Genomic DNA, 576,716 nt, shown 5'->3' with positions numbered 1-576,716 from the left:
CTTGATTAACGGGTTTGGATGGTTACTTGTCTTGGTAAAGAACTTCTCAGCTAGATTTATGAGAAAGGAAGGGAGATAAGGGATATTAACTTCTCTATGGATCTGGGTGTTTCTTATGAACCAGGGGGCATCCAGAATCATCCTCAGGCACTTATTCTGTAATCTCTGAAGTTTTAGAATGTTAGAATTTGCGGTGTGGCTCCAAGCTGGGGATGCGTAAGTGATAACCGGTCTAATTACCATCTTGTAAATTGTTAATTTTGTTTGCATGTCCAGTTTACTTTGTCTGTTGATCATAGGGTAGAGCTGTGCTAAGACGTTGGATGTCTTTGAGGAAATGTAACTGATATGTTTGCTGAATAGGAGTTTACTATCAAGAAGCACTCCAAGATATTTATCTTCAGTCTGCCATGGAATCTTTACTCCCAATAAATAAATATCCTCCATGGTATGGATTTTCTTTCTAGTAAACAGTATGGCTGAGCTCTTCTGGTCTGGCGGTTAACTTGGATCCTCCAGTCTGCCATCCACTTTTCGAAAGTGTGTATGCTATTTTGTAGTCTTTTAGTTGCCAGTTTTGGGCTCAGTGAACTGGACATCAGTGCAGTATCATCAGCATATAATGCAGTGAATGTTGTTCTTGGGTTCAGAAGGATGTCTGCTACATAGATTGACAACAGTAGAGGTGCCAGAAGAGATCCTTGAGGTACGCCTGCCGAGATCCTGCGTCTGGTCGAAACCGTTTCACCTACCCTGACCTGCATGTATCTGTCTTTCAGATAAGAATGTATTACCTTTATTAGTCTGACTGGGAAATTAAATTTTATCAGTTTGTAGAGAAGACCTTGATGCCATACTTTATCAAACGCCTTCTCTGCGTCGATGAAGATGGCAACTGTATTGAGTTTCCAGTTGAAACCTTTAGTAATGATTTCTACCAGCCGGTGCACTTGTTGGGCTGTACTGTGGGCCCTACGGAAGCCGAACTGTTCGTTAGGCAAAATTCCTAACTTAACTGTTTCTGCTTGGAATCTTGAGAGGATCACTTTCTCTGTTACCTTTCCGAGGCTGGATAATAGGCTTATGGGTCTGTAGCTTTCAGGAAGGTGAGCATTTTTTCCTGGCTTCTTCAGTGGTATGATTGTGGCTGTTTTCCATGTAGAAGGGAAATGCTGGAATCTAAAGATAGCATTTGTAATGTTGACGAGATGGACTATGGCCTTTCTTGGAAGTAGTTTTACTATTCTGTTAGTTATGCCATCCGGTCCTGAAGCTTTTCTATTGTTTAGATGGGAGATGATATTTATCATTTCTGTTGGATTTGTAGGAGTGATATGTTCTGAGTTGACAATGTTCTGTCTTAAGGTTGACCTAACATGACGATGAATCTTGTACATAAGGTTGATATTTAAAAAGAATGTCTGACAATTGACAATTGACATTTATGTCTTTAGGGGTGAAGCAAGATGCTTTTCATATTCCCCGCTATCTGTTGTGGTTGCAGTGAAGGTAAAATTTATGAGCAGAATGCTCGCCCTGATTGGGCATGGAGATTATGCATCACTAAAGGAGGCCAATATAGCTTTTGGTCTTCTGTATTTGAATATGTCCGTTGGGTCGTATGCTGTAGCTTGTTGAACCAAATCGTTGGGATGTGTGGACGTCTTTAGGAAAAACTTGGTGGCTAAGGATCGTAGAAAAGAGAAGATATAGGGAATATTTGTGTCTCTGTGGAGTTGAGTGTTTCTAACATACCACGGGGCATCCAAAATCATTCTCAGGCACTTGTTCTGCACTCGCTGTATTTTGATGATGTTAGCATTAGAGGTGTGGCTCCAGGCCGGAGAGGCATAGGTGATTATAGGACGAATCGTCAACTGGTATAGCTGCAATTTGATTCTGTTGCTGAGCTTGCTATTTCTATTAATTAGCGGATAGATCTGTGCTATGGCTTTAGATGCCTTTGTGCATGCAGACTTGGTGTGTTGATTGAAAGATAGCTTTTTGTCGAGAATTACACCCAGGTAATTTGTTTCTGACTGCCAGGGAATTTTAATATTGAATAGTAACAAATCTCCTACAGGAGACATTGGCCTTTTTGAGAAAAGAACGGCTGAGCTTTTCTGGGGGTTGACTTCCAATCTCCATTTAGAGAACCAACCCTCCAGCTTTAGAATGTTTTCTTGAAGCTTTCTGGTAATGAAAAGGGGTCTGAGAGATCTGGTTAGTATTGCCGTATCGTCTGCATATAGGGCCAAAATGGAAGTCATCGGATTGTGTGGGATGTCTGACATGTATACAGAGAACAGCAATGGAGCCAGCAGAGATCCCTGCGGCACTCCAGCAAAGATGTGGCGCTGGGAGGATGTAGAACCGTTGATTTTTACTTGCATTGATCTATTTTGAAGATATGAGTGGATTAAATGAACCATTTTAGGTGAGATGCCGGCTGAGATAAGCTTGTGCAGGAGTCCAAAATGCCAGATTTTGTCAAATGCTTTGGATAAGTCTAGGAAAACAGCGCCTGTGCACTGGCGCCAGTTGTAGCTGGTTGTGATGTATTCAACAATTCTGTGGATTTGCTGGGTAGTACTATGGTGTTGCCTAAAACCAAACTGTTCTTTTGGAAGGATGTTTAGGTCATTTATTGAGGTTTGAAGTCGTGAGAGGATGACCTTCTCTGCAACCTTACCCAGATTTGAGATGAGACTGATTGGACGATAATTTTGGGGTAGGTGTGAGTCTTTGCCTGGCTTATGTATGGGAATTACGTCAGCCAGTTTCCAGGTGGAAGGAAAATAGTGAAATCTTAAAATTGCATTTATTATACTGGTCAGGTACACTACTGCCCTCCGGGGCAGAAGTTTAATCACACGATTAGTAATGCCGTCTGGTCCAGGAGCTTTTTTGTTCTTTAAATTTTTAATAATGTCATATATCTCAGCAGGTGATGTTGATGCAATATGGTCAGTGCTGGTGATAGGAAGTTTGAGTGAGTGTCTGACCTTGCTGTGAATCTTATGTATGTGGTCAAAGTCAAGGTTTCCATACGAAGGCCTGCATTGCTCTTCCAAGCTGTGCGCTATAACCTCTGCTTTGTCCACATCTGTGTGAGCAAGGCCCTGATCAGTTAATATTGGGGGAAGGGATCTGCCTTTGTTTTTGGTATTTTTCAGTAGTCCCCAGATGGAGTGATCACTAGGTGAAATGGAGGATAACTTTTCATCCCATACATAGTCTCTGTGAGCTTTCAGTGCATCTCTTACTGCCCCATTTAGTCTGTTTAAATTTGTTTTGTCTTGTGGTGCACACGTGTTACGGAATCTCTTTCGAGCTCTGTTTTTATCTCTGATTAAGTTCATGATGTCTTCAGGCAAACGATCTGGTTTGCGGGCAGATTTGTAGGAGGAAGCTACCTTTATAGCAGAATTAATTTGTTGTGTGAGATTTGTAACTGCAGTTTCTACTTCTTCTTTTGTGCGTATGTGAGGAACAGGTCCAATATGATCCTTGAGTGCGGCTGACAGTCTTTCCCATACAATGTAGGAGTGAGAAGGAGGACACAGGAATTCCTGATTTCCCAGCTGCAGCAGTATTGGATTGTGATCGGATGATAGTTCATCCATAGAAATGATACTGTACTGAAGTTTAATATCCTGCAGGATAGCTATATCCAGGATATCAGCAGTGCCGAACGTACTGAGATGAGTTGGTTCGGTGGGGCCTGCCACAACAGCGTTGCTTGATCCTGAGTAATTGAAAAGGATGCAACCATTCTTGTTTGTGGTTGAACAATTCCAGGCAGGGTGCTTGGAATTCAGATCCCCGGCAATAATGGTGGGCCCTCTGATGCCTAAGATGGCATTTAGATCAGAGTGAAGTAGAGATTTTTGGGGAGGGTTGTAAGCTGAGTAGATTTTCAGTTTGCCAGTGGAGCTGGTGACTATTTCCACTCCTGTGATCTCAAGGTTAGTGGTTGAAGGAATGCTCACAGAGTGGTGCTTAATGTAGTTTTTAATGAAGATGGCAGTGCCACCACCTCTGTAGAGTAGTCTGTCATTTCTGTATAGGTGATAGCCCCTTATTGTAGGGTTGTCTGAGGGTCTTAGATGAGTTTCGCTGATTAGAATAACATCTGGCTGATACCTAGATGTGAAGGCACGGAGTTCCAGGATTTTGTTTTTGAGGCCATTTGCGTTCCAAGCAACTATTTGAAGAGATGCTGGAATGAGTTTGTTACTATTCATTTATGAGAGCTGTGAGGATGACCTGTGTTTCACGAAGAAATCTTTTAGTGGAGGTTTCAGTAGGGTTTGATAGGCTAAAATTTTGTAGCATGTTTGCTAGTGAGGCCGTGATAATAGCTGTTAGGTTTTTAGGTGCTCTTGGTTGATTTTGTTCTGGAATTGTCCTAGTTGTACGGGTCACATCGGCATAACTTCTTGTTTGCTTTTGGTTGGAGGTCTCCGACTGTGGTCGATGAGTCTCCGGTTTTGATGTCTGGGCCGCTGGTGTTCTTGTACTGTAGGAGGAGGGCTGATTGATTGCCTCCATCCGTCTGTTCTTTGGGTGTTGAGTACATCCTTTGTAGTTCGCCGGATGAGGGCCACTGCAGTTGGCACATTTGGCCGAGGTGGTCCTTGGCTTAGTGCAGGTATTGGTTGGGTGGCTGTCTCCACATTTTAAACATCTATATTCTGCTCGGCATAGATTCTGGGCATGGCCAAACTTTTGGCACCTGTGGCACTGCCCAGAAGATGATCTTTTACGGAGTGGTACCGGTGTGACGATGAGACCACAGACTGTTTTTAAGTTGTAGATATCCTTATATATTTTGTGAATCTCAACAAGGACTAATGGCATGGGAGTTTTGTCTGCTTTGTACATTCTGCTCACTTTGACTGGTGGCAGATCCTGAGAATTTAGGTCAGCAGCGATTTCTGCTGTGTCAATGTCTTCACAGACACCACGAAGGACTACTTTTAAATTTTTTCTGAACTGAGCGCAAAGGTATGATACTGGATGCCTCTGTTGTCCAGTTCCTTGGTCAACCTTCTGTAGTCTGTCACTGTTGCTGGCTGAATCTTTATGCCTTCATCCATGTTTTTGGCCTTAATGAAGCCAATATGCAGATTGGACATTGTGGATCGTAAAGCTGCCCACTTTTGTTTTTCTCTAAGGATGACCGGAGGCACCTTTTCTTTGGGAGAGGTGGCGGCGTCCGAACCCTGAGAATCCTGTTCCATTACAGTATTGTCATTGTGCGGTTCTTCTGTTGTTCTTCGCTTTTTGCGAGCACGCACTTCTACAAAGTCTGAAGGTGTAGAAGGCATCGACTCTAAATGATCTTCAGCGACGACTTTGTGAGCACGCACTTCTGCAAAGTCTGAAGGAGTAGAAGGCATCGACTCTAAATGATCTTCTGCGACAGCGTCTGAGACACATTCGGGGGGAAACGTGTCATACAGTTTAACCTTTCCCGGCCAGTTATCACTCAGTAGCTTTCCCAGTCTGAGGAATTCCCTGTAGACTTCTTCGAATTGGGTTTCATTTAGAAGTTTTGTCATTTCAAGAAATAAAAATGTGTTGAGACACAGATGGAGAAAGAGTAGAGGTCCCTCAGGTGCCCCGACAGGCAAAGACAATCCTGTGAACTTTTGAGGGTCCACTAGCAGATCCCGTAGACACTCTTAGGTGTCTACCAGCAATAAAATGTTACTCTATTATATATATCCCGTAGATCAAATCGATCTACCAGCAACGGTAGCAAATATTTCACCTTAAAAAAACCTTAGAAAATGAAGAACACTTACCTCTGTATATATCATTTATCATTCAAAACTATCGCCACTAATTAACAACACAATGACTCAGCTGACTCTTTAATTTCATCATCAATAATACACTACACAAAACACTAACACACGGGCCGCCATTTTTTCCCCATCCATTACCGAACACTTTCGAAAAGTTCTCAAAGAATGTCTTATATAGTCCTTATAAGGACTGGCTTAAAGGGGCGAAGCAAGAATGCTTTTCATATTCCCCGTTATCTGTAGAGGACAGTGTAGGGATAAGGTGTTATTGAGCTATTAATTAAAGCTCTGATCATGGCAGGAGGGTAACAGCAATAGCCGAGCCTCAGTTACTTCATTGGCTACAGCATTGCTATCTATTACCCTCCAAGGGTATTGGATTCTAAATCCAATTAGTCATATCATCATCTAAAGAATGTCTTGAAAAATGTTACTTTATATATATAATAAGCTTTTAGAATTTTAATAGGTGTATACGTTAAGTATCAAGTAATTAAAGAACTACGGTGATATATTAAATTTTAAAACTTTTATAGGCTTATATATATACATATATTATTTAATATATAATTTTCTAATTTATATATAATAATTGTGATTTAAGTGCAAAATATTGCACTAGAAGAATTCCTATTTGTCTTATGTACGTTGTGATTTAAGCACGCTTCGACAATTCCCTTTAGGAATTTTATCAGCATTTTTTCAACATATTGTGCGAACATATTTCCTGTAAAAATCCTTCTTAAGCGTAGATAATCAATAGCGATATTTATTCATAAAATGTTTACAATGTAAAAAAACTCCTCTTCAGTATTTATTATACAACGTAATTAATCCCTATCAAGTAATCAATTCCGCTATTTTCATCAAAATGCGATTTTTTTATTGGAAGTGTTCGAGTGGAAAATATAGTTCCATTATGAACGTGATTAATGAAACTTTTCAGGCTGAATAAATACCGTTTTTCATTCAAAAGTTGATGCTCTGGCTAACCACACAAGAACACTTAATTTTGAGTAATTGTCGTTCATGCATTAAACAAAACACAACTGAAAAATCGTCTGCTATTTAATTTTCGTCTGCTAGATAGATAAGGCAGACGAAAAGTCTAATTTAATCTGAGCAATAGTTAATCAAGGTTCTTTAGGAAATTATAGAGCAATTAAATGAAGCAAAGTCTTAGAATGTTTAAAACTAGAACTCTGATAGAATGTATCATTTAAGGAAAGAGCTGCCATTAATAATATAAATCGGAAAACGTGGATGACAGGTTTAAAATGAGAAAAGTAGAAGAAGTGTCAAGAGAGCAGTAAATTCAAAAGAAAGTATCTTTTGGTAAAAACAGATTCGTATGTTTCGTATTCCAGTGTTGTATTTAAAGTTATTCCAGCATCTAATATGTTTCTTAGTAGTAGTCAAAGGTGAAATTTATCTAGCAGAGGTAAAGCAAACGCAATTTATTTTTAAGATGCAGTTCGGAAGTTTCCAAAACATGCGCCTGAATGGATAAAAATGAAGGCAAGTGCTGTTTATAGTTGCATGTTGTTGAATATTTTAAGAAATTCGAAATAAGTAGTACGGTTTGGCTAAAATGAGCACATTTTCTTGCACGGATTATTATAGATTTATGTCTGCTTACAAATGATATGTCAGTATTTTTTTTTTTTTTTAGTAATCAGCAACCTGAACTTGATGTAATAAATTTCGGATAATTCACAGTCATAGTTAATGAGCTTTTTTTTTAATATTAAGTCATAAAAATCACGTTTTAAAACCACAGAGTAGTCAACATGTTCATATAAAATCGGGATTAACTTTTAGCGACTATATTAAGAACATCTTAATTACTACAAATGCGAGAAACGTCTAAGGTAAATGAGGCAATTAAAGTCCACTTAAGAAAATCCCTGTTGCAGAGTTAAACATTAAAAATAAATAAAGCACTTTTTTGGTATGAGAAAAATAGCTTCTAGATGGAAGCTATCTTAAATATCGGACGTAAATAACTAAACAAATTAAACTAAAATGTTATCGTTCAATGAAACATCAGCGATGTATATACTATCCTGCCAAAAGTCAAGGGACATTCCTCCGATTGCAAGAAAATGGAATCAAGACTATGCAATATGTAAATTGTATGCCCTACAAAGGAGATTAGTATTTTGAGCTTAGTGGTTTACTTAGCGAAGAGGCCTTGAACCATCCGAAGAAAGTTTTAGAATGAAATAATAGTAAACAGTAGAAGAAATAATAATAGTAAAGGTCCGCTAATTGTTGTGCATGGAATCAGACTGCTAGTCCTATATTGACGTTTCAAACCATTATAGATGCCTTCTCTCTGTAGGAGAGTGTGTTTTAAACTGTTAACGCAGCGCCATCTATCAAGCGTAGTTCATTTAGGGATCTATTTTAAAATTTCTTCTATATGACAAATGCGTCACGAGGAAGTTCCGCTGGGTAATAGACAAGAAACACCTGACGAATGACTACATTCGGTTATATAGAGAAAGGCAAATAGAAAAGCATTTTTTGTCTTCTTTTTAGAGAAGACAAAATGGCGTAAGAATCTGTTAGATTCTTTTTGTTCATTCATATGTACGGACATTGTTGCTGGACTCTGGTTTTATTGAAATATACTGTTTGTGATTCTCACGCAAATTTCTCGAGCCATCTCAATTTTGGTTTTCAATCGGGCCGTTAACAAGGATAGAAAAGAATAAAAACGTGTCGAAATTGCAGATTGTATCAATCAGAGAACGGGGGTTTACTTTAATAATGAAATTCAATTTTATTGGCAAAATTTTACAAACCGATTCGGAATTATATTAATATAATTATATTATATTAATATCTTGGTGAAATTTAATGAACTTTATTATTATTATTATTATTTTATTATTATTATTTTTTTTTTTTAATTTAAAGTCAGTTTTGGTTAAAAGTGGACCTTTTATAGTGGCAAAAAAGAAAATTCTAAAAATTATACTCAGTCTTCAGAAAAATCAAGATATAAATAATATTTTTATAAAGGTTTAATCAAAAGAAAATTCTCTCTCTGACACACACACACACACACACACACACACAGAGAGAGAGAGAGAGAGAGAGAGAGAGGCGATCAATGATTTATAATTTTGTAATAGATTTATAATTTTTATTCTCATAACGGTGAACATTTTATGTTCCCCGCTATGATAATAAAAAATAACACCATCCATCATTGTTATTAAGCTTAAACTTTGTATAATGGCTAATAGGAAAGAAATAAAAAAACCCAAATCACGAAATCCTTCATCTAGCATGGAAAAAAGAAGTACGTAGGTGATAACAAATAATGCGAAACGATCTTAAATCACAAATATTATATAATTATACAGAATATCACAATCACAATTATACAGAATAAGCAATGTGTTTAATCTACTGTTTTTTTTGGGGGGGGGGGGGGTTCTCTCAATTATAACACCAGGAGGTAATTTATTCCTGCATGCTCCATTGCATACAATGCATATATACCTCGATGAGTCTTTGGACTCCCTGGAGGTGTCACATAATAATACTGTATTACAATGGAGCATGTAGGAAATAAATGACCTCCTGGTAGGGTTACTATTACAGGATATTCTAAGTACTGATTAACATTTATATACTGTATTTTTTTATCAGTATTCATATTTACATTTATATTTTTACATCGATATAAACATATATCGACCTGTACATCCATATTTATATTTTTTATCATATATTTATATTATATAATTCACACAATATCAGCAATTTATGTTATATTACAACCACTGGAAGTTGATCTTATTGGCAAATTTAATTAATTCCTAGTAATACTTTTCGATAATGTCTCCAGAAGTGATGACGTGTTGTATTAGGGGAATCCGGATGAAGTCCAGTAGCTGACAGTCGTAAAGTATGTGATCGACGGTCTGTTGAAGGTGCGGACCGCAAACGCAGTCCGCACCTGTGATTCCAAGATATGCAATCTGAGTAGATATTCTTAATTTTCCATGTCCCGTTGTATAGTTTTTTCCGGTTGAAAAAACACGATCTCCTGGAGAGATCGTGTTTTTTCAACCGGAGTCTGCTTCTGATACTTGACAAGAATTCTTTTGTTGTTGTTGATCCGTTTTTTGATGTTTTCCATTCTTCTTCCCACAAGTCTCGAAATCTGCAAGTTTTTATAGCAGATTTCGAGAACTTTTGATAACTTGTTTCTAGCCGTTCGTTTCTAGCTGCTTCTTTAGCCAGCTGATCCGCTCTCTCGTTTCCTGCTACCCCAGCATGCGCGTTCACTCAACAGAACTTGATTTCTCATCCCTCTACAGTGAGATTCCAAACCAGATTTCTTGTCTGTTCTTTTAACGCGATATGGTTGTTCTGGTTTTTACCCCATCCATAGTGCTTCTACTATCACTGAAAATTGTTGCTGTTTTTGATGAGAGGTGTTGAGTTCTAATTCCTGGAGATATGTAAGTGAATGAACTATAGCAAGTTGTTCTGCTTGGTCGTTGGAACAGAGGGGGGGGGATGCAATCTAGAGTAGCGTTCTTGTATAATGGACTGTCTGTTATATGCAATGAAAGAACAACCGACGTTCCCTTCGATTTGCTTCCGTCAGTGTATATTTGGAAATCGTCGCTTTTAGAGCTTTCCTTCTCCTTAATATATGTTCTCTTTGCTGGGTGAGGCCACTTACTGCAGCGAAGCGGACGTTCGTAGCAATTTGGATCAATGTTGGAATTTCCGTTGTATCTTCCGGAAGTGACTTCATACACAAGAGATAATTCTTGCGTTTTCAGGCAGATCGGTGTTGGGCCAGCAATAACGCAAACTGCCTCGAAATATATTGTCCTGTGTCATTTAATTATGCGTATGGCTATAAGGCGTTGAACTCTGTTTGGTTTTTGTCGGTTTTTCTTTGATTTTAGTGTATGTTTAAGAGCATAAGATATCAGTGGCGATATAGCTCCGGTATATATTGTTTTCAGGCGCTCGTTGGCCTAATCCCCACTTAATCTTTGCCGACTTAACTAGAAAGTTTAGTATTTGTAAGCTTTTTTTCAGCAACATATGAGATGTGCTTGTTGAAGGTAAATTTTTCATCTGTTATTATCCCTAGGTATTTTAGATCACTGGATACCTCGAGAACTTTCCCGTTTAGAAAGATTGTTACCCCTCATACTAAATGTCGATCCATCAAATAATTTATTCATACTTTGTTGCAATGTCCTCTACGTAATACATTCCTTTTGGGAGTCTGCCAAACATCTCATAATGAAATTTTAATTTCTTCTTACTATCATTAAAAAAAATATGAACAAAAGTAAACCACCCGGTTGAACTTATTTGCAAATTAACGAAAAAGCCTGAGTATGGAAAAATGCATCTAATGAACTAAATACAAACAAAATAATAATAAAAATAATAATTCGTCATTCCATAAAAACTTAAGCAAAAGAAAAGTTACAATAAAAAAATAACAAAAATGCAAATAAATCCCACTTTGTTATTACTTCTTAATAAACCCGTGTAAGGAATAAATTCATAATACAATAATTCGCTAAATTTCCCGAGAGGGCATTCGACTAGGGCAACCTTAATTTATCAAATTCCGAAACACACTTGTTCACGTGCTGAAACGAGGATCATCTAATTTAGTCGGTGACGTCATCAATCACTTTGATGACAGGTAAAAATCCCTATGGAAACACTGTCTGAAGACAACGCGCGCACACATTCTATGTACATATACTTAAAGTTCTACGAGTTCTATCAGCATCCAAAGGCGATTATCCATCTTGAATATTTACATGCTGGACAGTCGATCATATGCCATCAATCACTTTTTGAATTCATATTTAGAAAAGTCTTCTGATTAAAGGCATGCAGAAATTGTGAAGTCATGAATAACTTCACAATGCGAAAGAAGAGAATAAAAAATATAACGGGAATTGTGACAAGATAATTATGTCACCGATGAGACAGTAAAAGAGTGTGGAAGTATGGATGAAGAAATTGGATATAGGAATGGGGATAAATGCAGTCGAATAAGAGGAGAATAAATATGTAAATTTATTATGAAAAGAGAAACAAAATTCAGCAAAGTAACCAAGCAAGCAAATGCTACAGAAGAAAAAAGGAAAATAGGATACAAATATGAAAGACTAGAGTTATACAGTGTTCGGTGTTCATTGTAAAACACATTATAACCTTTGAGTATAACTGTTCACCTGAAAATATCTTAATAACAACTTTTCTGATTCTTACATTTTTGGATTGTCATCCATCAGTATTAGGCTAATACTCCAAGCCTGTCTGGGTAAAGCCAGGATAAGCTACACAAATCTATATATAATACATCAGAATGCTTTTTTTGTGCGTGTTTTGTTTTATCACGAAGCGCACACACACCATCAACATTAAAAATCGGAACCTACTTATATCTGTTTTTAGCGCAAGTATAGTGAAAAAATCTAAATTTTCTCCTAAACTTTCATGTGTTCATTAGCAGTTTGTAAATATTGCAGACATATAGGCGATGCAGAATGAATATAACTAATTCCTTTTTATTTTTATTTTATTGTTTTATTTTAAGATCAGCTTTCAAAAATCACGCCCTGACCACTAATGTCTGTTAAGACTTTTATTGCATATATATGCATTATTAAATAATAATAAAAACTGTAATATGCTAAAACGGTTAAGCAAATGAATTTATCTCTTTTAATATCCGAAAGATACCAGAGATCGGGCAACTAGGGCAAGAGCTAGTTCCTCTAGTCGGCGAAAAGAATCGAACGTACGATCTTTCTTTTGGCGGTCTAGAGCTATGGATGCAAACGTCATTTCTACAAGGTTACACCTTAATTTCTAGCTCCAGCTATAAAAATTTTAATCAGTTTATTAATTAGTTTATCTTTTAGTTAAAAATGTATGAAAAAAGCCTTATATTCTAGTTAATATTAGTGAGATAAAAAGGAAACAGAAATAAGTAGGAGAAAGTTGTTTTGTCGTTTGAATTACTGCGAAATGGATAATGACTGAGACTCGCTGTAGGTAGAATAGAAGAAGAACAGGGAAGGAGCCATAATGAGATAAATATGAAGATATTATTGATGGCTTTGGAAAGAAACAAAAGAAACATCTTCTATGTAAAAAAAAAAAAAAACGTTTAAGTTGAAAGGGGAAAACATGAACGAGGAAGTCGACTTTGTATCTATAAATTGCGTAATTGTATGTAGCTAATCCATCCTTAACGTCTGTTAGAATTTGTTGTTTTGACGTACATTTTAAGCTGATCAATATGATGATGATTCTTCAGTTCTTGTAACTTACTCAGCTTTTGGGTATTGATCACTCGCGGTTCGCCCCACCTGTCAAGAACAGTAATAAAGACAGTTTTTACTCGTTCCAGACGACATGAAAGATGCCCAATGTTAAGTCAAGTTTCAGTTTGAAATTAAAAAAGAAAAATCAGTAGGATTTTGCGCTTATAAAGTGAACTGTAATTAGAAGTGAACTCTTTTCTCCCTTTAATGGCCCACTGTAATTAATCTGTTAATTAAGTTGCCTTCATTATTTCTTTATAATCGTCTTTGGTAGTTGTACTGATTTTTTTTTTTTTTTTTTTTTTTTTTTGCGGTAATTCTGACGTTTGGAACGAACATCTTTTCCATCTAACTTAAAGATGTTTGTAAGGCCTTGATTTCTGAACTTCTTTTCTTCACAACTCTTTTTTAATTTCTTCAGTTCGCTGGTTACAAATGAACGTATTCTTGAATGAGTTTAAATTGTTCCTACACTTAAAGAAAAAGAAAAAAAAACCCTGAAAATATAACCGAAAGTAAAAAAAAAGTTTTAAAGATAAAGGAAGATCTCAATTCTATTATCTGTCTAATCTGAATGCTGTTTGTACGTCACTTGACAATGTGAATAATTGGTTGGTATAATTCATTACTCCCTTGAGCTTAATTAACATAGTCGTCAAACATATGTATCCCCGGTAACAAAGAAAAATGGGCGCATTCCTTTACTGATCAACCCATAACACAACTCGGTGCAACCTATCAAACTGTAGTTAGTCTCTTGCTAGTGCATCTGGAAGAGCCAAGGTGCAGTCTTCGATAAATGTCTCACTACAACGCATACTCAGTAATTGAAGGAATACACGCGTTTGCATGCATGGAAGTTATAAAGGGTTAGTTGTAGCTGATTGGATTAGAAAGCAACTAAGTACAGTAGACATCAGTGTTTTATGTTTGTCATTCGAGTTAATATTTATAAATTGTTAAAAAAGCTGCATTTTTTTTTTATAATTAATAACAAATTTGTTTCGAATACACATTACTAGAGTATTTCTTTTGTCCGTATCAAAGCAATGTATTCCGTTTGATCTGAACCATTGTTGTACTGTTATTACTATGATACTGATACGCCCCCTCTCGAGCAAATCTTCAATTTCATATGTACTTTACGTAAAAACAGGTTTAAGCAAGTAAATTAATGGTTTTACATATACATGTAAGTATGTATATAAGTGTATGTGTCAAGAAAAACGCCAAAGTAATATTTATATGCAAATTTTTGTTTTAGATCTATCTATCTATATACAGTATGTATATATATATATATATATATATATATATATATATATATATATATATATATATATATATATATATATATATATATATATATATATATATATATATATATACTCACCGTGTGGTGGCCAGGATAAGAATAGCTCCACTGTAGCCCATGCATATCGTACGAAGCTACTAAAATGGGTACCCAGGGAGGGTAATGGATGGCAATGCTGTAGCCAATGAAGTTTTAACTGAGGCTCGGCTTGATCTCCCGCTATGATCAGAGCTCATAGCTCAATAACACCCTATCCTTACATTGTCCTCTACAGATAACGGGGAATATGAAAAGCATTCTTGCTTCGCCCATCTAGCCAAAAAAAAAAAAAAAAAATTGGAATACGATTAAAAAAGAAAAACAATTCCTTTTTGAAGAAATTATTCTATGGCGCAGACAGGTTTATAGTATTCTTATATATTTGAACTGTAAAAGTTATAAATGTAAACAAATGCAGAACTATATAATAATATATAAGCTCAAATATTAAATCCCAGTTATAATTGATGTGCGTTGTGTTAAATAAATCAATTGCAAAGTTTAGTAACTGAGAGTTGAATGTCAACAGCATCCATTATGAATTCCTTTGAAATACATTAATATATAATCATGTTATTTAAGTTTAGTTAATGAGATATCACTCTGTAAGTTTAGCCTTGTTTTGTTAAAGGTTATTTTCTATCAGAAAATTACCATTAACAAAACATGACCATACAAGGTTTACTGATAATAAAAATCAAATATTTGTTTTTTTTATTATCAGTAAACATTGTTTATTTTCTCAGTGTTTCGTTTTTTCGCAATATTGTGTTCATTGTTTGTGCGAATCAACATTCACATTTGACTTGAAAAGCTTGGAATTATATTCCTTGGGAGGCACGTGGTGGAAGACTGTTCCAGAGGTCAGCAGTGGAAGGGATAAACGAAGAAGGAAGAGAAATTTGTTCTGTTGGTTTGGAGATGAACTATGGAAGGATGTTGTTTAGCTGCTAGGCGTTTGGAAGGATTTGCAAGAGGGGAGGAATTATTGATGTCAATTCTGATGAACAGCGACCACAGAAGTATTTATAAAAAATGCAGGCTGCGGAGACCGAACGCCTGTGCGAAAATGAGTGGAGTGTATTAATATTAATGCCTCGAGCGAAAGAGAAAGCCTAATTTTTTGGATGCAAAGGAGGCAATATTTGGGATATGTTTTGTGCCAAGAGGCATTTATGTGAAATAATTCAGAGCTGTGTTTTGCTGGCATTGAAGTTGATAATGTTATCCAAACTCTATTGATGAATGCTTTGGAGATCAGAATTTAAGGTAGTAGAGGTTACATTTCTAGAGAATGTGGTGTGGTGTGATTAGTGCTTTGCAGAGTTTATCAAACGAAAAGGAGGAGCGTTATGCGCTGTTATCAGCGCATAACACAGACTTCCAATCCAGTACTGTGTACTGGATTGGCAGTCAACTGGAGTAGATCGTTTATATATAGAAAGAAGAAAGTGGAAGAGACAACAGAGCCTTGTGGCACTCCGGCATTAGTCGTATAGATAGAAGATGAGGGGCCATCCACCATCACTCGAAGTGAATGTCCGGTCAGAAAGCTGGCTATCCATTTGCAGAAGTCAGGGGTCAGACCGAATGATGGGAGTTTTCCTAATAGGCCTTTGTGCCAAACTCGGTAAAAAAACTTTGGAGATATCAAGAGCAACCACTTGAGATTCGTCAAACGTTTCCAAGGTGTTTTTGTCCAGAGATGGGTGATGTAGGTTAGTAGATCCCCCTGTTGATTAACAGTCACGGAATCCATACTCTTGCTCATTTATTAGATGAGTCTTCAAGGTAGTGCAGAAGTTGGCCATTTATGGTTCTTTCCATTACGTGAGAAAGAATTGAGGTGAGAGAAATTGGACAGCCATCTGAAGGTAAAGATTTGTCAGTTTTCTTAGGAATAGGTTGTATATGAGCTATTTCCAGACTGTAGGATAGACACCAGTGGAATAAGAAAGTGTAAATAGGCAGCAGAAAGCTCTGGGGTACAGACCTTTAGAACAATTGGAGGGATGCCATCTTGCATAGCTGAAGAAATAGGAAGTCAGGAGGTTGGGTTTTTCTATGGGTGATGATGTAGTAATACCGTCTGGATGTGATAACGATGGGAATAATGTTGGGCAAGAAAACGCTGAAAAAATTCTAATACGTTTTTTCATCAAACCAAAAAAAAAATTAAAAAAATCAAGGGTGCAAACAGTTCAAACAAAAACTATGCCAAAATTTCCAAGTAAATAGCTAAACGGATTACATATTTTTAAAATCAGTAAAGATTGAACTGGTTTGACGAGCATCACCAGAGGACGGAATTCACTCGATCTCCGGATTTGAATCAGTTTCGAATTTCCCATTTTTGTGCCTTTTTAAGGCATGTAAAAAAACTGAAATCCAGATGCTCTCTTAAGGCGATATTTCGTCTGAATTACTCATGACCGACAAGGGGACGTTTCGATTTCGTTATAATGAATTGTGAAGATGACATCTGTGGCAAAAAGACCTTCGAATCTGAGTAATGATTAACTTCGTTCTTCGTCACTTCCGAAACTATACGAATATCCTTATATAATAGTCGTTCGCATCTGTTTGGTGTAAATATCAATGTGAATACTATTTGATTTCTACTTACCCTTACGTACACCATCCAAAAGGCAAACTTCAACATTTTCTAAGTAGCTTTGCAAACGACTGGGATTTCGATTCAGAACATTCCTCCCCTCCCCACATTAAGCTTTTTGTCGTTTTGAGTACATTTTTTGTCTTTAATATTTCATGATAAGACTTTAGAAAGTTCTTTTTTTCTTTAAGCTTGTCCAATAAACAAGAAAATACTGAAAAAGTTTCCTTTTTCTGTGATAACCGAAGTGTTATTTGTTTACTGCAGAAAATAAAATACTTCCACTAAAGCAGTGCATTCAGGTCACACGGAGACACCATAATACGACCCTTTTATAAGATTTCCCAGAAGCTTCCAACAGAAAAGAAAATAAGCTGATTATAGATAGCAATTACGCTTGAAGTGGGAAACGAAAGATTCCAACCATGTGGCTAAGCTAATAACTCGGCTGTTTGGAGTAGGAACAATTTCTTTGTAAGTCTGCGGACCTTCTTTGAAATGGAATTTCATATGAAGGAATTTCAACCCCCCCCTCCTTAAGATCAATGAAGTGAAACTGAAAGCAGAAGATGGAACTTGAATATTTCCATCGGTACATCATAATGTTACTTTTAAGTTCTTTAACATGCTAAAATTATATAATTATCCATATTCAGTGCATTGAATATACATAGCCTTTGAAATAATCTTTGTTTAAATCTTTCCCACTTTAAATATGTACAGTTCTCGTGAAATGAACAGATTTAAATCAAATGTTTGATTCAAACCAAATGCTAATTAGCAACCAATGCGTACATTGTTAGGCAACTCCATCACCATGGGAACACGTGTACGTTTCTCTGACACATTAGCCATGTGATACGCTACAAGTGCGTAAACTTCTAGAAACTTCCAAATGAATTTGTCGTGAACTTTTAGCATCTCAAACATGCATTTGTATGAAATAATTAACTGCTTTAGAAAACTAGAAAAGTGACAAACATTGCCATTGGATGATATTATGCAACTTGAAAACATGGAAACGCTTCTTACTTAATTTAAAAAAAAAAATTATATTTTTAATATGGAATAAAGGTAACAATGACTTTAATGATAAAAGTTATTTATATTTCAAATAATATTGAGAAAAAGAGATGATAAACTGTATTTTATAAATACACCTTTTATTTTATAAAATGAAGAGAATATAATTAAAATGGTATAGATTATGGGTAGAGTGGTAATTGCAAATTGCGTCATTGAAATCTGGGATAAATAAATAAATACAAATATATCACTAGTTGAAGCAATCTTTCCATCATAATTTGTGTTTACTTTGTTAGTCAGTAATAGCTGACGAGTCCCATTAAAAGCGTTAATCAGCCGGTTATAACAGCACCAACAACAACTCTGAAGACAGTTCTACGTAAGCTCTGATCATTATTTACACTGGACAGTTGGCAGTCTGAAACCAGCTACATATGGTGGTGATATAATGGATACGATAATACATGAGTATCATCACAAAGGTAGCAAGTTAATTGGATTCAGGTCTTCCTGCAGTCAGACCTGAGTATCAATGTAAATGTCATGAAAAGAGAAGGCCAATGGCAGACCTATTTGTTTGAGGAAATTACTGTAGTGGGATACCGCATTGCAAACATGGCAATCATTTCTTTAGGTTTCTGTTATTCCCGTATCTTTTTTCCATTTCTTAATTTATATAAAAGGCAAAAAAAAGTATTTTAAATATATTTAAAATCCTTTCATAACTTATGGGCCTCCTGTATATATAACTTTGCGTGCTAGCTATTTTCACAAATCTAAAATGCATTTTCGTTTCCATAATCAGTAAGGAAAGCACTGAAAAACTGAATTCCTTTTCGTACACTTTAGCACTCAGAGAGAGAGAGAGAGAAAGAGAAAGAAGAAGCACTTTCTTGTCGACTTCTGAACTGTAAACAAACTTTACCGTTTTTCTTCCACTCTCCGGCATTGCTATATAATCTTTAATGAAGAACGCATTTTCGAAGAAATTGAGATCTTTGATAGTTAAGAAAGATTGGAAGGCCGGAAACGATGCATTTTATGAGATCAAATTTCGACATCGTCGAAAACGATGCTATCCTTCTCCTCTCGCTTATTCTATCGTCTCATGTGATCCACCTGTCCTCAGATCTCCCAAGCCAGAGCGCTGATAAATGTCTATCCTTATGTAAGCCTTTCACATCTGCTGACGACATTCCTTCGCATCTCTTCTGACGTGCGTATTCGTTTCCGTCTTCTCTCGCACCCGATCATTATCAGAATCCGCTAAACGAAATGCGACTGTCCGTTAGATATATTAACGGCTGAGTGAAACTTTGAATTTAAAGTATATTTTTCGTATCATAATGTCCTTTCTGTTAACGATATATTTGGAGATGCTCCCCCTTCAGCGAACGACTTGAATCAGTAAATAAAGATGCTATCCTAGTGTTTAGTAGAGTCCTGTGAAATAAGGAATGCATTGAAAACAGCCCACTATCACAGAGCTGAATATTTGTGTGGCAGATTACTTTATCACCTCCGATATTTCTGAAACTCGATGGAAACTGCCGAATTTATTATAATAATAAATTTAGTTTAATCCTTTACCCAAGTGTGAGCAAACAAAGTTTGCGCCTGAAAATATCTTCAGGACTGAATATGGTGTTGTACTACCCCACTGGGATAAGGTAGGTACTACTGACCCCAGTAAGGTAGTACAACACCGGGCAACTCGTAGCAAAGGTGGACCAAGCTAACCTATCAATAAATGCCGAATTTATTTTTTTATTATTTATTTATTTGTGTGTGCGCACGCTCCTATGGTTCTTGTTAGTGTTGTAATAATAATTATTATTATATATACATACTAACTGCTTTTCAGGGTTATAACATTACTATAATAAAAACACGGTGAAAGAATAAAACTGAGGTTTATTTAAAAAATATTAAATATTATATTTCGCTCTCATAGTGGTCACTTTTCGGTTTCAGATTCGATTATTTCATTGATACAGTTTGTACTTTGTTTACTCTGTAGTCACGTTTTTGCTTTGATAACCACTTCTATATTCCTCTGTTTGCAATAAAGAAGTATAAATGTTCAGTTATTATATAAAAGAATATTATATATCCACTCCATATATTATCCTTTTTATGCATAAGTTTCTAGGACAGAATGAAGCCTTTTAGGCTCTTTTTTATAGTAATGAGTTGTTCAGTTATGTTTTTATACATTAAATTTATGAATGAATGAATATTAAAAGATCAATTTTTATAAAGAATTTTTATAAAGAATTTAATTTAATTCATTCTTTAATAAATCATTTTTTATAAAAGATAAACTAATAATATCAATTTAATAATTAGTTAATAAGAGCAGATGAGGAGCGACAGAAGCTGGGAATCGACCGTGAGATGCGGTGAGTAATACCCCTGGCGGGCAATGCAGTAGCCAATGAAGTTCTAACTGAGGCTCGGCTATTGCTGTTACCCTCCTGCCATGATCAGAGCCTTAATAGCCCAATAACACCTTATCCCCACACCGTCCTCTACAGATAACGGGGAATATGAAAAGCATTCTTGCTTCGTCGCTTTAAGCCAGTCCTTTTAAGGATAAGAGCAGATTATGTCAAAAGTGAATTCATGATCTGTGTTTTTGTGCACTTATGACGTCATTGTTTTTGGATGTATTAGGGCTAGAAGAGCTTCATCAATGCGATTAGAGAAGGTCGGTTTGGAGTAACTTCAAAAACTGTGATTGATATTTCTGCAATAGATTCTCAACACAAATAAAAATGACGTTTTCAATGATCTCCATCTTTTGGATGAAACTGTTGAAGTATTGTAACTATGGACATTACAAAAAAAAAAAAGATTGTAAAACGGCTAGGTGAGCCGTCTGTCTGTAGGATTCTTATATTTATAGAACCTCCATAAAACATGGTTTTCCCAGTCTCAAACAGGCAAATGAACAGGCGAATACATGCAATTATGAGACATAAATTAGGCTTAAATAGCCTTGGGCCTAATTCCTACTATGACTGTTCCACTCTAAAAGATATCAAGAGTAACTATTTCAGTCTCTCCAAACTTTTCCATCGAATTTTTCCAAAGGGGTGAAATAAGCAACAAGAGTCATTGTTGATCGACTGTGGTGGAAACCATACTGATTTCTCCTACTGGTATAATATCAGTAATATAAAAAGGCAATACCAACTTTCGGAACAATAGAAGAAATGCAATGAGGGCCACACACCAAAGAATTTTATTTTTTCTTCTAGAGCAGAGTTAACAAGCCGATAAAAAAAGTGGACTTTTTGTATAGGTAATAGTGCAAGAGAACGTGTCCTTGCTGAAAAGACTTAAAATCAGGATTGGACAAAAGAAACGTCAATACCTGTAACTATAGAGTCTAACTTACATTTGGATTGATGTGTTGTCCTGCTTTTGGTCCTTTTAAAATTAATGTTGAATGTGCTGATGGTGTATTCATCGCAAATTTTTGAGCCCGTGGAATAAAAAATATAATTCTGCTAAGCTGTATTGTAGAAAATAATGTCAAGCAACGCAAAGGCGAGAGTAACCTATTGGGTGTTGTTTCATACTGGAAGAAATCAATCACTCATAATTGTAAGCTGGAAGGAAAGAGTGAACAGAAACTTTTGTTTGAAGTACAGATATTATTTTTAGTAAACGTTTTGCCAAAAATATTGTTTTACGGTTATATTTCTCCATTTTAAGCCTCCGATGAGCAAAGTTCTGGTATAGAAGATAAAATTGTTGGGGTGCTTCGTAGGAAGCGCCACAGCGGTTAACAGTAAAATAAAGTGTTATAACATACCAGGATTTCTGCAGATGTAGCTTAAAAATATCAAAGCGCTTTACATCGAATTTTTACATAGGTCAAGTCCCATGAGAACTGTAAATAACCTTGTTTGTTTCTATGTATATTTTGCAAAATATTAATGTAGTTAACCCTGTGGGAAGTGAATGTATTTACTGTTTTAACGTCGAAAACAAAGGCAATGCTTTGCGATCGGGGAAATTTGTACTGTATATAGTTATGTGTAAGAGCGCAGGAAAGTTGTTTACTAGTTTTGCATATAAGAGTTGCTTCCAAGCTCTGCGCTAACATCTTTGAAGATAGTATCTAAGAGTGCCGCTAGGTTTAGAGAAGTTTCCTCGGCCCAAAAGGAGAAGCAAAGTATCAAAGAGGTCCGCTAGTTAGAGACAAGTTTCCGCGCCTGGCAAAATACAATCAAAAGATTGCACGGAGGAGAACAAAGAGCAGGTTAAACTAAAAAGATGAAAGAGTCATGCCGAATTCTTCGGGGTGACTACCCTTAGTGCAAGGCCCGAAGATCGCAAAATAAAAGGAGACTGAGCGGAACATAAGGAGCTTCCAGACGTCAAGAGAGAGTCATCAGAAATCGGAACTAGAGGCAGTTGGAACCAGAGCGAAAGCGAGCTGAGACTATATGCGGAGTCCGAATCAGAGCAGTGTCGGCAAAGAACGAGGAAAGGCAAGGCCCAGTTACAAAGAGGAGAGCGAGATCCAAGTGCCTAAAAAGCAAAGGTGAAGCGCTGTTACCAAGAAGAGCCAAAGCCAGTCGGCAGAAGTTGCAGCCATCGGCGATTAGTAGCAGTTAGAAAGAGAAATTCCCGAAGTAGGATCCACAGGAGAATCCCGTATGCTGAAACATTTTATATGTGCTATTCGAATACCGCAGATTGCAGTCCATAAGCCCGTTAATATCCCGACGTGATTACCGCTGAAGGAAGCCTATGACTCTAGATGAAAGAAAAGCCATGAAGACTTTAGTAAAAGACTCTTGACTAAATATGTGATACAGAGCCTCTGTAATTTGTATCGTTTTGTATATTTTCTTTTATAATCTAGGAGATATATTGTATGTGGACTGTAAAGAGTTACTTTATTACTAATTAGAAGTGTCCATAAGAGAGTCCATTGGCATGTTAGAAATTGATACAAGATCTGTAAAAATAACTTAACAGAGAGTTGCAAGTAAACTAGAAGTTTAATAAGTTGAATTTGTAAGCAGAGAGTAAATAAGTATTTGAGTTAAAGAGTTTATTTAGTACTAGGGGACTCTGCCCCCCCCCTAGCACCTATGGCGACCCCCCGTGTTACGGACTGATAGGCCAGTTCTCCTTGAATTCTGATGACTCGAAAGGGGGGTTCCGCACCTCCGGCACCTAACCCCCGAGTTCCGGACTGGTAGGGCGGTTCTCCTTGAATTCTGATGACTCGAATTTCGAAGACTCTAAAGAGGGTTCCGCCTCCCTCGGCACCTAACCCTCGAGTTCCGGACTGGTAGGCCGGTTCTCCTTGAATTTTGATTACTCGAATTTCGAAGCCTCGAAAGGGAGTCCGCCTCCCCCCCCGGCACCTTCGGTGCCCAACCCCCCCAAGTTCCGGACTGGTAGGCTGGTTCTCTCCTGAGTTTCAAAACGTTTCAAATAACTTGAAAAAAACATGACACAAAAATGTGACAGAAAAACGTTACACAAAAAGGCTTATCATTTTATATATATAGGGTAGTGAAAAGGTTCTAATTTTATGCTAAAGATTTTAGATGGGTAGAGAAAGCAATCTCCCTGTCGTTTGATTCATGTATATTTCATATTAATGTAAATAAATGTGTTTTGATTATTTGTTAAAAGAGTGCTGCCTGATCCTTTATCTTACAATGAACCGTTCCTAAATAAAACGGACTTGTGAGCGGGAAACAATTAAGGCATTGAAAGCGCAGTTTAATTATTTACGAACCACGACTGTTTATGTAAACTTTGTTGAATGAAATTACGCTAGTAGGAGAGAGAGAGAGATCTACCGGAAGTTTTATTGAGTCTTATGCCGAAATTTTGATAAACTGATGGCGCAGTCTTACAAATAAATTTTCAGTGTTCATTGGCATACGGCTAGTAAATACGGAAGGTGGAAAAACATAGTAGAGCAAGTGAGAGAGGTTAAGAGAGAAAAAGCGCATTAGAAGTGAAGCTATAAAGAATTAGGAATAGAATTAAGACAGAAGAGTAAAGATAAAGATATTACATATATAGACAAAAAAAATAACATATGCTTACACATCATACCTAGCATGCATTTTTTAGTTTGCCAATAAAAATAATACCAATAATTGATAATTTCCAGAAAAATATTAAGTTCTGGTTTAATAAAATTCGAAGCTTTTTTTTTTCGTTTCCTTGTTTTATTTTTTCGTTTCAGTTGAAGAGTTTGTTATGATCAGACCTTATTTTTAGAGTGAATGAACTAGATTTGCATTGGTATGCTATGGGTTCGATATTTAATCTTGTAAGTACTTTGCGTAATGGAAAAAGACTGCTTTTTTGAACAACGTAGAGTTAAGCTTTTTTTTTACGTATAGCTGTGAATAAACTAGTTTTTTTTCCCGTAATAATAGCAAAAGAAAAGTATTCATTTAGTAAATGTTCAGATACTTATAAACAGGAAGTCATTTAAGTCATTTTATTCTGAGCTTGATAAATAATTGGTATATGAAAAACCAGTGACTTATATTGAATGTCCCCCCACCGAGAATGTTGGCTATCTGCTGTGATACCCATTGCATAGTTGATTTCTGCGACACGCAGAAGCTAGCGACTTTAAAAAAAAGAAAACGGGAAAAATATTTTTGTAAATTAGAATTATCTTGAATATCTATGAATTGCGCAGTACAAGATACTTTATTTGCCAACAACAAAAATGAAAAGCAAAAGATAATTTGCTAGAGTAAGATGGTCTGAGTCAACACTTCATTAATATGCATAGAACGAAAGGAGCTCTGCTGCAGACAATGCTCCTATTTTAGCATGTAGTGACGTCAATGCGCACAGAGCCCATCTTGGGCCTACTTTATCTCCCAAATCTTAAAGTTAAAAAAAAAAAAAAAAAAAGATATTTTAATTAGAGTTAATGACAATGGATTTTGAGTTTGTAAATAAAAGATTTTCTCAACGAAAAAAAAAGGAAGAGATAACATGTCAGCTATTAGAACAGATATCGGGACTACCTCGTCAGTAAACAGAGTTTAATTATATCTAATTCTGTTGTAAATAGAAGATGCGTATCGCGAAGTAGAAAATTCAGTGGTTTTAGCTGTGATAGTCTTATGACAATAAATAAATAATTTTCAGTTGTTAGATTGGCGATGACGCTATAATGGCATCATATCAAGCAGCAATGGTTGATATGATGCTTTATACGTCTTGTGATTGAATTGAGAGACCAACTTCTGTGACGATCTTAGTCTTATTTACACTGAAGTTAAAAGTGGGAAAAAAAGCGTTTACTGTTATGTGAGTTTATGTGAGTCTTATGGCGATATTTACTTCTACAAACAATCTGTTTTAGTTCAAGATACACATCAAGATCGGAAACTTCGCTTCAGAGTTTCACATCTTCGTAAAGTTAATCAAGTTATCCTTTATCGTATAAAATTAAGAAATAATATGGAATAGGAAAAAAATTAAGAAAATGCCTTTTTTATATATACGTCTACAGGTTCCACGGTTGCTCAGTAGAGGGCGCATACATATTTGCTGAACAGAAATGGTGCATGCAGTTCGGAAATATTATTAGATATTCCAGATAATCGCATTTGCATAAATGAAATACGTCTGATGTAGAAAAGGCAAAAATTGCTGCTGCTGTGTTCCTTTAAGTTTAATTACTGAGCCAGCAATGTCAATAATGTCCAGGATGTTCTGTACCATTTTTATTTACTGCAGAAATAATTACCGGCGGTTAATAGTGATCTACTTCACAACTCGGGTTCAAAATAGAAGCAAATAGATCTTTGTTGCTTTGTGGGTTAACACAAGCAACTGCGTCCGGATGGAGTCAGAAGTCACATAATTTATTCCTTTTGTTTTTTGCCTGCAAGACCTCTGATTATTTACGGGTATCCATTATTGCGAAGCATGATTCTGTTACCCGGGGTTATAAAACCGACATCCCCATCTGGGATACACAGAAAAAATTGGCAATGGTAATGAACAAGGAATAAATGAAGAAAAATGTTTCTCCATAATAATAACAAAGAAAAGAAAAAACAAGAATGCTCGTTCTTCTTGCTTAATCGCCCTGGCTAGAGCAATTAAGCAAGAAAATATCATTACGTAGAGACATAAATGGTACGATGTCCATTCTTCCTTAGTAGTTGAAACTATTTTTCTTTTCCCGTAAAAAGACATTTGTTGTTTATCGCATTTTTTTTATCTTGCTTTCAACTTCATTCCAGAGTATGCAGTTAAATGCTTTTGTTGGAAACACTTTCATTATAATTTTATTTTAAATACATCCTAGTTTTCAAATGTATCTCCGATAAATTTTCGTTAGTAAACGATAATCATAATCATAATAATAATAAAATATAACTTTTCCTTGCTTGCCGATTCAAACAATTGCTTTCTGTGAATTTGGAATAATGTAGTTTAGATAATTATTATTGAGAAAGCGAAATAAGAAATTATGTGCGCAAATCATGATAAAACTTAGCATTCTGCGTGCCTGTTTACTTCAATGCAGTTTTAATGTAGGCTTTAGACGAGAGAATATTTATGTAGAGGTTATAACAGTTAAATGTAACTACGCAAATCAATATCCAATACGATTTAATTTAGAGAGACGAAAACTTTTAGCCAATAGCTATGAACTAAACTCTTCAACGCTTCAAGTGTTGACATGGTAACGAATGACGTTGCACAGTCTCTTATCAGCTATATTGCTATCAGTAAGCTACAATATAACGTTGCTTAGCTACAATAAATATAATATTATTGGAATGTGCGAATATACCTTCAAGCAAATTAGTAGTCGCAACTGCCTAATATGACCCAAATTCACATACTGCATCATATTTTAGTGAAAGTGCTCTATATTAAGCTCCATATATAGAGCACTTTCACTAAAATATGACGCAGTATGTGAATTTCCAATAATATTTATATTTCCTATAATATTGTTGGAATTTCAACCAATTCATCCTTCATTTGTTTGATGCCAGCTGTGTGGTATATAACAGTTTGCCTATAGTAATTCATACAAAGACACCGTGATCTATTTGGAATAAAAGCTCTCATTTTGGTTGAAACTGAAATGAGATTAATCTCATCAGGAATGTGATGGAGATTTTCTAGGCCTTTTTGAAGTTGGAGAAGCTTAGAATATTACTGTTTTAGATCTTTTCAACTAAAAACCAGAAAAGTCTTAACATCGCTAAACTTTATGTTTAATACAGTATGAGGAGGGAAAAAAAACAGTACTGAATAACTACAACGATATATAGTATGGAATAAACTGGTTTATTAACAAAGAAATATGTTTACACATGATATGTACATCCACAACTGTCGGTGGAATCTTGGTCGAATAAAGCCTTAACGGCGGTAGATTGCATACTCGAAATGGTTCATTAAGATTTGAAGGTGGGGCGTGATGGATTAATAAAATCGAGGCTTCCTTAGTGGCAGCTATATACTCCGCCTTCTAGGAAAGTAACTATGAGCAAGGTGATTTCCAGTTGCCTTACTTGCCGTACTGTATCATATGACTGTAGCCTGTGTGTGTGTGTGTGGAGTGGGCCGGTTTGCCTGCTTGCGGGATGAAAAACCCCCAGATAAACTGGTGGAGGGAGAACCCTGCTGACCAAGATCGGCTAACTTGGCTATGGCTGAGAAAAATTCTTAAGCTCCTCACGTTGTCGACAAAAATCGAACTTAGGCCTCTTCTTGCCTAGGCATATCGTTGCGAAGAGCATAGCCACCGCGCGGTTAGCTATAGCCACTAAGCTAACCGCGTGGATATCTAATTAGCAGCTTATAAATTGCAACCAATCATGAGCTCACATCACTTGGCTTTCTTTTCTTTTTTTTTTTTTCATATAAGCTTTTAAGAATGCCTATTACTTATATTTTTAACTGGTAGGACGTTGAACTGTGTGATGAATTTCAAACTAAATTTGTACATAATTTGAATAAAATAGACCAACACAATCATGTTCCACTCCACTGTAGATACTAAATATATATATATATATATATATATATATATATATATATATATATATATATATTTATATATATATATATATTTATATATATATATATATATATATATATATATATATATATATATATATATATATATATATATATATATATATATATATGTATATATATATATATATATATGTATATATATATATATATGTATATATATATATATTTATATATATATATATATATATATATATATATATATATATATATATATATATATATATATATATAGGTGGTTAATAGAAGAGCACGTGTAGAGTCAACGCCATTACATTTAGCTGTAGCAAGGGTGTTGACGTTGAAGAAAAGACGTTTATTGTTGAGCATTATTTTCGTTCATGCGGTGTTGGTAGAACAATTGGTCTAAACCCACGACATGTTTAGGCCCACAATTGGGCCCTACTTCACTGAAGAGGGTGGTGACTTTGAATAGCAAACGCTACATCGAGAATGTGTTGGTTCTGTTCACCCAGGATTTGCATAGGATGTGCCATGAAAAAAACATCCCATTTCACGCACAGGTATTCCAACGACGAAGCAACCTGTCACACATCATGTGGTACTAGAGCCTGTCAGAACACTTCACCGGGAGGCTCATTTCGAGGTTCACAGAATTCACGTACCCTTCACATTCTTCTGATCTCACATCACTTGATGCCTTCATTTGGGGTATGTTGGAAGGGATGGATATTCCACCACGCCCCACCTTCAAATCTTAATGATCAAATCAAATCTTAATCTCTCTCTCTCTCTAAGCGAAATAGCGTTAAGCGAATAAACAATAGGCATAATTATAATTCATCCATCAGTTGGCGTAAATTTGGGGAAAAAATTAAAAGTATAAGCTATATTAAAGAGTAAATTCATCAGTTAATAAAAACCAATTGCTTAAATTTTTATTTAATTTCTAAACAATTGATAGAGCTACTTTTTTGCAAAAAAAAAAAGTAAAAGTCTTTGAATCGTGCTCAACTTTTTCATCTTGTCATGCAATTTGCGATAGCTAGCGATCGCTTTATTAAGAATTCGGCGGACTTCGAAGCTTCGTTCCATATCAGGATCACCATCTAATAAAATTTCCTTAGCATACTCAATGTGATTGAAAACTAGCTCAAGTTCTTTTGCAGTTAGCTTCTTAGTCGTGACATTCTCTTCTTGTTCGCACTCCTTATCTTCTTCATATGTATGCAGTTCTAGTTGAAGCAGATCATGCTAGCTTCCAGTTCATTAAATCCAAGTTCTTTTCCATAATGTTAGATCTTGGATTTCGCGCACGATAAACTAACATAGGATTGAGTTTAAAGTCGCCTTCTGCATTGCCTCCTAATAATAGATACGTTGTATCCTGATTGAAATGCTTCAGTTTTAGCTCGAAAAGCTTTTGTTACCATACGCTTGCAAAAGAGACCAATTTCTTCGACGTTGAATATTTGCCAATCGTCATAATCACCCTTCTGAATTATCCTTTGCAATTCTTCAGGAAACTTGTCCGCAGAATCTTTATCAGCACTAGCAGATTCCCCAAGTTATTCTTATGTTATGCAGTCTAGTTTGATTTTTAAAACGGTCAAACCATCCTAAACTCTTAGTGAAGCTTTCACATTCCTCTTAAAATTTATTCTCTTTCAATGAGGTAAAAATATTGAGAGCGTTTGCCTGAATATTCCTTGTATTAAGAGGTATTATTTTTTTTATTATAATCCTATAATCCTCAATCCAGAGTGATTGAAGACGCTCCATCTCAATCATTAGATGGCTTGTATTTCGAATGAGCTGCATGCCTTAAAGAAGTAATAGCAACTTTTCCTTGTTGTTTGTATTCTTTGCTCTTATTTAATATAGTCCGAACTGTAGACTTGCTGTATCCCAGGTCTCCCACAATCATTGTATTACAAGTGCCACGTTCATGTCTCTTAATGACTTCCAGCTTTTCCGCTCACTGCAGATTGGTGACAAAAAATTTCGCATAACGTAAAAAATCACGTTAACTGATTAATTACTCGCTTGAAGTGGGAAATAGTATCATTTCAGTCAATCGCGTTAACTGATTATAGTGCATATCGAATTCGTGTTAAGCGAGGTTTTTCTGTATTTTGTAATGAAAATTCCCGTCTGATTCAAGCAACACAGCTACATTTCGTTATTTGGGGCTTAATTTTTACATATGAGCGATGAAGTGCTTTTAAGATATTGAGACCTGCAATGCCATTAAATTCTCTCTCTCTCTCTCTCTCTCTCTCTCTCTCTCTCTCTCTCTCTCTCCCTGATGATCCAGCTGTACCAATGGACTATACATTTTTGCAATGTCATGTGTGAAACAGATTCAAAGTAAAATGAACTTTTAACCTTCTGTTAATTTGAAACAAAATTATGTTTCATTAAGTTACTCCTTAAGGAAAATAGATTACGCTGGAGTGAATCAGAACACGGTTTGGATTTTCAAAATATTTTGTTTTCTTTATTCGCTCTGACATTTCTTAATCCTTTCGTGATATGAAAACAAACAAAACACATCATATAATAAAATATAAACGAAATAAGTTAATAAACAAACTAACAATAAAATATCTTGAAAAATACAAGCGTATCGTTTATTTTTCTCCACACTATATCAGCAATTAAAATAAAAGAAAGCAATTGGCTTGGTTTGGTCCGTTTCAGGAATTTAGACTAATTGATCATTCATAATATAAATAAAATTTCTAAAGGTCATATCAGAAATGTAGTCGTTGACAAGTTCCCTTGAAATGAAATGTAACGTAGCATTGACAAATATAAATACTTTCATGAATTACAACCGAAGCAAGTAAGGCTGTGAAGTCAGTGTATTTATGTCTGTTAATTGCGTGTGTTCTGGTGGGGTTGTCTGTTTTCCGGAAGGACAAACCTTGCCATCACCGTATGAGACCGGTAACTTACCGTCAGTTCTTTTCGTTCTACACGGGATTCAAAGGAAGGTCATTTCAACCAAGAAACACCATCGGCACCAAGTGAGCTACAATATATTTGTCATTACATGAAAAACACTAGACTATACGTTAGATCCCGATCATATACTTTGAGACTATATTTGTAACAAAAATCCACTACAAGTTGTCGAAGTATGTAAAGAGAGAGAGAAAGAAAAACACAGAGACAGAGAGAGAGAGAGAGAAATAAAAATACAGGTAACCCTCGTATAACGCGGTGTTAAGTTCCGTAGAAATGCCTCGTTACATAAATCGTGTTATACGAGACATAGATCACATAGAAAAACTAGGGTTATGTTCCGAAATTGTTTTTTTTTAAATTATATAAACAACAATGACATATCCAACAAAAACAATATTTTTATTTATTTCAGGTAATTCATGTAAGTTAAGAAAATAAAAACTATGACAAATATAGTATAAAATTATAAAAATTACAAATTGTACATAAATTTCATTGCACATAAGGCATAAATGTTTTAGACAGAATAAAATAAAGCGCATATTTTAATCGTCATCAGTCTTCAGAAATAACATTTCGTAGATGTTCTTTAAGTGGCCGGAGGTCGTCACCACTTGAAATCTCTTGGACATCATTTGCATAATTCTCGTTACATACTTCGGCTGGTTTAGTCATCAAGAAGTCAGTAATAAGACTTTACTTTCCACTATGTTGCAATTTTTTATTAAGTTCATAATATGGCTCTAAACAAATATCCAATTGTCTCGTGAATTTTCACGAGCGCTCCATTGAGGGATCATTATCCGTAAAATAACTTCCTAACTTTCTTGCTAAGTCCAATCCTTCTGCTAATTTCTTTAAACTGAATTCTTTAACGGATTCATCACAATCAGAATCTTCGGCAGAACTTTCCCTGCCATTTGGTTCGACGCCATCTATTAATTGTACCAGTTCCTCCTCTTTTAAACCTGTTTCTCCATCAATTAATTCACTAATTTCGTTTTCAACCATATCGCAAAAGCCCTCTCCACCAAAAATATGTGCGACGTTTATTATACGACGTAGCTCGGCATCCACTGGAGGTACGAAATTTTGTTCCATTACGGCTTCAGGCCATATATTTTTCCAGCAAGCATTCAGCGTAGAGGGTTGCAATTCCTTAATGGACAGAGAAATAATTTTTACACAATTCAATATTGAAAACTCTTTCCACGCTTGAGGCAGTGTCATGCTTGGATTAGATTCCATTTATTCCAAAATTAATTGAAATGTTCGCGAATATAATATGACTTAAATGTTGATATTATTCCTTGGTCGAGTGGTTGAATAAGTGAAGTAGTGTTAGGCGGCAAAAAAGTTATTTTAATATTCGGATGGCTTAAATTTGTTGGGTGGCCTGGTGCGTTATCTAAAATTAGTAGAATTTTGAAGTCATATTCTTTTTCTTTGTGTAACTTTCTACATCGGGTACAAAACACTTGAAAAACAAATTTTCAAACATGCTAGCTGTAACCCATGCCTTTTTGTTGGCCCGCCAATAAACAGGTAGGATGGACTTGTCGAGCCCTTTCATCGCACGAGGATTTGCAGATCGATTAATAAACATTGGTTTTGTCATGTAATCACCTGATCCATTACTACAAAACAGTAGAGTAATTCTATCTTTGGAAACTTTGAATCCAGGAGCTGATCTTTCAGTTTTCGAAATATTGGTGCGTTTTGGCATTTTTTTCCAATGTAACCCAGATTCATCCGCATTGAACACCTGGTCTGCACTGTAACCACCTTCTTTAATGATTTTTAAAAGTTCTGCTGGGTATTTTCGGGCAGCTTCAACATCTGCTGATGCTAATTCTCCCTGGATTTTAAGATTATACAAAGAAAACCGCTTTTTAAAGTTTTCGAACTAGCCCTTACTGACAGAAAATCCATGTTGAGAGATTTCTTCTGAAGAATCTTGATCAAGTTCTTTTAAATGTTTATAAACTTTGAGAGCTTTTTGTTTCATAAGGTGTCCATCCAAAGGAATTTTCTTTTGAGTGCAATCTTCTATCCAAATCATTAGAGATTTCTCCATTTTTTTCTATTAGAATATCACGTACACGAGCAACGCGCTTTGCACCGGCCGTTGACCCAGCAATAACGCTTTCTCTGATTTTATGTTCATTTTGTTTGATTGTTCGAATTGTTGATTCATTTAAATTCAGAGTCCTTGCAAGAACTCCTGGTTTTTCTCCAATTTTCGACCGATCCAAGATTTTAATTTTTTCTTCGAGAGAAATGAATTTCCTCTTCAATGTTGTTTTTTTCCTTTTCGTTGCAGTTTTAGTGGCCATTACAATAAAAATAAACTTTTACATTAAAAAAAAAACATTACATATGTATGTAACTCACCAGAAAATAAACTGCTCTGCTTGAGAATAACACGCTTATGATTTTAAATGCGCTTTCCTGGCAGAAAACGAAGGCAATTTTCAACAATAAACATTTTATACAGTAAACCCTAGATGGCGAACCTATGCCACTCGTGCCAGAGGTGGCACGCCTGAAACTTTTGCTGGCACGTCAACGATTTACAGGTGATATCCTTTTATACGCTTATAAATTATTCAATTTTTTTTTTATTGTTACAATACGTACAAGCTGAATTTTATTTTACACAAGACAGCAGCTATATAGACGTGCATATGATTGGTGCGGTATTAACAAAAGATCGCGCGACCCAAAGACAAAAGCAACCGACAAGTGTTGAGTTGAAATGCTAATTCTCTTCAATCGAATTCCATAACATCTGAAACTGTCATAACAACATTCACTATTAGTTTTAACGCACTATTTGTTGAGAACGACACAGACTGCAAAAGCCCTCTGTACAATACTTTATTCAGTGATACAATAAAACTAAATTCGATACTTATAACTACTTGCGCGATACGGGCAGACACAAATTTAACGAAGATAAAATTTGATTTTTAAGTCCCACGGTGAAAAATATGAAAAAAATAAAAATAAAATAAAATAAATAAAGGGTTACTAGAAATTGTAGACCGCATTATATCGAAACCGCGTTGAACAAGGGATACTACAATTTGTAGCCCGCGTTGTATAAGTACCGCGTTATACGAGGTTTATTACCTGTACAGATATATAAGAAAAGAACTTACTGCACCCTCCACTGACACCGGCTTACTGCGATGCTCTTGAAAATATCCTAAAAATTTTCCTTTGTACATGAAATTTAACTCCCCCCCCCCCAGCTCTCTTTCCTAGTCAATAGCGAAAGCACTTCATTCATAGAGGTGTCATTTACCAATATAACTTTTAAGTCTCCAAGCTATCTATAAAACTTTATCAGCACCTACGTAATGCATTCTGAATGTCATGTGTACTGCGGTGAAAAGACTTGAATTCAAATCCCATCCAATAGCGATGTTTTAATATTTTTTTTTTTTTTTTTTTTTTTTTTAGTTCTATCGATATTATTCTGTTTTGCGTGTGTGACATTATTCAGGTTTCTGTGTGCATTCTTGCTTTTACGACATTGGACGTCATCCGAATAAAAACTGAGATTTCCTTTTAAATTGATTTTTTTTTTAATCAATAGAAAGAACGTAGAAAAAAGTCCATTTCTTAAAGAAAAATGAACGCATCATATCAATATTTTCTTGCACAAAACGTACTGCAAATAATGCATTTTATAAGAGAGAGAAAGATGTTTGCACAAGCCGTCATATTATCTTCATTTATCAAAAAGTTGAAATATCACCTGGCTAGACCGAAGACATAAAAGTTTAAAAAAATTGACAAATGGGAAAGATAAGCACATTTTTCTTATTGAGAATAAGATACGATAGTTTATGGGTGACGCTTTCTTTTTTATGTATAATAAAATCGAAAGTTGAATCGAATAAACAACGAATTGTCATTTACCAGCTTTAATCTTGATGGATCAGGCGAAATACAACGACGCCTTGTTGCTAGGCAACGGTAATGATTCGAATTGCGTATTATAAAAAGTGGAAATATTTTACTGCGTGAGGCATATTCTATAATGAGCAACAAAACGAAACAAGATATTTCGTTTACGTTGTGTGAAGCTAGCCAATAAGTGACCGTGTCTGTTTGAGGCTCATGAATTGTTTATAAGGCGAAATTTTCTGTCAACGGTTTCAAAAGTAACTAAGCAAGGGTGATGTCGCGGGAAAAAAAAAAAAACTTTCTTTTAAGTCTAGCATGTAATGATAAAATTTAAATTAACGTGTTTTTTTTTATTTTTTTTTTTATATAAATAATCTGTAAAGGTTTGACAGAACAATAGATATGGTCAAAGTCGGACTTTGATTAATGATAAATGTATTAGGACAGTGGCAAGTTACCACGTGAATTAATTTGATTGTTAAAGAGAATGTTTTGTCAATACTAACATTGATCTATTTGCTCTGTAGACTCATTAACAATCTTCTATCATTCATCATGTAACGCAATAAACGTAGAACAGTTAACAATTCAAAATGGGTGACGCTTTAACCTACGCTAATCTAACAAACGTATATTGCATTAAACCGGCTATTTCGTCAAGTTATTCAGATTTTGTACCAAATCGTGCAACACAAATAAAGTGACTTTGATTGAAATCGATCTTTCAGTAAGAATTGTCGAGATAATAATGAGAATTTCTTTCGTTTTGAATTAAGGTTTATTTTTTAATTTTATTATTCAGTCATTTTTATAAAAGAAGAAACGCAATGGAAAGTAATTAGTTCTTATCCGAATCGATGATTTTAATCAAATTTTATCTGTCCACAGAGAAAGGAGCATTCTTTTAGCTTTCTTTCACACATTCAGACTTTATTCAAATAAAAATAAGATCGCTCTTTCAATATCTTTCTTACTCATTGTTTGCATTCTTTCAGTTTACGAAATTTTTATATCCATTCTAAGGTTTCTTAATTTCGGTAGTTAATCCTTCCGCGTCTCCTTAGGGAAAAGAAAAATTCGTTTTCATGCCGTTTTTAAATTTCAGATCACCTCGAATTCCTCCATTCGTTTACTTTCTGTAATTATTGTATTAATATTCTTAATAATGACAGATTTATCATAATTTTAAGGTATATACGAAACAAGAGATGTGTCAGATATCATAACATCGTGTTAATACAATAAAAATTTCACGACTAGTTTCCGATCGGTAAATTTTACAAATTGGTTCTGTTATTTGTCAAGTTTCTATGATTAGCTCTTCTAAAGCATCCCTAAGTCGCACCTACCTATATACTAAGAAAAAGGGGAGAAAATGTTTGATTTACATATAACAGGTTTATTGAACTACAGTAGTGATGCTCGCCTACCTTTGCTATCTCACCAGTAAGTTAGCCGGTGTTGGGGTTACATCTTACAGTTTGTTATCCTCCCTTTTTCGCTCAAAACATAAAAAACAAACCTTGAACATATTTTCATATGTGAATACACTGTATCTTCAAGTCAATCAACTGTGTTTTTTTTTCACTACCTGGAAGTCCAGCATTCGCTTGACAGCTACCAAATAATCAATAGAGATCGCCTTACCTTTGTCGTTCACCTCTGGACACATGCCATGAAAACGTTTGGAGGAACTCGGCGCATTGCTCTTGAAATGTTTTGGTCATTTGATTAGGAGAGTATATGCGCTTTTTGAAAAAGCTCCAGTAAGGTTTTCTGGGTTTTCGGGCTTATTTTTCAAATCGTTGGTTAGTTTTCCTTTCCATTTGCTTGCTTATGGCTACGATGAACGATTTCTGTCTTCAACTTCCCTGCTAATGTAAAAATCTCCCGTGCCTCTTTTTGTTCATTTTTATTATTTTCATACATCAGTTACCTCTGATCGGCTGAAAATGTTATTCCTAGTTACAGTAATAATAAAATACGCCGTGATAAACCTTACGGTATTGAAACGATCAGCTTCTAGAACATCTACGACTGTACCTTAAATGTTGATCTCATATGCTTCATATGACGTTGGGTGGCTGAAGTGCCCAGTTAAGTTTCTAGCAAAAAAAAAAAAAAAAAAAAAAAAAAAAAAACCACTCATCTTGTTACCTCTTTCCTAAGTCCGAAGTAGGAGGTGTTTCTCTTTTGAAATGTACAGTACTTGTGTTTTTTAGTACTTATTTCTAACACTTGAGCATCACATTCATAGCTGTCGCAGACCCAGACATTTCGATTTCTTATTCCACTTGAAATCTCGCCTAGTCAACTATTCAATCTCTATAAATTTCAAATCCAATTCGTTCTTACCCCAGAATAATATTTCTCGTATATCTAAAACTCCGTAAAAATCTCGACTTCTATTTGGAAAATCCAGAAAATTCAATAACAATATATTTGTGACTCTCTCTCTCTCTCTCTCTCTCTCTCTCTCTCTCTCTCTCTCTCTCTCTCTCTCTCACACACACACACACACACACACACACACACACACACATACACACACATTGTGTTTTGCTGTCTTTTTGAGAATTATTTATTCCATAGGTACCGCTGAACTGAAGCATCCATAATTCCTTCCCTTTTTCCTCAGTTTTCATCCCCCCGCCTCAAATCACCAGGGCCAACTCAGCTCGTCTTTTCCCTCTTTTCATTTCCTTGTTCCATTTCTGTTCTAGAAAATACTGGAATGTTTTTTCTCAGTACTTATTAAAGATTATACGAAAGAATAAAAGGGAAAAATAGAGAGAGAGAGAGAGGTCAAAATTTTTTCAGCTTCCGTAGTTCAGTCGATATATGTCCTTTCGTTAAAAGAAGGACCCTAGATTTCAGTCTATTAGGCGAAAGATCTTTATGAGAGCTTTTCAAACGAAGCTGAGTTTCTAGTTCCTTAAGGAGATGATAGAATTTTTTTTTCTTGACATAAAATCGAATTTTTCATCCGCATACCGACTTGACAACACAACGACATTAACAGACAATACACTTCACTGGCGTCATAGCTTCAGCTGTTTTGGTCGTAATTAATTCCACACACAGCATTCAAAAGTCTTTTTTTTTTTTTTTTTTTTTTTTTTTTTGAGGCATTCTTGCTTTAGATCTTTAAAGTTTCATAAAATGCATCTAACTACACATTACCAAAATGTATACTAGCAATTCTTAAGACTTTTGTTTTGGTATAAATCATCAAATCTATTGCATAATAACACTTACTGTATGTTTGTTAAGTGGTAGTCTTATCTAAACTAAAAATATGACGCAATTTTTCCCAAAGATACAAACTGACAAAAGGAAAAAAACAACAAAATCCAAAGCGCTACCTTTTCTCTCTGCCATTCCCTGCGGATATGCTGCAAGTGTTTTGCTACATCTTCCGCTATTGTAGTTCCAGATATTTGCTACAAATAATAAACATTACTGAATATAAATGGCCTGTTTGACGTCATCCGAAGAAATGTTTTATGATATACTGACAAATAAAGTTTATTCTCTCTTTCAGTAAAGCAAACAAGAGTAAAAAATAAATAAATTATGTATATTATCACTCCTTAATCTTATTTTTTATTATACAAGAAAATAATGAGCAACATTTCTAAACATCTTTTTTTTTTCTAGTTGTACATTATCAAGAGAATGACTGAACTAATCATTTTACTTTAATCGCCTTTCTTAATTAATTAATTTTCTCTTAAATAAAAAAACAAAGAACACTTTAATGCTTCTGAAATCTCGGCCTGATATCTAGTTAATCCTTCCCTCAAGACAAGCAAAGCTCTAATTATATATTTATTGAGGTGAAGTATGACTTCCTACAAAGCCTTTAATCCAAGAAATGCAGTGTGCTCTATATTGAACAGTAATTAGTAACTGTCACTAGATGTCGCTTTTTATGATAATACCTGTCGCATGATTTATTTTAATATTTCATGTTACTTTAATCGGCTAGTACGAAGCATCTGCTTGTTTCGTTAAGTTTTTTTTTTTTTTACATAAATAGCATTAGGTATTGCATATTCAAAAGCAATTACTATCAAAATTAATTGGTTTTGGCATTATCGAGAAAATAAATATGACAAAAAAAAACTCTCGTGTGGTATCAAGCGTGTCACCCACGTTTCACTTTTTATTATGGAATGAAATCACCTTAACTGCACTGTAATATCATGTATTGTTGATTTCGTTGTCACGGTAGCGATTCGCAATAGTTTAAAGCAATACAATGAGTTGGTTAGTAATTCTGGAATCTCACTAGTGAAAAGTTCAATCAACAAACGTATTCATACGGTGCATTATTGTGTGACATTTTTGCTATTTACACAGTATGAAATGGTTGAGCATGAAGAGGAAAGATGGCGCCACTAATAATTATTCCTAAAAGTATATGAAAAAACAAAAATTCAGTGACAGAAAATAATATCAGAAAGTATGTTCCCAAGAAACAATGGAAACTTTTAGTGTCTTTTGCAAATACATTTCTTAAAAATCATATTTCTTGTATAACTAAAGTAGAGTGCCTTTCAGTCTATGCAGGTGTTTCGGTGAACTAACGTAAAGCTTAAAATTGCACCACCGACTCCATCAACTTAGATTCTTACTTATTTTTCTCAAGCATTTATTACTTCTGACACCTGGGAAAGCCATCGGTTGAGAAGAAAGTAAGTTGCTCGAGGTCCCAAGCCAACCCTTACGACAGCTAAAATAAATGATTGTGTTGACTCGTAATACTATTACTTCGACCCGCCATCAATGGCTTCGATCCAGTCTTCGGTGCCGCAATAAATCACCACAAAGAGAAAGCATTAACCTCTCTCTTTTGGTACTTGTGTGCGGAAATTTGATTTTGTGGGGAGATCTTCTGGCTGATATTACTTCCGTGAGTTACAGTGGACGCCGAAGGACAGGTGAATGCAACTCACAACAAGCTGCGATCGCATCCATGGTAATTTTATCTCAGAATATAGATTTTTTTTTAAAATTAAAAATTACCAAATAGTATCAAACCGAACGAAATGCAGACAGTAAATAGTAATATAAATAATACATCTTGTTTGCTCAAACACTTTTTTGGGCGAGAAATTATGAAGTCCAGTTCACTTTGAAGCTTCAACTTACATTATTATTATTTAGTTTTAGTAATTTATTATCTCCGAAATTTAAATCATTGAGTTTAAATCAACATTAGTTTCTGAACTACCGAAATAGTATTGAAGGTTGCGTTACGAAATTCATCTCCGTAGAACAGTCAGAAGCGGCAATATCCTTTAGCTGGAAAGATATAGGTTCAGATCACGTCTAGGAAGCGAGGCCTTTCAGTTCTGGTCATGATTTTTTTATTATTTTTTAATGATTTTATTCCCCCCCTCCCACGTGGTTGGAGACTTATAGTAACATCAATACCATCAGTAACATCATAAGCGATTTCTTGCATTTTTATATTTTACGTATTTATTAATTTTGTTATATTTTAATTTGTTTTTTACATTGTCCAGAACCCCTAAAGACCAAACATGGAACTTTTCGAAGCCACTTCAAGGTCCATTTCCAAGAAGAAGGGCGATGAAATTCACATATAACCTAAAGACATTTACAATATCGATGCCCACAACGAGATTCGAACCAGCAGCTTGTTGGTTGGAGAGTGAATACGCTAATCACTCTGTCAACCAGGCTAGCATTTGGAAGGTACAATTTTTTCTTCGAGAAAGTCGGATTTCCCTTCCCCCGTGCGACAAACCTGTCCAAGAACACATGGAAATATCAGACGTAATACGCTCACTTCGCAGCCAGCATAGAATTTCTGATTACCAATGATGACACAATCTCATCATTTCATGGCATCTTCGGTTTGAATGATACGATAAAGGTCGACTTGGCTTTTTCTACAATCTGTTATCTACTTAGTGCGTAACCTTTGTCTATTGGGGAATTAAGTTTGCAGGACGATAAAGCCTGTCACTTCAGTATGAAACTAGCTAACTGACCTTTACTTGAAAGGACTTATGAAGATGCTGCTTGCGATGTACAGAATTCGATTTCAGGCCTTTACAGCTAAATATCACCACAATTCAGGCCTTTACAACCACTGTCACCACTATGAATAGAATGTAATTTGATAAGTTACACTAATTCATTTTTCTAGAAGTCTATGATAGAAGAATGTGCATCATTAACATGCCTTGTGCTTATCTCAGTCCTTGTGTAAATTCATTGTAATGCGTGCATTTTCTGGAGAAAAAAAAATCTGCAAACGTGGTTTTGGATAAATCTCCAGACTCATGTAAACGTTTATTGCCAATTTACCTCTAAACTTTCTTTATTTCTGTTTTTTTTTTTTTTTTTCGTTTTGAAGAGAAGAAAGTTACGTATCCGAAGTTTGTTGTAAGATACATTTTTCTGTGGTTCAAGTCTTCCTCAACTTCCGTTTTTAAAGTAATAGAAAAGCCAATTAGGATTCGCCTTACCAATCCTTCTTTGCAGTTGCTGTCGTTGTTGTCATTTTTCTTCTTCCTCGTATCTTTTCCTCTATGAACTTTAATTGACAGCTCCAAGCTTGCTTCAGATCTTCTTTTATTTTTTTTATTATTTTTTTATTTTTTACAGCGAGTTAAATTTGTTTCTGCAAAGTAACATTTATGAATCTTTCTATTGCTCAGATCTTTATTATAAAGAAATGATTTTTTGAAAATTTAACTTGAAATCCTTTCAATAATTACGAAATTAAGTCGAGCTGTTTTAAGAACGGAAGTAAATTCTTACTTTAGTCACAGAGTAGCGTATTTCGGCCTTCACACAACTTCCCTTCCATTTCTATCGTCTACCGTCGCACTTATAACGCTAACCTGGGGAAAAGTTACATGCCATGTTTTCTTCACGGAATTTCCACAAACGATACCCTGGAGAGGCGACGAGGTGAAAGGGAATATATTAGATAGAGTCTTCTTTCGCGCGCGAGGCGGTCTGCTCTCTTTTGCACGAGCAATGAGAGTTCACTCGAGTGATATTTTCTGCTACACTTAGCTACCTTCAAGGATAGAACTTGTGTGATGTGGTTTAGCTTGGAGCCTCCGAATGTAAGGAGAGCTTTCCGTTAACACAACTTTCGGATAGGATGGAAATTTGCGACCAGTTTACAATTCTATAGATTCGCCTTCTCAAAGCGAGAATCTCTTTATGATAAATTCTTAAGACGTGTAAACATTTTTTCTTCTTTATAATTCTTGAGGAGGTATTCTTATTACTGTTCATGTGTCTGTTTTCACTCATTCATGTATTCATTCATTCTTTCTTTCTTTCTTTTCAGTCTCTGTCTCTCTCTTTCTCTGTTCATTCTTTCTTTCTTTTCAGTCTCTCTCTCTCTCTCTCTCTCTCTCTCTCTATTTCTCTGTTCATTCATTCTTTCTTTTATGAATTGTAATTTTTCTCTTCTTTCCTCAGTTTTCAGTTTTATCTTTTTATATCTTCTGTCTATTTCTCTCCTTGTTTTTTTTCATCTATTTCCATATTCTTCATTATTTCTTCTTTATTCTATTCTTATTTCTACTTATATTTTCTTCTTTCTTCATTCTTCTTTACATTATTTTCTCTTTTTCATCCCCTCTCTCTCTCTCTGGTTAGTTCGTTCCAGTTTAGATATTTTATTCTTCTAGAAGTCTCAGGCTCACTACGTTGCCTTATCTATTCTCTTTCTTACACTCTAGTTGCAATTCCTGTTGATTAATAACTTAAATGATAGACATGTGTCCGAAATCTACCAAAAACAAAAAGAGTTACTTTTCAGTTACACTTAGTATTGAGTTTTCTGTCCAAATGCTCCTGCGTATTGCGATGGTGACATTTTATTGTCTTCGTCAACTAATAAACCCTACTGCAGCTGCTGTTTTATTGATCTTGAACATCTCTGGCGAGTCTTATGGAATTTGCTTTGGATAAACTATTTACTTCAGTGTCTACCATTACAAACAATAGAAGGCATTCTAATATCCCCTTGGAGATTAAAGCCACACAGTCGAGTTGAGTTTATTGTTAACTATTCCGCAGAAAAAGAATAGTAAAAGCATCTAGTCAACAGTGAGAGAAACGCAGTAAAACAAGAAGACATGCTGAATACTTTAACTGGAAAGTTTAAAATCTTGTTGAACAAAGAAAGATCCAGTTAAAGACGTATCCTTTGAAATGACAAAAATAAAATGGCATCTTTAGCAAAAATGAAGGATGTATTCCATACATTGAAGTTGACAATGCCAACAATGATATGTGTACATTCATCGAGTGTTTCAATGAGATCATGTGACTTGTGGAGAAATATGCAATTGCCTTTCTTCATGGAAAATGAAAAGCAAAGCAAAACTAAATCACCCCTAGGGCTGATATAATAAACTTCCTAAAGTCTCAACATTTACTGTTCGCAAACAATTTCGCTCAGTCATCGTTTTTTAATTTTTTCCCCTTGATGTAACATGTCTTCTAGATAGAGTGCAACGTATCAAAGATTCACATTTCGTTGTCTCTTCGAACCAATAATCAATATGATGGGGTACTAGGTATCAGCGGCAATGCTGTACTACTACGAAAGAACCTTTCTTCTTCTTTATTTATTATTACATGTTATTTCTCTATTATTTTTTATTTCTTTAGGGTGTTATTCCTTAAAACACTTTTTTGTCTTTTATTTTAAATATTTTCTTTTAAAGTTTTATTAACTTATTTTTTATTTTATTTTCTGCTCTTTTTTTTCTTAATAATGGCCTTAGTATGAATGTCATGAGACGACGGTGCTGCCCTCTTATCTCATTTCGGTGTCGCTAGGGTAAACAACCAGGCTATTTGAAATATGCATGGACCTCAATAAACTCTGCTGGCATTTATTATATTTTCGCAAGAATACCTCAGATAATAATTGTAGCTCCCATAACACATTTTCAGACAAGTTTGATATGCATCTGTAGCTTTGGGATAAATTAAAAATCTGCCATATGAATAAACGGTGTCCAAAAATAGTGCAGAATCATTCAGTGGGTTCTTTTATTATTCCAATATGTATCGTACATCTCATCTATCGCACCGGATACCTGACTTCGGCTTTTCAATTATGCATCATACCATCTTGACTCCGTGCCACAACAGGCTACAAGAAACGACTTTTATTTAGGGCATGATGCCATCACGAGGTCGTACCATGAATATAAGACAGTTGCTCGCTTGCAATAGGTGAAGAATTTGTTAACATAAATAGAAATTGGAAAGAATATTTTTAGTTTATTTTTGAGTGTGTGTGGGGGGTGGTTGGAAAAGGAAGGTATAAAAATACAGTGCTCAAATCAGAAGAACAAACGCAATTTTTATTAATTATAATAAGGATAAGAACGTAAAGTACTTAAATTTTGTTTCAAAATTCCAATAAGGAATGCTGAAATTCCTTTTAGCCTAATATTAAAATACTTAGATGTTCATTTAAATAAAATAAAAAAACTTGAAATTTCGGGAGATACGTCTTCAGAAAATAAAAGAAAATAAAAAATATATAAAAAAATGCATCTTCAGAACTATAATTATACTATAGTTCAAGTAATTAATTCCTATTAGTATTGTGGACGTTTTACACCACTAGGAAGTCCATTCTATTATGCTACTTACAGATAACTGTCTCAGTAACATGCAGTCAGGAAAATGGTGCATTATTTCCCTTCATTTGCGAAAACATGGGTTCGAATCTCGTCTGGGATATGGCGAAACTTTAACTAAAAGCGAGTTAGTTGGTCTTATACGGAAGTAGAGTGTTTTTTTTTTTCCTTCTCTTAAACACGAGATTTTCATCCAGCAAAATCGGACTGCATTATTGTTAAGAACAAACAGCTTATAGCCTATCCACAAACATGCATCTTTATTGTATATTGTTATGATGCCTTACTTGGTTGTCATGTCATACTTATACTGAAGCAAATCGTGTGGAATGCAATTTTTATTCTAGAAGCGAGTTTATTGCAACCTGGTCTGAATCTAAAGGAGACCTTAGAACAGTTTTCTGATAGGAATCATCTCTCATTACTTTTATTGTGAGTAGGTTTTGAAACATGTCTCCTTAAAAGTCCATAATTGATTATAAGGATCCAGTCTTCCATAACCAAAGCGAAAGCATTTTGAATTAAGTGCCCTATGCTGTTGTGTCTGACATCACTCCATGCAATAAGGGCTTTTCAATGCATACAGCGAAGAAACCGTGTTGTAAAGTTTTCCATTCAATTAAGCTGCCACTTTGCAAATACTATGATAATATTTGTGCTTTATAATTGCTCCGTATAAGGAAGCAATTATAATTGCTCCGTTGTATGGAGCATTATAACGGAGCTCCATATAGTTGATACCAAATGAATTGGTAGTCAACCACTCAGTTAGAATGTGAAAATTACCAATCAAAATTAATAATACATATTAATAATATAGATAATACCCATTCAGCGCTAAATTCAGGCTCTATATTTAAAGAAAACTATGGAGTCGGAGAGGAACTGTTTGTGGTTTCATAAAATATTGAGAAATTCACTCAATTATAGAGTGAAAATGTGCAAAGAATACTTACAAATGTAACTTGTAAGGGGAACGGTATTGGTTGAAATTAAGGCTGAAGCAGCTAAGACTCCGAGGCCAATCTACTACCTGTACGCCAATAATGGGTAATAGATTGGCCTTCGGAGTCTTAGCTGCTTCAGCCTTAATTTCAACCAATATCGAATTTCCGGGACAAAACCCTAATTTCCCAATGAGCTGGTTAACCAACTCATCATAGCTGATAAAGTCATTATTAGGGATTCGAACTCACTTTGTCATGAAAGATATTTTTAAACTGATTCTTACTTAAATGATCATTAAAGTGGAAGGTTTTGTATCGAACTCAAGATGAATTTGCTGCGAAAAATAGATCATGTGAGCGCATCTTATAACAAATGAAATAATTAATCAAATGTTAATCGTAATATGCAAAGCGCCTATTTAAATAATGAAATAGATAACATAGGAATTTAAATGGAAAGCGGTGTTTCGAGAAATATTAGCAAAGGTAACATAAACTACATACACTATGTTGCAAACATTTTGTAGACCACTTGCGAGTTTCATTTTCCCAAACCTCGACATGTTGTCGGTAGCAATTACAGATGCCGCTGAATTTCCACTAGCTGATAATATTTCGTTGGCAATACTTTAACTCTAAACTTGCTCCTGCTACAGACGTTTAGAGTACAACCTACCCAGTAATATCTTATGTTCTGCGTGATTTGTCACGTTTAGTAAGATTTAGTTTTGAGTAAACTTCATCGGATTAAGATTGCTTCAAGAACGAAGGGCATTACAAGCAATGTTTGTACGAATTACAAATATCTAAATCCTCTTTCGATTATCAAACCTCTCGTGGAAATTCTACACCAGCAGCTGCTTCGATGTGTTCGGGAGTAGTAGACTTTAAAGTGGAGTGAGTGTTCCATCGATTTTGTTTCCTTCCTATTTCGTAGGCACCCTTTCTCACTACTGCAAGAGAGCTCAGAATCAAGGATCACGTGACCAGGCACACACACTTGCAGGTCCTTCTAAATCGACAAAAATCGATTACACTAAGGCCACCAAGGTGCTGGCTCAATTTGACAAATGTGCGCTGTCCTCAGCATCTTCGATCACTCCCAATTGTCTGTTTGTATGTGTGTGTGTGTGTGTGTGTGTAGCGCGTGTTGGTGTTTTCTTTTATCTCTCTATTACAGACGATAAAAATGCAGGTGTTGGACACATGAATAAACATACTTTTATTTCTCTTTCTTTCTGTTTTTTTCTTGTTTGCCTTCTTTCACTTTTTTTTCGTTCTTCACTCTTTCTGTACTTATCTTCATTTATTTATGTCGTTTATATGTGAGTATTTTGTCTCGGATGAATAAGTCGAAGAGTATTGTTAGGAAATCCCATTTAATGTGTGAAAATGTAGATAATTTCATATGAACGAATATAACAATAATAAAGTCATCTATTATTGTTATATTCGGTAGGAAGGACGTTGTAATATTCCTCTAAATAGGTCATTTATAGATTTCTTTTATCGGTTGAATAAATGGGACGTATTTTATGAAGTGTACATCACTCTACTGTTAATTGTTCTCTTTTTTATGAATAAATGAATACAATTTTTTTTCTATAAAATCCGTTAACAGTGCTAATTATTAAAAATAATATCAGCAAGTTAGCCACTTCTAAATTTTAGCCGACATCCAAGAACCCACTGCTTTAAAATATTTTCGTGTGTGGTGAAGTCGAATAAATAGTCACATTTTGTCGAGCAATGGAAAACGAATATTTTCCTAAGGAGCAAGAGTTAGCTACATAGCCAGTACAACTGGTGGAAAAATTGGTTCATGAATTTCAGTGTTTAACTACAAACATTAATTTGCTTATCTTTATATTAAAATATATTTTATTTTCATATATAATAATTAAATAAGTTATATATTGCATTAAATTTATAAAATATAATTTATTAATATAATAAATATAAATTATTAAATAAAAATTTCTTATATACTTATTATTTATTAAAATAGTTTTATTATATAAATTTGATCATAATTTACACGTTAGGTGTGAGGAGATGAGTATCATAGTTCGTTTTAGGACTTCCAGGGTAACAAATGGCAATGCTGTAGCCAATGAAGTTTTAACTGAGGCTCGGCTATTGCCGTTACCCAGCCATGACTAGAGCTTTTTAGCTCAATAACACCCCATCCACACAGATTTTCTTCATTCAGATGACGGGATAAAGAGTCAAGGACTCAGTCTATCTCCCAGTTCTTTTAAGAACTATTTAAGAACACGTTAGGTGTTAGGTGGTGAATGAATCGACCGTGAGATGGGTGATTGATTCATTCAATCCAATACCCTTGGAGGGCAAACGATGGCAATGCTGTAGCCAATGAAGTTCTAACTGAGGTTCGGCTATTGCTCTTACCCTCTTGCCATGATCAGAGCTTTAATAGCTCAATAACACTTTATCCCTACACTGTCCTCTACAGATAATGGGGAAGATGAAAAGCATTTTTGCTTCGCCCCTTTAAGCCAGTCCTTATAAGGACTATAAGGATAAGGACACGTTAGGTGGGTAGGTTGACCTAGGGAAGATAACACTTTATCTTCCCTAGGTCAACCCTCTTTAATCAGATCAGAGCTTTAATAGCTCAATAACACCTTATTCCTACACTGTCCTTTACAGATAACGGGGAAGATGAAAAGCATTCTTGCTTCGTTCCTTTAAGCCAGTCCTTATAAGACTTAAGGTTATTATTCTAATAAATAATAAGTATATAAGAAATTTTTATTTAATAATTTGATCATAATTTACACGTTAGGTACTCCCGTGTGGTGGCCGGGATAAGAATAGTTCCAATGTAGCTCATGCATGTCGTAGGAGGCGACTAAAATGGGTATCCATGGAGGGTAATGGATGGCAATGCTGTAGCCAATGAAGTTCTAACTGAGGCTCGGCTATTGCTGTTACCCTCCTGCCATGATCAGAGCTCATAGCTCAATAACACCTTATCCTTACACTGTCCTCTACAGATAACGGGGAATATGAAAAGCATTCTTGCTTCGCCCCTTTAAGCCAGTCCTTATATGGACTATAAGGACACGTTAGGTAACAATGTAATAATTTTCTGTTGCTTTGGTTCTAATCTTAATGTTTCACATCAGATTGTGAATCTCGAAAAGTTTTAAGCTCACATTTTATTAGTAATCAGAAACTTTCCTCTAAATAGTAACTATGAACTTTTCAAAGCCAATTAGGCCTTCAAACAGAGTAGTGGTAGCAAGGCTGCTGCTTGTTGAGCAAAGACGCCTACAGTGTGTGTGGTGGGGGGAAACAAAATGACATATTTTTAATCCGATGCGTATTAAACAATGTGTTGATTTTTATCCTTCGGTTTATGAGCGTACACTAGTAATGAAGACCTATATACTTGTCCGAATACTTTGAGATTATTTAATAAGCCGAAAGGCTATTTTACAGGGGAACATGTTAATAGAAAGGGGGATGGAAAATCCCTTTATGTTTTTAATAGCCGGGTACGAAACTCGGATCGAAATCCATCGTAATCCATAGAGTTTCATGCCGAAAAAAACTACTATCCAAGTGATCATTTATACTTGGGCCTGCCGATAGTTTTTTTCGGCATGAGACTCTATGGATTACGATGGATTTCGATCCGAGTTTCGTACCCGGCTATTAAAAACATAAAGGGATTTTCCATCCCCCTTTCTATTAACTTTGAGATTATTTTGACTAAGCAATTGTTAACATAACGCGAGCTTCTTCAAAACATGTCAACCTACATTGGTCTACGAGAAGTTGAGATTTTTCACAAGTTTGCAATATAATTTTGCTACCAACACGCTTTCACAGCGATGGTCAGCTATCTAACCGAAAAAAAAAATCACCTTTGGCCATATCCTGACGCAGTATTCTAAGTCGCGTAAAAGTCAAGAGACCATTATGGACTTACGTTCCTATATACTGCTACTCCATGCATATCTTATCGCAATTTTAAGGTGGTCTGACCAACTTCACTGCTTGTGACGTATTCCTAAAATTCTGAGTACATAGTATATTTACGAAGTTCAACATAGTTATTGAAATAAATAAAGGAATCTACTTTTTTACCGACATATTTTTCAATTTCCACACTACTGGTTGAATAAAACTTTTTCAAATGACCACAATTTTATCCTCCCCGTTTTAAATATGACTCAGCTTCAAAAGAAAATAGAAATGTATTGTTCAGTCAAAACATTCCTGAACCTGGTGAACCACAGAAGGATTCGTGGTTGCCCAGCCAACCAGTCAGTAGAAACAAACCTGTATAGGTTAAGACCATTCTGATCCAAGTTTCTCAATAACACAATCCTTTTGGACGGAAATCTGGTTTCCTAGGCAACGCTAATATTGTAAACAGAAAGATATTAAATTGTTCATTTCAGATTTTTGTTTTCTCTTCTGTTTTGCATTTCTTTACACAGTATGTCAAGCAAGGCAATGGTATATCGTCATAGATGGACGCATTTCTCTGGGAATAAACTTTTAGATAAGTTCTTCAAAAGTAGTAAGTTTTATGAAAACTTGTCACATTTTTTTCAATGTGTCATTTATTTCTTATGACGACACGAAATGGTTTACGTGATGCTGTAACAGTCAGTATTTATTCTGGTACACAGAAAGTAATCAGCCATGTTCGTAATGCACGTATCATAGCTATGTTTGTTTTTAGTAGCTTCTCTCGCCACAAAAAATAAAAAATAAATTATGACCGAACTAATTCCTTTAGAAATCTTTCATTTTCTCATTTTCAGTGTAAACCGTGGTTCTCTTATTTACCCGGAAAAATATTAAATATTATTACTGCGCTATCGTGTGACAACTTAATAAGTAGCAGGGCCTTGTTACCATTATCGAATAACCAGTAATGATGTTTATTGGGGAGCGAATAGCGTGCTGGCAGCATGTAACCAGTCCTCTCTTGACAGTCTTAAAGGAGCCTGCTGTCAAGTAAAGCCTGTCGATGTTGCGTTTTCTGTCACCTTTGACGGCTATCGTGGACTCTGGTATGGATAGTGTGGAAAAACGATGAAGTCATGTTACTGTGTGTGAAAGAAAATGTCTGACGAAATAGTTGGGTAAAGTAATAAACCAAGGCACGAACTTTACTTTCCTACACCTACTTTGTATCGTACTTATTGTCATCACTAGTCTTTCAGCCCTCATTAGGACGTGAATACTCAGCTATGTGTTTCTGTTTGTTTGTCTCTGATGGCATATTATGCATAAATAAATAATATGAAATTCACTTAGTACGTCAGAAACATTAAATCACCGAAACATCCAAGGAGGGGAAGTAAAAACTGTCACAGTCACACAACGTATGTGAAAACGTATGTTAAAAATCTTAACCCAACTACAAAAAGGTCCCCTTTTAAAGTTACTCAGCATTTAAGTTATTTTAATATTAATTTCTTCAGTACCCTTGCAATATACATCCTTTCCCACCAAATATAACCAAGCACATAAAGAAATATATTTATTCTGTCTTTCTATCCCTAGTTTACTCGCAACAGAACTATACTATAAGTCCTCAACCTTTCTTGGGCGAGACTGCTAAAGAAGCGTTTTGAAATACCGACGTTTTGTCACAATGCGACAAAACGAAATGAATTTTGAAACCAATTGATGTGGCTAATTAATGACTTTCGCTCCACTTTAGAGCTCGTTAAAATTGTCTTTCTATCATCAGTGGAAAATAGGGTAGGACAGATTCCACTGATTGTAATTTTCTTGTATTAAATTCATACGATGAAGAAAGTCGTTATATTTTTTTATTTAATTCTGGTAAACTATTAACGTAAAAAGAAAAGTTTAAGATGGGTGATTCCAGCTGCGCACATTCCAAGTGTTTGCTATTGATTTTCCATTACATCTTTCCAGAGACAAATGAACACAAGTAAAAGAACAAACTCCGAAGAACAATTTCACTCCTTAGTTTCCAAGAAAGCGTTATTTCCATTGCTCATGCATTTTTTATTTGATGGTGAAAATTTTCAAACGAATCCGAAATGAAATGCATATGAAAAATGGTAAAAAAGCTCTGTTATCACAAATATGGCATTTTTAGTAACTGAAGACAGAACTTGCTTTCGTTTCACTTGGTGTCATATCATAAAACAGACCAACAAGTCGCCTGCAGTGCTTTCCTGTCTCATTCGTCCAAGCGACATACTTATAAGGTCTTTCTACAATCTGCCGTGTAGAATACTTCATGAATTCAAATGTGTTATGATTTAACGGGCGAACTACCAGAAAAATCGGTATTTGCATAGCCACCCAAATTCCATTTAGATATAATAATTTTTTTCATTTTTATAATGTAATTAAATGAATAAAAATCTTGCACAAACCTGCAAGATATTGTAAGGTTTATTAGCTCATTTGAATTCTTCAAATGAGCTAATAAACCTTTCAAAATAAAGATAAGATAAATCCTCTAACGCTTTTTATTCAAAAAAGTAGTAGTCGGAGTTCCTCCCTTAGCTCTAACTAACTTCCTAAGTACTGGTGAGTAGCAAGTATTCCTTTCAGCCATCATTATAGAGAGCTTTAGGCTATCACTGAATCTAGGCTTTCAGGGGGTAAGATTAAAGCTCATAAGTGCTGCCATCTTGTAACTCTAAACTCTAACAATTATATGTTGAAAATAGCTGGTCTTCGAGTTGGTCGAATTTAGGAGAGGGAAAAACCGTAGATCGACTAACTCAGGAATCGGCTGAATAAAGGTCTAAATGGCAGGAAACAGTAGAGCCATCTGAGAAGAGAAATCTGGTCATGACACAGTTAAGCTGATTAAGAAAAGATTCAGAATGGTAGGTGAGTGGAGAGGATTTTCATATATTCTGGTCGGTAAGTTGGTTAGTGTGATTAGAAGATGGGAGTCAGTTGGAGTTGTGAACGTTAAGTCAAGAAATATGATTTCATTCTCGTGGTGGATAAACTGCGGGAAATCAAGCTTCACAACAAAGAGTGAGAACGATTTTCATGTCTGGGGAGTGGTGAAAGACATTAGGAGCCTCCATAAATGAGTTATGTGGTTGGAAAGACCAGAGTCGAATTCAGTCTGTGATGTGAGGAGCCTTGATCAGGCGTTTTCAATCAAAAGGGAGATATTTGGCTTCATATGGAAGATTTTTCTCCGAAACTTGGGATTAATTGACCACTTGATCCCTAATCGGAAGGACCAAGAGAAGAGATTGGAAAGGATTATCAGTACTTTCACCACCCATGTGGTGGAAGGAATCGTACAAAGTACAGTTTGGACAGTTATGGCAGTAATTTCGGATTCAGTCCAAAACAGGAGGTTTGAATGTCTGTAAGTGATAGTGAACATGATCGCAGTTCATATTTTATGTCAAAAAGTTGGTGACCTGAATGTTGAAGAAAGTTTTGTAAGTTTTTAAATTTTTATGGAAATTTTCAAAGGAAGTTTCTTTTTATTTTAACTGCAGCGACACTACATCTATTTCAGTTCACTGTCATGTCACGTACATAACAATAATAATCTCAAAGTTCAAGAGAAAAAGAACAGCAGGAACATGTAGTAGGAGGAGATAGATTCTTAGACATGTCACTTATACAGAGAGCATCCAGCCTCCATGCTATAACGTGGCCTTGACAGTATCCCCTCCCCTGCGTACTACTAAGCCTCCCTCCAAGCTCAATGTGGCTGTGTAGATGACATTGTGATTATGCTCCCAAATTGTCGGGAAAGTTTTTAAACACATTACCACATTACCATCAAGTAGTTCCGCACTATTCAGCGGCCAGCACGGAACTGCTGCTGTATTTGAAGATAGAGGAGGCTTTTAATCTCTATAATATGTTTGGTCTACCTATTTGGAGATTGATTAAAGCAGGAACGGCTGCTGCCGGGGAGAGCAAATGTTATCAGCTACTTCAGGCCTCCAATATGCAACATGGAGACCTTTTACCGAGTGGTTCAAGTCATGTACAAAATTTGATATTAGTATAAGTATTTAATATGACAGCTTAATTTCATTCTGACTGAAGACAGAAAAGTATTGAATGTTTGTGCTAATTGCTAATTCAGTGCCACCTGATGAGGTTTTCCATCATACGGGTCTTAATCGAATAACTGCTGAGTTTGTATACGCAGTTAAACTTTAGTAGTAGGATGTTGTAGAGATACGCCTTCTTCGAGTACATAAGAATTTTATCACCATCTTAAACGTTCCTTAACGCAATATTGCCAACCGTTTTAATTAAAAGCGACGTCTAATTTTATTTGAACCTGAAGTTTCTCTGCAAGCATGCTGTGAGAAGTGCCCAGAATCCAATAAACGTGCAAGTAGAAAGCCGACACTTTGGACATGTTAATAAACAGGCTGCTTCGTGACCGTATTAGTTGTTTCACACTGCAAGGACAAATTCGGGTTAACGCTTATAACTGTATTTTTGCAACAGAAAGAAAACTGCTAAGGAATTAAATAGGAGAAGTCCATGTGTGGTTTCTCTCCCCATACAACGCAAGGCCAGTTCTCACACACAAAAATCAATAAGAGGGAAAAGTGAACGAAGTATAACATTAGAAAATTAGCCTTAGGTGATTCTGATAGCGCACAGGAGGTGTCGGTTAAGCTACAAGCGCATCGGAAAATGTAAGAAACCGTTCGGGGAAAACCAAATTCATTTTCCGTTGAGAAGTAAACACCGACATCAATAATTAATTTTGGACTCACATTGGTAAACTCAACGGTGAAGAAATAACGACTGCGGATCAATTTATAGATGCTGACGATGCAACTAATAATATTTTTAATAGGATTTCAATCTTATTTCCTGACATTCTGACACTGGGATATCGTGACGCACTATCGTGTGGGAAAATGAAATCCCTCGATTAGACCAGCTTTAAATTACGAACGGTATCGTGTTTATATGCGGCACGAATGATTTGTCTGCCTCTTGTGAAAGTTGAAAGTTAATATGACACAAGATCATATTCGATCCAGCTTAATGTCCTCATTACATGCGTGTTGGTTTGCAGACCCCTCCCACGAAATAACTGCGTTATAGATGGGGTGCGTCAGGAGGAATATACGTAAATTCGGGAACTTACAGTAGAAGTGAAATTTTTCATATTAACATGGATCCGATAAGGGTCAGTTAGAGTATTACTATTTGAATTTTAAAAACATCTTAAAAATTGTAGATCATGCATTATCTTCATCATCTAAGATACTTCAATACATACACGGCAACTCAGTGTGACTTTTAATGCAACTGCTATCTGCGAAAGTTTGTAAACCTATAATATATTAGTATTATGCAACTCGTCGGTAGACTGCTAATTCATTTTTATTTTTATTTATTAATTTTATATATTTCTGTATTTTAATCTACTTTTTACATAATCCCCAAACTATCAATTTAAAAACTAAATAAAATCTTTTTTAAGTCAATTTAGTCCTCCAATAAGTGAAGAGATGTTCGTACACCTGATAATTAAATGTATCTTCGTCTAATTTAATTTAGTTATCGCAAATCAAATCCATTTTGGACAATGCTGTAGCCAATGAAGTTCTAACTGAAGCTCGGCTATTGCTGTTACCCTCCTGCCATGATCAGAGCTTTAATAGCTTAATAACACCTTATCGCTGCACTGTCCTCTACAGATAACGGGGAAGATGAAAAGCATTCTTGCTTCGCCCCTTTAAGGACTTAAGTCAAATCCATTTTGCTGTAAAAAGATTTTTATAGCAAACTCAATCTATATTATCTGCACTCTCTGATGCATAGGAAAAAAATCACTCCAGACTCGCTTAGGATTATCGCCTGGAACGCCAACGGTTTCTAAAACAGTCTTAGAAATTCAGGAATTCAATAATAGACATAACCCAGATATATTACTAATCAACGAAACTCACCTGAGGCCTGCTGACAACCTCAATATCAGAGGGTATCAGTTTTATAGAAACGACAGACTTAAGTACAGAGGTGGAGGCACAGCCATCCTTATCAAAAACTATATAAACCATCATACAGTAGCCAACCCTGCAACCACCAACATCGAAATCACAGGCATTAATGTCGTCACAAACTCAGTTCGAAACCTAAAGATTTTTGCAGCTTACAACCCTCCATTAAAGACATTATTGACCTCAGATCTAGACGCCATCCTCGGAGTAAAAGGACCGGTTATCATCGCTGGCGACTTCAATGCAAAACATCCTGCCTGGAGCAGTAAAACTACCAATAAAAATGGCCGAATATTTAACTATTCAAGTTCCAATTGCATATCTGTGACTGGTCCTTCAGTACCATCTCACCTCCGTCCAAGTGGCTCCTCCGACGTCCTAGATATAGTTGTCCTCCAAAATGTCAAACTGCAGTACCACTTGGATTCACTAGACGAATTAACCTCTGACCACAACCCTATTCTGCTCCAGTTGGGCAATCAGAAGGGAGTCTTCTTATTCCCCTCGCTTCACACCTTCATACCTTGGGAAAAATTATCCAATTTGCTCTCGAACTACTTTGGCCCTGTTCCTCATATTAACTGCAAGGAAGAAATTGATTCTGCAGTCAACAAATTTACATAGCAAATTAATATAGCCTTATCATTCATCACCTCAAATACGCCTGTTTCTAAGCCTAAACGACTACCAGAAGAAATTATGAACTTGATCAGGGAAAAAAATAAGGCAAAGGGCTCCCCAAGATAAATCGTTACTCAACAAGTTGAATGGTGCAGTGAGAGATGCACTGAAGGCTCACGGAAACAAGCTATGGGAAGATAAATTAGCTTCCATTTCACCTGGTGATCAAACCGTTTGGAAACTGTTAAGAAACATCAAAAATAAAAATAAAACTCTTCCCCCTCTTAAATCGGATTTAGAAATTGTTCACCGAGATGTTGAAAAAGCCGAAACTATAGTCAAAAACTTAGAAAAGCAGTGCAGCCCTTCATATGATAACTTGAACTTCAGTCATATTTATAAAATCCACCTTCACGTCAGATACGTGCTGGGACGGTCTGATACCTGTACCAGCCAACTCACACCTACTTCTCCTGCCGAAATCTATGACATCATACAGAATTTGAAGAATAAAAAAGCTCCTGGACCTGACGGCATTCCTAATAAAGTTATTAAACTGCTAACCCGAAAGGCCATCGTACATCTTACAGCAATAATAAATGCCATGCTTAGATTTAAATAGTTTTCCTATGCTTGGAAGTTGGCGGATGTGGTCCCTATTTATAAGCCTGGTAAGGACCTACAGTTGCCACAAAGTTATCGTCCCATCAGTCTGATATCCAGTTTGGTCAAAATCGCTGAAAAAGTCATCCTCTCCAAAATTCAAGTCTCTGTAAACAAGCTAAATATCCTTCCTACAGAACAGTTCTATTTTCACAAACTCCACAGCACCACTCAACAGATCCATAGACTAGTTCAATACATTACCACCAGCTTCAACTGGCATCAATACACCGGAGCAGTCTTTCTTGACTTAGAAAAGGCCTTTGACAAACTATAGTACTTTAGACTCCTATGCAAGCTGATCTTAGGCGGCATTCCACTGGATCTGATCTACCTCATAAAGTCTTTTCTTTCTGGAACACGCATGCAAGTTAAACTAAATCGGACAGTATCTACCCAGTGGTGGATCTTGGCTGGATGCCTCAAGGATCCCTCCTGACGCCGATACTTTTCTCGATTTACATGGCGGACATCCAGCATAATCCGATGTCATCTATCATTGCCCTCTATGCCGACGATACAGCAATACTGGCCAGATCTCTTAAACCGCATCTTGTTATTAAGAAACTACAAGATAGCCTGCTGAAATTGGAACACTGGTTCTCCATTTGGAGGTTACAAGTAAACCCTCAAAAAATCAGACCTCTGCTGTTCACAAAAAGTTCAACATCTCGCATAGAAGACATCTTCCTATTTAACATGAAAATTCCCTGGAAAACAGAAGCCAAATATCTCGGCGTACTGCTAGACAGAAAACGTACCTTCAGCCCGCATACAAAATCCTCATGTGCAAAGGCATCAAAAGTCTCTCTCAGCTCTATCCTCTTATCAATAGGAGCAGCAAACTGGATATTAAAATTAAATTGCTCCTCTACCAGTTGATAATTCGTCCCATTATCAGTTATGCGTCCCCCGCCTGGAGCCATACTTCAAGCTCAAATATCCTTAGACTGCAGAACAAATGCTTACGCATGACCTTAAATGTACCATAGTACATCAGAAATGTTCAACTTCATCGAGAAATGTTCAACTCAAATGTTCAGAAATGTTCAACTCAAATGTCCCTTATATCTACTCTTTCCTGCAATCTCTAGCAGTAAAGTACTTCTCGAAATCGCCCTCACACCCAAATGAATTAGTTCAACAAGCAGCAAATTATGATGAATTGAAATTATGCAAATATAAACGACCAAAGGCCATCCTAGTTCCCTTTCAGGACCTATAACTTGCCCAACTCGGGCTGAGCACGTAGCTCATAAATTTCTCCCTACACAGTAACCTTATCAAATAGCAGGGATTAAAAGCATTATGCTTCACCCTTAAAGACAGTAAAATTCTAGTTCTCTTAGAGAAAGTACAGTATTCAAATTTCACTTGATTTTTTAGTATGAATTGAATAATTAATCAACTGTCAACGGCAGCTGTGAGCCAACTAAAACGTGAATTGCAAATGTTTGAATAAACAAAACGATTTAAGTCACTACAGTTGAACGTAATACATAGCCTTAGTTAGTTTAACAACGAAATTTATTTCAATCGGACCATTCGTGAAGGTAAAATTACACAAAATAAAATTATACACTGAGTTAGCTTTGCATTTGGAACACCGTCTCCCCTCGATTTACATATTCTGCGAGATAACGAAGTACCGCATGATATCAATCACGTGCGGCTACTATAAATGGCCACACCTATCCTCTGTACGTAATTAGTAGACTTTTACCAGTAATAGCGAAACAGCAACGTAAGCCAAGTTGGCCGGGGGCAGATAGTTGGGGCTCGGAGGACAGGTGCAGGTATTTCGGAAATAGCCGTTATTGGTTGTTCCCCATACTGCTGTATCAAGGGTGTACCAGGACTGGATTAACCATGAACAGACATCCCGCAGAAGGGTCAGCCACACGTGATTAATCCTAGAGGTGAGCGTCGGGTGTCGCAATTGGTATCTCAGCAACGACGTGCCAAAGCTACACAGCTCACTCAAAAGTACAACAGTGGGGCATTTCCACCCACTTCCACATACACTGTACCTTGCTTCGCCTGGGATTCCACATCCGGAGACCAGCAAGGGTACCCATGATGACGGAAATGCATCGAAAATGACGTCTCGCATGGCCAAGAAAGTGCAGGAAGATGAAAGAAGGTCGGCTGGAGGAGTCCCGTTTCCTGCTGCACCATGCTGATGGCCGAGTTCACATTTGACATAAACAGCATGAATCCCTATCGCTTGGTTGCACAGTTGGGGTTCAACAAGCTGGTGGAGACTGTGCTATGGTCTGGTGAGTTTTTTCCTGGCATACCCTAAATCCGTTAGTCATCCCCAAACAATGAATGGTGAACGCTATAGGGAGCAGTTAACCGACCATTTCCATCCATATCTGCAGGAGTACCCCGACTATCTTTCAACAGGACGCTCCTTGTGATCAGACTCGTACAACTACTGAGTGGTTGGAGAAACACGACAACGAATTCGTCATATTGCCTTGTCCCCAAACTTCCCTGACTCTAACCCAATTAAACATGTGGGATATGCTAGAACGGGGTATGAGACCTGCTGATCCTCCTCCATGGAATGAGCATGAACTGAGTTGCTGCAGCGGACATGGGTCGAGTTATGCATGGAGAGTTCAACACTTTGTGAAATCTGTTCCAAGGAGTCTGCGAGCCGTGGTTGCACAGAGAGGTGGACCAACGCGATATTAGGTGGGTGTTCCTAATGCAAAGCTAACTGAATGTATATATTGTACAGTACAAAGTTACAGACATGGAAATATGGACATTCTAAACTTCAATTTTACCATTAATAGACTGATAGCGCAATGTGTATTTAGTCACGTGCAGCGTGATGCATTCTGTTAAAATCTGTCGAATCGTCATTTGGTTTTAGTTAGACTGTAGCAACAAATCTGCCTGCAGTACAATATTTGTGACGATAAGTGGTGTCAGTTTGTAATAATTGCAATAATCCAGATGTTGTATGGATTCATTGAAATGAGTGTTATTCAGTTGATTCTTCCTTTTGTAATTCATACGCGAGTTGAGAATAACTTAATGGTATACGGCTAGTCACATGCTCATACGATTTTAAAAATACCATCCTGTTTGATTTTAGAGTATTGACTTGTTTATCCGAATTCGCGCGCGCATGTGAGAAAGTTGATGCTAAAGTGACCGCCATACGAGTGGATCAACTCCTTCAGACACCTTATAGTTGATGATTTTAAAAATTATAAAATACAAATTTTAATTATTTAAGCAATTGTATAAAAAGTCTTATACTCTAAATAAAATAAATATTAATTGCATTGATAATGAGTTTTTTTCAGTATTTTATTTTAGATTGGTTACTTGGTTAAAATTACGGTCTAAGGCTATGAGTGTATAATATCTGTAGACTTCGTGTGTTCTTCTGGTTGATTTGCCTGTTTTTGAGGGATGAAAAACCCAAATTTTGTAAGCTATTTGTTTACTCCCAAATAGCACACAGTTTTTCTCTTCCATTTTTCCAACTACCAAGAAATAAGTACGAGAGTAGATTTAAGTTCCAGACAACATCATATTATATGAGGCGAAGAGAGTTTCTTTCTTTCTCTCTCTCTCTCTCTCTCTCTCTCTCTCTCTCTCTCTCTGGGATGGTACAAATGACCACAAGCGCTAACTAATCTATTTACTGTAAAATCTTCCAAAGTAGAGAATCAATAAAACCAATTTATTACCAGGTTACGTGACAATATCATTCCTGTGGAAGAAATGTAGAAGAAGAAGTCTTTATCTGTTATTAACTTACTGAAAATTGCACCTGGTCCACTATTTTTGATATTTCAATGGACTATCCAACTTCTTTATGATTTCGGTCCTTGTTCAAATATCACTTTCTTCTTATAGAACGTTCTCTTTTTTTTTTTTTTTTTTTTTTGTTGTCCGATGGTCATGATAGTAATCGAATGCCGTCCATAAGTGAATCAGGTGACGTGGGAGGAAGGAGTGGGAGAGATCAAACTTTTATAATCAACTACCAAATTATCTAACTTTGGCTTTTGTTTCAAATAATATAAACGGAAGCTAATAAAAACTTCTAATGTTTTTTTCTTCTCCAGAATCAAAGAGAAAGTTCAAAAAAGGTAATATAATGGCAATGACCCATATCCATTTTTTTCTTATTTCAAGATTATTAATAATTGGTCTAACGTCTCTTTTTTTACCATGAGGCCGCATAGCGTAATGTATATTTTTTAATTATGACTGGAGCAATTAAGGTTATAAATGCAGTGTATGTCAGTTAATTACATATATGGTGCTTTTATTTATTTGCCTATTTTGGGGGGATGAACCCCCTTCCACCTAGCGAGATTGTCTAACTCACCTTCAGTTGAAAAGACTTCATAAAGATTCTTCATATCCTGGATGGGATTCGAGTCCAGGCCTTTCCAAGCAGAGAACATTGTTGATACCTTCTGACAGTAAATCGATAGACAGCCGCCAATTATCAACCCTGCATAACCTGATATTCTGGATGGAAGATGTTCCTAATCCTTCTTCTTCTTCTTCTTCACGCATCAGATGTAGTACTGTTGGGACCAAGACTTCATCTTCTTTAACGGTATCTTTTAATATTTTTTTAGATCTTCCTGTTCTTCTCTTATTCTTTGGTTTCCAACTATAGACTTGTTTTATTATTCCATCTTTACTTCTTCTCTCCATGTTCAATTCACATGTCCAATCTATTTTATGCTTCGGGTTGATACTCAATTGTTTATTGCTTGTATTTCACACTGTTTTCTTATATCTGTATTTTTTATATTATCTAGTCAAGTTTTATTTACTATTTTTCTTAATATATTAATTTCATCTGTGTTTAACATTTGTCTTGTTTTTCTAGTGTCTGGTCTTGTTTCTGCATTATATGTCACAATATGCCTGATTACTGCTTTATAAATTCTGGTTTTCGTCTCTACTCTAAGATGTTTATTTTCCATATTGTTTCGTTCAAGCATCCTGATATTCTTGCAGCTTTTGCAACTTGTTCTCTGACTTCTGGATGTGTCCTTCCTCCCCAGTTCAGTTGTATACCTAAATAGTTGTAATTCGTTATTTGTTCAATAATAGTACCTTCCAATTCTAATTTGCATCTTTGTGGTTCTTGTGATATTGTCATACAATTTGTTTTAGTTTTTGATATTTTCATATTATACAATTTTGCTGCTTTATTAAATGTATTTAGTAATATATTTGTAGCTGAGTTTCATTTTCCGCAATTAATATTGCATCATCTGCATAACATGTAGTTCTTATTATTCTATTGTTTATTTTCACTCCTGTATTTTGTATTTTATCAACTTATTGTATTATTTCATTCATTATTATATTGAATATTGTTGGACTTAAAGAGTCTCCTTGTCTAATGCCATTACTAATTTGTATCTCTTTACTTACTTTTCCTTGTGTTTTTATTATACAGCTATTATTATCATATATTTCTTTAATTACTTGTATTATGTTTTCTGATACTTTTCTTCTCCGCAATATTTCTATTACATCTTGAATTATCATTCTGTCAAAGGCTTTTTCCAGATCTATAAAGCATATGAATAGTTTCTTATTGTATTCTATTGTTTTCTCTATCAATTGCCTGATTACGAATATTGCATCTGTACATGATCTATCTTCTCTGAAACCTTGTTGTTCATCTAATAGATTAGTTTCCTTTGTTATTATTTTATTATTTAGAATTCTTGTTTAGTACTTTTAATGAGGTGTTTAATAAATTTATCCCTCTATAATTTTCTGGGTTTTTTTATCTCCTTTTTTAAATATTGGTATTGCTATAGTTTTTTTCCATTCTATCTGAATCTTTTTTGTATTTATTATTTGGTTGTATAGTATATTTAAACTCGGAATTATACTTTCTTTACCATTTTTCAATGATTCATTATTGATATTATCTAAACCTGGTGATTTCCTATTTTTCAATTTTTTAATTGTATTTTCAATTTCTGTTATTTCAATTTTCGTTTCTGTTGTATTTATTTCTTCTTCTTGATTTGTTTGTTTACCTAGTTCTACTTTTATTTCAACCGTTTGGTTATAAAAGTTTTTAAAATTATTTTCTAATTCCTCTATTTCTACTTTTAATATTGGGATACATTCTGCTTCTTCCTTCATTTGTGTATTAATAAATCTCCACATTTGTTTCTGTATACCAAAGAAATCATGTTCAAGTTCTTTTGTATATGATTCCCAAAACTGATTTTTGCTTTCTATTTTCTTTTGATTAATTTTATTTCTTATTTCTTTGTATTCGTTCCAATTATCTGTTGTTTTTATTTGTGGATATTTTTGATATTTTTCTTTCTATTCATTTGTTAATATTTTTATTTCTTCGTTAAACCATGGAGTCCATCTTCTTGATTTTTTTTAACCCCTAATACTTCTGTTGGTATTTCAGTTAAATTTGTTTTAAAAATCTTCCAATTATCTCCTACATGTTATACATCTCAATAGACTATCTTGAAACTTTTTTTTAATCTATTGTAGTATAATGTTTTTATACTTTCTTCTTTTAATAATTCCACTTTAAATTTTATTTCGGCATTGTGTTGGTTTTCTTTAGATTTTATCCTAACCTAATCCTAATTTTACCCTAGCCTATCCTAACTAGTATATATTTGTGACGTATTTTAATTCTCTGGTTGATTTTTCTGAGTCATGGAGTTTAAAATAAGTATTTATTTCTTTCATATACTATTTGTAAAGATTGACTAACCCGATCGACTACAGCGTAATACTTTCTTCTTCGGACAAAGAGTCGTGGAAATTCTCGTGAAGCAAGCAAGCACTATTATTTCACAATTAGTACTAACATATTAATCATAAGTGCAAACTTCAAAAAGAAATAATAAACAACACAAGTGACCAATTTATCTCATGGATAATTGTTGTTCATGCTGAAAAACAGAAGTAGAGAAGCGATATGACAATAAAATCGTGCGGATGGATCCACGTAATAGATAGCAACAAGTCAAGTTTATTGTGACTCAGTTTAGTTTAAAGGGGGAAAAATGTTTATTTTAACTATATGAAGCAAATATGACCTAAGAAGAGCTTTTCCAGTTGCAAAGCTAATGAGAAATATAACTCAGTTTTATGGTATAGGAAAAACAATCCACAGGGCTAAGTATATAGCTTAGAACAGGAACACGTTTCATCTAAGATATCGATCCTTCGCAATAAACAAATTACTTCACTAAACATTGCGAACAGGCCTTATTAAATTTATTTGGTTTCCGGTGAAACAAATTGTTGTGATACAATATTTTGGTATAAATACACTGCAGGGCTATTATCACGTTTGAAATGTAGTAAATCATTGAGTGTTATTATTTCTGAAAAATAATCTCGCCATGTTCAGTTTCCGCAGCTCAGAAGAAGAAGTCCTTTCGTTGGAGGTTGGAAACATCTGGGATGGGAACTCATCCCAGATGTTTCCAACTCATCCCAGTTAACTCATCATTCAACCTTTCAGTTGAATGATGAGTTAACTGGTCTCATTCCGAAGCGAAGGGAGTTTCTTCCTGTAACCAGGGGAAAAAACAGTCAGGAGAGCACACGCAATTTGAGCACAATAATATATATTCAGGCATAAGACTAATCCCTCTGCCCCCATCCTAAAAGTATGGTCACGAATGCCAACAATACTCGGCAAGACGTGGACCTGAGCATGTAAGCCTGAGGATTATTATTATTAATATGTATCTTTGTGGTTAATTTTGCGTGCGTTTCCACGTCACTGTGATTGACAAACGCTGATCAATATCGCATGACTCAGAACATTCTGAAAGCACTTAAAACAAAACTAAACATAATTATCTATCGATTAAACCATTTACGAAGCATTTTATCTGTGGAGTAACATTGCTTATTAATATAGCTAATTAAAGTTGCAGTGAACCATCTGTTTACTCGGCTTCTGCACTCATATTTAAATAAATAAACTAAAAAAGAAACCTTCTAGTGCCTTTTACTCCCAAGGGAGTAGGCGAAACTCTTTAAGCCCTTACTAAATTTTCGATAAGCAGTAGGTCTCCACCTGTGCGTAACTGATAGCTGAATCCAAGGCTATCAATAATTTCATAAGCATCAGGGAAGAGAGAGAGCTCTCTTCCCTTCTCTCTCTCTCTCTCTCTCTCTCTCTCTCTCTCTTCAGTTTAGCGAACTCCTACCGACTTATGGAGAAATACCATTAAAAAAGAGGGGGGTTCCTTTAGGTGAGCACGTGGTTATTAGGATGCTGCCAAATTTGTCGAGTTCTGGTTATGTATGTTATACCTGTTAGAGTTTAGGATAGTGTGATTGTTCTACTGATTTTTAAGTTGAAAGATTAAAAACCCTAAGTTTTGGGCGAAAATTGTATTACTCTGTGCGAATGATAGAATAAATTGGGAACAGACTGAAAAAAGGCCTAGAAAAAGTTTCTCTATTTAGCGACTAGAATGTCACTTGTAATGACCTTTCTTCTTGCATTTAGTGATACAGAAGTGGACGCCATTTCCACAGGACTTCATAGCGCCTTCTTGTACTTTTATTTGTAAATGAAATTACTAAATGTATACAGCGAACAAATTGCTATTTACAAAAAACATTAGCAGAGACCGCACACAAATTTGGAACTCATTTATCTACATCTTATATTTTTTTCTTTGTCAGCATTGCTTCCGTGAACACTGACTCTTTTTTTAAATGATCGCTGTAGCTTGTTACTGCACGTAACAGGTTACACCACTTACCTACGTCCACGTGCTTCTATTTCTGACAGGCATGTTTGAAACACTATACATTCAATGGACCACATCCTCGTTCATCTGCAGTCGCGGATCGAAGGAGACTGTCAATTCGTGTAATAGAGAGAGAGTGAAAGAAAAAAATACTGCCTATTTTTGTAAGGTTGGATGCCGAACTGAAGGTGCAACTACAGTAGCAAACTCCCTGGTGACCAGCTGAATACGACACATACTGCGTCTATAAATAACTTCAAAATGGTTGACTTGCGTGACACCTTCACTACTGTCATGAACAGAGAGCTGCAATCGATGGCTCATACAGCGAAGGATATTTTTCGTGAATCATGTCCTCCTAACTGCTTAGTAACTCAAGATGTTGTAACCGGCGTGTCTTTTACCTCACACACACACACACACACACACACACACACACACACACACACACACACACACACACACACACACACACACACACACACACACACACACACACACACACACACACACACACACACACACACACACACACACACACACACACACACACACACACACAAAGAAGGAAGTCTGTGCCTTTTTCCGACATGCATTCCATTGTGAATCTGTGATCTGTGAAAAAAAAAGCTAAACAAAAATGCTGACATAATTGCATCACGCAAGATGTTTTTTTAATCAAAGCAGTCCAGGAGTATTTCCTGTTCTTTTAAAAAGAACTGCTTAAGCATAAATTGATTTTCCACAGTTTAAATCGATTTTTGTTAATCATGTTTTTAGCTCCGAATTATACCGGGTGTCCACACATGTTTACCCTGATTATAATATATTATAACGCTTCAGTGGATACTTGAAATGGAACACAATCCCAATCCCATTATTGATAATAATGTCTAAGTACACATTTCCATTAATTTCTTTTTCAAGAAAGAAGAAAGGACCAATCACTCGATCATGCATTAGTCCACACCACACATTGAGTTTTGGACTAGCTCGAATGTGTTCTCTTATGGCATGTGGGTTTCAGATCTCCAGATCCTTAATTGTGTCTGTTGACTACTCCACTCACGTGAAATGTTGCCTCATCAGAGAAACAAACAAACAAACACGCTGCAAAAAATCATTATCCTCATCGATGCGGTTCGAAATGAGGTTAGCAAATTCTTCACGCCTTGGACGATCATCTGGCTTTATCTCCTGGACAATTTGGACTTTGTACGCAAACAATTTCAAACGTTTGCGTACCACTTTGTGGACTGTACTCCTTGGCATTGGAAGTTCTAGTGAAGCTTTTCTGATTGACTTCTGTGGTGACCGGGTGAAGTCACCGCAGAAGTCAACTGTCTCAGCTGTCTCCTCGGAAACCGATGGTCTATCACTGCTTATACTCTTATGAACTGAATCTGTTTCTAAAACTTTGTCTTCCATGACTTAATGAACTTGACATCAGGTGGGTTCTTTCCATACTGTGCCCTAAACATTCGCAGCACTGTAACTGGAGATGTTGTTTCTGATAGCCACAGAATACATTGGGCTTTTTCCTGTACTGAAGCCATTTTTAAAGAAAATCAGCAGCAGCGCTCCTGGTGGAAAAAGCAGTATACTGAAGATACCAGTCTGGAAACTTTATGAGCGCCCAAGTTTACCTGCAACAAAATTTATTCAGTTAGTTTCAGTGTTAAAATATAACCAGTTGAAATCAGGGTAATCATTTGTATAACTCATTTACCTTTTATATATATATATTTTTTTTTAAATAACGCATCCTTCGTTTTCTAGTTGAAATTTGTTCTCCATGTTTATTCAATTGTTTATCCATAAATAACAAGTTAAATAACCTCTAGTGTATAAGTGTAGTAACGATAATCTCCCGCGAAAAGCTAAATTATCAACTAGAAAACGATGGAATACTTTTTTTTTCAGCTTTCACGAACTGTTTCCCATGAGTTTGCTTTTAATATCACTTCCACGCACGAGAGGCTGCCTAATAAATTGATGCAGTGCATGAGTGGAGGGTTAAAGAAGGCATCTACGAGTGTGTTCTTTTTGAGGAGATGAAGGTCGGAGTCTTTGGGGAATACATCGTGGAGAACGCTCTTCCTGAAAACAGACGTAGATGTAATGAAATATGGATGGGAGAATCAATTTAGCTAGGTTAGCGGTTGATCCGTAAATAGATGTTGGGCAACTGCTGCTCATGTGTTATTGTAGGTGTAGAAGAAATGTGAGAATTAGCGGATGCCAGTTCTGCTATACAGAACTCGGGAAAATTCTGTAAAAGTGACACACTGCAGAAACAGATCATCTGTAAGATGTTTGCGAGAATCTTGGAGATAGGGATCGATGTGATCCCTGTTTCATAGATAGGGATCCTTTATTACGCGCAGAGAACGGCTAGAGGAAACTAATAACTACCCAATTACGAAGGGTGGGGGTAAAACCTTAAAATGGCAATTTGTTGAGTAGTCCTCTCCATTAAATTCTATCAAATGCCTAGGAGATGTCAAATGCAGTGGCACAAGTTTCTCCAAACTTTTCCATACTCACGTGTATAGAGGTGCGTTACATAGACGAGAAGTGCTATTGGCGATCGTTAGTAGTGGAATCCGTACAGGTAGCTGCTGACTGGCCGCCTTCTCTAGATTATGAGGGGTTGGCCGTTGATGATTTTCGTCACTTTAGAAACCACTGAGGCGAGATAAATTTGATGGGGAAAAATTATCTCTTTTCTTGGATGCCAGTTGAGGTGTAATGGAGTGAGGAGAGGATAGAGTTCAAGTATTATTTCAGGAGAATCTCTCTTTAAGTAAAGTGGGAGAGACCATTAGGAACAGAATCCTTTTTTGATGGCTAGGTTGTTCAAGATTCTTCGAATTTTTTTGGTGATGGAAGTGTGCGGCTGGTATACACTGCGGCAGTTTTGTCTTTAGGTGATGTTGCAATAATGCTACCAGAGATAGAGAGAGAGAGAGAGATGAGTGCGCTAACTGACAGATATTGTAGAAAACGGCTTTGGTGCAATATGTCAAAAAAAAACAAAAAAAACTTGTCTCTTACACAAATAGCAGTCAGCAAACTTGACTGTCTTTGTTTAAGAGACAAGTTTGTTTTTTTTTCATTGAGTTCTGTCAAACGATATTCTGCAGATATATTGTTTTATTTATTATTTTTTATTATTTTGTTATTTATTTTAGGCTACATTGTCATACTTCCTGCAAAACTATGGTTTAGATATCGAGCAAACATTTTTAATTGAGTGGGGAATAAAATCTCTCTAATCCCAACATCGATGATTTCTGTAATGTGATTGGCAGAGAGTGTAAAGAGTAGTATACTTTATTGTAGGTGTAAATAACACCTACAATAACTGTCATAACAAAATTCTCTTTTAGTGCTTCAAATGATTCTCATCTTTAAACATATAAACGTAATCAAAAAAAGAAAAGAAACGGCACTTCGTAACAGAATTATAATGAAATAATAATATCTGATTGCTTAGTATATCCGATAAGCATTGCACCGTTCAAAACTATAAAGACCGCTAGCCTAACTTTATTGTGGACTTGCGAGTACGATGCTAATATCTGTAAGTTTGAATCACATTTCTAGGAATGGATACTGTGGAAGTATTTACTTATCAGATGAAAGCTCATCGTCCGGTGTGAGCAGTCAACCTTTTATTAGTGGCCCGAAGTGGCTTGAAAAAGTTCATTATTAATACTTCACAATTGAAAACTCAATACATTTTTGTCTCCTGATTTTGGATATTCCTGTTTTAACATGCATTACTTCCTAATAAATGTGATTAAAGGATACGGAAACTCTAGTCATTTATACCCGGAAACTGGCAATCATTTTCAAAGATGCTCCGGTAGGATCTGCGTTTTGACTCAGTGCTGTTTACAAACCTTTGCTCCCAGTCATTTCCTCAAGTCATGTATATACAGTATATTCAGTTCTTTTGGGTCATTTGCACAGCGTAGACAACACATAATTGTCAAAAATATACGTGATTGTTTTTTAGTTTTATGATGACTATGATAATGAATCTTTGACAAACCAACAGATTCAACTTTACATCAAAAAACTATTGTTAACCACGTTCATATCGCGTTTTCATAACAATCGCTTGTCTAATAACCGAGAGTTCTGTACTTTACATTGTAGCAAAATACCACGTTTCAGGTGGTATTTTGCTACAATGTAATTTAGCTAGTTTTTAGTCCTAATTGTGGCAATTTTACATATTATTTCAGGAGGTATTTTGGCTTGTGAGTTCTTCGATGAAACTGCGTTTTATGTAATCATGTCTGATTTTTTAATATCATTCGAGAAAAATTGAAGTGTTTCCGTACTTTTTTGTAAGATAGTGTATATTATTAATAGATAAAGAGATGACTTGCTGGGATTTTTTTCTTTTGTTAATTAATGTGGTTATTTAAAATTATGAAAATAATAATAATAATAATTAATAATTAATTAATTCAGATATTATAGAATAGAGCCATTAAACATTCACACGTCTTGCAGAAATATTAAAGGTAAAATTCGACCTGCTTTAGTTTCTGCTGTGGTTTGTATATGGTTGATCGCCTACTTTTAGGTATTCAGTTGGTCCTCTAACTGGAATAAACACTACAAAAAATTGTAGTGCCCAATCATGTCTGTTTGGCATGAAAAACTCAAAAAAAAAAAGAAAGAAAGAAAGTAAAAGAAAGAAGCAGATTAAGCCAATTCCGATGAAGTTTAATACTTGAGACTGAACTAATATAGAAATATTGTAATTAAAATTGTTACATTAATTTTAACGTAATCATCACTTATTTTAGCTGCTGACCTAAACTCCCTTGTGAAATCTCAATTTTTAAAAAAAACTTAAAGTAATATCAGTCAAATAGTCGCATCTAAATTGAAACCAATATCTTGCTTTTTTTTAGTTTTGCATACCTTTATTTTACGTGCATGTGAAATGTTTAAAGAAAATTAGTTTGCAACAAAACGAAAAGAAAATTGGTAGTTGCCCTTACTGCATGCACTTACTGTTATACAGGAGAAGGTTCGCAACCATAAACAAAACAAAGTGATTCATGTCTTCTGCTGTTTGAAACAATGGAAAGTAAAGAATAGGAACAATCGGCTCAAAACGCAACTCTGAAAAACCAACTGTAAATCTCATTGCTGCAGGCTCACTGCACAAAATAAAGTTGCTCGATATTATTTAGATAAAATCTTGTTGCCTAAAGATTTCCTAAGATTTACCAGCCTTGAGAAAGTAATTTAAATACAAATTGCTTATATTATAATCTGGCATCTTTTCAGTGGGTCTCTAGATGGATATTAAATCCACGGGAGTTGAGATAATCATCAGAGGATGGTCGTTGCCTTTCCTTTTCTGTTTTTAACGTCATTATTCAGTCGCGATCTTTCTACTTTCGTAGAGCTCTTAATGTCCCGTCTGGTGAATATTTGATGCCCATAGCTTCATCAGCGACCGACGGTTTACCTTAACTCTGCTTCGCTCCTTCAACCTCTTCTCGTAGAATTGCATTAACTTGGGCCATTTCGGAAGAACTCTTTCAAAAGATTGAAGCGAGTAGAAGCGTCCTGAGGCGAAACTGTATTCTTGTATGTGCACGTACAAGGATATTCGCCTTGCACGCGCTACAGTGTAGCGAGATTTTTTTTAAGTCAAACCGAAGCTCGGTTACTGATTTCAACCATGTGAGCCACGTTTATCTTTTCTTATTTTATTTGCTAACAAATTTAATTTTCACTCCTAAGAATTGATTCGTTTACTTAGTATGAACTTACTATGAAGCTAGTTAAGGTCGACGTCCATTCACAAAGAGCAGAAAAAGGACCGGAACTTTATAAAAGTCATAATAGCTATTGTATTAAGCATTACAAGCAATTCGCCTTTTTTTTTTTTTTTTCATCTGCTTGTATTGAATTTCGGTTATTTGCTACCTTCTACGATATCGAGAAAACAAACAAAAAAAATCTAATCGAAGTTATCTTGAAACAGGCTTTGCTTCATAGTATAAAACGTGATAACATCTGAAAATGCAGTTCTTTTGCGAAATTGTTAAAAAAAAAAAAAAAATCGCAATCTAAGCTTGAATCAACGGTTTCTCGTGGCGTTGCCTAGCAACGTTAAAGATTGCATTTTACGAAGCACATTGGTGGCTTAACAATGCCTGGGTAATTTTTCTCAGGTGAGCTCGCTTGTGCAGTATTCTTTAAAATACTTAACTGAGATACACCGTTTTGAACAATCTCTCTCTCTCTACTTGAGCGTGTGCCACGTGTGTGTGTGGGGGGGTGGATGAACGAAGTTTATCCTTTCAAAAGTATGCTCTTTTAATTTTTGAAGTTCCGGAATAAAAAAATAATTGAAAGATGGTTTTCTGTAGAGATTAAATTGACCTTTTTTTTTATGTTGTATTGCAGTGCAGTAATGGAGGGTCGTAGCTAACATGTATGTGGGTGGGGGGGGGATAAGAATTCCTTCAAATAGTCATACACTATTTTTTATTTTATTTTTTTCAATGCGTAAATGCTAATTTCTATAGACGGAGCAACAACGTAACTATAACATCAAACTTTCGCAATCTCTCACCCCCCCCCCAAAAAAAAATAATGCTGTTCGTTACTAGAACTGCACGCAAACAGAGAATATCGATCCAGAGGATTGCAACAGTTGTGAAAAGAATATTCGATAAAAATAAACATCACGGTCTGTATTATATGAATTTTTAATAATAATCTGTAATCTAACTTGCATTAGCAGATACGTAGAAGCGCTTACGATAAAATACATGGCGGCGTTGTAATGGAAAGAGAGCTGGAGCGACAACCGCAAGCACGTGCAGATAGACAATTCTTTTTTAAGACAGCAAACAGAGAGAGATGTAGTTAAAATAGGAGAGTTACCTAATGCACATTTCCTTTGTTTAATTGGTGAAAGTATTTCCGAAAATAGGAAGGCAACAAAGAAGAGTCTGTTGCAGTACAATCTGTTGCAGAAAGCATTTGTAGAGCTGCAACGTCTAGACATAAAAACGCATCTTAATTCCTTGAACAATCGGAAAGACGGGGGCAATACTCTTAACATTACTGAAGTATAGTTTGACCTGAAATTGACCTTTGAGCTGCTAAATACCGAAAACTACCATTATTTGAGAAGACAAACGCAAGCCATTGTGTGTGTGTGTGTGTGGTGTGTGTGTGGGGGGGGGGGGGAATTGTCGTTCCGGCTGGCGGAACGACACTGCCTTGCACCAGTCAAAAGTAAGATTTGTCCTCTCTCAAAGCAGTACGACACCGAGTCGCCTGTTCTGTTTTGAGGGAGAAAAAACCCGCAGCAAACATTCATCTCGAGAAACTGTCTCGAGAATCCTAAGAATACTGTTTTTGGTTCTGGTGATATCACGAAAGCTCTTTTAACTGACATCAGATTACGGAAAAGAAAGAAAGATAAATAAACAAAGAAAGTAAGAAAGAAAATGAAATGCAGCAGTATGAATGTAGAATCGTTTTTATTCTTCTAAGAAATCTAATCACGTTCGTATCTCAAGTTTTTTTTTTCCTGTGTTGTTCAATGCGACTTCCTTTGGAATGTATTTGAACTCATAAATTAATCTTTGATAAATGGCTTTGTGGTCACAATGATGGAAATAAAAATTTTCCAGCACTAGCCCCAGTGTCGTACACATCTACGCCAGCAAATACTGTAGTGCTGCAATGTAAGCGTAAATATTCAAAAGTTTGTGAGATCCTTTCATACGATACTAATATATTTTTACGCACTAAGTTTATGCATAACTATTTGCATTGTTGTATGATTTCGCCAAAAGTGCAACATTATTAAAAAAAAAAAAACAGGACGATTTGCCGTTATTTATAATAATTAATCACTGTTTAGGCTCAAAATCACTGTATCCTTTCCCCAAATATAGAGGACATGTCGTTCAAAAAGTGTTATGTAATTTGTTGAGCAACGTGTATATAAAAGAAGCGTCAAAAATAAATTAAACAAATTAATTTGGTTTCCACAATTTACGTTTGTTGACAGGCAACAAATATAAATTGACATTGTTGTCGCTAACAATTATTCACGGCAACAATTGGCAACAAATGCATTCTGGAAACATTTTCAATGAATTGTTTGTGAATGCTTTTTGTGAATAATGATAAGTTGCCGCCCAACAGGGCAGAACTTTCTTGTTGATGTCATTCCAAATCATCCATAAGTAAAGTAATGGTGACATGAAACAGGATAGTGTCGCTTAACTTGATCTCCGACTGCATTCGGTGGATCTTTATAATAATATTTTAAGAAAATAAAATAGATGCTGTTTTAAGGAGAATTTTGTTCGCAAGCAGCATCTTTATCATGCCCGAAAGCATTTTGAATGAGAGCAACCATAATTACGGTTGCTACTAAGTGATTTTGCTCATCTGTGAATATCTCAATGCTTACGTTTAAATTCTTTTGAATGTCTTAAGATGCTCCCGTCTTTCATCGTGCCTTTGTTAAATTTGCTAACTCTGTCTTTAATAGTTTCTTGAGGTCAGATAAAGTACGGCATGCTTCAGGGAACTGTCCTTGTGGGATGCAAATCGCGCTTCGAGGACTTTTCCTTTGTTAACGCAGCAATTTCGACACCACCGTAAGAAATTAAATTATCGCTAGGCAGGTAAAGAAGAGAGGACAAGCGCAAGACAGAAGGAGAAACAAAAGCAGGAGAGGGCAGAAAAGAAAATGAGAAAGAAAAAAAAAAACACAATCTTTGCAGTAATGGCGAAAATGCGTGACCCAGCCTAAGAAACGCAACGTTCACAATTACGGAGGGATTATCAAGAACTGGCTTCCCGTGTCGCATTATACGGAGGGAATTGTGATCACTCCGACATTGCAATAAACGAGAAGAATAACTGTGGAAGGGAATACCTAATTAACGCACTGCGCAGGAAGCAACACACGCACAATGCATTGACGCACGCGCTAACAACAACAACAACAAAAAAGGCCACCACGGTAAAAATCATCACTGTCATTAGTTCCACAGTATTCAAGAAGCCTTTCTTGACTGGTCTCTTCTGTTTCTACTTTGAGAATTTCCATTTTTGGTTCTTCAACATTTTGTTGTGTATTTCCTACATGAATATTCTTTCCCTATCCGCCGGTTCAGGCATCCAGTCTTTCAAGTATTCTTTCTGTGCTTAATTTATCCATATTTCCATTTTAAAAACGAGTGTATTCTCCTACATGCTGTCTTATTTATCAAAATTTGCATCCATCTTTTTTTTTTCTATTTTATATTTTATTGAATTGTTTCTAATTCTGTTCTTGTTCGTATAAGAACTGTGACCCCCGCCTAACACTATCTAGCTGTTTTGATTGTTTTTTTTTAATTGTTATTATTTATAGGAAGCATTTTTATGATAACAATAAAAATGTTCCAAAACTTCTTTACAAACGAACATTGAGAGTTACTATTCTTTAGTTTCCATAGCAACATGATAATAATAATGCGTACATAGTGTAACAGCATGCATCATTTTCATGTTGTTGTCGTACACTGCTAATTTATATTATTGGGTGATTGCTGAAACATTTTTATTGTATTTAGTGTTTCGTAATCCCACTGGTTATTAAAATAAGAATTGTCCGTTTAATCAATATCAAAAACTAACATATTAATCACACATCGATTCGAAGCAATTTATATTAATGATGAAACCTTCAAATTTCAAAATCGGGTGTCGGGGATGATTTTTACTCGGTACTATAGTGCATTGGTTGGAAGTATGACAGCACTCGATTAATTTTCCTGTCACTACTGTCCCATTATTATGATTAACGAGTATTCCGTACGCCTTTCTGAATACATGCCACCCGAAAGAACTCCTACACGTGAATGAAGTGATAGAAAGGCAACCCGTCCATGAAACAACATCAGTCGTCTACTCCAGTCACGACATTATCGAACTCCTTTAAGCGATTTAAGAAATTATTCAACCTTCAAGTTTCTAAGAAAACGTAAGCCATCGTTCATTCTTTAGTCGATTTACTAATGGATTGGATTTTGAAGATTTTTTTTTTCCTAAATAGGGAGGACCACTGGAGAGTGTGGACGTCCACTTATGACTTGACGGTGATTAGCTGAGTGAATCCACTGCATGAAACTAACAGAGCCGTCTGGATGGAAACGTAGATTATACGAAATCCTTTTTTCTTTCTTTCTTTCTTTCTTTCTTTCACGGACTCTGTAAAACAACGTCGTTGCCACGTGAATGGCGAGAAAAGCACGTGAACATCAAGGACGCCAGGTACTTTACCCTGGAAGAACACAAAAGATTTCGCAGTGCTCATTAATTGCACGAGGTTTCCACGTTCATGACACACTAGAGGGAAACACGAATTCATTCGCCGTGAACCAGCTTAATACCATTTTTAGTAAATTCAGTTGTCATTTTTCAGTTCACTTCCATACCGATCATTGTTACATCAATATATCTTGTTGCTATGGTAACTGCGTAATAATATTGCAATTGTTACATTGCATAGGTATTGTAAGGTCTTGGCAGTTATTGGAAGAACAATGGTGTATTCATTCGGTGGTTGGAAAGGACCCGGGTTCGAATTTCGTCGGTGATTACCATGAAATAAAATGATTTTTCAATTGAAGGGAAGTTAAGCCAGTTTCATAATGAGATGCAGGGGGTGTTTTGAGATGTTTTTTCCCCTCTACGAAACTTTGACTTTTCGTTCTGCAAACAGTAGTTATTGTTATTACTATTAAGAGAAATCTCCAGGAAGTCAGGGACTCATTGAGAGAGAGGCCATATGTCACCCTTATCAGCTGTCATACCTTTTCTTTAACTCATTCACACCATTTGCATTCACAACGTCCAATGACAATCCATTCCATTCAGGCACCACTCTGTTAGAGAAAAATCTAGCCCTCACTCCCTTCTTAGAAGCATTCATTCTCAGCTTCCAAGGATGCCCTCTTGTCCTATCCCCACCCTCCATAAATTGAAATCCTATGTGACCCTTTCAGAATTTTGTAAAACCTCGATCACATTAACTCTTTTTCTCCTGTTTGTGTGTCTGCAATCTACAAATTCTCACTCTATCTTTTATAATCAATGTTCTACATCTTTAACACTCTCCTTTACACTCCCTCTACTGTATTAGCATCGTAACAAACACCAGGAGAGCAGACCTCTGCACGGCATTCCAAATGAAGTCATATCAAGACCTTGTAAAGAGGCAAAATGAATTTTTCATCCTTACATGTGATCCGTGCATTGGATGAAACAGGTATTGCAATTATCCCCTAAGTTATTATAGAGCTTGTGTAGCTCAGTGTAATTGCCACGTGCATTCATGGCCTTAGACCTCCCGAAGAAAGAGCGTCTTAAGCTCGATTCTAGTCATTGACTAAAGAAGTTTTTTTCGACCGGTTCCCGAGTTAGTCAAATTCTGGCACTGACAAGCGAGTTTCTTCCTTCGGAAACTCAGGATATTCGTCCTGTGAAATGAAGAAAATCGACCGTAGAACCCACATCATTTCAGATAGTAAACATAGCGTTAGAATTAGAGTCTACGAGATGGCGGCTTTTCATAGGATGCCATGTATAATTAGTATATTCTTAGCCCAGCGATCTCTGATTGGCTACTGGTGGAGATTGAACTACCACCTTAGTATCCAAAAGTTAGATAAGGCTAAAACGGCTTCCCCTACCGACTGAATATTGATAAGATAAGTTTAGATGGCCTTCGTAATTTCAAACTTAACCGATGAACTTCTAGTTCTTTTGTTGCAATCGAAGTATTGTTGTATTAGTATTGTTGCCTATATTATTTCTGTAACCATCGAAGGAAACGTTGATTGGATTTTTATGCAAGGGAAATTATTCCATCGATTTCAAACCTTTTTTCTTGTATTTCTATTTCTTAGTTGAAAACCTTAACGGTAGAAAACCCTTCAGAATATTTAGTTTCAAGTTCGTGCTAACAAAACTCGGTTTTGTCTTATTTCTCCCTCGTTTTGTTTTGATATACCTAAATTCATTTCAGATCTCAAGCGAAGATCGTATTGCTTACCACGAGGTAACTTCAGTGTTCGGAAGGACAATTGAATGGGATTAACTTGATTGTTCATACATTAGAAATGAATTCTCTGAGTCAATAAACAGAGACAAAGACAGGTTGCTCTCTCTCTCTCTCTCTCTCTCAAGCAATCAATATACGCCATCTTGAAATAGGCATTCAGTATCGCTTACTTTAGAATGAAACCAACCGATGTGTATATTTTTATCTTCACACGTCATTTATATTGCTATACAAAGCAAACAGATATAATTATAAATAGCAGATCTGTGTGCTGTCAACAACACATGAAGACAGCGACACCTGGAAGACTCAGCAGACTTTAAAATAGATGACATCGCAGGATGTCATATCGGCGGGTTATTCGTTGGTTCTAAATTACATCACCTAGTATGAAGTGTAGGCACCAATGTGAAGGTGCCAAATATCACAAAGCTTCTTTCCAATAAGATCCATTTTTTAAGAATATTACTAGATTGTACTAATAAGGAGAATGAAAAGTAATCTTATAGATATTATGTACAATCGAGTAATATTCTTAAAAAATGGATCTTATTGGAAAGAAGCGCTGTAGCTGGGTGTTAGGAAATCCAAAGATACCTCAAATAGTTATGGGTGCTTAAGGATCCGTTAAGAATCATAGAAGAAGAAAAATCTTATTGGAAATTCCCAAATAAAATCAGATCGTAACAACAACAACAATCATTATTACTCGTATTATCAACACTTCACTATAAGACTAAATTCATCTGATGTTAATAACGTGAGCTTTTTGAATTACTCAGTTAATCAACTAACAGAAGCTACACCACTACCGAAGCATGTTCAAAGTCCGTTCCAAATTCCGAGGAGAAAATCTGAACATCTAAAAGAAACCCATCGCGTGAGATCAACTAACTCAGTGCTGACAAAAGATCGATTAACAAGTTAGCCGTGTTCTGAGTAATTGCCACTGTAATTACCCTCTGTGATAGATTAAACATTAATTATATGGCTACTGTACCAATTAAAACGATATCTGAAACATGATTTTTCCCACATACAGTTTGGTGAATATCATTTGGGGCACTGGTTTGTGTATTCTTCACAGCAGCATAACTCTCCCTCGTATTCTCATTTACTTTACTATATTTCATTATAAATGCAGTATTGATTTACCATTTCATGTGTAAAATATCTTAATGCAGTCGCGAGGATTACGCGATACATGCAACATTTGGAAAGACCTGGGTTTGACTCTTCTCTATGACCCGAGGAACTGCTGAGGACTTTTCAAATGAAGGTGAGTCAGCTGGTCTCGTAAAGTAGTAGCAGATTTTTTTCCATGGAAAATCGAGGTTTTCATTATAAAATCGGTAACAAAGCCAGAATAACACGCACAGTTAACAAATTTAATATGCTAATATAGCCATAATTCCAATCAAACTAAATATATACTAATAAGGTTATTTTTATAATAATTAATGTCTCTTGTAAGATACATAGACAGTTAAACGGATAATCGCTATAATATTTCGCTTTATTTTGAATACTTGATCAATGTGATTATATGATGGTCTTAGTAGCGCCTCTGGTGGCAACTTTAAATATATATAAAAAAAAAAACCTAAAAGATACTATTTAGAAAGATATTTTTAGAAGTGTACTGCCGATGTTAAAATTGTTGAGTAAATTATCTACAAAATTACTTTGGCTTATCTTTTAACTAATTATGATTGCAAACTGCATATTTAAACTGCACAACTTATAGTACGAGATCGTCACAATTTCTTCGCTTGAAAATTTTTTCGAAAAGCAAGGTAAAACTTACAAAAAAAAAAGTTAGAAACCATTTAAATTTTTCCTAATTTTGCTATTCATCTGTGATTTGTGACTAACCACATTTTCGACTACACTAAGCCGTCTTAAAGTGCTTTTGATGAGAATAAAGCGTTTACTTTACATAGTTTCGTAATTTATCCGAGCAGACGATAACTTAGTAGCATTTATGCACGCGCTCCACTTAATGGAACAGTCCGCTTGATAAATGGCTTCGAAAGCGGGAAAAAAAACACATTCTTTCGCCTTATACAGTAAAAAAGTGTTCAATGAATACTTAAACAGACAGGCAAGATGGTTTCAGTGGTAATTTGTTACGGAGAGATACGCAGTAGACTTAACAGTGCAAATTAAGTGCGAATAATAAATGGAATTATTAATAGTAACTTTAAAGATTAAACTTATTAAAACAAATTCACTAAAATATGTTTTATTATTATTATTACTCTATTCAAGGTGATGGGGGAGTCCGTAACTGAGTGGAACCAACGCCGAGTTGGACAGTCTTTCGGCCACTATGGAGTGGTCTAGGGATCGTCCGAATTTTTAGAGGTTGGCTTTACTTAAACATCGCCAATGAAGTTCTAACTGAAGCACGGCTGTTGCTGTTATCCCCTGGGACGCAGAGATTCGAGAGTTTGAGTTCGCTCTCTTAAGGTTTTTGCCTTAAGGGAGCAATTCGAGTCTCCGGGGAAAGTGTTTTCCAGCACTGCCCGGTGAGGGGCTTTGTCGGTGAATGCTTTTCTTCGGAATATGAGCGGTTCTGCTCGGTGGTGGAGGAGCCTGTCACTTAGTGGAGCCAAAGCGGAGTTGGATGGTCTTTCGGCCACTATGGAGTGGTCTAGGGATCGTCCGACTTTTTAGAGTTGGCTTTACTTAAACATCGCCAATGAAGCTCTAACTGAGGCTCGGATATTGCTGTTATGAGTTTCGCTCTCTTAGGTTTCTTCCGAAGTTTTGCTCCCGCTGAAGGGGGCTTGATTTCGGGGGGTTTGCCCTGAGAGAGCATTTTGAGTCTCCGGGGAAGGTGTTCTCCGGCATGACCCGGTGAAGGGCTGTATCGGTGGATTCTTTTCCCTGGAATATGAGCGGTTGTGCTCTGTGGTGTGGGAGCCCGTTAATGAGTGGAGCCAACTCTGAGCTGGGCGGTCTTTCGGCCACTATGGAGTAGTCTAGGGATCGTTCGAATTTTTTAGAGACGGCTTTACTTAGATATAAGGCTGTTATTAGAGGTGGCTTTACTTATTCAGTAGCTGACTTATTCGCAGGCTTTCTATTACGTCAAAACAGCAAGCAATTACACATGTTGAATAACAGAGGAAATGCGTAACAGCAATTATGACAAACAATGTATAATCATATTAGTGTCTTAGGACTGTTTTTGTGAGTCTTCAGAACTTTCTCATTTCTGTTTTCTCTCGTTAAACTTTCCTGGAGATGCTGACAGATATTAGAAAGCGAAATATGTAGTGTCCTTGACTCATCAAAAATATACGAATGTATTCTTTATCAGCCTTCGTTGCTTTCTCTTTTTAGAAGCATTTCATGAATCATTACATCGGATTGATTGGATCAAAAAGTATGTAAGAACAATCACGTAGACTCTGATCAGTCATTATAAACATTAGTGTTTTATATTAAACATGAATATTAACAAAATATCTATTTAGTGTTCAGTTCTTTACATTTAATTTTTAAGCTTCAAGCATTCATCAGTTAACATTTTAAAATGGACACAGCAATGTTGTAGACAGAACCTTTAAATGCTCAAATATTTTCAGCAGGAAAGATTTGCATTAGGTAATAGCGACCTCTGCTTAACCATGAAAATGTCAACTTGTTTGAAGGACTTCACTGTCATTCCCTAACTGGAAATCAGCATTTGTACATGTCTCCGTGAGCTTTAACAGGTCACTTAGTTTTACTCACGAGGTTAGCAGGCTTTGCTAACACCTTTCTACGTCAGCTGAAACCTCTCGAGTGTAGCAGATCGCTTCAACTACGCAGTTGAGCGACAACAGAACTTTGCATAATTCAGTACTCACATCCATTTAATGTCAGTAAACCTGTCTAATCCCTTTAGAGGAAACAAATTAAAAAAAAAAGAGTGTTAGGCAAAAAAAAAAAAGTTAAAGTAGCTGAAAAGAAGATTATGAAGAGAGAGATGAAACAAAAGAACACACACTGTTATTGTAATATACTATAAAGATGAGTCCAGTACGCATGCGCAGTAAATTTTCCCCGTCAATAAATAGAGAGTTAAGCCTCCCTGCCGCAATACTTTCCTCGCGCGTTTCTTAGTCACGAATAATCTGTTTACAGTCCTATATACATACGACAAACGTATTTTAGACTTTTTCCAATCAAGGCTAAGTTAACTCATCTTAGGCAGTGGCATTGAACTTTTTCTCTGAAACTTGGATTTACTTCTTTCCGATATACCGACAAACTAAACCTGAAAATACATTTGAAGTGATAATTAGGTCACAATTGCCATGGAAATTGCCACTTGTTGGAACCTTCTAATGTAACGACGCACGTTCGTACAGCAAACTATAGGTCATAAATCATCCTACAGTTTAAAAAAAAACGACGAAAGAAGCATTCGTCCTTTTTATTATTGTTATTCTCGAATGCACCTTAACTTTTTCATTACTCTATATGTACATATACATACAATTTCGTGCAATCTCCGTTTTTGCATTTTCACCTCTCAACCAGCGCGATACCATCTGACGCCACTCATCTGAAGAACTCTGGCGACGTCGTGACTCCTTTTCTCCCACTCCTGGGCACAAAATGACAGCCGTAAGACATTCTCCCCCCCCCCCCCCCCTCTGCCGTCTCTTCAGCTTCACTAAGCCTCATCTTCACTGTTGGCAAGGGCGTCTAACTGACTGTTGTGTTGGTCCGAAACACAACAGTCGGGTCATTGGCCTTGTTCACTAACCTCGAAATGTTAAATGGAACGGACACTGCCATATCGTGGAAGTAGATGACCTGACCTGATAAATGGAGGAGAAAGAATTACCTCATTGTGCCCATTAATATTTTAAAAGTAACTTTTAGTTTGTTAGTTATCCGTGTATGGGCGAAATTACTCTAGCACCCAGCATGTTGGAGTGGATTCGGCATTTAATAAAGAAGGGGAAAAATCAATAACTCTGTTTTGTTTCTCAAATAAAAGGCTTTTATTTCTGTTTCACTTTATGCGGCCTCCAATAATTTCCATTTCGAATTACATCCGCTATCCTAGTACATTCTCTTGCGTAACTAACATCAATGCAAGAGAAACAATTACCCGAATGTTTCCAGTCGGTTGGTTTCGCATCTTTCTTCTTTTCCAATTCAAACGAGAGAAATTCTCACATACAATACCGAAAAGCATTTGCGAACCAATTTGAATAGCCAGAAAGTTTAAAGATAATGTTTAAAAAAAAACCACTTCATTCGACCAACATATTCAAATACTTCTCGCAAACTTAAATGCGCTTTTAATTAAAAAATCAACAATTAATGTTTTTTTTTTTCGTACGAAGATTTATTTTGACGAAAGAGGGCGTTGCATCCGTTCCATTCTGTTTGTGGAAATATCAGATAAAAAGCTTTCTAAATATATGCTTTATAACAGTACTGTATTTTTTTTTCCTTCACAATCGTACTTTTTAAGTAAAGATAATTTTTAACAGACGCTGGAAACAACGTATGTTATTTTCATCTCTTGGTAATTAAATAATAAAAAAAAAAAACACGGTGAAAAGCACTTAAACTATATTTAGTTCGTCCAAAGGCAAATAGGGTGAATTGAATTTGAATCTTTTGAAATAGTTACTTTATTATTGGTTTCGAACTCGGGAAATTAAACAGAGTTCTGAATAGTTTGGCGTATTCAATAATGTAGTTGAATAGCGCAAGAAACTTTTAATTATTTGGAATTTTGGGATATATTTTTAGGTCCGTTACTGTTCATTAATGTATATAGAGCAAAATATGCAAAGTAGATATTCTAACAATGAATTTAGATTAAAAAAAAAAAAAGATGGCGCTAGGGAATCCGAGGCTCTCATTGATCTGTTGCTTCGAGGGACAGATCAATGAAAATATCATTAAGTAGGGTATGCTGCGATCCCAATGTTCTGCGAGGCTTTAGATTCGTTACAGTACTTCGAAACCATTGCCGATGACGTTTGAATCAACCTTGCAAGGTATTTTCAGAAAAGCAACGTTAATTACTTTATCGTTCTAAGTGTGATGCACTTTGTCAGAGCAGGTAATTAAAATCCGTAAGTGCCTTAGGGAAATCTTAAGACTATTGGATACTTGTTAAGAAAGATTGCGGCATATCTTGTGGCTGGCTGCTAATTGGCATTTGCACAGGACGAATTCTTGCCGTTCTAAAATTAAGCGTCCTCACTAACGGCTAGGGTGCTTTAAATGCTCGCTCTACAAAGCATTACGCAATAATCTGAATGAATTATAATGTTCAGTTACTTAGGAAAAGGATTCGAATTGCTAGCACGTTCTTTCGTATTGAAATTCTTTTAAAATGTAATTTATAATAGGGAATATTCAGAGACAGATTGAAAGAGGAATTGTAACTCGATTTCAAGGCCTTCTTTATTAAAACTGTTCATTTATTGATTTCTCTCTCTGGATCTCGTAAACACTAAGAATTAAAAACAAAAGAAAAAAGAAAGAAAAGAATAAGCAAGCTAACCCTTCTTATTTTTAAGCGACTACTTCTCATATATTTGTTGTTATTCGTGTGGTTCCGAAAGCGTCTAATACGAGCACCCGCGTTAATCTTCTTTCTCTCTGTTTATATCCGCCTGTCAGTTGCGTTGTGAAAAATTATGGCCTTGCTTTATTGGAAATTATTCTGTGCATCTCCGTAATAAAAAAAAGTAGAGCAAAGGAGAAAATAGTCCAGGAATGTTCTGGAATTTCGGTTCCTTCGTGGATTAATTTCTTTTGGACGAAACCTATTAACTCTTTATCTTCAAATTACCAATCTTTATATCCATTTGCTAGCGATGACTTTGCATCCAACAAGAAAACTCTAAAGCGAGTATGGAAATAATTCTAGCCAATTATACAAATTGTACGTTCTGCAACAGTATTATTGCTATCGTGTAACACGTTTGGCATAGCACACAGTTGAATCTAAAACGTGGCTCAATATGACGTAACACAACAATTGATTCTAAAACAGTTTTTTTTTACTTATTGTAGTGCACGAAATTTATTTATTACATTCATAATAACATAATATGCTGCATCGTTTCGAGTTGTTTTGTATAAATTTTCTACAACAACAGTCCGATCGAAATCAAAATCAAGATGAGTGCAGAAATTTTATTTCACATACTCTATAACAGGGTTGTTCAACCCCTGTTATAGAGTATGTGTCGCGGAGCGATTTTTGGTCGATCTCTTGTGTATTCCTCCTTACTTACAAATTTAATTAAAACTGAAAACATAATATTTTATTTATCATTATTTTGTATTATTTTTAATGCGCTTTAAGTGTATTGCTATTGTTTATTTATTTTTCGTTAAAATTCTCAAATCAGTAATTTTCTTATAAGTCCGGGTAAATGAATTAATTTGGATCAGTGGAAGTCAAACAGCGAGCCGAGTGAATACGATTATAAGCAAAGAGTAAAAACTCGATTGTAGCTTAAATATTAAATATTCCAAAGCACATTATGTCCATTTTTTACTTACGTTAAGTCCCATGTAAATATTGTAAAAAAATAAACTTTGTTTGTCTCGGTATAGTTTGTATTAGATGTTTTTGTAAATAACTCTTTTGAAGCTAACTGTATATACTGCTTTAATAAGAATATGTTAGAGTGTTAAAAACAAAGGCAATGTTTTTGTCGCCGAAGTGTACATGGCAGCATTAGAAAGTTGCCATGTACAGCATTTCAAAATTATTGAAACTTGTATATATGAGAAAGGCTTGCAGGCTCTAAGTGTAAACATCTACGAAGTCAGTCAGAAAGAGTTCAAACAACTTTCCGATGGCCAACTTACAATCAAAAGAAAGCGGAGGAGAACCAAAGGCGTGCGGAACTTGAAACTTAAGATGAAAAACTCATACCGATTCTTTGGGGGTTGCCAAATTTCATGCGAGGTCTCAGAGGAGGCTTAATAAAAAGGGTCTAAAGCAAGCAGAAGGGGTCCCGGTTCCAGAATTGCTGTCAGAGAGACTGCTCGGATCCACGTTGCTTGAGAGAAGAGTTTCCCGCTTCCAGAAAGGAGCTTCTCGGTTTGAGATGTCGCTAGAGAGAGAGAGAGAGAGACAGACAGACAGACAGAGAGAGAGAGAGAGAGAGAGAGAGAGAGAGAGAGAGAGAGAGAGAGAGACAGACAGACAGAGAGAGAGAGAGAGAGAGACTACTTCTAGGCCGCAGACAAGGTTTCAAATTGCCGAAAGGAAGAGTTCCAATTGCCGGAGAAAAGTTTCCAGGCCAGGTTAATGTCAGATATTCAGCAGTGTGTTGCATTTTCATTACAATTTGATGAATCAAACGACTTCACTGATATTGCTCAGTTAATGGGATTTATTCGCATGGTATTTCAAGATTATTCAAGTAAAGAAGAACTTTTGAAAATTATACCATTATTGGGAAGGACTAGGGGAGAAGACATTTTTTCGGCATTTGATGAATTTGTGAAACAACACAAACTTCCGCTTTTTAAACTTGTGCCTATTACTACTGATGGTGCTCTGCAATGATAGGTAATAAATCAGGCTTCATTTCATTATGTAAAAACGATGACAAATATCCAAATTTTTTAACGTACCACTGTATTATTCACCAACAAATTAATTAATTACAGGCTCTATTAGATCGACCCCAACATATTGTTTACCTCTTTTAGCAGGCATTATTCCTACAGAACTACGTAGATTGAATTCTTTAGTCCGTGAATTCCAAAAAAAATTGCTGGTAATCCGAACCTAGCTATTCATCAGGATCTCCCAACTCTTAACGTCAATAGATTGAAATCTCGCCATCCATCACTACGAGCAGCAGAAGAACTAGTGCTAAATAATTTTAATCCTTTATCAAAATGGTAAGAAACATGGAAGGAAAATACGAAAGAACATTTGCATAACATCTTTAAATGTGATCAAATCATCAGGATCAGATCTACCTCGCAAAACATTGACGGTACTAAATAGAATTCGGACAGATCATGGCCTATGTGGAGATACTCTCTATAAATGGAACAGACAAACATCTCCAGAATGTGACTGTGGTGCTTTACGACAGACTATGCAACATATTGTAACAGAATACATCTTCCGTGCTTATCAGAATGACTGGAATGACTTTTTACAAGGGACTACTGAAGCTGTGACCTGGATTACGAACATAGATCTGAATTTATAATGATATATATGTTTCTTTTCCTTATTATAACATATTAAGACTTTTACTTTTAACTCTTATTTTAATTTTCCAACTTCTTGGATTAGATCTGTGTTTTCCTTCAAAATTTTTAACTTAAAATATTTTGAATTCTTCAATTCTGTTAATATATAATGACATCATGATTTTCTTTTTTAACATCATGTTTTTGCTATGAGCTATGCATGTATGTATTCACCAACAAGCACTGTGTAGTAAAAGATTAAACACAAAAGATGTTTTGGATATTACATTTAAAATTGTAAATTCTGTTCGAGGAAAAGCCCTGCAACGGCGGTTATTTAAATTACAGGCAGATGATGATAGGGAAACTTCTGTTGTACAATAATGTTCGCTGGCTCGGCAAAAGTCACTTTTTAGAAAGATTTCTTGTATTAATTAACGACATAAAAATTTTTCTTGATGAAAAAGGAGATATTAATCCACAATTGAGTGATAAAAGATTATTGTCACACTTATCATTTTAGTAGATTTTTTTGTACGAAATTAAGCAATTTAAATTTAGAGTTACAAGGTAGGGATAAAAATTTATTTGACATGTTAAGTTCAATAAAAACTTCCCAACAATACTTACTTTTATTAAAGAAAAATATAAATGACCGCGAATTTAGACATCTCCCATATTTATTAAAATTTTTTGAACAAAATCAAGAAATGCTTCGCTATGATTTAAAAGAATTTATTCGTGAAATAGAATTAATTGAGGAAGAAATAAATTCAAGATTTAAAGATTTTAATCAAACTGAAATGATTGTATCTTTTATCAATAATCCATTTCAAGAAAACTTGAACATCACAGAAATTTCAAATAAAATTAGTGGGCTGTTTGATATAAACCGAGCTGAAGTGGAACTTGAGATAATAAACATTCAGAATAGTTTGCATTTAAAATCAATAAACAATGAAGTAATTTGGAAGTATGCACATGAAAAATTCCTAATATTAACTGATATTGCGCGAAAAATTCTGTCTTGTTTCGGATCGCCATACTTGTCCGAATCCGCTTTTTCAAAAAGGAGCGTCATAAAAAATCAATTAAGAAACCAAATTACAAATGATCATTTGGATGATTGTCTGCGATTGGCCACTTCTTCATATCAACTTGACTATGAAAATATTGCGGGGTCCAAACAATGCCAAATTTCACATCAACTTTTTTTTTTTTTTAATCAATCAGCATTTCCTGTAACTTGTGAGTTTGTAATCAATCTGTTGTTTTTCTAACTTTGGTTTTCCAAAATAGAGAAATAAATATTTTATTCCAATATATTTTTTTTTGTTGTATTAAAATATTTGTTGCATTAAAATAATTAAAAGTGATAAATAAATTTTTAAATACACAAAGTTTTTAGTTGTGTATATTTTTAGTTGTTTATTTGTGCGTAATCAGATATGAAGTTGGGGGAACGTATTCTATATAAGAGAGTAGATCGCTGAATAAATTTTTATAGAAAAGTAACTCGCGTAGTAAAAAAGGTTGAACATCACTGCTCTATAACAAATTGCTGAGAAGTTATTATATGCATACGTACCTACGGACAGACATAAGAAGTTTAATATGTACTTACGAATACATGCTACCTTCTAAGAAACGCATTTAAAAAAAATAAGAAAATTGAAAAAAAAAACCTGGTCCTACTTGATTTTTTTAAAGTTATTCCTAGCATTACGATTATTCCACATAATTTTTGCAACAAAGTATAGATTAGATCTAGAAAGAATTCACTCACTGGAAGTGAAGTAAATTCACCAAATGTGCTGATCCTAGATAATTAATCTGACTTGTTATTCTCGCCGTTGAAACTATCCATTCTCCTCCTCTAGAAGACGTCTAAGAAATTGTGGGCTTCTTTGATTGCTTGTTAACTTTCAAGTGCAATTCTCATTTTCACAACTGTCATTTTCATTTTCACAAAACTTTGTTTTCGTGAAAATGAAAATGACACCAGAAATAGTTATAAAGATATTTCAGGTAGATGTATATTTACAAGGGAAAAACACCCTTATACTTCCCTGTATAAGTTTTTTTTTTCTTCACGAAAACAGTATCCTGCTTTCACCAGACAAACAAACCGATCAGCATTGACAGACGGCAGCCTATGGAATTTGAAATAGTCTCTCAATCTAACAAAAATATGTTTGTGAAAGTACAGTATTTGTAATTGACTATAACAGACTGATATACAAGTAAAAGGGGGGTATTTTACTCGCTTTTGATATAAACCGCTCTTGCGTAACTCGCGTATACTTCTCTGTAGACCACATTTGCATTGCAGAGGATTTCTCTTTGGGTTTGAATTTCGTCCAGGACGCATAGAACCTTTTATCATTTTCTTTTAAAAGTTTCTTTTTAACTGAAATTGAGTTAGCCCGTCTAGTTCGGTGGCACAGAAGGATGATTCCTCTCGGAAACTCAACTTTTTCATTTAGCAAAACATACCAAATAACCAAAATACACACAGTCGATTATTTTGAATTATCTTCCAAGCAACTAAGGCTACTGCGTAGCCTTAGTTGCTTGGGAGATAATTCAAAATAATCACACTCGTTGTATCCAATTAATCAGAGTTTGTTGAATAATATATTCATTTCATCTTTTTCGGAATTTGGGTTAGCTTGGCGGTTAACAACCGTCGGAATGGCTTGGACTCCCACTTGCTCAAAACCAATTCCGTGGGAAATCATTCGTATTCTCATGAAATACCATTTAAAGGTTGCCCAAACCTTTACAGACGCTGCCAAAAATGGGTATGATTTAAAAATACAACAATTTTGCAAATATTCCCAAATAAACTACATGCTGATAAAAAAACAATTGAAAGAAATAGACACGAGCAAATTATAATATGTTTTTAGCATGTCGTTTTTTCTGTATATTAAATGTAAATTTAAAATAATAAAAACGTTTCTTACTAACAAAATGTTCATAGTAACTCAAATGATTGAAATTGCAAACTTACTATAAATACATCCATTTATTATTTGTGCTTGCTGGGGGAAAAAAAACTCCTCAATTCTACCGTACATTAAAAATCATTTGTCCATTTTATTCTCTCGCATCGTGATGTTATCTGAACAACAATCAAGCTAATAAACACTGCAGTTCAAATTTATTTCATTGCTAACTGTTTCTTACAGTCTTTTTCGTTTCATCTGGCAGACGACAAGCTCAATTGCCACTGCTGTAACAACACTAAGCACTTGAAGTTATTTCAGACAATTCGGCTGCTACCGCAATTATTAGTTCCAACGATAGCTTGATTGCTTTTTCAGATGACCGTGACAAGATGACGCCATTGGGAAAAAAAAAGAAACATCAAAAGTCGCAACAGACAGGAAATCACGATGGAAGGTGAAGGATATTAAACCTTCTTTTTTCTTTGCTTGTCTTGTGTTTTATTCTTGTAAAACAGAAAATTCTTTTTTGCCTTGCCTGACTTTGTTCGGCTACACAATATATATATATATATATATATATATATATATATATATATATATATATATATATATATATATATATATATATATATATATATATATATATATATATATATATATATATATATATATATATATATATATATATATATATATATTATAAGGTTATAATATATTATATATATATATATTATAAGGTTTTAATAGTATAACACACTACTAGTTTCAGCTTTTGACAGCCTTCTTCAGGTGTCTTTTAAAAATGGGAAATAGCAATAAAAACACTGAAGTTTAAAAAAACTGAGAAACACGGGAAAAAATTGCAGTACATAATTAACATGAAAAAAACGTTGTAGTTACATTTAAGTTGTTCTTTCAATCATGGCATTGTTTGATGAGTGCGTGCTTGCAGTCTCTCGTGAACGCCAGTACTGTACAACAGCAGAATGGCTATCTGGGAGGTTGTAGCTCAAATTGTTATTTAAATGTTCATGATTAAGGATGATTTCTCTGGACTCCACAATTTTTCTTTCAAACTCATCATGGCAACGAAAAATGTTTTCAAATCTATCCCAGCAGACTGAATGACCCTGGTGTTCATCATCAGGATTGTTCGAGAAAAGAACATGACTAGACAAGGCACTGGCGCGTCTTCCTTGGTGAGAGATGTCTCTCTTATGCTCCTCTATACGTAATTCAATAGATTTATCTGTTTGACCAAAATAAGGGATATTACAATCACACCATATCTAGTTCACGCCAGGATATTTCAGATTATGATGATGAGGCTTCGGATGGCTTACTAGAGAGCGGATTTCTGGAAGTGTAGCAAATAAAGTCCTGATGTTGTATTTCTTAAGAACTCTAGCTAATTTTCGAGAAACTGAACTGATGTATGGGATAGAGATATTACCTTTAATATTGGTTATTTCTTCAGTACGGTGGCTAGGAGGATCTAGAAGGAATTTTTAATGGCTCTATCAGAATATCCATTTTGTCTAAAGACATATGAGAGGTAATTAATTTCTTTTTGTAGTTCATCCGGATCATTTAGAAGAGAGCGTGCTCTATGTCCTAAGGTAGAAATAGTTCCAAGTTTTTGTGTAGGTAAATGATTGGACTGACTATGAAGATATCTATTTGTGTGTGTGCGTGCGTGTGCGTGCGTGTGTGCGCGCGCGCGCGCGCGTGTGTGTGTGTGTGTGTGTGTGTGTGTGTGTGTGTGTGTGTGTGTGTGTGTGTGTGTGTGTGTGTGTGTGTGTGTGTGTGTGTGTGTGTGTGTGTGTGTAGGTTTTCTATACATTGAAATTCTAAATTTTCCAGAGCAGCGGGACAGTTTTATATCCAGGAAAGGTAGGGAATTCTCATATTCAAGTTCAGCTGTGAATTTTATATTAGGATGTTGATTATTGAGATGATCAAGAAAATCCATGAGAGAATTGTGGCCGTGGCTCCAAATAATAAAAATGTCATCCACATAACGTTTCCAAAGTTTAGGTTTAAACGAGAAGGATTATATAGCTTTTGTTTCAAAATCCTCTAAGTATATATATATATATATATATATATATATATATATTTTTTTTTTTTTTTAAATAAAATAAAATTGCTAAAATAAAACAGGGAAAAATACTTATTATTGCATTATGGGTAATAAAATTAAAGATAGTTTGTTATTCAAATGTAAAAAATTTATAAAATCATATCGGAAAATATAAATAATAGCTCTCCACCCAGAGATACATCGACCTCTTTATTCTTCACATACAGAATATATTTTATTATATAAAGAACTAACACTCAGTAGGATTAGTCAGTTTTGATGTCAAAGAAGACTGATGAAATGGCGAATCAAAATAAGGGGGTAAGATAATTCAAACATGTGTTTAAAAGATAACACTCTAGTAGTTTACGCTGTTAATTTATGATATATTTGATTCTTTCGCTAATTTGGCATTCTTAACAAGCTCAAGACTGGTATTACTTTATCGTATATAATGACTAATATATAGAGTCAGGTTATTCTTCATCATCAAATCGACTCAAAATACTTGCTAAAATAAAACAGGGAAAAATACTTATTATTGCATTATGGGTAATAAAAATAAAGATAGTTTGTTATTCAAATGTAAAGAAATTGTTGAAATGTATATATTTGATTGTTTTTGTAATTCAAAATGTGAATAGGTTTAAACAAAGTAACATCTTTTCATTTTTATATTAAACACTTCACATTTAGAGTTTGAAGTCTATTCTAAACGTTGATTTTTTTTTTACTAAATTCAGCGCCAAAAACTTGGGAATCTACAAGCTTTATTTGCGTGTCTTAATATCAACCATACTATATGTATTGAAACTGATTTATAATATGCCGATTGTTATATTTTAGCTTAGTGTAAACTGCCGTTTACACTAAGCTAAAATATAATAATAATAAAAACTGCCGTTTACACTAAGCTAAAGTGTAAAGGGCACTTTAGCTTAGTGTAAACAGTGATATACGGTTTACACTGTATACCGCTGTTTTTAATTGAAAAGGCATTAGCTAACCAGAAGAGAAAATATATAGAATATAAGAGTAGGCATTTTTAAGGCTTCCATTTTTAGAAAAACGTGATGAAAGCTATACTGTGAAACAATTATTCATTTATTTGATATTTTGAAAGTATAAATTTATTAAATATACTTGAGCATTGATATTTTCTACTTATACTTTACTCTGTCAAAAAAAAGAAAATAATGCTTATTAAAAATCCTTTGTTTATTTAAATTCCTGCACCATTTTAGAGATGACATAACAGAATAATAAGAGCACCATGACAAACGTTCTTATTAATGTATATAATGTATATGTGGTGATTAATTAACACCCTTGGAAGGTAATGGATGGCAATGCTGTAGCCAGTGAAGTTCTAACTGAGGTTCGGCTATTGCTGTTATCCTCCTGCCATGATCAGAGCTTTAATAGCTCAATAACACCTTATCCCTACACTGTCCTCTACAGATAACGGGGAAGATGAAAAGCATTCTTGCTTCTCCCCTTTAAGCCAGCCTTATAAGGACTTATTAATGTGGGATTGGATGATTATGGTTTGTTGGAATGTGGTTAATCGACCGTGAGATGCGGTGATTAATACCTTTGAAGGGTAATGGATGGCAATGCTGTAGCCAATGAAGTTCTAACTGAGGTTTGGCTATTGCTGTTACCCTCCTGCCATGATGAGAGATTTAATAGCTCAATAACACCTTATCCCTACACTGTCCTCTACAGATAACGAGGAAGATGAAAAGCATTCTTGCTTCGCCCCTTTAAGCCAGTCCTTATATAAGGATATAATAGCTCTTATTAATGTGGTAGGTGGTGGATTAATACCCTTGGGGGGTAATGGATGGCAATGCTGTAGCCAATGAAGTTCTAACTGAGGCTCGGCTATTGCTGTTACCCTCCTGTCATGATCAGAGCTTTAATAACTCAATAACACCCTATCCCTACACTGTCCTCCTCTTATTGAGCTATTAAAGCTCTGATCATGGCAGGAGGGTAACAGAAATAGCCGAGCCTCAGTTAGAGTTATCCTCCAAGGGTAATGGATGGCAATGCTGGAGCCAATGAAGTTCTAATCGAGGCTCGGCTATTGTTGTTACCCTCCTGCCATGATAAGAGCTTTAATAGCTGAATAACACCTTATCCCTACACTGTCCTCTACAGATAACGGGGAAGATGAAATGCATTGCTTGCTTCGCCCCTTTAAGCCAGTCCTTATAAAGACTTATTAATGTGAAGGGAGTAGGATCGAATATAATCTTATTAATGTAGAAATTGAATCCAGAATCGACCGTGAGATGCGGTGATTAATACCCTTGGAGGGTAATGGATGGCATTTCTGTAGCCAATGAAGTTCTAACTGATGCTCGGCTATTGCTGTTACCCCTCCTGCCATGATCAGAGCTTTAATAGCTCAATAACACCTTATCCCTACACTGTCCTCTACAGATAACGGGGAAGAAGAAAAGCATTCTTGCTTCGCCCCTTTAAGCTAGTCTTTATAAGGATAAGGTCTTATTAATGTAGAATGTAGCTGCACATTTTCACTTTATTTTATGTGTTGTAATATGTAATATATCTTGTCGACTTTGATTGAGAATTTTTGGTTATGGAGGATTTAAACCTAAACCCTTTTGATTATAACAATCAAGAAGGGTTTAAATGAACACTTTAAGATGACCATGGATGCTAACATTAGTGAACTTTAGGAAATCAGTTTGAAATTATGGCTTTGAACTGTGTCATAAAGAAAGTCCGAAATAATCCTGGCACTATATATCGTTCGTCATTTTACATATTCATTGTCACCGCCTTCTCAGTTCATATTCTGATAACTTTGTATGTTCCCTGTTTCTTTACAGGATACATGATGAATGGACCATGACAGGAGAGCGCATACACACGCCCTGTGTTATCACCATGAAGTGGTACTCGCAGTCCTGAATTAAACCTCTGGGATTATTTGTTATAGATGTTCCTCAAGAATCAAGTATTCGCTTGCCACAAGGTCACAAGGCACATTACAACTCAAGAACAGAATTGGAAATAGGCTACCCTATTAACGAGAAGTTCGTTGCAGAGTTGCTACCAATATGGTGTGCCTTTTGCAAGCAGTGCAGGAACAAGTCCCAACCAAGTAATGATACATCCTTTGATAACAGAGGTAAGAAACAAAGACGTAATACCACTATAAATGTAGCAGTTTTTCTAATAATTCATCAACAGTATGAGAGAGGAATGACATTTTTACTTATTTGTCCGAGCCCTATACACTTAAGCAGATGTTACCAGACTCGGACAACTTGCATGACATTTTTAAAATTTATTCAAACACATTTGATTAGAAATTTGTTCATATGTAGATACCGCATTGTAGATACTAAATGTTATGATACTAAATGTTTATTAATACCTTGTATGCATAACTAATTTTCAGTACCTTGTATAAATAACTATTTATTAATACCTTTAATATATAGATTCTCTCATTTTTGTACATATATTTTATTTATCACTCCTTATAACTATTTTTATACTTTTAATATGCAGATGCTTAACACTTTGTGCATGCATTTTATCTTATTTACTAATTTATCTACTTATAACTATTTATTAATTTATTAATACCCTGTGTACTGGTGTAACCTGTGTCATGGAGCAGTATAACCTTTGCTCTCCTTGCCCTATAAAACCACAAATCAATCAAACAATCGACCCTTCTTTTTCTCGTGATAATACCTTTCTTGCTATTTATGCCCCTGAAGAAAGACAAAGATTCTTCGATTTAGTTGCCGACTAGAGGAATTCCTATGCCTTTGTTTGCTGGTTAGTCGGTCTTTGGATCAAGTAAATGTGCTTTTATATTTAATTTATTATCGAAATAACTTCGAAATTTTAATCTCAACTCAGAAAAATCGACCGCGGAACATACACACACAGACATAAATAATAAATACTAGTTCGATTAGAAGCACGAGAAAAAGTAGTCATCTGCTGTAGTTTTGTCGTCGCACTCATTTAGCACGTGAAAAAAAAAAATGCACTCAGCAACGATAGAGACGATGATGCAAATTGATTTCCAAAAAAGAGTTAAGACGACTAAAGGAGGGCTGTTTACTTCATTTTAAAAGGTGTTAGAAGATTTATAATAATTTATGTAAAATAACGCTTTTAATGATAAACAGATATCCAAAATTTCAAAGGTCAAAAAAAAAAAAAAATTCCTAAACGGTTTATATATTTCCAATAAAAATATTCAAAGATCTAAAATTTCATAAACAAATGCAAAATTACATGTAATATAACAAAATTACTATAAGGGTATTAATCTTAATCACCGCATCTCACGGTAGCTTATCACTCCCGAATATCATCTATCATCTAGTCCTTATAGTCCTTATAAGGACTGGCTTAAAGGGGCGAAGCAAGAATGCTTTTCATCTTCCCCGTTATCTGTAGAGGACAGTGTAGGGATAAGGTGTTATTGAGCTATTAAATTAAAGCTCTGATCATGGCAAGAGGGTAACAGCAATAGCCGAGCCTCAGTTAGAACTTCATTGGCTACAGCATTGCCATCCATTACCCTCCGTGGGTACCAATTTCAGTCGCCTCGTACGACATGCATTAGCTTCATTGGTGCTAGTGCAGGCTTTGCCATGCGGTTACATCAGTGTAAACAAAAGTTACTATAAAATATAGTACCACAATATAATATAATACAATATAGTATTATATTACTATAGGAATATAATTAGTATTATATACTAATTATAGAAATATTCAAACTAGACAATATTATATATATATAATATTGTATAGTATAAAATATAATACAATATAGTAATATAATTCCCATATAATAATAGATTTTGAATAAGATTTTAATAAAATGCTGCTGAGAAAAACGGGAGAGGGGGTATTAATATTTTAATTCTGTTTCAACTCTGGTGAAATGTTTTAGTTGAAAAATTTTTGGTGTATAAGAAATTCTTTCCAAAATAATTTTCCTTTTATTATTGTAGCATTAAAAAAATAAAAAACTAAATTTAGTTTTTTCTTGTCCACACTTAGAAAAATAGCGCTTTCAAGTCAATGCTCAAGTTTAAAATCAAAATATCTTCTTCTTTCTCTTCGACTTTTAAATAACTTGTCTTAACAATACTTTGCAGGTAATTGATATGTTTATATATTCTGCCTAGTATTTAATTGAAAACACCGGTATATGTATAAATGTTAATCGATAATAAGAATATAAATTTTCTAATGAAAGAAGATGATATAGACATTGAATTCAATCTAAAAAAAATAGTGGAAATGAAAATTTCTTCAGCATTCAACAAATAAAATCTTTTATTATTTAACGACGAATATATAAAATACAATAAAAATATACACCATAAGAAAATTATCATGTTATTTCTATTAAACATGGACGAAATGATTTCTCTGTAAAATGAATCAGTTTTCACTTCACTTATAGGTACGTTTATAAAGTGAAACAGTTTTCACTTCACTTATTGGCACATTTAGTAATGTTAGTAATTTAGGATGCTATGAAAGGAAATGCACTAGATTTCAGGGAAGTGAATGGCAATGAAATTAGTTGTGTAGGTTTTCTTTACTAACATAATTTACACTTTTGACTCACTCAGTTTTATACCTCGTTCGTGTTGATAACTTTGCGTAATTCGACCACTGCTATCACATAACTGACGTGACACATTTTCCAATATGAGAGCTTTTGTAATGACGGTGCCCTTTGGATAGAAATGTCTGGTTTTAGATTTCTCTCTAGGATACCAAGGAACCTTGATAAAGGTTCTCTGCTAAAAGTGAGTTAGTCGGTTTCTTATGAAAGTCCTAGTATTTTTCTTTTCAGAAACTTGGAAGAACCTACGCAATTAACAGAAATAATACACCTGCCTCGAAACTTTAGTGGATTCAAAATAGTAGAAGCTTCACATATGGAAGATAAAATTAAAATGTATATATATATATATATATATATATATATATATATATATATATATATATATATATATATATATATATATATATATATATATATATATATATATATATACATTTTAATTTTATCTTATATATATATATATATATATATAAACTTTGCATGTTCTATGGCAAAGGAAAAAATGGTCGACAGATGCATTTCTATAGCAACTGTGATGAGTTAATGCAAACTGCATAAATAAGTCCCATATAGCGCCGTAAATACAAATCAATTAACCAATCTTTGAAAGGTAAATATCTTTTAAGAACATGTTCAACGGTTTCTTACGAGGTTCTTGGACGTTCTGTACACTTATTTTCGAGATTGTCCCTTCTTTAAGTTGATTATATCATTACTTGATACTTTAATCATCCATCCGGTGGATTAGATTAGATAGAATGGCCTTAATTTTTTACGCAGGACTGGCTCAAAGTTTGCGTAACGTAAAACATATTGAACTTTTTTTGGTAGAGATTGCAACACTTTGCACCTGAAAATGGTCGACAGACGAAAACAAAAATCGACTTTGAAAACAAAAATCAACTTTAAAATATGGTCATTATTTGATTGAAGTCCTGTATTATTACGCCTTTAATAATAGTAAGTGTAAGAGAATTCTCTAAGAAAGCAAGCAAAAACTAAATATAACATTTTTCCCGTCTCTCATGACAACTTATCATCTTCTATCATTGATATTATTTGACAGAAGCTCTTTCAGCATAATAATGCTAAAAAAAAAGAGGTTTCTGTCAATATTGTGCTTGTTTTTCTTGTCTAATTGAAACTAGCATATGTCTTTCGAACTGTTTTAAACTAATGATTTATTTCTGCGGATATAACCTGAGACGTTGATTTAAGACCGGCGGCATCGCCTTATAAATAAGGGACACTGACAAGAGAATCTTATAGATTTACGAACAAGCTTCTGATCATTAATCATCTCTTGTTAGCCACATTTAATATGGCGTTATTCGTTTCTACCTAAATCAAACTAGTTTCTCCGTAAAATCACTGAAAGTATGTCAGTCCATCAGATTTCATCACAAACTTTTTTTTAGGACCAAGTAACTCATTGAACATCATAAATAATAATCAGTGCGTCCCTGTGGTTTTTCATTCGATCTCGGGTTAGTTTTCATATAACAGTTGAAAGAGATTTTTCCTGATAGATGCCTCATTAACTGTGGTTTCGTAGTTTGAGAAATGAAATTTATTACAATTATGAGAATTTGAATCTTGGCTTTTCTGGTAAATACGCTTCCGGTTTTTTTTTTTTTTTTTTTTTTTTTTTTTGTAGTGCTTATTCAAGAAAGCCACCATTTTTCTTCTCATCCTGTTTTAACAAGGTAGCAAAAAACAAGTAACGTTCTAATAGTTCTTAAAATGTACGCTATAAAATTATTATTTAATTTCATTCGCGAAATTGCTTACGTTAACAACATACATGTATGTTTCTCTAAGTTAGATACTTTTTTTCTTTATTCTGGATGTACGCAGAAGTAAAGCAGGTATTATCAACAAGGACATAGCGATCCAATGGCAGCAATTAAACCTAGTTTACCAGAAGTAATTTCTAACTAACAGCAAACATGTAGCTGTGGCAGAGTTTCAAAAAGATCTCACAGCTTGTAATTCTAAAACTGAGTAACATGGATATTTAAATAAAAGATTATTAGCTAAACGGTCTCGCACAATACGATTGCTTATCTGTTGAATATCCTGTGGGATAGAAAACTCTTAGCTTTCTGATCAACATAAGTTCAAATGACGTTTGAAAAATAATCCTTATTATAATACGCAAATTAGGATTTTGCAGCAACTATTTTTAGTATATTGAAAATAGGTCTTATTTCAATAGAATGAGTCCCGTTTTCTATTCCCAACAGAAAACGGGACTCATTCTATTGCAATAATATAATTTTATAATTCTATTGCAATAAGATATAATTCTTATTGCAATAATATAATTCTATTGCAAAAAGACTTACGGAAGAGAAAAAAAAGCAGCATCTTAAAAGAAGCTGCTTTTTTTTCTCTTCCGTAAGTCTGCTTTACTCATCGTTTAAGATTTTATCTTCCAGCACTTTATCATATATTGCACTTGAAATTTCTCCTTAATTTTAAATAATAAGTATAGAATTGTATCATTCTCTGACCGTCTTTTTCCTATTTTTCCGTCTGAAAAATAAACGACTGACATCATTGACTGAGTGATTAGTCAATGATCACTTTTAATATAAGCAACAATAATAATTATATAATTATTTATAATTATAATTATATAATAATAAATAGTGTTTATGATAAATACTAAACTATAAAGCTAAAATGCTTCAATTAAAGAATATATTTTAAATCCATCTATATTTTATTACCAAATATTAAAAAAAAAAATTTTTTTTTTCGAAATTTTGTTATGAAAACTGTAATTTAAACTTTGGTTCTCTGATAAAAACCAAGACTGTGAAACCTAATAAATGCGGTAAAAAAAGTCGATTATACTATCTTCTCTAGGGTAAAGACCGTGTCTTTTAAGTACTGCAAATCCAAACCAACGGTGATGCCGAAGATCTTATTGTCAAGCTTTCAAGTTTCTTTATATTTGGCTATAAAAGATGAATGGATCCAGATCATCCTCTGTGTTTTGATATAAAGTATTATGACTTTTTCTAAAGTTGAAAAAACGTTTGGCAGATATTTACTTTAGTGGTGGTTTATAACGATGGTTTTTGCAATGAAGTGCGCCTACTATATCAAAGGATTTTCCTAGCAGATATTTTCTTATTAATTAAGAAATATATAGTGAGATGAAAGCATGTATCGGAAAAATCCATCTCTTGTCCCTCACCCTTCCCCGTTCTCCGTGAGGACAAGGGAATTACTTCAAACACAACAAAAGTATTATTCGCCATATGAAAATGTAAATTCCAATGTTTGCCTATCGAGAGTCATCTGTACGAAGTAATTTTTGTTATCACATTACAATTCCAAGCAGCCATTCAATATCTAAGACATAGATTTTCCTGTTAGCTTTTGTGTTGCTTCACATACATGGCTCATTAATGTCTGCGGCATAACGAAAGATCAGATTGTCAGTTGGCCTTTTGTTAATCTTCTTCTCCTTTCAAAGCTCCTTTTAACAGAAACTCAATAATATCTGCCACTGAGTTGAAATTAGCTGAAACTACCTCACGCAGTGAGGCGATGAAAGATGACACTTTTCCAAGACACGAAATCTCTACCCACCATTCTCACAGCACGAGAGAAAACACAATTACAATTACTTGCAAATTCTGAGGTGATTACTGTTGAACGATCGTTAATAATTTTAGACAGATTATAATTACGGAATACATGAATGACTGGACATTTTAATATAGTTTAATATTTTGCATTTACAAGCCAAGAATTAGGATACAACATTAAAATGAAACTAGGTTCTATAATTAATTATTCATTCAAATATATTCGTGCTGGGTGGAAAATTATTCACTTTCCTGTTGTGTTGTGAAAATTATTAGTGTTGGACACAAAACGAATTCACCACACAAGTTACTTAAAGGATCGCATTAAAATTATGAATTTTATAATGCATTAACTTTCAGGTCCTGTATACATAGTTTGAAAACAAAATAATAAGTAGAATATAAATAGTTATTAATTTCAGAGCTGACATTTGTTTGAAAATTATGAATAAATGCATAGAATGAAAGATCTCGTGCTATTCTGCACGAGATCTTTCATCAAGGCATTGCCTGTTTCGAAATTTCATGCAATACTTTCAACAAAAAAACTATTACGATACTTGGCCATGTTAATGTAGTAGTGATGTACTGTATAAAAATATTTTAAGAATGATATATACTCCTAAGATATATACTCCTAAAAACGTTTCATTCGTATTGATATCTAAAAATTAATAGTATTCATTAAACTAAAAGGTGTACTTTTATTATAAAAATATTTTAATTTAATAATTTCATATAATTCATTTTTCAACGGAAGAAAATCAGCTCATTTTTCATTACGTAAAACAGCATAGAACTCAATTTAATCTATAATGGCCAAGTACCCAGTCTACTCCCACGTGAACAATATAATGGTAATTGTCAAACAATTGATTACGTTTTCCTGCAACTCTCCCTCATGACACTTTCCTAAGAATTATAAACCACATGAAAGGATGGGGAATCTTTCTGAATTATTTTATAGGGATTTTCTATTTCTATTAATTGCATATAGAAAAGTTTATATAAAGGTTTTAATTTTTTCAAACTAACTATACAAAGTTTTTAATTTATTATTTCACTAAAAATATTTTTTAAAAAATAAATTCCTCTTTTAGTTTTTATTAAAATATTAAATTGTTAAAACACCTCAAAACTGCTTATGTACGTTATAGTTCCTTCGGACACAGAAATGTTTGGTAAGGGTCTTGATCGACCGTGAGATGCGGTTATTAATACCCTTGGAAGGTAATGGATGACAATGAAGTTCTGACTGAGGCTCGGCTATTGCTGTTACCCTCCTGCCATGATCAGAGCTTTAATAGCTCAATAACACCTTATCCTTACACTGTCTGCTACAGATAACGGGAAATATTAAAAGCATTCTTGCTTCGCCCCTTTAAGCAAGTCCTTTTAAGGACAGAAGTGTTTTTCACTCAGATGCTGAAAAAGCCGAAACCATAGTTAAAAATTTAGAAAAGCAGTGCAGCTCTTCATATCATAACTTGAACTTCAATCATATTTATAAAATCAACCTTTACGTCAGATACATGCTGGGACGGTCTGATACCTGCACCAGCCAACTCACACCTTCTCCAGCCGAAATCTATGACATCATACAGAATTTGAAGAATAAAAAAGCTCCTGGACCTGACGGCATTCCAAATAAAGTTATTAAACTGCTACCTCGAAAGGCCATCGTACATCTTACAACAATATTAAATGCCATGCTTAGATTTAAATAGTTTCCCTATACTTGGAAATTGGCGGATGTGGTCCCTATTTATAAGCTTGGTAAGGACCCACAGTTGCCACAAAGTTATCGTCCCATCAGTCAGATATCCAATTTGGCCAAAATCGATGAAAACGTCATCCACTCCAAAATTCAAGTCTCTGTAAACAAGCTAAATATCCTTCCTACAGAACAGTTCTGTTTTCACAAACTCCACAGCACCACTCAACAGATCCATAGACTAGTTCAATACATTACCACCAGCTTCAACTGGCATCAACAATACACCGGAGCAGTCTTTCTTGACTTAGAAAAGGCCTTTGACAAACTATGGCACTTTGGACTCCTATACAAGCTGATTTTAGCCGGAATTTCATTGGATCTCATCCACCTCATTACGTCCTTTTTTTCTGGAAGACACATGCAAGTTAAACTAAATGGGATAGTATCTACCCAGCGGAGGATCTTGGCTTGAGTGCCTCAAGGATCTCTCCTGGTGCCGATACTTTTCTCGATTTACATGGCGGACATCCAGCATAATCCGATGTCATCTATCATTGCCATCTGTCGACGGTACAGCAATATTGGCCAGATCTCTTAAACCGCATCTTGTTACTAAGAAACTAAATGATAACCTGCTGAAATTAGAACACTGGTTCTCCATTTGGAGATTACAAGTAAACCTCAAAAAAGCAGAGCTCTGCTGTTCACAAAAAGTTCAATATCTTCCATAGAAGACATCTTCCTATTTAACATCAAAATTCCCTGGAAAACCGAAGCCAAATATCTCGGTATACTGCTAGATAGAAAACATACCTTCAGCTCGTATACAAAATCTTCATGTGCAAAGGCATCAAAAGTCATCGCTCAGCTCTATCCTCTTATTAATAGGAACAGCAAAGTGGACATTAAAATCAAATTGCTCCTCTACCAGTTGATAATTCGTCCCATTATCAGTTCTGCGTCCCCCTCCTGGAGCCATACTTCAAGCTCAAATATCCTTAAACTGAAGACTGCAAAACAAATGCTTACGCATGATCTTAAATGCACCATGGTAAATCAGAAATGTTCAACTTCATCGATACACAAATGTCCCTTATATCTACTCTTTCCTGCAATCTCTAGCAGTAAAGTACTTCTCGAAATCGCCCTCACACCCAAATGAATTAGTTCAACAAGCAGCAAATTATGATGAATTGGATTTATGCAAATATAGACGACCTAAGGCCATCCTAGTTCCTTTTTAGGACCTACTGTATAATTTGTCCAACTGGGGCTGAGCACGTAGCTCATAAATTTTTCCCTGCACAGTACCCTTATCAGATAGCAGGGATTAAAAGCATTATGCTTCACCCTTAAAGACAGTAAAGTTCTAAGTTCTAAACAGAAGTGTTTACTGATATGTAGGAAAATCGTTTCACCATTCATTAGGGTCGCATTGCCTATCATAAAAGAAGGTGGCTTCAATAAATCTTGTTATTGGCTTAACAGCGTATTAATGAACATTTTAAGCGCTGTGTTGTCTTTGACCGTTGCATTATATGGTAACGTTTTCTGTTTTGGAGGATATTTCGTTGTGAAACCGAATAATACATCCTTAGCTGAAAAGACCTACTATAAAAGTTATCTGCTTTCTGGAGAGGATTCAAACCCACGTGTTTCTTACTAAAAGGATCTTCGATACATATTTCAGTTATGAAAGCTCTTACATGTTTTATAATGTTCTTAGCATTGATGTTACAGTGTTGCCATATACACATACGCCACTGAACTACAGTAGAAACCTTCATGCAGATATACGCAAACGTCACTTACGTAGCGTATGCAAAATACTCGATCACGTGCATCAACACGTGTTGTAGTCAACTATTTAAGAATGCTTATGGTCCGTAATTGTCAACAGTGTTGGTCACAATGGAAAAACAAAGGATCGTTTGGAATTCGATAAAGAGCTTATTGTGGAAGCCCGTCTGGCTGAAGCCACGAATTGGAAAAGTAGCAGAGCTGACTGGTTTCTCAGAAGGTGAGATCTCCTGGCTGTTTACTCAGTGGAAAAATAACCCACAGCGACTTCCACAATATTCCCTGGCCACCAAAAACCTCGTATCTGCATAGTATTGAGAATGCCGGCCTGGCTAGTCGAGTGGTTAGCCAAAAGGCTGCGGGTTCGAATCCCGCCGTGGGCATGGATGTTTGTGACTGAGGAAATACTAGTGGTGGTGGGCGATAGATGGCGTTAGTGTTGTTGCGGTTAGTTGTAGTTGGTAGAATGAGTGGTGGAAATGGAGTTATAGAGTATGTGTCCTCCCTCGATGAGTCTTTGGACTCCCTGGAGGTGTCAAATAATAATAATTATAATAATAATATTAGAAACAGATCCTGGAGCGAAGACCTCTCCGTCAAATCCGATGTTGCAGACATAGATGCAATCCAACACCTTTCGGAATCTTTGCCAAACCGCATATGTGCTGTAATTCGGGCTAAAAGATGTTCAACACGGTATTAAATAAATGTTTCTAATTCACTGGTCGGTATGTGTAGTACCAAATGAACAAGAGAAGTTACGCCGATGAAAATATTATAGGTGAGAACGGACTTGGACGTTTTATAAGCTTATTCTTAAGTACGGTAGCTATTTCTCATTAATAATAAGAGGAGTGATATCAGAAGAGAGACGGTAATGAATGCACCATGGGATTTTCATAAACATTATGTTTAGCAATGCACACGATGTGTTTCTTCTTAATAATAAATGCAAACCTATGCAAAATACTGAATGTGTAATGTGAGAATATTTCAGTGAGGTTACACATATTTTCCAGTAAGATGTCAAATTTCTGCAGTAAATTAGAAATTAGTATTCTAGAGTACATTTGTGAGTGCATATTTTTAAAAATACACACTCACAAATGTACTGATTAAATTTTACCCCTTTTTATATATTTTTAAAAATATTTTAAGGTTAATCCTAAGATTTCTAGCTAGTTATAATTCTAATTTTGATATCTGGGGTATCTGCAGCCTAATGCTGAACTACCAAAAGAAAGACCTAGTTGCCGGGTGTCAATGAACTTTCTCTATACCTTTTGTAGCAGATTTTCGAGTTAGTCGATCATTGACATAGGCAAGTAGGTGTTTCTCTTGGAAATTGGGATTTTAATCCGTTATCTCGGAAAAATCGACCTTAGAACTCAACGTATAGGATCAAGAGATGGCGAGTTGTTGTTGTTGTGCTCTCTCGGTTGAAAATCATCAAATAGTAGCCGTGAAAAACAACTATTGCTGACAGCTCCGGACAAATACCGGCTTCCCACCGATTTCCAAAAATTAGTTATCGCTAAAGAAGCTCTGACTGTTTAGGAAAATAAAAAGGCGTTCAATTAACAATTTATTTTATTTAATCTTTAACTAACCATTTAGTTATGGATAAAGAATCTGATATGGCGAAAGATAATCTAAAGGCACGGAACGCCAACAACGCCGTTTCTTTTCCTAAATGATGCATTTCCGAAAAGAATAATAAATAATAACTGTGTAACCCTCTTCCTTTGGAGAACGTGACAAATGTGTTTTCTTAGACAAACCATGTAACCTTAGCTGCAGTCGACTTCTGTTCAACAAGCCATTTAAATACCTCATTTGACGATACAAACTTTCTTTCAAATCTCATGAATTTTTAAGAAACAGCATGAATTCGTGTGCAGTCAGTAAGTTCTTTTTTCTATTTCATAAAAATTTATTTAGTAAGAAAGCATAATTCTGTCAGTGCTTGTTAACTTGTCTTAATAAACTGTCACGCACTGCTAAAGAATCCTGTGCAGACAGCTATACGTGACAAGGGACGGTTGGCGTGAAATTCCCTCGCCGTGAATGCCTATTCATCATGAGACCAATTACGAATTTTTCCTTATTAAGGTTCAGAGTTACCTTCCCTTTGAGAATAGCACGTGTAACTTGTTTCTCTGTATTATTTCATATTTTAAGTTTTCGTTGTTTTCGGCATTTTTTCCAGTAGACTCTTCATCTAATGCTGGTAACCTTGCATAACTACTACATTCACTTCATTCTGCTTTATTAGAATGAGTTATGCGCAATTAATTCTCTCGAGTGTGATGTCATAGCAATGGAGAAGCGAGGATCTTAAGAGTCGAAGGGCAAGACACATTCCATCTGTTATGATTTTGTCCTAGATGGAGGTAACCTTTATACTTTGTATTCGCATAGTTTTTGATCTCTTTTCAATGCCTCGCTAACTCATAGTATACGTTCCAATAGTGAAGCATTTATATTAAAAATTACGCTTGTTCATGCATCCATAGCATTTCGGTGCATGTACAACTGGAACAGCTTAGTTAAATCTTACATCTAACTGAACGGTAATTTCCGGCTAACTTCAGGAGTAAAGAATCCATCTATATTATATTATAAACTTCTAATATTACGGTGATGATGACGGATGCTGGACACATTGTAAGAACCCTAACAGCCCATATTCGAGAGTACAGCAATAGAATGGTTCCGCTAGACTTGACACGGGACCGAACCCAACAACTGGATTTAGACTTAATATCTGGACAGCAGAAATTAGGACGAAGATTCTAAAGCTAAAAGAAACATAATCTCAAAACTAAATATCTGGTTCGAAATTATACAGAACTTGAACCCTTCACCAAATAGTCCGTCATAATGTTTACAGATTTACGATAAGTTATTGTTTGCAGTCTGAAAGCCGGCGTGGACCAAGTTAGCTGAATGCTTAGCTCCCCCAACCAACACGCTCTGGGTCTGAATACCACTTTGGACCTGAACGTTTGGGTATGTTTTTCGCTGGTGAATGAATTCATCATTTACCTTTCACCGAGACCACTGTCCTGCTTATTGGAAGCCTGAAGTGACTTGATCTAACTTTAGATCTCAATACACAGTTGTTTAAAAAAAGTTCGCCACTTGGCGGAAATATTCGCCAATCCACCTTCCCGCAGCGTGGCCTGTTTATCACAAACGGGGTTATGGAGAACCTGGCAAGTATTGCTGGCGCATATGCATACCATGCCAGGTGGCGAAAATGCCAACTGCACCCTATGTTGTAGATGAATTTCATCGATCTATGAAACGTCAATACTGTGCTTCTTGGGGCTAAAGGTAAATGTTGTTATGATTGGTTTCCCAGAGAAAGGTTCTCGATTCTTGCCCGATTTCTTGAAGCCAAATGTTAACACATCAGGAAGCTTTTCGGTCAGCTATCGAATAATCCCCCCCCCCCCCCTGCTACTTACTCTGCTAAGATGGTTGGCGGAAGTCCAATTATAGTGGTGTGCAGGAGAACTGCCAAGATATGCAATGGACAGGAAACCGGGTGATCTCTCTGTGTGAGAGGCGCGCCTGTGAATTCACACTTAATATATATATATCCACTCTTTAACTTCTTCGTAACGTTAGATAACCATGAAATGGAACATAAGAAATCTCGCTCCTGATCAAAAAATTTCGGTCAAAAACAATAACAAAAATCTCTGTAAAAATGAACTGCTCACTGCATGCTTACTCTACTCTTTCGTCAAAAAAGACATCAGAAGGGGAAAAAACTATGAATAGCGATACCAACGATTCCTCTGGTTCTAATTGTATTCCCCAATCGTGCTTAAACATATGTGCTCCTGAATTAATTCCTATATTGACTTTTTACAGTTTTTCATACTCATTCGGCATCTATTCTGCAGCCTGGAAATAAGCCTATATTCAGCCATTAGATAAAAGTCGGCCATCCAACTATTGTCCGATTGCTCTCACCTCATTTGTATGTAAAATAATGGAGCGAGTCATTTGCAGTCAACTCCTTCATCACTTAGAGACCCACCAGGTAATCATTGAACACGAGCATGAATTCTGTAGTAGGATGAGGATAACCAAGTCAACGTCCACACCACTTTACGTAAACAAAACCGCACCTCACCTTCCTTCACCTTTTATATTACCCATTCTCCACACAAGGTCAGATGTCTCTTCTATATAAGACTAATCACCTAAGCCACGAAAGATATGGATACTTGACAGGTCGTGGCCCTTAAAGTCCTGCTGTAAGTACTGCCACTGATTATTATTATAATTACAACTCCTTACACTGAATAAATCCCAAATATGCCTTACTTTAGAGCTTATTCTCAGATATAGGATGTCGCATCGAAAACCATTCTAAAATGCTTCATCCTAAATGGACAATATCCAATTAATTGTTGAATCCTTACTCACAGATTGAATCCAGTTACAATCTTATAGAGGCGTTTCCCTTTGTGCCTCTTCTACAGGTGTTTTCATTGGCGCTGTTCTTCCCCCCCCTCACTAATCTGGCTGATATTCACTTGTTCTCAAATCTACAAACACACAAGCAGCTGATGGTCAACATCCCTTCATTGTCTTATTCCAAACATACCAAAACAATTTCTTGTCCGCATCTTTTATACTTTCCACCTCTGTGTTCTGGAGCAGTCTGTCCCGCGCACACAAATTTCTCTAACGACTACAACCACCAGTTCAAAAATCATATCAGCAGGTTCCTTCTTTCTTCTTGACTACATTATTATTCGCGATGAGTATTTTAGTAAGTCCTAGAGACAAACATGTAATTGCATTGTCCCTTTATATTAATCAAGTGAAACGATATGCAGAAAATTCACCGAAGACACCTCAATAGAAATGCTGAGACTTTTTTTTTTTATGTCGACCCTCTGGTTTTGTTTTAGAAAGCTGAAAAGAGGATACTTGTGGCTTCAAACCGGCTACAAAAATACGCTATATTAACAGGCATAGTACATTGACCTCATAGCCTGAGTTACTTCACTCGTAAATTAGTCAACCGACCAACCAATTAGTTTTATTGTTGCCTTCGCTGATAGGGTCGCATAAAAATTACCTCCTCTTGCTAGATTATTCTGCTTAGGAACTAAAATTGCACATAATAACACAATCATATCTTAAACTCCAAAATCATAACAGAAACAAAACAATAATGACAATAAAGTTTTTCAGCTTGTTTAAACGCAGAACGTTACTGGTTTGATGGGTGAAGCACATATGCTTTTCATATTCCCTTTTGTCTGTGAGGGAAATTCTTTGAGTGGAGTGTTATTGAGCTTAAACAAAACTCCCTGTGTGGGCAGCGAGATTAGCTGTGTTCAGCTGGGCATAAGATTGTCATGGGTCTTTTGCATTTGTAGCATTCTGCTTCATTGTAGTCTGAAGCTTGTTTGATCAGCCGGTTTGGATAATTGCTTGTCTTGATGAAGAACTTTTCTGCTGGATCATGGAGAAAGGAGGAGATCTAAAGAATGTTGACGTCTTTGTGAATCTGGAAGTTTCTAATAAACCAGAATCATCTTCAGGCATTTGTTCTGTATTCTCTGCAGTTTTTGAATGTTTGTATCCGAGGTATGGCTCCATGTAGGAGATGCGTAAGTGATGACTGGGTTATGATGGGGTATTACCATCTTGTATATGAGTAGTTTGTTTCGTATATCCAGTTTGCTTCTGCTGTTGATCATGGGATAGAGTTGCGCGATTACTTTGGATGTCTTCGAGCTTATGTGTTTTATATGATTGCTGAATTGGATTTCATGTCAAGAGCCACGCCCAGATATTTGACTTCAGTCTGCCATGGAATCTTGACTCCTAGCAGGTGTATATCCTTCTTGTTCTGGGCCTTCTTTTTGGTAAACAGTATGGCTAAACTTTTTGGGGGGTTTACTTGGATCCTTCAGGCCATCAGCCACTTCTCCAGTGTATGTGCTTTGGAGTCTTCTGATTTCCAGTTGGGGGCTGAGAGACCTTGTTAGTAGAGAAGTATCATCTGCATATAGTGCAGTGATGGTTGTACTTGGGTTATGAGGGATATCAGCTATGTAGATTAAAAATAGAAGAGGGATCAAAAGTAAGCCCTGAGGCACACCTGCCAGGATTTTTCGTCTGGTTGATACAATTTAATTTATTTTAATTTGCATGTATAGTCTTTGAGCTATACATCCATTATTATTTTTATTAGCTTTACTGGTACAATAAATTCTATGAGTTTATTAAGAAGGCCCTGATGACATACCTTATCAAATGCCTTCGCAGCATCTATGAAAACTGCAGCTGTATGGAGATTCCAGTTGAAGCCTTTTGTGATATGCTCAACCAGTCGATGTATTTGTTGTGCAGTGCTATGACTTTTCCAGAATCCGAATTGCTCGTTTGGAATAATTCCTAGCTTATCCGTTTCAGATTGAACCCTTGTGAGGATAACTTTTTCAGCAACCTTTCCAAGGCTGGATAAAAGACTGATAGGTCTGTAGCTTTCAGGAGTTGAAGGTTCTTTCCAATCTTTTTCATAGGTATGATGTCGGCAGTCTTCCAGGTTATGGGAAAGTGCTGGAATCTAACGATGACGTTGATTATGTTGACTAAATGAATTAGCTTTTCTAGGGAGTAATTTTATTATCCTGTTGGTGATTCCATCTGGACCCGGAGTCTTTTTGTTGTTCAGGTGGGTTATGATGTTTGTTATTTCTGCTGGAGAAGTAGATGTGATAGGTTCTGTATTACCCTTTTGTTGTCTTAAGGCGTGCTTGACACGGCGGTGAATCTTGTAGATGAGGTTGATGTTTATATTTTCATGAGAGGGGGTTACATTGTGTTTCCAGGTTGTCTATTAGAGCTTCTGCTTTTTCTTTGTCTGTGTGAGCAATTCCATTCTTGGTCAGTATTGGGGTGGGAGGGTATGGGTTGGCTTTTAGTGCAGAGGGTTCTCAAGAATTTCCAGATGGAGTTGTCCTCTGGGTTTAAACTAGTCAATGAATTTGGTTTCCCAATCATGATTTCGGTGTTTTTGAAGAGCTTCACGGACTTGTCTATTTTAATTGTTCAATATTGTTTTGTCTTCTGGGGCTCTTGTGTTATGGTATCTCTTTCTAGCTTTGTTTTTGCTCTGATTAGTTCCATGATTTCCTCAGGGATCCGACTGATCGAGTGAAAGACAGTGGTTTGCATAACCTATGCTATTATTTTTTTTTGATTTCACATAGTTTTGGTCATGGTTGCAGGTTGTTTTCCTTCCTGAGTTGTTGAATTGGAGGTTATTTGGACTGGAGGGCGACCTGCACGGTTGCCTAGACAGTCACTGCGGGGCGGTGGAAGGGTGGCTTTTGCTGACCCGCGGTTCTTTGGGTGTACAATGCACCATCTTCTAGTTGGCGGGGTGAGGTCCTCCACAGTTGGTGCATTTAGCTGGCTAAATGCACCAACTGTGTTGGACAGGTGCCTAAAATGCGGCCTTCGCCGTATTTTAGGCACCTGAAGTCGGCCCGACATAATTTTTGGGCATGGCCAAACCTCTGACATCTATGGCACTGCCCTGCTGACGCCTTCTTTCTTAGAGGCTCAGTGGTAATTCTGAGGCCGCAGATAGCAGTCAGTTCGTATATCTTCTTCTGGGTGTTGTCGATCTCTACAAGTACCAGTGCATTGGCCTTTTATCTGACCTGAGCATCCTGCTCACTTTCTGTGATCAGGCTCTGGTTGATTAGATCTGCAGTGATTTCTTCAGGGGTGATTCCTTCAGTGACACCGCGAAGCACCACCTTCAGGTTCTTTTCAAGGTAGAGCAAAGGTTATGGTAGGGAAGATTTTTGTTGTCCATTAGCCTTGTCATCTGCCTATAGTCAGTGATAGCAGCAGGCTGGAGTTTGACTCCTTTATCTGAGTTTTTAGCCCAGGAACATAAGATGTTATGCTCCCTAAGGGCTGATGGGACAGAGGTCCATTTTTCCTTATCCCGTAATATGACATGGGGAACCTTTTCCCTGTTCGTCGGGACGTCTTGTGTTGGTGAGTCCTCTTCCATTTGATCTTCTGTTGATCTCCTTTCATTTGGGTGCTCCCCCTGTGATTTATTTTGGCGGAGAGTTTTTTGGTGGCGGAACAGTAGTGAATTCCCCTTCAGTGTCCTCATCCTGGCAGTCTGCATCATTGGTTTGAGCATACATGTTTAAATAACCCGGCCTCAGTCTCGACCTTCTCCATTAACATCTTCAGCAAGTCAAGCGCCTGCTCCTTATTTAAGTTCAGGACCTGCTCCTTAATGCTCTCCATGCCGAATCAACGTCTCCTGCTGGTTGGAGCTACAAACGGCTGTAAACAGTGAGGAAGATCCCTCAGTAATGTAGGCCTGAGAGTCTTCCAGTAAGATCCCGCAGGTCCAGTGGCATGCCAGCACAATCCTGTAGACTGTGGGAGTCTGCTAGCAAAAGGAAGTGTTGTTTTTGTGTGGAATGGTGATGTCGTGTTCTTACTTGGCTCAGCACGAATTTCCTACCTCCCTGGGAAAGGAAACCATACAGCCACCACTGGTCCCTATTACGGGTGGGGCCTACGCGGCCATTGACCTTGTACACATTTCGTGCAGAGGGGGAGACAGTAGGAATTGAGGTCAGTTCAATGCAAGAATCATGAAACACCTCCGATAGTGGAATAGTAAAACCTAAAGAAACGCAGCTATCCAGTGAATACGTCCATCGTCGTCAATCCCCAAAACCATACCTTTAATAATCAATCTTCAATCCAATCATGATGCTTGTTTAAGCGAATATACAACTTATAATTTGAAAATACGGTTATTAAAAAATTAATGATATATTTGAAATTTTACTGAAGTTAACAAAAATTAAAACTTTCCTAATGAAAAACTTCCTACACTTTCTTTTTATTTAATATCATATGGTAACTTAAAGAAATTAACTTGTTTTTCCTTAAACCCGTTTGTGTTAACTAAAATAAAGAGCCAAAAGACTTGTTTTGTGTTAAGATAAAAGCTCCCTGATAATCCAAGTAGCAGTAGAAACTGGAATATTACATATAAAATTGAATAAACTATATGGTGAGCAAAGCTGAAGAAAAGTAAAATCAGCTTTCAGCTCTTAAAATAAATAAATGCATACATAAAAAAAATAAAATAAAATAAAGTGATTGAAGCTGGGAAAATATACGAACTACAATATGGCTAGATAAAATGCCTTTTCCTTCAAAACAAACAATCTTTTTGTCTTCTGAAACAAATTTCGCTTCGGGCCGAATCGTCTGCCTTTTCAGGTTCGCAGCAGCAACTTTTATTGGTACTAGAATAGGATGATCGGTCTTTCGTAAACTTTCGTCATAAGCGTTTTCTTATTTTGCAAACATTTCTACTAAATTTAAGGTCATATGCACAGCATTTCCTGGGGATGTAGAAGAAGAGAAAGATAGTGCACGTGTTTGAGTTCTGATCTGTAAATAAAATATGTCAAAAGAAACATTTCGGTGCATTCATTAATGGACGTAGAACATATTTCAATCAACAACCATTCTAATCTAGAATTCCTTAAATAACACAAATACGACATCTAGTGTTTTATGAAGATTTCTCTCAAGATTAATAAATTTTCTATTATTGTCCGGTATGGAAACCATGTTAAAAATGCACGTTCTGTTTTCAGAAATTCATAGCGTTCAGACATTTACATTTTCAATTAATGTATGAGTAGTTTTCGACTTCATAATACGACGGTTGCTATGGAAACATTAATATACACCATGACATCAAACTGACGTCAGAGATGAGTCGGGAAATATTTTACGGCAGCAGTCAAGGAGAGAATACCGAAGAAAATGAATTGTATTATGAACTTGTTTTTCATAAAACACGGACTCAATATTGAGATGAAGTCGAAACAGCGTAATCTTCACTATGATAGTCCAATAAAATTAAGTACGCATTTTTACTAGCTTCCTATGAATAATTTTTATTCTTCAAATTAATCAATAATAACAGATTAATTTGAAGAAAAATATTTGCAGTCTTGCATATAGTAAGCTATAATATTTCGGTAAGCCACGATTACTGCCTTAGTTTTATACATTTCCAGCCGGCTCCCTACCATATGAGCTTTACTTATTCTATTATTGTTTCCATATTTAATTTGCCTTCTGCACTAAAATTGTGTCTAAATTGCTGAAATGTTTTTCTTGTTCTATAGGTTCTCCATTGGGAATGTAGTTGATATTTTACATGTTCCTGTCTATGTTCATATTTTTTTAAATATTTTTATTGTTTATTAGAATTTAGTACAGTAGTTATTCAGTTTACTTAATGAGCCTCGCAGAACTGTATTGAATTTAGTTGGAGGGGATATCATAGACATGGAATTAAGAGTTGAGCTAATTTTCTTGATTCTAACCTTGCCTTTGACTTGGTTATTCAATATGTCAGTTTTGCAACAGGGAAGGGTTTCTGAACAGCGGGAGAGGAAGATACTGCACCACTACATTTAAAAAAAAAAAAAAGGGTCGAACTATCGGCCAATTTTAGGTGTGCTTGAGAAGTTGGTTTAGGATTACAATATAAATTCAGATGATGAATGCGGAAATTTTTAGAGAAAGCAGCATGGACGGTCTTGTTTTACTAATTTGATTATTTTTTAATAAATTATTAACAACGCAGTTGTCAATCTATTATATAGTAACCCTTGTTGAACAAGGGTTACTATATAATAAATTCATTGAAAAGGCAATTCATCGAATGAACAATTCATCGAACGACAATTCGTTGAAAATGCAATTCACCGAAAATTTTAAATTTTCTCATAATATTTTCGAAAATTTAAAATTTTCGGTGAATTGTTTTTTCGATGAATTGCATTTTCAACGAACTGTCGTTCGATGAATTGCCTTTTCGATGAATTGCCTTTTCGATGAACTCTCCGGATATCAACTGCGTTAGGTTCATATAGTGATTAGTTCGAATTCAGTTGTTTGTACACGATGCAGAAATTCTTATTTGATTGTCACTTCAATAAGATTCGAATTGGCTCATTCTGTGAGGGTTCGTGAGCAGAACTATCGGTTGATGTTGCTAAATGAAAAATTTTGCACTTTGGCTAAAAAAAAATAGAAAGCGATGTACCATATCGGTAGAACTGCTCTCTCTAGGAAATGGAGGAAGCGAAAGACCTGATTGTAAAGATGGCTGACAGTTTAAGGAATGTATTACAACAGGTTGGGAAATTCACTCAGAGAACTGTCGGCTATTCAGAAGGATGTTTAAAAGTTCAGTTAAGAATGTCATTGTACAATCTATAAGACATTGATTACTGCCAAAGGATTTGGCTTCATGAATTAGCTGGAGATAACGGAACACTGGACAGAATCTAGAGGCGAATGATCTCTTGACTCAAATACAATTTTAGTTTCGGGAATGCTTGGTATAAGTATAAATGAAATGTTTGCAAAGCTTGGAAAATACGATGAGAAGGGATATGACCGAAGTACAATCTGCAAGAAAAGCTTTTCAGATAAATGTATGTGTGATATTGCATATGTTGGGGGATAACAGAATAATAAAAGATTATTACCATACAGGTGATTAGTACCGAAAATGAGATGAGGTATGAAAAAAAAATGTATTGCTTGTATGTGCGTGCGTGCGTGCGTGCGTGTGTGTGTGTGTGTGTGTGTGTGTGTGTGCGTGCGTGTGCGTGCTAACTCTCGACTGACTCCGCATTTTTAGATATTTTTAAGCACAGTGCTGTTACCAGTTATCGTATTAAATGCCTTTTCAAAGTTTTTACTTCAGGACATTAAAAATACCTTTTATCTTCAGTTTTATGCTGCTTTTATCTGCAAATACTTTTTTGAGGGATTCTTTTCTCATTCGAAAAACGTTCTTCAGTAATTTCACAACACGTAGAAGATATAAGTAATCTTGTATGTTTTTTTAATCCAAGTCTCACCGTTACTTTAAATATGTTTTTATTCTTTGAAGTGCACACATGATCACTTGCTTGTCTGGAACTTTTGTCTTTTCCGGGACTACTTTTTTTTAACTTCATTCACCGTGAAGTTTTTCTATCCTTGCAGGTAACTTCATCAGGCGCTTCTCAGCAGACTCGATTAACGGTTCCTTGAGAGTTTTTAGTTCTCTGCGGATTAGTTCTTGTTTTCGAACTATTTAATATTTGCTCAGTATTATTTTTGTACAGTATTTTAGTTGTTTCCATCTTTAAGTCATTCAGATTTAATTATTATTATTATATTTTAATATGTGTACATTTTTCTTTTTAATGTGAAGTTCATTTTTATCTTTTCCTAAACTACCTCTTGTTCGCTTTCTATTTCAGATTTTTTTCAGAATATATTCTTATTCTGATCCTGGGTTAGTATAAAAATATCCCTTCAGCTATAACTTTATCAAACATGGGGCAGGGGGGGGGGTATACATTTGAAACGCTTTCACTGTCTTTATCAAAAGTCGTAAGAGTGATTCTTGAGCCAAGTGCTATAATTGACACCCTTTATTACAAGAATCATGGGGATCCGAATTCGAAAGGCTGTAACCCCATTTCAGGTTGAATATTATTCATGTGTCCGCGCGGTTAGCCTAGTGGCTATGCGATTAGCAACCATATGCTTGGGGAAGGAGTGTCCTAGGTTTGATTCCCGTCGACGACGTGAGGAGCTTAAGGATCTTCCTCAGCCATAGCCAAGTTAGCCAGTCTTGGACGTGGACAGCAGGATTTTTCCCCCAGTTTATCTGGGGGTTTTTCATCCCGCAAGCAGGCAAACTGGCCCCGTGAACACACAGGCTACAGTCACAGGATATAGTACGACAAGGAAGGCAACGGGAAGCCACTTTGCTCATAGTTATTTCCCTATGGTGGTGTATATAGCTGTCCCTAAACAGCCAAAAGGCTATAGCCTCTACAACATTATTCATGTGCCATTATCATTTGAAGACATTCAACAGGACGCAGGTTGCCAAATTTCATGCATAATTTTTTTTTTTTTTAATTTTTTTTCTCCTCTTCCTCCTCTACTATTATCCCCCCCCATCCCCCTTGGTCTCATCCTATCATTAATTTCGACCAAGTTCGGAATATTTTTGGAGTCCTCAAGCGATGGAAAAAAAATGTTCGGAGAGAATAGTGAAAGAATCTTGAGAAACAAAAAAACTTGAGTTGTCCCCATTGTGAGACGTCATTTGGTCTGAATCCGGCTCTGATCTGTAACGATATATTTTAAACTTTTTTTCTAAAGTCGCATCAAGTAATGGATTTAAATTATTTCTCACTCAATAATAATAATAATTAATACAATTCTTTATGTTGTTAAACTGAAGAGAACAAGCTGAAGCTTGTTCAGAAGCAGGGAAAAAAAAGATATGCGGACAAAAATTTCTTGTAGTTCTGTTAATATGTATGATAAAGTATAATATTTCTTCTTAATTTGTGCTGTTATTCTTGGGAACATTGATAAATGGTACGTTCTGCGTAACAAAGATTCGCTGTCTGCACTTCTATAATAGCCATTTCTGTTTATCAGAAAAGGGAAGCTTGGGAGTCACATTTCACACCAACTTAACGCAAATCACTGGTTTGTTTCCAAGTTTCTAACCTTCGTAGATAAAGACAAACCACTCTCGTTTCAAACACAAGGAACACCGTAGAATTGCTGATTTACTCTGCACACTCAGGAACAATGTCGCCTATTAGCAATTTGCAGTAATTTGCTGCTCTGCTGACAGTGAGTTAGGGACTTCAGGCTACAATTTCGATACGTTTTCCCTGTTGGACTTGAAGGTGTCATTCAATGAAATGGAGAACGGAAAGGCAATTTTATAGAGAGAGCGTGTAGCTTCGGATATAATGCGACCAGACGGTCCAATCGATCATTGTCATGTTGCATTCGTACTGGCGCCCGTATGACGTTACACTAAAAGTTACTGTTGGGATTAATTGCCAAGATCTTTGACCAGCAGCAAACTCAAGAAAATTTAGCATTGCCAAGCAAGCACATAAGCAGATCGATACATTAGAAATTAAGAAGCTAAGGATCGGAAAGGATGCATTGAGGTGTAATAAAGGAAAACGAAAGATTGCTAAGAGCAAACCAAGTAAAAGGAAACATTACACCGAAAGAAATAAAATCCAACAGTGAGTAGATTACTCTGAAGGATGCGGCTCTAGTCTGTTTGTCGTCTAAAGCAAATATAAAATGTTGGGATAAAACATTATTTTAGGATTTTTTTTCTATGAGAAAATAAATATTTTTTTTTTATGATGAGCTTTGAACGTCATCCCGCTGATGCATTAATTTTTATTTCTTTTATTTTGCATATATCATTACTTGATATAGAAACTTGATTCATCAATTACTGTGCTCAAGCAGAACCTATTGTTACCATGGAAACAGAAGCATGACATCACAGACATCTTACTCGACAACAAACAAACGAAAGCGCTTGCGTAAGTGGTTTAGCAGTTCTGCATATAGCTTTCGGTTCTCAAGAATTTAGGAAGATATGTAATAATTCCTAAATTCTTAAATTTAACAATTATTACATATCTCTGTATGTAATAATGAAAAACCTTGTTCGTAGTAACAGATACCAAGTAATGTTTCCATGACAACAATATTCACTTTTAGCAGCGATGTCCTCTACTACTCCCAAACATTCTGAGTTTAATTCCAACTCACACTAAAAACATTTATGTGAATTTTGAAGGAAAAGGAAATTATTTCAGAATGTTGCGTGTATCCAAGGGCTATTATAAATAAAAGAAAGAAAAAAGAAACGAAAATACACTTGATATACCTTCATACACATAATACTAATTAGGATTGGAAATAAGAAATAATAATGTCATCTGTCATCATCTCTCATCTAATACGCTGGTGGAAATGCACTCAACTGCAGCGATGGTGAAAGATGGAGCCTAGGAGAGTCGAGTTCTAGTTTCCAAATTTGAGAATAAGAAGTGTTTCCTATTCTCCTTGGGGAATAGAAACATATTAGAAGATTTATTTCTTCATTTATAATTATTACGAATCATTTGACAACACAGAAATAAAATAGAAAATGATCTTTACTTTAATCATAGATTGGCAAGTGATTACCGATTGTGTTTCTGATGTGGTCGATATGAAAAATGTTTCATATTAACATTGACATGGAAAATGTATTATTGATGATATATGTATAATATAAAAAAGATAAAGATATACTGTTTAGAAAATATACATATTCTTTATTGTACACCTTACGATATATATAATATACTACAATACATAGTAAGACGACTAGGTGTTTTAAGTGTTTCGGGACAGAGTTTGTAATTCAGACTGTCATTAAAAATCTTCGTTCGGATGCTACAGTTCACAAAATTTTAAAACAAAATTTCATCAGAGCGTGTATATGACTCAACTCCACCAAATATTGTTGGAAGTATTCAACCATGCAAGAATGGCTTTCTGAATCATTTTAATTATGCAGGTTGAAAATAATGCCTAATATTTTGGCAAGTTATTGTTTAGTAATGAAGCAACATTTTACATCAGCACAAAATTATTTGCTATAATTTCCGTATTTGAGAGACAGAGTAGTCCTTATCCTTATAAGGACTGGCTTAAAGGGGCGAAGCAAAAATGCTTTTCATCTTCCCCGTCATCCTCCTGCCATGACCGGAGCTAACGGTCATGGCAGGAGGGTAACAGCAATAGCCGAGCCTCAGTTAGAACTTCATTGGCTACAGCACTGCCATCCATTACCCTCCTAGGGTATTAATCCATCAACCTTCGCCCAGTCAGACAGTAGTCCGAAGACGTTTGGGAACATGTAAGGATTCTTTTTAGGTGAATATCTGGTGTGCTCTAGGAAAATCACACGCAATTGATCCATTCATTTTTGAAAGAACTGTTGCGAATGGTGTTGCTTATTTAAATATGGTATAGAATTAATAATATTCTAATTTTTGAATAAATCCCGTTCTTATTGCATTTTTCAAATTTTTTAGGTCTTACATGGATACGAAGTAATTAAAAATTCAAACTGCACAAGAGCTATAAGATATCATTTATAATAATAATAATAATAATAATAATAATAATAATAATAATAATAATAATAATAATAATGAACGTAAGCTAATGAGTAAACAATGTTATATGCATTAGTAGTATTTTTTTTCTAAAAATAATTGTGTAACTTATATGTTACTTTAAATTTTTTTAAATATTTTCAATATTTTAAAAATAATTTAAAAATTTTAATTAATACATGATATACATTTTTAAAAAATCTTTACATTTTAATTAAAATTGAAGCCTTTGTTGTAATGTCGATTTTTCGAAGGAGAAATTTATGCACGTCCACTACTGATGGTTGTTTTTGGTGAACGTGAACGTTACATAAACTTAGTGTCATACCGTTGTTTATAGTAATGATCCGATTTGGTCTTTACTTTTGTGTTTATTGAACATCAGTCGCCGATTAATAGGTTGGAGTTTAATTTAATTTCCTATGGAATATGGAATATTCTTAAATTCGGACGACTTGATTCAAAATTTAGACCGAAATCAAGCGCTTGATCTTTTTAAAAAGCTGCTGAAGAAGTTTCAGGTCGAGTAACCTGGATATCTAAAACTATATTCATTAACAAGTGACGTTGAACCTCACGGTACCGGCACCGAAGATGAAAATATAAACTTAAAAGTCTCCCTACGTAAGGAGTTCCATCAGTTAGACTCACAGGAACAACATGTTACGGAATGGACTGAAAAAGATCACATGGATGATGACTGCAAATAATAGAGAGAAGGTTCCTCCGGTCAGTGAGGAGTACCCATTAAGGCAATGAGGCACGTGCCTATGGGCCCAAGCTTTGGGGGGGGGGGGCAAGCCCCCCCAAAGTATTTTGCTAAAGTAAATAGATTAATGTTTTCAGTAAACATCATAAAAATTTTGATTATTTTAAGCGAAAATTTTTTCAAAACAATTATTACGTTTTAATACGTATTTTGAACAGCGCTTACTATCTACGCTTAAAATTAAACCGCATTACCAATGGCGGCGCACGGCGCTGTTGACAGCTTCGTTGTCACGAAAACTGATTGCATTGTCGAAATAGGAAGTTTTGCTCCTAAACTTCATTTGTTATTGAATCGTGTAAGGGTGAGGTGTCTGATTCAAAAATAACTTTTTAGTGTGACTTTTCGTGTTTTCATTATTTGAGTGTAGTGCAACTCGCAAGTAAAAAAAAAAACTTTGTAAAATTGTAATTTCAATTTTCAGATATTCAGATTTTAATTTACAACAGAAACAACAGGCAGCTAAACAACTTGTCGCAAAATATTCAAACGATCTCGAAGAACTTTTAGAAAATGAAATAATTCAATTTCATCAACATGTCGCGCTTCACATCGAGGAAAAGGGCGAAAATGAAGGAAATATCATAGCACGTTTAAGAAAATTTTGTCCATGAAATGCTGTCCAAACGTGAGTGTCGCATTTCGACTATATTTGACATTGGCGTGCAGAGTGTGTGAAGGTGAGCGATCTTTTTCTAAGATGGCATTAATAAAAAATCAAAAGAGGGCTGTAATGAGCCAAGAGCGATTAAATGCCTTATCCCTAATTTCCATTGAACACGAGTTTGCCAAAAAAATAAACTTTGAAGACATAATCAATAAATTCGCGAATTCTAAAATTCGCAAAGGAAATTTGTAAAAACGACATAAAAATTATTCATTAAACTAAAAAGTTTTATTATTTATCATCCTTTAACCCTTTAACAGGCAGAAAAATCCAGAAGTTCACAAAATTCAAAAGTACAAAATTTCATTTATTTGCCACCTAACTTTTATTTTTTTTAAATTCTTTTATTATTAATTTTTTTTTTGTGGGGGGACCCCCAAATATAATTTTCCTAGGGACACCAACTATCCTTAATTCGCCACTGCCTCCGGTCATTCTGCGTGACAAAGAAAAGTGGACCTCAGTCACACCAATCATTAAAGATCAAAATATCGCCTACTCCTAGACATTCAAAATATAGATGAATGCATAAAATTCACCCTACCACAGTTAGCGATTATTGTAAGTTAACTAAACTTATGAACAATTCAAACTTATAATACCATACGTTTGACCTAAGTAGCAAAGAACGATGAAGGTTATATTCACAGGAGTCACTGAGGGTTTTACCTCAGGAGAAATCGCGACAGATTTTATCAATCATGGTTTGACTCCAATAAAGGTGAGTCGGATGTATAAAGCTGACAAAAAGCCAATGTCAGTTGTGTTAGTGTAAGAATCGACACGCCGTGAACAAATAAATTCCGACCAAACTGCAGTTATAACCGCGTCACTAGCTACCATGTTACAAGATTTTAGCAAATCCAGCCAATCACTGATTTCTACAAAAAGATTTCTGAAAGTGACCCACTCCATTCTAATTGCACTTAGTAACGAATAGAAACAAAATTCTACCAATCTCTCTCTCTCTCTCTCTCTCTCTCTCTCTCTCTCTCTCTCTCTCTCTCTCGATCGTTGTTTGGAATGTCAGCGGCCTCATCAACAAAATCTTTGAACTGCAAGAATTCGCACTTAGATACAACTCAGATTTAATCAGGTAGACGCATATTCGGCCAGCAAACAATCCGAAACTAAAAGGATACTCTATGTATATAAATGATAGACTTGACTCCAGAGATGGTGGTACTGCCATCTATATTAAAAACTACCTTAACCATAATGTCGCAACCAACCCCAAAACAAAAACCTAGAGATAACAGGCATTGTTACACTGGTGCTAGGCTTTTGACAAAATCTGCCACGAAGGTCTTCTATACAGATTTATCAGAGCAAATATACCAATAACTTTAATACCTCTAACTAAATCATACCTCAGCGGCAGAACAATTCAGGTGAAGATCAGTGGCATAAACTCTGCCAAACGAAAAATCTTGGCTGCAGTTCCACAAGGCTCCTTACTGACTCTGCTTTCATTCTCAATCTACACGGCAGATATCCCACGAAATCCTATGACGACCATCACAGCTCTATACGCAGAAGATTCTGCAATATTAACACGATCTCTCTGTCCTTACCTGGTAACCAGAAGACTCCATGATAGTATCTCCATGCTGGAAAAATAGTTCTCTGATTGGAGGCATCCAGTTAATCCTCAAAAAAGCACAGTCCTACTCTCCACCAACAGACTAGCATCCCGCAAAGGAGATATCCAACTTTTTAAAGTTAAATTCCTATGGCAAACAGAAACTAAATATCTTGGGAAACAATAATTAAAGGACTACGATTCAACAGGCACATCAAACTCATCTGTACGAAAGGGTCCAAAGCTGTCGCTTAACTTTACCCCATGATTAACCGTCGTAGCAAACTAAATACAAGAAACAAACTATTACCTTATCAGGTGGTGATACGCCCCATAATCACCTATGCATCGGCAGTGTGGTGCCATACTTCCAAATCTAACATATTGAGACTACAACGAACACAAAACAAATGCTTACGGATGATACTAGATGCCTCATGATTCATCAGAAATGACCAGATTCACCGTGATACCAGTATGCCATATATTTCTTCTTTTCTTCACTCTCTAGCAGTAAAGTTCTTTTCAAATGCGACCACGCACCCAAATCAACTGATCAAACAAGTTTCCGACTACAATGAATTTGATCACTACAAGCACTAAAGACCTAAAGCCATTGCCCTTAATCCTACAGCACCCAAAGGGCGAGCTTAAAGCTCACAAACTATTCTTATCATCATGACTTTCTACACAGTTAAAGGGGAATGTGAAAAGCATAATAATAATAAATTTAGTTTAATCCTTTATCCAAGTGTAAGCAAACAAAGTTTGCTCCTGAAGTATCTTCAGGACTGAGGCAACTTAGTAAAGGTGGAGTAAGTTCTGATCACTTGCCTTAGTATTCCCATAATGCAAAGCGCATATCCTTGCGGACATGTATAATACTATGCATTAAGGGAAGGGCCACTACCCAGACCGGTTTCGACCTTTATTGAGGTCTCGTCAGCGGGAGCCAGACCCAGAGGTGGTGATACTAAGGTGGAAGCAATGGAGAAGTCATAATTACCTATAGGGTCTGGCTCCCACTGATGAGACCTCAATAAATGGTCGAAACCGGTCTGGGTAGTGGCCTTTCCCTTAATGCATAGCATTATACATGTCCGCAAGGAGATGTGCTTTGCATTATGGGAGATATACTAAGGAGTGATAGGAGCTTGGTCCACCTTTACCACGAGTTGCCTCAGTCTTGAAGATACTTCAGGCGCAAACTTTGTTTGCTTACACTTGGATAAAGGATTAAACTAAATTTATTATAGTCTAACCAAGTAGGAAAAAAACTTCCAAAATGTGAAAAGCGGTTCGCTTCAACCATCATATCAGTAGCGTTGTGTAATATTGAGAACAGATGTTGTAAAATATGTTCTCGTGTCCACGTCCTAAAATCTTGCTATGATGATCTATTTTGGTTCGAATGCAGTCTAGGTCTTGAGGAGCTTTTAGAAGGGCATTTAATTTCCATTGAACGTTAGTCTCATACAAGGATGATATTTATTTTTTATCCAAAGTAAAGTTAAAAAGGTTAATGAGCCCTAAAAATGAGCCCCAACACAACAATATTGTATGATTAATGTTGAATAAAAAAACATCACTTATTATCCTGATGTTATTAAATCAAAATTAAGCATTTTAACATCCAAATTAGTCCAGTACACAATACAGTTGCATTACACTTGATATTGTAAGGAAGAGTTGTCTTGTATGGATCACAGCTTCTAGATATTTTTGGTGCTTTTTTTTATGATTTAATTCGAAACGTGCCATTTACAGCAATGAGTATCCCCTAGCGAGATTCTACGATCGATGTTTTTCCGGTGTTTGTATTTTCCTTATCTTGAATATTTTGATTTTCATGTGACAAACACATAATCCTTACATGCATGAGACAAAACAACATAACATAACATTAACATAACTTCGTTTTATTCTATATACATCGTAAATGCCTTCTTTCAGTAGTCTGAACCTCCAGTTACTTTACATTCTAGTTGCCCACTAAAGGAACTTATTGTGGTCTTTTTCCAACTAGTTTATTCTGGAAAGTTCGGTTTTCCTCCAAGAAACTAGTAGTTTTTACTTCTACAACCCAGCAAAATCGACAGTAGAATTCATACTATTTTAGACAATAATGCAAGTTCGAGTTTTCTTCTCTGGTCACCAATAATTCTACAAATCATCGGTAGATATGAGCTTCATTACTAGCGACAGCTAAGGTTGCGAAGCTCATAGCTACCAACCACTGCGCAGTAAAGACAAGCTGCCTATCGAATTCCATAAAATTGGGGCTAAAATAGTTCTACCTGCTCAGTTTTGGCAAGAAAAAGGTGTGTGTGTGTGTGTGTGTGTGTGTGTGTGTGTGTGTGTGTGTGTGTGTGTGTGTGTGTGTGTCATAATGACAGACAGAATTTATATTACTTAAATATACTTAATAATAAATTAAATATATATGCTTAAATATATCTTGATATATTTAAGCATATATACTTTTCCCACGTCTGTCATGAGTTACGTCGATATTGCTATATTATTATTATTATTAATTAATTAATTAAAGAGATTTAATGACTAGAAGCCGAGAGATACCAAAACAGAAAAACTTTTCTTCGTTTAACGAAAAAAACACAAGGGATAAGAAATAGTATTTATTTAAAGCCATATATTTCAGCCTGAATATTACAGGCCATCATCAGTGGCAACCAGGGCCGACCCTCTCTAAAAAGCGACCAGGGTGCAAGAAACCCTTTGGGGGCCCTAAAATATTTTTAAAAGGTAAAAATTAAAGGGTTCGAAATAAACGTATTGTAAAACCTCTTACCTCCAAATGATTTTGGCACAGGAAAACAAAAAAAAAAAAAAAAAAAAAAAAAAAACACATTAGAAATATATCAGGTTAACATAACGTTTACTGAACACAAAAGAAAAGTATTAAATAATTAAAATAAATAAATATTTAACACAAACAAAAGTAACCTGGCTCACCAACTAGCGCACAAAAACTATTTATAATTAATTATTGTTTAAATTAATAAAAAAGATAATTTAATTGCCTTAATATGTATTTATGTAAACATGCGATTTTTTTTTTTTTTTTTTTTTGCTATGTCATTAATCATTTCCGAAAAATTACAATTTTTGGCAATTTCCTTTTCGATGCTTAATATAGCAAGTGCATTTAAGCGTTCTTCGCACATACTCGACCTAAGATAATTCTTTATCAATTTTAATTTGCTAAAAGAACGCTCTGCACTTGCTATAGTAACTGGTAACGTAAAGAAAAAGTTCAATACAGTTAGCACATTTGAAAAGAGTTCATTATACCTATTATTTAATATATATTGCAATATGTCTTGCGCGTTATTTACATTTTTTTTTTGGTCCAAGATCAATTCTCGTAACAAATCAATTTCCTGGATTAAGTCTTCATTTACATCTTTACTATAATATTTTACAAAATCCCTTAAGCGGTTTTCTAGTTCATTTTTTTCTAATGTTTTTATATCAGTGATTAATTTAAAATAAGAAATAACATTGGGTATATTTTTAAATCTCTCATCTATTTGTACAATAACAGTATCGATCACAACGTTGAAAAAGTGACATCTGAATTCCTCTACTGGGTTCAGTAAAACTTCATCTTCTGCTAGTTCGGAAAATAATCTTTTTCTTTTTCGAATTCTTTTTTCAGGGAAGTCTTCGGAAATATTCAAGTTTCGTGCTATCAGTTTTGAGTCGTCTAAATATGTGTTACATTTTGATCTTAAATTTTGGATTTCATTTTTAATTTTATTCACTAAATTAAAAGCAGAGTCAAGAATGATTGTTTTTGCTTTAAATAGTTTGTTGATACTATTAATTTTTGACAAAATATTGTAAACCACACCGATAAGCTTAAAATAGATGTCATTTCTTGTAATGAATCTAGTAGACTTTTAGCTTCGAATACTGCTGTGTTATCGTTAATTGCACCAATAAATTCTTCTAAGGCATTATAAGTTTGTTCAAACTGTGTATACACTGCTTTGACTGCGTCTATTTTGGCTTCCCATCGAGTATCACATAATGGTTTAAGCGTAATATTTAAATGCTTTTGTATAATTTCCCACCTTTTTGTAGATGCAGAAAATACGCAGTATAAACGTTGCAATATTCCGAAAAATGTTTTACAATATACACCACTGGAAGCAGGATCACAAATTATCAAATTAAAAGAATGTGATAAGCAAGGTACATAAATTGCATGAGGGTTTAAACTAATTATTCTAGATTGTACGCCTTTATATGTTCCCTTCGTATTGCTACCGTTGTCGTATGCTTGCCCTCTACAATTCATAATATCTAAATCAAGCTCACCTATTCTTTTTAAAAGCGAATTTGCTAGTCCTTCACCAGTTACATCAGTTACTTCAATAAATCCTATAAATGACTCATTTATAATTAATTTTTTGTCTACAAAATTTACATAGCTAATAATTATTGAAGTTTGTTCCTTGTGAGAAATATCAGGAGTACAATCCATTTGGATAATGTAATGTATGGCTGCTTTTATAACGTCTTTAACTTTATTAAGGACTTCGTTACCTAATGCAGCAATAATTTCCTCTTGAAATCTATGCGCCAAATGATGCACAATTCTTTTTTTCGTATTTTTAATTCTGTTTACATGATTCATTAGCAGAGGATCATATTTACTTAATAATTCTATTAAACTTAAAAAATTTCCATTATTCGGCCTTTCTATTGTTTCATGGGATCCTCGAAATGACAGATTATTACTTGCTAAAAATAGAATTACATCTATAATTCTTTGGAATAGTAATTTTAGACGTTCCGTTTCTTTATTTATATTAATTTGATTTGTTCTGTCAACAGTCGAACATAAATTAAACCTTTTTAATAATTCTTGCCAAGCAATAAAAGAATTAAAGTGACCAACAGAAAGCTCATGATCTCGAATTACAGATGACAGTTTTCTCCATTTATTAAAACCATATTATTATTATTATTATTATTATTATTACATCACACCTCCAGGCAGTCCAAAGACTCATCGAGGAAGAGTATCTACTCTACAACTCTTTGTCTCACTACTCCACCAACCTTCATCATCTACCACCAACGCCATTTATCGCCGACTACCACCACTAGTACTTTCACAGACATCCATGTCCAAGGCGGGATTCGAACCCGAAGCCTTTTGGCTGGAGAACGGATACGCTAACCAGTCGGCCAACCAGGCCGGCAAAACCATCATGCCGGTATTCGTCTTCGCACTCAAAACTCTATCTCACCATCTCAGATATATAAACCGTGTTGATTGATCTTTTCCTCTTCTTTTGGAAAATAATACAACAAAAGCAAAACACTGAGTCTTGAGATTTTGAGTAAACTAACCAGCTGCGAAGCTGCATTTCACCATTTGGCATTTTTTTTTAAATAGTACGATGTAGAAAATGATCTACCTTCAACATTCTTAACGAATTGCTCTTGATGATGTTGTTTAGGTCCGGTTTTAACACAAAATAATCTAAATTTATCAGTTATAATATTTGGCCACAAATCTGGATCATTTATATTCACTTGATCACCATCGTTATTATTGTTTTCATTTTTCATCGTTATTTGCTGTATCCAAAACGTTTGTATAATCAGAGGCGTATTTTTCGACGAATCCCACAGTTTCTACATTTTCGTCGAAAAATTGTGTAGCTTGTTTGGAGTTTTCTTCTTCAGTTGAAGTTTGAATCGCAACTGCAGAAGTCGTAGCAATTTCGTTGTCAGCTTTATTTTGTAGCCATGAAAACAAATCTACTTGTGACTTTTTGCTTTTCTTCTTTTTTCTTTTCTGCTGATTTCCTTTTTTGACACCCAGAGGGATACTTTCTTGGCATGGACATTATGGGTTAGGCTTTGCCTGTCGAATAAGTAAATAATATTAAATATTTTTATCCCATGAATTAACAAAAAGTTAAATATGTACATACTTTTTACAATATTGCAAAATTTTAGAAACACTCGAGGAATGTGTTTATGTTTTTCGTTTGTTTACTTTAGTACATCAGTTTCACCCTTATCTATCACTATTAACTGAAAATCGAAATTAACGTAGTTGAGATCTAATCACGTGCAGACAACACTTCATAATCCTGAATATTGATAATACATTTCACATAGCTTTAAAAATAACTTACTGTATTTATTGGAATATAACTAATCCTCGCGTATAACTCGTACCCCTGATTTTACTTTGCAAAAAAAAAAAAAAAAGAAATTGAAAAGTTTTGCGTAACCGTGCATAGAAAAAAAAAAGTTTAATCACGTTTACCTCACGGCAATAGTGACTTACTTCCCGTGGCAAACCACGCGCCCTTCATACTAGCCAATACGTCTGCAGAAACGCCAGTAAAAGCAGGTCGTTTTATTGTATCACTGAATAAGATAGAAACATTTGCAGTCTGTGTAATATATTTCTCAACATATAGTGCAATTAGAGACAGCTGGGATAAAAACGGCATTAACTAATGAATCGCATATCCCTTCCCCCAAAAACTATGCTATTTAGCCGCAAGCAAAACCATATGCTGCACTGGCAAACACTAAAAACTAGATGTGTGGGATCTATTCCCCCCAGCTCAAATGCAGAGCAACAATAAAAATCAACAGAAAGTTAAAATTCGTAAATATGTTAAAGCTAGGAAATATATAGTGAATATTGTTATGGCACTTTCAGATATTGAATTTGGTTGAAGAGAATTAGCATTTCAATTCAAAAATTGTCTGCTGACTTTTATCTTTGACTCGCGCGATCTTTTGTTAATACCGAACCAATCATATGCACATATCTTTACTGGCCTAGTACCATGGTTGTCTGTTCATTAGTCATTCGTGAAGGATTGTTCATTAAGTATCTCAAGTCTTGTAAGTTACTGCTAATTTTTGCTTGAAATAATGGGAAAGCAGATGGTGCTATTTGGGTAGGATGCACACAAGGAAACTGCTCTCTAGGCAGGAAATAGCAATTGCAATATATGCGGGGATTTTTACGAAAAAAACTGGAAACTTTAGTTTCCGAAAATCGATCTAAAGGAAATTTGCTTTTGTATCTAATAAGTTAAGCATATTATTTGACAATAAATACTTCCAATCCATATTTTAATGACTTACGATTTAATAAAACTCAAATACACTTTAGAAAACGGATACGTTCTTTATGAAACATGAAAAGATATGTCAAATGATGGTAAAGGAGTCACGCCACGTCTGGATGCCTGACGAATAATGCAACAACTGAACTGGACAAAACTTGTACATCAGTATGTCGCGAGATATATTGATGGCTTGGAAATAGGATGTTTGTTTCTAATTTTCTTATTACTTATTATTATGAAACAGTTGGTAGAGTTTAATTAATTATTGCATTTTTATTTGGTATAGTTGTACTTAATAAAATTGTATTATATTAAGTTAAAATATGTGTCAGCGAAGATGTTTGAAATGTATTTTTTTATTTAATTATTTTTTAAGATGAGCCCTTTGGGTTGCGTGCCGGAAAAAAGTTATTGACGTACCACGTTTGGCAGGCATGTTAAGGGTTGTCCACCCCTGCTCTAGACTAACCATATATAAAGAATATAATAAATATTTTTTCAACGGTTTCGATAACGAGCCAAATGATATAAATGTGTAACAGATTAGAAAAAAACTAATGATGAATCAGGCATTTTAGCATTTTAGGGTAAAAACGAAATCATGTTTGTTAATTTTTAAACACTGCATAAACGCATCAAAAGGGTTAAACAAAAACCCTAATATAATAGAGAAACACAGAGATATTATTATTGCCAGGGGCCCTAAAATCCTGTCGATGAAATCCCATTAGTTATAAGCAAAATTAGAAGAAGAAAAAAAAAATAATAAAATAAAAAAATACGTTTCCGCAAATGTGTACCGACTGTGCCCACTCGATCGTGGGACTCGGGTGCATTGCCCCTATCGACCCCCGAGATGGCCGACCCTAGTTGCGACAATAGTTAATTACAAAGTAGAATGTAAACAATGGTCATCTATTTCAGGCTGAAATAGATGGCCTTAAATAAATAGTACTGCTTATCCTTTGTGTTTTTTTCGTGTTATCTTAGAAGGCTTCGTCAGGTGCATAACATGAAAAGAGAAATACAAAAATATACAATACAAGAAGCAGCTATAAATTAATTTGCGAACGTATTGCTAACATTTGAAGGCGTTCTGGATGCCATAGTATTGTTAGGCAAGTTCATGCGGGCATGATCTCGTGTACACAAAACTGGATAGCTGAAGAGTTACAATCGTTTGTGCGCATGTGTGTGATTTTAAAATGCAGTTATGAATATTGGTCTTGTTTTTGTTAACCGTTTTTTTTTTCAACTCTTTCTCCACTTCTTATCTGTGGAATTTGGATTCAGGCATATGAATAATTTACTGTGAAAAAAACAAGAAAGGGGCTGATGAACATATATAAGAACCCAGCGAATTAAGGATAAAATTAAGTGATTTTAGACTGGATATGACATAATTCATTGCCAACCACCAGGCACAAGTATGCCATTAAAATGGACACGTAATGTCTTGCGATTTTGACGAGATTAACATAAGGGTTAAATTAAATAAATAAATTAAATAATAACTTTATTATTAAACAGAAGTAATTATTATACCCATTATTACTTATGTATTATAATTATATTTTTAATAAATATATAATAAATACATTTTTGGATGAGGAGGTGCCAGTGATAGATAGATAGATGATGCATGGTGATTTAAATATTTTGCTCGTTTTACAACTTCGCCAATGGATGGCGCCATAGTATCAGATTTCTAAGAATACGTTGAAAGAGAATAAACTTTGGTGTTATATAAATTCGGAATTTTTCTCTCTAATCTAAGATTTCTTTCTACATCTTTGCGCAGGTTTATTCAAGTATTATATTAATCTAGGAAAATCTTTGAAAAGGTATACCCCCAAAATTTAAATTTAATTTTTCTGTTCAAGAAATATGTTAAAAATTATATATGCATACGAATATGTTATTATTATTATTATTACCGCTGCATTAACAACAAAAATACCTGCCAATGTTCCGAAATTAAACCTGTAACACGTGCAAAATACCTCGGTCTCTATATAGATTCCCACCTTAAATGGACAAAACATATAGAATACCTACATACCAAACTCCGGATCATTGCAGCAAAACTCTTCCAAGTTAAAGACATTATTCCATCCAACATAAAAAAACTCCTATATCACGGTATCTGCGAATCCCTACTCAGATAGAATAACAGTCTATGCAAAAACACATCAAACAGCCACCTAACAAAATTAGAAACATTACACAGGAAAATCGTGTCAACGGTGATCCGGACACCTTACACGCAACAACCAATGTCGGACAAGTACATGGCGACACACAGAATTCTGAGCATTAAAAACCTGAAACACCACACGACATTAACAAGGAATTACTTCAACATCACCTATCGAAACAGCAGAGACACATATCGTATAACACGACCTACAACAACTCTCTACATCCCTACACCCTTCAACAATTCATACGGTTCTTTTGTGAGATCACATCAGATACCCACGCAACTCAACAACCTACCAAGAAATTTAAAACAGATAGATAACTACAGAACATTAAAACACGAACTCTGGAAAATATACCATTAACACCAATATACACATCACAAATCACCAGCATTCAATGCCAACATCCCATACATAAACAGTAGCAACAACATAAATAGTGATGCCTAAATCCCACTCTCTTCACAAAGGCTTCGAAGTAAGTGGGATTAACTCGCCTCACTCAACCACACGTAATCCTTATAACCAAAGAAGCAGATTATGTAATAAAACAGTAAAGTATACAACAATAAATAAGATACTGAAGGTACTGATTATTATGTGATAATATCATTAATATAATACTCTTATGTAACCTGAAAAAATAATGTAATAAATTATTCTTATAATTTAAAAAATTATATAAACAAAAAAATTATACAAAAAATTCTGAATATTCTTCATTGTTAATATTAGAAGAACATGTGTTGTAAATACATAATATAGAGTCAAAAAAATACTATAAAAATTTTAGTTGAAATCAATGTAGAAAATGCAGCACTTAGAGCTGAATTCCGTAAAATTATGAGTTGCAATGTCACTCAAGATGTCTATTGTATGTGTAAATATTTTAGCAATCAATAAATTACTATTACTATTTAAAAAAAATTATTATTATTATTATTATTGACCTTCGATCAACTCTTAAGTTCATTTTGTGTAGCCATAGCATGAACGGGAAATGCATCATCATCATCATCATCATCAAATTCCTGCCATGTACCCTCAAGGGGTGTACAGGATATGACAGTACTACATGAAAAAATTACATCATTACTAACTTCCTATCTACAATTTTCCTCCAAATCAGTCTGTTACTTGTCAAGACTCCAACATTATCAGATCTTATATTTCTATCGTCTAAGGCACTTTGTACCGTATCAATCCACCTATATCTTGGTCTTCCTCTGGGTCGTTTTCCTGCCAACCTGGCAGAGAACACTTGTTTTGCTAATCTTTCCTCTCCCATTCTATTTAAGTGACCATACCATCTGAGATTAGCTCTGCTAACGCATTCCTGGATGCTGACAATGTCAAGTTCTTTCCTAATATCCTCATTTTTAATATGATATTGCCATTGATGCCATCTGTTCACGCCTCTAATCTTTCTCAGGACTCTCATATCTGCGGTCTCTAGTCTTTGGTCAAGTGTTTTACTTCTGACCCAGTTCTCAGATCCATAAGTTAAAATTGGTTTGAACACAGTCTTGTATACAGCTAATTTAGTGTTCCGACTAATTTCTTTCTTATTCCATATGAATTTATTCAATTGACTTCCCACGATACCAGCTTTGCTGATTCTGTTGTCTATTTCTATATTTAGTTTACCATCTTCAGTAAAAATTGTGCCTAAGTAGCTGAAATGTTTTACTTATTCCACAGGTTCTCCATTCACAACACAGTTGACATTTTCAATGATTCTGCCTATTTTCATTGTCTTTGTCTTTTTATTGCTGACCTTCATACCATATCTATTACAACAGCTATTCAATTTAGTCAGAGAATCTTGCAGACTTGTAGCGGATTTATTTAGAAGTATAACATCATCCGCATAAAGCAAAGAGCTGACATTAACATCTCCAGTTTTGATATCAGGTTTAATACCACATTCCTTCATAATGTGATCCATATAGATAATGAATAACAGAGGGGATAATGTACATCCTTGTCTCACACCAGATTTAACATTAAACCATCTTCCTGTACTTCCTTCAATTCTAACTGCTGACTCATAACTCAAATAAAGACTAAGTATTGCTTGATATAATGCCCCATTGACACCATATAACTTCAGCGTATTGAATAGCTTCTCTCTTGGCACCTTGTCATATGCCTTTTCCAAATCGACAAAACTTAAATACAGATCTTTGTTATATTCCCATGCTTTCTCGACTATTTGTCGTAAAGTGAAGATCTGATCCTGACAGCCTCTATTTGGCCTGAATCCAGCTTGTTCTTCACCAAGCTTTTCTTCCACAATTCTTCTCAACCGTTTCTCAAGTATACTTGCATAGATCTTGCCAGGAACACTCAGTAGGGAAATACCTCTGTAATTCTCACATTCAGTTTTATTTCCCTTTTTATATATGGGTACTATGAGAGCTCTACTCCAATCATCGGGAATTCGTCCCTCTGTCCAGGCTTTCTGAACTATGCAGTGCAGCCACTGTAAGACTCTTATACCACCATACTTCAGCATTTCTGGTCGAATATCATCTACTCCTGCTGCCTTTCCACATTTCAAGCCTTTGATGGCTTTTTCTACTTCAAGTATGGATATGTATTCCTGACTGCATGCCTGGTCAGTGTTTTTTATCACTGTGCTGTCATCACTGCTTGTTTCATTTAGCAGTTTTTCAAAGTAATTACTCCATACTTCAAGGATATCTTTTTCTCCTGTTTTCATTTCACCTTTATCATCTCTAATTCCTTTTACAGCACTCTTTCCTCCATTCCTAAGCTTCTTCAACAACCTCCAGAATATTTTGCCACCTTCTTGATATTTATTTTCTATATTCTTGCCAAAGTCCTCCCATGACTTTTGTTTAGCTAGTTTTACACACTGTTTAGCTTTCTTACATTTGTCTCTGTATTCTGTAAGAGTAAAAGCTGACTTATTTGCCAGGAACTTTTGATATGCTTTCTTCTTTTCCTTCACTGCCTCTTTAACTTCCTGTGTCCACCAGGGAGTTCTGATTTTTTTATCTTTGCACACAACCTCACCACATGCCTCTCTGGCAGAATCAATCAATGTTTCCTTCAGAGTTTGCCACTTAATCTCCAAGGTTTGATTCCTGTTCTCAAACTCTTTCATTTTCTTTTCAATAATATTTCTGTATTTTAGTCTACAGTTTACATCTGAGAGCTGCTCAACTTTTATTCTCTTTAAAACTTTCTTACATGTTATTCTTTTCAATATGAAATTCAATTTTATCCTGCTCAAGACTAAATAGTGATCACTTCCAATTTCAAATCCTCTGTACACTCTGGTGTCCTGCACCAGGGAGAAAACATCACTATCAACAATAACATAGTCAATGAGACTTTTCTTATTCCTAGCCTCTTCTCTCCATGTGAATTTGTGCACATTTTTATGTTGGAACATGGTGTTAGTAATAACCAGTCCATGTCCTGAGCAGAAATCCGACAGATATTTGCCATTATTATTAGCTTTGCTCTTTTCTCCAAATTTTCCCAAAATATTTTTGTATGTCTCACAATCATTTCCTACTCTACTATTTAGATCCCCAACAAGGACCAACTTTTCCTTTTTCATTGTGTCAGTTGCTTTTTCTAAAGCCTCAAAAAATTCCTCCACTTCTACCTTAGTAGAACCTTCTGTGGGACATAGGCACAAATAAGTCTCATTGTCCAGTTCCCCATTCTCATATTTGCCCACATTACTCTACTTGAGACTGACTGCCATTCAAGAAGATTAGCCTCGTATTTTGTGTTGAATACTATGGCTACTCCTTCTTTTCCTTGATTGTCATTGCCTGAATATAACATTTTGTATTTATTGCTCAGAAAGATCTCACCAGTTTTGGTCTTTTTTGTTTCAGTCACCCCTATTATGTCGATCTGGTACTTATCTAATTCCTCAGCTAGCTCCATTTCTTTGCCATTCAGGCTTCTTACGTTGATAGTACCGATCTTTAACTCTGGTGATGTTGAGTTGGGGTTTGTTTTCAGATTTGTTCCAGTAGCTGACTTTTCGCTGTTCGCCCTGGTTCCCTGGCGAAAACAACGGGGGCCTTGTTTAACCGGGCGACGCCCCAGCCGGCATGAAATTTTGTCATGTTGTACCATCATTTTTTATTTTGGTTTAACCAATAAGAATACAATTTGGTCGGCTAAATACGGGAAATGCATGGTGATTTAAATATTTTACAACATCGCCAATGGATGGCAAAATAAATAAATTCACTGATTCTATAATAAAACGATCAACTTATAGATTAGTTTGCTCATATTCAGTCATAGCTTAACTACTTCCTCTTCTGACAACTCCTATATTTCTCCTAATTCATCATTCTCTCACATCCGTTCTCATTTTTATTGTTTTATATTTTAATTAGATTATTTTGACTTTAAACTTAATTCTATATATAAAGTATAATAATCCGCAACATTAAAATCACTAAATTAGAAAATCTTTAAATATAAATTTAATTTAGTCTATTATTTAGCCACACCTGTTCGATTCTTTCTTAAAGTTTCTATAAATAAACCCTCCTAAGCTGGCTAAGCTTGGAGGGTAATGGATGGCAATGCTGTAGCCAATGAAGTTCTAACTGAGGCTCGGCTATTGCTGTTACCCTCTTGCCATGATCAGAGCTTTAATAGCTCAATAACACCTTATCCCTACACTGTCCTCTACAGATAACGGGGAAAATGAAAAGCATTCTTGCCTCGCCCCTTTAAGCCAGTCCTGGCTTAAAGGGGCGAGGCAAGAATGCTTTTAGTAAGTCTCCCGTAAGTCTTATAGTCCTTAAGGACTATAAGACTAACGAAAAGACATTTCGCATGTTATGTTTTTCTACCAGAGCTTTTGCCGCCCGGGGCGGCCCATGAGTTTGTCTCCCCTCTCAATACACACCACAAATACTACAAAAAGTCAAAACGACATATATGAAATAAATTAAAACACAATGTTAATTTTTTAATTAAAACTTTAATTTCAACATTCTAAAATGGTATTTTTCTTGCTTTCTTGCTAGAAAAATCGTCGATGACATTGGCAAAGTCTATTTCATAGTAATGTAGGTAATTCTTAATCAATTTTATTTAGAAAAACTCCTCTCACAACTAGCAACACTTAAAGCAATTGTGAAGAAAATTCACATAGTGTTACAATATTTGGAACTGAGTACTCTAGACTGTATTTTAAAATTAACTGCAAAAGTTCAAAAAGGTTCAAAGTGCCGCCAGGCTATACCCCCCCCCCCCCGGATTGCTACGCCTTTGCAAGTGCTATTCATCTTACGTACACTCCGAAATAACTTTTAAACTCCTTTCCGGCTGCTATTAGATATATTCTTGAGGGCGGAACAATCCAACTAATAAACCACAGTAAGATCTCTCTGCATGTGAATCTGCTCTAAGTATTTTCGATTTATTCGCATTCATTAAAAACCTTGGTCTGTGTAAAGTTGTGATCCGTAATCCAATATTGGCCTAACCAGAGACTTGTATAATGTTATCATATCCCTTCTGTTACACGTAATGGTTTTTAGACAATCTGATGAGCTTTCACCATATTGTTAACAATATGATTCTGTAACTTAAATTCCCTTTTATCAAAATATCCAAATCATTAACTTTTTCTAACGCCCATAGTTGCATTTATTTACATTACGAACCTTCATCAGGGTTCGTAATGAAGGTGAGTTTAGTCCGTCTCATGTGGTGGCATGGTTTGTTGTTCCAGAAATTCGGGTTTTTCATCCCCCAAAACAGCCAACTGGCTAGAAGAATATACAGAAATAAGGGACTGCAGGGAAAGTATTTACCACTCTATTCCGTCGTATCTGGTTTCGAACTTGCATGGAAGGTGGGTCAATAAGAATACACCAAAACATAGAATTATCCGCAAAAGAGAAGCAGTAATAGTTCAGTAACGGATAAAACTCCAAGTTACTAATTACTAATACTAATAATTGACAATTGACATTTATGTCTTTAGGGGTAAAGCAAGATGCTTTCCATATTCCCTGCTATCTGTTGCGGTTACAGTGAGGGTAAAATTTATGAGCAGTTTGCTCACCCTGATTGGACATGGATGTTATGCATCGTTATAGGAGGCTAATATAGCTTTTGGTCTTCTATGTTTGAATATGTCCGTTGGCTCGTATGCTACAGCTTGCTGAACTAGATCGTTGGGATGTATGGACGTCTTTGGGAAGAACTTAGATGCTAAGGATTGTAGGAAAGAGAAGATGAATATTTGTGTCTTGATGAAGTTGATTGTTTCTAACATACCACGGGGCATTCAGAATCATTCTCAAGCACTTGTTCTGCACTCGCTGTATTTTGATAATGTTAGTATTAGAGTTGTGGCTCCAGGCCGGAGAGGCATAGGTGATTATAGGACGAATCGTCATCTGGTATAGCTGCAATTTCATTCTGTTGCTGAGCTTGCAATTTCTATTAATTAGCGAATAAATCTGCGCGATGGCTTTAGATGTCTGTGCGCACGTAGGCTTGATGTGTTGGTTGAGAGTTAGCTTTTTGTCGAGCTAACTTTCAACTAACTTTTTGTCGACAGAAACAAAGCACCCAGGTATTTTGTTTCTGTCTGCCCAGGAATTTTAGTATTGAACAGCAGTACGTCTCCTGCAGGAGGCATTGGCCTTTTCGTGAAGAGAATAGCTAAGCTTTTTTGGGGGTTGACTTCCAATCTCCATTTGGAGAACCAGCCCTCCAACTTTAGAAGGTTTTCTTGAAGCTTTCTGGTAATGAGGTGTGGTCTGAGAGATCTGGCTAACAATGCTGTGGCATCCACATATAGAGCCATGATGGATGACATTGGGTTGTGCGGGATATGTGACATGTATATAGTCAACAGAAATGGAGCCATTAGGAATCCCTGTGGTGTTCCGGCCAAGATATGGCGCTGGGATGAGGTAGTACTTGATTCTAACTTGCATGGTCATGTTTTGAAGATATGATATGATTAAATGTACCATTTTCAGAGAGTACCGGCTGAAATGAGTTTGTGTAACAGTCCGAAATGCCATATTTTGTCAAAAACTTTGGATAGATCTAGAAAAACAGCTTCTGTGCACTGGCGCCAGTTGTAGCTGGTGGAGATGTATTCCACAATTCGATGGATTTGTAAAGTGGTACTATGGTGTTGCCGAAAGCTCTACTGCTCTTTAGGAATGATGTCTAATTCGTTTACAGAGGCTTGAAGTCGAGAGAGGATGACCTTCTCCGCAACCTTACCCAGATTGGAGATGAGACTGATTGGACGATAAGTGTGGGGAAGATGCGGTTCCTTGCCTGGTTTATGGATTGGGATTACGTCAGCCTGTTTCCAAATGGAAGGAAATTGTGAAACCTTAAGATGGCATTAATGATTATACTCAAGTGCACTACAACTTTACGGAGCAGTAGTATGATCATCCTGTTTGAGATACTGTCTGGTCCAGGAGCTTTATTGTTCTTTAGTTTTTTAATAATATTAAATATTATATATTTCAGCAGGTGATGTGGGTGCAATATGGTCCGCACTAGTATCTGGGAGTTTTAATACGTCTGACTTGTCTGTGGATTTTATATAAGTGATTGAAATCTAAGTTGTCCTGTGAAGGTTTGCACTGCTCCTCTAGATTCTTTACTATGGCTTCTGCCTTGTCTGCATCTGCGTGAACTAGGTTCTGGTTAGAGATTATGGACGGCAGGGATCTGATTTTATTTCTGATGCTTCTCAGTAATCCCCAGATACAGTGATCAATGGGTGAGATAGAGGCTAACTTTTCATCCCAAACTTGGTTTCTATGAGTTTTAAGTGCATCTCTCACTGCCTCGTTCAATCTATTAACGACTCTTTTGTCCTGAGGTGCGCGAGTGTTACGAAATCTCTTCCTAGCTCTGTTCTTCTCTCTGATGCTTTTTGATGTTGCCAGGAGAGGAGTGATCCCAAGCCGGTGATCCATAAGTTAATGTGGGTCTAATGATTGTTCTGTAGATCCGTAGTTTGTTTTCGGTGCTGACACGGCTTCTTCGGTTGAGAAGAGAGTAAAGTTGCATAATTGCGGAGTTTGCCTTGCTACAGGCATAGTCGATGTGAGAGTTAAAGTTGAGGCGGTTATCCAGTTCAATACCTAAATATTTGGTGCTGGATTTCCATGGAATAGTTGTGCTGAAAAGTTGGACTTCTCCGTAGCGGGATGCCTTCCGTCTTGTGAAGAGAATGGCAGTACTTTTGTCGCACTCTCCATTTCCTGAGCCATTTTTCTAGGTTTGTTGCTGCGGTTTGTAAACGCTGTGTAGCTAAGTTCAGCCTGAAAGATCTACTCAAAATTGCCATGTCGTCCGCATAGCAAGCTGTGGTGGTTGATGTCGTGTTAGGGACGTCAGCAACGAAGATGTTAAAAAGCAACGGAGAGAGCAACGAGCCTTGAGGAACACCTTCAGTGATTCTTTTCAAAGAGGATTTGAGTCCTCTCAACTTGACCTGAAATTTCCAGGTTTTTTAGAAAGGAGTCGATAAGTTTGATAAGGTAGAGCGGAACGTTGGCCATAAATAATTTATAGATGAGGCCTTTGTGCCAAACCTTATCGAAGGCCTTTGCTACATCCAGAAAAACTGCTCCTGTATGTTGTCGCCAATTGAATCCAGTAATGATGAATTCGACCAGTCTGTGAACTTGTTAGTACTGTGCCCGGTTCGAAACCCAAACTGCTCTTTCGGTATTGTGTTGTTTTTGTTCGCCACATCTTGAAGGCGATTGAGGATGATTGTTTTTGCAATTTTTCCCAAGCATGAAAGGAGACTGATGGATCTGTACCTTTGCGGTAACTGAGGCGCTTTTCCCAGCTTATGAATGAGGATTTTATTTGCTTGTTTCCATCGGGTTGGAAAATAGTTTAGTCTGAGTATTGCATTTATGATTGCTATCAAATGCATGACAGCTTTGTGCGGAAGGGCCTTGATTGTTTTGTTGTTAATTTCATCTGGGCCAGGGGCTTTTTTGTTGTTAAGCTTCCTAATGATTGAGTAGACCTCTTTAGGCGAGGTGGGACAGATATTTTCACGGTTGTTAGGCTGCTGGAGCGCAGTACGGACTCGACGGTGAATTTTCTCTATGAAGACCAAATCCGCATGCGCATAATTAGGACTGCACTGAAGTTGAAGAATTTCAGCGAGAGTTTCTGCCTTTTCATCGTCCCTATAAACTATACCTCTTTCTCCGTGAATGGAGTGGATATTGGAACGGTCCGTACGAATAGCCTTTGCCAACTTCCACGAGGAGTTATCTTCAGTTTTCAGGGAAAAAAGTTTTCCTTCCCATTGTTGATTTCTGTGATCTTTTAGTGCATAGCGAAGTAGTTTGATGCTCTGTTCAGCTCTTGGCGATCTTGAGGAGATAGCGTGTTATGAAAGCGACGTCTGATTTTATTTTTGTTTCTGATTAGAGCAAGGATTTCTTCTGGAAGTAGGATTACTTGAGCTGGAGTGGAAATAGAAGAGGCTGCAGTTAAGCTGGTTTGAATTTTGTTTTCCAGGTTGTTGACTGCTGCATCAATTTCTTCACAGGTGGGGATATTCGGCACTGAATCCATGATAGTGTTGATTGTAGCCTTGAATTTTGTGAAATTAGTAAATGACTGACTGGGAATAAGTTCCGGATCCTCTCCCAGTTTTAGAAGTACTGGGTTGTGGTCCGAACTGAGATCGTTAACTACTTGCAGCTGGAATTGATGAGATGTGTTTTTGAATATGGCTATATCTAATACATCGGGCCTGCCATGTGTTCCATAGTGTGTTGGTTCAATCGGGCCTGCGATGATAACATTTCTCAGCTTAGCAAAATTGTGAAGGATTTTTCCGTTGTAATTGGCATATCTGCTATTCCATCAGGGATGTTTTGAGTTTAGATCACCTGCTACTATTGTTGCTTCCGTAGTGTCAAGCAGCTGAGAATGATCAGAGGATAGCAGAGTTCTGCCTGGACGGTTATAAACGGAATATATTTTTAAGATGCCTGCATTAATGGTGTAAATTTCTATGCCAGTTTTTTCCAGATTAGTTGTAGGAATCTTTTTTTATCTTATTGTAACGGATGTTTTTCTTGATAAAGATTGCAGTACCTCCGCCTCTGGCATTAGGTCTATCATTTCTAACTAAAGAGTAATTTCTTAGCTTGGGATTATCACAGGGGCGCAGTGGGTCTCATTAACTAACAGGATATCAATTTTGTAGTAGGCAACAAATTCTTGGATTTCTAGAATGTTGTTGCTGAGTCCATTTGCATTCCAGTATGCGACCTGTATGGAATTTATTGTGATAGCCGGATTATCCATTAATCAACGAGAATATGACTTGGGTATTTTTAAGAAATCTGTTTGTGTCAGCCTGGTTTGGATTTGATTTGCTAAAAGCTGATAGCATTTCTCCCAAAGTGGCAGCAAGCATTGCAGCAGAGGTTTGGCTGCTTGGTATGGTTTCTGCCGATTTGTTGCGTGAGGAAACTACAGAGGCATACGATTTATCAGGTGTAATAGCCTGCACTTTAATTTCTGATTCAAGTTGTGTGACTCGCTTCTGAGTGGACGGGGCCATGCCTCCTTAGTCCTTGTCAGGTTAGATGGGTGGAGTGAACAGCCCTTGTAGTTAGCTGGATGTGGGCCGTCACAGTTGGCACACTTAGCAGGAGTGGTTCTTGGCTTGGTACATGTATGCGAGGGATGATTCCGCACTTTACGCATTTGTATTCCGCCCTACAAAACTTCTGCGCATGACCATACTTTTGACAGCGATGGCATTGTCTGGTGGATGTCTTCCTTCTGAGGGATTTAGTCTTGATAACCAAATTACAGACAGTCTTAAGGTCATAAATCTCTCGTTGGTCTTTACTGATCTCCACCAAGACCAGAGGCATGGGCCGCTTATCCGCACTGTACATGAGTGATATTTTTATTGGTATTAATCCTTGCGATTTGAGATCAGTGGCTATTTCTTCAGATGGTATTGTTTCTATCAAACCTCTGATGACCACCTTGAGATATTTTTCGCTTTTAAGCTGACAAGTGTGATATGGGACTTTCAATTCATCTAAATGTCTGGTGAGCAGACGGTAGTCCGATGCACCTTCAGGCTAAAAATCCGGACTCCTTCATCGGTGTTCTTTGCTTAATTGAATTTGATATTGTTGTTTTTCATCAACTCAGTGATTGATGACCATTTTTCTTTGGATCGTAAGATCACTGGTGGAATTCTCTCTTTAGGCTGTGTTACTGTATCCGTCTCTATTACTCTTTCAGTTTGCGCTGTAGTGTCCATTGGTATTGCTCTCTCTGAGGTCTGAGGCAGCATTTCAGTTTCTTCAGCTAGAGACCTTCTTTCGCTTCTTCCTACTGACTACTTGAAAGTCGTCATTATCCTCTAGTGTGTGAATATCAGCTGATGTGGTATTTTCTTTGCTGGAATCTTGAAGAGGGTCAGGGGATTGGCAGTTCTCTGATTTAACCTCTTCTATTTGGTGGATTGCTACTTTTCCTGGCCATTTCCTTTGCAGCAGGCCTCCTACATGTTTGAAGATTACCAATAGCTGCTTGAAGTCGAGCTCATCATATGGAGAGTCCATAATTTGGCCTAAGAAAAAATAGCGGTTTCTCGGTTTTCCCGAGTGGTTGAAGAGTGATCCTATAGACTTTGAGAGTCCACTAACTAATCCCATAGACAGCTTAGAGTAAGCGTCTACCAGCAAAAAGTTAGTGTATTATCGGTGACTATCCTAAAAACAAGGAAAAAGGAGTTTCGGGAACTTACTTGGACACAGGCAGAGACCTACGTCCCTAAAATACCATTCAACCACCACTGGTCCTCATTGCGGGTGGGGCCTGCCCTGCCATTAGACCTCTGCATATTTCATACAGAGGGGGAGATAGTAGGTCTCGAACTGTGTTAGTTCCATTGCAATGCGAGCTTCCCGAAACACCTTGTATAAAATTCAACTAGGCAGAGTCTAAAGGAATACATCCGATCACGACTAGAAAAACTCGAGATCCATCGCTAATACTAATAACCATTAACATTAACATTACTGACAGGATGGGTGAAGCACTAGTGCTTTTCATATTCCCCTTTATCTGTAATGAGAGTTGTTTGGGAATGGAAGGTTTGTGAGCAGTTAAGCTCGCCCTCTGAGGGCAGTTGTGTTAGCCATATTTAAAGGTAAAGCCGTCTCTAAAAATTCGGACGATCCCTAGGCCACTCAATCGTGGGCGAAAGATTGTCCATCTCAGCGTTGGCTCCACTCAGTGATTGCCTTCCACCCACCACCACCGAGCAGAACCGCTCATATTCCGAAGAAAAGCATTCATTCACCGACAAAGCCCCTCACTGGGCCGTGTCGGAGAACGCTTTTCCCGGAGACTCAAATTGCTCCCTTAAGGCAAAAACCTTAAGAGAGCAAACTCAAACTCTCGAATCTCTGCGCCCCAGGGGGTAACAGCAACAGCCGAGCCTCAGTTAAACTTCATTGGTACAGCATTGCCATCCATTACCTTCCAAGGATATTTAGCTATGATCAGTTGAGAGAAGAATAGCCTTCGGTCAATACTAATAAGCATGCTAATAATGAATTTATAAATAAACATTCATATTAAAAAAAGGTGTACTTTGAAAACCTCCTATATCTTCAAAATTTTGAATATTACTGATTTTTTTTTAAATATGCATTTAAATTATATTTTTTGTTTGTATTCTAGAATAAGCGCTGCTAATTCTATAGCATTTACCCTCCAAGGATATTTAGCTATGATCAATTGAGAGAAGAATAGCCTTCAGTCAATACTAATAAGCATGCTAATAATAAATTTATAAATAAACATTCATATTAAAAAAAGGTGTACTTTGAAAACTTCCTATATCTTCAAAATTTTGAATGTTACTGATTTTTTTTTTAAATATGCATTTAAATTATATTTTTTTGTTTTGTATTCTAGAATAAGCGCTGCTAATTCTATAGCAGTTATATGCTGTTTGGCTGAGTGGTTATCGTATTCGCTCTTCAACCAACAACAGCTGGTATCGAATACCATGTGGATGTTTTGTGAAGGATTGTCTAACCGTCAGCCCACTACTAATGCACTATAGGTTTCTAAATTCTCTTGCGTAAGATTCAAATTTAAAATATACTACGTTTTTAACAATATTTTTCTAGTATTAGTTTTTCGACCTATTTTGTGTAGAGTTAGCATAAAAAAATTTAAAAAGTCGTCGGCTTCTTTGTTTACCTATTATTTATTTGAAAAACATAAACATGCGCTTCTTTAATCTACTTTTTCACTCAATTTTGTTTATTCTGTTTCATACTTCAAATAAATAGGAACCATTCCCAAGTTGATAATTAAAGTTCTTTATCAAATTATATTGAAAGACATGTACTTAAAATTGTTTAAATATCAGAACGGAACGCTTGATCACCTGACCTCGCTTTAAATGTTAGATCAAGTTGAAAATAATGTATTTTATTATTATTATTTTTTTTTTTTTTTTTTTTTTTGTGGCGAAAGTCATTTTTCATTTTACAAACATTCATCCCGCCGTTATTCATTGTGAATATATTTGTTCTGTTGCAAGTCCATCACTTGCAATCAAAGCAGCGTAAAGGGAAAAAGAAAAGTAGTTCCAAAAATAACGTAGAAGCTTCTTTATGCTAGAACATGTTCTATTGAGAACGGTGAGGCTTATTTCCAGATTCACAAACAGAAATTGTGCAAAGTTAATAGAAATAATGAAGTATCATTTGCGTTTTTTTGGGGAAGGACGGTAAGCAAAAAAATGCAATAAATCACGCGTGCATTTCGTCAGTGGCATAACATTCCCTGTGTTGCTTATACTCGGAAATAATAAATGAATATAACGATTCTTTTGATGTTGCAATATATTATATCAAACAAATTCTTACAAAATCTAGTTTGTATTTGTCTGTTTAGAAGAAATTTAACATGGTTACGGGTAACCATGTTAAAAACATGGTAACATTTTCTTGCGTCGATTCATCGGTAAACTGAGTTACACACGATAATTCAGTCTGTTTTGTTCATCTTGTATAATCAGTTCTTTATATGCTTTGTTTTACAGAGAGCATTAAAACAGTACGCAGAGAACAGTTTTATGCTGTGTTTTAATTAAGGCTACTTAAAAAGTCCAGCAGGCTAATGGAATATAGATAAGTTTAGATTTTCTAAAATTAATAGATATAAAAATATATTACTTATTACAAAAGAGAGGGAGAAAATAAAGCTAGTCTCGAAATCGTTTGTTAGTTATTGCAATAAAAACTTGTCAACCTAGGCAAGTACCTAATTTGCTAATTCCTAGAATCCTCTAACCAAGATAAAAATAAATAAATTTTATTAAAGTATCGTGGAAGATTTTATTTCTCTCATAGTGGAGTCATTGACTTATAATAAAATTTATTGCTTTAGTTTGTACTCAATTAAGTTACATAATACACACAAACAGAAAAATCCAACTGGATTATTCGCTGAAAAAAAAGCAGGTAATATGAAAACGTCTCCGAATAGCTACTTAACAAACTATGAAGTGTTTTTTTTTCATTCACTTGTTTAAATAGAAGAGAAAAACTCTTAAAATATCTCAGTACTCCAGTAATGCAACACTTCTAGTGCACATGCTTACCCAAAGATTAAATTCAATCCTTATAAGGACTGGCTTAAAGGGGCGAAGCAAGAATGCTTTTCATCTTCCCCGTTATCTGTAGAGGACAGTGTAGGGATAAGGTGTTATTGAGCTATTAAAGTTCTGATCATGGCAGGAGGGTAACAGCAATAGCCGAGCCTCGGTTAGAACTTCATTAGCTACAGCATTGCCATCCATTACCCTCCAACGGTATTAATCTTAATCACCGCATCTCACGGTCGATTAACTTCTCGCCCTCATTCTCCTGAACCTGCATCAACTTTCAACTTTCAGCTTTACTGACATAGGGGTAAAGCAAAAGCTTTTCATATTCCCAGCTATCTTGAGAGAAACTGTGAGTGGAGAAAGTTTATGAGCTAATTGCTCGCCCTGAGTGGGCTAGGAGATTAGTCCTCAGTGTTGAAGTTTAGGATGGCTTGAGGTCTTTTATGTTTGAAATAATCCATTGCGTCATAATCTGCAGCCAGTTGGATCAGTTTGTTAGGGTGCACAGATGCTTTTGAGAAGAATTTGATTCCTATAGTCTGCATGAAAGTATAAATATAGGGGACCTCCGTGTCCCGGTGCAGCTGGACAGTTCGGATGAACCATGGGGCGCCCAGGATCATTCTGAGACATTTATTCTGGATGCGTTGCAATTTGAGAATATTAGAATTTGAAGTATGACTCCAGGCCGGTGAAGCATAGGTAAGTATTGGACGAATCATCAGTTTGTACATGAGAAGTTTGATTCTGGTGCTCAGCTTACTGTTTCTGTTAATTAGCGGATAGAGCTGGGCTATGGATTTTGATGTGTTTGCACAGAGAGTCTTGATATGGGAGCTGAAAGTCAATTTTCTGTCCAGTGTTACACCAAGATATTTGATCTCGGTTTACCACGGAATTTTAGTGTTGAAAAGGAGAATATCTTCTTTAGGAAGCACTGATCTTCTAGAGAATAGGACGGCTACGCTCTTCAGCGGATTCAATTGGAGTCGCCATTTGGAGAAATACTGTTCGATTAGCAGTTGGTTTTCTTGTAGTTTCTTGATGGCTAGATGAGGCTTTAAAGATCTGGCTAATATCGCTGTATCGTCAGCCTATAGGGCTTTAATTGAAGATAATGGGTTGTGTGGTATATCATACAAGTATAAGGAGAATAGGATTGGTGCTAGTAGGGATCCTTGTGGAACTCCAGCTAAGATGCGTTTTTGTGTCGAGACTACCCTACACATCCTGACTTGCATGCGCCTATCGTAGAGGTATGTCTTTACGTGAATGATTCCGATTGGTACACCAGATGATATCAGTTTGTATAGCAAACCATAATGCCAAACCTTGTCAAATACACTGGCTATGTCAAGGAAAACAGCCCCAGTGCATTGACGCCAGTTAAAACCCGTGATGATGTTTTCCACCAATCTGTATATATGCGATTGTCGGAAGCCAAACTGTTCCTGAGGCAGGATATTTAATCGGAGTACTGAATCTTGAAGTCTGGTAAGAATTACCTTCTCAGCAAATTTGGCGAGATTTGAGATGAGGCTGATTGGTCTGTAATTTTGAAGCAATCTGGGATCTTTACCAGGTTTATGTATCGGTATTATGTCCGCCAGTTTCCAGTATGAAGGGAAATATTTGTAGTGAAGGATGGAGTTAATTATATTTGTGAGATGGACAATAGCTCTACGTGGGAGAAGCTTTATGACTTTGTTAGAGATACCATCAGGTCCAGGAGCCTTTTTGTTCTTAAACTTCTTAATAATAGCATATATTTAAGCAGGTGAGGTGAGTGCAATTTTAGTGGAATATGTGAGAGCAGAATTGAGTGAATATCTGACATTACGGTGGATCTTGTATATATGGTTAAAATCGAGGTGATCGTATGTAGGTTTAGATTGTTTTTCAAGATGATTTACTATTGCTTCTGCTTCATCAGCATCAGTGTGGATGAGACCTGAATCTGTTTGGAGGACATAGGGGTTTATTTCTGTTTTTATTTTAGAACCTGGAGCCTTATCCTTATAAGGACTGGCTTAAAGGGGCGAAGCAAGAATGCTTTTCATCTTCCCCGTTATCTGTAGAGGACAGTGTAGGGATAAGGTGTTATTGAGCTATTAAAGCTCTGATCATGGCAGGAGGGTAACAGCAATAGCCGAGCCTCAGTTAGAACTTCATTAGCTACAGCATTGCCATCCATTACCCTCCAAGGGTATTGGATTGAATGAATCAATCACCGACTATGTAAGTAAAGGTGAAATCTCAAAAATACGGACGATCTCTAGGCCACTCCATAGTGGGCGAAAGACCGTCCTAATCTCAGCGTTGGTTCCACTCAGTGACGGGCTCCCCGACCACTGAGCAGAACCGCTCAAATTCCGAGGAAAATAATTCACCGACAAAGCCCCTCAGCGGGCCGTGCCGGAGAACACCTTCCCCGGAGACTCAAAGTGCTCCCTTAAGGCAAAAACCCCAAGAGAGCGAACTCAAAAACTCATCGCCCAAGTGGGTAAGAGCAACAGCCGAACCTCAGTTAAACTTCATTGGTACAGCTTTGCGTTGCTATCCATCACCCCCAAGGGCATTAATGAATCAATCACCGCATCTCACGGTCGATTGATTCTCGATCTAGAACCTGGAGCACTGCCAAAACAGTATATTTAACAATACGTTATGTAAAAAAGAAAAAAGTGTTTTATTATATTTCACAAAAATTTTCTTTATTCCATTTAAACATTTATAAATCTTCTCAAATGTTATAAATAATTTCATATACAGATATATTTTAAATTAATATTTTAAAATTAATTAAAGAAACTTGCGTCATTAAATGAATCGTATTTTATTGTTCGTTTGATTACAGTTTGATTTCACTTCTGGAAACACTGACTGCAATTTAATTTACCACGAATTTTTACGTCGAGTTTTTCAGATCCGTAACCTACTGATCGTTTTAAGATTGAGTTTCAGCTAGTACGTTTTAGTCTAAAACAGTGTATGCTTACCTCAAACAAAAAATATGCAAATATAAAGTTTGACAAAGAAACAAAAGACATACATTTACAATAACCAACCAAAAGAAATTAAATCTTGCATTCGGTTAACATTCTTTGAAATTCAGTAAACAATAGGAAATATCGTCACTTTCTTCTAAAAGGTCACATGCATTTTTCTGAAATTCTAAATTCTGTTTCGGAAATTAAAAATATATGTATCGCTGCCAAAAATAAAAATAATATAATATAATAAAAATTTCAAAAACTGAAGGTAATTCAATGTCTTATAAATTTCTTATGTCATAAAAGGTGACTTAAGAAATACAAACAACTGCACCATCTCGTGTTCCTAATCCTAACTAGTATTACTGTGTGATCTTCAGTCGATTTTATGAAAGAAGCGGAATAAAAAACTATTTTTCTTCTTGAAGTAAAAATTCTAATTATCTGCATCAAAGATTGATTAAACTGAAAACCGCAGGCCAAAATAAATAATAAAATAAAATATATATAAAAAAAACACAAGAAAAAGGTTCTCTAGTTGGTGACTAGAATCGAACGGACTTGTAATGTAACAAAAGTTAAGATATTGAATAGAATGTTATTTACTATAAGAATTTTAGTAAGTTATTTGGTGATTTAATTTTCAAATAAGCTACATACTGATATATTAATAGTATAGAATATTAACAAAGTATCATACCTCAGTAAATTATTTGCACCGCTTGCGTAGCTCTGCAAACCAAAAAAAAAAAAAAAAAAATCTTCATAGGTTAGTGTTCAGTCGTCAATTGGACGACTGAACACGAACCATTTTTAGGGTTTTTAAGGCCAGCGCTAAAGAATGGAAATATCAACAATTTGAGATCAATCTCTGAACAAAAATGTTGTAAGTAAATAATTCCGAGCGAGTGCTGGGCATTAATTACCAATATTAGTTTTTGCGAATGTTTGGTTATAATGACAAACTACAAACATTTTGCTTTATTCTGGACTCGAGTACTTGGTGAAAGAATCTTTTTTTCGTTATAATTCTTTTTTTTTTATTAGCGAAATGATTTCCAGTTAAAATAAATTGTTTTTTCGCTATAATCATCATCATCATCATAATAATAATAATAAGTAAAAATAATAATAATTACTCCGAGGTTTGATTTGAATTTAATGAAATTGGGATGTTTATTACCGCTATGAAAAATTCTCCAAATGTGTGAATACTGACTATTTTAAGATAAAAATTAAGAAGGAAAAAAAAAAACGTTTAAGCTGCAATATCAAAAATCTTTCTAAATTCAAATACTATGATAATGAGGTTTTTGCTATACAAAATGAATATTAAAAAGACATTTTTTTTTTATTATTAGCGATGAAAATTTCCTTATATATTGATATTATTTGTAGAAATAATTTTCCCCTAATTTTGTCATTAAGAGGGTGTGCTGAAAAGTTGTGATAATCACCATGAAGGAATGGAGGTAGAACCCTGTAACCTACACATTATTCTACATCAGTAATCAGCAAACCTTTTAGACCATTGACCCCTTCATGGAATCCTTGATCCCTCATCGACCCCCATCATGTTAAATAAATGAATAAATGTTATCAATAATATATTTCTCAATTTAAAAATAATAATTCCTGCACCCTTTTATTTCATTACTGCTTCTCGATAAAAAATAATTAAAGAAATTTAAAGAAAATACTTAAATAAATGTATAAAGAACATTAAAAATGTACTTACATTTTACTGATTTCCTTGGAATGGTTAATGAGAAGGATGTGTTGGATGAAAAGTTGCATGTTTATTAGGTGTTACTCAAAATCGTTTTAGGTGTTTATTGACCCCTAGACCTTTATCGACCCCTTGGATAGTCACATCGACCACTTTGCCGACACCTGTTCTACATATTCCCCACGAAGTGTTATACATTTGTTATAACGCTGCTTAATCATTTGCAATCCTCTGAGGAAAAAAAAAAGTCTTTCCCTTGTTGCACAAACCATTCCTCACTGTAGAAATAGGACTTCATCATTGGTAAATTTGTTCCTTTCAAGCGTTTATTTAGATTTTGGAATACATAATTGTTCAGATGAGGCCAGGTGCGACGAATACGGTAGGTGAGGCAGACATTGAAAGCCCAAGTAGTGTATCGTTTGTTGGGTTTCATGAGCAGTGTGAGCAGGTGCTGATGTCTTGCAAAAGAAAAACAACACTCCTCTGCTCAATTTCCCCTGGCATTTTTCCTTCAGTACCTCCTTCAATTTCTTCAGAGCTGTTGAATAAACTGCTGCTGTAACAGTTTCACCTTTTTCAGGTATCGGTAAGGATTATCCCATCCATATTTCAAAAAAACAATGGCAAGAACCCTCCTTGCTGACTTTTGCGTTCGGAAATTCTTTAGCCGTGAAGAACCACTTCATTGACTGATTTCTCAAAATTAAACAAATCCCTTGAGATGACAGCACACGCTCTCCCTTTTGGTCAGCATTCAAACATTTGGGGGACCCACTTCGCTGAGAGCTTCTGCATGTCCAGATGTTGGTGGATAATGACCGCAACTCATTCCCTGTATATCCCTAGAGTCTTTGCAATGTTTTTGGCTGGTATTCGTCTATCATCAACGATCATCGATGTGACTGTTGTGGAAGGTCTTCCTGACCTGGTGGCATCTGTTTTCTCAGGATGCCGTTTTAAACTAGGCCACTCATCTAGCAACTGTTATATATGATGGGGCAGTACCCCTAAATCACACAAAGTTTGGTGAATTTCAGTTGCTGACTTTTCTTGTAGAATGAAAAAACTTGATGGCCTGCGCCTCTTGTGTCTTCGAATTTCTTCAAAACCTTAGACATGTCTTCTTATATATCCTAAAAGAAGAAGAACAAATTATCACAATTTGATGAAACATGGGAGGTTAAATGGTTTAAGATATGTTCTTTCTTGTGGTAATATCAGTTACTTTAATATCATTTTTGTTCTAGATGTTTATATTAGAACTTTTTATCCCCTCGTAAATTCATCCAGTTGAACAGCAAATTTTAAACAGCTATCCTGAATATCCTGAAAATGTTATTCTCACTTCAAATAGTTTTTCACCAATGAAACAAAATTCTAATGGGAGAAAGACTTGTTAAGCACTCTTCAACCTAAGGTTAAAATAAATAATTTATTGCCTTAAAACATATAAATTAGCTCCTTTCTTGTGGCTCTAGAGTCCCAACTGAGCCTTGGCCTCCTGGATTTGTTGCCTTCATTCCTGCTTTTCCAAAATCTTAATTATCTAGTTTGGAACATTGTAATACAACGTCGCTATTTATCCATCTTGTTTTTAGTTTCCCTTTTGGTCTTTTAACAAAACATTTACTATTTATAGTCTTCTCAGATATACTTTTTCTTGCTAAAAACATGCCCTGCCCACTGTAACTTTTTTGAACTTGATTAAATTAGATATTGTAAATTATTTAAAGAGTTGGCATAGCTCATGTCTCTATCCTATCATCCAGAGACCAGTATCATCCCCCGACCAAATATTTTTCTAATGATTATTCTTTCCGGTACTAAAATCAAATCTTCCTTTCTCGCCAACATCCAGGTTTCACATCCGTAGGTAACAATGGTAGAATTATCAATTAATTTTTATATTTGTATTTTAGTTTTCCAATGAATATCTTTTCGCCTGAATGCACATGAGAGATAATAAAAGACCCCACTGTTCTTTATTCAGTTCTGCGTTTCAACTACCTCATTTAGTTAGCTTGTAATTATTACTCTAAATAAATAAACGGTTCCATGTTCTCTATTTCAAGATTCCCAATTGTATCAGCTAACTGATTCTGTATTAATCATGATTTTGGTTTTTGTGTGGATTAATTTTAACTCTATCTCGTGTGCTAATTTATCTAATTCCAAATATGTTTCTTCTGTTTTCCGTTTGGCTCTTGGCATGATGTTATTGTCATCTGCATTTGTCACAATTCGCACTGATTTATTTATTAGAATTCCTTTTAGTATCTACTAACTATCAAATAATATATTCCAGAGCTAAGTGGAAAAAAGCATTGAATCTAGACTCTCTCCTTGTTTTAATCCTTCATTTTTTGGAAATGGAGCTGTTAAATAATTTTGTATTTTAATATTCATAGTTAATATTATAAATCTTTCTAGCTATTCCAAAGGGTATCATAATCTTATATAATTCTTTAATACTATTATATGATTTGAGAATAAGCTCTGATGAATTTTATATCAAATATCGAAAATTTCTCTAATAATTGTTTAACCATATTTATCTGATCGGGTGTAGTTTACCCTTTCTGAAATCTGATTGGTAGACAGCAATTATCTTCTCCATAAATTCAGAGGATTGTCGATATTTCTTTTGTTTCCATGAGAACTGTGTGATATCTATGACAAATGTGAGTTGTTTAAAGTGTAGAACAATGATACTCGCTTAAATATCCCAAGTATGCCAAATGTTAATTCAATCTACGAAATATCAATATCAGATTTAGCCAAGTTCTTCCAATAAAAATTATTCAATTGAAGTAAAAATTGAATAATAATAAAAAAAAACGTAGATATCTTTTTGTATGTATGCATGTATCTTAAATCCCAAATTGTATTACATTTCACTTAACTGGAGAAGAGTTATTGCAATATATAACTTCGATCTTTTGCCCCTATAAATTGGAAAAGGAACCACTTTTTTTGGACAAGATTCTAAATCTAGAATCTTAAATAAAATGCAGCTGGAGTGACAGATGTGTTCGTTTTTTCACAAATATAAAACGAATGCAATGAATCTAATAAGTCGGTAAGAATTTGACGTGTGAGTGTAAGAAGAAGAAAAAGGAGAGAGAGGGAGAGAGAGAGAGAGAGAGACTAAAAAAAACGTAAAATAACTTTGTGTCATTTATGAACGAATAGAATAATATAATTTAGTGACGAGAAATAAAATGATTTCAAGCTAAAGCTCGCAGCCATTGCAAAAGTTGGCGGAGTGAAGGCACAAAGCTTCAAACCTTTAAAGTTCGATGATCCGCTGGAAAAATCATGGCTACTGTTTTGGGAGATAGAGAGTTTTATTCCGGTGGAGTTTATGGCTCATAAAAACCACAGCCTCGAGTAATGGATGAATTTCCATAATAACATCGCTGCGTCTAGCCATCAAGATAAAACTTCGTGGAAAATTGACAGGGTGGGCGCGTTTTCTTCACAGAAATATTTAGGTTTACTTCTGAATAACAACGGAACTATCTTTCGTGTAATGCTGATCTTGTTCGTAGTGATGTCTACTTATTGGAACATTAGAAGAATGCTATTCAAATAACAGCAGAGGTGCTATAAATGAATTAATTTCGTTCAGCTGAAGAGAAACTACAACACTTAAAAATATATTTAAAAAAGAATCAAAGATGAGCAAGTAAAATATAATTCATAATCCGCAGATTTTTTGTGTTTGAGCATTCTATTTTCAAATAAATTTTAAAACTGTGGAGCACGTGCAACAATAAACTTTGCAAGGTAGAAAAAGAAATGCAGCCGATAAAAGTCAAAAAGTGAACGTTGGAGGCTCCATTACATTATGATAATATGAAATGCATTCAACCTCCGAAATTCTTAAAATAAAATTACGTCCTATGTTTTAGTTTAAAGGTTTAAATAACTTTTCTGTAGTATGTAGTTATAACGTACACCATATTCCAACATCTAAGAGTTTTCAACCGTTTTACGATATATTAATATTCAGCAACTACAGAACCTAAAAACCACTTTTATTTTTTCTACTAGTTTAATATTTTTTTTAAAAAAAGCTAAAGCTTTCGTAAAATTACAATTATGGATTATTCGAAAACATATCGACAGCAATATTGCATTAATATTTAGCATCATAATCCAGTAGATCTATGTACATTGCATACATATTAATTACTATTATGCACTAGATTATTCTGTTTAGAGCTATTGACTATTGACGTTAATGGCTTTAGGGGTGAAGCAAGATGGTTTTCATATTCCTCGCTATCTGTTCCGGCTACAGTGAGGGTAAAATTTTATGAGATGTTTGCTCGTCTTGGATGGGCAAGGACATTATGCATCGCTACAGGAAGTTAAAATGGCTTGTGGTCTTTTATGTTTGAATATATCCGTTGTCTCGCAGGCTACAGCTTGCTGAACCAGATCGTTGGGGTGTATGGACGTTTTTAGGAAAAACTTTGTTGCTAAAGATTGTAGGAAAGAGAAGAGATAAGGAATATTTGTATCTCGATGAAGTTGATTGTTTCTGATGAACCATCGGGCGTTTAGAATCATTCGCAAGCACTTGTTTTGTACACGTTGCAGCTTGAGAATGATGGTGTTGGAGGTATGGCTCCAGGCTGGAGAAGCATAGGTGACTATGGGACGAATCGTCAGCTGATATAAAAGCAATTTGATTCTGATGTTTAGCTTGCTGTTCCTGTTAATTAGTGGGTAAGTCTGGGCGATTTCTTTAGATGCCTTTGCACACGTAGTCTTGATCTGATGGTTAAAAGTTAATTATTTGTCGAGCACGACACCAAGGTATTTTGTTTCTGTCTGCCAGGAAAATTTAGTATTGAATAGTAAGACGTCTCCTGCTGGAGATATCGATCTTTTCGCGAAGAGAATGACTGAGCTTTTTTGGGGGATTCACTTGTAGTCTCCATTTGGAGAACCATTTCTCTAACTTTAGAAGTTTTCTTGAAGCTTTCTAGTAATGAGGTGTGGCCGGAGAGATCTGGCTAATAATGCTGTATCATCTGCATATAGTTCCATGATGGATGACATTGGTTGTGCGGAATGTCTGACATGTATATAGAGAACAGCAATGGAGCCAGTAAGGATCCCTGCGGTACACCAGCCACGATATGGAGCTGAGATGAGGTAGTACCATTGATCTTGACTTGCATGGTTCTGTTCTGTATATAGGATCTAACTGAGATACCGGCTGAGATAAGTTTATGTAGCAATCCGAAGTGCCATATTTTGTCAAATGCTTTGGACAGATCAAGAAAAACAGCTCCAATGTATTGACGCCAGTTGTAGATGGTGGTAATATATTCCACTATTTTGAGGATTTGCTGGGTAGTACTATGGTGTTGCCGAAAACCGAATTGCTCTTTAGTAAGGATGTTTAGTTCATTTACTGAGACTTGAAGTCGTGAGAGGATGACCTTCTCTGCAATCTTACCCAAGTTGGAGATGAGGATGATACGACGATAATTGTGAGGCAGGTGCGGATCCTTGCTGGCTTATGAATTAGGATTAGTTGTTTTAAGGATACTTGCGACATAAGACTGAATGATATAATCACGTAATCACAAGAAAGATATTTATTTAACCAAATATTTCGGTCTATTTCCAGACCGAAATATTTGGTTAAATAAATATCTTTCTTGTGATTACGTGATTATATCATTCAGAATTAGGATTATATCGGCCTGTTTCCAGGTGGGAGGAAAATAGTGAAACCTTAAGATTGCATTTATTATTATGGTCAGGTGCACTACAGTTTTTCGAGGGAGCAGCTTGATCACCCTATTTGTGATACCATCTGTACCAGGAGCTTTTTTTTTCTTTAAATTTTTAATAATATCACGTATTTCAGCAGGTGATGTGGGTGCAATATGGTCAGCACCGGTATCAGGAAGTTTTAATGATTGTCTGACCTGTCTGTGAATTTTATACAAGTGATCGAAGTCTAAGTTTTCATATGAAGGTTTGCACCGCTCTTCTAAATTTTTTGCTATGGCTTCTGCTTTTCCAACATCTGTGTGAACAGGGCCTTAGTCAGAAAGTATGGGGGGGGGGGGGGATCTGCCTTTGTTTCTGATATTTCTCATTAGTCCCCAGATAGAGTGATCAGTAGGTGAGATAGAGACTAACTTTTCTTCCCATAATTGGACTCTGTGAGCTTTGAGTGCATCTCTCACTGCCCCATTTAGTCTATTAAGAGCTGTTTTGTCTTGTGGCGCACGAGTGTTGTGAAATCTTTTCCTTGCTGTGTTTTTTTTTTCCTGATCAAGTTCATAATGTCTTCGGGCAAACGACCAGGGTTAGGGACAGATTTGTAGGAGGTGGTTGCCATTATAGCCGAGTTAATTTGTTGGGTGAGGCTTGTGACTGCAGTTTCGACATCTTCTTTAGTACTTATATGAGGAACAAGTCCAGTATAATCCCGGAGTACTTTTGACAATCTTTCCCACGATGGCGACAGGTATTCTTGTTTTCCCAGCTGTAGTAGAATTGGGTTCTGATCAGAGGACAACTCGTTCAACGATTTTAGGCTGTACTGAAGTTTAATATCTTGTAGGATAGCTATATCCAGGATATCAGCAGTGCCAAACATACTGAGATGAGTTGGTTCAGTGGGGCCTGCTACAACAGCATAGTTTGATCCTATGTAGTTGGAAAGAATGCAGCCATTCTTGTTGGTGGTTCTACAATTCTTGGCAGGGTGCTTGGAGTTTGTCTCCGGCAATAATGATGGACTCTCTGACGCCTATGATGGCATTTAGAGATCAGAATGCTGTAGAGTTTTTAAGGGTGGGTTGTAAGCTGAGTAGATTTTCAGTCTGCCAGCCGAGCTAGTGAATACTTCCTCGCCTGTGACCTCAAGGCTAGCGGTTGGAGGGTTGTTTACAGAATGGTGTTTGATATAATTTTTGATGAAGATGGCAGCGCCGCCCCTCTATAGTTTAACTTGTCGGTTCTATATAGGGGATAATCCCTTATTTTAGGACTGTCCGAGGGCCTTAGATGTGTCTCGCTTATTAGAATAACATCTGGTTGATATCTGTGGGTGAAATCTTGGAGCTCCAAAATTTTGTTTCTGAGGCCATTTGCATTCCATGCAACGATTTGAAGAGAGGCTGGTATAAGTTTATTTCTATTTAGTGGAGGTTGCTGAAGGGTTTGACAGGATGAAGTCTTGTAGCATGTTTGCTAGAGAGGCCGTAATAATAGCTGCCAGGTTTGTAGGTGCTGTTGACTGATTTTGTTCTGATGTTGACTTGTTTGTACGGGCCACATTAGCATAACTTATTGTTTGCCTTTGGCACCCTCTATCTTTGAAGGCCTCCGACTGTGGTACAGGGGCATCTGGTATTCTTACATTAGAGGAGGAGGACTGCTTAGCTGTCTCCAACCGTCTGTTCGTGCTGAGTACATCCCTTATAGTTGGCAGGATGAGGGCCACCGCAGTTACCACATTTAGCCGAGTGGTTTTCGGCTTTGTGCAGATATTGGTTGGGTGGCTATCCCCACATTTCAGGCATTTAAATTCAGCTTTACATAGTTTATGGGCGTGGCCAAACTTTTGGCACATGTGGCATTGCCCATCTGGAGTGGTTCTGGTGTCATGATGAGCCCGCAGATTGATCTTAAGTTGTAAATATTTTTGTGAATGTTATGTATCTCTGCAAGGACTAACGGCATGGTAGCCTTGTCAGATCTATACATTCTGTTGACTTTAATAGGAGGCAGATCCTGTAAGTTAAGATCAGCAGCTATCTTTTCTAGATCAATGTCTTCACAGACGCCACGGAGGACCACTTTTAATTTTTTTTTTCTGAACTGAGTAAGAAGGTATGGTACTGAATACCTCTGACGTCCATTTCCTTTGTTAATTTTCTGTAATCTGTCACCGTGGCGGGTTGTATCTTGATACCCTCATCCACATTTTTGGGCTTTGTGCATTAATTTGTAAACTGGACATTTGTAGATCTTAGAGCTGACCATCGGTGTTTTTCTCTTAGTATGATCGGAGGCACCTTTTCTTTGGGAGAAGCAGTGGAGTCCGAAACTTGATCGTCTTGTTCCATTTCTTTGTCTTTGGATGGTTGTTTTGCTCTTCTTGCGTGCGCGGACCACTTCAAAATCTGAGGGAGTGGAGATCACCGATTCTAACCGTTCCTCCATTTTAGCGGCGTCATCGCCTGTGACGCTTGCGTGGGGAAATGTGTCATAAAGTTCCAACTTTCCAGGACAAATGTTATTAAACAGCTCGCCTAGTCTGATGAATTCGCGATATACTTCCTCAAATATCGTCTCATCTATTTGTTTTTCCAGGTCTATCAAAGTGATGTGTCAGAAGCTGAAAAAAAAAACTCTTACCGTGCTGTTGTAGCCTGGCCGTCTTCTTCAAAACTCGGCTTTTTTTTGGATAAAAGCATGGCATAAAATGGTGAAGTCTTCAGAACTCATCTGCAACAAGTATCACTTACGAAAGTTCACAATTCATATCACCACAATCACAATTTCGACTACCGGGTTGAACTCCTCTGTTTAGATCTTCAACTTCAACTTTACTGACTCCAAGGGTGAAGCAAGATGCTTTTCATATTCCCTGCTGTCTGAATGGATACAGTGAAGAAAAAAAGTTTATGAGCAATATGCTCGCCCTGAGAGGGCAAGGGGATTATAGATCATTTCTTAAAATCAGGATGGCTTTATGTCTTTTGTGTTTGTACAGATCCGTTTCATCATAGTCAGCAGCTTGTTGCACCAGTGGATTGGGATCTGTAGATGTTTTTAGGAAAATACTTTGCTGCAAGAGACTGGAGGAAAGAGTATATATAGGGGATGTCTGTGTCCCGATGAACAACTCTGACAAATAATGGGGCATTCAGAATCATACGAAGGCACTCGCTGCAGCAATAATGATGGGCTCTGTAGCATCTAGGATGACATCCAGATCCGTGTGCAGTAGTGTTTTTTTTTTTTTTTTTGAGGTGGGTTGTATGCTGCATACATTCTCAGTCTGTCAGCCGAGCTAGTAAGAACCTCCACACCAGTAACCTCGAGGTTAGTGGTTGGGAGATTTGTTTACTGTATGGTGTTGGATATAAATTTTAATGAAGATTACAATGCCACCACCTCTGTAATTTGGCCTGTTAGTTCTGTAGAGGTGATATCCCCTAATTTTGGGGTTGTCCGATGGCCTCAGATGTGTCTCACTTATCAAAACAACGTCTGGCTGAAGTCTCTGAGTGAACTCTTGGAGCTCCATCATTTTGTGTTTGAGGCCATCGGCATTCCACATCACACTCTGTAAAGAATCTGGAGTTAGTTTATTCCTATTCATCAATAAGTGCTGAGAGAATTGATCAAGTTTCATACAGAAATCTTTTTTTAGCAGCTGGTGAAGGATTGGACCTGCTGAAATCCTGTAGCATATTTGCCAGCGAGGCAGTAAAGACAGTTGTCAGGTTTGATTGCGCTGCTGATTGATTCTGATTCTGTTCCTTCGTTGTCGTTTTGGAACGGGCCACGCCTGCATAGGTGCTTGCCTGCTGTTGGTAGTTTGTTCTCTTAGGAGCCTCAAACTGCAGCGGTGGGACTTCTGTCACATATTGTTGAACACTGTGAGACTGTGGTGCCAGATGTGTAGGTGTTCGTGAGCTGATAGAAGCAGGTGATTGTATGTTTGTTTCGGACAGTCAGTTGTTCGGGTGTTGAACACATCCTTTATAGTTAGCTGGGTGAGGGCCACCACAGTTTGCACAACTAGCCGGGTTGGTTTTTGGCTTTGTGCAGGTGTTAGCGGGGTGGCTCTTGGCACATTTCAGGCATTTATACTCTGCTTTGTAGAGTCTCTGAGCATGGCCAAATCTTTGACACCTTTGCACTTCCAGTTGAAGCTTTCTTCCATAGAGGCTGTGGGGTGATCCGGAGTCCACAGACTAATCTTAGGTCATAAATATTTTTATAAGCTAAATTTATGGATCTGCACTAAAACCAGAGGCAAAGGGGTTTTGTCTGCTCTAGTCATCCTACTGACCTTAATAGGTGGAAGATCCTGGTGGCGGAAGTCGGCCTCTATTTTATCTGTAGTTACATCCTCTTTAACACCTCGTAAGACCACCTTCAGATTCCTCTCCGAGCCAGAGAGAAAGTGTGGTATTGAGTATGGTTAATAATGCTATGGTCAGCTTTCTATAGTCCATTACGGTACCAGGCTGGATTTTGAGGCCATCATTCATGTTCTTAGCTGAGATATATTGTATTTGTAAGTTTGTCATAGTGGACCTTAAGCATGTCCATATTTTCTTTTCCCGGAGAACGATCGGTGACACCCTCTCTGGTGGAGTCCAAGGGATCGGAACTGGGAGTGTCTTCTTCCATACCGGAATCCATGGGTGGTTCTGCGTCGGTGGTTTTGCGCTTCTTGCTCGCACTGACCTCTTCAAAGTCTGGGGGAGTGGAAATCACCAAATCTAGCTTCTTCTCCCTCCTCAACTTCTCCTGGAAAGGAGTAGAAATTAAGGATGTTTTACACAGCTCTGTGATTTACATTCACAGCTCTGTTTAGATCTTATATCCTTATAAGGACTGGCTTAAAGGGGCGAAGCAAGAATGCTTTTCATCTTCCCCGTTATCTATAGAGGACAGTATAGGGATAAGGTGTTATTGAGCCCTTAAAGCTGTGATCATGGCAGCAGGGTAACAGCAATAGCTGAGCCTCAGTTAGAACTTCATTGGTTACAACATTGCCATCCATTACCCTCGAAGGGTATTAATCACCGCATCTCACGGTCGATTTGCATCTTTAAAGAGTCCTTATAGTCCTTATAAGGACTGGCTTAAAGGGCGAAGCAAGAATGCTTTTCATCTTCCCCGTTATCTGTAGAGGACAGTGTAGGGATAAGGTGTTATTGAGTAATTAAAGCTCTGATCATGGCAAAGGGGTAACAGCAATAGCCGAGCCTCAGTTAGAACTTCATTGGCTACAGCATTGCCATCCATTACCCTCCAAGGGTATTAATCACCGCATCTCACAGTCGATTACTTTCTTCAATTTCTCATGGTCCTTATAGTCCTTATAAGGACTGGCTTAAAGAGGCGAACCAAGTATGCTTTTCATCTTCCCTGTTATCTGCAGAGGACAGTGCAGGGATAAAGTGTTATTGAGCTATTAAAACTCTGATCATGGCAGGAGGGTAACAGCAATAGTCGAGCCTCATTTAGAACTTCATTGGCTACAGCATTGCCATTCATTGCCCTCCAAGGGTATTAATCACCGCATCTCACGGTCGATTCTTCACCTTTGTTTAGATCTGTGTAATGGAAGAGAATTTCATCATAAGGACTTATTAGGTTAGAATGGCGGGGGAGGCAGACTTTAGTTTTGAGAAGAAAACGAAATTAAAAGAAAATATTGACCAAAGATAAAGGAATAAAATTTTAGTGTTTTATTTATTTTATTGACATATTTTAATACGCTTTTGCTTATTTAACTGACTATTAGTTTGCTTTTTGAGGGAAGGAGCCATGATTGCGTTCCCTTCTATGAACCCGACATTAGACATTTTGCCGTATGAATACTTTTGATTTAAAACGAAGTTCGGTTTTAAATTCGAACAATAGTCCTTTTTCAACTGATATATTATGTCTTTTATGTCCATTTTGGTTTTTATATCAGGTCTCTTGAGGAAATATTCGTATTTTTGAAGTAATTTGTTCTGAGGAATCAGTGGCGCCATCTTCTGATAGACCACGTTCCAAAGTAAAATGTTTTGCGCGCAGAGAGAGAAAAAAATAAAACATAAATATTCTGTCTATATTTATTCGTGGGGCATTTTAGTAGCTTTCTGATTATTAAGGCTGGCATACCGTTCTCTAACTAAACAATGCGAAAGCCGGAAATTTGCCATTTTTGCAAAAGTCTATCAATTTACGAAGTATTTTCCGGCTATAAAATCAGTTCCAACCTTTCTTCGATAAATAATAATAATAATAATAATAATAATAAAGTGAAAAAGGAAGAAATATCCGGAAAGTATTCAAAATTATATCAAATATATCTAACTCATGTGTTTCTTTGTAATTTATTCTTAGAAGTTTTCAGGAAAGGGGGAAAAAGCCATTTCCCTAAATCCGACATAAAACTAGGTGTAGAAGAAAGGCAGCTGCAAAATAAATGACTTCATACATGTCAGAGACAATGCTCCCGAGAAAATAGCTTTCGCTGACAAAGCTATTCATGAAACTGGAATCCTGTAAAAGATTCTGATAGGTATAGATCATATTTTCAATAGCTAAAGAAAATTCTTTTTTTTTTCTTTCGAGAAATGGGGGGAAAAGGGGCAGATACAAATGCACAGTGTCAGTTGCGATTTGCAGTTTAAAATAAGGCTGGCTTAAAATCTGATTGTCTGCTCTCTAGACAACACGTCACTGATCGCTTAAATGTGTCATGTCCAAGATTTTTTCCTTTCTCGAAACTGCTCAAACCGTAGGAATACGAGTGTGAGCAGAGCTGTTGTTTCTGAATGTGTTTTATTCTAGGGAATGAATAATAGGTTTAAAAATGTTATTTTTTCACTGCATTAATTCTATAAAAGCTTATTCAAGAGTGGATGGTATCACTGATTCTTTTTGAAAGATTTCTAAAACGTATAACACTCGATAATATTAAATACGATTTCAAAATTAAAATGGCCTTTAACATGCAGCTTCTCTATATTAGATGAAAGAATCTTAAAGAAATTCCCAATGAACCTCCCCTCTTAGAGCGATTATATACTTGCGATTGATGATATACATGAATCTTAAACTGCTGTCTAGCGAATACTTTACCATTCGTATGTGCACTTGCAAGCATAAAAATGATCTCATTTACAAGTCTCTTGACGAGTGTTATTACTGCAACTGAAACCAGGATGAAGAAAACGTGAATAGAAAAAGGAAGAGTGGATTAACATAATTACACTTCATGAAAAATTCTCTAATTATTAATTTCATTTCACAAAATTACTCCATCACCCCCCCCCATGGTTATTCTTGTACTTGTTGAACGCAATTAGAAACGGCCAGATACCTCCCAATTCATTTACAGTATTGTATTCCCATATATCAGGCTTAATTACTGATGTTACGATAAGCAAACTAACTTCTCAAAATATTTAATTCCAAAAATAACGGTGAAGGTTCAGTGTGGCGTGTATGTAATCTTTTGATATGACGTCACTCTGACGTAATGTGAGGATCACATAAAAGTAAGGCCTTACATAAAAGTGTTTGATTTTACGTGTAACGAAGCTAGAAATACAAAATTAATGATTCTTCTGTAAGCAAACCTCTAAGCAGAGTTAGCACATGCTTAAGTTATATTATCCCCCCCCTTTTTTTTTTCAGAAATCTCCATCTGAATTTATTATTCTGCTTAATTATCAAATGAAAGTGAAAATTTTAATTTTAGATGTTAATTTTAAAATGCTTTTAACCAAGATTTGCTTATAATTAAATTAGCAGGTTATTTTTTGTTATTAATTTCCTGTTATTTTAACAAATTTTGGCGAATAGGCCATCATATGTTGGAAAAACACTGTAGTAATTTAGCCGACATAAATGAGACACCGCTCATAAAACATGTTCGGCGAATGATTAGGACATGATCACACCAATTACACTGTAATTGGTTCTTTTGTCGCATGGTGACAAAAGAACCAATTTTGTCGCGTGACTGTCTGCGGCAGTTTTATTACACACATTTTCATAATTTTAGGGAGTTAATTATAAAAAAACAGCAGAATTCAAAAGTTCAAAATAAAGCTTCATAGTTTTTACAAAGCAGGATTACCTGAACCAAGCTCCTCAATAACGAACATTAACTTTTATTAATTTCATTTTATTAATTTTAGATTAACTTATCTAAAATTAATAAAAGGTGAATGATAAGTTAATGTATTCACATTAACTTATCTAAAAGTGTATGTAAAACAGTTTTTTTTTTGTTGTTATTACAGTGCTAATATTGATAAAATTGTAATATAACGTTACAGATATTTTTCTTTTAAAAAATTCGCGATTTAACGTACTTTCGATTTAACGGACACCCCCTTAGCTCCTATTAGTCCGTTAAATCAAGGGTTTACTGTATCTGAAAACAGCAGACTACTACATGTTAAGCCAGTGTTTCTTAAACTTTTTTCGACTACGGAACACTTCACAAATCCTGAAATTTTGACGGAACACCTTGGTTATTTTGTAATGTATAAATTAATAGTTAATTGTTAATTTAGCTCATTTTTTATTATTAATCATTAAGTGATAATTAATTATTGATTATTAATTAATTAAACAATAATTAAAACATCATTAAATTAATTTGTGCCGAAAAATTAATTTAAAAATGACAAATTCCAGAACTTCTCGCGGAACACCTATTCACCTTCCGCGGAACACCGGTTAAGAACCATTGTGTTAAGCCTTTATATTTGTTTCAAATACCAAACGATCGCTTCTACGCATTAATGTTAAAAAATTATAGTGAAATTATTAAGTGAAATTTCAAAATATGACAGCATTTTGAAATTTAAATCAATTTTATAATTTTTTTATTTTATCTAGCATTATAATTAATATTTTATATTATAATATTCAGTTTATTAATTTTCTTAATATTTTGATCTCCTAAGAAATATTAAAGATAAAAATTTAACATCAAAAAAGAATTGAAATAATAGTAGTACAACAAATTTCAAAACAGTGCTTAATGATTTAATTAAAAAGATATCTCTGGTGAGAAGAAAGAGAAAACTATGATGGCAAAATACCGGAAGTATGTAAATTTATTTAGATTTCATTCGACGAATACGTAGTCGTATTCTTTGCCGTTTGATATTCATCAAAAATATTTCTGTCTTGAAGAATAAATCCATATATTAATAACTTCCTGATTTCTTTATCGTTTCATGAATATCCATTAGCGTTTTTCTTGATCGCATTTTTTTTATCTGTAATTTTCAGTTTTTATTAACCGATATTAATCAGAGACAAAACGGTTGCTCAGATATTTCTTTCCTATCTCTCCCCCCCCCTTCCTACAAATACATCACCTTATAAATTCCAAAAATTTCATTATTTTCAACAACGCAAAAGATCCCAGAAATAAATCAATTTTCTTTCTTTCATATACACTTGCATGCGCTTCACGTGGAGCAATACGAAGAAAATGCAAATCTATGTCTGAAAGAATGGGAAGTTCATCGTTAGTAAAATCTGACTGATTATACGAAGCAATAAACGATTATAATTTGTGATCCAATGTACCTTTTACATATTCTTGATAAAGCGTATTTATTTTACCATACAGAATTTAATTTTTTTTTTGTGTTGTTCCTTATGGTAATACATATGGTTAATTAATTTAAATATAGAATTATATATAATATTATTGAAATAGGGCTGGTGAACTGTCATATTCTATTATTTTGTAAATTTTTTCCTACCGATCTCAGGTTTCTATTAAACATTTCTCTTCTGTGTTTTAATTAAATTCAGCATTAAAAGATATGTTTTTTTTTTTGTTGTTGTTGTTGTTGTTTTAAACCGAAAATTCCATTTAGGCGTTATACTGAAGACTGGAATTGGTCCTGTTTTCAGCAGATCTCACTGCCTATTGCTCCCCACATTGTGTGTGTGTGTGTGTGTGAGTAATCTAAAAAATTATATTTTTAATGTATTTTCTACTTAGAAAGGTTGTAAAGTTATAGTACATTAGTAGTGTAGGGTAGAAAAATCTAGAAACTTTTCCCCAGTAAATGAATAACTACAGTATTATTACTAATTGCATCAGCAGCTTACATTGTGCAATTACACTGCCGGTATATTATTTATTTGTTTATATGCGATATTTTAAGCTAATTAAGAAGTTAAAAAAAAGAGTAGAAATAACACATTTTAATATGTTTACTGCCGTCATAAAAAACACCTTTAAGTCAATTAGTTTCTTGTTTGTTTAAACTAAAGCAGCAATTAAGGAAAGTTAAATCTCAGCATTGTTGTTTTATGTTTTTATCCGAAGCAATTATTCAACCTGGGTTTTTTTTTTTCACACTAAAAAAAAAAGCACTTAAGATTAATGAAAGTAAATTTATGTGAATTATTTTCAAAAAACAATGACTTATAAATGAATGAATTAAATTTAATTAATTTAACTTAATTATTTTGGTTGGTTAAACATCTGTGCATGTAGTAGTGGTTTCAAGTAATATTTTAATACTTAATATTTGTGTATATTATTAATATTTTTAACCGCACCTCAAGTGTTCATTAGAATTTGCAAGTTGAAAAAATATATTTTTCGCTTTCAGAAATTCGCTGTTTTTTTTTTTTTCATCAATTGAAGTGTAGATTTTTAGAAATTCAATATACTAGTTAAACCAAACAAAAATCAATAAGAAATAATTTCAAACAATGATCGTATTTACTGTAATAACATTATTTGAAACTAATTAACTAAAATTCAAATTTATCTAATAATTTATATGTGCTTCTCTGTTCCTAATAAGTTCATTAATTCGCTTAGGCATGGACTCTACCAATGTAAAACATATTTTTCTTATTTCTGCATCTCAAAACTATACTTTCTTTAGTAAAAAAAAATCAGCAAACGCCTTTTTTATTCTCGTATATAGGGTGTAGGCGAAGCCATTTTAGCCCTATTTAACTTTGGAGACTGAGTTGGCAGTTCAGTCTCCACTGGTACCCAATCAGAGATAGCTGACCCAAGGCTATCACTAATTAAGTAGCACGCAGTGAAGAGAGACGGCTCAACAAGTGCCGCCATCTCGTGGTCCCTAACCCTAACACAATATATTTAATGTCTGAAATACTGTGGGTTCTAGGGTCGATTTTCTTGAGTTTACGGGATGAAAACCCCGAGTTTCCGGAAGAAAAAACCCGCTTGCCCGTACGAGAGATCGACTAACTCGAGAACTGGTCGAAAAAAAAGGCTTAGAAAAATTTCTTCTAGTCGCCGACTATATTTGTATCGCAATTTAATTTTTCCAAGTCTCTTTTTCACTATGGCCAACAACTTTTCTATTGGGTTAATGTCAGGAGAGTTACCTGGCCACTGAAGCAATTGGATGTTGTGATTTTTGAGGAACTTTCACTTTTTTTTGAAGTGTAGCATGGAGTGAGATCCTATTGTAAGATGCGTCTTGTCTTTGTGAATCTGTGAGACCACTCTTTTCTCCAATACTTTTATGTATTGGTCACATTCATCATACCGTCAACAGGCACAAGTGATCCTGGACCATCATGTGCAAAACAACCCCCGAACATCTTTTTATCTAGCTGTTTAGGAGCTTGTTGAAGGTTGGGGGAGAAAAGTCCTCTCAGTCTCTGATTTGTGGACGTAGGGTACTCGCTCTCCTTGGACAAAGAAATGGCTCTCATCTAAGAATATGACCTTCTTCCACTTCTCAACAGTCCAATCTTTATACACTTTTGCCCTCTGCAGCCTCTTTTTCTGCATAGCCTTCGTCAATAGTTGTTTCTTTTTTTAGTCTGTGGTAAGTCCTCTCTGCTTCCAACAAGCTTCAACGGACTGTGAAGTCAGATATATTGATCCCACTAAGTGCCAAGTCTTTATTTAACTCTACAGCAGACAATCTTGGATTCATTTTGCATTTTTTAACTACTAAATAATCTTGAGTAAGTGTAGTTTTTCTTTTTCTCCCACATTTTCCTTTTCTGTCAGGCAATAAGGTACCTGTATTCCTAAATATTTTTAAAATGGCATTAACAGTCTCCAAACTAACACCACACTCATTGGCAATTTGTCTTTGAGTCATGGATGTTTGCTGGGAAAGAGTGCATATTTTTGAACGCTTTCTTGGAGATGTATCCATTTTATAGCTATAAAATGAATAAAACACTACAAATGTCAACTTGTTTACACTATTAAAAACGCAGACCACTATTAATAAACATCGTAGACAGTTAAAACACGTAGTACTCAACCAAAATAGGGAATTAAAGAATTAAAACTAAAATTATTGTGAGCTGAAACAAAAACCAAACCAAAACCAAAAATTTCGAAATTCTGCTTGTTTGGATTAATTTGTTCGTACTGATATATTTATGAAAACGAGTTAGGTGCTAGTATTCGCAGAAAAAAATAAATAAACTATAGGTATTATTTCTATGAAAATTCCCATGTTACTCCTCACTTTTACGGTTATTATAGCCTATTTTGTTTAGGAGTGTCCCTTATTTACATTGGCTTTTTTACTCAAGAAACTTTTTAGGGCATTATAAGTTTATTTTAAAGGAAAATATAGCAGAATAATTGAGGAAGAAAATTTTGCGGGGGAGAGCGTTAACGGGCCCCAAAGAAGCGCCCTTAAGTATAATAATATATATATATGTATATATATTATTTTAGAAAAAAAAACCCGGGTTTTCAAAATTATTCTTCCCCCCCTGCGTCAAACACTCCCCTCACGTTCTCTCCCTCCCCACTTTTAACAGCCTAACAGCAGAAATATGGAGAATGAAGCCATCCTAGCATCTAAGCAAGATATGTACAAAATTTTCTTCCTCAATTATTCTGCTATATTTTCCTTTAAAATACACTTATAATGCCCTAAAAATTTTCTTGAGTAAAAAATCCAAATGTATTTAAAATAAGGGACACTCCTGAATAAAAACAGGCTATAATAGCCGTAAAAGTAATAAATAAAATAATAATAATATATGTGAGTTAGACTGTAACTGAAATATTCCCCCCCCCCCTTATCTTGGGGAATATCTCCAATTAAAATGTTGTATAATGTTGTGATAATAGTGTAGAATCAAATTCGTTTTGATTTTCATGTAATATTCAATTTCTTGCTGTAACGTTTTTCCTTTCAAACTGAATTCCACTTCCTCAACTAGAAAATGGAATCCTCTTCTCTGTTTCATATAATTTTTGTGCAGTGTTTTCAGTATTATTTGCGTTTTCCCCTTTATCTAAGAAAAAAAAGTTCAATGTACATCCAGCAGTAATTTTATCTCACCTTTCAAAGTACCTGTTAAGCTCAGTGGCCTGTCTGTGCCAAGAAACTTGGCATCCTATAAACCTCTGTCACATCATGATAGGGCATGGTACAAGCAGGACTGGTTGGCCAAGTGGTTAGCATATTCGCTTTCCACCCAAGAGGCTGCCGGGTTCGAATCCCGCGTAGGCATGGATGTTTGTGATTGTCCACTCTCCCAATATGGACTGGGTCCCCATGGGAGTAGTAGACCCAAACTCCCCCCCGCAATGGGAGAGCTGTTCATTTTTATATATATAAAGTCCGCTGGACTCCAGTCATCTCTTCGATCTCGTCTTTCCCTCCCTCTTTTCTGTCTTCCTACTCTTTCCATCTCTGGGATATCACTCAATATTGACTTTGTTCATTTTAAGTGTTATTTCTTGCAATATGAACGATTTAGAGAGGAATCACATTTCAGACCAACATGCCTGTTATAGAGAAATATATCCAGAAAGGGAAAGATTATCTACCATTCAACATTTCTCGGTATACTCATGACAGTTCAGTCTGCGTAACTGTCATAAATAAATACTATTTCAGCCACACATATATGAAAAAAAGTTATTAAACCATTACATGCATTTACAAATTTAAAAAATAGAGGAAATGTTTCGGTATACGAGGGTGATCTGGAGCCTAACACCATATGACTACTGTGTGTGTGTGTGTGTGTGTGTGTGTGTGTGTGTGTGTGTGTGTGTGTGTGTGTGTGTGTGTGTGTGTGTGTGTGTGTGTGTGTGTGTGTGTGTGTGTGTGTGTGTGTGTGTGTGTGTGTGTGTGATTCTCCTTTTATAGACTGTATAGTTGTAAAAGTGTTGTGGTGGGTACCTTACTGAAGTTTTAATGATTATTTTAAATGTCATTCCGAGCTACGAAAGGCTGGAGACCTGCGTACATTTTCGTACTTAGTTTAGAGCAAGGGTTAGTTAATCTTGGAACCCTAGAGGTCAAACATGGTACTTTTTTTACAAACCAATTTCTGGCCTCCACTAAGCAGGGATTGGTTTCACATCTAGTGATGAAAATCATACCCTTAATGCCATTCCAAAACATCTGTGCCACAGTGCAAACCTACCTGTTAGTTGGAAAACGTAGACAGTATCTATTCAGCCAACTGAACCACATAATGCAAAGGTATTTTTTTAAAAAAAAAATGCAGTAATAACACATCGCACGTGAAACAAATCATTTTTGTAGGGCATCGGTTCCCAACTGGTGGTACGCGTACCCCCGGGGGTACGTGTTGGGCCGTTCAGGGGTGCACAAAAAATAATCAGTAATGGCGGAAAAACAAGTAAAGTAAACTATTTTACATTAAGATAGGCACTCAACAAAAGTGTCAGTACTTAAAAAACAGCTATTTTAAAAACAAGAGGTACAATTTATAGAAATGGGTTTAAAAGGGGTACAAAAATGGGAAAAGGTTGGGAACCACTGGTGTAGGGGGACAAGACTCGTATAGGTGAAGAGAACGTTTGTATCGTCCATTTCCTCATAAGTCTGCGAGACGATATGTTATGGTCGCACTGTCAGTTACGGTAGGATCTTGATATTAAATCACGCACTGGCAGAAATTCATCTCCGGTTGGTAGTAGCATACAAGACAAATATAATGTCGTGGAAATAGGTTTGGGTTCGATGTAATAACTTTGCCAACAGCAGGATAGGTGTCCGAGACGATCAGTGTCCAAACAACTGTCACCGCTAATGTCTGTTGTGCAGATGACTTAATCAGAAAAGAAAGACGCATTAACTATTGTGTGTGACTTTGCAGAAGAGTTTGTATATCTAATTTGGTATGCACAACATCATTCATGGCTACAGAAAAGTCTGCATGTGATGAGTACCTAAGCAATTCACGGGTTTACAATAGTGCTTTGAAAAGGACTCTCTCTCTCTCTCTCTCTCTCTCTCTCTCTCTCTCTCTCATGTATTGGATTTGTTGCTATGATGAAAGATGCAGCGGCCCTTATAACTCATTATATAGGAGAAGAAACTTGTAGGTGCATTATGTGAAATAAGTAAAAGCATGTATAACAATGAGATTCAGTAATAATCATTTTAACACTTTAGTATCTCTCAAATAAATTATATATATATATACTCTATAATTTCGCCAATAATACTGCTATTTCTTACATGTGATCCAATTCACATTTCAATTAATATCATACTTTGCACACTGTGCAATTCATATAGTAGAACAATTCATGTACTGTATTATTATTAGTAGTAATAACGATCACAATAATAGTTTATACTTATAGTTCACAGTTATACAAGATAAATTATATGATTACTTGTTTCAGTTTACATTTTTTCAAAGTTTCACAAAGTGTTAACATAAAGATTATTTATAATATACACAATTCCCATATTACAATTTCTGTTTAGTACAAACATACATTTAAAAGTAGATTTTTAGATGGATATACACAGCACTAGCAACAGTAGTAATAATACTGATATTAATTTATTAGTAGTATTATTAATTACTGCTCTTTAGCACCTTGAACGAAAGAGAATGCCTAGTTTATTGGATGCTGAGGAAACTACTGATATGATGTGTTTATGCCAGGGGAGACTGGAAGTAATCATCCAAGCAGAGAGATCTGATCTTGTCTGGTGATTTCCTTTGGCAACCATGCAGGAGTTCAAGATAATGCCAGAAGGTCAGCTTTATCTTTGATGAAGTATCAGTGGTACGAGAGAGAGAGAGAGAGAGAGAGAGAGAGAGAGAGAGAGAGAGAGAGAGAGAGAGAGAGAGAGAGAGAGAGAGAGGTGGAAATGCAGATGAGCAGAAGTTCATCCAAAGGCCATAGCAATGGACTAGAATGCACTGTTTCCATTTGGACAGGAGGCAAGTATTTTGCTGTTGACCTTTATAAAGTCTGATTTGAATCTGCTGATGACTGTCTTGCATATGTGTGTGCTTTGGTTATAGGCGGAAGCACTTGTTTCTTCAGCTGCTTTCACGCACTTTCTGTTGAACATGGGTTTTCAAGGCGAGAGAGGATTCTGAGTTGAATGGGGGATAATTTCTGTCACTCGTTCTGAGCAGATGTTAGAGTTCGTATGAGTGAAAGCAATACTCAGACCAAAGAAAGGAAGTAAAAATTCCTGTAGTCATCCTAATTAGTACGTTTGTAGTGCCAGAGGATTCGAGGTCGGGAGTGGTTTAAGGAAGAGCTTTCTGTGAGAGAGAGGAGAGGAAAGATTGTGGTCTGAAGTGCCGAGAGAAGAGGTGACCTGGAAGGAGAACTGGTCCAAAAGAGATCCAGAGTATTTGTAGAGTAAGAGGATTATCAGAAATTCGAGTGGGTAAATGCACGATTTGCGTTAGGTCATTGCTTATAGTGAAGGCTTCTACTTGTCGTCGAGCTTGGTCGGTGGTGTTGGGAAAAGGAGAACCCTCCTATCCCACATATCACTGTTCGGACTTCATCTCCAGGCACAACCGAGTAGAGTGTGCGGCAATGGGATTATTGACCTGAGACCTGAGATCCTTCTTACTCGTTACTGACATGTTCGAGCTCGTGCACTAACTGGCTGACGGAATGTGGTTCCACGATTTTAATTAATGTATCCTCGAAATGGAGAAGGTTATGGGTCTCTTTATCCGTTTGGCATGAATATGAACTCACACTGCACGGAGAAGAGAGGAGAGGGAAACAGAAACCAGAATCCCTGCTCTGGAGACCAAACATGGCATTTGACACTTCAGACCTCCAATAAGCCGAGTGATGGTATTGCACTAGGCGATGAAAGACATTTACCACCTGGTAAGTCTAGTTGGCATTCCCTACAACTAGGAAAGCATCCACCTGTGGTTTGAATACTCGCTGGTTTCGCCACAGTCCCTTTTGTAGAAACAGACCATACCACGGGAAAGCAGCATTGACCTGACCTGACAAGAAGATGATGTGTATTGCTCATTCTTCCCCATGAGTTAAAACATCATTATAATTATTTAAAAATTCACTAAGGCATCGCTATATATATATATATATATATAAATTAGACGATCCCGAAAAATCTCCCAACTCAGCGTGTTCCACTCAGTGACAGGCTTACCCTGTAACCGAGAAGAACTTCTCAGCATTGACTCTCCCAGTGGCAAGCTCACCCCACCACCAAGCAGAGCCATAATCTCAGCGGTGGCTACACTTAGAGACAGACAAAAACCTACTCCAAGCAGAGCCTCTCATGCATCAAGATTCTAACCCCCCTCATCAGCGAGTAGGTAGACCTAGATGTAATACTAAGGTTTCAATAGCCGGAACTTATTTCTTTACTGTACGAGTTGCCAAAAGGTGCACAAATACAATTACTGAAATAAGAGCCAACAGGCTTCACTTCGGCGAAGTAAAATTAATAAGTGGATATTGAATACCACATTATTTTATTTCTTAGCCGAATAAGAAACTCAAAAATAGGAAATCTAATCTGAGTTTCATGCCGAATATAGAAAACTATAGAGTTCGGCGAATCTAAGCGTAAACCAACACCTGGTAATGCAATGGTAGGGCAACTTAGATTAGATTTCCTATCTTTGAGTTTCTTATTCGGCTAAGAAATAATGTGGAATTCAATATCCACTTAATTTTGAATATTTTACTACGCCGAAGTGAAGCCTGTTGGCTCTCTTATTTTAGTAATTGTATTTGTACACCTTTTGGTAATTCGTACACCAAAGAAATGTTTTGTCTATTGTAACCTTAGTATTACATCTAGGTTTACCTACTCGCTGATGAGGGGTTAGAATCTTGATGCATGAGAGGCTCTGCTTGGAGTAGGTTTTTGTCTGTCTCTAAGTGGAGCCACCGCTGAGATTATGGCTCTGCTTGGTGGTGGGGTGAGCCTGCCACTGGGTAGAGCCAATGCTGAGAAGTTCGTCTTGGTGACGGGGTGAGCTTGTCACTGAGTGGAACAACGCTGAGTTGGACGGTCCTCCGGTCGCTCGTAGGGAGTGGTCTGGGGATTGCCTAATTTTTAGAGATGTCTTTACTTAAAAACACCTCGTTTTCCCGGATGCGTGAGAGGCTCTGCTTGGGATAGGTTTTTGCCTGTCTCAGAGTGGGGCCACCGCTGAGATTATGGCTTTGTCTTGTGGTAGGGTGGGCCTGCCACTGGATAGACCCAACGCTCAGAAGTTCTTCTTGGTGACGGGGTGAGCCTGTCACTGAGTGGAACAATGCTGAGTTGAACGGTCTTTTGCCACTATGGAGTGGTCTAGGGATCGTCCTAATTTTTAGAGGTGGCTTTACTTATTCAGTGAAACCGGTCTGGATAGTGACCTTTTCTCATAATGTTGAACAATAATACATCTCTTAGGAGCTGTGTTTTACATTATGGGAAAATACTAAGAATGATCGGAGCTTACACCACCTTTACTACGAGTTGCCCTAGCATTGCACTACCAGGTGTTGGCTTACGCTTGAACTCGCCGAACTCTATGCATTTCTGTATTCGGCATGAAACTCTTAGATTAGATTTCCTATCTTTGAGTTTCTTATTCAGCTAAGAAATAATATGGTATTCAATATTCACTTAATTTTGAATAATTTTACTTCGCCGAAGTGAAGCCTGTTGGCTCTTATTTCAGTAATTAAATTTTTAATTACTGAATTAATAATAGTCATCCACGACAGTTACCAATCTGGTTACTCTCCTTCACATTTTCTCTACTACATCAGTAACCTTTCGCGAATAAGAATTTCACATTTCAATGCAGTACTCGAAATGGGGTTTGATCCCATTGTTTTATAGAGAGTAATAATTACATCTTTGTTTTCTACCGGAAAAGTTTCTGAAAATCTACTACTTACTCGTATACTATCATATTGGGTTACTCTTCGAGGTCCTTTTCATATGTCACTATTTCGAGTTTGTCCTCATCCAAATGGTAGAATATCTTTAAATTTTTCTAACTGGATGAAAAACTTGACATATTAAAGTTTTAAAACGCAATGTTGTTCCTCTTTAACTATCCTTCTCATTATTAGATTTAATATTGATTGCAAATTTAGACATAAAACTTTTAATTTTCTTATCATTATCATTGATAGAAATTAAAAACAATGAACTTAGTAGTAATTCCACAATGGAAATCCGGTTAGTTACAGGAGCTCAACTAAAGGGAGGACGGTATATATCCAATACGTCTTTCTGATTTCTCTCCTGGAATCACTTCACTTTGTCTGACCGCTTCCGTTATAATGATCCTAATACCACATCTCTTCAATCTGCAATCATTGTAATCTTGAGGCATATATCGAATGCCTTACAAAAATCAATCAATAAATAAATAAATAATAAAATTCGAACATATGATGTGGAAATGTGGATGTCTAGTTGTTGCGACACTTTTCGATTCTTATCTATGGACTGAGGTAACATTTGTCTCGTCAACAGGAATATCTAATAAAGTCCTCGTTATTAAAGTTAACGATTTCTCTCTCTCTCTCTCTCTCTCTCCCTCCCTAACTTGATGTAGTACGATAGGGTATGCACGTAGACTCTTAAGTTTCATACTGTCGAAATTGCTATAACAACCTCTAATTTGCTAGCGCAAGCATTAAATTTCTTTATAATCGATTCATCGCAACAACAAAGATCCTCAGTAATAGTAGAGTAGGTGCCCTCCCTCGATGAGTCTTTGGATTCCCTGGAGGTGTTATGTAATAATAATAATAATATTACTAAAATTAAAAGTTGTCATACAGGAAGCCATCACTTCTGAAGCTCAGTTCGTAACGATAATGTCCTTCAGTTAGATGGATCTAAGTTTGAATCCCCTCCAGGACAAAAATAACTTTTATAAAAACTTTTCAACTGAACCTCCGTAGTTCCGTCAATAATGATGTCTTTTGGTTGCAATGACTTTGGTTCAAATTCTGTCTAGGATTCGAAGTTTTTTATAAGGACTTTTTAACCAAAGGTGAGTTAGCTAGATTTGTATAGACGAGGAAGAATTTTTCATCCAATAAAATAGGCAAAATGTCCCAAATACATGCAATTATAAGACATAATACACTGACTTAATAACCTTAGCTGCTTCGACCATGATTCAAAACAACCTACCCAAGAACTTTTCAACTGAAGGTGAGTTATCCGGTCTAAATGCAAACGTACAAGAATTTTCTCCCTCAAGTCAAATAAACCAAATAGAGAATACACAACTGACAGACTATAGAGTTATGGAAAACAGATTATCGAAATATTAGCAGCTGTGAAGGTTTATATGAAGCCGAGTTACTTAGTTCGTGACAGAATAGCTAATAATGTAATACTTTATCATTTCAAATAATGGAGTTTGGTTGTTACAGGAGTCTACTTATAGAAGTCATTTGGATTGATTATCTTCTTATATCCGTTCTTTTTATGATCTCTGATTCTTCTTCTATTCTTAGATTACATTTCCTATATTCTAGCTATTTTCAGAACCCTACATAGGAATTCCTAGGCGCAAGTCTATGTCTCCTATCCCTTAGAATATTCCAGCCTCGTTATACACTCCAATGTTTTTGCTTGACAGGCATACTTTCTCAGCCTCATGTGTATGTTTGAAGGTGAGAAACTTGAGTAATTCGAGAGGAAGGTAAACTCTTCCACCTTCAGTTGAAAAGTCCTTTTTATTCTAAGATGAAGTTCCTCACGTCCAAAATGACCCCGGTTGGATTCTTCTTGTAGACAAGAATCGAATCCCGATCTTTCCCCAACCAAATATCGCGTGATTCATCCGAGTGAATAACGGATACGCGGGCACAATGTGTTTTAATATTAATTTATACTAAATTAGGTAATCACCAGAGATTTTCAGTCATATTGTTGAGGTCGTAAATATACAGTCGACATAAGCAAAAACTAACCTTTCGGTTCAATATTGGACATGTAGCGGTCCATACGACAATGCTGATGCAAAGATTCTAATTTTTTGGTCTGGTAGTGTATATATATATATATATATATATATATATATATATATATAAAGAAAAAGAAAACGCAATAGCTCCTAAAATACAAACTGCTTTCCATATTTAAAAAAAATAATTTTGCTACGAGCAATTAGATACAAACGCTTGTGTTTATGTTTTGTAATTTTGCTAAAAGTTTTAAATTTTGTTAGATTTTTGTTTGCTTGAAATTACTGCTATTAATTACTTGTTCCACATCATTTATTCTCCTTTCTTCTTGAACTGCAGAAGAAACATATTTTAATTTTTCTTACTCCACTACTTGTCACTACAAACTGCATATATTCCCAGGGTGGTCTGTTGTTATCCTTATTAATTGTCATTGAAACTTCTAAAACATAATCCCGCTCATGGAGTTCGCTTATTACAAGACATTTTATGTCGTCATTATTTTTTTTTATTATTATTAAAAACAAACAAAACAAAAAAAAAATCCATATGTTTCCGAGTGGTACTTGAGATGTTTAACGAGTCTTTAAAGGCATCAAGCGATATGCGTTCTCTCGATTGTTACAATTTCTTACGAGTCGTCAAACACATAATTACATAAACAAAAACATTTCAATTTTAAAAGAAATGCGTGTATCAAAATTAATGTTACAAATGTCTCTCTAGTTGTCTTATTTTTGCTTTCTTCATATTGAGAATTAGTACGAACATAAATACCTTTTTTTTTTCGTATTTAATATATTGGACTAAACGGTAATTTATTCTCATGGTTTTCTTTTCTTTTTCTTTCCTTTTTTTTTGTGATCTTCATTCTACTCGTAGAAAAAGAAACTCAAAGGCACAAATGTTTCCACAAAAAAAAAGTCAAATAGCAGAACAAAAAACAATGCACTGTAACATATTAAAATAGGAAACAACATAATTTGAATAGTTCTAGCGGGAATTCAATAATTTCCATCTACAAATATTAAAAACAATTACATATTAATTCTAATACACGAAATGGAAGTAAACAAAATAACTAAGAGTTAAAGTAGAGGGCGCGCGATTCAAGAATGCTGCAATGTTGAGTTTTATCTAATAGTCACGAACAAAGTTTGTGAGGTAGGTTAATGTTAAAACAACAGCTGTTTATATGATACATCATTTCAGTGTAATTATTTTTCAGTAAGCGTAAAAATATTATTAAATATTTCTAAGCCAGTAAATCATTGTAAAGCAATCACAGAGCTAGCTGACGTCATTCGCACAGCCATGTATTTACTAGTCGTCAGGTAAGCTACATTTATTTCAAAGCAATAGCGTGATGTGTATTTATAGTAGAAACATGATTAGAAGTGGTCACTTAGTCGCTAACTCAATGAACGATTTCCCGTGCCAGTCCAGACATAACGTCTCACTGTGCATTCCCCTCATATTTTACGTATCACAGATGCCAGATGGTAAAGATAGCGGTCGAGAATGGCGATCGTGGTATATTATTAGTGCTGTCTGATAGCAACTGTATAGCTATACATCGTAGTTATTACACAAAGAAATTGCAGATTTATCACGTATTTTCATGTTACTGTATCATTCCGCTTATAGTTATTGAAGAGCTGTCTTCTTTCGAGAAGAAAGGGATTAATATGATCAATTAAATTTATTATGCAAAATTTTGCAAAACCCTTTATCTTGTGGACAATTACTATGCATCCAGGCACTTTCAATTTGAACAATAACTGCGATTTCCCCTTCCGCCACCAAATCCGTCGTTGCAGGGAAGTTTCGTTTCTCCCCCTCCTTTTTTTTCCCTTCTTCTTCTTTACACGGACAAGCAGAACAAACCATTTTTTGATGGTGAATGAAACACGGTAGGCATAATGAACTGTGGAAAAAAAAGTCAGTTTGATTAAAATAAAACTGCATTAAGCGTAAGCGTTGCCTAATGTCATTAAACACGTTGTGACATTTAATTGTTGCGATAATGTTGGCGTTTTTTTTTTTTTTCTGAATAGTACGAAATCGTAATTATTTCTCTCTCTCCACAAAACGTTTGCAAACAACTTTAAATTGAAAACTCGTTACGTGAAGGTTTCGTTCTCCCATCTTATACCTTTCCCTACCTTAGAGTGACAAACATGAAGTCTAGTATAGATATCAGCTGTACTCAGCTATAGCAAATATCCCAGTTGCAAGAGATTCTATTTTTTTTTTTATAATTATATTTTATAATTTATCACTGCAAAATCACACAACACAACTGCCTAACAGAAGGGGTTCCGGGTAATTCGGAGTACCAAAATATGAATTTTGGATGACACACTAAACTTGCTAATTAACCTTTTTTATAAAGTAAGAATGATTTTTAGTGATCGTTCTTAAAGAATGACTTTTTCTTAATTTCGCGAATCCCGAACAACATCTAAACCAAGCATCTTTCCTTATTAAAGTATCTACAAGTGACCCATCTGAGTTCAATTTAGAAATTTTGAATTTATTTTTCTACGTATTTTCAGATTTTGTAAAAACAATATAAAATCTTTTTTAAAAAAATAACATTTTGAGAATGGTAAGAGATTTGAGCGGTATGGTAATCGGCGATTTTTTTCTAATTGCTCTATTATTTTTTAATCAACAATCTGCAGCCTACAAGCACTTAAGATTAATTAGAACACCTTGAATTGCTGAACTGAACTTTTTTTTTTTTTTTTTTTCTGGACAAATGGTTACCCCGAACATGCGTCGAACATAGAATGGTGGGGCACCTTCGGTTCATAAGCTGCAAAAAAAAAAAAAAAGGTGGGGGGTGGCTGGCGTTAAGATCTTCATGCATTTATGCTGATATATGGATTTATACTTGGACAATATTTAGCATCGTAATCGCAAATTCCTTTTGTTTCTTAAATGAAAAAAAAAAAAAAAAAGTACACGCTTTGTGTTTCAAAGTGCGAAAGTTTCAATGTATAATGTAACAAACTATCACCTCTAGATGTTTATGTGTTTCACCCGCGCAGCTATCGAGGTGTCAAGCGTCTTGGAAACAACAGTGTACTACATTCTATACTACTGCCGGCTACAAATTTCTTGCCATTTAGGTACTCTCCTTCAATGATTCAGAGAAATGAAAATTATTTGGTTCAAAGACTGTGCCACAGTTGGTTGATCCAGAAACTCCCAGTAGTATTGTCGTACACGCCTTGTTCATCTTGGACATCCAGTCTGCCAGGGTAGACGTCAGACGACGATTATACCAATCCTGTTTCCATGGCATTGTTTCCGATACGTCTAAAAAACTGGCGATGAATTCCTCCCAGTAGTATAGCTCTTGACACATCTACGTAACATCATCTTATACTTGAGATTATAAAGTGGAAGTAAGAATGATCATTTTGTACGCATATCAGGAAACAAACTATGTGCAAACTGTCCCTTTTAAGATTGACAATGGAAATAGGTTTATGTATATAAAATAAGTTATTGATGTGAGACAATCTCAAACTATAGGAATAGTATAAATGCTGCCTTTATTCAAGTTTTTTTTTTTTTTTGTGCTGTAGTGTCGACAATTAAGAGTCCGTTTTTTGTGTTTAGGCAGCACAAATTAATAAAGGGATCCATTTACGGAAATATAAACATTTCTACGAAGGTATAAAATTATCACTGAAATCAGACCCGTGCCATAATGTTGGGGGGGGGGGGGAATTAATGCTGTGTTCGTCCCCCACCTCCATTTTTCATATTACTATTAGTAACCCCACAAAAATCTCTATTTTGAAATTTTATGTACAGCTCCCAATGAGGAAAAACAAAAATTAAGACCTAAAAAAAAGGGGGGGGGTGAATTGTTAAGGGAATGTAACGTATTGGCAAAAGGATGACTTGCACGAACTGTAAGGATGAAGTATTGACGTAGGGAACAGAGAGGAAAAATATGGAAAGATTTGTGTCTTCTAATAAAGATTGCAATAAAAGATTTCTGAGTATAAATGAAATAAGAGATTTAAAAATGCGGAGCTGGGGGGGGGAAGCACCGCCTTGATTAAAATATTCCGGAGAGAAGGATAAAAATTTTTCTTAATACTTTCAATATTAATGCTTTATATCATGACTAATTAAAGTTTCATTTTTAATATTTATATATGATTACTTTTAACCAAAACAGTTGATTTGGATTTTTTTTTCTCGCGTCTAATTAAAATTGAAAGGTGTCGTAAATCTCTCCGAAACAAGCCGAAATTTTTTCTTTAGCCAAAATTGCTTTGGACGTCTATTATGTTAATAATCTCTTATAACAGATTTGTTAATATTAAATATGATTGCTTTTATTGTTAAATCCTATTTTGCATTTCTCAAAGTAGATTTTCTTTACTCGATGCAACATGTTCGAACGAATTCACTATGCACTCAGTTCGGAGAATCTTTCATCGTTCACGATTAGAACTACAGTAATTTTATTGTCAAATGTTTCTTCCGGTATCAACTGTCTCGCATGTGTTAGGTGTAACTTGTATGATATTTAGCTGTGCACCGTAGTAATTCAAATGATGATTCGGATTCAATCACTTCGATTAGATGAGCATATGAATTCAATAGAAAATTCTTTATATACCAGAAACTGGTAGGAGACAAAAAATTTGAAAATAGAATAAGGAAAGCTGAGATAAACGGAGCTGGAATAACTTTGCACACGAGGACGAAAACGTGTTCCCCAGAATTTGCATTGGAAAAAGGGGAGCGAATTACACCAATTAGGTTAACCTCTTTTCCGTAAAACGAGTCCGTAATCATATGTTTTAATACACAATCCCCCCCTCTGGTAGCCGACTCCGTGTCTGGTGACTGGACAACGATGCGACCAGGCCGACCGAGTTCCCCTGTCAGAAGATAGCACACTCACTCTTTCTCGACATCCATTGTATGAATGCCAAAAGTGATAAATGGGCATAAATTTAAACAGTTCCAAGATACCATACAACATAGGCAAGCAACACTATTTTCGGATAAAGATGAAAGACATGAGATTCGAATTCCATCTGGAACTTAAAAAAAAACTTTTATAGAGGCTTTTCAACTGAAGCTGAGTTAGCTGGTCTAACGGTAGTGAAAAGGTTCCCCTACTCCTTGAAAACTGCTATTTCATCCCAGAAAACAGGCCCGAAGAATGTACGCAATTTAGACAGCTGTCATAGCTTTAGTTGCTTCTGTCGTAAATACAAACAACTGCATAAAGGCAGTTCTTCGACATTGTTTTAATGGACAAGAAACGACGTTACTGACAGTTTATTCATTATTATATGCCAAAGAGTTGCATTAGCAGATGTTCATGAATAAACAGATTCTTAAAGAATTTGCTCACCATTTCCATTCAAATAAATGTTTTTGAAGATTTGCTTTAAGTTAATCTAAGAGATTGCTGTCGGATATGAATTCGCTTAAATCGTTTACAAAGATATGCTCACTTGAACTGTAGCGTAGGTGAGGCCGAAAAAATCCTATCAAATCTGCTTTCTTCGTTTTTAAATTGATATTCGTATCTCTCCAACCAGTTTCAATAAACTCAAATTCCAAAAGTGATGTTGTGATGGCCTTTACGAACAATTAAAACTTTTTCTAATTAATTTTAAAACTGTTATAAAATTTGTATGTAAATCTTATAACAGTTTTAAAGTTAATTAGAAAAGGTTTTAATTGTTTGTAAAGGCCACCACAACAGCACTTTTAGAAATCAATATGCTAAAACCTAGTAATTTAAAGTCCGTAGTATTTTCTTTTTGGTTTCTAACAAGAAATTGTTGTAGTCTGATTCACTCTTTAAAATTATCGGGACGGTGCTTATCACACTGGATGACACTCGCTAGAAGATAACCATTCCCACAGCAGCAAATGCAGATATATGCATTTATCTGCATTTAACTGGTGGGAGAGAGATACGAATATCAATTTAAAAACGAAGAAAGCAGAGTTGATAGGATTTTTTCGGCCTCACCTACGACAAGTTGAAAACTTATAACACATTAGTACCCTGTGGTAGGCTAAGGGAGTACGTATTCCGGAAGCCCTGCTCTAGCGACCAAACAGAACTTTTTAAGCTATTTTAAATGTTCAGTAAGCAGAATGGTGGTGATGTCATAACAGACAATGAAAATCACTACACATAGATAGTTATAAACACCCAAACACACAACCTTGACGTTGGCTCCGTCAACCTGGTTGGAGTGTTAAAGATAACAGGCATCGTTAAACCAAGAATTTTAAGGTTATTCATTATTCAGCTTCAGAGGAACAAGAAAAGCAGAGATATAATATTAGCTATCCATTTAAGTTATACACACTGGAAACAAGTCAACGGGCTTTTTTTTTCCCCTAGGATTTTTTTTTTTTTTTTTTGCAGCCTTGCCCCAGTTAGTTGGCTGGTCCTATATAAGGAAGCGGCAATTTTTCTAGAAACTCCATTATTTTATCCGGTTACAAAAAAAAAAAAGGTCAGGAGGAGACACGCAATTAAGAAATACTACACTGATCTCATAATCTTCGGCCGTAATTTCAAACAGCAACAATCCGAGTTAGTCAATCTTTGGTACAGGAAAATGTTTACTTCCTTCCTGGCAACTCGAATTTTTAACTCCGTGATTCAGAAAATTTTACAATAAGACTGTCAGTATTTCAGACAGCAATGAGAGTTGGGACTTAGGAGCAGGAGAATGCAGCAGTCGTCTTCTGTACATCCCCTGATATTTTCATCAACATGCATTACTTCATTATCGGAGATGACGGTTGAGCTTCCCACCTATTTTCGAAAGTTTTAGGGTTAGTGTTCTTTCTCGACAAAGATCTCCTATTGTGCAGGAAAGACCTTTAGAGGATTTTATATACAGAGTGGCCTTAATTAAAGAGGGGGTGTTCAGAGCCTTGTAGCATAAAATGTATTGGACGAAATTCAACCAACCTTGGTGCACTGTGGAATATTGGGATTTTATTTACAGAAAATAAACAGTACAAAATTCTGCCACGGGACATTTGGCGTTATAAACGCCTGGTTTGGGAGTAATTGAACAGTAATGGCTAGATGAGACAAATTAATTTTCGTGTTCGTATAACTTACAGATGTGGTTCAATATGTCCTCCTTTCAGATGTTCTAAGAACTGCATTCTGTGAATGACGTTTTCTACAACGGAACGCAACAGATCTGCATTGATTTGCCTCACCTGATGTGTTATTCTGTCTTTCAAGGTTGCTAAAATCAGGACCATGTCTTTCATACACCACACCACGCGTTTCAGATGACCCCCACAACCAAAAGTCACATGGATTGTGATCAGACGAACGAGGTGGGCATGCTGTGGGAAATGCACGACTAATCACTCTTAAGTATTTTTGTAACATTTACTGTACCGGCAAATCCATTGTGAGGTCCTTCCTGCATGAATATGGTAGTCAGTGCATCTTCGCTGCTGCAGTTGTGGAACAAAGTTGTGCAGCATTTCTCGATACCTAACTGCAGAGACGGTATAAGTCAGTAGTCCTGTCGGGCGAAGTTCTTCGAAAAAGTACGGACCGATAATAAACGATGCAGCGAAAGCACACCACACTGTGACTTTCGGTGAGTGTAAAGGTTCTTATAGAACACGAGGGTTATTCGCAGCCCAAATGCGGCAATTGTGAGTTTACACTACCTTTCAGATAAAAATTTTCCTCGTCACTCCACAAGATCTTCCACGGCCATACATCGTCCACCACCATTCGAGCTAAGAACGTCAGCGCAAACTGTAGTCGAGTTTCCACGTCACCATGAAGCATATGGGAGATCGTGTGTGTGTGGGGGGGGGGGGGAACCTCAGCATTTGACGCAGGATTTTCATACAGTTGAGTATGTTATATCGAGTGCCTTGATATTGCCTGAGTATGCTGGACCCTTGTGCGTTATTCATTCCGTGTTCCACGAATAGCAATTGCAACTTCGTCAACTTGTTGAGGAATAATCGGTTTGCGTCCTCGCCTCACTGCTAAATGTAAGCTATTTCAAATCTTAAAATCATTTTTCTAAGGGAAATGCACGGCTAATCAATTTTTGGACTTTTTCTCCCTATCCTTCACACGCTGTAATTCGCGAAGCGCGGCATTACCACGTTGTTGATAGTAAAGATAGTAACGCACGTTCCGGTAAGTGAAAGAGTAAAGAAAACTTATCATTGACCTATGGAAAAATAAAAGGGTCAGAATGCCCCTCAGGTGAAGAAAAAGAAGGGAGAGGCGATGACAGTGAGGATGAGGTGGGGGGGGGAGGGGAATAGGAGAGATAAGGAATGGTATGTGAAGGGCAGGTGGTGAGGTGGGAAGAAGAAGAAAATAGGCCTCAGCTAATAATTTTCATCTAACTAGCTCAGAGCTCTCAGATGTTTAACTCTTTCACCTGCAGCCTGACAGGTCTGCTGTACGACCAAGACCGTGGGGGTAACCGGCGCCCGGATGATCAACCCAATCCGGGTCGACCGCCTAAAGTTGGCCTTCCCTGACCGGGTTCGCATCTAAATTACCCTCCGCGAAAGACCTGAAACGAGAACCTCAAATAGGTAGACAACAGGTATGATACACTCCATTGTGGATCTTATAGTAAAAGGAGTGTAAACTTTAAGCACCCCCCCCCTTTAGGGTGCACAGGGTGGGAGCAGAGCACCAGATGTTCTTAAATTTCTGCTCACCTAGAATCTCTTTTTCAATCATCAGGAAACGTCGTGTTGCCCTGTAGAAGCAATACGAGATGTCTGTCCAGCTCGGAGGATTTATGTTGTTGGCATGCTTTTTCCTCACCTTCCAGATGTGATTCTTGATCTCATTAATCACAAAGATTAGTAACCTCTACCTGTTATTTGTTGGTGGTGGTGTGAACTACAGGAAGATGATTTGGTCCTGTGTTAAGAATGGAATGTGGAGCACGTCGCTCAGCCTCCTCCAGATGTTATGGGCGAGTGGGCACTGATAAAAGGCATGCTCCACATTGTCCACACTCGGGCTGTAGGAACTGGCTTTTATTGGCTTACAAGATAATTAGCTAAATAGGGGGGGGGGGGAACTTGAACAAATTTGCTCACTTTGATCTCTGTGTTTAAAAAAAAGGGGGGAAAAGAATAATTAGCCTTTCAGGCTCATTGACTAACCCTACTAACTCTAAGTCGACTGACTTAGAGTTAGTAGGGTTAGTCAATGAGCCTGAAAGGCTAATAATCCCGCTCTAGTGAAAAAAAAAAAAAAAAAAAAGGAATCTCCACTAGAGCCAGCAAGTTAATGACTAATTAACTTGCTGAACAATAAACAGAAAAATTAACATTCGCGATAAGAAAAGCAGACCTGCTACTCGCTTTAGAAAAACAATTAGCAGGCTTCATGAAATTGGCACAGTGTCAATGCTTTGCAGTCAAAGCATTAGCCACGATGACGGGAGATTGGCTTTCAGGTGTATTCGAGGGAGTGACATCTGCTTTGTCGTACCTATGCATGAAACAACTCACGAAGTGATTGATTGCGATGAAGCAATTATAATTTTTAAGATCGGACATTAATAATAACCAAAATACAATTTTTACTGGCCTAGTGATGAGAATAACTTGTGACTAGTGTTGCCAATTTAGCTCTTTTGGAGCTAGATCCAGCTCGTTTTTTTCTCCCCTGATATTTAAAAATTTGCTCCAAATTTTTAATCTAGCTCCAAAAATTTTAATCTAGTTCCTTCAGAATTTGTTTCGGCTCTCTTTAGTTGTTTTTATAACCTACTCTTTAAAGAAATTGTTTTAAAAGTTTTCCAGATGTTCGCATTGGTGCGAGTATCATACACGTTACAAACGCGTGATGACGTCAATCTGTCACGTCAAGTTAGTCTTTGCACAAGTATTCTGGTTGGTAGTTACGATAGCGAGTGGGAATTGTCAAAGACTGATCGTAATTTGTTGCAGTAAAGAGTTGTATACCCTCCTTCAAAAATGAGCAAAGAGACAAATAAAGCTTACAAGCAAAAATTAAGGAGAGAGTGGTTGCAAATAGGAATGTTTAGTAAATGGCTGCGTGAAGTTCCTGGTGACGCTACAAAAGCCCACTGTAAGTTTTGCAGATGTGATATAACTACTAAATATTGTCAGCTTCTAAAGCATAGTGAAACGAAGAAACATCTTGCTGCAGTTCCATATATGGCTGTTCCCATTACAAATATGCTTGTGAAGAATTCTGATGAGACAGCAAACTTTGATGGCAGCTTAACATTATTTCTTTGTTGTCACTCGTCGTACAGTTGCGATCATCTAGTAGATCTTTGCAAAAATATCATTCCAAGCAGTCAAATTATGTCAAAGGTAAAAATGCACTGAACCAAGTGCTCAGCAATTGTAAAGAATATTCTAAGTGAGCATTTGAAGATCTAATTGCAGACATTGGAGATGAAAATTTCAGCTTGCTAATAAATGAATCGAATGATATCACAGTGAATATGATTTTAGGAATGGCTCATTTATTATACCAAGAAATTCAACAAAAGTATGCATACATTTCTGAGCATGGTGGTTCTAGAAAAGTGTGATGCTAGTGGTGTTGTGGCTGCACTGAAATAAAAGAGCTCTTGACCAAGAAACTGGACAAAAATCTCATTGCAATTGGTACATACAATGCCAGTGTTATTGTTGGTGTCAATAATGGCGTTTATGAACAACTGAAGGCATATATTCTCCCCTTAATTTTAATTAGATGTGTATGCCATTCATTACAACTGTCAATGTGTCACACTTGTGCAGAATCTCTCCCAAGAAAATTAGAATTTTTAGTTACCGAAACGTATAAGTGGTTTTCACATTCTTCTTCAAGACAAGCAGCATACAAAGAGCTGTATCCAACTATTAACGAAAATGACGCTTCTCTGAAAATTATAAGCAACTGTGCAACAAGGTGACTCTCCATTGAACCTGTACTAGACAGAATTCTCAGCCAGTGGTTGGAATTAAAAACTCACTTCGAAGTCGTGTGACTGAGAAATGTTACAGAGCTGAAATTTTGTGGGAGATGTACGAAGATGAAAGGAATCTGTTGTACCTTTTATTTTTGCATCCTGTTCAAGTTCAGCAAGTTAATAAAATTTTCGAATCCGACAGTGCAGATAAGACGAAATTATTTGAAGACCTTTCTCGTTTGATTCACTCTATTGCTAATATGTTAGTGCTACCATCATCCATAGTCGACCTAGAGTCAGAGACAGATGACTATTTGGATCCCAATCCAAATCTTGGCTACAGATTTGAAAGAAAAATTTCAGAGTTGATGATACAAAAGAAAATAACGCAAAATGATGAACAAAATCTTAGAAGTAGAGCAAGACAGTTTCTTCTTGGTCTCTTCGAACAGCTTAAGCAAAGGTTGCCTGAAAACTTGAATATTTTAAGAATGTCTTCTTTTTCTGTTGACAATACACTAAAATATATAATAGAACCTGTTACTCCCATCTTAGAAATAATGCTGAAAACAGAAAAAGATGTTGCTGCTGAATACCAGTATAATATTATCCACTTAAATAAATGGACAAATATAGAAAACACTGTACGAGAATACAAAGATGTATCTGGAATGAATCCATTTAAAGAAATTGCTCAGAGTGCAATAAATTTATTAATACTGCCAAATTCTAATGTGGAAATCGAATGAATTAAATGAATTTTTAGTTCCATGAATGTAGTTAAAACTAAATTAAGAAACAAGATGGAATTGCCAATGCTGACAGCTACTTTGTCAGTCAAGTATGGCCTCAGGCGTAACAACAAGTGCTGTACAGACTATCATTTACCAGCATCTACACTGTGGGCCAGTGTAGATATTGGAACAGTGGCCAGATATAATAAAGCTGAAAATCTAAGTGAAACGTGGGTTAATCTTGGAAGATGTCTTTAGCCACTTATATGCTAAGTATCACTTCAAGTTTTTCTTTTTAGCATCAAAATTTTATTTTAACTCCTTTTTTAGTTCTTTGTTTTAAAATTTAGCTGCTTTTAGTAATTTTCATTTGGCAACAGTACTTGTGATACAGAGGAGTTCCTCCTGGAAGGGGTTGATAATTTTGCACTTGTCTTTTATTAATTCAGAAACATCTTTCAACGTCATGAATCCACCCGCAGTTACTCTGTACGCATACATTTTCTAACTTATTTTCAGCGAACTTAAAAGCTATAACCTTTTAAATTCTTTTTTTCCAAGATTAATGTATTTCTGTTTGTGAATTCTCGCATTATCCTGCCCGCATCTTATTCTAATAAAAAAAATCTTGGAATAAACTTTCGGTTGAAAAACTCATCTGATTTTAGTTTTATTTCTTTGTTATATCAATTTTCTAAGCAAATAACTTTAGTGTGTGTGTGTGTGTGTATGTGTATATATATATATATATATATATATATATATATACACACGTGTGTGTGTGTGTGTGTGTGTGTGTGTGTGTATGTATGTATGTATGTATATATATATATATATATATATACGTGTGTGTGTGTGTGTGTGTGTGTGTGTGTGTGTGTGTGTGTGTGTGTGTGTGTGTGTGTGTGTGTGTGTGTGTGTGTGAATGACAGTCTAGTTTTGTCACCTTTGGATCTTCTGTTACCGTGCTGTTTATAGATGCGCCTGTTAATAGATGGGCCTCTCACCATATTCAGTAACTTGGAAAAGCAAGCATGTTGCTTACTGAACTTGCTGCTCTGTTTATTCCACTCATACATGATCATGCAATCGCTGAAATTCCCAACTGTTGAGAACTAAATCGTAAACAACAGTATGGCATTTATACATGACATATATGCACGAAATGTTAATCCAGTGTATACCGAGCGTGTCAAGAATAATCACAGATGCGAGCCAACACGAATATATTTAATATTAACAAACGTTTACAAATTAGAGACTCTAGTCATTATCAGTCGGATTATGTTACAATACAGCAACTATGCACTATTTCGAACACTGGGAATAAATGAACATGTTAACCAAATAAAAAGGCGTTAATTGGCATAACATGTTATTTTTATGAAAAATATCATAGAAAATATTTCTCAAGTAAGTGAAATTATGGTAAAATATATAATATAAATTTTCAAAAATGCTCATCAAATTCAGAACAACATGTCATATTTTTTTCTAAAAAAACTACAAATATTGATGTTTTTCCCAAACTTTTTGTGTTATTAAAAATAGGCAGAACTATTGTTCGAGTTTTGGAGAAATCGACAATAAGCTATGAGATATAATTTGCTTAAGCTGCCTCGATTCCAGGCTATTTTTGTGCATCCAACGTTGTTGGAGAAAGTTCAGTGGTATCTTATTTTGGAAGTGTTGTGTGCCTTTTTAGGTCACACCTAAAAAGGTCATAACTTATGACCTTTTTAGGCACTTCCATAACAACAAGACATAATGAGGAACTTTTATAAGGTTTTTTTTTTTTTCATTTGAAGATGAGTTAACCGATCTCCTAAGAATAAGAGATTCTCTCTCTCTCCTGCCAAAACTGGCTATAAAATATTTTGAAGTTGCATTGCATTGCACTCATAATGAACTTTTAAGTGATTTTTATGTGCGGCATTCAACATCAAAATTTGTGCTGTGTGCATGAGTCCTGTCAGTTTTCTTGCCAAGGACAATGACAAAAAAGTATTTGAAGTAAGAATAAATGAAGTCATACCGTTGTTTGTTTGATCTGCTTACTTCATTCAAAATGGTGGTCGCCTACAGTTGTGCTTCCCGAACTTATGGATGTAAAGGCTCCCTTGGAAAAATTAAAATATTTCACGGCCCCCATCGAAGAAAAAAAAATCGTGATACAGAAATATATTATTATAATATTTATTCTATTTATATTCAATACAAAACATACACAGCGACTATTGCAAAAATCGAATGCAAATATTACATTTTAAGCATCTTACATACACATTTGACATGGCACACTTAGTCTTAAAACATTTAAAATTTGGTTTCATTATTTCACGCCCCCCTCAACAAAATTAACGGCCCCCAAGGGAACCGCAGCCCACAGTTTGGGAAGTGCTGGCCTACAGTATACATGTATATGTAATGATTTTAAAAAAGTATTATTCGAAAGCAGACATCTTGGACGAGAACATTTTTATAATAACAGAGATGTTTAGATTGGAATGGCTGCTGATTGATTTTTGTATAGGAAAGTTTCTCGTTAACTGGATAACTTTATTTGCGTTAATTTATGAGATTAATTATTATTATCCGATATCTCCAGGGAGGCAAGGATTCATCGAGAGAGGCTATACATCACTCAAACCAGCTGTCATACCTTTCATTAAATTCATTCACACTACAAGCACTCATTACTTCAATAGACAAACTATTTCACTTGCTCACTGCTCTGGGAGAAAATTTACCACTTACCCCTTTCTTAATCTGGAACAAACTTAACTTACGTGGATGCTCACGTGTTCTTTCTTTCTCCGTCTTCCATATAACGAAAATTTTCAACAGACGATATACTATGCACCCATTCAGAAGTTTATAGATGTATATCATATCACCTCTCTTTCTCCTGTTAACCAGAGTCTGTGGTCTACATACTCGCAATCTGTCCTCATAATTTAAATTTCATAATCCCGTATTATTTTTGGAACTCTTGTTTGCACTCTTTACACAGCTTCTATATCTCCTTGGAGCCCAGGAGACCGAATCTGCTTATAGTAGTCCAGGTGCAGTCTTATCAAGATCTTGTAAAAAGGAAAAATGACTTCCTTGTACTTACATATTGCAATTATCCTCTAAGTTGTGTTTGCAATTTTGCTATGTGACCTTTGAACTTCAAATTCCTATTCACCATTATGCCAAGATCCCTAGCCTCGTCAGTTTCTTGTAGCATAACCCTACAGATATATAACATACTGTTGGAAATCCCATCACGCCAAAGTACATAACTTTATACTTACTAACATTCAACTGATAGCCATTTGCATTTGCCCACATGGAAATATGGGCAAATGCAAAATAAGGTTTAAGCATGAGGCTTAAACATGAACTAGCCTTTGAATTTCAGTGACTATTCAATGCTTTGAATGAGATAAATGATACATGTTCTTAGAATGCACAAACTTTTATACTTTTTTTTTTTTTTTTGCTGTGTGTGTGTGTGTGTGGAGAAAATAACAATATTGATATTATTAAAGATTTTCTTTTAGAATCACTTCGGACTCTCATTTGTGATCAGCTTCTACTTTTACGGAAAATGTTTTGAAATGAATTAAAACTGCTTACGATATTTTGCTCTTAATATCTGAGGATATTTTTGTGTGTATGTTTTTTTTATGAAATATGACAACTTTTTTTTTATCATGACACTCTTCCCGTATTTTCTTATATTTAATGTGCAGCTTAATTTAAGAACATTGTTTACAGAAGATCCTCGTGGAATGTTCTCTCTGGATCACGCTCCAGCAGTGAGATCCGACATGTAAGCAAATGATGTCTTATGATGATGACACTGGTTCATTTGTTGTACAAGCTGAGACAATCATGGTTCATCAAGAAAAAAAGAAAAATCATTACGCCAGCATTTTACTCTGTCTGGAAGCTATTCATAAAGACTGAATAAAATCAACTTCAGTACACCACAGAAAATTTAAAACATGCTGAATGATATTTTCCTGTCTACAACTCTTCAAGCATAACTATATCGAACTTTTAACTATTTATGCGCATGAATACTGTTTTGTCAGTGATTGACATGGATGAAAACATTTACTGCAGTAGTTCTAGTAATATTACTAACGGTGAATCTTCATATCATTCATACGGATTAAAAAAAAAATGCGAACAGTGCTTTTGGGTAATTTTTGCTGTATTAATTCTGGAATTCACTGAGCATAATTTGCCAGTTGACATACCCAATATCACGTTGGAAGCTGTTGTGGAGACAAAGAGCGCATTTTTTTAGTTCAACGATTAACATGGTATACTTACCTGCCAGTATCTAAATACCATTAGCAGCGATTTTCGATAATTATGTTGCTCTGATCATTTTCGTATTATTCAATATTTTAATTATTGGACATTGCACGTGAAGTTTAATAACAGGAATTTTTTTTGATTGCCGATCATTGTAATATCACCAGAAACAAATCTAGTTTCTCTTTTGCTTAATAGCACAGCACCATTAGTATCTCCCTTTTTAACTCATGATTTCATTAATCACTGTGAAAGTTTAACTCTATGTTGCTGCTCATTTTCACCTATATAAACACCTTCATAAAAATATCGAATAATTTCAGTCAAGTTAGAAGTTTTAAATCAAGTTTTTTTGCGAATTTACTACAGGCGGCGGAGTCCTAGTACTGTATGGTTTAAGTTTTTGGATAGTTTCAGAACTTCAACCAACAACTTAAACCATATAATCCTTGACCTCTCCGAATTTTATGCGTTATCAGAAATACACGAACAGAACACACTCCTGAACCGATAGTAGACAGTATTGGCTCTCCGACTTATAAAATGGCCAAAGACTTACACAAGAACTCTCTCATTACAGGCCACACTTCTTCCCATGTTATACACTTCAGATCTTGTCAGATATTATCCTCAAAGATACTAACACTATGGTCAGTTTCGATATAGCTTCTCTACTCACCAATGTCCTTAAAAATTTCAGAAATTATTCATACTCTTCATCCTTCACGTATGTCTAATCTTTCACTATGCGTTCTGGCTATTTTACATGGCAGTGAAAAACTTCAAACAGATTGAAGATACAGCAGTGGGTTCCCCCCCCATTTGTCAATCTTTTCATGGAACATTTTAAAAACACAGTCCTAAACACCGTTTCTCTGAAAACCCACAATATGGCTATAATACGTTTCCGATGTATTCTCCATTTGGCCACATAGTTGAGGATATATTAGAAACATTTTTAGCACACCTCCTCAGCAGCCAACACCTGAGGATCCGTCTCACCATTTGAAAAAGGAAAACAATAACTGTCTACTCTTCATTGAGAGTCTAGTCACCTGGCTTCCAACGGATTCTTTTCTGTCTAAGGAAAACCTACCTTAGACAGAAAATACTAAGGTATGATGTTAACATGACCTTAGCTGTCCTCGCGGTTAGCCTAGTGGATTTGCGCTTCGCAACCATATGCCTGGAAGGAGTGTCCTGGGATTCGAATCCCGTCGCCGACGTGAGGAGCTTAAGGATCTTCCTCAGCTATAGCCAAGTTAGCCGGTCTTGGGCGTGGACAGTAGGGTTGTTTTTCCCAGTTTATCCTAGGGTTTTTCCTCCCGCAAGCAGGCATACTGGCCCCGTGAACACACACGGATCTACAGCCATAAATACTTAACCTCCCCATGAGGGGCTCAACTCGCCCCAATAGGGACGGGGAGAAAAAGGGAGGAAACTCCATATAAATAAATGACCTTAGCTAAGAAAATTAGAATGATCTGCTCGGGCAACACTAACCTATCCATTGAATGCAGTCACATTCATGGCGCTTTTAGCTACTAGTTTCTCGTTCACAAAATCAAAACTCTCCGTCCATCCTACAACCCCCCCTCCCCCCTCCAAAAAATAAATAAATAAATCCAGAACACACAAAAAAATAAATAAATTCATTTCCATGTTCTACATCCGGGACACATCCGAAAAAAACTGCACGCACTCTTAAATAGTATAACATGCAGACTTCCTTTAGGCCATACTAAAAATTAACTACTCTAATCCGCTCACCAAAAGATCTGCTCTACCATCTAGATCAGGGGTCGGCAACCGGAGGATCGCATGCGGCCCAAACGTGCATTTTTGGCGGCCCATAAAAAGTTGACTATACTTACATGGCACGTGGCCCGTATGTTGAATTATTTAAATAATACATTTTATAATATTAATAATAAATTAAAAACAATTTTATACCTATACTTCGTGATATCGCCATGCAACTTGGCTGGAGTCAACCGTGTCAGTTATCATGAGGGGGGGGGGGGGGAATAACAAAGGCGACTTCATCCGACGACAACCGAAATTTTGGCGCACTTTTGTAGTCGCGTTCCTTGGTCCGTCTTTTATTATAATTTAATAATTCAATAACATCAACTATTATTTTCAGAGGATGTATATTTGTTAAAAATAATTTCAAAAATGGGTTCAAGAAAGCGTAAAATTGCAGATGAAGGAAGAAGGTTTAAGGATGAATGGAACAGCAAGTACTTTAGTCATAAAAGTGTTGCTGTTATGAAAGAATATAATATCAGACGTCATTACGAGAATGAACATGAAAGCTAATACACGGATTCGAACCGTGAACTTGGAAAAAATCAAATTAATAAATTACAAACTTCTTTGACTGCTCAGCAAAACATATTTAAGAAGCAAAGTATTCATAATAAATCGATTGTTCGTACTAGTCATGTCGTAGGGGAACGAAAGAAGGAAGGTGTTATACAGATTCAGAATTTATTAAACGATGTTTATTAGCTAAAAATGAACAAATATGCCCAGAAAATAAGACGTTATATCAAAATATTAGTTATCTGCCAGGACTTGTACAAGGCGAGTAGAAGAAATCGGTATCAATTTATTTGAGCAGCTTAAATTTAAAACAAAATCATTTGAGTGTTACACTCAGGCAGGGCCGATTTTATCATTAGGCAAGCCTAGGCAATCGCCTATGGACGTCAAGACTTCGGAGCGCCAGATTTTGCTACATATAAAACTATATAAAACTAACAGGAACTCCTGTATTCCATAAAATTCATGTATGTAAGCGTACCATTTCTTTGCTGGACGTATATACACGTCCAGCAAACCTGGATAATATTCTGTCCACCTGCTGAAAGAACATCGTTAAGAAGTGTAGTTTGACAGTCGTGTCTATTAGAAGGGGCAATAATCCTTCGCGCTGAAAAGAACACTTAACTTGATTACTTGGCGTATGTAGTAGCTATGTTCAGTTGCCTACAGCAAGAAAAGCAGTTGCTTGCCGTTTGCACGGTAACCGGAATCTAAGTTATATCAGACTAAATACCTATGAGTTATATTCATTTTGCTGCTTATAGTTTTTAATGCCAGCGCAAAATAAGAAATCCTTTCATACTTTCTTCACTTCATATTGTATCACTATGGAAGATCAATGTCACTATCAATTTTTTTGGCTAATTATTTTAATCACCAATACATTTTAAAATTCTCCCAGAACTTGATTGAAGATAATTCTTTTTGTCAAACAATTATTTTATAAATTCATGAAAATCCGAATCTAAAAATGAATACAGCCTCCATCTGTTCCAAATTAAGTTTTCTTTTTTATTCATAATCTTAGTTCGAAGGTCAGTTCACAGATTGCGCGAAGGTTCGCACTTTTAAATTTCTCTTTATAGAGAATCATATGTAAATCTTGAATCATATCATGTAATGCATAATTTTTATAAATGTAATCTGTAGGTTTTTGCATTTAAACTTTCTTGGTCCCCCCCCCCCCCCCCCAATCACTCCCTACAAATCGAAATAAACGGCAGTTATGAAGTCAACTGTTATGTACATATTTTCGGTATTATGCGGCAGTTTTGAAGTAGCGATATTTTCCCTACACTTTATCCTTCGAAACATGTGTAGGTGCATGCGTCAAAATGAAATTTTATTTCCAAAATTTTCATAACAGAATTAATTCGCCTTTAATGGCTACCCCCCCCTCCTCCCAAAATTATCACCACACACACACACACACATACACACACACAAAATACTGCTAGATAACATATGTGCACTTTCTTTTTGTTTGAATTTATTTTTCCAAAGTAATTGTACTGTTACAGTTTTAGCAAAAGACAAAGGCGAAGAATCTCTGATAATATATCATTGGATATAAATTTTTGATATTAAAAAGACTCACAATCGGAAACCCCGAGTAATGCAGTTTAACATCATTTGTTGTTCATTAAAAAAAAAAAAAAAAATAGTTCCTAAAATTGAAATGTGCGACCCATATAATTTTATTTTGAAGGAAAGAAAGCAAAATGTCATATTTATTTCAATAAATGTTATTTAAATATATATATATATTTGACATAATATTTCCATTGTAAACAAACGTTTTGATTATTTATTTTCGCACATGTGAAATTCGTTTTTAATTTGGGAAGAGACACAATAAATAAATTGTGCAGCAAAAAAAGGGTCAAATATCGTAGGACAGTAAAGAAATTCCAAGTAATACACTGCATATAAAGACAATAATCCGTTAATGGGGTGGGGAATACTTGCATTTTAACAGATAGAATGCTGATGAACTTTCATCAGGCATTCTACATTTTTATTAGGTCAAAGGGATTTTTGAGTATATTTGCAAACAGATATATTCAACATAACTTAGCCAGTTTTGTTGTAAAAAGTGTCGCATTTCAAGAAATATTAGCGGCATAATAATAAAATAGCAAAATTCATAACGCTTCAGAATAACTTGATAATTATGATGAGACACATCTGTAGAAATCTATTATTATTATTATCATTATAGTCCTTTTAATTATGAACTCTATAAAGATATATTTAATAAATTGGTTGTATTTTTGTGTTTTTAATTAAATAAACTAGTTTCATTTTGTCACAGATGGTTTTCGCTTCTGAACTACCAGGACTATTGTTCTCATTAATATTACTAAATTCCAATCTGCTTCTCTGGAAATTTTTCTCTTAGTAAATGTTTGACTTGTGTTGACCAATCACTGACTTAGCAGTTTAATCCAGAGATTAAATATATGGTTGGTTTAATCCATAAACGTTCTTAAGAATATTTCACCCTGTGATTTCCCAGAATCCTGTTAGGAAAGAACAGATCGCTGAGTATTGAACTTGCGATCATTTCGAAACACGTTTCTGGGACAACAGAGGTTTTTTGTGTGCTGCTGCTATTTGTATTAATTAGCGAGTAAGAGCAGTTTCTACATCACATAAACAGAACATTTGATTTTCAAGTTTATTATTATTTATAAATTAAATTGATTTTTCAGTTCATTTTTTTGTGCATCAAGATTCTAGTTATTTTAGGGTAAAATGTCGAGTAAAAAAGTGGATGTTAGCGATCATAGCAAGTTATCGTTACTATTTATTGCTTCTGCATTTTAACTAAAGCTGGAATTATTATGCTTATTACTGTAACTTAAATAAATCAAATCTGAAGTTGAATAAATCTTAATAATTGTGCGATAAAGTTGGAACTGAATCAATGCTATATATATATATATATATATTATATGCTTTTTATGTGAATTCAGGCCTCCAGTAAGTAAGGTGGACTCGCACTAGGCGACGAAATTTACCTTTCACCTAAAGTTTGGGTGGTTGGAAAGCACATACGTTAACATTCTATCAACCAGGAAGGCATACTGTGCATGTTACTCCAAACTGAAACGTTTTATATTTATATTGAGATCCCTGTTGTAATTCCATATATATGACGATTTTTGCTACAATTACACAGTCCAACACAATTTTTGAAAGTACATACGTTTTTGATAGTTTTAAGGAGGCAGTACTATTTAGAGGATCAAAAAAATCGATTTTTTAATATTATTTTCTGAAAGTATGTACTTTTAAAAATCTGTTCCTAACTTTTTATCAAGAAATTCGAAAAATTCCCGAAGATATAGCCTATTATTCAAAGCGGTGCGCAGATCAGAATCGGAGTGCTCACCGCTCTCGCTTGTTAGTAAACGAATAGCCCAAGAACCTGCAACAGCACGTAGTGGCGCTTTGAATGCGAGAGAGGCCGATAACCGACCTAATACATTTAGGTGATGAAAAGTAGTCAATGACAGCTGGCTAAAACAAATGAATGCTATATACGTCATAGCGGACAAAGAACGATCGAAATCAGTCAATCGTTAATCGATCGTGAAAGTATGATGAGCGCTTATAACGTTTCAATAAAGTCTCTGTTTTTTTTTTGTCTTGTTAATTGCATGTTAGTCAGCAGTGAAGAAAATACATCGTGTCAATAGTGTAGATTCCTTCTGCTACATTGGTGGCAACTTTACTGTTCCCAGTCAAAGGACAAATATCACTGATTTCGTTAAGAAAGCGAACTTTGCATACTTTGACGTCAAACTTGTAGATCAGGACAATCCATGGGCTCCAAATAAAGTGTGTAAGTTATGTGTAGAAAATTTACGACAGTAGAGCAAGGGAAAACGCCAAAAATTAGCTTTTGGCATTCCAATGATTTGGCGTGAACCGAAAAATCACGTAGATGATTGCTATTTTTGTTTAGTTCAGACTTCTGGTTATAATAAGAAGAATAAGAAAAAAAATTGTGCATCCAAATCTCGACTCAGCAATTCGTCCAGTTGCTCATTCCAATGAAATAGCCGTGCCAATTTATGAAGGACTTTCTTTACTTGAGAACGAGCATGATCGGGATATGTCGGATGTTCTTGAGGAGCAAGACCCGGATGTTGATTCAGACAATGAAAATTTAATTTCTAGTTCTGGACCGCAACGTTTTACTCAAGCGGAATTGAATGGCTTAGTAAGAGATTTTGGCCTATATCTGCGGCTATATCCACGACTTAGTTATGAAAAAATTAAAGCCGGTGTATTTGATGGACCGCAAATTAGAACTTTAATGAGAGATCCAAATTTCATCAACTCTATGAACGAAATTGAGAAAGAGGCCTGGACTTCATTTACGATGGTTGCGAATAATTTTCTTGGAAACAAAAAAGCGTGCAATTACAAAGATCTAGTGGAAACAATGCGCGCCTAGGTTGCATGTGCATAAAGCTTCTTCATTTCCTATACAGTCATCTTGATAGATTTCCCGAGAATTTAGGTGCTGTAAGCGATGAACAAGGCGAAAGATTTCATCAAGACTTAAAAACTATGGAAGATTGGTACCAAGGAAGATGGGATTCTCACATGGTGGCCGACTACTGTTGGAGTATTCAAAGGGATTGCCAAAACAGAATACACAGCAGAAATTGCTACAAACAAAAATTTATTCCCTGAAACTCATGTGTAAGTAAAATTATTATTTTTTTATAAATATTCTTGTAATTTTTAACGAATATTGTTAAGTAGTTATGTATCTAATTATCGGCCTCTCTCGCATTCAAAGCGCCAGTACGTACCGTTGCAGGTTCTGACGCATTTATTCGTTTACTAACAAGCGAGAGCGGTGAGCGCTCCGATTCTGATCTGCGCACCGCTTTGAATAATAGGCTATATCTTCGGTAATTTTTCGAATTTCTTGATAAAAAGTTAGGAACAGATTTTTAAAAGTACATACTTTCAGAAAATAATATTAAAAAATCGATTTTTTTGATCCTCTAAATAGTACTGCCTCCTTAAAACTATCAAAAACTTACAAATTATCAAAAAGAAAATGCCATAGAGGAAAAACCTGACGTGATAGAGAAACATGGGTTTGATATTTGAAATCAGCGCAGCCAAATTAGTAATAAACAAGTGTTAGATCATAATCAGCAGAAAAAAAATTTTTTTTGTTGGCCAGTGTTATTCTTCACCCATTCTATTTAAGTGACCATACCACCGTAGATTAGCTCTGCTGACACATCATTATTTAATGCTAATTGTCAAGTTCCTTTCTAATATTTTCAATTTTAATGATTCTGACATTGATGGCATCAGTTGACTCTCCTAGTTTTTCTTAGAACCTTCATATCTTTGGTCTCCAGTCTTTGATCAAGTGCTTTATTTCTAACCCGACTCTCAGATCCATAACTTAAAACTGGTTTAAACATTGTCTTCTATACTGGTAGTTTGGTGTTTGGGCTAATTTCTCTATCATTCCATATAAATTTATTCTTATATGGAATGATACCACCATACCAGCTTTGCTTATTCTGTTTTCTATTTCCAGATTTAACCTGCAATCTTCACTATGAACTGTACCTAAATAGCTGAAATATTTTACTTGTTCTATAGGATCTCCAGAATGCAGCTGAAGTTTTATATGCTCCTACTGCCTATTTTCACAGTTTTAGTTTTATATTGCCAATTTTCATATCAAAGTTGTTACAGCTGTTATTCAATTTAGTTAGTGAATCCTGTAGACTTACACTAGATGAGTTTAGGGGTACAACATCATCTGCATAAAGCAAAGAACTAAGTTTGACATTTCCAATTGTAATATCAGGCTTGATGCCACTTTCTTTCATCATGTGATCTATATAGATGATGAATAAGATTGAAAATAATGTGCATCCTTGTTTTATCCGATTTTACATCAAACCATCTTCCTGTGTTTCCTTTAATTCTAACTGCTGATTGACAACTTAAACATTGACTGTGTATGAGGGTTGTTTGAAAAGTTTGGTAAAAAAAAATAAGTTAAACACATTTTTTTGGAAAAACCTTTATTTCTTAACATAGTCTCCATCAAGGTCTACACATTTGGTCCAGCAAGTTTCGAATTTTTTCATCCCATCTAAAAAAGTAGGAGTTGTCAAATTGTGCAAAATGGTCATTTGCATCCTCATTCGAAGAAAACTTTTTCCCACCGAGCCAAATTTTTAAGTTTGGGAACAAGAAGAAGTCACACAGGGCCAAGTTCGGAGAATACGGTGGATGTGGAACCAATTTGAACCTCAATTTGTGCAATTTTGCCATTGTGATGGCCGATGTGTAGGATGGTGCATTGTCTTAATCGTAATGAAAGAGCACTTTTTTGTGTGCCAATCTTAGTTGTTTATTCTTCAGTTCTTCTTTTAAATGGTCCAACAATGATGCATAACAGACCCCCTATTATTGTCTTACCCTTTTCCAAATAGTCTATCATGATAATTCCTTGGGAATCCCCAAAAAAAGTAGCCATCACCTTCCCAGCTGACAAAACAGTCTTCGCTTTTTTCGGTGCACTTGCACAGGGCTTTGTCTACTGTTTTGACTGCTGCTTGGACTCAGGTGTGTAGTGGTGGATCCAAGTTTCGTCTACAGTCACGAATCGACATAAAAAATCCTACGAATTGCGATTAAACATTGCCAAACACTGCGTTGAAATCTCTTTTCGCATGTATTTGTGATCGACAGTCAACAATTGCAGCACCCATCGAGCACACAGCTTTTTCATGTGCAATTTTCCATGCAGGATATTATACACCTGTTCAGTTGAGATGCATACAATCTCACGCACTTTCACTCGACGGTCTTCCATAACGATACCATGGATTTTGTCAATCATTTCCTTTGTAGTGACCTCAGTCGGGCGTTCGGAGCACGTTTCATCTTCGATGAACTTACGACCATGTTTAAACTCGTTTATACAAAAATAAATAGTATTTGATGCTGGTGCAGTCCCCATGAACTGCATCTAACTTGGCTTTGATCTACTTGGCCGTCCACTTCTTCAAATAAAAGTGATTCATCACTGCACGAAACTCGTTTTTCTCCATTTTTATGAAAAATGCGAACACGGTCATTTTAAATGTTTGCCAAATGAAAACTATGCATATGCTAACGCCTTAAAAATATTTACACAATTCGTTAAATCAGATGCATTGGAGAAATTTGTCAATTATGTTCATAGAAAACGATATTGTTGAATTATTAGATTATAAATGTATGATAGATAAGTTATATAGTTATAATTTATATGGCATATATAATTGATAAATACTTCATTAAGTAAATGTATAAAAATTTATTTGTCAATTACTGAATAGTTTAAAGTCCATATTTTTTATAATTAAGTTTATTTTTATTTATAAATATTTCAGTTACTGGATTTTGAAAATGGATAAAAAGAAATCGGGTTTTCAATATCGCAAACGTAAAGCGGAAAAGGAAGAAAGTTTGAAAAAAACAAGAAGGTGCATTTTTAAAATATCTTTGCCAAGAAGATCGTAATCGTATACAAGAAGAAAATCTTCAAGATTATTCGTTGGATAATTCGTCTATAGTTTCGATTAATGAATTGGGGGAGAATTCTACAGATACCAAAAATTTGATTAAAACATCGAAGGAGAAATCTACAGATCATATGAGTATTGTCGATTCTGAAGCTGGTTGTTCTACAGATCCAATCATAAAAAGATTTGATTTTACAAATTTAAATTATAATGATCCAGCAACTTGGTGTCTTGTAAAATTTTCCAATATCAATCAGTTACGTCAAGTATTAGTTGAACATGGACCTGCATAGATTCATAATTTTGATTTTCCGAAAGATAACAATAATAGAAGATTTTCAATGACTCATTATACTCGAAGACTATTTAACGGCGAGACAATGCAGCGTTTGTGGTTATTGTATTCCAAATCCACGGATTCTGCATTTTGCTTCTGCTGTTTATTATTTGATCAATGGCGGATTAACCTTGCTGATTTTGGATTGAGGTACTGAAAAAATGCTTCTTCTATTTTAGCTGCGGATGAAAAAAGTCAGACACGTTGAAAATTACCATAAATAGAAATAATTAGAAATTTGAATAAAAGAAAAGCATTGATGAAGAGAACTTGCTAGTTATTAGAAAAGAAGAGAAACATTGGGTGCAAGTATTAGAACGACTCTTTGCTTTAGTTAAGACGTTAGCTATTCAAAATTTATCATTTCGAGGAACAAATGCGACATTGTTTTCGCATGGAAACAGAAATTTTTTTAAATTTCTAACCAAGTTTGATCCAATAATGAATGAACATCTTCGAAGAATAAAAGATAAAGATACATATGTGCATTATCTTGGAAAAGATATTCAAAATGAAATAATAAACATCTTCGCCAATGCGATAAAAAAGAAAATTTTAGAATCGATGATTCATAGACGCTAGTAATAGCACGGTTTCTATAAAAGAACACTTTTTGGGATTTATAGAAATAAAAAATACCACTGGAGAATTTTTATCAAATAAAATACTAAGGAACTCTTAACAAATTTTCATTACCAATACAAGATTTACGAGGTCAAGGATACGATAACGCCAGTAATATGAAAGGTGATGTAAAAGGTGTGCAGCGACGAATTTCAAATTTTAACCCGAGAGCAATGTATGTACCCTGTAGTTCACATTCATTAAATTTAGTAGTGAATTGCACTGCTAATACTTTAGATGCCACAGTATTTTTTGACGGGGTACATCGTCTATATGTATTTTTTTCCGGTTCGACTCGTCGATGGGAATACCTCAAAAGACACAAGTAATTTTACACTCAAACCAGTCTGTGATACAAGATGGGAGAGTCGAATTGACTCATTAAAGCCCCTAAGATATAATTTGTCCGATATTTGCGAAGCACTGCAAGAAATATCTCAAGATGATAGTTTATGTGGATTAAGTAGAAATACCATGAAATTAGACGCAAGTAGTCTTCTTAAAACTTTAAGGAAGTTCAAATTTATCGTATCCTTAGTAATGTGGTATAATATACTTTTTGAAATAAACTTTACAAGTAAACAACTTCAGAATACGAGCCTTGATATAAATGGTGCCATAAATTGTATTAATGATACAAAGAATTTCTTAATGAAAATCCGAAATCAGGATGAATTTGAAAAGATGTTAACAGATGCGGAAAAAATCGCTGAGGTCTTAGGTGTAACGCCTAATTTTGAACAAGAAACAGTTAGACTTAGAAAAAAAGAAAAAAAAAGAAAGAATTTGTGTATGAAGCAGAGGATGAATTCATAACAGATTTTAAACAAAAATTTAAGGTAGATTTTTATTTTTCAATTATTGATACCGCAATTGCATCTGTTGATGAAAAATTCAAGCACATGTCTATAATTAACGAAAAGCTTGGTTTTCGTTTATAAATATATATGAATTTCAAAAAATTACTTAAGCAGAACCGCTTAAAAAATGTTTCATATTGGAAAATTATTTAACACATGATAATTCTAGAGATATTGACGGAACAGATTTATGTAGTGAATTACAAATAATAGCAAAGCGAATTCCAGAAAATACTTCCTCATTAGATGTCCTGTCATACATATGCAAAAATAATTTAGAAAATAGTTCCAAATGCGTTTATTCTCTGAGAATTTTTTCAATATTGCCAGTATCGGTAGCAAGTTCAGAAAGGAGTTTCTCGAAATTAAAACTTACACTCCCTCTACGATGGCTCAGGAACGACTCACTGGTCTAGCAATAATATCTATGGAGCATGAAATTGCATCTACAATCAATATAGATGAATGAATTAGATTAATTTTTCATAATTTTTGTATTTAAGATGTAATAATTTTCTTGCTATACAGATATTAGGAGTAATCATATGTGTATACAAATGTATTGGTTTTGATTAATAAATTTTATATATAAACATTTATATATAAATATTCATAATAATATTTATGAAGCGCCTCCGTAGCGCAATTGGAAGAACGACTGTACATTGCGTCTTTCGATTGGAATAGGCCTAAGTTCGATTCTCATCGCGACGGGAGGAATCTTTATCTGGACGATTTCAGTTGAAGGTGAGTTAGCCGATCTCATACGGAGGTAGCAGGGCTTTTTCTCCTGGAAACTCGGGTTTTTCATCCCGCATACAGACAAATCGGCCCTTCAGAACACACGCAATTTAGAATACCAGTTGTGGTGGTGGGCGTTGATTCGTAGTAGAGGTTCGGTGTAGTGGTTGAGACAGTTGTAGGTATCCTCCCGCGATGAGTCTTCGGACTCCTTGGAGGTGTCAGGAATAATAATAATATTATTTTTATAAATATTCACAAGTGTAAGTGTACGTGTGCTTGGGTGAGTATGACAAAATATATATACAGCAATCTCTCGATTAGTGCGCTCTTTAAAACAGGCATTAATCGAAAATGCACTAATCGAAACAAATCGAAACGCACTAATGGAAAAAAGTATAATTCGTTCCTCAAATTTCTTTTTTTGAGGAACGAATCATGAAGCTGAAAGACTATAAAACATATTCAGAATATAAATTTTATTATTCTATTTCTTAACAAAGAATTGAGCTAACGTAGTTTGGCGGGCATTTTTTTTTCCATACAACCGACGGTAGGGCCTTATTGCCTCTTCTACTCTAATGCAAATTTTACTGCTTCTCTATTCATCAGGGTGAGCCTCTGCATTGCTGCTTAAAAACTTCGCTTGTACGAAAAATATTATACGCCGCCGATTGTTATAATCCGCTTACAGGCAATTTTTATGACCGATCATAAACAGCGGTATTCTCTTTCCCAAATGTTGAAAGGTTTCGATGTGTGAAAATTAACGATACACAAATGTTATTAGGCGTTCTGGGTCCGAGCTTTTCGACATATTCTCGAATATTATTCTCCTCAGAATATTTCCACAATAAAATATTTATTCATAAAAAATGCTTAGAAAACTAAAATGACAAATTCCAGGAACTTCTCGTGGAACACAGTTTGGGAAACTCTGCTATACATAGAAGTAGTGTAGTATGCCATTAAAAATAACTTTGTAAAATGTTTTAAATCAATAACCAAATTATTTCATTCTGATGAGTGATTTTTTTAAATAGTTAGGCATAAAAATGTATAGACAGAAAATTTTTAAAATATGTAACAGTTTATTTTTAAGACATATATAGGCGCACTAATCGAATTTGGGTATCGAAAAAATGACGCACTAATTACTGCATAGAGACATTGTATGGGGCACCTAAATTTTCTTTGCCCAGGGCGCGTCAGATACTCTCGCACCGGCCCTGCACTCAGGCAATGGATGAAAGTACTGTAACAGACACTGCGCAGTTAATGATATTTATTCGGGGCATGACACTGGCTTTCATGTTTGAAGAATCGGCCAGATTGTGTGGTTTAAAAGGTACTACAACCCGCAATGACTTGTTCATAAAGGTAAAAGAAACTATTGATTCTTTAGAATTGGACTGGAAAAAAAAATTATATAGTGTGACAACCGATGGTGGAAGAAATATTTGTGGCTCTAACACGAGTGCAGTAGGTCCAATTTGTGCGGAATTACAGAATTTAGGTTATGATAATCCAATGGTGTTCCATTGCATCATTCATCAGGAAGTACTTTTTAGCAAGATTTTATCATCAATGAAAGGCATTATGGACATTGCGATATCAACTGTAAATTACATCTGACGCAGCAGTCTGAAACACCGCCAATTTCAAGAATTCTTGATAGAAATAGAATTGGAGTATGAGGACGTTATCTACTACTGAGCTGTTGGATGGTTAAGCAGAGGTACCTTAATGAACTTAATTTGAACCTGCAGGGCCAAGGTAAATTACTAGCAAACTGTTTTCTGACATAAAAGCTTTTGAAGGCAAACTATGTCTGTTGAAGAAACATATGATGGAACAAAATCTACATCAATATATTTATTGCAAATTTGCATCTACACTTGAATGACAAACACAAAAGGAAATTTTATTGTTTATTTATTGAAGATTCACAAACGGGATTTTCAACAAGATTTGTGGATTTTCATAAAAGTATCGACATGTGATTATTTTTGAACCCTTTTAATGTCGACATTAATGACGTGCCAAACCAACTCCAGATGGAAGTTAGAATTACAACAAAATGAAACATTAAAGAAAGCATTTTCGTTAGAAAATGTCCGAAAATTTTATTGATGCTTGCCAAAAAAATTTGAAGGATTAATCAGTTTCGCAAACAAGATGGTAGTCGCATTTGGCATCGCAAACATTTGCAAACAAGCATTTTCTGCCATGAGTTTTAGAAAAAATAAATTTCCATCTCGACTGACTGACTGAATATTTTCATGTTTCGATTTGAATTTGCACCTCAGGTTATAAAGTGGATCTAGATAATTTGGTTAAAGGAAAACAATAAAAAAAGGCACATTAAGCAGGGAGACACACATATTGTGATGCATAAACTATCTTACTTTGTTTTTAGGTGATAATTTTTCATTGAGTTTCATTTTCATGCTTGTTTCATATCTCGTATTTTAAATATTTCTGTGTTTTTTTAAGATTGATATAATAAAAATTGATAACTTAACTATGTTTTTCACTCACTATTTTCTCTTAATTAAACGTTTGCGGTCCGATTATTAAAAATAAAAGTTGAATGTGGCCCGCGAGTCTGAAAAGGTTGCCGACTCCTGATCAAGATCATCCTGATTGTATCCCTCGCCGCTCCTGCAAACTTAAGTACTTCAAACAAACTGAAAGAACAGCTAATACCCGCTTAAAAGAACACAGTATCTATCATCTGCAAACCACGACCATTCTAGAGTTGCAGTCAATGATATAGATTACTAGATTCAGTGTATGTGGGGGGGGGGGGTCCTCCCTCATATACAGAAACAGATATGAATCAGAGACTGTTCTAGAATCCGCCAGAGCGCTATCATTCTCCAAACCTAAGCAAATTCGGCTGCATCACATTGCCAAAAATCTGGGAGACCATCATTATGTGTGACTTTCAACAAAGTTCCACCACCGCACCCATACAGGGAGCCAGTTACGACTGTAGGAACTGGCTTTTATTGGCTTACAAGATAATTAGCTAAATGGATGTAGTTAATTATCATTTTAGACGTGTTTCCTCCATTAAACATCAGGGTGAGGGTTTATTTTTAATCCTGTCATGTCAATAAAATAATAATAAAATTATATTTTTTTCATTGCTGAAGTCTGGTGAAGAAATATAAAGAACTCTAGGTGACTTTGTTAATACTTTGTAAGATTTTATTCCCGTGACCACTTTAGGTCAGAAATGTTATACAACATCAGTCCAATTCTCAACTTCCAGGAACTGAGTATATGAAATGGTTCGATTTCATTCGAACATTTTTGAAATGCACACTTGATTTGGATAGCTCTCCAAAGCCACTGGTCACGGCTGGCTGTCTATACTTCCGCATCTTAGTTAGCTATTCTGAAGGGACCTTGACATCATAATTCTCAAACTCCAGCATTGAAGATAAAGGAAAAGTCTGCTTCATTCTATGTCTCGTGAATTTCTGTCATAGACAGAAGTAGAAAACCTTTAATAATCTGGATATCAGTCTTCAGATGACATAATATTATTCAGATATAATATTACTAAATATTGTAGCCTCTATCTGCGTTACTTTTACATGCTTCTGTTCAATGGCTAGGAAAGACAGCGAACTCATTTTGCATATTGTGTTAAAAGAAAAAAATACCCGCCCATTACTCACACATCAATTCCTTCAAATTTTAAATCCATGACTGTAGGCATCGCTCATCTAGTCATTCAATGATAGTTAATCATGAATAAGTGGTATTGTAGTATTTGAAAAAAATCCAAGCAATTGTCATCAGCTGCAAGATAGTTAATTAAGTTTAATAGAAACGTTCGATCATTCTCCTTTCTTCTGGAAAGGATTTCTGAAAACTACAACCTATATCACTGAAAATGGAAGCTATTGCATCTCCCTAACCCTTTGTCCACTTAAAGTACCAGGTTTCAGTTTTTATGAGGCTCCCATCCACAAAAGGTGGGATTCTCATAAAATAAAAGATCACGGAATCTTGATTTATAAATAAATACCGAGTTAACAGTTTAAAGTATTCGGAATAATACGACTCGCAACACATTCTCCGATAGGTCTAATTCGTTAAAGAAAATTTTTAGAAATATTTATTACATTAATGAAACGCTAGACAATTTTATTTAGTAGTTTCAGATATTTTGTGTTTCGTGCTAGTACAAAAAAAGCAAGTATACAGCATGAACTGTGCAATAATTCTAAGTTCACCAAAATGATCAATGATCAACAGATCATGAGGTGAACTTAGATCAACAGATCATCTAACATCAAATTCGAATTTTTCTCGAAATGCAGTTAACAGCTGCAGAATGTTTTCATTTTTTTTATGTGTAATGCTTAGAAGTATTTTTTTTTGTTTCCTTGCTCTCATATTTGAAGAAACAAGTAAAAAAAATCAACTATAACTTGCTGTTTCAACACTAATATAGTAAGGGACTATATTTTATATTATAATCTTAGATTCGTGGCAGTTTCTGCCGTGGTCACCTCCTCTGATGTCAGTGAAATCAGTGACTGCAAAGGGTGAGATTGACTTCCCCACCAAACTTCAAGAAGTTAGGGATAAATAGCCTCGCTCACTCCCTTTAGGGAATAAAAAGCGTTAGGGAGATTCACTTTATGAGCAATTCTATAGTTTATGTTTGCGTGAAAACCGTAATAGATAATCTTGCCACTTTATATTGCTAATAAATGAAACTGGTGATTAATTTAGTGTAACATTTGATCCGTAAATAAAGATACCGCACATACAGAATAGTCAGCCGCGCAGGAATGTCGTTAATTCGTCAAAGGCATGAATTAAGTGCATAATAAGCTAATGCGAATAGGGATAAACCATAGATTAACCTAAGGCATATAAAAAAATACTATATTAGGGGGTAAGATAGTTGGAGTGTGAACTGAAGCTGTTAATCCAGTATATTAACGTGTGCTACACACACACACACTGTAGAATCTTTCAAAGATAAACGCAGGACATATATGGCGCAGAGGGTGAAGCTTGACGCTTTTCATATTCCCTGTTGTCTGTTTCGGGAGCAGTGATGGGAGAGATTTGTGAGCTATTTTAGCTCGCCCTGAGTAGACAGAAGTGGTTATTCGTCGTTGAGTGTTAGGATGGCTTTCAGTCTTTTATGTTTCCAGTGGTCATTACCGTCATAGTTTCCGGCTTGCTGTATTAGTTGGTTTGGATGCGTAGATGTCTTCATAAAGAATTTTTCTGCTAGGGAGCGTAGTAGTGGAGAGATGTAGGAGATATTTATGTCCCGGTGGATCTGGGCGTTCCTGATGAACCACGGGGCGTCCAGTATCATTCGCAGGCACTTGTTCTGTAGTCTTTGTAGCTTGAGGATGTTTGTCTTGGAGGTATGGCTCCAGGCTGGGGGAAGCGTATATAACTGTGGGACGGATCACTGTCTTGTACAGTAGAACTTTGTTTCTTGAGCTTAGTTTGCTGTGTCTGTTGATCAAGGGGTAGTATAGCTGGGCGATAACTTTTGAATTTCAAAGATAAAAATATTCTTCCACTAAGAAATACCATTTTCGGATATCCTTTGAGGTAAACAGTCGTTTCAGAAGTTGGTATATGTCTGAATACTGTTATATTAGAGTGAATAAAACTTGGCGAACGGCTTCCCGACTTTTTCACGGATCACCAATGCTCCACCAACTACCAATTTTCTAATTTAAAAAAAAAAAAATTGACTTTTTACACACATGGTTAAAACCACTTTTCCATAACTTAAAATAAACCCACCCCTGTTATTGATCCTTACGTGTAGGCCCCGAAGTCATCCTGTGTCACATTAAAACGTTTAGCAAAAGTTACAGAAGTTGAAGGCTGTTCAAATCGTAATCGTGCCCACCAATTACCAAACACAATACGGCGATGGCCGTCTACTTTAAATTATATACAAATATCGTAGATGTAATATTAACATCGTTATTGAAATGATGCCCTTTTCATGAAGAAAAGAAAGTATTTCAGTAAATATATAAATCTTTTGGAAAAATCTGAAAAGATTTTTACATATTAGTTATCTTTAGTTTTCTAACTAAATTATACAAAAATTACAATTTAGTTTAATTGACGCAGTTCATGTCTCTGGCTGATGATGCTCCAGTGGAATATATTTTCCTTTGTTGTAAATGCGCAGTGACTGTGTGAACAAAAACTACCTTTTAAAACATCTGGAAGATAACTACACTTCAGTTTTACGGAGAGGATTTTAAAAACACCTATTAAAATTCTAATATTTCTTGTTTTTATAATTTCCTTCAGTTTTTTTTAAACTTAAAATAGCAGATTGCAATTTTCTTTTATCATTTTTTTTTTTAAATTTCCTTAAAAATTCACTTTTTGCTTTGATTTCTTGTTGCCGGGAATTGTCTTATTCTCCTTTGGATCTGCAATCTAAACACAACTGCAAGTTGAAACTGATCTCCCATTTTACATGTGAAGACTTTTTTAACACACACACACACGAGTAAATTATGTTCTTACTATAATGATCTTCTGAAATGCCTTTTTTTTTTCTCTCATAGATAAACATGATAAAGTGAAGGACTTTATCATGCCACAGATGAATCGGTGATATAAGTCAATTTTAGGTTATTTAGAATTACGATCGAAGTAACTAAGACTGTGATGGGAAGAACTGCATGTATTTGGCGGGATGGAAATCCTGCCATCTCCGTACGAGACTGGCTAACGTTTTTGGCTGGAAAATGTTCTGGGCGTCCCAGACCGGATTCGAACTTAGGTCTTTCTACCGAAGCTACTTGCAAGTGGTCCACACCACTTTCCACACATAGTCGCTATAAACGATTATGCATTTGTTTCCTCGTGTTCCGGTGTTTCAACATGTACCTTCAGAATATAAAGGCATGATGCACATTTCTGTTGGTTGCAATCAAGATGCCCCTCTAATGGTCGAAAATGGAAATCACTGGATTAAGATAAGGGGATAAGAGTAGTGTGTTGCATAACCTTTCAGATGCCTACCCCTCGCTGATCGCTTTGGATATCTGTCCAGCTGTTAGCCAAGACATATACCAAGACATAAACGGCATTCTGTGTCATGACATTTGCTGCTCGGTATCCTTCTACTGCCTGTGTAACATGCAGAAATTGAATGACCTTGTGCATCTCTACTTATGACTGTTTCCATTCTACTGCTATGCTGTCACTTAGGGTACGACGATAGTGCCCATATGATCGCATCTGGTGGCTATATGAGGAAACAGAAGATATAAACGTTCTCTTCATCTGTTTGCTGAACTAAATCCCAAACCATTCAAACAATTGTTTTCACCTGTTCCATAAAACTTCAATAGAACTCGTTTTCTAAAGGACCTATCAGTAAAATTCTGGAATGTGTACAATCAAGTCTTACTAAATTTGAAATTTAAATATAACATTTATAAATATTCATATCTCCGAATTTTCCATCTGAGTTGAAAACATTTCAAGCCTCCAATTAGTATAGTCTCACACCAAACGACAAAATTCATCTACCACCTAAAAGCAATGAATGCCCACCACAGTAGACTTCAAATGTACTGCTTGTAGATGTACGGGCACTTAAGCTAGGGGAAATCCGTATTTTTTTGTGGTTTGGGCATCCTAGCTAGAAAATGGTCGTTCTCATTTTTCTGCAGAATGCCGGAAAGAATCAGTTCGCTCTTTTCATTTACTTCTTTTGAAGATTTCTGTAAAATATTTATCCGATTATTAGCTAGGATCGCTTCTAGTTTTTACTAAAATTCTCAAGGAATTTTTAGGTCAGATAACATTTTAGAACTGTACCTCACCTCACATCCTGAAAAACGTTGGTAAAATAAAATAAAAAATTTACCACGTAAGGAGCTGTGGTAAGCTACCAGTTGAGAGACAGGGTAATTTTCGGTGGTAGGGAACTAGAGGTTCGGATAATAAGGAATACCACGGTTTCTCGCCTATGAAGTATCGTAGCCTCCTGGACTATTAACCCCTTTACTCTCTCCATGCCTGCAAGGAATTAGTCGTGTCAGAACTCTTCCGTCTTGAATAGACATTGTTTTTCTCGTTTTCCGTATTTTCGAATTTTTTACAGGTGGGTTTCTCAACTTTGATATCCATGACTATATTCCACATACCCTTAATTGCTTTAGATTTTCTATAGAATAACAGACTATTTCATTTCGTCCTAGTTTTCACGTTTCTTTTGTTTTTAGTTCGTGGCCATACGTAATTTCAAAAGGGGGATGTTAGGTTTTGTAAAACAAATGGTATTTCATATGTAATATTTAACTATGGAGGCCTGCTTAGCCCTGTGTAAATGGCGTTCATCCATAACGCTAAACTGCCCGAAGAAAGCTGTTTTCATTTCGAATCTAGTCGCTAACTAGAGGAACTTTTCTAACCCTTTATTCGACTGGTCTCCGAGTTAGTTGGTCCCTGCCACCGGCAAGCGAGTTTTTTCCTCCAAAAAGTTTTAAACGATCTGACTGAAATTTATGATTTTTCGAAGCTTACCAGCTTTTTATTTCGCCCTTCAGACCAGTATAAGCTGATCTTCGCCTAAGAAATATCGATCAGTTGCTGGACAATAAAATGGTGATTCCGTATCAAAAATTTCCAAAGCTGTGGCCTCTTCTGCAATATCTTTTCTGCGGTAGGTACTGTAGATGACAGGGTTTTGGGCGTTCTAAAATAAAAGCTATTAACTTAACTAGGAAACAAGTATTCAAGAAATAGTAGATAAATAAAAGATGATGCATTTAAACTGATAATGGAAAACGAACATACCTGTACTTTGAACGCTGGGATAGATTTGCAACTTATCATATTCAGAAAATTAAACTATATAGTGTTCAAAGTAGGATTACTTAAATCTTAGAGGGAAGAAAAGCAGAAATGTTTAAATTTTAGAAGTATTTTAAATGTTTAATTTGAAAGTTGTTTTCGTCGTTTTCTAATCCTTATTCGACTGGTCTCCGAGTTAGTTGTCCCTGCCACCGGCAAGCGAGTTTTTTCTCCAAAAAGTTTCAACTACAGACCTAGTTGAAAGTTTGTAAGTGACTTGCAAAAGGCATTTATCATTGCCTACTTCTATACTAGTTTCGTTAATCTTTATTTGGACATCATAATTTGTCCATCATGGAGTAATTTCAGTAAGTTATCCCGCGAATAAGACAAATTGATATTTTACGTATTATAATATTGTAAAAGAATTAATTACGCTTATAAATCGAACAGATGGTTTGACCTGACTGTCATTCTTCAAGAATGAGATTTCACTTTGGTTAGCCGTCTTCATATGTTCCTTATGCACTTTCCTATAGCTACTTGCAGGGGCACACTAAGTCAATATCCAGTTATTCGCATGGTTGCAACATCCCAAAATTGATAATTTTTAATTAAATAACTAAACAAATAACTTGATGGTCAATAACAAATTGTCAGAAATAATAAGAGAAAACAGACCATTAGAGGTTCGATTCCAGGGCCTTTTTCAGCCCGTTCTCGAATTAATTGATCTAGCCACAGGCTTTTTTTTTTTTAATCGCAGAAACTTTACTCCTGCAACAACTTCGAAAAATCAATCTATTTCAGACAATATAGCAGTTTAGAAATCAGAAAAGACAGACATTTGTCTGCCAAACTTCCCTGAAGTATTGAAATTCGGAGCCCAAAGATTTCCGCCTATTCCCCCTCTAAGAATGCGTTAGTGGAATGTGTGATATATTTTACGATAGCTCTTATTATTCATAGTTTAAATGATGATTTCTCTAATGCATCGGGGGTGGGGGGTGACTGTAAGGCACATCATTAGAAAATCTCGGCTTAAAATCACCTTTGTACTTGAATGTCATTTATGTTTTGAGTTGCGTAAAATTTTGGTTAGTATAAATAATTTTGTGTTTTTCTTCGCCTCCCCCCCCTCAAGCAATGAAATGAATAGTAAATTAATTGAAACGATTAATATGAAATTATACAACAGAAATATCAAATGTTTCGTGCTTAGAAAAATATTTTTGCTTCTTCAGTCGTAAGTGTGCGTTTCACTTCCGTCATTATTTATTATTTGCACTTGTGCCATGGATGCTCCTTTACACATTATGTGCATTTTTAGTTACCATATATCACAAACAGTGTTAAACAGTATTATTATTCATTTTATGAGTGTTATTTCGCCCAGTTAGTAAGTTGAATATACCTAATGTTATACGTCACATTACTATGATACACGTGTGCCTACTAAACGATGCGGCGCGCTGGAAATCAAATCCAAACTTCTCGAGAAAGAATCCGAACGCAATTGCTCTTGACAACGAGTAACAGGTAAATTTATTACAAAAATGTAGGCAATATGTTTTCTCAGAATCTGTCGAAAAAAGGACTCGACTTTACTCAAACAGATGGCCAATCTCTGCTGTCTATGAGATTTCCACAAAAGCTATGGAAAATAGTAAATGAGTGCAAAACCGGAGCAATTCAGTGGAGCCGAGATGGGAAATCCATCATTCTTGATTACTCAAAGTTTCAAATTGAGTACCTCGACAATCAGTTGGATATTTTCAAAACCAGTAATATTACCAGCTTTGTGCGCCAGCTAAACCTCTACGGATTCAAGAAGGTCAGTCATCACAATCATCATGCAATTAATACGGCACAAAATTTCGACATTCATGAATTTCGAAATGAATGCTTTGTACAAGGCCGTCATGACTTGCTACAAAAAGTATCCAGAAAAACAGGTGCTCTAAAATCACGTCTTCCCTACCGAAATCAACCAGAGTGTAGACCCACAGCTACGGCAAGTTCATCACGAATTGCCAGATGTCAGGTTGGTTTATCATTTGCTATAAAACTGTGTCGTCACTTTATTTTTTCAAAACAAGTTACCGATAGTTTTTTTTTTTTTTTTTTTATAAATTTCTGTGAAATGCGAATAGTGATATTTAATCGGATACAAGTTTTTTTAAGATATTTTTAAAACAATCTAGATAAAACAAGCTTGTTTTTACGTTATTCGGTAATGCATGTACAAGACTATGCTAATACTGTATGTGTCTTACACTTTTTTTGATGCATTAATACGTGCGGTGAGCTGGAGTTTGCGTTGAAATAACAGGTCCGCGTATTTTTTTCTTATGGAATTAACTGCTAACGCAAAATTTGATACAGATGTGCGTCTTCATAATAGAATCAATTTTACGCACATAAAGTGTCAATTTTATCGTTATTATATTAATTTCTTACCTATTTAAGAGAAAAAGCTGTATATCACAGCAACAGCAGACTATTCAAATATCTATCTAATGGGAAAAAAAAAACAGTGGCCTTTTTAGTTAAGTTTTGTTTTGCCATTTCAAAAGGCTGTATATTCTCATAAAAGTATTTTTAATAAGGCAATACACGCCAGTAATACTGGTATGTATTGCCTTATCAAAATTACTTTCACTCACTGTATTGTTTTTATTTATTTGTAGGAATACAAAGTACCACATACCCTTAAAAAAGAAAAAAAAGTCAGTGTATGTATCTATCTATGTATGTGTGTGTGTGTGTGTATATATATCTCATGTGGTTGATTTTCCGAGGATTAATATTACTTCTATGTGCTGCACAAAACCAAGAGCATTTTGTAAATTATGAGGAAGTATTTTTTGCTTCTTCTTATGTATAATTACAGTCACTATTATATGAAGCTCATTTTCTGCAGGGATCTTTCTCATTACTAAATACCTAATTATACGAAGGCGGATCTCTCAAATCTGCAGTGCATCAGCTTAATGAAAATCATTACACTGGTATCAAATTAATAAAAATTTCAAATATCTTTAGAAGATTCAAGGTATAACTATGCAAATGAAACAATTTCCTTGGACAGTTTCCAAGGATGCTATAAGAATAAGAAAGAACAACACTGAAAAATCTGCTTGATATCACTAATATTTTTCGTTAGTTTACTAGCTAGGTGAATTCTGCAATTTAATGTTGAAATTCTTCTGCAAAATAAGAAAAAAAAAAAATTATTTTATGTATTGACCTGGAACCACATCCAATTATCTGCAGCACAAAAGTCTTGGACCTTGCACCTTTAATGTGCTCATGATGCTACTGGTAATTAATGCCAAGTTATTCTTTCTCCACCATTTTTGATGCTGCCATGTGATCTCAAGACCTCCAACCCAATCCTAGGGTGCTACCTAGGATCTATATATAACAAAACTAAACTGCAAGATCTTAAGATCTTGCAGTGGGTCTTGTTTGCTCATTTTGTTGTAGTGACTACACAATACCTGTTTATTAAAAACTGTACTTTTGTAAGAAGCCAAAATATTGGATGATAATTAGTTTTAACTATTTTTTTGTCTGTTTCATTCCAATTAAACCAGATGATGATTGAAAATTAATGTTCAATCTTAAATACTTATTCTTCTAATTTTATTTTTTTCCTGAGTCAAGTTCACCTATTAATGTTATGGCAACATGAACCTCCTTGTAGTCAACTCATTTCTTATATAACTTCAAAGGAGTTCATTTCTTGTGCATTTTTCTGCCACTTTAAGGGTCTAACATCCATCTGTGAAGCTTTCAATTACATCACCCTTCTTTTCTCTGTACCCTACGATTTTACAGACCACATTCTCTTGGCCTACCTCAAAACTGAAATTCAAAGCCTTGATACTTTTTTTTTTTGTTACCTGCTTCTGAATTCAGGGTTTTCCTCATTTCCCCAAAATTCATGTCATGAGGTCTGTGCATAGTAGTCTAGGTATGGTCTGATCAAAACCTGGACTACTAATGGAACTACCACATTCTTGTTTAAAATGGAACAAAGAAAGCAGTTCTTCATGGCACATGAACTGCCTTTTGTAGTGTATCCCTGGAACTTAAATTCTTATCATTCCAAGATCCCTTTCCTTCTCTGTTTCCTGTAATATAACCTCACCAGTATAATTACTCAGTCCTAAATTCCAAAGTGCCAGAGTTTGCATTTAGGCACATGTTGAACTGTTCTCTTCACTCACTTCCCTGCTCAAATTTCTTTGAAGGCCCTACATCATGCTAAATAATCCTCCCAAACTTAAAAACACATTTTGGATATCTACTTATACAGATTGAACAATATGGACTAAGAATAGAGCCCTACAATATACTTCACTCATCTTTCTCCTCTTAAATTTCTCTGCAATACACAACTCCTTGATGTTTGTCATATTATTATTATTATTATTTAGGCCTTCAAATCCAGTCCCCAATCCACTCAACTAATTATACAAACCCATTTGTCTCAATGTCAGCTTAGCTGAAAGACATGGATGTTTGTGACTGTTAGTGAGAGACCACTACTGTATTTATATGGAAGCCTGAAATGATTGAAAAAGTTTCATGTTTGGTATCTAGAGCAGGTTTCCAGATTATGTAAAGAAATAAAAATATAAAAAAGATATAAAATTCATAAAGAAAATAGAAAAAAATCCATAGTCCACTCACGGTACTAATATTCTAAGGCTACTAACCTTTTGTGAGGTAGGAAGATGTAAAAAAAAAAAAAAAGTGAATTACCAAAGCCTTTGCAAAATCTAGAAATATAACTGTATACATTTCTTTTTTGTCAGTGGCTGTCCATAACCTTACTATAAAGTGTAGCTAAAAAAAAAAAAAAAATCCCTAAACTAACGATTTTTCCACAGAGAATTGGACCATTCGCTTCTTTATATCCAACACCTAATCAACTTTTTCCAGTACCTTAATTATTGCTATTACTGCAGAAATTTCATACTTCTTTTTTAACACCATTCTTATGCAATGGCACGATCTTATCTCTTTAGGATGGAAGGAGGACAATATGATGAATGCAACAAAAGTTTCACTGGTTGTGAAACTTTCTTTAAGCAACAGTCACAAGCACAGTTTTCTCCAGCAAACTTCACTAAATAACAACAGATATAATTATGCATTTTACATAAACTACAAGTTCTCAAAGTACACACATCTTTGATTTGATCACCTCCAATTTCTCTGTCCCTGTCATATGGAGGTGGCAGGGTTTTTACTTCTGGAAACTTGGATTTTTCATTCTGCAGAAGAGCCCAAGTGTCACTATAACATATACACCCCCCCCCCTTTCAACTCTCTCCAGTCAATAACCTCATTTACATTGTTGAATATCATGATTAAAAAAGTCACTAAACCATCCCCACCATCTTCTGCTATAGTCACCTCATTATGAACCCATCAAATTCTTCTCCCATAATCATTTCTTCTATGGATATTTAAACCTGTAGAGAATTTGAAAAAATTCTCTACAGGTTTTCTTTAGACTTTTTAGTTATCTTTTTTTGGTCTACATACTCCAGCTTTCCAAAAATTGGGTAGCATCTGACAAAAAAAGTATTTCACAAATAGCACTATAATAATTAGTTTTCTTTGTATGTTTTATATTTTCACAATCTACAAAAGAAAAAAAAAGGTTATAGATAAAGAAATAATGGGAAGTTTATAAGTTTCCTTGTAAATTTTTCTTCATTTTAAAATATTTATTAAAACTTAATATGATCACATCTGGTCTCTTGTACTTAGATATGGTCATCAGAGTTTGGAGAAAAGTGGAGGTAAGGCTTTAGAGGATAGTAATGGCCAATGAAATGTTTTAAGATTAAAGGTTTTCAGGCTTCAAAATTTGATTGATAGGTGGGAAAGAGGGAGTGTGATGGAAACATAAGTTACTTAAAAGAGTTTTATAGGATAGATATATAGCTGCTGCAGTGCAATTGGAAGAACAATGGAACGTTGCACCCTTCAATCGGAAAAGACTTGGGTTCAATTCTCATCATGATGAGAGGAATCCTTATATGGGCTTTTTCAATTGAAGGTGAGTTAGCCGATCTCATATAGTGGTAACAGGACTTTTTCTCCCAGAAATGCAGGTTTTTCACCTCATGTACAGACAAATCAGCCTTCAGAACACACACAATTTATATAAAAAAATGTTGTTGGTGATGATGGGCATTGATGGTAGTAGTGGAGAGGATGAGATGTATTTAGCAAAGTAGAGTAGTGTGCCCTCCCGTGATGAGTCCTTGGACTCCCTGGAGGTGTCATGTAATAATAATAATACAGATAAATGTGTTGTCAGTTAATAAATTAAGGAAAGGTATGATGAGCATTATGTTGATTAGTATAAGAATCCATGAAGATATCCATAACAACAATTTTAGAACTTCCAAATTCTAAAAACTAAGGTAGCATTTCTTCTTGAGATTACATTTAATAATATTAGTTAAAAACCATTTTGTAGTAAAATTGGTTATATATTAAACATTTTCATTAAGTACACTTCAAGTACATTAATATTATGAAATGCAGAAATGGTGCTTATAACACTGGTATAAACAAATATAAAATATTTCTACTAAATTAGAGAAATCTTGTTGATTACAGTATCTGGAATAAGCAGTAACATGGCATAACACATTCACCTTCTTCAACCATATATCCTTATCTGAAGACCCCCCCCCCAACATACAGATTGTGGGGAACTCTGATTTTTCTGTCATACTGCTATTTTGCCTATGCTTTGGGTATAATTGTTTGAAGATCTGTGCTATTGTTAGGACCAGCTTCAGTCAAGTGCAGCAGGCAGGCTATGTTTTGTCAAGTGTGTTCATTTACGGTTTAACAAAACAAACTTTTTTTCGGAAGTAACTTTATTATTATTATTACCACCCCAAGACCTCATGGAGTCAAAGACTCATCTGGGTGGTCCTTTTATCACACACACACAGCTCATCATACCGTGTTTTAAACACGTTCAAACTCTTTACAGACACCACATTCTCAGGCAAGGCATTTCAATCATTCACAACTCTGCACGAATAAAACCTGCCACTCACTCCCCTACTCACACCCTCTTTATACAGTTTCCAGGGATGACCTCTGGTTCTCCCCTGATCTCCCACTATTCTCTGTAAAACTTCTCCAGCATTCATCCTATAACAACCCCTTACCAACTTGTAGGTATCTATCATATCTCCCCTTTTCCTCCTGTCCACAGACTCTGCAAATTACATCTTCTCAATCTTTCCTCATACTCGACATTCCAGAGGTCAGAAACTACCTTAGTCAGTCTCTCTCCTTTGGACCCTTTCGAATATCTCTTCATCCTTCTGAAAACCCGGTGACCAAATCTGGGCACAATAGTCCATGTATGGCCTAATCAAAGCCTTATGCAATGGAACAAGAATCTCCCTACTTCTACACGTCAGTGTCCTCTGCATCATTCCCAGAAGCCTTTGTGTTGTCTTCACAATTTTGGCGATGTGTCCCCTATTTAGATCCTTATCCATTATCACCCCCAGATCTCTTATTTCCTCTACCTCCAACAATATATTCTCACCAAGCATAAATTCTGCATCCCATCTTTGTTTTCCAAATTTTAAAACCTTACATTTTGTAACATTGAATTCACATCCCCATTTCCATGCCCAATCACTCAATCTATTCAAGTCTTTCTGTAAGGCCACAACATCTTCACTACACTTTATGGTTCGTCCCAACTTTGCATCATCTGCAAACAACTGAATGTCTCCATCCAAATCTTCACATATATCATTAATATACAAGTTAAACAGTAATGGACCTAAAACAGACCTTGTCTGAGGGAATTAGCAGGATGGAGGTAGCAGAGATGAGAATGCTTAGGTGGATGTGCGGTGTGACCAGAAAAAGATTGTTTGAGAAATGACTCTGTGAGGGGAACAGTGAAAGTTATGAACTTAGGAGCAAAGATACAGGAGGCAAGGTTGAGATGGTTTTGTCATGTGATGAGGAGGGAGGACGAATATGTGGGAAGAAAGGTCATGCAGATGGATATGCAAGGGAGGAGGAGGAAACGTGGGCAGCCAAAGAAGAGATGGAGGGAGCTGGTGGAAGAGGATTTGAGGATAAAGAACTTGGATGTGGTTACATCCCAAGACAGGAGGTTGTGGAGGAGACTCAGGAGTGAAGATACAGGAGGCAAGGTTGAGATGGTTTCGTCATGTGATGAGGAGAGAGGACGAATATGTGGGAAGAAAGGTCATGAAGATGGATGTGCAAGGGAGGAGGAGGAGGAAGTGTGGGCAGCCAAAGAAGAGATGGAGGGAGCTGGTGGAAGAGGATTTGAGGATAAAGAACTTGGATGTGGTTACATCCTAAGACAGGAGGTTGTGGAGGAGACTCACCACAAACAGCGACCCTACTTAAGTGGGAAAAGCTGAAGAAGAAGAATGTCTGAGGGTGTCAGAAAGAGAGCGATATTAGTGATGTCAAAACTAACCATGATATCTTTACTGCTTAAAAACTAAATTCTGGATTAAAGATTTGAAGTAGGTTGAATTTTTTATGCATAGTACAGCCACTTAAGAGGGGTAAAACAATTAACAGGTTGATTTTAAAGGTATGGGAATTAGTAGCATCTACTAATGGATTAGTGAGGGTTACTGGGTTTGAGTTTTGTTAATTCATATATTCATGAGGCTTTGGACATTGGAGAGCAAGAACTAAATGGTTTGAGTTTTTTTCTTCAAATTCAGCAAGCAATGAGGTAATGATTTTAAGAAGTCTTAAATGCTTCATTCTGAAATTATAATTTAAAGTTTTTATGTAATGCATTCTCTGGGCAACACATTCATTCTATGATTGTGTTTGCTGGTACTGAGGACCACAGTGGCATTGCCCTTATCAGCTTTGGTAATTATATTTTTGTCTTTGCATAATTTATAAAGCATGGAAAGTTGCTATTAAAGATTTCCTTTAAGTGGACAAACTCACTTGAGGATAGTAATTACGAGGGTGGTCTGAAAAGTTCTCGGCCTTGACCATAGATGGCAACACTATCAACAAGATTTTTTTCCTAAGTTGGTACATCTGTCATAAGCATCAATGTGAAATTGCAAGTCATTCTATAAGTAGTTTGTTTTATATAGCTGTCTGAAGCAAAAGTGTTGTTGGTATCCCTTGAAATGGATAAAATTGAGTATTGTGCAGTTATAATATTCTTTTGTAAAAGAAGGTTTAACACCAAAAAAAATTCATTTGAAGTTCATAAAAGTTTATGGGTACTCCTTTGTTTTCAAGACTTAAGAAATGGGCTGCCGAGTTTAAACGCGGTCGTACCAGCCTTGAAAATGATCCATGTGAAGGACGTCCAAAAAGTATAACAACACTTGGATGACCAGCAAGTCAAAGTGCATGAAATTGCTGAGACTATAGGCATTCAAAAGAACGTGTAGGATATATTTTGCATGAAGAATTGCAAATAAAAAAGAAAAAGCTTTGTGCAAGATGGGTGCCGTGCTTGCTCACAGCAGATCAAAAACACACTCGCATGAAAATCTCTGAACAGCGCTTGGAGCATTTTAACAAGTAAGAATAAAGTGATTTTGTGCATCGATTTATTACTATGGACGAGACTTGGATTCATTATTACACACCACAATCCAAACAGCAGTCAAAACAGTGGACAGAAGCTGTTTGTTCAGCACCAAAGAAGACAGTTGGTTCCATCAGCAGGAAAGGTCATGCATCAGTGTTTTGGAATGCTAAAGGCATTTTGTTTATTAATTATCTTGAAAAGGGTAAAACAATAACCGGGGAATATTGTTCCGATCTTTTAACCAGACTAGATGAAAAAATTCATGAGAAAGACCTGGTTTGCAGAAGAAAAAAATAATCTTTCACCAGGCAATGCACTTGCCCACAAAGTGTTTTGGTAGTAGGAAAATTAAGAGATCTGCACTATGAATTGTTGAAACATCCACTCTATTCCCCAGATTTGGCTCCCTCTGACTTCTATCTGTTCCAAAACTAAAACTCTTCCTCGCTGGTCAGCATTTTCTCTGAATCAAGAGGTGATTGCCGAGATATTTTACAGATCTTACTGAGAACCACTACAGGGATGGGATAATGGTGCTGGAGCATCGCTGGAATCTTAAGGGAGATTATGTTGAAAAAAAAAATTATTTTGAAATTATAAATTTGTTTTTTCATTTTAGGCCAAGAACTTTTCAGACCACCCTCATACATCAAGCCTAATGGCAATATTTGGAGGCATGTTGTGGATGCTACCTGTCTGTAGATACTGCCAATATCAGCCCTCCTCTTCTAAGTGCATGTTTAACATCAGAATTTGAGATGCTGCAGCAAAAGTTGTAGATGAGGATGCCAATGACTGTTCTGTTGAGTTTAAGAGATAGGTTGATGCCAACTTCAAGAGGCCTGAATATGTGAAGCTGAGAATCAGAACTGCAGTACAAATCAATATGACAATCTTTGCAGTTTAAAATATGAAATGCTTCAGCTTATCCAGATGTTGTGCCTTAGGCAGTGATAGCAACTTAACAAGCACACTAGCTGTTCTAGTGATCTTTCATTCTGATCTTGTATTGTCATGTGCTGCTTGTAGAATAGATATTATGGCAGAAGGATAGCTAATTCTATCATAACTTCATTCCTCAAAGATCGGAAGTCTGCATCTTTGACTCAGACAACCATAATTGAAAAGAATGAGCAGAATTCAAAAAATGCTTATCCATACCTTGAATGTTGTATGCAACATACTGTTTCAATTAATAATAATAAATTTTCTTTAATTATTGTTTGGTCTGTTGTCACAGCAAATAAAAAAACTTCTGCTTATTCCAAGAGTGAGTAGAGTTTATAATAGTTTGCTCATATAGAGATGCATACAAATTTTCACATTCATATTGATAAATTATGGAGACTACACCTATGTTAAGAATATTTACTTTAATTTCCTGACGTATCAACCTTCATATTAAGGTTATCATGTGAAAGTGACAAGGATTTGATCAGTCGTTATTCTACTGGGTTGACCTTTAAAAAAAAAAAAAACTATATCAAAGGTATATCTTATTTATAACATGGTCAGAGAACAAATTTATTAATACTTTTATTACAGCAATAATGGTGACCTAATTGATAAGTTAACATAAGTGAGCTAAGATCCTGGATTACTACAGTACTAATTATAATGAACTCTTAAAACAAAAGGTTATGTGGGTATGTGCCATCCATATTCTAGGGATTTTTAGACCACCATTATTGTTAAGATTAGGGTGGTTTGACAAGAATTTCACAGGCCTCTTTAAATTTGCACTCTCATACCATATTTTGGTTGATGTAAACAACAAATGCCTTTCCAGTCAACTCTATGTAGAGCATTCAGGGAATGATCAGAAAGGCTAGATTTACCATGGCTATTAAATTTAACATCATTTATGTTCCTTTTTTCGGATGGGAATTGTTTATCCAGTTTCACCTGCATGAGGCAAATTACAGATGCACCGAATACAGTATACTCCAGGATGGTCAGGAGAGGAAGTGGATCCTTGGAAGAATTGAATGAGATATTTATTTTGCAGGAGGTTTAAAGATGGCAGCATTAAGGTTGTATTTCTGTAGTATTCTATTTATTTTAATATCCTTTTAATGTATGGAATAATTAGTTTTATTGAAATCTAGTTTATTTTTATCATTAAGTGCAGTCTTGTGAAGAATTTTGTTAGCATTTTTGCTGTAGCCATTTTTTAGGAAGGTATTGCTGATAACTTTTAATTCATGTTTGCTCATTGGAGCAAATCTTTAAAGCTCTGTTTTTTCATATGTTAACAACACCTAGTTTTTTTTTTTTTTTGTTTTGTTTGGTGATAATAATTCTTGCATATATATATTGGCCAGTATGTGTAGTCTTATGATAAACAGTGAAGGAAAGACTCCCAGAAGAAACACGTGTGACAAGTATATCTACAAATGGATGCGTGTTCTGACTTTCAATTTCAGTTGTGAATTTTATATGTTCGTGTTGTTTGTTTAGGAGGATGAGGAAGGTGTCTAAAATCTGGTAACCAAGGAAGCCAGATAATGAAAACATTGTCAATGTACCTAAGCCAGACTTTGAGTTTTATAGTAAAGGAATCTAGAGCATGTTGCTCAAAAGCTTCCATATAAATGTTAGCAATTGGGGGGGGGGGGTGTAATGGCAAGCTCATAGCTATGCTTTCTTTTTTGCAAGTAAAAAGTATTTTGCCACATAAAATTATCCGAGTGTAGCACATTGGACAAAGAGCATGATGTCAGGTAGGAATTTCTTCTGCAAAAGAAGAGTTGCATTGATTGGGACATTTGAATGCAAATATGAAATTGATGACAGAAAGTGTTAGTAGCGAGATTGTCATGGGGAAAATGGGTGCACGTTTGAAAGAGAAGGATGGTGAGAAAGAGAGGCGAAAAAATTTACAAAATCAGTGAAAAAGAAAAAGAGCGATTTGAAAACTGTAACGGATGTTAAAAGGGACGAAAGTGAGGTGAGAGTGGCGGAAGGAAACGAAATTGAGAGAACGAATGAAACTAGAAATGGCGTGACATAGAAATCGAAAGTGAAAAAAATCGAAAGAATGGATGATAGCGAAAGTTCGACGCATGTTGGACTGAAAGAACAGAAACAAAGAAAGATGAATGAGTGTGAAAATGGGAAGAATGATAGCGAAAGTTGGACGCATGTTGGACCATAAGTACAGAAACAAAGAAGGATGAATGAGAGTGAAAGTGAGAAGGGGGGGGGGGTGAGAGTTAGAAAGATTGAATGATAGAGAGAATGGGATTCGGAAGTTGAATTGGATTGGATGAGGCAAGAAATGAAATGGATACAGAATGAAATTAAGAAAATTCAGGTAAAAACGATTAAAATAAATAATGATGGAATGAAAGAGTTAACAAAAGATGAGCGTATGGCGACTCCATTATTAAAGGTGTTCTGGAGGATAGAATGCACAAGGTATGTTTTCCAGGTGCTAAAATGAGTAGAGTGATTGAGGCATTGGATATGAGAGCGAGCACAAGAGTTAATAGGTACGAATGATTTGAGAGAGGACAAAGAGTGTGTCAGAATGGATATCAGGAGGCTGCTTAGAAGGATAAAAGAGAATAGTGTGACAGGAAGGGTAGTTAGCATGCTGCCTAGGTATGACTGTGGTGAAATGAGGCAGAGAACAAGGATCATGAATGATATGCTGGCTGAAATGTGTGAGGAGACGGGAGTACGGTTTGTTAATGTGTGGAATGAGTTTGAGGGACGAAGTGAGCTGTATGGGAGCGATGGACTGCATTTGAGTGGCTATGGTGTGAGTCGCTTGGAGAGACTGCTGAAGTAGTCTCTCCAATGAGAATGAATCAGATCGAGTGGGAAGTGATGTGGAAGAGCAGGAGAGATTGAAGAGGTGGTTATGAATGGAGAAGTGAGTGGTATGAGTATAGAAAATGAGAGAATGGGTGTGCAAGAAGAGCAGGGAAACGGGGAGGCTCAGGGTGGACAGAGGTACGCAGCATGAGAAAGGTGGATGCTCCAAGAGGAGGTGAGCATGTGTAGGCAGGAAAGGAATGGGATGACCAGGGATCAAAAGGAAACAGTTGGAATTGAAAAGGGTTTTAAAATGAAAAAGAAGAAAGGGAAATGGCCCCAGTCGAGCATGGAGAGATCACATCGAGTGAGTGGTAGTATCAGTGGAACTAACTGTAGATACAGAAATGAGCTGTTGTGTTTGTATACAAATGCTAGAAGTATAAGAAACAAGGCAGATGAAATGGTTGCACTAATTGCGTCTGTTCACCCAAAGATTGTCGGAATAAGTGAGACATGGTTGGAAGAGGATGACATCCTGACAGGTATAGAGATGGAAGGGTATGATGTGTTTCATGAGGACAGAGGGAGTAAAAAGGGAGGGGGAGTGCTATTGATGATAGAGAAAGAGTTATGTTCATATAAAGTGGAGATGCAAGAGGGAAATAGTGCCAGTGGTTTTGAGGCAGTATGGTGTGAGATAGAGGTGAATAGAATCAAATACTTGGTGGGATGTTGTTATAGATCAGGTAATGTAGATGGTGGTGATAATGAAATGTACAATCAAATTAGCCAAGTAAATAAGAAAAGGATGATCATTATGGGTGATTTTAATTATGGCAATATAGACTGGAATGATGAGATAGCAACTGGAAGTAAAGAAAATGAGTTTCTTGAGTTTTTGAGGGATAACCACCTCAGACAGTATGTAACAGAGGGCACACACGAGGATTTGAGGGTCTTGGATTTGGTCATCTCATCAGAGGATGTAATTGTAAATGAGGTGTCAAATCATCCACCAATTGGTGAGAGTGACCATGAAGTGATTACCTGGGTGGTTGCCAGCAGTGCGAGGACTTCTGTGAGAAAAGGGTATATGTGGAACTACAAGGGAGGGGGGTGATTATGAAGAGCTCAGGAGACAGCTTGCAGGTGTAGCGTGGAATGAGAAGTTAGCTGGAAAAGAGATCAATGCAGCTTGGGGGATTTTCAAAAAACTGTTTAGTAGATGCAATGTCTAAATGTATTCCAAGAGTGAGGTTAAATAAGGTGGGTGTGAGATGGATGAATAAAGAGATTAAGCATGCGATACAGAGAAGAAGGGCATTGTGGAGGCAGCATAAGAGAAGTGGAAATAACCAATTCCATGAGGTCTACAAAGACCAAGCAAGGAGGGTGACTTGGTTGGTGAGGGTAGCTAAAGAGAGGTATGAACAGCAGTTGGCTAATGAAGCCAAAAAGAATCCTAAGGAGTTCTTTCGATATGTAGTCAGCAAAAGAAAGAATAATTATGGAAGGATGACATTGGTTGTAGAAAATGGTATAAAGACAGCTGATGCAGAATGTGTGGTGGAGATACTTAATGAGCAGTTCATAAAGATCTTTCAATCTTGTGAATGTGACTTCATGGAGGGATTGAGAGCAGTTGATGATGGGGAAGAGAGACTGACTGTAGGTGAGCAAGAGGTGTATGGGGAGTTCAGTAAACTAGGTGTTAATAAGGCTGTGGGACTTGATAATATATCACCACGTATTCTGAAAGAATGTGCCAGGGAGTTGACATCTGCCTTGACATATTTTTTTAATATGAGTCTTGCACTCGGTCAAGTTCCTAAGGAGTGGAAGGAGGGAAAGATTGTGCCACTTCATAAAGGAGGTGATCGAATTCAAGCATCAAACTATAGGCCTATCTGTGTGTTAGGTGTTGTGGTTAAGTTGTTGGAGAAGCTTGTGAGAACTAGGATCCAGAGTTAGGTTGATAACAATGGTATTATCTTTGATGAATAGCATGGATTTGCTAAAGGGAGGTCATGTTTTGTAATCTACTTACTTATTACAATAAAGTGACTGCTTCCTTGGACAGAAAGAAAAGGATACACAGTAATATACTTGGATTTCGCAAAGGCTTTTGATAGAGTACCTCATGATAGGTTGACAATCAAACTAGAGCAGATGGGGTTGGATATTAGATTGGTGCATTGGATTGGAGACTGGCTATCTGATAGGTATCAACAAGTTGTGTATGGGGGAGCGATATCCCAGGAAAAGGAAAGTCACTAGTGGAGTGCCTCAGGGGTCTGTTTTAGGGCCATTACTGTTTAACTTGTATATTAATGATATTGGCAAAGATTTCGATGGAGATATTCAGTTGTTTCCAGATGATGCAAAGTTGGGACAAACCATGAAGTGTAGTGAAGATGTTGTGGCCTTAAAGAAAGACTTGAATAGATTGAGTGATTGGGGATGTGAGTTCAATGTTGCAAAATGTAAGGTTTTAAAATTTGGAAAACAAAGATGGGATGCAGAATTTATGCTTGGTGAGAATATATTGTTGGAGGTAGAGGAAATAAGAGATCTGGGGGTGATAATGGATAAGGATCTAAATAGGGGACACATTGGTAAAATTGTGAAGACAACACAAAGGCTTCTGGGAATGATGCGGAGGACACTGACATGTAGAAGTAGGGAGATTCTTGTTCTGTTGTATAAGGCTTTGATTAAGTCACACATGGACTATTGTGACAAGATTTGGTCACCGGGTTTTCAGAAGGATGAAGAGATGTTTGAAAGGGTCCAAAGGAGACTGACTAAGGTAGTTTCTGATGTCGAGTATGAGGAAAGATTGAGAAGATGTAATTTGCAGAGTCTGGTGGACAGGAGGAAGAGAGAGAGGGGGGGGAATGTGATAAAGACCTACAAGTTGGTAAGGGGGTTGTTATAGGATCAATGCTGGAGAAGTTTTACAGAGAATAATGAGAGATCAGGGGAGAACCAGAGGTCATCCCTGGAAACTGTATAAAGAGGGTGTGAGTAGGGGAGTGAGAGGCAGGTTTTTTTCGTGCAGAGTTGTGAATGATTGGAATGCCTAGCCTGAGAATGTGGTGTTTGCAAAGAGTTTGAACGTGTTTAAAACACTGTATGATGAGCTGTGTGTGTGTGTGATTAAAGGACCTCCCAGATGAGTTTTTGACTCCATGAGGTCTTGAAGTGGTAATAATAATAATAATTTGTGAAAAGGGCAGACATTAAAACTGATTAATAAATTACTTATCAAGTGTGATGTCCTTAATTTTGTTTAGAAAGTGTTGTGTGTATTTTATATAGGAAGGGGAATGACTTACCAACTCCTTGAGTGTTGATGCTAGCTTCTTAGACAATTGAGGATGTTGATACCTTCAAATAATGGCTGAAGCAGTACATTCTGCTTATGAATCTTAGGCAAACTGTAAATTCTCAGAGAACGAGTGTTTAGTCACTTCCTTTTCTACGCTACACTTGTGTGAAAAAGGAAGTGACTGATTTAAGTAATTTTACTGTTTTCTTTTTAATACTATTAGTTGGATTGTATTTCACAAGTTGATAAGTGCTGTTATCTGAGACTAATTGATTCATTTTTTCAAGGAAAGTTGTTTGGTTTAAAATTACTGTAGTTGGCTCTAGAAATTGTGATATCTTAACTTGCTTTTAAACTGGGAAATTAAATTATATTCTTAACATGGTTGTAGTCTCCATAATTTATCAATATGAATACTGATCATTGTGTAATATGTCTGCGCGGTTATCCTAGTGGCTTTGCGCTTCGCAGTCATATTTCCCTGGGGAAGGAGTGTCCTGGGTTTGATTCCCGTTGCCAACGTGAGGAGCTTAAGGATTCCTCAGCCATAGCCAAGTTAGCCTGTCTTGGGCGTGGACAGCAGGGTTTTTCCCCCAGTTTATCTAGGGTTTTTAATCCCGCAAGCAGGCAAACTGGCCCCGTGAACACACACGGATCTGCAGCCATAAATACTTAACCCCCCATGAGGGGGCTCAACTCACTCCAATAGGAACGGGGGAGAAAAGGGAGGAAACTCCATATGAATAAAAATAATAATTGTGTAATATCAAAGAAAACATTTTCACATTAGTACAGTTAAAAAGTTAGGAAATAGTTTTCTGCTGCAAATAGGAATGCTCACTGCAATGCCATACAAAGCAAGCCAAGCAAACTTAGAATTTACCATGATAATTATCAGTATATAGTACAATGTGAGGCAATCAGACTTTCTTACTTGATGATTCTTTCAAATCAGTGGCCAAAGTAGCCCTTCAGTAGTCTCATTAAATGAGACTGAATGAATCATTAAAGGAATCTGAACCATCAATTTCTACTAACAGTGCTAGCTGCAAATTAGTACATGTTGTTTCTGAAACAGTTTCTTGTATGTTAGGCTGCTTTGATTTTCATTATATATATCTATCTCATTACTGCTTATTATAATATATACTGTTTATTTCCATTGCTTTATAGTAATATGATTTGTATATGATTTAGTAGATATCCCATTTCTCTCCACACATGTAGTATATGTGATATCCTTCATGGGCATGCATCTACGCTTTAATTAATTAGAGCCATTATCTTCTTCATTTGTGGGTACAGCAGTTCTGTAGGCTGGCCACTACATAGTATATGAGATCAAAGCTAATGGTAAAATGTGAAGAGGCTTCCCGATCAGCCTTCAAATAATCCTGCCAGTCATGCCTGGAGAAATAACGGTATGCAGGGAACTCTGAGGCCATACACTCGCAGGAAACTGGGCTATTCCCTACTATGTGGGAGTAATAATCGCAACTCTCACCCCCCCCCCCCCCTCAATACATATATCATGCTTTGAGGTATCTAACATTGACCATAATCAAGAAAAATCTGCTGCAAAAAAACAACAAAAACATATTCCCCAAGAAACCAAATTCCCATGCAAAATAAGAGAAAAGCTTCATCTATTTCATTAATATTCATGGCTTCAACATTAATGATGTGCACTGTCACCACTTACATGCAAAACTTCCCATTATTTGTTATAGTACTTCAACAACACCAACTGCTGCACTTCTTACCTGATTATTTTCATAAGAAGGGTGATGCATGTACATTTGTCAGATATAACATTCCATAACAAACTGCTCAACCTTGAATCCTTTTTTTATTATCTACTCTGGCTGCTTTTCTGCTGTCCTAATTCTAATACCAATTCTGAATGGTTCTCCACACACTGAAGCCATCATCCACCAGTGTTCACATTCAAATTGACTTGATCTTAATTAATTATTATTATTATTCAGGCCTCCATGGAGTCAAAAGACTCATCGTGGGAGGTCCTTCCTAAGAAACACAAAGTCTACAAGACTAATCGAGGGGGAGGTCCCCCCCCTAAGAAACACAAAGTCTATCATACCACTCCTTAAACTTATTGACCGTTCTCGCTCTCACCACTCCATCAGGCAATGCATTCCATGGTTCAACCACCCTCCATGCAAAGAAACCACTCCTCACCCTCTTGCTCACATATTCCTTTCGTAACTTCCAGGGATGGCCTCTTGTCATCACTCCTTCCCGCTGTTCAACCAAGCGAAATAACTCCTCAGTGTCAACCCTGTCACCACCTCTCAATAGTTTAAAAGTCTCAATCATATCACCTCATCTTCTTCTATCCACCAAACTCTGCAGTCCACATTCAAATATAATATAATACAATTATTGTATTATATAATACAAATAGTTCATCTTTCAACTAAAATACCAAATAATAATTCTTATCATTCTCCCAATAGTGGACATTTTCTTAACCATCTCTCTCCCACTAAATATACTGTGTAGTTCGGCTTTCCTCTTGGTAACTCTGACCAAAACCTTGTGTGCATACTTCCTTTTCTACAGACTTCACACAGCCAATCCTAGCCTCTTGATCTTTTGAGGATGTGTGATTACTATTTCCACTTTTCCAATTCATACACCTCCTTTAAGTAAATAACTGAAATAATCCTTGCAGTTGGATTAATCTTTATCCCTGACTCCACACAACCCTAACCATTATTCAAACCCAGGTTATCCATGTGTGCCAAAGTGGTCCATGATTAAAAATTCAGCATATTTGAAATGGAACAAGTCCAAAACTCTACTGACTCTCAGCCTATATTATAGCCTGCCAAATCCCTATTAAAAAAAAAAATAATAATAAAATAAATATATAAATGAGAAAAGGCCAGCTGTAGAAATCTTGCTTCCTGCCTAAGTGGCAGCTGAAACCTCTGGTCCTTTGCTAAAGCTGTTGAACAGAACTTCTACCCTTCCACATGACAAAGGAAAATTATCCCACTATATTGCAAACAACTCGCTAAATAACTCCTTTGATCTTTAATCTTTGATACCAATACGTCTATCTCCCTCTGCTGTGCTCAATTCGCACTCCAGAATTAACACCCATCCTGCATTGCATAAGCTGGAATTTACCCAACAGCATGAAAGCAAATCTATATTTAATCCATTCCTAAAAGGAGATAAGTCAGCCATCAAGCTTTTGTCCAATTGTCCTCACCTCATCTTCTCAAAAATAATGCAGATGACAACAGTCAACACTTCATTATGTGGATGTCAACATATACATTAGTGATCACTAATATGAATTACACTGCCCTTGTTCATAGCATTTCTCCTAGAAAACATTATCCCCTTTTTTGGACACAAGCCATGGAAAACTTTGGAGCAATTGATGTGGTTGCTTTAGACATTTCTGGTACATTTTCATCAGATCTTGCATAGATGCCTCCTTATGGTCTGTCCTTAGTGATTAGATTGCAAGTTTTGTACTTTTGCCCTGTACTCTTCCTAATGTATGTTAATAAATCATCTCTCACTAACATCAAATGTTAGCATTGCTGATGTTAATATACACTCCATTCCAGTGCTCAAATAATTTAAGCTTCATCTTCCATAACCAGTATCAAATATTGATCTTAAAATTCTCCAGTGGAATGAGGATAATCTAATAAGCTTCAATGCTTGCCTAAACTCTGTTTTATAGCTTAGGAAAGACTTCAGTTTGCTTACACACTTGCTTTTGATAATCATATCTTTTTTCAGTGGCTTTCACCCACAAAAGGCTGTAATCATATTGTAAATTAGTACCACAGGCATGCTAAGAATATATTTTAAAATTTTTGTATTTTTATTTCTTGCATAATCTGGGAACTCTACTCTAGAGCCTAAACATGGAACTTTTCAGGCCTCCAATAAGCAGGACAGTGGTCTCACATTAGGTGAGTTGGAGAACAGGGATGTTAACTACCCAACTAACCAGGCTGACAAAATCTACATCAGCTTTCTATTCTGGAACTAATTTACATGGTAATCCCATATATATGAGAGGTTGTTTAACCTATAGTACATTAGCACTGTGAACAAGCAAAAAGTTGAGAAGAAGACAAAATTTAACACTGGATTTGAAGTTGAAGATCATTCTCTTTAGAAAATACATTACAGGAAACACTTATATTTTTTAAAGGAGTGAATGAAGAGGGAAAATGTATTCTGTGAAACAGCAGTTAAATGGTAGAAATTTTTTTAACTTGGGTATACTATGTTAAAGATACCAAGCAATTTTATAAGCTAGGTTTTAATCCTTTTTCCCAAGTGAAGCAAACAGACAAATATGTCAAGTTTGCACCTGAATGTAGTTCAAGTCTGAGGCAACTCGTGGTAAAGATGGAGCAAGCTCTGATCACTTTCCTTAGTATTTCCCCCTAATGCAAAGCACATCCCCTTGCAGAGATGTATGATGCTATGCATTAAAGGCAAGGGCCACTACCCAGACCGGTTTCAACCTTTATTGAGGTCTCGTCAGTGGGAGCCAGACCCATAAATGCCAAGGTGTCTGGCTCCCACTGACGAGATTTCAATAAAGGTCGAAACCGGTCTGGGTAGTGGCCCTTGCCTTTAATGCATAGCATCTGCAAGGGGATGTGCTTTGCATTAGGGGGAAATACTAAGGAAAGTGATCGGATCTTGCTCCACCTTTACTACAAGTTGCCTCAGACTTGAACTACATTCAAGTGCAAACTTGACTTACTTGGGAAAAAAGAATTAAAAACCTAGCTTATAGAATTGCTTGGTATCTTTAACATATTTTGAATTGGATTTAAATGGTATTGAATCGAACACAGATTGATAAGAAAATAACTATTTATTAACTTAAAAGCTAATATTTTGCTGGTATTATATCCAGCATCTTCAGAGCACACAAAGTGCACCCAAGTTGTATACCCAAGTTAAAAAAAACTTTCTACATCTTACTCTCATCCTGAGATTTTTATTTAATAAGGTCAAAGTACCTTGTGGCAACTTGTTTAGGTAAAATCTATAAGCTCTGCATCACTTCAACCTTGGCATTTATGGGTCTGGCTCCCACTGACGAGACCTCAATAAAGGTCAAAACCGGTCTGGGTAGTGGCCCTTGCCTTTAATGCATAGCATCATATATCTCTGCAATGGGATGTGCTTTGCATTAGGGGGAAATACTAAGGAAAGTGATCAGAGCTTGCTCCATCTTTACCACAAGTTGCCTCAGACTTGAACTACGTTCAAGCGCAAACTTGACATATTTGTCTGTTTGCTTCACTTGGGAAAAAGAATTAAAACCTAGCTTATAAAATTGCTTGGTATCTTTAATAAAGCAGTTCAATGGCTGCTGCACCTGTTTTAACAGATTTAGAGGAGCATGAAAGAATTATTGATGACTGTGTGAAAAGGAGCAAGGTATAGGTGGATTGATACAGTAAAAAAAGTGCCCTAGAAGACAGAAATATAAGATCTGATAATATTGGAGTCTTGACAGGTAATAGATTGATTTGGAGGAAAATTGTAGATAGGAAGTTAGTAATGATGTAAGTTTTTCATGTAGTACTATCATATCATGTACACACCCTAGAGGGTACATGTCAAGAATTTGATGATGATGTGAAAGGATGCTTTGAACTAGTGCATGATGTCTGTTAATCAAACCTATGGCTCTTGTCCTGACAAGGATGCTATTCAAGATGTGATAATAATGAGTTTTCAATGGTATACTTATGATAATAACAATTATTATTAGATATATATATATATATATATATATATATATATATATTCACAAGAAAAAAAAAATTTATTATTCAGATATTTTGTCCAGAAATTAACAGGCCATCATAAGTGTATTAGCATAATCACAAGGTGAAGCTGGAACAAAGAATGTTAATCCAGTTTACAGAGATAAGCCACATGCCAAAGTGCCATCATACAGGTGGTTACAAAATAAAATGAAATGATAATTAAAGAAAGGTGGAGGAGAAGGAAAACATTTATGAGGCTGACTTTCTCAAATCTTGGCAGTCGATAGGTGGTCATTCTGATTTAAGTTGGGGTGATGCACTTCAGCACTCTTTAAATAATCGCTCAAGCCTAAACTGACACCAATGTAAAAGGTGAATACTGGATGAGAGGATAATGTCATCAGTGTCCACTCCATGCTGAGTAAGGCCAGAGTTTTTAGGTTCATTGTTGATGTAAGATTGGTGTTCTTTTGGTTGGTTTTTCAACTGAACATCCTGTTTGTCCAAAGGATGAGTGGAGGCACTCAAACTGAACCTGGTAAACACCAGAGGGGGGGGGGGGAGAGTGTTTATCTTTCATGGATGGTAACTAGGAGGAGATTTTGTTGATAGGGAAAAATGTAGAAACTAAACTATCTTTTCAGGATCTTTGCAAATGCCTCTGAGATGCTTGCAATGTCTGGGTCAGATTCACGGTTTTTTTAAGGATTCATCTCATGTCTACGATGCACTTAAACTTCTTGAGGTGAAGCCATTCTGTAATATGATGCATTGAATGATGCTTAGTTCTTGTTGGAGGTGATCAGAATTGGAGCAGATAACATGTTCTGTTGAGCAAAGAATTGAAGATGTTTTTTTTTTTATATAGATGGGTGATGAGCTGAATCTTGTATGTAGTGGGCTTACAGTGAACAGATGTATTTCAAAAGAGGTATTGGAAAAGGAGGATACCCAGGAAGGCTAATTTTCCATCCTTTTCTTTTTCCATGGTGATGTTGATGAGTGGATGTAGGTTGTTGAGTGGTTCAGAAAGTTTGTAGAGAGGCTTTGAGTCTGGTCTGGCGAGACTGTCAACATATCATCCATGTAATTTATCCAAAAGAAAGGTTTAAATCGTATTGAGATGAAAAGGGATTCTTCAAGATGCTCTAAGTAGAAATTGGCAAGTGCAGGTGACAAAGGGCTTCCCATAGTGGTTCCTTAAATCTGCTTATAGAATTTTTGCAGATGAAATATGTACATTAATAATATAGGAAAGGATCTGAGACGAACTGTTCAGTTGTTTGCCAATGATGCAAAGTTGCATAGAGCAATAGTTAATACAGATTATGTTAAAGTTTTGCAGAATGATTTGGATAGACTTGGCAAAGGAGAATGGATGTCAGTTTAATGTGGCAAAGCGTAAGGTTATGCATTTGGGAATGAAAAGATTACCAGCTGTGTACCAGATTGATCGAACAGTACTCCAGGAAATTGACAGTCAAAGATTTGAGAGTGTTAGTGAATAAGCAGTTAATGTTTAGAGGACACATAGCAAAAGTGGCTAGAGCAGCTCATCAGATTACTTTGTTACTTAAGAATACTTTGATGAGCAGAGACAAGCAGGTTATTATTCCTCTTTATTGAGCCTTGACAAGACCCCATCTTGACTACTGTACATAGGTCACCAGGGTTTCTTGGTGATGAGGAAGAGAGTATTCAGAGGTGAGTGACCAAGATGGTAGCAGGTCTATGGAATGAACCTTATTCCATATAACTATGTCTAGAGGATACTCTCTGATAACAACTGGAGAGTGTTGGCCAGAGGTACACTGATAAATAAGGCCTGGATGTCAGAACTGAACCATGATGTCTGTAACCTGAAGAGTTAGGTTTTTTATTTATGTCAGAAATTCTGATGAATATTTTGCAGAGACTTGTGTGTGACCTGTACAGGCTAGGAATGTGGCATGTACAAGCTAGGAATTTCTCTAGGTGATAAGTGGGGGGATCTGAGTACGAAGGGGGGGGGGGGCTCCTTCTTTGTGGATTTTTGGTAGGCCATGGAAAAGTGAGGTCCTTCCAATTTTTTTAAAAAAAATTTTTTTTAATAGTGTCTTCATCCCAATTGATCACTTTGTTGATTAGGTTATTGTAGGGTTCTGAGTAATCTCCTGGTAAATGGTTTGATCTTGTAATAGAAAGGAAATTCTGGTGTACTCAGTGTACATGATTACTACAGCATTTCCTTTGTCTGCTTATGGTGAACTGGTTGTTACATCTTAAGGATTTTAGGGCCTTGGCCCTAAGATTTTGAGATGTAACAACCATTAACTATCCCAGCTTTCTATGTCTCCCTCCTCTTCAGTTAAGAGGTAATTAGCAACTGTAGCCATGATCCATATGCAAGTTATGTCTGGCAATTGCATATGTTTGCAGGAGGAAAAGCTGGAATTTCCTTGATTAAAAATCCCTGCTACCTTTGTTTGAGACCAGTTAATACAACCTGAATTGAAAAAAAACCTAAAATTTGGCTTAAACAAGATTCCAACTCAAGAATCTGCAATTAAGATGCATGTGTGTTCAACATGCACTAGACAGGTGTGTTTTATTAGAAAAGAGATGTTGTTACCTCAGTTTTTATTCTTTTTATTATTAAACAAACTATATTTTGTCATGTTGAACTTTATCTCAGACCAGATGGCTTCAAATGCACTGTTATTCAAGTGACCTCTTACTGCATTCTTCTCGGTGGCTGCAGTTCATATGGTATCTCACACCAGATGGCAATAATGTATGCATTGGCTCATTTGCAATCATGGCCTTTCTTCTCAACTCATTCTGTCAAGCCGTGGCAACAGACTCACTTAATTTCTTACTCTTCTCGTTTGCTACTTTCACCATCTCTTTCATATACTTCCTGTACCTTGTTTCCTTTATATCATTAGCACCCGCCAAAACAACTCTTTCACTTTGCCTTTCTGCGTTCTAATAGCCTTACTAATCTTCACATCTGGGGAGCATAATTCATTGTACTGCCACCAAGCACTCATCATGCCATACAAAATATCACTTATTCTCCCTTTTTCACTTCGTTTAGCATTCTTTTCTTGTCCCTTCTTTCTCTAGCTGTAAAACTTGACAGCATTCTCTCATGATTCATCCTTGGAAGACTCCATGTAAACACACTGTCTCTCTCATTATTACAACAACTCTTCATTCTTCACATCATCCATGCTATCATTCTTATGATTGTCACTTTTTACTTTCACTCTTAATCCTTTTATCACTACAATCTACTGCTTCATTCTCACTCTTTTGACTACCTCCATCCCTTCTGACACTAGTCCTCAAATCACTTCCTGTGCACTCCCTCACCACTCTCACTTGCAAACAAAAGTCCACTCACTCTTGGTGAAATATACATTTCACAGACACTAAACTACACATTCTCTCTCTCTCTGGTTGAATAACAAGCTCTTGGCCACCATTCTGTTTTGAATTAGTACCATATTACCATACTATGAAACATACTATACAGAATAACATATATCTAAGACACAACTAATCTAAATCCATATATTATATAAACTACATCTAATAAAATTATAAGTCGTATTGTTATTTTTAAAACAACCTTCCAGAGCACTCTTAATCATGGCAGTTTTTACCCAAATGCCCAATATGTAAGTTGATATACTATCTAACCCATAGCTGTATTCTTTTACACACTCTCTCTCTCTCTCCTATCCTCCATTTCTTCATCACTCTGATTTTGATGCCTATTCCCTGATATGTCTACTGCTTCACTCTCACCTTTTTGACCTGACTCACACTTCTGGTGCTTGCTCTCAAAACACTTCCTGCACACTCTTTGACAAGTATGTTGACAGTATTTTCACAGTTTGGAATGGTTCTTCTTCTTCTGATTTTGAAAATATTGTCGAAAATGAATTTGATTCTTTGGGATTTTTTTTTTTGATCTGTTAATTCATTTTGTTTAGTAGAAGAAACAAATGTCTAGGGATAATAGAATTAGATTTTATTTATTAAGCCAATATTTTTTTCTGGATCACCAAGCAGTCTTCACAGGCATAAAAATAAAATATACAAGATACGTCCAAAAATAAGCACTGATCACACACATACTGGTGTGTGGGGATACACCTGTGCAATGATACTGCATAAGTCCGGAACGTATACAATGGGCAGATTGTCAGTTCTCAGTCTATAAGTTTGCCATTGTAAAATGAGTAAGAACGTCGAAAATCCCAACTTGTAAGAAACCGTCAGTGATAAAATTTCTGGATGCCAAAAATGTTAAAGTTAATGAAGTGTATGGAGAAAGTGCCATGAGTGAGGGTATGATGAGAAGATGGTGCAGGATGTTCAATGAAGGGAGGATGAATGTGCACAATGAGGACTGAACAGACTAATCCATCATTAATCAAGATTCACCATTTCTGAGTTGAGTATACTGTACATTTCCTGCACATTTCTTATTCTTTACTAAATAAAATCACCACAAACAGTTACAATACTGCAAATTGTATTCAGGATGGGTGTCAAAAATGCTCACTGATGACCACAAACCAAAACATTGTGGTAATGCTGAATTTTTTTTAACAGTATTATAATGAAGGTGAAGAGTTTCTGAACGATACTGTGACAGGAGATGAAACCTGGATTTCTCATGTGACACTAGAGTAATCAGTGCAATGCATTGGTGGCAAAGTAGATTGCTAATGGCAGAGAAATCCAAGCAGATGTATACTGTGTTCTGGGATAGATAGTGTTTTGTTCATTGACTTTATGCCTCAAGGAACAGTAAATGCAGATGTTTACTAGAAACTAAAAAAATACTATGACAGTGTATTCAAAATGAAAGACAAGCTTCTTCACCTCTAGAATTGTTTTGATTTCCCAATGAATTGTGTTGATTCAAACAATTCATTGGAAAGCTTTCCAACACTCATCCAGTAGCCCTGATCTTGAACCCAGCGACTTTCTATCTTTTTCTCCTCTTGTTGTTGAGATGTTTAGCAGCTCAAAAATTCAACAGTGGTGATGGCATGAAGACTGCTGTGAAGGACTGTGTCAAATGCAGACTACTTCAATAAGGGGATACAAAAACTTATGTTCCTATAGAACAAATGTTCAGTATGGATAAACAGCTGATAGCACACATTAACTTGTGACAATAAAATACTGAAAATGTTATAATGTCATTCATTTACACTAATCAGAACTTAGTTTCTGGGTATGCTTCATACATCTGTGTGTGTTAGTGCTGAGAAAAATATTGGAAGTATTAAATACTATTTTTAATTGTTTCCTAGTGCTGTTTCACTCCATTAAACTCATGGTAAAAGTTTAACGGAGTGAAACAGCACTAGGAAACAATTAAAAATAGTATTTAATACTTCCAATATTTCATATCAGTTACAAAGACATAGTCAAGGAGTACAAAATGACTTTGAATACATGCAAAGGCAGCACAAAACTAATTGAAACACATGGCCAAAAGACTAGAGTCCTAACTAGGTCGAATGCCCTCTATGGACACCTGTCAGCTGCAAACTGGAATCTCAAAGGATTAGTGTTTCTCATATTTTGGGAAGTTTTATGCAACCATATTTATTTAAATTAGGCTGATTTTTAACAGCAGCAGCAGATTCTAAAAACAGTCTTTCTCTTCTAAATTTCCTGTGATGATGCATGGTCTTTTTCCAATTGATTCTATTGAGCTGTATCCAAAGCATGGTCTGCAAGGCCAGACTGACCATAATCATCACTGCAGATATATTTTTTATGTTCGCCTGTCTGTCTATAGTAGGCAGACTTGCAGGAACAAGGAATTCTATATACACCTGGAACTGAGAGGGGAGGGAGTTTTGTCCTTAGTTGAGCAGATAAGGCTAATTAGTTTTAAGTGGGGCTTGAAAGTGGTGCAAAGATTGTATTTCTTTAATATTCTGAATATTTTTTCTGATGTGCCTTAGACATAGGGGATGGTGATAGCATTACTAAAATCTTTCCAAAGAGAAGATTGTGGATCGTGGGAAGGTTTTTTGATATTGTGAGAGCTGTATCCATTAGAGAAAAGTGTGGTGTATATATGATTGAGTTCAGGTGCAAGAGAGGTCTCGTTGGAACAGTTATAAGCTCTATGGGTTAGTGTTTTTATGACACTGTTGAGAGTGGTGGAGGGGGTGATGGGAAAGTTCAAGAATGTATCTGCCTGTGCGAGTGGGTTTCCTATACAGTGGAACCTTGGTTGTTGAACATAATTCATTCCTAAAGATTGTTCGGGAACTGATTTGTTTGAAAACATTTATAACAGTACTTAATGCATAAAATCGTATACTAAAACAATTAAAATGCATAAAATCTTACACAAAAAGAATAAACACTTAAATATAGACGAAAGTTTAACTTCACTTTTTAAGTATACGGACGAGAGTTGATGGCGTAAGTGAAAGGAGGAAGGGAAGTCCCCTTCCATAAAAAAAGATCAGGTAACTGTCCTGGGTTTTTTCTCTTTCTCTTTTCTGTCTCTTGGCACCACTCGACTCTGCTTGAGACACACTGGGCTTTGGTCTCACTAAAAACCTGTCCAATGAGATTTGTTTTTGCTTGCGCTTTAAAATGTTTCTGAAGTGAGACATGGCACTGTCATTGAAAAGGTTTATGATGCTGTTTGCAACAGCTTTTTAGAGTGATCTTTCCACAAAACTTTGTGGAACTCCCTTCCTTCCTCTGTGTCTGAAGACATTTCCTCCACCTCTGTCTTTTGCTGCTCCTTCTGAAGTTGTTCCAGTTCTTCCGTGATGAGCTGATTCCTGTAGCCCTCCACATCAGCATTGTCAACTTCCAAGTCCAAGCTTTTGCCCAGAGATGCAATATCATCGACAAGAGCAACATGCTTGGCCTCAAAGCCCTCAATGTCTTTGTCTGCTACACAGTCTGGCCACAATTTCCTCCAGGTTGAGTTCATGGTCCTGTAAGTCACTTGCACACAGGCTTTGTGTAGAGTTTCTTAAAGTTCGAAATGACCTGCTGGTCCCATGGGCTGGATTAGAGGAGTTGTGTTAGGAGGCAAGAACTTCACTATGGTAAAATCAAACTCCTTCACTAACTCATCCTCCAAGCCTGGAGGGTGAGCAGGAGCATTGTCCATCACAAGTAGGCAAATTTTTTTCTTGAAGATATTTTCTCACACTTGGGGCAAAAACTTCATGGATATACTCAATAAAAAATTGCCTGGTTACCCAAGCCTTACTATTAGTCCTCCACATAACAGACAATTACTTTTCATCATGTTATTTTTCTTGAACACCCTCGGATTCTCAAAGTGGTACACAAGCAATGGCTTACCCTTGAAGTCCCCGTTTCCACATAGCAAAAGAGTCAACCTGTCCTTCATTGGTTTGTGTCCTGGCAATGCTTTTTCCTCCTGAGTTTCATCACAGTTGAACACTTGTTGGGGTAGAAAACCCTCAGCCTTTACATAGTCATTAAATTCTTTCACATATTTTTTCAGCAGCTTCTTAGTTCAAACTTGCAGCCTCTTCATGCCTAACCACACTATGAATACTACTTCTCTTAAATTTCTCTAACTACCCTCTACTAAGCTGTGAACACATCAGTATCAGCACTCGTACCAGTTTTTTTTTAACAGGTTATCATGTAATCGCCTTGCTTTTTCACAAATTATAGCCTCAGAAACAATCTCAGAAACAAACTAACTCTTTCTCATTTATCCAAATCAGCAGCAATTTTTCCACTTCTTCAATTGTCTGTGATCTTTGTTTAGAACTTTCACTCCTTTTGCAACATCAGTTCCCCTTGATTGCCTCTTTATTTTCGAGCATTGTTCAGATCGTTGATTTTGCCATACCGAACTGATTAGCAAGATCCGAGCCATGAACGCCATTTTCATATTTGGATATGATTTCTTTTTTCACCTCTATTGGGGTTCTAACAACTTTTCTTTTCGCTTTGCTGCTATCACTATCCTTCTTTGGCCCCATGGTGGCTTATTTAATAATAATTTATGAGAAATAAACAAAACACACAGAAAATCAAGAAAAGGCACTGCAAATTCAAGCAGGTATCTGCAATGAGTGGGGGCTATGGCATAACTGACGCTCTCCCACTGTAATCTCAGCACACAGAACACGTGGTTGCCGGTATGCCTGTTCGGAAACTGAGATTTGTTTGGAAAATGTGTTCGGGAACCAATTTGTTCGAGATGAGAGTCATTCTACAACTGAGATTCCACGGTATATTGAAAAGGACAGGTAACCATTAGATAGGTGGGTGACCTACCAATGAAAACTAATAATAGTCTAGTCTAGAAAGACCAGACTATTATTAGTTTCCTTTTTCATAGTAAATTGGATTCTAGAATGAAGACTAATGAGGTGACAGAACAGTATCTAATGCATCTATCAGTGGTATTGTGTGCCCATTTAGGTTGGGTCTGTTGTTGTGTGGCTTATGCAACCTGCGCTACAAAATTCATGCCAATTTGACCATATGATTGCATTTTTATTGATGTATGAAAGTTTTGTGATATAGCGCATCAGCACTCATCTTAATTGGTCCAATTTTGTAGGATAATTTTGAATACTTTAATTATCAATTAATATAATTTTAAATATGGAAAGCATAAAGGTCAAGTGAACGATAGGTATGCTTCATGCATGCCGTTTATGTGAGAAGCACAAAGGATTTACAAACTAGAGTGAGACATGTATAATTTGAATTTTGATACAATTTTTAATTTTTTAAATATGGCCATATAATACGCACAGAAATTGAAACAAATAATCGCTTGGGAAATTATTATTTTTCTGTATTGAACCAAAGAAAGGCTGAAATACCTTGTTTTACTTATTATACAAAAGTTCCAGCCTAATTCAATTATAACCATACAATCCGCAAAAGCTCTGGCAGAAAACAGGACATTCAGTACACCGTCAACACCGTTTCCCATTGTAAATATGGGCAAAAAGTTATAAATTATTTATAGAAATTATAAACAAGTTTTTAATATATATTTATATTGATGTCATAAACACATCAGTTCACACTAAACCAATGGTGGCTCGTACATAAGCACTGCGACACTGCACCACCCCCAAGGAAAAAATGAAAAAATAAAATTTTGTTCGTGTTTATAAATAATAATGCTTACATTATAAATGCAATACAACATGTTAAAGGTTACAGCTTATGTTTAGACATTGATTGAATAGTTAATAATTGGAATTGTTCGATTAATGCTTTAGATTACGAAACAAGTGCACTGCAATCTAACACAGTGTCGGAATTATCACGTTTGGCCAATCGCAGCTATACTCGCCAATATTCATTTGCACTGGTGATTGCACGTTACAAGTGATTCCAACACTGCTCGTTTGGGTAGTGTCGCTTACAGATAAATCGTATGCTTGCATGCATTATTTCTGTGAGATACAAAACTTTTATTATTGGTGTTTGTTCATGGTGAGGATGAAATATTTTTAATAAAGCAATTTTTAATATATAAATTTATTTATATATTAATAAATTGGTTACTGATTAGAGAAAAAAAAATTAAAAAAATTTTTTTTTTATTTTGTATATGCAGCACCCCCACTTAAAATTTTCACCGGCCGCCACTGCACTATATGCATGTAAAACAGATGAAACTCAGAAAATAAAAACCGCAACTCAAGAAAACATTCAAATAGATTGCTTCACACAATAACCAGTCACAGCCACTAACAGCTTCTGGGTGCTATTGTCTCAGTGCACACCCTGCCTCTCCTTCTGGGCCATTTAAAACCACTGAAACGCTGAGAATTTGACATGGTGTGCCATCTACATCTGTTTAAAGGGCTCAAAGGTGTCAGTATATATGACTGTACACCCAAGTATTAATGCAAATGTGATGCAATGTTTACACATCAAAGTGTCCTCTTCATGAATCATTAATATGCTGTTTAATTTTAGGAATCAATCTAAGCCACGAAACAATTAGGAGAGTCTTTAACAGGAATAAATGCAAAAATATAATATTGATGAAATTGCTATTCCATGGGTGTGCACCGCATGCTTAGCACACCTGGAACATTCGTCCCTGGTATCTATGTATCTGGTCATGAGACCAAATAGATAAAACATCATCCACATATCTTAACCGGATAGATTTGAGAGGGTCTGAATTATGAGCTTGCTTTTCAAAATCTTGCATAAAAAATTAGTAAGGGGCAGTGAGAGGTGAGACCCCATAGAGGTACTCCCCCCCCCATCTGTTTATAAATTTTGTTCTTCCAAGAGAAATAACTGGAATGGATAGCAAAGGGAGGAAACTTTTTTTTTAAAACAATAAGGTGATGTCAAAGCTCACCAGGATATCAGTATCATTAACAATTATATTTTCAACAGAGCTTTTAAAATGGGAAGAATTTTTTATGTATGATGTGGTATGACCAGTAAGGGGTAAGAGATTTTGCTAGCTGTTTGGATATTTTTTTAGCAGGGAGAATCAGTAGTGCTATCTACTGTGGGTCTTTGGTTTATGAATCTTAGGCAAGCCATATATCTGGGGGGGGGGGGGAACCCAATTCCTACTACAATCCATAGTAGATACCACTGATTCTCCCTGCTACAAATTATCCAAACATTTAACAAACTCTCTTTTCCCTCTTGCTGGCTATACCACATCATATACAAGAAATTTTCCCATTTTAAAAGCTCCATTGAAAATATAATTGTTAATGATACTGATATCCTAGTGTGCTCTGCCATCACCTTTGTTCGCTAACATTCCCTTAAATGACACTTTATTGCTTTAAAAAAAAAAAAAAAAAGTCCCCCCCCCCGATATCATTGAGCTCTTTTCCTTTGCTATCAATTCCAGTTATTTCTCTTGGAAGAACAAAATTTATAAACAGATGGGGTACTTCTTGGGAGTCTCACTGACCCTTGCCACTTTTTCATGAGATTTTGAAAAACAAGCTCTTTACCCAGTGCCTCTCAAACTTTCTATCTGGTTAATACATGTAGATGATGTCTTTTCTATTTAATCTCATGGCCCAGACACATTAGATACTGTTCTATGTCACCTCAGTAGTCTTCACTCTTCCAATTTACAATAGAAAGTAAACTAATAGTCTGGGCTTTCTAGACACCTTGGTCATTCACCTACCTAATGGTAATAACCTGTCCTTTTTGGTACATTGGAAATCCACTCATACAGGCAAATACATTTACACCCCCCACACACACACACACCATCAACAATATGGTGTCATTGTGGTGTCATTGAAATATTCTCTTATGACTAAAGAACTGTGCAACTTTTTAGTTTTTATCAGTAGTCAATCCCCAATGTTTACATTCACTATGAAAAGAAACCAGAAAATAAATTCTAATAAGGAAACCCATCTGAACTGTCCAGTTTGCTATTCTCAAAGTCAATGCTGATTAGAGCTAAGACATACTCCATAAAACTGTTCATTTCATCTGGGACATACTGATAACATGAACCAAGAAGACTTTTGTAAACAATGTTTTTACAAAATTGTCTTCTAAACAGCTTAATTTGCTAGCTTCCTTCTATCAAAGGACTGCAATATGAATATGTGAAAAATGCTTCAAATATATGTACATCAATGGAAAGAAGGTAACATCTATATTGCACCAGTGTTAGTGTTATCTTTGCCACAAAAGAATCTCCTAAGGTATAATTAAGTGTAAGCAGGTACCACAGAGTAAAGAAACTACTAAATTGGCATACTAGGTACAGTTAGGTGAACTTAGCCATTGGGCTAAAAGTTTCCTTGATAACTGTTTCAATCTTTGGAGCAACTATATTGTTTGGTTGTAATTCCAACTAAAGGTACTAAGCTCAGAGGCCAGTGTATTATGCCAATTGTGTGTTCTTCTGGGTGGTTTGTCAAGTTTGGGTTTGGGAGGGTGCTCTTATAAGGTTGACAGAATTTAAGAAAATCTGTGTCATATATATTGTGGGAGAAATTGAAAGTGTGTGTGTGTGTATGTGTGTATATATATATATATATATATATATATATATATACACACACACACACACACTTTCAAGTCCCACTTAAAACTAGCTGCCTTTATCCTCTCCACTAAAGACAAACTTTCCCTGCCTCTCAGTTCCAGCTGTATATAGATTTCTTGTTCCTGTAAGTTGGCCTACTATGGACAGACAGGAAGATCAGCTACCACCTGAAAGAAGAACATAAAAAATACATCTACAGTCATGACTGATTAATCTGGCCTCGCAGACCATGCTTTGGATACAGCTCACAGAATCAATTGGAGAAAGACCATCATATTCCATCACAGAGTCTGATTTAAAAATCAGCCTGATTTAAATAAATGTGGTTGCAAAAAATTACCAAAATATGGGAAACAATAATACTTTGAGATACCAGTTTACATCCTAGGCTGTGTCCATAGAGGACAACCCACTTATGATTCTAGTCTTTTCTCCATGTGTTTAAGTTAGTTTTGTGTGTGTTACAAGTCTCATTTTGTATTCCCCTGATGATGTGATGAAATATTCAAAGCATTAAATACTATTTTTAATTGTTTCCTAGTGCTCTTTCACTCCATTAAACTCTTATCATGTAATTCATAAATATGCAAGAAAGGTACACAGAATGGAAAGACAATAATAGACTGAGTATTAAATGGTGTAATCCGACTATCCTAATTGATGTCTTCTCCCAAATGTTGGGTAATGTGGGGCAATCATATGTATTTAGATTGGGAAAATGTTGTATAGCTGTGCCAATCAAAATCTTAAATTTAAATCTGCTTCTATTTATAATACATTTTTGTCACTGATTATTATAATCCAAATTATTGCCACTCCTTGAGGAGGCAAGGGTTAACCTGAATTAACTGGGAGAGGCTATATGTTGCACATCATTGGGCTATTAGTGGCCCATTAATATTCATTCTATTGGTATCCACATTTTTGATGTCTTCTGGTAGAATGCTACAGGAGACACGGTATGTAATGTTCCAAGTGCAGATGATTTGCCTTGGTTATCCATGCAGGAGCTGGAAGAGAAGAATGATTCCAGAAGGTCAGCTTTATCTTGAGGTGATGTTTCAATACTGCCATGTGAGGGATGGAAATTACATCAATGGCTTTTGGCAAGATATTGGGTGGGAATTTTGAGGAGAATGGCATGGATAATTTATGTAACATAACACACTCATGAGTTTCTGAATTAGAACTGAACCAGTAGCTTTGTTATAATAAATTTAGTTTAATCCTTTATCCAAGTGTTAGCAAACAAAGTTTGCGACTGAAGATACTTCAAGACTGAAGCAACTCATAGCAAAGGTGGACTGAGCTATCATCACTCCTGGTCTCAGTATCTCCCCTAATGCAAAGCACATTTCCTTGTAGATATGTATGATGCTATGTATTAAGGGAAGGGCCACTACCCAAACTGGTTGTTACCTTTATTGAGGTCTCGTCAGTGGGAGCCAGGCCAAGAAACTGGTCTGGGTAGTGGCACTTCCCTTAATACATCCGCAAGGAGATGTGCTTTGCATTATGGGAGATACTGAGAGAGGAGTGATGATAGCTTGGTTCACCTTTGCTATGAGTTGCCTCAGTCTTGAAGTATCTTCAGGCACAAACTTTGTTTGCTAACACTTGGATAAAGGATTAAACTAAATTTATTATAGTCTAACCAAGTAGGAAAATAAACTTTCAATAGCTTTGTTATAATGCCAAAGGATATGAGGTTGTGAATGGTAGATGGGAGGGAGGGCATCTCATTAGAGATGAAACTTGTAGGAAATTATGATCTGATATCACAAAGAAGGAGAGGTCACCTCAACTGTGTAACTGGAAGGAGAACTGGTCAAACCAAGATCTGGTGTTGAGTGAGTGGAGAAGATGATTTGGTATTCTGGTTGGCAGATGAATAGTTTGCTTTAGGTCTTTACTTTCAGCAAATAACTCAACGTCTCTTCCTGCTTGCTGGAATAAAAAAAAAGAGGTAGTGTAGCTTTGAACATTAATCACCAAGGAAGGTGACGTCATTGTTGGGGTAGTTGAATTATAGTAAAATAAAGCTTCAACGATAAGTCAGAGGTCAGTATATAATATTTGTTTATATTTGGTATATAAAGCCACAAAAAGATTTAAAAAAAAAAAAGTTAGGCATCTTCTGGCAAAGAATGTTGCACCACACAAAAGAATAAGTACCACCTCTGTGGTTGAAGAAATCACAGAGGATAGTTTGGACATTTCAGATGAATTGCAGTTATTGTGACAGTATTTTGAGGTCCATTCAAAAATATATCAGGCTGTAACAATGTACATAATTTTAAGTTGGCATTTTTGCCACTAATGTTGAAGTAAATGTGAAAGAGGTTTTTGAGTTTTTATATATTTTCAGGGAAGATTTTTCATTTCAACTATATTGGAGTTCATCTGTTGGTAGTGAAGAGAAAAAGAGCAGAAGAACAAGTGAACTCTTAGACATGTCTCCTGGGGGGAGGGGGGGCATCCAGTCTCCATGTAGCCTCAACAGTATCCCTTCTTCTATGCTGTCTCCCTTCAGATATGATGATATGAAATATTAATAGTTTACTAATTAAATAAATTTAAGTATTAGCTATACTGTGTGACCACAGATGTAAGACCCCTGGACACTTCTGTGCATGGCAGAAGGCAAATCCATTCCGTAGGAAAATTAGTTTTTCTTTTATGAAAATTCTAGTTTTTAAAATGGTAACTTGTACAACAGTTTGAAAATTTTATGTATAAAGCATGTGATTTCGTGTGTTGGTAATGAATTTGTACATCGCCTTATTCCTTTCTCCCCTTCAACATGAATTGACTCTTCTTGGCACGTTGTCAGCTGAGGGTCTTGCATCTGGTCAGAGTAGTAAGTATTTCTTCTCTTAAATAAAAACATGAGTATAGCCTCTGTTTTGATATTAATACCCTTCTGCAAACTTCCCCTCCCCTATTTAAATCTCTCTAATATCATTAATCATCCTCTGTGATTATGTATGAATGCAAACATTTGCAGTTTTGTTTCCTCAGTATAAGACATTAGAAAAATGAATAACTGGTAGAGTAATGGTAGAAGTTTTTCATTTTTTTAAAATTAAATAATTAAAAAAAAAAAAAGATTTTATTAGACGGCATGAAAAGTGTACCTTTCAGAATTTTAGCAGGTGTTAAGGTTTTATAAATCCAGGAGTACTATAATGTGTGAATTAGTTTTAATTATTGCACTCATTATTGCAAATGTTTGCAGAAAAACAATAGCTTTTAGCTTGCTATACGAAGGTTTTGATAGATCCCTAGCATTTTCAAAAAGGTGAGTGCTCATAGATATCTTGGTTAATGTGAGTTGGTTATTATCTACAACCAATTTACTTTGTGGTATTCTTAAGATGGCAAGAGCTTATGGGATTCTAATGTACTCAGTGGCGGATTAAAGGATAGTTGGGGCCCCTAGACAAATTATATTTGGGGGCTCCCCAAAAAATAAAAGTTAGGTGGCAAATAAATGAAATTTTGTACTTTTGAATTTTTCGAACTCCTGGATTTTTCTGCCTGTTAAAGGGTTAAAGTATGATAAATAATAAAGCTTTTTATTTTTTTTTAATTTAAAAAATAAAAATTTTTTTCAGTTTTTTTTTACTTGCACTACACTTTAATAATGAAAACAAGAAAAGTCACACTAAAAAGTTATTTTTGAAACAAACACCTCACTCTTACATGATTCAATAACAAATGAAGTTAAGGAGCAACCAGCGAAACTTCCTATCTCGGCAATGCAATCAGTTTTCGTGACCTCGAAGCTATCAACAGCGCTGTGCGCCGACATTGGTAATGCGGTTTAATTTAAAGCATACATAGCACACGCTGTTCAAAATACAAAACAGGAAGCTTGTCAACTAGTGCCGACATTGGTATTGCGGCATTATTTAAAGCGTAGTGTGCACTGTTCAAAATACTATTAAAATGTAATAATTGTTTTGCAAAAATTTTTGCTTAAAATAATCAAGATTTTTATGATGTTTACTGAAAACATTAATCTATTTTAAAACACTATAGGAAAATGTCTTGGCTTGCCCCCCCCCCCAAGCTTGAGGCCCCTAGGCACGTGCCTCATTGCCTGAATGGGTAATCTGCCACTGAATGTACTGACTGTTGATGTATAAAGAAATCATTTCTTTATTATTGAGGCCAGCTTGCAAAGATAGTATAAAGTGTTTTTATGTAAATCCTACTTACAAAAGTTGTAGACCTGTAGTACGTTAGTGCTATAGACATCTGGGCATAAGCATTAAATAATCCAGAAGCTCTATGTTAGAGACCAAATGTGGAGCTAATGTGATTGACAAGGCCTTCTAATAAAAGTAATGAGACCTTCAGTGAGTGGGGTAATAATCTCTGAGACAGTTATCATACTGAGCAGTGGAATTCCTTTCACCCAAAGTCATCAGCATTTATGCCCATAGATTCAGATACAGATTATTTCCTTGAAATATTTTTTACTTTGTGGTCGGTTCTGGCAAATTCTGCAAACAGAACAGACCAAGCTTTGGTTGCTGAATTTCTCGTTTCTTCACTGTGCAAATAACATGGAGCATTCCGAAAAAAATTATTTTTAACTTCTGCATGGATAACCTGTCCTGCCATGTGATGCATTAGAAATATTCTCTTATGACTAAAGAACTGTGCAACTTTTTAGTTTTTATCAGTAGTCAATCCCCAATGTTTACATTCACTATGAAAAGAAACCAGAAAATAAATTCTAATAAGGAAACCCATCTGAACTGTCCAGTTTGCTATTCTCAAAGTCAATGCTGATTAGAGCTAAGACATACTCCATAAAACTGTTCATTTCATCTGGGACATACTGATAACATGAACCAAGAAGACTTTTGTAAACAATGTTTTTACAAAATTGTCTTCTAAACAGCTTAATTTGCTAGCTTCCTTCTATCAAAGGACTGCAATATGAATATGTGAAAAATACTTCAAATATATGTACATCAATGGAAAGAAGGTAACATCTATATTGCACCAGTGTTAGTGTTATCTTTGCCACAAAAGAATCTCCTAAGGTATAATTAAGTGTAAGCAGGTACCACAGAGTAAAGAAACTACTAAATTGGCATACTAGGTACAGTTAGGTGAACTTAGCCATTGGGCTAAAAGTTTCCTTGATAACTGTTTCAATCTTTGGAGCAACTATATTGTTTGGTTGTAATTCCAACTAAAGGTACTAAGCTCAGAGGCCAGTGTATTATGCCAATTGTGTGTTCTTCTGGGTGGTTTGTCAAGTTTGGGTTTGGGAGGGTGCTCTTATAAGGTTGACAGAATTTAAGAAAATCTGTGTCATATACTGGTATATGATCACCTGTCTGATTGTGTGCTAGGCTGCCTTTTGCATGGATATTGACCCCATATCACCATTGTATTGATTCGGCTAATGTATAATGATTTCAGTATGATGTTTTAACCCTGATATCTGCATCATACAGTTCTTGAATTGAGGAGGACAAATGTATAGATATTTTGCAGCATATTCCATAACATTTTGTATATGTTTCTTTATATCGAGATCCTATATTCACAATACCAGTATAAGGATATACTGGTATTGTGAACATACCAGTATATCCTTCCATTTGTCCCTTGAAGAATTTACCAGTGCCATGGTGCATTATCATTCACAAAGTCTATCCTGAAATAGAGCTGGTAGGCTTCCCTAGTCATATACAACAGAAATCCTCATACTAACCCCATGGCACATCTTTTCCTTTTTACAGTAGCGTGCTGCTGCTTTTTTTTAAAGTTGCATTTGGTTTTGGTGAGAAGGTATTTTGTGGATATTCAGCTCTACAATTACATAAATATTATGTAATGTCATGTGGGATATTGCTCCTATATTTTTCCCATGGTGTACTGACATCAATTGGCAACATAAATGTTTGCTTATGTGGGCATCTCATCCTCGCATCCACTTTTAGTTTCATCAGCAGGGGTTTTGCCTGTTTGAGGCTAGAAGTTTTTTTCACTTGGTTTGACTATAAATTAAAGATGCCAAAAAATTGTATTCTTGGTTTAATCCTTTATCTAAGTGTAAGCAGATAAAGTTTGCAAGTGAAGTATCTTCATGACTGGGTTATTTGTATATAGAGGCGAATGATTTCACAGCAGTTGCCTTAGTATCCCATAATGCAAAGGACCCCTCCCTTTTGGATATGTATTATGTTAGCTTTGTATATACAAGTAGCCTAATAGTGAAGTTACTTCTTGCACAAAGTTTTTTGCTTACAAAGTTTTGCACATGAAATTATATTCTAGGATGAAACCTAGAATATAATTTCTTGACTTCTTTAATTTATAGTTTAACCAAGTGAAAAAAATTCCAACATCTATCTCTGATCTATAGTATTTTAATAATGTGATACACATTTTCAATACTTGTTATGAGAAATATTACTTCAACCTTGTTCTGGTTTCCACTGATGGCATTTAATATTGCTTCTCATTCAGTTTGCTTACTTCCTGGGAAACAGAAAAATGTTACTCTAACGGCAGGTTTTTGCCTGTCATTGGGTGGAACCGCTGCTGAGTTTCCTATATTTCGTCCTAGTCACTAGGACATCTACGGGGATTACAAAAACAATTAATGTAACATATACACAAATAACAAACAATACTAAGCCCAACCACGTGGGTGACACTAAAGTCCTATCTAGGTAGCCTGGAATGAAAGGTGGGAACTCTGGTGATGAGTGTTTCCCAAATCTTCGGAAACTTAATGCAACCGTATTTATTGAGATTTGGTTGGTTTTTGAGAGCTGCCTCTGCTTCTAAGAAAAGTCTCTCTTTCTTGAATTTGCTGTGGTGGAGCATGGTGGTTTCTTCCATGATACCCTGTGGGTGGTGTCCAAAACATGGTCAGCCAAGCCTGAATGGTCATAGTTGTGTTTGAAGATGTAAGACTTGTGTTCCTCTAGACGGATGGATGCTGATCTGCCTGTCTGTCCAAAGTACGCCAGCTTACAGGAACAGGGTACTTTGTAAACTCCAGGCAGAGAGAGAGGAGGGAGCTGATCTTTCGTAGAACGGATAAGGGTAGCAAGTTTGCGGTGGGGCTTGTAGGTTGTACTGTTTTTGTATCTTGGCTATTTTTTCGGATGTGCCACGGATGTAGGGAATGGTGATGGCATTTTTAAAATCTTGTTGACGAGAAGGACGGGGAATGGGGGAGGAGTTGATTATTTTTTTGATACTGTGATCGCTGTAGCCATTGGAGAGGAAAGTGCTGTGTATGTGGTTAAGCTCAGTAGTGAGGGCGGTTCCACTGGAACAAAGATTGTGGACTCTCTTGGTAAGAGTTTTAATAATGCCATATTGTTGAGAGGGGTGGTGGTGGGAGAGTTTGTGAATGTATCTGCCTGTGTGTGTGGGTTTTCTGTATACGGTGAAGGTAAGTGTATCATTAGGCAGGCATGTGACTAAGGTGTCTAGGAAGGGTAAACAATTGCTCTTTTCCTTTTCCATAGTGAACTGGATTCTTGGATGTAGACTATTGAGATGACTGAGGAAGGAGTCTAACGTGTCTGGGCCATGAGGCCAAATAGAGAACACATCATCTACATATCTTAGCCAGATAGAAGGTTTGAGTGGGGCTGAGTCTATGGCTCATTTTTCGAAATCTTCCATATAGAAATTGGCAAGGGGGGGGGGGGGGTGAGAGGGGGGAACCCATGGCAGTTCTATCTATCTGCTTGTAGATTTTGTTGTTCCAAGAGAAATACCCAGAGTTAATGGCAAAGGAAAAGAGATCTAAGATGTCAGAGGGAAAAACGTTTTCTTAGAGAGATGAGTTGTCAATTAAGGGAATATTGGTAAACAAAGAGGAGATATCAAAGCTTACCAATATGTCTGTCTTATTCAAGGTTAAATTTTTCTGTGAGGGCTTTAAAGTGGGTCGAGTTTTTTATATAGGAAGGAGACCTTCTGGTGAGGGAGATCAGAGAGTTGGCCAGCTGTTTAGATAGTCTATAGCAAGGTGCATTGGTGGCATCTACTATAGGCCTGAGTGGGGAATTGGGTTTGTGGATTTTTGGTAAACCGTATATATTCGGGGAGGACGGGAGCGGAAAGGTTTAAGTTTTTTCGTGACGTCAGGGGGCCAGGAAGATACTTTTTTGAGTAAGATTTTTAGTTTCTTAACTTGTGTTTTTGTGGGGTCGTGTTGTAGCGGGATGTAGGTAGCGCGATCGCAGAGGATAATGTTCATTTTACGATTGTATTCACTGGTATTAAGAATGACTGTGGCATTACCCTTATCCGCTCTGGTGATGACGATACTCTTTTCTTTACGTAGTTTCAGGAGAGCCGTGCATTGGGCATATGATAAATTACTTTTTGGCCGCGAAGAATGCACGAGGATGTTGGCTACGTCAAGTCTGATGTTGTTAGCTATCTCCGACGGTAAGCGACTGATTCCCCGTTCGATGTTTACCATTACGTCGAGCACCGGCAACATACGACGGCTAATACAGAAAACCCACACACACAGGCAGATACATTCACAAACTCTCCCACCACCACCTCTCTCAACAATATGGCATTATTAAAACTCTTACCAAGAGAGCCCACAATCTTTGTTCCAGTGGAACCGCCCTCACTACTGAGCTTAACCACATACACAACACTTTCCTCTCCAATGGCTACAGCGATCACAGTATCAAAAAAAATAATCAACTCCTCCCCCATTCCCCATCCTTCTCGTCAACAAGATTTTAAAAATGCCATCACCATACCCTATATCTGTGGCACATCCGAAAAAATTGCCAAGATACTAAAACAGTAAAACCTACACACAGCATAGAAGCCCCACTGCAAACTTGCTACCCTTATCCGTTCTACGAAAGATCAGCTCCCTCCTCTCTCTCTGCCTGGAGTTTACAAAGTACCCTGTTCCTGTAAGCTGGCGTACTTTGGACAGACAGGCAGATCAGCATCCATCCGTCTAGAGGAACACAAGTCTTACATCTTCAAACACAACTATGGCCATTCAGGCTTGGCTGACCATGTTTTGGACACCACCCACAGGGTATCATGGAAGAAAACCACCATGCTCCACCACAGCAAATTCAAGAAAGAGAGACTTTTCTTAGAAGCAGCAGCAGCTCTCAAAAACCAACCAAATCTCAATAAATACGGTTGCATTAAGCTTCCGAAGATTTGGGAAACACTCATCACCCGAGTTCCCACCTTACATTCCAGGCCACCTACTACTGCCCTTAGAGGGCGCTCTACCTAGATAGGACTTTAGTGTCACCCACGTGGTTGGGCTTAGTATTGTCTGTTATTTGTGTATATGTTACATTAATTGTTTTTGTAATCCCCGTAGATGTCCTAGTGACTAGGACGAAATATAGGAAGTATTAAATTCTATTTTAATTCTTTTTGAGTGTTGTAAAAAAATCCATTAAGCCTCCAACATGATGTCCTCACAGCACTTAAGCCTCTACACAAGTAGATCAAATGTCCAATTCTCACCTTCTCATGGTGCACCTTGTTAGGTATCTACCTGAATATTGATCGAATGAGGATGGGCTGCCAATTTGGGATTTAGCTGACCAAACTGCATTCTTATTGGCTAAAACCACAATATTAAATGATGGCAACATGAAAGAATTTCATGCTGGCTGGGACGTCACCCAGTTAAACACGGGCCTCTATTGTTTTCACCAGGGAATCAGGGCAAACAGTGAAAAGTCAGTTATTGGAACAAATCCTAAAACACACTACAACTCAAAATCGCCAGAGTTCAAGATCGGTACTATCAACATAAGAAGTCTGAATGGCAAAGAAACAAAGCTAACTGAGGAATTGGATAAGTGCCAGATCGGTATAATAGGGATGATTGAAACAAAAAAAGGCAAAAACTGGTGAGCTCTTTCTGAGCAATAAATACAAAATGTTATATTCAGGCAACGACAATCAAGGAAAAGGAGTAGCCATAGTATTCAACACTAAATATGAGGCTAAACTTCTCGAATGGCAGGCAATTTCAAGTATCGTGATGTGGGCAAATATCAGAATCGGGAACTGCACAATGAGACTTATTTGTGCCTATGGTCCCACAGAAGGTTCTGCTAAAGTAGAAGTGGAGGAATTTTTGAGGTTTTAGAGAAAGCAACTGACACAATGAAAAATTGGTCCTTGTTGGGAATCTAAATAGCAGAGTAGGAAATGATCGTCAGAAACCGCATGCTGCCTCAAATAATTATCTCTTAGCAGGGAAAATTTGAAGAAAAGAGCAAAGCTCATAATAATGGCAAATACTTGTTGGATTTCTACTCAGGACATGGACTGGTTATTACTAACACCATGTGTTAGTAATAACCAGTTGAATGTGCACAAATTCACATGGAGAGAGGAAGCAAGGAATAAGGTCTCATTGATTATGTTATTGTTGATAATGATGTTTTCTCTCTGGTGCAGAACACTAGAGTGTACAGAGGATTTGAAATTGGAAGTGATCACCATTTAGTCTTGAGCAAGATAAAATTGAATTTCATATTGAAAAGAAGAACATGTAAGCAAGTTTTAAAGTGAATAAAAGTTGAGCAGCTCTCTGATGTGAACTGTAGATTGAAATATACAAATATTATTCAAGAAAAAACGAAAGTTTGAGAACAGGAATCAAACCTTAGAGATTGAGTGGCAAACTCTGAAGAAAACATTGATTGATTCAGCCAGAGAGCCATGTGGTGAGGTTGTCTGCAAGGATAGAAAAATCAGAACTCCATGATGGACACAGGAAGTTAAACAGGCAGTGAAGGAAAAGAAGAAAGCATATCAAAAGTTCCTGGCAAATAAGTCAGCTTGTGCTCTTAGAGAAAACAGAGACAAATGTAAGAAAGCTAAACACTGTTTAAAACTAGCTAAACAAAAATCATGGGAATACTTTGGTAAGAACATAGAAAATAAATATCAAGAAGGTGGCAAGATATTCTGGAGGTTATTGAAAGAGCTCAGAAATGGGGGGGGGGAAGTGACATGAAAACTGGAGGAAAAAGATATTCCATGAAGTATGGAGAAATTACTTTGAAAAATTGCTAAATGAAAGAATCAGTGATGACAGCACAGTGGTAAAAAGCACTGACCAGGCAGGCAGTCAGGAATACATATCCATACTTGAAGTAGAAAAGTCATCAAAAGTCTAAAATGTGGAAAGGCAGATGGAGTAATGATATTCAACCAGAAATGCTCATGAATGGAGGTATAAAAGTCTTACAGTGGCTGCACTGCATAGATCAGAAGGCCTGGAAAGAGGGATGAATTCATGATTGGAGTAGATCATCGTTTCTCAAACTGTGGTACATGTACCACTAATGGTACATTACATTATTTAAATATTTTGTGTAAAAATTGTACCACCAAAAATAAATGTTAAGAAAAATGTATTTTAATATTATGAGTAGTAGACTGTTCCAAGAATTTAGCTTGGCGAATCGAATAAAACAAATTTTATTGCAGTTTTATGTGAAGTTTCATTAGCGTGTCATAAAGGTTTTCATATTTAATATTTATTTTGAAACAGTAGTTTATGGTGGTACATATATTTTTTAATTCTTATTTAAGTGGTACAAAATTTAAAAAGTTTGAGAACCCCTGGAGTAGAACTCTCATAGTACTCATATATAAAAAGGGAAATAAAACAATGTGAGAAATACTGAGTTATTTCTCTACTGAGTGTTCCTGGTAAGATTTATGCCAGTATACTTGAGGAAGAATTGTGGAAGAAAAGCTTGGTTTAGAACAAGCTGGATTCAGGCCAAATAAAGGCTGTCAGGATCAGATCTTCACTTTATGACAAATAGTCGAGAAAGCACGGGAATATAACAAAGATCTGTATTTAAGTTTTGTTGATTTGGAAAAGGCATATGACAAGGTGCCAAGAGAGAAGCTATTCAATACGCTACAGTTATATGGTGTCAATGGGGCATTATATCAAGCAATACTTAGTCTTTATTTGAGTTGTAAGTCAGCAGTTAGAATTCAAGGAAGATGGTTTAATGTTAAATCTGGTATGAGACAAGGATGTACATTATCCCCTCTGTTATTCATTATCTATGTGGATCACATTATGAAGGAAAGTGGTATTAAACCTGATATCAATTTACCATTCATAAATCTCAAGGAGGAACTTTTGCTGTTTTGTTCAAATATAAGAACCATGAGCAGGCATTGGATTATGTCACTTTGTCCATAGTAACTGCTAGAAATGGACTTTACGTTTCTCTTAAGGATTTGAAAATTCACAATTGATAGTGCCTCACTAATAGGAGTCTGAAGGATTAGTAATCTGTTGAGAGTCATGTATAAGACTTTCCCAAGTTTTTCAAAGACAGAGAAGCTTATCTGTTCATTCTCTTACAGCTCAGCACTGCTAGATATTAATGCTTTCTGAAACTTGGCTAAATAATGACAAGCACATTAGTGTGCCTAATTTTAATAGCCTTATGAAAATGAGACAAGATTGTCATCAAGCTGGTGGCGTCAAAGTACACCAAAACAAGAATAATGCACCTTATTATTCTCTCCTAATATTATTTACTGACAAACAACTCTAATGGCTGTAGGCACAGGAGATATTTTTGCTGTTCAGTGTCTTTTGCTTAACAGACAAACCATTCAATGCTGTCATATACATACATTTCTCCATACCAATGGATTGAAGATATAATAATAGCATCATTCACTTCATTCTTCTGCCTTATACCAGTGATGTGTTGCACTGTTGAAGAAAAATTATCAAATACCAATGACTATATCATGACTCTGATTTTGCAGGTCCTCTGAGTTACTAAAATAAGTTCAACCTCACTATAAACACTGATCCTACTATAGCAATGCTTCTATAGTTTTCCATTATAGATTACATAATTTGCAATCACAAGTGTCTTAAATGTTAGTTATCACAAATCAGTTGTCCTGTATTCCTGAAATTGAAAGCTAATAATTGTATAAAATAAACTTTTTAAATTAATAGTGGCAAAAATCCACGTTAAAAAAAAAAAAAATAAATAAAACAATTTAATAAATTAATGACAAATTTTTATATATCATCAGATTCATACAATAAATACAAATATAAAGAACCTGATCATTAATTTATTACATTTACTTTTTTGTGTGTTTTTTTGCCAGTACTAAAATATGGCTACTGCAAGCCAAGGAATATTAACTCCAATAAACTTATTTTCTTTATTTCACAAAAATTAAATTCTACAGAGATGTTTAACATAGAACATCATTTGTGCATAACCAGACAAGTTTTTTTTTTCTGTAATTCTGTGTTGGAAATGAAACTGGATATCATTTGTGGCAGAATTGTACTTAGACAGAAATTTGATATTGTTAGCATTCAAGGTTACAAAACTTCTTGACAGTTAAACTCAAATGGTTACTTAAACAGAATGAGAGAGAAAATGCTGGCAAAACACCCAGCGGATGATTAAGATCTAGGTGGATTTATGCAGTTGAAAGTGCCTTAGAGGACTGAAATATAAAATCCAGTGATATTGGAGTCCTGACAAATAACATACCAATGAACTCTCAAAAATTGTTGATAGGAAGTAAATAATAATGTAAACTTAATCACATAATAATATTATGCACCACATCCCTTGAGAGTAAATGTCAATAATGCAATGATGTTGCAATGAGTCCTGACAAATAACATACCAATGAACTCTCAAAAATTGTTGATAGGAAGTAAATAATAATGTAAACTTAATCACATAATAATATTATGCCCCACATCCCTTGAGAGTAAATGTCAATAATGCAATGATGAACATATGTGAAAATGATCATGCAGTAACAGAATAACACTACATTAAGAAAAATATTTATTTGTAGAATTTTTGGCTAGGTTTTTCCAGGCCATTGTCAGTATAGCTGAAAAGAGATAAACACAATTAGAACAACACTTAAAATTGTAAGCATGTGACAATAGATGCTAGCAACTGTAGGACAACTCCATCCACAACTATTGGAATACAGAGAAATAAATTTAAATTATTTCTTCTTTAAACATTATATAAAGAAAGTTTATATAATGTTCACATTCACAGTCCGAACCTAAAAATTAAAAAAAAATAAAAAACTGCCTCCCAGTTTTGGGAAGTCACCCTAAGTAACACTCATTCCTGTGGTCATTTAAATTTATTTCTCTGAATCTTAATAGGGGAGTGGGCAAGTCCATGTCCCCGCCATGCTCCCTGGGACCTTCCGTAGGGGTAGGTACACTCCTACAAGGATACTAATGGACCTCTGTAAACAACGGACAAATCAGCAAGAGGATTCATATCCCAATGATGAAATGTGCAGAAGAATCTTCTGAGAAGCAGACCTTTATAAATAAACTGGGCTTAGCCGGCTGTCAGTACCTGGTTATGGCCCCTAGCTAGGGTTACAAGGAAAATTAAAGGATTCAATCCTCTGACAGAGGGAAGCAGCTTTGTCAGTACTGACACAAGGTTGAAGTCTCACGAGGACAGCAAAGCTTGCGATTAAAAAATTGCAGATGGCAATACAGTTTATTGTGTACATCTGTAATACTGTGGAGCAGAAAGCAAATGGAGAAACTACTGCTCTATTCTCTCCAGACTAACCAATGTGGCGAACAAATCTACACAAATGGCCCCGATTTCCCAGTGTCCCTGAAATGGGACAGGGGTGCAAAGAATCTCCGGCTCAAAATGTGTGTCCACTAAAACTAGGAACCTGGAATGTCAGAACCCTATATGAAGCAGGTAAGCTAAGAAATGCTATCCAGGAAATGAAAAGACTTGAAACTGGGATTTTAGGAATGGGTGAAGTTAGGCAGCCAGGATCAGGCAAAACTCAAGTTAATGACATGACAATGTACCACTCTGGAAGTAGTGAAAACAACCATCAAAACAGAGTTGTAATAAGATGCCAATAAGTCCCTGTTGGGCTTCATTCCCTACTCAGATAGGATACTATTAAAACTGAAAGGTCAACTACTAGATATTAATCTTATACAGGAATATACTGCTCACAAGAATGATACCAAGATTAAAGAATTTTATGATCAACTAAAAGGACTAATGAAAAACACAAACATGATATCAACGTCATCATGGATGATTTCAGTTCTAAAGTTGGGAAAGGTAGAAGTGGAGATATAACTGGTGAATATGGACTGAGAACAAGAAATGAAAGAGGAGACAGTCTTATTCAATTCTGCCAAGAGGAACTAATAATCACAAACATATGGTTTAAGATACCATCCCAAAGGCTACATACTTAGTGATTACCACAGGATAATAATGCAAATATAGTCAGAAACCAAATTGATTACTTGCTAATTAATAAACAATTTCAAAGGTACAAAAATCTATCCTAGTGCGGATATTGCTTCTGATCATAATCTACTAGTGACAGAGTTAAAACAGACTGAAGCTATACTTAAGAAAGATCAATAAAAAAGGTTTTATCTAGGAAAGTTAGAAACAAATTGAGTCAAGATCTGAATCAAGAGATAGCACTTATCAAGAATGATGATGTCATGAGGGTTGATGAATCGTGGTACACGTGTGTAGAGGCTTAAGTGCTGTGAGGACATCATGTTGGAGGCTTAATGGATTTTTTACAACACTCGAAAAGAATTAAAATAGAATTTAATACTTCCTATATTTCGTCCTAGTCACTAGGACATCTACGGGGATTACAAAAACAATTAATGTAACATATACACAAATAACAAACAATACTAAGCCCAACCACGTGGGTGACACTAAAGTCCTATCTAGGTAGAGCGCCCTCTAAGGGCAGTAGTAGGTAGCCTGGAATGTAAGGTGGGAACTCTGGTGATGAGTGTTTCCCAAATCTTCTATATTTATTGAGATTTGGTTGGTTTTTGAGAGCTGCTGCTGCTGCTTCTAAGTAAAGTCTCTCTTTCTTGAATTTGCTGTGGTGGAGCATGGTGGTTTTCTTCCATGATACCCTGTGGGTGGTGTCCAAAACATGGTCAGCCAAGCCTGAATTGCCATAGTTGTTTGAAGATGTAAGACGTGTTCCTCTAGACAGATGGATGCTGATCTGCCTGTCTGTCCAAAGTACGCCAGCTTACAGGAACAGGGTACTTTGTAAACTCCAGGCAGAGAGAGAGGAGGGAGCTGATCTTTCTTAGAACGGATAAGGGTAGCCAGTTTGCGGTGGGGCTTATATGCTGTGTGTAGATTGTACTGTTTTAGTATCTTGGCTATTTTTTCGGATGTGCCAAGGATGTAGGGTATGGTGATGGCATTTTTAAAATCTTGTTGACGAGAAGGACGGGGAATGGGGGAGGAGTTGATTATTTTTTTGATACTGTGATCGCTGTAGCCATTGGAGAGGAAAGTGCTGTGCATGTGGTTAAGCTCAGTAGTGAAGGCGGTTCCACTGGAACAAAGATTGTGGGGTTCTCTTGGTAAGAGTTTTAATAATGCCATATTGTTGAGAGGGGTGGTGGTGGGAGAGTTTGTGAATGTATCTGCCTGTGTGTGTGTGGGTTTTCTGTATATGGTGAAGGTAAGTGTATCATAAGGCATGCATGTGACTAAGGTGTCTAGGAAGGGTAAACAATTATTCTTTTCCTTTTCCATAGTGAACTGGATTCTTGGATGTAGACTATTGAGATGACTGAGGAAGGAGTCTAACGTGTCTGGGCCATGAGGCCAAATAGAGAACACATCATCTACATATCTTAGCCAGATAGAAGGTTTGAGTGGGGCTGAGTCTATGGCTCATTTTTCAAAATCTTCCATATAGAAATTGGCAAGAGGGGTGAGAAGGGGGAACCTATGGCAGTTCCCTCTATCTGCTTGTAGATTTTGTTGTTCCAAGAGAAATACCCAGAGTTAATGGCAAAGGAAAAGAGATCTAAGGTGTCAATTAAGGGAATATTGGTAAACAAAGAGGAGATATCAAAGCTTAACAATATGTCTGTCTTCTTCAAGGTTAAATTATCTGTGAGGGCTTTAAACTGGGTCGAGTTTTTTATATAGGAAGGGGATCAGAGAGTTGGTCAGCTGTTTAGATAGTCTATAGCAAGGTGCATTGGTAGCATCTACTATAGGCCTGAGTGGGGAATTGGGTTTGTGGATTTTTGGTAAACCGTATATTCGGGGGGGGGGACGGGAGCGGAAAGGTTTAAGTTTTTTCGTGACGTCAGGGGGCCAGGAAGATACTTTTTTGAGTAAGATTTTTAGTTTCTTAACTTGTGTTTTTGTGGGGTCGTGTTGTAGCGGGATGTAGGTAGCGCGATCGCAGAGGATAATGTTCATTTTACGATTGTATTCACTGGTATTAAGAATGACTGTGGCATTACCCTTATCCGCTCTGGTGATGACGATACTCTTTTCTTTACGTAGTTTCAGGAGAGCCGTGCATTGGGCATGTGATAAATTACTTCTTGGCGGCGAAGAATGCGCTAGGATGTTGGGGCTGATGTTGTTAGCTATCTCCGACGGTAAGCGACCGATTCCACGTTCGATGTTCACCATTTCTTGGAACAACAAAATCTACAAGCAGATAGAGGGAACTGCCATGGGTTCCCCCCCCCTTGCCAATTTCTATATGGAAGATTTCGAAAAACGAGCCATAGACTCAGCCCCACTCAAACCTTCTATCTGGCTAAGATATGTAGATGATGTGTTCTCTATTTGGCCTCATGGCCCAGACACGTTAGACTCCTTCCTCAGTCATCTCAATAGTCTACATCCAAGAATTCAGTTCACTATGGAAAAGAATAATTGTTTACCCTTCCTAGACACCTTAGTTACACGCATGCCTAATGATACACTTACCTTCACTGTATACAGAAAACCCACACACACAGGCAGATACATTCACAAACTTTCCCACCACCACCCCTCTCAACAATATAGCATTATTAAAACTCTTACCAAGAGAGCCCACAATCTTTGTTCCAGTGGAACCGCCCTCACTACTGAGCTTAACCACATACACAGCACTTTCCTCTCCAATGGCTACAGCGATCACAGTATCAAAAAAATAATCAACTCCTCCCCCATTCCCCGTCCTTCTCGTCAACAAGATTTTAAAAATGCCATCACCATACTCTAAATCCGTGGCACATCCGAAGAAATAGCCAAGATACTAAAACAGTACAATCTACACACAGCATATAAGTCCCACCGCAAACTGGCTACCCTTATCCGTTCTATGAAAGATCAGCTCCCTCCTCTCTCTCTCTGCCTGGAGTTTACAAAGTACCCTGTTCCTGTAAGCTGGCGTACTTTGGACAGACAGGCAGATCATCATCCATCCGTCTAGAGGAACACAAGTCTTCAAACACAACTATGGCCATTCAGGCTTGGCTGACCATGTTTTGGACACCATCCACAGGGTATCATGGAAGAAAACCACCATGCTCCACCACAGCAAATTCAAGAAAGAGAGACTTTTCTTAGAAGCAGCAGCAGCTCTCAAAAACCAACCAAATCTCAATAAATACGGTTGCATTAAGCTTCCGAAGATTTGGGAAACACTCATCACCAGAGTTCCCACCTTACATTCCAGGCTACCTACTACTGCCCTTAGAGGACGCTCTACCTAGATAGGACTTTAGTGTCACCCACGTGGTTGGGCTTAGTATTGTTTGTTATTTGTGTATATGTTACATTAATTGTTTTTGTAATCCCCGTAGATGTCCTAGTGACTGACTAGGACGAAATATAGGAAGTATTAAATTCTATTTTAATTCTTTTTGAGTGTTGTAAAAAATCCATTAAGCCTCCAACATGGAATCATGGGACAGAGAGAAATGTACTAATACCTTGTGTCCTGATAAAGCAGTAAAACAGAAGCTGATGAAATTATCTCTCATGGATCGACGCAGATCATATAAAAATCATAGTCCAACAAAATATAAAGCGTTCAGAAAATTATTAAAGGCAAGATCAAAGAAATAAAAATTCTACACAAAAAGCTGAAAGAGACCTCTGGTATATTTAAGAAAAAACAACTATGTATCCTTCGAAACAAAAAGGGAGAATGTTATCCGAAAAAGATGACAAAATACAAGAATGGGTGAAATATGTAGATCTCTTTACTGATAACAGACAGACCTCAGAAAATACTTATGAACAGATGGAAGGTGACAACATTACTATATTAGTAAAGCTATTTAATAAAATCTATGATACAGATTCATAATCCCTCAAGACTGGTAACAGTCAACCTTCATCATGCTACCTAAAAATGCAAATGCGAAAACTTGTAATAATTATAGAATGATCAGTCTAATGAGTCATGTTCTCAAAAAAGGAATATACAGAAAATGTTAAGACACCATCAGTGATCCCCAATTTGACTTTAGAAACAGTTTAGGAATGAGAGAGGCTCTTTTCTGTTCTCAGATCTTATTCCAAAAATGTAGTAACCAAAACAAGGAAGTATTCATTTGCTTCATTGACTTCGAGAAAGCATTTGACAAAGTCCAACATACTAAAATAATTGCACTATTAAAAAGAATTGGATTAGATGGTAAAGCCATCATGATACATTGAAAACTTATATAGGAACCAAAAGGAATTATTCAAGTTGATGACATTATTACAGACTCCATTAACATCAAATGAGGAGTAAGGCAAAGATGTGTGCTGTCACCTCTTTTTTTTAACATATACTCAGAAACCACATTTCAAAAAATCGTAAAAGGAAGAGAGGAAGGATTTAATGTAAATGGTGAAATCATCAGTAACATCCGATATGATGACACATCTCTACTGGCTGACAGTATTCAGGATCTTCAAATTCTTCTGCAACTAGTGAATGAAGAGAGTGAAAAGATAAGATTAAAAATAAATATCATCAAAACTAAATTCATGGTCATAAGCAAGAAACCAATTCTTAATTCAACACTTTCTCTAAATGGGAAACAAATAGAAAGAGTGACAAAGTTTAAATATCTCGGATACTGGTTAAATGAAGAATGCAATCCAGAAATGGAAATAAAAGTTAGAATTGAAATGGCAAGATGAAATCGACACTGTAACTGCAATATAGATTTAGAGCTTAGAGTACGCATGGTTAAATGCTATGTATGGTCTGTACGATGCAGAAACTTGGATCCTTTGAGATGTGGTTATACAGACCAATGTTAAAAATCCCATGAACATCAAAAACATCCGATCAGGAAGTACTGGAATGAATGGGAAAATCACGTGAACTTTCAGATACCATAAAGAGAAGGAAAACTGCATCTCTTGGTCACCTTCTTTGTAATGAAAAATATAAGATACTTCAATTTATTATAAAAGGGAAGAAGAGGACAAGGAAGACAAAGACAATCTTGGCTGGCAGACAGTGGACTGGCCTGAGCTCTAAGGTTCAGAGTGGCAGAATATCGCCCAAAATTTGCCATGGTGGTCGTCAACCTCTGATAGGAGATGGCACTCAAAGAAGAATAATTTTAACAACACAGTTGATAGCCTATATTGCTATGCACTTGCAATTTGAAGTATTATTCTTATGTTTCTCTCTTTTTAGCTGTATTGAAAAGAGCTAGGAAACCTAGCCAAAATTCTACAAATAAATAATTTTCATGTGTTACTGCACATAATAATTTCATCATTGTCGTCCACTCATATTTCAAAGTTAAAATATATTAAAACAATGTGGTAATTATCAAGTATAATGCAGTGATTTAGGGCAGCAATGAAAACTGCTGTTTTCGGTATCTGTGTGCCTTCAGATCCTCATAATTTCCTGTTAACTTAAAACACACTCTCTCTCTGAAAAGAACCAAAGTTTTAAGCATTACTTATTGAATGTATACTGTTGCTTTATTCATCAGACATCTATTTTTAAAATAAAAGGGATGCTTGAAAACATTTGATAGGATTAAAAATTATTTATGATCGTAAGGAATGTCTAATTTACACCTAATTATAGGTTTAAAGATTGTACCAATATTATTATAATGTGGAATAATTTGAATTATTCTACATTATCAATGTGCAGTTACATGAATGTAGAATTTACTTTTATTTTAAAATATGACTGGCAGATGATCAAGCTAGTCAAATCAAGAGACCTGACAGATTTAATACAAAGGTGAGTGGAAACTAGTCATGAAATACTGGATGAACTATTATTTTCTAGTAATATGCTGCAAAATGATTGCTTGAAACAATTAATCTTTGTGGAACAGTATTTTCCAATTAGTTGAACTTTTATATTTCTAAATTTCAGATGGCTCTACAGGAAGTACTGAATCGACAACGTGCAGCATTTTCTCAGACAGATATTCCATCAAAGTCTTTAGCAATCCGAACAGTAAAGCGAGAGAAAATACCTCCAGAGAAAATGCAATGGATGGCTTATCACAGTTACCAAACAGAGCAGCAATGGGCGTCTAAAGATTCCACAAATGAAAGTACTAACCATCTTGAGAACACAGCAGTTAATGAAAGCACAAATCAGCCTGGTACAGTATGGAATACTAAAGAAACAAAATCTTCAGATATTGTTTTTTCTCAAGCAGCAGCATCAACAACTCAGGTATCAAATTTACCAGTTCTAAGCTCTGACATGAGCCAACTCTTAGATCCAGCAACTTCTCCAACAATATCATACCATTCTGGAGATGGAGATGCACCATCTTTGGAGGATTCATTTAGTTTAGACTCTGTCTTTAGTCATATGGATAAAAATCTTAGTGAAAAAATTTACAACATTCTTCTAACAGATGAAAACAATAAAGAAAATAGATCTAATGCAGAGACAGAATTTACCATTAACTATTCATCCACCAAAGATAATATTTCTGAACCATCTCATAGTTCAGTATTACCAAAGCAGTTAATGGCAGAGAGTAGTAGAACTCCTTTTTCAGGTATCCAAACCAATTTGCAACCACAAATGCAACAATGTCATAACCTTCCACCACAGTCCACTCGAGCATGGGACAATAGAGAATTTGTCCTTCCAGATGATGGAATGCTATATAATCTAGGACTTTTAGATATGCCTAACTTATTTCAACATTATCAATGACACAACATATATTTTTAATAGTATAATATATTTTGCTGTAAGTAATTTTGGTCACCACTTTTGTATGGTAAATAGTCAAATTCTTATAAACTTAGTTTACTGTAAATGAGATGTACAGCTATTTAAAGCATGGAAGCAAATGTTCTTTTACAAAATATTTAAGTATACATGTGTGTATGTATATATGTATGCATATTTATATATAAAGATACCACTTATTTTTATATAAACATACCATGTATTATACAGGTTACATTAAATGTAAATGAAATGTAAAAATGGCATTTCTTTCTTCATATCCTCTTTCACCTTAGCCCAGTTTTAACATAAACCATCACTGATAAATATAGTCATATTTTATGCTTTAAAAATAAAAGCTATTAAAGTGTTTTCATTATATGGTCATTAAAGGTAATATGTATTAAATTGTTTCAGCCCTTTTGCAGTTTTTGGAGGATGTTTGAAATGCATGTCAATATTTCCTGGATGTGTTCAAGTTTATTTCAAGTATCACACGACTCTAGATCAAGAAAGATATGTTGAGCTATTAAAGAGCTCAATTGAGAGAAAATTATCTAATTTGTTAAAAGGTGGCAAAAAATGGACTAATTTATATGCACACATGGTATAGGTGTGCTAATAAATGGATAAGGGTTTGACATACTGATAAAGAGCTTCTCAAACTACGTGGGTTGGATAAGGTTCGTATCTGTAACACTTCAGCAACCTTTTTAAAAATATCTACTTGGAATCTGCATCCACAACCGAATTCAACCATATAACAAAATTTTTAACTACCCCTTTACATAAACGTCAATCCCATATTGTGAGAATACATTTAAAAAGGTCATGTATTATGCAAATATAATCTGTACCACCATTAAACCTTAACGGTAATCCTTATCTGCCTTACCAAAGATCCTAATTAATGCATGACCATGTGCATGCAAATTAGTCTACTTTAACTGAACTCAGAACAAAACATTTCTTATAAGTCTGGTCTGATTGACCAAGTTCTAGTATCCCACAGAGCATGAGTTAAAACTGATATGGATACTTTATGTAAATAAAATTATTTATCAGCATAAATTTTTGCCCATATTTTATGGACATCCTCATTATGAAATGAATGGAACAAACAGAAAATTCAACAAAATAAAAAAAAGTCAAGATGAGCAGAGTTGGAGTACTATTTCCCAGAGGAGAGACATATGGGCAATCAGACCTGTTCAAATTGGGACAACTTCACTTCATAATGCACTGTAGCTTTCTTTTGGTGCCCAGTTTCCAAGATTAGAAGAGACAGGTATGTTCCGCAAGACTAGACTGCTGAGGTTCATGAAACTTGATTTAATTTATGTTCTTTGTGACAGAGGTGGATCTTCAAGACTGACTAAAATGTAATAGATTACAAGAGCAAGAAATCTGGTGGATACCTGAAAGTTCAAGGTGAAAGCTTCTCCTTGCCTGATGAAAGAAAACAGTAAATTTTGGTAGCCAGTATGAAATTCTATTTGAATATTAAGTGGGTTGAGATTAGCAATATGCTCAGATACTCATTGGTCATGAAATGGAATTATGATTAATTTCTTTTTGAGAGGATGGAGTGCTATAAATATTGACTTGACTTGTTGAAAGCATTAGCTGCGAACATAGATTCAATGTGGTGTAATAAGTTCCTCAAATCCACCATTAACAAGTTTTTAATTTTTGCCTGCCCATGATACTGCAGTTTGAACAACATTTTGTAAGCAGGATTACCATAAAAACTTAACTGGGACATACTTGCATTTGAAATGTTAAAAGGCAATTGTATTTCAGATAGAGAATGAATTTCGTGGCAAAATGGTCTGCGATGTGACTGAACATACTGTGAAATTATACAATCCTTGAGATTAAAAAAAAAAAAAAAGACTTTTTTTTTTTTTTTTTTAGGTAGAAAAGAATTATCCTTTCTATAAATATCTACAAGTAGCATATGACTGAGAACTTCAAAATAAATTTTCCAACTTAGAAAAAAACAAAATTACATATGCAAAATTTCCCTTCCTCATTTACAAAGATTTATTTCTGATGTCATTGGAGTTATCTTGAATAAAATAGCATATGCAATAAACATATATGAACTCTATTATTATGGTGACTAAACCAAAATAAACTTCACTGAAAAATTTTTATGCCAAAAAGATCATAAGCATCTTGAGCTCCAATATCAATAATGCATAGCTCCAAAATTTGAAGATTTCAAATATGGTATTTGGTCATTCTACTTAAATATGAATATCTAAAAATTATTTTTCAAAATTAAAAAAAAAAACCAAGAATATAGAAATGAAAGTTTTAATACTGTAAATAGCAGCAACATTATCTTTGATGGTAAGCATCTGCAATTTTATATTAATAAACCCAATAAGTGATATTTTTGCACTAATAGTTCATTTTGAATACTATGAAATGTATTGGTTTTGTTGAACATGTCAGATTACTCAAAAATGTCTTCATAATCAGCAAAACAATATGTTCCCAGGCTTACTAAAAGGAAACATGGTAATAAAATGTAACCCTTTACAAAAATAAATCAGTGTTATGCAGAGGAACACTGTAACCAACATGAAGGATAATCCATTCGTAAACTATATTATAACCATTTAAAAACATACATTTCTTTATTAACCATGCAAAAAAAAAAAAAAAAAAAAGCGAAGAAGCACAAGATGCAGAATAAATAAGTCACAAATTTAAATTATCTTGATCTAAAAAGTTCTACACTTATTTTGGAGACAAACACTGGTTCACCAATTCCAAGAGATGAGAATTTTCCAAAGCTGCAGCAACTCGTTCCTTATCATTGAGCTGCTTATTCACTGCAAGAAAAATGTAAAAATAAAAAGTTACAGAAGTGTGTCAAAAAACATCTACACAACATTTCCTAGTCCTGATGGTACCATTCCACATTCATGCTTAAAACATATGTATCGCCTTTACAACAGTATCTACACTATAGCAGAGAAAAAGTTATCTATAATCAATTCAACCCAAAGACAAAAGTCAGCCATTAAGCAACTGTCCCACTGTCCTTGTCTTGACTTCTCTTGAAAATAATGGAGAAAGTCAGTTAACCTAGAGGCTAGCCAAATAATTGCTGATCATCAAGATGGATTCTGTCGATCTCAGATCTCATTACCAACTTGAAACCTTCCCACCCACCATGGGAAGGTTTTAAGCCATGGAAACTTATGGCTGCTAATGACTTTCTAGGGCATTTACAAAAAGATAGTAGTAGGAAAGTAACGACTCCCCCCCATTCAAACTATAGTTTAGCAGTGGCTTTTATATGGATTAATTTTCCATCTTTTGAAAGCATTTATCATTTTCAAAAGTCTTTATCATTCTCAATAAGCTTTTTCCATTGCTGAGTGAGATGCTATATGTTAACTCCACAGAAGTGTCTTTATTCCAATGTCAAAGCTCTTCATGAACAGCTTGTTTCAACTTCTTGTGATTTTAGAAGTGGCATCCTTCGTGTGCATGCAATCAGAGGGCAACAAATGGCAGTCGAAGGATGGAGACCTGGACTAATGGGTAGGGTGGGAAAGATCAGTCAGGTACCTTCCATTATCAAATTCCTTATAACGGAAGATAGTAGCCATAAGACCAATTGCAGTGCCACTAACTGTAGTGTAACTAAAGACTACTGCTATCCATTTTGTGACATAAAGCTTTCTGCCACACTCAAATTAAAAGAAAGAATAGGAGGCATTACTTTTGTACTGCCCCTTGTAAATGGGTCAGGCACAAAGGTCTACTTACCTAACTACCATCTTATGATCTACTGCTCACTCTTAACAAATGGAGAAACTTGACAAGGGTGTCAGTTTTTTTTCTGGTCATTCATGTGTGGGCAAAAGCATATAGACCACCAGGTCCACATACTTTTGCCCATTCATAAATGACTTCTTGTTAATCTCAAATCCTGTATACAGTTTTGCTGATGTTGGTGGTATTCTCTTTTTCATTTGACAGAACTTACAATGTCCAAATCTCTTTAAGATTCTCTTGCTTAACACCAGTTGCACTCATATTTCAGTGGAGGTGAGAACAATTTTGTCAGCTACACTGCTCTTATTTCATATAAGAAAGATCCTACTTCATCTCTGATCAAACTTGATAACATTCATATCTCCACACAAAATCTCCTCTTGTAATGATGTATGCCTTTCACATAAGCATGTTACATTTTTGCCTCTAAAATTTCCAATGCTGTATTAAATTCTTGGGATAGTACAGCCAAAACTTTAATGCTATTTAGAAGAGGACAATTAGGCTGATGATTCCCCTCCCCCCCTTTCTCCTCTCTCTCTGCAAATTCTCAACTAGTTTCATGTTATTATAATATATACTTTTTTTTTTTAGGAGGGTTACAATAAATAAGATAACAAAAAAGATGTTTACTATCCTCAACTGTAATAAAATGAATAATTAGAACCCTTTAGGACTAACACCTCTTGAATATGACAATAAATGAAACTATGCATCTATTGTTAAACTATTTTTAACCATTGATAACATTATAGTTAGTCTAAGCATAGCAATGTCTTGTTTTTTAATATTTTTATCTTATTTATTGTAATTCTCTTGGTGAAGTGCACTATAACAATGCATAAAACTGATGACGAATATGCAACTAATAAAACAATTCTTCTATAAAATCAACAGCCTCCATCATGATGTTCCATGTAGAAACTTTGCTTACATGTGGGTCAAGGATTAAACAATACATACACTCTGGTCTCTTTTTATGCAGATCTTTTTTATGTGGATTTTAAGTTATGCGATATAGTATGCCCACAGATACGACACCTTTCGACACTTCTGCGCATGTCAACAGAAGGAGAATCCATTCCGATAATAGGGTAATCCAGCATTTCCCAAACTTTTCCTACGACGGAACACTTCACAAATCCTGAAATTTTCATGGAACACCTTGGTTATTTTGTAATATATTAATTAATAATTAATTGTTAATTTAGATGATTTATTATTAATTAATTAAACATAAATATTAAATTAATATTTATGTTTAAGTAATAAAATTAATATTTATTAAATATTAAATTCATTTGTGCTGATTTTCATTGACATATCCTACTCTGATCACCAAAAATGTATAATATTATAAGTACTTATGAGTGAATGCAGACTTTTTCTCCTGTGTGCTGATAGTTCCCCCTCCTTTTGTACATCCTAGAGATCGCTTTGTAGGCTGGAGGTGGATGAATCACTATCTCTTGCGTCACAAACACCTTCAATAAGAGATTTCTTAACATCAAAATTAAACAAAGTCCCTTGTCTCTTATTCATATCAAAATTTAAATCTGTAGGCCTATTACATTTTGCAAAATCACGGCACTACGGTTTCGAAACAAGCATGTGGATAATGCCTTAAATGACTATGATATTATTGGAAATCATCGAAGAACCCCCCCCCCCCACTGCAAATATAATTTGAGATCTTGAACTGTGCAATAAATTAGAAAATCATTTTCTTGTTAATGACACAAATTCTGAACGAGCATTTAAATTCCAACGTGAGCTGAAGAACTGTATGTCTGGATACCGCAAGCTGAATAAAAAATTAGTGAAATCATCATCGCAAAGTTTAATCACTGATTACATTGTTCTTCAAAAATTTTTCTTCTGACAATTTTTCAGAATTTACTTTTTTGACAATTTACTGACCGATCAGCATATCAGGTGTCATTGTAAAGGTCTTGGAGAAGGTAGTCAAGAGGAAAATACAGGAATGGATAGATGAAAATGGGATACTGTATGGGGGACAACATGGTTTTGTGAACGGTAGATCTTGCCTCAGCAACTTGCTCATGTTTTATAACACAGTGATGGCTGAACTGGATAAGGGTAATGGGTTTACAGTGATACTGCTGGACCTGGTTAAGGCCTTCGACAGGATACCACATGGAAGTCTAATCCGTAAACTGCAATATATGGGAATGGATATAGGGGTTGGTGAGATGGATAGGAGGGTGGATGATGGAGAGATATCAGAGAGTAGTTTACTCAGGAGTAGAGTCCAAAAGACGGCCTGTGACTAGTGGTGTGCCGCAGGGTTCTGTTCTTGGACCACTGCTGTTTAATTTGTTCATTAATGATATATGAAAGGATCTGAGAGGAATGGTTCATTTGTTCGCTGATGATGCTAAGTTGAGTAGGGCAATAGTGAATGCAGAAGAAGTCAAAATTTTGCAGGATGATTTGAATAGATTGGTGGTCTGGGCTAAGGAGAATGGATGTCAATTTAATGTGGAAAAATGTAAGGTTATGCATTTTGGGGTGAAAAGATTAGCAGCAGTATATCACATTGGTGGAACTGTACTCCATGAGATTGATGAGGCCAGGGACTTGGGAGTGTTGGTGGGTAGGGAGTTGAAGTTTAGGGGGCACATCGCAAAAGTGACTAAATCAGCTCATCAAATCACTTGGATGCTGAAGAATAGTTTGACGAGCAGAGATAAGCAAGTTATTGTTCCTCTATATCGAGCCTTGATAAGACCCCATCCAGATTACTGTACCCAGATCTGGTCACTTAGGTTTCTTCTTGATGGGGAGGAGGTTGAGAGGATCCAGAGGTGAGTGACCAAGATGATAGCAGGTCTATTGAATGAACCTTATGAAAACAGATTGAAGATTTGTGGGTTGCAGGAATTGGATGATAAGTGGAAAAGGGGAGATATGATTGAGACATTCAAATTGCTGAAGGGTTTCTACAGGATTAATTCACAGGATATTTTTGAGAACAGGACTGGTGGTGGGAGGACATCCATGGAAGCTGGGCAAGAGTGTGGTTAGTAAGGGTGTTAGAGCAGTGAATGAGTGGAATAAGCTGCCTGAGTCTGCTGTGACGGTGAATGAGTTCGAGGAAAAGTATGATAGATACTGCGTGAGTGTCAAATAGTTGTGATGGACATGATGTTTAGGGCCTCCCCTCAATGAGTCTAAGGACTCCTTGGAGTTGCCAATAATAATATCATCTACTCCTGCTGCCTTTCCACATTTAAGGCTTTTGATGGCTGTTTCTACTTCAAGTATGGATATGTATTCCTGACTGCATGTCTTGGGCAGTGCTTTTTACCACAGTGCTATCATCACTGATTGTTTCCTTTAGCAATTTTGCAAAGTAATTACTCCATACTTCAAGGAATATCTTTTTCTCCTGTTTTCATGTCACCTTTATCATCTCTAATTCCTTTTATAGCACTCTTTCCTCCATTTCTGAGCAGCTTCAACAGCTTCCAGAATATTTTGCCACCTTCCAGATATTTATTTTCTATGTTCTTGCCAAAGTCTTCCCATGACTTTTGTTTAGCTAATTTTACACAGCGTTTAGCTTTCTTACATTTGTCTCTGTATACTCTAAGAGCACAAGCTGACTTATTTGTCAGTAACTTTTGATATGCTTTCTTCTTTTCCTTCACTGCCATGAAAGTCCACCATGGAGTCCTGCTTTTTCTATCCTTGCAGACAACCTCACCACATGCCTCTGGCTGAATTAATCAGTGTTTTCTTCAGGGCTTGCCAATGAATCTCCAAGGTTTGGCTCCTGTTCTCAAACTCTTTCATTTTTTCTTGAATAATATTTGTGTATTTTAGTCTACAGTTTACATCTGAGAGCTGCTCAACTTTTATTAGCTTTAAAACTTTCTTAAATGTTCTTCTTTTCAATATGAAAGTCAATTTTATCCTGCTCACTTCTGATTTCAAATCCTAATACGTTCTGGTGTCCTGTACCAGGGAGAAAACACCACTATCAATAATAACATAGTCAATGAGACTTTTCTTATTCCTTGCCTCTTCTCTCCATGTGAATTTGTGCACATTTTCATGTTGGAACATTGTGTCAGTAATAACCAGTGAACAAAAATCCAACAGGTATTTGCCATTATTATTAGCTTTGCTCTTTTCTCCAAATTTTCCCACAATATTTTTGTATGCCTGACAATTTCCTACTCTGCTATTTAGATGCCTAATTTTTCAAGGACCAACTTTTCTTTTTTCATTGTGTCAGTTGCTTTTTCTAAAGCATCAAAAAATTTCTCCACTTCTACCTTAGTAGAACCTTAACAGGCACAAATAAGTCTCACTGTCCAGTTCTCCATTCTCATATTTGCCCACATCAATCTACTTGAGCATGCCTGCCATTCAAGAAGATTAGCCTCATATTTAGTGTTGAATACTATGGCTACTCCTTTTCCTTGATTGTCATTGCCTGAATATAACATTTTGCATTTATTGCTCAGAAAGATCTCACCAGTTTTGGCATTTTTTGTTTCAGTGACCCCTATTATGTCGATCTGGTACTTATCCAATTCTTCAGCTAGCTCCATTTCTTTGCCATTCAGGCGTCCTATGTTTATAATACCAATCTTGAATTCTGGTAATGCTGATTTGGGGTGGGTTTGAGGATTTGTTCTATTGAAGATATTTATTTTCTTGCCTAATTTTTCTAGGAACGCTCATATCTATAGTCTCTAATCCTTAATCAAAAGTTCTAATCCTAACTCAAGTCTCAGATCCATATGTTCAAATTGATTTGAATACCATCTTTCTTATTCCATATAAATTTATTCAACTGACATTCAACCACAAAATAGCTTTGTTTATTCTATTATCTATTTCCAAATTTACCATCTTCACTAAAAATTGTATCTAAATGGCTGAATTATTTTACATAATCTATAGGTTCATCATTGAGAATGCAACTGAAAATTTCCCATGTTCCTGCTATTTTTCACAGTCTATCATTTCAGAGTTGATTGTTTTGTTCATTTGTTACTGCACTTATCGGTTTATTAAAAAGTCCTGAAAACTTGTAGTAGATTTATTTTGGAGAGTAACATCATCTGCATACGGAACAGAGTTGAATTATTAATTAATGATTTTTGACAACATGCTTTCCTTCAGATTTCAGGCAGGAGATGAATTTCGTTGCTCGGCATGAGACCACCATCCTGCTTATTGGAGGCCTGAAGTAGCATGAAAAAATTCCATGTTTGGTCTCTAGAGCAGAGTTTATGGACTATGTAAAAATAAATAAAATAATTTACAAATATATATATATAAACTGATTACAAGGATATGGGAGACAGGATCATGGTCTAAAACCTGGAAGAAGTTGGTTTTCATACCACTACAAGAAGGGAGATATGAAGGATTGAAGAACTATAGAATTATTATTAATTTTTATGGAATAGGTGAAATAATCCTAATTATTAATTTAGAGGAGTAACATGGAAAATTTTCCAGAAATAATATCTATAGAACTATTAGTTTAATCTCATGCAAACAAGATTTTATTGAAGATTATGCTAAACAGGATTGAGGCCAAAGTTGAGGCGGAGGTGCCCGAGGAACAAGCAGGTCTTAGGAAAGGTAAGGGAACTAGAGATCAGATCCTTTGCCTTAGACAGATCATAGAAAAGTATAAAGAATTTAGACTCACTATGGTAATGTGTTTCTTAGACTACTCTCAAGCTTTTGACTGTAGTCAGCATGTGAAACTGAGAAGTAATGAAATGAATGGGTTTTCCTCAGCACACTATCAGATTGATAACTAACTTGAACAGGGAACAAGAAGTCACAGTAAGAACAGGTGTTAGATTAACTGACTGGCTTTAGGTTGGAAAGGGAGTTAGGCAATGATGTTTAGTATCTATGCTGAGGACATCATGCGTGAAGTATTGGATGAGCTTGAGACAGGAATTAGGATAGGTGGTAGATTGATCAGTAATCTGAGGTATGCTGATGATACTGTACTCCTCTGTAATGACAAGAAAGAACTAGGCATACAAATTAATGGGTGTTAGAAAAGATCAGAAGAACTTTAAGGCTACTTAAGGATATTGACAGAAGAAAGTTAAAATATTTTGGACACATTGAAAGGATGGAGGGAGGACTTCTCAGAACAGTAATAGAAGGTGAAGTTCCTGGAGAAAGAGATAGACCGTCAATGCGATGGATGGTGTGGGTGGAGTGACTGATCTTCAGAGAGTTGAAGCCTCCAGAAAAGCATACAACAACACTATATGGCAAGGACTGTTGTTGTTACACATCACTGAACATCGGAGTGACCACATGGCATCTGTGAATGTCCAATGAACAGATGATAATAGAAAAAAAAAATCCTTAGCCCACCCACAGTACAAATGCATTATAGATTTATTAATAACCTTTTAGTGGGTGGGAACTAACATTAAAAAAAATAATAATAATAAAATAAATAAATATATATATTTTTTAAAAAGATTAAATGACTGAAAACCGAGAGATAAAAAGTAAAAAATACTGTTTTAATTCAGCATGACTAGTTTTGTATTCAAGAAGACTTCTTCGGATGCACAATAAAAGAGAACAACCAACAAAAAATTGTGAAAAAATATAAAGTCTAAACACTGAAGCGATAGCATATGAATATTTGAAGCTGTTCTCTGTATCTCTTCATTGTTGGGCGTGCGCATCCGTTCAAAATCTCGTGAATGTCAAAGTTGTATGGCAGCACAATGGCAGTCTGAGAGATTATAACTGAGGTTGTTAAGATGTATTTCATTAAGGACAAAGAGCTTCACTTTCTTCTTACTACTTTTCAACAAAATGGTTGTTCAAAGCAAACAATAAGTTACTTTTCAATCCACCTCCTCGCCATACTGAAGATACAAATAGTGAAAAAGACAATATTTCCTTACCATATATCAGCTCTGTTTCGCCAAAATTGGCCAAAGTTCTTAAGAAATACAACATCTGGACTTCATTCACCCCCTCTTATGAAACTCTGTTTATTGCTAAGCAGGCCCAAACAAATACATCATCATCATCATCATCAAATTCCTGCCATGTACCCTCAAGGAGTATACAGGATATGATAGTACTACATGAAAAATTTACATCATTACTAACTTCTTATCTACAATTTTACTTTCAAGACTCCAACATGATCAGATCTTATATTTCTATCATCTAAGGCACTTTGTACCGTATCAATCCACCTATATCTTGGTCTTCCTTTGGGTCGTTTTTCTGCCAATCTGGCAGAGAACACTTGTTTTGCTAATCTTTCCTCACCCATTCTGTTTAAGTGACCATACCACCTGAGATTAGCTCTGCTAACGCATTCCTGGATGCAGACAACATCAAATTCTCTCCTAATATCCTCGTTCTTAATATGATATTGCCATTGATGCCATCTGTTCATGCCTTTAATCTTTCTCAGGACTCTCATATCTGCGGTCTCTAGTCTTTGATCAAGTGTTTTACTTCTGACCCAGCTCTCAGATCCATAAGCTAACACTGGTTTGAACACTGTCTTGTATATAGCTAATTTAGTGTTTCGAGTAATTTCTCTCTTATTTCATATGAATTTATTCAATTGACTTCCTACCATACCAGCTTTGTTGATTCTGTTGTCTATTTCCATATTTAATTTATCATCTTCACTAGAAATCATGCCTAAGTAGCTGAAATGTTTTATTTGTTCTATAAGTTCTCCATTCACAATACAGTTGATATTTTCAATGATTCTGCCTATTTTCATTGTCTTTGTCTTTTTATTGCTGACCTTCATACCATATCTATTACAACAGTTATTCAATTTAGTCAGGGAATCTTGGACTTGTAGTGGATTTATTTAGCAGTATAACATCATCTGCATAAAGCAAAGAGCTGAGATTAACATCTCCAATTTTAACATCATGTTTAATACCACTTCCTTCATAATGTGATCCATATAGATAATGAATAACAGAGGGGATAACTTACATCCTTGTCTCACACCAGATTTAACATTAAACCATCTTCCTGTACTTCCTTCAATTCTAACTGCTGACTTACAATTCAAATAAAGACTAAGTAATGCTTGATATAATGCCACATTGACAACATATAATTGCAGCGTATTGAATAGCTGTCAAGAGAGAAGCTCTTGGCATCTTGTCATATTCCTTTTCGAGATCAACAAAACTTAAATACAGATCTTTATTATATTCCCATGATTTATCGACTATTTGTAGTAAAGTGAAGATCTGATCCTGACAGCCTCTATTTGGCCTGAATCCAGCTTGTTCATCACCAACTTTTCTTTCACAATTCTTCTCAACCGTTTCTGAAGTATACTTGCATAGATCTTACCAGAAACACTCAGTAGGGAAATATCTCTGTAATTCTCACATTCAGTTTTATTTCCCTTTTTATATATGGGTACTATGAGAGCTCTACTCCAATCATCAGGAATTCGTCCCTGTGTCCAGGCTTTCTGAACTATGCAGTACAGCCACTGTAAGACTTTTATACCACCACCATACTTCATCATTTCTGGTCAAATATCATCTACTCCTGCTGCCTTTCCACATTTAAAGCCTTTGATGGCTTTTTCTACTTTTTTTTGGGGTGCTTAAGGGTCAAAGCTGTATAACAGACCTCCACATAGCCTTTAAAGCAATGCAGAGAGCCGACCAGGGCTTCGGACCTAATGTCCAATCCTTACCTTCTCGTGGTGCACTCTGTTGGGTATCTAATTGGATACTGAACGAACAACGAGGATGGGCTGGCAATTTGTGATTTAGCCGACCAAATTGTATTCCTATTAACAACTAAAATACAAAATGATGGTGCAACAAAGACATTACAACCTTAAATATCGCGGCATTTATCGAATTTGGTGCAACTGTGATAAACCTTATTTTGGCGAGATGGAGAAATCCATTGAATAATGCCTTGAAGAACATAAAAGAGACGTCACATACAGCAGAACAAGAGCAAGTGCTCTGTCAAACCGTGTTCTGAATTCTGCTAACACTGACAAGGAAAACCTCGTTCATCCAATTTTATGGGACAAATCTGAAAATATCTTTTACTGCTATGATGAACCAGAAAGAACAATAGTGGAATCTAAAGAAATCATCATTAATCAAATACATCTTAACAACAACATTAGTTATAATTTCTCAGATTGCCATTGTGCTGCCAACCAATTTGGCATTCACAAGATTTTGAATGCATGCGCATGCCTAACAATACAGAAAACAGCTTCAAATGTTCATACACTAATGCTTTAATGTTTAGACTTTTTATTCATTCACAATTTTTTGTTGGTTGTTCTCTCTTATGTGCACCCAAAGAAGTCTTCTTGAAGACAAAACTAGTCTGTTGAATTAAAACAGTATTTTTTACTTTTTATCTCTTGGCTTTCAGCCATTTAATCTTTTTTAAAAATTTGTCTCTCAGCCGAATAATTCCATTATGCCACACACACACACACACACATATATAAAATGTGATCCATATAGTTGATGAATAACAGTAGATATATATGTATATCTACTGTTATTCATCAAATATAATGTGATCCAATATACTATATAGTTGATGAATAACAGCAGAGATAACATACACCCTTGTCTCCACCCTATTTTTCCATCAAACTAGTTTCTTGTACATCCTTCAATATAGGAATTAAGATATGAGGTAAACTGTGGCATATTGAACAACTTTTTCTCTTGGCAGCCTGTTTGTTATTTGCCATTACCAGATTTACAAAACTTACATACAGATCCTTGTTATATTCCCAGTTCTCAACAAGTGTCACTTGGTTGATGGAAGATGATATAGTAAAATATAGAAAGCAAATGGTATTGCATTTTTAAGAAGAGTTGAGGGAAAAGGACTGGAGGAGTGGTAACTGATGAAAACAGAAGTGCAATGAACAAAAGTAGAAGTTCAGAAGGAGGAATTCAGAGCTGAGGGACAATTCATGAGCTGTATAGTGTGTGATAGATGCCAATAGAAAAAATATATAGCTGATTGCTGTTATGGACAAAGAAGTGAATAGAAAGATATAGATGATATGCATTGGCAGATTAGCACAAATAAGTATACCAAGTAATTATTAAGGAGGATATTGACTACAGACACAGATTGGAAAGAGTAAAGAGTATATTACAAGATGGAAATGGATTTATACAGATGTTCTCCCTTCTTTGCACTTCCGAAGAAGGGGAACATCTAATTAAATTACAGAATAAACATTTATTATACCAACTCCAACTGTGATAACAATTAAAAGATGAAAAAAAAATCAGCCATAGCAGAAATAGAAACATCTATAAATAAAAGATATCAATTAAAATTGTACGAGTGCGTGCTCCAACTTTGAATCACTCAGATGCATATAAGGGGACAATTGCCTGAAACAGCATGTGATGGAAGAGACCTAGATTTTTAGAGTGCTGGATCTGGTAACAATATCAGAAAACACATCCATATCCAAAGTAACCACTCAACTTCCAAATTGGAGAGTGTGATCATGCAATTATATTTTGGATGGTTGCTAAATGTGGAATTTTCACTCAAGTATGGGTAATATGGATAACCAGAAAATAGTTGATAGATAGAAATGTTATGCAACCAAGTTTTTTCAAAAGGACCCTCAACTGACTGACGATATTTTGGACAAAATTTTGCCAAGAGGTTCGGAGGAAGGAGATTACCCGATATTAAAAGAAGTCATTGCAGCAGTTAGCTCCTCAAAAATAGGAAAATCACTGGGAATTAATGGTGTTACAATGGAACTGATATGCGAAGGAGGAGACATCATCATAGACACCTTGCTAAATTTATTCCAGGATGTATGGAACACAGAGACTTGGCAGACTTCTGTCCTTGTACCTATTCCTAAAAAGGGAAACAGCAATAAATGTAGCAACTATAGAACAATAAGCCTTATTAGTCATTCAAGCAAAATCCTGTTAAAAATACTATTGTCAAGAATCGAAAAGAAAATAGAAAGCAGAGTATCAGATGAACAAGCAGGTTTCCGGAAGTCCACTGTCACAACTTTTTAGACCTTCAAAAAGCTTTTGACCCAATATGGCACGAGGCATTATGGAAAATTTTAGAACATTATTGTATTGACAACAAAATCATTAGGATTATTAAATCTCTTTATTCCTCATCTGATATGAGAATTGAAATTAAAAATTACAGCAGTGAACTGTTCCAGGAAGAATGGGGGGGGAGGGGAGCAAGACAGGGATGCATCTTGTCCCCTCTTCTTTTTAATTGTTTTCTGGAATATGTCATAGATGAAGCTCTTCATTAATATGACTGGAATACTAGTTGGTGGACTAAGAATAAATAACTTTTGTTTTGCAGACAATATCAATCTTCTGGCAGAAAGTGAAGATGAATTACAAGAGGTAACCAGCCGTGTTTTCAGAACATTAAAAAAATATGGATTATACATAAACTTACAAAAACCAAAAACAATGATAACCTCAAAATCAGACATTGAATTCTTAAAGATACAAATTGGCAATAAACAAATTGAGAATGTAAACAAGTTCACTTATCTAGGAAGCACGTTGAGTCAAGATGGTCACTGAAAAACCGACATTAAATACCGAATTGCTAAGGCAACCGTGGCCCTACAGAAGTTAAAACCATTGTGGGGAGATAACAGAATAGCAATCACAACCAGACTAAGACTAATTGACACCTTGGTGAATTCTATCCTCTTGTATGGTTGAGGCCTGGACTTTATTAAGGGAAGAGAAGACTCCTGTCTTTCGAAATAAAAACTTACAGAAGACTTTTGAGAATTCCCTATACCGCTCACGAAACCAATGAAAATGTCCAAAAACTGATTGATTCAATAGACGGGAGAAAAAGGGAAAATATTCTGACAGAAGAAGACAGATGAAATGGTTTTCGGACATGTGGAGAGGGCTAATGGCATTCCAAAGCAAGCACTAGAAGGAATCGTCCTGGGATCAAGGGTTAAATGGACTGATGTTATCAGTCCATTTTAACCGACCTCGATTAAAATGGACTGATAACATCAAAAAATGGACAAATTCCTCCCTTTCTCAACTGACATAAAGAACAAGAGACCGAGATGATTGGAGGAGGCTAACAAAGAATATCACTTACCAGCCATGAGTGACCCAATGGTCCATTTAGGACTATGGGAGAGAAGAAGATGGGTAATATATGGAACTAAGAGTGGGAGCTATTATGTTCATCCCAACAAACAGCAAAATATTTGCATCAATCTGATGCAACATCATATGGGTATCACTAATCCAAAAAAATTATAAAGAATAAAAAGTAACTTTCAAATACATACCAGCATATTCAGAGACATGAGTTCCTGGAGTTATGAGAACATCAACCTTAATAAACAAATAAAAATCTTTAGTTCATTAATAGACTGCAAAGAAGATTTTTTTTAATCCAAAAACCTAATTAGATTATTCTATTATTCAATTTTAACTTAAAAACATGATTTTACTTATTTACCTCAAGCATACTAATTTAAATCTTAACATCTTATGCATAGAATTTTTGGAGTAACTGTTTTCAAATAAACTTTATTCTCTGCAATAAAATTTTATTTTTCTTGGTTTAATTTCCCATTTAAAGATGGACATTGGAATTTGTAGTATCTACACTTTTCCAAATAACAAAATTTTTTTTTCTTTTTTTAATTCTCAAGAATAACAAAAGACAATATTTTATTTTTTTTACCGAGCATGTAGAGTAGTACTGTAGAGTACTACTACTCTACAGTTTTACTGTAGTAGTATCGATACTACTCTACAGTAATAGGAAAAACTATAGACTAAACATTAACAGAAAAGAAAAAAAACAAGGCATTCAATAGACTATCACTATTAACATTTATTTTCTTACTTGAAAGATTGCATTATATTTCTATAAAAAAATATTAAGGCCACAGTGGAGAGTATATGCACAATTTCACTTTTTCCATTTTAAATATACATGTGCTTTTTTTTTATGCTAATCCAAATTTTAAAATTTGAGTATATTAACTAATTATATGAAGAGCCAAAGGCTTCAATTCGGCGACATGAACTTATTTAAGTTAAGGGATATTGCATCCCATATTGTTTCTTAGCCAAATAAGAAACTCAAAGAGTTTCATGCCGAATATAGAAACAATATAAAGTTCTTACATCCCTTCTCATAGAAGGGATGTAAGTTCTGTTTGCTACAAACTTGGTATTAACTAGGTCTACCTACTCACTGATGAGACCTCAATAAGGGTTGAAACCGGGTTGGGTAGAGACCTTCTCTCATAATCATAATGTACAACAATAATACAGCTCCTAAGAGCTAAGTTCACATTATGGGTAAATACCAAGAATAGTGATCGGAGCTTGCTCCACCCTTTCTATGAGTTGCCTCAGTTTGCACTACCAAATGGGTCAGGTGCTGCACTATCCAGGTATTTGCTTACGCTTGGAATCGCCGAACTTTATATAGTTTCTATATTCAGCATGAAACTCTTTGAGTTTCTTATGCGGCTAAGAAACAATATGGGATGCAATATCCCTTAATTTAAAATGAGTATATTAAGTTTTAATTTAAGACTTATTTTCAGTAGTTTAGCAGTGCTCTACTTCATAATAAATAAAATTTATTATCAAATAATAAATCATTTAGCACAGTCATGAGAAGATAACTTCCCAATATTTGGAAAGTTTTAGATAATTGTTTGTTTAGGTTTGGAGAATGAAGAGTTGGCTGCAATGAGGGAGATAGCTTGGTTGTGCAGAGTAGTACATAGGGCAAAGTGTGAACTGGAGCAAATGCAAAAATGTCTGGCGAGTAGATCATCTGATAACAGAAAGAAAGAAATGCAAGATAAGAAAAATGAGGGCTTGACCAAGAGAGAAAGAAAATCAAGGAGCAGTATCGTATGGTGATTCAATCATAAAAGGTGTGATTGATGAGAATTTGACAAAATCATGCTTTGCTGGTGTGAAAATTAATGTTAGTGAGGCTATTAGAGCATAAAAGGGTAGGGTGAAAAATGATCATAGTGGCTGGAATGAATGATTTAAAATGAAAAAAGAATGGCATGAGAGAATGTGAAAGAATTACTGGAAGTAGCAAAAGAAAAGAGTGAGTGAGTTAAGATAGTGCATGGGAAGTGGTAAAGGAGTGTTTGAGGGAAGGAATGGCAGACTGTATACCTAGAGTCAGGAGAGTAAATCAAGTGGGAGTTAAATGGATGAATATCATCATCAAGTTGGAGCTGCAAAAAAAGAAACAATTGTGGAGGGAATTTAAGGAGAAAGGTGAACTGCAGACATATGAACAGTACAAGGCACAGGCCAGAAGGGAAACTAGTATGGTAAGAAAGGCAAAAGCAGATTATGAAAGGAAGTTGACAATGCAGGCTAAAGAGAATCCTAAACAATTCTTTCAGTATGCTGCAAGTAAAAGAAAGAACATATATATGGCAGAATGATTTTATGGAATGCCAATGATAGGGACGTAACCAAATCACCCTAAATAGTAGAATTACTAAGTGAACACTTTGCACGAGTATATCATCCAGGTGGTGATATTGTAAGAATGAGAGAGCCAAAGGCTTATATGGGAACCGAGGTAATTGAAATGGAGGTGCATAGCATATTACAGAACCTTAATGTGAATACAGCTGTGGAATTGAATGGTATACCAGCACGAGTTTTACATGAAGCAGCAAGGGAATTGTCAGTGCCCTTAATCATATTGTTAAGTCTCAGATCTGGGTTTTAGTCTTGGAGGGGGGGGGGGAATAGTTCCATTGCATAAAGGAGGCTCCAAGACTGATGTAGCAAATTACTGACCGATCAGGAGTTGTTGTCAAAGTATTGAGAAGGTGGTCAAGAGCAAAATACAGGAATGGATAGATAGAAATGGGATACCGTATGGGGGACAGCAATGTTTTGTGAAGGATAGGTCATGCCACAGCAACTTGCTCACATTTTATAATACAGTGACAGCTAAGTTGGATAAATGTAACAGGTTTAAAGCGATACTGCTAGACTTTGCGAAGGCCTGGCAGGATACCAAATGGAATCCTAATCGGTAAACTGCAGCATATGGGGATGGATATAGGTTTGATGAGATGGATTGAAGGGTGCCTGATAGAAAGATATCAGAGAGTAGTTTATTCAGGAGCAGAGTACAAAAAAAAGGCCTGTGACTAGTGCTGTGTCACAGAGTTCTGTTCTTGGATCACTGCTATTTAATTTGTTCATTAATGATATAGGAAAGGATCTGAGAGGAACTGTTCAGTTATTTGCCAATGATGCAAAGTTGGGTAGAGCAATAGTTAATACACAATGTCAAAATTTTGCAGGATGATTTGGATAGATTGGCAGACTGGGCTAAGGAGAATGGATGTCAGTTTAATGTGGCAAAGTGTAAGGTTGTGCATTCTGGGGTGAAAAGATTATTAGCAGTTTACCACATTGGTGGAACCATACCCCAGGAAATTGAAGCCAGAGACTTGAGAGTGTTAATGGATAGGGAGTTAAAGTTCTCATCAGATCACTTTAAAGAGCAGAGACAAGCAGGTTATTGTTCGTTCCTCATCTTGACTATTGTGTGCAAATCTGGGCAGCAGGGTTTCTTGGTGATGAGGAGGAGAGGATCCAGAGGTGAGTGACCAAGTTAGTAGAAGGTCTATGGAATGAACCTTATGAGAACAAGTTCAAGATTTGTGGGTTACAGAAACTGGTTGATAAGGCAGAAAAGGGTTGATTTTTATGATATACAAATTACTAAGGGGTTTTTACAAGATTAATTCAGAGGAAATTTTCACATACATGGAAACTGAGTAAGAATGTAGTTAGCAAGGATGTTAGAACCAGGTTTTTTTTTGCTTGGAGAGTAGTGAATGAGTGGAATAGGTTGCCAGAGTCTGTTGTGGGTGCCATTGTAAAAATTTTATGTAGCTTAATAATGCCAGAAAGCCTTATATCAATTTTTACAGAAGTCAAGCCCTGTAAGGATGTTATAAAAAGAACCTGTATGTCTATGTATATTTAAAACAGTTTGTTAATGTAAATAATCCCTATGGGAATTGTCAATACTTACTGCCCTAAAACAGAAAATTCTAGAATGTATTGAACAAAAGCAATACCTTGCCACCAGAAAACGTTGTATGTTAGCTCCTTATAAGGATATGTGAAAATTGTTGGTGAATTCCACCTGTAAACACTCAAGGTCAGTGTCAGACGGACCGACAAACTTCAGATGCACTTCCGCTGCCCGAAACAAATGGATTAAAGGAGTGTAGAAGAAGATCAAAGAAAGGGGCAGTGTCTAGGAAAGAACAAGGGATCGCACCGAAATATTTGGGGTCCCATGTCTTCGTGCAGGGATCTGAAAGAAGGCGAATAAAAGGCGTTGGCCGGAAGATCGAGTATCGGTCATCCACAGGTCTTCAGTCGGTTCCTCATCGGTTATCCAGAAGTAATTATCGGTTACCCATAGGTCGTCATCGGTTATCCAGAAGTAATCATCGGTTACCCATAGGTCGTCACCGGTACCCCAGCGGTTGTCCATCGGATGTAAGCCATCGAGGACGCAACTTCAGGAGAAGTCATGCCAGTGGTCTGAAAGAAAGATGACAGAAGCCGGTCCGCCAGGCAAAGCATTTGATCTGATGACAAACCTTCACCGGGGGCTATCATCCGAATAGAGGAATCTTTGAGCGGGAAAGAATTGCTCCGTTAGTTTAATGTGCACGCAAGTACTCCTCAAGCTGAAAATCTTCGTCCGTGTGACGGGAGGACAGCGTCCCAACAGAAGCCATCAGTAAATCTATCGCCAGCATAAAAAGATAGGGAGAAAACCTGATGTGGGAGGAAAAGGTCAGGACTCCAATCCGAAGCCAGGGAATGAGAATATGCAGTGGGTAGCAGCCCTAAAGTGAGTTTGATTTTTTCTTTCCAATTTTGTGAATTATAGGAAAACTCTAATAGTGGATTGTTAAGATTAGGCTACTGAATTTGAACATAGTTAATGGTTGGATTTAAATATTTAATAAGTAATAGAAAATTATGTGTGTAACAATTAGAGAGTAACAGTTTGTTCACAGTGCATTTGCCTAGAGTACTATCTTAATAGGATCGAACTTTTATATGTAATGACATTCTTATGTGTATAACAGTAAAGTAGTAACTGTTTGTTAATGGTACTATTGCTTAGGATAGTAATTCGATATTGGAAGAGAGTGGTTATTTATGTGACATGATTTTCATGAATTGAAAGGGCATTTTAACATAATTGTTTTATGTAAAGTTAAACTAAGCAAATTTTTCTTTAATGGAATAATAGTGTAAATTGTTTTATGGTAAATAAATGTGTTATTTAAATGTTAATAGAGTGTTGCCTGATATTTAATTTTTTGATGCACTGTTCCGAAAAAAATATTAGAGCCTATTAGCGGGAACCGAGGAGAAAGGATAGTAAAGGATAGATAGTAGACCACAACTGCTGATATTAATTAATCAGGGATAATTTGAATGTAATGGGAAAACTACTGGACGCACTTAACACTTCTTATTACTAGAAAACAGACATCAGTGATGCAGCATATCAAATAAATTTTCTGGTGTTCAAAGAATAAGAAGGCAGTTAGAATAAGCAGAAAAGGAGTCATAGCATAAAGTAATATATATAGGAAGGAATAGACTAACATTATAGAAGGAGCGGAAATACCTAAAGTAAAGAAAGGTAAAGAGCATATAAAAGGATAGATATAGGATCCCCCACCCACCCCCATTTACACCATGACACTGTGAATGAGTTCAAAAGTAAGTATCGCGAATTTTTTTTTCATGAATTATTATTATTAGACACCTCCAGGGAGTCCAAAGACTCATCGAGGGAGAGTGTGCCAACAGCATCGAACGAAGTATGATAGATACTGTGCAAATGTTGAATAGTTCTTGACATAATGTTTAGGGCCTCCCTCGATGAGTCTAAGGCCTCGTTTTAGTTGCCTGTAATAATAATAATAATGATGAATTTCACAGCTTTCTTTATACAATCTTTCTAAACAAAACTTGCCCTTTGCATAAAACTTCCATGTTGCAATAAATGGTGTATATAGTAGATATGAAGTGAATTTAAAGACATATATCAGAATCATGGAACCAGATGTAATTCTGATCTACTTCCAATGTATCTGAGCATCCCAACTTGTCTGTCTCCATAAATATGAAAGGTTGCATGAACAAGGAATTCTGTAAAACCCTGGATAGGAAAGTAGAGGATATTTATCATTTCGAGAGTAAGAACGAATTTAATTTGTGAACTGGATGGAAGGAGACTTGAAGTCTAACACATTCATGCTAGATTGTGTTTCACACATATGCTTCATCTGGAGAGAGATCTTGCTTGACAAAGTAACATGTATTGGCTGTATTGGTTGGGCACAATTTTACACATTTGTCAACATGTAAGGCATACCTGTTTCATGTTTTGCAGCAAATTTTTCATTTAACTGATATTTATGAACCTTCTTCATAGTATAGAAAACATTTCAAAAGTAATGTTTTCTTATTTTGAATTTATCATCATCATCAAATTCCTAATATGAACCCTCAGGAGGTGTATAGGATAATTATGACAGTACTACGAAAAAGTTAAAACCTTACTAACTTCCAATCAACAATTTTTTCCTTCAAATTAATCTATTATCTGTCAAGACTCCAACATTTGCAAGGAGTATCAGAAACATAGGAGAGTAGAATTTGTTGCCTTGATTAATATGGTGAGACCTCGAATTGTAGGCATTAGTGAGACCTGGCTATCAGAATCAAACATACTAATTGGTATTGAGTGTAAAGGGTAGAGTTTTATTAGGGAGGATAGACAGGACAGGGTAGGAGAGGACGTGCTGTTAATATCAGATTACTTCAATCCAGTGTTGGTGTTGAAAGATATGATTGTAATACTAGTAACAGTATTTTATGTAGAAGTGACTTGGAAGCTGCCTGGTGTGAGGTGGACTCTAACAAGATCAAACACATACTGGGGTGTTGTTATAGACCTGGGGGATCAGTTGCTAGTGATGATGAAATGCATCACCAAATAAAGATGGGGTGACAAGAGTAATCATGATGGGGGACTTTAATTATACAAATACTGATTGGGTAGCAGTAAAATCTCATGAGAAGAATGATATAACTTCTTCAAGCAGCATTTGACAGAAGGAACTCTAGGTCAAAGAATGTTAGATTTGATTAGTGTCACAGATTATTTCAGTTAAAGGCATAAATATTCTGCCTCCAGTTGGTGATAGCGATCATGCTGTACTCACTTGGGAAGTGGCTAAGTTTATAAATGTTCCCATTCAGAAAAAGGTTATATGCTGAACTACAAAGCAGAAAATTATAACCAGTTGAGGAGTATACTGGGTGCATATCGGTGGCTGGATGGGTAGAATATTGAGAGTGCATGGAAAGCATTTAAAAAATACTTAAATGATGCAATATCAGAATGTGTCCTAAAAGTTCAAAAAATAAATAGAATAGGGGTCCAATGGATGTGTGATCTTATAAGGCAGGATGATGTAGAAGGAATACTTTATGCAAAAGGATGATGTCCATTATGAAAATTATAAACATCAGGCCTTAAGAGTCACAAATGTTGTATGAGAGCTAAGTCTCAGTATGAAAAGAAACTGCAAGCTAAAGACAATCCCAAAGAATTCTATTGTTCTGCTGCAAGTAAAAGAAAGAATGAATATGAAAGAATAACTCTACTGAATGCAGATGATGTGAGGGTCACAGATGCAGCAGAAGTTGTTCAACTAATGAGTGTACATTTTGCTAAAAGCTATCAACCTGGTGTATGCAACACTGAGCTCACTGGATGAAGAAACTCAGGTATATGAGGAGGAGGCATTAGAGCTGGAGCACAAACTGAATAAGAATTCAGCAATAGGGATTGATGGGATAACAGCACGGATTCTAAAAGATGGTTCAGCTGATCTGGCTATTCCTTCAACCAGTCTATATAATTAGCCTCAGAACAGAGAAAATTCAGCAGTAGTAGTGGAAAGAATGTATCGTAATCCCATTGCACAAGGGTTGGTGCAAATACTGATGTATCCAACTATTGACCAATCAGTATCTCAGGAGTAGTGGTGGTGAAGATTTTGGAAAAGTTGATTAGGGCTCACATTCAGAAATGGGCAGGGCCGCATTTATATTTTTGGAGGCCCGAGGCGCAACATCATTATGAGGCCCTCAAAAATAAGCATTTTTTTAGTTTATTGAAAATAAAAGTCAACATTTCCATAATAACTAATTTTAATAACACAATACAACATTGGTATACGTATATTTGCATTTTAGAAAAAGTATAAAAATAAATCAGTTCAAATTTAAATAAAAAAATTAATAACTAAAAGTTTTTTTTTTCTGGCTTTGGTTTTAGCAAATATATCTATAATGTCATAATTGATCGAGTCCATTACATCTGATTCAATGCATAATAACGACAAGTCACTTGTTTTATTTTGGTGCAAGTTGCTTCTTAAATAATTTTTTATTCGTTTCAACACTGAAAATGAGCGTTCAGCACTTGCATTTGAAATAGGCACCATCAAAAATATTTTTTTAATTGTTTCTACATTCGGAAAAGTAGACCTTAACCCATCATTTATAAATTTGTACATATTTTTAATTGAAGAATTTTCTTCCTTTATCATTATTAAAAATTGCTTAACTTCATCGGTAAATTTTTCTGGATCAATATCAGTCCCATAAGTTTGTAAAATTTTATCAATACTAGTCTTGTACTTGTCTTGATCTATATCTTCCTTCAAAAAAATGTCAAACATATTTAATATGTCAAAATAGCTTTTTGTTCTTTCATTAATTTCCAAAATTAGCTTTTCGCAAATGACATTAAAAGTGTTCACAGCGAAATTTTCTTTCCCATGTAATATAATCTCATTGTTAGATTGTGAAACTTCGTCACTCATTTTTTTCTTTAAAAAATGAGTGACGAAGTTTTTTTAACTTTTTCCTTTTCATCTTTAAATTTTGTCTCATCTGTTAATAAATTCGCTTCTTCATTTACAGCAGCAAAACTATTTCTTATATCTAAAATAAAACCAACTAAAGAGTGTAACAAATTATTAGCTAAAAACAAATCCATATCGAGATCTTGTAGACATTTACTAGTAGCATTTATTCGTTGTAAAATTTTGTCCCACATAACTGTTAAAATTGCTGTTTCCTGGTTTGTCAAAATGTTCAGCCAATGATGAGCTCTCTAATTTAGAAATAGGTTTTTCATGAGGAGAAATGGATAGTTCAAGAAATGCTTCTTTAATTTGTTTATATCCACGTTTCAAAGCCAATATAGCGTCAGCTTTTGCGGACCACCTCATTTCATTTAGTTTTTTAACTGTTAAAGATTTTTTTTCTAAATATTTAATGAGTATACCCATCTTCTTGTCGAAGATGAAAGTAATTATATATAATTTGAATAAGACAAAAATATTGCACTGCTTCCAGACAAGATTCCACAGAGTTGCCAATTAAATTTAAGGAATGACTAGAGCATGGTATATAATGTGCAGAGGGACTACGTTTTTTCAACCAATCTTGTAAACCTGTATAGATACCTTTCATATCGGTAGCATTATCATAGCTTTGCCCTTTGCACATTTTTATATTAGAAGAATTATAAAAGATAATTCTTCTAATTTTTTTAATACTACCTCTTCTAAATATAAGGAATTATGTTGTGTAATTCTGATGAACCTGATAAATGTTTCTCTAATGTCAGAATTTCCGGCAAAGTACCTAAATATCATTGCTAGTTGGTCATTATGGACAATGTCTGGCATTGAATCGAGTATTATGCAAAATAAGCAGCTTCCTTAATTTCTGATATTAATATTTCTCGTTTTTTTAGCTATTAACGCTATGAATTCATCACAAGTATGGTAAGAAAGATAATTTGATCTGCCAGAACCATAGTTGGCGTATATTTTCATGCGGTGTTTTAAAAAATCATCAAATTCACTTAAATAATGTAAACAGGATAAATAATTTCTGCAAGAATCAGAAAAAATATCATTTGTATTTCCTCTAAATGCTAGTCCTAGTTTACTCAGTAACTTAATAGTAGCTATTATTCTTTTTAAAACCTCTCTCCAATAATTTTCTTCAGATTGTATTTGTTTGATCAATTCAGTTCGACTATTTACAGAACTCGATTTTCTTTTGAGATATGTGCACATTGCTCGTATATGCTCATGATACATAAGGTTCGTGTTATATTTCCCCAGTCATTAAAACCCTTCATTAAGTATTATTTGGCTTAGAAAACAATTTACAAACAAAGCAGTAAATTGCTTTGCTGGTTTCTGAAAAAATTAGCCACTCTCATTTCTCCTTTGTTCCATTTGCCTTTTTACAGTAAAAATGTGATATATTTACATTTCTGACATATATTCTATTGCGTTCTGTGTATTTTTTTTAAATTTTCGATTTTACCATCATTCTGGGACATATTTATTAAAATATGCTCGATAAACTGTTCATTAATAGTAAGTGGCCACACTGCTATATCGGTAGGATAAGAGATAACTTGCTTGCTGGTAAGTACAGACTCCGATTGAAAATTTTCTTCAGAATCCTCTTGATTTGTTTCATTTACTTCTTTCTCTCCTTCTATGTTTTTCACATCATTTTGATGTTCTTCATTTTCACTTTCATCTCCTCCTGATATCCAATATTTTGTTTTCATTCTGAAAACGAGAATTCCAAGAAAATGAAGAATTTCAGAACTTCAAAAAATAAGAACTTAATTTTCTTGGAAATGAAGAATAACTGAAATCTCACTGAATCTCACTACGAAATTCTTCATTTTCAGAACGCAAGAAAGACAAAATTGCCCCCTTTTGACTATTTAGCTGTTTTTCATTTTCTCTAAGTCATTTTCTTTTACTAGCTCCGGATTCAAATTTTCTTGGCATCATATGTGTATTAATCTATCAAAAGCGAAATAAATATTTATTAAATCCAAAATAAACATATAAATAAAATAATTACGTTAAAAGCTTAAAAAATACAAAAATAGAAACAATAGTATCTTGGTTTTGTTAAAATAAACGAGTAACAGTAAAATAAGAATAATAATTAATTGAATAATATCTTCTTACCGACTGCGAGAACTACTTGAACCATATAATTAGGTATATACACTTATATACAGCATACTGCTTTACAAGTGCTAGCCAAATAACGGTAACTAAACTATCAGTTTAATTACCGTTTTTTGGAATTTCCTTTAATGTTCTACAATATGTGACCCTTTTTAGTGTGCAATTTATTTATTGTGTCTCTTCCCAAAAAATATAAACGAATTTCGCATGTATACAATAAATATTAACATTAAAAAAATTTGGAAATATTAAACTAGCAATCTTGTAAGTCATTTTATATAAATAAATGGCTAACTTATATCGATGGATTATAAATAATTATGTAACTTCTAAGATACTTTATATTTAATATTAAATTTTCTAAATAGTTTAAAATCTTTTAATGCAATTTTAAATATCTATATTATTTACACTTTTAAATATTCCATGTAATTGAATCATAATTAATTTAAAGAACGATGTAATTAAAATCTCTCTGTGAAAGATTTCAATTGCAGTGTTGATTATTGATTTTGAGAACATTGATTTTGTTTGACAAGCATCATATTTGCTACAAAAATTCTGAATACCGAAAAAATATTGAAAGGTATGGTAATAATTTAGTATAAGGATAAAAGTTTTTTTTTTTTAAAAAAAGAATTTAAATGCAATCAAATTAAGCTTGCTAATCAAGGTAAAAATTGGAACTTCATGACCTGTAAAGTTCAGATATCTCACTAAAAATAAAAATTTTGAATTTACGGAAATAAAAATTATAGCAAAAATCATCATATTTATGGAATTACAACATTTATTTATTACAAGATTTATTCAACCCCAGCTTTGATTTTTTTTAAGTTGCAGTAATAAACATAATAATTCCAGCTTTAGTTAAAACATAGAGGCAATAAATAGTAACGATAACTTGCTATGCTAGCTAACATCCACTTTTTTACTCGACATTTTATCCTAAAATGACTAGAATCTTGATGCACAAAAAAATGAATAATCAGTTTAATTTAAACTGAAAAATCAATATAATTTATAAATAATAATAAACTTGAAATTCAAATGCTCTATTTATATGATATAGAAACTGCTCTTACCCAACTAATTAATACAAATAGCAGAAGCACACAAAAAAACCCCTCTGTCGTCTCTGGAACAGGTTTCAAAATGATCGCAAAAACTTTCTTTAACTCAAAAACTTATTTACTCTGTTTACAATTTCCACTTATTAAACTTCTAGTCCGAAGACTCATCGCAGGAGGACACTTACAACTGTCTCAACCACTACACCGAACCTCTACTACGAATCGTCTCCATCAATGCCATCCACCGCCACCACCAATATATGCCAATAGATTCTCTTAATGACACATCTTGTTATTGTTAATCTAAATCTTAATTGTCCAACTAAAACACATTATAAGAGGAATTGTACAAAGGTATATAACTTACAAAAGCTCTGTATCGCACATTCAGTCAAAGATCTTGCACAAAAAGTTCTAAGGCAATTCTCTCATCTCAGATCTTGAGCTTCCTTCAGGAAATCTGGCTTCAGAAATATCTCATCGGGAAAATAGTGGACTGTGAACTGCGCCATGCAGCAAAAAGTTATTCTCCCACCGTGAAAAGAAAAACTTCCAAGCGAAGGTGCTTTGGGTAATTTGTCTCGCCTTTTCTCCTCTGCTTGGGCTTGCCAAAAATGCCTGGATGACTGCCTCCTTTTTCTGCTGCCTCCACTAACTCGAATTGCCGACAACTGTCAACCGGGATTCCTCTCTGGCTTGGAAGCTTTTCTCCAGCGATTGGAAGATCTCCCTTCGTCAATTCACTCTGTTGCTTCTCTGGGACTTCGCACAAAGTTTGTAACCCCTGAAGAATACGGCATGATTCTTTCATCTTAAGTTTCAAGTTCGGCCTGCTCTTTGTTCTCTTCTGTGCCTTCTTTTGATTGTAAGTTGCCGACCATTGGAAAATTATGTGAACCTTTCTGACTGACTTCGGAGGTGTTTACTTGCAGAGCTTGTAAGCCTTTCTCATACACACAAAATTTAATAAACAACCTTTCTAATGCCATCATGTAGATCTATTACATACAGCTCTGGCGAAAAACATTGCCTTTGTTTTTAACACTCTAACACATTCTTATTAAAGAAGTATATACAGTTAATTTGCAAAGAGCTATTTACAAAAATATCTAATACAAAATATACAGACAAACAAGGTTATTTTTTTACAACATTCTTATGGGACTTGACCTAAGTCCCATAAGAATGTTGTAAGAAATATTAATGACATAATAATAAAATAGCAAAATTCATAATGCTTCAGAATAACTTGATAATTTTGACAATACCAAAACAAGATGAGACACATCTGTAGAAATCTATTATTGTTATTATTATTACTATTAGAGTTATTTTAATTATGAACTCTATAAAGATATACTTAATAAATTTGTATTTTTGTGTTTTTAAATAAATAAACTAGTTTCCTTTTGTCACAATAGTCTAAAAGTCCAGATAGTCCAGCAAAAACCATCTGTGACAAAATGAAACTAGTTTATTTATTTAAAAACACAAAAATACAAATTTATTAAGTATATCTTTATAGAGTTCATAATTAAAAGAACTCTAATAATAATAATAACAATAACAATAATAGATTTCTACAGATGTGTCTCATCTTGTTTTGGTATTGTCAAAATTATCAAGTTATTCTGAAGCATTATGAATTTTGCTATTTTATTATTATGTCATTAATATTTCTTCAAATGCAGCACTTTTTACAACAAAACTGGCTAAGTTATGTTGAATATATCTGTTGGCAAATATACTCAAAATCCCTTTGACCTAATAAAAAGGCAGAATGCTGATGAAACTTCATGAGCATTCTATCTGTTAAAATGCAATACCCCTCCCCCGCCGTTAACGGATTATTGTAGTTATGTGCACTGCATTTCTTGAATTAACTCTTTTTTTGCTGCACAATTTACTTATTGTGTCTCTTCCCAAATAAAAACGAATTTCACATGTGCGAAAATAAATAATCAAAATGTTTGTTTGCATTGGAAATATTATGTCAAATATTTATATTTTTTAAATAACATTTATTGAAATAAATGACATTTTGCTTCCTTTCCTTGCAAAATAAGATTATATGGGTTGCATGTTTCAATTTAAGAAACGAATTTTTTATTTTTTTTATGAACAACAAATGGTGTTAAACTGCATTACTCGAGGATTCCGATTGTGAGTCTTTTTAATTTATATCCAATGGTATTTTATCAGAGATTCTACACCTTTGTCTTTTACTTAAAACTGCAACAGTATAATTACTTTGGGAAAATAACGAATTCAAACAAAAATAAAGTGTGCACATGTTATCTAGCAGTATTTGTGTGTGTGTGTGTGTGTAGTAATTTTGCAAGGGTGGAGTTAGCCATTAAAGGCGAATTAATTCTGTTATGAAAATTTTCGAAATAAAATTTCATTTTGACGCATGCACCTACACGTTTCAAAAGATAAACTGTACGGAAAATATCGCTACTTCAAAACTGCCGTATAATATCGAAATTAGCTGAAAATATGTACATAACAGTTGACTTCATAACTGCCGTTTATTTTGATTTGTAGTGAGTGATTAGGGGGGAAACCAAGAAAGTTGAAATGCAAAAACCAACAGATTATGTTATAAAAGTTATGCATTACACGATGTGGTTCAAGATTTACGTATGATAACTAACCTTCGAACTAAGATTATGAATAAAATAAAATAAGAAACTTAATTTGGAATAGATGGAGGCTGTAATCATTTTTTGATTCGGATTTTCATGAATTTATAAAATAATTGTTTGACAAAAATAATTATCTTCAATCGAGTTCTTGGAGAATTTTAAAATGTATTGGAGATTAAAATAATTAGCAGTATTATTAGTATTATTGATATGACATTGATCTTCCAAAGTGATACAATATGAAGCAAAGAAAGGATGAAAGGATTTCTTATTTTACGCTGGCATTAAAAACTATAATTATACGATAAAAACAAGCACCAAAATGAATATAACTCATAGGTATTTAGTCTGATATAACTTAGATTCCGGTTACCAAGCAAACGGCAAGCAACTGCGTTTCTTGCTATAGGCCACAGAACGTACCTACTATGTACGTCAGGTAATGTAGTTAAGTGTTCTTTTCAGCGTGAAGGATTACCGCACCTTCTAATGGACATAACGGTCAAAATACATTTCTTATCCGTGTTCTTTCAGCAGGTGGACAGAATATTATCCAGGTTTGCTGGACGTGTATATACATCCAGCAAAGAAATGGTACGCTGACATACATGCATTTTATGGAATACAGAGTTCCTGTTAGTTTTATATTCTAAGAAAAGAACAATGTATTTCAAATGGAAGCAGGATGGCTCACAAATTTTTCAGCGGCCTCTAGTTTTTATATTATGAATTTAATATTTAAAAATAAGTATTTTATTTTGCAACTATAACTACACTGTTTTTTTTATTGTTCTTTGTGAGGAGTAAGGTTTTAAAATGAGCCCCCCCCCCCCCAGAGAGTGAGGCCCCCCATCTTGTGCCTATGGTAAATGCAGCCCTGGAAATGGGTTAACAGAGAATCTCTACTTTGCAATAAACAGCATGGGTTTACTAAGGGAAGGTCATGTTTTAGCAACTTGCTTACATTCTATAATAATATTACTACTGAACTAGACAAGGGGAATGGATACACTATGATACTACTTTTCACCATGATACTGGATTTGCTAAGGCTTTTGACAGAATACAGAATGGAAGTGTCTGCAAATTGGAGAATATGGGGTTGGATTATAAAATATTAGCATGGATAACAGGATGGCTGACAGGTATCAAAAAGTAGTAAATGGGGGATGCGAGTCTGCAAGCTTTAAGTTAACCAGTGGTGTACCACAAGGATCAGTCTATGGTCCACTGTCATTCAATCTGTACATCAACCATGCTACCGGCCAAGACATGTATATACGTCCAGTTTATCATGGATGCGAAGTTCATATTAAAATTGTATTACCATTGATATTACATTGAAATATATGATGGATACGAAGCGTATGAGGATGAGTATTTGATCCATAATGGCCGGTAAGGTGGTTAATGACACTGGGAGGGATTTGACATGCAACATACAGCTATTTGCTGATGTAAAAGATAGACAGGGTAATCAGTAAAAATAGAATTAGGATACCATACTGTTGAGATGGGTGATGGTGTGATTATTTGTGCAAATATCTCCCTGTATGTGCTAGTTTTCTATAAATCGAGAAGGACAGGGAATCATCTGGAAGATTTGCGATTTTTTTCTGGAATCATCTGGAAGGTCTGCCCCATCCAGGAAGGGCAGACAGTCATTAACTTCCGCTTCCATTGTAAAGTGATTTGGGGGTGGTGGCTGTTTAAATGCACTAAGAATGTATCCAATGTAATTGTGCAATTACAATAAGAACGCATCATGGTGCATTTATTGGTAGCCTTAACCAATGAAGCTACTAATGTATTAAGTCGAGGACACAATTTTGCCATTACTCCCAGGGAACTTCCAAAATCCAAAATGATGGCTTCTGTTGAAAAGGGAATATATGACCTGTCTCCAGCAACAGCCAATAATGTTCGTTTAGATGTGGCCAACATCCTACTCCGTTCCAAGCCTCCCAAAAACAATATCCTGCATAAGGACATCATTGTTTTAAAAGAGCTACAGAGTAATAACCGCATTATTATAACTAAGGAATGCAACTGTGATGAATTCAACAAAATATGAAAGCAAAATGAACAATTTCTCCAAGATCATTCAACATACCAAATTATAGATCGACATCCCACCAACTCGCAAAAGCATAAAGTGGGCAAATTATTGGAAAAAGTCACTTCCTAGCCTAAATAAACAGTTAATAAACTCAAGTCCTTCCATGTTAAAACACCCAGAATATATGGAGCATAAAATTACAAACAAGATCCTATGTCCCTATGTGGATAGTATAAACAGTCCCACATACAAACTTGCTAAACATTTAGCCAAACTACTAGCCACTCTCACAATCAATTCTCCCTCCTTTGTTAAAAATTCTGTCCACCTAAAAAGTATTCTAGCAAATCATACCTTAAAAAGTTCAGACATAATGGTGAGTTTTGATATCACTTCACTATTCAAAAATGTACCATTAATTGAGACCCCTTGATTTACTAAAGTCACCCCCCCCCCGATATATTTGAACTATTTAAATTCACAGTACATGCAGGTTATTTCAGATGGAAAGGGAAAATATACAAACAATTAGATGGGATAGAAATGGGCTCACTCCTTTCTCTTCCCTTAGCCAATTTCTACACAGACCACTTGGAAAAACTAGCTTCAATACAGCCACTCTCAAACCAGCACTTTGGCTATGCTATGTTGATGATGTGTTTGCAATTTGACCACATGGTGCAGACACATTGGATACATTATTAGCATATTTAAATAGCCAATACCAAAAATCCACTTTACAATGGAAATGGAAGATAATGACTGTCTGCCCCTCCTGGATACACTATTCATACGTCTTCCAGGCGGTTTCTTATCATTGTCGGTTTATAGAAAACCCACACATACAAGAAAATATTTATAGAAACAATTACATCATCACCCATCTCAACAGTATGGTATCCTAAACACACTAACCCACAGAGCTCTAGAGCAATTTGTTCCAATGACAATGCTCTCACTGCTGGACTCGCTCACTCTTGTCACACTTTCTTAGTCAATGGCTATAATCCCCCATAAGATAGACAAAATACTAAATGCTCCCCAGAAATCCCTCCCACACTGTCTACCACAGAAGACTACAACAAAACTGTCACCATCCCATACATTCAAGGCACATCTGAAAAGATAGCTAAGGTGCTTAATAAACATCAACTACACACCATACTTAAACCCTATGTCAAATTGGCACTCTCATCCGTTCATCCAAGCAGAGGATCTCTTCTTTTATCACATCCAGGAGTCTATGAAGTGCCCTGTTCATGTGATCGAGCTTACTATGGATAGACAGGAAGAACTGTGGACATCTACCTCAGTGAACATAAAAAAAATGCATTCGGCACAGTCGCTATGGCATGTCAGGTCTAGCAGACCATGTCATAAATACCAATGCACACAGGATCAATTGGAAAAAAACAAGTGCTATACAGAAGTCGTTATAAGTCAGAGATATCGTTTCTGGAATCAACAGAAGCCTTGAAACATACTCCAAACCTCAACAAGTATGGCTGCATAAATTTACCAAAAATTTAGGAGACAGTCTTATTTAATACTAGTTTTCTCTCTGGTTTTTTTTTTTTTTTTCCCAACACCTAATTAGAACTTAAGTCTTTGTGTTGTCTGTTGCAACTGTCTGAACTAGTCCCATTATTATACCAAATTGTTGTTGTTGTTTTGCATACTGTGACAAACTTCTTTTGTGCTCTGAAGATGCTGGATATATTACCAACGAAAGATCAGCAATAAGTTAATAAATAGTTATTATTTTCTTATCAGTCTGTGTTCTCATTAATAACATTAAAAAAAAATCACCATGTATGATGAATGCATAAGCCTTTCCACATGTTTAAAGTAGCCAATTACAGACCAATTAGTATCTCTGGAGTTCGAGTATTGGAAAAGTTTGTTAAAAGTAAAATTCAGGAATGGTTGGATAGGAATATGATACTTTATAGGGTGCAGCATGGCTCTGTAAAAGAGGCAGGTCCTGCCTCAGTTATTCATTTATTTACATTTATTCACATTTTATAATAGGATGACAGCAGAACTTAATAAAGAAAATGGCTACACCATGATACTGCTGGACTTTGCAAAGGCATTTGACAGAATACTGCATCAAAAACTATTACATAAGTTGCAGCAAATGGGAACGGATAAGGCTGGTGGCATGGATGGGGGGGGGGGCTGATAGATATCGGAGAGGGTGGTGTATGGTGGAATGGAATCAAAGCAAATGAGAGTGACTAATTGAGTGCATCAGGGCTTTGTATGAGGACCACTACGCTTTAAATTGTATATTAATGATATAGCAGATTTGAAGGGGGAGACATTCAGTTGTTTGCCAATGATGCACAACTAGGGAGAACAATAGTTGATAAATGTGATGTAGATATCTTACAAGATGATTTAAATAAATTGACAGTGTGGACAAAAAAACAATGGTTGTCAATTCAATGTTGTAAAATGTAAGGTAATGACTTCAGGATGAAAAGATTATCATATTGATGAAGCTCGTAATCTGGGGATGATGGTAGATAGAGATTTGAAATTCAGAGGACATATTGCAAAAGTTGGCAAAATAGCTCAGAGGATTACTTGGATGCTGAAGAGCACATTGACAAGTAAAGATAAGAGGTTATTATTCATCTTTATAAAGCTATGATTTGGCCACATGTTGACTACTGTACACAGATGTGGTGATGTGCATTTCTTGGTGATCAGGAGGTGGTGGAGAGGATTCAGAGACAAGTGACCAAGCTGGTGACAGGTCTGTGTAATGTTCCCTATGAGAATGGATTGTTGTGTGTGGGTTGCAGAGTTGAGCTGAGAGGCAAAGAAGAGGATATGATAGAAATTTATAAGTTACTAAAGGGATACTAGAAGAAGAGAAACAGAGAATGAAAATATATATATATATATATATATATTGATACCAGATGAAGATTCAGAAGACTGTGATATCATGACATTTTTAATGCAAATGCTGAGATGCAAAGTTTAGCTAATACAGTTGCTCTTTTTGTGATAATTTGAGATTGCATCTAAGAAAAATTACAGCAGTCATTACTAAGCTTTAAAATGTAATGATCAAGTAAAATACATGCATTTATGTATATTTTATTTATTCCTACTTTTAATTTATTATGAGTATTAAAGAGGGATGCAAGGAATAGATTTCTTACATGGAGAATTGTCAGTGAATGGAATGCATTACCACAATATGTTGTTAATGCAAGGAGTGTTAAGGATTTTAAGATTTGGTATGATAAATATTGTCAGTTAAATGAACCTCCCATGATGAGTCTGCCAACTCCATGGAGGGTGCAGTAATAAAAATAACAATAAATCTTACCAGAAGCACTCAGTAGGAAAATACCTCTGTAATTCTCACATTCAGTTTTATTTTCCTTTTTATAGACAGGTACTATGAGAGCTCTGTTCCAATCATCTGGAATTCGACCCTCTGACTAGGCCTGCAGAATTATGCAATGCAACCACTGTAAAACTTTTATACCTCCATATTTGAGAATTTCTGGTTGAATGTCATCTACTCCTGCTGACTTTCACATTTCAGGTTTTTGGTAACTTTTTCTACTTCAATTATGGATATGTATGAGGGTAGTCTGAAAGGTTCTCGGCCTAACAATGAAAAAACTAATTTATAATTTCAAAAATAATTTTATTTTTCAACATAATCTCCCTTAAGACTAATACATTTATTCCAGCGATGCTCCAGCACCATTACCATCCCTGTAGTGGTTCTCAGCAAGATCTGCAAAATACCCCTTTACAGCTGTAATCACCTCTTGATTCGAAGAAAAATGCTGACCAGCGAGGAAGAGTTTTAGTTTTGGGAAGAGATAGAAGTCAGACAGAGCCGAATCTGGGGAATAGGGTGGATGTTCCAACAATTCATAGTGCAGATCTGTTAATTTTCCCATTGCCAAAACACCTTTGTGGGCAGGTGCATTGTCCTGATGAAAAATTTTTTTTTTCTTCTGCAAACTGGGTCTTTTCTCATGAATTTTCTCGTCTAGTCTGGTTAAAAGATCTGAATAATATTCCCCAGTTATTGTTTTGCAATGCGAGTGCATTTTTGATCTGCACGGCACCCATCATGTGCAAAGCTTTTTTCATTTGCAATTCTTCATGCAAAATATATCCTACAAGTTCTTTTGAAATGCTTATAGTCTTAGCAATTTCACGCACTTTGACTCGTCGGTCATCCAATACCATATCATGCATTTGATCAATGATTTCTGGTGTTTACACTTTTTGGACGTTCTTGGGATGGATCATCTAAATTTAAGGCTGGCATGGCCACATTTAAACTAGACAGCCCATTTCTCAATTGTCAAAAATGAAGGAGAAGGGTGTAAACTTTTATGAACTTAGAATGAATTTCATTTGGTGTTAAACCTTCTTTTACAAAGACTTTTATAACTGCATGATACTCAGTTTTATCCATTTCAAAGGATACAGACAATACTTTTGCTTCAGACAGCTGTATAAAACAAACCACTTGATAGAATGACTTGCAATTTCACATGGATGCTTATGACAAATGTACCAACTTAGAAAAAAAAAGTTGCCGATAGTGTTGTCATCTATGTTTGAGGCCGAGAACTTTTCAGACCACCCTCGTATTTCTGAATGCATTTCTATTGGGAGTTTTCTACCTTCATGCTGCCACCGCTTGTTTCATTTAGCAGTCTTTCAAAGTAATTACTCTAGACATCTAGAATATCTTTACGTTCAGTTTCCATGTCACCTTTAATGTCTCTGGTTTCTTTTACAGCACTCTTTTCTCCATTTCTGAGATTTTTCAATATCCTCCAAAATATTTTACCACCTTCTAAATATTTATTTTCTATGTTCTTACCAGTCTTCCCATGACTTTTGTTTAGCTAATTTTATACAATGCTTTGCTTTTGTACATTTTTCTCTCTATTTCCTAAGAGCACCAACTGACTTACTTGCCAGAAACTATCGATACACTTTTCTTCTTTTCTTCAACTGCCTCTTTAACTTCCCGAGTCCACTGGAGTTCTGATTTTTCTATTCTAACAGGCAACAACCTCATCAGATGCCTTTCTGTCTGAATCAATCAATCAATGTTCTCTTCAGAGTTTGTCACTTAATCTACAAGTTTGGTTCTTGTTTTCAAATTCTTTTATTTTTTCTTCAATGATATTTGAGTCTACAATTCATTTCTGAAAGCTGCTCAACTTTGATTCACTTTAAAACACACTCTTCTATTCAATATGAAATTCAATTTTATCCTGCTCAAAACTAAGTAGTGATCACTTCCTATTTCAAATCCTCTGTACTCTTCTGTTCTGAACCAGTATGAAAACATCGCTAGCAACTATAACACAGTCAATGAGACTTTTATTTCTTGCATCTCCTCTCTATGTGAATTTGTGCACATTTTTATGTTGGAACATGGTGTTAGTAATAACTAGTCCATGTCCTGAACAGAAATCCAGAGGTATTTACCATTACTATTAGCTTTGCACTTTTCTCCCAAGTTTCTCAAAATGTTTCTGTATCTCTGGTAATCATTTCCTACTCTTCACTTAGAAAGATCTTGACTGTTTTTGTCTTCTTTGTTTCAGTCACACCTATTATGTCGATCTAGTACTTATCCAATTCTTCTGCTGGTTCCATTTTTTTTTTTTCATTGATGCATCTTATGTTGATAGTACTAATCTTGAACTCTGCTGATTTTGAGTTGGGATGTGTTCAGAGATTTGTTCCAGTATCTGACTTGAGCTGTTTTCCCTGGTTCCCTGATGAAAATAACAGGGACCCTTTAATGGGTGATGCCCCAGCTAGCAAGAAATTCTGTATATTTGCATTATAGGATACTTAAAGGAGTTTGCACAGAAGTTAGCAGCAATCCTCATACAAATTTTAGTTATGAAAATACTTAATGTACAAACTTATTTGAACACTCATTAATCTGAAAAGGAAATGTGACAAAACTTTGAAGTTCTTCTTTTCATCTCCCTCCTAATACTTGTTCAATAAACAAGACATTAAGTTCTCTACTGAGATTTCTTATTTCTAAAATTTAAACTAGTAGTACAAACAGTTTTTCCTCTAGAAACTGCATTATTTGGAATGTAAACTGTTATATAAAGCTAATCTGTAAAGTATTGCTTAATTTTTTTTAGAAATCTTGCAATGATTTCAGAAATATTAACAGAAAAGAAAAGAGTATGTTTTTATATTTATTTTAGAATAATATAATTTTTTTTACTAAGTATATTGATATATTTTTTAATTTATATGCTGATATTTCTAAAATGAAATAAATAAATAAATAAACATGACTTTATAGTGTTATGTCATTTTTCTTATTTATATCTTTTCTTTCTATCTTTCAATTGCTATTATACTTCTTCAGATATCAGGCCTAATATATTTACATCTAGGATTGTTTCCTCTTCGGATACTGGCAAATTTATATTATGCTGCGCCAGCCAGTATCCTATAGCAGAAAATATCCTTACTCAGGGAGACAAAACTAGATTCTGAGGCTCTCTTACACAATGTTTTACTTTAATACGGCTGTATAGATTCAGACTGCAGTCGTGACCTAAATCTATGATTATATACACTATCTAATTCCTTCCTGCCAAAAGAGGTTCTATTTTTATAAGTGGTAATTCGGATTCGTAGTCAGGCATGACTCAGGTTTAGGCAAATAAATCGTGTTTATTGCAATATCAGAGCAAAATACACTAAAGAATTTCATGCATTCAATTCATCTCAACACTAAATAAGGAAACTCAAGTTAAGAGATTAACACACTTTAAGTTTAAATCAAAGATTATAAAGCATGAAAAAAAAAACTAACTGATAATTGGGATAGATAGCAAATGATATGGTGTTTAACCAAAAGTCCTTTCTGCAAGCAATTCATAAGACAATATACAAAACATTGTAATGTTATTCAGTTGCTATAAATCTACAATTCCAGTCTCGTTATGTTAAATCAATCACATACAACACAAAAGATCTCTTCCAAACAATTCTTCTTATTCTCAAAAAGAGGCTAGCTATCTAATTAGAGTCTGTCCACAAAGTCCTTTAGAATAATGTTCATAATTTACATTCACAAATAATTTTCTCTCTTCTAAGGAATTCTAAACACAAAATAGAGTAATTCTACTTTACCGAACTTTTTCCAACGTCCTTCAACACCACGTGTACATCTGGTTACCTCTTGTCATTAACTGTCCTTATGCCAGCATAGGGGCTATGCTATCTTCATAATTCCTGCAGAACACGGACTCGATTCTTTGTGTCTCAGGAAACATCTCTATTCCTCTCGATGGGACTTTTCAGCGAGGGCTCGATTCTGCTAGGACTGGAAATTTCACCTTCAGCTCTGCATGGAATCCTACCCCATTCTCAGGAAAGCTCGCCGTCCGACATCGTAGCACTGATGCTTCATTCCCCCCCCTTACTCGAACCATCGGCTAACTCCTGAACCAGGAAAACGATAAGACAAGAGAGAGCTGATACAGCGCTCATTCCCTTATATTCTTCATTCGAGCACCCCTTTTCGGAGTCCCTTTTGCACACGACCTATATCTTTTCTCCCCTTGGGTTCATCCCTTGCTGTTATACTCTTGTATTCACGGAATTCGCGTCGACGTACCATCTACGTAAGCTCCTGCCTTACACTGGACACGTGTAGTTGTATACCTTCTATGAATTGTTACTTAATATCTACCTGGTGACTCACAATCATTCTATACAGTTAAAGTGAGGTTTAAATAATATTAACAAATTCCTCTTTTAAGACATTCTCTAATTCGACCTTGGTATGATCACAATAGATTAAAGTAGATGGTACATAAAATTAATGCTATTTTTATACATATGTGAAGAAGTTTCACTTTAATTTCAGCTGATGTGCAGGTATTCCTCTTTGTCTGTGTAGTTTAGTATGTTAGACCCTGAATGAATGATTTCTTTGCAAGATTCCTTCATTCAGGATCTAACAATAGTATTAAACACTAAAGTTGAAAATCCAATGGTCATTTGCTTTCCTCTACAGAAGAATTCAAGTGGCACTACTTGCCATTGCAAGACTGCCATGTGTGGATAAAGTGCAGTTTAAGAGCATATCAGAGATAAGACAAAACAAAAGAGATATAATACCAGTGATTGAACCAAATGATATATATAAAGTAAATGATCAAACAACTCACCTTAAACCTAGTGGGAAGAGCCCGAAGCAGTTTCACTTGAATTGCTAAACCGATTAAAGTAGCCATACTACAGTGGGGAATAGTTGGAGTGAAATGCACTGTTATTTCATTAGCATCATCATCAACCTAACAAATAAAATTAAATTAAAAAATAAGTAATAATATTTAAAAAATTTTACAAATCTTAAGATTATTGAAAAGAAAATAATAAAGAAATCAAACATTATTTCCAAGATACAGTCAAGGATATGTCAAACCACCATAAGATTTCATCACTAGTTTTATTATTTTACAATTTTCTTCCAAATTGTTCTATTATTTATTATTCTCCCCCTCCCCCTCCATCCATTCAAACCTCTTCACAAAATTTCTTTTCTGTCAATGTATTATATTTTATCTCAGTTCATTTTTTCAGCATCACAAGTCACCCAATCCAAGGAGATCCCTGGTGCTTCTTCTATCCTTCTTTAATAGTTTAGCTTAGGCCTCCCATTCTGAAATAATAGCCAATGCTAACTTCAAATAATATATTTAGAGTACTATAACATATTTTAGTCCTTCACCCAGTTTTAAGTTACTTTATTATAATAGCTGGTATGAACCTCGTAGTATACTCACTAATGAATCTCTGAACATGAAAATGAACTATCTGATGACAAAGTGCAATTAACTACTACATTAATTAAAGAATAAAATGCTTTGTTTAACAATCAATTGTATATTCAATTAATTTCAGGTTGTTAGTGTTTATTATTTTTCTTAATGAACCAGCTTAATTATAATGAAACAATCATACAATTAAGCTTTATTTATTTTTTACCAACATGGTATTTATACTTGTCATATTTATTATAATAGTTGGTGTGAACCTGGTCGTATGTATACTCACTGATGAATCTCTGAACATGAAAATTTTTCAACCAACATGAAACATCTGGCTCACATTGCTAATGTACTGTATAAAATTACTAATGAATCAGAAGCACTACAAAAATAACTACAAGATATCTTAAAATTGGCATTTAAAAAAATAACTTACTTTCACTTGACTCTCCTCAACTACATTCAACTCCTCAAGAGTCAACGGATGTTCAGGATCATTTATTTCTCTCACAAGATGTAAAAAAAGAATTAAGGTAACAAGAAAATATTTATGAATTAGCATATCTAATATACAGATTTCACAGTTTATATTTCTATAATGATTTATAACTACAATTAGATTAACCATAATTTCTCCTTATAAAGTCTTGATTAGATGACTAATAAGTACAAATTTGATCACATTTCAGATCAGTGAGGAGAGACAAACAACTAAGAGCAAAGGTTGGTTGATTGGTAGAGCCTCTGCTACTAATGGCTCACTCAAAAAGTTAAGCAAGTTTGAGCACAGTTAGTAGTTGGAAGGAGTTCAAATGTTTGATGCAGTTGTCACACTCTCCCTCGATGAGTCTTTGGGCTCCCTAGAGGTGTCACAAAATAATAATAATGAGTATATACACTAGCTATAAGGCCAGATGGAATTTACAGGTTATACATAAGACTGAAAGGAAGGAAAGAATAGTGGGTGGGGAGTGTCATGCCCAAAACTTGTACAAATATGCGATAATTAGTAAAGGAGAAAGTTTTTTCCCCTCCTTATTCTCATAGAGCAGTTAATGAGAAAATGCATTTCCAGAAGGAAAGAGGAGGTGCAGACTATGAACAGAAGGGTTAATCACGAGTCTTTCAGTGTAATTGTGTGATACCTTCAAGGATTCATCATGGGAGGGCGCTCCACTCTGTGCAAACAAATGTCTACACTACTTAACCTCTATCCGCACATAACACTGTCTACACTATAACTACATGCAACATCATCTACCATTACCAATAGCACTTTTGTCTGTAAATTGCTGATGTTCCTGAACGACGAATGAAAAACCTGAGTTTCCATCAAATATGTCAAAAAAATTGGAAAAACTGTGTTGACAGTGGGTTTAGTTTAGATAGCTTTGTCAACATAATTTGCTACTTCTCTTCTGGCAGTACTGAATGCATATTATATGCATGTCCCAAGAACTATTTAATCATTTTTACTTCTTTGGAACCTTTCTTTAAATTATATGGATGTCCCAAGAACTATTTAATAATTTTTCCACTTCTTGGAACCTTTCCTTAAAATTAAGAATGAACATGAATGAGTTGGAGATATAAATGACTAGGAAAACAAGAAAAGAATGTTAACCCGTTCGCTGCCAACTACGAGTATACTCGTAGTGGGTAAACTTGCTTCACAAGCCAGCTACGAGTATACTCGTATGACGCTTACCGCCGGGAACGAGATTATTGTAGTGACCTTGAAGAAGTGAAAATGCTTGGCTTGTGGGGCTAGCATCAAAACTGTGTATTCTCATAGACCGTATGTGCTCTGTACAAGCCAACTACGAGTATACTCGTAGGACGCTTACCTCCGGTAATGAGATTATCGTACTGACCTTGAAGAAGTGAAATTGCTAGGCTTAGGGGAACAGACCATGCCAATAGAGCGTGGCAGCGAAGGTGTTAAATTAAATTTACAACTGGTAAAGAATAACGGTGCAGTTGGGAAGATAGCATGGTGCCTAGATATGAATCATAGAGAAGAGCAATAACTGTGTGTGTGTGTGGTGAAAGGTGTGCAGTTTCTAAAAAAACGTATGATGTAAATCTGTAGGACAGCTGAAGTAGCTTAAAAAAAAAAATAGACTGCATTTGACTGAGTTTAGTATTGATACTTGGAGCAGTTACCAGATGTTAGAGAGTATGTGCAGAAGATAAATGAAGTGATTGCTGATATGGAAAAGTTAGGGAACCAAAAAATATGCAAGACTGTGAAAGGATGAGAAATTGACCATGAGAGGAAAAAATAAAACGTGTGAGAGAGAGAGGAAAAGTTAATGAAGCAAGGGAACTAGGGCATCCAGACTGGAGTGAGGAGTAGCAGAGCACAGCAACTAGCATAAAATGAGACTGTGCAAGTGGAATAGACTAAACAAAGCAGGGATTAGTTGTAGTTGATGAAGCAAAGAATAAGTGATGAGAAAGGAAGGTTGGTAAGATCATGGACTGCTAGAAAGCATAAGAAAATAATGACTCCACCATGATTAAGTCACTAAGTCCTGAAATGAGCTGTTACATGTTTACTAATGAAAGCAGCTTCAGCAATGACCCTTATTATTTGACACATGTTGTACTAAATTCACCGAAGAAGCTTCTTATAATGTCTACTAATGATTTCATTGATACGAGGGTGGTCTCAAAAGTTCTTGGCATACCAATGAAAAAACAAATTTATAATTTCAAAATTTTTATTTTTCAATATAATCTCTCTTAAGACTAATACATTTATTCCAGCAATGCTCTAGTAGCATTATCCCGTTCCTGTAGTGGTTCTCAGTAAGATCTGCAAAATACCCCTCTACAGCTGCAATCACCTCTTGATTCGAAGAAAAATGCTGACCAGCGAGGAAGAGTTTTAGTTTTGGGAAGAGACAGAAGTCAGAGGGAGCAAAATCTGGGGAACAGGGTGGATGTTCCAACAATTCTAAGTGCAGATCCCTTAATTTTCCCACTGCCAAAACACCTTTGTGGGCAGGTGCATTGTTCTGATGAAGGATGATTTCTTCTTCTGCCAACTGACTGGGTCTTTTCTTATGAATTTTTTCATCTGGTTAAAAGATCATAATAATATTCCCCAGTTGTTGTTTTACCCTTTTCAAGATGATTAATAAACAAAATGCCTTTAGCATCCCAAAACACCAATGCCATGACCTTTGCTGCTGATGGAACAGACTTTGGTGCTGAACGACCAGCTTCTGTCCACTGTTTTGACTGCTGTTTGGATTCTGGTGTGTAGTGGTGAGTCCAAGTCTCATCCATAATAATAGATCGATGCACAAAATCAGTTTTATTCTTGTTAAAATGCTCCAGGCACTGTTCAGAGATTTTCATACAAATGCATTTTTGATCTGCTGTGAGCAAGCACGGCACCCATCTTGCACAAAGCTTTTTCATTTGCAAGTCTTCATACAAAATATATCCTACACATTCTTTTGAAATGCCTCTAGTCTCAGCAATTTCATGTACTTTGACTTGCTAGTCATCCAATACCATATCGTGCACTTGATCAATGATTTCTAGTGTTGTTACACTTAAAGATTTCACCTGGATGCTTATGACAGATGTACCAACTTAGAAAAAAAAAAACTTGCCGATATTGTTGCCATCTATGTTCCTGATATTGTTGCCATCTAGGTTGAGGCTGAAAACTTTTCGGACCACCCTCGTATTAGTGTTTTATCATAATTTGTAAAAACATTCACAAGAGTCATTAGTTCAGAAATAAATAAAGACACTTCTCTTTTTTCAAAACAGAGATTAAAGTGAGTTTTTCGATTAATTAGTAACATCTTATAATAAAGACAAATTTCAAAAATGGTGCATTAGAATTAATAGCAAATTTTCTGCTTTCTTGAAAATTCTAGTGGGGACACAGTGCTTTATTTTAAATAAGTTCTTAACTTATTTAAAATAAAGGTGGCAAATAAGTAAATTTTATTAACATATACCAATTACATAATCTCTCTGATCTCATTTGGAAATTATTTAATTTCCAAATGAGATCAGATAATTGAGAAACTCTTTGGCAGATAACTCACTAAGGATGGGCTAACTAAGGTTCATATAACAGATCACTATCTGCAAAAATGCCAGAATGCATCATATAAACTACTTAAGGTCAAGTGGGTAAAGACAATCTTTTGAAAACATCAATGTGCTACCTAGCACTGTCATTAGCTGTACAAATAAATTATAATTACATAAGCTTTTATGGAATCCTAGGATTTATCATGGGGGGGGTCACTCTACCTACACAACATATATAGTATTTCTGTCTTAATTTTGCATATTTGGTTCTCATTTCCCTGTTTTATGGAAGGAAACACTCTGCTATCTCCATGTGAAACTGGCCAACTCAACCTTCAATTGAAAAAGGGGATATAAAATTCCTCTCATCATGAAGAGAAATTGAAAGGTGCATTTCCAGGTACTTCTAACTGCACTACAGTGACACCCAATCTTCTTAATAAAGATTTTCTTTTCCATATTTATTTTTTGAGCTTGAACTTCATCTGTATTTAAAGAAAATATTTTTTCCTTCAAATACTAAGCTGGAAGTTTTGAAGAATGTAGATTTTTTAATACATCTGATTTCATATGCACATGAAAGATAATATAAAGTAATGCATTAATGATCGAGTAATATAGTGTTTTGTGACTAGTGTTCTTCTGAGCATCTGTATCTTGTCATTTACATTCTCTATTTTTGTATAAATGGAAAAGGTTATAACATCAAAAATCTTAGGGAACAATAATATTTCACTTATTTTTCTAATATCTATTTCTAAATCACCTGAAATTTTATCTTATTGATCCTTCATATTTCTTCATAAATTTCATTTCTGAAAAATGGCTCATATCTTGTTTAACCTAAACAGAGCACTGATTGATACAGACTGCCATCACTGAATTCTATATTACAGGGATGCTTGTAATCAGAAGTGAGAATGCCCAATGCCCTTTAGTTGGAAAAATGGGTCAAACCTTTTGTTCCTATCTCCTTAATTCCCAATGACCTGAGAGTAAAACATTTTTCTTTGGGGGGGGGGACCAATAATAATAAAAAAGCATTATTATTATCAACCTACAATTTAGGATAAATATTTTCTTTCACTCACAGCTCCATTTTTAATGTTTTTATTCTGGTCTGATAATTATGCTATAAGTATTCTTTCCCCAATGGTATTATAGAATCATGTAACCTGAACAAATTACATCATTATAAAATATCTTTTTTTTCAAATTTTATCTTTTCCTTCATCAAGATGGTTCTCCCTAATCAAGAGAGCTCTTCATGACGCAGTATCAGTGACATTACAAAATATCTACCCTGCCTGTGACGGTTACATTAATTTAAAGCTAAACTGCACAATATCTTTAAATATTTATATTTTTGGATTTCACATTGTGTCAAATTAGTGGATGCAGGGTGCCAAGTGAATGTCACTAGAAATAAAGGTAGTTTTAAGTCGTGTAGACCGTCGATAGTATGATATATTGCACGATAGCAGATACTGAATTTTCATTTCATTATATATTTCCGTTCATAATTCGATTTACTGCTTATTATAAACTTTTTACTGTTAATTATATAAGGGTTTGATAATGAGCCAACTTCATGTACTGATAACAATAAAAATAAACTGTTAAGGATATCAAAAATTTCCCTGCTATCTATTTTATCAATGATATTATCATCTTCCTCTTCAACAGTAACTTCTCTGTCTTTAGCTCGTTCATAAATGAAAGGATTAGCGTTTTGTAATGTCATACTACTCATTTCCCTATTCAAAAAAATATCACTTTCACTAGTTCCACTAAGCAAATTACAGACTGCGGAAGAAACACTACAACTCCAAACGCATTACACAGTTGTATACCCACGTGTTTAGTCTTTGAGTGACATTTCAAATCGTTCAGTTCATAAAATAGATGTTTATTTTTTATCAGACTTATAATATATTATTCAAAAACGACAATTAACGCTCATTCGTATAATAGATAATTTAATAAATAAACAACTGCTTAATTGTAACGAAATGAGTAATGATTTCTTTATCAAGTACGAAAATAATTATCTGAACATATGTCTAATTTGTGTATCGTGTGTGTTTAGTAGTTTGGCATGTACCGTCTGCTTGTAAATTATGTTTCACCTGCTGTTTTTATTTTCTTGACCTCCTTTAGTTTTCATTTAATTCACAATATTCTGTAACTTAATGGTGTAATCTGTAAACGAAAAATTAGTTTTACAATGGATTACTCTTGAATTGGTTGATTCGTTAAAAAAAACAGCAATGACAGAATCACCATTACTAGTGCTGGAGGTTAGCTTTCATTATTTAATTCTGGTCTATTATCTCAGATGTTATTAATCTTAACCGTAGACACGATTACAGATCATACGTTTCACGGATAACCTAAGTCTGGCTGGGGTTTGTGCATAAGCTAGACAAACTATATCTTAGGGCCGCGCATTACAAGTGACTTCAGTATAGATAAGCCGAAAATTTACTCTGTAGAGGACCTCTTATAGCTTGTGTTGTTGTTATGTCCCATCGAGTCGTTTTCGACTCCTGGTGACTATGGACATACACTCTCCATCAGATCTGTTCCTGGCCATATCTTTCAGAATGCCGACCTGTTTTCGAGTGGTTAATATATCCGCTCTCCAGCCAAAAGGCTGCGGATTCGAATCCCGCCATGAGCATGGATGTTTGTGATTGTCTGTGGAAATACTAGTGATGGTGGTTAACGATAGATGGTGTTGGTGTAGATGATGAAGGCAACCCAGTTGCGGTTCATTGTGGTTGGTGGATTGAGTGGTGAAGACAGAGAGTTGTAGAGTAGGTGCCCTCTCTTGATGAGTCTTTGGACTCCCTGGAGATGTCACCTAATAATAATAATAATTTCCAGACGTATTCCAGTTGCTTTTTTAACTCCATCCACCCATCCCACCCATCTAATTCTTGGTCTTCCTCTTCTCCTACTTCCATCAACTTTAGCAAGCATCATCTTCTTCTCCAGACTGTCTTTTGCTCGCATAATATGTCCAAAGTATACAATTTTTGCTTGATGATCATAGCTTTGAGGGGAGCAATCTGGCTTTTATTGATTTGCTTTGCAGTCCGTGGTATTCTTAGTAAGCATCTCCAAACCCATAATTCAAATGCATCTATCTTCCTTCTTTCACTCTTTCTAAGGGTCCAACTTTCACATCCATACAGTACCACAAGGAATACCATTGCTTTCATTATTCTGATTTTTGTTGCAAGGCTAATATCTCTAAAGATCTTGCTTAAATTTGTAATTGCTTTCTTTCTCAGTAATAGTCTTCTTCAGTACAATACCCATCTTTATCAATTCGTACCCCAGGAGCACAAAATTGATAACTACTTCCATTTTCTTCCCATCTACTTCAAAAGCATTAAGTTCACATGTTGCCATAACTTTTGTCTTTTTGAGGTTAAATTTAAGACCATATTTAGCACTTTCTTCTTTAACTTTCATAGTAAGTTCCTCCAAATCTTCTTTGCATTCTGCTAGCAAGGTGGTATCATCTGCATACCTCAAATTATTATTATTTCTTCCACCAATTTTAATTCCCACTGAAGACTCCTCCAGCCCTCACATGAGCTACAGAGTCAAAAGCCTTACTATAGTCAAGGAAACAAAGGTTGACATTCTTTTGATATTCCTGTGCTCTTTCTATTATCCATCTTACATTGGCGATCTGATCTCTTGTTCCTCTGCCTTTTTGAAATCCTGCCTGTCCATCTGGCATTTCTCTCTTCATGAATAGTCAGTCTTTTCTGAATGATCTTAATAAGACTCTGCTTACATGAAAAATTGGTGTTATAGTTCTGTAATTTTTGCACTTTCTTGCATCACCTTTCTTCAACAAAGGAATATAAACTGATTTTTTCCATTCCCTAGGCCTTGTTATAGCTTAGGGACATACAATATCCAAACAGTTGAATGGTGTGACCTGTATTAGAGCCTATGGTCTCTTGCATTCTTCTTCCCCCTTTTAAACTCTCCTTGGCATTTTGTTTCATTTTTTTTTAGGGTACACTGGAAGAGACTTAATGAAAGAAACATTTTATTTCAAATTTGGTCTGAAGATATGACATACAGAGGTGCTTGCAGAAAAAGGCTTCCCCCACCATATACAATCACTTCCATCATTTTAATAAGGTTAGGCTAAAAAAAATTCAACCTAATCTTATTAAAATGAAAGTAAGAAGTTGTCTGCACAGGAAGTAGCCATTTCCATGGTCCTTCCTTCCTTTTATTTTATCCATTGGAGAACCATAAACAAGTCAGAAACAGCTATATATGAATATGTGAATATATATATATGTGTGTGTGTGGGATGTGTTTCAGGAACAAATGGAACTGTTGCTGCTGAGATGAAGTGAAGTAAACGATGCAAACAAGGCATCAGCAGAAGTCAGGTAATATGAATGATTAGGTGAGTGAACTAAGTGAAACTATAGTGATTGTGAATGAAAATTAGAGGAGTAGTATGAGAGATGAGAACATAATAATACAGTAATAAATTTAGTTTAATCCTTTATCCAAGTGTGAGCAAACAAAGTTTGCGCCTGAAAGTATCTTCAGGACTGGGGTAAGGTGGCACAACACCAGGACACTCCTTGCAAAGGTGGAGCAAGCTACCAACACTCAAATCTCAGTATCTCCCATAATGCAAAACACATCTCCTTGCGGATATGTCTGATGTTATGCATTAAGGGAAGGGCCACAACCCAGACTAGTTTCGACCTTTATTGAGGTCTCTTCAGTGGGATAATAATAGTTAGATAGGGAAATGGGGGAGCAGGGAGGTCAGGTTGATGCAGTGTAAGGAGAGTGGATTCTGTATGCAGTAATGCTTGCATATATGACAATTGTCAACATGGGGATGGTATGGCCTGGAATGCATGAGCAGTAGTTGAATCTGAGGAGATATATAGGGTAAAGGTGAATAGACAGAAGTAGATGAGGAGAGGTCATAGATGAAGGTTGGCATTGGTAGTATTGGTTATAGACCAAGAAATGAATTGCTATACCTTCAGGAATGCCAAGAGTATCAGAAATAAGGGAGATGAAATTGTTGCATTGATTGAGTGTATTCACCTTCAAATAGTTGGAATAAGTGAAGCATATTAAATAAGAATGATATCTTGATGGGTTGGATCTTAAGTAGAAATGGAAGAATGGTATGGTGTTTTTTTTTTTTTTTTTTTTTTTTTGTGAAGATAGGAAGAGCAAGAGGGAAGTGCTGCTTGATAATAATGGGGAAATTATGTTTGAGGTTGTGATACAAGGGAAAAATAGTGACAGTGGTTTTGAAGCAGTATGGAGGCTGATAAGATGAAATATTTAGTTGAATGTTGAGGGTGGAGACAAAGAAATTTATAGGCAACTTGGCTTAGCAAGCAAGAGAAGGGTGATCGTTATGTGGGATTTTAATTGTGATGATATTGATTGGAATGAAGGGATAGCATTAGGGAATAATGAGAATGAATTTCTTTAGTTTTTAAAGGACATCTGTCTTAGGCAATATAATGGAGGGCACATGGGGGTTGAGCATATCATCAGAGGATGTGCTTATCAGTGGAGTATCTAATATCCCATCAGTTGGCAAGAGTGACCATGAAGTGATCACCTAAGTTGTTGTCAGTTACATATACTGACATATAGTTCCATATACTGTATATGGAACTACAGGACAGGTAATTATGATAAGCTTAGGAGAGAACTAGGAGCTATAACATGGAAAGAGACAGATGCTGCTTGGGCATTGACTTCTGGAATACACTCAGCATATTCCAGAGGTGAAAAGACTAAATATATGGTAGGACTAAAATGGATGAAAGAAGGGATTAACCATGAAATATGGAAAGAGGCACTGTGGAAATAATACAAGATGAATGTTGGTAATCAACGAGCAGGCCAGGAAAGTGACTTGGTTGGTAAAGACAGCAAAAGTGCAGTATGAGCACAAATTGGCCAATCAAGTCAAGAAAAGTCATAGTGATTTCTTTTAATATGTGGCAAATAAAGGAAAGAATAACTTTGGGAGAATATTAGATGTGAATAGGTTTGAGGCACAGTTCAGTGATCTTTTTTTTTTTTGCATGAGAGGGTATACCTCCCATAATGTGTCTTTTGACTCCATGGAGTTTTGATATTAATAATAATAATACTTATAATCTACAAAACTTAAATACCCATTCTTGTTATAAACCCATAATTTCTTAACTATTTGTCTTAAAGCAAAAATCTGATACTGACAATATCTATTTGGCCTGAACCCAGCTTGTTCTTCCCAAAGTTTCTACTTCACAATTTTCTTAGTTCTCCAACATATTTTATTTCCTGTTTTTTTTATACACGAGTACTATGAGAGCTGTGCTTAATTGTGTGGAATTCAAATCAACTGACTAGATTCCATCCTCTTAATTATTCAGTGTAGCCCTTGTAAAACTTTCATGCCTTCATATTTGAGCATTTCTTATTAAATATCATCCACTTCAAAGTTTTGCTATAAGTTTTACTTAGTATTTTATTTCATTTATTTTTTTTACATATACTTTTCTCTGTATTCTCATAGAACACATGCCAAATTATTTACTAGGAACTTTTGATATGCATTCTTCTTTTCCATGACTACCTCTTTAATTTCCTGAATCCATCATGGAATTCTGAATTTTTTTAATAGTGGCAAACATCTTCACCACATGTCTCTCTAGATACCACTGCTCAAAGGTTTGATACTTGTTTTCAAGCTCTTTCATTTTGTCTTGAATAATATTTGCATATTGGAGTCTAGGGTTCACTTCTGAAAGTTGCTTAACTTTGATTCTTTTAAAAAGTTTCTTATATATTTTTCTTTTTAGTGTGAAGTTCATTTCTCATCTGCTCAAAAATAAATGATCACTTCCTATTTCATATCCTCTGTATACTTTTGTGACCTTGAACCAATGTGAAGATATCACTGTGAACAATAACATAACTAACACTGTTGTTATTTTTTGTGTCTTTTCTTCATGTGAAGTGCACTTCTTTTTTCAACTTTATTGGCTTAAAGGGTGAAGCAGATGCTTTTCATATTCCCTGCTATTTGATGAGGAAAACTGTGAGAGGGAAAATATTAATGAGCCTGTTGCTCGCCCTGAGTGGGCCTGTGGATTAATCACAATTGAGGTTGCAGCTTAAAATAGCTTTTGGTCTTTTGTACTTGGTGTAATCTGTTGCGTCGTAATTCGCAACTAGTTGAATTAGATTATTAGGATGCACAGATGCTATTGAAAAGAACTTAGTTGCTATAGTCTGCATGAAGGTATAAATATAGGGGACTTCTGTGTCCTGGTGAAGTTGCACAGTGCGTATGGACCATGGTGCATTCAGGATTATTCTGAGACATTTATTCTGCACACGTTGTAGTTTGAGGATATTAGTATTAGCAGTATGACTCCAAGCCGGAGAAGCATAGATGAGTATAGGACGAATCATCAATTTATATATAAGTAGCTTGATTCTGCTCAATTTGCTGTTTCTGTTTATTAGAGGATAGAGCTGTGCAATGATTTTTGGATGTCTTTAGACATTGAGACTTGATATGGGAGCTGAAAGTCAATTTTCTGTCCAACAATATGCCAAGATATTTGATCTCAGACTGCCAAGGGATTTCTGTGTTAACACGTTCGCTGCCACGCTACTTCGGCATAGTCTGTTCCCGTACGCCGAGCAATTTCACTTCTTCAAAGTCAGTACGGTAATCTCATTGCCAGCGGTAAGCGGCATTCGAGTATATTCGTAGTTGGCTTGTGCAGAGCATATACCATCTATGACTATACACAGTTTTGCTGCTAGCTCCACAAGCCAAGCATTTTCACTTCTTCAAGGTCAGTATGGTAATCTCGTTGCCAGCGGTAAGCATCATACGAGTAAACTCGTAGCTGGCTTGTGTAGCTCATATACGAACTACAAGTATACTTGTAGTTGGCAGCGAACATGTTAAACAGGAGAACATCTCCAGTAGGAAGCATTGATCTTCTGGCGAACAGTACGGCTACACTTTTCTGAGGATTTATTTTGAGTCGCCATTTGGTGAAATATTGTTCAATTATCAGTAGATTTTCCTGCAGTTTTTTTATTGCTAGGTGCGGTTTTAAAGATCTGGCTACTATCCCTGTATCATCCGCATATAAAGCTTTGATAGATGACAGTGTGTTGTGCGGAATATCACACATATAAATGGAGAAAAGAGTCGGTGCCAGTAGTGATCCTTGTGGGACACCAGCCAAGATGCGTTTTTGTATGGAGAATGTGCCATTTAACTTAACTTGCATGTGCCTATCATAGAGGTATGATCTGATCAGATGAACTACTTCCAATGGTATTCCAGATGTTATCATTTTATACAGCAAGCCGTAGTGCCAGACTTTGTCGAATGCACTGGCTATATCAAGGAAAACAGCCCCAGTGCATTGACTCCAGTTAAATCCCGTGGTAACATATTCCACCAATCTGTATACTTGTTGTTTGGTACTGTGAAATTGTCGGAATTCAAATTGCTCCTCGGGAAGAATGTTTAATTTGTGCACTAGTTCTTGGAGTGTAGCGAGAATGACTTTCTCAGCAATTTTGCCTAGGTTGGAGATGAGGCTAAGTGGTCTGTAGTTTTGAGGTGATCACCGGTCTTTTCCAGATTTATGGATTGAGATTACATCTGCATGTTTCCAGTGGGAAGGAAAATATTTGTAGTGTAAGATGGAGTTTATAATGTTAGTCAGATGCATAATAGCTGTGTGGGGGAAGTAGTTTTATCACCCTGTTTGAGGTTCCATCAGGTCCAGGAGCCTTTTTGTTTTTAAGCTTCTTGATTATGTCGTATAATTCTACAGGTGATGTGGGTGCAATTTGACTAGGGCATGTGACAGAAAGTTTGAGCGAAGCTCTGACATGTCGATGGACCTTGTATATGTGATTGAAGTCGAAATGGTCATATGAGGGTTTGCATTGCTTTTCTAGAGATGTTGCTATTGCCTTGGCTTTGTCTGCGTCGGTATGGATAAGGCCAGTATCTGTTTGGAGAAGAGGAAGAGGTTTGTTTTAATTCTTGATGTTTTTGATAAGATTCCATATGGAGTGATTGTCAGGAGAGATAGAATTCAATTTTCCTTCCCAAATTTGATTTCTGTGCACTGTGAGGGCATCTCTAACTACAGAGTTGAATCTGTTCAAGATTCTTTTATCTTGAGTTGCTTGTGTCTTGTGATATCTTTTTCTTGCTCTGTTCTTTTCTCTGATCAAGTTCATAATGTCTTCTGGCAAGAGGTTAGATCTAGGGGTAGTTCTGGAAATAGTTACTGCTGTAACGGCAGTGTTGATATGTTTAGTTAGATCCTTTATAGCTGTTTCAATTTCCTCTGTGGATTTAATCAATGGTACAGGACCGATATATTTTGGGAATACATTGGATAGCTTATCCCAAGGTATATATATGAGTGTGTGTGTGGGGGGGGGGACAGGTTATCTTGTTTTCCCAGCTTTAATAGAATGGGATTGTGGTCAGATGAAAGATCATTTAGTGTCACTACACTGTACTGGAGTCTTACATCCTGTAGGATAGTTATGTCTGGTACATCAGCCCGACCGTATGTGTTGTGATGGGTAGGCGGTGTGGGGCCTGTCACAACCACATTGTTGGATCCAGAGTAGTTAGCAATGATGTGACCATTTTTATTTGTGGAATGGCTATTCCAGATAGGATGCTTGGTGTTTAAGTCACCAGCCATGATGACAGGCTCCCTGTTGATCAGTACAGTGTTCAAATCTGAAAACAGTAATGTTTTTTGCGGAGGATTATATGCTGCGAAAATCTTTAGTTTGCCTACCGTGCACGTGGGAATTTCTATGCCTGTAATCTCAAGATTAATGGTGAATGGAATATTTATAGAGTGATGATTGATGTAATTTTTAATGTAAATAGCAGTACTGCCTCCTCTGCAGGATAATCTGTCAGTTCTGTACAGCTGGTATCCATTTATTTTGGGATTATCTGATGATCGGAGATGGGTTTCACTTATCAAGAGTATATCCGGCTGACGCCTTTGGGCGAACTTCCGGAGCTCCAGGATTCTACCTCTTAATCTGTTCGCATTCCATGCTATGATCTGTAAAGAATCTGGTTTTATTTTATTTCTGTTCATGAGTAAGCACTGAGATAATGACTTGTGTGTCCTTTAGAAATCTATTTGTAGAGCATAGTGAAGGGTTGAATCTGCTAAAATCCAACAGCATATTTGCCAAGGAAGAGGTAATGATAGCTGTCAGATTTGGATGTGATGTTGGCTGTTTCAGGGATGTCTGTTTAGGGTTACATCTGCATATGTCCTAGACTGTTGTTCTTTTAGGGGGCCTCTGACTTAAGCACATGGGCTTCTGATCCTTTATGTTGATCTTTAGGAGGCTGTGAAATAGTCTCTGACGTAAGTGTGCTAAGAGAGGAAGAATATGTTCCTTCTTCTGATTTTCTATTTCTTGGATTGTGCGTGCATCCTCTGTAGTTGGCAGTGTGAGGACCGCCACAGTTGGCACATTTAGCCAGGGTGGATTTTGGCTTAGAGCATGTATTTGTTGGGTGGCTGACCCCACATTTTAAGCATTTAAATTCAGCCTTGCACATTTTCTGGGCGTGACCAAACTTCTGACATCTGTAGCATTGCCCTGTTGAAGCCCTTTTCCTTAATGGTTCTATAGTAAATTTCAGTCCACAGATGGACGTCAGATCATATATGTGCTTGTAGGTTTGACTGATCTCTACTAATACCAGTAACATTGGAGTCCTGTCTCTCTTAGTCCTTCTGCTGACCTTTAGGTGGTAAATCTTGCTGGTGTAGATCTGTAGTGATTTCTTCTGTGGAAACATCTTCAGCTACACCTCTAATCATTACCTTGAGGTTTTTGTCTGATCCTAGTGAAAAAGTGTGGTATTGAATACCGCTGGTGTTCAATTCAGAGGTTAACCGTCAATAATCCATTACTGTCCTGGGTTGGATTTTAATACTGTCTGTGACATTCTTCGCTTAGCTGTATGAGATCTGTAAATTGTATATCATAGTCCTTAGCAACATCCATTTATTCTTTGCACGCAGAATAATTGGGGGTATCTTTTCCCTTGAGGAGGTAGGAGAGTCTGGGACAGGGCCATCTTCTTCCATCCCATCCGCATTGGGTGGTTCAGAGGCTGCAGTTTTGCGTTTTTTTTGTGAGCGCGAACCTCCTGATAATCAGTGTGGTCTGTAAGGGGATTATTCTCAGCAGTTGTTGCTATTTTGCTGGCACTATCTTGAAGAAGTTCTAAGAGTTGAGAGTCATCTGTATCAACTTCTTTTATTTCATGAACTACAACTTTTCCTGGCCATTTTGTGTGAAGCAGATTTCCTACGTGTTTAAATATTGCCAGAAGCTGTTTAAAATTAAGTTCTTCATACGGTGCATCCATGGTTAGACCCAAGCCTTGTTCTGTAGAGCGGAACATGTCTTTCCCTTTCCATAATAATAAGTATACAGTTTCTAATGAAGTGAATGAAGCAATGAAACAATGGCGTGTATCGCCCTTGTTTTGAAATTTATTGACTTACCTACGTAGCTGATTCTTTGGTGTATATAAAAAACCTCTTTGAAAAATAAACCGATTGATTATAGTAGTAAAACTATTTACTACTAGTAAATTAACTAGTCAAAATTCCTTAAATCACAGTTTATATCAACTATCAAAATCCAAACTCAATTGATCAGATGTCATGCACTTCTTTAAGTTGAAACAGGGTATTAGTAATGACTAGCCCATGTACTGAACAGAAATCCAGTAGGTACTTACCATTATATTAGCTTTGCTAATTGTTCTTTTTGCTATTATTAACTAATTTCTCCTAATTTTGCCAAAACATTTCCATATGTCTGGTATTCCTTAACTACGCTGCTGTTTAAATTTTCTATGGGACTTGTAGGTGTAAATAAGTCTTATTATTGAGTTTCTCTATAAATTAAAGATACCAAGAAATTATATACTTGGTTTAATCCTTTATCCAAGTGTAAGCAAAAAAAGTTTGCACCTCAAGTATTTTCAGGACTGGGGCAACTCGTGGTAAAGGTGGTATGACTTCACATCACTTGCCTTAGTATCCCATAATGCTGTGCATTATGGGAAGGGTGACTACCTAGACTGGTTTCGACCTTTATTGAGGTTTCATCAGTGGGAGCCAGACCCAGAGGTGATACCAAGGTTGAAGTAATGCAGAAGTCATATTTTCATATATGAGTTACTAAAAGGAGTCGCACCTTATTATTAAAATTCTCTGCATTACTTCAACTTGGTATCACCTCTGGGTCTAGCTCCCACTGATGAGACCTCAAACTACAGTAAAACTACTGGGCTGAAATTAAAACTAATTAAATTAAAATATAACAGATAAATTATTTAATACAATTGAGGATAACAATTTCCCAAACTTTGGGAATAGTGAAACAGTTATTCTGATTAAGATTAGGTCTATGAAGTAAGGCTTCAGCACTTATATAAACTTATATACTTATATAAATGCCCATGTTTACATATAGATCTATGTAGTAGCTTAGTATTTTGCCATTGGATCCTGTGGTTAGCATTTTCGATTCCATATTGTGCAAGGCCAGATTTTTGATGTTTGGTAAGACGGATGTAGTCTTGATGTTCAGAGATATGTTTATTTATAGATCTTCCTGTTTGTTCATTGTAAGACAAGTTACACAAACATGGTATTTCATATACACCAGGTAGTAGCATCATTGGTGAGAGTTTGTCTTTTGTAGAAGGTAGCAAGTTGTGAATTTGGTTGATGGGTTTATAGGTAGCAATGAGTTGATATGTTTTCATAATTTTTGCCAGAAGTTCAGAGATGCCTTTAATATATGGTATAGGAGAGTCCTATGAGTTTCTTTTTGTTTGGGTTAATTTGTAGGAGAGTGGTTAATTATTTTTAGGTTGTTATTGGATTATATCAATTTAGTAAGGTTGTTTCTTTGATAATTTCCTATTCTTGTTTTAGAGATTCTTCAGAAGAACAAATCTTGTGTGCTCTGGATACTAAAGATTTTATGATGCCATATTTTTGAGATGGATGGAGAGCTGATGTATTATGGATATAATGACCAAAAAAGTTGGTTTTCGGTAAACAGAAGTGGAAATGGATCCATCTTGTTTAATCTGGATGTGTACATCAAGAAAGGAAATACCTTCTGATGATTCTTTTTCTAGTGTGAACTTAATATGAGGATACAGGATGTTGATTTTTTGCAGAAATGAGTGGAGTTCTGGTTCTGTGTGACTCCAAACTGCAAAGACATCATCAATGTATCATAACGAAATTGATGGTTTTAGTCGAGTGAAAATTCTATCTTCTAGGTGTTCAACAAAATAGTTGGCTAAGTTAGGTGATAAGGTTGAGCCCATTGCTGTCCCTTCCTCTTGTTTATATATTTTATCTTTCCATTGAAGTAACCTGATGTGATTGCAAATTTGGATAATTCCACTATGTCTTGTGGAAAATTTTGGGTTAACAATTCTATTATCTCTTTGTAAAGGATAATATTAGTGAAGAGAGAGAGAGAGAGAGAGACAATATCAGAGCTTACTAATATGTCTGTATCTAGTTGAATGTCTTTTATTCTTGTATGAAATTCTATGGAATTTTTTATCAAAGAAGCTGAGTGGCCAATGAGGGGACAGAGAAGGTTAGACAGAAATGTTGATATTTTATAAGTAATCAAAATTACTTTTATGTAATTTTGGTGAACTATATATTATAGGAGGTCTTGCATGGTATGTTTTGAGTCTTTTGATGGTTTCTTGATCTATGGATGTTGTGTCATCCAGTAACTTGTTGAGTTTTTTGAGCTGACTTTTGGTAGGAGCATTATTAAGCTGGGAGTATGTTATTGTGATTACGAAGCAGTAAATTCATTTTCCAATCATATGATTTAGCATTCAATACTACAGTGGTATTGCCTATGTCAGTTTTGGTGATAATTATTATTTTGGTGATAATATGTTATTATTTTGTTTTAAGGAATTCAGGGCTTTTACTTCTGCTGGTGGAATATTCATTTCTGATGTTGGGCATCATAGATCACTTTGGCTATTTCAAAACGTAGTCTACTAGCTTCAGTACTAGACAGATAAGTGGTGTTCTTTTCAGTGTTGTGTGTGAAATCTAAATATGGAATACATTGGGGCAAAATTGCAAACTTATGACCTCATGACTAGTACATTCAGCTCATCTTCAGTTAGAGGACAGCCAGATAAATTTCAGCCTAGAAGTTTTAATCCATGAACATGCGACTGTATATGTAGAAGGATTCCAATTTAAGCATGCATGCTACTGTTTTTGGAATTCAGTTCCCATTGTTGTTCAATAATTGTACTGATGATGTCTTATGATACATAAAATGAAATAGTTACATAACAACAAAAAAAGCTATTTACTGTGACATACATGTTTTTCTATGGTTACATTTCTTAAAAAAAGATCCTGTAGAGTTCTTCCTGTGTTGATGCAATTTACAGGATAAAAAGTAAGAGCTGATCAAATCAGAAATCTGTCAAATGATAGCCCAATTTCAAAAAAAAAAAAAAAAAATGATCAATAGGAAGCTAACACTGAAATGTTAATTGTTGAGGTGGCATGTCATATTATTTGGTATAATATCATTTGAGGTATTTACCAGAAAATTATGAAGATAAACCACTTTGCCTCTGCCATCATCTTGTATAATATAATGCCAAAGGAACATTAACATTTCCAAGAAATTATATTCTTGTTTAGTCCTTTTATCCAAGTATAAATAAACAAAGTTTGTGCATGAAGTCATTTCACAACTAGGCTACTTTTAAATAGAATCTAATGACATTGCATTAATTGCCTTAGTATTCCTTGATGCAAAGCACGCATCCTATCCAGTGTGCAGTGAAGTTATTCATGCACAGACTTTGTTTACTTTAAGAAGAATATAATTTCTTTGCATTTTTAATTTGAAGGTACATAAAGAACTCATCACCTACGCTTCTTTCATGTGTATTTGTAGATGTAGACATATTGTATGCTCTTTTTTTTTTCTTTTTACTCGTATAGGAAGCTGTTGATGCCTTATATAATTTCCGTGACCATTACTTTCTTAACCATTCTATTGAAGAGGCTCACAACAGAAATGTGGATTTAAACAAAAAATTGGAATCAACACTGGGAATTCTTAAGGTTCATGAAGGTAAAAATTTCTCTCCATGTTTCGCTGAAACTACAAAATATGAAGTGTATAATTAGAAAGACTTTTATGATAATGGAGCTTCTCTTGCAGGCTAAAATTAACAGTTTATTGACTAATTAAAATTTATATATATATATATATATATAGAAAGTTTTTTACCTTGGATATAATATATGTTAAAGATACCCAGCAATTTTAAACCTGGTTTTACTCCATTTCCCAAGTAAACTTGACTTATTTGTCTGTTTGCTTACTTGGGAAATGAAGTAAAACCAGGTTTAAAATAGCTTGGTATCTTTAACATATATATATAGTTCCACTCACAAAAGGCTGTATGCCTGTAATACATTAGTACCGTGAATAGGTTATGGATTTTTATAATTTTCATAATGTTTTTTTTATTTAGTTCAGAAACTCTGCTCATGATGGAGACTTAATGGAGGAAAATAGAATGGAAAAGAATTAAAAACTAGTTAATTCTTCCAATATTTTGTCTCTGTCATAGAGACATCTTCAGGAAGTACAATACAGAACTTGAAAACACACACACACACACACACACACAAAACTAAGCGAAACATGTAGACAAAAGACTAGAGAACTATTTGGATAACTTAAGTTCATCATCTGGAGTGCACACACACACACACACACACATATATATATATATATATATATATATATATATATATATATATATATATATATATATAAGATAAATTAAGGCATTTGACAGGGTGCACATGATAAGCTGATATTTAAGTTGCAGCACATGGATCTGGATGTCAGATTGGTCAACTGGATTCAGGATTGGCTGTCTGATAAGTATCAGAGAGTTGTGTATGGTGGAGCAGTTTCAAGGAGGCAGAGGGTTACAAGTGGGGTCCCACAGGGCTCAGTACTAGGACTTATATTGTTTAACCTTTATATCAGTGACATTGCAAGGGGATATTCAGTTGTTTGCGGATGATGCGAAGCTGGGAAGGATTATTAGTAATAGTGCAGATGTGGTAGCCCTGCAAGAGGATTTAAATAAGCTAGATAGATGGGCAAATGAATGGGGGTGTCAGTTTAATGCAGCAAAATGTAAGGTCTTGAGGTTTGGGAAACATCGATGGGATGCTGCATACTCAGGTTTCTATCATATATGATAGAAACCTGAAGTTTAGGGGACATATTGCAAAGGTGGTAAAGGTAACACAGAGGATTGCTGCAATTATGAGAAGGACACTGACCTGCAGAGATAAGAGGGTTATCATTCTGTTGTATAAGTCTCTGATCAGACCACACTTGGACTATTGTTCTCAGATTTGGTCCCCAGGATTTGAAGGGGATAAATTAACTGTGGAAAGGATACAAAAGCAGATAACAAAGATGGTTTCAGGACTGTACAAGGATAGTTATGAGGATCGGCTGAGGGAATGTGGACTGCAGAGTTTGGTGGATAGAAGAAGGAGAGGTGATATGATGAGACTTTTAAACTGTTGAGAGGTGGTTACAGGGTTGACACTGGGGAGTTCTTTTGCTTGGTTGAACAGCGGGAAGGAGTGATGACAAGAGGCTATCCCTGGAAGTTACGAAAGGAAACTGTGAGAAGGAGGGTAAGGAGTGGTTTCTTTGCGTGGAAGGTGGTTGAACCGTGGAATGCATTGCCTGATGGAGTGGTGGGAGCAAGAACGGTCAATGAGTTTAAAGAGTGGTATGATATACTTTGTGTTTCTTAGGGGGGGACCTCCCCTCGATGAGTCTTGACAGACTTTATGTTCTTAGGAAGGACCTCCCATGATGAGTCTTTTGACTCCACGGAGGCCTGAATAATAATAATAACCTTTATATTAATGACATTGTCAGTGGATTGCAAGGGGATATTCAGTTGTTTGCAGATGATGCGAAGCTGGGAAGGATTATTAGTAATAGTGCAGATGTGGTAGCCCTGCAAGAGGATTTGAATAAGCTAGATAGATGGGCAAATGAATGGGGGTGTCAGTTTAATGCAGCAAAATGTAAGGTCTTGAGGTTTGGGAAACATCGATGGGATGCTGCATACTCTATGGGAGGAGTTATACTGGAGGAAGTTGGGGAGACAAGAGATCTGGGGTTGATGATTGATAGAAACCTGAAGTTTAGGGGACATATTGCAAAGGTGGTGAAGGTAACACACAGGATTGCTGCAGTTATGAGAAGGACACTGATCTGCAGAGATAAGAGGGTTATCATTCTGTTGTATAAGTCTCTGATCAGACCACACTTGGATTATTGTTCTCAGATTTGGTCCCCAGGATTTGATGGGGATAAATTAACTGTGGAAAGGGTACAAAAGCAGATAACAAAGATGGCTTCAGGACTGTACAATGATAGTTATGAGGATCAGCTGTGGGAATGTGGACTGCAGAGTTTGGTGGATAGAAGAAGAAGAGGTGATATGATTGATACTTTTAAACTGTTGAGAGGTGGTTACATGGTTGACACTAGGGAGTTCTTTCACTTGGTCGAACAGCAGGAAGGAGTGATGAAAGAAGCCATCCCTGGAAGTTACGAAAGGGAACTGTGAGCAAGAGGATGAGAAGTGGTTTCTTTGCATGGAGGATGGTTGAACCATGGAATGCATTGCCAGATGGAGTGGTGAGAGCAAGAACGGTCAATGAGTTCAAGGAGTGGTATGATAGACTTTGTGTTTCTTAGGAAGGACCTCCCACGATGAGTCCTTTGACTCCATGGAGGCCTGAATAATAATAATTATAATAATTACATTTCACACTATGCTAAAGAGACATTGATTTGATCGATGGTTATTCTTCTGGCCTGACCTCTAGTGAAAATAAAATAAAAATTAAGAAGGCCTGTGAGATTCTTATCAACAACCCTAATCTTAACAATAATGAGGGTATAAAAATCCCAAGTATATGGAAGGCACATATTCTACCCACTTAACCTCTCTCCCTAAGAGTTAATTATAAATAGGACCATAGATAATCCAGGATCTTAAATCGAATATAACAATTCTCATGTTAAATTAAGTCATCATTTTTACTGTAATAAAACCATCTATAAAGAATGTTTCTCTAATGTTGTTTTAAATAGAATATAGCTTTGATGTAGTTATTTTATTTTATTTCATTTATTTATTTTATTTTTATTTTATTTTCACTAGAGGTCAGGCCAGTAGAATAACCATTGATCAAATCATTGTATCTTTAGCATACTGTGTGAAATGTAGTTTAGCTTGAAGGTCGAAATGTCAGAAAATTAAAAATTACACTGGCCAACAAAAAAAAAAAAAATTTTCTGCTGATTATGATCAGACACTTGTTTTTTACTAATTTTGGTGCGCTGATTTCAAATATCAAACCCATTTTTCTCTATCACGTCAGGTTTTTCCTCTATGGCATTTTCATTTTGCTAATTTGTAAGTTTTTGATAGTTTTAAGGAGGCAGTACTATTTAGAGGATCAAAAAATTCGATTTTTTAATATTATTTTCTGAAAGTATGTACTTTCAGAAAATAATTTTAAATAAATGATAAATTTATTCTTGATAAATCTGTTCCCAACTTTTTATCAAGAAATTCGAAAAATTCCCGAATATATAGCCTATTATTCAAAGTGGTGCGCAGATCAGAATCGGAGCGCTCACCGCTCTCGCTTGTTAGTAAACAAATAAATGCATAAGAACTTGCAACGGCATGTACTGGCTCTTTGAATGTGAGAGAGGCCGATAACCGACCTAATACACTTAGGTGATGAAAAGTAGGCGATGACAACTGCCTAAAACAAATGAATGCTATATGCGTCATAGCGGACAAAAAACGATCATAATCCGTTAATCGATCGTGAAAGTATGATGAGTGCTTATAATGTTTCAATAAAGTCTCTGGTTTTTTTTGTCTTGTTAATTGCATGTTAGTCGGCAGTGAAGAAAATACATCATGTCTACTACTCGAAATTGTGTCAATAGTGTAGATTCCTTCTGCTACATTTGTGGCAGCTTTACTGTTCCCAGTCAAAGGACAAATATCACTGATTTCGTTAAGAAAGTGTACTTTGCATACTTTGACGTAAAAACTGCAGATCAGGACAATTCATTGGCTCCAAATAAAGTGTGTAAGTCATGTGTAGAAAATTTACGACAGTGGAGCAAGGGAAAACGCCAAAAATTAGCTTTTGGCATTCCAATGATTTGGCATGAACCGAAAAATCACGTAGATAATTGCTATGTTTGTTTAGTTCAGACTTCTGGTTATAATAAGAATAAGAAAAAAATTGTGTAATCAAATCTCGACTCAGCAATTCGGCCAGTTGCTCATTCCAATGAAATAGCCGTGCCAATTTATAAAGGACTTCCTTTACTTGAGAACGAGCGTGATCGGGATATGCCAGATGTTCTTGAGGAGCAAGACCCGGGTGTGTGGGTTTGTTTACTGTAACAATGTGTCAGGTTTACTAACTGAAATGAGTGTTGTACAATATCATCCAAATGAGTGGCGTTTATTTATCGACAGTTCAAGCAGATGTCTCAAGTATGTCTTACTATACAATGAGAATGTATATGGCTCAATTCCTATTGACTATTCATTCCACTTAAAGGAAACATATGAGGACATTAAAAAGGTTCTGAAGTTATTAAAATATACAGACCATAACTGGATCATCTGTGTGGATCTTAAAATGGTGAACTTTTTACTTGGCTTTCAAAGAGGATATACAAAGTTTCCGTGTTTTCTATGCTTCTGGGATAGTCGATCTAGAAACCAACACTGGAGTCAGAAACATTGGCCTCTTAGAATATCCTTCAATGTTGGAGAACAGAATGTTATAAATCAACCTTTAATCGACAGAGAAAAAATCATTTTTCCACCTCTACATATCAAACTAGGTCTTATGAAGCAGTATGTTAAAGCTTTAGATTTACAAGGTGACTGTTTCCAGTACATATGTGAAAAATTTCCACGACTTAGTTATGAAAAAATTAAAGCCGGTGTATTTGATGGACCGCAAATTAGAACTTTAATGAGAGACCCAAATTTCATCAACTCTATGAACGAAATTGAGAAAGAGGCCTGGACTTCATTTACGATGGTTGCGAATAATTTTCTTGGAAACAAAAAAGCGTGCAATTACAAAGATCTAGTGGAAACAATGTTTGAAAATTTCCAGCACCTGGGTTGCAATATGAGCATACAGCTTCATTTCCTATACAGTCATCTTGATAGATTTCCCGAGAATTTAGGTGCTGTAAGCGATGAACAAGGTGAAAGATTTCATCAAGACGTAAAAACTATGGAAGATCGGTACCAAGGAAGATGGGATTCTCACATGATGGCCGACTACTGTTGGAGTATTCAAAGGGATTGCCAAAAGAGAACACACAGCAGAAATTGCTACAAACAAAAATTTATTCCCTGAAACTCATGTGTAAGTAAAATTGTTATTTTTTTATAATTATTCTTGTAATTTTTAATAAATATTGTTAAGTAGTTATGTATCTAATTATCGGCCTCTCTCACATTCAATGTGCCAGTACAGGTTCTTATGCATTTATTCGTTTACTAACGAGCAAGAGCGGTGAGCGCTCCGATTCTGATCTTCACACCGCTTTGAATAATAGGCTATATCTTCGGGAATTTTTCGAATTTCTTGATAAAAAGTTAGGAACAGATTTTTAAAAGTACATACTTTCAGAAAATAATATTAAAAAATAAATTTTTTTGATTCTCTAAATAGTACTGTCTCCTTAAAACTATCAAAAACTTACAAATTTGCAAAAAGAAAATGCCATAGAGGAAAAACCTGATGTGATAGAGAAAAATGGGTTTGATATTTGAAATCAGCGCACCCAAATTAGTAAAAAACAAGTCTCATATAAAAGTCAGCAAAAATTGTGTTGGACTATGTTATTATTTATAACACGGTTGTAGAGTCCATAATTTGTCCAAAATGATTGCTGATCACCATGTAACACTAAAGGAAAGGATCACTGTTTGCCATATTTTGGGAAGTTTTAAGCATCCATATTTGTTCAGATTAGGGTAATTTCTGAGCACAGCTGCTGATTCTAAAAACAGTTTTTTTCTCTTCTAAACTTGTTGTGTTAGGAGCATGGTGTTTTTTTTTTTTCATTTGATTATATGAGTAGATCTAGAGAAAGGATTAAAAATACTTTAAGACCAAATTGACCATAATCATGACTGCAGATGCATTGTCTATGTTCTTCTTCTTCTATGTAGATGGTGGCTGATCTTCCTGTTTGTCCATAATAGGCCAACTTACAGGAACGGGGAACTCTATATACACCAGGAACTGAGAGAGGAAGGAGTTGTTTCTTAGCGGTATGGATAAGGGTAGCTAGTTTCACATGGAGTTAGAAAGATGTGCTGAGATTGTATTTCTTTAAAATTCTGGATGTTTTTTCCAATCCGTCTTGGACTTAGGGAATGGTGATAGCATTACTTAAATCCTTCTGAAGAGAAGGTCATGTATTGGGGGAAGGATTAATGATTATTGTTTTGATACTGTAGGAACTGTAATCATTAGATAGGAAGGTGTGGGTATATATATATATATATATATATATGGCTGAGTTCTGCTGCAAGAGAGGCTTTTGGAACTAAGGTTGTATGCTCTATTGTTTACAGTTTTTATGATATTCTGTTATTGAGAGAGGATGGAAAAAGAGTATGAACGTGGAAGTGGATTTCCTGTATATTGAGAAGGACAGGAAGACTGAACTATTATTATTAGTTTTCTTTTCCATTGCCTCTCTCTCAGCAGTATGGTATTATAAAAATTCTAACCAATAGAGCCTGCGGTCTTAGTTCTAATGTGGCCTTTCTTGCAGCAGAACTCAGCCATATTTCATTATTTTTTTTTATATTGATCCCATACACGAGAGGTCAAAGGACCTATGTTCACATCAGTGCTCTGTCTGGGGTGCAAGTCAGGAGTCAGATTGAACTTTCCTGACGTTTTTTTTTTTTTTTTTTTTTTTTTTTTTTTTTTTTTTTTTTTTTTGAAGAGTTGCAGGTTCTAGGTGATTGGAAATACTTTTTGCACTAGTCTGTTCCAGCGGACGGAGGTAGACGGAATAAAAGAGAAATAAGATAAGTATAGGTTCGGTGTGTTTTCAGTGGCAGAGTAAAGGGATGCTGGGCAGCTGCTGTTCTTGTATTAACAGGTGCAATAGAAATTGGAGGAATGATGGTTGACAGTTTAGTGAAACAGTGACCATTGAAGTACCTGTAGAATAGACACAGCTGAAGTACTGCATCTGTTGGGAGGTTGAAATGAATCTATAAGATAGGTATTGTCTATGAGCCAAATTGCTCTCTTCTAAATAGCATAGAGTATTTTTAGAGAAGCTTTAGGTGCTTCATCCCAAACATGTGAGCAGTATTCTAAGCACAGGCAAAGTTAGGATTTGTATATTGTTAAGAGTTTGGTTGCATGTGAAATAACATCTCAAATGAAAGAGAATGCCTAGTTTTGTGGGTGCTGAGAAGTTATTGTTGTAATGTATTTGTGCCAGGAGAGACTGGAGATGACTGTTAGTCCAAGTACAGAGATCTGATCTTGTTTGGTGATTCGTTTATTACTGAGGGTAAGGGAACGTGAGCTGAGATCTCTTTTGCAACAGAAGAGACTGTGTTTTGGTGGCATTAAACATGACTGGTTTGTCCTCACCCCATTGAAGGATAGTGCATAGATTAATGTTTAAGGCACTAGTTATAGATGATCTTGATGCTTGGGATATCTGTGCTCTGTATGGTTTGTCAAATGAGTTAGATGAATGGATAATATGATGAAATGTCAAGAGTAACAGCACACGTTTTGCAAAACTTTTCCATTGCACATGTTTAGTGGTGGATGATGTAAGCTAAGAGGTCAGCAGTGGATGTTGAATGCTGGAATTCATACTGGTGGTTATTTATACACCACTTTCCTATCTAATTGCTACAGTTCCTACAGAATCAAAAGATAATTATCAGTCCTTCCCTAATCCAAGTCCTCAGAAGGATTTCAGTAATGCTGTCACTATCCCCTATGTCTTAGGCACACTGAAAAAAAAAGCCAGAATTCTAGAAAAATACAACCTTTGCACAGCTTTCAAATCCCACATGAAACTAGCTCCCTATCCATTCTACCAAGGACCAACTCCTTCCTCTCTCAGTTCCTGGTGTATATGGAGTTTCCTGTTCCTGCCAGTTAACCTATTATGCACAGGCAGGAAGATCAGTTACCATCTACAAGAATGTAAACAATGCATCTGCAGCCATGACTTTGATCAGTCAAGCCTTATGATGCTTTTAATACTTTCTCTGAATGCTACTCATAGAATCAGTTGGAAAAAACCGCCAAACTCCATCACAGCAAGTTTAGAAAATAAGGGCTGTTTTTAGAATCAGCAGCTGCCCTCAGAAATCAGCCTTATCTGAACAAATATGGATGCTTAAAATGTCTCAAAATATGGCAAACACTAATCCTTCTAGATCCGAGGTTACATCTGAGGCTTCCAACAGGCACCCACAGAGGATGCCCCCCCAAATAGTTAGTACTGTAGTCTTTCATCCATGTGTTTCCTTTGCGCACGCGTGTGTGTGTGTGTGTGTGTGTGTGTGTGTGTGTGTGTGTGTGTGTGTGTGTGTGTGTGTGTGTGTGTGTGTGTGTGTGTGTGTGTGTGTTACAAGTTTTATATTGTACTTTCTGAAGATCTCTCTTTTACTGAAACAAAACAGAAACAGAAGAATTAAACAGTGTTTTAAAAACTTTCCCAGTACAGTTCCTAAACTTCAGCAGGCCTGGAACAGCACTTTATCATGTTTGATGACACCTTCTCCCAGAAAATTGACACAATCAAAAATAAGCTTGAAGCAATCCATGATCAGTGTCTCAAAGCTAACATACATACTGCAGACAATGCCAGCGAGCTTCGCGATCTCATTGCTTCAGTTTACAACATAGTCAAGGCAGAAAATAAAAAGTACAAAAGTTGGTTTCCATTCGGAAATCAACACAATGCTTAATGACAATATTTGCAGACTCACTGAATGTTGCAACTTTGATCCCCAAGAAAATTGTCAGGCGTCACTTCTTCAGGCCCATGATTATACAGAGAGATGGAACAAACTCCTGCATTTAATAAAAGTGACCTGTGATACCCTGACAAGCAGATCAGTGTTCATATTGGCTGGAAACAGAGTTGGAAGGCACCAGCCTTGCATTGTGTGTACAAGCCTGGGCAGACCTGACCTATGCACAACACAAAAAATGGCAGCAATTATGAAAAGAACTGGAAGAGAAACATCAAAGTGGAGAAGAAACATGAATAATCAATTACAAAGAAGGGATACTATTGATAAAATCAAACTCTGTAAATAACCAGCATGGAAACTTGATCCTAAACAATGGAAACCCATGAGATCCATATGGTCAAAAGCAAACTTCATAGAGCCTTCCAGATCCATTTCACAAATATGTGCAATCTCAGTTCTAACATTAATGATATTCACTTCCACCTTCAGTCTGAAAAACCTTACCTACTCTTCCTGAAAGAAACTCAAATCTCAACCTGCTCAAACACTATTCATCTCTGCTTTCCCAACTACACGCTCTTTAATTCCTTTCGCCTCAGAGGTGGGGTCTGCGCATGTGTTCACTCTGATATATCATGTCCGAGAATATCCAACCTGCAGTCTCCCAATTTTGACCTCATATCTAAAAATCACCCTACCTCATTCTAACCAAATTCATATGCTGTCTTTACTGCTCTCCTAATGCCAACAACCACTCTGAACTCTTCAATCACCTTTCCTTAAATGTTGATTTTCTTCAATCCAACTCTCCAAACAGCAGAGTCATCTTCCTCACAGACTTTGATGTCCACAATACCAGCTGGCTTCCTGCCTTCAAATGCACAGATCAAGCAGGTAGAGAGGCTGAGACTTTTGCAATCACAAATGATCTCACACAAATTTTCCACATTCCCATCAGAATACCAGACAATCCCAGCCGCCCCCCCCCCAAACACTTTGGATGCCTTCCTCACCAGTGACCTATTTAAGTACACTGTGAATGTTGTCTGCCATCTAGGCCGCTCACACCACAATATAGTGGGTCTTTTCCCTCATGGAGCAACACACAAAATCACTCGCATCCACGCATTATATGGCATTACCAGAAAGCCAAGTGGGACGATCTTCATAACTTCTACACTTCATTTCCTTCAGATTACTGTTTCCAGCCACCTGAACCAAACCTATGTGCAGAAAGAAACACTGAAAATTCTCATTGGCATGGAAACACTTATTCCCCACTCCATCCTAAATTCTCTTCCCCTAACTAATCCTTTGTTTTCCCACAGGTACCAAGGCTGTACAAAAGAAGAGGCATAATAATAAATAACTACAAAAGGATGTCAACTTGTCGGGGAAACGCTTACTGTATTTACTCGAATATAACTTGCCTTTGCGTATAACTCGCACCCCTGATTTTACTTTACGAAAAAAAAGACATTAAAAAGTTTTGCATATACCTCCCATCCGAAAAATTGTTTAAACATGTTCACATCGAGGCGATAGTAACTCGCTCCCGCGGTTAACAACACACCCTCCCCAACAGCCATTATACTTTAGATGCAAGAAAGCAGGTAGCTTTATTGTATCTCTGAATAATGTACAGAGGCTTTTGCAGTCTGTGTAATATATTTCTCAACAAATAGTGCAATTAGAGACAGCTGGAATAAAAACATTGCTAACTAATGAATCACATGTTCCCCCCCCCCCCCTCACAGAAACTATGCTGTATAGACTCAAGCAAACCCATGTTGCACCAGAAACACAGTACTAACTGAAAACTATTGTCCAATTTTTCAATTACATGAAATAAGTGTTTGTTTTATTGCATTTGAAATTCTCGATGTCATAGGGAGACAGAATAGGGACTGTGAAAGGGTGCATGGTGGCCATGAAATGGGAATGATGAACCAGGATGGAGAGAGGATTGTGGGCTTTGCAATAGTGTTTGATCTGGCAAATGTGAACTAATTTTTCTACAAGAGGGAAGAGCGTTTGATAATATTTAGAAGTGGTAACAACAGTTCACAAATTTACTACATTTTGATTAGAAGAAAACATCTTAAGGAAGTGACAAATTGTAAGGTAATCCCTACAGATCAAGTGGCACAGTAACACTGGCTGCTGTGCATAGACTTTAAAATAAGATCGAAGAAAAGAACCTTTGGAAGCCATTGGGATGAAGACAATTAAGTGATTTCACTTAAAAGAAGAGAGTGTGAGGAATTGTTTTAGGGAGAGGGTGTTAGAGACGATTTCGGATGGACTAAAAAGTGTGCAAGATTGGTGGAAACATAATTCCAAAGCAATTCTGGTGCTTGGTGAGACATCTGGAAAGATTAGAGAGCAGGAGGGTTGGTAGTGGAATAATGTACAAGAAGCAGTGATGGCTAAGAGGAAGGTAAAGCAGAAGTGGGATGAGCGAAGAGTGGAAGAGGACAGAAAGGCCTACAGAGAGAGAGAGAACAAGAAGCCAAGAGAGTTGTGGTGCACGTGAAGGCCATGGCATATCAAGATCTTTTATTATCAAGTAGAAACAAAGGAAGGACAGAGAAAAATTTACCGACTAGCAAAATGTAGAAATACGGCATCAAAGAACATTTTACATGTGGGGCAGATCAAAGACTCTGGAGGAAGAGTATTATGGAGAAATGTGGATATAAGAAACAGATGGAGAATATTCTTTGAAGGACTTTTGAATGAGGAAACTGCAAGGACTCGCAGAGAAGATGGGCAGCCTTCTGAGGGAGATGGTGCAGAACATCAGTAGAGTGGAAGTGAAGGAGACCACGAAGAGGATGAGGAATGGAAAATCGGTGGGCCTTGCCAGGATCCCAGTGGAGGCATGGAAGGCACTGGGGGAGGAGGGAATTGACCTGTTCATGAAAGTTTGCCAACAGGAAAATATACCTGAGGAATGGAGGGAAAGTACTCTTGTTCCCATCTACAAGGGTAAAGAGATTCACAAGACTGTAAGAATTACAGAGGAATAAAGTTGATGTCACACACAATGAAAATCCTGGAAAGGGTTCTTGATGGAAGATTGAGGAAGCAGGTAGAGATTGCAAAGGAGCAATTTGGCTTCATGCCTGGTCGATCAACAACAGATGCTATCTTTGGATCATGGCAGATGATGGAAAAGTTTTGAGAGGAAACAACGGTAGCCTCTGGTGTTTATTGAGAAAACGTACAATAGAGTGCCAAGGCAAGAAGTCTGGAGGTGTCTGAGGGTGAATAAGGTACTGGAGAAATATGTCAGGTTGGTGCAGGAGATGGACAGAAATGTGAAGACAAGAGTTTGGACCTGCCTGGGCCAGACAGAAAGTTTTCAAGTGACAGTTGGCTTGCATCAAGGGTCAGCATTAAGTCCGTTCCTGTTTAATATTGTGGTGGAGGTGGTGACGGAATAGGTGAGAGAAGATGCATTTTGGACAATGTCGTATGCAGATAACATCTTGCCATGTGCAGATTCGCTAAACTGGAGATGGAGGAAAGTACCGGAAGGGAGAGGTATGAGACTGAGCAGAAGTAAGACAGAGTATATGTGTTGCAAAGTGGCCAGTGGCCAGGAGACAGATCTGGAGCTGGAAGGTGAGGGACTTTAGATACTTAGGTTCAACAGCAGAAGAGGATGGAGAGGCTGAGAAGGAAGTGGGATGCAAGATACAAGCATGATGAAGGAACCGGAGAGAGATGGCAGTGCTATGCGATAAGAGGGTGCTGATCAATCTGAAAGGCAAAATCTATAGGACAGTAGTGAGACCAGCTATGACGTATGCTATGGCCCTGAGGAAAAATAACATCAGCAGGATGGAGGTAGCGGAGATAAGAATGCTTAGGCGGATGTGCGGTATGACCAGAAATGATTCACTGAGAAATGACTATGTGAGGGGAACGGTGAAAGTTACAAATATAGGAGCGAAGATACAGCAGGCAAGGTTGAGACGGTTTGGTCATGTGATGAGGAGGGAGGATGAATATGTTGGAAGAAAGGTCATGCAGATGGATGTGCAGGGAGGAGGAGGAAGCATGGGCGGCCAACGAAGACTTGGGGGGAGCTGGTGGAAGAGGACTTGAGGATGAAGAACTTGGATGTGGTTACAGCCCAAGACAGGAAGATGTGGAGGAGACTCACCAAAAACAGCGACCCCACTTAAGTGGAACAAGCTGAAGAAGAAGAAGATGATGATGATGATGATGTCATTATGACAGATCACAAAGGCTAACTTCAAATAAAATTCTACCACGAATTGAAACATTCCATATAATGAGTGTGTGAGTTCTTCTACCAGCTCAAATGCAAACAAGCAGCATTAAAATTCAACCAAGGGTCGAAACTTTGTGTGAGTTGAGCCTGCCAGTAAAGAGAAGTTCCATTTGAACGATAAACAACACTCTGTCACTTTGTGTGTCAACACTTGTGTGTTAAAACTAAGAAATATATAGTGAATGTTGTTATGACAGTTTCAGATGTTATGGAATTCGGTTGGAGAGAATTAGCATTTCAACTCAACAATTGTCCATTGCCTTTATCTTTGGGTCGTGCAATCTTTTGTTAATACCGCACCAATCTAGGCATGTCTTTAATAGCTGCTCTCTGATGTAAAACAAAATGTAACTTGTACGTAACAATAAAAAAAAAGGTTGAATAATTTAAAAGCGTATAAAAGGATATCACCTGTAAATCGTTGACATGCCAGCAAAATTCTTGGATGCACCACCTCTGGCACATGTGCCATAGGTTCACCATCTAGGGCCAATGTCCATAGGTGGGTGGTGAACGCAAGATCAGCTATAGATCACTAGTGACAGAATCCATACAGCTGGTCACTGATTAGTTGATGTCTAAGTGGTTCAAGAGTTGGTTGTTGATGACCTTCTCATTAATTTTTAAGAGAATAGAAATGAGAACAATTGGACAGTAGTTCAATGCTTAACTTTTTTCACCTTTCTTTGGGATGGGCTGGATTTGGACATGTTTCTATGTTGTCGTGTAAATGCTAGTGGAATAGATTGAAGAGACAATATAAGAAAAGTATTAGCTCTGGTGTACAATTTTTTAACACAATAGGTGTAATACCATCAGGACCCAGATGCCTTGTTTGTGTTCATATTATTCAGGATTCTTCAGATTTCTTTTTTGTCGGTTGACTATGGAAGACACGGACAGAGCCATTCTTTGTGGAGCGGAACAAACTTTGCCCAGGTCATCAATGCAGGAATTGGAAGAGATGATGGAAATAAGTTGGCCTTGTTCTTTGGTGAGGTGACTACATTACCATCTGGATATGAGAGTGATGGAAAACTGGGTAAGCAGAAGTTATGCCCAGTGGCCTTGGCAATGGACTAGAAGGAGCGACTGCCATTTGGACAGGAGGCAAGTTTTGCAGCATTTGGCCATTTCAGAGTCTGACTTACACTTGATGATGATTCTTTTGCTACTGTTGTCGGCTGCAGTATAGGCAGAGAGGGTAGATAGAGTTTTGGTCTTGAGCCAGTTGTGGTAAGCAGAGGTTTTCTTTTACTGCATTGGCACGCTTTTTTTTTGAGAACCAATGCTTGGATGGTGGCCGAGAATTTTGAGTGGATAGCAGATGAAAGTCTTCATTCCTGTGAGGATGATTTCTGGTATTCGGTCTGAGCAGGTGTTTGGATCACGAGAACTGATCAGTAGTCAGACCATGGGAAGGAGGAATAGAAGTCACGGAGGTCCTTTCATTTGACACCCTTGTAGTGCCAAAGGATACAAGCTGTGAACTGGTGGGTTTAGGTTATTCTGCAGCAAAAAATACTTGTATGAGGTTGTGGTCCGAGTTTCCAAGAGGCAAACCGACAACCACAGTATTCCTGGAAGGAGAGCTTGTAAGGTAGAGGTCAGGTGTGTTGGCAAATTGGAGGGGGTCGTCTGGTATTCTTGTGGGAAGATTGATGATTTGAAATAGATTATTGCTGATGGCAAACACCTCGGCATCCCTGCCTGCTTGGTCGGTGAAACTGGAGAAGGGGAGCCAATATGAGTTGTGGTCATTGAAGTGCCCAAGAAGGATGACCTCACTGTTGGGGGTACTGAGACTGTAAAAAGTCGAGCTTTAGCGAGAGAAAGTTGAAGAGGTCAGAGTGGTTGATGGAATTTGGAGAGCTATAGAGAGAGCATATGAACAGGGCAGGTTGATTTGGTAGAGAAATTTTAAGTCAAAGCAGATCAAATAGTGTGGATTCGAGGATTTGCAGGCTCGGGCATGATATGTCGGTTCTCATGAATGCACAAGTGCCACCCTTCTGGTGGAAAGAGCTGTGTAATGTGTTATTTGATTATGATTCTTATTTTCAGATGCTTTCATTTTCCTTGAATAATGTTTGTATATTTGGGTCTACATTTCACCTCTGAAAGCTCAACTTTGATTTCTTTTAAACCTTTCTTATACTCTCTTCTCTGCGATAAGAAATTCAGTTTTATCTTGCTCAAAACTAAATGGTGATCACTTCCAGTGTCAGGGCTTCTGTATACTTGTGGCCTGAACCAGTGGGAAAACATTGATATCAACAATCATATAGTCAACGAGACTTTTATTTTTTGCTTTTCTCTCTTCATGTGAATTTGTGCACGTATTTATATTAGAACATGGTGTTAATTGTAACTAGTCCATGTCCTGCGGCAGGTATTTACCATCATTGCTAGCTTTGCTCTTTTCTCTAAATTTGCCCAAAACATTTCTATAGGTCTGGTAATTATTTTTCCACTCAGCTGTTGAGATCTCCAACATGGAACTCCTTTAAAAATTTCTCCTCTTCTTCCCTAGTAGAAAATTCTCTTTGACCATAGGCACAAATGAGCCTCATTGTGTAGCTCCTATTCTGATATTTGTCCATATTACTCACTTGATATTGCCTGCCATTCAGGAAGATTGTCTTCATATTTAGTGTTGAATACTATAGGTACTCTTTCTTTTCCCTTATTATTATTGCCTGAATATAACATCTTGTATGTGTTGCTTAGAAAAATCTCAACTTGTTTTGTGTTCCTTTTGTTTCGGTAACACTTAATGTGTCAGTCTGTTACTCATCTACTCTTCTTCTGCTAGTTCCATTTCTTTTCTGTAACTGTTTCAGTAGCTGAATTTATGCTGTTCACCCTAGTTTTCTGGCAAAAACAACAGTAACTTTGTTTAACTGGGCAATTCCTCAGCTAGCATGAAATTCAGTCATGGCCCTATCATTTTGAGGGATGGCTGGGAAGAAAAACAGGATCAAATTTTTAAAGCTTTCCACACTACATTTATGAATTTAAATATTAAAAATTAGATTTATCATCAGATTTCCAGAGTCAAAGATCTATAGAACAGTCGTTAGCACCTAATATGGTATGGCCAAGTGTTACATAGCAATGAAGAATGTGGCAAAATCAGCCATGAGGCTTAATATAGATGGCCAGTGACCAAGATGCCTGACCAAAGACACGTTGGCTTGATCGCCTAACATAAAGATAAGTGCACAACAAATATCAACAGCACAATTGCTCAAGACAATGCAAGATGGAGAAAGCAGTGCACACAAAGCAGGACAAAAGAGGAAGAAGCAATCAGATTTCCAGAGTCAAAAGATTCATCGTGGGTGGCCAGCTCTCACATCTCATCATACTTGGACTTAAATGCATATGCTGTCTCTGCACTCACTGCACTTTCAGACAGTGCATGCCAATCACCCATTACTCTCAATGCAAGAAACCTACCCCCCCCACACACACATACACACACGTTCCTTATACAGCTTTCAGGGATGGCCTCTTGTTCTCCCTATGTCTCCAGCCATTCTATGAATAATGCCATTCGCATTAATCTGGTAATTACCCCTTACCAATCACTGGGGGCAATGATTCACTGTACTATGAAATTCACCATATTGAGGGTAATCTGTAATATGTGAAAAAAATATGAAATTTAAAAATATTAAAAAAATAATGAATAAAATTGTGATATAAAATGGAGAAGTAATGCACACTGAGATGTAAAAATACTGAATAAGAACCAATGGTATAAAATGAATGAGTAAACTCAGGATACGAAAATAATAAATTGCAACAAAGTTATAGAAGTAATAGATAAATTTCAAAATATAAAAGATATATAAGTATGTAGGAAAGTAATAACAAGAAATGGATAACCAGTATGAGAGTAATTATGATATTGTTCACTTTACAGGATGAAAAACGGTTTTGGATGTAGCTGTCTGCAGAAATGTGAGAGAAGAGAGGTTAGTGGTACTCCTGTGTAGTTTGCATCGATGGGCATGTAGTGTTCCAGTTGGTTGAAAGTTGTGCATTTATTTTTATATAATGGAGCTGCCAAATCTCTGAAATATTGTAGGATTAGTGTGTCATGATTACAGATTCTGATATTTGTAGTTTATTTCATTTCATTTAATTTTATTTTGGAAGTCAAAGATAATTTTTCAGTTTGAGGAATATGGTTATATTTGATGGTATGAGCAGCAATTTCACTGCCTTGGGAGTTTTGCTAAGTGTTTTTTTATTCTTTTTTTTTTATAAAAAAAAATTTTGTGAAGATTCTCTGGAATGGGAAGCTAGCAGTCATGAAAGTATTCATGAGCCTAATGATCTGATTGACCCAGTGTAAATAGGGTTGCATTGTGATTGGTATTGAAAGCAATAAACAACATTGTAATGTTGGAGTTTTTTGCGGGTCTGTTTGTTTTTCCATGGATCTGAGGAGATTTCATAGTTTAAGGTGGTTAGTGAAAACTGCCTTATAATCTGTATATTTGAATATATATATTTCATAGCTTTATACAAGTTTTGTGTATATATATATATATATATATATGAAAATTTTAAGATTGTATTGCAGAGTTTTGAAAGTTAGTGGCATCATAATCTGTGTCAATTGATTTATCTCTCTATTTAAATCTTGAGGAACAACAATATATTTATGTGTTTATAAATTGCATTAATGCTACCAATTGTTTTACTGCTTAGGAGTGATAAAAAATTAAATGTAAATAATTCTCTATATTCTCTTATAGTATACTTTCGTAGTAATATTTTTTTTTTGATCTAGTTGATATTAGGTTTAAAAAATTAATAGAATTATTTTGTTCATGTTTAGTTAGTAAAACTTCATCTACTACTAAAATTACTGCAAGAGGCTAGTAGAGCTAAATCACTGTTTTTTTTTTTTTTTTGCCCCCCAAGCTCACAAGAAATCAGCATAAATGGTCACAAAAGAAATGCCTTGTGGAGGGTTGCTAGTAATATATTTAACTGCAAGTAGGCTAAAAATTGAATTTATTTATTTATTTCATTTTTTTTATTCCTAGCAGCCAGCAAGCTGGGTTACTGATGTGTTTTGGCCCATCAGTAGTTCAAAGATTTGTATATAAAAATCATATTCAAATTTGAAATGATTAATTTAATCAAGACTAAAATGTCTGAAGGAGTTAATTTTGTGTATGATTTTAGAAGTGGGTAATTTATTAGTAATATGTGGATGATATCAAGTGTTTTAGGGACATCAACAATACTATGTAGTGAGATCTCATCAAATGAGGTTATGATATATTGAGGTGATAAATTAAGTCATTTATCCATTTGAATAGATCATTTGTGTTTTGTACTTAAGGGTTTAGTAAAGTGGCCACAAATTTTGATAGAAGGGATGTCGTGGTGTTTTTGTAAGATATTATTATTAGGGAATATTGGATAGCCTTCCTTGTGGATTTTTATTTGACCAAAAATATTGGGGGGGGGGGGGGGAGGAACAGTTTGTTTGAGGCAAAAGTTTTTTCATGATAAATTCATCTATTTTTTTTTCTTTATATTTTAGTTCATGCAGAATGTTATTAATTTTCTTCATAAGATTAGAAGTTGAGTCAATATCTGTTTTCTGGTATGTGTTTCGATCCTTGATAATGTAAACTATTTTGTTTCTATAATCTGATTTGTTGATAAATACCGTGATGTCACCTATATTAGCTTTCATGATTACTATATTGTGGGTGTTTTTTAAACGAAGGGTTGTAAGCCTGTAGTACATCAGTATCATCGCTGGGCTAAGCAATTTTTTTATTTCTCATAAATTAGGAAACAGTTGTTGATAATGAAAAGCTCAGAATGTTTTCTAAAATGAGATTGATTTTATTTCATTGCATTGTTGATAATAATAGTATATTCCTTATAGCATCCTGTGATAAAGCACGATTTTGTATGTTGAAAGGAAGAGCTCTGAATGCAGGAGCAGAATTTAAATCTGAAGCATTAGAATTGCTTTCAAAAGCTGTCAAACTCAGTCCCAAATTAGAGAAAGCATGGAATGAATTAGGAGAATGTTACTGGAAAAAAGGAGATATACAGGCAGCAAAAAACTGCTTTGAAGGTGCTCTAAAACATGTAAGTATATTTCTTAAACTTCTGGTTTTCTGTGTAATAAGTTATTGTTACTATACTTGTACTAGCACATTATTTATTAATAATTCCTTTAATACTTTCAAAGTTTACAAAAACTGTAACAAACTGCCAGTACATTCCTACAAAAGTCCATTAGTTTCAATGTTATCCAAAGAAATTCACCATAAAAAACTGTTCCTTTGATTTCTATGAGCTTGATGTGAGAGTGAGAGTTGAATGTAAGGAATTCTGTGATAATAATAGTGTCTGATGTTGATTTATGTAATTATTAGAAGATTCTGAATTAACATATGTTCTAATATTTATGCATATTAACAATAAAGCTGCATAATCAAATGATTATAATAAAACATTATTTTGAAGTGCTGAATCCATCTATTTAGTGATAAGGACCACTGTGGCTAATGTCTTGTTATTTAATAAAAGTGTAAAGTATTACAAAATATTTCTGGCATGCATAATATGCTTTTGTATTGCAAATATTATTATTATTATTTATGTGGGTACTCCATGGAGTCAAAAGACTCTGTTATACTCTCATTCTCTCCATTAACACAATATACCTATCATACATATCCTTAGGAGATGTATTTTTGGGGCACTCATAACCACATCTGTCAGTTTATCCCGCTCATTCATTACTCTCCAAGTAAAGAACCTAGTCCGTGCATTGTTACTAAGCACCCTCTTAGACAACTTCCAAGTGTGACCCCTTGTTTTCCCCTTACTCCCCATGTATTGAAAAATTTCTTCTGTGTCTTATATCTTATAGCATCTCTTTAGTAACTTATAAGTTTCTATCATATCCCTTCTCCTCCACCTGTCAGTTAAACTCTGCATCTCACACATTCCCAATCTATCCCATTATTGGAAAAAAGGAGAGCTACCAAGTTACAGTGACAAAGCTAGTGACAAACCAGTAACCAAGCTGGTGACTGGTCTGTCACTAGCTTGGTCACTGTATCTGAATCTCCCGATCCCCCAAGAAACTCAGGTGGAGAAATCTGCGCACAGTAGTCAACATGTGTCCAAATCATGGCATTATAAAAAGGAATAATATCCTCCCTGTCTTTACTTGTTGATGCGCCCTTCAGCATCCAAGTAATTCTCTGAGCTATTTTGCCAACTCTTGCAATATATCCTCTGAATTTCATAACTCTATCCACCATCCCCCCAGATCCCTAGCCTCATCAATTTCCTGTAAACTAGTACCATCAGTATGATACAAAGTGTGTGTGATCTTTTCATCCCGAAGTGCATTACCTTACATTTTATAACATTGATTTAACAACCATTGTCCTTTGCCCACACTGCCAATTTATTTAAATCATCCTGTGAGATATGTATATCATCTTCATCAACTATTGCCTTCCCTAGTTTTGCATCATCAACGTACAACTGAATACCCCCCCCCCCTTCAAATCTTCTGTTTTATCATTAATGTATAAATTAAAGAGCAGTGGTCCTAGTACAGAGCTCTGAGGCACTCTACTAGGTTGACCTAGATGGTTAACCTATAACAGAAAGTGCTACATGCTAGAAAGATTGTATCAAACAGATAATAGTGTTTGATATTTACATCTAACTGTCAGATATATTGTCCCATATTTAGTAACATAAATCATGAATTATCTGAGAAAATTTTCCTTTAAATATAAGATGGAAACATATGATTTATTCTAAATAAGGAGAAAATGAAAATGTAAAATAAATTACAGTATTTTGTTCTGTATAATGCAATACTATTTACAGCTACTGCTGATAGGTTGCTAAGAATTAGCAATATTTTTAACTCTCATTGTATTAATCTGGTATGGATGATTGGACATTATCACCCAGGTTGATGTTTAGCAGAAAAAACACATCTGAAGATAATAATTAACTAACTGAAGTTATTTAACTAATTAAATCACTAATCTAGTATTTTGCTTTGGTCACCAAAGCATCTTCATGTGCACAAAGAAATATACTAAATGAGTCTGTGTTTGCCTTACTGCCAGTGTGCCTGCATGCACACATTTAGTATATTTTTTGTGCCCATGAAGATACTGTGGTGACTAAAATAAAAAGTGGGCTCCTACACTCCTAAATGTGTCTTGGTGGTCATAGTTTCTGTGTTCTCATAGATGGATATTAGCATAGCCATCTAGCGTAATACATATACTAATATCTGTCTAGGACAACACAGAAATTGTGTCCACCATCTGCACTACTGCTTTTCTAGGATGGCAGATCATCAGATCCACCTGAAGAAAACCTCCCTCTTATACAGAAGAAGATTAAAATCAGAGAGACTATTTTGGTATCCATCACAGCACTCTAAATAAAGAGTCATCTGCATCACACTACCAAAAATCTGGAAGATCACCATTTTGAGACCTTCAGCACCCATCATTGCACCCATAGAGGATGCTAGTTAGGCTGTAGGAGTTCACATTTTATAGTCTTTGTTTGCTCCCTTGCAAGTGTGCATATGCTTAGTATGTCTGTGCTCATGAAGATGCCTTGGTAACAAAGGTAAAATATTGGCTTAGTAATCTAATTAGCTAAATAAATTTATTTAGCTAATTATTGTCTTTAGATGTATTTTCTCAACAGTATGAGTCTCACTACATTAGGAATGCATTCATATCATATCAAATAAATAATGCTTTTATCTAGTATAACAGTAAAAACTGATTTCTATATTATGCTTGTTTAAACTTATGTGGTGGTGGTTGTATATGTTAATAAAAACTTTTTATGGCTTTTTAACAATACATGTAAAAAAATAATAATCATAAAAGAAAAATTCAATATTTTTCAGTACATTGTTTCACTTACAGTAACTAAGAAACAATTTAAACTATAACTGAAAGCAGGAATAATATTCTCTCAGGGTATCCCAAGAGGGTATCTCGAGAGAGTAGGAACCAGATAAAAAACAAACTTACAGAGAAGTTAAATGTCATCTTAGAATGACTGTCTTCGAAATCTTAGACAGACTAATGCAGCAATACTTATTGAGATTAGGAGGTGTTTCATAGCTGATGCTGATTCTAAAAATAGTCTCCCAGACATGTAATGACTTCTGTGCAGCATAGTTTTTCATTAAATCTTATGTGAATGAGTATCCGGAGCATGGACTTGCCATACATATGATCAGGAATATAGTTCTTATGTTCTTTATGAGTGAGCAAATTGAATAATATAGAATTTCAAGCAAATATTCAAATATTTTGATTACGTGCTCTGGGTATGTATACAGTCAAAATGACTAGGTTTTTTGTAGTTTTAAACAATGATAGTATCAGTTATTTAGACGTTTTTTACATCCAGATTTGTTTAGATTAGGAATGGTCGTAGAAAATAGAAGCATCATCATCATCAAATTCCTGACATGTACCCTCAAGGGGTGTACAGGATATGATAGTACTACATGAAAAATTTACATCATTACTAACTTCCTATCTACAATTTTCCTCCAAATCAGTCTGTTACTTGTCAAGACTCCAGCATTATCAGATCTTATATTTCCATCGTCTGAGGCACTTTGTACCGTATCAATCCACCTATATCTTGGTCTTCCTCAGGGTCATTTTCCTGCCAACCTTTCCTCGCCCATTCTGTTTAAGTGATCATACTACCTGAGATTAGTTCTGCTAATGCATTCCTGGATGCTGACAACGTCAAGTTCTTTCCTAATATCCTCGTTTTTAATATGATATTGCCATTGATGCCATCTGTTCACGCCTCTAATCTTTCTCAGGACTCTCTTATCTGCGGTCTCTAGTCTTTGGTCAAGTGTTTTACTTCTGACCCAGCTCTCAGATCCATAAGTTAAAACTGGTTTGAACACTATCTTGTATATAGATAATTTAGTGTTTCAACTAATTTCTCTCTTATTCCATATGAATTTATTCAATTGACTGCCTACCAGACCAGCTTTGTTGATTCTGTTGTTTATTTCCATATTTAATTTACTGTCGTCAGTAAAAATCGTGCCTAAGTAACTGAAATGTTTTACTTGTTCCAGAGGTTCCCCGTTCACAATGCAGTTGACATTTTCAACAATTCTACCCATTTTCATTGTCTTTGTGTTTTTAATGCTGACCTTCATACCATATCTATTACAACAGTTATTCAATTTAGTCAGGAAATCTTGCAAACTTGTAGCGGATTTATTTAAAAGTATAACATCATCCGCATAAAGCAAAGAGCTGACGTTAACATCTCCAATTCTGATATCATGTTTAATACCACTTTCCTTCATAATGTGATCTGTATAGATAATGAATAACAGAGGGGATAATGTACATCCTTGTCTTACACCAGATTTAACATTAACCATCTTCCTGTATATCCTTCAGTTCTAACTGCTGACTTACAACTCAAATACAGACTAAGTATTACACAATATAATGCCCCATTGACACTATATAACTGTAGCGTATTGAATAGCTTCTCTCTTGGAACCTTGTCATATGCCTTTTCCAGATCGACAAAACTTAAATACAGATCTTTGTTATATTCCAATGCTTTCTCAACTATTTGTCGTAAAGTGAAGATCTGATCCTGACAGCTTCTATTTGGCCTGAATCCAGCTTGTTCTTCACCAAGCTTTTCTTCCACAATTCTTCTCAACCGTTTCTCAAGTATACTTGCATAGATCTTGCCAGGAACACTCAGTAGGGATATACCTCTGTAATTCTCACATGTAGTTTTATTTCCCTTTTTATATATGGGTACTATGAGAGCTCTACTCCAATCATCGGGAATTCGTCCCTCTGTCCAGGCTTTCTGAACTATGCAGTGCAGCCACTGTAGGACTCTTATACCACCATACTTCAGCATTTCTGGTTGAATATCATCTAGTCCTGCTGCCTTTCCACATTTCAAGCCTTTGATGGCTTTTTCTACTTCAAGTATGGGTATGTATTCCTGACTGCATGCATGGTCAGTGTTTTTTACCACTGTGTTATTATCACTGCTTGTTTCTTTTAGCAGTTTTTCAAAGTAATTACTCCATACTTCAAGGATATCTTTTTCTCCTGTTTTCATGTCACCTTTATCATCTCTAACTCCTTTTACAGCACTCTTCCCTCCATTTCTAAGCTTCTTCAACAACCTCCAGAATATCTTACCACCTTCTTGATATTTATTTTCTATATTCTTGCCAAAGTCTTCCCATGACTTTTGTTTAGCTAGTTTTGCACAGTGTTTAGCATTCTTGCATTTGTCTCTGTATTCTCTAAGAGCAAAAGCTAACTTATTTGCTAGGAACTTTTGATATGCTTTCTTCTTTTCCTTCACTACCTCTTTAACTTCCTGTGTCCACTATGGAGTTCTGATTTTTCTATCCTTGCAGACAACCTCGCCACATGCCTCTCTAGCTGAATCAATGAGGGTTTTCTTCAAGGCTTGCCACTGAATCTCCAAGGCTTGATTCTTGTTCTCAAACTCTTTCATTTTCTTTTCAATAATCTTTCTGTATTTTAGTCTACAGTTCACATCTGAGAGCTGCTCAACTTTTATTTGCTTTAAAACTTTCTTGCATGTTATTCTTTTCAATATGAAATTCAATTTTATCCTGCTCAAGACCAAATAGTGATCGCTTCCAATTTCAAATCCTCTGTACACTCTGGTGTCCTGCACCAGGGAGAAAACATCACTATCAACAATAACATAGTCAATGAGACTTTTCTTATTCCTTGCCTCTTCTCTCCATGTGAATTTGTGCACATTTTTATGTTGGAACATGGTGTTAGTAATAACCAGTCCATGTCCTGAGCAGAAATTCAACAGGTATTTGCCATTATTATTAGCTTTGCTCTTTTCTCCAAATTTTTCCAAAATATTTTTGTATGTCTGACAATCATTGCCTATTCTGCTATTTAGATCCCCAACCAGGACCAACTTTTCCTTTTTCATTGTGTCAGTTGCTTTTTTCTAAAGCATCAAAAAATTCCTCCACTTCTACCTTAGTAGAACCTTCTGTGGGACCATAGGCATAAATAAGTCTCATTGTCCAATTCCCCATTCTGATATTTGTCCACATCACTCTACTTGAGACTGCCTGCCATTCAAGAAGATTAGCCTCGTATTTTGTGTTGAATACTATGGCTACTCCTTCTTTTCCTTGATTGTCATTTCCTGAATATAACATTTTGTATTTATTGCTCAGAAAGATCTTGCCAGTTTTGTCTTTTTTGTTTCAGTCACCCGTATTATGTTGATCTGGAACTTATATAATTCCTCAGCTAGCTCCATTTCTTTGCTATTCAGGCTTCTCACGTTGAGAGTACTGATCTTTAACTCTGGTGATGTTGAGTTGGGGTGTGGGGTGACTTTTCGCTGTTCGCCCTGGTTCTCTGGCGAAAACAACGGGGGCCTTGTTTAACCGGACGACGTTCCAGCCGGCATGAAATTTTGTCATGTTGTACCATAATTTTCTATATTGGTTAAAGCCAATAAGAATACAATTTGGTCGGCTAAATCCCAAATTGCCAGCCCATCCTCGTTCGTTCGGTATCCAGGTAGATACCCAACCAGGTGCACCACGAGAAGGTGAGGATTTGGACAGAAGCCCTGGTTGTTTCTCTGCATTCCTTTAAAGGCTATGTGGAGGTCTCCTCTCAGTTATACAACTTTGACCCTTAAGCACTCTGAAAATAGAAGCAGATTCCTGAAATAATCTGTCATTTTTGAAGCACTCCATTTAGAGTTTTAGAGGTAGTTTTTCTCCATCTGTGTGTAAGCACCTAATACAGCTAATCGACTTTTTCCATATTGTTCTTAATTGTATATCTTAGATGTTAAATGTTCACTGTTTCCATTTAGCTGCACATCGACTCTACACATGATAACAGATATGTGAATGTTAACTTCTACCACCATCTTATGCAAATATATGGCATTTAAAAAAAAAAGAAGAGACAGATAGAGCTATCTGGAACTATTTGCCCAAATTATAATACTCCAAAAAGAATTTCAGTATATCATTAGTAGTTTCAATACTAATGGATACAGTCCTAAAAAATTTGAAAGATTATTAAACCTTACACTTAATAATAGACTAATAGAGAACAATTAAATCACTCCAAAACAGTAGTAGTGCCTTGCATTAAATGAGTCTCTGAAAAAATTTTCAAAACTATTTATTAAATACTAATTACACGCTGTTTATAAATGAGTATTAAACTAGCTTCTCTTATCCACTCCAAAAGATGAAGTTCACTCATTATCAGTTCCAGGAGTGTCCAAGATACATTGCCATTGTAAATTCCTTTATTATGGATTATAGACAGTCTGGTAGATTTTCAGCTAAATTAAGAGAACACCAAAACATACTAATCCTATTTCCATACACCAATATGGAAATGGGATTAGCAGATCATGTGCTTGATGCTTTGTATGCAGTTAGATGGAGAAAAACTTTTGTCATAGCAAGACTCCACTTCAAAAGGAATAGGTCATTCTGGAAATAAATATGCTTAATCTCTTCAGAATACTCTAATCTAAATAAATTTTGATTTAAAAAACATCTGAATATCTATGAGGCCAATCCTCTGTTTAAACTAACAAAAACTCAGCCACTTTTGATTGTACTGAGGGCATATACAGGGTGTTCGGGATAAATTTGACAGTTTCGTAAGGAAAAAGAAAATCTTCTTTGTATCTATTAAATTTAATGAATTGACAAAAAAACATTACAGGCAGAGTTAATTACAATACTATCAACAAGATTTACTCAAAATAACCACCATTAGCATCGATCACAGCTTCAATTCTGCTTCGGAACCTCGAACAAGCTGATGCTACAGTCTCCCTGGGAAGGGCCGCAAAAACTGTTTTAATTTTATCCATTAACTGGGCTTTTGTATTACTGGAAGTGCGATTGGTGTCTTTTTCAACTGCGCCCCATACAAAATAATCCATGGGGTTAAGGTCTGGGGAGTTTGGAGGCCAAACATTTGGACTGGTGAAGTCGTAGAAATTTTCAGACAACCATTTTTGACTTTTCCCAGAGGTGTGGCAAGGGGCCGAATCCTGCTGCCATACATACGGCCTACCATTGGCTACCCTTGTTATCCAGGGCTTGACTACCGTTAGCAACTCCACGAACAAAGCCCGAATTCCAATGCCAGGGTTCTTCAACACCTGTTCCTGCAGATTTGCGAGGAATTCTGCTGTACGAACGCAATCAGATCGTCTGCTAGGGATCTTTCTTCTTGCTACATCCTCGTAGTCACCATTGCAAGTCTCTAGTTCATGCCTGATTGTTTTTACTGTATTCAGGGAGCATTGGGCAGCAGTCGTAATATCCTTATTTTGATGGCGGGCACGAATCATCATGATACAAGTTATTCTCTTCCATGATTCAGGTGGGTTCCAGCTATCCATCCTTTCTGACATCTTGTATATGAATGAAGAAGGGTCCAAACTTTTAAATGAAGAGAAGTGTGTGTTAATACATGTAACTTACGGAAAAATATAATTAATTATAAATATGTCAAATTTATCCCGAACACCCTGTATATGTATCCAGAGGGCATATCAGAATATTTGTATTCTTGAAATACCTCAGTTGCTTTTGGCAACATATTGGATCAATTTTTTTTACTTGTTGTGTTATTAATAAGCCATCAAAAGTCTTTATTAACATGATTTGTACTTTTTTTTTTTAATCTCTCTATAGATAACATTATCTGTACTTTCTTATATGCAAAAGTGTAATATCACTTGAAGAAGGGCATCTCCAACTCATTAACATATCAAGTTAAGAGTCTAGTATAAGTATGAAGAAACAGCTGCACAGAAATTTTTTTTCAGTCCTTGTATGGTTAGTCCTGAGGTATACATGTGTACCTCAGGTTCAGTGAAGGATTCATTTCATTCCATGTACCTGTTTGTGCATAATAGTTTTTTTTTTTAAATAAAACTATTGCATAATTGCATATGCATAAAAGTGATTTTGAACATCTTCTATTTAGAAATGCAAACTGACACTATGTCCAGCAGTTTTAAATGGATGCTTCATTTCATGTAATTGTATCATTATCTCTTTTGGAATTATGCCTTTAATTACCTCTAACACATCAAATACAGATGCCATTTTTAGTGACTTTAAGTTCTGTTGCTCTTCATCATTATGTGTATCCTCTATTGTATCGATTAAATCTGTATCTTCTCCTCTTAAAAACACAAAGGAAATATTCTACTAGATTCTCTTCTTATTGCCCCCAAAAAGAAGCAGCAGGTTTATCTACTTTTCTTTTTTTTTTTTGAGAGAACCATTTTTGTTATAAGAAACACATGATTATGTGGATCTTTTATGTTATCTTCATAAAGAGCATCATTTTTATTTTTTATTTTATTTTTTGCAAAATTTTTCAAGATTGTTTATAATCATGCTTTCTCTGCTGCTGGGTTGATGTGAAGCAATAACAAATGGTAAGTATTAGTAAGAGAGGATTTTTTTGTATGACACCTTATACTAATACTAGTTTTTAAATTTGTGCTATTGAGTTTTCTGTTTTTTGTATGATTAGTGTGGGTTTTTTAATATGAATTTATTGCTGCTGTCTTATGTCTAATTGTGTTTGTATCCACACAGTGGCTGTCACCATTTAAGGACTACATTATTCGTAGCACACAGTCAAGGATTTCATAACATGCTATGCATATGACATGTATGTATCCTGTAGTTATAAATGGCAGTTGATTAATGAGAATGTATATGTATGCATTAATTGTAGATAAATAAACTGTAGGCAGTGAGAAATGCTTGGTGACTCAAGTGTCACGATTCTTGGTCTTCAGTAGTAGCAAAGACAAGGTTTTGGAAATGGGTGAGTGCCATCTTGTAGATACCAGATGTATATGTACTTATAGATGTGTGTGTGTGTGTGTGTGTGTGTGTGTGTGTGTGTGTGTGTGTGTGTGTGTGTGTGTGTGTGTGTGTGTGTGTGCGTGCGCGCGTGCGTGTGTGCACGTGCACGCATTAGAGAGTGAAGAGAACATTAAAGAGGTATGTATGGATTACCCTGGGCAGAGGGAAATGTTCTGATGGCTGTGATTGTGTGAGTGAATGTCAGTTGAAAGCAAGATATATGGAGAGAGAAATAGAACTGCTGAAAAAGAGATGAAAAGCATGATAACTGAGCTGAGGAAAGTGAATGAAGAGATTGATACACTAGAGAGGTTAGCTAGTGTGAGGAGCAGAAGAGCAGGTGAGAGAGCAAGTAAGGGAAAAAAGTGAGAGAATATGAGAAACAGAGAAAGAGAGGAAATCTGAGAAGATTGAGAGAGAGAGGGAGAGAGAGTGTGGGAGCAAGGGATGAGAAAAAGAGAGACTGGAAGTAGAGTAGGGAATGCCAATGAGAGAAGAATGAATGAAGCTGTTTGGACTGTCGTTTATGGCAATTTGATGATTCGGGGTGGGCAAAGTAGAGTGCCAAAGGAGTGCTTGCCTGGGGAACAATAAAGAGTGTGACAATGAAATGAGGTGAAAATCTAGAAGAGTTGATAGGGATGGTTGGTATGAATGCCTTAAGAGGTAGCTTGAGTCATGTAACAAGAGATTGGGGATTGATGTGAAGGAAAATGCAGCAGAAATGCACGAGAGGAAAGATGTAGCATGTTGTCTTGATATAGTAATGCAGAGTGAAGGAGAGGAGTGATGATAACGAATGAGATGATAACTTGAAAGTGTAAGAATGGAGATATGAAACATGTGGATGCATGGAGTGCATTTGGGGATAGAAGGGAGCTGCTTGCAAGAGATGGATTATATTTGAACACAGAACGATGCAGGCATTTGGAGATACTTGTTTTTTGGGCAGATGAGTGTGTTAGGGCAAGGAAACTGGAATTGCAGTGGCAAAATGGAGCAGGGATGGCTTCATGTGGCTTACAAGAAAGAGAGTATACACTATATTTCAGAGCCAAGTGAGGAGTAATTAATAGCAGAGCACTGGTTTTTCTGTATACAGGTGTCAGAATTATTAGAAATAAAGTTAAGAGTTTGTGGCAGCGATTGGCCCAGTATCTTATCTCTGATGATTATTGATATCAGTGAAACTTGTTAACTAAAGCAGATGATCTGACAGGGATAGAAATTGAAGGATATACATATTTCGACAGGATAGGGAAGGTAAACCATGTCGGAGTGTTACTTGTAAGAGATGAATTGTACCCTCTGAGGGTAGAGAATCAAGAGTGAAAAATGACACTAATAATCTTGAGAATATAGGGTGTGAGACTGAAGTTTATGGGACAAGATATTTAGTGGAATGCTGCAATAGGCCAGAAAATATAGATGATAATGAGGAGGAAATGTTTAGCCAAATGAGTGTGGCAAGTGCAAAGCAAGTGATTGTTATAGGGATATTCAACTATATCAATATATATGGAAAGAGCATACAGTACTAAGGGAACCGAATTTTTGGACTTATGGAGGAACAGCTAACTGTCTTAGGCAGCATGTGGTGGAAGGAACATGAGAAAAGTTTTGGACTTGGACGTAGCATCAGAGGATCTGATTGTGACTGAGATGTCATACTTGCCTCCAGTTGGTAAGAGTGACCATGTGATCCTGATTTGGAGGATGAATAGACATGCAGAAGTATCAAGACGGGAGGAATTTATATTATAATTATTATTATTCAGGCCTCCATGGAGTCAAAGGACTCATCGTGGGAGGTCCTTCCTAAGAAACACAAAGTCTATCATACCACTCCTTGAACTCATTGACCGTTCTTGCTCTCACCACTCCATCTGGCAATGCATTCCATGGTTCACCCATCCTCCATGCAAAGAAACCACTTCTCATCCTCTTGCTCACAGTTCCCTTTCGTAACTTCCAGGGATGGCTTCTTGTCATCACTCCTTCCTGCTGTTCGACCAAGTGAAAGAACTCCCTAGTGTCAACCATGTAACCACCTCTCAACAGTTTAAAAGTATCAATCATATCACCTCTTCTTCTTCTATCCACCAAACTCTGCAGTCCACATTCCCACAGCTGATCCTCATAACTATCATTGTACAGTCCTGAAGCCATCTTTGTTATCTGCTTTTGTACCCTTTCCACAGTTAATTTATCCCCATCAAATCCTGGGGACCAAATCTGAGAACAATAATCCAAGTGTGGTCTGATCAGAGACTTATACAACAGAATGATAACCCTCTTATCTCTGCAGATCAGTGTCCTTCTCATAACTGCAGCAATCCTGTGTGTTACCTTCACCACCTTTGCAATATGTCCCCTAAACTTCAGGTTTCTATCAATCATCAACCCCAGATCTCTTGTCTCCCCAACTTCCTCCAGTATAACTCCTCCCATAGAGTATGCAGCATCCCATCGATGTTTCCCAAACCTCAAGACCTTACATTTTGCTGCATTAAACTGACCCCCATTCATTTGCCCATCTATCTAGCTTATTCAAATCCTCTTGCAGGGCTACCACATCTGCATTATTACTAATAATCCTTCCCAGCTTCGCATCATCTGCAAACAACTGAATATCCCCTTGCAATCCACTGTCAATGTCATTGATATAAAGGTTAAACAATATAGGTCCTAGTACTGAGCCCTGTGGGACCCCAGTTGTAACCCTCTGCCTCCTTGAAACTGCTCCACCATACACAGCTCTCTGATACTTATCAGACAGCCAATCCTGAATCCAGTTGACCAATCTGACATCCAGACCCGTGCGTTGCAACTTAAATATCTGCTTATCATGTGGCACCCTGTCAAATACCTTTGCTAAGTCTAAGAAAATTGTAGTATATGCCTTTCCCCCATCTAATGTTCTTGTAACTTTATTATAAAAGGCTAGCATATTGCTAAAACAAGAGCACCCTTTCACAAATCCATGTTGACTCTCACAGATAACATTACCCTCATCTGCCCAATGCTGTATATGGTCTTTCACTACTTTCTCCAAGATCTTACTAACTACTGATGACACACAAACTGGTCTATAATTAGACACTTCCAGTCTGCTACTGCCCTTATGCAATGGCACTATCTTACCTTCCTTCCATTCCATGGGCACCTTTCCAGTAGCCAGACTTTCATTGAAAAGCCAGGTTAAAGGCACTGTCAGTTCCCTAGCACATTCTCTCAAAACTCGTGGTGAAATACCATCCATTCCAAAAGCTTTATTGACATCCAGAGTTCTCAGTATCTGAAACACACTCTCCTCCTGTACCTCTAAACCTTGAACCTGCCCTATCCCTCTAGCATTAAAACTGACTCCTCCAGGATGAAATACTCCAATAAAGTGGTCATTGAACAATTCCACTATGTCCTCTGCATCAGTCACTCTATTCCCATTTTTATCCCACAATATCATTCTTACACAGTCATTTCTCCTCCTACTGGCCATATAGCTAAAAAATTCCCTAGGATTTTCTTTGGTTCTTAGGGCCAATCTCCTCTCATATTCCAGTTTCGCTTTCCTTACCACACTAGTCACTCTTCTGGCCTGTGTCTTATATTCTTCATGCATCCTCTCTTCACCTGTCTCCTTATATCTCTTCCATAGCCTCTTTTTCACATGCAATTCCTGTTTAATATTGTTTGTCATCCACTTTACTCGTGGTATACAACTTACCATTGCTGCTAACATATATTCTTTTACAATTTCCCACGCACTAACGATATCCCGGCCTTCCAATTCCTCCCTCCATGAAACTTCCCGAAGTTGACGTCTAAGACTATTATAATCACCTGCATTATAATTCCACATAAGTTCCTGTCTCTTTGATACTCCTGCATGTCTATTCATTTTCCAAGTCAAAACCATATGATCACTCTCTCCAACTGGTGGGAGAGATGTCATCTCAGTTGTTATCAACTCTTCTGATGCTATAACCAAATCTAAAACTCTTGAACCTCTTGTTCTCTCTGTTACATGTTGCCTAAGACATTTGTCCCTCAAGAATTTATATGGAATTATAAAACAAACAACTATAATACACTTAGAAACTAGGCTTAAAGCAGTACAGTGAATGAAAAAAAAAATGATGTCTCTTCCTTTAAAAGAATTCAAAGGAAGAGACATCAGTATTACATGGCGGAAAGGGGGACACTTAAGAAAAAATAGTTGACATCAGTGGCTAATTGTATACCTTGAGTGAAGAAAATAAAGTGATTGGAATCAAATAGATGACTAGAGAAATTAAACAGAAATTAAATGAAAAAGAGATTATGGGAAAACATATAAAGAGAGAGGTAGAGAACAGTTGCATGAGGAATATATGTCTCATGCCGGGAAGGTGATTAGTATAGTAAAGGGAGAAAAATTAGAATATGAGAGGAGTAGGAGATCAGCTCTGCAACCTAAGAAGAATCCCAAGGAGTTTTTTTGGTATGTGGCCAGTAGGAGGAAAAATTATTTTAGATACATTGGATTACCTTGCTGGATGGAAACTTAGGTTAACAAGGCAGATGGCATAATTGAGTTATTTAATGATCACTTTATTAGAGTGTTTAATTTTGGTAAAGCAGACTTTATTCCTACAGGGATAAGGAGGGATGAAGCATTAGAAGTGAATGAAGAGAATGTATTTAGAATACTGAGCATGCTAGATGTCAGTAAGGCAAGGAAACTAGATAGAATTTTGCCATATGTTTTAGGGAATATCTGTGGAATAACCACCATTAATCTGGCTGTTTAATGAGTCTTGCATTCAGGAAAGTTCCTGAGGAGTGAAAGGAGCTGTAAGATAGTACCATTGCTTAAGGTTGGTAGTTGTAAAATGGAGTTATTAAACTATAGATAAGTTTGTATATCTCTGGCTGTTAAGATTTTGAAAAAATTGGTAGGAATTAGTATACTGAATTGGGCAGATGAGGGGGCAATATGATTTATGCAGGTCAGTATGAATTTGTTAAAGGACACTTGTTTTAGTAATCTAGTTGCCTTAAATAATAAAATAACAAGAGCAGTGGATGAAACTAGGGCATACCAGTCATTGGGGGAGGGGGGCAAAGGTTTGACAGGGTGCCACATCACAAAGTAGTATTTTAGTTGCACCATATGTTTGAATATCATGTTAGTGGATTGGAATGGTAACGCTTTCTGATAGATATAACAGAGTTGTATACAGGGAAGCCATATCAGGGAGTAGGAAGGCTACAAGGTTACATGGTCCCAGTATACTAAACCCTGTGGAAGATCCGTGTGTAGCCTAGTGGCTGTGCGCTTTGCAACCATATGACTGGGGAAGGAGTGTCCCAGGTTCAGTTCCTGTCGAAGACGTGAGGAATTTGAGGATCTTCCTCAGCCATAGCCAAGTTAGCCGGTATTGGGCACGGGCAGCAAGGTTTTTTCCGCCAGTTTATCTGGCGTTTTTCATCCTGCAAGCAGGCAAACCGGCCCCGTGAACATACACGGATCTACAGCCATAAATACTTAACCCCATGAGGGGACTCAACTCGCCCCAATAGGGATGGGGGAGAAAAAGGGAGGAAACTCCATACAAATAAATAAATATAAATAAATAAGTGACAATATTCAGTCATTTGCAGATGATGTGAAGCTTGGAGAGTTATTAGTAATAGTGCTGATGTTATTAAGAGGATGCTGGAAAGGTGAACAAATGAATGGGGACATCAGTTTAATGCAACCAAATGTAAGGTTTGAAATTTGAGATCCATAGATGGGATGCTTCTTACTCACTTAGTGGAGTTATGCTGGAAGAAGAGGAAGCAAATGATCTTTGGGTGATTGTAGATAGAAATTTGAAGTTCAGTTGACATATTGAGAAAATTATGAAGACAACTCAGAGAATTGCTGCAATATTAAGAGGACATTGACCTTGATAGATGAAAGGGTGGTGGTGGTGGTCTCATTGTATAAAGCTTGATCAAACCACATCTGGATTTCTGTGCTCAGATCTCATCACCAGGATTTGAAGATGAAATCTTGAAGAGGGCGCAGAGCCAGATAATGAAAATGATATCAGGACTACAGCGTTGGTTATGCTGACAGCATGCAAACTACGGAGTTGGTGGATAGAAGACAAAAGGTGGGAGGGGGTTATGATTGAGATATTTAAGCTGTTGAAATGTTATTATTGGATTGACACTGGTGCGATTTTTCATATGGTAGAATGAGGAAAAGGAAGTAGGAAGTGAGTAAAAAGCAAGTTTTTGCATGGCAAGTAAGAGCATGGGATGCACTACCTGACAGGGTGATAAAAGTGAAAATGGTAGATAGTTTAAGGAATGATACAATAGATTTGGTGTTGTCTAGTGTTGAGCTCCTACAGTAAGTTTTATGACTCCATGGAGGTCAAGAATAATAACAGATTACCAAAACACAAAAATATAGTAGCACAAACAACAAATTTAAGTCCTGTCTAATTCCACTACAATAGTAAGTAGAGTGGAAGTAAAGAGGAGATGAAAGGCTGCACGGAAGGGATAGGCAAGCTATTATACAGATTTTTTTAAAATCTACAGGGTGTTCTGGATAAATTTGACATATTTATAATTAATTATATCTTTCCGTAAGTTACATGTATTAACACACACTTCTCTTCATTTAAAAGCGCCTCCGTAGCGCAATTGGAAGAACGACGGTACATTGCGCCCTTCGATTGGAATAGGCCTAAGTTCGATTCTCGTCGCGACGGGAGGAATCTTTATCTGGTCGATTTCAATCGATGGTGAGTTAGCCGATCTCATACGGAGGTAGCAGGGTTTTTTCTCCCGGAAACTCGGGTTTTTCATCCCGCATACATACAAATCGGCCCTTCAGAACACACGCAATTTACAGACAAAAATTACTAGTTGTAGTGGTGTTGGAGGTGGGCGGTAGATGGCGTTGATTCGTAGTAGAGGTAAGGTGTAGAGACAGTTGAAGATGTCCTCCCGCGATGAGTCTTCGGACTCCTTGGAGGTATCAGGAATAATAATAATAATAATAATAAAAGTTTGGACCCTTCTTCATTCATATACAAGATGTCAGAAAGGATGGATAGCTGGAACCCACCTGAATCATGGAAGAGAATAACTTGTATCATGATGATTCGTGCCCGCCATCAAAATAAGGATATTACGACTGCTGCCCAATGCTCCCTGAATACAGTAAAAACAATCAGGCATGAACTAGAGACTTGCAATGGTGACTACGAGGATGTAGCAAGAAGAAAGATCCCTAGCAGACGATCTGATTGCGTTCGTACAGCAGAATTCCTCGCAAATCTGCAGGAACAGGTGTTGAAGAACCCTGGCATTGGAATTCGGGCTTTGTTCGTGGAGTTGCTAACTGTAGTCAAGCCCTGGATAACAAGGGTAGCCAATGGTAGGCCGTATGTATGGCAGCAGGATTCGGCCCCTTGCCACACCTCTGGGAAAAGTCAAAAATGGTTGTCTGAAAATTTCTACGACTTCACCAGTCCAAATGTTTGGCCTCCAAACTCCCCAGACCTTAACCCCATGGATTATTTTGTATGGGGTGCAGTTGAAAAAGACACCAATCGCACTTCCAGTAATACAAAAGCCCAGTTAATGGATAAAATTAAAACAGTTTTTGCGGCCCTTCCCAGGGAGACTGTAGCATCAGCTTGTTCGAGGTTCCGAAGCAGAATTGAAGCTGTGATCGATGCTAATGGTGGTTATTTTGAGTAAATCTTGTTGATAGTATTGTAATTAACTCTGCCTGTAATGTTTTTTTGTCAATTCATTAAATTTAATAGATACAAAGAAGATTTTCTTTTTCCTTACGAAACTGTCAAATTTATCCCGAACACCCTGTATATACTTCTGGTCATTGTTACTTACCTTGCAAGGTCAGTGTGTTGCTGCTGCTGTTGCCACAAGCTACAGTATACCAGATTAGATTTTCATTTTATATTTCTCTCATTATAAGCTCCCAATTATTTTTCCTTTTACATCAGAAAAATCTTTTGTTGTTATTGGTGTGCATATGTGTGAGAGAGAGAGAGAGATTAAAAAACATTATACTCCTCCTCCTCCTTATATGTATATTAGGCCTAATGGCCTGTTATGTTTGTATTAGGTATGGCCTATTATGATTTGAAACTGCCTCGAGGATAAGGTGGTTAGTCCTTTGCCTCCAAATGTGTCCTACGTCTGTAGACAGTTTGCCTGTTCTGGAGGATGAAAAACCCGAGTTTCCAGGTTTAAAAACCTTGATCAGTTCCCTGTTATAAGGGAATAATTGAATTGTCTAACTAGATTAAAAAACATAAGATGATTAATTACATTGACCAATAAATTTGAAATTTTGGATAAGTTAAGGAATGGAAATAGAGTTCATTGTGTTCATTATCTAGCAGTAGGTGCACTATTATTATGGATTATTATAAGATTATAAAAGTATTTGTACACCATTGCTATAGTAGTTACTGCAAATCCAAAAGCTCCACTTATACTTGTTAATCTTTATAGGCAGTATTGATTTAATCTAGATTTTGCAAGCAGTTATTTTAAAATTCATCCATTTTATTTCTTATATACAATATATTGCTTTCTTTGTGATTCAGATAGTTCATTCATATGCTCTCCTTTTTATATAAATAACTGCATTGTTGTAATAGTAAAGATACAATTATTTATATGGATTAATAAAGAATTGTAATGGTGTAGAAAAAAAAGTTAAAATTAATTTTTTTTTCATGATTTCAAATCTTTTTGCCAGTCAAATGACAAAACTGCTTTGCGAAACCTCTCTATGGCTTTACGGCAAGTTGGAAGCACTCCAGAAGAAAAACTGTTAAATATCCAAGACAGTGTGGTAAAAGCTAGGAATGCTGTTGAAATGGATTTACAAGATGGAAAGTCTTGGTGTAAGTATTTTTAACCCTCCAACTTCTAGCATAATTAAAAGAAACACACGTATTAACCACAGTGAAAATTATTTAATTGTAAATATTTCATCCTAAGTATCTTAGGATATCATACGTGTGTTTCTTTTAATTATGATCGCGCGACAGGTTTCGTTATTTAAAAAAAAAACTCCTAGCATATTTGTAGAGTTATTGTTAAAAAGGGTACATGAAAAAAAACTTAATGAAGGAAATTAGAAATTAAAACTTAATTTTTAATGGTGATGTCAAGCATTTTATTGAACTAATAACACATAATGAAATGGGAAAGTAACAAGTTTAACAAGAAATGCACATTTGAGATGTGCAGTCAAAAAAGAATTCAACCCATTTTTGAGATTTGGTTGGAAATCAGTTTTGTTTAAGATTTCTTGAGTATGATAAAGAGCCAAGAGGCTATTTTTTTCGGGCGTCGTAAATTAAGTTAAGGGGATAATAAATCCCTCATTATTTTAAAGCCGGATACGAAACTTGGAGATTGAAATCTAAGAGTTTCATGCCGAAGAACTATCGGCGAGTCAAAGCATATCCAGAGTCGTATCCGGCTTTAAAATAATGAGAGATTTATTATCTCCTTAACTTCTTGAGTATCTTAATTTCCCCTTAATTTCTTGAGTATCTTAAGTTGAAGTTCCTTAAGGCTGGGCATCTCATTATCCTTTAGAAATTATATCAAAAACGTTATTCACATTTTAAATCCCTTTTATTGACTTATGGGCCGCCCTATGTCATGGCTGGAGAATTCATTCCTTCCCCACCTTTTTTTTCTTTTGAAAACACTTATATTCTTAAAAATTGACTACCATATTTTCTAACCTGCTGAAGTAGGAGACACTGCAAGAATATGGTACATGGTAAATTCCATAGGAGAATTGGCTAGATGGGATGTAATTGATCTTGGAATATGGGATTAGAGCTGCATTGATCTCTTTCTCTCTCTCGCTCTCTCTCTCACACACACACACACACACACACAGAGAGAGAGAGACATAAGCTAAGTATTATTCTTATCAACCACAACTCTGCAGGCATACCATTAACACCAGTGGCACCTTTCAGCTTGCCAGCCCTTATTTAGTAGTCAAGGTAAAAAAAAAAGTTATTTTCTTTAAGATATTTAAAAATGATAGAAAATTAATGATTCCATGAAAATTTGTCGAAAACATTTAATTGAAAGACAGTTTACTGAATGGCAATTCATCAAATGACAATTCAATTAATGGCAATTTGTTGTAAAAGTTTAAAAGTCATAAAAGTGTTTGTAACAATATGTAATATTATCCAAGATGCAGACAACATATATAGGTAGTTATTGAGACTTGCTATAATTATTTTGTGGGATATGGAGAATTGGCTAGATGGGATGTGATTGATCTTGGAATATGGGATTAAACAGAATTTTAAATTCTGTCAAACAGAATATTAAAATAACAGAATAATGTTATTTTATAACATTATTCTGTAAGTGTAAATGCTACTTTATTATGTAGATGGTAATTTTTCTCTAGACAAAAATTTCTTTCTACCTAATTTTTTCACAACAATAATGTCAGATCAAAATTAAAACTGATCATCATTTATTCATGTATGAATAGGAAATTATGTACATAAATATTCATATAGCAAAAAAACTCATGGAGTTAAAGTCTGTTAGATGAAAGTAAGCCAGGTTGCTTTGTTTTGTGCCAAATGGTAAATGTCAGATGGTTCATGAGCCTCATCTTCAAAAAGAAGTCTGCTTATATATTGCCAAAACTGTTTCCTTGGTCTTCTTCTATGTCCATTATTTGGCCTAGAGAACAAGAAGGCTGAATGTAGGTGAAGATGAATGTCTGAGTTGGTGTCCCAACCATCTCAGTTGACTTTTTTTAATTGTTTCTGTTAGGAGTCTTTGCTGCCTTTCTTCAAGAATAACAGTAGTAGGATTCTGATCTTGCCATGTATATCCTAATATTGTTCGAAGACATGTTGTTTCAAAGCTATTGATGATATTACTTGCTTGTTGATTAGTGATGTTCCATGTCTGGGCACCATATGTAAATATAGCCTGACTGGTGGTTTGGTACAGACAAATTTTGGTATTTGTGGTGATGAGATTAGATTTCCAGATATTAGTTTGACATTTGTAGAACTGAATGGCTTTGTGCTTTCTTTTCACTTTGTCAGTTAGAATATTGATGTAGGAACCAAAGTATTGAAAATTATTTACTTCTTCAAGAATGTGGTCATTTATCCTAATATTTCCTTCTGTTCTGTTCTTTAGGACTTTTACTGCTATTGACTGCCAGCTCGATCAGTGCTGCATTTTTAATTTTAAATTTTTAATCACAATTAATAAATTTTAATCTTAACTACAAAATTTCTTTAAATTTCAATCTTAACTAAAAAATTTCTTTAAATTTCAATCTTAACTACAAAATTTCTTTAAATTTCATCCAGCTAAAACAGAATTATTAATATTTCAAAACTTCTTTGTGAAAATTTTCTAATAAAAGTGAGCCAGTTGTAACTGAGCCATGCAGATAACTTCAAGTACATTTCCCAAATCCTGAAATTTATTGAATTTACTAAGTTGGACATTTATTGCAATATATAAAAATTGCGTAAGCTTTTCAAATACTAAATATGAATAAAATTCATCTCATAATAACTGGTGTACAGGCATCACATAATTTTTAATCATCATCATCAATTTCCTGATATGTATCTTCAAGGGGCTACTGATTATTAATAATAATAATTATTATTATTTATATTTAATTAAGAATATAAGGATTCCATGCTCTAACATTAGTCCTGATTCTGATATGGTGGATGAAAAGATAAAATTAGCAAACATGTCCTGACGATAATCATTCCTAAATTGCATGAACATGGATGTTTTGGGAACACTTGCAGGGTAATAAAAAAAAAAAAAAAAAAAAAAAAACTTCTATTTTCACAATCATATAGAATCTCAAAAATGTATTAACACTATTTTCCATATTCTGTTCACGATACATTCTTTTACATATTTCTGTGTATGATATATGCTAATCAATCCAACAGATGAAAACAAAACAAGAAACTGTTGATATGTACTGCAGTAGTATTGTTTGAAGCATCCTTTGTTCTTTCTCAATAGGCGAAAGTAATCTAAGCTTTCAACTTGTTGCTGAGACAGAGAGAATTATTTCCCGGTATTTTTAAGATCAAACTTATTTCAGAAATCGCTACCAGCAATGGTAGAACACTCAAAACTAAACTTTCTTTTTTATGACACAAATGACTTTTATATAGTGAAAATATAATTATGAAATGTATTTGTAAAACTTAGAACAGTTTCAGGAGACGGCTGAACAACTAATAGAAAAGGATAACTGGTAATTAGTTTACGGAATTAACAACGCATATAAAGTATATTAATTAAAGGTAACTTTAGAAAAGGAGGACTGAAATAGTCAGATTGCAAATAAATAGTCTAGTTTTAGAAGCACCCGCTTCAAAACATAACAATATTATTTTATTTCTTTTCTCAAAACAGTAAAATGAAGTGATAGAAAATAACACAAAAAATAGTTATTTATAATTCACTTCCTGGAGTGGGGGGAGAGAGAGAGAATGCAATTGAGATTCTTCAAATGAGCATAAATTTTGAATCAATCTATACTGTATACAACAGTTTTTGTTTCATATATTTTTATTAGTATCTCTAAAGATGTCACCTGAATGTGACATCTCTGGGATTTTTATCTTCGAATAATGTCCCAGGAAAAATTTCTTGAAGGTACTATAAAGTATCTTGGAAATAATTTTCACAAACAGGAATATTCATTATTTAGTCCTGTGGTTTAATCAGGGATCCCAACATTTTTTTAATGGTAAGCTATTTTGAAATCTGTTAATGTATGATGGGCTACAGTCTAATCACTGAAAAAATCCAAAGGAGGAAAAATGTTATGCATGCTTTTCGACACAGAAAGATTTTATTTATTTCCTTACACACACACACACACACATATATGTGTGTGTGTGCAGTACATACACATACAGTTCTTTGCTTGTGAAAACAGTAGAAAGCAATATCACACTGTATACCCAAGGTCAGGAGGGTAAATCAGGTTGGAGTTAGATGGATGAGTAATATCATTAAGCATGAGCTGCAAAAAAAAAGGAAATGTTGTAGAGGGTAATATAAGGAGGAAGATGACCAGCTAACTCATGACAGCACAAGTATGTGGCAAGTAGGTAAAAGAATAACTATGGAAGGATAACTTGAATGAGTGTAGTTAGTATCCTTTCCTTTAGTGTCACACAGTGATCAGCATTCATTTCAGACAAATTATGGAAACTACAACCGTGTTAGTAATAATTAATTTCCCAACGTTTCGACCTTCATATAAGGTTATCATCTGGAGTATACACATATATATACAGAGACAAGCTATATTACATTTCAAACAGTATACCAAAGAGACAATGATTTGATAAACTGTTATTCTACTGCCCTGACCTCTAGTGGAAAAAAAAACTACATGAAAGCTATTTTCTATTTATAACATTATCTAATATAACATGAGAGTTGTTATATTAGAGTTAAGATCCTGAATTACTTACAGTCCTATTTATAATTAACTCTTGGATGAAAAGGTTATGTGGGTAGAATATGTACTTTCCATATTCTTGGGATTTTTTAGACCATCGTTACTGTTAAGATTAGAGTGGTAGATAAGAATTTCACAGGCCTCCTTAAATTTATGTTCATACCACGTTTTGGTGTGATATAAACAACAGGTGCCTTTCCAGTTAATTCTATGTAGAGTATTCAGGACATGATCAGAAAGTTCTGATTTACCATAGTTATTAAATTTAATGTGCTTTATGTTCCTTTTATCAGATAGGAATTGTGTGTCCTGTTTCACCTATATAGGGCAAATTACAGATGCAATGTATACAATAAATACAGCCCACCCTGGAGTATACTACGGTATACTCCAGGGTGGGCCAGCAGAGGAAGAAGTGAATTCTTGGATGAGTTAAATAAGTTCTTTAATTTTGCAGGTTTAAAGGTGGCATTAAGGTTGTATTTCTGTAGTATTCTGTTTATTTTATCTGATACTCCTTTAATGTATGGAATAGTTATAGTTTTATTGTAATCTAGTTTATTTTTGCTTTTAAGTGAGATCTTGTGAAGAATTTTGTTGATGGTGTTTTGGCTGTAGCCATTTTTCAGGAATGTATTGCTGATAACTTTTAATTCATCTTTAGGTTCTTACTCACTGGAGCAGATCTTCAAAACCCTGTTTTTTTTGTGTGTGTTAAGACACCTAGTTTTTGTTTTGAGTGGTGGTAGGAGTTTATGTGTATATATTGTCCAGTATGTGTAGACTTCCAGTAAACAGTGAAGGAAAGACTTGTCACATGTCTTCCTGAAGGAAGACATGTGACAAGTGTATCTAGAAAAGGAAGTGTGTTTCTGACTATCAATCTCATTTGTGAATTGTATGGATTTGTGTTGTTTGTTCAGGTGGCTGAGGAAAGTATCTAATGTCTGGCGGCCATGGGACCAGATGCCGAAAACATCTTCAACATAATCTAAGCCAGACTTTGGGTTTTAAAGTTAAAGTAATTATTTCTAACATGGTTGTAGTCTCCATAATTTGTCTGAAATGAGTGTAGATGGTAGAGAGGTAACAGAGGGATGAAATTGTTGAGCTATTTAGTGACCATGTTGCAAGAGTATGTCATCCAAGTGAAGATATTGTTATGGCAGAGGTGATGAAGACTGATGTAAGAACAGAGGTTGATGAATTAGAGGTATTAGATGAGGTATCAGCTTGCATTTTAAGAGAATGTGCAGGGGGAGGATCTGGCGATGCCTTTTGACCAGGCTGTTTAATTTAAGTCTCAGCTCTGACAAAGTCCCAAGAGAGTGGAAAGAGGACAAAATAATTTCTTTGCATAAAGGAGGATCTAAGTCTGTGGTAACAAATTATAGACTGATCATTATTTCAGGAATGGTGGTAAAAGTACTGGAAAAGTTAGTCAAAAAGGGAATTCAGGAATGTGTGGATAAGAATATTGATACTCTATTATGGGTAACATGGCTTGGCAAAGGATAGGTCATGTTTTAGTAATCTATTAACTTTTTATAATAGGGTGACAGCTGAGTTGGATAAAGTGTATGGCTACACAATACTACATGGAACGCTATATATCAACAAATGGAGATGGATATGAAACTGGTGATATGGATAAAAGGGCAGGTGACTAGTGGTGTGCCACAGGGCTCTGTGCTTGTACCACTGCTGTTTAAGTTGTACATAAACAATATAGAAAATAATTTGAAGGGAGATATTCAGTTGTTTACTGATGATGATGCAAAGTTGGGTGGGGTAATAGTTAATCAAGGTGATGTAGTGAGCTTGCAGGATGATTTAAATAGGCTGACAATATAGACAAAATATAATGGATGTCAATTTAATGTGGAAAAGTGCAAAGTTATGCATTTTGGGATACAAAAATTACAAGCTGTGCACCGCATTGAAGGAAATTGATGAAGCCAGGAATTCAGGGGGTAGTAGTAGTGAGTTGAAGTTTAGAAGGCATATTGCTAAAATAGCCAGGGCAGTGCACAGGATTATTTGGTTAAGAACACACTAACAAACTGAGATAAGGGAGTTATCATTCCTCTTTATAAAGTATTGATATGACCACATCTGGATTGCTATGCTCGGGTCTGGTCACCTGGATTTCTTAGGTATGAGGAAGTGGGTGGAAAGGATCCAGAGGAAAGTGGCCAAGATGGTGGAGTAGTCTGTGGAATGCTCCCTTTGAGGATAGATTGAGGGTTGGGGGATTGCAAAAGTTGGTTGATAGGCAAAAAATGGGGAGTATGATAGAAACATTTAAGTTACTTAAAGGATCTTATAGGATTGATGCAAAGGAAATGTTTCACCACTTGGGAACAAGAGAACCCTGGAAGTTGGATAAGAGTGTGGTTGGCAAGGGTTTGAGAACATTTTTCTCTTGGAGAGTGGTGAATGAATGGAATGGGTTGTCTGAGGCAGTTATAAGTGCTTTGTCTGTTATAGTTTCAAGGAGAGGAACAATAGATACTGTGTTAACAGTTTGGGTCTCACACGATGAGTCTTAGGACTCCATGGCGGTGCTCATGCAATAATAATAATAATAATACACACACACAAACACACACACACACACACACACACATGGAGGCCTCAAGTAAATGACTAAAAAAGTTCCATGTTTATTCTTGAGTAAATATTATGTTTTGCATAATATTTTCCATAATTATGTAAACTACACATAAAATATATGGTATACATATACAAACTGAAACATATAACATATATTTCTAAAAAAAAAAAAAGGGATATACTTCTGCATAAAATATATATTAGTAAGCTTCAACAGCATCACAGTTAATCCAATAAAAACATTCATTGAAATGATCTTTCAATGAATTGTTGATTTTTGATGGTTTGCCTTTACAAATTGTTTTTTTTTTTTTTTCAAGGAACTACCTTTCGATTAATTGTTTTTTCGATAAATTGCCTTTTGATCAGAAAATTGTTTTTCGTGAACTGAAACATACACAATAGTGTGTAATTATTGTTATAAGGGCATTTCCATTGAATTTGAAAACTCATCATGGGAAGTCCACACTTACCATTATTTATACAATGCCTGTTTATACCTCTCCTTAAACTCAATCATCTACAGAAATTCTACTTATTTACTCCAAGCAAAAAAATCTCTTACTTTCACAACTGAGAGGATATGTGGGTGTGGGTGTGTGTGAGAGAAAGAACATAGTTGGTTGCCATATCCTTACAGTTCTGTTATTCCAGTGTTTAAAGTTGCCTATCTGTGTAAGATGCTGTACTGAATTTAATGGATAAGTTATGGCAAAAATTAGTTAATATTTATTAACAAACTAACTGCAAAGATTTATATCTCTACTAATAATATATTGCTAGCCTCATCAGGGCCATGTTGGACAAGGCAAACAATTAATGTAGCAGTATTCGTATCATATAAATTCACATTTAAATAGGGATGATGAGTCTGTTAATAATAATAAATTAATTACAGGTAATAAAAATTAAATTCAGTTTACTTTATGTTTATCTTTCAGATTACTGTTTTCCAAATGTGAGAAATAGAGAATCAGTTATATTCAGGTTGGGTTTATATAGAAAGTCCTCATAATTCTGTAAACACGATCATTAAATTTCTGATAGGCAACCTCAGTGATCAGAATGAAAAGGTTACAACATTAGTAATTTCCTATTGACAGTTTTTCTCCAAATTAATTTATCATGTGTTAGGACTTCAATAATGTATCAGTCCACGTAGATCTTTTTCTTGCTGTCCTGGCAGAAATACTCATTTTGCTAATCATTCCACTTCTGTTCTGTTTAAGTGACCATGCCACCTGAGATTAACTCTGCTCACACATTCCTGAATTGTAACAGTGTCAAGTTCCTGTCTAATATCTTTGTTTTTAATATGGGGGGAGGGGGGGGTCTGGAAAGTTCTGATAAACACTTCTTGTAGAAAGGCTTATACGTTGGTTGCACATGATTACTAAATAACTTAAGGAATTCACAACGTATACTGGAATATAAATTAAAATAAACTTTAATATATACTTCCTATATTTTGGCAACGTCACATTGCCATCTTCATGGGAACATAAGATTAAGACAAGTGCACGCAGACACTGAAAACAGCAAATGAGGTCGAAGCAACGAAACTACTGTTTTTCCTAAAGTCCTGATGGTGCCCCCTAGCTGGCTATATTAGGTATTCTTGGCCATTGGGCTGAAGTTCTCAAGATGTACGTCTCCCAAATTTGGGGCAGTTTCATGCATCCAAATTTGTTGAGGTTTAGCATGTTTCTTAGGGCTGAGGCTGATTCTATGAATAGTCTTTCAAATTTATACTTGCTGCGGTGTATTTCTGTGGCATGTATCCAGAGCATGGTCTGCAAGTCCAGAGCGGCTGTACTGGTGAAACCAGTACAGCCGCTCTGGGTTGAAAACACAAGAGGTTGTTAGAGGTTGAAAACAAGGTTTCACTTGTGTTTTCAACCTCTAATTTTTTCTTGAAAAATATTTTTGTATTTGAATCTACAGTTAACCTCTGAAAACTACTTGACTTTGATTCTTTTTAAAACTTGCTTCCTTAATACTAAATGGTGATCACTTCCTATTTTGCATCCTATGTATACTCTTGTGTCCTGATCATTAAAATATCGTGTCAATAATAATAGTCAATGAGACTTTTTTTTATTTCTTTTCTCCATGTGAATTTGTGCACATCATTTATACTGGAACATGGTATTAGTAATTACTAGTCCATGTCATGAGTAGAAATCTAACAAGTACTTACCATTATTATTTATTTTTCTCTTTTCTCCAAATTTTTCCATAACTGTATGTTTGGTAATCATTTCCTTCTCTGCTGTTTGGATCATCAACAAGTACCAACTTTTTCTTTTGCTTGGTATCAGCTGCCTTTTCTAATGCATTGCAAAATTCCATCGCTTCTTCCATAGTAGAACTTTTTTCAAAATTGTAGACACAAATAAGTCTTATTGTCTAATTCCCCATTGTGATGTTTACCTACATCACTCTACTTGATATCACCTGCTATTCAAGAAGAGTATCGTCATATTTAGTGTTGAGTAGTATATCTACTTCTTTTCTCTGATCATTATTGCCTGAATATGACATCTTATATTTGTTATTTAGAAGAATCTCATATTTTTTGTCTTCTTTGTTTCGTTAATATCTATCATGTCGATCTGGTATTTTTCTAATTCTTCTGGTAGTTCCATTTCTTTTCTGTTGATAGTGGCAATGTGGAATTCTGCTTATGTTGAGTTGAAGTTTGTTCCAGTGGCTGACTTTTCACTCTTTGCTCTGGTTTCCTCACCAAAACAGCAAAGTTCTTGTTTTATTGAGAAATACATACCTCAGGTGGGATGAAATTCCATCCTGTTGCGCCATCATTTTATTTTGGTTTAAGCTAATAAGAATACACTTTAATCTACTAAGTCTTAAATTGCCAGACCATCCTATTTCATTTAATATTCAGTCAGATGCCCTGATCATTTCTTCAGCCTCCTTAAAAGGCTGTGTGAAGGTCTTCTTCCACTTATTTAGCTTTGATCTTTAAACAGTCCTGTACTTGAGCTGAGTTCAGTGTTGCCAGGTTACCTGTTTTGTAGGATGAAAAAATCCTGCCATGTCCATGTGAGACTTGGTAAATTAGTTCATTATAAAGGCTCTTCATGGCTTAGATAGGATTCAAAAACAAGTCTTTTTATCCTGGGTTCAAATATTATATGTATATAAGGGATCACTTAAGGATCAAAACTAGATAGCTAGAAAACCACCACATACCCTTTTAAGAAATGTGGAATGTGGAGAACTGACCTAATGTCCAATCCTCATCTTCCCATAGTGCATGCTGTAAGTGGGTATCCATCTTGAAACTGAACGAATGAAGATGGGTCTCTGCAGCTGGCCCTTTATTCCCAAGCCATACTTAAAGCCTGCCTGATATTTCATGTATTCTTTTTTTTTTTTTTTTGAAAACTTATTTTTGTAATTCAGGTCACTTTAAAATTGAACAGTTCTTTCTATGAAATTATCTCTATGTTGATGCTATAGTTCAAGAGCAGTAAGTTTCATAAAATATTGAGAAACTGAATCTTTGAAATTCTGAATGAACTTTTGGGATATTGAGGTACCCATTTTTTTGAAAAAATTCCTCTATAAGCAATGATTTAATTTCTGTATAATGAAATGCTTTTCTGAGTCTAAAAATGTTTGAGCAGAAATTTTATCCTTTGTTTATTTTTTCTTGCTGTAATGAGTATATCATTCATCATTCTATTCTATTTCCTTGAGGTTTTTAGTAATTCATGTACATTTTTGATTACTAATTAAAAGTATTTGTGGAAAAATAGGCCAGTTGCTTTGTAAAAAATTTACATTCATTTTGAACAAAAAATATCAGAATCACTTTGGATTAGATGTTTTGAACAGTATATATAGAGATTTTAGAAAAAATTGTTTAAGAAGGTTAAAATCATTTTTTCTAAAGATCCTTTGTTAATTACTAAGAGATTAATTCTGAATTGTTTAAAAAAAAGTACTCGAATTCAATTTTCTTTCCTTTTTCCCCTTCTCTTTCATCTTTATTATTATTAAGAAACCTTCAGGGAGTCAGAGATTCATTGAAGAAGATCACATATCACCTACTCCAGCTGACATACCTTTTCTTGAATTCATTCACATTACCTGCACCCATAACTTCCAAAGGGCAGTCCATTCCAATCATGTGCCATTCTACGAGAGAAAAATCTAAGTTCTCATTCTCACCCCTTTCTTGACTGCATTCATTCATTCTAAATTTCCATGAATGCCTTCTCATCTTCTCTCTCTCACCTTCCATAAGATGAAAAATTCCATCTACTGGTATCCTATATGACTTTTCAGAAGTTTGTAGGACTCTGTCATATCACTTCATTTTTTTCTTGTCTGCAATCCACAAATTCTCAATATATCCTAATAGTCTACATTCCATAGTCCCAATTTCATCTTTAACACTCTATTTCGAACATCTCTCCACTCTATATATGCATATAGGAGACCAGATCTGCACAAGTGAGGTCACATCAAGGCCTTGTAAAGAGGAATAATGATTTCTTTATCTTTACATTTTTCAGCATTTGGAGATGTCTTCTCCATTGCTTCCACCTTAGTATCACCACCTCTGGGTCTGACTCCCACTGATTAGATCTCAATAAAGGTGGAAACCGGTTTGGGTAGTGGCCTTTCCCTTAATGCATAACATTATATACGTCTGCAAGGAGATGTGCTTTGCATGGAGATACTAAGACAAGGAGTGATGAGAGCTTGGTTCACCTTGACCACGAGTTGCCTCAGTCCTGAAGATATTTCAGGTGCAAACTTTGTTTGCTTACACTTGGATAAAGGATTAAACTCCATCTCTACATCCTGTTGGTTGAAGAGGTATGTTAATCATTCATCTGACCAAGTCACACAATGGTATTATAAATTTATCTAAAATAAAGAAATAATGAAAATGAAAATGTATTTCAGATTCTCTGCCTATTGACCACAACAAATTTTTACATGTGCTTGTAAAAATTTTTATTATAATCCTGTATACTGATATGTCCTTCATTTTGTATGACATTCCAGGCATATTAGGTAATGCTTTTTTAAGCTTATTCTTTGTGTCTAACCAAAATCCTAAAATAATGAAGCAGTGTTTGTCAGCATACAACCAAGCTGTAAGTACTAATAGTTTATTTTTTGTTATACTTAAAAAAAAATGAATTATATAATCATATGTACTAATATGACATACAATAATACTAATAGTAATGATAATTTTATTGCACACACACACACATATATATGGGGGGGGGAGTGTGGATACTAATCCCATACAGACATGTATAATGCATTATGGGAATGGTCACTACACATACTGGTTTTGACCTTTATTGAGGTCTCATCAGCGGAAGCCAGACCCAGAAGTGATACCAAGTTTGAAATAATGCAGAAGTCATATTTCCATGTACAAGTGGTCAAAAGGTGTCACATCTTATTACTAAAATACTGTGGATTACAGATAGATGTTGAAAGTTTTTCCACTTGGTTATATTATAAATTAAAGATGCCAAGAAATAATATTCTTAGTTTAATCCAAGTGTAAGCAAACAAAGTTTGCAAATGAAGTAACCTCATTTCTGGGCAACTTGTATATAAAGGCTTATGACTTCGCATCACTTGCCTTCGTATATGGGAATATGATTTCTGCATTACTTCAACCTTGATATCATTTCTGGGTCTGGCTCCCGCTGGTAAGACCTCAGTAAAGGTTGAAACCAGTCTGGGTAGTGACCCTTCTTATAATGCATTATACATGTCAGTAAGTATATGTGCTTTGCATTATGAGATACTAAGGCAAGTGATGTGAAGTCATTAGCTTCATGAAGTTACTTCATGTGCACACTTTGCTTACACTTGGATAAAGGATTAAATCAAGAATATAATTGCTTGGCATCTTTAATTTACAGTATAACCAAATGGAAAAACTTTCATCATGTATCTCTAATCCAGAGTATTTTAGTAATAAGGTGTGACACCTTTTGACTCCTTGTATATGGAAATATGACTACATTACTTCAACCTTGATATCACTTTTGGATCTGCCTGCCAGTGATGAGACCTCAAAAATGGTCTAAAGTGATCAGCATATGAATTTCATCATCATCATCAACAAATTCCTGACATGTACCCTCAAGGGGTACATGTCAGGAATTTTCTATTACTTGTCAAGACTCCAATATTATCATTATCAGATCTTATATTTCTATCGTCTAAGGCACATTGTATCGTATCAATCCACCCATATCTCGGTCTTCCTGTGGGTCGTTTTCCTGCCAACCTGGCAGAGAACACTTGTTTTGCTAATCTTTCCTCGCCCATTCTGTTTAAGTGACCATACCACCTGAGATTAGTTCTGCTAATGCATTCCTGGATGCTGACAACGTCAAGTTCTTTCCTAATATCCTCGTTTTTAATATGATATTGCCATTGATGCCATCTGTTCACGCCTCGAATCTTTCTCAGGACTCTCTTATCTGCGGTCTCTAGTCTTTGGTCAAGTGTTTTACTTCTGACCCAGCTCTCAGATCCATAAGTTAAAACTGGTTTGAACACTATCTTGTATATAGATAATTTAGTGTTCCGACTAATTTCTCTCTTATTCCATATGAATTTATTCAGTTGACTTCCTACCATACTAGCTTTGTAGATTCTGTTGTCTATTTCCATATTTAATTTACCATCTTTACTAAAATTCATGCCTAAGTAGCTGAAATGTTTTACTTGTTCCACAGGTTCTCCATTCACAACACAGTTGACATTTTTAATGATTCTGCCTATTTTCATTGTCTTTGTCTTTTTATTGCTGACCTTCATACCATATCTATTACAACAGTTATTCAATTTAGTCAGGGAATCTTGCAAACTTGTAGTGGATTTATTCAGAAGTATAACATCATCCACATAAAGCAGAGAGCTGACATTAACATCACCAATTCTGATATCATGTTTAATACCACTTTCCTTCATAATGTGATCCATATAGATAATGAATAACAGAGGGGATAATGTACATCCTTGTCTCTCACCAGATTTAACATTAAATCTAGTGAGAGACAAGAGAGACTGAAGGATGTATAGGAAGATGGTCTTCCTGTACATCCTTCAGTTCTAACTGCCAACTTACAAGTCAAATACAGACTAAGTATTACACAATATTATGCCCCATTGACACCATATAACTGTAGCGTATTGAATAGCTTCTCTCTTGGCACCTTGTCATATGCCTTTTCCAGATCGACATAACTGGTAATTAGTTTACGGAATTAACAACGCAAATGAAGTATATTAATTAAAGGTAACTTTAATGAATCACTTCTATATTTCAGCAACATCACATTGCCATCTTCAGGAACATAAAGATATGGTATGTGCACGCAGGCACTAACACAAAGCAAATGAGGAAGAAAGCAAGAAACTAATATTGTTCCTAAAGTCCTAATGGTGCCCTCTTGCGGGCTAATTTGGTAGTCTTGGTTGTTGGACTGAAGTTCTCATAATGTAAGTCTCCCAAATTTGGGGTAGTTTCATGCACCCAAATTTGTTGAGGTTAGGAACGTTTTTTAGAGCTGCTGAAGATTCTTTGAATAATCTTTCGTATTTAAACTTGCTGCGATGAATTATTTTTGTTTTTTTCCAACGAATTTTATGGTGCGTATCTAAGGCATGGTCTGCCAGCCCAGAGCGGCTGTACTGGTGAAACCGGATGTAGTCTTTGTGTTCTGAAATCCTGATATTAGTTGTTTGGCCAAAGTAGGACAATTTGCAGCTGCAAGGGACCTATTATACACCAGGTAGGTCTAGGGGAAGTGGTTGGTCTTTGGTAAAGCAGATAAGGGATGCCAACTTTTTATATGGTATGTAACAGGAAGTAAGGTCATATTTTATGAAGATATTGGTTATTTTCTCAGAGGTGCCCTGGATGTAGGGGATGGTGATAGACTTGGTATAATCTTTATTGTGGAGGGGGGGGGGGGATTGTGGTTTACTGGTTTTAGTATTTTTTGGATTTTTTTGGAGACATTTGAAGAGAAAGCCTTAAACTCCGCCCCACAAAAACCCACTATTTGGCTTCGTTATGTGGATGATGTGTTTGCTATTTGGCCACATGGCTCAGACACACTCCACTCCTTCCTAACACACTTAAACAACCAACACCCCAGAGTCTAGTTCACCTTAGAAAAAGAGGAAAACAACACCCTCCCCTTCCTAGACACTTTAATCAACCGCCAGCTTAATGGATCTTTGGTTTTCTCTGTTTACAGAAAACCCACCCATACTGGCCGATACATTCACCAGCAATTCCCCCCCCCCTCACAACAATATGGGGTTATAAAAACACTATATAACAGGGCAAAATTAATCTGCTCAGATGACAAGGCCCTGACTACTGAACTAAACCACATCCTCAACACTTTCTTAGCCAATGGCTATAACCCCCAAAAAATACTAAAACCAGTAAACCACAACCCCCCTCCACAATAAAGATTATACCAAGTCTATCACCATCCCCTACATCCAGGGCACCTCTGAGAAAATAACCAATATCCTCAAAAAATATGACCTTACTTCCTGTTACAGACCATATAAAAAGTTGGCATCCCTTATCCGCTCTACCAAAGACCAACCACTTCCCCTAGACCTACCTGGTGTATACCAGGTCCCTTGCAACTGCAAATTGTCCTACTTTGGCCAAACAGGCAGAACAACTAATATCAGGATTTCAGAACACAAAGACTACATCCGGTTTCACCAGTACAGCCGCTCTGGGCTGGTAGACCATGCCTTAGATACCCACCATAAAATTTGTTGGAAAAAAACAAAAATAATTCATCGCAGCAAGTTTAAATACGAAAGATTATTCAAAGAATCTTCAGCAGCTCTAAAAAACGTTCCTAACCCCAACAAATTTGGGTGCATGAAACTACCCCAAATTTGGGAGACTTACATTATGAGAACTTCAGCCCAACAGTCAAGACTACCAAATTAGCCCGCAAGAGGGCACCATTAGGACTTTAGGAACAATATTAGTTTCTTGCTTTCTTCCTCATTTGCTTTGTGTTAGTGCCTGCGTGCACATACCATATCTTTATGTTCCTGAAGATGGCAATGTGACGTTGCTGAAATATAGAAGTGATTCATTAAAGTTACCTTTAATTAATATACTTCATTTGCGTTGTTAATTCCGTAAACTAATTACCAGTTATGTCTAACCAACGTATAAGCCTTGCTACTAGAATTCCAGATCGACAAAACTTAAATACAGATCTAGATCTTGCCAGGAACACTCAGTAGGGAAATACCTCTGTAATTCTCACATTCAATTTTATTTCCCTTTTTATATATGGGCACTATTAGAGCTCTACTCCAATCATCAGAAATTCGTCCCCCTGTCCAGGCTTTCTGAACTATGCAGTGCAGCCACTGTAAGACTCTTATACCACCATACTTCAGCATTTCTGGTCGAATATCATCTACTCCTGCTGCCTTTCCACATTTCAAGCCTTTGATGGCATTTTCTACTTCAATCATGGATATGTATTACTGACTGCATGCCTGGTCAGTGTTTTTTTACCACTGTGCTGCCATCACTGCATGTTTCATTTAGCAGTTTTTCAAAGTAATTACTCCATATTTCAAGGATATCTTTTTCTCCCATTTTCATGTCACCTTTATCATCTCTGACTCCTTTTACAGCACTCTTTCCTCCATTCCTAAGCTTCTTCAACAACCTCCAGAATATTTTGCCACCTTCTTGATATTTATTTTCTATATTCTTGCCAAAGTCCTCCCATGACTTTTGTTTTAGCTAGTTTTACACAGTGTTTAGCATTCTTGCATTTGTCTCTGTATTCTCTAAGAGCAAAAGTTGACTTATTTGCCAGGAACTTTTGATATGATTTCTTCTTTTCCTTCACTGCCTCTTTAACTTCCTGTGTCCACCATGGAGTCCTGATTTTTCTATCCTTGCTGACAACCTCACCACATGCCTCTCTGGCTGAATCAGTCAGGGTTTTCTTCAAGGCTTGCCACTGAAACTCCAAGGTTTGGTTCCTGTTCTCAAACTCTTTCATTTTTTCTTCAATAATCTTTGTATATGTTAGTCTACAGTTCACATCTGAGAGCTGCTCAACTTTTATTCGCTTTAAAACTTTCTTACATGTTATTCTTTTCAATATGTAATTCAGTTTTATCCTGCTTAAGACTAAATAGTAATCGCTTCCAATTTCAAATCCTCTGTACACTCTGGTGTCCTGCACCAGGGAGAAAACATCACCATCAACAATAACAAAGTCAATGAGACTTTTCTTATTCCTTGCCTCTTCTCTCCATGTGAATTTGTGCATATTTTTATGTTGGAACATGGTGTTAGTAATAACCAGTCCATGTCCTGAGCAGAAATCCAACAGGCATTTGCCATTATTATTAGCTTTGCTCTTTTCTCAAAATTTTCCCAGAATATTTTTGTGTCTGACAATCATTTCCTACTCTGCTATTCAGATCCCCAACAAGGACCAACTTTTCCTTTTTCATTGTGTCAGTTGCTTTTTCTAAAGCATCAAAAAATTCCTCCACTTCTACCTTAGTAGAACCTTCTGTGGGACCATAGGCACAAATAAGTCTCATTGTCCAATTCCCCATTCTCATATTTGCCCACATTACTCTACTTGAGACTGACTGCCATTGAAGAAGATTAGCCTCGTATTTTGTGTTGAATACTATGGCTACTCCTTCTTTTCCTTGATTGTCATTGCCTGAATATAACATTTTGTATTTATTGCTCAGAAAAATCTCACCAGTTCTTGTCTTTTTTTTTTTTGTTTCAGTCACCCCTATTATGTCGATTTGGTACTTATCTAATTCCTCAGCTAGCTCCATTTTCAATAAAAAGCCTGAATGGTAAAGCTGAGCTTTGTCATTCAGGCTTCTTATGTTGATAGTACCAATCTGTAACTCTGGTGATGTTGAGTTGGGGTGTGTTTTCAGATTTTTTCCAGTAGCTGACTTTTCACTGTAAGCCCTGGTTCCCTGGCAAAAACAATGGGGGCCTTGTTTAACCAGGCGACGCCCCAGCCAGCATGAAATTTTGTCATGTTGTACCATCATTTTGTATTTTGGTTTAACCAATAGGAATACAATTTGGTCGGCTAAATCCCAAATTGCCAGCCCATCCTTGTTCGTTCAGTATCCAGGTAGATACCCAACAGGGTGCACCACGAGAAGGTGAGGATTGGACATTAGGTCAGAAGCCCTGGTTGTTTCTCTGCATTCCTTTATAGGCTATGTGGAAGTCTCTTCTGAGTTATACAGCTTTGACCCTTAAGCACCCATTCTTGCTATTTTAAACTATAAATTAGAAAGATTTTATCAGATTAATATTAAAGTCATTCACAGAACAGAAGGAATACAGTCCAGAAATATGGACTGTATTTCTGGACTCCTATCTTACCTAATGTAGCATGGTTGGTGTGAGTACTGTTATTTCCATTGCTGCAATGAAGCCCTTTTTCCATTTAAACAGTTTAAAGGATAAAAAATGTGTTTTATGAACTCAAATGCATTGTAATTTGGACTGTGTAATAGTTCTACTTAGCATGTTAAAATGAAAGTAGTATGCAAAAAGACCTGCTTGTTGTAGCAAGTTGTGCTGTCACTATGTATTGCTTCATTATGAATTAGTTTGTGAATGCCACCATTATAGTTTTCAGAGTTTCCAATAAAAGTGATTTAATAATTAAGTATGTATTATGTTCTCAAAATAAGTAATGTGAAAAAGCTAAGTGTTTGCATCGTCTTGTTTTAAATTCAGTAAAAGTATTTAGTAACTCTACTTCCCCAGTTGTCATTTCTTGCCAAGTTATAAGTGTGATCATTTGTAACTTGGAGTAGAGCTCTAATAGTACCCATATATAAAAAGGGAAATAAAACTGAATGTGAGAATTACAGAGTTATTTTCCTACTAAGTGTTCCTGGCAAGATCTACGCAAGTATACTTGAGATACGGTTGAGAAGAATTGCGGAAGAAAAGCTTGGTGAAGAACAAGCTGGATTCAGGCCAAATAGAGGCTGTCAGGATCAGATCTTCACTTTACAACAAATAGTTGAGAAAGCATGGGAATATAACTTGACAAGTTGCCAAGAGAAAAGCTATTCAATACGCTACAGTTATATGGTGTCAATGGGGCATTATATCAAGCAATACTTAGTCTGTATTTGAGTTGTAAGTCAGCAGTTAGAATTGAAGGATGTACAGGAAGATGGTTTAATGTTAAATCTGGTGTGAGACAAGGATGTACATTATCCCCTCTGTTATTCATTATCTATATGGATCACATTATGCAGGAAAGTGGTATTAAACATAATATCAGAATTGGTGATGTTAATGTCAGCTCTTTGCTTTATGCGGACGATGTTATACTTCTAAATAAATCCGCTGCAAGTTTGCAAGATTCCCTGACTAAATTGAATAACTGTTGTAATAGATATGGTATGAAGGTCAGCATTAAAAAGACAAAGACAATGAAAATAGGTAGAATTGTTGAAAATGTCAACTGTGTTGTGAATGGGAAACCTGTGGAACAAGTAAAACATTTCAGCTACTTAAGCACGATTTTTAGTGTGATGGTAAATTAAATATGGAAATAGACAACAGAATCAACAAAGCTGGTATGGTAGGCAGTCAATTAAATAAATTCATATGGAATAAGAGAGAAATTAGTCGGAACACTAAATTAGCTGTATAACTTATGGATCTGAGAGCTGGGTCAGAAGTAAAACACTTGACCAAAGACTAGAGACTGCAGATATGAGAGTCCTGAGAAAGATCAGAGGCGTGAATAGATGGCATCAATGGCAATATCATATTAAAAACGAGGATATTAGGAAAGAACTTGACATTGTCAGCATCCAGGAATGCGTTAGCAGAGCTAATCTCAGGTGGTATGGTCACTTAAACAGAACGGGCGAGTAAAGATTAGCAAAACAAGTGTTCTCTTCCAGGTTAATAGGAAAACGACCCAGAGGAAGACCAAGGTATAGGTGGATTGATACGGTACAAAGTGCCTTAGACGATAGAAATATAAGATCTGATAATGTTGGAATCTTGACAAGTAATAGACTGATTTGGAGGAAAATTGTAGACAGGAAGTTAGTAATGATGTAAATTTTTCATGTAGTACTATCATATCCTGTACACCCCTTGAGGGTACATGTCAGGAATTTGATGAGGATAATTTAAATTACTCATAATGATTATTCATTTAGTACCTATCAAGTCATTGCTATTTTTGTGAAAGAGTAGGTGCCAGTGCTCATTATTTGCTAGCAGGAAAGATTGAAAATTAAAATGATATGAAAAGAAAACTGAAAAAAAAAAATTATTGATATTTTTACTTCATAATGTGATATATTTTTGGAGTAAGAACAATAAATTAAGTAAATAACACACAGGAAACTGTGTGTTAAGCATAAATGTATTGTACAAGTATATAAAATAAGTAAAAATTTTAATAAAAATTTTATATAACAAACATAAAAGTTTTATGTTGCAGAAACCTTCACAATAGACATTGAAATTAAATAACTAATCTTATTTATACTAGGTAAATGTGAAAAAACACACACACACACACACACACTGTGTTTCAGTATTACATTAATCACATCATTTATTTTAGCTCCTGGGAAGTACCCCATCATCAATCTCAAATTTAATTACTGAGTCATTGTACCATATTACTTCTTTTTCTTCCATTCTCATTGATTAACTTACCTTATTATTATTATAATTATTCATTGATATCTTATCAACTTCTATGTTTTCCTGCCTCCTATTTTTTTTTTTTTCCCCTATACTGTCTGATCTTTTATAAAAGTTTCTTGACTTTCTCTAACTCCCTTGTTGATTGTCTGGTAATTCCTTTTAATCTGGAAATTTCATATATCAGTTTCTCTTTATTTGTGTCATCACTATAAAGTCTGCATGGTTAGCCTAGTGGCTATGTGCTTCACAACCATATGCCTAGGGAAGGAGTGGCCTAGGTTCAATTCCTGCCGACGACGTGAGGAGCCGAAGGATCTTCCTCAGCCATAGCGAAGTTAGCCAGTCTTGGGCATGGACAGCAGGGTTTTTCATCCTGCAAGCAGGCAAACCCAGCCCCATGAACACACACGGATACAGTCAGGAATACTTAAGACAATCCCTCCAGCCATAGGTCTGAATTGTCAGCTATGCCAGTCCTGAGCCCGGATAAAAATAGTGGGGATTGAGGTGGTGTCGTACCTCCCCGTAAAAGGGGGGCTCACGGCCATTGAATCATCATACGAGATGAAATGATGATCACTATAAAGGATCTTGTCTCTGGTTTTTTTGTTGTTATCCTTTGCTTTTGACAATGCTAAATTGTTCTGCTGGTTATTAGTTGCAATTTTTTAAAAACTTTCTTAATTTAGCAATGTGTTTACAAATATATTAGTAAATACATTTACTGGTAAATACTAGTAAAAACCACAATAATAATGTATTAAAAATGAACTAACTAATCTAAAAAAATAATCAGTAATTCAAAAAAAAATCAGGAGTTTACAGGAGCTTCAAATAAAATGTAAACACTCAAAAAAGCCTCAAACCAGATTCCAGTTAAAGGAAGTGGAGGAAGATAGTTTGATATTAAGCAGGTGTGAGACAAGGATGCATGTTATCTCCACTGTTATTCATCATCTATGTAAATGTCACTGAGAAGGAAAGTGGCATTAGCCCTGATATCAAAATTGGAGATATTTATTTTAGCTTGTTACTTAATGGAGATGATGTTGTACTCCCAAAGAAGCCATGTAGAAGTCTGCAAATTAACACTAAATTGAATGACAGCTATAATAAATTTGGTATAAAAATTAGCAATCACAAGACACACTATAAAAACAGACAGGAACACTGAAAACAACTTCAACAACTGCAAATACATTTCAACTATTTAGGTATTTATTTCAGCTATCCATGCCACTTTCATTCATCTTTCGTTCTGTCTTGCGTTTCACTGCCATTTCACTCAAGCTCAAAGCTGCACACAAGAAACACAAAGAAATTTAATAAATATAGAATTATAACTACACCAAACACAACTATCATACAACAATATTTAAAAAACTAATTACCGTTATTGCCACACACAATTTTAAAATTTAAACTTATCTTTTTACAGCAATCTCGACAATCATTTGATAATAAAAGTAAAAAACAAAATGCATGTGACACCAGTATAAATGTACTGGTGTTTCTGATCATTCATGCAACAGATGAAAAGCCAACAGGGAAAATGTCCCTTCTTTATTCAGAAGGATTTAGAAAGACTGGCAAGATCTCCCAAGACAGTTAGGAAACTGAATTCTGGTGATATCATTGTTGAAATGTCATGTCATCAACTCTCAGAATAACTACTGAAAGCAACATCAGTTGGAGCAATACCAATTGCAGTAACATCTCATAAATCATTAAACTCTTCTAGAGAAATGTTACCAGAATGGGATCTCCTTCCTGTTCCTGATGAGGAGATATGTTCAGAGCTTAAAGATCAGGGAGTGATGGGTGTGAGGCACATCCTAATATGCAGGTGCAGGAATGGTCATCTGGTTCTGACCAGATGACCATTCCTGCATATTAGTTCAATTCCTGCCAACGACGTGAGGAGCTAAAGGATCTTCCTCAGCCATAGCCAAGTTAGCCAGTCTTGGGTGTGGACAGCAGGGTTTTTCATCCCGCAAGCAGGCAAACCAGCCCCATGAACACACATGGATACAGTCAGGAATACTTAAGACAATCCCTCCAGCCATAGGTCTGGAGGGATTGTCTTTTGATACACTTAAACCTCCAACATCTGTAATTGTTCTGTTAGGCTGTACATCCCTAATCCACTGAGATGCTGTAAATGGCAGAAATACAGGCATGCCCAAACTGTATCCATCAAAAGTAAACTAAACTCACCAAATGATCCTGACATATCAGATGATGTATTAAACATTTTTCCAGACAAAGAGATAGAACTAGCTATTCATACTTTCCTAAATCAATGGAGAAATATAAGCTTGACAAAGGTAAGCCACAGCATCTTGGAAATTGGACAAGTCTACAAAGCTAGAACAACAGGAAAACTTCTATAGTGAAACTATTGTGGGTTTTGCCAAAATATTGATATCAAGGTTTTGCAGCAAGAACACAAAACCCCTTCTGTTTCTTTCTGTAGGAAATATGACTTAGGAAACGAAAACAGGCAAAAATAGCCACAAAAATAATAATGACTTAGGATGTGTTGTTAAAAACACAGTAAGGACCCCAACTGTAAGGATTGTTAGCATCCAGGAATGTGTTAGTAGAGCTAATCTCAGGTGGTATGGTCATTTAAACAGAATGGGGGAGGAAAGATTAGCAAAAGAAGTGTTCTCTGCCAGGTTGGCAGGAAAAAGACCCAGAGGAAAACCAAGATATAGGTAGATTTATACAGCAAACTGTTTTCATAAAAACAGAACTGGAGATGGTTCTACTCATGATGGAGTAGTTATCCTAGTGGGCAACCACACTCCTTTTTAACATGTCAAGCTTAATACTGACTGGTAGCAATAGTAATTTTCCTATTTGTGGGATTTCTTATTACAGTGTGTTCCATTTATTTACCAATGGATTGGAGTTGGGGGGGGGGGGGAGATCAAACTTGATCAAACAAATAATCTTATATTGCCTCTGTCATCATGACCTCTTTTCTTAATAATAGAATCAACACCTTCCATATGCATACCTACTTTTATTCTTCAATCCATCTTACAATCTGCTCTCCTACCATTTTTCCAATGCTCATTTGGAATGTTAAAGAGAACATCTATAGAAGTGATCATTTTCCAGTTATTTGCACTTCTTCACAGGAACTGTGTTCTGCCCATGTGGGAAATGGGCCAGACTGACTCAGTTGTTTTCCCATTTTTCAAAATTTAATGCTGATGCAGTCAGTCAAATAACTCAATGAAGCAGTGAAGTATGTTAAATTGTATTGTCCATGCAGCAGCCACAGCTCCAAAAAGATAAAAAAGATCATGGAGTATATGGTATGGGGTATATATATTTCATAGATATCCTACCACATCAAATCTAATGTCAGAGTCAAAAACTAGCTTGGATCCAAATTACATCATCAGTTAATCAAACAACTAGTGCAAAAATTATATGGGATAAAATATGAAAAATGAAAAATAGATATAGAATGCACCATTTGTCTGTCTCGGAACATGAAATGTGTTGTTGCTGATTCCAAAGCTATTGCAGTCACGTTGGGAAAAAAATTTTCTAGAATCTCAATAACAGTTTCATATCTTCCTGAATCTTTAACATTGAAAGAGCAACAAGAGAAGTGGCAACTAAACTTTTCTACCAATATGCTAGAACCATTTGTTAACTATTTGAAGTTAAAAAGAGCTCTTCTGCTGCACTAATGCAGTAGAAAAGCTTTTTTTAGTTTCTTTTTAGATTTCTTCAATGCAATAGATCTATTGCACAATATGCACATATTAGGCTGCTATATGCAGTCTAATATGTGCATAGCAAGACCTGATGAATGTCATCAGGACCTACTAGTGCAGTAGGTCCTGATGACATTCATTAGTAGATGACAAAACATCTTCCATTATCTTCTATGGATCTTCTCTTATAATACAACAGAATATTTACAGAGGAAGCATTTCTGGATTCTTGGCATAAGCTAATTGTCATTTCCATCCCAAAACCAGGGAAGGATCCAACACAAACAAACAGTTACTGATGTATTACTCTGACCAGCTGTCTTTGTAAGATATTGGAGAAAATGATTAATCCTGAACCTCTCAGGAATTTAGAAAGCAATAATCTCCAACACACAGTGTAGCTTTCTTAGACATTGTTCAATGTCAGAATCCTTTGTTCCTTTTAGGAACATGTATTAGATTCACATTTCTGAAGCGAGATCATCTGGTTTCAGTGTTCTTTGACATGGGAAAAAACTTATGATACAGCCTGGATATATGGCACATTAAAATATCTCTATGACCTAGATCTCAAAGGCCACTTTCCTGTATTTATTAAAAATTTCTGTGTAGCTGAGTCTTTCAAGTTCAAGTTGGAAATATGCTACCGTGGCCATATCATTAAGAAGAGGGTGTTTCCGAAGGCTCTGTCTTAAGTGTGACACTCTTTGCTGTCAAAATTAATTCAGCCACTAAACAGCTTCCTCCCACTGTAGGCAGTGCTGTATATGTTAATGATTTCACTATTTAGTGCTCTTCTTGTAACATGAGGATAATTGAAAGACACTTACAATCTATTGATCATGTCTTTTCATGGGCTCTTAATAATGGATTCAGGTTTTCAGTAGAAAAAAAGTGCCTGTGTACACTTTTTCCATAATATACACTTTTCACCCAGATTATGAGGTAAGAATTGGACTAAGTGTTGTAGCAGCAGAAGTCAAGTTCTTAGGAGAATTATCTTTGACAGAAAGATCACATTTCTTGCACACATTTTTCAATTTAGGGAAAAGTGCAAGAGAGCATCGAATCTCATTCACACTCTGTTCTCTATTGAATGGGGTGCAAATTGATCTTCGTTGCTTCACTTTTATTGTGCACTTGTATGTTCAAAGCTGGATTATTGGTCCTGAGTCTACGGTTCTGCAAGGCAGAGTAGCTTGCGATGATTGGATCCTATCCATCATCAGGGATTACAAATAACTACTAATGCTTTTTATACATCATCCATTCAAAGTCTTTATGTCGAGGCAATTAACCCTGCTCTGTCAATCAAATGGAAGCAGTTGTCTGTTAACTACATCCTACATGGACGAGTATCTTTGCCCTGCTTTGGGATGCTCAGTATCACATACAGACTGCTATATGTCCTTTTGGTATGCTTGTTAAGGAGATTATGCAAGCTGTTGGCATGAATCTTGACCATATTACCTTCACCAAAGATAACAGTATTCCTCCGTGACAGGTTTGCACTCATCATGCAACTTCTCACTGTGACAACTATGGAAGTCTGACACTCCATTGTCATGTGCAGTTATTTAATTGCACACAGAGCGGAATATTCTGATTTCCTTCCCATCTACTGATAGTTCAGATCTGAGACCTCTGTTTGTTATGCTGCTGTATTTCCTGACTTTATTATATCCAGTCAGATCCCAATACAATTGCAGAAATTATACAGCAGAGTTTCATGCAGTTCAGCGTGTGCATATAAATGAAAATCACTACCAGACATGTGTAATCCACATTCAGTGCTTTGCAAGGTTCTACAGTTGTTGTACAAATTGAAGGTCCTTAATTTTGAAATTCAGTTGTGCTGATTTCCAGCCATTTGAGTTAAGGAAAATGCGACTGCCAATGCAGTTGCTAGATCACCTCATACATTTTACAAGTACTGTTTGTCAGTCCAGTATACAGACTATAGACAGTTTATAAGATCAAAGTTAATAACCCACTGAAAATCATCATGGCAGGAAGCACTGACAAATAAATAGATTAAGCCTAAAATTAAGCATTGGCAGTCAGGTCAACAAAGAAATAAAAGAGAGGAAGTTGTTCTTGCTAGACTCTGTATAGGTCACATTTGTATTTACTGAGGACTGATGACCCACCTATGTGCAAACAATATGACATGCATCTTACTATTTGTCATATTCTGGTAGAGTACTAGCACTTCACTTGAGAAAAGAATGAATTTTTTACTACAGTAGCTGAACCACATACCCTCAGGCAGAACTTATCAGACTCAGATAAATTGCATGAAGTTTTTAACCTTTTTTTAAAAAGAATTAATTTATACAAACCCATTTGATTATAAATTCTTGAATACAGTTGTAACCTTTCGTTTGGTGTGATATGATCTTTGCTGTCCTTGCACCAATAACTCCTAATCAATCAGTCAATCATTTTCTCTTTAAATTGCTTGTTTGTTGTTCTACACACTGCTGATGTAGTGTTAATTTTGTGTTCAGCATGTTTTGCTCTCTTCTGTGGATAACTTTATCCACTTGTTTATAAGTGGATAAAGTTTATTATAAACTTTATCATAAACATGTCAAAATGCATGTTATTTTCTAAATAACAAATAAATGTTAATTTTTGCAGTCTTAAAATATTTATAAGCATAATATAATCCATTTTTTTGTTCTTTCTTTAGATGCAAGATAGTGTTGCAAAATGTACTCCTGAATTGCACTTTAACAGAGCTACAGTAAGTTTCCAAAATATCCAACACCAAAAATTGTAATGATCAAAATATATATTTGTGTGTGTGCTTCTAATTTTAGCAGAACAGCTGTAGTTGATCTGTTAAAATTGTTGGTCAGGTCCCTAGGGGTTTACTATAAGCTTCTGTAATTCATTCATTGTTTTAGGCACTAAAATATGAAGAAGATTACCAAGGTGCTCTTGAAGGATATGAAAAGGCTATGATGTATGATCCTCTATGGAGTGAACCTAAGGAACAGCTTAACAGCCTTTTAGATTATATACAGAAAGTGCAAGACATGGTAAACCAAAAGGTATGTAAATAATGTTACAAATTACTTTTTAATTAAGCTTTCTTTCACATCAGTAGTTTGTGCTTTGAGAATTCCTCTTCTCCTTACTCTAAGCACTTCAGCAGTCTACAAGACAATGTTCAAATTGATTTTAGCTTAGGTATCTGAAAACTGGTATAGAAGTAAAAGTTATTCAAAGATTGGTGACCACAAACATGAAACTTCTGAAGAAAATTAGCACAGTGAACAGATGACATCAGGTAGAACCTTAAAAACAAAGATATCAGAAAATAACTGGCATCCTTCATATTCAAGAATTCCTAAGCACAGCTAAGCTAAGATCATATGGTTACCCAACAGAATGGAAATGAAAAATTAGCAAAACAGGTTCTTGAATTAAAAATGGAAGGATAAGGACCTTGAGAAAGACTAAGATACAGAATGAGTTGATGATGCAGTTTCAAAGTCGATAAATGCAATATGTGTTTCTAAATTGTATTCTCTTCTTTTCTCTATTATTAATTTTAGGCAAAAGGCTGGGTCTATACATGATCATCCTTTTCTAAATCCATTCTGCACTTCTAAAATAAAGTTTTTGGAATATTTCATTAGTTTGCTATTTAAAATTCTGCTATATATTTTGTAACAGGAATTTAGTATTCTTATACCTCTATAGTTTTTAGGGTAATCTCTACTACCTTTAAAGTCTCCTACATATAGAGTGGTAAGTTTCTGTTCAGTCTCTTAATACATATTGGACTCTCTAAATCATTTATCAAGAATTCTACATATTTTGTAGAAAAGATCAAACATATCTCCTTGCACGCATGTGATATTTTGGTCAGCTGTGAATCTAAGGAAACACTGCATAGGCCCATGGAAGTTAAGAAGTTTTTTATATTTTCAGAAAAGGCCTGATGAAGAACTGATGCTAATGAACATTTATTATTTTTGTAGAAATATGTTGTGAAAAACAATGTTCTGTCTGATAGACTGATTAAGCACATGTTAAAGAAATCAGTAATAAAATGAGTCAGTAAAAGAATGATTTTATCCTCTAAAGATATAGGAGATATCAAAGTATAGTTTTATTTAGATGCCCTTGATCCAAATAGTTTTATGGTCATTAATTTGAATTTTATTTTATTTACCCACATATAAAGGCCTGTGTAGCTCAGCGGAAGTGGTGCTTGCATCCTCTGTGCTAAGCCGCACGAAGATAGACTTAGAGTTTGAGTATAGTCGCCAACCAGAGGAACTTTTTCTAAGCCTTTCTTCGACCGGTTTTTGAGTTCGTCTGGCACGGGCAAGAGGGTTTTTCATCCCATAAACTCAAGAAAATTGACCATAGAGCCCACATTATTTCAAACAGTAACATATCCTGCTAGGTTTAGGTACCAAGAGATAGCAGCACTTGTTTGCCGGTCTCTTCGTCGGTGGCTGCCTATAATTAGTGATAGACATGGGCCAGCCATCTCTGATTGACTACCGATGGAGATTGAACTGCCCACTCAGTCTCCAAAAGCTAGATAGGGTTCAAAAGGCCTAGCCTACTCCCTATAGGAGTAGGCTAGGCCTTTTTGATTGAACTCTTGTAAATTTACTTAACACTCGGTGTGAAAACAGTCAAGTATATCTGTATGATACATCAAATGTGTACATGACGCACACAAGTAATTTAAACAGTTTCTGCCATTCAGGATGCAGCTGATGTTTTCCATGTTCTTACCTATTTTCATAGTCTGTCTTTTTATTGCTGATTTTCATACCAAATTTGTTGCAGCAGTTATTCAATTTAATTAAAGAATCCCATAGACTTATACTGGATTGATTCAAAACGTCATCTTCATAAATTAAGTACTGAGATATTAATCTCTACTTTATGCAAATGATAGTAATTTTGATATCAGGCTTAATGCCACTTTATTTTATAATGTGATCTATGCAGGTGATGAATAACAGTAGAGATTGTACCTTGCCTCATGCCTGATTTCACATCAAAATATCTTCTGCAGTTATAACTGCCCGACTTATAAGTCAAATATAGACTGTGTATTGCTTGATATGATGTCCTCCTTATACCATATAATTACAGCATTTGAATAGCTTTTCTTTTGACACCTCTTATATGTCTTTTCCAGATTTACAAAACTTAAAAATGCAGATCTGTATTATATCCCTTGATTTCTCAACTATTTCTTAAACGGAAAATCAGATATGACAACCCCATATTTGGTTTGAACCAACTTGTTTGAACTCTTTTAAATTTACAAGTTCTGATCCAGTTTTTCTTAGTCTCTTCTGAAATTATGCCTTGATAAGTTTACCTGGTTCACGCTCAATAGTGAATTCCTCAGTAATTCTCATATTCAGTTTTATTTCCCATTTTATAGACAAGTACTGTGAGAACTATACTCCAGTCATCTGGAATTCAACCATCTGACCACACTTTTTGAATTATTCAGCCACTGCAATCAGGATTATATATCAACTATTGATATATAATCCTGATTGCATTGTTTCTGAATATTTTTCAGAAGCAGTGCAATCATTGCAGTCTAATATCAACATTTAAGTTAAAATTATGGTCGCATTGATTGGAGTGAGGAGAGGACACATGGGAGGAAGGAACTGGATTTTATGCGGTTATTAAGGGATAACTATCTGCGACAGCATGTAATGGAAAATACTAGGGGTCAGAGAGTGCTTGACCTAGTAATTACATCTGAGGATTTGGCTGTAACAAATATGACCACATTGCCACCAATCGGTGAGAGTGATCATAGGGTCTTAACTTGGGAGGTGGCTAAAGGTGTAGAATTTTCAATTAAGACAGGGTACATGTGGAATTATCGGGCGGGAAAGTATGACAAGCTTAGGAGTTTGATTGGTTCAGTGCCATGGCATGTACAACTGCAAGGACTAGAAGTTGATAGTGCATGGGAGGTAGTTAAGAAGTGCTTGCATGAAGCAATGGCTGACTGTATACCTAGAGTCCGAATAATAAATCAAGTAGGGGTTAAATGGATGAATAACACCATTAAGCTTGAGTTGCAAAAAAAGAAACAACTATGGAGGGAATTTAAGGAGAAGGGTGACCGGCAGGCACATGAACGGTATAAAGCGCAGGCCAGAAGGGTGACGAGTGTGGTAAGAAAAGCAAAAAAGGATTACGAAAGAACATTAGCCATGCAGGCTAAAGAGAATCCTAAACAGTTTTTTAGATATGTAGCAAGTAAAAGGAAATATGTACATGCAGAATGATTTTAAAGAATGCCGATGGTAGGGAGGTAACTGAATCAGTTGAGATAGCTGAGTTACTGAGTGAGCACTTTGCAAGAATATATCATCCAGGTGGTGAAATTGCAGAAATGAATAAACCAGTAGATTATATGGGAATTGTGGTGAATGAAGTGGAGGTGAGTAGTCTATTGCATAACCTCAATGTCAATACATCTGTGGGATTGGATGGTATACCAGCTCGTGTTGTACGAGAAGCAGCTAAAGAATTGTCAGTACCCTTGACCATTTTGTTTAATTTGAGTCTCGGGTCTGGGTTAGTCCCGAGCGGGTGGAAAGAGGGGAAAATAGTTCCACTGCATAAAGGTGGTTCCAAGACTGCTGTTGTAAATTACCGACCGATTAGCATATCAGGAATCATTGTAAAGGTCTTAGAGAAAATAGTCAAAAGGAAAATACAAGATTGGATTGAAGAAAATGGGATACTGTATCGGGGACAGCATGGTTTTGTGAAGGGTAGGTCATGCCTCAGTAACTTGCTCACGTATTATAACACAGTGACGGCTGAACTGGATAAGGGCAATGGGTTTACGGTGATTCTACTGGACCTTGCCAAGGCCTTTGACAGGATTCCACATGGAATTCTAATCAGTAAATTGCAGCATATGGGAATGGACATAGGGTTGGTGAGATGGATAGGAGGGTGGTTGACGGAGAGATATCAGAGAGTGGTTTACTCGGGAGTAGAGTCCACAAGACGGCCTGTGACTAGTGGTGTGCCACAAGGATCTGTTCTTGGACCAATGCTGTTTAATTTGTTCATAAATGATATAGGAAATGATCTGAGAGGAACAGTTCATTTGTTTGCGGATGATGCGAAGTTGGGTAGGGCAATAGTGAATGCAGATGACATCAAAATTTTGCAGGATGATTTGGATAGATTGGAGGTCTGGGCTAAGGAGAATGGATGTCAGTTTAATGTGGCAAAATGTAAGGTTATGCATTTTGGGGTGAAAAGATTGGAGGCAGTTTACTGCATTGGTGGAACCCTGCTCCAGGAAATTGATGAGGCACGAGATTTAGGAGTGTTGGTGGATAGGGAATTGAAATTTAGGGAATTGAAATTTTGCAAAACATTGCAAAAGTGACCAAAACAGCTCATCAAATCACTTGGTTGCTGAAGAATACGTTGACAAGCAGAGACAAGCAGGTTATTGTTCCTCTCTATCGAGCCTTGATAAGACCCCATCTAGACTACTGTGCTCAGATTTGGTCACCTAGGTTTCTTCTTGATGGGGAGGATGTGGAGAGGATCCAGAGGCGAGTGACCAAGATGATAGCAGGTCTGTGGAATGAACCGTATGAGAACAGGTTGAGGATTTGTGGGTTGCAAAAATTGGTTGATAGGTGGAGGAGGGGAGATATGATTGAGACATTCAAATTACTGAAGGGTTTCTATAAAATTAATTCAGAAGATATTTTTGAGAACAGGGCTGGTTGTGGGAGGACTAGGGGACATCCATGGAAACTGGGCAAAAGTGTGGTTAGTAAAGGTGTTAGAGCTGGGTTCTTTACTTTTAGAGTAGTGAATGAGTGGAATGCGCTCCCTGAGTCTGTAGTGGATGCTGTGACAGTGAATGAGTTTAAGGCGAGGTATGATAGATACTGTATGAATGTCAGATAGTTGTGATGAATATGATTTGGGGCCTCCCTCGATGAGTCTAATGACTCCCTGGAGTTGCCCGTAATAATAGTAATAATAGTAATTATTCCTTGGTTGATATTATTAAAACGAAATTCGGTGAACATTCCAATTAATTTTGAAAAAAATGGAATCTAATCCAAACATGACACTGCCTCAAGCGTGGAAAGAGTTTTCAATATTGAATTCTGTGAAAATTATTTCTCTGTCCATTAAGGAATTACAACCCTCTACACTGAATGTTTGCTGGAAAAAAATATGGCCTGAAGCCATATTTTTTCATTGAATCAAACAAACCATAAGTTTGTTTGATTCAATGAAAAAAGTTCGTACATCCACTGGAGGTATGAACAAAATTTCTTACCTCCAGTGGATGCCAAGCTACGTCGTATAATAAACGTTGCACATGTTTTTTTTGGTGGAGAGGGCTTTTGCGATATGGTTGAAAACAAAATTAAAGATTCAGATATCCTCAACTACTCTAGATATCTATAAATGCACACCTGGTTACTTTAACAAGGACATCTTATCATTTATTTTCTACAAACAGAGATTATGGTAATCAGGAATGGATCAGATTACCTATGATATTTTAAAAAATAGTATCAAATAGCTGAGTATAAAGTCGCTTGATGGTCAAAGCTGGATACTGGGTGCAGAGAAAAAACCAGGACTTCTGACCTGATGTTCAATCCTCACCTTCTCGTGGTGCATCCCATTAGTAGGAATCTGCTTATATACTGCATAAACAAGGATAGGTTGGCAATTTGAGATTTAGCCAACCAAATTGTATTGTATTGGCTTAAATCAAAATAAAATGTGACAAAATTTCATGCCAGCTTAGGCATTGCCTGGTTTTACAAGTCTCCTACTGTTTTAGTCAGGGAATCAGGGCAAACAGCAAAAAAGTTAGCTACTGAAATAAGTACAGCATCAACATAATAGGTGATACCAGAACAAAGAAGACAAAAATATGCCAGATTCTTGTAAACAACAAATACAACTTGTTATATTTAGGCAATAATGATCAGGGAAAAGAAGTATCTGTAGTATTCAACACTAAATACAAGAATAATTGTCTTGAATTCAAAATAACAATAACTATTATTGTTGATAGCAGTATCTTCATATTGGTTCAGGACACAAGTAGACAGAGGATTTGAAATAGAAGTCATCACCATTTAGTTTTGAGCAGGATAAAATTGAATATCATATTGAAAAGAAAAGTTTGTAATGAAGTTTTATAAAGAATCAAAGTTGAGCAGCTTCCAGAAGTGAACTGTAGACTCAAATACATAAATGTTATTAAAGAAAATTGAAAATGCATATACTTATATAGCCACGGAAAATAATTCAAAACTGCTTTGCTGCTTATTTCTCACCAACTATCTGCAATAAATTGTACTGCCTATAAAATGGTAACCTTTGTGCTGATTTCTTTGGCCACTGAAGATGACATCAGTAGATTTTCTTCAATTGTTTCAAGGATGTAATGTACCAACCTTCTGCGATACAATGTCTTCAAATTTTTATAATTTCCATGTCCATTGGCTGTACCAGGGACATGGTGTTAGCAGGAAAAAATTCAAGTTGAACATTTTTCAAACAATCTAATTGAGGAGGTGCCACACAGTTGTCCATAAAAATAATTTTTCTTAAATTTCATTGCAATTCTGCATCCCAACTCATTAGCCATTCCTAAAAAATAACAGAAGTTATCCATGCATTCTTGTTGACATAATACAGAACTCTCAAACTCCATTCTAAACCCTTTAAAGCATCGAGGCTTGGCGCTTTTTCCAGTAACCAACAGCTTCCGTTTGTCACTTTCTGACATGTTACAGCACACAGAAACATGATCCATTGCTTTTTTTTTGAACCTGACAGCGTTGCAAATTTATAGCTCAGGGAACCGTCTGGTGTGGCACGAAAAAACTTAGCTATTTTATCAGCATCATAGATTTCATCAGGACTAAACAACTGCAGCAATTTGGGTAGTTTTGTTGATTTCCACTGTTCAGCGCTTGTAGTATCAGCACTGCCCTTTTCTTTGTGTGCCTTCTTAAATTTTATTTCATGTCTGGTTTTCCATTATGATAGTCAACCATCTGTAGCTTTAAAGCTCACATTGCCCAACGTTCTAGCTAACTCTTCTGATTTGGTTTTTAATATTTGACCATTAACAGGCACACCTTGTCCAGTTACAATAGAGAATCATTGATTGAGAGCCTCCTCAAATTCTGGATCCTTGACCTTTGGCTTCTATTTTTGGGATTTTCTCTGTTGTCCATCATGCAATGCCCATTCTTCTCGCAGTTTGTCCTGCTGGACTAACAAATGTGCAATTGTAGATTCTGGAATAGCATTATCTCTGCCAGCTGATGATGACTGGTATTAAATGGTTGGCTTTTTATTTTGTCAAGTAAGGTGATTTTATCGCTAATGTTAGACTTTCCTTGGCATCTTGGAAGAGGCCTTATAAAAACAAACAAAAAAAAAATTAAATTGCTAAACTGTTTGTTACACTTTTTACTAAAAAATTAATACACATCTGTTTTAATCAAAGTATGCTACCTAACAGTCTCTGTAAGTAGAATCATTACACTGTCAAAATACACACGTCCTCTCTACTCTGTATCCTGGTGCTGACTGACAGCAACACTCTTTATGCAACTCACTATGCATGTGCCATCTACAGCCAGTGTCCTGATAAAATGGCAAGGTGACACAAATAAGTAAAGTAGTTTTGGATTATATTCTCAGTTTGTTTCCTTTCATCAATATTAAGTTCCAAATAAATGGCTGCCCAAATTAACCGGGATACTGTATTGTCAGAATTTTTCAACTTTCTTTTATATACATATGCAGCCCTACATATGAGGTTGCAAAATTTATAACACAAGAGTCCTATGTTGTGTGTATGGCAAGTGATTATAGAAAAAGAAGGAATCTTTTGACTGAAGTTTGTGTATATGGGGGTGGGGGGGCTCAGTTTGTATTCATTCAGAAAAAACAGCATAGCAGAATGTTGTTCAAGAGAAGTATGGCAGTGATTTAGATATTCCATATGCTTCTTTCTTAAAATTATCTAAATTACTTTCTTAAAATTATCTAAATTACTTTCTTTATGTTGCTAACATAATATATATAAGATGGTGTTTTAATAAAGAATATACAGTAGATACCATATATGTACTCATATAACATGATATTTCAAGTTAAAAATAATTATTGAAACCAGGGGATTGTCTTATACTCAGGATATAAAATCTGAACCTTTGAATTCAGCAATGGAGAACATTGTCAAGTGATCATCTGGCTCCTGCAGTAATGCATATGCTGTGTTGCAGTGTTAGACACATATAGAGTGTGCTAATAAACATGTTAATATACTGATATATTAGTACGTTAATATATTTCGTATGTAAATATTCGTATTTAATAAATGTATCCAGTAGGACAAGCATCTAATTTTTTTAAATCCTGATGAAACCTTACGGTGATCACATGAATTATAATATACAGAACTTGAAAACTGGCATAAATGTGAAAGATATCTTTCATAAATTACAGTAAAGAAAATACTTGAAGTGATTGATATGCTTAGATTATGTTAAAGTAAAAGTAACGTGTAAGAAGCTGTCAGCGGTAAGTGATATTTCAAAAAAAGATTTTGGGGGGGTGGGGGTTATCATGTATGCCCGTCACTTTATAATGCTGGCATATATGCTGTCTGTGAACATGTATGTGTGTATAAAAAATGGATTCATAATCTTTTCATTTGTCAAGAAAATATCTATGTAAAAAGAAGCATAACTGTAAATTACACTTTATTAAAATAAAATTAATAAAAATTTAATCGAAACCTTTTTTTAGATGCCAGCTCAAAACGAAACAAAAAAAATGTAAATGAAAAAATGTTCCTAATAAAATTTCTGAACTTTTTAAGGCATAGTAAATTCACTTGCATTTGAAACAGATTTACTAGCATCACTTTTTCGCTTCTTTTTGTAAATACACAGTAAAACAGTAAACAGTTTCACATTTCAAAAGCAATTCAATTATTTTGAAGCACTAAAATTTGCTTTTAATGATAAAAAGTCTTTTGTCACTTCGGTGCTACCGGCATTTATATCTTGCATAAGATGAGATGAAAACTTCTCTGATAAATGGAAACAAAAACAGTTCTAGGTAATAGGATCAAAATCTAATGGGCTGGAAAAATATGTTGAGTGCACATTTCTGTTTAATGTTTATTTTATGGCATGACATCTTATGGATTCAGTGCTTCACTCCCAAGCACACATATACTTGTTAAATATGCGGTTTCAGATACCCCTTGTATAATACATGTAAATAATTTCATTTGATTCCATTGTCTTAAGGGTCTATTATTCTTTCATGTTTTTCTGTTCTTTTTTTTTTAATCTCCACATTTTTTAAGCATTGATTCACATCTGCTAGCACAATTATTATTTTCATTAATACACTGTATTCTTTTAACAGGGTTGTCAGAAACCTAGAAAATTGCGTACCATGTTAAAAAGTCTCAAACCACAGCATTTGGGACCATATTCGAAAGGAATATTTACCAATTCTAGAGGTGAGGTGGGAAAATTAGAACCAGTTAAACTGTCTGAGCTTCAGCCAGGTATCAATATAGAAAAAGTGGTGTTAGGTAAAGTAGTTTGCAACGTTGTCTGCAGTGACCCTGTCGCCTTGTAAGTCTTGAATTTTACAGTAAGATTTTAGTAATTCATTGGTTTGTCAAATCATTAGAATAATTCTGATTTTTTGTCTTTTAAAGATATGTTATATTTATTCATCTTTTTGTTATATGGAAAATTAAGCGTATTAAAATTCAGTGCACAGCATTCCTTGTTTATTATTTTATTAGTAGGATGGGCCAAAAGTTTTAAAAATTTTTCTTTATATTTTAATTTCTTACTTGTACATCATATTAAATAATTTTGGCTGTTCTATAATTACAGAGATTGTTACTGCAAGCAAAATGATATACAGTAGAATGTCATCAATACAAATTGGTTTCTACAAATAAATACAAAATGAATAACGGAAAAACTCGTAAAAAGATTATTTAATAGTATAATTTTCGCCTGCGTGTCACAGGCATCTTCAGTACATTTTAAGCTAAAATTAAACAATAACTGACAATTCCAAAAAGCGCCACCTAAGTAGCTAATGTAAGATAACTGAAAAGGTCAATAAATTTCCTAACTAAAAAAAAAAAAAATTATATATGCAATAAAAAGTTAGGAAAGATTAGCTGATTTATAAAGTACCATCTCCCATAAAGAGGATGGACTTAAACCATCGGATCTGTTTAAGTTTGAAGTAAAGTTTCACATGTTTCTTTATAAAGCCATTCCATGAGGAACCGACTTTTGTCTTTTTCCAGTGAACTCTGTGTCTAGTGATGATGGCATGTTCTGCAAGTCCAGACTGTTCAGGTTCAAGGCATTGAATATAAGACTGGTGTTCTTCTAGCCGAATAGAGGCAGATCTTCCTGTTTGTTCAAAATAAGATAATCCACAAGAGCAAGGAATCTGGTAGACACCTGGATAATTAAGATGTGGAAGCTTGTCCTTAGAAGTGAGAAAGGTGGATATTTTTTTTTGAACAGTCTAAAGGCAACAAAAATATTCAGTGGTTTTAAAACTTTTGCTGTATGTTCACCAATGCCTTGTACATAAGGGATAGGAATGCACGTTATTTCTTTTGTATTTGAAGAGGAAGACATATTAAAACTACTCAAAGCTCTTTTGATGAAGGAACTACAATATATTATTTCTTCCTTTCTATCTAATGGATATAAGAATTCCTTCATCATATTAACAGAGGAAGACATATTAAAACTACTCAAAAGAGCTTTGAGTAGTTTTAATATGTCTTCCTCTTCAAATACAGAAGAAATAATGTGCATTCCTATCCCTTATGTACAAGGCATTAGTGAACGTATAGCAAAAGTTTTAAAATCACTGAATATTTTTGTTGCCTTTTGACTTCAGAAAAATATTCACCTTTCTCACTTCTCCTAAGGACAGGCTTCCACATCTTAATTATCCAGGTGTCTACCAGATTCCTTGCTTTTGTGGATTATCTTATTTTGAACAAACAGTAAGATCTGCCTCTATTCGGCTAGAAGAACACCAGTCTTATATTCAATACCTTGAACCTGAACAGTCTGGACTTGCAGAACATGCCATTATCACTAGACACAGAGTTCGTTGGAAAAAGACAAGAGTCCTTCACAAAAGTCGGTTCCTCATGGAATGGCTTTATAAAGAAACAGGTGAACCTTTACTTCAAACCTAAACAGATCTGATGGTTTACGTCCATCCCCTTTATGGGAGATAGTACTTTATAAATCAGCTAATCTTTCCTAACTTTTTATTGCATATATAATTTTTAAATTTATTGACCTTTTTAGTTATCTTACATTAGCTACTTAAGTGGCGCTTTTTGGAATCGTCAGTTATTGTTTAATTTTAGCTTAAAATTTACTGAAGATGCCTGTGACATGCAGGCGAAAATTATACTATTAAATAATCTTTTTATGTGAGTTTTCCTGTTATTAATTTTGTATTTATATGTCTGCTCATGGTATTCCCTTATTAAAACTGGTTTCTACAAACTTGGCTTAAAATAAACAGTGCTGTCCTTCAGGGAAACAATATATCTCCTGAAGGATAGTATTTATTTTATTTTTTAAATATTACAAAATGTCATAATCAAATTCCTGATATGTATCCTCAGAGTTTGTACAGAATATTATGATAGTACTACATGAAGAGTTTACATTACTAACTTCCTGTTGACAGTTTTTCTCTAAATTATTATGTTATCCTGTCAGGCTTCAGTATTGTCAGAGCTTACATTTTGGTCTTCCAAGATGTTCTTACTGTATCAGTTTACCTAGATCTTGGTCTTCCTTTGGGTCTTTTTCCTACCATCCTAACAAAAAAAGAAAGAAAAAAATTGTTTTGTTAACCTTTCCTCTCCCATTCTGTTTAAGTGACCAATACCACCTGAGGTTGCTCTGCTCTCACATTCCTGAATGCTAAAACATCTAGTTCATTCCTAATCTTCTCATTTTTAATATGGTTCTGCTATTGATGCCATCTGCTTACTCTCCAAATTTTTCACATTTATTCAAATGTTTTACTTCTAACCCAGCTTCTAAGATCTATAAGTTAAAATTAGTTTGAATACTGTTTTGACTAATTTCTCTCTTATTTCATATAAATTTATTCATTTACCTTCCTACCATGCTAGCTTTGCTTATTCTATTGTCTATTTCATATTTAATTTGCCATTGTCACTAAAAATTGTGCCTAAATAGCTGAAACGTTTTACTTGTTCATTGGAGTTTTCAGTGTTCCTGCCTGTTTTCATAGTGTTTGTCTTTTGATTGCTGATTTTACTAAATCAATTTAATTAAAGAATATCCTGCAGACTTGTGCCAGATTTATTTAGAAGTATAATATTATCTGCATAAAGTAAAGAGCTGAAATTAACTTCAGCAATTTTTATATCTGACTTGTTTTGTTTTCACTTTCATTCATAATGTAATCAATACAGATGATGAATAACAATGGAGATAGTATGCATTCTTGTTTTGTACTATTTTTTTACATGAAACTATCATGTATCTCCTTCAAATTCTAACTGCCGACTATGTATTGCTCAATATAATGTCCCATTTACACCATATAATTGTAGTGTTTGAATGGCTTTTCTCTTGTCATGTGCCTTTTCCAGACCTACAAAAGTTAAGTATAGATCCTTATTATATTTTCTCAACTATTTGTCTTAAAGTGAAAATCTGATCATGATAATGTCTGATCTCAGCCCAGCTTGTTCTTCTCCAGGTTACCCTTCCATAATTTTTCTTCCTCTGTTCATGTTCACTTGTATAAATTTTACCTGGAATGCTCAGTAGAGAAATTCCTCTGTAATTCTTACACTGTTTTATTTTCCATTTTTATACATGGGTACTATGAGAGCTACTCCAATCATCTGGAATTTGATCCTTTGACCAGGCCTTCTGAATTATGCAGTGTAGCCACTGTTGAACTGCATAATTCATTTTAAAAAGTTAAAATACCTCCATTTCTGGTCTAATATCATCTCCTCAAGCTGCCTTTCTGTATTTCAGGTTTATTTTGTGTCTTTTTTCTTCCTCAGATAGTATTGATATGTGTACTTCTGATTGCATTCCTCTTGAATGTTTTCTACTACCATGCTGTAGCCTTTCAAAGTAATTACCCTATACATGTAGAATATTTTTATCTCCAATTTTTATGTTACCTTTATCGTCTCTGATTTCTTCCTTTTATTTCTACATTTCAAAGCTCTTTTTCTACAAAATGTTGTTAATATGTATATACAAGTCCATTTTTATTTCTTGAGAAAATAAATTACATTGTTTTGTATTGTTTATACTAAATCTGGTAAAGTCTTTTTAATGTCAGACCATACCATTTTTGTGTTTTCCTGAAAGATTGATGAGTCTTTTCCTAAAATCTGTTTTTGCACAATTTTTAAAAGATCTCAGTTGGTGTCTTTTTAGTCATTAATTAGGAATTTGTTTATATATGTATGTTATATATATATATATATATATATATATATATATCAACCCCATATGCAAGAGGTCTTAAGACTTATACCATAACATTGTGTGTGTGTGAGGGCAAAAGAAGAAAGGGATTTCTTAATGTGTTTCTTGTAGAGCTAGGGAAAACGATATTGGGAAAGACCATTGTATAGAATAGAAATATATTGAATGAAGGAAAAGAATGAAAAGTAAGCTCAGTGAGTTTGGAGCTAAATGGATATTGACGAGCAATTGCCTGTTCATAAGTGATTAGAGAAAAGTGAAGTAAAGGTGACCAGGTCAGTGGAGTAACATTCATAGAAATATCTTTAGAAACGACATAATGTAAAAACATGGTTTCTGTGGGAAAGCAATTGGAGATAGTTACTGTGAGGAGAGAGATAGGGTCATCTGTTAAGTAAATAGTTCTGCATACAATCAAGAATTCTGATGTGTGTTGGGGGGGGGGGGGGGGAAAGCATGTTCTTGTAAATGTGAGAACAGTATTCTAAGGTCGAGCAGATTCGAGATTTATAAAAGTTTAGGAGTTGAGTGGAACAGAAGAATTGTTTAAAAAGAAAAAGAATACCATGCTTTTTTTTTGAATGATGTGTTTATGCCAGATTAGGCTAGATGTTAAAGTCAACCCAAGAAGAGAAAAAGAAAATTGATCTTGGTTTTCAAACAAAATGTTATGAAAAGTGAGGGGGGGGGGCAGAGAAATGATCTTTCTTCTGGAAAATAAGATAGGATTATGTTTTGGTAGTATTACAGATTCACTAAATTAACTTCACTCCAATTGTGAGAATAACAAGAAAATCAGTGTTGAAGGCACTGGTGCCATGCCATAAATACTTGAGCTTGAGTCATCTGAGCACTACAGGATTTTATAAATGAAGAAGAGCAGTAGAGTGTACTGTTAGCAAAACTATGAATAGGATTGGATGTTAGAAAAGATCATTGATGTATGGGAGGAAGATATTGAATTAGAGACAGTATAGAGCCTTGGGGTACTCCAGCACTGAAGGAAAAATCAGATGAGAGGGAATCATCCACTATAGCATGCAATAAACAACTAGAGGTGAGCTGAAGTCCACTCACAAAGAGTAAGGAGACCAGAAGATGGCAACTTGGTAAGTACACTGTGATGCTAGACTCAGTCAGATGCATCTGAAAAATCAAGAGAAACCACAAGTTTCTTGAAATCTTTCCATGGCCTGTATACAGATTTTGCAAAGTTAGCAAGGTCTGCTGTTGAACAAAATTCAGGGGAAATCCATATTGGTGATCACTGATTAACTGATGAGTCTTTAGGTAGGAAGCTGGTTGTTGATGACCTCTCCATAATTTTTGTGAGTATTGATTTCAGGGCACTTGGCTATATCTCCTTTTTTAGGAACAGGCTGGATAGAAAAAGTGAAAGCTTGCTTCCGTGGTGTTGGATATATGCCAGATAAGTAGAACATCTTGTAAAGGCTCTACAGTATGAGTGTTAGTTTTGGAGCACAAGCACTTAGTAAAAGTGGAATAACACCATCTGGGCCAGGGAACTTATGAGTAGCAAGGCTAGTTGAGTGTTTTTCTAATATTCTTCTGATGAAAGATCAGAGGAGGCATATTGTTAGTGGTTTGTGGAATAGTAAGAGGAGATTTGCCTTAGTCATTGAAACAAGAGTTGGAGCAGAAGGCTAAGCCAAAAGGTTTGCCTTATCTTTAAGAGATGGCAACAGCCTTGGCATGAAACCAGAAGAAGACTGCAGTTTAAGCAGAAGGCAGGCATAGTGCATTTGGTCCTTAATAGAGTCTGCTTCTTTTTTTTTTTTTAAGTTGTTATGAATTGTAGTGCAAGGTGCATGAGAAGCTGGAGCTTTTAACTTGAATTGCACATATGCTGCATTTTTAGCTTAGGCTGCTTTGACACATTATTTGGAAAACCAAGGCTTTGATAAGGTCAGAGATTTTGAGTGGAGTGAGGAACAAAGGTGCTCATTCCAAAACAAGGATAATTTTCAGTCAGAGTAAGTCTTGGGTCAGAAGAACAGAAGCAATAATCAACCATAGAAATCCCAAAAGTCTTTGGTGCCATAGGATATAAGACTGGGAGAAACAATCTGTAGAAAAAGAAACATGGATAAGGTTACAAAGTTGCCAAGAGGAGAGCTAAGTCAGCAGTCCATTATGAGGGAAAGCTAGTTAAGAAAAGGTCCAGGGTGATAAGAGAATGATGATGATGATTATCTGGTATTCTTGCAGGGATGGGTGAACTATTATTAAACCTGTATTGTCAGTTATAGCAGTGAAAGAGCAGTGATTCTGGAAATTAAACTGAAAATAATACTAGAACCCTTATAACATGGAGTAAAAAACAAATTACTGTAATATCCCTTTACTTATTTGTCTACAGTATTTAAAAAGCAAAACAGATTTACGTGTGTGCTGCACTAGAGGGGGGGGGAGGGGGAAGGAAATTAATTATTCCAGGCATTAATAATTAATTAATGTCTGGAGTAATTACTTTGAAAGACTGTTAAACGAACCAAACAGTGGCAGAACAATCATAGAAAATTTTCAAGAGGAATACAAAGTGGAGTACATATCAATACTTGAGGTAGAAAAAGCTGTCAAAAACTTGAAATGTTGAAAGGCAGCTGGAGTAGATGATATTCAACCAGAAATGCTTAAGTATGGAGGTATAAAAGTTTTGCAGTGGCTACACTGCATAATTCAGAGGTCCTGGTCAGAAGGTCGAATACCCAATGATTGTAGTAGAGCTCTCATAGTACCCATGTATAAAAAAGGGAATAAAACTGAATTTGAGAATTAGAGAGGAATTTTTTTACTAAGTGTTCCAGGTAAGATTTATGCAAGCATACTTGAAAAGAAGCTATAAAAAACCATTGAGGAGAAACTATGATCAAATTTTCACTTTAAGACACATAGTTAAGAAATCAAAGGAATATGATAAGGATCTGTACATAAGGTTTGTAGATCTGGAAAAGGTATATGACAAGCTTTTCAAAACACTACAATTATATGGAGTGGATGGAACATTATACAGGGCACTACATAGTCTATATTTAAGTTGTCATTCAGCAGTTAGAATAGAATGAAATACAGTTGAAGATGGTTTTATGTAAAATCAGGGGATAAGCCAAGGATGCACATTATCTATATGGATCACATTATGAAAGAAAGTGGCATCAGGCCTGATATTAGAATTGATGTCAAACTTAGTACTTGGCTTTATGCAGATGCAAGTCTAGTGAAAATCTCCAGGATTCACTAACTAAATTGAATAACAGCTGTCACAAAATTGGCCTGAAAATCAGCAATAAATAGACCAAAACTAAGAAAAAGTAAAATTTCAACTATTTAGGTACAGTTTTTAGTGAAGATGGCAGGTTAAATTTAGAAATAGACAACAGAATAAACAAAGCTGGTATGGTGGGCAGCCAGATGAATACATTTATATGGAACAATAGAGAAATTAGTCAAAACACCAAACCAGTTTTAAGTTATGATATGAGAGTTGAGTTAGAAATAAAGCACACGTGTGTAGAGGCTTAAGTGCTGTGAGGACATCATGTTGGAGGCTTAATGGATTTTTTTATGAGAGTTTGTGAGTGTTGTAAAAAAATCCATTAAGCCTCCAACATGATGTAGAAATAAAGCACTCACTTGATCAGAGATTAGAGACCATAGATATGAAGGTTCTAAGAAAAATTAGGAAAGTGAACTGATGGCATCAATGCCATAATCATATTAAAAATGAAGATATTAGAAAGGGACTTGACATTGTTAGCATTCAAGAATGTGTTGTCAGCAGAGCTAATCCAAGGTTGTATGGCCACTTAAATAGAATGGGTGAAGAATGGTTGGCAAAGGTGGATTGATTCAGTCAGAAATACCTTAGAAGTACGGAATGTTAAATATGAGTACTCACAAGTAATAGATTGATTTGGAGGAAAATTGTTGATGGGATATTAATAACAATGTAAACATAATCATGTAGTGCTGTCATTGTAACCTGAACCCTTGAGGGTGTATATATATGATACTATGTATCATTTAGAATCAAATGAGATAAATGCCTGTATTAAAGGCATTTCAGCTGACAATTTTAGTGGTTGATTAATTTTGGGATTTAACTTGATAAAAACATTATCAGCTGTTGAATTTTTTTTAACAATTAGTAATCCTACTCTAACAGATTAACAGATTAATCATGCAGTTTTTTTTTTTTTTTAAAGCAACATCAGATTTCCATTAACTGGAGTGGTGATTGCACACCAGGCAATGAAAAATCATTTGCCACTGCAATGTCTGAAAAGTGTAAACATCTGTTGCAGTGAGTGTAATTTTGAGCCAAATTTATTTGCTAAAATACCAGTCACTAAATCACCTATTGCCAACGTTTAAAAATTAAAATACTGCTTATCTGCATGAAGTTATCTGAACACATTTACAAATAATAGATTAAAAATCATAATTTTTAATTCATGAAGTTAATGTACTTATTCTCTTGAAAAAAAAATTACATATCCAAAGGCGTATATTTAAATATGCATACCATGGCTCATAGTACTAGTAATCAGAAAAATAATACATATCCTGTAGCCTGAAAGGCATACATTTGAATCCTGTCTGAAAACAGTCAATAAGGACATTTCTGAAGGGAAGTTAATAATAGCTAATTTTATATAACATGCTACTGGTGTTTATGCTAGTGCCTGCTTTTTCACAAACCAGTCAGAGAAAACATACAATTTGTGGACTGCAGAAATTAACTGCCTTCTCCTGGCAAAAGTTGATGAATTTCAGTAAATTACTCTGAGGGCTGGTAAGTGAAATACATATTTCCAACTTTGTAAATTCCTTCATTAAAGGAATGTCTTAAAAAATTTTAAGGTATCCCTTTAATGAAGTATTCTTTTACTGTATCTGCAGAATGCAGTTCATTGTTTTTTCAGAGCTGAAAAACTTTAAAAAGAGAGAAGATACATATATAATTTCTTGATATGCTGCTAAAAAAGTATTTTTATGCATATTTGTGAACTGTAACGTCACAATTGCTCTTGATGGTTCAGCATATTGTAACATACTTACATCAACTCTTTTTTTTTTTCCCACCCAATGAATGGTTCTGTTGACACAGTAGATAAGATAAAAGCTGAACCTAATGGCATCTCACTTAGTTTCTAACTAGTACAGTAATTCTCAGAATGTTGTGGAACTCTGCAAATAAATCATTCCTTATATTGCATCTGCTATCTCCATTTGATTTTTTTTGGCAAAAAAAAACGAACAAAAATATTACTGATCAGTCATGATATCAAGAAAATCTTGGTCACCTGCATTCATTTGCTCTTAAATTTTTACTGTATTTGGTGGTACTTTTTTTTATATGACTATTGTACTTTCATCCCATATCTAGCCTGTTCCTAAAAAAAAAGGAAAATAAATTTTTGTTCTGTTCATTGTTAATTCTCAATATAACAAACTTATAGAACCATATGATTGTTGTGGTTGGTACAAATGATTTGAGAGGCAAGAAGTATTCTATGAGGGAGGATGTAAAGGAGTTGTTAGAAGAGGCAAAACTGAAGAGCAAGAAGATGAAGATTGTCTCTTACCATGCTATGATAGAGGCAAACTGAGGAGGAGGGCATTGTTTATACATAGATTGTGCAGAAGGAATGACATAGGATTTGTGGATCTGTGTTTGACAGAAAGAAGAATTTGTACAATGCTTATGGACTTCATCTAAATGGTTTTGGTGTTAGGTGTCTAGAGAGCTTTGTTCTCTGAGCATGCTGAAGCTCAAATTTAAGGAATTAGGGTGGAAGCAAGTGAGTTTGTGTGAAAGCACTCATGAAGCGACTGACTGTGAGAATGACCAAGTGAGGATTCTAGTCTCTCAAGCAAAAATATTGAATAGGATAATCAGTTCAGAAAGTAAAGGTCAGGGGGGGGGGGCTAAAGGAATGCTGCAGTTTTTATATACTAATGCCAGAAGTATCAAGAACAAGAGGGAGGAGTTTTTGGCATTGGTTAGGGCAACCTCGCCAAAAGTTATAGGCATTAGTGAGACTTTGCTACAGCAGATGATGTAGTTACAGGGATAGAATGTGAAGGGTTTAGTATTTTCAGGGAAGATAGGATGGGGGTGGGATTGCTGCTAGCAGATGAATTGCCGCCAAAAGGTGCAATTCATCTGCTGATGAATTGTACCTTTGATGCAATTGCACCTGATGAAAATGAACAGCCACCCTCGAGCAGGAGGGTGGCTGTTCATTTGAAGCAGCCTGATGTGAGATTAAAGCCAATAAAACAAAATATATAGTTGGTTGTTGCAATAAGCCAGGGAGTTCCACACATGATCTGGAAGACATGCATCGCCAAATTAGTACAATAAGTACAGGTCCAGTGATTATTATGGAGGGGCTTCAACTATGGAGATATAGACTGGAAGAAGAAAGATCACATGATAGGAAGGAAATAGAATTTATACACCTATTAAGAGATAATTAGAGCCTTCGTAGCTCAGTCGGTATAGACGAAGCCCTTTGGTCTTGAAAGACCTGGGTTCGATTCCAATTCATGACATGAGGAACCTTTATCTGGTCTCTTTCAACTAAAGGTGAGTTAGCCAGTCTCATATGGAGGTAGAGGGGTTTTTTATCCCGGAAACTTGGGTTTTTCGTCCCTCAGAACAGATAAATCAGCCAGTAGAACACATGCAATTTACAGACAAGAATACTTGGAAGCATAGGAAAAAAAAAAAACTAAGAGATAATTACTTAAGGCAGTATGTGATGGAGGGTACTAGGGGTGGGAAGTATTGGACCTGAGTTACTAAGTGACCACTTTGCAAGGGTATATCATCCTAGTGAGGTTACTGCCTTAACATATATGACAGACACTGATGTGGAAACAGAGGTGGATAAATTGGACTTTCTTAGGATATTACATAGTCTCGATGTAAATACAGCTGCGGGATTAGATGGGATATCAGCTTGGGTTTTGCAAAAATATAACAATGCTTCTGACTAGATTCTTTAATTTAAGTCTCAGCTCTAGTAGAGTTCCAAGGGAGTGGAAAGAGGGCAAAATAATTCCCTTGCATAAGGAGATTCTAAGACTGCAGTAGCAAATTATAGACCAATCTGTATCTCAGGCATGGTGGTAAAAATAGTAAAAAAATTGGTAAAAAAGAGAATTCAAGAATGGATAGATAAAAATATGATATTGTATGAGGGTCATCGTTGCTTTGTGAAGTGTTGGTCATGCCTTAGTGATTTACTAACTTTTTATAATAGAATAACAGCTGAGTTGGAATAAAGGAAATGGCTGCATGATGATTTTGCTGGATTTTACAAAGGCATTTGACAGAATACCGCATAGAACTGTTACGCAAATTAAAAAACAAATGGGAATGGACATGACACTGATTATCTGTCTAGCAGCCATTCTCTTATAAGAGAATGGCTGCTAGACAGATATCAAACAGTGGTATATGGAGGGGAAGAATCAAGGTGAAAACAGGTAACTAGTGATGTGCCACAAGGTTCAATGCTGGGACCATTGCTGTTTAATTTGAACATAAATCATATAGGAAATAACCTGAAAGGAAATATTCAGTTGTTTGCTGATTATGCAAAATTAGGTAGAGTAATAGTTAATCAAAGAGATGTGGAGAGTTTTGCAGGATGATTTAAATAAGCTGTCAGTATGGGCAAAAGGTAATGGGTGTCAGTTTAATCTGGAGAAAGGTAAATTTTCGCATTTTGGGAAAAACAGATTACAAGCCTTGCATCATATTGATGACACTGTATTCCAGGAAATAGATGAAGCTAGAGATTTAGGGGTTGGTGGTAGACAGAGAGTTCAAGTTTAAAGGACATATTGCTAAGGTTGCTAAAGTAGCCCATAAGATTACTTGGCTATTGAAGAACACATTAACATGTAGAGATACGGAAGTTGCTCTTTATAAAGCCTTGACACACCCATATCTGGATTATTGTACTCAAGTCTGGTTCCTGGGGATGAGGATTGGAGAGGATTCAGAGGAAAGTGATCAAGATCATCGGTTCCCAACTGGAGGTACATGCTGGACTGTTCAGGGGTACACAAAAAATAATCAGTAATAGTGGAAAAACAAGTAAAGTAAACAAAATGCAAAACATTAGTTATGGAACAATAAATAAATTGTTCTTTTTTATAAATTGTAAATTTACAATTTATAAAAACCCATTTCTATAAATTGTCCCCCTTGTTTGAATCACTGCTATTTTAAAAACAAGGGGTACAATTTATAGAAATGGGTTTAAAAGGGGTACACAAGTGGGAAAAGGTTGGGAACCACTGATCAAGATGATGAGTGGCTTGTGGAATGTGGAATGTCACTATGAGGATAGATTGAGGGTGTGTGGATTGTCAAAGTTGGTTGAGAGGAGAAAAAGAGGGGATATGATAAAAACATTTAAGTTGCTTAAAGGGTTTTATAGGATCGATACAGGGGAAATGTTTCAGCACTTTGCTAGAGAGACCAGAACAAGGTGGGTCATCCTTGGAAGTTGAATAAAGGGGTGTGTGAGGACTAGATTTTTTGCTTGGAGAGTTGCCAGAGTCAGTTGTGAGTGCTTTGTCTGTTAATGGGTTCAAGGAGAATGATAAATGATGTGTATAGATTGTGTGTCCTGCAATGAGTCTTCGGACTCCATGGAGGTGCCTGTATAATAATAATAATATACTGGGTTCTGTAGGTAAATAATTTTATTCTGTTAATAGTTGATTCTCCCTATAATAGACTTAAGAACCACATACTGGGTTCTGTAGGTGAATATATATATATATATATATATATATATATATATATTTCCTTTATAATAGCATGATGTATGTGCAACTTTGACAGGATTGTTTGGTAGTTTCTTAATAGCTCTGTTTACTATGATGAGTGTTAATTCTTTTATTTGCTATTACTTCCATCTTTTCTAAAGTATCAGTATTCACTAGTGATATTTGACACAAGTTTTGCAGCAAGACCTTTTCTATAAATTTAAAACCAACATTCATTAGTATCAGTTATACACTGAAATTAATTATAATCACCTGCCTAATATTGTGTGCGGCTGCTTTTTGCAGGAATAATAGACTATACCTATAATTTCCGTATGAACAGCTGTTCAGTTTGGTTGAGGTTCTGTGAATTTGCCAGCCTTTAAAAGTAAATAAATATCCTCTACATGTTCCTCAAACTCCGTTCCTTACAGTATAGAGTTCAGATAAGAATGATGATGAACTTCATTCTGATCTGCTATGAGCTGTCAATATCTAACAAGATCCTAAGTCTGATCAACAAAACACCTCATATGGATTTCTATGCCAAACTGAACAGCTGTTATAGAAACAGAACATGAGAGAACCATTCATTTCTGTTTGTACCATTTGTTGTCTAGCATAATGCATACCAATTTTCTACTCCTTTAGTATCCACAGCAACAACTTTCAATGATGCTCGTTGATGATAAGTGGGTCTTTAGCTCAGAAAGCAAATACATGTAGAAGTGTAGCATTACCATCTATGATATTGCTTCTGCAATCCCCACCTGTCCATATCCTGTTATACTTATCAGTCACAATGAGTATCTGCTTTGTGTGCTCCTTAAGTTGTATTGGAGCACAGAAAGCAGGATGTATTATGATGTATTACCATTTTAGGCACATTCAACCACTGTAAGCCATGTGAGCAACTAACAAGGCATGGCATATCTGAGCCACGCAAAACTCAAACCCCAATAATCATTCCCTTTTTGCCAGGACTGTAACTTCACTGGTTTGCACATCATATATTCACCTGTTAACATATGGTACCACATACATCTTTATAGTAACTTGGGTATGTGTTAAACATTTTAGATAAGTATACATTTTTGAAACTTTAGTTACGCATCCAAAATTTGGTGCTTTCTCACCACATTCTTTAAGCTGTATCTTATATTAATTAATCTGATACTCGCAACCCCCCCCCCCCCAATGTCTTTTGCAAAATTTATAAAGTTTGTCCTCTGAAATATAATCATATCTCATTTTCATAAATGAAATTGATACTTTGATATGTTATATTATAGGGTTTAGTTATTTATTGTATTTACATGTTGGCACATAAGATGATATTTGAAGATAAAAAATAAATTGCTGAGGGATGGGGTCATGTATATATATAGATTTTTTTTTTAAGTAATCCTTAAGAAAACCTTACAGGCATGATAACCACATGAATTACAGTATGTGAAATTGAAAATTGATATATAAACAAATATGAAAGCACACCCCAACTCAACATCACCAGAGTTAAAGATTGGTACTATCAACATAAGAAGCCTCAATGGCAAAGAAATGGAGCTAGCTGAGGAAATAGATGAGTACCAGACAAAAACTGGTGAGATCTTTCTGAGCAATAAATACAAAATGTTATATTCAGGAAATGACAATCAAGGAAAAGAAGGAGTAACCATAGTATTCAACACAAAATACGAGACTAATCTTCTTGAATGGCAGGCAGTCTCAAGTAGAGTGATGTGGGCTAATATCAGAATGGGGAATTGGACAATGAGACTTATTTGTGCCTATGGTCCCACAGAAGGTTCTACTAATGTAGAAGTGGAGGAATTTTTTGATGCTTTAGAAAAAGCAACTGACACAATGAATAAGGAAAAGTTGGTCCTTGTTGGAGATCTAAATAGTAGAGTAGGAAATGATTGTCAGGCATACAAAAATATTTTGGGAAAATTTGGAGAAAAGAGCAAAGCAATAATAATGGCAAATACTGTTGGATTTCTGCTCAGGACATGGACTGGTTATTACTAACACCATGTTCAAACATAAAAATGTGCACAAATTCACATGGAGAGAAGAGGCAAGGAATAAGAAAAGTCTCATTGACTATGTTATTGTTGATAGTGATGTTTTCTCCCTGGTGCAGGACACCAGAGTGTACAGAGGATTTGAAATTGAAAGTGATCACTATTTAGTCTTGAGCAGGATAAAATTGAATTTCATATTGAAAAGAATAACATGTGAGAAAGTTTTAAAGCAAATAAAAGTTGAGCAGCTCTCAGATGTGAACTGTAGACTAAAATACAGAAAGATTATTGAAAAGAAAATGAAAGAGTTTGAGAACAAGAATCAAGCCTTGGAGATTCAGTGGCAAACTCTGAAGAAAACATTGATTGATTCTGCCAGAGAGGCATGTGGTGAGGTTGTGTGCAAGGATAAAAAAATCAGAATTCCCTGGTGGACACAGGAAGTTAAAGAAACAGTGAAGGAAAAGAAGAAAGCATATCAAAAGTTCCTGGCAAATAAGTCAGCTTTTACTCTTACAGAATACAGAGACAAATGTAAGAAAGCTAAACAGTGTGTAAAACTAGCTAAACAAAAGTCATGGAAGGATTTTGGCAAGAATATAGAAAATAAATATTAAGAAGGTGGCAAAATATTCTGGAGGTTGTTGAAGAAGCTTAGGAATGGAGGAAAGAGTGCTGTAAAAGGAGTTAGAGATGATAAAGGTGACATGAAAACAGGAGAAAAAGATATCCTTGAAGTATGGAGTAATTACTTTGAAAAACTGCTAAATGAAACAAGCAGTGATGACAGCACAGCAAAAAAAAACACTGACCAGGCATGCAGTCAGGAATACATATCCATACTTGAAATAGAAAAAGCCATCAAAGGCTTGAAATGTGGAAAGGCAGCAGGAGTAGATGATATTCGACCAGAAATGCTGAAGTATGGTGGTATAAAAGTCTTACAGTGGCTGCACTGCATAGTTCAGAAAGCCTGGACAGAGGGACGAATTCCCAATGATTGGAGTAGAGCTCTCATAGTACCCATATATAAAAAGGGAAATAAAACTGAATGTGAGAATTACAGAGGTATTTCCCTACTGAGTGTTCCTGGCAAGATCTATGCAAGTATACTTGAGAAACGGTTGACAAGAATTGTGGAAGAAAAGCTTAGTGAAGAACAAGCTGGATTCAGGCCAAATAGAGGCTGTCAGGATCAGATCTTCACTTTACGACAAATAGTTGAGAGAAAGCATGGGAATATAACAAAGATCTGTATTTAAGTTTTGTCGATCTGGAAAAAGCATATGATAAGGTGCCAAGAGAGAAGCTATTCGATACGCTACAGTTATATGGTGTCAATGGGGCATTATATCAAACAATACTTAGTCTTTATTTGAGTTGTAAGTCAGCAGTTAGAATCGAAGGAAGTACAGGAAGATGGTTTAATGTTAAACTCCTCTGTTATTCATTATCTCTATGGATCACATTATGAAGGAAAGTGGTATTAAACATGATATCAGAATTGGAGATATTAATGTCAGCTCTTTGCTTTATGCGGATGATGTTATACTTCTAAATAAATCCGCTACAAGTCTGCGAGATTCTCTGACTAAATTGAATAACTGTTGTAATAGATATGGTATGAAGGTCAGCAATAAAAAGACAAAGAAAATGAAAATAGGCAGAATCATTGAAAATGTCAACTGTGTTGTTGTGAATGGAGAACTTGTGGAACAAGTAAAACATTTCAGCTACTTAGGCACGATTTTTAGTGAAGATGGTAAATTAACTATGGAAATAGACAACAGAATCAGCAAACCTGGTATGCTGGGAAGTCAATTGAATAAATTCATATGGAATAAGAGAGAAATTAGTCGGAACACTAAATTAGCTGTATACAAGACAGTGTTCAAACCAGTTTTAACTTATGGATCTGAGAGCTGGGTCAGAAGTAAAACCACTTGACCAAAGACTAGAGACGCAGATATGAGAGTCCTGAGAAAGATTAGAGGCGTGAACACATGGCATCAATGGCAATATCATATTAAAAATGAGGATATTAGGAAAGAACTTGACATTGTCAGCATCCATGAATGCATTAACAGAGCTAATCTCAGGTGGTATGATCACTTACACAGAATGGGCGAGGAAAGATGAGCAAAACAAGTGTTCTCTGCCAGGTTAATAGGAAAACGACCAAGAGGAAGACCAAGATATAGGTGGATTGATACAGTACAAAGTGCCTTAGAAGATAGAAATATAAGATCTGATAATGTTGGAGTCTTGATAAGTAATTGACTAATTTGGAGGAAAATTCTAGATAGGAAGTTAGTAATGATGTAAATTTTTCATGTAGTACTATCATATCCTGTACACCCCTTGAGGGTACATGTCAGGAAATTGATGATGATGAACAATTTTACTGATCATCTTACTCTGGATCTTATGTGTTCATAAAAAATATCTGCTGTGATTTCTATATCTACAGTTATATTAAAAGTAATGCATAAGAAGCTATTAGCTGTAAAATTTATGGCCATCTTATATGGCAAGTATAGCACAAAATAAACTTTTTTTGGTGGAGCATCTTATATGCCCCGTTGCCTTATATATTGGCATATATTTATGCTATAAAATGGCTGCACTCTGCTACATTCAGGCATGATCTGGACATTTATTATCTACCTTTCAAAACACTTCATACTCATACTTCAGAAAATATGTGTAGACTGGTAAATATTTTTATTTCTCCTCTTAGCCATTTAGATTATGTTTTGCAAAATGCTTTACATGTATTAATTACTTTTTAAAATCTTTATTCATGTAATAACACTATGCTATTTGGATGAATTTTATTCTGATTTGTTATTTGGAATCTGTACTAAAATTTATTAAGCCATAGCAATTCCTTGTTTCAAATTAACCATTTTAGTAGAAAAATCATACACAGTGACATTATAAAATGACAACAATAATGAAAGTGTTTATAGAACAAAATCAAAAAAGTTATGTTACTATTATATCACCATACAAAAATACTATTTTGATACTGCATCTTGTTATGATGGTTGTAGACTTGTTTAATTAAATTGTGCAGCCATACTCCAGTGATTCCATTAAATCTTTTGAGCATAGATACCTCACAGAAATATTTATAACTGAAGTAATGTTGTGTGGATGATGTCCATTCTTTCAAGTGATTGCCAATAGTAACTTGTGAAACTTAAAACATTAAAATTAGTAAAAATGAAACATGACTATATCTCCTGGTGGTTTTTTTTTTTTTTAACAAGCAAGTACACAGAATCATATTATATTATTGCATTTCAAAAATTCCAGTTTACTCCTATTATTTCATTACTAATTTTAATATATGTTACCGCTAAAGCTCGAAAGCCGTTAATGTGCCCATTACCTAGCTAATCTGCAGATTAACTGATTTGCTCCGTTAACGTGCGGAATCAAGAGTTTTCCGCATTGTACCTAGGTAATGTGCACATCAACGGCTTCCGTATCGTTAAAGTTCAAAAGTTTGTTTCTCTCATTTCCTTTCCCTACTCCTTCCCCCCTCTCCCTCCACTTTTAGTTTGGTTTCGCCAGTGTCATATGTTTTGCAAATTCATTTCCTTAATTGTAATAATATTTTAAACCGTTTGGTTCTTTGTATTATAGTTTTTTAATTGTTTGATTGTTTGATTGCTGATTGATTCTATCAACTAATTTGTTGATTGTTTGATTGTATTAACTTGATTCTTTAGATATCGAAAAATAAATAAATAACATTATGTTAATTTAAGTGTACAGAAACGTTGCTGTTGTTCCAGCAAAGATCTTATTTTCACTTTAACTAGTGCCTAGTAGGTAATGTGCAGATTATCTAGGTAATTTGCAGATTACCTACGTAATTTGAGAAAAGAAACAATTTTCTGCACGTTAACGGATCACCCTAGTTAATCTGCACAATACCTAGTTAATCTGCAGAATAACTGATTTCTACACTTTAGCGGTAACATATATATAGTAGCAGCTATTTTGTATAATTTATGCATTTTAACTGTCTTCTCTTCTCTTTCTTACAGCACGTTTTGTATGGTAGATGAAGAAGAAACCTGTTTTTCTGTTACTATTTATAATTTGGCCCAGGGTAAAGGAGTCATTATTGGAGATTCAGTAGCAATAGCTGAACCATATGTGGAAATTATTAATGTTAACTATCAAGAAAAGGTAATTTTCAATAATTTTGCCACAGATTAATAAACTTAAGTTTGTGAACATATAGCAAAGTGATAAGCATGTTATATATTTCTAGAAAATATCTCCAAAATATGCCTTTAATTTAGATATAATTATCTTTATATTATCTTATGCAAGAAAATTCATTCATAGTCAGTCTGCTTATTTAATTATAATCACATATAAATTCCTGATATGTACCCTTTAGGGGTGTGTGCAGGATACTATGATAGAACTACATGAAAGTTTTACATTATTACTTTCTTATTGACAGTTTTCCTCAAGTTATATATCAGGATTTATCTTCTAAGGTACTTCTTATTACATCAGTCTACCTAGACCTTGGTCTTCCCCAGGATCGTTTTCCTGTCATCCAACATCTGTTTTGCTAACCTTTCCTCTTCCATTCTGTGTAAGTAACCATACCACTTGAGATTAGCTCTGCCCACACATTACTGAATGCAAACATCAGATTCCTTCCTGACATAATTTTTTAATATTATTCTGCCATTGATGCTGTTCACTCCCCTAATTTTTTCTCAGAACTCTCATATCTACAGTCTCGAGTCTTTGATCAACTAACCCAGCTTCAGATCTGTAACTTCAAAGTCTTTTGAATACTGCAAATGCATGTAGTTTATAAACAAATTATGTCAAGTTTTATACCTAAACCCTACAGAAAAATTCTAGTGTTTAATGTTGCTTCCCTCCCCCCTCCCCATTTAGCTATAACCTGTAAAATTGTGAGCACTTAAATCCACATAGCTACAAAAACCATCGCCATTTGCATGAGTTCAACTGACTATGCTGTCTAGACAGTAGACACTTGAAACAAATAATATGCCTCTGCAACTTGCTAATGTCAGCATCAGTTCACTCACATGGCACAGGCTAAAAGTAACTAAAAGGTGGAATGGGTTGGAGGAATATTGGAAAAATGACTAAATAAAATATGTGACAAATATGAAAACTTTTGTTCATGGATTTATTAGTTTGTGTATGCTCCCTTTTTTGATTGGTGTACATCTCACAGCTTAGAGGCACAATTGAATGCTCTTGTATACAGCTTAGTTTAGTGTTTTGATTCATTTCTCCCTTATTCCACATATATTTATTCAGTTGACTCCCTGTCATACTAACTTAGCTTATTTCTGTATTTAATTTGCCATGTTAACTAAAAATTGTGCCTAAATTGCTGAAATGTTTAACTTGTTCTATAGGCTTTCCATTCAGGATGAAGCTGATAGTTTCAGTGTTCCTGCCTATTTTCAGCGTCCTTTTATTGTTGATTTCCATACTAAATTTGTTGCTGCAGATATTCAGTTTAGTTAAGAAGTATAACATTATCTATACATAGTGAAGAGCTGAGATTAACATCTTCAACTTTGTTGGTTTAATGCCATATTCCTTCATACTGTGATCCAAACAGATAATGAATAAAGTGGAAATAGTGCATACCTTTGTCTAACATTTCATTTTACATCCAACCATCTTCCTGTATCTCAATTTCTAACTGCTGACTTACAACTCAAATATAGGCTATGTATTGCTTGATGCAATGTTGAATTTTTTACAACATAGAATTGTAGCAATTCAAAAAGCTTTTCCACTTAAATACAGATCCTTGTTATATTTCTCAAGTGAAAATCTGACCACTTCTCTTTGGTCTGAACCTGGCTTGTTCTTCTTTAGGTTTCCCTTCTAAAGTTTGCTTGCATAACTTTTCCACAGGATCCTATGTTTAATAGAGATGGCCTATTTCATGGGATCGGATTGCTCATATCATGCTTAATATATGTTTTCTATTCCCCCATGACCAATCAAACAAAAGCAGCCTTCCAGATTGTTCAAAATAAGATAGGCATTTCTTTACTTTAAGCAAAGAAATATATTTAGATAAAGATTTTCCAAATAGAACAAAATGCTACATAGATGTTGAACGAGACTTATAGCAGAGTGTTTTGGTATTCCTTTAATATATGAAAGTAGAATAGAAGGAATTATTATTATTATTATTATTCGTGACACTTCCAAGGAGTCCGAAGACTCATCGCAGGAGGACACCTACTATACAACTGTCTCAACCACTACACCGAACCTCTACTACCAATCATCCCCATCAACCGCCTAAATGCATTGTTGATACAGGTATAACTGAAATCATTAGCCAGGAATGTTGATTTAGCATACTGTAATCCTTGGTGTAAAATGTATTAACAGTCCCATTTTTTGACTAGGATGATGGTGAGACAATTCATGGATGTTAGTGCCCTGCGAATTTCCTTCCAGAACACAGAGAAATGAAAACTTTAACCTGGTTGACTAAGAATCAGCAGATGTAAAAATCTTTTTTCTAAAATTAACTGTATTCATCTTGGACAAAAATTTTCCCATTTGAAGAACTATTCCAAATCACAAAGATGTCATCATCATATCACCATAACATAAGGTTAGAAGATATATCACTCAGGAGACACTTGATAGCATTCTATAAAACAGTAGGCAGTCATGGATGAGAGAGAGCTCCCCCCATTTGTAGTACCTTCAATTTATAATTTATTCTGAAGTAAAATAACCAAAATGAATTAAAAATCATGAAATTTAACAATATTAGTATTATTAGACACCTCTAGGGATTCCAAGACTCATCGAGGGAGGGCACCTACTCTACAACTCTCTGTTGGGATCAGCCACCAACGCCATCTACTGACTACCACTAGTATTTTCACAGATAATTACAAGCATCCATGCCCACGGCGGGATTCGAACCTACAGCCTTTTGGCTGGAGAGTGGATATGCTAACCACTCAGCCAACCAGGCCAGCAGAAGGAAAATCTTGCTAAGTAATTCAGTGATATCTTTCAAAGATAATGTTAGTGAAGAGCAAGACTACATATCATAACTGTTCATTATATCAGATGAGTCCAGGTTAGGATTGCAAATTTTTTTCTTAAAGTCCAGAAAGTTCTTGGTGTGAGAGGTCGACTTTCCTGTGAAAGTCGAGAGCAAAATTACAGATAGTTTATACATGGCACCAATACAGTCAACAACGGGAATATGGATCTTGGGAAGATCCTGGAGGGGAGAGGCCTAAATTCCCGATTTTTTTTTTTTTTTTTTTTTCCCCCCATCTAGAAACATCATTAACAATAAGATTACTGCATTTATTAATCTAACTAACAGTAGGAGCAGATAAGAGGAGCCAGTAATTACAATATTTTAAGAACTTGAGAGCTTTCAGTTTCAGGAAACGAGCAGTTTCAAAGCAAATTCTGTTAGAAGTCTCAGAAGGAACAGTATGAAAGCCTGTGTCTTTCAAATGAAAAAAAAAAAAGTCCATTTGCAGGATGTTTGGAAAAAAACAGCATAGTAATGACCCTTAGATAATAATAAAATTTTTTTTGAGTGGTGTGCAGTTGGTGAGATATATTAATTATTAATGTATCTAATATGTTAGTGATAAAATAAGCATTCCTGGAAGGGTTGACATGTCTGTTATTGCAGACAATATCAAACAACTATTTATTGATTGAATTTAATCAGTATCTTTCAGTGTTAGATAACTCCATAGTCAAGACAGTCGTTAGCATCAAAACTCACACAGGATGTTACATCCGTGCATTGTCCCACCATCATCCTGGGATTATTACACTCTTAATACATTATGTTCATGTTCTACAGGTGACTTACATCAAGAATTAGAATACATTAAATCACATTCTTGGCTAATGGTTTCATTAGCCAAGAATGTAAATGTATTGTTGATAACTTTATCAACAACACATTTAACAGTTATGGGAATTCTTCTTCTTCTGCTCAAGAAGAAATTACTCGTGTTTCAGTTCCATATGTTAAAGGAATATTAGAATATATTGCTAAAACTCTCAAGCCACTCAATGTCTATGTAGCATTCCATCCTGTTTGAAAAATCTACTTTTCTTTCTGAAGATAAGCTTCCTTCAATAAAATTTCTAGGCATCTACTAGATTCCTTGCTCTTGTGGCCTGTCTTATTTAGACGGTCTGGAAGATTTGCCTTGGTTAATTGTGATGAATATAAAATACACATCAAGCATCATGAACATTCTGCCTTGCATAACATGCGATGGGCTAAGCATAGAATCCTGTATAAAAAACAGCAAATTCCTTATGGAACATGTTTATAAAGAAAACTGAAGCATTATTATATCATCCCAACTTGTACAAATCTGATGGGATACATGTATTTATTCCCTTTATGAGAGGTAGTTCTTGAATCTCTCAATCATTCCTAGGGATTTTATATATATATATATAGGAATTTAATGACCATCTGTTGCCTTTCTGTAGCTGTCATTAGCACTTTTTTATATACTGATAATGCCTGGAAGCTTACATAGTTAAGGAAATTTTAATGAAGCCATTTGCTGAAAAGACCTGTGTTTGAATCGCATCTATGATGCGAGGAACCTTTATCAGGGTTTATTGATTAAAGGTGAGTGCTGGTCTCATATGGAGATGGAGGAGGATGTTTTTTTTTTATCCTTTGAAACAAGCAAACTGGTCCTGTGAACACATACCTACAGGCATAAAATACTATTCCTCAAGGGGGATGCAGCAGAGAAAAAGGCAAGCCAACTGCATTAAATTGCCTAAAATTCTATGCGTAATAATTAATTTTAACCTAAGTCTTCCATTATTTGTTTTGTATGATTATCTACTTATGTTGAAACAGATAATTTAACCATTTGTTTTTGATCTGATATTGACTGTATGCAATTTCTCCCCCTACTGCCAGTTTAGAAATTAATACAACCTATAAATAGCTTTTTTTTAATCCAAGAAAAAAACAATCTGCTAATGCCTTTTATTTCTCTAGTGAGTATGCAAAACCATTTGGACACTGAGTGTCCAATCAGAGATAGCTGGGAAAAGCCCAAGACTATCACTAATTATAAAGAGCATTCGGTGAAAAGGGGAGGCAGACAAATGCTGCCATCTTGTAATTTCTAACACAGTATATTATTGTCTGAAAAGTGTAGATCCTGCATTCAATTTTCTTGAGTTTACAGGATGAAAAATGCAAGTTTCCTAGAAAAAAAAAACACCCACTTATCTGTGCCCAAGATTGACCAGTTCCAGAAAGGGTTAGAAAAAGTTCTTTTAATCACTAACTAGATTCAATCTTTGGGAAGTCTAGCATTATGGATGCAAATATCACTTCCACGTGCCTTGATGGCATTTTCTTAAATAACGAATAATTGTGGAGAGGGGAATTTTTATGCAAAATAAAAATCTTTCCAATCAAAATATCAGATCAACATGTATAATCAAGGATCCTAGCACTTTTGAGTACTATATCATAACATTCTTCCAGAAAAATTAACAGGAGTTTTATTTAAATTCACAAAGATTTCTATTTTTGAATATTATACTGGGGGGGATTTTCAAAACTTTTTTAATGAATTAAGGCTTGAGTAGCTTTCAGAGGGGAATTGTAGACTCAAATATGCAATATTAAAAAATAATAATAAGCATTTGAAGAGAACCAAGCTTTGGAGACACATGGTGAAATTCTTTGCAAGGATAGAAAAATCTACACTTTATGGTGGAATCTTGGAAACAGTAGAAAGCTGAGTTGTATGTTAGGGGACAAAATGTTGGGAAAGAGTAGAAAGGAATCAGAGAACACTGTAACATAAAACTGATAATAAATATATTCTGAATATCAGCAGTAATTAATTTGAAAGACTGTTAAATGAAACAAGCAATAATAGAACAGTGATAGTGCTATTGTAACCTTTCATGTGGATCTGATTTTCAAAAAAATCAGCAGTATATATCAACATTCAAGATAGTTTTCTCTATCAGAAACCTGAAATGTGAAAAGGCAACTGGAATATCTGACATTTGACCAGACATGCTCAATTGTAAAAGTTTTGAATTCACTATGCTTCATAATTCATGTCAAATTCTGAATGATTGGAGCAGAGCTGTTATAGTAACCATCTGCTATTTTTAAAAAAAAAAAAAAGAGAGAATCAGAGGAATTTCAGTCAACATTTATGCAAATTATCTGAGAACAGACTAAAAAAACTGTACAAGAGTAACTTGGAGAAGAACAAGCTGGATTCAGGCCAAATAATTTGTCAGGATCAAATTTTCATTTTGAGAAATCATGCAACTAACAAGGATGTTTATGTCTTGTAAATTTGGAAAAGCTGTTCAAAACAGTGCAACTATATAGATAAACAGAGCAGTATATAATCTATATTTAAGTTGACAGGCAGCAGTTAGAAATGAAAAAGGATAAAAGGAAAGTGAGTTGATGCATTAAACTGGATGTAAGAATTGGAGATATTCAAACTCAAGTCCTTATTTTATGCTAAATAGTGAGTGCTCTTAAATAAATCCAGGTATAAAGTCTTCTGGATTATTTAAGTTTAATCGAAGAGCTGCTGTAGCAAGTTTGGTGAAAATTAGCAATAAAAATATAAAAACTGAAACAACAGGCAGGAATCTGGAAAACATCAACTGTATTCCCAATGGAAAACCTATGTAACAAGTAAAATTAAATATGGAAAATAGACAACAGAATAAGCATAGCTGGTATGGTAGAGAGCCAATTGAATAAATTTATATGGAAGAAGAGAAAAATTTGCCACACCACTAGCAGTTTATGAAACATTATTCAAACCAAGTTTTAACTTGGGGTTAGATAAGATAGTTGATCAAAAAAACAAAACAAAACTAGAGACCACAGATATGAGATATAAATTCTAAAAAAAATTAGGGGATAAAAAAAAATGAGTATCACTGGCAGAATCACATGAAAATAAAGTATTAGGAAAGAATTTGCTATTGTTAGCATTCGATGTGGTCACTTAAACAGAATGATAGAGAGAGAGAGAGGGAAAACGTTAGTAAAACAGGTTTTGTGCCAGGAAAAGGACTCAGATGAAGAACAATAGGTACATAGTGGCCAAAATTGTGGAAACCTTTTGGAAAAAGTGTATTTTTGAGGTTTTATGGCTCATAACACCACTTTTTTTTTTTTTTTGTGTAATACCATAAAATTATATATCAATGGAAAGATAATTTAATCAAGAATGTAATGCAACAAAGTTTTTCAATTATCTGTATTCTATGAAGAGTTATAGCCAAATAACCAAAAAAAAGAAGCACAACTTGCTTAGGTTGATATGAAGTAGCTTTCCTTCATTTGAATGTAGCCAATGAGCATCAGTGTTTAGAGAGCCAATTAGGTGTCATCTGTTGATCAATTTTATTAACTGAACTAGTTTAATTTATTAACTAGTTTCGCCACACTTATCTGTTGGCATCATCTGTGGCGAAACTAGTTGGTTCAGTTAATAAAATTGATCAACACTTGATCAGTAAACCAAATATTATTATTTACTAAGGTGTCATCTTGTTTTGGCAGTAAGCCAATAAGGTCACAGTAGGATTCAGCTATTGATGTCATGTATTGAAGAACAAGGCTAAAGTTATGAAGAAATTAGAAGAAAAATTGGTGGAAACTTAACCAAAGGTGGAATTTCTAAATTTTTGAAGAGGTATACGGAGACTCAGTCACTACAAAACCAGACTGGTAAAGGCAGGAAAAGGTGCACAACATCAAGTGATGATAGAAGAATTGAGAAACTGTGCCTACGTGACAGAAGAAAATCATCTGGGTGTATGCAAGATGAAATGGCGCAATACAATGTGAAGTTGAGTGCAAGGACTGTTCAGCATAGACTGCAGTGTCTGCGCCGAAGTTCTTCTGCACACAGTTTCTGCTGTGTGCAAAAAGTGCTTTCAAGATAATCATATTCCACTGCTGGAATGGCCTGGGAATAGCCCAAACCTTAACCCAATCGAAAATCTATGGAGCTGACTAAAGAAACTTGTTAGTCAGAAGCAACCCGGCAATAAAACCCAATTAATAGAAGCAATAATTCAATCTTGATTTCACATTATAACAGCTTCAGAACTAAAAAACTTGGTTCACTCCATGGGAAGGTGTTGTAAGGGCTAAAACCCATGTTAACTGGATAGCGGAACAATGGGACAGTGTTATTTGGAGTAATGAGACCAAAATCTCCCTGTTTGGTAGTGATGGCATAAAATACATAAGAAGAAGAATCGGAGAAGATTTGCATCCTGATTGCATTACACCTACCGTGAAACACCAACTTAGTGTTATGATATGGGGTTGTATGACATCAAAAGGTGTGGGCAGAATTTGCGTGATTAATGGGAATATAAATGCCCAAAAATACATAAATGAAATACTTGAGCCCAAACTGAAGCCTTCTGCACGTGATCTTTTCCAAGATAATATAAATGCTTCATTATCCCAGGATTCAGTCATGTTGTTGCTGTGTGCAAAAAGTGCTTTCAAGATAATCATATTCCACTGCTGGAATGGCCTGGGAATAGCCCAAACCTTAACCCATTCGAAAATCTATGCAGCCGACTAAAGAAACTTGTTAGTCAGAAGCAACCCGGCAATAAAACCCAATTAATAGAAGCAATAATTCAATCTTGGTTTCACATTATAACAGCTTCAGAACTAAAAAACTTGGTTCACTCCATGGGAAGGCATTGTAAGGCCGTAATTAACGCTAAAGGTTACCCAACTAAGTATTAACTCACATTGTGAGAATTTTTGTATATCTCATTTTTTCTGTGTTTCGCTTTTCTTCTTTATAACTGCTTTTCTAATAAAAAAATCCTTCATAAAAGTTATTGCATTACATTCTTAATTAAATTATCTTTCCATTGATATATAATTTTATGGTATTACTCAAAAAAAAAAAAAAAAAAAGTGGTGTTATGAGCCATCAAACCTCAGAAATATACTTTTTCCAAAAGATTTCCACAATTTTGGTCACTAGTGTAGATGCATTTATAAGTGCCTTTTGTGTGTGTGTGTGTTATCAACCTTATAGTTGGTAGGGTAGTAGTATGCTACTTAATCAGAGAAGTGATTATGCAACAAGTTGTTTTCCCATTGCCTTCCTTACCCAATAAGTATATTATGACTGTATATTCACAGGGCCAGTTTGCCTGTTTTGAGGGATGAAAAACCTGAGTTTGCAGGCAAAAAAAAAAAAACTCTCCACCCATATGAGAGACCTTTAGTCAAAAAAAGACCTGATAAAAAAAAAAAAAAGAAAGGTTCCTCGCATCATGGAACGGAACTGAATCCAGGTGTTTCCAACCAAAGAGCTTCGTCTGTACTGACTGAACTACAGAAGCTCCATAAGTGCCTTAGGAGACCAAAATCTGACAATATTGGAGTTTTGAATTTGGAGGAAAATTGTTGATAAGAAGTTAATAAACATTAAAAATAATGCAAACTTAATCATGTACTATTCTGCTAGTACTCCTTGAGGGTACAAATCAGTAATTTCATGATGATGGATGAATGCCATCCATTGGAGTGTTTAGTAACAGTAGCATAAGTAAACTTTATGGAATCATATAATTTTTGATGTGTTAATTAAAAGTGCTGATAATTTCAATCTCTTGAATTAACTGGGATCTGCTATATACTTAAAATTGCATTTTCAGATTTTAAGTATATGTTTAATATATTTATCCATTTTATATCTGTACATATTATTTTTTAAGCACGTTTTTATCTTTCATGTCAAGTGGTGTATACTGATTTTAATGTTAGTATATGAGCAGGTTCCTCACAGAAAGACTGTATAAAGGAAATTGGAAAAGCATTTTGCCCCAACTCTTCTATTATCTTAAAATCCCTAGGTTCATCAATTTCATGTTGTGCAGTTTCATATGTCTGATACACAGCCTGAAGTTTTTTTCATCCCAAAGTATAACTATACTTTGATATACTGAATGTTTGCCTCAACTCCCACTTCATTTAGATCATTCCACAAGAACTCACATCACTGTTATGTTCTTTCCAGTATTGCATCATTGGCAAAAATTCCATATTATGACCAGGGGCCATAAGGGGCTGGGCCCCACCTATATTTGTATAAATAGCCCAATAATTGTAGTTTTAAAAAATATGTTTCCTGTAATTATTATATTTTTTTTATCTATTTCCAACATGTTTTATTGTTGAATAAAAAAAATTACTGTAGTATTTTTTGGCAATATTGTATAATGCGACTTAGTACAGTCTCTGGGGCCAGCCACGGCTGGCCCTATTTTATATGTGTAGAACACAGGGCATGTATGAGGCATGTTCGCTAGCGATTGTGTTTGTTTACCGGGCGCAACGTTTATCTTGGGACCAGTTTAGTCTGGCCCAGTCACTGCGTTGCCACGTACGTATATAGCGTGCGATTCTTTGATTGTGAAGCACATGCACTAGCAATTGTGTTTGTTTACCGGATACAACGCTTATCTTGGGGCCAGTTTAGTCTGGCCCAGTCACTGTGTTGGCACGTGTACTAGCAAGCATGTTTGTTTACCGGGCACAAAGCTTATTTTGGGGCCCCGTTTAGTCTGGCCCAATCACTGCGTTTGTACGTAAATAGCATGCGATTCTTTCTTATTATTTATTCTCGTTGTTGATCTGTTTTATTGTTTTTAGTGTATTTAATTATTGTCGTTTTTGTTATAATTTATTTTAAAGTTTAAATTTTTATTATGTCCATAAACAATACTTAACTATGAACAAAATTGATAGTTTATTGATAATCGATATTATCTTTCCGAGCGAATACAAAAACACGAATCCAGTAAAATTCATATAAACAATGCGGTGCAATTTCAAAAATGTTCGGTAAAATGAACATCTTCCATTGATACTGGATATCGTCTTAATATTAAGAAACATAATGAATTAATTGACAAAAATAGACATACTTTATTGAGGATCATAGACTGCATAAAATTTTGTAGTGTATACACGAACCGCCATTAAGAGGACATGACGAAACTATCGATTCGAACAATCAAGGACTGTTTTTAGATATGGTTTCACACAGCTACATTAGATAGTGTTTTAAACGATCATCTTGAAAATTCAAAAGGAGCAAAAAATACTTCAAAAACCAACCAAAATGACATTTTAGACTGCATGTATAAAGTGTATACAGAAGAAATTAAAAGTGAAATTGATAAGGAGAGCTTTGTTTCCTTGCAAGCAGACGAGACAACCGATGTATCTTGACATTCGCAGTTCGTAATTATTTTGCATTACCTAAAAGATTCTCAACCAATTGAAAGGTTTCTAGCATTTATTGATGTTCTTGATAGGACTGCTACAGGGCTTACAAATGTGTTAAGAGAAGAACTGAAATCTTTTAGTTGTTTTTGGCCCCTGGCCCCACCTGTTTCTTTGTCACCAGCTGCCACTGATTATGACTATCACTAATGTACAAATTGAACACATCAGTCCTCTGAGTACAACTCTCTGGGGCACACTACCTGCTTTCTCTTTGATGTCTGTCCATTAGCCACCCGCTTATCCATATCACTAGGTTTGCATTAATTCCCATTTGTTCCAACTTATTATGTAAGTTTTATGTGGCATTGCAAAATTCAGCAATATCATAATACAGCGATTTCCCTCCACCTAAACTGTCACTTTATTGTATAAAGTAAGTAAGTTATTAAGGCAAAACCTCCTTCACAAAACCATACTATCCTCATTCTCCCCCCCCCCTTGAAGTATCATAATCCTGTCCAGCTTTACCAGAATCCTTAACCAACACTCCTGAGATCTTAACTGGGCTGTAATTTGCTACTTCGATCTCGGAGCCTCCTTTATGTAATGGAAATGTTTTGCCATCTTCTCACTCTCAGTTTGGCTAGGGGCACTGTCTTTTCTCTTACTTTCTTGTAAAACACAGCCTGATATCTCAACTAATCCTGTGGCTGCATTCACATTGAATTTTATAAATATCACCACTTTGTCCACCTCTGTTCTCACCTTGATTAATGTTGAATCAGTCACAGAACTATTTCTTCTGCTTCTGTCTACAATCAGCATTCATTAAAATTATCCTCCCATAATTATTCGTTTTTCTCTTCATCATCTAATTCCTGCCATGTACCCTCAAAGGGTGTACAGGATATGATAGTACTACATGAAAAAAATTACATCGTTACTAACTTCCTATCTACAATTTTCCTCCAAATCAGTCTGTTACTTGTCAAGACGCCAACATTATCAGATCTTATATTTCTATCGTCTAAGGCACTCTGTACCATATCAATCCACCTATATCTTGGTCTTCCTCTGGGTCATTTTGCTAATCTTTATTCGCCCATTCTGTTTAAGTGACCATACCACCTGAGATTAGCTCTGCTAACGCATTCCTGGATGCTGACAATGTCAAGTTCTTTCCTAATATTCTCATTTTTAATATGATATTGCCATTGATGCCATCTGTTCACGCCTATAATCTTTCTCAGGACTCTCATATCTGCGGTCTCTAGTCTTTGGTCAAGTGTTTTACTTCTGACCCAGCTCTCAGATCCATAAGTTAAAACTGGTTTGAACATTATCTTGTATATAGCTAATTTAGTGTTCCGACTAATTTCTCTCTTATTCCATATGAATTTATTCAATTGACTTCCCACCATACCAGCTTTGCTGATTCTGTTGTCTATTTCCATATTTAATTTACCATCTTCACTAAAAATCGTGCCTAAGTAGCTGAAATGTTTTACTTGTTCCACAAGTTCTCCATTCACAACAACACAGTTGACATTTTCAATGATTCTGCCTATTTTCATTGTCTTTGTCTTTTTATTGCTGACCTTCATACCATATCTATTATAACAGTTATTCAGTTTAGTCAGGGACTCTTGCAAACTTGTAGCAGATTTATTTAAAAGTATAACATCGTCTGCATAAAGCAAAGAGCTGACATTAACATCTCCAATTCTGATATCATGTTTAATACCACTTTCCTTCATAATGTGATCCATATAGATAATGAATAACAGAGGGGATAATGTACATCCTTGTCTCACACCAGATTTAACATTAAACCATCTTCCTGTACTTTCTTCAATTCTAACTGCTGACTTACAACTCAAATACAGACTAAGTATTACACAATATCATGCCCCATTGACACCATATAACTGTAGTGTATTGAATAGCTTCTCTCTTGGCACCTTGTCATATGCCTTTTCCAAATCGACAAAACTTAAATACAGATCTTTGTTATATTCCCGTGCTTTCTCGACTATTTGTCGTAAAGTGAAGATCTGATCCTGACAGCCTATATTTGGCCTGAATCTAGCTTGTTCTTCACCAAGCTTTTTTTCCACAATTCTTCTCAACTGTTTCTCAAGTATACTTGCATAGATCTTGCCAGGAACACTCAGTAGGGAAATACCTCTGTAATTCTCATTCAGTTTTATTTCCCTTTTTATATATGGGTACCATGAGAGCTCTACTCCAATCATCGGGAATTCATCCCTCTGCCCAGGCTTTCTGAACTATGCAGTGCAGCCACTGTAAGACTCTTATACCACCATACTACAGCATTTATGGTCAAATATCATCTACTCCTGCTGCCTTTCCACATTTCAAGCCTTTGATGGATTTTTCTACTTCAAGTTATGGATATGTATTCCTGACTGCATGCCTGGTCAGTGTTTTTTACCACTGTGCTGTCATCACTGCTTGTTTCATTTAGCAGTTTTTCAAAGTATTAATTACTTTGAAATTACTCTTTGAAATAATTACTCCATACTTCAAGGATATCTTTTTCTTCCATTTTCTTATCACCTTTATCATCTCTAACTCCTTTTACAGCACTCTTTCCTCCAGTCCTAAGCTTCTTCAACAACCTCCAGAATATTTTGCCACCTTCTTGATATTTATTTTCTATATTCTTGCCAAAGTCTTCCCATAACTTTTGTTTAGCTAGTTTTGCACAGTGTTTAGCATTCTTGCATTTGTCTCTGTATTCTCTAAGAGCACAAGCTGACTTATTTGCCAGGAACTTTTGATGTGCTTTCTTCTTTTCCTTCACTGCCTCTTTAACTTCCTGTGTCCACCAGGGAGTTCTGATTTTTTTATCCATGCATACAACCTCATCACATGCCTCTCTGGCAGAATCAATCAATGTTTTCTTCAGAGTTTGCCACTGAATCTCCAAGATTTGATTCCTGTTCTCAAGCTCTTTCATTTTTTCTTCAATAATCTTTGTGTATTTTAGTCTACAGTTCACAACTGAGAGCTGCTCAACTTTTATTCGCTTTAAAACTTTCTTACATGTTATTCTTTTGAATATGAAATTCAATTTTATCCTGCTCAAGACTAAATAGTGATCACTTCCAATTTCAAATCCTCTGTACACTCTGGTGTTCTGCACCAGGGACAAAACATCACTATCAGAAATAACATAGTCAATGAGACTTTTCTTATTCCTAGCCTCTTCTCTCCATGTGAATTTGTGCACATTTTTATGTTTGAACATGGTGTTAGTAATAACCAGTCCATGTCCTGAGCAGAAATCCAACAGTATTTGCCATTATTATTAGCTTTGCTCTTTTCTCCAAATTTTCCCAAAATATTTTTGTATGCCTGACAATCATTTCCTACTCTGCTATTTAGATCTCCAACAAGGACCAACTTTTCCTTATTCATTGTGTCAGTTGCTTTTTCTAAAGCCTCAAAAAATTCCTTCACTTCTACCTTAGTAAAACCTTCTGTGGGACCATAGGCACAAATAAGTCTCATTGTTCGGTTCCCCATTCTCATATTTGCCCACATTACTCTACTTGAGACTGACTGCCATTGAAGAAGATTAGCCTCATATTTTGTGTTGAATACTATGGCTACTCCTTCTTTTCCTTGATTGTCATTGCCTGAATATAACATTTTGTATTTATTGCTCAGAAAGATCTCACCAGTTTTTGTCTTTTTTGTTTCAGTTACCCCTATTATGTCGATCTGGTACTTATCTAATTCCTCAGCTAGCTCCATTTCTTTGCTGTTCAGGCTTCTTATGTTGATAGTACCGATCTTTAACTCTGGTGACGTTGAGTTGGGGTTTGTTTTCAGATTTGTTCCAGTAGCTGACTTTCTGCTGTTCGCCCTGGTTCCCTGGCGAAAACAACGTGGGCCTTGTTTAACCGAGTGACGCCCCAGCCGGCATGAAATTTTGTCATTTTGTACCATCCTTTTTTATTTTGGTTTAACCAATATCTCACCATGCTGATCACCTTTCATACTGTGCATTTTGTTAGTTGTGAGCCTTTTGATAACTTTTCTCCTTATCTATCTTCCGTAAAATTTTCTGCATTTGAAGCTTCTCTATCATGTTTCTAATCCATTTAATTCCTATCTGATTTTAATCTAAGGTAATATCTAGTAAGGTAAGGTAAGGAATCCTGTCTAATTCCTTACCCTAGAAGACATGCAGTCTGATATTTAAATATTACTTGATCATTTTCCATGCATTACTAATATCCTTCCTTTGTAGCTTCTTAAGCTAATAGCACAGCTCCAAGCTGCCTGTTATCACCAGTATAATAAAGTCCATTTTCCCCTTCTTTAAGTGAAGATTATTTGTACTATAAGATCACCACCAAATCCAACATTCTAAAACTCCAGATAACATATCTCAATAGCTATATAAAGTTCATTTCTCCCCCACTCCAAAATGTACCCTTCTGATATAGGCCTCATAGTTAAGGCCTCCCCATGAAGGCCACTCGACCTACACTCATTGAGCTAATTTGCCAATGTATGTCATAACATATTCTTTTGCTGCTTCTGGTCTAACATCATCATGAACCATGGGCTCACTGCCCATTGATGTCTGATGCCTATTTCACTATCTTCTTCCACCTTTCTTTGTCCAGTGCACAGTGTCGCAGTTTTTGTACACCCATTCCACACCAGTCTTTTATGTCGTCTGTCCATTCTCTGTATGGTCTACCTCTTCTGTTTAAACCATCCAAAATACCAAACATAAATGTCTTTAGTTTTCCAGTCCTCACTCATTCTACAGATGTATCCAAATAATTGCAGCTTCTGTTTTATAATCTTCTGCATTAGATTCTGTTTTGGTTGTATCTTCTGATAGAGCTCTTCATTGGTGATTTTCTGTACCCATCCTATTCTTAGAATCTTCCTGTAACAAGTTCTTTCAAATGCCAAAATTCTTTTTCTTGATTCTTTATTTATTACCCACGTTTCAGATCCGTACAGTACACCGTTGAAGATGCATGTCTCCAGTACTCTTAGTTTTGTTTGCAGGCTGATCACTTTACTTTTCCAGATGTTATCCATGGCCTTCAGATTTGTTGTTCCCTTTGCAATCCTGATCTTTATTTCTTTTTTACAGTCCAAGTCATATGTCAGTTTACTTCCCAAATATGTGAATTGTTCTACATTTTCTATATCAGTTCCATCCACTTGTATCTTTTGTTTCATGTTCTTCTCACCAAATACCATTGTCTTTGTTTTTTTCCAAGTTCATAACAAGTCCAAATCTCAGATTGTTAATTCTCATTCCGTGTACAGATATTCCTTTGGCATCTTCCTTCAATTTGTCCATTGCTCTTTTTAAATGTGTGATGAAAATGCTTGGTGATATTGGGTCTCCCTGTCTAGTACCTCTGCTTGTTTTAAACCATTTCCCCAAATCATCACCTATTCTAACTGCTGCAACTGCATTCTGATAAACATCTTTTAATATAGCTATTAGTTTTTTATCAATTCCATAGGATTCCAGAACTGCTAATGTCACTTTCTGGTCAATACTGTCAAATGCTTTCTGAAAATCAACAAAACAAGTATATATGTTTTTGTTTTTTCTCCTAGCTTTCTCTGCTATTAACCTCATTGTCAAAATCTGTTGAATTGTAGTTCTATCCTTCCTAAATCTTGCTTGCTCGTCTGCAAGATATGCTTCCAATTGTGTTCTCAATCTTTCTGTCAGTATGATGATCATCACTTTATCAAAGTGACTTATCAAGGCAATTGTTCTATAATTTTTATTCTAGCCATATCTCCATTTCTCCAGTAATGTTATCGTTACCAGGACTCTTGTTGTGTTTTAGCCGTCCTATTATTTTTTCTACCTCTCCTCTTAAAATGTCCATATCATGCTCATTACCTGGTGGTGATATCTGCTTCAATTCTTCAGTCAGTTTCCCAATGCTATCTGAATCTAGTTTTTCTTCATATAACTCACTACAGTATCTTGTCCACCACTGTACAATTTTTTCTTTATTCATCAATACTTTGCCTTTTTCATCTTTAATTGTGGTCTGTTTTGGTTGCCACTTTCTATTAATGGTTCTGATCATTTTGTATACCTCCCTTGTTTTATGCTCTCCATAGTACTGTTCTATATTGTTGCATTGGGCTTCTACCCATTTCATCTTATCCATTCTGACTGCTTTTTTCACCTCATTACACTTTCTTCTGATGTATCCCTTTTTATCTTCAACATTCTTTTCTCCTGTACTAACTTCAGTGTTTCTTGTGTAATCCATTTCTTCTGGTACTGTTTCTTCAACTGCATCTTCTATCGCCTTCATTACTCTTTTCACTCTTAAATTCGAGTTTTTTTCTTTCTCCACACTTTTAAGTTTCTCTTCTAACACTGTTCTGTACCTGCTTCCTATTTCTGCTTTACTTATTCATGCTGTATCTCTTCTATTTTGATGTTGGGGTTTATATTTCTTTTTTAATTTCAACTTGATGTTTGCAATCACTAAACTATGGTCCGAGTCTATATCCACTCCTTGAAAAGTTCGACATTGCTGTACTGATGTTATCCATCTTCTTTTAATCATATCAGTCATGTTTTTGGTTTTGGTTTTCCCATCATTTGATCGCCACGTCCATTTTCTACACTCCTTTTGTTGGAATCTTGTGTTACAGATCATCATCTCGTGGTCCACAGCAAATTCTAACAATTTTTCACCTCGTTCATTTCTTTCTCCGAAACCATATTTTCCCATGACTCTTTCCCAACCATCATTATCTATTCCAACTTTGGCATTCCAATCTCCTTCAATAATTAGCACATCTTGCTTTGGTATTGTTTCTATTGTCTCTGTCAGATCTTTGTAGAATAAGTCAATATCCTCATCTGTGCTGTCAGATGTGGATGCATATATCTGAACTATTGATATGTTGTGAATGGCTTTGCCTGAAATCTTGCTACTATGATTCGTTCATTAACTGGTTTGTAGCCCAACAGTGCCTCTCAAGCTCTTTTGCTAAGAAGGAAGCCAACTCCTGCTTTGTGCATGGTGTCATGTCCTGACCATATTACTTTGCATCCATTGATCTCTCCAGATGATGTCCATCTCATCTCTGCCAATCCTAGTATATCCCACCGATATCTCTTCATTTCCTCATGAAGTAGTTCTAATTTTCCTGACATCCAAAGTGTCCACACATTCCACGTTCCTACTGATAACAGTTCTGTTAGTTTCTGTTTCCTTCCAGTATCCCACTTTTCGATCCAACCCCGATCGCTTGATTGGTATCGCCAGCCTTGTTTATCCGGGTGATGCCGGAGCCGGCATGTTGTAGCTGTTGATTGTATAGGCATCAGATTACAATTTTGTTTTTTCTTTACGGTCAGAGCATCGACACTCATCTGACCGATCCTCCTCCTTTATCCAGGCTTGGGACTGGCATGAGACCCTTAAGGATCCCATGGTGGAGTTTTGGTCTATAGCAGCAATTAATTATATACTTTGTCTTATTTGCTTTTATCTCAAACCAAATAGTTTCAAATGTACTGTTTTCTCAAATTTAGAGTAGATACAGTGATGATAATATTTTTCCCTCTCCCCAACCTATTAGTTTGTACTGTATAACAAAAGTTTAAATGATTTTAACTTTGTGAAACAGGTACTTTTAACCTGTTTCACAAAGAATAATGTAAATGAATAAATAGAGAAATGTATTATAAGAACATGCTTTACAGCACTTTTTTATTTTAAAGTGCTTCTTACAATGTTGCAGTAGTTGTTTGCCATTGATGCAAACTGGAGAGTGAAACAGCAGTAGTTTATAAGGATGATGTAAATGGGTATCAAAGTGTAAAGCTATGGACTACAGGCTGTGTATTAGATGTAGCTAGATGGAACTGCACTACTAGAAATTGATGAAGCTAGAGATTTGGGAATAATGGTGGATAAAGAATTAAAGTTCAGATATATTGCAAACATGGGCAAAATGAATTACTTGGGGCACAATGCAGGCATAAAGAAGTTCTCTCTCTCTTTATAAAACTTTGATTTGAATTTGCACTGTTGTGCAACTTTTGTTGCCTGGGTTTCTTAGAAGTGGCAGACATAATTCAGAGGTGAATAACCAAAATGGTGACTGCTTTGTGGGATAGTATCTATGATGACGGGGCGAAGGTTGGTAGGTTATAAGTTTAGCTGATAAGAGAGGATAGAATAGAACCATAAGTACTAAAGGGGGGTTATATGCTAAAGAAATATTAATACATGAGTGGATGGGAGAGAATAAAAGGATTGTCGGTGGAAGTTACATAAGAGTGTGGTTGGCAAGAGCATAAAGCTGATTTTTTTTTTTTTCTTGAAGAATGATAAATGAGTAAGAAGTATGATAAGCATTGTGTGAATAATGGATGTGGATTTCCTCATAATGAATCTTTGGACTCCATGGGGATGCTGCTGCTAATAATAATACAGCTGACTCCTGTGACAAACTCCTAGGGACCACAGAAATAGTTTTCATAATGGATAGTTTGCTATAGTGAATTTCTTTTAGCATAGTATCTACAGAGCTTTAGTCTAGATTTTGAGTTTTTCATTGTAGTGTTATGGTGAGCTAGTTTATAACTGTACGTTTATTTTATAGGAGAGGGGGGGGGGAATCTACTGTATATAGTTGTGGATATCGCAGGAAGGGAAATCCCCACTTGTATTTGCTAACCATATCAATTTATTTACTTATACTGATTTGTGTATTTAGTTGCTAGGATTTAGAAATTAAATTAATGGGACACTTTAGCTTGTCACAAATTAAAATAAAAAAAGACTTCATGTTCTAAAAGCACTAAAAGTTATTGCAGTGAAAGCAAGCACAACACATTCCTGTCATGGGCTAATCAACTAGAGAGCACATAGCAAAAACAGTATGTAAAAGGGGGGAAAAAGAAATTTGTGGCCTCATAAAATGATTCCTTAGACTCTTAAGAATGCATCTTGTAATAACATGCTCTGTTTATACCTGTCTCATGAATTCTGGGAGGATAGTTTTTTTTTGATATTGACAATATTAAAGAAGTGAAACAAAAATTTTATGTGCTGATTGTAAAGGAGATAAAGAAGAAAATTGCCTGCTTGTTGAGTGCACTATAAATGTGATGTATCACAAACTGTTGATAACAAAAATACATTCACCTCATTACAGCAAATTATTATCAACAACTCGCTCATAACAATATGGTCAAAAGTTCTGTCTCAGTGTCACCTTAGAGCAAACTGACCCCTATAACAAACCATACTTGTCATCCTTATGAATTTTCTACAGATAAATTTTAACATGAAATAATGTACTATATCACTCTGAGAACTACAGTTAGTGTACACATATAATATAAGCAACAAAACACAGTATCATTTTTCATTCAGCAATTCCAAATTGACATTAGTCATTCAAGGGATATGATATTAATTAAAAAAAAAAACTTAATTAGAATAAATGCTTGAGATAAATTTCAACAGGCAGTTTTATTCTTTAACTTTAAGAGCATATGTATATATTATAAAAACTAGCAATTTACACTGCTGAATTTCTTTATCTTATAGAAATTTCACTTTAGCAATATCCGAGTTGATTCACCAGTTGTGCTTGTTATAAATGGACGTAAAATAAAAGTAGACCAACATGCAGCACCTTCAGTGAATGTGACGATGAAACCAGAGTAATTTATAAACCTTGCAGTTTCTTTCATGGCTGTTTACCTGTGGTGCTAGTTCATTACTTTTTTCCCCCAGGACATGTTTCTATATCTTGAGACTTAACGACCCTAAACAGCTCATGGTGCTGTATAATTATAATGCATTTATTTGTTACTAAATATCATTTTTTGACAGAAGTGTGTATGTTTGTATTAAAATATACCTTTAGTTAATATATGTATTTGTAAATAATTTTAAATACTTGTAATATCATACTTAAGAAAATTCTTGAATTTATACCTCTTAATCCGTGCCTGTTTAAATATGTATATTATTTCTGGGAAAACTTCCATGTTATTTAAATATATTTCAGTACACTTGCTATATATATATATATGATCTGACAAAGTGACTGGGCTACTTTTTTTGTAATATGACAACATTTATCCACTCCACGTTTAAGTTTTGATAATGCATTTGTGGTTTTGCTTTGAGAGAATTATAAATATATATCTCTACAATCTTAGTGATGTAATTATATATGTTTCATTTGTATTTATAATATATTTATTGGTCCAGATACAAAGTGAGAAGAGAGGTGTGGTAAAGGTGGATTTAAAATATTAAGGAATGGAGTGAGATTGGTTTGGTTTATTTGGATTTATTGCTGAAGCAACTCAGGCTGTGAGGACCTTGAATTATTATGTCTGGTGATTGAATGTGTTCTTATGGCCAATTTTCAGGAGAAATAACCCTGCCACCTCACCTTCAGTTGAAAAGCCCTAGAAGGGATTCAAACCCAGGTCTTTCCAACTAAAAGGCATCAGTGAAGTGAGACTATCATTATTGTGATGATACTACCATAAGGTTTTAGATCATATGTGAAGCTGTATGATTGCTTATAATATCTTTTCCCATGCAGTCTGGCTAAAGTCTTTATTAAAATACTTTTTATGGGTTGGATTGTACATTAAGTAGGCTAAGGGGGTTAGATAATCCAGATATCCTGCTCAAGGGACCAAACATGGTACTTTTGCAAGCTCCTGCAGGCTTCTAGTAAGAAGGAGATAGAGATCGGCTATGTACTTGGACAATGAGGCCAACAAAATAAAAAAAGAAATGTCCTTTAGCCTTACAAGAAATATCAGTTATGCAAAAAAAAGAAAAGAATACACTTCAGTGCTTAAAGATTTCTATTCTTTACCATGCATCAAATTCAAACACAGCAGAAAGATAAAGCAGCTGGGAGGGAGAAACAACAGCAAAATGTAGATTTCATACAAGTATCATCTTCTTTGCTAACAATTGTATGTGATGTCAAGCAGAGATTTGACAAAAGTATACTAGTGAAAAATAATTTACTGCTTACACATCTAATTGATCCTAAGAAGCACTGCTGAATGTTAAGTAGTCAATGTATAAGCTCCAATACTATTCCCAAAAACTGTTGGTTTGTTAGACTTATGTATGGTTTATAAAGAATTGCCACAGCTGCTGCTTTACCTTTAGTCCAGTGCTTGTACACTGTAACAGTACAGTTTTGTCATTTGAAAATGGCAACTGAAACACTAACCACTGCATATAGTCAACATACATATAGTTTGCTACTATAGCTAACTATAGTAGTATATGCCTTTTTAGGGCTTTGGTCAGAACTTTTAGTTTGTTATAGTGAGAATAAACTATATGCATCGTAGTGCATTAAATTGTGATTGATGGGATGTCATAGTTTAATGATCATGATAAACTTTGAGAGAAAAAATAAGAATAATTAAGTTTGGGAAAACAGTAGCAACACTATTTTTGCAAAGCAAGCAAGTACAAGTAAATGTTGCTAAAACAGGCTAAACTTTGTAGAACAAGAGTTATGGTTTTTAAACCTGATATAGCAGATCTCATGTATTTTTTAAAATCATGCTCTCATTAAGCATAATTAATCGGTAACCTAAATGTTTTCTGATGCCACACAACTGTTCTGCTATGTCCAAATTTGGTGAACTTACTGATTATGCAGCTCTGTCTGTTGCTTAGATCCACAAGTCTAACAGTGTCATCCATCTCAGAGCTCAGGAAAGAGAAAGTTCTTGTCAGTAGATTTTCTGCAAAAAAAATGTGAAGCCTAGTCCAAATCTCCATTAGAATAACTGCTTTTACTATCTCACAGTTAAAAAAAAACATTGTCTGCCTCAGTGGCAAATGCAGCATGGGTTCAAGGACACACTTATGTTTTAAAATATATCACCATTCTATTATCTATACTGCTTTTCAGTTAAGTGTTTGTTATGCAAGCAAATTTGTGTTAATTATGACTGTTCTTAACTTTGGTAAAACATATTTACATAATTAAATTACCAATCTTGCTTAGTTATGAGTAATTTAAATGGTAATCCAGTTTTGTGGAATGAAGTGCAGTAAAATTCCTGTAAACAAAAAATAATAAGACAGTAAAACTATCTGAATTTCCATACAACGAAAAAAAGGAAACACTTTCATTTTTTTTTTTTTATATAATTCAATTCACATGTATAAAACTATGTACAACAGATACAATTTCAGAAATAATTGTAAATGAATAATATTAGACTAATCCTCCTTTAATGTTCCATCAGCATTCACTAACCTTGCAAATTCTTCATGCCAGTACTGTTCTGAAAATTAAAAATATACTAAATTTGTATATAACTTATGTTTTCTCTTTACATGAAATATGCTTTAAAAAAAAATGAAAAGGCAGTTTTTTTGTCAGTTTAAAAAAAAGTATGATATATATACTAAGGGGACTCCTGACGCCTACGGCGCCCAACATCCCCGAGTTCTGGACTAGTAGGCCAGTTCTCCTTGAAAAGGGGGTTCCAACCCCCCGAGTTCCGGATTCCCCTTGAGTTTTGAAACTTCAAAACTTTCAAATAACTTGACACAAAAAAAGCCTTATCATTTTATATATTCATTTACAATACTTCATGCCAGATTTCTTAAATTTAAATAACTCAAAACTTGAAGCATTTTCCTTACGAATACAGATCTATATATTTGTTAACAGACAGAAGTCAGTCTGTTAAAGTTTTACTTAGTTTAAGAAATAGTCCTTTTGCTATACTAGACTCCATCCCCACTGCAAATTAAATGAATGTGTCACAAAGGTGCATGCACACTACTAGAGGCATGTATTCAAACATCTTCCAAGCGGAAAACAGAACTATAATGGTTTTAAACTCAAATTTCTAGTTGCTTAGCCAATATAAATAATTTCCATTTGTTTAAGAAATGCATTTTTTTTTCTTATAGACTTATATTTTTGTACCTTTTAATATGCAGTTAAAGTAGATTTTAAATTGTAAAAAAAATAAAATGAGCTTCAGCTAATGTGCTTCCTGAACAAATACAAAACAATTATGCTTAAGTACATGTTAAAAATTAGCAAAATAACTTTAAAATATCAAAAATACTTACCAATTTTCTGGCTCTTTCTGCTAGAATGCCAAATGCAAAAGGATTCAACTGAAAAGGAATTTATGGACTTATTTTCTTTGCAACTCAAAAAAAAAAGCATATATTTATAATGAAAATCTGTTATAATTTCTATAATATGTAATGTGAAATAAAATTTTTTATGACTAGTTAAGCCAAGGGGGTACATAATCATTATTTACAATAATGATTTTGTCCTACTCTTGAGGATTTCATCTTGTGTACAAAAAACAGAAACATTAGAAATATAGTAAATTATAATGAATCTTTTGGTATTGTTGAACATTATTTCCTTGGATCCTTTCTTTCAATCTCATTATAGCAGTGTTTCTCAAAGTGTGGTACACGTATCCCACTAGGTGCATGTGACAATTTTCAGCTATGCACCATTATTAAAAAAATAATAATTCTTTTAATTCTAAATACATACATTTCCCAATAAATTATATATTATGTACGAATTTTCCTACTCAAATTGTGATAAGTGCTTCATTTGAATAGTTTGCAAATTCGTGGGGGATCACTCATGAATCTTCGTTCAGCTTTGTATATGAATGTACATTGCGAGCCTGCAACAACGTGAAGAGCATAGGTTAGAGACTGATAAAAAAAAAAGTAATTATATGAATCATTAGTAGGTGTAATTAAGACAGTTAAGCAAATATCAATAAATGTACTTCATTATTTGATCATGTTACAGTGATATAATTTTTTTAGCTTTCAAATTCTTAAGTATGGATCATTGGGTTAAAGACTGAATTTATAAAATGCACAAAAGAGAGACCAATATAGCAGATACAAGTAACTGAAGGCAACAAGAAAACGTTCATATTGTATCTGGATCAAATGAAATTGATAAGGGTGTGTCGTCTGACATCTCTAAAGAACCAACTAGGAAGAAGATAAAAAAGCTTCGTTAAGTACAATATGAATTACTTGAAATGTGGATTTTCATGGACAGGAAATGAAGAACCGAACTTTTTGAAAATAGAAGAAACTAGTGGCGCCACCTGTTGTATCTTTTTGTTGTCGAAAGCAGCAACCTTCATTAGTGTTGTGTCAACTGTTTATGACATTTGTTTCACTAGAAGCCAAGCTATAGTGGCAAGAGTGACTGTGTTTTGACGAATGGTCGGAAAATGAGTTTCAAACAGAGAGTTGTGATTGACTTTTGTGTTAAACTTGGTAAAAGTTTTATCAAAATGCATCAAAAAGCATATGGTGATGAATACTTATTCCGTACTCAAGTTTATGAGTGGTTTAAGCGATTTCAAAGTGGTTGTGAGACACTTGAGGACGACGAAAAGCTGGACAATCCAAAAAACTGGACTGAGCGAAGTTAACATCAAAAAGTGTGTGATTTGATTGAAGATGAATTGGAGATTCCAAAATCAACTGTGCACAACATTTTGACCGAGAGTTTGGGGCCTTCGTAAATTGAATTCACGATTTGTTGACCAACTACCAAAAAATGTATCGAATTGAACACTGCAAGGACCTCGTTAAAACCACTTGTAAGATCTCAAACTTCCTTGAAACGATCATTACTGGTGAGTATGAGCCTGAAACAAAGCACCAGAGTGCTGAGTGGAGACCACTAGAAGAGGGGTATCCGAAAAAAAGTCGCTTGGAGAAGTCTAAAGTAAAGACAATGCTGATTTTTTTCTATGATTCCAAGGGAATTTCAAAAAAGAATTCATTCCGCCTGGCCAAAAAGTCAATGGTGAGTTTTAACTCGATTGATAGCGAGAATTTGTCGCATACGGCATGAATATCGTGATGCAGGCAGCTGGTCACTTTTGCACGATAATGCACCATCTCGTCGTTCGAACAATGCGAGACAGTTTTTGAGCAAAAACCAAGTTTATGTGTTGGATCACTTGCTGTATTCACCTGATTTAGCACCCTGTGACTTCTTTCTCTTTCCCCAACGAAAGGAAAGTGATACGACACCATTGAAAACGTTCAAGCGGCAGTAACCATGATCCTCAACAGTATCCCAAAAACCAATATAAAAAACTCATTTAACAAATTAATTGACCATGCCAAACGCTGTATAGAAGCTTAGGGAGAGTATATTGATTGAAATAAATGATTTGAATAATTATAATTGGCCTATGTTTTATTTTCTATCAAATGTTCAGTTTCTTTTTGGACAGAGGATGTATTCTATTTGTTATTTTAATATAACATAAATTATATTAAAAAATGAAAGCATGAAACCATCTAATTTAAATCGCCATTTTGAATCAAAACATTATGAATGCAAAAACAAACCAACCTAAAAAATAATGCAAAAAGGTCTTTTGAGCTGATTTGCCTTTCAAATAGTACCGTTCATCGAAGAATCACTGAAATGGCTGAAAATATAAAACAAACACTGTTATCCAATATACCTTACTCATTATGCATTGCAGGTCGATGAATCCACCGACATTACAAATCTTATAGTGTTCATTAGGTACGAACACAAAACTTCATGCCAACCCTTGCCAGAACATACAACAGGATAAGAAATATTCAACAGTATAAATACCTTTATGCATCAAAACAAGCTTGATTGGAAAAGTTGTGTTGGAATAAACATGGATGGAGTGAAATCCAGGGTCGGATCTAAAAAGGGCTTGTTTCGAGGATTCAAGCTGTTGTACCAGATGCAAAGTCGACACTCCTACATACACAGAGAGGCTTTGGCTACACATATGATGTCTACATACCTAAGAAAAGTTCTAGGTGAGGCTGTAAAAATCATAAATTATATTAAAGGCCATCCTCTAAATGCCAGACTTTTCTCTCATCTTTGCAAAATGGGAAGTAATCATACACAACTTCTTTTGTATACTGATGTTCGTTGGCTTTCTTGTGGAAAAGTCCTTACTTGTTTATTTGAACTTTGGAATGAACTACAAGTTTTTCTTGATGAAAATTTTGAATTAAAAAATATTTACATAATTGGAAATGGCTCAGTCAATTAGCATACCAGATAAATTAAGATTATTTAATACAGTAAATACATCTTTACAAGGCAAGGAAATTTCTATATTTCATGTAAAAGATAAAGTGAACGCCACATTGGCAAAGATGAAGTTATGGCAAAAGCAGGTTGGTAATGTAGAATTTGATGCATTTCCATCTCTTCATGAATTGCTTGCAAGTTCAAATGAACAAATTGATGATGATGTGAAAATTACTATCATGCAGCATTTACAAAACTTACAAATGAATCTAGAAAAGTATTTCCATGAATTGGACATTAATATTGAGTGGATAAGATACCCTTTCAATATTAAAGGGTCTGTCACCAATAAGAACAACAACAACTTTTAGAACCAGCTTCTGATGGTTTTCTAAAAAATAAATACAAGAATATGTTTATCATCATTTTGGCTACAAATACATAATGAATTTCCTGAATTAACATATAAAGCTTCACTTTTCCATTTCCAAGTTCATATCTGTGCAAAGTTGGATTTTCTGCCCTTAGAGATATTAAATGAAGAAGAGGAACTGCATCTGAGATTGAAATTAACAACCATAGAGCCACATTTTGCTGAAATTTTATCCCACCATAAGCAATTTCACAACTCTCATTGAAGATAAATTGTTTAAATTAAGTAAAAATTTATAGTAACGTTATAGATTTTGTTCTATTAAAAATAAATCTTTTTTTTTTGTTTACATGTACATCTAAATTCAAATAAAACAGACATTTACAATGTATTATACTTTATTTATTATTTTGATAAGGGGGTACTTGGTAATAATGAAAATTTAAAAGGGGGTAAACAGATATCTGAAGTTTGAGAAACACTGCATTTATAGCATCAAGCAGGATATCTGACATGGCCCATTTTAGTAAGTGTCTAGTAGATTGGTTGCTATTTGGAAATGTAGAATTAACACATGCACACACACACAGGGCTCCAGAGAAGGGATCATTTATAAATACCCAAATGAAACCAATGGATTCCTGTCTCTTTCTGTTTACTATGAAGCAATATTTACAAGACACTATGTGCATCATTCTTCTGCAGACCAATGACCCAAAAATATAGAATAATTAAATCTTGATATAAAAAAAAAGAACCCATACAATTTGCTCATAAAAAAAGCTCTCTTACCAGAGAATAGAAACTATCAAGTAGCCCTTCTGAATAGTTACAATTCAAAAATTACTGACAATTTTTCCAACATCCTCCATGTGAAGAAATCCACAGAATTCAATTTCTATTCTGAATATGTAGAGAGGATTCTAAGGAATTTCACTTCACTGCTACCTTTAAACAAAAATCAACTCCATCAGTTATTGCTTTTCTCCTAAAGATAAATTCTCTCCACTATTGCTACCTAATGCATACCAAGATCCAGGTTCCTCTAACTCAGCATATTTTTGTCGAGCAGATAGATGGAAACAATATCAAATTACTATATAACAGTATATATAAGAATGCATATTAACAACTTAAATCATAATATATCTTTAATAGTTTCCAATCGTAGCATTTTTGTGAACTGCATATGCCAAAAAAAGTTCAATTGCTATTACACACATTTCACTACCTAGTCATTCAAATTTTTATTATTGTTGTTCTATCCACAGTGAAGATGTTTTTTACAAGGCATAAAATGAAAAATATGTAAATATATTAATTAATACGGTCATTTATTGTGGTGTGATATCTTTCAAAATTAAATTAAATCGAAGATTTGCAGTTTTCACTCTGCAGATTTATGATTTGCTGGAGGAATGAATGCAAACTATAAAGTAAAAATCTGGGATTTGACAGTGCAAATTTGAACAGTAGTTAAAAGATTTGCATTTTGTACACAGTATAGCAGGAAAAAAAAAAAAAAAAACAGTACTGAATAACTATAATGATGTATGTTATGGAATAAATGGGTTTATGAACGAAGAAATATATATTTACACGTGATAATATGTACATCTGCAACTATCATTGGAATCTTGTTCAAATAAAGCATTAACGATAGTAGATTATTTGCTCAAAATGGGCACCTTTGCTGAGGTTCTCTGTCATCTTGGAGAACTAGGGTTGGGACATCTGCTGGACATATCGTGTAATTTTATCCCTTAGTTCAAGGTTTGAAGCCAGGTCATGGTGGAATACCTATTCCTCCAACATACCTCCAAATGAAGGCATCGGGTGATGTGAGATCAGGAGAACATGAAGGGTACAGAAATTCTGTGAATCTCGAAATGAGCCTCCTGGAAACTGATAAATAGGCTCTAGAACCAAGTGATGTGTGAGAGGTTGCTCCGTCCCGTTGGAACACCTGTACACAAAATGGAATGTTTTTTTGCACGACATATCCCATGCAAATCCTGGGTGAATGGAACCAACACATTCTCAATGTAGCATTTGCTAACAAGGTCATGGTTACACCACCCTCTTCAATGAAGTAGGGCTCAATTATCCCATGGATGGAAACCGCACACTATGCAGTGTTAAATATTGTCGTCTGCGCCATTGTTATGTCGTTACTTTTTTTTTTTCTTTATGAATTTACCTCTCTACAATATTTAAAAATTTCCCTGACTCTAATATCTGTATCACTTCTTACGTGTTCATTCTATAAGGAAAGCAAATTCTATATCTCTAGCCGATTCCTAATTTTACTCACGTGCTTACCCTGACTGTTAAAGGTTATTCCTTGCTAAAAGAAACGAATCCTCTAATTTCTTTCTGGGGCCGTCTCCTCTTCAGATATTGACAAATTTTAGTTTTTAAAGCTGCGTCAGCCAATATCTTAGAATAGAGGGGCCTCTTATTCAGGGAGACTTTTCCAGACTTTTGGTGCACATAGGTGAATAAATGTAGTGCTTAAACTCATAAATTAAACGCTTTACTGTGGCCAAGTAAATTCTGGTTTGCAGTCGTAACCTCTATAACAACATGTTATACCTTTCTTTCAATCCCCCCCATCCCCCCCCTGCTATGGTTCAGATTAATGAGTGGTAGTTTTGATTCATATCACAGGCAAAACTCAGGTATAGAAGAAAAATATTTATTGGAATCTAAAGACATATACACTTAGACCAATCTCACTTTCAATTAGTTCAATGACATGCTAAATCAAAGACTGTTAAATTAAAAGGAGGCTACTAAGTGTTAAATGAGTTTATGCATGTTAAATTAAGGTGCTTACTGGAAGAAATAAATTTGAATTCTATTCCTAGATAATGAATACGATATAAGAAGGAATTATTAAGAACTTTAACATTAAGCTGATTAATACTGTACTATATGTAGTACTACTGTACTATATAAATCGGTACTACTGTACTGATTAATACTCTAATGCATGAACAATAAATCCTTTTAAGTTAGAGATTAAACACACATTATACACTTCTAATCAATTTTCTACCTACTATGTTAGTCTTGCACATTAAACCAGTCACAATCATCTAGAATCATTCCAGACAATTTGTCTTATGGACATTAGCCACTGCTAAATAATCACTTAAAGTTCTTAAATACTGTCCATACTCGATTATTACACTACAATGATATTTCCCTTTTACTGACTGGGTAATTATACAACAAAATCTGTACTTGACCATTTCTTGGGGCAGGATCTCCAGGTCCGTCTGAACTGTCCTTCTTTGTTTGAATCATCTCTCGATACTTCCATAAGCCTGCGTCCACATGGTGGGTCACTATGGTCATCAGATTAAGCTATGCTCTGCGCCTGGCGTTTTTCCCTCGTCTATTCTCGGTCTGTTTCAGGCCATCTACAGGATACGTCCGCGATATTATTCCGTCGGAACTTTCAGCGAAGGAGTGAAGACAGCATATGCCGACATCTCACGCTTTAGTACCGGCAGAAATTCAGACATCAAAGGGAAAAGTGCACCGTCCGATATCGTACTATCACCAAGAAACACCATCAGGAACTTCCGATCCACGGGAGAGGTCGAATCATCATCCAGCAAAATAGCCCTGAGAAAGGGGTGCAAACCCTTTTTATTCTCCCTTCACTCCCCCCTTTTTAGCACCCTGTTACTAGCTGCGATAGCGCCCTCTTACTTTCTGCAATCTTTTCCCGCCCGCTACTTTCTTCGTCAGCGGGGATTTCAGCACATCGCGAGATCTCTAGCAGCATCTTCCGGGAAACGAATGTGCATCGCTTTCAGAGATTGCCAATGCCTCAGGCCCGCCCGTGACCTTTGGACTATCGTTTACATCTAATTTACCCATTCATTGAATACATGATGCATTCATATAATACTAATTTATACACAAAGTTCTTTACATGGTATTACAATTCTACTAAAAGGAGGTAATTCTATTTCTATTTACAGTTAGTACTTTATTTCTTCTGCTCGAGTACAAGTTTTTTCTGACTTGTTAAAACATGAATGAATTGTTTCCTTTTAAAAGTTCTTCATTCAGGATGTAACAGCGGTGACCTTTTCGCCACAAACACGTTTTTGTGGGACAAATTCAGGTCTCAAGAAATCAAGAAACCTGTAGATTTGTCTGTTTACGTGACCGCTTACATAGAAATGCATTTTGTCCGAGAAACAGACATTATGGAGGAAGGAATGGATCTTCATAGACATTGGCCAGCACGTATGCACAGTATACTCCTGTCATGCAGCATAATCTATTGCTGTTAAACAGTGACCCACTTGAATGATGTATGAAAAGGCTCCTTAAGGATTCTCTGTAGTGACTGCATTGATATCCCAAGTTTTACCACTGTTCGGCATTGACTGGAATATTTGCTGCAGCACACCTGTGATTCTCATTTGTGTTAACAGTTCATGGTCTCCCCAAATGTCCTCTGCACTGCAACAGAACATTCCCAGTATCTTGGAACCTCTCAGTTAAGGTAATAATGACACTATTGCTTGGGGGCATGCTTATGGAAATGACGAACAAATTGCTTACAAACATGTTGTAGCTTGGACCATCTTTTCTTCCAACATTAACATCATTGCTACAGCTAAATGTAATGGTGTAGACGTACACGTGCTCTTCTATTAATGTGCATGCAGTCAAACAGCATATCTCATAGACGTGTACTGAAGCGAGGATGTTGAAGTTCAGTACTATTTCTTTTATGCAATACTGTGTGTATATAATATAATATATATATATATAGAGAGAGAGAGAGAGAGAGACTCCATAACTCGGTTTCGATGGAGCCTTATGGTTGATCCATACACCATATATATGGATCAAAAGGCGGGTCAAAAAACATCAACGTTGGATGTAAATATCTATAAGTTGTAATTTTTAGGAAATACATATAAACTAGGAAGATATGAAAGAAAGAAAGCAGCCAAAATATAAATAATGGGAAAGAAAATTAATTTGATATTGATTATAAATATTAAAGACCTAGGTTCGAATCCTATCTATGATGTGAAGAACCTTTATCAGGGCTTTTCAATTATAGGTGAGTTATCCAGTCTCATACAGAGGTGAAGAATTTTCTCTTAAAACAGGCAAATAAGCCTCCATAAACATATAATTATAGGCATAAATACTTGCCCTTAAGGGATGAGGCAGAGGAGTAGTATGACAGTTGCACTGATTTACCGTGATCCCTAATAAGGGGATTCTACCCATCCTAAGGGACAAATGGGTTGAAGAAGAACCCATATGGAAAACCCTGTAACAGAAAGGGCCCAAGAACTGACTAAGTTCAAAAGGAATATGAAGAGAAACCTGTAGTGCGATCAATATCCTGTGGAACTAGTTCATCAAACAAATCCTAAAATATCTTATATTTACATAGTACACCATGATAGGATGGATGATCATTTCCTCCACAGTTTGCTGATTATTTTTGTTTAAGTCTTCTGCTCTATTTTGCAAAATAGAGCAGAAGACTTTGGGACAAAATAGAGCTCTATTTTGTCCCAATGTTTCTGTGTGAGGAAGGGGCCTTCCATTTTGATCTACCGACAGCATTAATTTAGCTTTGCTGGATAAAGTGCCCTCTGCCATGCCTATGTTTTTTGCTACCTCTCTCTCTCTCTCTCTCTTTCTTCCCCCCCCCCCCCAAGAAACTGACATATGAACCAAGAAGATGTGAAAGAAAAGAAGCAGCTGATATGAATAATGGGAAAGAAAATTAGTTTAGTATTGAATCATGAATGAAAGACAGCTAGCATTTCAACTGTTTAAAAAATATATGATTATTTAAGTCATAACGTGAACATATGTCCTTCAACCGTGCAGCTAATGAATGCACAGTTGAAAGACATATGGTATGGCACACAATAAAAAGAAAGAAAAGTACCGAACTTCGACACCCATTTACTCCATAACATATATCTTCATAGTTACACAGTACTTTTTTTTTTTTTTTTTTTTGCACCATACTGTATGTTCACCTCATTTTTTATTATTAATGATAAAAGGATTGGTACATTGGTATCATGGCTGAACATACAATTTCACAGTGATATTCTAATGATTATGACTCACTTGGACACCCTGGCTTGCTTACCTGAATATGAGAACAATATTCTTTGGTAGAAAACATTGCTATCAGCTATTGTGCACATTTTTATGTTGGAACATGGTATTAGTAATAACTAATCAATGTTCTGAACAGAAATCCAGCAGGTATTTACCATTATTATTAGCTTTGCACTTTTCTCCAAATTTTCCCAAAACATTTCTATATGTCTGGTAATCATTTCCTACTCTGCTGTGTTTAGATCTCCAAACAAGGACCAACTTTTCTGTTTTTCATTGAGCCATCTGCCTTCTCTAATGCCTCAAAAAATTCCTCCATTTCTTCTTTGGGATCATAAGCAACAATAAGTCTCATTGTCCTCAATATTATTGTCATATTTAGTGTTGAATACTATGGCTACTCCCTCTTTTCCCTGACTGTTATTGCTAGAATATATAACATTTTGTATTTGTCACTTAAAAAGATCTCATATTACTGAAATAAACAGCCAAAAAGCTTCACTCAAAAGGCAAATCTCGTATGTTTTTGTCTCACCTGGCATCGCTTTTCTCTTCCAATTCTTGCATTGATGACCTGCTCAAAGCAATTCCCTCCACTCCACCAAGAACTATTCTCTGCAGGTCACTCATAGTCTTCTACCAGAAAGAAATCCAAAGAATCATTAATAACCTGAACACAAACAAGGCATCTGGTCCTAATGGTATCCCACCTATTGTGTTAAAAACTTGTGCTCCAGAACTAACATCTATCCTAGAGCATGGTCATCAACAATCGACTCCTGAACCACCTGAACAGACTTCAATTCCACCAAAACTCAGTCCTCTCTGATCTCTCACAAGAAAGAGCTCATATCCCTTACTTTCAACAATATCCAGATATTAAAACCCATTCATTTCCTTTTTTGGACTAACCTATACCTGTGTAAAATCTCACAGGAAGGTTTCATATATCATGCTTGCTTTTACAAGTTTTTTTTGTGAAGAAAAATCAGTATCTGCAAAAAATACATTTCAGATATGTAAATTGTATTCATAATGCAAATTGGGTTATTCAAATTTGTGATATCAGCATAATACGTGTATAATGCGAGTGTGTGTGCTTTGAATCTCGGGAAACAAGCATGCACACAAAGTATAAAAGCTCTCGCTTTTATACTTTGTGTGCATGCTTGTCACAATATATGGGCAGTTTCATTAGGAGTCAACATGACTCAACACGAAGTTGTCAAAGAAGGTTGATGACAAACATTTGTCATCAACCTAAGTCCTCATTGCCAGAAAAATGAAGTTCATTGATAGAAGAACTTGACAGCTAAGAAAAAAGAATAGGCAGGAAGGAAGAAACAGAAGTCAAAAAGTTGAACATTATCGTTTGAGTTATTCAAATTTGTGAATAATAATTCTCGTGAATACAAAAGGAAGTTTGAGATGCACAATTCGAGTAATATGTTCTCATTCTTTATTCTGTAGTATTTAATTAGTATTGTTTATGACACCTTCATTAAGTATCTATGACAAAAAGACAAAAGACTGTTAAATTAAAAGGAGGCTACTAAGTGTTAAATGAGTTTATGCATGTTAAATTAAGGTGCTTACTGGTAGAAATAAATTTGAATTCTATTCCTAGATAATGAATACGATATGAGAAGGAATTATTAAGAACTTTAACATTAAATCATTGATTGATTATATAAGGTTTCTATGAATAATTACTTCTTGTACATATGTTTTTAGTTTAATTAAATAATGAAAATTTAAAAAGTTTCATTAATTTTGTATAATATCATAAAGATATTGAACATCAATGCACTATCCCAAAAAATATGAACCTGAAAGTATCTAACCAACAAAGGGTGGATAATGAAATTAAATTTATGTTAATTTATAAGTTTAAGCCATGACTGGCACAAGAATATTGGTTAGGTGTAAAGGGGAATAACATTTACTTTATTACAGTTTAAGTCTCACGTAATCACACTTATATAACAAATGGTGAATAGGTAAATTAATAAATAACATAAATTAAAGGGTGTGAAGGAGATTAATTAAATATAATAAAATAAAAAGTTATGACACCCGCAATCTTTCCTGGCACAAACACATTTCAACTGCAACTTCTGCAGATGCTAAAAAAACTTGTACTTTTTTGCATGAGATACTACTTCACACCTGCTAACTCTATACAAATACAAATCTGCCTAAACATGAAATATTGCTTCAATATTTGGGGTGGTGCACCAAAATCCTCTCTTCATTAAGTGGTATCTTAATGATACCACTCTCACAGATGTTTAGTTTATGCCTTATGCCTCTGCTATAGATACTTTCATGGATAGTGCTCTGCTGAAACGGCCACTATTATTCCTCCAAAATCATTAGAACAAGAGCTACTGCTAACCAATGCCCTTTTATGGTCCATCTTGAAACTCAATGAACTAAATTCACTGCCTCCTCTTTCATTCCATTTACTTCTGCTCTTTGGAATAGCCTCCCTATTGAATACAACAGTCAGTTGTTTAAAAAAAAAATTAAAAAAACCCTAAACAGATTTCCCCTTTCTTTCTATCCTCTTCCATACACACAGCACTGATTTGTTATAAGCCTTGTGACCTTTCATGTAAGGTTCAAGTGTGTGTGTGTGTGAGAGAGATTAAATATAAAGCTAGATATTCGGGGGGGGGGGGGGGTTGCAGTATTATCAGTCCAGCAAAAAATTATTGTTCATGAAAACTTTAAATTGCAAATAATTGCATTAAAAAACTGGATCCTAATAGAGAAGGTATTGTCAATATATCACACTTAAATCATATAATGGGAGCAAATAGCTAAGCAGCATCTCTAAATTATCACCATGAGAAAGTGCTTATTACTTACTGAAAGTTGAGAAGGTATTGCCACTCCTTGAAATCTATAAAGCTGACCATAACGAGTTTGTAGAGGGTGAACCTAAAAAAAATATGCAGAAATATTTAGAATTTACAATTCAATGTAAATTTTATCATCTAAACATGTAATCTCCAGAAAAAAAAAAAAAAAAGTTTCATATTATTATTAATTTAATAATATGAATACATCATTCCTTAAATTAATAATTTAAGAAATGATGTATAGCAATTTTAATGAAATTGCATGTGTAGTGTCAACAGAAAAATGAAATTCATTGGTTTGCATTACTGTTGCTGTAAATGTAAATTGCACTTACCATTTACATTTATCATTTACATATATTACATTCACATAAATCATCATTATTGTTAAAATATTATTATAATGACAGCCTAATAGAATTAAGACTGCATAATATAATTATAGCTGTGAGATCAGTTCTGATCCAGTGCTTTGGTTTCCCTCTCACAAGCATGAAGCCAACCTCGAACACATTTGGTAGTAGACATATCATTCAGTTATAAATTTGTGAAGGTCACATGTTATTCTCACCAGATGAATTAAGTCTTCATGGTATGCTGTTAATAATAAAAATATTAAAGACTTCTTTCCAAAGCACACTTTCTTAAAAATTATACTCCTAGCTTAATTTTCCTCTTTTTTATTCTGCCACTGCTTCAAACACTTGTTTTGCTAATCTTTTATTCTATTTAAGTAGGAAAATTACCTTAGACAGCTCTGATTACATATTCTTGAACATTAATAACATGAAGTTCTTTCATATTGTCATTTGTAATATGATTTTGCCACTAATGCCATCTATTTACTCCTAATTTTCCTCAGAACTCAAATATCTGTTACCTTAGTTTTTCGACTAATGTCTCTCTCTCTCTCTCTTCATTCACTTACCAGATTAGTTATTTATTTCCATATTTACTTTGTTATCTTCACTAAAAACACTGCCCAAATGTGTAACCTGTTTTACAAGTTTATTACAGAGTAAATTTGTGTTTTCTATTGTCCTGTCTATTTTTTTTTTTTTTAAATTATAGTTCATGCTCAGAGAAAGAAACTTCCATGCAACTGCAATTATTATTATTATTAGCCCTGCCTTCCCCCCATGAATTTTTTCCACATAGCATTGCCCAGAATGTAACTATATTATGTGTAAAAGTAGATAAATTAAAGCCAAAGGAAGATTTTGGAAAGAATATAGAAGAGAAATATAATGAATGCAGCAAAATATTCTGTAAACTTCTAAATAAATAGCATAAAAATGGAGAAAGTGTCATGAAAGAAACAAAAAGCCGAGGTGATAAAAGACTGAAGATAAGGATATTATAGATATCTCAGTAATTACTTTGAATAAAATTAAATGAAATAAGCAAAGATAACTCTGGGAGAAAATATCTCAGAAGAATGCAGATATCAAATATTCAATATGCTATTTGAAAGTGACATCGATATTCCAGGAAGATGCAGATATATCCAATTTCAAATATTCCTTTTTCTGTATAATAAATACATTTTCAGTGTACTAGAGAGATAAAGAGAAGGAAAGATATTTGAAATCTGAAATGTAGAAAGGCAGCTGGGATAGATGACATTTGACTATGTTGAAAGTTTATTTTTCACTTGGTTAGAGTATAATAAAATTAGTTTAATCCTTTATCCAAGTGTGAGCAAACAAAGTTTGCGCCTGAAGTATCTTCAGGACTAGGGTAAGGTGATACAACACCAGGGCAACTCGTTGCAAAGGTGGAGAAAGCTACCAACACTCCTATCTCAGTATCTCCTATAATGCAAAACACATCTCCATGCGGATATGTCTAATGTTATGCATTATGTATGCATGTTATGCATGGGTAGTGGCCCTTCCCTTAATGCATAACATTAGACATATCCGCATGGAGATGTGTTTTGCATTATAGGAGATACTGAGATAGGAGTGTTGGTAGCTTTCTCCACCTTTGCAACGAGTTGTCCTGGTGTTGTATCACCTTACCCTAGTCCTGAAGATACTTCAGGCGCAAACTTTGTTTGCTCACACTTGGATAAAGGATTAAACTAATTTTATTATAGACATTTGACTAGAATAATCAAATATCGAAATATAAGAATTTTACCAAGGTTGCATTGCAAAATTCAGAAGGCAAGAATGTCAAATCTCAAATGACTGGAATAGATCAGAAACTCTCTCTCTTCTAATGGAAATAAAACATTGTGAGGATTATGTTGCAAGTTATTCCACTTGGTTATATTATAAATTAAAGATGCCAAGAAATTATATTCTTGGTTTCATCCTATATCCAAGTGTAAGCAAACAAAGTTTGTGTGTGAAGTCACTTCATGACTGGGCTACTTGTATATAGAGGCTAATAACTTCACATCAGTTGCCTTAATATCCCTTAATGCAATGCACATATCCTTATGGACATCATCATCATCATCATCATCAAATTCCTGCCATGTACCCTCAAGAGGTGTACAGGATATGACAGTACTACATGAAAAAATTACATCATCACTAACTTCCTATCTACAATTTTCCTCCAAATCAGTCTGTTACTTGTCAAGACTCCAACATTATCAGATCTTATATTTCTATCGTCTAAGGCACTTTGTACCGTATCAATCCACCTATATCTTGGTCTTCCTCTGGGTCGTTTTCCTGCCAACCTGGCAGAGAACACTTGTTTTGCTAATCTTTCCTCTCCCATTCTATTTAAGTGACCATACCATCTGAGATTAGCTCTGCTAATGCATTCCTGGATGCTGACAATGTCAAGTTCTTTCCTAATATCCTCATTTTTAATATGATATTGCCATTGATGCCATCTGTTCACGCCTCGAATCTTTCTCAGGACTCTCATATCTGCGGTCTCTAGTCTTTGGTCAAGTGTTTTACTTCTGACCCAGCTCTCAGATCCATAAGTTAAAATTGGTTTGAACACAGTCTTGTATACAGCTAATTTAGTGTTCCGACTAATTTCTTTCTTATTCCATATGAATTTATTCAATTGACTTCCCACGATACCAGCTTTGCTGATTCTGTTGTCTATTTCTATATTTAGTTTACCATCTTCAGTAAAAATTGTGCCTAAGTAGCTGAAATGTTTTACTTGTTCCACCGGTTCTCCATTCACAACACAGTTGACATTTTCAATGATTCTGCCTATTTTCATTGTCTTTGTCTTTTTATTGCTGACCTTCATACCATATCTATTACAACAGCTATTCAATTTAGTCAGAGAATCTTGCAGACTTGTAGCGGATTTATTTAGAAGTATAACATCATCCGCATAAAGCAAAGAGCTGACATTAACATCTCCAATTTTGATATCAGGTTTAATACCACATTCCTTCATAATGTGATCCATATAGATAATGAATAACAGAGGGGATAATGTACATCCTTGTCTCACACCAGATTTAACATTAAACCATCTTCCTGTACTTCCTTCAATTCTAACTGCTGACTCACAACTCAAATAAAGACTAAGTATTGCTTGATATAATGCCCCATTGACACCATATAACTGCAGCGTGTTGAATAGCTTCTCTCTTGGCACCTTGTCATATGCCTTTTCCAAATCGACAAAACTTAAATACAGATCTTTGTTATATTCCCATGCTTTCTCGACTATTTGTCGTAAAGTGAAGATCTGATCCTGACAGCCTCTATTTGGCCTGAATCCAGATTGTTCTTCACCAAGCTTTTCTTCCACAATTCTTCTCAACCGTTTCTCAAGTATACTTGCATAGATCTTGCCAGGAACACTCAGTAGGGAAATACCTCTGTAATTCTCACATTCAGTTTTATTTCCCTTTTTATATATGGGTACTATGAGAGCTCTACTCCAATCATCGGGAATTCGTCCCTCTGTCCAGGCTTTCTGAACTATGCAGTGCAGCCACTGTAAGACTCTTATACCACCATACTTCAGCATTTCTGGTCGAATATCATCTACTCCTGCTGCCTTTCCACATTTCAAGCCTTTGATGGCTTTTTCTACTTCAAGTATGGATATGTATTCCTGACTGCATGCCTGGTCAGTGTTTTTTATCACTGTGCTGTCATCACTACTTGTTTCATTTAGCAGTTTTTCAAAGTAATTACTCCATACTTCAAGGATATCTTTTTCTCCTGTTTTCATTTCACCTTTATCATCTCTAATTCCTTTTACAGCACTCTTTCCTCCATTCCTAAGCTTCTTCAACAACCTCCAGAATATTTTGCCACCTTCTTGATATTTATTTTCTATATTCTTGCCAAAGTCCTCCCATGACTTTTGTTTAGCTAGTTTTACACACTGTTTAGCTTTCTTACATTTGTCTCTGTATTCTGTAAGAGTAAAAGCTGACTTATTTGCCAGGAACTTTTGATGTGCTTTCTTCTTTTCCTTCACTGCCTCTTTAACTTCCTGTGTCCACCAGGGAGTTCTGATTTTTTTATCCTTGCACACAACCTCACCACATGCCTCTCTGGCAGAATCAATCAATGTTTCCTTCAGAGTTTGCCACTGAATCTCCAAGGCTTGATTCCTGTTCTCAAACTCTTTCATTTTCTTTTCAATAATATTTCTGTATTTTAGTCTACAGTTCACATCTGAGAGCTGCTCAACTTTTATTCGCTTTAAAACTTTCTTACATGTTATTCTTTTCAATATGAAATTCAATTTTATCCTGCTCAAGACTAAATAGTGATCACTTTCAATTTCAAATCCTCTGTACACTCTGGTGTCCTGCACCAGGGAGAAAACATCACTATCAACAATAACATAGTCAATGAGACTTTTCTTATTCCTAGCCTCTTCTCTCCATGTGAATTTGTGCACATTTTTATGTTGGAACATGGTGTTAGTAATAACCAGTCCATGTCCTGAGCAGAAATCCAACAGATATTTGCCATTATTATTAGCTTTGCTCTTTTCTCCAAATTTTCCCAAAATATTTTTGTATGTCTCACAATCATTTCCTACTCTACTATTTAGATCCCCAACAAGGACCAACTTTTCCTTTTTCATTGTGTCAGTTGCTTTTTCTAAAGACTCAAAAAATTCCTCCACTTCTACCTTAGTAGAACCTTCTGTGGGACCATAGGCACAAATAAGTCTCATTGTCCAGTTCCCCATTCTCATATTTGCCCACATTACTCTACTTGAGACTGACTGCCATTCAAGAAGATTAGCCTCGTATTTTGTGTTGAATACTATGGCTACTCCTTCTTTTCCTTGATTGTCATTGCCTGAATATAACATTTTGTATTTATTGCTCAGAAAGATCTCACCAGTTCTGGTCTTTTTTGTTTCAGTCACCCCTATTATGTCGATCTGGTACTTATCTAATTCCTCAGCTAGCTCCATTTCTTTGCCATTCAGGCTTCTTACATTGATAGTACCGATCTTTAACTCTGGTGATGTTGAGTTGGGGTTTGTTTTCAGATTTGTTCCAGTAGCTGACTTTTCGCTGTTCGCCCTGGTTCCCTGGCGAAAACAACGGGGGCCTTGTTTAACCGGGCAACGCCCCAGCCGGCATGAAATTTTGTCATGTTGTACCATCATTTTTTATTTTGGTTTAACCAATAAGAATACAATTTGGTCGGCTAAATCCCAAATTGCCAGCCCATCCTCGTTCGTTCAGTATCAAAGTAGATACCCAACAGGGTGCACCACGAGAAGGTGAGGATTGGACATTAGGTCAGAAGCCCTGGTCGGTTCTCCGCATTCCTTTAAAGGTTATGTGGAGGTCTCCTCTCAGTTATACAGCTTTGACCCTTAAGCACCCCCCTTATGGACATGTATATGTATATTACCTCAATATGACAAAAATGAATTAAGAAGAAGGGCTACAATGGAAACGATTCCATGAATAGTCTGTGTAGAAAGAATGAATTCAAGTTTTCGGATGTATGGAGTGAGTTTGAGGGAGGATCGAATTTGTATAAGAGGGACGGCCTACACTTGAATGATTTGATATCAGGAGTCTTGAAAAACTAATAACCAGTAAGAGACCTAACACAGAGAGTCAGGGAAACTAAATTATAATGGGAGGAATGGTGAGAATATGAGTAAGAGTGAAAATTATGTAACTGTGTTAATGATGGGAATGGGATACATTATGAAAATTATGTAACTGTGTTAATGATGGGAATGGGATACATTATGAAAATTATGGAGCCACCTACCATGTTAGAGTAAAATTTCAGTTTAATATAAACCAAAATATACACTCACCGTTTCGATATTCACATTAAGGTCATCATCTGGAGTATACACATATATACAAAGAAACAAGCTGCACAATTATCTACATGGTATGCTAAAGTTACTGATCAACTGTTAAAACTATTGGCCTGACCTCTGGTGTAAAAAAAAAACCTTACTACATCCAAATAGAATCCTGTTGTTATTATTATTATTAGGTTAAAATTAAATTAAGCTGGAGAGCAACATGTCCACACCAAAATAAAAAATAAAAAATTATTTATATAAGTATACATATAAATTACAACAAACCAGTATGGAAAGTGGCCAATGAAAGCTGAAAATTGCTTAGAGTCATAAAGTTAGTGGACTGAATGTGTGCCATCCAAATTTTTGGGATTTTTATGCCATCATTATTGTTAAGATGGGGGTGGTTAATCGAAATTTCACATGCTTCTTTAAATTTCCGTTCATACTAGGTTTTTGTATGATGAAAAGAACAATACAACAGTACTTTTTCAACCAATTTGGTGTCGAGTGTTAAGAGCATGATCTGAGAGACCTGCTTCTCCAGAATGGGAATTATCATGGAAATGATTATGAGGAGAGAACGATTTCAAATTTGTGTTCATCCAGTTTGGACCTATTAAATGTATGCAAAGATGACTACATGTATAAGACACTAGAAAAGAACAGAAATCTCTCAGTTGTTCAATTGTCATGCAGACAAGAGTATACAAAATAACATACAGATATGTTATTATGTCTATACATTAATGCTAACAGTATCAGAAACAAAGAGGTAGAGTTTGTTGCCTTGGTCAATATGTTGGTACCTCAGATTGTAGGCATTAGTGACACCTGGCTATCAAAATCAAACATACTAACTGGTATTCAGTTTAAAGGGTACAGTATTTTTAGAAAGGATAGACAGGAGAGGAGGGGCATGTTACTAATGATATCAGATAACTCAAATCCAGTTAGTGTTGAGACCTATGATTGTAATACTAGTAACAGTTTTTCATGTGGAAGTGAGTTTGAAGATATCTGGTGTGAGGTGGAATCTAGCAAGATCAAATAAATAGTGGAGTGTTGTTACAGACCTGGCGAATTGATTGGTCGTGATGAAGAAATATGTCAATTTAAAAAAACCTATGCACACAAAAAGAATAACCATAACAGGGACTTTAATTATCCAAACATTGATTGGGTAGCAGTAAAATCTCATGAGAAGAATGAAAGTGAATTTATTGAGCTATTGCAAGACAACTTCCTCAAGCAGCATGTTACAGAAGGAACTTGAGGTCAAAGAGCGTTTCAGTTAGACGCAACTATTTTGACTTCAGTTGGTGACAGTGATCACGTGGTACTCACTTGGGAAGTGACTAAGTTTATGAATGTTCCATTTAGAAAAGGTTACATGCTGAACTACAAAATAGGAAATTATGTCCAACTGAGAAGAATACTGATTTTAGTGCAATAATATCATTTGCTGGATGGAAAGAATATCGACAGAGCATGGGAAGCATTTAAAATATACTTAAATGATGCAATATAATAGTGTGTTCCGAGAGTTTGAAGAATAAATAGGGGGAGTCAAATGGATGTGTAATCTTATTAAGCAAGAGATTTATAAGAAAAGGATGATGTGGAAGGAATGCCGTGTGCATAAGGATGATGTCCATTATGAAAATTATAAGCAGCAATCTAGAAGAGTTGGAACTGTTGCACGGAAAGCTGTGTGAGTATGAAAAGAAAACTGGCTCTGAAATCTAAAGATAACCCCAAAGAATTCTATTGATATGCTGCAAGTAAAAAGAAAGAATAACCCTTCTAAATGCAGATGGTTTTAGGGTGATAGATGCAGAAGAAGATGTTCAAATAATTAATGCCCATTTTGCCAAAAGCTATCAACCTGGTATATGATTATTTCACCATGGTATACATATTTTGTATAAACATCAAAGATTGATTCTAAACTTTATCACCATTCCATTCAAACTTCAGGTACTATCAAAACTTAATCCACCATGCTCACCACCTTTGTTCTACAAAAATGCTTTTGCAACAAGGGATGAACTTCATTAAATTCACATTCCATCCAAATGGAATGTGAATATCTTAAACCATTCTCTACTTCCCCAAGAAGATATCTATACAGTTTCTATTCATTATATCCAGGGTACTTCTACACCAAGAGAAGACAGTAAAATTTCTACTCTCTGAAGGCCTATAAATCCTCCTGTGTAAGTTATCTCCCTTTCAGTACTCTATGGATAAACTGCAACTATGATCTTAAACGACAGCTTACCTGGCACCTTGTTCTTATTGCCTCTCTTATTTCAATCAATTTCAAACAGGTAGGTTGGAGTCTGTTTGCATAAAGAAATTGGAGAACTTGAAACACAAGTCATGTGGACTGAATGTGTGCCACCTGTATTTTCTTGGAATTTTTAGGTCACCATTATTATTTAGATTAGGATGGCTGATCAAAATTTTTACAAGCTTCCTTAAACTTGCATTCATACCAGATTTTTGTATGATGTAAGGAACAGGTACCTTTCCAATCAATTTGGTGTAGGGTATCAAAATTTTGTGTCTTTTTTTTTTTTAATAGATTGGAATTATGCATCCAATTTCACCAACATGTAAAAGTAAGTTACAAATGCACTAGGGCTTGTGATAAATAGAGAAAGACAGACTGCCTGAGGGAAGACATATGGCAAGTGCATCCAGGAAAGGAAATGAGTTTTGATTTTAAATTTCCATGGTAAATTGTATGCATTCAGGTGGCTGAGGAAGGTATTTAAAGTTTGATGGTGATGTGGCTATATAACAAAAACATGGCAGTTTTTTTTTTGGGCAGGGGGGGAATCTTTGAAGAGTTGAATATGTTTTTCAATTTTAATAGATGGTTAAAAGTAGCATTAAGGTTGTAATGGCATAGGATTCTATTCATTTTATCTGACAACCTTTTAATGTATGGAATAGCTATGGTTTTACTGTAATTTATATTTCCATTTTTATGTGTAGTTTTATGAAGAATTTTACTAATGGTATTTTTTGCTACAGACATTCTAATAATTTGAAATTCTTGCTTAAGGACTTGCTCATTACAGCAAATTACACTGGCCAACAAAAAATTTTTTTTTTCCCTGCTGATTATGATCTGACACTTGTTTTTTACTAATTTGGATGCACTGATTTCAAATATCAAGCCCATTTTTCTCTATCACGTCAGGTTTTTCCTCTATGGCATTTTCTTTTTGCTAATTTGTAAGTTTTTGATAGTTTTAAAGAGGCAGTACTATTTAGAGGATAAAAAAAATCGATTTTTTAATATTATTTTCTGAAAGTATGTACTTTTAAAAATCTGTTCCTAACTTTTTATCAAGAAATTTGAAAAATTCCCGAAGATATAGCCTATTATTCAAAGCGGTGCGCAGATCAGAATCGGAGTGCTCACCGCTCTCGCTTGTTAGTAAACGAATAAATGCCTAAGAACCTGCAACAGCACGTAGTGGCGCTTTGAATGCGAGAGAGGCCGATAACCGACCTAATACATTTAGGTGATGAAAAGTAGGCAATGACAGCTGGCTAAAACAAATGAATGCTATATGCGTCATAGCGGACAAAGAACGATCGAAATCAGTCAATCGTTAATCGATCGTGAAAGTATGATGAGCGCTTATAACGTTTCAATAAAGTCTCTGGTTTTTTTGTCTTGTTAATTGCATGTTAGTCAGCAGTGAAGAAAATACATCATGTCTACTACTCGAAATTGTGTCAATAGTGTAGATTCCTTCTGCTACATTGGTGGCAACTTTACTGTTCCCAGTCAAAGGACAAATATCACCGATTTCGTTAAGAAAGTGTACTTTGCATACTTTGATGTAAAAATTGCAGATCAGGACAAGTCATGGGCTCCAAATAAAGTGTGTAAGTCATGTGTAGAAAATTTACGACAGTGGAGCAAGGGAAAACGCCAAAAATTAGCTTTTGGCATTCCAATGATTTGGCGTGAACCGAAAAATCACGTAGATGATTGCTATTTTTGTTTAGTTCAGACTTCTGGTTATAATAAGAAGAATAAGAAAAAAATTGTGTATCCAAATCTCGACTCAGCAATTCAGCCAGTTGCTCATTCCAATGAAATAGCCATGCCAATATATAAAGGACTTCCTTTACTTGAGAACGAGCATGATTGGGATATGACAGATGTTCTTGAGGAGCAAGACCCAGATGCTGATTTAGACAATAAAAATTTAATTTCTAGTTCTGGATTGCAACGTTTTACTCAAGCGAAATTGAATGACTTAGTAAGAGATTTGGGCCTATCAAAGGAATCATCGGAATTGTTAGCTTCAAGATTAAATGAAAAAAACTTACTGGAGCAAGATACGAAGATAACTTTTTATCATAGCAGGGAAAATAATCTTGTACAATATTTTAAACACGAGTGTGGGTTTGTTTACTGTAACAATGTGTCAGGTTTACTAACTGAAATGAGTGTTGTACAATATCATCCAAATGAGTGGCGTTTATTTATCGATAGTTCAAGCAGAAGTCTCAAGTGTGTCTTACTACACAATGGGAATGTATATGGCTCAATTTCTATTGGCTATTCAGTCCACTTAAAGGAAACATATGAGGACATTAAAAAGGTTCTGAAGTTATTAAAATATACAGACCATAACTGGATCATCTGTGTGGATCTTAAAATGGTGAACTTTTTACTTGGCTTTCAAAGAGGATATACAAAGTTTCCGTGTTTTCTATGCTTCTGGGATAGTCGATCTAGAAACCAACACTGGAGTCAGAAACATTGGCCTCTTAGAATATCCTTCAATGTTGGAGAACAGAATGTTATAAATCAACCTTTAATCGACAGAGAAAAAAATCATTTTTTCACCTCTACACATCAAACTAGGTCTTATGAAGCAGTATGTTAACGCTTTAGATTTACAAGGTGACTGTTTCCAATACATATGTGAAAAATTTCCATGACTTAGTTATGAAAAAATTAAAGCCCATGTATTTGATGGACCGCAAATTAGAACTTTAATGAGAGACCCAAATTTCATCAACTTTATGAACGAAATTGAGAAAGAGGCCTGGATTTCATTTACGATGGTTGTGAATAATTTTCTTGGAAACAAAAAAGCGTGCAATTACAAAGATCTAGTGGAAACAATGCTTGAAAATTTCCAGCGCCTAGGTTGCAACATGAGCATAAAGCTTCATTTCCTATACAGTCATCTTGATAGATTTCACGAGAATTTAGGTGCTGTAAGCGATGAACAAGGCGAAAGATTTCATCAAGACTTAAAAACTATGGAAGATCGGTACCAAGGAAGATGGGATTCTCACATGATGGCCAACTATTGTTGGAGTATTCAAAGGGATTGCCAAAACAGAACACACAGTAGAAATTGCTACAAACAAAAATTTATTCCCTGAAACTCATGTGTAAGTAAAATTGTTATTTTTTTATAAATATTCGTGTAATTTTTAATGAATATTGTTAAGTAATTATGTATCTAATTATCGGCCTCTCTCTCGCATTCAAAGCGCCAGTACGTGCCATTGCAGGTTCTTACGCATTTATCCTTTTACTAACAAGCGAGAGCGGTGAGCGCTCTGATTCTGATCTGCGCACCACTTTGAATAATAAGCTATATCTTTGGGAATTTTTCGAATTTCTTGATAAAAAGTTAGGAACAGATTTTTAAAAGTACATACTTTCAGAAAATAATATTAAAAAATCGATTTTTTTGATCCTCTAAATAGTACTGCCTCCTTAAAACTATCGAAAACTTACAAATTAGCAAAAAGAAAATGCCATAGAGGAAAAACCTGACGTGATAGAGAAAAATGGGTTTGATATTTGAAATCAGCGCACCCAAATTAGTAAAAAACAAGTCTCATATAAAAGTCAGCAAAAACTGTGTTGGACTGTGTTATCATTGCTCTGTTTTTCAGTATGTTAATGATTCTTTTTGTTAAGAATTAGCATGTATTTATTAGCTGGTATGCATGGGCTTGTGATAGACAGTGAAGGACAGACTGCATGAAGGAAGATGTATGGCAAGTGTATCCAGGAAAGGAGGCGAGTTTTGATTTTAAATTTCAATGGTAAATTGTATGCATTCGTGTTGTCTGTTCAGGTGGCTGAGGAAGGTATTTAAAGTTTGGTGGTGAAGTGGTTATATAACAAAAACATCACCAATATATCTAAGCCAAACTGCAGATTTACTTTAAAGTAAGGAAATCAAGAGCACATTGCTCAGAAGCTTCCATATCAAAGTTAGCAATTGGGGGGGGGGGGATAGTGGTGAGCCCATGGATGTACCTTCTTTTTGTAGGTAAAAATTATTTTGCCACATGAAATAACCAAAAACATATTACATCAGCAAAGATAGCTGTAATATCAAATTGGAATTTGATAATTCTGTTCTGTAACAGAATTATTAGCAAATAATTATTTAAACCATCTAGAAGTTATCTTGTTCTCTACCATTCATCTTCAACCCTCTTTAATGAAATACTCTGAACTGAACAAAATAGAAACAGCAAAATTGACTGATTTGGGTAATATATATTCTGAAATGAAGTTTTTCTTATTGTTCCAAGTGCCAGTGGCATGTTGCAATGAGATTTTTTTCCCATCCAAACAGAATACTGAGATGTGAAAATTTGGAAAGGACAAAAAGAATGGATGGTATAAATTCTTCAGATGCTGATGATGACAGTAATTTCACTGTCAGTGAATTAATACTCTGGATCATTTCTGTCTGTTTTATTCTTCCCTTGGATAGCCCTCTCCACCCAAGTTACATAATATTTGTAACTATATTACAATCACTGATATGATTTTTTTTATATCTCTGAATCATACCAACCAAACCTACAAAAGGTAAAAACTAAGAGACTGAGTTTCTTTATCATGCAAGAAGCAAAAAGGAATATCTTGTTTCTTATTATTATTACCTGATACCTCCAGGGAGTCCCAGACTTGAGGAAGGGCACTTGCTCTACAACTCTCTCTCTCCACCACTCAATCCTCTAACTACAGCGGACAGCATTATCTATACCAATGCCATCTACTGTCCACCATTACCACTAGTATATTATCACAAACATCCATGCCCACGGCGGGATTCGAACCTGCAGCCTTTTTGTCTGGAGAGTGGATATGCTAACCACTTGGCCAATCAGAACAGAGAGGAATTATGTACATATTGTTTTCCTTATGATGGTTGCAGAGGAGTATTAGCCACTAAAATGCTGAATTCGTAATTAACATTTATAAATTCAACTGTGCATTTGTAAATTAAAAATTTTCCAGCCTATTTTAAGTCTTTTCAGCCGGTATTATATAAATATGAATTTCATTTATAAATATTTTTTTGTTTTTTCTCCTTAGAAATTCAAGAATAATCCAAAAAAATTAAATCTCATTCCCATAGACATACTCCACAAAACATATCCATGATAGAATATGTCACCTGTAACTATTTAATTATACCATGAAATGTTTTTTGTAAATGTAAATACTGGATCAAAATCAATATATACACATATAAGAAACTCACTGCTGTAATTTGTGTCCTTCCTAACTGCTTTGAACTTCCAATCAAAGGGCCAGAACTAATATCAACATGATCCCCCAGACGGTACAAGACTACAGTATTTTTATCAAGACTTTGGGATGCTATCTGAGAAATCTGTTCAACTTTGAATCTGAAATAAAACTTCTGATAAATTACAATAATACAGAAATTTTTGGAAAAATATATAAATGAATGATAGTATATCAATATTTCCAAATGGTTGTCACTTTAAAATTTTGATACACTGCTCAACAACATTAACAGAACAAATGTTTTCTATGAATATTTTGTTTTTAACAGTGTCTCTAAAGGTGGATATTTCATGTAATGGGCATTACTGATTCCAAGTATCCAACAGAAATTGATTTACCATTCAATAGATCGTCACACAATACAGATTATTCATGTCTATAAAAATATGATCCTTGGGACTACATCATTCCTGTTTTTGGACTTGCTCATTGAGTTAGCCACATTTTCAGTACCTTCACAGTATAACAAGTCATCATCATTTAAATGATTTGAGATGGCAGGCCACTGAATGACCTGAAGCTAGGCATCACAAACAAAAGTGTCATGTTGGTTTAATGTGTCACTAAGGTTGTCTCATCATTATGGATGCAGTTTCAGGAGACAAAAACTATTACAAGAATGGCTAACCAAGGATGCCCAAGGGTATACATCAACCAGCACAGACCATTATATGGTTCTAACAGCAAGATGGAACCCTACAATGTCCAATCACCAACTGTCTCATTTTCCTGGTTGCCCAGCAAGGGGCCTTGTTTAACCAGGAGATGCCTCAGCTAGCATGAAATCTTATCATGTTGTGCCATTAGGTATATTTCTGGTTTAAACCTATACATTATTATTATTATTATTATTAAGAAAGACCTCCAGGGAGTCAGGAACTCATCGAGGGAGGCCACATACTATATGCACCAGCTATCATACTTATTCTTGAATTCATTCACACTACTTGCACTCACAACATCCAATGGCAATCCATTCTAATCATGCACCACCCTATAAGAGAAAAATCTAGCCCTCACCCTCTTCTTAGCTGCATTTATTCTCAGCTTCCAAGGATGCCCTCATTTCTTTTCCCTACCCTCCATAAATTGAAAAATTCCATCAATTGAAATCCTGTATGACCCTTTCAGAAGTTTGTAAGTCTAAATCATATCATCCCTCTTTCTCCTGTATGCTAGTGTCTGCAGTCTACAAATTCTCAATCTGTCATCATAATCAGTATTCCATAATCCTGATATCATTTTAAACACTCTCCCTTGCACTCTCTCCAATATATCAAAATCACAATGGAAACCAGGAGACCACACACCTAAACACAACAGTCCAAGTGAGGTCTTATCAAGGCCTTGTAAAGAGGCAAAATGACATCCTTATCTTTACATGTGAATGTTCATTTCAGCATTGCAATTATCTTTTGAGTTGTATTTGCAATCTTTGCTACATGGTCGCTGAACCTCGCTCCAAGATCTCTAACCTCATCAGTTTCTTTTAGCGTAAACCCACCAATATAATACGACACTGGATATCTAATCACTCCGAAGTGAATGACTTGACATTTACTGACACTGAACTGAAATCCATTTTCCCATGCCCACAGTTCCAGTCTATTCAAGTCATTCTGCAAGTACTGCATATCAGCAGCATTCCTGATTACCATTTCTATCTTTGCATCATCAGCAAACAGCTGTATGTCGCTTGCCAATATCATTAATGTACAGATTGAATAACAGTGGACCAAGCACTTATCCTTGTGGAAGACCATTGCTTACCTTTAATCTTGCAAACTCACATCCCCCCATATACCACTTTTTGATATCCTTCAGTCAGTCATCCTCTTATCCACGCTAATATTCTATAACCCAAACTCATATTCTCCAATTTATGCAACAGTCTACCATGCTGTATTCTGTCAAAAGCCTTAGCAAAATCCAAAAGTATCATGGTATATCCATTCCCCTTGTCAAGTTCAATGGTAACATTGTTACCATTGAGCTAATTGCTAAAACATGACCTTCCCTTAGTAAACCCATGTTGCTCATTGCAAAGTAGAGATTCACTGTCAACTCATTTCTGAATGCAAGCACTAACAAATATTTCCGAAATCTTCACCACCACTCCTGACATACTAATTGGTCAATAGTTGGATACATCAGTCTTTGCACCACCTTGTGCAATGGAATTACCATACATTCTTTTCGTTCCTGCAGAATCTTCCTTGTTCTGAGCTTATTAAACAGCCTGGTCAAAAGAATAGCCAGTTCAGCTAAACACTCTTTTAGCACACGTACTGATATCCCATCAGTCCCTATTGCTGAATTTTTATTCAGTTTATGCAGCAGTTTTAATAACTCGTCCTCATACACCTGAGTTTCTTCATCCAATGAAGAGGTAGCAGTAACTCAGTGTCATGTAAACCAGGTTGATAGCTTTTAACAAAATGTAGCACTCATTAGTTGAACAACCTCTTCTGCATCTGTAACCCTCATGCCATCTGGATTTATTAAGAGTTATCATTTCATATTCATTCTTTCTTTTACTTGCAACATATCGATAGAATTCTTGTGGGTTGTCTTTACCACGCAGAGCCAGTTTCTTTTTATACTCAGACTTTGCTTTCCATACAATAGTTGTGACTATTCTAGCCTGCTGCTTATAATTTTCATAACGGACATCATCCTTTTCATATGAATCTCTTGTCTAATAAGATTACATATCCATTTGACTCCTACTCTATTTATTCTTCAAGCTTTCAGGACACATTCTGATATTGCATCATTTAAGTATTGTTTAAATGCTTTCCAAGCACTGTCAATATTCTTCCCATCCAGCAACTGATCCCATTCTACTGAACTCAGTATACTCCTCAGTTGGTCATAATTTCCTGCTTTATAGTTCAGCATGCAATCTTTTCTGAATGGAACATTCATAAAGTTAGTAGCTTCCTAAGTGAGTACCACATGATCACTGTCACCAACTGGAGGCAGAATAGTTACATCTCTAACTGAACCGCCTTCTGACACTATAATCAAATCTAACACTCTTTGATCCTGAGGTCCTTCTTTCACAATGCTGTTTGAGGAAGTTGTCCTGCAACAGCTCAATAAATACATTTTCATTCTTCTCATGAGATTCTACTGCTACCAATCAATATTTGGATAATTAAAGTCTCCCATTATGATTACTCTTTTCGTGCTCATCTTGTCTATTTTGTGATGCATTTCTTCATCACAAAATAGATTCTTCTGCCACTGTCTCAACCGATCTGCCAGGTCTTTAACACTACGTAATTAATCTTGTTAGATTCCAACTCACACCAGATGGCTTCAAACTCACTGCTATGAAATACTGTTAGTAGTACTACAATCACAGGTCTCAACTCTAACTGGATTCAAGTCATCTGATATCATTAGCAGTACACCTCCTCCTCTCTCTCTCTCTCTCTCCTATCCTCTCTACTTAAAATAGTGTACCCTTTACACTCGATACCAGTTAGTATGTCTGATTCTGATAAGCATGTATAGCTCACTAAGGCCTATAATCTGAGGTCACAACAGATTATAGGCCTTAGAACTAGTTTGTTGACTAAGAACAACAAACTTAATGCAGACATAATAATATGTACCAGTGGATAAACATATTTGTATATCTTTGTATTTTTTATGCATATTTGTATATATTTTGTATATCTAAAAATATATATCTACTAGTAAACGTATATGTGCAAGTTGGAATTGTAAATTAATAATAATTTCACTTTCACACTTGCAATTTAAAATGTGTTAAAAAGGAAGGCATGTTCAGCTGAACTAATAAATAATAAACAAACTTGAGAGAGAAAAAAAAGTGAAGGATGGCATACCGATCCATCAGGACTGCATTTTCCAGAAAAAATTCAACCAATTACAACACTGTTAAGTGCGTACTACACAGATTAAATAAAATCTGATACAAACTAATTCTTAAAGAAATAATTTAAATGAAAAAAACAAAACAGTTTTACCTTCCAGCAGTAGAGAAAAACATTCACTAACAGAAGCACTTATAGTTGAAACATACTATTGGATATTTTTAAGACCATAGATTTAATAAAACATTTATACATAATTGTCTACTAGTTTCGCTAGCTGTAACTGTCTAGCTTTGTCAAGGCGAGAAAGGTTATGCTGGTATTAAATGCAAAAAACAAGAGAATGTAGTAACGGTTTAAAACAGTTAAGCAAATTGGAGAGAACGCGTAACATCACACGCATAAAGCGTGAAGACTTAGTTATTGTTATTAAGTCAGGTTGTATAATTTTTCACGTAATTTAGTTCTGCTAAACTTAATGAATTTAACAGATTTTTCCACATGTCTTTTAATATTATTCCCTGGTTTCTGTTGATGTTATTTCCTGTTCGTAGGACTACTGCAGCTTCTTTGAAGTTTCTACATCTATAATCCTCTTTGATATATGCATGGAACTGTTATCCCAATCTACTGCATGGTTAGAAGTTGAGAAATGATGAGCTAACCCTGGGGTGTCTGTTCTATTATGATTGACTCTCAGACATTTTCCTTCTTTCTAATTTCTAGGCTTCTTGAAGTTTGGCCTATGTAGGTAAGTCCACACGTACATGGTATGCTATAAATGCCTGCATATTTCTAGAAAGCGATGCTATTCTTAGGGGATCGTAATGACTGTCTTATAGTCGTGGTAGGTTTAAAAACAACTCTGATGTTAAAAGGCTTCATGATTCTTGTTATTTTGTTGGAGATTGAGCCAGCATAGGGTATGACGATGGATGATATGTACTGAGTTGTTAGAGGTTGTTTCTATAGAGAATTTTGTTGATAATATTTTGAGGATAACCATTTTGTGATAGAGTTTTTGATATAAGGGAAAACTCAGCAAGTACGTCTTTTTCCTCTGTGATGATATTTTTGGCTCTGTTTTTTAACATATGTATAATGCTCAGTTTCTGTACATAGTGACGATTGCATGTATAATGGAGATAACGTCCAGTATCTGTAGGTTTACGATATATTGTAAGTTTGATATTTCTGTTATCTTGTTTTTTAACTAGTACATCTAGAAAGGATAATTGGTGATTGTTTTCCAATTCTAATGTGAATTTGATTTTATGATGGAAGGAGTTAATTTTTTGGAGGAACTCATGTAAGGTATCTACTTTGTCTTTCCAGATAATAAACACATCATCATCATATCTCCACCAGACTGATGGTTTTGGATTCATTTTCTAATTTTTCCATGAACAGGTCTGCACACGGTGGTGACAGGGCACTGCCCATGGCTAAGCCTTCTAGTTGTTGGTATACTAAGTTATTCACTTTAAAGTAGTTGGACTTGAGACAGTGGCAGAATAGTTGGGCAATATCATATGGAAAGAGATCTTTTATAATCTTAATGACTTCTTCAACTGGTACATTTGTGAACAAAGAGATCACATCTAGACTTGCCAATATGTCTGTGTTGGATATATTAATGTTTTAAAGTTTTTCAACGAAGTGTTGAGAATTCCTTATATATGAAGCTGATTTCCTTATCTTCCCTTTAAGTAGGTTAACGAGGTGTTTGGCTAGTAGGTATGTGGGAGAGTATCTGCCATCCATGATCGGGCTGAGTTGCACCCTCATCTTTATGTACTTTAGGTACACCATAAAGGCGTGGAGTTATTGGATGTAAAGATTTTAGTTTTCTTTATAAGTCCTGAGGCCATCCATTCATATTGTGAATCAGAAGATTGGTTTCGTTGTGGTATTTTAAAAACTTAAAAACACTAATATATCCAACACAGACATATTGGCAAGTCTAGATGTGATCTCTTTGTTCACAAATGTACCAGTTGAAGAAGTCATTAAGATTATAAAAGATCTCTTTCCATATGATATTTCCCAACTATTCTGCCACTGTCTCAAGTCCAACTACTTTAAAGTGAATAACTTAGTATACCAACAACTAGAAGGCTTAGCCATGGGCAGTGCCCTGTCACCACCGTGTGCAGACCTGTTCATGGAAAAATTAGAAAATGAATCCAAAACCATCAGTCTGGTGGAGATATGATGATGATGTGTTTATTATCTGGAAAGACAAAGTAGATACCTTACATGAGTTCCTCCAAAAAATTAACTCCTTCCATCATAAAATCAAATTCACATTAGAATTGGAAAACAATCACCAATTATCCTTTCTAGATGTACTAGTTAAAAAACAAGATAACAGAAATATCAAACTTACAATATATCGTAAACCTACAGATACTGGACGTTATCTCCATTATACATGCAATCATCACTATGCACAGAAACTGAGCATTATACATATGTTAAAAAACAGAGCCAAAAATATCACAGAGGAAAAAGACATACTTGCTGAGTTTTCCCTTATATCAAAAACTCTATCACAAAATGGTTATCCTCAAAATATTATCAACAAAATTCTCTATAGAAACAACCTCTAACAACTCAGTACATATCATCCATCGTCATACCCTATGCTGGCTCAATCTCCAACAAAATAACAAGAATCATGAAGCCTTTTAACATCAGAGTTGTTTTTAAACCTACCACGACTATAAGACAGTCATTACGATCCCCTAAGAATAGCATCGCTTTCTAGAAATATGCAGGCATTTATAGCATACCATGTACGTGTGGACTTACATAGGCCAAACTTCAAGAAGCCTAGAAATTAGAAAGAAGGAAAATGTCTGAGAGTCAATCATAATAGAACAGACACCCCAGGGTTAGCTCATCATTTCTCAACTTCTAACCATGCAAGATTGGGATAACAGTTCCATGCCATATATCGAAGAGGATCATAGATGTAGAAACTTCAAAGAAGCTGCAGTAGTCCTACGAACAGGAAATAACCTCAACAGAAACCAGGGAATAATATTAAAAGACGTGAAAAATCTGTTAAATTCATTAAGTTTAGCAGAACTAAATTACGCAAAAAATTATACAACGCGACTTAATAACAATAACTAAATCTTCACGCTTTGTGTGTGTTATGTCATGCGTTCTCTCCAATTTGTCTAACTGTTTTAAACAGTTTTTTGCATTTAATACCAGCATAACCTTTCTCGTCTTGACAAAGCTAGACAGTTACAGCTAGCGAAACTAGTAGATGATTATGTATAAATGTTTTATTAAATCTATGGTCTTATAAATATCCAATAGTATGTTTCAATCTTAATAAGAAGGACCAAATAATAATTTTCAGAAGCACTTATAGTATTATTTTAATATAAAGAATAACAGTTCTTATATAGCATAATTCAGGTGCATATATTAAAATACCAATTACTAAGTATAGGAAATATCAACAGTTGCTGTGATTTCCTTAATTAGACAAAAATCTGTGGGATTTTTTGTATCTTGAAAATAGCAGCATATCAATCATTTTTATTTGACTGCATGTCCATTACTGAATTACTTTTTAATAAATTATCCATTTTATTCCTTGAATAGTTTTTATAGAAAGGTACACCATAATAGCATTCTGTATCATTCAAACTTCACTGGCAATTTTTACTCAATATTCTTAATGCCAATCAATATATGAATATGTCATATGAATTTTGTTGGTCACATATGGGACTCTTTCCGCCCATGCTTGTCAATATTGCTATCAACATGTACCTTTTCTAGAGGTAAACAATGTCTTATAACTTAACTTAAAACATTATTTCTTTTGGTACCAGAATCGCTCTACCACAATGTAAGCAATGGTAAGCACTAAGTAATAATTCAAATATGGTGACATTCATGAGTCTTAAAAGTAACAAAAAGTGCTTTTTTTCATCATACGCAAGAGAATTTTTAAGAATAAATAAAAAACAACTGAAGATCTTTCAGATGTAAACTGATGGGTTCCCAGAAAAAATCACCTAAAACAATTCACTTGAAGAAAATTTATACTGAACAAATCATTGGAAACAATTCAGTGAAATGCAATTTATAGTGAGATTATGACCAAAGTATTTACGGCTATAAGGTAATTAATGTATTTTAATTGAGTGCTCTTCTGGCCAGTTTTCACCTGTTTTGCAGGAAAAAATACCCAAGTTTCTGGAAAAACAAAACAAAGACTTTGTTATCTCTGTATTAGACCAGTTAATTGAAAAACCTTGATAAAGGTTCTAGACAGAGTAGTAGAACCCAAGCTTTTTCCAGCTAAAGGATATTGTCAATACTGACTGAGCTACATTGGTTCCTGCAGAACAGGTAATTTATTATTATTATTATTATTATTGTTCCGGGAAACTCCAAGGAGTCGACAGACTCATCGAGGGAGGCCCTAACATCATGTCTGGAACAACTATTCAACATTTACACAGTATCTATCATATCTTGCCTTGAACTCATTCACGGTCGTAGCACCCACAACAGACTCTGGAAGCTTATTCCACTCACTCACCACTCTCCAAGTAAAAAACCTAGCTCTAACACCCTTGTCAACCACGCTCTTGCCCAGCTTCCATGCATGGCCCCTAGTCCTCCCACCACCAGTCATATTTTCAAAAATATCTTCTGGATCAATCTTATAAAAACCCTTCAGTAATTTGAATGTCTCAATCATATCACCCCCTCCTTTGCCTATCGTCCAATTTCTGCAACCCACAAATCCTCAACCTATTCTCATAAGGTTCATTCCACAGACCTGCTATCATCTTGGTCACTCGTCTCTGGACCCTCTCCACTTCCTCCCCATCACGAAGAAACCCTGGTGCCCATAACTGGGCACAGTAGTCCAGATGGGGTCTTATCAAGGCTCGATACAGAGGAACAAAAACTTGCTTCTCTCTACATGTTAAAGTATTTTTCATAAGCCAAGTGATTTGGTGAGCTGTTTTAGTTACTTTTGCAATGTGCCCCCTAAACTTCAACTCCCTATCCACCAGTACTCCCAAATCCCTGGCCTCATCAATCTCCTGGAGTACGGTTCCACCTATGCGATATACTGCTGCTATTCTTTTCACCCCAAAGTGCATAACCTTACACTTTGCCACATTAAACTGACATCCATTTTTCCTAGCCCAGTCCTCCAAACTATCCAAATCATCCTGTAAAATTTTGACATCCTGTGCACTCACAATTGCTCTACCCAACTTTGCATCATCAGCAAACAAGTGAACACTTCCTCTCAAATCCTTTCCAATATCATTGATGAACAAATTGTAAAGCAGTGGTCCAAGAACAGAGCCCTGCGGCACTCCACGAGTCACAAGACATCTTTTTGACTCCACTCCTGAATAAACCACTCTCTGGTATCTCTCCTTCAACCACCCTCCTATCCATCTTACCAACCCTATATCTATCCCCATCTGCTCCAGTTTACTGATTAGGGTTCCATGTGGTATCCTGTCAAAGGCCTTGGCAAGGTCCAGTAGTATCACTGTAAACCCATTACCATTATCCAGTTCAGCCGTCACTGTGTTATAAAATGTGAGCAAGTTACTGAGGCATGATCTACCCTTCACAAAACCATGTTGTCCCCCATACAATATCCCATTTTCATCTATCCAATCCTGTATTCTTTTCTTGACTAATTTCTCTAAGATCTTGACAATGATTCCTGATATGCTAATTGGTCGGTAATTTACAACAGCAGTCTTGGAACCACCTTTATGCAGTGGAACTATTTTCCCTTCCTTCCACCCGCTCGGGACTAACCCAGACCTGAGACTCAAATTAAACAAAATGGTCAAGGGTACTGACAATTCTTTAGCTGCTTCTCGTACTACACAAGCTGGTATACCATCCAATCCCACAGATGTATTGACATTGAGGTTATGCAATAGACTACTCACCTCCACTTCATTCACCACAATTCCCATATAATCTACTGGTTTATTCGTTTCTGCAATGTCACCACCTGGATGATATATTCTTGCAAAGTGCTCACTCAGTAACTCAGCTATCTCAACTGATTCAGTTACCTCCCTACCATCGGCATTCTTTAAAATCATTCTGCCATGTACATATTTCCTTTTACTTGCTACATATCTAAAAAACTGTTTAGGATTCTCTTTAGCCTGCATGGCTAATGTTCTTTCGTAATCCTTTTTTGCTTTTCTTACCACACTCGTCACCCTTCTGGCCTGCGCTTTATACCGTTCATGTGCCTGCCGGTCACCTTTCTCCTTAAATTCCCTCCATAGTTGTTTCTTTTTTTGCAGCTCAAGCTTAATGGTGTTATTCATCCATTTAACCCCTACTTGATTTATTATTCGGACTCTAGGTATACAGTCAGCCATTGCTTCATGCAAGCATTTCTTAACTACCTCCCATGCACTATCAACTTCTAGTCCTTGCAGTTGTACATGCCATGGCACTGAGCCAATCAAACTCCTAAGCTTGTCATACTTTCCAGCCCGATAATTCCACATGTACCCTGTCTTAATTGAAAATTCTACACCTTTAGCCACCTCCCAAGTCAAGACCCTATGATCACACTCACCGATTGGTGGCAATGTGGTCATATTTGTTACAGCCAAACCCTCAGATGTAATTACTAGGTCAAGCACTCTCTGACCCCTAGTATTTTCCATTACATGCTGTCGCAGATAGTTATCCCTTAATAACCACATAAAATCCAATTCCTTCCTCCCGTGTGTCCTCTCCTCACTCCAATCAATGCAACCATAGTTCAAATCTCCCATAATAATCACCCTCCTTCCACTCATTTCTTCTATTTGCTTGTGCATATTGTCACCACCATCTTTTCCATCACCTGGTCTATAGCAGCACCCAATTGTATATTTAGTTCTGCTAGCCACAATCTCACACCAAATGGCCTCAAATGTGCTCTTTTCTCTATCCTGCAATTCAACTTCTATTCTCCTTGGCTGTAGCTCATCAGCTATCATCAACAATACTCCTCCCCCCATTTTATTCTCTCTGTCATTCCTGAACACACTATACCCATCACATTCAATCCCACTAGCTATATCATCTACAGTCAGCCATGTTTCACTAATACCAATAACCTGTGGCCTGGAAGTGCCAACCATGGCCAAAATCTCTTTCTTCTTGTTCCTAATACTCCTAGTATTAGTGTACATGAATTTAAGACCCCCATTAGCCCCAACCCTACCTTGATGCCTTATATTAACTATCCCACTCTGGTTTGTCGTCCTTATTTGCTCTAGCATATTATATTCATTCTTACATTCAACTGCCTCCCTAAGGACTGTATATCTACTCCCCCCCCCCCCCACTTAACAAATCTAGTTTCCCTGAATTTGCACATCCACTACATTCAGCAACACTTTCTCAAGTCTTCTTAAACCATAACCATTCAAATGCAAGCCATCCATCTTATATAGATCCTTTCGCCCATCAAACTCACTCCACACGTCCACAAATTCCACACCACTCGTCATACATAACCCACGCATAAAGTCATTCGCAATTATGGCCCTCCTTTTAAACATTTCACTGTCATACCGTGGCAAAAGACTAATCATTCTAACTCTCTCACTCTTTTCTTTTGCTACCTCAAACAATTCATTCAGGTCTTCTATCATTTCCATTTTATCTCCTTTCAAATCATTCGTACCTGCCACAACAATCATTTCTTTCACCCTTTCCTTTTGCTCTCTAATAGACTCAGTTACATCCTTTATGGTCGCACCAGGTTGGTACGATTTTGTCAAATCCTCTACTAACACACCTCGTACTAACGAGTCTCCATACAGCACTCTATCCTTCATTTTGTTCATGTTCACATTCATATGCCTATTTTTCCTGTCATACCTTTTATTATTGGTTGGTTCATTCAGTCGACTTTTGTTCATGCACTCTAGCTGCTGTTTTGCCCTTTCTATCGCACCATTCAACAACGCGATCTCATTCAATGCATCTATCTCATCTTTTTTATTCTCTGAGAAACCATTTATACTATCATTCACACTCTCATAATTCTCATGTACAACCTTGCCGTTTCTTGTCATATCGCTATTTTCTTCATTCTGAAGTTTGACAAAAATATCACACTCACGATCCGAAACACTTCAATTCCTCATTCTCCCTACATTTTCTACACACATTCAATCCTTTATTATCGTCTATCCACACTCCGACCGCACTTCGTAAAGCATACATTTCACAGCTAGTACACTGACTCATTTCTTTTATACTATTGTTCTTTGATAACGATGGCGAACCATCATTACTGGCCGCCATTTTCCTTCGTACAGGTGCCATAATTATTGCAACGTGTTTTATCAAATAATAAGTTATACACACCAAAAACACACAAACAGACGCACTAAAATACGCAAGGCAAACAAAACTACGCAATATTAACTAATTTTATCAACGATAACTGAAAATAATACTTATCTTATCAGGAGCTTGCACGAACACTACACACTACGATATAACCTCGAACTCAACTCAACCTTAATGTAATGTAACTAAAGACAGTTAATCAAAAAAATAATTCAATTATAATTTTCAATGAATTATAAAAACAAATTCAGCAAGAGATTTATTTTCTTGTGAAATAAGATTTTTTCATCATAAGATTCCTAGCATAACTTAAGAAACAGAAAACACCAACTACTGGGCAAGTTTCGACTTAAAACTAGTTTGCAGAATTTCTATTAAGTAAACTAAAGCTATCTACAGTAAATCCTTGATTTAACAGACTAACAGGGGCTAAGGGGTGTCCGTTAAATCGTGAATTTTTTAAAATAAAAATATCTGTAACATTATACTGCAATTTTATCAATATTAGCACTATAATAATAAAAAAAATTGTTTTACACACAATTTTTAACACAATTTTCACATTTTTAAATAAGTTAATGTGAAGTTAATGTTCGATGTTGAGGCGCTTGGTTTAGGTAATCCTGCTTTGAAAAAACTATTAAGTTTTTTTTGAATTTTTGAATTCTGCTCTTTTTTTATAATTAACTCCCTAAAATTACAAAAATGTGTATAATAAAACTGCCACAGAAAGTCACGCCATGTGACAAAGAATTACAGTGCAATTGGTGTGATCATGTCCTAATCATTCGCTGAACATGTTTTATGAGCGGTGACTCATTTATGTCGGCTATATTACTACAGTATTTTCCCAACGTATGATGGCCTATTCACCAAAATTTGTTAAAAATAACAGGAAATTAATAACAAAAAATAACCTGTTAATTTAATTATAAGCAAATCTTGGTTAAAAGCATTTTAAAATTAACAGCGTGTTAATTTTCACGTGACATATGGACCAGAAATTTTGTCCATTAAATCGAGGGTTTACTATATATGTAAGGTGAAATACAATGACATGTAAGATTCGTACATCAAGTATATTAGCAAAGTAGATTTTAATGCATTTGTCTGTTGAAAATATGAAAGTTTTTGTGTATAAGCAGAAGCTCTTAAACTACAGATACCTGCAAAGTTGGCAAGGTTTGCATTTATTATTATTAATGCAGAAACTGAAAAATTTTAAATGTTAAGAAACCTGTAAAATAACAGGTTTCTTAACATTTAAAAGCTTATCACATTATGCTGTGTATATATATATATATATCCAGGTTTTAAGAATAAATTATTTTATTTTTCACTATAGTAGTAGTCATCATATTTCATTCCTTAAAAATCCTTGCATCATTTGTCAGAGCAAGTTTACATCAGCTCACGTTGCAAGGATTTTTAAGGAATGAAATATGATGACTACTACTACAGTGAAAAATAAAATAATTTATTCTTAAAATCTGGATATATATATACAGCATAATATGATAAGATTTTAAATGAGGATTTTTTTTCTAACATACAATAACAATGCAATATATTCTTGGTATACCCTGGTATTTAAAAAAAAAAATGTATATGATGAAAAATTGTAAACCTGTAATACATTAGCACCATGGATTTCAGTTTTTATTAATTTTATATTTTTTCTTACATAATCAAGAAACCATGCTCTATAAACACCAAACATGGTATTTTTTAAAGCTACTCAAGGCCTCTAATATATTAGTGGGGCAGTGATCTTACACTAGACAATGAAATTTAACTTCCATCTAAAGGCAATCATGAACATCCATACCTGTGGTGGGATTCAAACCCATAGTCTTTTAGGGTTTGGATCCCACCCTAAAACACAGAGAACAAATATGCTAATTACTCAGCCAACCAGGCCAGTAAACCTTTATTAAAAATAAATAAAATCTGAAAAGACTGCACATCTCTCTCTCTCTCTCACTGCTTCCAATTCAATGACAAAATGCTATACATTATAATCTTTACAACAAAAAGCAACAACAGTGTAACTTCAGTGTAACTTTTTCAAGTTATTATTAAAAGTGAACCACACAAAACTTTTTAAAGTATGCTTCATACTGGGAATAAAACTTAGATATTAAAGCGAAACCTATGTGAGAGAGTAACATAGTGAGATAATAATAGTTTTTCAAAGGTACTATAGAATATTTACACCTTTCTTGTTCCCCATAGTTTGAGGTGATGGGTCATTTATAAATACTGAAAACTGAAATAAATTAAAAAAACTAATAATACAAAGTGAATGAAAATTTACCTGTTGTCCTCAAATATCTTCCGAGCAACTGATGCATCAACTTCTAATCTCTCAAATCGGTTATCAATTTCAGCCAGCTTCCACATCATTACAGTAAAAACTCTGAGTTCTTCCTAAGTATGTGGAAATAAATGTAAATATATCTGGGGAATTCAGCATACCAATAATACAAATAATGATTATCCAGTATGTAAGCATGCTTCTGTGCATACATAAGTAAGCAAGGAATCTTTAAATTGAACAATGTTTATAGAAATATTTGATTTCTCTGCAATTATGACATTGAAATAATTTCAGAATTCTAAGCATATTTAGAATTCTGAAATTATTTCAATACTATTAAAATAATCTGCAAATTGACATGATTATAAATAAATAAAAAACTCAATGTCCAAACCGATTTTCGATTTGCCACATTTGATTTTTTCAAAATCAACAACCAAAAGAAAAGTTACACTTTAAAAAGAAGCAGATACCATAAATGAAAACTGAATCATTTTTCAATTCCATAATAACTCTTTCCTAAATAAAAGTTGCAGCTTAAAAGATATTGGGAAATTTTGCACATGAAATTAAACAGTGCTGTCGGCATCTCCTTACGGCTACAAATATATCACTGCAGTAGTAAAATTTATAGCTGTAAATAGAATGAACATATGTGCCAGCTTAGGTGGCTTAAAAGATAAATCCTTCACTTTCCAACTGAAGGTTACGAGTTCAAATCTCAATGAGATATGGATTTGTAAAAAAACTCTTTAGGTGGTATGTGATTTTCAATGTCCAGTGTGGGTGTATTTAGACACAATGCTGACCTTACTTGTTGGAAACTTGAAATAACATGAAAAAAGACCATATCAGTGATCCTGGATTATCTAATGTTTGGTCCATCTTTAAATGTACTGCAAGAAATTTTTGTAAGTAATGTTGCCACAAAACACACACACACACACACACACACACACACACACACACACACACACACACACACACACAAACACACACACACACACACAGAGAGAGAGAGAGAGAGACAGACAGATCCTCTTATCTAACTTTCAATGCCTAATTAGTCTTTGAATGGGTTAGCATGTTGAATGACTGACTCTTGAAACAGCATTTATTCATTTAATCATGACCAGCCAGTCAATTTCCAAAATTAAGTGGCTAACTTGTGATATTGTACATGTATATAGAGAGTTACACAATATTGAATTTTCCTGTCTTCTGATTTTCTAACAGAGGCTTAGTTCCACCCATCAGAAAATATTGGCTTGATGTGGCAGTTACAATAATTACAATAAATCACAATTGACTTTCCAATTAACATAGCATTGTCACATTGTCCTTGTAAAGCTGAATTTGTGTTTGTTTTTCATTTCCTTTGCAAAATAGCTATTTTTTTATGCTTAAGAGTTTTCCAAGCAAACTAAATCACTTATAGTTGGTTTCATGTGTACTAGCTTCCATTTTTAAGAGGAAATAGCAATAAAAATGATAATATATATATAATAAATTAATAATATATATATATATATATATAAATATAATAAATTTTGACAGAATACAACATGACAGACTGCTGCATAAATTGCAGAAAATGGGTTTGGGTTATACATTAGCATGGATAAGAAGATGGCTGACTGACAGGTATCAAAAAGTGGTATATGGGGGATCTGAGTTTGCAAGGTTTAAGGTAACAAGTGGTGTACCACAAAGATCAGTGCTTGGTCCACTGTTATTTATTCAATCTGTACATTAATGATATTGGGAAGGATTTGACAAGCGACATACAGTTATTTGCTGATGATGCAAAGATAGGCAGAGCAATCATGAATACTGCTGATATGCAGTCCTTGCAGAATGATTTGAATAAGCTGGAATTGTGGGCATGGGAAAATGGATGTCAGTTCAATGTCAGTAAATTTAAAGTCATTCACTTCGGCATGATTACCTATCCAATGTCATATTATATTGGTGGGATTAGGCTAGAAGAAAGTGATGAGGCTAGGGATCTTGGAGTGTTAATAGATAGCAAGTTGAAGTTCAGGGGCCATGTGGCAAAGATTGTAAATACAACTCAAAAGATAATTGCAATGCTCAAACAAATGTTCACATGTAAAGATAAGGATGTTATTTTGCCTCTTTACAAGGCCTTGATAAGACCTCGCCTGGACTATTGTGCGCAGGTCTGGTCTCCGATGTGATTCTGATATATTGGAGAGGCGACTGTACAAAGGCGAGTGTTAAAAATTATATCAGAATTGTGGAATACTGATTATGAAGACAGGTTGAGAATTTGTAGATTGCACACACTAGCAAACAGGAGAAAGAGGGGTGATATGATTAAGACTTAGAAACTGCTGAAAGGGTCATACAGGATTTCAATTTATGGAGGGTGGGGAAAGGACGAGAGGGCATCCTTGGAAGCTGAGAATGAAGGCTGCCAAGAAGGGTGTAAGGGCTAGATTTTTCTCTCAGAGGGTGGTGCGTGATTGGAATGGATTGCCATTGGATGTTGTGAGTGCAAGCAGTGTGAATGAATTCAAGAATAAGTATGATAGCTGGTGTATGTAGTATGTGGCCTCCCTCGATGAGTCTCTGACTCCCTGGAGGTCTCTCTTAATAATAATAATAATAAAAGGTTAAGGAATAACAAAAAGTATGCTAATACATGGGTGGCTTTGATTACTGATGTGATTCATGATTAGATGCATAAGTTGTATAAATTAAAAGTATGTCACTTAAGGGGCAAAGCTAGATAACAGAGAAAAGACTTTCATATAGCCTTTCAAGGAATGTGAAGAACTGAGCAGGGCTTCTTCTGATCTTAAGTCCAATCCTCAATTTCCCATGCTGCACCTCATCAGCAGGTATCTACCTGAATATTGACTAAATGAATGAGGATGGGATGACAATTGAGCTGACCAAACTGTACTATTGGCTTAAACCAATACAAAAAGATGAAATTTCAAGCTGGATGGGGCATCAAGGTTCCCCTCCCACTGTCTACATGGAAACTAGGGTGAACAGTGGAAAATCAACTAATGGAACAAACTACAAATTATCATCAATGTAAGAGGCATTAAAGGATAATAAGTGGAACTGGCAGAAGAAAAGGAGAAGTACTAGGTTGAAATAATTGGTGTTACTGAAACAAAGAACATAAAAACAGGTGAGATCATTCTAAATAACAAACACAAGATTTTATTCTACAAAAGTTACATATACACAGTTAAAAAAATTATTTAATTAAAGATCCATAATACATAAATCGAAATATCTGCCATTAATCTATCTTAATCGTGTATATCAGGCAATAATGATCAGGAAAAGGGAAATGTATTTATCTTCTTGAATGACAGACAATACTGAGTAGAGTGATATAGATAAACATCAAAATAGGGAACTGAACAATAAGACTTATTTGTGCCAATGATCACACACAGAAGGATCATCACCCACTCTGTGGTGTGGTAAATAAATAAGTTAAATCAGTTAAATAAATTCATATGGAATAAACAAGAAATCAGCAAAACACTAAACCAGAAGTATACAAGACAGTGTTCAAACCAATTTTAACTTATGAATCCAAGAGTTACATTATAAATGAAATATTTGATCAAGGACTAGTCACAGATATGAGAATTCTGAGAGAAATTAGAAGAATGAACAAATGGTATTAATGGCATAATTATATTAAAAATGACAATAACAGAAAGAATTCAAGAAGGTGCAGAAAGAGGGTTTGATGTTAAATCAAGTATGAGACAAGGGTGCTCATACCTGATTTAACCTGATAATGAGAGAGGAAAGGTTAGCAAAAAAGGTGTTTGATGGCAGGAAAGAGATCCAGAGGAGAGACAAAGATGATAATAATCAATTATGCTGCTTATAAGCTTGAACCAGCCAAATTAGCAATCTCATAAATTGCAATGATATGTTCATATTATATTTTTGACAGATCTTGTGGTAATACTCGTCTTTGTAAATTATCTTTTATTTCCTAATATTACTACATCATGTGTAACATAACACATGATCAGATTTACTAGATTATTGATTCTTTATTTCTCTTGAGACCAAATCAATTGCTTATTTATTTTTTATCTGTAAAGACTTCCACTGTCCATAGTTCATTTTTAATTCTCATGTATAGCCAGCCATGACTGATCTATATAGAATTAAGAATGGAAGCTGTTGCAACAGAAAGTATTTCACAACAGCCAGCACTAAAAGTGATTATTTAAAGTGGAAAATGCAGAACACCGTTAGAAATACAGAAGATTAGGTGAGAGATGAATTCCAGTGTGGGACTAACGCTCCAGTTATTGGAGACCTGAAAAAGTTCCATGTTTGTCCTTTGGAATTTTCAGATTATGTAAAAAATAAATAAAAATACAGAAAACTGTATTAAAAAATAATAAAAAATAGAGAAAAAAAATCCCAATCCCAACCACACAACAACAACAACCTTTCATAGGTGGGAGTTGCAAAAAAAGACATGGTAATAGGATTTTCACAAAAGAAACTATGCAAGTTTATATAACAACAGTTCAGCTTCATCAACTGTACAAGTGTGCCAGATTGATTTCAAAAATTATAAAGAATTGCAATCTTCTCCAAGAGCCTCTAGCTCAAGTCAGTACAGACGAAGCCCTGGGTCCGATTCCCATCAGTGATGTGAGGAACCTTTATTTGTTCTCTTTTGATGAAAGGTGAGTTAGCCAGTCTCATATAGCAGTAGGAGAGTTTTCTTCACCCAGAAACTCAGGTTTTTTGCCCCCGAGAACACGCAAACCGGCCCCATGAACACACGCATCTACAGACATAGGACAGACCAGGAGGCATAGGACTAAACCACCTTATCCTCATAAAGCACGGTTGCAGGTACAAGAATACATAACTTGACACCGTAAAAGATAGAAGAGGGGAGGAATAAGAAAGAAAGAAAAGCAATCCTCCAAATATATCTCTGATTACAAGGCACCTGTTAAGCTACATGGCCTCATAAGTTAGATAGGCAGTACTCCAATATTGTCATATCTAATATTTTGTGCTTCTAAGGCACTTCTGACTGAATCAAACCACCTAGATCTTGGTCTTCCTCTGGATCTCTTTCCTGTCATCTTGGCATCAAACATCTGTTTTGCTAATTATTCTTCACCCATTCTATTTAAGTGGCCATACCACCGTAGATTAGCTCTGCTGACACATCATTATTTAATGCTAATTGTCAAGTTCCTTTCTAATATGATTCTGACATTGATGGCATCAGTTCACTCTCCTAGTTTTTCTTAGAACCTTCATATCTGTGGTCTCCAGTCTTTGATCAAGTACTTTATTTCTAACCCGACTCTCAGATCCATAACTTAAAACTGGTTTAAACACTGTCTTCTATACTGGTAGTTTGGTGTTTTGGCTAATTTCTCTATCATTCCATATAAATTTATTCAGCTACCCACCATACCAGCTTTGCTTATTCTGTTTTCTATTTCCAGATTTAACATGCCATCTTCACTATGAACTGTACCTAAATAGCTGAAATATTTTACTTGTTCTATAGGATCTCCAGAATGCAGCTGAAGTTTTATATGCTTCTACTGCCTATTTTCACAGTTTTAATTTTATATTACCAATTTTCATGTCAAAGTTGTTACAGCTGTTATTCAATTTAGTTAGTGAATCCTGTAGACTTACACTAGATAAGTTTAGGAGTACAACATCATCTGCATAAAGCAAAGAACTAAGTTTGACATCTCCAATTGTAATATCAGGCTTGATGCCACTTTCTTTCATCATGTGATCTATATAGATGATGAATAAGATTGAAAATAATGTGCATCCTTGTTTTATCCGATTTTACATCAAACCATCTTCCTGTGTTTCCTTTAATTCTAACTGCTGATTGACAACTTAAACATTGACTATGAGGGGTGTTTGAAAAGTTTGGTAAAAAAATAAGTTAAACACGTTTTTTTGGAAAAAAAACTTTATTTCTCAACATAGTCTCCATCAAGGTCTACGCATTTGGTCCAGCAAGTTTCGAATTTTTTCATCCCATCTAAAAAGTAGGAGTTGTCAAATTGTGCAAAATGGTCATTGACAGCCTTGTTGACATCTTCATTTGAAGAAAATTTTTTCCCACTGAGCCAAATTTTTAAGTTTGGGAACAAGAAGTCACACAGGGCCAAGTTCGGAGAATACGGTGGATGTGGAACCAATTTGAACCTCAATTTGTGCAATTTTGCCATTGTGATGGTCGAAGTGTAGGATGGTGCATTGTCTTAATGAAAGAGCACTTTTTTGTCTGCCAATCTTACTTGTTTTTTCTTCAGTTCTTCTTTTAAACGGTCCAACAATGATGCATAACAGACCCCTATTATTGTCTTACCCTTTTCCAAATAGTCTATCATGATAATTCCTTGGGAATCCCAAAAAAAAAGTAGCCATCACCTTCCCAGCTGACAAAACAGTCTTCGCTTTTTTCAGTGCACTTGCACAGGGCTTTGTCTACTGTTTTGACTGCTGCTTGGACTCAGGTGTGTAGTGGTGGATCCAAGTTTCGTCTACAGTCACGAATCGACATAAAAAATCCTACGAATTGCGATTAAACATTGCCAAACACTGCGTTGAAATCTCTTTTCGCATATATTTGTGATCGACAGTCAACAATTACAGCACCCATCGAGCACACGGCTTTTTCATGTGCAATTTTCCATGCAGGATATTATACACCTGTTCAGTTGAGATGCCTACAATCTCGGCAATCTCACGCACTTTCACTCAACGGTCTTCCATAACGATATCATGGATTTTGTCAATCATTTCCTTTGTAGTGACCTCAGTCGGGCGTCCGGAGCACGCTTCATCTTCGATGAACTTACAACCACGTTTAAACTCGTTTATCCAAAAATAAATAGTCTTCAATGCTGGTGCAGTTCCCATGAACTGCATCTAACTTGGCTTTGATCTGCATGGCCATCCACTTCTTCGAATAAAAGTGTTTCAACACTGCACGAAACTCATTTTTCTCCATTTTTATGAAAAATGCGAACACAGTCATTTTAAATGTTTGCCAAATGAAAACTATGCATTGCACGTGGTTAAAATTTTGCCAGGGGTCATGAAAAAGATGATACATGGCGACACTGGTATGAATAAATGAATTGTGTCGCTATCTATTGGATATTTACCAAACTTTTCAAATGATCCTTGGAATGTCTGTATAATGTTCTATTCGCCCTGTATAACTGTAGTGTTTTGAGAAGCTTTTCTCTGGGCACCTTGCTGTATGCTTGTTCCAGATCTACAAAATTTAACTATAGATCCTTGTTGCAATTCCCACGATTCTCAAACATCTGTCTTAAAGTGAAAATCTGATCTTGAAACCTGTGTGTGGCATGAACCCAGCTTGTTCTTCTCCAAGTTTCTCTTCCACAATCTTTCTGAACCTCTTTTTAAGTATGCTTGCATAAATCTTACCTGGAACACTTAGTAGAGAAAAATTCCTCTGTAATTCTCACATTCAGTTTTATTCCCCTTTTTATATAGATAGGTACTATGAGAGCTCTACTTGAATCATGGGGAATTTGACCTTCTGCCCAATCTTTCTGAATTATGCACTGTCGTCATCATCTGGTAGCATCCTCTAGTAAGAGGGTTGCAGCAGATGAGCAGCTCTTCTCCGTTTCTCTCTGTCTATTGCCTCCGTCATTCTTAAACCAGTCCATTCCACGATGTCATTGAACCACTCTCTAGTTGGTCTTCCACGTCTTCTCTTCCCTCAACTTTTCCTTGTAATATAGTTCTTGTCAGGTGTCCTGAAGAACCTCTCAGAAGATGTCCTGCAAATCTGGTCTTTCTTTGCACTTTTCATAATGCACTGTAGCCACTGCAAAACTTTTATACCTCCATACTTAAGCATTTCTGGTTGAATATCATCTACTCCAGCTGCTTTCCACGTTTCAAGTGTTTGGCAGATTTTTCTACCTCAAGTATTGATATGTACTTCTCTTTGCATTCCTCTTGAAAATTTTCTGGTATGGTTCTGTCACTGCTTGGTTCCTTTAACATTCTTTTCTACTCAAGAAGATATTTTATACATCCACCAGAAGTTTATTCCATGCTCCTAAGTATTATACAAGGGACAAGTGTTCCAGTCTGCTGATAACTGGTGCATTTCCAATACCAATATTCAAATTCTAACTTCATTTCCAGTATCCTAGAAATGAAGTGAAATGAAATAATCTGACTTCTACCCTGTTTTTAGCTAAAGCAAACATATCATATCTATGAAGTTACCAGTTCAGTCATGTCTGGCTAATTACATTCATTAATCTACCTAATTATGTTTACAACTTTTCTGTGGTTCAGACAAGGTAAAAAAAAAAAAAAAATTCAAGGAATTTTTTTTATTTTACTTTTTTTAAGTGTAATACAACTAAACAGGCACAAGTAGGTTATAAAGTGTATGAACTTCTGATCAAATTCTTGTCAGAAATTACTAAGGAATGTTCTCTTGCCTGAAAGATGGCAATTACCATTAAAAAATTAAATAGAGATATCGCATTTTAACAAATTCATCTGGTGAGTACAATTAACATGTACTATTTATACTAGCAAGAGTAAATGAATTGGTTCCCAAAAGCTTAAATGAGTTTATATTTGTTTATAGGTTTCTCATAAAATGGGGGGAGGGGGGATTTCACTTATTATCTGTAAGTTAACAATTCTTAGGGACAGTGATTGTGTAAAATTATGTATTATATAAATTTATTTTGAAGGGAGAGAGAATTATACCTACTTACCACTTTTGGAACCCAATTTTTTATTCCTAAAAAGACATCATATACAAAACTTCCTGTCCTTACTGAAAGAAGTAAATACTTTTTTTAGTGATCATTTAATTCCAATTGCACTGTTCATCATGTAATCTTATATTAAAAATTCCTTTTTTTCCTAAACAACATTTTCAAACATAATGACAATACCGTGTATATTCTGATCTGCTGTTTTTATGAGTGAATGTATAAAATCAAGAATAGTATGTCTACCTTCCAACTCTTTCAATTTAGATCATGGATTTCTGTTTTTGTGTTGTTGTTGTTTTGTCCTATTTTTGTTATACAATGTACAGCTGAAATTCATTGGCAAATTATTGAGGTTTATGGAGAACACACCTGCCCACACACGGCCAGGGTAACACAGCTTCTTGCCACCTTTGGCTGGGAACAATTCCATCATCCCTCATATAGGCCTGACCTCGTGCCAAGCAACTTTCACCTGTTCAAACATCTGAAATCTTTCCTTGATGGCTGGCGGTTTCAAAACGATGACGAGATCAAAGAAGCAGTCAATGCATGGTTTGTGTCACAGGTGGCAACCTTCTCGACTAAGGTATACAACTCTTGATGCCCCGTTGTGATAAGTGCCTGAACAATGGCAGAGAAGAGTAGAGATCCTTCTGTCTTTTTGAGCTTTGCTGTTAAACTTTCATTGAAGCTTCTGTATCCACCGATCTGTAGCACACCAAGTCCCCAAACAAGTTCATGGCAACCCTTGGTCATACATTTATAACCAAGGGTTATACTTTCATGTATGCAACTACACAATTGTTTTTATATTTTTATTATCTGAATATAAAACACAAATTAATTAAAACACATGAGGATAATTTTAATAGAATACTATTTCTGCTCTTTTTTGTGTGAACTAAATTAATTTAATTAATAGAAAACAGCATGTGAAACTTACCACAATATACTATAGAAGTCGTATGCTACAACCAACAACAGAAAACTCAGGTCACAAGAAAAGAAATATAAAATTACTATGAAATGTGTAACAACAGAATATTCTGTGAGACTGCAAAGCCCTTTTTTCTTTATTTAGAACTTTTTCTATTCTATTCTCATACCCAAAAGGTCAACATGACAGAGACAGTCATTTGTTATTATCATTATACTAGAAAACCCAACAATCACAATATTAACAATTAATTCTTTTGTCTTTTTTTTTTGTAAGTGATGTGTATCTTTATTTATAGTTCCATAAAGTCCACTGAAAAGACATTTTATAATTCAGTTATTCTGTAGAATAGCTGGGTATTGTACAGAATAATGGATCTGATTTAGATCTCCATAGAATAATTAAGTAGTATGAGTTAGTTAAAGTATATAAAATATATATACTGGCTACCAAAATGCTGCAATGGTCTGTTATATTTCTAAAATAAAGAACACGATTGACTTTCACTATCATAAATGTATTTATAAGTCTGATGAATACAAATGAAGAATGTAGTAGTAAAAATTATGTTAACATAATTAGTGTGAAAAGAGACATTTGTTTGCCCATTATGAATTTAAAAAAAAAACATTTGTTTTCACACAAGCATTTTGCAATCTGATATCTTTGCTTATATACACATTTCACTTAAAAGAGAATTGTAGATATATATATGGAAAATTGAAGAAAACTAAAACAAATGATGTTGATATGAAAGAAGTAACGAAAGACCTTTGTATGGTGTTGTATGATGGGAATTCAGTTATTAGAGGTGTGGTAAATGAGAAGATGCACAAAGCTTGTTTTCTGGGAGGTAAAATAAATAGAGTGATTGAGGCAATGGATATGAGAACTAAGTAAGCAAGCAAAAGAGGTGGCAGTGGTAGTAGAGACAAATGACTTCACTGGGAACAAGAAGAATGTAAGATTGGATATCAGGAGGTTGTTGAGAATGATAAAATATAATAATGTGATAGAAAGGTAGTCAGTGTGTTGCCCAGATATAACAGTGATGAGATGAGGCAGAGAGCAAGGATTATGAATGATATATTAGCAGAAATGTGTGAAGAGAAAGGAGTGCTGGAAGGGAGAGTGCAGAGTGATATGAAAGGACAGGAGGGTTAGGAAGGAGAAACTGAAGTGGAGCTTAGGAATAAAAAAGTGGACAGCATGAGTGTAGAGAATGAGAAAACAAGCACACAAGACAAACACAGAAATAGGAAAAGACTTGGGGGGGGGGGGACAGGGAAACCCAACATCAGAAAGGTTAATGCTCCAAGAGGTTACAAATGTGACGTAGACAAAAAGAGATGGGGATGTAGGGAGAACATTTGGATTTGAAGGCTCTGGGATGAGTAAGGAGAAAAAAAAATGGCTCAAGGAAGGTATGGAATGAGCTAGTATGTTTGTATACGAATGCTAGAAGTGTCAGAAAGAAACAAGGGAAATGAAATAGTTGCATTGATTGAGTTCATTCACCCAAATCTTATTGGAATAAGTGAGACATGGTTGGATGAGGATGACATCCTAACAGGAATAAAGATGGAAGTGCATGATGTATTTCATGAAGATAGAAAGGGTTAAAGGGGAGGTTTAATGCTGTTGATGGTAGAAAAAGATTTATGTCCATACAAGGTAGAGATGCAACCTCTTTTTCACACACACACACACAGTACGGTGTGAGAAAGAGGTGAACAGAATGAAATACTTAGTTGGATGTTGCTATAGACCTAAAAATGTATAAACAAATTAGCTAATCAAATAGGAAAAAGGGTATGCATATGAGTGATTTTAATTACAGCAATATAGATTGAAATGATGAGATAGCAACCAGAATTAAAGAAAATGAATTTCTGGAGTTTTTGAGGGCCAACCACCTCAGGCAGTATATAAAACAGAGGGCACCTGTGGATTGAGTGTCTTGGATTTGATCATTTCATTACAGGATGTTATTATAAATGAGGCTATGTTAATGATATTGGGGAAGATTTGAATGGGAATATACAGCTGTTTGAGATGATGCAAAGCTGGGATGAACTATGAGTAGAGCAGATGTTGTGATCTTACAAAAAGACTCGAAGAGATTGAATGAATGGGCATGGGGATGCCAGTTCAAAATTGCAAAATGTAAGGTTTTAAAATTTGGAAAACAAAGATGGGATGTAGAATTTACTCTTGGTGGGGATATATTGTTGGAAGTGGAGGAAATAAGAGAACTTGGGTTTTTGGTGGATAAGGATCTAAAATTTAGAGGACATGTTGCCAAAATTGTGATGACAACACAACGAATTCTGGCAATGAGGAGGACACTAACTTGTAGAAGTAAGGAGCCTAATTAGGCCTTATACAAGTACTACGGAGTGCTATGCACAGATTTGGTCACCTGGTTTTCAAACGGATGAAGAGATGTTGGAGAGGGTCCAGAGGCAATTGACTAAAATAGTTTCTGATCTCTGGAATGTTGAATATGAAGAAAGGTTGGGACAATGCAATTTACAGAGTCTAGTGAATAGGAAGAGGGGTGATATGATAGAGATGTACAAGTTGGTAAGGGGTTGTTATAGGATTAACACTGATGGGAGAACAAGAGCCCTGGAAGCTGTATAAGGAGGATGTGAACAAGGGAGTGAGAAGCAGGTTTTTTGCATGGACAGTTATGAATGATTTCAATGCACTGCCTGAGAGCATTGTATCTGCAGAGAAATTGAACGTGTTTAAGGCACAGTATGATGAGCTGTATGTATGATAAAAGGGACCTCCTAGATGAGGCTTTGACTCCATGAGGTCTTGGGATAATAATAATAATAATATTACCAGTTGACTGGGCTGTAGATACCGTTTAAAGAGATATTTTTTCTAGTGGCACTTCTTTAGGAGAAATAAGTTTTCCTCACAAACCAAATTGTGACCTTGTATACAAGTGTTTTATCATTCCATTCCTGGTACCCAATTTATAAAAATATCCTAAAATTTTCCAAGTATAATAGCTAATACAGAGTAAGCATCACCTTTTCCGCCTTTCTTTTGATTTTATACTGTAATCAGCATTCATTTTAATAAATCATGGAAACTACTACTGTGTTAAGAGTAATAACTTTTAATTTTCTGATGTTTTGACCTTCGCATTAAGATTATCATCTGGAGTAAACACACACACACACACACACACACACACACACACACACACACACACACACACACACACACACACACACACACACACACAGGAACACAAGCTACATTGCAATTCAAACAGCATTAGGTCAACCATTAGTATACTGATCTGACTGCTTGTCTTGTCTGGTGTCATTTCCTTCCAGGAAGTTGACTACCATGAACTTCTACCATGTATGGTTTTGTGCTTCTCTCTTGCATTCTTCATAAGACAAAAAGGGTCCAGTCCTTGATATTTCCCATCTGTTCTTTATCTTCCTCTTCTTCTTTTTCCTTGTATTATTCCTTCTAAAAGTATTTTTTGTAGGGATTCATGTCTTAGTATGTGACCAAGGTAGGTGGTTTTCCCTTTCTTAATGGTTTTTCAACAGCAGCCTTTCTTCTCCAATCGTTTCTTGTATCTCTAAATTAGTTTTTTTGGCAGTCCATGGGACTCTAAGGATTGTTCTAAGGATCCACATTTCGAAGGCTTTCGGTTTATTTCACAATATGTTGATGATGTCTTGTTACTCCATATAGCAGCGCTGACCACACATAGCATTTGGACAGTCTAATTCTTGTTTTTATGTGATTTTCACTTGAGGTCAGATTGTTTTTCAAGCTAATGAAGGTTCATCCAGCAATTTCTATCTTTCTTAATATTTTATTATCACACTTTCCATTCTCTGTAATTAGTTGACCCAAATATATAACTCTCTAGTTGATCTAAAGTATTTCCTCTGATCTGAATATTTATATTAAGATCAGAGGAAATACTCTGGGTATTGGGTATTTTCCCTTTTTCTCTTGTTACCAGCATGGTTTTAATTTTTGTTTTTTTTTTGAAGTTGAATTAAGTCCATATTTTTCACTTAGTTTCACTGTCTCTTCTAGTAAGTTCTGAAGATCTTTTTTTGTTTTCCGTCAGCAGTTTATATTTCTTAAGTTTATATCTCTGCCTCCTCCTGTGTTGACTCCTTTAAATTCTGCTAATTCTTAGGAGATATTTTCAGTATCTCTGACACCCTTCTTTACTGGGAATTCCTCCAAGGTTTCTCCTGTAAATTTTATTGAGGCAGTTTGCTCCCAATATAGATTTACCAGTAATCTGGTATCTTTGCTATCTACTCCTAATTTTTTGATGCATTCTATCAGTTGTTCATGTTCTACATTGTCAAACATAAATAGACTTCTGTTTCTCCAGATATCTTTCTATAATAGTTCTAAGGTTAAAGAGTCCTTCTCTAGTCCCTTTATTTTCCTGAAACCAGTCTGTGTCTCATTAATTTCCAGTTTCATTTTATGTTTATTTCTTTCTAGGAAGATAATACAGCATAACTTTTGCTATCTGACTGCTTTGTTTGTACACTTCACATTTGATTGCCTTTGATTTTTTTTTTAGGTATTGATAGGAATGGTGAGTGCTTAACATCATATGGCAGTTTCATATATTTTGTTACATAGATCAGAAAGTGATCTTATGGCCTTATCATTTAAACCCTTTAGGCATTCTGCCATAATTCCATCCATTCCTGGAGCTTTACCTGGTTTCAGTTTTCTAATGGCATTTGTTACTTCCTAGGTAAGAATAGTAGCCCCCCCCCCCCTCCAGATTTTCTTGCAATGACTTATCTATTCTATCATGATTGTAGAGTTATTGCGAATACTCTACCCATCTATCCCTTATTTTGTCTTTGTCCATTAGGATGCTTCCATGACATCTTCAATGCAATAATAAACTATATCAAGGATATAGTCCTGTTTTTGCCAGAGAACAACTTCTTATTAACTTTTATGATACGGAATTAGTGGTGGTTAAATTAGTAAATAAAATATGGGCTGAGGTTTGTTATTAATCAATTAAGACTAAGGTTCCAGAGTGCTGTAGTTTTAATAATAATTATAACCTGTTATAACAAAAAATTATGCAGGTTGAATATGTGCCATCTATATTTTTGAAATTTTGAGGCAGCCATTATTGTTGAGATTAGGGCAGATGATTAGGCTTCTTTAAATACCAGGTTTGGGAGTTGAAATTTTTTTCCACTTGATTATACTAGAAATTAGAGACATCAAGAAATTATATTCTTGGTTTCATCCTTTGTCCAAGTGTAAGCAAACAAAGTTTGCATGTGAAGTCACTTCACAACTGGACTACTTGTAAATAGAGGCTGATGACTTCACATCAATTGCCTTAGTATCCCATAATATAACCAAGTGAAAAAAACTTTTAACATGTGTAACATCTTTTGACTACTTGTATATGGAAATATGACTTCTGCATTACTTCAACCTCATTATGACTTCTGGGTCTGGCTCCTACTGATGAGACCTCAATAAAGGTCTCTAAACCAATCTGGGTAGTGGCTCTTCCGATAATGCATAGAATTATATATGTCCGTAAGGATATGTGCATTACATTATGGGATACCAAAGCAATTGATGTGAAGTCATCAGCCTCTATATACAAGTAGCCCAGTTATAAAGTGACTTCACATGCAAAGTTACATTACACTTAGACAAAGGATGAAATCAAGAATATAATTTCTTGTCATCTTTAATTTACAGGTTTTAGAGTAATGTAAGGAACAGGCTCTTTCTAGTCAGTTCTGTATAATGTATCCAGGGCATGATTATAAAGTTCAGATATATATACCAGAGACACTTTGGCATACAGTGAATTGTAATATAACTTGTTTCTCTGTATATACATGTGTGTATGTCCAGATGACCTTAATATGAAGGTCAAACCTTCAGGAAATTAAAGTTAGTACTCTTAACATGGTGGTAGTCTCCATAATTTACCAAAATGGATCAGCACTGTCTACTTCTGAAACTTTAATATGTGCAGAAGAACCAATACAAGCTTTAGGATGTCTAACATTGGAAGTCTTTTGCATGTAAACTTAAGTCCTCTTTGGTCTGTTCTCATTCTTGTAAAATAGTTTTCTTTTTATTACACAAAATATACAGTTCTGTTTGAGCCAAACCCATCAGACATATCATCTACATCTAATCCACATATTATATGAACTGGCAATTTGCACTCAATGCAGGTGTGTTCTGGTGTGCATTCCTTAAAACATACTACATTCATTTTGTTAGAACTTTCATCAGTCTCCATTTCCATTTGTATTTGCTGTAGAAATTTCAAACATTTTTTCTTGGGGTTTCCTTTATCAGAAAATTTTTCATTTTGAATTATTTCCAGAGCTTTGTTTAAATCTTCTTAATGTATTCAAGATACCAAGTAATTTTATTTAAACTTGATTTTTAATCCTATTTCCCAAGTAAGCAAACAGACAAGTAAGTCAAGTTTGCACCTGCACGTAGTGCAAGTCTGAGGCAACTCATGGCACTACCATGAGTAGGCACTACATCTATCTCTCATCTTGAGATTTTATTTAATAAGGTCCAAGCACCTTGTGGCAACTTGTTTAGGTAAAATTCTTAAGCTCTGCATTACTTCAACCTTAGCATTGTCAGGTCTGGCACCCACTGACGAGACCTCAATAAAGGTCAAAACCGGTATGGGTAGTGACCATTGCCTTTAATGCATAGCATCATACATCTCCGCAAGGGGATGTGCTTTACATTAAGGGAAAAATACTAAGCAAAGTGATCAGAGCTTAATTCACCTTTACCATGAGCTGCCTCAGACTTGCACTATGTGCAGGCGCAAACTTGACTTACTTGTCTGTATGCTTACTTGAGAAATAGGATTAAAAACCACGTTTATATAAAATTACTTGGTATCTTGAATACATAATATACCCAAGTTAAAAAACTTTCTAAATCTTCTTAATCTTTTATACTCCCAAATATATCTTTATTTATTGAAGTAGCAAAATTTACCTTTGGTGCGATGCCAAACATTGCACCAAAGGTGCATAGAGTGCAAGACTTCACAGGGAGTCTTTTTAATACTTGAGTGTTATAATCTATTTCTCATCAATTGGAAGCATGTCAGTGCATTACTCTATTTATCTGTGATATTATCCTGCATGCATGTTGAAAATATGCCTTCAATATCCTGATTTGCTCTTTCCACACTACCTTGCTTTGCCATGTATACAATTTTCAAATCTGGCCACATCTCTTAAATTTTCTAATTTCACATTTTCTATCATTCTTCTATTATTACTCTGCATTCCAGACACTTCTTAAATAATCAATAAGACTTAATTACAGTATTAGTGATGACAGTGTAAATGTAGTAAGAAACTATTTACACTTTTCAAGCTTGACACATCCACTAATGTTAATGCATGCCCAGGAGTAAATTTTTGTTACAAAATATGTTTTATGCACCTCTACTTAGTTAAAAGATATAATAAAAAGTATTCATTAAATGCTCATAGTTATTCTATACCTAGTTAATGTTTAAAATAACCTATAATTTCATGCTTAACTTATTCTATAGAATACCTGAATTTCACACTTTAACAGTAATAATATATTTTATGATTTTCTGCAATTATTAGTAATTTAAAACAAATGGTATATTATACAGTTTCAAAACAAGACAGGTGAGAAAAACTTAAGAATAATTCAGTTTTAAATAAATTTTATTTATGAAGTTTCAAAAAAAAATCATGTTTTCGGAATTTGAAATGGGACATTCTCCTAATCTTGGAAATTAGTAGGTATGACTGCACATAATCATTATGAATTCCTCTATTAACTATTATAGTATATAGAATACTATGATATGTACATTACTTACTTGCTTCATATCAACAATTTTCTTTCAAATTATTCTGTTATTAGGTCTCCACATGTAGACTCACCAATCCATCTAAAATTTTTGTCTCCTATGGGGATATTCTGATGCCAAGACATCAAAAGAACTACCACTACTTCATCAAATACCTATGTTGTTAATGATTTATTCCCATTTTAAGTGACCATGCTATCCATATATAATGCTCACATATTCTTGAACATTAACAATCTCAAGTTAGAGATGGAAAGGTATGATGTGTTTCGTGAGGATAGAAGGGGTAAAAAGGGAGGGGGAGTGCTATTGATGATAGAGAAAGAGTTATGTCCATACAAGGTAGAGATGCAAGGGGGAAATGGGGCCAGTGGTTTTGAGGCAGTATGGTGTGAGATAGAGGTGAATAGAATCAAATACTTGGTGGGATGTTGTTATAGACCTGGTAATGTGGATGGTGGTGATAGTGAAATGTATAGTCAAATAAGCCAAGCAAATAAGAAAAGGGTGATCATTATGGGTGATTTTAATTATGGCAATATAGACTGGAATGAAGAGATAGCAACTGGAAGTAAAGAAAATGAGTTTCTTGAGTTTTTGAGGGATAACTACCTCAGACAGTATGTAACAGAGGGCACAAGAGGATTAAGGGTCTTGGATTTGGTCATCTCATCGGAGGATGTAATTATCAATGAGGTATCAAATCATCCACCAATTGGTGAAAGTGACCATGAGGTGATTACTTGGGTGGTTGCCAGCAGTGCAAGGACCCCTGTGAAAAAAGGGTATATGTGGAACTACAAGGGGGGTGATTATGAAGAGCTCAGGAGACAGCTTGCAGGTGTAGCATGGAATGAGGAGTTAGCTGGAAAAGAGATCAATGCAGCTTGGGGGATTTTCAAAAAATATTTAGTGGATGCAATGTCTAAATGTATACCACGGGTGAGAAGGTTAAATAAGTTAGGTGTGAGATGGATGAATAAAGAGATTAAGCATGCAATACAGAGAAAAAGGGCATTGTGGAGGCAGCATAAGAGAAGTGGAAGTAACCAATTTCATGAGTTCTACAAAGACCAGGCAAGGAGAGTGACTTGGTTGGTGAGAGTAGCTAAAGAGAGGTATGAACAGCAGTTAGCTAATGAAGCTAAAAAGAATCCTAGGGAGTTCTTTCGATATGTAGCCAGCAAAAGAAAGAATGATTATGGAAGGATGACATTGATTGGAGGAAATGGTATAAAGACAGCTGTTGCAGAATGTGTGGTGGAGATACTTAATGAGCAGTTCATAAAGATCTTTCAATCTTGTGAATGTGACTTCATGGAGAGATTAAGAGCAGTTGATGATGGGGAGGAGAGACTGACTGTAAGTGAGCAAGAGGTGTTTGGGGAGTTGAGTAAACTAGATGTAAATAAGGCTGTGGGACTTGATAATATATCACCACGTATTCTGAAGGAATGTGCCAGAGAGTTGACACCTGCCTTGACATATTTTTTTAATACGAGTCTTGCACTTGGTCAAGTCCCTAAAGAGTGGAAGGAGGGCAAGATTGTGCCACTTCATAAAGGAGGTGATCGAACTCAAGCATCAAACTATAGGCCTATCTGTGTGTCGGGTGTTGTGGTTAAGTTGTTGGAGAAGCTTGTGAGAGCTAGAATCCAGAGTTGGGTTGACAACAATGGTATAATCTTTGATGGACAGCATGGATTTGCTAAAGGGAGGTCGTGTTTTAGTAATCTACTTACTTATTACAATAAAGTGACTGCTTCCTTGGACAGAGGAGAAGGATACACAGTAATATACTTGGATTTCGCAAAAGCTTTTGATAGAGTGCCTCATGATAAGTTGACAGTCAAACTAGAGCAGATGGGGTTGGATATTAGATTAGTGCATTGGATTGGAGACTGGCTATCTGATAGGTATCAACAAGTTGTGTATGGGGGTGCAATATCCAGGAAAAGGAAAGTCACTAGTGGAGTGCCTCAGGGATCTGTTTTAGGGCCATTACTATTTAACTTGTATATTAATGATATTGGCGAAGATTTGGATGGAGATATTCAGTTGTTTGCAGATGATGCAAAGTTGGGAAGAACCATAAAGAGTAGTGAAGATGTTGTGGCCTTGCAAGAAGACTTGAATAAATTGAGTGATTGGGCAAGCAAATGGGGGTGTGAGTTCAATGTTGCAAAATGTAAGGTTTTAAAATTTGGAAAACAAAGATGGGATGCAGAATTTATGCTTGGTAAGAATATATTGTTGGAAGTAGAGGAAATAAGAGATCTGGGAGTGATAGTGGATAAAGATCTAAAATTTAGGGGTCACATCGCCAAAATTGTGAAGACAACACAAAGACTTCTGGGAATGATGAGGAGGACACTGACGTGTAGAAGTAGGGAGATTCTTGTTCCATTGTATAAGGCTTTGATTAGGCCACACATGGACTATTGTGCCCAGATTTGGTCACCTGGTTTTCAGAAGGATGAGGAGATGTTGGAAAGGGTCCAAAGGCGACTGACTAAGGTAGTTTCTGACCTCTGGAATGTCGAGTATGAGGAAAGATTGAAAAGATGTAATTTGCAGAGACTAGTGGAGAGAAGGAAGAGGGGAGATATGATAGAGACCTACAAGTTGGTAAGGGGTTGCTATAGGATCAATGGTGGAGAAGTTCTACAGCGAATAGTGGGAGATCAGGGGAGAACCAGAGGTCATCCCTGGAAACTGTATAAAGAGGGTGTGAGTAGGGGAGTGAGAGGCAGGTTTTTTTCGTGCAGAGTTGTGAATGATTGGAATGCCTTGCCTGAGAGTGTGGTGTCTGCAAGGAGTTTGAATGTGTTTAAGACCCGGTATGATGAGATGTGTGTGAGATAAAAGGACCTCCTAGATGAGTCTTTGACTCCATGAGGTCTTGTTTAATAATAATAATAATAATAATAATAATAAGTTCCTTTCTAATATCCTCATTTTTAATATGATTCTACCATTGATGCTATCTGTTTACTCTCCTAATTTTTTTCAGGAAGTGGTTTGAACACTCTTATACATTTCTGCTTTACTATTCTGTTCACTCTTAATCTAAATAAATTTATTAAATTGGCTTCCAATAATACCAGCCTTGCTTATTTTATTTATTTCCATATAAAATTTGTCATATTCAGCGATGCTTTCCATGTTCCTGTCTATTTTCATAGTTTTGTCTATAGTTGATATTCATGCCAAATTTTTACAGCAGTTATCAATTTAGTTAAAGAGCCTTGAAAACCTTTATTAGATTTGTTTAGGATTACAACATCATCTGCAATAAATAAAAGAGCTGAGTTGAATATATCTTATATCAGCTTTAATGCCACTTTCTTCATAATGTAGACTACACAGAATGAATAACAGTGGAGAATGAATTGCAGTAGAGACAGCAATAAGTACAATTTATGAATAAACTACATGTAGCTCTGTATTATGTCACATTTATACCCATATAACTGTCACATTTCAAACAGCCTTTCTCTTGGCACATTATCATATGCTTTTCTGCTTTATCTAACTTAATACAGATCCTTGTTATATTTCAATGATTTCCGGAGTATTTGTTGTAAAGGTAAGAAAATGATCCTAACAACCACTATTTTACCTGAACTTAGCTATTATTCCCCAAGTTTTCCTTCTGCAATTTTTCTTAGCCTCTTCTCAAATGTGCATGCATAACTTTTACCTGGAATACTAACAGGAAAATTCTTCTGTAATTCTCACTCCCATCTTTTTATTTTATTTATTATAGATAGGTACTACTGACATAGCTACTTCAATATCTGGAATTTGACATCCTCATATCAGGATATCACTGTGAAACTTTTATATGTTCATATCCAAAGATTTTGGTTGAATATCATCTACTCTAGTTATCTTTTCATATTCTGATGTATCAATACTTGAGGTAGCTTTTTTTACCTCAAGTATTAACATGTATTCCTGAATGCATTAATCTTGTATATTTTTTCTACTGTTATGTTATTGCTTTTGTTACTCTCATTGAATGATCTTTCAAAGTAATTTTTTTATGTGACTCTCACCCACAAAAGGTGGTAAACCTATAGTATTTAGTACCATAGATAGGCTAAGACTTATTTATTTTACATAATCCTGAAACCCTGCTGTAGAGGCCAAACAGAGAACTTGTTCAACCCACCTCAAGCCTCTAGTAAGCATGGCAGTCTCACACCAAGTGAACTTCACCTTCCACCAAAACACATTCACTAATTTCTACATCCACCATGGGATTCAAACCCACAACCTATTAGTTAGAGAGTAGTTATACTATCCACTTGACCAACCTGGCTGGCAATTACTGCAAACATCTAGAATATCTTCAGTTTTAATGTCATTATCATTTCTTTTACAGTAATCTTTCAACCATTGCTAGGTTTTCAAGCTTCCAGAACATTTAGCTGCTTTTTCATATAGCTTTCTTACATTTTTCTCTGTATTCTCTCATGGTTCTTATTGACAGTTATCAGAACTTTTCAATACATTTTCTCTTTTCCAGGAATGTCTTTTTAACTTCTTGAATCCACCGTGAAGTTCTGATTTATCTATGCTTGCTAATAACTATATCAATCAATTCAGATTTTGCCACTTGGTTTCCAAGATCTAGTTCCTGTTTTCAAACTTTCATTTTTTACCTTCAATAACACTCATATATTCAAGTTTATAATTCACCTCTAAGAGCTGCTTGACTGATTATTTTTAAGTTTAATATTTAAAAAATTATTATTTTCTTTCATATTTTTCTTTTTCAATCTGATATTCATTTTTACCCTGCTCACTTCCAATTTCATTCAGAGAAATTAAACAGTGAACAGCATTCATTATATTCGATTTATAGAGTCAACTACCATTTGAGACAAAAACTTTAATAATAAAATTCTGCATTTCAACCCTTACATTAAGACCATCTTCAGGAATACATACATCTACATGCACAACTACATTGCAGCAATTAGTAACATACTACAGTAAGTTACATTGCATTTAAAACTGCTTAACCCATCTAGCTTGACCTCTTGTGGTAAAAATAAATACTGTAATAATTGATAACATACTGAACAAAAAGATAACACAGCAAAACAAAAACTATTTCAGCAAAGTGATACCTATATATTAAAAGTCTTATCAGAAAAAATAAGTAAAAACTAGGTTTTTAAGCTTCCAGAACATTTAGCTTCTTTTTATAGTTATGTAAAATGGAAATACAACATAAACTACTTTAAACCTCCTGCTAAACTTTTACATTTATTCAGCACATCTAAAGATCTCTACCTTGCCTCCCCCCACTCACTCTGGAAGTATACCAAATTAAATGTACATGAAGCCTGCCATATATAAGTGAAACTGGAAACAGTTGACATCAGAAAAAAAAGAAAGAAAAATCATATCCACAGCTAATCTGCCATGAAAAAACAGGCATTTTTAACCACGTGCATGTGAAACATTCATAAAACAACCAATTTAAACAAAAATGATGGCTGAAAATCTCCAAGTTTTGGACAACATATTGAACTCTCTAGAAGAATACTGTCACAACTCAAAAATATCATCTTTCTGAGTGGTCTTAGATTCTTTAAGTGATGCTTCTTGACAGAGTCACTGAAGGTCTCTTCAGTGACTAGAAGAAAAATTAACATCAGATGAATGGCAATTTTAAAGTAAAAATAACTTCAAAAAGCCAACATCAGATCCTAGAGCCTTTTTGTTTAATCTGATCTGACCTGTGGCTTCCTCTCTTTGACAGGGTTGCAGCTGATTACTAGGGAAAAGAGTGATGCAAGGCGGTTTCCCGTTGCCTTCTTTGCCATATTTTTTTTTTATGACTGTAGCCTGTGTGTTCACGGATCTGGTTTGCCTGCTTGCGGGATGAAAAAACCCTGCTGTCCATGCCCAAGACCGGCTAACTTGGCTATGGCTGAGGAATAATATAAACACACACATGACTATATTACAGCAATTAGCAACATACTATTGTAAGCTATGTCACATCTAAAACTATTTAACTTGTCTATCCTTGCCTCTTATGATAAAAAATAAAATAAATAAAAAATATAAATTAATTAAAATTTTTACAAAAAAATCCAAGTAAGATTAATAATTAATTACATCAGCCAATCAGAATTTCCTTATTTATGATATCTGGTTCTCACACCTTACTTTTAGTCTTAAATCTTTGTATTAGTGTAATAATTTTCATTGGTTTCATGTATGGTATTTTGTCTAGAGTCCTTTTTATATAGATATTAAATAAAAAGTCCGCTCGGTTAGCCTAGTGGCTTTGCTCTTCGCAACCATATGCATGGTGAAGGAGTGTCCTGGGTTTGATTCCCGTCGACAGGAAGATCCTTGGGTTCCCCACATCGTCAATGGGAATCGAACCCAAGACACTCACTCCTTCCCCAGGCATATGGTTGCAAAGAGCAAAGCCACTAGGCTAACCGAGCAGACTTTTTTGGTTAATATCTATATAAAAAGGACTCTAGACAAAATACCATACATGAAACCAATGAAAATTATTGGTTAGATGAAATATCACATCTAAATTGAAAATTTAGATGTGACATAGCTTACAATAGTATGTTGCTAATTGCTATAATATAGTCATGTGTGTGTATATAATCCTGAAAATGACCTTAATGTAAAGATGGAAATGCAGAATTTTATTATGAAAGTTTTTATCTCAAACAGCAGTTGATTCCATAAATCAAATATGACTTCCAATTTCAAATCTCCTGTATACTAATATCTTGAAGCAGTGAAAATATCACTATCAACAACTGAATCAATAAGATTTCTTTCTTTTCTGCTTCTTTTCCACTGATACTTCTCACACTGGTGGTGGTGGTGCTGCTCTTTAATTCTGAGGCTGGCTTTAACTAAATAACCTGAGCTGGTATGACATTTCATCACAATTACTTGTGGTTTAAGCCAATACAGAATACATTTTTGTTAGTTAAATCCCAAACTGCCAGTGCATCCTCATTAATTGTCTTGCTGGATACCTAATTATTGTATCATGATTAAGTGAGTATTGGGCATTTATTAAGAAGCAGTTGGCAGTTCTTCACTTTCCTTACAGGTTACATGGTGATTTCCTCTTAAGCAAACCAACTATGCATTAAAAAAAAACAAAAAAAAAAAACACTAACATGAAAACAACTCCAGGATAATAATAAAAACTAGTCTAGAGTTCATGACCATCAATAAATTTCCACCACCAGCACTACAAACCATTAAGACACAGCATGAAAGTATATAAGACAAATGGCTGCTATAGACAGACAGACAGCCATAAACGTCATCATATAAACCTGGATCAATTTTATATTAAAACATGATTACGTAATCACTGCCGATGAAAAGAATCTCACCAACTGCTTTGGTCTATAAAGTAGGATTTCTGGATTATGTAAAAATAAATAAAAATATCCAAAATAAATAAATAAATAAATAAATATATATATATATATATATATATGACTATTACTATTAACTCAGAGATTGGATATGTTCATTTTAATATAAACTGACTAAAAATCCGAGAATTATAACAAATTGAGATTTATTTGAATATGTTTAATTTATTAAATTTTGAACTTATTTATTTGAATATATGCATTTTCAAATAAATCTCAATTTGTTATAATTCTCGGATTTTTAGTCAGTTTATATTAAAATGAATATATATATATATATGTAGAAAGTATTTTACCTTGGGTATAATAAATGTTAAAGATACCAACCTATTTTAAACCAGGTTTTGTTTGTCTGTTTGCTTACTTGGGAAATGGAGTAAAACCTGGTTTAAAATAGCTTGGTATCTTTAACATATATATATTATTACATGACACCTCCAGGGAGTCCAAGGGACTCATCGAGGGAGGGCACCTACTCTACAACTCTGTCTCTGCCACTCAAATCCACCAGCTACAACCAAAACTACCATCATTATCTACACCACCACCACTGGTATTTCCACAGTCACAAACATCCATGCCCATGGCAGGATTCCAACCTGCAGCCTTTTGGCTGGAGAGCGGATATGCTAACCACTTGGCCAACCAGGCTGGCAGCATAACAGGTATCCATTGCAATCTCATGTCACCCAGCCTAGCATGCATATAATATAGCATGGTGTATAATACACCTGTATTATACACCATGCTATATTATATGCCTGCTTTATTAGAAAAATAAAGCAGGCATAATTTTTCAAATGACTTTTTTAAAGCACCTGAAAGCAAACTTGATCATTCAAGCTATAACAATTATGACAAACTAATTTTATTATTTCTGGTGACCCCTACTTGAAAATCAATGTAACAGGTTTTTCTGTTAGAGCTAAAACTGGTAAAGCATTTCATACTATAACAGCTGTGAAATGGATATATGTAATTACCATTTGTCTATCAAGCACTGATGGTAACTTGTAGAAAGTGGTGGGCACTTTATATATATATACAAACATTATGAAATATCATTTTTCCACAGATGAATAAAGAAATATAGACAAAACAGGATACATAGCAGATTGTTTTAAGATTCAAATGTTGTACTAGTATCAAATTATCTGGTATTTTCATGCAGAACACTTTATGAGGCTATGTAACTCAGTCAATAATGATGTTCTCTTTCTTTGGAAAGACAATGGTTTAAATCCCTAAGAGAACCTTTTAAAGGCTTTTCTATTTAAATTAGTTAGATGGTCTCATGTAAAGGTTTTTTTTTTTTTTTCATCCCAAGAAAATGAGGCAGAGAATACAAGCATTGACAGATATAACAGACTATGTGGAAAGGATTAAGCCTGACATTTGAATAGAAGAGATGACACATTTTTAATAAACCAACAAGAAACTGCTATGTTATGCTACTTTTTTCTGACGATATTGTAACTTAAATTTATAAACCAATAAGCATTATGTGAGTGGAATGTTTATAATTAATTTTTTTTTAGATTACAACCTAATATTTACTTGATCATTAGAACATTTGACTAACACGTGTGAACCATAGTAGTAGGTTTTTTATTGCGCATTAGAATATTTATATATGAGAAACAGATTAGAGCAAAAATATAAGACAAACTAAAGTAAGTAATGGGAATTTTGGAATACTGAATTTTTTTATTTTCAGAAATGGCAGAAGTTGCTATTTGGGAAAAAATAATGAAATTTTATTATTTGATCTGAGCATGCTATTTAAATTGTAGTCTGTTACATCACACTTATCTTAACTCAAATTACTATGAATGTGAATTATTACAAATGACATGACATTTTCAATAACTAACGAGTGATCGTTACTGAGAATTATGTATTCAACCAAATGACCAGCTCTAATTCTAAACAGGATACTGAAAAAAATATTTATTTAAAATGGCCTATTTTAATTACAATATTATTAAAAAATTGCTCAAAGCAACTACTTGTACTCATTTAAAATTTTATTATGAACAAGATTTAAATTTTTTAATATGCTTTTAAAAATAATTCTGCAACAATAGCACAGGGATAAGCCAAGGAATTTGAACCAACCTTATGCCTTATCACCTATCAAGAAAGGCAAATATCTATATGTATTTATGTATACTCCCCCCTTCTCTCCTAAAAGATCAGTATGTCAAAATAATAACCAATTATTATCCACTGTGTAAGAAAAATCTGTCTGTACACGCTTCTCAGGAAAATCCTAGATATATCACTGTTCTACAAACATTGTAGAATAACAGACATTTAAACTAAACATCTAATATAGCCACTTTAGTATATATATTTTTAAAGCCATGGTCTGACTATTAGTTGCTATTTTACAATTGCTGACTACTAATCAATAAAATGATTAGCATTAAGAATAGGCAAGAAAGTTTTTTGGGTTTTTTTTAATCATACTAGGTTACTGTATCATAAAGAAAGGAAACTGCAGGAATTGATAGCTTATACCAAAAAAGATGGAATATTCCAGTAAAACTTGATTGTATAAGCAACATTAAATTTTACTATGGATCCTTCTCATATAAATGATCACGAGAGCACTATAATGTCTAATCCTACAAGCCTATCATCAATTTAAAATGATTCCAAAATACTGAAATTATTGTCAATGTGTTACAGTAGAAAGCATATCTAATGTCTGGATAGTACATGTTTATAATTCTAAAGACCCTTTTAAGTGGATAATAAATTATGTAGGAAACACCAGATATGATATGGAGCCTTAAATACGAAAAAGACATTTAAAAAAATAAGGCAAAATGCAACCACATGAAAACTATTATTTATGGGAAAGTATTTGAATAAATAAAGGGCCTACAACTATGAGATGGCATTAAATAGCTGCACCACCAGTCGTAAGATGACTGGAAGCATGGTCATAAATAGTTAGTCAAACATAGCATAATTTAGTTTCTGGATGTTAAAAGTACCAGAAGAAATATGATTCATCAAAGCATTCATTATCTACCAGCTGCTCCTGCAAAAAAAATCAGGAGCAATGCTATCATCAAAGAAATTCATGACAATAGCTGCATCATCAGCTTATTAAGTTTCTTAACAAGGGGAGAGGGTAATGCTGAATTCTACTAACATGCTGGATCCATTACAGCTGGCAATTTGTAACAAACATGATTTACTGGATGAAGGCATCAGCATCATGCCATAGCATATGCTATCAACTGCTGTGCCACACACACACACACACTACTAACTACACAAGCAATTGGAAGCATATGGTGTTGTTACAGAGAGGTTACACTGACACAACTAAGATATTCTGAGATCACCTACTGCATAAATCTGATCTTGTGCCCAGCGATTTCCATCTCTTTGGAATACCTAAATAACAAGTGATTTGCAACCAACAGTTAATGTGCAGCTATCTGTCAATCCATGAGAGAACATGGGCATGAGCTTCTTTACTGACTGTGGAAAAGTGATGCATACCAAAGTCAACTTAAATGTCATATTTGCATTATATCAGAACAGTCTTTCCTTTAAGAATGCTTATTACCTTATTTTGGAAACGTCTATAGTTTTATAATTTTGAAAAAATGTCCATTAAATTCAGCAAATGAATTTTAAATTAAAACTCATTAGAAGATGGCTAGCTCAATTCCTCATCAGTGACTTCTAGCAACACCATTCTTTTACTGATATTATTGTTGATGTACTTATAATAAAAACTACTGATTTCTAAATTCACTTTCTTTTTTCAACCCTTCAGCTGTTCATTTTTCAAATCCAATGAAAACAGTCTGTCCAATTAGATTATATTTTAAAAAAATGTTATTCAATAACTCGAAGTGTTATTTCCTTTTGAGGAGGTTTTTTTTTTCTCGTGTAATTTTCACTTATTGGATCATTTTGGGAATAAAATATGACATTACTATTAAACTTGTTTAATGTCTACATTTGATATTGTTTTTCTTTTTACAGCTTAAACTTGTGACATTAAAAACTATTAGTATTATTTTTGTCCTGTTTGCATTGAGATTCTAGAAATTAAATACATTTAATTTTAGATTTTTAGTTCTATAAAAGCATCTTATTTTGAGAGATTCAGGATGACGGCCATTTAAATGTTTCAAGAATGCGATAATAGCTGTAAAATTCATATAAAGAAAGCAAATCATTCTCAAATTAGAAAAAAGAATATGTCAAAACAGTAGACATAAATACTTTGTAATAACTTATCAAAATATATTTGATGTTTCAGTACTATGAACTTCAACTCACATGCTATATTGTTCAGATGTATATACACACTCTCTCTCTCTCTCTCTCTCTCTCTATATATATATATATATATATATATATATACACTTGATGTACATACACACTAAACACTCACATATATAAATACAAAACAAAAATTGCCATGTTTTCGATGTTTTTTTAGTAGATGAAAGTGTAATTCACATTATTATTTTATTTTATTTATTTATAATTTTTTTGGTAGTAAAGACTATATGCAACCCTATTAAATATTAATCCAAATCTGAATTTGTTGCTAACATATTCCATGAAAGTGAATAATAGTTTCTTCACCAAGTTCTTGATTTGAAGACAATTTATGAACTAATTGCAGTTTATATAATAAATAATCTGTTATTAGTCCAGCCCTGCTAATTTTCTATGCTGCAAACAACAATAACAAAATAAAACCCAAAGTCTGTAAAACGACGTGATGTTACTGTAAAAATAATCATAATTTAAAATTCTGAATATTTTTACGTATTGTTAATGTTAGTATGTTTATTAGTTTTAGTTTCATAACATGCATCGTCAGCACTTGCAATGTGCCTGTTATTGAAATTATTTTGTCAAAATGAAATGTAAAGAAGTTAAAAATTTGATGTACTTACCGGATTTGAATAGTTGTGTTACTTTAAACAATTTTATTGTAGTTTAAAATATTAATTTGTGTTTTATGAAGACATTCTCTTGTCGCTAACGTAATCTGCGTGTCAGCCATTATACCTAGCTTCTTGCTTGCCAGTTTCAAGGAGTGCGCATGCTCGCTGAGAAGTTTGATGTGTGATTGACAGCTGACAAGAACAACGTTCGGTATCTTGTTTCGGGTGTAAACAAGAGAGCGTTCGGGAGAAAATTAGAATACAAGCCGGCAGATATTTAGATTCGGAGGAACTTAAGTTTTTTTTTATGTGACAGTCAGAGGAAAATTAATAGTATGTTCCGAAAAAGGAATCATGGAACTATGAAGTTTCAAAGTGGAATAAGTATTGATAAATAAAAGAAAATATTACTATAGATGTTTTAAAAAGAATATTCGAGAAAAAGCTAATTGGAAGATTAGTAGTAGATAGATTCCAAAAAGAGAATCATAGAACTGTGAGTTTTTAAAGTGGAAGAGTTAAGATTATCAATAAGCATTAGTGAATAAAAGAAGAAATTGCTATTTACGTTCTAAAGGAATGTTCGAGAAAACGCTGATTAGGAAGTTTCATCTGTCTTAAGGACGCCGGATCTAACTATTATTTCTACTGAAAAGAAGACAGAATTGAGTCAGGAAGAATTAATGTGTGCTACATGAGTGATAAGAAAGGATCCTATGAAAATGAAGAATAAAGTCATCTATCTTCGGAAAAGGGCCTTGACAGAGAGAGAAACTGACTATGAACATTTTGTCATTATGCAAACAAAGTGTTTACTCTAGTCTTAAGTGTAAGTTTATTTTAAAAAGGCCTTGGATCCAATTAAATTTGTAGCTAGTTAAGTAATATTGTTTGAAGTGTATATAGGGGTGCGCCGGCCATATGTGCAATGTGTGCGACGCACACAGGCGCCAGGATAGTAAAGGCACCAAAGATTTGGTATATTTTAAATAAAGTGAATTTTGTCAGCAAAATACTGCAGTCTTCATCTATGAATCTCCAACTTACTTTAGATCATTGAATGATCTAAATCAATTTTTAAATGATTATAGATCTGATGAAGGTTTCAAAGAAATCGTAGAAAGCTAAAATTGCAGCAAAATTTGACGCAGAATCTGTATTTTGTAGTAGTAGACCACTAAGGCGACGTAAAAAGACAACACAATTTGATTACGAACATGAAAATTAAAATATAGTAGATCCTGAAATTTCATTTAAAGTAATTTTTTTTCTCTGCATAATAGATCGAATATTACAATCTTTGAAGGAAAGGTTTACTTTATTAAAAATGCATTCATTTCAGTTTTTGTATTTGTTAAGTATTTCACGAAATAAAGAATATTTATTATCTTGTTGTAAAAAGTTACAACAAAAATTAACACATGAGAATCATTCAGACATTGACACACGATTTATGTGAAGAAATTTTACACTATCAACCATTTATTTCTAATTTTAAAAACGATATATATCAGATAATTCAGTATATTTATTCAAACGACTTAATCACAGTTTATCCAAACTTTACAATTGCGCTTCGGATTCTTTTGTCATTATCGGTATTTGTAGCATCTACGGAATAGTCCTTTTCTAAACTTAAAATTATTAAAAAATACTTGCGCTCCACAATGGTACAAGACAGACTTTCAAATCTTGCCATTATATCAATAGAGTCAGATATTTTGGATCAACTTGATGTACATGATTTTATTCGAGAATTTCCATTAATGAAAACTAGAAAAGTTCAATTCACTAAGTGATTATTCTTTCTGTTTAAATATTTATTTAACTATTTCTTTACCCAATAATGTTTAATATGTTCCTATTTTATAATAGGAACATATAATAGTAACTTGTAAGTTACTATTATTTGTTTATCTTATTATTTATTTACTTTTTTTTTTTTTTCAAATTATTTTTCTTGTTTTTGCACCCTTCTTATATGCTTGTTTTTTATACATTTTTTTTGTAATTTCTGCTTTTTGTTCAATAAACTTATAATTAATATATTTCGTATTTCATTTTAACTCACTGATACGTTTTTATAAAGTGATTTTTTATTGGGGGGGAGGGGTATAGGGGTGCCAACTAAAGTTTTGCACACAGGCCCCTGAGTGTATATATATATATTGTTTTTGTTTTATTAAATGTGTTTATTTTGTATTTTGGTCGTCAGTCTGTGATTTTTTTGGATTCTGAAAGAAATAGTAAAAAAAAGAGGTTATTGCACCAATCGGAGTGAACCCTTTATAGAGTCACTAGAACTTTTATCTTATTACTATTTTTTTATTCTCCAAGTTTTTATCTAGACCATTACTATGACTATTATTATATATATATAAAATAGAGAATAAATCCTTAGACCACCCATGGTACTAATGCACTATAAGTTTGCAACCATTTGTAGATGGGAGTCACAAAAAATAACATCTAGACCCTAATCTAGCATGCAAAAATCATTTGTTTCATCATCCTTTATTTGCAATTTTACCAATTATTGACCACTGAACATCTACTTGAATTCCGAAAAGTTATTTAAGGAACTGATGAAAAGCTGATTGCTCTGCTGTCTATTATTTGCAAATTTTAACTGTCAATTATCAAAACATTAACTCCCAACATAACACCTAGTTATTTGAAACAATTAAAACTTTCTAGGGATTTGGGGGGGGGGGGATCAAATGTTATAAACATATTTTATCTGTGCTTCTCATGAATTAAGGCATATCTACATCTCAAGACTAAATCGTATATGCAGATTACATGAAATCAGCAGACTTACAAATAGTCATGTCTTAAGGCCAAGGGATGTATTAGTTTGGAAGATGATACAAGTTCCTATATACACATAGAAAAAAAGAGATTTTCTATTATAAATTTAAAAAATTATACCTAATGTTAGAATACTCTTATCAATGAACCAAACATTAACAATAAGAAGTAGATTGGTTTTTTTTAATATATGAATTTAATAGCAAGGCTAAATAAATATAGTAAAATCACTGACTAAATAAATGTAGTCAGTGAGTTTACAAAAAAAAAAAAAAAAAAAAAACCTCAATAAAAAAATAATTAAAAATAAAAAATCAGATAGGAAATCAAGAGATTCTCAGTTCTCCTGTCTAAATTTAGAAGGTATGTTTCCTACACTAGAAAATCATTGTTCTATATTCAATCATTACACTTCCCAAAAACACACACTGAAGACAGAAAAAAAAAAAATTATAATATAAAAACAAACAGATTTCTTACCATCTACTTTTGGCCAACTATGCAATTCTGCATGAAATTCCTCTCTGAAAGCCGTTTCGACTACCATTCCTAACATGAAACTACAACTTTTCCAAAATGCCTACAAAACACACATGCAAAAAAAAAAAAAAAAAATATATATATATATATATAAATGCCCATCAAACAAACAACACTAAAATGTATAATACTTTCCTTTAATCTATTTCTCTCTCTCTCTCTCTCACATGTGTTTGTGTGTATATGCAATTTTGGATATTCGGTAACAGTTCATGTCGAAAGTTTTTTCTCTTGGTTATAAATGTATTGGCATCTTTAATTTATACTATAAATTAAATATGCCAAGAAATTATATTCTTGGTTTCATCCTTTAAAAGATATAACATCCTTCAATTATGTAACAGTTCATGATTCTAGTAGTAAGACTTATACGTTGGTTAGACATAACTGGTAATTAATTTACGGAATTGACAACGCATATAAAGTAAATTAATTAAAGATAACTTTAATGAATCACTTCTATATTTCGGCAATGTCACATTGCCATCTTCGGGAACATAAAATATGGTATGTGCACTAAGGAACTAACAAAGCAAATGAGGAAGAAAATAAGAACTAATTTTGTTCCTAAAGTCCTAATGGTGCCCTCTTGCGGGCTAATTTGGTAGTCTTGGCAGTTGGGCTGAAGTTCTCAAAATGAAAGTCTCCCAAATTTGGGGCAGTTTCATGCACCCAAATTTGTTGAGGTTAGGAACGTTTTTTAGAGCTGCTGAAGATTCTTTGAATAGTCTTTCGTATTTAAACTTGCTGCGATGGATTATTTTTGTCTTCTTCCAACGAATTTTATGGTGGGTATCTAAGGCATGGTCTGCCAGCCCAGAGCGGCTGTACTGGTGAAATCGGATGTAGTCTTGGTGTTCTGAAATCCTGATATTTGTTGTTCTGCCTGTTTGGCCAAAGTAGGACAATTTGCAGCTGCAAGGGACCTGGTATACACCAGGTAGGTCTAGGGGAAGTGGTTGGTCTTTGGTAGAGCGGATAAGGGATGCCAACTTTTTATATGGTCTGTAACAGGAAGTAAGGTCATATTTTTTGAGGATATTAGTTATTTTTTCAGAGGTGCCCTGGATGTAGGGGATAGTGATAGACTTGGTGTAGTCTTTATTGTGGAGGGGGGGAGGGGGGGGTTGTGGTTTATAGGTTTTAGTATTTTTTGTATTTTTTTGGGGTTGTAGCCATTGGCTAAGAAAGTGTTGAGGATGTGGTTTAGTTCCATAGTCAGGGCCTTGTCATCTGAGCAGATTAATTTTGCCCTGTTATATAGTGTTTTTATCACCTCATATTGTTGTGAGGGGGGTGGTGGGATTGCTGGTGAATGTATCTGCCAGTGTGGGTGGGTTTTCTGTAAACAGAGAAAACCAAAGTTCCATCAAGCTGGCGGGTGATTAAAGTGTCTAGGAAGGGGAGGGTGTTGTTTTCTTCTTTTTCTAAGGTGAACTGGACTCTGGGATGTTGGTTGTTTAAGTGTGTTAGGAAGGAGTGGAGTGTATCTGAGCCATGTGGCCAATTAGCAAACACATCATCCACATAACGAAGCCAAATAGTGGGTTTTTGTGGGGCGGAGTTTAAGGCTTTCTCTTCAAAGACTTTCATTTTGAGAACTTCAGCCCAACTGCCAAGACTACCAAATTAGCCCGCAAGAGGGCACCATTAGGACTTTAGGAACAAAATTAGTTCTTATTTTCTTCCTCATTTGCTTTGTTAGTTCCTTAGTGCACATAGCATATTTTATGTTCCCGAAGATGGCAATGTGACATTGCCGAAATATAGAAGTGATTCATTAAAGTTATCTTTAATTAGTTTACTTTATATGCGTTGTGAATTCCGTAAATTAATTACCAGTAACAGTTCATGTTTGTTACAATCAGATAAATGAGAGCAGCAACAGCAGGAACTATCAAACTGTTCAGTATTACAGGTGTGGTAGACCACTGCGGTAACATTACTTCAGACTGGGTTACCATCACAGGTTAAAAAAAATATCAAATTGGTGACTCGTCAGTATTAAGGTAGTTATTGGCCACCTAGTTAAAATATTCTGAATTTGAACTTTACCAAAATCTGAGCTTAGAATAGTTTTGCAAAAAAAGATAATGGTTACTCTCATAAGCAAAAGACAAGCCAGCTAAACTGCATTATACCAACAGGAGTATCTTACATATAAGTATACTTGCAGTATACTTACATGCTGTTGTATACAGACTTGCTAATTTCCCTATCCCTCTATACTAGTCCACTAGGAGAATTAATATTAGGCTAAGACTGTAACTTATCACTTGAGGCAACTGAGCCTGCAAGAAATGGGAAAAGAGGAGACGTGAATGTACTGTGCTGTACTGTGTAGTAATAGTATTCATTTTATGCCAGTAATATAAACACCAGTATCTAAAGTAACTTTAATGCAGTAAAATAATTATGCCTTCTCATCCTCTCTTTAATTAATATATTAGACTTGATATCCTGTAGCTTAAATTATATAAGCCTAATTGTTGTTATTGTTTTTTTAATAGCAAGGAAGTTATTCCTACCTACACAATCTCGTGCATTCTTTGAATGGTTCATCTAGTTTGTGTGTGTGATAAGAGTAAGCTTTGGTAAAACTCTTAAATGTCCTTATTATTATAAAGTTATCTTCATGGAGTCAGAAGACTCACAGCAGGAGACCCACACTAACCTAAATACACACAATATCTATCATATCTCTCCTTAAACTCATTCGCTCTCGGGGTACCCAAATAGGTAATCCACTCTAATCATTTATCACACTCTATCTCAATCCGAAATCAGAAAACTCAAAATTTAGGATCAGTGATGCAATATACTTGGTTTTATCAATCAAAATTAAATCATTAACTAGTCAAACACTTCCTATTTGACAAGAATGTTCTCAAATAATAATATTAAATGAACAAATAAATTGTCAACTGATAACTTTAATGCACAAATGTTTCATCAAAAACATATTAAGATGTATCATAACTGATATTAAGCTTTCATTGTATAAGACAACCTAGTTAACATTCTGCATTAGTGCAGAGTTAAGTTAGTCTTACACACAGTCAATGTGAATACTTAATTCAATCTATGATACAGCCAGCCCTTTACATTTGTTTAGTGATCTCAATGAAAGCCCTAACGGCAGTCTCAGAGGTAATTGTAACTCATTATGAAAGGGTAGGGTCTCAAAGTTTTTTTAGCTTCTTTCGAAAATAATCTTTTCAGATATTTTCGATGGTTGACAGTTTCTTGCAATAAAAACTCATCTATACTGAAAATTATTTTCATGAAACACAACTGAACTTCATATATGCATCATCTCTATTCATCCTTTTTCAAATGAAAAGTACAAATATTTATAACCAACAATGTGGCCTAGATGAACTACTCACTGTAGTTCATCTAAGCCAAACTGTAGTTCATTTGATTACTATTGTTTATGGAAAAAACCTAAGAAGCATAATTATCTCAAGCCAATTTTATACCTTATGCTTGCTAGTGATACACTGATATTTTCATCAACTGGAAATATGGTCAGCAAGACCTACATAATTTTTCTCCTATTCCTCAACATCTCACCAAAATATTAAATTTACCATTATTCAGGATCTCCAATGAATCACAAAACTCAGGTTTATCATGGGAAATCTAGACAACACAGTCTATTACGAAGGTGGTCTGAAAAGTTCTTGGCCTAACAATGAAAAAACAAATTTATAATTTCAAAATTATTTTTATTTTTCAACATAATCTTCCTTAAGACTAATATATTTCAGTGATGCTCCTGCACATTATCCCATCCCTGTAGTGGTTCTTAGTAAGATCTGCCAAATACCCCTCTACAGCAGCAATCACCTCTTGATTCTAAAAAAAAACACTGACCAGTAAGGAAGAGTTTTAGTTTTGGAAAGAGATAGAAGTCAGAGAGAGCCAAATCTGGGAAATAGATGGATGTTCCAACAATTCATAGTGCAAATCTCTTAATTTTCCTATTGCCAAAACACTTTTGTGGGCAGGTGCATTGTCCTGATGGAAAATGATTTTTTTTCTTCTGCAAACTGGGTCTTTTCTCATGAATTTTTTCGAATTTTACTCTTTTCAAGATAATTTATAAATAAAATGCCTTTAGCATCCCAAAACATTGATGCCATGATCTTTCTTGCTGATGGAACCAACTTTGTCTTCTTTGGCACTGAACAACCAACTTCTGTCCACTGTTTTGACTACTATTTGGATTCTGGTGTGTAATGGTGAATCCAAGTCTCATCCATAGTAATAAATCGACCACAAAATCAATTTTATTCTTGTTAAAATGCTCCAAGCACTGTTCAGAGATTTTCAAGTGAGTGCATTTTTGATCTGCTGTGAGTAAGTGCAACACCCATCTTGCGTAAAGCTTTTTCATATGCAATTCTTCATGCAAAATATATCCTACACGTTCTTTTTGAAATGCCTATAGTCTCAGCAATTTCACACACTTCGACTTGCCAGTCATCCAATACCATATCGTGCACTTGATCAATGATTTTTGGTTACACTTTTTGGACGTCCTTCACGTGGATCATCTTCAAGGCTGGTATGGCCACGTTTAAACTCGGCAGCCCATTTCTTATTTGTTGAAAACAAAGGAGAAGAGTGCCCATAAACTTTTATGAACTTCGAATGAATTTCTTTTAGTGTTAAACATTCTTTTACAAAGAATTTTATAATCGCACGATACTCAATTTTATCCATTTCAAGGGATACAGACAACACTTTTGCTTCAGGCAGCTGTATAAAACAAACTACTTGATAGAATGACTTATAAATTAATAGATTGCAATTTCACATGGATGCTTATGACAGATGTACCACTTAGAAAACAAAAATCTTGCCGATAGTGTTGCCATCTATGGTCGAGAACCTTTCAGCCCACCCTCGTATACCATTCCTTAAACTCAATTGCTGACTGCATTCTCAGATAATACATTCCATGGTCTAACTATTCTCCATGTAAAAAAGTCACTTCTCATCCTCTTTCTCAGGCACTTAAAGGGATGGCTCCTTGTTCCTTTCAATTGTTTTACTATGTAAAAAATCTTCCCAATGACAATCTGGTAAATACTTCTCAACAGATTGAATGCCTCAATCATATCACTCTTCTACCTACCTACTGAACTCTGCAATTTGCATGCCTTAGTCAATCCTCATAACCTGCATTCCACAGTTCCTGATATATTTTTTGTTATCCACCTTTGTACCTTCTGCAAGGTTACTTCATCCCCTTCAAAATCCAGTGACCAGGTATGAACAGAATAATCCAGATGTGGTCTGATGAGGACACATATAATGGAACCCTATTGTATTACTAGCATCCATTTCAATAATCGCAGCAAATCCTCTGGGTTGCCGTCACAAATGTTAATCCACGGACTTTCAAATTTCTATTCTCCATTTAACCCTCCCAACCGGCCATAACATCTATAGACGTCAAGATAAATCTGGATACGAAGCTCTAAAACCCATTGAATAACATGGATAAGAAGTGCAATCTGGTGTCACTATTTCATCCACATTGGCCGGTAGGGAGGTTAACCATGCTACTGACCAAGACGTCTACAGACGTCAAGGTTATCATGGATGCGAAGTGCATATTAAAATTGTAATACCATTGATATTAATGGAACCTACCTACTGAACTCTGCAATTTGCATGCCTATAGTAGCAAATCCCCTATATTTTTGCATTGAAATATATGATGGATATGAAGCGTATGAGGATGCGTATTTGATCCATAATGGGCGGTAAGGAGGTTAATCAGTAAGCTCTTACATGAAATGCTACAAAAGGCTTTGCTAAAATCAAAATAAATCACATCGTAGCCATAACCTTGGTCTATTTCCCCTGTGATGTCTTCAAAAAAGCAAGCAGATTTTCCTTTGATGAAACCATGCTATGTTCAACGAGCGATTCCTGTCAAGAATCTTCTAAAATATGATTCCTAATTAATATTTCTGTTACTGTCTTTAACACTATGAAGACTCAATAATTCTCCACTATATATGATGAATTGCCTTTATGAACCGGAAAAATTTGTTCTTTTAATCAATTAAACAATATATAAAAAACAGGTTCAGTTTATTTAAATAAAATTTAATTTTTTAACAGAATATCTTTGTATAAATAAGCTTATCTCAAAATAATATCATAACACTTTATAAATTTCACAAAACTAATATTAATTAGTTAAATCAGATTTAAAATTTTTCACAAAAACATTTAAAGAATAATTCTAGAAATGCACCTTGTTTACTTGAACTGGATCTTCCATTTTGAAATGGTGAAAATTCAATTCACAGTCTTCTTCTAATGGCCGATGTATATCCCATAATTTGCCATTAACTTCTGCTAACACCGATTGTTGTGTCAACATTTCACTAATATCTAATAATAAATTCAAATAGTAAGAAAATAACTACACGTAAGCAAACATCATTTAAAAAAAAAAAAAGTGCATGCATATATGCCACACAGATTTCCTTTTTTTTTTTTTTTTTTTTTTTTTTCATATAATAGATGACTTTCATGACAGTATGAAAAATAATTAAAGATGAACTCCCTAAATATTTTAATCAATTCAATTTTGGAAAAAAAAAAAAAAAAAAAGTCAGAGCTTAGTATTTTTAAAAAAGGCTTAAGAAGTGATGATTATTAAATTTATAAATCTTTTTCAATACAGTTACTGGCCTACTAAAGGAAAAATTCTATATGCTGTAACATTTGTTTGGTTAATACCATATTAATGAAAGCAAAAGAACCATAACCTAGAAACTCTTATCTAGTCTCTATGATGTATATATATATGTATGTATATATATATTTTTTTTTTTAACTCATCGAAATACTTTTTTGATCTTAATAATACAGTCAACAATATAATCTGGAAAAAAAAAAAAAAAAAAAAAAAAAAAAACATGTCAATATTATTGTAGCTAAATAAATTTATCTACCATGAAATCTAAGGTATTATAAATAATTCTACTAACAGGAATATATAACTATTAAGCATATAAAAGTAGCAAATCCCCTAAGAAAATGAACAAAACATTCATTCAGGTCATATTTCAGCTCACCAAATGCATATTTCATATATATGACTGACTAAAGGTCTACAATGGTTCCAGGTGTACCAGTCAATTTCAACAGTATTTCCAGTGGATAGCAACACTCACAAATCCTACTCATAATAATCGTGATTATATAAGAAAGTTAAGTAATATTTTCCTGGTAACAAAATAATCTATGCAGTCAAAGAAAAGCTTTGATTGCATAAAATATTGTGTTAGTAAGCTAAACAATGAGTGGGCTCAGTACATCGCTACTCTTTTTATATACACAAAAACAAAAATAACTTATCAGGCTTTTCTTTCATAGTACACCATATTCATAAAGAAAAAGGCATATTTTAATTCTTCTTAGGCAATTTAATAAAGCTTTGAAACAATGGACATTAATAAAGAAATAGGGTGCTTGAATTTTAGCCTTCACAGGACAAAGTGTGAAACTAAAAAACTGAAGAAGTGGCAAGAGATTATTAGCATGGCTGAGAAAAGAAAGAAGCAGGCAGTCTGAAGTAGTAATAAAGACCGAATGAGATGAGCGAGTGTGAGAATGACAAAGTGTGGAATCTAGTCTCGCAAGTAAAAATATAAGATAGAAGAATGACTATAAAAGATTAACCTTAATGAGTGATTATGGTCACGAGGTGACCATAATCACTCATATAACAGATAAAATAGTTGAGTTATTGAGTGACCATTTGTAAGGGTATATCATCCTAGTGAGGTTACTACTTTAGCAAATGTGACAGATACTAATGTGGGAACAGAGGTGGACAGTGGTACACCCAGAGGGGGGAAATAGGGCCCTTCCCCCCCCCCAAAGAAAAAAGGAAAAAACATTAGAAAATTTTCCAAAAATCTTTTTCTAATTGAAATTAATTTTTTTAAAATTTATGTTGTGTAGTGTCTTCTATTTCTATACTACTTATGAATTAGTGATCATTGCAGATGCTCAGTCATAGATCGTATGCAATGCATAGTGTGTATTCTCAAATTGTCTAATCCAGTGCTTCCCAAACTTACGGATGTAAAGGCACCCCCCCTTGGAAAAATTAAAATATTTCATGGCCCCCATTGAAACAAAAAAAAATCATAATACAGACATATATTATTATAATATTTATTGTATTTATATCAATACAAAACATACACAGCAAATATTGCAAAAATCAAATGCAAATATTATATTTTTAGCATCTTACATACACATTTGACATGGCACACACTTAGTCTTAAAACATTTAAAATTTGTTTTCATTATTTCATGGCCCCCCCCTCAACAAAACTAATGGCTCCCAAGGGGGCCACAGCCCACAGTTTGGGAAGCACTGGGACTCTACTCAACTCGTAGCCCCCATCCCTCAAGATTAAATCCTGAGTGCACTACTGGAGGTAGATGAATTGGAGATGCTTTATTGCAGAATCTCAATGTAAACACAGCTGTGGGATTAGATAGGATATCAGCTCAGGTTTTGCGAGAATGTGCAAGGAAACTAGCAATGCCACTGACTAGGCTCTAAGTCTCAGCTCTAGTAAAGTTCCAAGGGAGTGGAGAGAGAGAGAGAGAGAGAGGGTAAAATAATTCTCTCACATAAGAGAGGTTCTAAGACTGCAGCAGCAAATTATAGACCAATCAGTATTTCAGGCATGGTGGTAAAAATACTGGAAAAAGTGATCAAAAAGAGAATTCATGAATGGGTGGATAAAAATATGGTACTGTATAAGGAGCAACATGGCTTTGTGAAGAGTTTGTCATGCATTTTATCTTTTTATAATAGAGTAACAGCAGAGTTGGATAAAGGAAATGGCTACACAATGATTCTACTGGATTTTGCAAAAGTATTTGAAAGAATATCACATGAAACTCTGTTATGAATCAGAACAAATGAAGATGGATATGACATTTGCTTAAGTGGACCAGAGGGTGGCTGCTGGACAGATATCAAAAAGTGGTATATAAAGGTGACTAGTGGTGTGCTGCAAGGTTCAATGCTGGGAGGACCATTGCTGTTTAATTTGTACAAAAATGATATAGGAAATAGCCCAAAAGGAAATGTTCAGATGTTTGCTGATGATGCAAAATTAGGTAGAGTAATAATTAATCAAGGCGAATGTGGAGAGCTTGCAGGACGATTTAAATAGGCTATCAGTATGGGCAAAAAATAATGGATGTCAGTTTAATATGGAGAAATGTAAAGTTATGAATTTTGGGATATACAGATTACAAGCTGTACTCAAGGATATAGATGTAGCTAAAGATTTAGGAGTGGTGGTAGACAGAGTTTAAAGCTTAGAGGACATATTGCTAAGGTAGCAAATAAGATTACTTGGCTATTGAAGAACACATTAACAATTAGAGATAAGGAAGTTATTCCTCTTTATAAAGCCTTAGTACATCCACATATGAATTACTGTGCTCAAGTCTGGTCTCCTGGGTTTATAGGGGATGAGGAAGCAGTGAAGAAGTTTCAGAGGTAAGTGACCAAGATGATGAGTGGTCTGTGGAATATTGCCTATGAAGGCAGGCTGAGGATGTGTGGATTGCAGAAGTTGGTTGATAGGAGAAAAAGAGGGGATATGATAAAAACATTTAAGTTGCTTAAAGGGTTTTATAGGATTGATGCAGTTGAAATGTTTCAGCAATTGGCTAGAGGGGCCAGAACAAGGGGTCATTCCTGGAAGTTGAATAAAGATGTGGTTAGTAGGAGTGTGATGATATATTGTTTGCTTGGAGAGCTGTGAATTGAGTGGAATGGGTTGCCAGAGTCAGTTGTGAGTGCTTTGTCTGCTAATGGGTTCAATGAAAGGTATGATAGATTATGTGGATAGCAGGGGCAAATTCTCCATACTTACTATGCAAGCTCATTAATTGAGAAAGAAGTTATATTTGTTTGTTAATAAATGCATGCATTTATAAGCATTCCTTTTATTTTTGTAGACAGAAGACGTCTTAAGCTTGCGCAGCAATAACTGAGCTTTGCGTTGTGTATCAAAGGCCGATGCTTGCTCGTCTAGTCAAAGCTACCTTGGCTTGCTCAGTTGTAGGAGCTTCCAGGTCCTCACAGCAGCACTGTGATTTCATGCGCACGCATAGCCATTTCACGTCATCTCACTCTGTTGCTTAACACAGGCATACGCAGTCAATGTAGCTCTAGCCAGTGAGCTTCAGCCAGCCATTACAAGTGTGTGTGTTGCTTAACATGAAAATTAAGTTACAACCAACTTTTTATGACAATGTTATTGACCAGTTCATAAAGAAGAACCATAGGATAGAATTTGTATTCAAGTAGCTAAATTGAAAAAGATAGAGTATCATTTGTAAAATTCATTAACGTTCATTAACGATATAGGGAAGGAAGTGGAACAGTTCATTTGTTCGCTGATGATGCAAAGTTGGGTAGGGCGATAGTGAATGCAGAACATGTCAAAGTCTTGCAGGATGACTTAGATAGATTGGAGTTCTGGGCTAAGGAGAATGGATGTCAATTTAATGTGACAAAATGTAAGGTTATGCATTTTGGGGTGAAAAGATTGGCAGCAGTATACCACATTGGTGGAACTATACTCCAAGAGATTGATGAGGCCAGGGACTTGGGAGTGTTGGTGGATAGGGAGATGAAGTTTAGGGGGCACATTGCAAAAGTAGCTAAATCAGCTCATCAACTCACTTGGTTGTTGAAAAATACCTTGACGAGCAGAGACAAGCAAGTTATTGTACCTCTGTACCAAGCCCTGATAAGACCTCATCTCGACTACTGTGCCCAGATTTGGTCACCTCGGTTCCTTCTTGATGGGGAGGAGGTGGAGAGGATCCAGAGGCGAGTGACTAAGATGATAGCAGGTCTATGGAATGAACCATATGAGAACAGGTTGAAGATTTGTGGGTTGCAGAAACTAGTCGATAGGCAGAAAAGGGGAGATATGATTGAGACATTCAAATTGCTAAAAGGATTCTATAGGATTGATTCAGAGGATATTTTTGAGATCAGGACTGGTGGTGGGAGAACTAGGGGACACCTATGAAAGCTGGGCAAGAGTGTGGTTAGCAGGGGTGTTAGAGCTGGGTTCTTTACTTTTAGAGTGGTAAATGAGTGGAATAAGCTGCCAGAGTCTGTTGTGGGTGCTATGACAGTGAGCGAGTTCAAGGCAAGGTATGATAGATACTGTGAGAATGTCGAATAGTTGTGTGGACATGATGTTTAGGGCCTCCTTCGATGAGTCTAAGGACTCCCTGGAGTAGCCTGAAATAATAATAATAATAAAATAAATGTTGTATTTGTATGATTAAATGTACATAAATTTATAAATATATAGTTTTAAATGGTCAGTAATTCATTATTCCATTAATCAGACTTCAATCACATCTCTCACTCCCTGAATGATAACAAGAGCGAGCGTGAATTTCAAGACCGGCATTCGCTCCTGGTGGATAGTTTGGGTCACCTGCAATGAGGCCTTGGACTCCATGGAGGTGCCCATATAATAATAATATATAACTCTAACTGGCCTGGTAGGTCAAGTGAAAAGCATCTCTGCTCTCTCCACCCAATAAGTCATGGGTTTGAATACCGCTGCAATATGGATATTTATGAAAGTCGGTAAGACTGCAGTTTCACTTATTATTATACAGTGAGCTTTCTACTATGGAGTAGAAAGACTCATCATAGAATACCAATGCTAACCATTATTCACACAATACTTATTATTGTTTCCTTAAATTCCTTCACTGTCAGCAATCAACTACCTCTGGCAACCCACTTCATTCATTTACCACACTCCAAGCAAAAAATCAAGCCAGCACACCCTTATTAACCACACTTTTACACAAATTCCTGGGGTGTTCTCTTGTTCTCTCTCTATTTGCCATGCATTGAAAAATTTCTTTTGTGTTAATCTTACAGAATCATTTTAGTAACCTCTAAGTTTCTATCATGTCCCCTCTCCTCTGCCATGCAAATGAACTCTGCAAATCACTTTTCGATCTCTCTTCATGGGGAGATTTCCACAGCCCTGTCACCAGCTTGGTCACTCATGTCTAAATCCTTTCATCACCTTCCTGATCACCAAGAAATCCAGGTGACCAAATCTGTGCATACTAGTCATAATGTGGACAAACTATACCTTATAAATAGGAATAATAACTCTCCCTAGCTTTAATTGTCAATGTGCTCTTCAACATCTAAGTAATCCTTTAAGCTATTTCGCCAACTTTTTGCAATATGTTCTCTAAACTTCAAATCTCTGTCCGTCATCATTCCCAAATCCTTAATCTTATCATGTTTCTACAATCCAGTACCATAAATATGATACGAAGTATGTAATCTTTTCATCCCAGTATATTACCTTATATTTTACAACATTGAAATAACAGCCACTGTCCTTTGACCACAATGCCAATGTATTTAAATCATCATCATCATCAAATTCCTGCCATGTACCCTCAAGAGGTGTACAGGATATGATAGTACTACATGAAAAAAAATTTACATCATCACTAACTTCCTATCTACAATTTTCCTCCAAATCAGTCTGTTACTTGTCAAGACTCCAACATTATCAGATCTTATATTTCTATCGTCTAAGGCACTTTGTACCATATCAATCCACCTATATCTTGGTCTTCCTCTGGGTCGTTTTGTTGCCAACCTGGCAGAGAACACTTGCTTCGCTAATCTTTCCTCGCCCATTCTGTTTAAGTGACCATACCACCTGAGATTAGCTCTGCTAACGCATTCCTGGATGCTGACAATGTCAAGTTCTTTCCTAATATCCTCGTTTTTAATATGATATTGCCATTGATGCCATCTGTTCACACCTATAATCTTTCTCAGGACTCTCATATCTGCTGTCTCTAGTCTTTGGTCAAGTGTTTTACTTCTGACCCAGCTCTCAGATCCATAAGTTAAAACTGGTTTGAACACTGTCTTGTATACAGCTAATTTAGTGTTCCGACTAATTTCTCTCTTATTCCATATGAATTTATTCAATTGATTTCCCACCATACCAGCTTTGCTGATTCTGTTGTCTATTTCTATATTTAATTTACCATCTTTAGTAAAAATTGTGCCTAAGTAGCTGAAATGTTTTACTTGTTCCACAGGTTCTCCATTCACAACACAGTTGACATTTTCAATGATTCTGCCTATTTTCATTGTCTTTGTCTATTTATTGCTGACCTTCATACCATTTCTATTACAACAGTTATTCAATTTAGTCAGAAAATCTTGCAGACTTGTAGCGAATTTATTTAGAAGTATAACATCATCCGCATAAAGAAAAGAGCTGACATTAACATCGCCAATTTTGATATCATGTTTAATACCACTTTCCTTCATAATGTGATCCATATAGATAATGAATAACAGAGGGGATAATGTACATCCTTGTCTCACACCAGATTTAACATTAAACCATCTTCCTGTACTTCCTTCAATTCTAACTGCTGACTTACAACTCAAATAAAGACTAAGTATTGCTTGATATAATGCCCCATTGACACCATATAACTGCAGTGTATTGAATAGCTTCTCTCTTGGCACTTTGTCATATGCCTTTTCCAAATCGACAAAACTTAAATACAGATCTTTGTTATATTCCCATGCTTTCTCGACTATTTGTCGTAAAGTGAAGATCTGATCCTGATAGCCTCTATTTTGCCTGAATCCAGCTTGTTCTTCACCAAGCTTTTCTTCCACAATTCTTCTCAACCGTTTCTCAAGTATACTTGCATAGATCTTGCCAGGAACACTCAGTAGGGAAATACCTCTGTAATTCTCACTTTCAGTTTTATTTCCATTTTTATATATGGGTACTATGAGAGTTCTACTCCAATCATCGGGAACGTCCCTCTGTCCAGTCTTTCTGAACTATGCAGTGCAGCCACTGTAAGACTCTTTTTTGTCACTTTAGGCATCTAATAATATTTGCAGGATACTTGAAGTAGAAAAAGCCATCAAAGGCTTGAAATGTGGAAAGGCAGCAGGAGTAGATGATATTCGACCAGAAATGCTGAAGTATGGTCGAATATCATCTACTCCTGCTGCCTTTCCACATTTCAAGCCTTTGATGGCTTTTTCTACTTCAAGTATCCTGCAAATATTATTAGATGCCTAAAGTGACAAAAAAAATGTCTGTTCATAATACTATACAAAAAAAATAAATTTTATATGTGATGTGTAATTCTAATATACAGCATAACTTGTTCTTTATCTCTTTTGTTGTTACTTTGCTGTATAGTTACATATAATATTGATATCTGCCTCTTATTGAAGAGGTGACAGGATAGTTCTACCAGTTAAAATATAGCATTCTGTTTTCTTATATGTAAATCATTAATTTCGCAGTGGATAAGACTAAGGCAATGTTTTGAAGTAAAATTAACATTCTGAGCAAAATCATTTTAAAGAAATGCGATTTAATAATGTCAAGTGCAAAAGACCATTTTTATAAGCAGTAAGCCTGCAAGTCAAGTAAAGGCACAAAGCTATGAATACTAGAGAACGGGGAAACCCCCCACCTCCATAGTACTCATTTATTTTACATATACAGGGTGTTCGGGATAAATTTGACAGTTTCGTAAGGAAAACGAAAATCTTCTTTGTATCTATTAAATTTAATGAATTGACAAAAAACATTACAGGCAGAGTTAATTACAATACTATCAACAAGATTTACTCAAAATAACCACCATTAGCATCGATCACAGCTTCAATTCTGCTTCGGAACCTCGAACAAGCTGATGCTACAGTCTCCCTGGGAAGGGCCGCAAAAACTGTTTTAATTTTATCCATTAACTGGGCTTTTGTATTACTGGAAGTGCGATTGGTGTCTTTTTCAACTGCGCCCCATACAAAATAATCCATGGGGTTAAGGTCTGTGGAGTTTGGAGGCCAAACATTTGGACTGGTGAAGTCGTAGAAATTTTCAGACAACCATTTTTGACTTTTCCCAGAGGTGTGGCAAGGGGCCGAATCCTGCTGCCATACATACGGCCTACCATTGGCTACCCTTGTTATCCAGGGCTTGACTACAGTTAGCAACTCCACGAACAAAGCCCGAATTCCAATGCCAGGGTTCTTCAACACCTGTTCCTGCAGATTTGCGAGGAATTCTGCTGTACGAACACAATCAGATCGTCTGCTAGGGATCTTTCTTCTTGCTACATCCTCGTAGTCACCATTGCAAGTCTCTAGTTCATGCCCGATTGTTTTTACTGTATTCAGGGAGCATTGGGCAGCAGTCGTAATATCCTTATTTTGATGGCGGGCACGAATCATCATGATACAAGTTATTCTCTTCCATGATTCAGGTGGGTTCCAGCTATCCATCCTTTCTGACATCTTGTATATGAATGAAGAAGGGTCCAAACTTTTAAATGAAGAGAAGTGTGTGTTAATACATGTAACTTACGGAAAAATATAATTAATTATAAATATGTCAAATTTATCCCGAACACCCTGTATATTATTATTATTATTATTGTTATTAACATCTGACTGCCATGGAGTCAGAGACTCATTGTGGGAGGTACACACAAAGCTCATCCAACTGTACCTTAAACTGATTCAACGTGTCTACATTCACAACACGTTCACATAATGCATTACACTCACCAACCACTCTTCATGTAAAGAACCTTCTCCTCACTCCTCTGCTCACACCATCCTTATACAGTTTCCAGGGATGGCCTCTTGTTCTACCCACCTCTCATTCTAAGAAAAATTGCTTCCATGTCAACCTGATAATAACACCTGACTAGCTTAAATGTCTCAATCATATCCCCACTCCTCCTATTCATGAAGCTTTGCAATTTACATGCTCTCAATTGGTCCTTGTACTTCCCATTCCAAAGACCACTGACCACCTTTGTGAATCTTCTCTTGACCCTTTCTAACATATCATGAAAACTGAGTGACCAAATCTGTGCACAATAATCCATATGAGGCCTGATCAAGGCCTCATATGGATTATTTTGCACAGATTTCTCTTTATTTCTGCATGTTAGAGCTCTCTGCATCACTGCCATTATCCGATGTGACGTATTCACAATTTGTGCAATGTGGCCCCTGAATTTCGGTCTTTGTCCTCCACCACCACTCCCAAATCTTTCATTTCTTCTACCCCCTTTAAAGTTCCCCCCCCCCCCCACCAAGGCATAATTTTGCATCCTATTGTTGCTTATCAAATTTCAAAAACTTAGACTTTGCAACATTGAACTGACAGTTCCACTTTCCTGCCCGTAAGGCCATAACATCTGCTTGACTCTGCATTGCTCTACATAATTTTGCATCATCTGCAAATCACAAGTTAAACCCATCCCAATACCATTAATATACAAACTGAACAACAATGGTCCCAAAACTGAACCCTGCAGCACACCACTAGTGACCTTTCCTCTTTCAGGATACTGCATCCTCGTATACAACTTTCATATACCTATCAGACAGCCAATCACTGATCCAACTCAGAAGTCTGGTATCCAATTCCATCCATTTCAACTTATTTAACAGCTTGTTGTGTGGTAGTCTATCAGAAGCTTTTACAAAATCTTAGTATACACTGTAAATGCATCTCCCTTGTTCAAGACATCTGTCAGCTTATTAGAGTACATAAGTAAGTTAGTAAAACATGATCATCCTTTAACAAATCCATGCTAATGATCACAGAGAATACTGCTGTTATCAACCCAGGCAGTAAGATGAAACGGTAAGGTAATGCACTTTTGTATGAACATATTACATACTTGGTATCATATTTATGGTACACTGTAGGAACTTGATGAGGCTAAGGATTTGGGAATGATGATAAACAGAGATATACATAAATATATTATGTGAAATATATTTATTATATCACATGAAATCAAATTGAATTCAGTATGTACTAGTTGCAATCTTGTGTGTGATAATACTGAATCAGCATTCTATGTCGTCATCAATTTTAGCATTTTTTTTCCATTCAGAAAAATATTTCATGACAGATGCAAATTATACAAATTTCATAAAAATTAGAACTATAATAATATGAATCAAAGAAATCTTGTGTTGCAATTAGTATATAATGTGCACAACATGATAAAATACGGTTTTTCTCCCAACGCAATTCAAACAAATGTATGTGGTGTAATTGAACTAATAGAAAATGTCTGGGAGTAGCAGTAAGCATCTTGCCACTGAGCTACTAAATGTAAAGCCTACTGTTGTCATGAAAACATTCCATTGTGTTTTGTCTGTTTCCCTTTATTACATAGAGAGAAGTCCAGATGTGGTCACTGACTGGAATTTGAAGAAGATAAATTAACCTTGGAGAGGGGTACAGAAGCAGATAACCAAAATGATATGAGGACTATCAGAATATCATATCCAGGAGTATATGAGGTACCCTGGCTTACTATGGACAGACAGGAAGAACTTGACATCTGCCTATGAGAACATAAAAATATATTTGGCACTATCATTATGGCCAGTCAGGACTAGCAGATCATGCATTGAATACCCTTTTCACATAGAATCAAATGGAAGAAAACAAAAGTGTTACATGAAGTCATTATAAATCAGAGCAGCAACTTTAAAATATTCTCCAAATCTCAACAAGTAAGGCTGTATTAATTTATCAAAAATCTGAGGGAGACAATCATTTTAAGATCAAATTAATATACCCCCCCCCTTTATCCAACAATAGATGGTGCCAATTAGGACTTCAATTCTTTGTGTTGTCTGTTACAATTTTTTTAAACTAGTCCCCCTGTTATACTAAATTGTTGCTGTTCGTGTACTGCAACAAACTGTTTTTGTGCTCTGAAGATGCTGGATATAATACCAGTGAAATATCAGCAAATAAGTTAAATATATATTAATTATTTTCTTATTAACATGTGTTGTGAATTAATACCATTAAAATTGATATGCAAACTACAAAGTTTGGTGGATAGAAGAAGAAGGGGTGACATGAATGAGATATTTAATCTGTTCAGAGGTATTTACAGGATTGACACAGGGGGAGATTTTTCATATAGTAGAACAAGGGGAAGAAACAAGGACAGGACACCATCTCTTGAAGTTGCAAAAGGAGGTAGTGAGTTGGAGAGCGAGGTGTTTCATTTTCTCTCTCTCTCTCTCTTTTTTTTTTTTTTTTTTGCATGTAGGGACCTTGGAATTCACTACCTGATTGAGTGATAAATATGCAGACAATCAATGGATTGTCTGCATAAGGAGTGGTATAATGCATTTTGTGTTGTCTAAGATGAGCCTCTCACAATGTTGGTCTGAATGATGATAATATCAAATTAAGAGGAAAAAAGCTCCAAATCACTTATTTGATTTGAATATTTTATAATATTTCTGGTTAAATCAATTTAAATTGGAGAAAAAAAAAAAGGTATAGCTGCTGTAACAAACACAGTTACACACAGTGTGGGTTGAGCTTGTCCATTTATGATTTTTTAAATTAAGGCTTTTTATTTTTCAGATTTCAAAATATTACAAATAAAAGTAGCAAAGTGTTCTTGGGAGTATATAACTTAGCTGTTATCTCTTAAAATAGCATAATATGGCATTAATTAATTAATTAATAAATAACTAACAAGCATACATAATACATGCATAAACATACATATATAAATACGTAAGAAAATGAAAATATACTTACGCATTGCACAATTAAAAGGGGTAGATATATTCTTGTTCATCATCAAGGTGCACTGCTCTGGAACTCCTGTATATTTTACTTCTATCTTTTCGACTCTTACTATTAATGATTGCTGTCTTTGTTTTTCATGTTCAAAGAGTTCATTACGTCTGTTCCTGATAATTTCAGTTTTTGAAGAAGCAAATTTCATCATATTCAGATTACCTGCAAATACACAACACATGTATATATAGGAAATCAACATTTATTCTGTTAATAAGTAAACTGAGAGCACCTTTTAAATGATATAATAATAAATTACTGATGCTCTAATTTAAGATTGGCTAATAGAATTTATGTTGTATGCAATAAAATGTGACATGCCACCAAATAAAGAAACTTTTTTTTTCAGTAGTTCTCATGTTAGTCATTTGGCACAAGTAAATAAGGTTCCTTCTCCCTTTCAGAAGCCACTCATTTTTAGCTATCCACTTCTTTCACCATGTTAAGGTGGAGGCCCATATTTTTATGAGCCTCCCCCTTAACTTTCCAGTTCTTTCTGTCTTTAGCTAACATCCACCATCTCATATAAAACCTCTGTAGATCATGCCTCCATCTTGTGTGGTACCTTTCCTTCTCTTGGTATTCACTCAGTGCTTTATTTTTGTCCAGCTTTCATCTATTAATCAACTAATGCCAGCCCATCTCCATTTAAATGCTTTGCAATAATGCACTCCTCTACTCCAGTCATCTCCATAATTCTATTATTTTTTTGTTATATGAAGCATTCTTATCTCTGAGGATCTTTGGATAACACAAAACCTGTCTTTCTGTTTTTTAGCTGTTGCATCAATCTCCTGAATGTTTAAAGTCACACAGGATTTTAATTCTTTATAATCTTTATACTGCTAAAACACCTTTCTTATGCAATTCTTCTGTTTATTCATCAGGTTTTTTCCCTTAAAACTAACTAATTGTCCAAGATAAACATAACCATCCACAAAAGTAATAGGATTATCTGCTAATTTTAGTTCAATCTGATCTGAATTTGTCATTCAATTTGTTTATGTTCATTTTTAAGCCTTTTTTTTCCACTGTTTTCTCTGTCAAAGTCATTTAACATTTCCAGGACTTCTTTAACTTTTTTTCTGACAGAACAATCTCATCTGCAAAACAATGAGATTGTTTCCACTGATATTCCCCATGAGACACTGATAGACTTAGTGTCTCATGGGGAATATCAGTGGAAACAATCTCAATGCATTAACATAGCAGAAAACAATTTAGGTGATCTCCTTACATCACTCCTATCTCAATGCTGAATTCACAGGGAATTCACAAGTAAATTCACTTGTGACAATGCACAGGGCATCATCCCAAAATTGATTTTTTTATCTAAAATTCAATAAATTCTTTACTTCATAAATAAAAACTTAGTATAGTGCTGATGCATTTTTTTTTTTTTTAGTTTTCACAGAACAAAGTAATACATTAACACTATAAATACAAAAAGAGCATTACAATTCATAGCAGGAATACCACAGAGGAAGTGAAATATCAATTATAACACTAAATGTTCATAGTATTTCATACAAAGAGAAATGAAAGTAGTACTTAGGTTAAAGAGGATGGTAGTCACAAGAATATATCTTCAGCACTCAGTTATTGTCAGTTAAGGAGCAGTGCATATTGAAACTATAGCCAGTTTCAATATGCACTGCTCCTTCTTTATACCCAAAGGAAATCTATGTATTGAAATCAGCTGCAGATCAATGACAGCATGCAATGAAAAAACAAGGGTTTTGAAATAACTTAAAGCTAAATTAGCTTTAAAGAACACTAAATTAGCTGTATACAAGACAGTGTTCAAACCAGTTTTAACCTATGGATCTGAGAGCTGGGTCAGAAGTAAAACACTTGACTAAAGACTAGAGACCGCAGATATGAAAGTCCCGAGAAAGATTAGAGGCGTGAACGGATGGCATCAATGGCAATATCATATTAAAAACAAGGATATTAGGAAAGAACTTGACATTGTCAGTATCCAGGAATGCGTTAGCAGAGCTAATCTCAGGTGGTATGGTCACTTAAACAGAATTGGCGAGGAAAGATTAGCAAAACAAGTGTTCTCTGCCAGGTTGGCAGGAAAACGACCCAGAGGAAGACCAAGATATAGGTGGATTGATATGGTACAACGTGCCTTAGACGATAGAAATATAAGATCTGATAATGATAATATTGGAGTCTTGACAAGTGACAGACTGATTTAGAGGAAAATTGTAGATAGGAAGTTAGTAATGATGTAAATTTTTCATGTAGTACTATCATATCCTGTATATCCCCTTGAGGGTACATGTCAGGAATTTGATGATGATGAGGAGGACGAGGTATTAGAGCTGTTGCACAAACTGAATAAGAATTCAGTAATTGGGACTGATGGGATATCAGCATGGCTGCTAAATGAGTGTTCAGCTGAAATGGCTATTTCTTTAACTAGGATATATATTTTGAGTCTCAGAACAGGGAAGATTCTGCAGGAGTGGAAAGATTATATGGTAATCCCATTGCACAAAGGTGGTACAAAGACCATATCCAACTATCCACCAATCAATATCTCAGGAGTGGTGGTAAGAGAAGATCACGTTTTAGCAACTTGCTCACATTCTATAATAATGTTACCACTGTACTTGACAAGGGGAATGGATACACCGTGATACTTCTGGATTTTACTAAGGCTTTTGACAGAATAAAGAATACACGTGGATTGTTGCATAAATTGGAGAATATGGATTTGGATTATAAAATAATCCAATGTAGCATGGATAAGAGGATGGCTGACTGATAGATATCAAAAAGTGGTATATAGGCGATATGAATCTGTAAATTTTAAGGTTACCAGTGGTGTACCACAAGGATCAGTCCTTGGTCCACTGTTATTCAATCTGTACATGAATGACATTGGGAAGGATTTGACAGGAGACATACAGCTATTTGCTGATGATGCAAAGAGAGGTAGGGTAATCAGGAATGCAGCCCATATGCAGTACTTGCAGTATGATTTGAATAGGCTGGAATTTTTGTCATGGGAAAATGGATGTCAGTTCAGTGTCAGTAAATGTAAAGTCATGCACTTTACTGTGATTAGATATCCAATGTTGTATTATATTGGTGAGATTATGCTAGAAGAAACTGATAAGGCTAGAGATCTTTTGAGTGTTAGTAGATAGGAAGTTGAAGTTCAGGGGACATGTAGCAAGGATTGCTTATCAAGGCCTCTTTACAAAACCTCGATAAGACCTCATTTGACTATACTGTGCACAGATCTAGTCTCCTGGTTTCTGCTGTGATTCCGATACAGTGGAGAGAGAGAGAATGCAAAGGAGAGTGTTAAAAATGATATCAATATTGTGGAATAATGATTATGAAGAGAGATTGAGAATTTGTGGACTGCAGACACTAGACAAGAGAAAGAGGGGTGATATGATTGAGACTTACAAGCTTTTGAAAGGGTTATACAGAGTTTCAGTTGATGGAGAGGTGGGGAAATGACAACAGGGCATCCTCAGAAGCTGAGAATGAATGCCACTAAAAAAAAAAAGGGGGTGGCGAAATCTAGATTTTTCTCTCATAGAGTGGTGCATAATTGGAATGGATTAATGTTGTGTGTGCAAGCAGTTTGAATGAATTCAAGAACAAGTATGATAGCTGCTGTGTGTAGTATGTGGCCTCTCTCGATGAGTCCCTAATTCCCTGGAGGTCTCTCTTGATAATAATAATAAAGTCAGTGTGGATCTTCTGCAACGAGTCTTAAGATTCTATGAAATTGCCAGTGTAATAATAAGAATAACAATTTGCTTAATTTTCCAATGAAGCACTGTAACACAATAAACATTTGCAAATTAAGCCAGCACTTTCTGACTTACTTTCCTAACCTTTAGCATAGCCAATCCTTCAGCCGAGTAGTAAAATTTGCATTGTGTGAAACCACGCAATCCAAAAAGGCTAAGGCAAAATTATTATTATTATTATTATTATTATTACAAAAATCTTCAAAGAGTTATTTTTTTTTAATTATGTGTGTGAGGTGAGAGAGGTCAGTTAGTGAACAATAATAATAAAAGAATACTATGGGAGCAGAACAAAACCATACATGGTCCATCTAAAGCACTCAAGTGGACATAACAAAAATGTTCACTTATGAAAAATCATAGTTATGGTACAGCACTCGTATTCTTCACTGTTGTTTAAGTCAAGAAGGTACTATTTTCATGAACTATCATAATCTATTACCACAGTGCAAACTGCAATGCCAATTTATGAAGTATCATTCCTGTTAACATCACAACAGCTGTAATCAAAGCTTGCAGTAGCACATCATCTGATGTGTATTAATCTGTTAATTCATGTAATTTCACAAAAAATAGTGCTATGAAGAAACATTTATGTTGATACCTTGTGATGACTTTGTGAGAAATGAAGGAAATTTTTACTATGAATACAAAACTTCATTTCCTTTCTTTTCTGCAAAGACATCAGCACCTCAAATTGCAGGGTTGTTGAAGAACACATTAACAAACAGGGATAGAGAGATTATTGTTCCTCTTCATAAGGCTGTAATAAAGAAACATCTGAACTGTTACTGTGCACAGATCTGATCAACTTGATTCCATGGAGATGAAGAAGTGGTGAAGAGGATCCAGAGGTGAGTGATGAGGATTGTGGCAGGTCAATGGAATGTTCCCTATGAAAACAGACAAAGTCTGTGGGCTTCAAAAACTAGCTGAGAGGCAAAACAAGAGAAGACATGATAGAAGCATATAAATTATTAAAGAGGTTTCATAGACTGCAACTGAAGACATTTTTCAGTACATCACAAAAAAGGAGAGAATGCATGTGTGTGTGGTATGTGGGGGGGGGGATCATCCCTCCAAATTACGTAAGAGCATGGTTAGCAATGGTGTTAGGACTAGTTGTTTTTTTTCTTGGAGAGTGGTGCATAGTTTGCCAGGGGGTGATTGTTAGTGCTTCATCAGTGCATGAGTTTACAACAAAGTATGATAGGTACTGTGTGAGTAATGGGTCTCCCATGATGAATCTTCCAACAACATGAAGATACTACCTATAACAGCATTAACAATCAGCACTGTATTATGTTCTCAATGAGGAAAAGCACCAGATGATAATGTAAGCACGAGAATACCAGAAATAAACAAATTGAACAACGTTAAGTTGGAGAGTTTTTTGGATTAGTGACAAAGGGGAACTAAGATGTCAACATTACAGAGCTATTTTCCATGGTCACTTTTCATAACATACATCCTTGTAATAGTTTCGATAATGAGGTGATTTTTTTCTAAACTAATAAACATAGGTTAATTGAACTACTAGTCCAATTAACTACTACTACTGGACTACTAGTCCAGTAGTAGTAGTTAACTGGACCTTAATTAATTATATATTAACTTAAGAATTAATAAATTGCTATCTAAATATGCATTAGCAAAGAGATAACCTCCAAGTTTACTTTGTAGTGTGAATCACTTAGGTATAGACTGTTTTATGTCCGATTCCTGCTCTGAAGATGAGGTTGATCTTTTCATCTTAATCTTGGATATCCACGGTCCCTTCTTCCTGTAGGTTTATATTCTAGTGCTAATTTAGGAATCCTACTGTTATTCATTCTTTCTATGTCATTTTCCTGGTATTCTTCTATTTCTTGTATGATGTTTTTTGTATCTAATCGTTCTCTTATTTCTGTGTTTTTCTTTTTATCTAATCTAGTGAGTTCCAGGAGTGGTCTTAGAAACTTCATCTGTGCTGTTCTAATCGTTGTCTGTTTCTTTGTTTAGAATCCAAGTTTCACTTCCAAATTTGAGAGATGGTATACAGTCAAATTATGTAATCTTAATTCAGTTTCTTTGGTCATTTGTTTTCCAAAATTTCGTTTAAGTATGCCATTCTTTTTATTGTAAATTTGTAGTCTTGCTTCCAATTGTGAATCAGTATTGTATTGTGAGATTATATTTCCTAAGTATTTGAATTCTGTAACTTGTTCTATTATTTTATTGTTAAGCATAATTTTGACTCTGTGAAAGGTGTTTCCACACATTGCCATAGCTTTTGTTTCGGAGATTTTCATTTTAAATCTTTTTGCTATTTCGTTTAGATAGTTAGTTGCAATTTGGAGTTTATCTTCTGACAGTTTACTTACCTGAGACATTTCTGGTCAGTAAACGAAGAGAAGATGAAATATTGTTCAGAGAAGACATAATTGATTTTTTTTTTCCCCGAGTCAGACTACTAAGTACGAAATTTCAAGTATGACACACACCTATACTTCATAGATTTACCTACTCATGATAAAAGAATACGTTATACTTAAATACCTCACCACGAAAATCCAAATGTTATTTACCAAAATCACGAAAACCCATACACACTACAAGTGTTTGTAGACACATCACGCCATCTAATGGCAGTTAGCAAGAATCAAAATTATTGATTCAATTTTGGTATCCTCTTGGATCTGATTCACTGAAGAGAACTCAAAAAAGGTCGGAAAACAGCCTAGGCAGTGATCGTTCCCATGATCCATAACAATATACACTTGGAAATAAAGCAGTGCTTTGCATTATCTTGAATCTGTATGGAGTGAAGTTGAAATTAACAGCTAGCATATCTGATAAGATGATGTTATAGGCCAATGAATGTAGAGAATACTACTAATTGTGAAATGTTTAGGCAAATTGGTTGAGTATGTAAAAAGAAGGTGATCCTGATGGGAGATTTTAATTACAGGAATGTAGAATGGAAGAAGGAGAAAATGTACAGGAACAAGGAGAGTGAGTTTATTGGACTTCATGGATAATTATCTTAAACAGCATGTGACTGAAGCAACTAGACAGAGCCGTACTTATGTAGAGGCGCACTGGGTTCTAGTGTGGGCCCACAGAATTAAGGCCAATTTAAAGGTCCCAAAAAATGAGGAGGACTCAGAGCACTCTAGTGCCTTGGAAAAATTGTGAGCACGGCCCTCTAACTACAGACTTTAATGTTTTGGTTTGGTGATATCTTATATAACCAGCCCGCAGTGAATAGACAGCTCAACAAGTGATACCATCTCGTGGTCCCTGACCCTAACACGACATTTTTAATGTCTGAAATAATGAGGTTCTATGGTCGATTTTCTTCAGTTTACTGGACGAAAAACTCCGCTTGCCCCTGCCAGAGATCGACTAACTCGGAACCTGTCGAAAAAAGCTTAGAAAAGTTCCCCTAGTCGGCAACTAGATTTGAACGTAAGTCTTTCTCCATTTGGTGATCTCCAGGTCCACTTGCACTTTGTTTTTAAGGAAAGTATTACCTATGTAGAGTCTCTGGCTCCCAGCATATTCAATGAGTTTGTCTTCTCTCATATCTTTAGCCCATATCTTGCAAACCCAAAGTGCTTTCTTCCTGATGTTTCTTACCTACTTTAGTTTCCTATTATAATTTTCTAATTACGTAGGTGCAAATATTTGTATTGCACTAAAATCAAACTGATTAATGATTTTCAATCTAAGCGTCGCAATTCAATGGATGATTGGTTTAAATTCATGAATGTTCTTTTTCACCTCTTTTTATGGACCATAATTCCAATTCCTAAAATAATTAAAGCAATAAAAAGTCTATACATAGAAACAAAAATTTGCATCAAATTTGCAGATTGAACATTATCAGAACCTATAACTATAAATAAAAGAGTATAATCAAGGTTGTGACTTATCCCCAATCCTATTCAACATTTATATAAACAGAATCCTAAAAGAATAGAAAACGACTCTCAAAGATGGAATTAAATTAATAAATAATGAACAGCTAAATATAATACTTTATGCAGATGATCAAGTAATAATTTCAAATAAAATAATCTCCAAATTGCAACTAACCATCTAAATAAAATAACAAAAAAAATTTTAATGAAAATCTCTGAAACACCATTCAGAATGTCAAAATTATGCTTAACAATAAAATAATTGAACATGTTACAGAATTCATTATAAAAATGGCTTAATATAAAAATGATACTAAATGCAGCAGCAAATGAAAGCTTAGGAAAGACCAAAACATTCAATAAAAGGAAAAAAACTGAAGATCTGGGATGATACAATCAAAGAAATAATCAAAAAGAAAAAAGAAGCCTATCACAAATGGTTAAGCAGTAAAAAATTAGAAGATGAAATAGAATATAAAAGAATAAGAGCCATAGCTAAAAGAGAAGTCAGAATAAGACATATAGACTCATGGAACAAATTTGTTTCTAATTTAGAACATGATTTATATAAAACAAGACCCAATGTATATAAAATTTTGAAACACTTAAATGTAGATACCAAAGAAAACATAAAATTAAACATTGAATTGAAATTAGAAGAATTCCTAAATTACTACATAGAATTGTGGATAGACAAATATTTTAAAAAAGACCACTGGCAAACAATTAACGAAAATGAAAAGGAAATAACTGAAGAAGAATTAGAAATCAGCCTGAAAGAAACAAAAAATGGAAAATCACATGGAGAAGATAAACTAGGTTCAGAACAATATAAATATGCAGGAACAAGATTCAAAGAAACACTCTTATTATTTTTAAATAAAATTTATTCAACTGGTATCCGTACAATAGAATGGAAAAAAGCAATTGTGATTCCTATCTTTAATAAAGGTAATAGAGATGACCCTAAAAACTATAGAGGTATCAATATACTAAATTCCTGTTACAAAATATATAGCAGAATCTTAAATAGCAAACTAATGAAATATTCCGAAAACTTTATTCTAGAAGTACAGAATGGATTTAGAAAAGGACGATCATGTATAGACCCGGCCTCTTGCCTAAAATTAATAATAGAGAAAAGAAGAGAATACAATTTAGAAACAAATATTGCATTTATTGACTTTGAAAAAGCATTTGACAAAGTTAAAAGAAACATATTAAGAGAAAGACAAATACCAAATAATATCCTAAACGCTATCAAAAGTATATATGAAAATAATCAAATAAAATAATATTAAATCACGAGCTATCATATACGAGAGAGATAAACCAAGGGGTCGGATAGGGATGTCCCCTCTCAGCAACTCTTTTTAATATCTACTTAAATGAAATAATAATAAAATGGAATAAAAATTTACATCAAGGAATTAAACTTTCTCCTAAACACTCTCCTCTTTGCCGATGACCAAATAATAATTACAAATTCTGAAAATAAACTACAGAAAGTTATTTTAGATCTAAATGAGATAACCAAAGATTATGGTATGATAATATCAACAGAAAAATAAAAAAAAAAACTATGGCCTTTAAAGGACAAGATCCAGCAAGAACTAAAATAGTAATAGATAACAAGATCTTAGAACAGGTGAATTCATTTAACTACCTAGGATGTACGATCACTTATGAAAATGAAAAAGATATAAACATAAAAATTGCAAAATATTTAAAAATAACAGGAGTAATTAACTCTATATTTAAACCAAACCTAGTTCAAAAACAAACCAGGCTAAAAGTATACAATACATTAGTCCTACCAGTCTTAATGTATGGAAGTGAAATCTGGACAATAAAACAAAAAGACAAACAAAGATTAACAACAGCAGAAATGAAGTTTATGAGAAAAAATGCAAAGTATACCCTATTTGATCACAAAAGAAACGAAGATATTATGAAAGAATTAAACCAAGAATCAGTAATAGAAAAAATAAAAATATATAAACATAAATGGATGGAACACGTTCAAAGAATGAAAACAGAAAGATTACCAAAACAAGCCTTAAAGTACAAGCCATTAGGAAAAAGAAAAACAGGACTTCCTCTTAAACGATTCAACGATGATTTCTAAGGCCGGAAGAGGCCATGCTAGGCCTAAATCTTTGATATGCATGATGATGATGACAGAATTCAAATACTTAGGATCTCGCAATACAATACTGATTCACAATTGGAAGCAAAACTACAAATTTACAATAGAATGAATGACATAATTAAAAGAAATTTTGAAAAATAATGACTAAAGAAATTCAATTAAGATTACATAATATGATCTCTAAATCTCTCAAATTTGGAAGTGAAACCTGGATTCTAAAACAAAGAAACAGACAAAGATTGGAAGCAGCACAGATGAAGTTTCTAATACCTCCCCTGGAACTCACTAGATTAGATAAAAAGAAAAACACAGAAATAAGAGAACAATTAGATACAAAGTCCAAGACTAAGATGGAAAGACCAACTTCATCTGCAGAGCAGGAACAGGACATAAAAAGCCTATGCCAGAATTGCTCAGACGACGACGACGAATTCCAATTCCTCCATAGCCATGATCTCCCCCCAGTGGTATGTAAAATATACTTACTCGATACAGTATTTATTTCACAGTGCTATTCACACAATAATACTAATCAAGAACATGAAATGGTACATTTATCTGTGTGTCTGTCTGTCTGTGCACATCAGCTGGAGACCTTCCAGTAGAGTATAGCTGCTTTTTTTTTCTTGTGTGTATGTCGCTCCCGTCCATGAATGGTTTTTGTGTAAAGCTATAGTATATTAGTGCTGTGAGTGAGCTAAGGATTTTCCTTCTATTTTTATATATTTTTTTTCAGTTCACTGTGTATTGCTCTCAGTAATGATGCAGTGTAAACTTAAAAATCCTTTCAAATTATGCAGTCCTTCAGATATCTTTAAGATCTTTCAGGCATAAAATATACCAAAGCAGACTGTGGCAACACAGATATCACCTCATTGATCAGCCATTTTCAGAACTGAAGAGTTTTTTCAATCGTATGATTTCTTGGTTCCATTCTACCAACTTAGATCTCATTTTCAAGAGATAGTTAGATGGGTGTAATAAACATATAGTGAGGAAGTTAATGAGATCTATTTGCAAGCTAATGTTTCTTATGATCGTGTTGTTTTATTTTGTAGCTTGTCTTCAAAGAGATAGCGGAGAGGAAATCGACAGTTAGCTTCAGATCTGTCAGGCTAATAGTCCATTCTTAAAATCGAATCTAAGGGAGCATTGCCAAATTCTTGTTCAGTTACAATGTGTGATTTTCACTCTAAAATTTTGTAAATGTGACAGTGCATCTTATCAGAATGTGAAAGGTTATCTTTTCAGAATGTAAAAGATCATCTTATTAGTGAAGGTAGTGTGAATAAACAATGCCAGTTCATCCTTTATTCATTAAAATATGTCTAGTGATATACTATACTTCTTATTGGCAATTTTCCCCAAAATTCGTCTGTTATATGTTAAGACACCAATATTATCAGCTCTTATACTTCATTCTTCTAGGTCATCTCATAATGAATCAATCCGTCTAGAAATATTTGCAAAACATCAAACCCCTGTTTTTAAGATTATCATTATCAGAGACCTTAGGGGAGTCGAAAGAATCAGGGAGACTTAATATACATAATCAGGAAGACTGTAATATACTTCACGAACAGAACCCTCTGCCTGAGCTCTGAACACGCCTCTGATTATTCTGGCCAACAACCGATGCAGCATGAGATGTATTATAACACACACACACACACACACACACACACACACACACACACACACACACACACACACACACACACACACACACACACACACACACACACACACACACACACACACACACACACACACACACACATTTTTTATCCTTTCGAAGTGAAGTCACTGCAAGTAAAAAAAGTGGTAGGGTTGCAGAGACTCTTTTCACCAGTGGCGGACCTAGAACTTTTGTCGCCCGGGGCGGTCTCCAATTTTCCGCCCTTTCTAAGTCAAACAAATGGTGGTTTTTATAAATTAATAAACATAAATAAATAATTGTAATTGAGACAAACTATAGGTGGGGGCTTTTTTACCATTGGATGCCATATTTAAATTAGGCAGTAATAAAGGAGGGCGCATAAGTTGATATACTTATAATGCAACTTTTATAAAAATGCAAGATACTTTTTTAAAGGCCAATATTGTGTACTTGCAAGTTTCACAATATCTGAACCACCATGCAGTAAAGAGTGCGTACAGGTCGACCGCTTAACTTATGAAAATATATCGGATATCGCGGAACTTCAAGATTATTCATACGCGGCCGCCAGTGTTTCGTCTAATATCGTTGCCTGCGTACATTTCAAGCACCAACATAGAACAAAATACTGTTCGCGCAGCGAGAGTTGGCCTCTGAGGGACGAAGTGGAGGCAGAGACGTAGCCTCGTGAGTGTGACTTAGCCGCGGCATCTCTATGGTAACGGTAATACTAAGCATTCGATAAACATCGAGCACGGAGTAGTACATAGAACTTCTACTCGACGTCGGCACAACTGATGTCTGTATCCGAGAAAAATTTTTAGAGATAATATTTTCTACCCTACATTGACTTGACGACGATGAAAAATATTCGAAATCATATAGTAATTCATAATTCGTGGAAATCGAATAGTAAACTTATGAAGTGAACAAGTTGTTTTTTACAACTATAACTAAATATAAAAAATGCTGCCGCCCAAATATGTGTCGCCTGGTGCGGACCGCATCCACCGCCCCTCCCTAGGTACGCCACTGCTTTTCACATATTTGGGAAGTTTAGTTCCCAATTCATCCCACTTTGGCCAAGTAGGTTGGGACTTCCACCTCTTAGGTGAGGCAGACACCCACTGCATAAAACGAATTTCAATAGCAAAATAGGAAAGATTCACTCCAGGTCCTCGAATACTCTAATAGTATTGGGAAGAAGCAAGAAGAAGATAAAGAAGAGGCGGGGCCAGTCTTATGTTTTCAAGATATCTATCCACATAATCTTCTTCTTATGAACACTTGCTTAATAAGGTTGCAGTTTAGCTACCACCCTATTTGTTCTTCGAACTCTGTGAATACATTCAGGTATTGCATCATTAAAGCATATTTTCAAACTTCCCATCGGTATACGAGAGTTTGCTAAAAAGTTGTGATAATTTCGAATTTTTTCAAAACTTCTGACAACTCTTCTTATATATCTTAAAAGAAAAAAGAACAAATTATTATAATTTGATCAAACATGGAGGTTAAATGGCTTTAAGATACGTTCTTTCTCGTGATTATATAAGTTGCTTTAATGTCATTTTTGTTCTAGGTGTTCATCCGAACTTTTCAGCTCCCCCCCCCTCGCCCCATCGTATAATACCATAGTACCAAAAATGGGCGTCTTCTGGATAATTCCCTGGAAAATTCGTAATTTTAAAATTCCCATTTACCGGAATAGAAGAAATATTACCCCAGAAATTTGAGGTGTTTTTTAATAAATCAGGAGAACATTCATTTTATTAATATGTTATTGGAAAGAGATATTTTAAATAATTTAGTATTTTAAGCTGTGCTCTGTGTTTTCTATTGTTAATCTTGTAAGCCTTGCTAGATCAACGATAGATATTCCAAAATATTTATTATTGTTATGATTTTTCTCTATTAATACTGTCATGTGCTTATTGGTAGTGAACAAAAATCCAATAATTTTATCAAATTCCCAAAATTTCTCTAATAATTGTTTAACCATATGTATCTGATCAATTGTAGATTTGCCTTTTCTGAAACAAACCTGCTGGGTAGACGCCAAGTATCTTTTCCAAAACGGATTTTAATTTGTTCTCCAAAATAGAAGTAAATATTTTGTTTGTAGCACATAAATGCTTCTGTATTTTTCACAAAACTTTTATTACTCTTTTTATACAATGAGCTGATAAAATTCCATTCTATTGGCATTTGCCCTTTTTTTTCCATATGATTAAATTAAATACGTAAATTTTGTCTTTTAGTTTCTTTCTTCCTGTTTCGATCAGCTTCGCAGGGATTCTATCTATTCATGGGGATGTGTTGTCTCTGAATAAATGTAATGTATCGCTATACTTTAGCCTTGATGGTAGCTGTGCAGATTCTGGTTCTATAGTAGTGGTTGTTATATAATTCTGAGCTGCAGATGTTCATCAATCAGGTTTATATTCAGTTATTCGCGGAAATATTCTCTTCATCTGTTTACTAGCATCTCTGCATATCTACTCCTGGTGTGTTTTCTTGTTTAATTTACTTAATTATGTTATATGTTCTCTAAGATTACCCTTGCCTTTAATTGCTTGCTTTACTGTGCATATCATTTCACTAAGGGCTAATCTTTTCTTCTTTCAACTGATTTCATTTTTTCACTAGTATTATTGTCACCTCCAAGGAGTCAGTGGACTCATCGTGGGAGCGCACACTACTCCACCACACAACAATACACCATCTCCTCTACTTAATCCTCTAGCTACACACTATGACACTAGTATTATCAACACAAAGCCATCTACCCCCCACAACCCCATATCGTATATATATTTTTTTTCCTCTGTAAACTGTGCATCCTTTTGGCCGATTTGTTCTGATGCAGGATGAAAAATCAGATTTCTTGGGAGAAAAACCCCTTAGTACTTCCATACGAAATCGCTAACTAACCTTTTATTTGTGTCATCTCTCAGTTCTCGACATTTTCCTTCTTTAATTCTAGTTGGTTTTGCATTCAATTTCTTGTGTTCTTTATATCTTTTTATTGTTACTTCAACACATTCTTCCTATCCTATCGTATCCTATTCCCTCGGCCATACGGCTGGTTGGGGTAGCTGTATGCTAGCATACTAGAAAGATGATTATGAGGAAGGTGGTTTCCTTTTGCCTTCCTTGCCGTGGTATATTTTATGAATGTAGCCGTGTGTGTTTTCCATGGACCAGTTTGCCTATTTTGGAGGAGTGAAAAACTCTCCACCTCCGTATGAGACCGATAAACTCACCTTTGCTTGAAAGAGACCAAATACAGGTTCCTCACAATCGAACCCACGTCTTTCCAACTAAAGGGGCTTCGTCTATCCTGACTGAGCTTGGAGGCTCAACACATTCTTCATCAAACCAATTTCGTTTTTTTTTGCTTATTTTGATACTGAAGAAACCTATTTTATCTTTAGTGTCGAATATTGTTTTAACTTCATATTCTTTTAAACTTCTGCAAGTTAAACTTTAATGGTTTTTCGTTTTCTTTTTGTTTCTTCAAGAAGATTCTGTGCCTATATTGAATTTTGACCAGATAATGATGTGCATATCTTTTATCTGTAATCACAATATCAATGTGATCAAACGTTCAACAATTTGCGGATAACCATGTTCTTTTACGAATGTCTTCATGAGGAAAACTTGTAAAGTATATATAACTACCAAAATCTATAGTTTTTCCTCTATTATCATTTGACTGTAAATACAGTGTATATTTTCCAATTGTTCCTTTAGCAGTGAAATTTTCAGTAATCATTTTTATGTCATCAGATGGTGCCGAGTCGGCACTGCCGACTCATACAACCTCTCCATCTTACCTGAAAAAATCTTTTCACCCTTTCCTTCTGATGATGCGTTAATATTTGTAATACATCTTTTCTTTTTTTAATTATCTGTATTTCACATAATATTTCACTAGGTCTGAAATCTAAAACATTCTCTTTAAGGTTACTCTGTACTTTAATCGATACTCCAAATTTATGTTTCCCTGATTCTTTCCCATCTAGGAAAATTGCGAATTTTACAAAATTTTGAATTTCTTTTCTAATCAATTATTTTTTCTTTTACTGCAACTAACTTTAATTTATAACGATGAATATCTGATATGAGTGCATTAATTCTTCCTGTCCTAGATAATGATCTTCTATTCCATGTTCCAAAATCATAATCCAATAGCTATTTCTTATGTCGTACCCATTTAGTCCATCCAGTTTGAGTTGTTTTTAATTTCCAGGTTCCCTAGCAAGCACTAGTTTTCCGGGAAAGGATTGTCAACTCATTGCCAATCTCCAATCTGGAGGACCAGATTGGAGATCTGTATTTATATCCTCCAGAAATAGGGGGATCCAGCTATACCCTAGGCGTTGTGTCTATGTGGAGCACAGCCGCTTAATGCATATGTTCAGAGCAGCCCTAACAGAGAACAAGTTCCACATCAGAGTTACCTTTCTGTTCAAGCAGAGATGTACTAGTAGGTTGCGGGAACTGCTGACTTGTAACATAAAAATATATGTACTTGTATTTTGAACAACTTTTCTCTTAATACTGTCATTTTCCAAATCTACAAAACTTAAATTCAGATTGATGTTATATTCCATTATTTCTCGACTTTCCGTCTTAAAATAAAAACATGTGATGCCGACAACTTATATTTAGAATCCAGTTTGTTCTGTAATTTTCCCTTTAACAATTTTTCTTAGCAATTCACAAATATGCTTGCAAAAACTTATCTAGAACAGAGGGATATTACGCGGTAATTCTCTCATTAAGTTTTATTTCCGCTTTCACAGACGTGTAGTATGACAACTCTATCCAATCATCTGTATTTCGGCCAGGTAATTATGCCTTCTGAATTATGCGGGGGAACTACTGTAAAACTTTCATCCCTTCATATTTGAGAATTTGTAAATGAACATCATTCGTTCAACGTTACCGACTGGATTGGCGAAGCAAATATGCTTTTATATTCCCCTTTGTCTGGGTTGGTGTACAGATGAATGGGGTAGTTTTGAGCTTTATGCTCTCCCTTTATGGGCAGTATAGGTAGTTGATATCAGCTGGGAGCAGGATTGTTTTTGGTCTTTTGTGCTTGTTGTAGACTCTCATCGTATTCTGAAGCTTGACTGATCAGTGGGTTAGGATGAGTTATTGCTCTGGTGAAATACTTCACTGCTAGGTCATGTAGTGGGGGGGGGCTATGTATGGGGTTTTGGTCTCCCGATGGATCTGTGTGTTTCTGACATACCACGGTGCATCCAAGATCATCTGTAGGCATTTCTTTTGTATCCTCTGGAGTTTTAGGATATTAGACTGTGAGGTGTGGCTCCACACTGGGGAGGCATACGTGATTACAGGGCGTAATACCATTTTGTATATTAGTAATTTATTTTGTGCGTGAAGTTTACTTCTGCGGCTGATCATGGGGGTATAGTTGTGCTATGGCTCTGGATGTCTTGCTGCAGATGAGTTTAATGTGACTGTTGAATGTAAGTCTTTTGTCCAGTCTAGCTCCCAGATACGTGGCTTCTGTTTGCCATGGAATCTTTTTGTCATAGAATTGGATATCCTCATTGATAGGTACTTTTCTTCTTGTAAAAAGCATAGCTGAGCTTTTCTTAGGATTGACCTGAATCCTCTAATCTGAGAACTACTTTACAAGAGAGGAGATGCTATCCTGTAGTCTTGGTTGCCAGCTTTGGGCTGAGAGATCTGGACAATATTGCCGTATCATCGCCATATAAGTCAGTGATGGTTGTTCTTGGGTTTTGTGGGATATCAGCTAAATAGATTGAGAAGAGTAGGGGGGGGGGAAGAAGAGAGCCTTGGGGTACACCTGCCAAATTTTTTCTTCTGGATGATATAATTCTATTGATTTTTATTTGCATGTATCTGTCTGAGAGATAGGATTTGATCAGTCTTATGATGTTTATGGGTATGTTGGCTTTTATAAACTTGTAGAGTAGGCCCTGGTGCCATACTTTGTCGAATGACTTTGCTAGATCCAAGAATACGGCTGCAGCGTGCTGGTTCCATTTAAAGCCGACTGTGATGTGTTCTACCAGGCGGTGTATTTGTTGAGTGGTACTGTGCTCCTTTCGGAAACCAAATTGCTCATTAGGGATGATTTTAAATTTCTCTGTCGCATCTTGTAGTCTGGAGAGGATAACTCTCTCTGCGATTTTTCCAAGGCTGGATAGTGGACTGATGAGCCTGTAACTTTGGGAAAGTTGTGGGTTATTTTCAGACTTTTTATAGGTGTTATATCAGCAATTTTCTAGGCTATGGGAAAATGTTGTAGTCTGATTATTGCATTTGTTATGTTGACTATATGGATTATGGCCTTTCTGGGAAGAATTTTTATGATTTTATTGGTGATTCCATCTGGTCCTGAGGCTTTAAGTGCTTGATGGCGTTATATATTTCTGTTGGGGTGGTAGGAGTGATGTGGTCTGGGCAGTTCTCTGTTTGCCTTAAAGTATGCCTGACCCGCATATGAATTTTATATAATTGACTAATATTCAGATTTTCATGTGCAGGTCTGCACTGCTCCTCCAGACTGTCAGCCAATGCCTCAGCTTTATCTCTATCCTAGTGTGTTATTCAGTGCTTGGTCTGCATACGGGGTAAGGGTTAATTTTTTCTATGGAGGATCTTCAAAAATTTTCCATAGAGTATGATCAGCTGGGTTTAGGGATGTTAACTACTTTTCCCATTCCTAGTTTCTATGATTTTGTAGTGCATCTCCTACTTTTCTGTTTAGGTTGTTTAGGATAATTTTGTCTTGTGTCATGGTACCTCTTCCTGGTTTTATTTTTTGACTTGATTAAGTTTGTAATCTCCTCTGGGATTCTGCTGGCTGAATGGATATGTGTAGTTCTGGTGACTGAAGTAATTGCTTTCTTGATTTGGTCTGTTAAGCTTTTTACTGCAGTGTCTATCTCTTCTTTTTTTTATGTATGATAGACACTGGGCCGATGTGCTCTGGTAGGACTTGGGATAGTTTGTCCCATGCTAAGCATGAGTGTAGGGGTGGGGTGGGGGAGAATTGATCTAGTGTACCTAGTTTGAGTACTAGGGGATTATGATCTGATGACAATTTATTTACTGTTTCCAGCAGGTACATATTTGATATTTTTTAAAACAATGATGTCTAGCACGTCTGATCTGCGAATTGGGCTGTGATGAGTAGGCTCGACAGGTCCCACAACTGTGGCTGAGTTGGCTGCTGTGTAGAGTGTGGCCACTTGTATTAACTGTGGAGCTGTACCAGACAGTGTGCTTCGCATTCAGATTTCCTTCCATAAGAATGGAGTCTGTAGAGCCTAGGATGGAATCCAGATCCATTCTAGGATAATTAATAGGTGTTTGCTTGGTGGGTTGTAAGCTTCATATATTTTGATACTTCTTGCATTTTTGGGGTGTACTTCTACTCCTGTAATCTCCAGGTTGGTGGTTGGTGGGTTAGGTATAGTATTGTAGTTGAAGTAGGGCTTGATGTAGATGGCTATGCCTCCCCCTCTGTTACCTAGTCTGTCTGTTCGGTACATGGTGTATCCCCTTATTTTGGGGTTGTTAGCAGGTCTCAGGTGGGTCTCGCTAATCAGCATAATGTCGGGATTTCTTCTGAGTGCAGACTCTTGTAGTTCTAGTGTCTTGTTGGTGAGGCCATTGGCATTCCAGGCAGTCAGGAGTGAGTTAGGTTGTATTTTAGTTTTTCTCATTGAGGGCTGCTAGTATGGAGTGGGTTCCTTGAAGGAATCTCTTCGTTGAGGATGGCAATGGGTTGGTTTCGATAAATTCTTGCAGCATAGTGGCTAATGAGGCGGCCAGAATTGCTGTTATGTTGGAGCTTTTCTGAGTTGTATGTGCTGCATTCTTGTGGCGAGCTGCTTCTGCGTAGGTTTTGGTGGGGGATTGTGGTCTTTCCTGACTTGTTTGGTTTAGTTTTCTTTTATTCATATTTTGATCAGTTTCAATCTGTGATCTTTGGGTGGTAATGGGAGTAGGTGACGAGGGGGTCTTTCTTTCCCCACGGCTTTTCGGATGATGAATGTATCCTTTGTAGTTGGCAGGATGGGGTCCACTGCAGTTGGCACATCTGGCTTGTTGTGGTTGGAACAGGTAATAGTTGGGTGTTTTTTGCCCCATTTGAGGCATCTGTACTCAGCTTTGCAGAGTTTTGGGGCATGCCCAAACTTTTGGCAGCGATGGCATCGCCCTGCTGATGCTCTCTTTCTCAGTGGTTCTGGGGTTATTCTGAGACCGCAGACGGCGGTAATTTCATAGATTTGTTTCTGTTTGTTGGGGAACTTCTACTAAGACTAGTGGCATTGGTCGCTTGTCTGATCTGATCATCCTGCTGACCTTGATAGATGTTAGGCCCTGTTGGGTGAATAGGAGATTATGAACCTTTCTTCATAATCTCCTACAAATTCTCAACGTGAGTTTGCCGGCCAAGTAATTATATTGATTTGCCTCTATTTGAGCCATCTAGTAGTGGCCTTGGAAGTGTGGCAAAAAGCCGAATCTTTCTGAAAAAGGTACAAGCTCTCTGGACCTTCTGCAGTTATATAAGCCCATACCATAACTGAGGTTGCAAATTTCGCCTAACGTTTAATGCAATTTTTATCAAATGATGCTAGCTTAAGAAAGTAAGCAAAATGCGTACCAGTTGATGACTATGGGACACACACACACAAAACGTAATTCATTGCTAAAAGGTATCATTTTCCAGTCCTCTATACTCCACGACAGTCTTTGCTTACACCATCGCACTTTAGCTGCCTTTTGCTTGGAAGTCATAAGTGGCTTCGTCTTAGGCACATGTGATTTAAAACCCAATTTGTGAAGTCGTCTCAACGTCGTAGATTTAGACACATTCACACCTAGTTCTTTCCTTCTCCTGTGAGAATACTTCACAGTTTGGAAGGGGTTTTTCTTCACGATATTCTTCAATCTCCTCTCATTTCTTGATATCCTTTCGACTGTTATTGCGGCTATTATTTGAAAACTCCGGTTATTTGCATACTGTCTGAATACTCTACTCACACTTTGTTGAGAATATTTCAATTCCTTAACTATAAACCGCTGAGTTTGGCGTTCTTTGTGTAGAGACACCATACGAAACTTCTTAGCTTCCAATATGTTACTCGTTGGACCATGTTTAGCAAATGATTAACTGAAATCCACCCGCAAACGATTCCTCACACACGAATCAGTCCCGCAGCTACTGAAATATATGCTATTTCTATGCACTCCTCAAAACCAATCCAAAAAATGTGGAATATTCTAATATTTTGAACCACGTTAAAACGTATTCTAATTTTATGAATGTTTTCAAATACCAGTTTTCTTATAATTTATATTACATTTTTATATAATATAATCTACAAAGTACAGATTTAGATTATGCTAATTCATATTAGCATAAAATGCTAATACTGCCATTGGGTTAGATGGCATATCGGGCCGATATGCCATCTAACGAGAATGTGCAAGAGAATTAGCAGCTCCTCTAACCAGAATGTTTAATTTAAGCCTCAGTTCTGGTAAAGTGCCAATAGAGTGGAAAAAGGGGAAAATAGTTCCATTGCATAAGGGAGGCTCTAAGACTGAGGTTGCAAATTATAGACCAATCAATATATCTGGAGTGGTGGTTAAGATTTTGGAGAAATTGGTTAAAATTAGAATTCAGGATTGGGTGGACAGCAATATGATACTTTATAAGGGGCAACATGGTTTTGTGAAGGGTAGGTCTTGCCCTGTTACTTTATTATAGAACGTAATTTGCTTACGTTCTATAATAAAGTAACAGTGGAGTTGGATAAAGGAAATCTTTACTCAGTGATACTGCTTGACTTTGCAAAGGCTTTTGACAGGATTCCACATGGAACTCTGTTACATAAATTAGAGCAAATGGGTTTGGATCCGAAGATGGTGATTTGGATTAAAGGATGGCTGGTGGACAGATATCAAAGAGTGGTTTACGAAGGAGCTGAGTCCAGGAAAAGGCAAGTGACTAGTGGTGTACCTCAGTGCTCAGTTCTTGGTCCTCTATTGTTTAATTTGTACATCAATGATATTGGAAATACCTTGAATGGAAATATCCACTTGTTTGCTGATGATGCAAAATTGGGAAGAGCGATAATCAATTCAAATGATGTGGATATTTTACAGGATGACTTAAATAGGCTGACGGTATGGACTGAGGTAAATGGCTGTCAGTTCAACGTGGCTAAGTGTAAGGTGATGCACTTCGGGAGGATGACATCGCATGCAGTTCAGTTATGTTAATATAGTAAACAGCATATGTTAATATAGTAAACAGCACAGTAAACTTGGGAGTTATTGTGGACAGAGAACTTAAGTTTAAAGGGCATATTGCAAAGATTGCCAAACCATCATATCAAATTACATGGTTGTTGAGGAACACACTAACAAGCAGGGATAGGGAAGTTATTGTTTTACTCTTTATGGCATTAATAAGGCCGCATTTGGACTATTGTGCACAGATCTGGTCGCCAGGATTTCTTGGTGATGCGGAAGTGGTGGAGAGGATTCAGAGGCGGGCTACAAAGATTGTTGCAGGTCTGTGGGATGTTCCCTATGAGGATAGATTGATGATCTGTGGGCTCCAAAAACTAGCTGATAGACGTAGGAGAGGAGATATGATAGAGGTATTGAAATTGTTAAATGGATTTTACAGGATTGATACTGATGATATTCTTAAGACCAGTGCAGAATGTGAGAGAACGAGGGCCATCCCTGGAGATTGTGTAACAGTGTGGTTAACAAGGGTGTTAGGACTAGATTTTTTACTTCGAAGGTTGTGAATGGGTGGAATGCTTTGCCAGAGGTGGTTGAGAATGCTTCAACTGTGAATGAATTTAAGGAGAGGTATGACAGGTATTATGTAAATAATGGTTAGTGTGTCAATGTCGGGTCTCCCGCGATTAGTCTTTTGACTCCATGGAGACACCGTTAAAATAATAATAATAATAATAATAATAATAATATTTGGTAATAATCATTTTCTACGCAATAAATTAGAATTGCATTTAAATCAATCAGCATATTTCCTTTGATTATTCTATTTTTTTGATTCGGAGGTGTACAGCTGCCTTTCCAGATTTTAGTATTTTGATTCCTTTTTTATTTTACCTTAAGTATTGAATTGATTTGTATACCTGATCTTTTCTCTTGAGTATTTTCAATCGCCATTCTGTAACTTCTTGTTTCATTTAAGAATCTTTCAAAGTAATTACTCCAGACATCTCCCGTTTTCTTGTTATCTTTATCATCTCCGATGTAAAATTCTTTTGTAATATTCTTTTCTCCATTTCTATGCATTTTCCACAGCCTCAATTTCGCGCCTTCCTTATATTTATGTTCTATGTTATTTCGAAACGCTTCCAATGATTTCAGTTCAGCTACTTTCATAACATTATTTGGCTTTCTTGTATTAATATTATCATCAGACATCTGTGAATCAAGAGACTCATTGCAGGAAGTTCCGTTCTTATACACACACAGCTCACCATACTTTCACTTAAATGCATTCACTGTCTCTGCACTCACCACACTTTAAGGCAATGCATTCCAATCGCTTACCTCTCTCCGTGCAAAGAATATACTCCATCCTCTTTATACAGCTTCCATGGATGGCCTATTGTTCTCCCTGTCTTCAGACATTCTATGAAAAATCTCATCCACATTAATTTGGTAATAACCCCTTAACTTATATATTTCGATCATGTCCCCCCTCCCTCTTCCTCCTGACCACTAGGCTCAGCAATTTGCATTCTCTCAATCTGTTCTAAACCAATTTAGTGAATCATTTCTGAATCTCTCCAGCAACTCATCATTCTTTTGAAACCAAATCTGTGCACAGTAATCCATATGCAGGCTGATCAAACCCTTTTACAATGGAATCATAAAACCTTACTTGTACAGTATATGTTAGTGTTTTCTTAATCATTCCCATAATCAGCTGTGTTATCCTCACAACTTTAGCAAACTATTAAAAAAATTTCAAGTCCCTGTCCACCATCACTCCTAGATCTTCAATCTCCTCCACCACCTCTATATTCTGAATCCCATCTTCACTTTCCAAAATTTTCTACCATCACCCCTAGATCTTCAATCTCCTCCACCACCTCTATATTCTGAATCTCATCTTCGCTTTCCAAAATTTTATGCCTTACACTTGCTACATTAAACTGAATCCTCATACTACCCCATTTAGTTGGTCAATTCAAGTCCTTTTGCAATGCTGCATCTGCTCTACTTCTCATAACCCTCCCTAACTTTGGATCATCTGCAAACAATTGTATATTACCATTTAAGCCCTTTACAATGTCTCTTACATACAAAATAAGTGATCATGGTTCCCACACACACCCCTGGGGCACACCACTAGTGACTTTTCTCTTTTGGAATATCATTACCCCATGCACAACCTGCTGATAACTAGCAGACATCTAATCTCCAATCCAACACACTAACCAACCCCATTTGTCACAATTTATCTACTTGCTTATGATGTGGCAATATATCGAAAGCATTTGCAAAATCCAAATGCACTACTGTATATGCATCTCCTCTGTCCAATGTATTCATCAACTTGTCATAAGTTAGCTGATTGTTACACAAGATCTTCTTTTAGCAAACCCATGTTGTCCATTAAAGAGATTTCTGCTGCTGTCAGCCCAGTTCTGAATCCTTGTAAGCACTAGCTTTTCCAACACCTTCAACACAACTTTAGACAAGCAGATTGGCTTTATAATTCAAAGTTAGTCTTATCACCTCCATGAAGTGGATCAATTCAATTTGATATATCATCGTCCATGACTTTGCTGACATTGTTTACCCAATTCCCTCATATGCCTCCTGCTCACTAACCATCAGTGTTTTCTTCCCCGTTGCAACTGCTATCAAGTTCTGCATTACAATCACAAGGACTGAAAACTTTAATGAACTGCTCATTTAACACCTCCGCTATCTCTTCCTATTGTGTTTATCATCCTCCCATAACCATTCTTCCTTTTATCTTCCAGATATCAAAAAATTCCCTGCTGCTCATACTGTATGTTTGCTACCCTTACCAAGTGAGTTGCGTTCCTTGCTTGCTTTTTATACTCCTCATGTAACTGATTATTGCCACTCATCCTGTGCTACCTCCACAATGCCTTTTCCTTCAAGACTGCATGCTTCATCTCTTCAGTCATCCATTTTATGCCTATTTTATTTAATGTCCTGACCTTTCGAATACACTGTCATTGCCTCTACCAGTAACTGAACAGACCAAGCAATATTGATTTCCTTCCCATTCAATTCCTCATTCCATGATAACTTCAAGTTGACTCCTGTGTTTGGCACAATCACCCACCTTATAGTTCTACACATAACCCTTTCTCACAAAAGTACTGTTATGGCTTGTCACTATCAAGTGATTAACTCTTTCTCACAAAAGAACTGATATAGCTTGTCACTATCAAGTGATCACTTCATGGTCACTTTCACCAACTGGAGGAAGATGTGATCCTTCATTAGCTAATGCGTTTTTTTTATTCCCTTATATAGGGAGTAGCAAGGCCTTTTAACCTGGCATAAGGTTGGGTGTCACAGACCCCAAAGATTTTAAATTGAATATAACTTTTTAATAATGTGTGGCAGTGAGTCATGCCTCGGTATAGCTTCCCCTCCTGTAACCTGCTACTCGACACCATAGACGACAGGCTATTGCACACAAGCAACAGCTTAGGTAGGGTTACTCTCCACCTTACTAATGGAGGGTAACCCTACCTAGCTTTTCGAGACTCAGTGGCCACTTCAATCTTCACTGGCACCCAATCAGATACCTGACCCAAGACTGTCACTAATTATATGCGACAACCAATGAAGAGACTAGTAAACAAGTCTGGTAAACATCACTTGGTACCTAATCCTAACAGGATATGTTATTGTCTGAAATAGTGTGTGGGTTCTATGGTTGATTTTCTTGAGTTTATGGGATGAAAAAATTGAGTTTCCAGGAGGAAAAAAAAACGCTCACCCTTGCCAGAGATCAACTAACTTGGAAACTGGTTGAAGAAAGGCTTAGAAAGTTCCTCCGGTTGGTGACTAGACTTGAACTTAAGTCTATCTTCAGGCAGCCTAGTACAGAGGATGCAAATGCCACTTCCACTGAGCTACACAGAACTTTTACAATAATATCTTCTGATGAGGTAATCAAATCTAAGACCTTCAATCCACATGTAACCTGTTATTATTACCCCAAGACCTCATGGAGTCAGACTCATCTGGGAGGTCCTTTTATCACACACACACACACACACATCTCATCATACCATGTCTTAAACACACTCAAACTCCTTGCAGACACCACACTCTCAGGCAAGGCATTCCAATCATTCACAACTCTGCACAAAAAAACCTGCCTCTCACTCCCCTACTCACACCCTCTTTATAGTTTCCAGGGATGACCTCTGGTTCTCCCCTGATCTCCCACTATTCTCTGTAGAACTTCTCCACTATTGATCCTATAGCAACCCCTTACCAACTTGTAGGTCTCTATCATATCTCCCCTCTTCCTCCTATCCACCAGACTCTTGCAAATTACATCTTCTCAATCTTTCCTCATACTCAACATTCCAGAGGTCAGAAACTACCTTAGTCAGTCACCTTTGGATCCTTACCAACATCTCTTCATCCTTCTGAAAACCCAGTGACCAAATCTGGGCACAATAGTCCATGTGTGTGGCCTAATCAAAGCCTTATACAATGGAACAAGAATGTCCCTACTTCTACACGTCAGTGTCCTCTGCATCATTTCCAGAAGTCTTTGTGTTGTCTTCACAATTTTGGCGATGTGTCCCCTAAATTTTAGATCCTTGTCCACTATCAATCTCTTATTTCCTCTACCTCCAACAATATATTCTCACCAAGCATAAATTCTGCATCCCATCTTTGTTTTCCAAATTTTAAAACCTTACATTTTGCAACATTGAACTCACATCCCCATTTCTGTGCCCAATCACTCAATTTATTCAAGTCTTCTTTTAAGGCCACAACATCTTCACTACTCTTTATGGTTCATCTCAACTTTGCATCATCTGCAAACAACTGAATATCTCCATCCAAATCAAGGAGTAACCTTACACCACTAGACAGTCATCATTTTGCCAGAGGGAAGATTAACAAAATTAGGAATCAGTATTTAGAAGGTGACGCTTGCTGGAGTGACAGAGTAAATGCTTTACTTAAACAAGAAGAGACTGAACCAGTAGATACTAGGCCCCTGTTAAATTTTATAAATTGTTTATGTGCACATTTATAGGACAGATTCCCTGAGAATGAGATACAAGGATGGTCAGTGTTTGATATCTCCTCTATTTCACATTGCGATTTCTCATTTGGTAGTGAACATGTTAATGCCCTTTGTCTTAAATATCATGATTTTCTGGATGATACTACAGAAATAATTAGTCAGTTTAATGATTTCAAAATTTCTGTACAAGAAAAATTAAATGCAAAATGATATCAAATTTTACACAAATGGTTGTATTTGCTCTTCAAAATGAGCAGTTTTGTGATTTGGCAAAGTTGATGGATATTGGAGTAACCGCCCTTGCATCTAGTGCAGACTGTGAGTGAGGTTTTAGTCTAATGAATCAATTATAAAACCAACTTGGAAACCGTTTAGGAGAATGTCATTTGGATATGCTAATGAGAGTAAAAAGTTACCAATTATATGGAAATTCAATTAATTTAGATAGTGTGTATAAAGAGTGGGTGAATGCCAAAGACAGAAGAGAGAAAAAATAAAGAGATAGAAGCTAGAACTAAACAAGATGAGAATTAGTAACGGACTTATTATGAATGTTTAACAAGGTGAGAATTAGTAATGGGAATATTTTATTATGTATGTTTAGAGTTATTTGCAAAGTTAGAAAATTTAATTAAAGACAATCAGTCACTAGTGTTATCTTTTGTTTTTACTTTATTTCTTACTTCAAATCAGATCAATATTAAATACATATAAAATATTTATGTTAGCTCTGTGATTGATGTCAAACAACTTTCTTGGTGATGGTAATAATACACACGTTTAGAATCCTATCTAGTACAGTCGGTATCGTGTTGGCCTCGCATGCGCGAAGTCCCCAGATCGAGTCTTGCCCAAGGCTTGTGAATCATGATTTCAGACTGTTTACTGGGGAGGCTACTGCCATGCGTGTGGGAACACGGTGGGGAGTTGGGGTGACCTGGCTGACGTCCCATTGACACCAAAAGGTAAAGATTGAACTAAAATCTTTTAACTTTTTTGTTTAAATGATCAGTATGGTGACTCGTATGGGTGCGCACATACTTTTCAAAAGAAGGCAAATTTTGCACGCACACAAATTTCTGCGCACACTCACAGCAAAAAATTAGAGAGAACATTGCCTTCCTCCATCTCTATTCCTGTCAGGTCATCCTCATTCAACCATGTTTATCTTATTTCAACAATTTTTGGGAAAATGAACTCTATCAATGCTACAGTTTCATTCCCGTCATTTCAAATACTTGTAACATTTGCAAACATACATACATACTAGCTCATTTCTATTTCTATAACAAGTCCCATCGATCCCACTTCTCAGATGATTCTACACCCATCCATTCCTCTTTATCATCACTAATATTACATCCCTTCCAGATCTAAATGTCACCCATGCATCCTTGACTATCTTAATCCTTTCTTGCATATTCACACATCAGCTCCTGCAACCATCATCTACACTTCTCATGCAGTGTCTCTCTGTCCACCCTAGCCTCCCGTTTTCTTTCCAGCCTGTGTTCCTTCTCTCGTGTTACTCACCTCTCAGTTTGCATACCTGCCTTACTCTCCTGTTTTTCCACAACACCTCTTCCTTTCTCAGGTCTTAGATTCACTTCAGTAATTATTTCCTTTTGCCAAAACAGTTTATTCAACTGACTTGTAATACATTTAAATATAGCACACCTCTTTTACAGAGCTCTATCTTCCCCTCAAATTGATTACACATTCACAAAATGAACTCCTTTCTCCTCAACAACTCTGCTAGCATACCATTCATAATCTTTGCTTGCTTTCTCAACTCATCATCTCATACCCAGACAACATGCTGACTACCCTACCTACCAGACTGCTATCTTTCACTCTCCTTAACAGTTTCCTGACATCCATCCTTACATCTTACTTGTTACCAATCAAATCATTTGTGCCAATAATCACTATCAACACTTTTGCTTGTGTACTCCTCTTATCCAATGCTTCAATCACCCTGCTCATTCTACCACTTGGAAAACAAACCTTGTACACCTATTCACTTGCCACGCCTCTAATCACCAAATCCCAATATACTGCTACTCTTCAATCATTCATTCAATATTTCTTTAAAATCTTTCATCCGGTTCTTCCTCATATTTCCATGCAAATCCATAATTCTCCTCAGTTCATTTCCCGTATATTTAATCTCTCGCCTCATCTTTACCAACTCTGCTTTCAACTCTTCAATTATTTCTTTTTCATTTATGCCAATTGCATTTTCACTACCTTGTGTGTCTGCTGTCTTACTGTTCACTGCTGCTAACTTGCCACCAGCTACACCCACTTTCATACTGCATATCACTGCCATCTACACACACACACACTACCTCACCACTGAATGTCGTTAACTTACAGCCGCTTTCTCCCACTGTTTTACCATTACTGTTCAAGCACTCAACTGTGCCGTCAACTCTGCTTACTCCCAATCTTAATCTGTAATCTTCTGCTGGCTACTGCTCACATTCAACGATATCTTATAATCCATAAGAATGTAACACTTCTTGCACACCCAAACTCCCTCATTTCTCCCATTAATCCTCTCCACATAAATATCTTCAGTCACTCCCCAAGTCACATTCATGACACTTCAGCATCTTCAAAAAATCTATGTCATTTGCATTGTCTTTTCCACCGATCTATGTTTCACCACCATTTTAGTCAAGCTCAAAACTACACACAAGAAACATAAGGAAAGGTAATAATTATAGAACGCTATCTACACCAACCACTGCCTCTGGCCACAGCTATCATACACAATATTTAAAAAGCACATGACTATTGTAGACCTCAAAAAAGGATATTGGATGGATAATGAGACCGGAACAGACCAATATGGTCTATACCTGTATTTAGTTTTATGATGACTATTGTTACATGCAACTTTAAAATGTAAACATTTTTTCAGGATCAGTCTAGTATTTTTTATACCACATCTCCAAACTAGAGGTTGCAGAACCTACTGTATTTTTTCTATATTCTCTCAGAGCTCATTGACTTGCTTGCTAGGGACTTTCAATAACCTTTCTTTTTTTCCACAATTGCTTCTAACTTCCCTAGTCCACACAGAGTTCTTATTCTCTCCTTGCAGACAACTTCAGCA

The 576,716-nt window shown here is 35.5% G+C and overlaps 4 protein-coding genes across 7 annotated transcripts; 2 read left to right on the top strand and 2 right to left on the bottom strand.

Moving 5' to 3' along the window:
* Nucleotides 1–218,593: 218,593 nt before the first annotated feature.
* On the top strand, nt 218,594–274,019 carry LOC150103151 (uncharacterized). Its single transcript, XM_090397427.1, has 2 exons — nt 218,594–219,142; nt 272,937–274,019. Exons 1-2 carry the CDS (start codon nt 218,666–218,668, stop codon nt 273,738–273,740), a joined length of 1,281 nt encoding a protein of 426 aa, XP_090253553.1. The 5' UTR covers nt 218,594–218,665; the 3' UTR covers nt 273,741–274,019.
* Nucleotides 274,020–276,387: 2,368 nt separating this feature from the next.
* galla-2 (MIP18 family protein galla-2) lies at nt 276,388–321,305 on the bottom strand. The gene is made up of 5 exons (XM_090397429.1): nt 321,092–321,305; nt 315,846–315,913; nt 314,807–314,932; nt 289,930–289,975; nt 276,388–276,604 (listed from the first exon to the last, which is right to left on the bottom strand). Exons 1-5 carry the CDS (start codon nt 321,225–321,227, stop codon nt 276,510–276,512), a joined length of 471 nt encoding a protein of 156 aa, XP_090253555.1. The 5' UTR covers nt 321,228–321,305; the 3' UTR covers nt 276,388–276,509.
* A 258-nt stretch (nt 321,306–321,563) lies between these two features.
* Nucleotides 321,564–453,705, top strand: LOC150103149 (tetratricopeptide repeat protein 5-like). Of its 3 annotated transcripts, none has more exons than XM_090397416.1 (10): nt 321,564–321,774; nt 334,633–334,765; nt 354,023–354,231; nt 372,906–373,053; nt 385,338–385,429; nt 400,510–400,563; nt 400,727–400,873; nt 410,301–410,515; nt 429,345–429,489; nt 450,250–453,705. In XM_090397416.1, exons 1-10 carry the CDS (start codon nt 321,745–321,747, stop codon nt 450,367–450,369), a joined length of 1,293 nt encoding a protein of 430 aa, XP_090253542.1. In that variant the 5' UTR covers nt 321,564–321,744; the 3' UTR covers nt 450,370–453,705. The 3 variants fall into 3 exon arrangements, with proteins under 3 accessions (XP_090253542.1, XP_090253543.1, XP_090253544.1); XM_090397417.1 differs by lacking the exon at nt 321,564–321,774 and adding an exon at nt 323,840–323,921; XM_090397418.1 differs by lacking the exon at nt 321,564–321,774 and adding an exon at nt 331,245–331,331.
* mRpL39 (mitochondrial ribosomal protein L39) lies at nt 452,798–553,123 on the bottom strand. 2 transcript variants are annotated; one of them, XM_090397420.1, is made up of 10 exons: nt 552,890–553,123; nt 546,700–546,903; nt 534,237–534,376; nt 527,897–527,996; nt 503,372–503,433; nt 494,565–494,677; nt 479,959–480,106; nt 466,146–466,217; nt 453,793–453,840; nt 452,798–452,990 (listed from the first exon to the last, which is right to left on the bottom strand). In XM_090397420.1, exons 1-10 carry the CDS (start codon nt 552,945–552,947, stop codon nt 452,958–452,960), a joined length of 978 nt encoding a protein of 325 aa, XP_090253546.1. In that variant the 5' UTR covers nt 552,948–553,123; the 3' UTR covers nt 452,798–452,957. The 2 variants fall into 2 exon arrangements, with proteins under 2 accessions (XP_090253546.1, XP_090253545.1); XM_090397419.1 differs by having other exon boundaries at nt 452,798–453,840.
* Between the last annotated feature and the right edge of the window lie 23,593 nt (nt 553,124–576,716).

This window comes from Typopeltis vanoorti, chromosome 9, assembly GCF_054136105.1.
Source record: "Typopeltis vanoorti isolate ZY-2024b chromosome 9, IOZ_Tvanoo_1.0, whole genome shotgun sequence".
In the NCBI taxonomy this organism is placed as follows: domain Eukaryota; kingdom Metazoa; phylum Arthropoda; class Arachnida; order Uropygi; family Thelyphonidae; genus Typopeltis; species Typopeltis vanoorti.
This window is presented reverse-complemented; position numbering and strand designations above follow the sequence as displayed.

Coding starts and splice junctions, on each gene's coding strand:
- LOC150103151 (XM_090397427.1), top strand. CDS start 218,666: ATGTTTTCTCAGAATCTGTCGAAAAAAGGACTCGACTTTACTCAAACA. Junction 219,143..272,936: donor CACGAATTGCCAGATGTCAG/GTTGGTTTATCA, acceptor TCTAAATTTCAG/ATGGCTCTACAGGAAGTACT.
- galla-2 (XM_090397429.1), bottom strand. CDS start 321,227: ATGAGTAGTATGACATTACAAAACGCTAATCCTTTCATTTATGAACGA. Junction 315,914..321,091: donor AATTTTTGATATCCTTAACA/GTTTATTTTTAT, acceptor ATCTTGTGAGAG/AAATAAATGATCCTGAACAT. Junction 289,976..314,806: donor CTCTTCCCACTAGGTTTAAG/GTGAGTTGTTTG, acceptor TTGTTTATTAAG/GTTGATGTTCTCATAACTCC.
- LOC150103149 (XM_090397416.1), top strand. CDS start 321,745: ATGACAGAATCACCATTACTAGTGCTGGAG. Junction 321,775..334,632: donor CACCATTACTAGTGCTGGAG/GTTAGCTTTCAT, acceptor TTACTCGTATAG/GAAGCTGTTGATGCCTTATA. Junction 400,874..410,300: donor AAGACATGGTAAACCAAAAG/GTATGTAAATAA, acceptor TTCTTTTAACAG/GGTTGTCAGAAACCTAGAAA.
- mRpL39 (XM_090397419.1), bottom strand. CDS start 552,947: ATGTCTTCTCTGAACAATATTTCATCTTCTCTTCGTTTACTGACCAGA. Junction 534,377..546,699: donor CCCTTTTAATTGTGCAATGC/GTAAGTATATTT, acceptor ATTTATTATTAG/ATATTAGTGAAATGTTGACA. Junction 494,678..503,371: donor AAAATTGGGTTCCAAAAGTG/GTAAGTAGGTAT, acceptor CCACATACTTAG/GAAGAACTCAGAGTTTTTAC.